The sequence below is a fragment of the Stegodyphus dumicola genome, chromosome 8 (genome assembly GCF_044657685.1).
Source record: "Stegodyphus dumicola isolate Sdum_Otavi_A_Nest chromosome 8, ASM4465768v1".
NCBI lineage: Eukaryota > Metazoa > Arthropoda > Arachnida > Araneae > Eresidae > Stegodyphus > Stegodyphus dumicola.
Genome location: NC_140775.1, coordinates 153238444 through 153687006, shown reverse-complemented (window position 1 = coordinate 153687006; position 448563 = coordinate 153238444). Strand labels below are relative to the sequence as shown.

At 33.1% G+C, this 448563-nt stretch overlaps 5 protein-coding genes across 10 annotated transcripts; 3 read left to right on the top strand and 2 right to left on the bottom strand.

Annotated features, from left to right (window-relative positions):
* The first annotated feature begins 826 nt into the window (after positions 1 to 826).
* On the top strand, positions 827 to 268740 carry dgo (ankyrin repeat domain containing protein 6 diego). 5 transcript variants are annotated; one of them, XM_035350579.2, is made up of 12 exons: positions 827 to 1181; positions 136232 to 136313; positions 186771 to 186942; positions 209479 to 209577; positions 233970 to 234071; positions 239588 to 239686; positions 243342 to 243440; positions 244910 to 245011; positions 248909 to 249007; positions 260853 to 261053; positions 262219 to 262401; positions 267493 to 268740. In XM_035350579.2, exons 3-12 carry the CDS (start codon positions 186841 to 186843, stop codon positions 268699 to 268701), a joined length of 2295 nt encoding a protein of 764 aa, XP_035206470.2. In that variant the 5' UTR covers positions 827 to 1181; positions 136232 to 136313; positions 186771 to 186840; the 3' UTR covers positions 268702 to 268740. The 5 variants fall into 5 exon arrangements, with proteins under 5 accessions (XP_035206470.2, XP_085678729.1, XP_085678728.1 ...); XM_085822603.1 differs by having other exon boundaries at positions 828 to 1181; positions 244913 to 245011; XM_085822602.1 differs by lacking the exon at positions 827 to 1181 and adding an exon at positions 65251 to 65270.
* Positions 262176 to 305881, bottom strand: LOC118184417 (uncharacterized). Its single transcript, XM_085822604.1, has 5 exons — positions 305574 to 305881; positions 305048 to 305187; positions 293506 to 293578; positions 272566 to 272778; positions 262176 to 262384 (listed from the first exon to the last, which is right to left on the bottom strand). The coding sequence occupies exons 1-4, from the start codon at positions 305808 to 305810 to the stop codon at positions 272581 to 272583; spliced, it is 648 nt and encodes a 215-aa protein (XP_085678730.1). The 5' UTR covers positions 305811 to 305881; the 3' UTR covers positions 262176 to 262384; positions 272566 to 272580.
* A 22-nt stretch (positions 305882 to 305903) lies between these two features.
* On the top strand, positions 305904 to 348016 carry LOC118184416 (uncharacterized). 2 transcript variants are annotated; one of them, XM_035354080.2, is made up of 7 exons: positions 305904 to 306761; positions 309883 to 310027; positions 312710 to 313691; positions 319150 to 319413; positions 322314 to 322577; positions 330845 to 331114; positions 343968 to 348016. In XM_035354080.2, exons 1-7 carry the CDS (start codon positions 306284 to 306286, stop codon positions 347307 to 347309), a joined length of 5745 nt encoding a protein of 1914 aa, XP_035209971.1. In that variant the 5' UTR covers positions 305904 to 306283; the 3' UTR covers positions 347310 to 348016. The 2 variants fall into 2 exon arrangements, with proteins under 2 accessions (XP_035209971.1, XP_085678725.1); XM_085822599.1 differs by lacking the exon at positions 330845 to 331114.
* Positions 348017 to 364059: 16043 nt separating this feature from the next.
* LOC118184418 (uncharacterized) lies at positions 364060 to 383073 on the top strand. The gene is made up of 5 exons (XM_035354083.2): positions 364060 to 364273; positions 365799 to 365947; positions 373807 to 374035; positions 377776 to 377960; positions 382966 to 383073. Exons 1-5 carry the CDS (start codon positions 364144 to 364146, stop codon positions 383047 to 383049), a joined length of 777 nt encoding a protein of 258 aa, XP_035209974.2. The 5' UTR covers positions 364060 to 364143; the 3' UTR covers positions 383050 to 383073.
* A 1873-nt stretch (positions 383074 to 384946) lies between these two features.
* On the bottom strand, positions 384947 to 403991 carry LOC118184415 (calcium release-activated calcium channel protein 1-like). Its single transcript, XM_035354079.2, has 2 exons — positions 403748 to 403991; positions 384947 to 393680 (listed from the first exon to the last, which is right to left on the bottom strand). Exons 1-2 carry the CDS (start codon positions 403856 to 403858, stop codon positions 393183 to 393185), a joined length of 609 nt encoding a protein of 202 aa, XP_035209970.1. The 5' UTR covers positions 403859 to 403991; the 3' UTR covers positions 384947 to 393182.
* Positions 403992 to 448563: the final 44572 nt, after the last annotated feature.

Sequence of the window (448563 nt, the reverse complement as noted above, 5' to 3'; positions counted from 1 at the left end):
AATTTGGGCTTCCAGATGCCCATATTCGGGTGGAAGGCTACGTTATTCAAAATTTGATGTCTCTAGGTACCATTGTTTTTCCTAATGTGAGAAGAATACATAAATTTACGCAGATTCTTCATTATTTAATTTCTTTAAATATAATTCAGGGCTGTAATATTTGGTGGCGACAGTTTGAAAAGTGAACCGACATTTTAAGTTTTCAACGCAAAATGTCAAAACGAAATTAATAGCTGATTTGGGAAAATTACTCCTTCGGGCTAATAAAATAAAATACAAAACGAGAAAATAGAATAATAAAAGAATTCTAATTCAGCTGAAACGAAGCAGTGAAATTAATATTTAATTACGTGAACCCTGGGACTGAAAGCAATTGTTTTTTGAATTTTACTATATTAAAATTTATAATTTTATATTATTCGTATAGTAAGCTATAATATTAATTTTTTTACAAAAAATTATGCAATTGATAATTTTAACTTTGTACAAAACTTATGTAATTTTTATTGTATTTAACGCGCTCAGTATAGTAAAGTAAATACTAACACAGAATCATGTTTACAGAGATTTACGAATATTAGAGAACGCAGTAAAAGCACGTAAATAAAATCTGCCGAAGTTTAGAAAGCGTAAATAAATTAATAGCAAAGTTGAATAAATTTAAAGCTATAAATTGTGATGGTAATTAATACTCCTAGAAATTACTTGGAAATTCTCTCAGTCTACTCTTTCCGTCATTTGGCGTAATTTGGCGACCGTAAAGTTTCAAATTGCAGTAACCCTGGAAATGACGGAAACCTGTTTTGTGGAGACTGAAAAGCAACAAGGCGTTAGCGAACTACCTGAGCTAGCGAAGCGTGGTGTATATACGTGTATTCTCTAATATTCTTAGAATTACTGTGAACCTGATTCCATGTTCGATATTCGAACAAAGTTTTTATTACATTGAGAGTTTAAATAAAAACCGTATCGGGTTTTTTCGTGGGACGACTATTATTCTGGTGGAGTAACTTTTCTTTTTTTGTATTGTTTACCTTTTCAAGCATCTTGGATTACAGCGAATATTCCGGTGTCGAAACCTATTCCATTTGCGCGTGAAGTGTTCGAATGTGGATCGCGTGCATCTGGAGATGTGGAGGCAGTAGTGAAAATGAAAGCAGTCCACAAATGCAATTAATAAGGTATGCTTTTAGTTATTATTTTTTTGTTTATCTTTCTGAGTTGCTGTCATTTATTTCTGTTTAATAATTGGAGAATTTTGCATTGGATTTTGACACTGATATTGATTATTCATTCATTATTTATAATTATCATTCTGAAATTAAAAGGAATCCGTTCGTTTTGCTACATCAATAATTTTTATGATGGTATATTAAAAAAGTCTATTTCGGAAAGAGACAAAAGGGCAATAGGAGTTAAACGAAACAAAGAATATTACCTGAATCGCATTATTTTAAATCGTTAGAAAATATTTTAAATTATCGGAACAATAATATATTAGAATTCTCTGGATAATTGTAGAGATAAAGCACATACAATAACATAAATTCTTTGCATTCCTATAAATGTTATTTTTTAAAATCTGAAATATGTTTTTGATCTAAAATTTAACAAAATTTAATATAATATTCGCATCGATTTTATAGAAAAACTATGCATTCCTAGCAGGTACTGCGGAATGAAGCAACCTTGAGCAAAATTTTATTACTTCTTATAGAAGAGAGACCCTTGCCTTTCCCGAAATGTATACAAATTTTCTATAAAATCATTGTTAATCCAAGATTGAATTTTTCCTAACTGTAAATCTTAAACTGACGTACTTCTTTTACTTATATTATATCAACATACCTACTAAATTCTTAATTACAGCTAATGTGTTTTGCATTATAATTTTCTTAATCTTTAAAATAAATATGAGATTAAGCTATAATAAGTTTGAAATTGAAAATAAACCATAAAAAAACAAATATTTGGATAGGGAAAGTTCGTATATATCTAACAAAACAAAATAAAACAAAGCAAAAAAATTTATAAATGATTTTCTTGTATTTTTGTTGCATTTCATATTAAAGATTACTTTTGAACTACTACTGAAACATACTTTTTAAAGTATCCAAGTTATTTAAAAAATACGAATATACCCCTACACATGAAACTGTATAGTAGTAAAACCATTGAAACAAAATTCCGTTGCCAGAGAAAATTTCTTTTAAATTACATCTTTTGATAAATCTTGGATGTTATTTCAGTGTAGATGACTGATATGAAAGAATCACAGATTGCTTTAACACAAAAAACAGAGGTTAAAAATTTAAAAATTATAAAGTAAATTAATAAGGATATAAGTATTTAATCCTAAAGCACTCTTAGTATTTAGAGGGGGGGGGCAATTATGTCGTAATTTTATTAGCCAAAAAGGCGTTAGCCCGAATGGGCTATTAGTCTCGAAACGTGATTTTGCGTCGTTCACTATAAATGGCGTATCTCTTTTCAAATTGTTGCCACCAAATATTATCGTTCTGTATTATTTTTAAAGAAAATACAAAAACTGCATGCATTGTGAAAAACGATGGTACCTAAGGTTCGTCAAATTTTGAATAACGTAGCCTGAACATGTGCATCTACCTGGAAGCCGGAATTTTGAATTTCGATCTTTATGTTTCATATTTTGTATTAATTAACAAACGCAACGGTTTGAAAGAGGCTTAATAATAAAGCTAAAATGACGAAAAGAAATGGGTTAGCAGAGAGTGAGTGCAAAGCAGAGTGAGCGAGTGCGTAAAAAACCTTAACAAACCTTCGAGCGATCGTTAAAATCTGAACCCTCGTATTTTTCTTTTTCATTTCTCAATTCTTAGCGATTCAAATTTAGTTTGATGGTCCTGCATAAAACGTGAAAATCATAAAACGATCTAAATTTTTTTGTTGCGAATAATTAAAAACAATTTACATCGTATTTTATAAACCAGGACTTGATTACATTATGAAGAATTAACAAAATTTTCAAACAATTAATTTAAGAAATTTTCCATTAATACATTTCCGAGAGAATCCGAGTTTTTATAAATGGCAATAAGGACAATTTACTCCTTCGACCTTCTACTGCTTGAAAATTTTCAAATTACGCTAAAGATCGGACATTCGGCAGTTAATTACCAGTTTGTATTTCGAGTAGTCTTCTTTAACGAACGTAGACCACATCAGGACTTGTGTTTCTGTTGATTTGCTTTGGAAACATGGTATGTCCTGAATAAGAACAGGAAGCTTACTCAAGCTATGTTCAAGATTTGTGTATAACAGACGACACAAGCAGGAAGGGTATACGAAACCCTTTATTTTCAATACTTTACAGGTACTTCCGAACTTCGGAATACAGAGACCAGCCAATTGTGGTCTGAACGTAAGAATATAAAACTACTAACTAAAACTCTAAATAAAAACTAACTAGTATACAAATGCCTAGCACTAAGACTGGCCTTTATTTAAAAGGATACGTATGTAGTACGCCCAGCTGCTGAAACTACAATACGTTTGCAATTATCAAGAGGGCTAAACCTCTGGCCTTAAAGGCAACCAGCAACCGAGTGAAAACTCGTAAAACTGCAGTGGCAAGCGGCTTGCTTCCTAAAACTCCTCTCTCCCTCACTCTTAGCAAAAAGCCACATCTTAAATACTTGGGCGTTCGCAAGACAATTTGCATAAACAAGTTAAAGCGTTTAATTCTGACCGGAAGTAGAAAATAAGAAGTGATAGTACAGTTTTAAAATAAAATAAACTTTAGTAAAACTTAGGATCCTTACTACCATAAGCTAAGTAATTTTGTTAATCGTATAAAAGCATTCAATAAGTTAACAGCAAAATTCATTCTTACATTATTATCAACTCGAATGCTCAGATCTGGTCCCCACTGCTAATTGTGACTAATCTTCGCAATCTGGTCCTCCGATTCATCGTAGCCAAGAGGGAAGGAGTTGCGTCTGTTGTTGGCATTTGTACCAACAATTACCTATTAACCGGGATACACGTAGGTGACAATATGAATTTGCCAAACTCCATCTCAATGTCGATGAAGGATGGATCCAAAAATCACTTACCCTTCTTCCCTTATAATTAGCCTCTCGCGAGGATTTTCCGCTTGAGAGTATTTTAAATGCCTCTCTGCCAGAAAGATAATTTATTCCTTCTGCAGACTAGGATTCGAATCTGGCCCTATGCGTTTGCTACCTGATATCCTATCACCGTGCCGAACAGACTGCGCCCATTGATTTGAATAACTGCTTTCCCCAACCGGTGTACTGCGGCATAGTTACGTTTTATAAAGTCCCCTTGATGTCTGTTGAATTTCAATGGGCAGTTTACACTAATAAAAAAAGTACCGAGTTCTGCACAGAATTTTGTTGCGTAATTTTATCGTATCTTGCCGAAAGGTTTTTTTAGTGTAGAAATATTTAAATGTGCCGTAGAACAGTTTAGTCATTAGGAAAAAAAAAATGACATTCTGGAGGTCTTCAGGATGGTCATCTTTTCCTGCATAACAATTTACCCTTGCAGAAGTTAAATTATTACGTATCCTTTGCTTTCCAAAGTTTGCTCTGCAACCAAAAAGAATACCTAAACACGTTAGCAAGAGATCACTTATATAAGTTACAAACACCGCTAATAAAATACTCCTCTCCTTTGACCGTTTCGGGGATAGAAAGGGTTATTAATTAGCCCAAAGGTGCAATTTGCTCAGAAGGGCTATTAATTTCGTTTTGGCATTTTGCATCGGTTCAGTTTTAAAATTGTTGCCACCAAATATTAGAACCCTGCATTATATTTAAAGAAATTAAATAATGAAGAAACTGCATGAATGTATGTATGTTTCTCGCACTGTGAAAAAACAGCGGTACCTAGAGACAACAAATTCTGAAAAACGTAGTTCTGCACTCGAATATGGGAATCTGGGAGCCCAGATTTGGAATTTGTTTTATTATCTATTTGATATTTTGTAAAACTTTACCGAATTTTTTATTAACAAACTCGCCGATTTCAAAGCGAGCAGTGGCAACACTGTACGAAAAAAAAAAAAAAAAAAAATTTTTTTTTTACATCCAGCGCGCGAGACTGTGTATCGGAAATTCTAAAGATATGCTCTTTTAAATATTCTGTGATACTGCTGTTGAATTGAATTTTATGGTTTAAGTTCAAAGAACAAGGTAACACACAAAATGTTGAAAAACGTCCTTTTGGCGTTATATAAAATCTGAAGGCTTTCAGATTTTTTATATTTTGTATTATTATTATTATTTCGAAATTGACGAGGATTAGCATGCAAAATGCCACTGAACTAACGACGAGGGAAACGAGTTGTAATTTCCCAAGCGATTCAACAGTGAAAGCAACGCTTTTGGTAGAATAATATATTGCCCTTTTGCATTTTTAGTAGATGTCAGTTATCTCATAATCACAGACAATACAATAAAAATTTTGTTTCTGTTTTCAACATCCAGTTTGGGCGAATCAATATTATCGGGTGTAAAAACAGTAAAACCTGAGCTGGTCTGTAGTTAACTCCCTATTAACCGGGATAATACGGTTCATGGTTAACCTTTAAGAAAAAAAATCATTTGGTTATGTAAATTAAAACAGTAACTAATGTTCTTGCACTTTCGAGCTTTTCGCTGTTTCTTCTGATCATTATCGATATTTTGTTCTTACTTCACAGGACACAAGCCATTTGCTTTTGTTTACATTTCTCTACCATTTCAATAGAAATCAATTGATTGAACAATGCATTTTTAACGAATGACATTTTAATGGAAGATGTTTTTACTTGCTCTCGACTACGGACAATTGCCGACTGTTGTGGATCAAAACTATTCCCAAGTATTTTAAACATCATCTGTTATCAGTATTGTTAGTCGGCACTGTTCTGGTTAAAACAAACGAAATCTCTACCACTTTTTCTTAACGTTTCCTTTGCTAAAATTATGTAAAAGATTTTTGTGGTAATAAACTGTAAGCTGAGTTTGTTTTAAATAACTGATTTCATGTGAAATTAATAAAAATGTAAGTTTATTGAAAAAAAAAAAAAAAAAAAAAAAAAAAAAAGATGCAATGATAAACCAGTTCAAAGCCTTTCGAGGTTATAATTTTAATGATTTCTTGATGCTTCCAGTCTAGTTTTCCTTAATTATAATACCTTTCGCCAAATGTTAGAGCGCTATCACAATTTTTTTTATCATTATAACTAAGCCTGCAGTGTTTGAATTGTAAGTTTGTCATTTAAACTTAAGATGCAACTACAACTAATTATTTATCGCTAATATATTTAAAGTAGAAGGAAACCGAGGATGAGGTCCGAATTATAAACTCATAATATGTAAAACGTAAATTTCATGCTAAATTTATTTTTTCGTTAAAGAGATTTCGTCTACTGTATATTTCTGAAAAGGTCAAATGCATGCTATGGATGAATATTTTCTTATAAACTTAAAAAATAAAATAAAAGAAAAGAAAATAAATAAAAGAAAATGCAACCGAAACAGCGGCCTTACGGATTAACATCAAGATGCTAATCTTGACGAATTTCTTACGGATTAGCACGAAGATATTCTTAGCATGATTCATCAACATGAAAACATGCTAAAAGATTTAATATATTGAATCTAGAGTTTGGAATCATAGGTGACGTGATATGTTTGTTACCGTGCCATTCTTTTTTCATGAATGTAGGTAAAAAATGCAAGCGAAAAAAAATTGGAAAAAATTCTTCTTTAATGACTATTTTTATTTATAGATACTAAGAAGAAAGGAGTTTTCAGGAGGAATGTTTCGCAGATGAAATTTTATTAAATAATTGTAATTGAGCTTGAAGGGATAGAAATCAATAGTTTCCTTCTTTCAACACGGAAGCATTGTGCTTCTAATAAATAACTTGTTTAAAAGAATCCTGCTGTAAATTAGAAAAGAATGCCCACCTTTTTTACTCTATCGTATCTTAGTCACTGAACAAAAAACTCGTTGTGAGTCGTAATGTGTTCTACTTTGTGCCATGGGTGACACCCTCTTCTTGGTGAAAGGAAAGAAGGAATCCATTTCTGTTCTCTTTATTTATTTTTACTTTACTGTTCAGATGGCAACAGCCAAAACTTTCGTTCTGAGGCAAAAAGGAATAGTTTGAAGTCTCTTCAGAAAGCTTTGAAACATTGAAAATTATAACAAACTGGAAGGAAAAGAGAGAAGGAAACGTGATGACCTTTTTTGAAATAAAGAGCCAAAGTACTGAAGTATTGAAGATTTAAATGCTGTGGCAGAGATTTTGACTATCTAGCCAATGCTTTGTCAGACGAAAGTTTCTTGCATTTGAAAAGCAAGTCATGATTCTTTACGAAGGTACTTGCCAGTTCTCCAGTTCAAAACTGATGTTAAAACTGTTTCCTGACAATGGTCATATAATACAGACTTAGTTCTTTGAAATGGGTTGATCCTGTGTGTAATTTTTATTCTGTACTTTGAGTCCACGAAGCATAAAAAATAAACGTAATCTTACCGACTCTATGAAGGATTCAAAATAAACGCATTTGATTAGTTTTAAGCCTGCAATCTTTGACTCTTAATAAATCAATCATACCATTTTGAACGAGAGAATGGTAAGTGCATCCTAGACGGTTTCATTGTTGCTAGGCATAAAGGGCTGTTTAACAGTTTTCACGTGATTTCACTTCGCATTAACCATACGGAACACAAATATCCAAGCCATACCAGAGTTTGAGCCTTATTCTTGCATCTGCTAATCACTACATCACGTAGGCGATTGTATCATAATTTGAATACGTCAGCATAGTTTAAAACTTTTTATAGCGCCTTCGTTTTAAATAATAGTTAAATACAAGAATATTCTGTATGTTAATGCGACGAAACTGTTTGTCAAATCATTTCTATTCTTGGATTTTTGAACATTTAAGTCATTATTCCTTTATGTAACCTATCCTCATTTCCCCTAAATTTTAAGGTCAGTAGGAAAATTTATTTTTAATCTGTGTAAATAAGAGTTCGCACGTTTAACTTTCCATGTAAATCTATACTTTCGATCCGATCTTGATGAAATTTTGCACACTTGATCTTCAAAGCAAGAGAAACGTCACTGTCTACATAAGATTTCTCAAATCACGCCACGGGGTCTCACTCTGTGCCTAATTTTATGCTAGTTTAACGAACTTTTGATAAAAAGTGCAGCGATTGAAGTGCTTTGTATTACTAAGAGTGAAATCTTTATGTTTCAGATTTAATCAAAAATTTCGGCGATATAAAAGAAATGTGTTGCACTCTGGAAAGCACAATATATTTATTTCTGTTTCGAATTTAATAAACAAACTGAGAGGTTAAACCGAAATGCGTTGCCACCGCCCAAATTAAAGTATTTTTAGATGTGCTATCGTTCATCAAAGCGTAAGATATTTATTTTTTCTTTTAAATTAATTTTGTTATTACTTAGCGAACTAATTTAACAGCAATAAAAGCGAATTAATTTAAGTTTTTTGTATTACTACCTGGAAGCTAGATTCATTAAAATCATCTATCTACGTAAAGAGGAGTATCCATTAGTTTGCATGTGTGTAATTCAAAGAAATTTGCAGTTTTGTTAGGATCTTGATGAAAATTTGTGCACTTGACTTTTAAAACAAGTAAGTCACTGTCTACATTAGATTTCGCAAGAACTACCCCCGGGGCCCTCAATCTTTATAAACATATATTTTACGCTAATTTAATGAACTTTTGATTAAAAACTCAGCGATTTAAAAGCTTTGTGTTGTCACTTTGCAAAGCGTCAGATATTTAAGTTTCAAATTTAACCAGAAAAGTCGGTGATATAAAAGAAGTGTGTTGCCACTCGGGAAAACGCAATATACTTATTTCTCTTTCGAATTTAATAAACAGACTCGGCGATTTGACAGTAATGTGTTGCCATTTTCTAAAATAAAATATGTTTGTCTTCCATGCAGTAGTGCGTTGTCGTACAATAAAGCTTAAAGTATTTAATTTTTATTTTAAATTTATTCTGTTATTAATTAGCAAACTAAGTGATTTAAAAGGAATAAACGCAGATTCATTTAAATTATTATCAGTTACTAGCTGGTACCGTGAAATGGCACTAGCTAGATTCATTGAAATTATCTATCTATACACATAAGTGCCCGTTCGTTTACAATTCAAGTAAATCTTCAGTTTTCCTCCGATCTTGATGAAATTTGGCACATACATAGGATTTGTATAAGATTCAGAAAACACGCGTAATATATAAATTTCGAAAAACCACTCCACCGGTTCCACACTCTTTATACAGAGCGATAGATTTTATGTGAATTGAATGAATTTTTTGATTAACAAACTCAGCGATTTAAAAGCTTTATGTTGTCACTCTGCAATGCATAAGATATGTACGAGTATAATTTCAGTCAATCAGTTGTCATTATCTTTTATTTCAAGGATTTGAGTCTTGATAAAAATTTAGGTGCCATAGTGGGTCAGAATTTATTTAAAATTTTTGATTTTAAGTATAATTAATTAAATGTAAGTATATTAAAAAATACAGTGCTAAACCAGTTAAGAGTTTTTCTAGGTTATCATTTTTATTTCACACGAATCTATTTTCTCAATTCACAAAGGTCTTCTTTTATATAGACTTACAATAGCAGTGAACTCTGAAAGGTAATAATCAAGTTTGAGGAAAGATCAAGAACTAAGCATATTCATCAATTGTATAGCTGGGTCGTAATGACCCTTTTCTCCACCTTCATTATTAAAAGCGGTTATTACAAAGACTGAATAAAAGGGCGAAAGTTGAAAATCAAGTGAAATATTTCACTTGTTTGTTGAAAAGTGAAAAACGAAAAAAAGATAGGAAACTTCAAAGTTTTTTGAAATTTTATAACTTTTTATGCTATTGATAGATGAAATTTCGTGGAATTTTATAATTAGTTTTTAGTTAACTTTTTATTCTGTCTTAAAAACCGTAAAAACTGAAAAGCTGATTAAATATTTATTAAATCACTAAAGTTATTACGGAACGTTTTTTTTCTTTTTCATATGATGATAACGTAATAGTTAAGAGTGCTGTTTTGTGGTCAACTGTTTTGCATATCGTTTTTTTTTTTTTTTTTTTTTTTTTTTTTTTTTTTTTTTTTTTGAGTTGCCCAACCACCCCTCAGAAATGTTATAATTTTTTATTATTCACAGTATTTTAGCTAAACAAAACTTCATTTTGGCATATTTTAATATCCTGTTTGATTAAAAAAAATAAATGATCTTGTAATTACAAATTTCATCCTCCGTCGTAGAAATCTGTAATTTCTGCACAAATTTCATCAATAAACATAAAAATTTGTAATGCAAAATACCTGGGTTTAAAAAAATTAATTTAAAAAAGTTTTCACGACTAAAACTAAAAATGAATTTTTAGTCGAACTTTGTTGAACGGAATTATAATTTAATTTTTTATTCTCTCTTAGAAACGTTCAAACCTCAAAACGTCAATAAATTTTTATTAAATCACTTAAGCTATTATAGTACTTAATTGTTTTCGTAAGTTCAAATGAATATTTTTTAATCACGATATCACACGGAATGCATAGCGATCTCTTACATAATCTTAGATAGTCCATGAAATTTTTCTCGCACTTATTTAAAGGAAGCCCCATGGTGGTTAAAATTATTCCTGTGGACCACATTCAACCCACGACTATACTTTTTAGTTTTGCTGTATGGCGCTGAGCTTGAGGAAATAAATGATTATTTCTTTATTTTCTCAAGAGCTTTTTGTGATAGGTGAAAAAAATTGTTACTGTTATTATCTTGTTATCTGATTTATATATGTGCTTCCTACGACATATTCTACATCTCTTTTGACATTTGCATGTTTTCCTGCTATGAAACATAGAAAACTGTGCATAAATGTCTACTGGTTATCTCTTCTCTTTTTATTTCCAATTCCATATTTCGTTCTTAAATTTTGACTTGGATGTGGGTAGAGGAAGTAAAAACGTTCAAGGATAACCTGAGGACTTGCGACACATTTATAGTTACTTTCAGTCGTTCATTGATTTTATTCTTGTTTTAAATAACTAGTTTACTGTCTGTAGAGCTGTGAAAGGAGCCATTTATTGAGCAACCAGTGAAGTAGTCCGGTGTAAATAAGATTTAAAACTGTGAAAAATGCATACTTTTTATAACTTCATTTGCAAGAAAGGGAAATACGCAGTCGCGATTCAAATTTTTTTAACAAAAACATACTTTGCAGTTTCTTTAGCTGTCAAAAAACTAACATGGTACTTAAAGAGACGAAAAACATGATCAAGTAGACTTTGTAGAGTTCCTCACTTTGTAATTCTAAGTTAATGTTGGAAGTGAAGAATCTAAGGACTGACAAGCGAATAATCGCTCTCAAGTTCGGTGACAAGAAACAACAAGATAGAAGGGTAACTAACACTTTATTGTTTCAATAAGATTTAACAAAACTCCGCCTGGGAGTGTACAAACAAAGCCCGCACTTGGGCTTGAACTTAAAAGACTAAGAATTAAACTAAAAGTAAGATTAACTAAAGAAATACAGCCGAAGCTATCAAGGTTCAAATCGAGTTGGCCCCTTAACTTATTTGACTACGAAGCTTAGCAAGGGCCTGAGTACGGCCGAGCGTAATAACAGCTTTGAGAGAGAGAGAGTGGCCAAAAAGGCAGACGCGCGTAAATCAGAAACTCTGATTCTCTCTGCCTCTGTAAGTAACATCGTGGTTTAAATACCGTTCCTTCTCATTAAATATTCAGCAAGATTCCAAAACTACGTTCTGGCCGGAAGTAGTAAGTTGAAGTTAAGAATTTGACAGGAAAGGAACTTTAACTTAAAATTTAACTGTTAATAAAATTAACATAATCCTTACAACTTCATACTCTTATCTCGACAAATGCCAGGACTAGGAACATTTTTTTAATCTCTCAATGGCATACACAAGTCATCATTATAGAAGTTGGCCACTACTGAGGCCAGAAGCGGTGGTCACTCTATTATCGAGGCACCTAACAGATAGGCCACTTTTCCCTCCTATGAAGTGACGGACAGTTACAATCATGCCTTCTCCTGGATTCGAACCCGGCTCTTTTTGGTATTGCATTTGGCTCCCCTAACCCCTGTACCGTCTGGGCAGCGGATTAGGAACATACGTGTGCTCATCATTTTGGATCAGACGGAAGAGTAGTTCGCTTTCGAGATCGTTCAGTTCACTTTCACTGAATGTATGTTGTAAGGAATTGTCGCATTCCCCGTGTAGGCTCTTGTGGTGTAAGTGGCTAGCACATCCACCTGGGAGTTAGAAGATGCGTGGTTTGAATCCCTGCGAGAAGGCAATCAATTGTTTCTCGTTTTCTACTCCAAAATGCCTGGCAGTCTCTATGATGTGATATCAGCTTCAGAGAAGGAAGCAGTAACGTCTTAGTGCTGTTCAGAAAAGATGTCACAGCTTAGCTTTTCGACGCTGATTTGCGCCTGAACATTTACTGGTAGTTCTAAAAGGAGCCCAAAGAAATGTTCTATAATTTTTAGAAGTACATTTGGAAGCAACTTACACTAAAAAGTTGATTGCCGAAATAATAATTTGTACAATCATTAGACTGAATCGGAACACGAAAGTTGAAAAATTGAATAATGCCCTTGTAAGGACTCGAATTTCTCCGATGTTAGCTGGACTTGAACTTCGGAACCCCCGATGCTAGCCGGATGTACTTTCCAATTACACCACGAAGGCATACGGTAAGGAGGGCGAGAATACCTTGCAAATGATAATAGTAATAATAAAGAATAAGCCGGAATAGAAAGAAAAAATCTTTGATAACGGAGAAATTATTCTTAAAATATTTCAAATAGTACATTTGTAAATTCCAACAGTTTATTTCAACATCAAATGTAGTCTTGTACTATGTTTTTTTTTTTTTTTTTTTTTTTTTTAATGTTTCCTTTGAATTTAAACAGAAGGTGTTTCTAAAGGAAAGCATTTTCTTGTGATGCCTTTAGTTTGGAAAATGCAGTTAAAAAACTTTAGCTACACGAATGCGTGCAACTAACTTCATTAAGCCATTCTTGTTTTAAAACACTTTTAAAACAGGCATTAACTTAACTATCAGAAAACTGTCTTTTTTGTGGGATCTGTTAAACTAGAATTAAATTGAGAATCGTACAGATATTTTCATCATCTCGTCGGACTGGAAAACTTAAGCATGAGAAGCTGTTACGTTTTTTAGCACTTTGGAAAAATCGAGCCCTTCTCAGAAAACAAATCTGAGTCTCTCATTTCCCAGCTAAATACGCAGACTATTACATCACGGTAGGTACACACGAGAGGAACATTTTTAATTTCTCGTACAAAATGTAATACGCATTTTGAGGATTTGCAGATTTGATCTATGCAACACTTCATGGCCACTTCCAGTTGGAAAACCGGGAAACTGAAATGTTAAATAGCAATTATTTTTATTAAGAAATACAAGAGCTCAAAAATGCAAAATGCATTTCTTCTTATTATTATTATAAAAGACTTTTCATATTGCTTTAATTGAAATACAATCGATCTTTAGATTTCTAAAATCCATGGAAAGTGTTTGGTGCTAAATGAAGAATAGGTAATATTAATTTTTAGATGTGACAACAAGGCAGAGTTAGCTACACACATTTCTCCTTTTCTTACTGTATAAATCTTCCAGAGGAGCTCCTTTTTGGATTCAGCAAAAAGGAGAATGAATTACATAAATTACATATTTCAACGTAAACATTCGTGTAACGGATCATTCCATCACCACATAATGAACTTTCTAATTACGTTAATAGAAGTTTTCAATTTTTTTTTCATTTGATTACATTAAAAAGCCTTCATTAAAGGATGTTTCGACAAACAGACAATATTGCCGAAATTAGTAAAAATTCATTTTGCTGAAAAGTCAAAACAGACACATTTCGTGAACTCTACATCTAGGTAATGGATTCTGTTCTTTCTTGAGTTAGCAGAATGTCATTTATCATTTGCGAATCAATGACTACGCGATATACCAATTGGTAACAACAATCAATGATATCCTTGGAAGTATTTACCGCTATCGACAGATCTTAATGATAAAATCTTAATTATCACGAACTGTGCTTTCGACATCCAATCAGTAAAAACAATTTCATTTCTAGAGATCTTCATTTTAGCTGCTAATGGACAACATCTATTACAGTTGCAAGGTTACTTTTTCGGTTTTTGTTTTTTGATTTCTCTCAATTTTTTGTCCCGCCACTGTTTTGCTTTATTTTTTCAATGTGTAACTTTCTCGCATCTTAATGAATATCGGAACTCGTTGCGTGACGAGGCACTTTCCTCTTGTCACCGCCCAAGAACTTCTGGAGGAATGTTTCCGCGCATGTGCCATCAAAACATCCCTGGCCATGGAAAGACCTGAATTTATGGTCGTGAAAATTATGATCCTCATATATTTCAGTGATGGCGACTGGCAACACTGCAGCCGTATTTCTAGTTTAATGTCGAGTGTCATCAGCTGCGTATTGAACTGCTATGTAGGACATTCTTTGAGCCTGTCTTAAACCTCCGGCATTTTTTGAATTTCGTGAAAGAAATGAAGTAATCTTTCTTCGATCTAGCATTACATTTTAAAAATATTTCTAGGGAACGAAAATCGAAGTAATTTATAGTCAGAAGAAATGTCAGCGTATGCTAATGCAATTTCAGTTGGGGATATGGGTTTGAAAGTACTTGATCTGAAGTTTTGGTATCTGAAATTTTCCAAAGTCAGAAATCTTTTTGAGCGTCACATGATAGCCGACGTATCGCATAGGTTGAATTATTTTATAAAGAATAGGACACGAAGTCTTCTTTGCTTAAGAGGGATGCTTTGTGGAAGTCTTTCTAAAGGAAACCTACTCGCATTTGCATTGCTTACGGGGAAAATCACGATTTTGCTTACGCAGCCACATCACATTCTTTGGGATTTGAACTATTATGTTCAAATAGTCTTATTTATTCGGTCACTGGTGGTCGTACCTAGTTAAATTTTATATTGTTATATGTTGATGATTTAATAATCAAGGAATATAAATTCATACGCAGGATGATGGTGCTGATGCCAAATAGCTTAGAATTTTCACTTGAATCTTAAATTTTTGATAGTTTGTTGTACACGTTTCGTTTACAAAACTGCAGTATTTATCCCACTGCAAGATATCCCCACGCACAATTGAATTAATTTTCTAATGTATTTTACAAGAAAGACTTCCAGATACAATAACATCCTATTTGAGCATGAGGTCCTATTTGAGCATGCTGCAAGAGACAGAATTAATTGGTCTTTATGTCTTAATTTAAGTTTTTACTCCAAAGGACTTTGTCCCTGAAGGAGTATTGTTTTTGTTTTGCGATTTTGCGTCGAATCACTATAAACTGCGTATCACTTTTCAAACTGTTGCCACCAAATACTATTGCCCTGCATTATATTTGAAGAAATTAAATAATGAAGAATCTGCATAATTGTATGTATGTTTCTCGCATTGTGATAAAACAACGGTACCTAGAGCCATCCAGTTTTGAATAACGTAATCTCCACCGAAAGCCCTAATTTGGAATTTGTTTTATTATCTATTTCATATTTTGTAAAATTTCAACGAATTTTTTTATTAGAAAACTCAAGGATTTCAAAGCGAAGGAATGGCAACGTTGTACAGAAAAAACATTTTTATCTCCAGCGCAGGAGACTGTGTATTTGAAATTATAAAGATATGCTCAATTTAAAATTATTTTGCGATATCGCTGTTGAACTGAATTTTATGGTTTAAGCGCGAAGAACATGATATTTAATAAATAAAGGCAATACACAAAATGTTAAAAAAAACTGCCCTTTGGACGTGATTTAAAATGTGAAAACTTTCGGATTTATATATATATATATATATATATATATATTGGAAATTAAGGATACATGAATGGTTATTTTAATACATATTTTAAGTCTTAAAATATACATAAAAGAAGGTGTAATTTTCGGAAGGGCAGTTTCAGGAAAAAGAATCATCTTATATTTGGCACTTTATGGTATTAAAAAAAATGTATAAAATTACATTCCGGCAGTACTTACAAAATACATTTATAAAACATAAATAAATTTTGTACCAAGATTCAGGTCGAATTCCCAATTCGATATGTGATTACTCGCATTTTTGGAATTTCTACTCTTTGAAGACCTCGCCTATTTTCATATATTATTTTATTATATTCGCTGGTTATCTATCCATTCATCCGTTGTCGTTGATATTATCGTCATTTACCAGAAATAGGAAAATTAGACACAAAGAAAAGGTTTAACGTTCTTCGGCATTTCGTAGTTATTGCCAAACATGCCCAAAACTTGCTTTACCCCATCAGTGCCATTTTTTGTACATTGCCACACTAAACATCTGCTACGGATGTACCGATGGGACCACTTGCGTAACTGAACGAAATTGCTATTCTGTGTTGGGAGTCTAGATCATAACTCAACCGATGAATCATAGTGGGTCTGTTACGCTTGTACGTTTTCATGCGTACTCAGCCACCGGATATTTGAATCCCGCCACCTATTTTAAGTTTTAACAAACCACTATTGTGCTGACGAATAGTGGAGCTACAGTTGAGCAGTATTAAGTTTTTTATTTTATGTTAAAACTGGAATGTTAATAGCAAAAAAAGGGAGCGAGAGTAAGAGAGAGAGGTAAGTCATGACCTCATCATTTCAGAATTATTCTTTTATGTATATGAAAAATAAACTAAAATGTTTAGCATTAGGAAATTTTTTTTTAAAAAAAAGGCTTACGTTTTGTCGCAATTCCAAGCGTTTCTTAGTAGTATAAATTCAGGCCTCGAAAGTAAAAAAACTCATTTGGAAATTTAAAATTGTAAATAAAGACTTATGAATTGGTCATTTGATTATCATAAAGCACGAGATGTGTACTTTAAAAGCGGTGCCTTTGTGAAAAACTTCTTATAGTAAACTAGTTCATATTTACCTAACAGGGAAAGAAGTGTATGTATTTAATTATGGCAAAGTACACTAGGGCTATCTGCCTAATGGGAGGGATGCCTTCGTGGAGGACTTTCTTAGGGAAACTGGCTCGTATACACGTGACACATGGGGAAAACCACGAAAACACCCATGCAGCCAGCCCGTTAGGGGGATTCGAACCTCGGAACGAACTACCAGTGTTCAGCGACTTTACCGCTCGGCCGCTGGTGGGCAACAGGGAAAGAACTCTATACAATTACTTCATTCGTTAAAAATCGAACAAGTTAGAAGTTATCAGTGTGTAGTCTAAAACGTTCCGCCATAATGATGGCTAAAATAGTGTTGCGTGCGTACGGGTTCGTTATGAAATGAATGCACAAGTCCGATCAAAAATGAACAAAAATTTATTATTATCACAACAAAAATGCTTAAATTTTCTCAAATGATCATGCAGTATTACAATATCTCACAGTAGTTATCTTTGAACTACTCAAATGTCCAATAGAACGTAATTCAAAACAGCTAAAGAACGCTAATCCGCGAATTCGCTACAATCAACAAGAGCAGTTTTCTAAACAACAACAAACTAAGCAACTGCTACGAACTGAGATGTTTTCCTCCTTTTATAAGATTTTAAAAATCACGCGCTAGAATTTTCTGGTACTTTCTCGAAATCAAAAAGAGATATTTATTTATTTAATGCACGCGCTCTTGTATTTTCAATTTTCCGGCTTAGCTTTCTTTTAATATTCGTCACGCGCTGCACTGCTCGAGAAATAAAACCATTTAATTTATAATTGAACTAACATTAGCTTTTTAAATACCAAATTCGTAACACTAGTAACAAAAAAGTCTGAAAAGTAGAATTTTCTGTTTGTTCGTTAAGAAGAGTTTATGAAGTAAATAATATCTCTTAAAAGACCCAGCACTATTAAAGAGAATCCTAGGTTCATAGCATTCCGCTGGATCGTAGTAATTTGATCCGGCTTCAAATCCTGGAGAAGGGGCTGTCGCCATAGCCACTTCTATGGTTTCTCTGTTTGTGATGTGAATATAAACAAGTTGTGAAATTGTAGTATCTTTTCTTAATATAACATGAAAAGTCTGAAGAGACGAAGCTCTGTCAGAAAACATAAGATTACAGAGGCTAGTCTATTTAACAATGAGTTAAATGGCTATATCGCTATATTGGCGAGATATCCCCAAGCGGGCCAAGACTAATTTTTGTTCGCCAGATTTGCCGAGAAAACGCCAAATTTCGCCAAACTTGGCGACTATTTAGCGACATTTCGGTCCTGTCCCTTTATAACTAATTGAATAATTGTAATTCATCCTTACATGTAACTGTAACGGTATCCGGCCCTTATATGTAACTTTAACCCTTATATGTGTAGGCCTTCCAGTAATTTCGAGAAATGGAAGGTACTACAGATTTCTCAGCGGTCAGACGGAAACTACGAGGCGTATTCGGAAACTAAGTACCGTTTTGAAACTAAGTACCGAAGAAATAGTAAAACAATTTTTTCGAATCCAATTTTATTTTTACATAAAAATACATGTCTTAAACTATTTTTCAACATAGTTTCCGCCAATGATCAAACACTTGTCATAGCGGGTGACCAGTTTTTGTATACCATCGTCAAAGAAACTTCCCGCCAGTTTCGATAACCACGACTCCACAGCATTTTTCGTGTCATCGTCAGATCCAAAGCGTTTGCCACCAAGCTCTCGCTTCATGTGCAAGAACAAGTGATAGTAGGACGGCGCCAAGTCCGGGCTGTACGGCGGGTGATCGAACTGCTCTCAATGAAACTGTCGAATTAACGATTGAGTGACACCAGCAGTATGGGGCCGAGCATTGTCATGGAGCAACACAATCCCTTTACTGAGCATTCCTCTTCATTTGTTTTGAATGGCACGCCTTAGTTTTGTTAAAGTCTCACAATATCGTGCCGCATTAATGGTTTCACCTCTGGGAAGAAATTCAGTAAGAAAAACGCCTTTCCTATCCCAGAAGACAGTGCACATGATTTTTTGTGATGACATTATCACTTTGAACGTTTGTTTTTTCGGAGAATGAGTGTATCTCCACTCCATCGATTGTTGTTTCGATTCTGGTGTGAAATGACACACCCAAGTTTCATCACCTGTCACAATTTCGTTTAAAAAGTTTTCTCCCTCATCACTGTACCGCGTGAGAAATGTCAGGGCACTACCAAGTCGCTTTGTTTTGTGAACATCAGTGAGCATTTTTGGAACCCATCGGGAACACAGTTTGCGATAATTTAAGCGGTCAGACACAATTTCGAACAAAACAATACGTGAAATTTGTGGAAATGCCTCTGAAAGAGTTGTCATTGTGACGCGTCTGTTCTCATGAATTGCTTCATCAACTTTCCTTACCAAATCATCGGTGACAACAGAAGGCCGAGCACTCCGATCCTTGGCGTGGACATTTGTTCGACCTGCATTAAACATTCTTACCCACTTTCTCACCATTCCATCACTTATCGCGTATTCACCGTAAACTTCTGTCACTTGACGATAAAATTTCGGCCGGTTTAACATTCCTCGCGTTCAAAAATTTAATCACGACACGAATCTCACAGTCAGCGGGAGAACTAATTGTCTTAAACATTTTGAATGTGCACAGCAAACTGAAAACACAACATAGAGCAACCAAAATGGCGACAATTGAAAGTCAGTGAACAAGAAAGGCTAGTGCGCATGCGCGGGACTCCTACCACATCGCTGCGACGGTGCTAGAATGAAACGGTACTTGGTTTCCGAATACGCTACGTATATAAGACTGGAAAGAACATAAGTTCTTAGTTTTAGTTCAGAGTAGACTTTGGAGTATTGCAAGCTTCGCCTTTTAGATGCGCTTTGTATTGCGCTGTGTTTAACTTTCTTAATAGTTCGACGTGTAACTACTGATTGTACTCTTTGATATTGAGAAGACCTTACGAGTATGTTTGTGGAAAGTTCCAAAACTATAAAGTATTTCTTTTGGTAAAATAAATTTTATTAAGCTCTCATCGGTTCTGTGTGCGTTCAATCCATTACGAATGCGTGAGGACGTAAAAGTATGTTTAACATGCCAGTTACTATTAATAGCACTGAAAAAAAGCTTCAGGAAACTTAAAAATCTGCTTGTAAGATTGATTTCCTATCATTTTTAAATTCATTCAAATGTATTTTAAAAATATAGTTTTATATGCATTTTTTTTTTCTGGCTATTGTTGCGAATTGCCCAGTTGCGGTGAAATAACTTCCCCGCAAAACGGAGTTAGAGTTGAGTCAGATTTGGCGCGAAATCGCTCATTTGGCGATATTTGGCGACAAAATTAGTGATATGTTACAGACGGAGCGAGAACATTCTGAAACACATTTTTAGCGTTTTCTCGAGAATAGTCTCGAAGGTAGGTTAAAGCTATATATACCCTGCCTGTACGGGTAGAAAGTAGTGTCTTGAGTTCAGAGATTAGCTTGAGAGCTATCGACAGAGTTGGGAGCTGTACTTTCGTGCTTTGCTGTGAAGCTGTATTCACCGTTATAGAATGAAGGCTGTGTGCTGACATCGATATTGAACATGACTTGTCTAAGGCGACCATCTTCACTGAAGACAAAAATAATTTAGAACCGTACGTTTTCGTCTCAGAGAAAAGAATGCATGGCAGTTAAATTTAATGACTATAAAAGTGTACAGACGCTGTACTGTATATAGTGGCAAGCATTTACTTTTGCCTCAGATGGAGAAATTTCTGGACATGACTCTGACCTCATACATCAGGAAATGATCCTTTTGCAAAAAGCTGTATGTACGTTCTCTTTGCATAAGAAGTTCACGAGTAAGCCATTATTTTTTTTTGTGCAAAATCCCCAGAAAACATTTTCGAAATATATGCATTTATTCCCTTTGTTGAGGGTATCAATCGAGTGTCGTTAAATTGAAACAGTTAACCAAATAATACAGCATGACATTAATATCGGTCAGATATCAGTGGTGATTATGAAACGCATTAAACTGAGCCGCCCTGTTGCTGAATTAATGAGAAAGACAAAATAGAGGACAAGGAGATTTAGTGTTTAGTGTGAAAGTTGCGTGACAGACAGCAGTTTAAGAGTAGTTGCAGACAGGATCTCATTAAAAGAGGGCAGACCATGGTTTTAATTATGAAAAACCATTAAAACATTTCTTTGATCTGTGTCGGTGAAAGTACTTAGATATAAAATTTATTTCAGATATTGTACGTGAATTCAAAATATTTCCCAATTAATATTTGAAAAAAAGAAGGAAAAGAAACTCCGACAAAAGGAACATTTTTATTATTATTTTTGTTAAAATTTTCGTCTTTAATGTCGGAATTACAGAGCACTTTTTTTTAACTTTCTTTCTCTAAGATATGAAGATCCTTTTTAATCGCATTTGAATAACTTTTCTGTTTTTGCTTAATGTTATTTTCTCCGACTATTTTATCATAATTTTACGTTCCTAGGTCTGGCTACTTTAGTAGTATTTAAAAGCTTTTTAAAATGTTAAAAATGATTAGTTTAATTACTTTCATATTTTCAACGCATTTAAGCCAAACACAATGCATTCTAATTTATCCCCTGGTTCACATTTTCCGTGGTTTGTTTATAACATCAATAAAAACACATTTCGTTTCTGAACTGCGGATTCTAATATTTACCGTATTATCTTCATTGTAAGTTAAATCATTTTATTTAGCAGAGAATTTATAAGGTATTTTTTATTATTTTTTATTTTACTAGCAATTAAAACTTACGTATCTTCCTGTCCGTGTTTCTACATTCATTTCTCCAAGACCGTGAGTTACTTATATTAAGAATACCAAATTAACTGATAAATGTTCAGCTTAGCAGTCATCTACGAAAAGTTTGGTGCGCTAAGTTGAACAGTGTGAAGAACACTTAGTTTTGAACTCTAAAATTTAGATTTTACGAATTCGCAACTATAAATGCTTTTTGTTTGCTTTCCTTTCTCATCATGGATCTTTGCTGTAGCATTATAGATATAGTTTTCGCACAATAAACCAATGCATGGTATATTATGTGATTTTAATAATAATCGATTATTGATTATGTTCACCATAGCATGCTTAGTCATTGTTATTATTTGGATAATATTTAGACTTAAAAAGCTGTTTGAAATGAAATTTTTCCTCTTAAAAACTGTTCGTTTGATAACTCATCTTTTTCATTAATAAACGTAATTATTCATGTTTTCATTAACAACTCATTTTGTGCTTTTGTTTGATAATTAGATTACGAAAGCTGAATAAACTGAAAGATTTATTGTACTAGAAAGTATATAATGCCTTTTTTTTTAAATTCCTGCAACTAGTGTTGAGTTTGAAAAAATTATTGTAAATTTTATGTACACGGTTATAAAAACATTGGCAATGTTCAGAAATTAGTTCGAAATTTATTTATTTGTTTGTTTGTTTATTTCTAATGGCAAGGCAAAATACAAAACAAGAAGTTCAAAGACAGAACGTTAATAGAAGTGGCCGAAAGTCATTGTCTAAGACAGTCTTTGGCACACCAATATCCGATGGTCCCATAGCGACAAAGGTGGGCTCTGTTGATAAGTTGATCAAAATATTGAGTGATATGACATATTTTAGTTTGTTGATTGTAATAGTGAGGCACCTTTTCGTGCGAGGAAATCTGCCTGTCCATTACTGTAGATGTTGCTGTGTCCAGGGATCTACTGTGTTCAAACTTTCTTATATTTCTAGTTCGAAGTTATATCGCTGAATCATAAAACTTCCAAGGCGGAACTTAAATCTTCATAAAATTAAGTAGTATTCAAATGAATAATTTTTTGAATTGAAGTTTTAAAGGTTGAATTGAAGTTACTCGCAGGTATTGGAGACGCTGCTGGGATGGAGAGGGAAAATAGCTTATACTTAGTGCTGCAACCAACTTGGCGCTTGCCCTACTGGTTGCGACTGCGGTAATAACCTTACGTAGGTAGAAACATTCCTTCTGAGAGAGCAGTGAGTGAATTGGATATGCAGCTAGATTTATTAACTCACTTGAAGAATGTCCAACTCCCTCAAATATTTCATCGTAATTGGTAGAAAATATAAATTTTCACTCATCAGTAGTACAAATAAATTAGGCCAGATTATCCGAATGCTGCTGTATGGTTTGTTAAAAAAACATGCAATTCAGTTGGCTTAAAATGAGACATGACTATTTTTTTCTTCAGCTCATCTGTCAAACTTTTTATACGCATTTCGTTGCGATGACAGTTATTCCGTGAAAGCTTGTACTGATACCTTCAGTCGGCCTCTGTTATGTGAGCTGAATTTTGTGTTATCTACTGAGGCCCTTTTTTATTTCTTCCGAAGCTCAGTCAAGATTGTCATGTGTTGGTTTTTTGCCACAATTCTCTTAGTTTTACGCCGCTGGTGACTGAAAATTAGAGTCAGAATTTTGGTGCAGAGACATGGATCTAAAAATTTTGCTTGGGAAGAGTATTTTAACGAGAAATATAGAAGTTGTTATTTCGCAATTGAGTTTTATCTTGAGAAAAAAATGGTATCTAAATAAATTTTCAATTTCATAAAAGCATAAAACTCCAAGGTTTATAATTAATCTTATTTTAGTTACAGAATCAGGTGAAGACTCTCTGCACTTTTTTGTCAAGCAGTATAAGATGAAATACTTTCTTACTAACTGCTAACTTACTGTCAGCTCTGTCTTTCCTCATCGAATAGTAGTTCTTTTGACATCTTCTGAAAATGAATTCAAAATTTATCTCAAAAACATCATAGAGATTAATAAATTTCTGTCGAAAATTAATACGAAATCCATTTAGACTAAGAAAAAATTAGCACTGTGTGAAATTGTTGCAGACTTTGCAGTCTGTTACAGAGAAGCGAATAAACTATTTACAATACAAATAAAAACTTTCCAGATTTTGAAGAAAAGCGCCTAACTTTGTCGTACTTCAGTTTAAATGTATAACTGTACAAACTCAACAACTGAAGAAGCAAAGTTAAAAAAAAATAGTTTTAATATTTTTTATTTAAAAAATAAAAATATTTAAGTATTTTTTTAATATTTTTTTATTATTATAAAAAATAATGATTTGGTTAAATATTTTTTTCTTCTTCTTTTCTCTTCTTTGCTTCTTCTTCTTTTAATTTTTTTATTTACTTCTTTAAAATATTTAAACTAATTTTAAGCGTAAGCGATTGAAGAAGCAAAGACTGCCAGACCATGTGAACCCAAATGGTACTCAGATACCAAATTTTAAGAGGCCGCAATTCATCTCATTCTTCTTTTTTATTGCAGTTTATATGTATCAAAAACAAGACACATGGGTTTGGAGAGCTTCCGAAAGAAATCCTTAGAACTACAGTCTATCTTAATCATTGCTTTGGGCAGAAGTATTTACTCTATGTGATCATTATAACTTGCTCTTGCGTCAGCACTTCTATAATAGTTGTGAAACACTAGCATGGCTTCACATAATTCTTCTTCATTCCTTTCATTTAGCTCGTAATGTGTATAGGGCTGAAGTAAATGAAACCATGCTGTTTTCATTCTCTCGGAAATGAAAACGTTATAGAAAAGATGTAAAGTAAATGGTTTTAACGTCTAGAAAGCTAATAAAAGCCTTGCAAAATTGCCAGTTTTTTCTCATAAAATATCATATCAAGAATTAGCCATTTTGGTAAGATAATTGTTTCAGTTCACTGAAGATTTCTCGATATAATTTGAGTTTAATAGATGTTCGCCAATGGCCGAGTGGACAAGACCACTGAGTGTTTGTTGTTAACTCATTCTGGAGATGATTTCTGACTGCTGAAGAACCTGCTAAATCACAGCCATCTTGAAAAGCAATTTCATTTTTGTACACGGTGTATCATTCTCGTTTCACTGAAATATGCTTTCAGACTGTATCTCTCCTAAAGCAGATATGAAAGATTTTGTTATTGTCATTTTTGTTGAGTTAATTGGATAATTGGATATTAAATCGTGATTGCTAGCATTTTTCTTATTAATTGTTAGAAAAGTTTGACGCTTAACAAAAGCTTTTAACTTAATTAAAAAGTTTAGATAACCCATAATCGAGGTACTGTGAATTAATACAATTTTTCCCTTTTAATTTAAACTAGGTGTATGTTTTAACTTAGTTCTCTCTTTACGTTATCTTACTCTCGTGTTCTGTTAATCATCTTACTCAATTTGTCAAGGCACACTTTCACATTTCCTTCCTTAAAGATAGGGGGTGTTGGGGAAATTCTTGAGATACATATACAATATAAGTTTAGTTTTCTTGTTCTTTGTCAAAACCTTTCTGACTTCAGGATTTGATTCAAAGCAAATCACGTAAAAGGAAAGCAATTTTCATTACTTTGAGTCATGGTAACACCACGTGTTGGCCATAGTCAGCCTTTTGAATCTGCTTTACTCAGCCTTATTTCGAATTCGGGACCCGAAGAGGCTAAGAAATCAGCACGAACGATAAAAAAGCCAAAGCTGCAGAAGAAATTCTCTTCCAGTACTGCCCGCTTGATGTCTGCCGAGATTAATAATGCGGATGGCTTCGCGAGGATAATGTGGGTGTTGCCGCAGATTGTTTTCACGCCCACTGCATGTCTCTTCAGAGGGTATTACGTGAGAATTTGGAAGAAGCATTGTTTGTCAATGATTATTATGAGGATCTTTTCGTGATATATTATTCCACAACTTAAATTTTAAAATGTGCAATCATAGGCACATGGTTTAGGTCAATGTGTAATGATAGACACATGTTTACGGATTGTAAAAGTTCAATAGTACTTATCTTAATGTCAAATAGTTTGGACATTTTCATGGGTATAAGCAAGATGAGAAACACTGGCATGAGTAACAGATATAAGGAATATGCACCAATTTCAAAGCTAAATAAAATTCAACCGAAGACCTTGTGGCACACTATTCTTTGTGTATATAAAAATATATACAATATCCTGTGTACTAGATTCTAGTTCTTGAATATGTTTTCTGTTATTTTATTAAGATAAATCGGCCAAAACAAGAGAGTTTTGAAATTTCATCTTAGAGATATATAATGTATTTTAAACTTTTCTAAACAGGTAACCTTGTAAGAAATTATTGCAGTTCTCTATGCGTTCTCTTGTGTCAGTGCATCCGGTTAATAACTTGAACGTCCATGGCTCAAATTCCCTTCTCTCCAGAAGTATGTGAAGATATGTGGTAAATTTTAGACTGGATAAAAATGAGTTCAGAAGGAGTGATATTTTTCTCGACAGGACTATATAATTAAGTGAATTTTGCTGCTTTAGCCATTGTTTACTCCTTTTTGTCAATTGCTTAGGATCAGAGATCCGAAATTAGAAATTAACTCTTTCGCATCGAGAGACGACCAAATCTGTTTTCAACAAACATCGAAAACGCCCGTGTTTACGAATTTGTCTTGGAATAATTTTCCTTTCCCCCTTGCTGCTCTTGGAGGTTTTTCTGCGGTTTCTTCCATTGTGTGCAGTTTCACCTTAGGGCCGTATTGCACCTGCGAACATCATTGTACCTGCGAACGTCAATAGCTTTCCGTATTTCTCCTTTATTTGCTTCAAAAGAATGATTGACATGTCTTTTAACAACTCGCGAAACCAATGAGCCATACACTAACGTGGAGGGGAAAGGACTAGGTAGAAAATAAACGAGGCGTTGGGGAGGTTTGCCGTTGCCTGAATGAACGGGCGTTACGGGCGGATTCGATGCGAAAGAGTTAAGTAAGTTAATTTAAGTGAAATTACATAACTTACAAGTTTAAGTCGTATAAGAGTAGTAGATGCTTCTAGGCATTAATTTAGTTTACTGTTTGTTATTGTGTATTATGCAGCAGAATGCTTTAAGCAGTTCAAGTTTCAGAAATGGGTAATTTATTTGCAGTGGGAACAACTGACTCTTACAAAAAGAATAAGTCTCTAAAAACATCTCTTTGAGTAATTATGTTTTAAAATCAACTTAAATTATATGAGCTATATTGTTCTGAAAATAGTACTGTGCACGTTACTTAAAAAAGTCCTCTGTATTCTGTAGCATTTCCACTGTATTCTTCAGCGTTTCAACCATTAGCATGCATAGAAAAATAGTTTTGATGGATTTTATCAAGTCATCAAATGCTTGTTTTTTCAGAATCAACTGGGTTTCAAAAGAAGTGTTTGTAGATATTTCTTGCATCAAGCACTTCTAGATATTTACTGTTTATTAAACCGTAGCTGAAAGCAAATGTTAAGTGCTTGCAGCATTATTCGTATTTTTAAATATACCTATTACATTAATGGCAAAAGCCATAGATAATTATTTTTAAGTATTTGAACCAAATCTTCATCAAAATGGTCCTGCAATTCATCGTTTTCATATTCTTCTGGTCTTCGTGTACATGGTGTATCATTTTTGTTTATTAACAAACAAGGCCTACCCCACAAGAAAATGCTTAGAGGCAGGCCGTATTTGTTGAAGAAAATCAATAGTTTATAGTTCAAATCAGAAGAAATAAAAGTAGTCAATGGACAATCTTCCCTTTCCAGAGGACATATATTGCCTCTAATACTACGCAGTTCACAAAACTTCCAGTCTGAGGTTGTTTTCACTAACATCTTCCCGAGTTGGCTGCTTGCTTTTGGTGTCCGTCACCACATATTGACTTTTCAAAACCCATGCATTTACATGTATCATAGGCTTAAAGAAACTATAATACTTTTGGAATTGATTTAGCGGGAAATTTCACCATTTTAGAAATTTTACTTTCGCATCTTCCATTAGATTCATAAAATATTTAGGGAACATAAGTACCCGTGCTTCCCTCTAGGAAAAAAAAGCACTACTTACAAACCTTTTAATCTAAAGGGTGCCCCAAGTACAACATAGCATTCCTGAAACTTGCTATAATACCGTTTGAGAACTTACTTACTTACATCAGCTTAACTGCTATACCGCCTGTTATATGAGTATCATCAAGTGTTTTCAATTGGTGGAGCATTCAATTGTCGCTAGGCATAGCCAGAAATCTCTAAGAATATTAAAATTTGTAGCGGAATTTATAAAGTTTCTTCAGAAGATGGGTATTTGTGAATTATGATTATTAAAGAGATCCTGCCAAGACTTCATGCTAAATGAGGATTTTTAGCAATGTTTTATGCATTGTGGTTCGGAGTTTACAGAGAAAGTTTACTTTAAAAGTAAGTGGTAACTTGGCTATAAGAAGTTATTCTGATGCATTATACAGAACAATATGAACTAAGTATATTAATGTGCATCATATGTGCTGTTCACTCTTTGCAGAGAGAGTTCTTGTGTAACATTTGCTTGTCACACTCATACTAGTCACTTGTGTTATTCACTTATTTATGGTTCGCTTACAATTTACTTGTATACAGTCTGCCTGATAACTGAAGGTGACATTGAGAAATATAAATTAGTGTGTACATCATTGTATACCACCTTGGCATTTTGTACCGGTTACTAGTACAGAACACTTGAAGATGGGACTAGAAAATATTAAGTTCATTATACCACTACTGAGCCGCTAGATCAGTGTTAAGAGGTTTTTTTTATTTAAGTCTAAAGGGGTTTTGTCCCTGAGGGACTATTGTTTTCGTTTTGTGATTTTGCGTCGAATCACTCTGAATGTTTGTTTTGTCATTTTTAAATTTACGAAGAAATTAAAAAAATTATCTTGGCGTATTTTTTCAGTTTTCGGCAAGAATAATTTACTTGGCGAATTTCTTAATTTATAGCAAACTTTTCCTCTTTCCTTTTCAAATTGTTGCCACTAAATATTATTGTTTAAGTGTGAAAAACATGATATTTAATAAATAAAGGTAACCCACAAAACGTTAAAAAAACGCCCCTTTGGGCGTAATTTAAAATCTGAAACGTTTCATTTTTTTTTTTTTTTTTTTTTTTTTTTTTTTTTTTTTTGTTAAGTTTCAGAACTTAAAAAAAAAGTTTGAAAACTGGAAAAGAACTCCTTTTATAACAGACATTTTTACAATATTGTTTCGGTCTGACACCTGTCGACAAAGTACCTACGAAACTCTGACAGCCGGGTGTCTAAGGTAGCACTGCCAATTCGCCAATTCTTCGGCATCACTAGCTATTAAAGTACACTGTGAAAAAAAAAAGGGGGGGACAGTTCTGTATTTCCCGTTTTACTGGGCCAATTAACGAAATTCAAATTGCGTTTTTCCTGTGTCGAAAGCGCGACTAAGGATATATATTAGATTTATGTATAGCATCATTTTAACATAGGTATTTTGACACAAAATCGGACTTTTTCTGAAATGGCAGGCCAATTTTTTTCCATATTTCTATTTTACGACTCAAATTATGCCTATATATCAAATTTTGTAAAATTTGGTGCGAAATTTACGAAGAAGTTTAAAAATTTATCTTGGCGTATATTTTCAGTTTTCGCCAAGAATAATTTACTTGGCGAATTTCTTAATTTATAGTAACCTTTTCCTTTTTTTTTTTTTTTTTTTTCCATTGTAGACGAACGGAAAAATGCCAATTGTTCATACTTTCAAATAATTTTAACAAAGTGCGCATTACCTTTTGGCGTTATCGCTCAAAGAAAAGATGTCAAATTTCAAAACGCTCCAGTACGTAAATTCATGTATATCTTAGAAAATTTTGAATTAAAAACTGTAATTTTTTGCAGTTGTGCCTAGAAATATATGTATTTTAAGATGATGTTAAAAACTTTATAGATTATAATACAAAATGTTTTTCGAAAAATTTATAAAAAATATTTAAAAACACAAATTATAAAAATAAATCATAAAAAGTGCACGGATTATATTTGGATTAAGCCTAAATTTCGAATTCTGGGAAAAGGAATCAAGTAAGTTTAGTAAAAAAAGGAATATTAATAACTATGTATCAAATTCAATTAACATTGAGGAGGTAAAATTTTGAGAGCTAATTTTTGAAAAACTGCTCGTGCGATATTTAAAAAACTTAGCAGTTTGGCATAATTTGAGTCGTAGAATCTAAATATGGAAAAACATTGCCAAGTCATTTCAGATAAAGTCGGATTTTGTGTTAAAATAACTATGTTAGAGCAACGCTATATATAAATCTAATACATATCCTAAGTCGCGCTTTCGAGACATGAAAAACACAATTTGAATTCTGTTAATCGGTCTGTAAAACGGGAAATTTAAAACTGTCCCCCCTTGTTTTTGCGCAATGTACAAGCTAATTAATAAATATTATCGTCAGGATAATATTAAAAAGATCATAAAAAGATGAGCAAAGAAATAGTTAACTGCAGTCCACTCATCTACAAATTCAAGTATATTTTCTTAATGAAGGTAGTTTCATGGCAATTTTTCCTAACATTTAAACCTAAACCTATTTTTTATTAATAAACAATTTCTTGTTCATATAACATGGCACTTTTTAGGAACTAACGACCATGCTATGCAAAGGGGGGCATAACCTCTACTTCTGGCAACTATAGAGTTCTCTATATTTAATTTCTCTTGATTCGCAAGACACATGTACTAAGGTACTTTTTTATAGCATTTTTTTCGGTTAAAACGGAAAGGAATTCGATAACATAGAGACACTTTATCATGTTCCATTTTTATTTATAATGAAATATTTTTATTTAAGCTGTTACATTCTTACTTAAGATGCCGTAGATAAGTTTTGGGGTAATAAGTCAGTACCTTCTTAATTTTATAAAATTCGATATAAAAATACAATTGTCAGCCTAAGAAAAGTCTCAAAAGTGGAAAAAAAATGGCGATAACTTCTGTGTTTTGCAATTCAACAAATATTTTCAAATGCCTGATAAAGAAACTTTTATAACGGTAATGATAATTTACATCAAAAGCGCGAAATCACGTACTGTATGGCGTATGTCTGTATAAGACATTTTCATCTATCTGTAAAAGAATTCAACTTTTTGAATGGCATGATAAATTCCGCTCAAATTAACATCCTAGAAAATTTTTCTTGGTAATCTTCCATTTCAAAGAGCAGCATGTTTTAAATAGAAAATTTCAAAATATTATTTGATTAGAATATTTTCAAAGCATCCAAGCGTCCGTTACGGTCCTTGAACACCCGTTATACAAATCCAGCTTGTGATGCTTTTCTGTTTAGAGGACAGCAATTCATCTTCTTTCGCTTCTGCATCCGCAAAGCAAGGTAAATAAAGCATTGTTGTTTTTGATTGACTAATGTCCCGGCACTTTCTGCTTAATCCTTAATATTTTTAATGCAGAAAATTGGTCCGTCTTTACATTGCAAAGAGAAAGAAATAAACTTAAATCTAATTAATTATATTTATTTTTGTGAAATGCGAAACGTTGTATGTATGTTTACAATACCAGTGTCCATACTTGCCTGCATTTCTTTCAAGGAATGTTGTTTCAGAAAATCGAAATCTCGAAAACCGCCGGACCGTGAAAAAAACTGGTGAAGACTATAACAGTAGAGTAGACTATAGAAGATGAGAACGACTCCGATTTTTGTTGTGTTTTTTAAAAATTTCCTAGTTTCTATTGTTCTTTCACAGGAAGTAGTGTTCAAGGACATGGTGTATGATTTTCTTTCCTTAGCAGGAAGATATTGTTTTCTAGTTTTGTTTTAAATCTATTATCAGAAGAGTAAATAATACTTGCTTATTGATGATTTCCTGTTACCTCTGGATCTTTCATTCTTTGAATTCTTTTCGCAAATATTTAATTTTTTTAGCGAAGTTACAAAGCTGCATTTTTGGCAGTTTCTTGTAGCAGATATAAGGATGCTTTTCTTATGACTGCTTTTCGAATGGAACATACGATAAATGCACTTGTATACAAAATTAAAAGAATTTGAAAATTATACTTATTTTTAGAAAAGTATTAAACCAAAGCTACTATTTATGCCACCCAAGAATTATGCAAGTATTCAGAGTGAAATACTTAGGCGTATACGTGTGTGTCTGATGTACTGTGAGGGGATATAAGCGCATGAGTTTTCGGCAATTTGTCGGGCTTTTACTCCTTCACGATATTTTCCGTGTTTTTCTTTCATTATAAGGTTTCAGGTGAAATGAGTAACCACGAACATATGGATGACAAAATGAGATGGAGAATTGTCGGTAGATTGAAGGCAGGACAATCACAAACGTAGGTGGCTACCGAGCTAAACATAACGTCAGTGTCGTCTGCAGTTTGTGAAGAAAACATTTTCAGGACACCATATCCTTATCGAGAAAACCTGAATGAAGTTGATCAAGATCCATAGCGACGAATGAGGATCGTAATTTGGCACATTCAGCGCGGCGACACAGCACTTCTACAACTTCACAGCTCTCACATGAACTGTATACTGCCAATGAAACCGAGTTTCACGGTATTTAGTTGCTTGAAGGCTTCATGAGATAGGGTTGTATGTCAGAAGGCCCGCTGTTTACGTCCGCCTTACTGCAGCACACAAGACAGCGCATTTAGTATGCTGCAGACAATTTGAGCCCTAAACCAGATTTCAGTGGAGTACATGCTTTTTCCAGACGAGTCTAGATTCAGCCTAGATGAGTCAGTCTAGAATCACCGATTCTGGCTTAACTTCATCTGGAGACCTGGAACACGATACCATCCTTCTTCATCAGGGAAAAGGATCATTACGGTGGTGCACATGCAATGGTTTGGCATGATTATGTTACACGGCCGCTCATCCCTGCATGTATTTGACAAAGAACTTGTGCTATTAAATACACAAGTGACTTCTGCTGTGAAATACAGGAAGGAGATCTTAGAGCCCTATATTCAATTTTTCAAGGGCACAGTTGGTCCTAGGTTCCTGTTAATGGACGCTCGTCCTCGCTCGTTACGCTTGTCCTCGTAGAACTCAACTGGTCGACAATTATGTGGAATGTGAGGATTTTCGTCACATGGATTGGCCAGCCAGATCTCCTGACATTAACCCTATACAACGTGTCTAGGACGCTATTTGGAGGGCAATTTCTTCTCTTTCTCTGAAAACCTCCTCGGAGTTGCAAAATATCGAGTGGGATCGACAGCCACAGGGACTCGTCATTTGCCTCATGTCCTGTATGCCGTCATGTTGCACGACATGTCTAGCTTTTAGAGGAGACCACAGCGAGTATTAGACTCATTTTCGTTCGATATCACAACGTGGATTTTGGACATCCGTGCACTATGTGTTGATAATTATGTGTACATAAAATGACTTTTGAATGGGACATCTCCTTCTCTATTGTAAGTGTACATTCATACCAAATTTCATTAAAGCCTATCCCTTAGTTTTTCAGAAATTCGACATGATGTGCAAATTCTCTTAATTTTGCACACGAGTGTAGTTACGGGGAATTAATCCTTAGATTTTTTACTTTAGAAACTTACCCACCCTTCTTCCCTTTTACTAACAGATGAGACTTTTAATTAGACCTGTTCTTTCCCTCATTATTTTTTTATTTGATTTTGCAGGAAACGCTAGTCAAGTAAATTGCACGTAATTCGCAAGCTGTATCAGCAGTTTAACAGCTGAAGGAAAGTTATGATAAACTTTGATATCAAGTAATGCTTTGAATTTTCATGGAAAGTTTCAGACTCAGTATTGATGTTGGTAGAAAATTAAAGACCCTAATTTTGTATGTGTAATTATATTAATTGCTTAGTTGAGAAAGAAAAAATTATACATGACAACAAATCATACCAATGTGGAATTTAAAATTCAAATGCAGCTTTAGGTTGGTGTTTTATGGAAAAATTTCATGTATTTTGAGCGCCAGTTTACACTAATCCTTCTTTAAAGAGAATATTTTGTCAGAGTATTAGAATAAAAAAAACTAAGTATAATATTTTTTGCTGTTTGAAGAAGAGGAGCCTTCGAAATGTAATTTTGTGTGTGTGTGTCTGTATATATAAAAAAACCAAAAAAAAAAAAAAAAAAAAACCTAATGTCTCTACAGTGGCGCCCGAACTAAAAAGGGTGTTGGATGATGATTCTCCTCACCCAGGATTTGGCGATTGGGTCCCCTAAAAACCCCAGTCGCTCTTTAAAAGGGGAAGTATACAAGGTATTTCTCCCGCCTCCGTGGTGTGGTGGTCTGCACGCTGGGCGCGTATTCCAGAGGTCCATGATTCGTTTCCCGGCGAAGGCGGGGCATATTTTTTATCTTACCTGCTGCCAAAAAATACTTAATGTCTCTACAAATGTTTTAAACTTCAAAGAAATGAATGCTTTAAAGGCACTTTTTACAGGACTTAATTTCTAAAATTAGAAGTGCAGGAGCCGTGTGGAAGACCGTCAGGAAAGGGGAATAAAGATAAATAAATAAAATGACTAATCAAATCATTAATAATTAAATAATTAATAATTAAATTAATCAAAATTAAACAATTAATTATTAAAATAATTAAATAATCAATGATTAAATAATTAAAATTAAAGTTTAACAAAAAATTTTTATATAATTTTATTACTAAAAATGAAATTTTTGAGATCAAATTTCTACCGAAAAATTGTTCAGTTACATAAATGAAGTGCCGAAGCCTTCTTATTTAGGGCTCCGGCGCAATTTAAGCTCTGACTTTTTAACCAGTATTAATTTTGCAATGGATGTTAATTATCTCCTTTTAAATATTGCGGTTTTGTCGGGCTATTGCAAATATCGGGTGCTCTGCTTGAGGCTTCTACTCAATCTGGCAGGCATCTTCCAGAGAAACATGCTGTTAAAAATTAGCAAAAGTCTGATAATTTTTTTCATTAAAGGCTTTTCTGTAATATTTGCCTAAAATTCTGCCTGTGGCAACTAACTAATACCTGCCGTCAACCGAAATTAGCTATTTTCCATTATTTCTTAAGCTAAATTCGATTCTTGTTAAAATAAGTTTGACTTAGTCGACCAACTTGGTCGATTGCATGAATTTAGTCAAACACCATGAAACTGCCGTAATTTGAACTTTATTATACTGATATATTTAATTTTTATCTCATTTGTTACATGTAGGTAGCAACGACATTTGAGGCTTTAACGATTACTCCTGTCTCGATTCTTTTCTTTTGGCTATTAGTATTCATGAACGAATACTAATTAGAGTATTTGATGTTAATAATCTTTATGCCCTTGAAAACATTTGAATGCAACTGCTTACGTACAGGTGTGAAATGTGCCAGTACGAAAAGAAACAGAAAAGAGAGTTGAAATGAACTAGGGAAAGGAAATTGGAGACTGACAAAATAATTATCAAGGTTGTTTCAAAATGGTAATTAAATTAATTAAAAACTGCCTTAAATTTTGTGCAAATGTTATTTCCATGCAATGGCAATTCTGAATTTATACGTTTCACGTATCATTTTCAAATTTAATTCTCATGGTAAGAAATAGCTTTGATTTACGAGTAGAGGAATTTTATACACTGCAATTTAAGATAGACGTTTATTTCATAAAGAATTTGCTTCTTAAATTTATATAAATGAGAATTAGTTTTTTTTTCTTTTTACATGTCCTTCTTCCCTCACGAATAGGATTAGCACACGGTGTGGATTGAAAGAGGATTGTTAAAGTTATGTTAAAAAAAATAGAGCGATTTCGAATTGAATTAAGCTGAATGTTATAGATGAATATTTTATTGTTAAGCCTAAAAATGTTTTATCTCTAAAATTTCATTTAACCGTGATATCCAATGTTTTTAATAGTAAATGTTAGGTAAGTAAGAGTTTACTCATCGAATCCTATACTGAACTGTCCGCAAGTTCTGTTAGATGTAGTTTTAACTAGAGCATGCCCAAAGAACAATAAAAGTTTTGCAATTTTCGTATTTTCAACACATTCTTTGCAGGTTATTTCCTCAATTCAAAAGTTGTTTTGCCTTGAAATCTTGGGAATCTTTCGTTCTCTTTTATGGTGCAGGCACTGATACTTTAAGCGAGTGCAGTTGGCTTGGAAAATGTCTCTCTTCGGGCGTGGAAGACTTGCTTCAGCGCCTTTTCCTGTCTGCCTGAGGTACATCCATCAACCCAACCGAGACGATACAAGAGTATTGTATCGCGAGTCAAGAAACTGCCTCTGTAAAAACTGTTGAGAAACTTACTGCACGAGCCTTTCATTTAGACCCAATTTATCAACAGCTTTCACCTTACCTGTTTGACGTCTGAATAAAATTGTCCTTTTCTTATGATTTAAGTTCCTAGACCATATTATGTCAGTTAATGGTTCTATGAACTATTTTCAAAGATATTTGCTCGCTCAAATAAAATACTATGCTAATGTTACATTATAAACAGAAAAAATCATTTGATAATTAATGTAGTAATGTGTACTTTTCGACAGTATTTTTTTTTTTTTTCTTATGGAAAAAGAGAGACGGGGGAGAAGTGGTCTTAAGATGTTAGAATGTTTTAGCAATTTTTGTTCGATCGGTTTGGTTTGAGCAACATTTTAGCGTTATTATTTTAGCTTTATTATCCGACTCAAACAACAAATTATTTTTACATCTTTTATATGAATTTAAAAAATGATTGAATGTGAATATTAATGTGTATATTTCATGATAAATTTATTAGCTACCAGTAGTCTCACGTTGGCAGTTTACTACTGTGCAATATCGGTGCTCATGAAAACGCATCAAATTTCTGTGAAACTCTTAGTGATTGAATGGTTATTGTTATTTTCTATAAATGTATCCTATGAAAAGATTCGAATTATGTAATACGCGCACTGGAAATTCTTGTACATTTGATATAGCCCTATTTCACTACTCAGGGTGATTTTTCACCTATGTCCGCTCAAAGTAATTTTTCACCTATTTCGTGTCAGTTAATTAGCTCTAAAACATATAGACCCTAGCAGTCATAATTCTAATATCCGAATAGTGATAATCCCTTTATGTTAGTGTGTATATTATTTTTCTTCATTTTAACTGTGCTTCTGAGGATTTCTGGATGAATTTTCGCCTAGAATAACATTTCGCTACCCCTCGCCCCTGCAAGTGTTTCTTTTCCAATAATACTCGCAGTGGATTGAAGTACCCGAAGAATATAAAATTCTGATGATAAATAAGATGAAAAGATAGTGGGAATTTGATGAACAAAAATATGAGAAGCTAATAATGTAAGTAAAAGGAGACATTTTGAAAGCACAAATGTATAACTGTAATAATCATATTTAAATGATGATGTAAAATTTGAAGCACAGCATTTAGACATGATTTAGATGTGCATAGAAATTAATGGCATGCCGTGGTTTTCACCGAATGGGACCAGGCATGAAGAAAAATGATAATCCTGACAAAATGACCACTCATTGCCATGGAGGCGGTATTTATTTATGCTCTTAGAAATACTGGTCACTTTCTGAAATGATCATCTTAAGAAGGTGGTCATCACGACATGGTTTATTTTATTTTGAATACGAAAGCTAATGAGTACAATCCTGCATAATGTGCTCTAGTAAATTTATAAAAATTGCAGTAAGAGGTTGTAGAGGAGTTTTTTGGAAAGAGGAGAAGTGAAAAATGGGCAACGCCTTCGCCGGGAATCGAACCACGGACCTCTGGAATACGCGCTCAGCATGCAGACCACGACACCACGAAGGCACGCTAAGAAGGCGGGAGAAATACCTTATATACTGTCCCTTTTAAAGGGCGAATGGGATTTTAGGGGATCCAATCGTCAAATCCTGGGTGAGGAGAATAGACAACACTGACCTACTGAGCAACTTCCGACCTAAGTTAGCCTATCCACCACCCTTTTAGTTCGGGCGCCACTGTAGAGACATTAGGTTATTTTTGAAACGGGAAGAAGTGAAAAATGAGCAACGCCTTCGCCGGGAATCGAACCACGGACCTCTGGAATACGCGCCCAGCGTGCAGACCACTACACTAAGAAGGCGGAAGAAATAACTTATAAGGTGTAATCAGAATTATCAAGTTCTAATAAGTAAACAAATGTTTTCATCTCATGCGGATGTCATAATTAATTCAAAACATTTTTATCTCAAAAAGAACATAAAGCTACCAAAACAAATTATTTCGTAGTTTACATATTCTTAATCATGTTAAAACTGTATTTAATATTCAGCTTTGCAATCTTGGGTATAGTGTTTCGTATTTATACAAATGAGAACATATGGAATACATCTCTTTTGCAATTAATTTTTGTTTCTTTTGAAAATGTATTAGCGTTCTCCCCCCCCCAAAAATACGTGGTAGACAAGTTATCGAGACCATAGAGTTGTGATACTGACAGCTGATCAGCGATCGCATTGTCATAAAAATATCAACAAATGTTCTTTATGCATAATGAATAATCTGCCGTATGGGGACTAGCTTTTCGTATCGCTTCTCTCTTCATAGGTTAAACTTGGAATTACTGCCTTCAATATATCTTACTTGGGTCTCCTTCATGTAGCATAAGAACGCTTTCATGAAAACGAACTAAATAACACCATTAAAATTTTAAGATTCATGAGAAAATTGAGTTACGCTTTTACGACTTACCGCCAGTAATTTCGTTTTTACATTTCATGCCCTTAGCATTACAAATGGCGCATCTATTTAAATACATCGGTCTTTCGAAGACTAGTCGTACATATTCTGTATTTATGGTATGGTAAGCAACTAAGAATGATGAACATTTAAAAATTTATCTTATAGGGCACTTTTTTCAATTTGCGCCAAGACTGATTTACTTGGCGAAATTCTTAATTTACAGTAACCTATTTTCCGTTCCCTTTTTTCGCTGTGCATGAGCGGAAAAATGGTGCATCGTTCGTTCTTTCAAATAATTATAACCAAGTGCGTAAGTCGCATCTGGCGCAAACTGAAAAAAGTGCCCCAAGATAAATTTTTAGATTTCGTGGTAAGTCTCCATCATTATTCTTAGTTACTTACCGTAAATAAAGAATGCGTGATAAAATGTCGACGAAAATACTAATAGCCTTCTGCTTGCTATGGGGATACGTGGTTGGAGGAACCGATATTAGAGAAATCGGTGTAATTTGAAGCTGTCTTATAATATGAATTAACGGGAAGTCAATGACATGCTTTCCCGGCGTCTGAGCTTGACGAATTATATAATGGCATAGCATTTAGCGTCTGAAATGATGCAAAATTATGCCATCGGGCAATTCGTTGGTCATCGTGTATGACTATAATTCTTTCATATAATGATTTGCAACTCATCTTTATTATTATGAGATATTTGTATTCGTGTAAGATGGCGACCTGTAAGAAAACTTCGTAATAAAAATAACCCGGTCTATTAAACCGGTAATAAAAAATTACTCCGCTGTCATTTGATATGATAAAGCTTCGGGAATGAATATCGTATCAAGACTATATATTTATATATATTGTTTATTTTTACAGATTTTATTGGAACGAATTTGCGTTAACGAAATGTATACCTCGCACACACACACACACACACAACACACAAGGGAAAAAAAAAAAAAAAAAGTACAATTCTATATCTTCCGTTCTAGTGGGCCGATTCGCGAAATTTAACTTCCATTTTTCATGTGTCGAAAGCACGACTTAGGATTTTATTATATTTATATACAGCATTGTTCTAACATAGATATTTTGACACAAAATAAGGCTTCTTTCTAAAATAACATACCTATTTTTTTTTCCATATTTCGATTATACGATTCAAATTATGCCAAAATACCAACCAAATTCCGTAAAAACCGCAGGAATAGTTTTTAAACAGTTAGTTCTCAAAATTTCAGCTCCTCAATGTTAATTAAATGTGGTATATTTGAATCTCTCTTTTTTTTTTTTTTTTTTTTTTTTTATTATTATTATTGAACTTACTTGATTTCGTCCTTCGCAATTCAAAATTTAGGCCCAAACCAAATAAATATATTATTTTTATTTATTTTTTAAATTTCTATTTTTTTAGCAGTTTTTATAAATTTTTCGAAAAAACTTTTCAATAATAAATTTTTACCATAAAATTTTTACCTATAATATTTTTACCATCCCTTTAACCCCTTCGCGCCGACTGTCACGTCTACGTGCCAGCAACGAACGCACTCACTTCCCGGCCGACACGCAGGCGTGCCAGAGCATTTTCCCGTTCACTACCGACTGTCACGTATTTGTGCCAGTGTCCTGGAACGTTTTAAAAACTATAATTTCTGCCACAAGATGGCACTGTATGTCCATATGGTTTCAGATACATGTACATTAGACCTTCTACTCGAAATGAGAGAAGCTTGACTCACATACACGTGTTTTTGATTATATAAACAAAAGGGAAAATAAATGTTTCCGAACGGCGTGATTTATGACGTATCTTTAAATTGCACTTTATTCGCACGTGGTAGTTGTTTATTTAAGTAGAGAAGTTTTATTTGCGCTAAAGCGTTGGGTATTTCGGTTTGCAGTTCAGTTTTTAGAAAATAATTAGATCTTGTTAGACGTGAATTCTTTCTGTTTTTACCGTTGTAATGTCGAAGCGTCGAAAATGTTTAACAGAGCATGAAATAGCAGAAATGATGCAAAATATTTCAGATATTGATTCTGAAATTCTGATATTGATTCTGAAAGATTAACTTAAAGACATTTTCCAAAACTTTGTTCAGAAGAGACTGATAAGAAAATGAGACGACGGTGCTTCGTTTGTTCACATTCCCGGAAAAATCCTCCAAAACGGCAAATGAGTTATTACGAGTGCAAGGAATGTAACGTAGGACTGTGTGTAGATCCCTGTTTTCAAATTTTTCATACGAAAAGAGAATTTTAAGTAATATATTTAGTTTTCAGATGTATAATGTTAAAAGTCATAAAATGGTGAGTAATGAAAATCAAATGTGTAAAATATGCATTTAAACAAGAAATAAGGTAATTAAAGTATATAGTATAAAAATATCTATAAAGCATAAGCCGTTTAAATACTCTATAGAGCATTATTAAACAATGCGTTGATACTTCGGAAATTTCATGGATTTAGGCTTAGTAGCAAAAAAGCCCCCGGCCCTGGACAGACGCTCGCGTGAGACACTGCCGGCCTCCGCGACAAGTGCGCGTTTGCGCTACCCGGCTCGAAGGGGTTTTAAAGTAGATGTATTTCTAGGCATACCTGCAAAAAATTAGAATTTTTTATTCAGAATTTCCAAGGTTTTAAGAACTTTTTTAAAAAAAAAAAAAAAAAAAAAAAACACGGTGCGAAAATCTTAAAGACTGAGAGGCAAGAAGAAATTTGGGAAATTTATACAAATCAAATGATGATAGTTTTGATTATGTCAGTGAATTGAAGTACTATTACGTTATTCAAAATTTGATGGTTCTAGGTACCGTTGTTCTATCACAATGCGATAAACATACATACATTTATGTAGATTCTTCATTATTTAATTTCTTTAAATATAATACAGGGCTGTGATAGTTAGTGGCAACAGTTTGAAAAGTGAATCAACTCGGAAAGCCCTTCTGGGTTAACGCCCTTTGGGCTAATAAATATAAATTTTTTGTTAATTATTTGTAAATTTTTTGGTAAATTTCTCACCACATTTTACAAATTTTAACATTTAAGCGTAAAGAATCAAAATATGACAAAAAATAGGTGTGTCATTTCAGAAAAAGTTCGATTTTTTATCAAAATACAATACTATAAATGTAATATCTATATTAAGTAGCTGTTTCGAGACAGGAAAAATGCAAGCTAAATGTCCTCAATCGGCCTGGTAGAACGGCCCTTTTTTTTTTTTTTTTTTTTTTTTTTTTTGCGTTGAGTGTACAGTATTGCAGGGATGACGATTTTTAAAATCCCGACATAAGGATTATGATTTGGTATATTTCATCAGGTTGAAAAAAATTATTAAGAACTATAAATACCCCATTCCTTTCCATCTTTTAATTTCTAAACAGAGGATCGAAGCAAATAGAATGTTTACCGTACTAAAATGCCAAGATTATTTTACTCAAATAATTAACTACATTACATTCAGTAGAGCCCATCGAATATTCAAGACTCCTCCATAAAATTCAGACTTCCGTTAGTTTTTGGGTAAGAAAATTGGAATTACCTTAAAAATACTCTTTGAGAAAGAATATTTCTTAATTTAAATGCTGAAAATAAATATTAAAAAGAATGTAATTTATCAGTATGGCCGCTTGTGTTTGTTTGGGTGTTAACTCTTCTACCGCGCGCGTCCTATTTTACAATGACGTCTTGGGGTTTTCCCTACGGCATCCCTCTGTCTGACCTCTTCTTCTATGTCGGGCACGCCGAGAAAGTATTTTTTCTTTAATTTAAAAAGTAAGCATAATTATTTAGCTTTGTGTAATGTTACAATGCTAAACATTTAAGCTTTTATAATCCTTGAATACGCAACATAAAAAAGAACTGTAATAGACCTCTCATTCTAGAGAGAAATCAATTTACGTATTTTGTGAAAGATGTATGAATCTTCAAAGCGAAGAAAAGTTTTAAAATCATGAATATAAATAAATGTATGATCTTAAAAGGTGGCAGCATATGTACATTTCTAAGCCCATATTGCAACCTTGAATTTAAATTTTTGTGAAATGATACCATCTTTGTAGGGATAGAAAACAGAGTTCCTGATATATTCGCTGCCAAAATATGTAAGCAGTTCATTTAGAAACTTAGGTGAAAATCATAACGATTTAATTTTCAGTTTCTACAAAGTTCCATTCTCTATAATTTGTAAGTGGTGTAACGCCAATTCATGCGTACGCTGTGATGAATGTTTTCACAACTTCCCCAGCACTCTCATTCGATTTCCTTGAATTTACGACGGCTCTAGAAAGAACATGTCTCCTAACTTTAAGTTGACTGATTGCCATTGTCATACTAATATGGAGCAGTTAAGTCTCGGATATCTATTCTAAAGCGCTGTACCTATTTCTGTAGCAGTAGTATAGATGTTGCAGTAAAGAACAATGGCAAATATATATGCAACAGAAACAGAAAAAGACATAGCAATGTCGATAGCACAGCAAATAACTAGTTTAGCACATAGATCCATGTTGAAGAGGGAGAATTCTGATTGCGTAGAATGCTAAAATCCGTAGTGACTAGGAAACCTGGCAGCCAAGTAATATTAAATAGTAATTTTTTTTTTATCTCAGTTGGCATTTATAGCCACAATATACGTGGCACTCTAATCGTGCCTATTCAAGAATATTCACAATTTTGATACTGTTGCGATAGGAAGAGAGCACACCGAAATAGCGTCATTACAGGAAGATAGGCAGAATCTAAATAGCGCAATTATGCAGTATGGAAGCTCACCAACAGAAGTTTTTAGTTTAGATTAGAAAGGTTTCAGTTCTAAAAAATTTGAGTTCAAGTTCCAAATTAGCTACGTCATCAGCGTTACGCAAGCCGTGTGACATAGATTAATCTAGAAATGGCGCAGTCCAAAAAAGTTATTACTACTTTTAGAATACAGAGAGGAAATACCCAAATTAAAAATGAGGAATTGAGTCTATCACTCAATTAAATTATAAAGCTGATTTAAATATTTTTAATGTTACATATATATATATTTATAGATATTCTGTAAAAAATATTGAATATAGGTATTATTTTTAGAACCGTCGCTTGTTCGCTTATGAAGAAAAAGATGATTTTTTTTTAGCATAAAAGGAGAAAAGAGCTTGAAACTGTTAGTAAAACACTGAGATTCTTGGATAAATCTCATATATTATATTGCTTAAAACCTCATACACTATTATTCATTTAAAAAACTATAATATAAATAGAAACAGAACGCTACCTGCATTATAGCTGGTTGGCTGTAACTTGCTAACATAATTGAATCATTATGAACTTTAATAAGAGTGAAAATTTAATCTTAATTTTGAGTTCTAAAGAAGACGATTTCTCCTATTAGCCACTGAAATATACCGAGCTCCTTCTTATTGGAATTCAAGTCAAATAAATCTAAAACTGATATTATTACAACATGACTTTCATCTGAGTTTCTAATGACTTAATTACTCAAGATAGGTAACTAGTTGGAAAGGCTTTTATATGTATTGAAATGGAGCTAATTGTTATTTTTTTTTAAATTGATTAACGGGTCTTCTGTTGTCTATGCTGTGATAATGCAAAACGGCTGAAAACTAAACTTGGACATAGCAAACTATAGTGCAGTAAATAGCCTTATATACTGTAGTACAGTATTAGGATCTGTGATATTAAAAATAACCAACAAGTAAGTCATCAGTATTTCTAAAAAGAATTTTAGAGAATCTTTATTTCTATTCAGAATGCATGTTTGGAATGGTATCTAAAAAACAGATTTCGAATAGCTAATCGATGCTTAAATGAACAAATCGCAAAGCTTTATTTTGCGTGACATGTATATGGAACAGCACTTCGAAGTTTTTTATTCGTTTCTTCTTATTATTATTAGCCCAAAGGGCGTTACCCCAGAAGGGCGATTAATTTCGTTTTGGTATTTTGCGTTGAAAACATTAAATGTCGGTTTGCTTTTCAAATTGTTGCCACACAATATTATCACCCTGTGTTATATTTAAAGAAATTAAATAATGAAGAATCTGCATGAATGTATGTATGTTTCTAGTACTGTGATAAAACAACGGTACCTAGAGCCACCGAATTTTGAATAACGTAATTTTCCACTGAATATGGCCATCTGGAAGCCCTAATTTGGAATTTGAAATTTATTTTATTATCGATTTCATATTTTGTAACACTTCAACGAATTTTGATTAATAAACTCAACGCTTTCAAAGGGAGCAATGGCAAAACTGTACGGGGGAGGGAGGGAATTATCTGCAGCCCGCGAAACTATGTATCGGAAATTCTAAAGATATGCTCATTTTAAAATTATTTTGAGATATTGCTGTTGAATTGAATTCTATGGTTGAAGTTCAAAGAACATTAAATAAACAATTACACACAAAAGGTTAAAAAAAGGCCTCTTTGGGCGTAATGTAAAATCTGAAAGCTTTCAGATTTTCTTTTCTTCTATTACTGTAATGTTTTATTTGTTTCACTTTTTTCCCTGAGATTTGCATTTCAAATGTTCTCAAATTCTCCAGTGTTTATGATATTTCCGTTCTACTAAAAGTTATGTTTAAAATGATATTTTCTATCTAGTTCTTTGATTTACTCTACTTCAGTTCCTTTAATATTTTCCCGTAAATATAGATTTAAAGTATTTTTTGTTGGTCTTTTCGCCTTACCTTTCGCTTTGCTTCCTCCGTGCATCCTCATTTTTATATTTCTGTTGATGAAGTCTTAAGAGATTTCTTTCTTTCCTTCATATAAATATCTATCCTTTCACTTTTTTTTTATTAAAACTCTTGAAAAATTACTACAAATTTAATGTGTCACAAAAGTCAGGGTTTCTTATGCTTCGACCAATATCAGGCACGCATAAAAGTATTCATGGAAATTCGTCTGTTTAAGCTGGTTCTCATGGTTTTTATTTTAATTTTACAGCCCAGTTAAAATTTATTTATTTATTTTATGAAATAAACTGTGTACAGCGGAAAGATTCTTTAGAATTTTGATTCTCGTGATTTTGGTTTTGATTAATAGATTTGAAAAGCGTGGGAAATAAGCTTGCTGCTGTTTTTATTACACAGTTTCTTGTGCAAAAGTAGTTATAAAAATTAGACAAGGATCAAATATACAAAACTCCAGTGACATACATAAAATAATTATAAAAGCTTTATTTAGTGCATTCTCATTAGAATTGATGAATTTAATCCTTGACTTTGCCTTTTCTGTATTTTCGCCTTCGGGTGAGCGGTGTGATTGCATCCTAATTGACTTAATTACCGCGAATGCCCTTAGGGCATAAAATTGAACTATCTGGTAAAAATTCTATGTAACTGTATGCCAGTATTGAAAGAAACAAATCAATTTGATAAGAAATGGCTGTGACTTATTTTGAAAGTGAGGCGTAAAAGGTTACCAAGGTGGATAATTCTGTTTCGCATCAACCGTACCATTACTGGCGACTTTATCGCTTGCGCCGGCAAAACGGAAAAGTACCATGAAAACATTTTAGATGTATCAAGTAGACCTTTTATTTTATGTTGAGAATCTCATTTAATACTGTGTAAAATTCACAATTGGAAGACTCTAGTAGGAGAAAACCAATCTGATCACCAGTTATTATCCACGAAGTACAGCAGACAGAAATGCAGTCAGTAAAATTATCCGTCATGAAAAAGCATAGAAGAATTCTGAAGTATTTTTTTTTTAATTATTATTGAAAATTTTAAATCCTTGTGCACCACATAGTATTACACAAGGCTTACAGAGGTAAGTAAAAAAAATAAACAAACAAACAAATACAACAACACAACACAAAATAAAATAAACTTACAAATTCACAGATGAAACGTAAGAGATAAAATTACAGAAAAGAAGAGAAAGCCATTTTATGTTGAACAAAAACATGAAGAGGGGGAAGAAATGCAATATTCACAGAGTTTAACTTAGAAATGAGTTCCTTTCGTCCTTCCTTGAGCTTTGAACAATAGAACAACAAATGTTCGACATTTTGCACTCCCCCGAAACTGCATGAACACAAGTCTGTACTAGATAATCTAAATCTCTTCAGATATGAATTGAATTTACCATGTCCAGTTAGAAATTGAGTAACTTCAAAATTGCAGAAAAAGTGTTTATTATTCAGTCTGTGAGGAATGGAAGGAAAATATAGCTTAGTCAAAGAGGCAGTAGTAGAATTCCTGTATAGTTCATTCCACTCGAGTATTGTATCATCCCTACTTTTGTTCTTGTAAAATGACTTAGGAAGTATCATTGGAGTAATTACTTGAAGATGTGTAGCTTGTTTTGCCAACCAATCAGCCCGTTCATTTCCTAGATTGCCAGTGTGGCCACGTACATGAGAAAAGATAACATCAACACCTTTATTATTAAGGTCTTTAAGAAGAGCATGGGAAGTCACAATTAATTTATTATATGAGAAGATATTCCTAAGAGAAAATAAGGATGAAAGAGAATCAGTGCGAATAAGAAATTTAGCACTTAGCGAACAGTTGTTAAATAAATGAATAAAAGCATGCAGCCCTAATATTTCTAAGTATGTGGCTGTACATGAGATTTGTAAAAACGCATGCGCGTGAGTCTTAATCGTGCTGTTCAACAATATCCGTGGGATGCAAATGTATTCAAAAGTAGCAAGAGGTTTAGCAGCTTTGGAAGGGTTGTCTCGGGTAACTGACAGATCAAGGTAATTGAAGATGGATGATTCCATCTCTCTTCTCATTCTTTCTGAATAGCTCCCCTGCATTCGTTTTAAATGGGTTTGGGAGATGCTCTTCCCAAGAGAAGAAAACATGCTTTCGTTTTTGGCTGTGCAAAAGGGGCGCGACCCCCTTTATATATCACTCATGTTGTTGAGATCAGTCCGGGGTGGCAACATCGAGGGGAGTCGATGAGAAATTTCGCTGCCATTTACGTCCGAAAAGACGAAACTGTAGAACGAAAAGCAGACTGGCTGCAGAGTATTTCTTCCGTTCAAGGTCAACAACCGTTCGCAGAATGGCGCCATCTGCCTTTTCTGGAAGCTCTTCCGCTAACAATTCCACATTTCATGGCGCTCTCACATTAACACTATGTTTATTAGTATTATAAATCAGGTTACTAATTGGGCAAGAAATTCGATCTATAACCTGTTAACTGGCTTTGTTTATTACTCCTCTACAAGGGCAACGAGAACTTTGCTGCTAACATTGTTACTTTCGAACAGGTAGTAAGAGAAGTGTAAGTGTTTCTAATTCAAGTAACTTTTAAATACGGTGTTTCTGCAATAGAAGAGAAAATATTTTTAAATAGAAATTTCGGAGCCTTTTTGGTTATTTCTTTATTGGCTTCTTTGTTCCCTGTCATTGCTTTTGAGGATAGCTTTCTTTGTGTATGGTAATCCTATTAGAAATTGACGACGTTTGAAATATTTATTATCTTGTGATATTGTAATTTACATGAATTTTTAGCCCAAAGGTGTTAACTCAGAATGGCTACTAATTTCGTTTTGGGATTTTGCTTTGAAAACATTAAATGTTGGTTCACTTTTCAAATTGTTGCCACCAAATATTCTCGCCCTGTATTACATTTAAAGAAATTAAATAATGAAGAAGCTGCATAAATGTATGTATGTTTCTCGCATTGTGATAAAACAACGGTACCTTGAGCCATCCAATTTTAAATAACGTACGTTTCCACCCGATTATGGACATCTGGAAGCCAAAATTTGAAATTTGGAATTTGTTTTATTATCTGTTTCATATTTTGTAAAACTTTAAAGAACTTTTGATTAACAAACTCAACAATTTCAAAGCGAACAATGGTAACACTGTACAGGGAAAAAATACATTTTTATCCCCAGCGCTCGAGAGTGTGTATAAAAAGTTCGAAAGATATGCTCAATTAAAAATGTTTTGAGATATTGCTGTTGAACTGAATTTTATGGCTTAAGTGTGAAGAACATAATATTTAATAAATAAAGGTAACTCACAAAACATTAAAAAAATACCTCTTCGGGCACAATGTGAAGTTTGAAAGCTTTCTTTTTTCTTTTTTTTACAAATAATAAAGTTCTGATGTTCTTTTTCTGTTAATTTTTACCTATTAAAACTCAACGCTTCTGTTAACATGCCATTTCTGATGCCTGGAATTGTTTTTGACAAAGAACTAAATAGTATAAATTAAAAATAGCAGAAAAATTTTTCGTTGGTTTTTTTAAATCGTAATTGTTATAAATACTTTTAAGTTGAATAATGTGGGAATATTTTCCCTTTATATTTCAAAAGCTAATAATGTATACGGGTACACGAAATTAGGTCAAAAGTCAGCTTGATATTTTGATCTGACATTTGTATTAAGAAAAGCGCCAGAGTAATGCCAAGAAAATTCAGTTGTACATTGTACTTTTCATACTCACATCGTAGGAAAAGCCTACTCAGTATATGGATCTGCGGGTCAGTTGCTATTAAGAAGTAATGTGTTTTTTTATCATTTCTTGGTGCAATGAAATCTTCACTGTAGTTGCTTGGAAAAAGCTGTTATGCTTGCATTCTCACTAAAGTGTTTTTTGTTACTTAGTTCAAACTGAGGATACAAAAAAGCGTATCCTCTCAACTACGTAGTTATGAACTGGGTTATTAAGTTAAGACAAATGTGGCGAGAAGTGCATTTCATGGTCCATTTGTATGATTGCATATCACATCTCTTTCTTCCCTTTGGAAACTAGAATCAAATTCGATTCTGGTTCCCGATTTCTGTGTTTTAAATTTGTTAATAACTTTTGGAAACTAAAGAGGCTTAATGGCTTCCTCGAATTGGATCATCAGCACAATTTTAGAGGCCAGACGCTCTCATCGCATTTTAATGAACATTTTAAAGGCAACACTGCTAATAATTGAATACAAGAATAAGTTTTGCTGTAAGTATTATAAAAAAGCTGCATGCAAATGGATGTAAATAATTTAAATATGCAAAAAAGGATGAACGAATTTTAAATGTCAACTGAGAAACTGCAGATGTTACGAAATTCAACTTTTAAACTGCCAAACAGGGCAACCTGGCGACAAAATTTTTACAATTTAGGGAACTGAGCATCAAAATTTAGGAATATCAAGATTTTTAGCGCAAAGGGGCGTTAGTCCAGAAGAGCTTATTAGTCTCGAAACGGCATTCTGCATCGGTTCGCTATAAATATTCCTTTCACTTTTGAAATTGTTGCCACCAAATATTATCGCCCTTTATTATATATAAAGGAATTAAATTAAGAATCTGCATGAATGTATGTGCTTTTCTCGCACTGTGAAGAAGCAACGGTATCTAGAGCAACCGAATTTTGAATAGCGTAATCTTCCACCCGAATATGGGCACCTGAAAGCCCGAATTTGGAATTCGTTTTATTGTCTGTTTCATATTTTATAAAACATTAACAAATTTTTGATTAGCAAACTCAACGATTTAAAAGTGAGCAATGGCAATACTGTACGGAAAAAATCATTTTTATCTCCAGCGCGCGAGTGTTTTGGCTTTCGTGTTTCGCTTTGGTGCTTTGGGTGTTTTCGCAGATTTTTCTCATATGTAATAAATATGAGAGAGCTTCCGATAAAAAGAAATCCTCCCTGGGTATGCTTGATTTATTCTTTTGCCACTAGAGAGCCTTGATGTCTTAACAACAGTAAGAAAATAACACTTTAAAGAAAAATTTTAAAAATAGCATCACTAGAGCAAATTTACATTGCAGAACAAAAATGTTGTTCATTCAAAGAACGCACTTCGTAACGCCCAACAGAATGTAAACAAACGTCAGAAATGTGACATCATGTGGGCGGAGTTAATGGTGACCCTCACCTGGATGCATATAAGCAAAATGTACACTGCTAGGACAACGGCTTAAATTTGGCCAATGACAGTTCAGATGAGGGTCACTATTAACTCCGCCCACATGATGTCACATTTCTGACGTTTGTTTACATTCTGTTGGGCGTTACGAAGTGCGTTCTTTTGAATGAACAACATTTTTGTTCTGCAATGTAAATTTGCTCTAGTGATGCTATTTTTAAAATTTTTCTTTAAAGTGTTATTTTCTTACTGTTGTTAAGACATCAAGGCTCTCTAGTGATAAAAGAATAAATCAAGCATACCCAGGAAAGATTTCTTTTTATCGGAAGCTCTCTCATATTTATTACATATGAGAAAAATCCGCGAAAACACCCAAAGAGCCAAATATAAGATTAATATAGGTGTTAGTGCTGTTACTCAAGTTCTCAGATCACTATATTCTTCTTCCAGATGATGATAGTAATTATTATTGTCAGTTCGTTTCCCTTTTTAGTATCAAGAAAAGTCGTCTCTAAAAAGGTATAAAAAGAGGAATAGGGCTAAAATAAGAGCTGGTACGTTAAGGTTTATAGTGTCCAGAATCCTTCATATTTCTGTGAGGAAAGGGAGCGTTACTTATCCCTTATAAAAGCTTTAAAGTAATTATAAATTCCCCACAGATATTTCAGTGTCTGTTTGAGTAGCTCATACCAGCACGAAGCAGCTATTAAAAGATATTTATTTCCTGTTAAGTAAAGATATACCATAATAAATAGCTTATAAATTTTAATTAATTAATTTACATTTATAAAACTAGCAAACTGAACTATAAAAAAGCATTATGTAAATGCACTTCAAAAAGCACTCATATGATATACCCAGATTTTCTACGTGCACCTGTAAGTCATTGTATAGAAAGAGGATTGGTATTAAAAAATATGAAATTTAATCATCATGTTACAGCTTGGAAAACTGAGCGATTTGAAACCAATACACAATTTAAAAGCAAAGAGTCACATTTGTGATACCTGTTAAATATGTGCTGCTTGAAAATACTTGATGAAGAGAAAAAACTGTAATTAGACTTGTTTTACCTTAATGAAAAGATATCTGAGAAGCAGTTAAGTAATTGATAGATCTTGGTGACGTTAAGAATACAGAAAAAGAAGTATAAATAAATAACAGAAAAAATAAAGGACAGTAAGAAAAGCATCGTTGTCTGGAAGAAATGAAAGAAATTTATTCCAGTATGGTGACAGGCAGGATGCTTACTGTGTGATCAACTGATTGTTCCATCCAACAGCTAGCAGCACTTTAAAGCTAAATAAAAAATCATGCATAATCATTTGGAATGATAAAGTGGTGTATCGCATCAGATTGCATATTTTATTTATGGGCAAGCAAAATTTGCCTTGAAAAAATCTCCAACCCTCCTTCTGAACAAAATTAATTAAGAAAATTGCAATCAGTTTAACTGTTTTTAAAGCTTTAAAAGTGTAAAATATTAAAAAAAAAAAAATAAATTCAGTAGAAATTGCGTTACATATAACGTTAGAAATCTTTATGATTCCAACATCAATCCACCTAGAATTAAAAGTTCTACAAAATAATACATAAAATAACTTATACAAACGCAATAAATAGGCGTAAATTAAAATTCTTACAAAATATATCCTAAATAAACACACAGTTCACATACAAGCAAATAACCACAAATATTTATACAACTTGCAAAACTATTTGAATTAGAGATTCAAATTCTTCAAATAAAAGTTTAATTGATACCTGTATAAATCGCGCGTCTTCTACATTTGTGAGGAACTGGTACTAACTGGATAAAATTCTTCGACTTTGCTAGTATTCTAGCCATTGCTTGCTCTGCTTTATCTCCTTTAAGAATAGCTGCTTTAGTCGCCACAGCGAAGGGAGATTGAAAATGTTTTAGTTACAACGAAGATGTAAAATGTTCGTAGCTGAATACTCTTTAAATTAATTGTAATTTAATTAATAGTGTGTCTAACTGATAATTGCATTACTTGGTTACATTATTAAAAAATTAAAGATGAGATTTAAATTATTAAGAAGTGCGTTTGTTGCTTTTAGATTTCTCAATTTCCTAACATTTTGATTTAACATTTCCAATGGTATACTTAGTTATCTCTTTTATTTCAATGATTTCTGTTCGATTCTTGTTGATGAAACGATACCATAAAATCTTTCAATATCCTATCACTAAATGCATCTTGCAATCATTAAAATGACATAGAATTTGCGACTTCCTCCAGTATCTATTCAGTTCTTAGAAGTGAAATGTAGGTATAATTGGTTTTCCAATTGTCTCCCCCCCCAGTAATCCCGAAATCTTGATTATTATTATTATTTTTGTATATACCATGTTCTATATTTATTATAATAATTTGAGATTGTTATTTTGTATATGGTTGTAAATATTTAATTTTTATAAAAATTACTACCTACTAAAATCTGGAAATTTTATCCCGCTTGAGATGTATAACAGCTCTTAGGGAAAATATAATTAACTATAAATAGCCGAGAAGAAAACAGAGATAAGCCGAATTTCTCCTTAACCAGCGAAGATTATTGAAGATTACCAAAATTGCTCATAAACCATAGACACAGTACTAATCAATAACCAGCAATCTCAGTAATGGAATAGTTTGTAATAAACAAAGTCTGAACTGGCTGACAGCCAGTCACAATCTTAAAGGACTAGCCAAAGAAGAAGATAACCATCTCTAGAAACATTTAGACAGCTCTTAGAGTTCCGAAAATGAGTTTTCTAGAAACTTCCAAAACACTGCGAAATTGGTAATAAATCGCCATATATCGTCAAGAATCAGGAGGTGGTTCTATCCGGTTTTTCTTGAGCTGTCTTTACGATTCCAACATCAATCCACCTAGAATTAAAAGTTCTACAAGATAATACATAAAATAACTTATACAAACGCAATAAATAGGCGTACATTAAAATTCTTACAAAATATATCCTAAATAAACACACAGTTCACATACAAGCAAATAACCACAAATATTTATACAACTTGCAAAACTATTTGAATTACAGATTCAAATTCTTCAAATAAAAGTTTAATTGATACCTGTATAAATCGCGCGTCTTCTACATTTGTGAGGAACTGGTACTAACTGGATAAAATTCTTCGACTTTGTTAGTATTCTAGTCATTGCTTGCTCTGCTTTATCTCCTTTAAGAATAGCTGCTTTAGTCGCCACAGCGAAGGGAGATTGAAAATGTTTTTTCTGAAAACTGCAAGTGAAAAACGTTCAGCAAGGTTTTATCAGTAAAAGGCCTCAATTTCAAGATCTTTCATGCGCCAGGGAAACTTCCATGTAAAATATACCACAGAAGCAGTTACTGGAGTGTGCAAACTGGTCCAACGTTCATTTATCAATTTTGCTACATCTGCGATATGAGACGGAACCGTAGACGGTTCATCTCTCTTCAGAATCTGTTGTCGGTTCATCAAGCATCAACGGGGGTTGAGAGCCATTCTGCAGAAAAATAATTTCTCTTCATGATTTTATTTTTGAAAGACCTTGTCTTCGTGCTCGGCGTGGGTGCTATTATAATCTACAGAGGTGAAATGATGAATGATGTTTATGACCCCAAAATATCACAAGACATTAAAGTGATTTCTTTCTTTTTACTTGTCTTAGAAGGGACTGAATATTTTTAGATAGATTTTTAGATAGTAAAGTGAGCGACCATTAAATAGATAACACCAAGATAACAAACATTCGTTTCGTGAGTATTTTATATTTTAACTTGTAAGCAATTGCAAAAGTACACGGTTATTTACAATTCTGTAAATCATCTTCTATCTTTGCTTCAAACTTTGACTGAGAAACTTTAGCAAATGGTCTGTATGATAGTGAGTCTGTCTTGCTTAAAAAAAGAAATTATCCCTTTATTCTTTCAATTATGGCATCGACCATATTTTCCAGTACGTCCAGAGTAAATGTTGCCAACGATGCATAAATGTCTTTGGTACACACTGAGCATTTACGAAATGTGTAAATCATTTCACAAGTTTATCTCTATTTTAGTACAGTAAAATTTAATATCGATTACATAGTTTATTTGTTATAAAATGTTTGAAACGCTTATGAATAAATCTGCGTATTTATGAAGAGTTAATGCTGCACGAATAAGTCTGAATTTTTTTGAACAATTCTCTCCATTTATAAATTATTTTATCTGATTGGTTACTCTTTTGTTATAACGACTTAATAAAGGTTTTACCTTCAAAGAATCCCCCAGATTTTAATTGAGCTGAAAAATGCTTATTTTTTAAAGTGAAGTCTCCCAAATTAATTTCTTAACAAAATAATTTTAATCCGACTTAAATATAGATCAGCGTTTCTCAATTTTATTTCTGTTGGAGGACCCCTTGAGGTATTTTCTAGAAAAAGTAGAATCCCTGCATAAAAGTATTGTCATAACTACTGAAGAGTTCATGCGTAAAAATTTGAAGCAACTTCTGATGTGCTTTCAGAGACGTTAGAATAATTTCACATGAGCAGAATGAGACTTCGTTCATTTGCGATAATGATCTGCAGCTATAAAATGTGTTAACGGGACATTAAACTGATAGCAAATGGATCTCTGTATTAATCCAATAATTATTGTTAATGTTGAAAATGAATGTTAAAATTTTTTTTATTTTTCTCTCGATCTATTTCTTTTGTTCAGCACATTACCCTATTTTTATTTATTTCCTTCTTATTGCAAACGATAATTGTATCGTACTTTTAGAATCAGATGAGTGAGTCAAATTTTTATCAAGCAACAACTGAGTATTGAATCATTCGAAAATCCGTTATATCTTATGTCTATGATCCAAAAGAAAACTTTTTTCCCAATATAAACGTCGTTAAAAACGGGAGGGGACCTATATAATCGCTGCTGTAAATAACCTGAGGTTGATTATTATAAAACATTATTTGCTACATACATTTGATTATTTTATTTCCCATTTTGTTTTATTTATTTATTCATCAATTTTTATCATCAAAGTCTCTTATTCTGTTTGTGATATTGATATATTAAGAGGTGCTTCTTATAATCAGTGACGTCTTAAGAATCGAAGAATTATGATGTTAGATTCCAAGTGTTGTCTCGATTGGAGAAAAGAACTAGTTTTTAGAAAGGGGAAAAAAAAACAAGCAAGTAAAGTTCCCTTTTTATAGCACACTATAGGTATTTAAAGGCTTTTCATGCAATTCAATCCCTAGCAAGTCTTTCCAGCGATGCTATTGATACTGCCAATTTAAGTCAGATATTTCCAATGACCCCTATATATCTAATTTTTAATTTTTATAAATATTCGCATCATCAATGTGATTAAAATAAAAGAGATGTCCAGTTTGACATTTTATTATAGGTTATAGAATAATCGCTTGTTCTCCGCTTAGCGCCATTTTGACACATTCTTAAGTTTACTTTCTTCTTTTCCTTTTCAAAATGCAGCTTCTAATCAGATTGAACAATTACGATTAAATTCAATATTGCATTATCGCTATCAGTTAATTTATTTTTGTAATGGTATTAGGAATTAGATATCTTCAGCGGGAGTGGATGTCTGAAGATCATTATTTTAAGGCCAATAAGAACTCGTCTCTTTCATTGAATTAATGAAATCTTGAGTAATAAAAAAATTGTAGAAGAATGCGAGTTCTGCGTGTGGATGATGACAAATGTGCCACACCTACAAGAGAATCGTGTTTCGAAATTGTTTTCGGTCCCTAGAATTACCCCAAAAACCTATTAAATGTTCAAAAGAATGGATGGGTATCAGCGGTAGATTAGTGAAAGGAGGTTGTGCATGATCGTAATGGTAAGTTGGCACGAATGCGGAATGCTTTTTGTTTCTGTGATACGTGATAAAAAAAAAGTGGCCGCTTTTCGAATTGCTTTTTAGGTGCATCGAATAGCTCGTGAACGATGCTGTTACTTCTTTCGTTTTTTTTTTATCCTCCTGGCTGGATAGGATGAATTTTGCTCTGTAGAACGAGTAATAAAAAGGCTATATAAGAAAAGTAATCACATTAGAACTCTCTTATTTGCCCAAAATACTGTATTTGCAATTTTTTGCCCGAGTTATGTACATATTCCTTTTCAAGCATTGCTGAGGCGCGAAATGATATCTGAAATAAAAGCAATGCGTTTTTACCGAATGTGAATGCCCTGAATATGAATGTTGGCAATGTTTTATTAGTTTAAATTTCAAAGCTCCATGGTTAGCGTGCTTAATCATAGAGTGATTCTGCGGCCATAAAATAAGAAAGATTTGTCCGTATTAGACATATATTAGCTTTACCGTAATTTCTCATGTAAATGTGTGGAGACTACTAGGTTATTTCGATGCTGGAGAAGTGAAAAATGAGCAATGCCCTCGCCGAGAATCGAACCACTGACCTCTCGAATATGCGCCGAGCGTGCAGACCACTACACCACGAAGGCACGCTAAGAAGACGGGAAATATACCTTATAAACGGTTTAAACGTTTCTCATACATGTATTTCTTCTTGCTTATTTTATAATTTTTTTGATAATTAATTTATATAGTATATCAGAATGTTAGTTAATTAGACGGAGCTTCTGCTAAACCAGTTTGGTGATATATAACGACTAGTTGAAATTTGACGCCTGTGTTTCATTTTGATTTGACTTTAACTGATTACTTTCACTGACATTCTCATCTAAAGCACCATAATTTTATCAGCGAATCAACTATGCATTAAGCAAGGTAAAATTTCTCCAATTTAGTAGAAGTATGTTGCAAACTGAATATGGCAACAAACTCAAGGGCTGTCATCTGTCTCCGGTTGGATGTTTTTGTAAATAACTTTCTAAGAGTAACTGACTCATATAAACCTTGTGCTTCACGTTACTGTATTAAATCGAAAGATAATTATGTTGTGAAACATTCGAAATCCAATACCTCAATCGATGCTTACCAAGCTATGTGAATAATAGTTGCCCTGGGACCATAATGTAACATAACGTAAAGTAACGTGACAGCAACCGATGGGGAAAAAAAAGGGAGACTAAATTGTAAACGTTTCTAATGTTAAAAATCCTTATTCAGGAACGAAAGAGCACTTTATTAAAATGCATGCTATAGATTTGTTACCACTGTAGGGAAGCTGCGAAGTACAGTCTTTTTCCTTCCGTTTTATAGTCCACGTTTCTGACTAATATATGCAGTAATGTATTCTGAATGTAAATGAGATACTTTGAGAAAATAAAAACGAAGTAAAGCAAAATACTTTGCTGTGCACGCAAAAGAAACTATCTGCACATTCCTGTAAAATTGCTGTTCTTTCTTGTTTTATTTATTTAGAAGTTAATTAAACATTCTGCTTCAGCTTTTTTTTATCTTGCTTTATGATTACCCTATTAAGTATGTGATACCGGTTTGAATAATATGCTAATTATACATATATTTTAAAATTACATGTCTTAGAACTTTCATTTGGAAAATTTTCTGTTCCTTTCTAAATAGTATGTGCTTAGAAATCTATCCAATTATGAAATTGTGGAGATCGCTTGCACTTTTTTTATTTCAGAGCGATTGAGATGGATCCTTAAATTTATATGTAAATTGAATTAAGCTATATCATAGCATTATACATTCTCACTGAAAATTAGTTTGTTGTTATTACTGCAGGTGGTATTAATATTTTGTGAATATTTTATGTGAAATGAGGGGATTTGTTTTTAATCCGGAAATTTTTTTTTCCTAATTCTAAGATTTGCCTAATTTAAAAAAAGAATGTAGTTATAGTTCACTGAAAATAGTATTTCTGCTTCGTTGAAGAAAACTAAGACTTAGTGGCTTCAATCCTTACTATTTCCTTATCTCTATTATTATTTGCATGCGTTATCTATATTTTTATACTGCTTTGTTTTTCGTATAAATTTCTGGGTTAAAGCGTGTCACTATTAATTGCAGTAATTGTATTTCCGTATTCTTAATCTAAAATACTAGTTACAAATTATTTTAAACTTTGAAAGGTAAACAATAATTTCAAAATTAAAGGATAATTACAGAGGGTATTTACACATTTTTAAGAACGATTTCGGGCGGTTAGAAATCAAAATTTATTATTAAAAATAAATTGTATTATTAAAAATAAATAAATAAATAAATAATACTGGTTTTCTTTTTTCATTTCCTCTCTCTCTCTCTTCCATCCATCACGCCCCTTATTTTAAAAGATTGCAAAAAATCAGTTATATGCTTTTCGGAAATTTCAAGTCAATAGATTTTGAGTTTGAGTTTTATAGACAACAAATCTGAAGAATCTGTAATTATTTTATTAACAACATATTTTCAGATTAAGTAATTTTAAATGTTAGATACATAATAATTAAAGGAAATCCTCTCAAACTGATGAATTATGTCAGAGATTCTAAATAAATTTCATTTACGAAATTATTATCCAGTTTAGTCGGCAGTTAAAAAAAAACTGATTCTGCAAAGATTAATTCGATGTATGTGAGATAAGGCGCAAAAAATATATAAAAGTGGCTTCAAAATTAAATGAAAAGATTTAAACCAAAATTTGGAAAAAAAAAAAAAAAAAAAAAAAAAAATCACGCCTAGAGTACTTATTTTGGAGAAATGGTATGACAAATTTATCAGCTGGGGACCTTTCTGTCTTTTTGCATACGGCACACCTATAAACTCTCTTTCATTATCATAGATGTCTGAAATGCTTTTCATATTATCATATTTATAGGGTTGTCGATGAAAGCTGGACAGCTATTTCAAAAAACGTTAGTCGAGCTCTTCAGAATCTCATTCTGAGTTTTGTTTTCTACGAAGTACCACCCATGGAAATAAATAGAGCATTTATTTTGCGTTCACTACCTTATTCTTTGTTCTTTAAACAGAACAAAAAGAATTGTGCCCATAACCATTCTTGCATGGTTAGGGCACAAAAAGGTCGAAAGAGGAGCACGTTAAACACCATGGAAGCAAGAACGCCCAACCAAAAAGCCATCTGCAGAGAAAAGGTCTCGCAAAAAATAAGATTTCAAAAATTGAAGTTGGTAAGAAACAACATATAACATACTAACTAAACTCGCCGAAGAACAAATGTTGGAGATACCAAAGCCAACTAAATTTATGTAATTTGCATTGATTCTTGTTGCTTTAGTGTCTTCAAGAACATGTAGCATATTTGGAGGCATTAATTTGATGTATATGATTTTTATCAACTTTGGTAGAAAACATGTTACAGAATGTATGTTCTACGAAAATACTGAAGCTTAGAGATTGCGTAATGTGCATCCCTCCTTTTGCGTATGTATTGCCTAAAAAAAATTAAACAATTTTTGTAGCTTAATTGTGGTTCAATAAGTCTGATTTTGAATATTTTATCTCAATATCGATCACTTGCTAGCGACAAAAAAAGCAAATTTAATCCTTTTAATATTTTACTGTTTATACATGAGCGTCATTATTCTCGTTAGAACTTCATAAGAAAAGACGTGGAAAGGTAAAATGATATTGCATTTCTTTATGTTTTTGCAAGTCATCTAAGGAGACATTCAATTCAAAAAATGACTTTACTCGGCAGTTTAACATATCCGCTAAAGTAATCATTACTTTTAGAAATGATTTCGCAACAATTTATCCTTACGAAACGGTAATGAGAATCCTTTGTAGTCGAGAATAACGACTAATTTATGTGTCTTACTTCTTGTTCTTTCCGAAATGACGAGCGTTAATTGCAGTCTTTATTTGCGCTGAATGTAGATTTCTGTCTTTCTCTTAAATTTTCTTCTTTTTCACTTTATTTTTTATATGTACTTTTATTAAAATTGCTAATTATTTCAGAATATCGTTACTAATTAGGAAGAAATGAATGTTTTTTTTTTTTTTTTTTTTCTTTTATCCTATTTTGCACTACATGAATAAACGGCATACACAGATTTGAAACCTGCAATTTGAATTTATTTTTTTAACTGTTTTTCTGTACTTTTTGCATTTAGTTTTGGCTTCCATTAAGTAAAATCATATTTCCATCGTCGCAAATATGCATGATATTATATATTTTAGAGACTATTTTTTTAAAGTTAGGACGAATTCTAAATTTTTCATTAAATGCGAATTCCAAACAAATTTTCACTCTCTGCAAACTTTCAAGTATTGAAATGAAGTAAAGGGGAGAGAGAGAATCAAGTCTAGAAAATTTTTTGTCTGTGTTTAATGAAAAGCGAATTTGAAAACACAGTTTAAAAAAATGCATCTATATTTATATGAAGACATTAAATTAAAGTTAATAAATGAACTACATAATTAAAACTCTTAAATCTTGAGGTATTATTCTACATACGAGTATTTAAATAACAATTCAAATTGTTTACATTTAAAATAATTAATTAAGTATGGAGGAAAACGTACTCTTTCAAGAAATAACATAGTCGATAAATGCTAAACATGGAACGCTTAATACTCTCCAGAACGTTAAGAGTATGGGGCCCTTGAAGTGATATTGGTAATTCGCGTGCATTGATATTGGAGCAATAACTTTTTTTTTAATGAATACTTTTATTATATGTCAGTACTAATCTTTCCTAAGTTCTGAGTAGAAATATTTGTTTTATTGTATTTGCCCAGAAGAGCTATTAATTTCATTTTCAGATTTTGCGTTGGTTCACTACGTTTCACTTTTCAAATTGTTGGCAACAATTTGAAAAGTGGCAATTTGAAAAGTGAAACGGCGTTTCACTTTTCAAATTATTGCCAGCAAATATTAGAGCCCTGTATTGTACTTAATTAAACAATGAAGAATATGCGTGAGTGTATGTATGTTTCTGGTACTATAAAAAACAACAGTACCTAGAGCCATCAGATTTTGAATAACGTAGTCCTCCCCTCGAATACGGGCATCTGGAAGCCCAGTTTGGAATATGGAATTTGTAAAACTTTAAAGAATTTTTGATTAACAAACTCAACGATTTCAAAGCGAGCATTCGCAACAGCCTTTGGAATAAAATATTTTTTATCTCCAGCGCGAGAGACTGTGTATCGGAAATTCTAAAGGTATCCAGCTTTAAAATTGATTTGTGATATTGCTGTTTTTTTTTTTTTATTTTTATTTTATTTTAAGTGCGAAGAACATGATATTTAATAAATAAAGGTAATACACAAAATGAAATGGGGGGAAACACTTTTGGACGTAATTTAAAATATGAAAGCTTTCAGATTTTTTTTTTTTTTTTTTTTTTTTTTTTTTTTTTTTTTTTTACTTTCTACTTTCTGAAATCGTAATTACAGTAAATAAGGCTGGCTTTCAGCGTTAGTAGTTTCCATAACTTTTTTCAGCTGAACAGAATATCGTATCTTTCTTTCCTTTCTTCAAAGGAAATGGTGAATAATGTTGTAGCGACTCATCGATTGCAGCGCCAGTTTTAGAAGATGAATAGCTGCCAAGAAAAAATGTTCAAATACGTACCTCCTACTATGACTCTTCCTTCGTCTGGAGAGCAAGTTTATTCGACACCGTCCGTAACCTTTACGTGAGACACAGAGACCAATTACTTTAACAAGTCTTACATGTTAATTTAAATTTTTGTGTCTTGTACAGTGTAACTAGTGGTTGAAATGTTTTAACTATGATAGCATTCAAGAAAGCAAAGGAAGCTATGAGTAGGTTTTTAATAAGATAGATCTTAAAGGAGATCGGAATTTTTCTCTTTACTTAAACTGTGGAAATACTGGAAATTAATGCGACTTATTTTACACCGTTTCTAAAGTTTTTATACTTATCTTTCGCATTTTTTAATTAGTAGTAAATTTGTATTTAAAAATGTAAATAACACTCTTCTTTATAAATGTTTATCGAATGAACAACCATTTGTGAATCATAAGGATACAACTCGAGTATGTCAAAAGAAGATTTTAGGTTGGCAAGGAACTTATACAGAATGTTTCTTTTAAACTGTGTGTTAATAATCAATTTCCGTGATTTTGCGGCACCTTTTAATAGAGAAAAACGCGTGTCTGTTTAATAAATCGTTAACTGTTTACCAATTTGACACAGAAAATATTTATTTAAATTATTGTTTTTCAAATTTTATGTAATAACTCGGTTCTTGAATAGCTGGAAAGGATTTTCAAAATGATGTGTTCTTAGAGGGGAAAATGTATTATTTATCATAAGTAAATGTTTTGGATTATTTGTGATATATTTTAACTTTCTTGATGAGAAAACCAGAGGAAAAATTCAAATTAATAAAATTTCAAATGAAAATTATTTGATAATATCAGTAAAGTTTATGAATATGAAATGGAAAATTAATTCATTAAGGAAGCAGTCCACTAGTGGCTGAGTGGATAAGATTGCTGAACTCTGGTAGTTCAACCTGGCTTTGAAGGGGTTGACTGCATGAGTATTTTTGCAATATTTGCCATGTGTAGCTTGAATACGAACCTGTTTTCCTTATTAAGTCCTTTCTGCTAAGTAAGGAACTTTCGTGGATTTAGCTATAATTAATTAAGCAAACATATATTAAGGAAGAATTATCTGTGAACTAAATAGATGAAAAAAAACCATCAGTGACCAAATGGATAAAATCGCTAAACCCTGATAGTTTGTCCCTGGTTTGATTTCCTGCAAACAACCTGATACCTGTGATATAACATATTTTCCCTTGGAAAATTCTTAACGAAAGATCCCTCCTAAGGTAGCTAGTCTTCGTGTGTTTTTACGTAATCAATTAACCAACCAACCCAAACGAGAACATACCGGAGAAAAAATGCTCAGAGTTTTCTTTCTCATGTAAGTTATATTTATGTAGCTAATATGAGAAAGGAAATTTTAAATAACAATTCTAAGCTTCAATTTTATTTTTTATTCAAATCAGGTAACACAGTTCGTTTATTTTTAAAGACAACGTCACAGTTCCGTAGCGTGTCACCGGCTCTTCACACTTCATAAAGAAAGGAACGTCGATAAACTTCTTAAAAGTACATTCAACTGCTTTGATAAAATGTGTCTAAATGTGTGAAATTTATTCAGAATCTATACCTTTTGACTGTACGAATTGCCATATTGTAGTTATTATTGCGTAAATATTTGTTTCCAAAGCAAAATGATAATAGCCTAAAAATTTGGTCTGAAAATATGCGTAGGATCACCGCAAATACTGAATATAAATTAAGCAATTATTTCAATGAAAAAAAATACAGAATATTCAGCAGGATATTTGTTATTCCCTGAAAAAGAAAGAATAATGTAGGATTTCCTCCTGGGCGGATAGAACTTTCCTACGAAACTATAAGAGTTTTGAGTAATTTCAAGCTGACTATCTTCTCTTTTCTATCTGGTTGCTAGATTTTTTTTCGACGGCTAAAACTGGATTTCAGAGTATATTTTTAATTAATTTCCTTAATTAGCAGTTTATATTTTGTTCTATGATGCCTAATCCTATCATGTAATTCATTTATGAAAGAAACTATCATAGTACTAATGATATAGTGTTACAAATTGCCCAGCTGCGGTAAGATAGCTTCCCCGCAGAGCGGGTTTGGCGTTACCAGAAAAATACAAGGAAGGGCATGATTGCCAGATTTGGCGCGTAATCATCCATTTGGCGATGAAATTGACGATATGCGATAGATGGAGCGAGAACATTTTAAAACGAATTCTTACCGGTCTTCCCGAGAATGTTCTCTAAGACAGGTCAAAAGCTATAAATACTCTGCCTGTACGCGGAGTAGCAGTTTGTCGTGAAGAGTATGTTGAGTTCAGTAGTAATGTTCTGAGTTCAGAGATTAGCTTGAGAGCGACCGAACCGAGTCGGGAGCTGTACTTCAGTAATTCGCGTTGAAGGTGTCTTCACCATTGTAACCTGAAGGCTGTGTTGCTGATTGTTTCAGCGTGTTTATCGTACTAATGTTTCGACAACTGTAAACGTGTCTTTGGAACTCTACTGTGTAATACTGCCGAATCAATTGTGTTTTGATTCTTCATCAACTGTTATCATCAATTACTCCAAATCCGCGAACCCGTAGAACGCAACAATACTTAGTTTCTGGTACAAACTTAAGCTGACGTCGTATACAAGATGTTTCCAAATGATTACGTGCCCACGATTCCAGTTTAAGAAGCTAAGTAAGTAAAATTGGCTTTGAGACTACAATTAGGTTTTATTGGTTAGTCTCCCAATGTGTGATTTAAATGCCAGCGAATTTTTCCTCGAAACTATCACTCAATTTAGGTAGATGCTAGCGTCTATGCCGTATTTAGTCAAACAAATGGGTTTAATAATTTGGTCACGTATTGATTTTCATAAAAATATATCTTATTTAAATTTTGATGGGAAACTTACACAAAGGACACTTTAAAGCCTTGAAAGATAAGTAGCAAGTTGCTTCTTATCCTTCAAATGGTTTTGTAATAAGCAAAACAATCACTGAAAAACCTCTTAAAAGTATATGACTCAAATCACTTTCTTTTGAGAAGGAGAATGCGTGGGCAAACTCTTGGATGAAATCCATCTCTCGATAAACCTTACATGAATAAAGCCGTAATTATTTGGGTGAAATTTTGACTGTAATACTTTTCACCTCTTCTGGAAAAAATAATTTACCTTTTTTTCTCTTTCGTACATTAAATTTGAGTTTTAATTTTGTTTTATACTGCATAGTAAATAAAAAATTTTTTCCCCCTTTTTTTGCAGGTAAGAAATTTAACATTTTCCTGGTGGTCTCAATATTTAATGCATAAAGAATATTCCATTTCAAGAGAAATGGCTATAACAGTTTGTGAATAATATGTAGTAATGAACTTAAAAGGAGCTCGCCAAGGCTCACGTAAGTTTTTTCTTAAACATAGTGCAGATCACTCTTCTTTTGTTTGCTTATCTATTTATTCCAATAAAAATGCGTGTCATTATCATACTGCTTTGATATACATGACTTACATGAATGTTACTAACTTCGTATATTAGTCTTCTTCTTCTTTTTTTTATTATTTATTTATTTATTTTTTTTTTTTTTTTATTTTTTATTTTTTTTTATTTTTACGTTAATTTAAACAATTTTTCAGCACGATGAACAGTAGTCAGTATTTTCACTAGTAGATCTTCAAATAGGTTAGGTTAGGTTATTTAATTTCGGCAAAGCCTCGAGGGCTATCTGCCTAAGGGCAAGGATGCCTTCGTGGAGGACTTTCTAAGGGGAACTGGCTCGTATACACGTTACACATGGTGAAAACCACGAAAACGCCCATGCAGCCAGCCCGTTCGCGGGATTCGAACCTCGGACCGAACTACCAGTGTTCAGCGACGTTACCGCTCGGCTGCTGGTGGGCCTTCAAAAGATCTTCAAATAAGGCTGCTGTTTATTCTAAAGCTCTTCAAGAGGCTGGGCGAATGAAATTCGTAGTTGGATAGTTAGAATTAGGTATTAACAACACGAATGGCGTATTGTTGTGAGCTTCAGAGATTTTATAATTTAATTCTCTGCTTTCGAACTATATGTTTTTCGACACGTTATATTTTTAAGTAAAACTCATATATTTAGTAATCAGCTTTTTTTTATCTGTTTTGTTATGTTTTGTGTAAAACTGTGCCGCTGTGTCTCAGCTGAGAACGGCACGGGGAATGACGCAAATCTCTTGAAAATTTCGGACTGCGAGCATAGACAACGGTCCGCAAAGTAAATTACCTGTATCACCTCAAAAACGGTCAACAGTATCCTTCAACTCACCTGTACATTCATTTTGGGTCAATGTAACTGCATACACGGAATAGAAATAGTCATTATGGAACTTAGTGCGTATTCTCAGGTTATATGAAGTATTTATAAGATATATTCTCCTTCCTTCGTGGTGTAATTGGAAGAATACTTGACGCGGATTTGAGAGGATCAGGGTTAGTATCCCGGTGAGAGCACTGCACATTTTTCACTTCTCCTGCTTCAAAATGACTCTACATGTGGCACCCGAACTGAAAGGTGGTAGACAATAATTCATCACAACCAGGATTCGGCGATTGGGTCCCCAAATCGCCAGGCGCCCTTTAAAAGACGGAGTATATAATGTATTTTCTCCCTTCTTTTCGCATGCATTCATGATGTAACTGGAAGCTTACTCGACAAGTCCAGGATTCGAATCCCGGCGTGGGCACTGCACATTTTTCATGTCTCCAGCATCAGGAAACCTAACGACTCCTCTACAAGTTCATAGTCCAGCATGATGACCATAAATATAATGGTAGAGAATCGAGTGACCATATTACACATACGGTACAGGAATTAGGGCTGGCTATACGGTGTTGTCCGCTTCGGTGTACTTATACCCGAAATCTAATTTAAATAAGCGTTTTTAACCATGCTCTAGTTCTATATATAGTTCTAGAACATGATTAAAAATTTATTAATTAAACTTATTTAATATATTAATTGCTTATCAAAGATGCTTCCTATCCGGGATGCGAAAATATGTACATCCGGCGCTGAATGGTCAGAGAGTATTCATCGTATCTTTGTTTCCGTACTCATGTCTCTTTTCGACTCATTTATGTATTTTCTTGTATCTTTGGCTTCAAGATTCTAGACAGCGCATTTCTAATATAGAATAATTATTAGGTTCGATCATTAATGTTATGTTAGTGAACTGTATCAAAGCGTAAAAAAGGTAATTTCTATTATTTTAATGGAAATTGTGAAGGAATATTTCTTCATCGAGATAACCTAGTTTTCCTTTCGAACTGTAGGTCAACCGACATCTCAGTGGGGTTTTTGCATTAAACTCCGTCCCCCATTTCTCTTCTGTCTCGAGTCCAAATTTTCCAAAACCCACCTGCAGGTCCAATCTTGGAAATGGATCCATTAATAACTCCCGGCCTTTCCACTACTACGCGGCTATTATCCAGTCTGGCCGTGTATGGCCTTGTCGAAGAGACTTGTCGGAGTTCCAGTCTTGCCACTCACCATTCTCTCCATCCGTTTTGATTATTTATTTGTCTATTTTTCTTGCGATTTCTTAGCGGTTATATTTTCTTTAGAACGGAGCTATTCGCTCAAGATTTATACCGTCGCCATTTTGAGAGTAAAATTTGGTGGTACTAGATTGCAAGAAATCAACTATTGTTCTGGGCATAGAAATATACTAGTTTTCTATTGTTTATCACTCCTGTAAAATTGCAAGTTACCGGGAAGAAAAACGACTCTTAACTACAGTTGTGTGCTCAGTGTAAATAAAGGATTCGTGATATAGCAAAATTTTGTGCCTCAAGGATCTTGTCCGGTTTTCTTAGGATTTAAAACAATTTCGTCACAGTGAGGATGAATTGTAGAAACTATATGCGTCGTTAAGTTCTGAAATACCTTGTGGGGTTCTTCAGGCAGCATAAATTGCTGAGTTTTGTTGTTTAATTGCACAACAGGTTTTTGCGCAGTTAATATGGTATAGGAATCTGGGTTTGTCTACTCCTTGTATTTCATTTGCGAGAAAGTGAAGTTTGCACTTGCCATAGATTGCAAATCGTGACGTTCTTCATGTATGATGGATAAATTTCGTACTGCAGATATCGTAAGTAATGACACTAGTAATATGTTGTAGCATTTTGGGAACATGATGGGATTTTTCTAAGCATCTGGATAATATTTTTAATCATATACGTGTAATTATTATAAGAAGGTATACATTTTTTTGTGGTTGTGTAATTTAAATCTACTTTGAAGAATTCTGAATTTAGTACTGTATGTTTAATTCCAAGATACTGGAATTCCATAATAATCTGAGACTTATTACGAGTAAAATTCTTATAAAGGAGTTGAGTTTTAGTTTTAATTGAAAGCAGAAGTATTACACTTATGTAAATGGTTCATAATATTAACTATTTTTTTGCAATAATTACAATTTGCTCAGTCATATTTGTTACACGAAAAGAACTTTTTAGTATTACCTAATTTACTTTTTCTTAAATCACTTTCTTTTTTTCATTTAATATACAATATTGATATTTATGTAATAGTTAAGAAAATTTAAAACTTTTTTTCAGCATATAAAAGTTAATATTTACATTTTGAACCCATATACACGCAACATATTATTAGTAGTAATAAATTACCATTAAATAAACTTTAATGCGGATAAAGAATATAAAAACAAACGACTTGTTTTACAAGAACGGTCGTAAAGACAACCGATATAAAGCCACCGGCTTTAATATAAAAAATGAATTTTCAAATGACAAAAATCTAAGGTTTACGCAATATAATCTTAAGGTTTACACAATCTAAGGTTTACGCAATATAATCTTAAATCTTAAGATTTACGCAATATATTAAAAAAAAAAAAAAAAAAAAAAAAAAAAAAAAAAAAAAAAAGATAGATGAGGGAAAATTATGTACTACATTTATATTTAAAAAGAAATTTCAAAAGCAATTTTCATGCATTTTAATGAGATAATGACGCAAAATTAAAGACAATAAACAAAATAAAAACTGCCTAATACAGGCAATAGTAAATAATACAATCAATATGCGTATATGTTAATCAAAAACAGTTTATCTTTATTTTCTACGTACATTTATTTATTTATTAAATGCGTATATGATGTACGCATATGCAATTTTGCAATTTGTAAAATTATATTTCTTAAGCATTTCCGAAATTTTTAGTTGTCATTTGGCATTTATGTCAAATAAATCTTTGATAAAATTTTAAATAAAATTTTGATGTTAGCGCTTCGAGACCACATTTGAAATTTATTGAACAATAGGCATTATTCCGATAGAACTATATTATTATTTTAGAGCCGTGTCTTCCATCCTTTCCTTTTGAACAACTTTTTAAAAACTTTTGATGCAACTCCCGGACCAAATTATTATAAAAGCAAAATCATTAGAATTGGTCCAAAAATTCTGTAATATATAACACATATATTCAGCACGATTCGAAAGTTCCCAAACTCTTATTTTCAGTATTATTTACTCTAATATTGAAAATATTAGCAACTACGAATGTTTAGAATAAATGTATTAATCTTCGGTGAAATGCTTATGCAGTGCGAAATATAAAAAATATAGTAAGCAGGATGCAGAAAGGAAGAATATGAGTTTGGTGTAAAAAACTGACTTTGCTGTATTGGAAACTTAACGATCTGCGGAACAACATAAACACATGATATTGATTTCAACATTTTTAGCTAAATAGCGAGTAACATATATTTGAGTACTGTATCATTTCCAGAATCTTCTGCAAAAGGAAGATGCTGAAAAATTCTGACTTAAATAAAAAATCTGGTCTTTAGATTTTTTTATATTACGCCCAAAGGGGCTTTTTTTTCCTATTTGCACTTATAGACGTTTCGAGAGCATTTGGGCTAATGTCCGTTTAGGCTAAAAATATTTAAAAACAGCATATCTTTAGAATTTTCAATAGACAGTCTTGCACGCTAAAGATAAAAATGTTTTTTTTTTTCGTACAGTGTTGCCATTGCTTACCTTGAAATCGGGGATTTTGTTAATAAACAATTCTTAAAATTTTACAAAATATGCAATAGACAATAAAACAAATTCGAAATTCAAAATCCAGTCTTCCAGATGACCATGTTCGGGTGGAGGATTACGTTATTAAACATTTGATGGCTCTAGATATCTTTGGTTTTTCACAGAGAGAGAAATATACATACATTCATGCAGATTATTCATTATTTAATTTCTTTAAATATATAGGGCGATAGTATTTGGTGACAACAATTAAAAAAGGGAAATTGTTAATTATTTAATTACTTAAATAGTATTTGGAAAAGTGGCAGTTTCGTAAATGTGAAAAGTGTCTGAAAGAAGGAACAATATCACGATGTTCCAGTAGCTACTTATAAGGGATACTTCTAGGAACATCTTAAAACTCGCAGAATTCGAAAAATTACTGCGTTGCTCTCGCACTGGTCCAATTTTACCATTTCTAAAAGATTTTCGGCCCACTGGTAGATAGGTAGGTAAAAGCGCTAAATGATAGTTTAGCTATGTTTCTCTTGGAATGTGTTTCTGCATGCGGTTTTCGCAAATATACAAAAACCGGGTACAGTGGACTTTACTGTTGCAGGAAAATACTACGTGTACAATATCTAAATAAAGGATGGTACAAGAATGGTAGTAGTGACTTGCCGTCAATACTGCCATGCTTATATGCTTATATATAGTATGAAGGAAGTTATGAAGACGTTCGTCATCGTTCAAAAGATTTCGAAAGGGAAAAAAATGAAAATAAGGGAAGACTTTTTGGCAATTAAGAAATATCATCGTGGAAAACGCTATGCCAAAAATATCACAAACAAAAAACATTGCAGAACTATATTTCTGCATGCTTTGGTTCCGAAACTACAAATGTCTGAGTACTAAACTTCCCAAAATGGAAAGTTACTTTAACCTATCTGCGCATAAGAAATTTCCTCTATTTTATTCTACAAAATGAACTTCTTTTATTATTCTTTTTCTTGTTTTTATCATTATGAATTTTATTAATGAATAAAAAAAACTTACTTTTATCTGCTATCTTGAACAGGAAGAGCAGAAAATTTTTGATGAATGCGCCTTTACTTAACAGGAAAAATTTTAAAGATATTTTATGGTATAATAAAATATACTTTATTAGGATTGAAATAGCAAAAAAGTGATCACAACGTAGCAATGAACCAAATCTAAATTTTAGCATATATAAAAACCTTTCCTTCCTAAAGTGGTAATTTTTTTAAGAAGAATAAAGTGTACTTTATGTTTGATCGCATATCTCGATCAGTATATAAAACTTTTTAAAAATTATTCACATTCATATGATTAAAAACATAAACAAAATTTGATTAAAGACTTTGATGTGTTTTGCATGAAAATAATTAATATTTTTACAATGATTTTTCGTGTGCAAACAATCTTCTATTTTTTCATGTACAGCTCATGCATTTTTTATTTTTTATCTTAAAAAAAAAAAAAAAAAGAAAAAAAAAAAAAGAAGAGAGCAGATTTATATGTACTTAGACCTTACAGATATTCACCATTGTATCGGAGAATGAGTTGAGAAATTTTTTTATCAATTTCTGTCAAGGCATAAATTTTCTTTACTTTACTTATTCATTCAAGTAAAAAAAAACAATAGCTAGCGCCCGGCAAGTAATTAAAGCGAGCGCAAGATTTGGCCGAATATTAATTGCAACTCGTTACAAACTATGATGGTGACGAAATGGCCTGTCAACTTCTGTTCGCATCGCGAGACCCAGAGTTGTTCGCAATGACCTTTTTGGATGCTGCTTTTCTTGACAATCATGTTTAGCAACTGAAGAGTAATCTGTGAGAGAATTTGATGGGGAAAAAGATATATGAGGCTCATGAATAATAAGTTTTTTAGTTTGTAACAACGGCAATTTCGAGCAGAGTCAATGGAAGTAAAACTTCATTGTTTTACAGAATAAGAGTTGAGCAGTATGCAGAAAATATAAGTTGTTAGTTCTGCATTAATTATATTTTATTTCTAACAGAACCTGAAATAATTCTTTGAAAATAACACTGCGACCAAACAATTATAAATTTGAAATGCTTATGTGTCGTCATCTTCGTGTTTTTGCTCATGCATTTAAAGAAGAGAAGTGAAATAAAACGTTTTCTTTTTCTTGAATTTTATACTGTTTTTAATTCTATATTTTAAATATTTTTGTCTTCTGAGGTTTAATTTCACTCTTCAAAGAATTATCGCGTTCTGCCGTTCGTGGTGTAAGTGGTTAGTACCTCCAGCTAGCAAGGGGAAAATCCACGGTTCCGTTACCGGCGAGGGCATAGATGATTATTCGAATTTCATGCAGGCTCAAATGAAAGTTGTATTACTAAATAACGCAGTTTTGGAAAATTCATCACACATATTTTTACTCAAATTTATATTTCTGAGCATTATTGTATATGTGCAGTTCTTCATTTATTATTTGATTAAGGTATATATATACACCATGTAAATATTTAATAGCTCATAAAAATAAATTTCAGAACTCATTCTGACCATTAAATGGGACTTATTAGTGGTCATTTTGGAGATTATTAGCCCAAAGAGGCATTAGCCCGAATGGGCTTTCAGTCTCGAAATGGGCTTTTGCGGCGTCCTCTACAAACGGTGAATCACTTTTCAAATTGTGGCGACCAAGCATAGTCCTCTACTCGAGCATTTGCATGAAGCCCGAATTTTGGATTTCGAGTTTCATATTTCATATTTTGTGAAACTTTAATGAATTTTTAACAAACTGAGCAATCTGAAAGCGAGCAGTGGCAAAACTGTACGGCTTAAAACATTATTATCTCCATCGCGTGAGACTGCATATCCGAAATTCTAAAGGTATGCTGTTTTTAAATATTTTGTGATTTTTTCTATTCAACTAAATTTTATGTAGTGTAAGTGCAAAGAACATAATATTTAATTAATAAATTTAACACAGAAAACGTTAATAATAAACACAGACACACACACACACACACACACACACACAAAAAAAAAAAAAAAAAAAAAAAAAAACTTAAATTAAAATCTAAAGAGTTTCAGATTTTTTTAAATTACGTCCAAAGAGGCTTTCTTTTTAACATTACCTTTATTTATTAAATATCACGTTCTTCGCACTTAAACCATAAAATTCAGTTAGCAATATCGCAAAATAGTTTTAAATTGAGCATATCTTTAGAATTTCCGATACAGAGTCTCGCGCGCTGGAGATAAAAATGTTTTTTCTATACAACGTTGCCATTGCTCGCTTTGAAATCGTTGAGTTTGTTAATCAAAAATTCTTTAAAGTTTTACAAAATATGAAATCTATAATAAAGCAAATTCCAAATTTTAAATTTGGTCTTCCAGATGCCCATATTCGCAGTAGGATTACATCATTCCAAATTCGATGTCTCTAGGTACCGTTGTTTTATCGCAATGCGAGAAACATGCATACATTTATGCAGATTCTTCATTATTTAATTTCTTCAGATATAATACGGGGCGATAATATTTGATGGCAACAGTTTGAATAGCGAAAGGACAATCAGAGTGATTTCACGCAAAATCGCAAAACGAAAGTAATAGTCTCTCAGGGACAAAGCCTCTTTGGTCTAAAAAAACGTTTTGCAAGCCGTCTTACTAAGGAAACTATACATTGCTATGATAAACTGAGAATATACTGAAAAAAAAAAAAAAAAAAAAATAGAAAAAAGTTATGCGGATACTTAATACTGCATCTGGAATTCTAAACATATGGTGCTTTTAAAATGTTTTAAAATGTGTATAGCATAAGTACGGAAAAAATGATGCTTAATAATAAAGCTAAAAAGACAAAAAAGAAATGGGTTAGGAGGAGAGAGTGCAATGGCAGGCTAGTAGACCGCGAGTTCAACGAGAGCGTAAAAACACCTAAGCAAACCCTTTTGGCCGACGATTAAAATCTGAGCCCTTTCAAATTTTTTCTTTCTTTTTTTTTTTTTCTTTTTCTTTCTTTTTTCTTTTCTTTTCTTTTCCTTTTTTTTTTTTTTTTTTTTGTATTACTTGTTCTAAAATAAACATAGTTGCAAAAATCAATTACAAAACTAATTTTGATTTTTAAAAGGCAACAGCCTCGCCAGATAATTATCCTATGTAAAAAACTGTCCTTCCGTTGGGGAATTTGAATCCGATACCCATTTAGCTATCTAAAGCCAATCTGGGTATATTTTGTGATAAAACGTGAAAATGCGAACTTGACGCTGATCTGTTGATGTGTGAGTTCTGACTCTACAATTTAATCAGATGCATTCTTTAAAATATATTTTCCCAAAGCATTTAAGAGAATGATACGATGTATTAACAAAAATCCGAAAATGTGGTTGGAAATATTTGTAAGCTAGAACAGCAGTCAAAAGGTGCCATGTATCATTATGATGCATTTAGGATCGAGAAGTAAAAGGTAATTCTTTTTCTTTGAATGTGTAGTCTGTAAAATATAAATATTCTAATCTTAACGTTAATCGTTAGCGATTTTAATTACAGACATCGAAAAGATATTTATTGTGGTTACAACAATCAAAACAAATTGATGCATTATCCTACTAATTATTGAAATAGAAATATCAATAAAATATTCTTTCCATTTTTCATGTTATCTTATACTATATGGGAATTTTCATCGATGCGCTGTGATAATTTGCTAAGTGTTGCCATTCCGTGCGTCGTAATACTTGTAATTTATCATTTACAGGCTATAAATTCTCATTTATCATAAATGTTATATTTTTGTTAATATATCTAACTGAATGTAATGATGTAATGTATAGTGATCTAGTGTACGTAACTAATAACGTATTTAACTGATAATTTTTGAAAACATTAATACCGTTATTGCAAGTTAAAAGCTAATGTCATGTACTGCGTACGTTCTTTCTGAATAATCATTTGTTTGCTTAGAAATGAGTTTCTAATATTTTTACATTACATCTGTTTTTTCGAATATATTATTTGTTCTAATATATTTTTTTTCCTTATCCTAATACTTTTATTTATGTTATGTTTTTCTAAGAATGAAAGTTGGCAAAGAAGTATAATGTAAAAAAAAAAAAAAAAATTGACGTATTGAAAGGGACTACTGTACAATCGTATTTAACTTCGCCTTCAGTAAGTAGATATTTTAACATCCGTATTACCGAAGATAATCTTCGATGGTAAAGCACTTAATCGATTGGCAGGGACTCACCAGAAGACTTTATCTTGCCTGACAAGAGGTATTTTTTACATGATTTTTTGCTTCTAGAAAATGGACATTGATAGCCAGAAATATGTACTTTCAGAAAGAATTCAAATGTTATTTTGTGTTATGAAGTATAGGTTGAAAACTATGAACATCACATTGCATTAGCTTAAATTCCTAAACAGTGAACACAAGTCGATCGGACGACAAAATACCTCAATCTTAAGGCAATTAATGGTCTGTACCTCCGCTTCGACGTGAGCTAAACTGACAGGAAAATTGTATACTTAATACGCGGGCTCTTTTCGGAATACGAAAAGCCCTCAAACGATGCCGTTGGGGGTCTGTAATTCGCAGGGCCGTATCGCCGGCTAACGCCATTTCTACCCGCCGTTTCACAACGGCTGTATCTCAAAGGTCGCTGCATTAATAAATCATTAATAGAGATCTCGGAACAAGAAAAACCAGAACCAGAGTGCCGAAAAAGAACTTGGACCTGATTTCTCCAATCAAGAATTCGGGTGGTTCGTCTCTCCGTGTTGAGGAGCTTGAATTTCTTTTCCCCCTTCGTACATATTTCTCCTTCGCACTGGCATTTCCAAGCTCATTATTTAACTTGATCTTGGGTGATAATGGGAGTCATGAGTTTGGGGTGCTTCGAACTTTGGCTGAGGTACAAACGCAAAGAATAAGTTCGTCCAGGATAGATTTTTGAGTTCGGCTACAAATGTATGCTCCGCCAGGGAAAAGAAACTGTTGGTGGCCTTTGAAAAAGACATTAGGAATATTATATATTACTTTGCTGGGTTTGGGAACACGTTCCACTTCTAAGATCTTTAAAAAGTCTCCACACATTCTACATCTGAAACAGATCGTATTGTTGTTGTTGTTACTTATCTCAGTTGTCTGACAGTAACATAAGAACAAGCTCACGAAATTTACCATGGCAAGGAATGCAAGGTTGCGCCTGTCGTTGGCAAGAGCTTTGAGCAACATACAGGTGACAGTACGACTTTGCTCAGTTCTGCCCATAACTTTGATGGACAGCATTCCGGGGGACGGGTCCGAGGGTCTCCCTACCCTCTTCCCCTGCCACGACCTCTCAAAAGGACTTTCGGCTCGCCGCATATTTAGATTGCCCACATGCCGCACAGTCATATACGTTTACAAACGTCCATGCATTCGCTGGGATGCGAATCCGGGCCCTTCGGTACGCAGTCAACGTCGTTAATCACTGTCCCAGTTGGGCGGCGAAACAGATCGTTTAATCAATAAAACTGTGTTGAAACTGTGCTAAAATGAAAGTTGCTTGTATGTTTGTTACACAATTATGCAAATATCACTCAAAGGATCGACTCAAAATCTGCATGTAGTTTGATAGTGACTGGTATTAGAACACAGAGTCACCAAACATCCCCGGTTGCAGTTCTATTCATAAGAAAATTCGAAAAAACTGAGCAGAAAATATTATTTCGAACATTCATGAATGTTTAATAAAAAGAGCAAATGCTGCATTTCTTTTCTATTTATCTCATGTGATTTGTACTTAACCACATTACGAAGCATACACGAATCATGAGCTACAGAATGATGACACGTGATGTCTTGGTCGTATGGATGGAAATAACTACTGGTATTGTCATCATAAAGAGAGTTTGAACGATATTCCGAGAACTTTTAAGACCCCAGTACAATATTGAAACATATAGACTTGGACATGCGATACGTGTAGTAGTTAGTTAGAAAGAATTTTAAAACATATTCACGTTTTGTTTTTATTTAAGGCAACAGATTTTAGAGGGCTTTGTATGTTTGTTATTTTTTGAATTAGTTAATTACTTAAATCTGAAACTTTTCTACGACGTATTTGATCCCCTCAAACTTATAAAGAAAATCAAACATTTATTTCTGATTACCATTTTATTTATTTATTTATCTATTTGCTCTTTAATTTGCCAACTAGTTTTAAAAAAAGTAAACTGAAATAAAAACAAAATATATACGTATATGTATAATTACCTCTATAATCATCCAGAAATGGAAGTAAGTGCGATGGAACGACGAGCGTTATGGATATATTGTAATCGAGGTACAACATTTTTTTGAATAGGACTTTGATGCTTACCAAGATGGTTCATACTTACCAAAACGTACTAAGATATGATGGATGTTAATTTCTGTAGTAATTTGTTTACATTTATCTAGTTATTCTTTTTTATTTTACCTTATTTTATTTATATATTTACATTTTATTTTTTCGTGTTTTACAGTAAGAGAAAAAATTGGCAAGATTAAATGATTGGTGATTTAATTAGTGTACTGTTTTGTTTCTGCTACCATAGCTTCCATCATTCTCTAAAAAGTAATGATTACCATAGCAGGGACATCTCATTCTGCTGAATCTAATTATACATATTTTTCGAATACAATGCATGCCGAATTTGTTTACTCAAATAACTGGTTGCTGCATTACATTTCTACGAATTTTTCAATTGAAGGAAAGCAAAAGTAGTACTGTTTTCTTTTCTCTTCAAAATAATATATTTCACATATTTAGTGCTGTGCTCAATTTAAATTTAGAAGAGAGATTAATTTACCGGTGAAGTAGAATTTCTTTTTCAAGACCGGTTTCTGAAACTCGAGTTGACTGAACGTATGACTGTTTGGTGGTCCTTCCCCCTTCAATAAAGTCTTAAACAAATAGATTTAGGGGGGGGGGGCTGAGGAAAGTAAATTAGGTTTAATTTTTTTTTCTGTAATTATAGTAGAAAGTAATTGGAACTGCCGTAAGCAAACATCCAATAAGGTTTCAAACTTTGAGCTTTAGATTAAATTTGATGACATTATTCGAGACATTTTCTTATCGTCTGGAAGACAAAGAATTGCAAAAACATTAAATGCATTATGTAAGATCTCAGAAATCGTAATTAAAATGCCAATTTAAAAAAAAGGAGCTATCCGCAAAGATTGAAAGTCGGTTTTTGCTTTTAAAAATGTCATCGGCTTTGAATGTCACCGGCACATCTCATTTTAAAGGAGAAAGACAAAAATCAGATTCTTCACGATGAGCATGACATTCTTCATCAGTTTGATGACAAGAACGAAGAATCCAGTCTTCGTTCTTTTTTTTTTTTTTTTTTTTTTTTTTTTTTTCAGACTCAGCAGTGTACTTGTACGCAGCCCACTAGCTGTTCAGTAAGACGGTAATAGCTGTGAGCTTAAGAGTATAATTTACTTATCAGCAGACTGTTATTGCATTTACATTTTTATTTTAGTGATACGTTAATTAACCTTGTAGAGACATTAGAGTTTTCGGAAACAGGAGACTTGAAAATACGCGCCCAGCGTGCAAAGCACCTCAGCACGAAGGCATGCCAAGAAGGCGGGAGAAATACCTTATAACCCAACTATCGAGTCTGCCGTTTTTCATAACGTTTCTTAGTGTGGTCATCACTAATGCTACAAGCAGCAATAACGATCATTTAACCTCTGATACCAAAAAGAGGAAAAAAAAAAAAAAAAAAAAAAGAAGTATCCAATGTCAGAATAATCTGTGAATACTAAGTTCACATATGGGCCTTAAAAACATAACTCTTCATTATAGAATTCTAATAGCAGAATTTTCTGTTTGCCAGCATAACGAGCACAAAATCGATTTGAATAAATAACAGAAAAGAGCAAAATAGACCCCTCCAAAAAAATATGATTCTGTTAACCGAAGTTAGCATGTACAACATGGATTTCTTTTCACTGTTGTTAGTCCAAGTTGTACTACCGCCTACCTTCCTGGTTAATGAAATTATCCGTTAAAAAATGAACCAAATTACTGCGATACCAAGTAGTAACAGAAAAGAGGATTTTTGTATAGCAGTATGTGCTTTAACTTCTTTTCCTTTTGCTTTAAATACCAACATAATAATAATCATTAAATATATACATCTATTTATTACCCTTTTTACGTTAAAATATCAAGAATTTAAGCTTTGCAAACTGTTTAAGGAAAAGTTTGGTAAAATTAGATTAGAAAGGAAGCTATTACTGCATAGATTTTACTTTTTTACACCTAATTATGGTGGTCCTATTGCTACTGATTAACATTAAGTTTATAATTATTATATTGAATACTCTATAATTGTTTGTTGTTAAACTGTGTTTTTAGCAGTGTGGAAACTTCCCTTTTCTTAAACGTAATATAAAAAAGAAAGAGAGAGAACAGTATTTGAGTTGAAGATTTAAGAAAAAATACTCATTTAAGTAGCGGTTATCCGAACTCAAAAATTTTTCCGTCCTCTAGGGGGGGGAGAAGGGGAAGGACACGCAAATAAAGTATGAAAGTTTTTTTTTCTCCTTACCTTCTTCCTTTTTTTTCATAGCGTAACTGAAAAACACGTCCGGATGGCGATCAGGCGATCCGGAATTTGGACCACTCGATTACCATTTTTTATGGTATTGCCATTTTTCAAGGTATGTCTTCAAAATTCCCAGTGACCTTACAGTGGCTCCTTCCCAGTCACCTTTTAAGAGGTGAAGATTGTAAGGTTTTTATCTCTTTTTTCCACTTGCCTTCGTGGTGCAATTCGAAAGCTCGTCCTGGCGGAAGGTCCGAAGTTCGAATTCCGACGAGAGCATTGCTCATTTTTCAAGATTTTTGCTTCAAAATTGTCTAACGACTCTACATGTAAATAGAAGAATAAAGAAAGGAGGAAGAAGTGTTCATTTTTTCCTATTCCAAATAAGACGAAGAGAATACGTGTTTTCTACAGATTCTAGCAGTTTTATCGAAGAAACTGTCGGTGATTTTTAAGACAAAAAAATCTCGATATCCCAAAAAATATTATCTCCGAATAGAATTAATTACCTTTGAAAATTACCTTTTTTTTTTTTTTCCTGGAACAGTAGTAGAAGTGGATAATGTTTAACCGCAGAATTAGATGTATAGAAAGGTTGGAAAATCATACAAATTATTTGAGTGACTTACAGATGTGTTCTTTTATGAGTAGATTCGCATAATGGTTTCTTTAACGAAGTAAAACCGAAACGTACTATGTTTCGAAAGATTTCTCAAAGATTGTTTTAATTTTCGGAAGCGTTCAAAACGAACTTTGATGCTTTTATTAAATAAAATAAAGCCTATTAATAATGTTTAACAGTAATATCTCCTCCTCCGAACTAGAATTTTTTTATATGTATCTTTTGATTAATAGATTTCGATAATGAGAAACAAGCCAAAATAATAATAATAAAAAAATCATGCTTTTCATATTGAATAAAACTAAACGAATACAGATATTTTTTACAACTTTGAAGATAATTTTTTTAATCTTTGGTTTCTGTTATTTATTTAATTTAAATATGTGGCAGAACTTTGCATTCTCTTTCTCTCTCGTTTCTTAACGACTTAAACTGTCTTTTTCATATTAGCTTTAAATAAGAAGCTGACTTTTTTACCTTTCGGAAACGCCTAAATTTGTTGAGACAGACACAGATCGTTTATGACAGTGTATATCCAGATCCTATGACAATATTTCGCATCAAAATGTATTAATTAATAAATAAATTTAAACAAAATAAAATATCATTTTTAGTATAAGAGTGAGTTTTTTAAAACTTGAGTAATCCTTTATTAATAACTTTAATGTTAATTTTTATGCAAAGTACGATTTTTTAGCAACAAATGGAAATTATTTGATGCAGCTTCAGTCTTGTCGAGTTGGCGATCTCAGAAATTCGATCTTTAAAGCCGATGCTTGTTTATGATCTTAAAAAGTGTGATAGTTGTTAGAAATAGTCGTCTTAGGTGATAGAGACAGTTCACTGTAATTTCTTTGGTTTGATCATCTGTTTATTATTTAAGATGGCTTTTTCACTTATTGCCTGGCACTACTCAGAGCTCAAAACAAATAACAATTCCACCATTTATTTTTAATAATGAATTACAGTGAACCGTCTCCTGGCGACTACCTCCTTAAGATAACTATCTGAAGAACCTGATGACTACTTCTGAGAACATAATCAAGCATTGGTTTTAAACATCTCTGTCTAAGACAACACCTGCACAGAAGACTAGACTCATCTTGGGACGGTGATGATCATCTTACTGATGGTTCACTTAAAAATCATTGCATTCGATGTCCAACGATAAATGAAAGCTTCTGAGCAAACAATATACTAAAAATATTGAAGGGAGAGTAGGTTAAGCATTATGAATTCTTTCTCAGAACGCGCAGTTTAAGGTTTTTCCCGTTTTAATAAATAATTTTAAGCCTAACTACAGGAAAGTTTTCTTTTTTATTTGCAACGAACAAATGTAGTTATATTCTTGGGTTTTATGAGTTGACATTCTTTCTCATTTTTGGTCCCATAATCATCCAAATGGTAACTTGTCAAAATTGAACTTTCTTCCAATTAAAACATTTTCAATCGAGATTAGCGGTTGGCAAATGGTTTCGAATTTTTAATGTATCGCAAATAATGATCGTGATATTAGATTATACTCAACACTAAACATAAATTATAATTAACATATTCAAAAACAGAGATTACAATGGAAAATAATAATTTTTGGGTTTTAATAGGTTAAAAAATATTCTCAAACTGAAATTAACGCAGGCGGAAAAAATTCAACAAAAACTGTGAAATTTCCCAATAAACATTAATTATATTCTATACCTTACACTTATTAATTAAAAGGGCTGTGGTATTTATTATCCATAAAATTCGAGACTTTTCGCTAGAAATGTCTTTTTGGTCTTCCCCATAAAGAACAGAGCAAGCTGCAATGAGCTAAGTTTCCTTGGGATAATCTCACATTGTTGTGCCTTCGATAACAGACGCGACAAATAGATGTAATTTTGAATATTCCCAGCAGATATGTTACAAAATGAATTTTCAATATTTTGAAAAAGTCAACACTTCCATAAATGCATCCTGATCCATTTATGGAATTTTTTATTTATTATCCATTTATGGATGTCAACATTTCCATAAACGATCCTTATGTATGCTCATCTTTTAAGTTCCTCTAAATTGAATCACGAACGGGCTGTCTGCATGCGCGTTTTCGTGGTTTTTTCCATGTGTAACGTGTATAAAAGCCAGTTTACCTTAGAAAGCCCTCCCCGAAGGCATCCCTCCTGTTAGGCAGATAGCCCTAGTGTGCTTTGCCATAATTAAATAAACCAAACCAAACCTGTAAAGTGAATAGCTACATTACTTACATATTTACAGAGAAAGTGTTTTTAGTCTTTCACAATTTATAAAAATATTAATCAATTATATAGGTTAACATTATTATTTAGTTATTTATTTGTGAAAGTGATATATGATTTTCTAAAACAAGCTAATGTTCAAAAATTACTTTGGAAACAGGATTAAAGCAATTGAAGCGATTATAAGTTAAAGATTTTACTCTTCGTGAGGTAACGAAACTTACTTGGTTACGCAGATGGTAGATGCCTTAGTAATATAGAATGTAACATAGTGAAAGAGGAAAAGAGGGAAACTAAGTAATGAAAATTTCTGACACCAAAAAACTTATTCCGATATTTTTAATGAACATGCACATTTTGCCTACACGGATTTTTATTTATATCTGTCAGGAATCAGCCTGTAGTTATTTTATAAACAATATAAAATATAAACATTATAAAATAATTGCTATTTTTAACTTCAAGACCATTATTAAACTTTAAAGAATGACATATTTCGTAGAATATCTCAGATTTGCTCAGAAATTCCTTGCTCTTCATCTTTTTGGATCTTCAAAAAATTTTTCTTCCCGATCTGTCACCCTTTATTGGTTTACTGACAACGTTAGCTAAATATCATTTTTCTTCTCATAAATCATGTTATAAATAGGCCAAGATTCTATTATTAATTTTTAATATTCTATCGAGCTTGACGCGCCTACGTTGTAAAACAAATACAATACCTGTTGTCTTGACCTTTACTCAGGGTAAGGAAGTTGAACCCCCTTCTAGAGAGAAACTCAAGAGAAGGCAATTTTATATTCCTATTACGAGCAAAAAGGTTAGTCATTAATATTCATTGATTTTAGAAGCACGGGAATGGGCAGTTAGTAAATAAAAAAGAGAATTCAGGCGAATCAGATAAAAGTTAATTACGCAGTAAACGCTCGCTTTAGTACTTACTACATGGAGGAAGATAACGATGAAGTACTTTCTTCTTTACTTTAACTTCTTTTTTACGAGTCGCTTTGTTTGTCTACTGTGTTCATTTATCACAAAAGAGTCCTGTTTTAGGCAATTATTTGTAACCGACATTTTTTAAGTTAAAAAAAAAATTAAAAGCAAATCAGTGATTGAAAATTGATTAACAAACGTTTATCACATATTTAATACACTGGTGGCCAACCGGATTACGCTTTTGATCATTAATACGCCCTCTTGAAGAAAATTAAAAAGAATAATCTGTAAGAAAATAAAGCAAGAGACTAGTAAAACACCAGCTTTTTGAGTGTAATACTGTTATAATATGGTGTAGGGCTGTTTTTAATAGTCTTCTGAAAAAATAATAACTGTGCACTTCATGATAGCGGAGAAGGAGAACATTTTTCATTTCTAAACATGCAAAACATAACCCAGACAGGTTCAACGGTATTGAAATCAGGGAATTGTGTAGCACAAGGAAGGTGGTAATGTTCACTTTGTCATGAATTTTGTGGTTTGAACTGGTACGTTTTCATCGTGATACATTGCACTTCTTTCAGGCTATACTTTTAAGCGGAGGTGTGGTCCTAATAGTCTTTGATAGTCATGTGATTGCCCCGAAGAATCTGTATTTTTTCAAAATTTCATGATACTGTTCCCCCCCTCCAATAATCCAGATTCATGCTGTACTATGGGCACGATAAATTCTTGATCATGCACTTCTGTCTGGAGAAGATTTCTTTATAAACTTTCCCAGTAATGCGAAAAATGGTGAATGTGGACTCATCTTGGAATAACACACATTTGCCATTGGCGGCTTTTTATATTGTTACGAAATGTACAGGCGCGGTGAACTAGCTTCCCCGCAAAGCAGTTTTAGGGTTGCCATAAAACGACAAAATAATGCAGGGTTGCCACATTTGGCGAGAAATCGCCCATTTGGCAACAAAATTGGCAATATGCCATGGGCGGCTGGAGAACCTTCTGGAACGAATTCTTACCGCTTTAGCCCAGAATGTTCTCGAACACCAGCCAAAAGCAATATAAACCCTGCTGGTACGCGGAGAGTTAGTATCGAGTTGGTGTCTCATCTAGCGAGTCGATCCCTGCGGAGTCGATCGAGTTGACAGCCAAGCAGCGAGTCCCGAGTGAGTCGTCGAGTGCACCGAAAGAGTCTCGTAGTGTATCGCGGTTAGTGCATCGTCGAGAAAGTGTGTTAAGCTCCAGAAACGACTGAACCGAAGAGTCGGGAGCCATGCTGTGTGTGTCGTCGAGTGCATCGCGAGTTGTAGCGTGGAGAGTCTAGAGAGTACGTGGAGTTCCGAGAACGACCAAGCAGAGTCGGGAACTGTACTTTGGTGCTTTGCAGTAAAGCTGTCTCCACCGTGATAGCTTGATAACTTGAAAGCTGTGTTGCTGATCGTGTCAGCGTGTTTATAGTAGTTCATCGACGACTGTAAAAACGTGCTTTGGAGCTGTCCTGACAATACTGACAAATAAAGTGTGTTTCCATACTTCATCAAGTAGTATTGTCATTATTCACTCCAAATCCTCACGAACCCCATTCGAACGTGAAGGAAGAAAATAACGTAACAAATGGTCTCAGAAAAGAAAAACGTAACAATATTTTGCACTTCTGACTGCATGCTGTTTCCCTGTTGTTATTGGATCGTGGTTGGTTTTTAAAAGCTTTGCTATACATACCTGACTGTGAATATTAATTCTGTGAAGCTTCCGGCAAGCATTTTTAGGTCGAATTAAAGTAAATGCTAAGTAATGATAAGTTCCTGAATTTTTAATTCGAGTAGCCATTTTTATTGCTTTTTGCATAATTCTTTTTAACGCTCGTAACATTCTTTTCAAATAACTTCCTTTTACCTTGGCAATTACTCTGACTGGATGAGGTTCGCTTTCTGGCCGTACAAATGTGACCCCGGATACTTTATACATAGGAAAGGGCTGCCGTATTAGTTATAGATATACCAGCTAGACAGGCATGAAATTTTTTTTATGTTTTGAACTCCGATATGTGGAATATTTATGTCATGTTATTCTCAGTCTTTGAAGTTGACACTGAGATTATTCTCAGTGATGTTTAATATCGCTGGAAATTCAAAGCTTGCAGTCAATTCGCAACTGATATTGGTAAATTTTGAATCAAATTCCAAACTAAAAATGCACATTCTGGTGCTTTTGTGCAATGCAATTTGCAATGCTATATATATTCACTAAATATTTCACTTTTGCTTTCCAGTTTTTGGTACCATACTACACAGATTTTGAAATCATTAAAAAAAGGGCAAAATTATTCTTAGAAGTTATGGATCTTATATTCAAGGATTATATTTGCCTCCTGTGACTGCTTCTTGTATCAAATTCTAGATATACGACTGGCTTTCTATTTCCAGCGATTATCAATATATCAAGAAATAAGGTCGTAAGCTTCACGAGAGTAATTTGTATGCAGTAAAATAATGTTAGTTGTCATGCTATCAAATATGGACCTGAACTGAGCTTAGGCATCTAAACATAAATGCGTACACTGACTCAAGTTTGCATTGACGAGTCTTAATTTGATTTCCAGAGTAATTTTAGATGATTTTTGCGTCGAAAAAGACTTGAGATCATTACTCTGCAACAAACATCCTAAAAGGTGACTAGAGTAGAAGGATATTTGTGACGTGAGTCAGCGAGAGCAATGAATTCCCACTAAGTTTTGTAGAGACATTAGGAATTTTTCTGGAAGCAGGAAAGATGAAAAACTAGCAACGCCTTCGCCGGGAATCGAACTATGGACCTCTGGAATACGCGCCCAGCATGCAGACCACTACACCACGAAGGCACACTAAGAAGGCGGGAAAAATACCTTATATACTCCCTTTTTTAAACGTGACTGTGGTTTTAGGGGACCCAATCGCCAAATCCTGTGTGTGGAGAATCATCTTCCACCACCCTTTCAGTTCGAGCGCCAGTATCGAGTCATTAGGTATTTTGGAAGCAGGAATGATGAAAAATTAGAAATGCCTTCGCCCGGAATCGAACCACGGATCTGTGGAATACGTTGCCAGCATATAGACTACTACAACACGAAGACACACTAAGAAGGCGGGAGAAATACCTTATAATTTCACTTGTTTTTTGGTGGATCACTACCGGCTTTGGTATCAAGACGAAATTCTGCATCATATGAATATTTATCCATTGCTCCAGTAGGTTCTGATTCCATATTCATAGACAGTAACGCTGTCCATTTAGAAACCAAATGGTTAAGATACACCTGGAGAAAGAAACAGTTCTTAAAATGTAATCATCTGCTAATTGAATAGACCTGAATTCCTTACTATTTGACCTTTATTACTTCTTTACTATTTTGAAGATAATATTTTTAATTCTGTTATTCCGCTCAGTACTATTCTTGAGCTTCGATCTGTCAATTGAAGAACAGTGTTATTTCTACGAAACTTGTTATAGATTTGCGAGCGTTGGTCATCACTGAAAAATCTGAGCTCATTTCAGCTCTTCATCATCATGCATATCTAAGGAAAATTATTGCCTTTGGACATTATAGTGCCAATTTTGACACATTGAAGTATAAAAGCCAAATTAGACTAATTTTTCGTGCAATCGTTTTAATTTTTTATGTCAGTCATAGTATGGTTATTCTGTAAATTCGATTCAAATCAATGAAACAGTTTTAGTTTCATTTGCAATATTTGCAATAATGTATTTGTTGCTATTATTTTAGTTTCTTTTAGAGGGGAATGAGTTGATTACTGAGAAGCTTCGGGTGTTTCTCCATGTACAGTGCAGATACAACCAGTTTTTATTTGAAGAATGTTTTCCCCGTAGACATCTCTCATCTTAAGTAAATTACACTTTAAGGTAACCGACCTCGAAAGCCCGATTTTAGCTAAAATTTTCAATTTTTATTTCGTAATTTTAAAGGCTACACTTTTCGCTATCAAAAAGAACTTTTCTTTTCTTGATATGTTTTTTAGAAGTGGAGATATACCAGTTTTTCTGAGAGACGTCAAACCGAAAGTTATTGTTTGCCACAGCGGAAGTAAAAGTTTAAAGGGCAAATTAAAAATGAAGTTTTCGCCCTTTTTTGCATTATTAACTAAATAATTTTAAGCATTTCACTTCTCGAAAATCTGGCAGAGTACTTTTATTATGTATTCTCTCATTTTTGTTTGTCAACGTGAATAATTGTATATATATGTATGTCATGTAATGTTAATCTGAAAACTTTAAATGCAATTTTTGATAATTTTTTTTATGGTTTATGTTCACAGCAACCGTGATAACTCAAAAAGTTCCTAATAGAATATAACTCGAAATTTTGCACACAGAGTTTGCATATGTGCATCATGCATGCATTGTGCATGAAGTAAAGGCTTCTTAAATTTTTTTCAGTCGCGACCCCTTTTTGTCACAGATTTTTTTTTCGCGACCCCAGGACCCATAATATTTCAGAATATGCTGTGGGCCCACAAAAGCATTGCGCAAATCCGACACACGCGTGAGTGAAACTGTGAATTTTTTCACTTGTATTGGAATATACTATTGCAATTTTAGGTCATTAACTTTAATTTAATAATGCGAAAATTTTAAATAAGTAATAGACGAAATGACAGCATCACTTGCAAAGCAAGTAAAATGAACGTTTACATTATAAAAAGAATGCGTCGAAACATTTTCGTTTTCCTTTGTCTGTATTATCTTATCTTTATCTATTTTCAGATACATTGTGTAAAATATTTGGGAATTATAAAATTGTTATAATAAGTCAAAGAAATATCAAAACTGCTAAAATTTTAAAACTTAACTGTGGGTTTAATACTTAACCGTGTAACTTAAACTGTGGGTCTCGGGACCCCTGCTGCAATGTTCCGCGACCCACAGTTTAAGAAACTCTAATGTAAACTAAGAGTTAAAAAATTAGCCTTACAGAATTTAAAATTATGTCACTTTTCCTTCAATAGTGTATGCATATTTTAAAATTTTTGTGTGTTGACTAACATATTTAGTCATACATACTAGCAAATCAATATTTTCTACTTCACTGTATGCTTATGGTTAATATATGTAAAATAAAGACTATGTTTTTATCATTCTTATTTTTTGTCAGTAATGTCTGATGTTTTTGTTAATTTCGATATAAAATTTTCAGTTTTTTGCATAAATTTAACAAAATAATGAATTTTTTATCACTTTTGTATTGATTATATTTAAGCATGTGTGCAATCCAACAAAAAATCATATAAATTCATAAATATAACGAATATTTTGAAAAAAAGGCCTTCGAATGAGGTCGGTTCCCAATGCTTTGCAGTATTTAATTAATCAGCCATTTTGTTTGTAAAATCAGAAATGCAGTTTACATCATCATACCGGTTATCTGATAATGAATACTGATATAGTATATTATCTTTCTTGATTTCCATTATATATTCCGACTGTGGACATAAGGAGTGAAAATCTTTATTGTATCTACTTAAATGATCTAGTTAAATAAGGATGTGCTGAGGAATTAAAAATTCCTCATTACCAGCACCTTCAACAGCTGCAGCAGCAGAACAACCACTTCCCTCGTTTTCAATTTTGTATTGTTGTTTCTTCTTAGGAAGGTAGGTGTTTCACAAAAATTCATCTTTTCTCAAACAGTGCAACTTTACTGCTGTCCTTTCCGTTTGCTAGCCAGTTTTAAAAGAAAGTGCGAAAAAAAAATGGGCATTGATAATTGACTTTTGATGGCATATAACAGTTATTGGAAAACAAAACACGCAGACAAAAAAAAGTGCACAGCAGAAATCGAGTGGGTAATCAAATGTAATAAGCAAAGAAAATTCAGGTTTCGTATTCGCTGTCAATCAATTTGTGACATAGTGTTGCCTGTGCAATCATTAGGGTGGCGAACAGTGAATGCTGAAAATTGCATAATAGATGGACAAAAAAACACTTCTACGCTTCTCCTTTCCAATCTCTAAGCAATTTATTTCTGTCAATCATCTGTGTTGAAATATTTCGTTTCGCTATCTCATCTACTTTTGTATCGGTAGGTTGCCTGCTTTCGGAAATTACGTGTGTGGAATGTAGGTTAGATACAGAGATTTCACATTTCCATCGAAAGGAAAGGACAAGAGAAAACACTTTTTTCAAACTAATTTTGTTAGTAATGTGACGCTACGCAGAAAGCTACATCGACAAAATTAGGAAGACGAACAGTTCTGTTATTTTAAATTATTTTGAATTAAACATCTTACCATTGCCTCTCATGGGTATTTCACACATTAACAAATAGTAAGGAAAAACTAGCTGCCCAACCGGTATAGTGGTTAGCGTCTCTGACTGCCGTGTCGAAGGGCTCGGGCTCGAATCCCGGAGAAGGCATGCATATGTGTAAATGTGTAGTGTCTGTGCGGCATGAGGACACTCTAAATATGAAGCGAGCTGAAAGTCCTCTCGAGAGATTGTTGGTAGGGAAAAAGGAGTGGGGTTCTCATCATCAAAACTGGAGGCAGAACTGAGCTAAATCGCACTGTCGGTAAGGCGCTCAAAGCTATTGCCAATGACAGGCGTAAACGTGCGCTCCTTGCCACGAGGAATTTCGTGGGATTGAGTTACACAAGTGAGCATTAGCAACAACAACAACAGCAAGAAAAGACTTACGGGTGAATTAACAACGTGTGCCATCTCACTCATCCTTGATATTACGATTCCCTATCACACTATCATCTCATCTTTGACACTATATTTCACCATTACACTACCATCTATCCTTAACACTACGATTCACAATCCACTACCATCTCACCCTTGAAATTACAGTACACTGCTATTCAGAATATCCTAACCACGGTTAAAATTTTAATGTTTAAACTTTTCGAGCCGTTTTCCCAAGAGAGCTTTTGCCTCTAACTAGACGAGACATTTTCCAGTTTTTCTACTTATCAAAAATGCTGTTTTTTCTTATGAAAAAATATTTTGATAAAAAGAGATGGCTGAAAAATTCTCAGCATGACTAAGAAGGAAATGGATACAGCCATATTAAAATAATCTGAGGCTCTAAGCATAGCATTCTTTTGAGACGCTTAGTGACCACTTTCTTTCTTTCTTTCTTTCTTTTTTTTTCTATGAGGGAAGAAAGAGAGAGAAAGGAAGCAGGATTATAAGAAATAATGTAATATTTTAGGAGCAGAACAAATGCAGATCCGGTTTTTGAGCTGTGCTGTATCAGACCTCAGGGAGATATGTAGAAGCATAAAAGTTTTATGCTGTTCAGCATATCCACCCGAAATTCAGCCTCCTTCAGGGCGATTTTTAAAGTTCTTTACCCTTCCGAAACATGATTTATCTTGTACTGTTCTGTTTTCACTATTACATCTGAAACGCTAGAAAAATTTCTTCCAAACTTTTTATAATGTTTGAAACAGAAAACTGTCTGATGCAGTAAAATTTAGTGATAAAGATTGATAGTCTATTCATTGAAATCCCATCTCTCAAAACATCCATTGATTTGTCAGTCTTATGAGAAAGTCATCGACCTGTAAAAAGAGAACACGTTTCCAGTGTTTCTTTGATCGCTTTTCTCTTCTTTTTTTTTTTTTTTTTTTTTTCTTAAATGTCTCTAATCTACACAACAAGTAGTAAAGTAGAATTCCATTTTAATGTTTTGCTGCTCAATACAATAAACCTATGTTAACTGTAACTTTTCAATCCCTGTGTGATATTTTACTATGCAACACCTTTTTGCAAAAGTGGAGATTTTGATTTGGAAAATTAAAGCATCTCATAGAGAAAAATATTGGGTATGCGTGTGAGGAATTTTGCTTTCTTTTGAAAGAAAGTGTAACTGAATTTGTTGCTCGTGCTCAAGCACGTACTAAAAATAAATTCCTGACTGTCAAGCAAGGTTTTTTTTTTCAATTATTTTTTGCAAAAAGTCTAAGCCCGAGATGTATTCATTCGTATGCCGTTTCAAAAGGTGTAATAAAAGTGACATATTATTCAGCTAGATGCAAGGAAGGGGAAATATTGCAAGGAATACAAACTTGTAAGTGATGCGAGCATCAATCAACGCAGTTGTTGCTGTGAAGAGAAAGTATTTTTTCATAGCTTAGCTTCAGTAAAAATAACTGGCAGCCCTTATCAACATTCCAAGTGAATATTTTTGAGAAAAAAACGGTAACTATTGGGAAAATTCTGGGATAGCGCCGTAGAAAGCTATAGGGAAAACGGAAATTTAAAGTTTTAATGATTCTGAATTTCAAACAACTCGGCAGTTTTTAACGTTCCAATGCCGAGTCTCTTTTCAAACATTATTTTTTTTTCATTAAATTACCATAGCCTTTAACATATAAATTGTACGCATTAAAGCATAAATTATGCGCCCAGTTTCCATAACCAGTAAAGTCATGAAGAAAGAAACAAGTAATGCACTAAGTCGTTGTATTGAAATTTAAGAAATGATTCGAATTTTCGCAGTGTATCAACAACAGGTGTGTTTAAAAATAATAAAAAAATAAAAATGCAAATGGTAAGGGAAAAAATCCTTGCAATTAAATTAAATCAAGAGAGAATGAATCTTTGGCTCCATATGGGGTCTGACCAATCAAAGACCGTTCTTCCAATCATCTGTGCCCGTCCCTTGCGGTTAACCCTTTTTCGCTTTATGGTGATGCATAATGAATTTAATTTGCATAACCCTCCGGCAATGACTACTGAACAGAAGGTGCGATGAATTGGAAGTTAAGGTGGGCAGGGAATGCTAATATGTGAGATTAATTGCATTGGAAGAAACTTTGCGCTTATCGCCTCAACATCCATTCTCGATGGAAAGGGGGAAAAATGTTTTTATCTTGCTGTTATCTATAACACATTAATCAGTGTATCTAGTCAGTTCGAGTTCCAAAAGTATTGAGTTAAAGTATCGATTCAGTAAAATCTTTGAAATTGAAAGTTATCTACCATAGTAAAAATTGTACAGCTTTGTCTTTCATCCGCGCGCTAGAGGGAGGGGAGGCTGTTTAATACGTCGTTCTGGAAATAACAATCTATAGTGGTGCTAATTATAAAATATAACAGTCAATTTTAAATAGTTTTAAATGGTATGAATAGAAAACACTGACAATTCACTTTGAGATGAAATCTTATAATAAAATTTTAACATTAAAAAAGCAGAAGCAGTCATTGGTCCTATCACATGTTTAGACTCATATTTATTAAAAGAAAACGATCGTGAACTAAATAAATAAAATTCTCACCTAATTAATGCAAGTAAATAAAATTTACATGATAACAGGGGAAATTCAGACAACCTCTACTTTTCGGCATACAGAAGCATGGCGCAGTTATCCTAGAGTTAACTGAGAGAAACTGGTTTGGGAACATAAATGTGCCGATGATATTACCACTTTATGCATGCATCACGTTGAGATCTCTGATCTTGTCTAAATGGACACTTTTGCTGAAATTCTGTGGCGGAGAGGATTTTCATATTCAGTATCTGGTAAGCGAGCTGCATGCATGAAATTTTCAATTTTTTTTTTTTTTTTTTTTTTTTTTTTTTTACCATATGTAATTTAAATATGAGTCAGTTTATTATAAAACTAGAAAGCCCGGCGGTCATACGAAATGACCGCTGTTCTAGATATTATAAATTGTAATTAAAATGATTTGTGCAAAGGTGTCTGCTAATTCAAACTGAATTACTCAGGGCAGGCGGCGAGGACGCCCCTTTGCTTACTGCCCCACGGGATTTCCCCCTTCTACTTGCTTAATTGCTTAAAGTAGAGGGCAATGAAGGAAACCACTGGCGGTGCATTTCTTAAGAGCCACCACTAGCTCAATCAATAAAGGTGATTCAAATAATAAAATGTCAATTCACATGTCAAAGATCTCTGTACACAACATTTCTTGTGTAGATCTTTCCATCATTTTTAAGCTCGCCTTGCAGAGGACCATCCATTATTTTAATTTTACGTCCGTTCTTTCACGAACTCTTGAACAGGCAACATAAAGTTGACCGTGTCCAAATGCAGGCTGAGGTAAAAATTGCCAACACTTTTAATTGGCCCTGAGACTTATGGATGGTCCAAAGGCAAGTTTTACAAGAAATTCTCTACGTCTCAATTGAAACGGCAACCCTGTGTCGTGGCAACTTCACCTCATTAGCTAATACAGTTACGCAAGCAACCAATAAACTATCGCCGACAAACAGACACTTAAGCCGCATATACATATATATGGGGTGAATTAACATCATCTACTGCGAAACGGCTGGCTCCCGGGCTTAGCGAAGCACATCGTTGGATTCCGCAGGTCCGTGGCACGCCATTTTGACTATTCGCGTCTTCTTGGGACTTTAATTAGCCGAGATATTAATTAAAAGCTAATTTTCCCCTACGTTTTTCCTACATTTTCCCACTTCTTTTCTTGGGTTTTTCCTATTAGAGGGATTTGGCTACATACCAAATTCTTTTTTCTCTATCTACGGAACGGCGCCGAGTTGAAATTCGAGACGCGTATCCTCGGATTCCAAAAAATTCTCCGGGTCCATCGATACCATTCTCATCTTCGTACGTCATTAATCGGGCGAGATAGTAATTAAAAACTGTGAAAACGTTAATTTCCGCGTTCATTTTTCCGAGTGGCAACAATAAACTATCGGCGACACACACTTTAGTCGCTTATATATATAAAGATAAGTCCTTGTGGACTTTGTCAAAGTAATTAGAATTAATCGACCATCTATTTCATCATTCAAAGAAATTATCCAAAATTCACTGCAGTCTAGTGGTTTGCTTTGCTTATTTGAATGTGTGGCAAAGCACACAAGGGCTGTGTGCCTAAGAGAAAAATCTCTTTACAGAAGATTTCGTAAGGGAAAATGGTTCATATTCACATGGTTCATTACACATGAGAAAAGTCATACAGGCATATGTGCAACCAACCCGCCCACCAGGCTTCGAATCCAAGTCCAACTATCTGCATTTAACGGCTTAACCATTTGATTTTGGTTGCTTGCTTTTTCAGAGAGTATTTTTCAAGGAAAAGACAGACTGTGCTATGAAATCTGACCTTAAAATTTTCAATCAACTTTTCGATGTCTGCAATGTACTATTTTTCAGTGTTATAATTATATTTTTACTGTTTTAGGGGTATCAGACATATTCGAAAAAGGATTCAGAACGTTCGGTTGAAGATCTAACAAATTAAATTTTGTTTTGTATGAATTAATGCTACTGATCATTTCGATCATTGTTCTTGTTTTTTCCTGAAATTTTAAATTTAATCAAGAAATTTGTTATCTCAGTTAATAAATCACGAAATCATTTCAGAGATTTACTTCTACTAACCACTTTACATAGGTATGTAATAATAATTCCGGCTATCCTCCGTCAAACTGCAAATAAAGAAAGAGACGCCATTTCAGGGAACTTCCTGTAATGGAATCAACGATTTTGAACACGATGTTCACTATTTAATTTGTATTCGTTGGAGGTATTTTACTCCTGGTGGTTGTGTATTGCTGTTGGTGGCTTTGTTGGATGAATTGTTTTACTGGTAGTTGTTGGATTAGATTTGTATTTAATATTTTACTAGCGGTTGTAACTTGTTGATGAATTATGCAGTGGTACCTCAAAAAAGAGGAATTTGTCATCATTTTGACTAGAATTATAAATACATTTATGCTGCCATTATTGCTTTTGCTCCATCTGCTGTTATTGAAACGACTACAAAAAGTGGTAGTTCCGAATAAATGAGAAAATTTTTAAAAGAATATACATATATACGCTTCTAGTTCTATATTTCAAATAAATCATATTCAATTCATCTTCTCTAGATTTATAATCTTTAAAAACCATATAAATAAGTAATTGAGCTGCATTACTTATACCTGACGATTCATGAAACTATAAGGAAGAACAATAATATTTATTAATGTCGTTACATAACCGTTGTGTTACATTTTCACTCATTCTCTTAATCCACCGCATCACAGTATTTCGAGACAATTGAAGATCTTTAATTGCTGCAATAATTTCAATCTGATATTTCCAAGAAAGTTTCTTTTAAAAATTCCCATTCAAAAAATGGTTTACATTTTGCTTACTTTGAATGATACAATAGTCACAGTGTGTGATTTCAACATGGGCTTCTTGAAACGGGCTTCTTCAACATTCATTCTTCAACTTCTTCTTCTTTCTTCTTATTTCAACATGGGCTTCTTTCTTAGTTCAACTAAAAACATTTAGTTGAACTCTTATTTGAGCCTTAAGATCCCTAAATTTTTCTAGCTGCTTTTTAATTTAAATTTTTCTACTGTAACTGTATTATGGGTAATGTGTTTGATATTCGTCATGTAATATCTGTTAGTAAGTTAGTTAAAAAAGTGTGTCTAGTTTGTACCTGTGAGTGACTGCTACAGGTGAATTGCAAATATTTATGTTTTAGAAAAACTGATCAAGTTCTCATTCTTATATATCATTCTTTCAAACATTTTTGTAAAATTCTTTATAAAGATTAATTCTTTTTTTTTTGGGGGGGTTTACTGCTCATTTTAATCCGTAGTAAAATGCAAAAGAAATACACAAGTAAACAATTTTAATTTAAAACGTAGAAGGTGCTTATATTTCTGCACAGCAGTTGTAGGGTTGAGACTTTTTTGCTGTTGTTTTCATCGTGTCTATGATAAAGCCTATTCAAATAATGCCATGGGCGAAGATGAGAGCCCTGTCAGTTTGCAAAACGTTATCATGTAAAAGATGAAGAGAGATGAGACTTTTTTTAGAAACGCTAATACGATGTTACAGCTATAGTGAATGCTAAATATTAAACAAGACACATAGGAATGCCAACTTATGCATTGTTGTACAGAGAATTAAAAGTGGGGGTACCGAGGAGCCTGGTAGATAACGTGTTGGACAATGAGTGGATGACATATGAGTGGAGGTAGATGACATAGAACGTTCCTCTTCCACTCTCTCGGCAGCTTTAGCGGAAGGCAAATTATTAACTTTAGCTAAGATTTAAAGGAGCCACGACCGTTTATATCTATACGTCACGACTAAATTTGTTTTTGCATGTTGAAATTGTTTTACTGTAGGCTGAGATCAATGGGTCAGCTACAATCGTCCTACTCTAAAACATATAATAACACAGCTTGCACCACGAGAACTTGTTTATATAAGTAGAAAACTAGTAGTTCTCAAATCATTAATTTTATAAAGTTTTCCCCTCTCCTTTCCGGATGTCTTGTTGGTGTTACTAGAAGCACGTCGGATGCGTAATCGGGAGTTAGGATCCCAGCGAGAGCACTGCACATTGTTTATGCTTCGTGCATTGGTATAATATAGTATAACTACAAGTGTTGTTCATGTTTCGTGCATCGATATAATCTAAAAACTACAAGTGGTGCTCGAACTAAAAAGGATGATGGATGGTAATTCGTCACTAATATGGTCACTAGGTCATCTCATGCCCAGCCACCCTTTAGAAGGAAGAGTATTTCAGGTATTTTCTCCCTCATTTACGCATGCTTTCGTGGTGTGACTGGAAGCACGTCTGACGCGTAGTCGGAAGGTCCGGTGCCGAATCTCCGTTAAGGCATTGCAAATTTTCTTGTTTCCTGCACCGATATAACCCCTAATGACTCTACATTTTAATTACAAAATCATAAACGATCGGAAGTCCTCTGTATTAGGCCGGAACGTAGCGAGTCGTGTCGTTCGGTAAATCAAGAACCAACCGTCTGTGTATATAAACCACAAAACAAATAAGTTAATATAAACTTATGTCTTAAAATCAAAAATTCGTAAATAGTTTACCAAAAACAACTGAATGCTATTTAAAAAGAGTAAGAATGTAATTAATTTTAATCAGCGCAGAGCAAAGGAACCTAAGCAAAGTCTTTACTCGGCACTACAACGGTTCTGCAGCGCCAAGTTGTCATTTCGAATGCAAAGTGTAACGACTATAATTGAATTACTGGCACATAAATTTATAGTTCATAATACTTGTAGGAAATTTGTAGCTGGTACAATGGACCTCAAAAATGAATTAAAGCCTTTTTCTGGGTTATTCCAGTTAAAAATCGCAAATTCAATGAATACATCTTTGTCATGGATCTTGCATACGCTGTCAAGTCGTTGATTAATGGTAAAAGTTTCAGTAGACGCCCGTCTGCGTTCTTCAGATAAGAATTAAAGTAGAGCAGGGTAAAGGCAGCTGACATTTTAGAGGTTAATTATTTAAATTTCACATCTTTCTCTCAGAGAAAATAAACAGGTTGATGAATGAAGTTTGGAATCTGTCTTCAGTTGCCTTATTAACAGATCCTTGATGAATTTCTTAAGATCTCCGCATGCCAATGTTAAAAAACAGTAGTATCAGTAATATTGGGAAAATACAGGGTAAAACTTCCACTATGTATGTAATCGCATTGAAATTTTAAAGCATTCTCAATAAAAGCAATGAAGCCTGTTGTGTGAAAAAATGCAACAGTAGAAAAAAGGCTCAGTTTATTTTTATATTTATCAATTATATAAACTGATGTTTTGAAGGCTTATTTTTTAATTACATTTTTAAGAAATGTGAGGAGGTCAGCCTCTGATTCGGTAAGACTACAGTTTATATTTCGTGTAATTACTTTTTGTGGTTAAATCTCGTCACTTTAAAGAGGTTAGCTTACTAACCCAATTTATTATCTTTCGGAGAATGACTTTTCTTCTTTCTTAATTACTTTTCGTGGTTAAATCTTATCCGTTAAGTAATTTACAACGCTTTCAAAATTGATTATTTGAAAGATATTCAGAAAAAGTGAGCCATCAGTATCAAAGTTTGCCTTTTCCTTTATGCGCCGTGCCCAAATCCTGTTATCCTGCACTATCCTCTTTTAGCTTTGGCCAAATATATTGGCAACAGCCCCGAAATGTATAATAATTCACTATAGTTTAGTAGATTTTCAGGTTTTGGCAGACCAGTTCTATAGTTTTGGCGGGCACAGTCTTTCGCGGTTAGATTGGCCGTTCAAAAACCGAAATGGCTTCCATTTCATTAAACGACAAGATTTGGCAGATATGATACAAACACAATAAACTTCAGTAATGTTCGATAGTTACTTCGACAGTTCGACAATATGCATTTTCTTCACTTGACAATATGCATTTTCTTCACTTGATCGAACATTTCTGATTCTATGACTTAGATTTATGCTAAGTGCATGCACTCTTTTTCCAGTTACAACTTACGTTTGCAAATGCGACAACCTCGATTGTATCAATTCTGATCATGTATTGTTTTGGATTGTTAATTAATGTTATATTTCCAGGTATAGTTTCAGAAAATGTTTTTGAGCAACGTATTTTCGTTATTCAAATCAAATAGCTCGATGAATATTCCTTTCAAGTTCTTTTGTAGCCTTCTCGGTTATTTTCAGGTTCAAATAGCAAAACTTTATTTTGTTGGAAAATAATTATTAAGAAATGTACGAATAATACACAAATTATTAAGAAATACCTATATTATCAGAATATTATGCTTCGATGCTGCCCTTTGTTACATTCTTACACTTTAAAGGTAAAGATCTTTTACATCTTGTAACGGCAGAAGTTCTTATTTAGTGGTTTAATGCATGATCTGTAAACAACATGACTTCTTTTATTTGTTTAATCAATGCTTGTCTGAAAATTTCTGTATGGGACTCACGAACTTCTTCTCCTGTGTAACTGCGATCTGAAGTATGATAAGAGTCCAAAGTATTCAGTTAAGTTATATTACAAAAACATGAATATTTCAGAATTAGGAAATATCCAGAAGGTCTCTGCGTTTTACGTTTTACGCTGGAAGTTTTTGTATACGTAATTATAAAAGATTCCGTAGATTTCTTATAACAGAGCTTGTAGAGTCATAATTTTTTTTTTTTTTTTTAAATGCCGGAGACGTGAAAAATGAGCAATGCCCTCGCCCAGATTTGAACCTGGAACTCTCGAATACTCGCCGAGTGTGCTACCGTTACACCACGAAGGCATGCTGGAAAAGTGGGAGAAAATACCTTATATACTCACCCTTTTAAAGAGCGACTGGTGACCCAGGCGGCAAATCCTGGTGATGACGGATTATTGCCCATCACCTTTTAGTTCGAGCGCCACTGTAGAGACATTGGGTTATTTTGAAGCAGGAGACATGAAATATATATATATTGCCCTCGCCTGGACTCGAACCTGGATCTCTCGAATTCGTGCCGATTATGGTACCGTTATACCACGAAGGCATGTTCAAAGGGAAAATAAAATACCTTATAAACTATTGAATGAGAATAACTTCTGAGAGAGTATGTTATTCTTACACTAGATAAATATAGACACTCATAATGATGTCAAGTACTTTTTGTCTAACGCATTAAATAAATAAATAAAAAACACCAAAAAGTAATGTTTTTCGACATTTGAAATAGAATATTGACAGTTCATGGTGCAAAATAATCTTCTTTGTTCCTATTGATATAGGAAATCAAGGGTGAATCCTGAGCATAGGATGCTGTGTTTTCCGAATAAAAATATTTTCTTGGAATCGCTCTTCTTGTAACATTTTAAATATATAACATGACTATTACATTAGTTTTATATCGCTCACCAAGTGACCGACTGCACTACTTTTTAAATTTATTTTCGAAGGATCATGCTCCATTCAGCGGAAGGTAATCTGATTTCTTTTTTAAATACAATCTGTCTTGGTTGACTCCTACGTGATTATTCATCACTTGAAAGAATATAATGGCGATATTTTTAGACGATTTGCATCTGGTCTCTTTTGAGACCGCACTTGAATAGAAGCTAAAGGTTTGCGAAAAGTTGTTCTTCGTTTGGTGATTGTGTGTGTGTGGGAGGGGGGGGTAGTGTCTATACTTTGCTTATCGCGGAATTCTTGTGCAAATAATTGAAATGCAAAATATATTGTAATTGTACTTGCCTTAGATATATTAATAGTACTTCGTTGGATCAACATACGTTAGTCCAGAACTGTGCTCGAAACCGATATTAATAGAATTTGTAACTATCTTATAAATGCCAGAAATTCAACTCGAACTCGTTTTGTAAGCAATGTTTTTTTAGGGTGTTAGTTTTTGAACAAAAATTCATGTTTCTGCTTTAAGGTTGTTAAATTGCCCGAAAAATCATCTTTAATTCGTTATTTTTAAGTTAAATAACATTTGTGTTCATAGCTTCCTATCAACTGGGTAAAGGGTAAGGTAAAGGATTTTATAACGGCATGAAATTGTAACTGACAAATGATTTGTTTTTAGTACTTAATGATCTGCCGTTCTGTAAAGTGTCCTTTGAAATGTGTGACGAAATAATTAAGAAAAAAAAAAAAAAAAAAAGTGAAAGGTTTGAGATTTTAAATTATGTCCAAGGAGCGTTTCTTTAACATTTTGTATGTTACTTTTATTTACTAAAATATCACGTTCTTCGCACTTAAGCCATACAATTCAGTTTAAGAGCAATATCTCAAAATAGTTTTAAATTGAGCGTATCTATAGAATTTCAGATACGCAGTCTCACGCGCTGGAGATAAAAATTTTTTTTCTGTACAACGTTGTCATTCTCGCTTTGAAATCCTTTATATTTTAACCAAAAATTCGTTAAAGTTTTACAAAATATGAAATCAATCATAAAAAATATTCAAAATTTCAAATTTGGGCTTCCACCTACCCGTATTCGCAGTAGGATTACGTCATTCAAAATTCGATGGCTCTATGTACCGTTGTTTTATCACATTGCGAGAAACATACATACATTTATGCAGATTTTTCATTATTTAATTTCTTCAAATATGCAAATGCAGGACTCTAACATTTGGTGGCAACAGTTTGAAAAGTGATTTGCCGTTTATAGTGATAATCAACGCAAAATCGCAAAATGAAAACAATAATCCTTCAGGGACAAAGCCCCTTTGGACTAAAAAGTGTATTCATTTTTACAATGCAATGAATATTAATTTTTAAGATCTAATAAATAGACGCAAGTTACTAGCCATAAAATAATATATATTAAATTAAAATCGTGCAAGAGTCATTGGATGATTACCAATTGCTTTTTAGTCCAAAGGGATTTGAATCCCGAAGGACTATTAGTTTCGTTTTGGCATTTTGCGTCGGACGGATAAATGTCGGTTCACTTTTCAAACTGTTGCCATAAAATGTTAGAGTCCTGCATTATATTTGAAGAAATTAAATAATGAAAATCTGCGTAAATGTATGTATATTTCTCACATTGTCATAAAATAACGGTACATAGAGTCATCGAATTTTGAATAACGTAATCCTCCAACGAATATGAGCATGTGGAAGACCAAATTTGAAATTTGTTTTATGATCGATTTCCTATTTTTTAAAACTTTTTTGATTAACAAACTCAAGGATTTCAAAGCGAGCAATGGCAACGTTGTGCAGAAAAAACATTTTTATCTCCAGCGCGTGAGTCTCTGTATCGGAAATTCTAAAGATATGCTCGTTTTAAAACTATTTTGCGATATTGCTGTTGCACTGGATCTTATGGTTTAAGTGCGAGGAACATGATATTTAATAAAGAAAGGTAACACACAAAATGTTAAAAAACGCCCCTTTGGACGTAATTTAAAATCTAAAACATTTCAGTTTTTTTTTTTTTTTTTTTTTTTTTTTTTTTTTTTTAAATTTTGAACTGATGTAAAAGTTGCAGAAAATTCATGCGACTCTCAGCTGCTGGGAAGCTGCACTAGATAAGATAGCAATTTCTATTTTTTTTTTTTTTTTTTTTTTTTAAATTCATATGCTTTGATGCACATGTAAATAAATCGTTGTTGCTGTTTTTGCATCTGTGTTTCATGGCAGATTTGATCAGAAAACATACTGTTTTTCAATTTCCAAAAAAAATGTCACAAGCATGCTTTTGAATTATCTTTGAATTGACATGAACACTGCCATTTAGAATCCTTGCCGAAATCTGTTGGGCCATTTTTGAAGCGTTTGTTTTAAACTTAAATTCATACAGAATATGAGAACGAATAATGGAGTTTGGAGTATTTATTTTACGATGAATTCTCCCAAAATTACGATTCTTCTTTTTCAGTTTTTCGATTTAAGTAGATTTCTGAAATATTCCTCGTTTTCGGAGTCACTGAAATTATAACTCAGTCTGTCGGTCTTTCTTCCACATACATCAAAATTTTATTTCTGGGAAAATGGCAGATCTTTTTTGCTTACCTGATCTTCAGCTTTCTGTGTGATAAAGTGAAGTGATTAATTACATTCAAGTATTTAGCATTATGTTATTCCGAGTAATAACCTAGATTAGCTTTATAAATCATATTTTTGTCCAAGAGAATGGATGAAGGCATATCTAACTGTGAGAAGATTAGTGGGACAATAAGTAGACAAAGAAGTAAACAAAAATGGCATTTTTTACTCGATACTTAATTGGCATTACTTGGCTCTTGTTCTTGTTGCTATTAGCAATTAATCTTCTTCTGATGTCTGGATGAGGAGTGTGATTTGACTTCAGGATGGCTAAAGCTAAAATTAGAGAGTAAATGATTCATCATAGATGAGTATGTGGGCAGGGATCGAGACATTTATTGGAGACAGTGGGTGGAGAGAGAATCATATTTCGGTTATTATAAAGTAAGGAAGGAGGAAAAGCTGATGGATAGAAAGACAAGTTAATGAAAAAAAGAGGTATTTCAACTTTATGCCTAGAAGAAAAGAATGCAATGCAGTTTATATTAATAACGCGGCGGAAAAGTCTTAAGATCTTTTGCATACTGTAAAGCGACAAGGAAGCCTTTCAATGTCGACAAGAACACAAAAATTAATTGATCTGGTTGAAAAGAACAGGGTATCGTAACTTTTAAAATTAAAAACAAAAGTATTAATGTATGATTGACTTCACTTGCAGTAAGAAACACTTGATTCCCCATTCCATGACAAAATTATGTCAACTGATTACTTCTGTAACTCAAATTTGATATTCTTCAGTACCTGGTTATGACTAATATATATTTGTTGAAGGGTTGTATAAAATGTTACCTATGTAAAAATGTAATGTAGTGCGCAGAAATGTTTATGCACGTGAAAGGTATATGTAAAACATCTACCGTTTGTTGTATAAAATGTTTACAGGATTTTAAGCCAGTGAATGAAATAATCGAGAATTCTGCAAACTATAGAATGATTTTATTTTAATGCCTTTAAAATATTCCTCCGTATATTTTTTGTTTTCTATGTCAGCAATCTTTCCCTTCTACAGGGGGGTCTTCACACTTTCTGAAGAAATGTTACAAGTTATCAGAAGCGGGCGCCACCCGACCCACCTAATCAAACAAATAATTAGTCTCATGGTCATAACAGGCCAAGCCCAAATTTTCTCCCTCATTTCAGCATGTCTTCGTGGTGTAACGGTTAGCACATTCGGCGCGTATTCGAGAGGCCCGGGTTCGAATATCGGAGAGGACATTGCTCATTTTTTATGTCTCCTGCTTAACAATAACCTAATGACTCTACAATGTAACAAGAAACCCCCTTTCAAAAAGCTTAAGGTTGCCACTTGGTATTACTTTCTGAAGCCAAACAGTTAATTGAACAACAGTAATAGGTGCAGGTGCTAACAAAGGAAATGAAAGATGTTACTAAACATAAATATTGCCATAAGAAACATCTTTCATTAGTTAAAATGCTAGAGCAAATAGTATTATAAATTAGATAATTATAAAATATACGAAATTTTACATCTTATAAATTACATGCGTCATTACTTTTATTCATTTAATATCTTTCTTTGATCATAATAGTAATGGACTCTGAACTAGACTGCAAAATTTAATGTAGTTAAGTCTGGCGCAAACCATTATTGCTTTTGAACTGCCAAGCATATGCCAGGTCCAAAGTTGTACCATCGGGGTACCAGTGCAGAAAAGCACTACCCCTATCGAATAAATATTTTCTTCGAATATCTACGGCAAATAAAATAGCCAGGTTTCCTGATTAAAATTACAGGATAAATAGCTTACATTTTACCAAATGGCAACAGTCTGACGCATTCAAAATAAAAATTTTTAATGGGCACTGCTTGCTTTCAAATCTGGTTTGTTAATCAAAAATTCATTAAACCCTTACAAAATAAAAAAAAAAAATAAAAAATCTCAAAGTTTTCAGATTTTAAATACGTCCAAAGATGCGTTTTTTTTAACATTTTGTGTATTACCTTTTTATTTATTGAATATCATGTTCTTTGCACTTAAACCATAAAATTCAGTTCAAGAGCAATATCGCAAAATAATTTTAAAATGAGCATATCTTGAGAATTTCCGATACACAGTCTCGCAAGCTGGAGATAATTTTTTTTTTTTTTTTTTCTGTACAGTGTTGCCATTGCTCGCTTTGAAATCTTGAGTTTGTTAATCAAAAATTCATTAAGTTTTACAAAATATGAAATCGACAATAAAACAAATTTCAAATTTGGGCTTCCACATGCCCATATTGGCAGAAGGATTACGTTATTCAAAATTGGATGGCTTTGTGTACCATTGTTTTATAACAGTGCGAGCGAAAAACATACATACATTTATGCAGATTCTCCATTATTTAATTTCTTTAAATATAATACAGGGCTATAATATTTGGTGGCAACAATTTGAAAAGTGAAACAACGCTTTTAATGAATCAACATGCGAAAACGAAATTAATAGTCCTTCTGGGCAAATTGCCCTTTGGACTAATAAGAAAACATATTCAAAATTCGTGTGCACATGTATTAACGTCGGGTGGAAGACTATATGCATTCAAAATTTGGTGGCTCCAGGTGCCATCGTTTTTCCACAGTGCGAAAGAACATACACGCATATAGATTTCTCATTAATTAATTATAGAAATTAAAACTGCTTTATAGAGTACATTTTTAACTTGTAAATGGGAAGACTGAATCACATTCTGTCTTAAAGGTCTCTTTAGGTAGCATTTTGTAGAAAATATGTTAAAATTATTACTAAAGCTGCTAATTAAGTATATTATACTTAAGACTACTAATATTTTATTTCAGGGAAAAAATTAATTCACATCTTTTAATTTACGTTACATTCAAGTGTTTTTCCAATTATTTTCAGAACCCTTACAATTTTTCGTTCTTCTTTCACTGCAGATTATTTGAAAATGATTGTTCTTGCAACCGCTATTGTTTCTCTTTATTGTTAAAGTCTAGATTCCAGAAACAATGCTTCGAAAAGCATCTGGAAATAGAATCTTCATTTCCCGAATGTGTCCGATCATTGAGGGGAAACTAAGACACTAGAATTTCTCGAGTGCAACTGCCATGCATTCGTGGGTTCACGCAGTAGACAAACCGAATCTCGATAGAATCGTAGATTCCTCCCATTGAGCGGGGAGATGAAGATTAGCAAACAATGTGCAATGAAGTGTTCGCTTTCTAGTTTTATCTTCGGGACACTCAAACAGTTTTCTGTGCTTGTGATGGATATTTCGTTAAGAAAATAGCAGGTATGTGAAGATTCTTAAATATTAAAGTAAGTTCTATTACTAATAAATATTTATGGAGTTGTATTAATTCGCATGGGGCTTTTCAGATTCATTTTTAAATTTCCGATTTCAAGGAATAAAAGCAAATGAAGTTTTTTTATTACCGCTTTAGTAGTCGGATATTGTTGAAAATACCTCGATTTGACGTTAACCGACCATAAAAGTTTAATTATTGAATGCATTGATTAGTTACCTTGAAATTTTGCTCCTGATTCCATTTTCATGCAAGGCTATATTTTATTTCATACTTAAAAAAGTGTTTCTTTTCTTTTTTCTTCCGTTCTTTCTCTTTCCTTTTTTTTTAAAGCCCAAAAGAGGTTATTAATCTCAAAATAGAATTTTGCATTGGTTCACTATAAACGGGTTCATTTTTCAAATTGTTACCACCAAATATTATCGCCATCGTGTATTACTTTAAAGAAATTAAAAAGTTTAGTAATGAAGAATCTGGCATGTATGTAGGTATGTTCCTTTTACCGAGGAAAAATGTCAGTAACTAGAACCACTATATTTTGAGTAACGTAGTCCTCTACCCGAATATGTGCACCTGAGTGCACATATATTTTGAATTTCGAATTTTATACTTCATATTTTATAAAACTTGAATGAATTTTGATTAACATACTCAACGATTTGAAAGCCAACAATGGCAACACTATTAGAAATAAGACATGTTTATCTTCAGCGTGCGAGACCGTTGTAGTTCAGTAAAATGTAGGGTACTTATCTCTCAGTTTTAATTAACAACCTCGGTTTTGTGAAAGCGCTTTGCCGCAGACGGAAATAAAACACTTTTATCTTCCACGCCGCAGCATGTTGTCATCCAGTGAAGCTTCGATGTCTCTGTCTAGAGATGGTATAAAACAAATTCTAAAATTCACTATAATGTCTTATTCCCTCTTTAATTTTTTCTTCTTTAATGTATTTTGAAACCGCTTTGAGTTGAATGCCACTTCAAGCTTAAGTTGCATGGCGATCTAGTGGCTGTTGTATGTGCTGGCTTCCATTTAGTTCTGAAATAGAACAAACCATGAGAGGTAAGTACAGGACGAATTGCAGAAGTTCATGGGAAGCGATATATGAGCGACAATTATAAGATAAATTATAATTCGACTTCATTGAATGGCAACATTACAATTCTTTTCTAATTTCTCTAATTCTAATTCTGCATAAATTTCTTTCTAATTCTGCATAAATTTTTATATGTAAAATATGCTCTTTCATTAAAGTAGCGTTTCCCAGCCCTTTCACTTTAATATTCAAGTTCTGAGGAACCCCAGCGTCCATGAAACAAGATTTTTCATAATAATTTTATTAACGATTTGAAATGGAAACAAAAAATGACTGTCATTTTATTCATTTATTAAACAAATGCAATTGCTTGCAATTGATATAATTCTAAATATAATTAGGTATAGATAAATAATAAGTTTCTTTAGTAAAACAATTTATAAAAAAATATTAATGGGAAGTCTGCTACTGTTATTTGGAACATTAATGTTGAGTTCGGAGTCTCTTTTCGATGTACAAATGCGGATTTCATTTTTCACAGAAAGCAGATGGTTTCTATCCAAGTATACTTAATACTTGTTCATCTTCACATTTTAGATCCGCCAGTAATTCAAACGTACAAAAATTCTCTTTTACAACATGCTCTTTCGATAAAATTTAATTTTCTTTTAAATCCAAGAATCTTGTAAATTTAAAAATTAGTATATTTTCTCTTCCGTCTTGCAGTAACTTATGATTAAAATGATGAAAAATATATGCTAAATAAGCTAGCATCTGCACCCACATTTGATTCTCAAAGCAGTTAGTTAATTCGCTTTTGTCCTTTTGTTGAAAGTGTGCATGCATTTATTCTTTAACTCCAAAACCTTATTAAAAATCTCCGCATCTACTAACCCACCGGATTTCAGTGTGTAACAGATTTGTATGCTGTTTATCCATATTTTCACAGAACTTTTTAAAAGTTTTGGAGTAAAACATTTGTCGTTTAATAAAGTTTACCATTTTTATAACATCATCGAATACCTTTAGTAGCCCATTACCAAGAGATTTTGACATCAGCACTTTTCTATGAATAAAACAGTGTGTGGAAGCAACATTCATTTTTTACTTTTACAAGGGTAACAAAGCTTTTTATGGAGCCAACCATCTGTACACTTACAGTATTGTTCGAAAGAGGAATATCCTTACTGCATCTTCTTCCAACATTTCACCCACTTTGATGCGGCCGTTAATAGATTTTCATTGTATGACTTTTCCTTTTCTGCTATCAAGTAACTTGCTTTTTAAGCCTTTTCACTAACTGTGAGTGTGTTTATAAAAGCTGTACTTGGTTTATTTTGAGATTTTAACAGTTTTAAAATAATCAACATTTGTATTTTTCTTATTAGTATGATTTGTCGTGAAATGTCTGTTCAGTGTTGTTGAAGCCATTGCTGTATTTGAAAGTTTTTCACCGCAAAAGAGACACAGTGGAAGAGGACATTCTTGATCACCGGTCCATGTAAAGCCCATTGATAAAAAAACTTTTATTTTAACCGCGAACCTTTTTTGAACCTCTTTCTTCATCAGTCTTTTTAAATTTTGTTTGAGATTCTAAATATTCATGACTAGTTACTTCAGAATTATCTGGGATGTTTTCCTTCAGGTATCGTCACATTTTAACGATTAAAAATCTGTAGAAGAATTAAAAAATAAGAAACCAACCTAATGAAATAGTAGTAAAAATAATAAAATAAAATAAATAACAGTAGAATAAAAAATAACTCTAGCCCTCTGTTTAACTAACCACATGATGCTACTTTTCTTGCTCCTCTAATGTATGTATACAGTCACATTACATTCTCTTCCGTGACCTTTGAAAAGCTGACTTTGGCTGTTCGGCTATGCTTGATTAGTTGCATGCTTTGCCTTCCATTGCCAATGCACAGTTTTAATAAAAATTGCTTAAGAATATGTTAATCTGCTTCCATTTTTTTAATTTATCATTTTTTCAATAATTGAATTGGTAACGCAAGTAACAGAGAAATTCACATACAACTGCTGGTGGCGTCTGACGAGTCTGACTGGCATAGTCGAACAACCAAAGGCAGCTTCTCATCGACTACTTGTCACAGTTACGCCTGCTTCTCCCACCGAAATTATCCGAGTACAACACCAAATCAGGAAAAAAAGTTGTTAGCCTTCATGATGGACGCGTTATTTCCCTATTTCCTGCGGGGCCTTTAACAGTGTTTCGCGAAAGGTTTCCAGGGAACCCTGATTGGGAAACGTTGCTTTAAAGTATTGGGATAATGGTCTATGTAAGAGAACCAACAGTTCATTACCATACATAATACAACCAATATACCAGGCAAGTGGAATCAATATAAAAATACTCCTAAATTTAAATCCGTTGTGACATTATTTTGGTCTTTATAGTCGCCTCGTTAGAAGCATGTTCATTAACATGAAGAGGCTAAGCAAATGAAAAACACATATCAAAGCTAAAATTTCTGAATTATTCTGCTCGGGTATTGATAAAGCAACTGAATCGCTGATTACTGCAACCAATCTTCGATGGTTATCAAAAGATGCTAGGAGGCGACAGATGGTGGTTATAGCCGCTGTTTGATCCGGTTTTGAAGAAACAAAACAAATTTATTTGTGCAATTATTCTGTATGTGGGCTGGTTTTAATAGGATCGACTGTTTCTCCAGGTGTAAATTTCTCATTCTTATTCTCCTCTAAGCTGAGAATGGAACATCTCATAAATTAAACGTTTTGTAATGAAAAAAAGGTAGGCGCAGCAACTGGAATGCATTTATTTTGGAACGTGAATCTGATCGTATTAAGAACTGACGTAATTTACTACATTCCAAATCTTTTTTGCCACTGTTTTAAAATTCAATGCGAAAAGCTTGACTAAAGAAGAATTTTTTAAATGTACATCAGCATATATATATATCGCATATCCTTTAAATAATATCAAAATGGTAAACTTTTAAGTTGGAAAATTTGTTATAAATTTGTATAAAGTGATTCAGAACGTCTTAAAAAACTTTAAAGGTAGGTCAAAAATATAAAAGCAAACCGTTTTCTTATTAAAACGGCTGCAAGCCACTTGGGTGTTCTAGACGAAAACATTTACTATATAAGTGCATTGGACATTGCGAGTCATTATCATTCGAGGGGTTAATGTTCAGTATCTGATTAAGACAATGTGAAACTCTAAACAGAGCGTTGTTGTAAGGATTTTGAATGTTCTCTTTCCATATTTTTACGAGGAGAAACGATATTGTGAGACATTATAGGATGATTTTTATGGTTCCTTAAAACCCTTTTTGCGGTCCTTTAGACCTGGGCCTGAGGGGCATAGGTAGTACTCAGACCTTGTTGGTATTCCGAGATGTAAGGAAAACATTCCGATGTTTCTTTTTGGCCTTTAGGATCGCCCGATTTTGTCTTCCTCGACGGTTACCTCAAGAATCTGTGCACGAAGGTCTCGCATTACTTCTAAGAGATTCAAAGAGCCGGTGGTCGTAAAAGATGCACATGTCTACGTAAGGCCTGGCACTTTTTATCGCGTTCTACGATTCGTGATCCGTTGGAAAGCATGTATATCTGTGAATGATATGAATTTTTATTTTTCTGAGAAACTGTAAACGTGCTTTTGTCTGATAAATGTGTTATGCTATCTCGCTTAAATTCTCCTATTTCGTATTCTTCTTGCATTTCTAACGCATTCAACTAATGTTTATGGCTACATGCTCTTGTGTGAAAATGGTTTGTTTTTTATATTGATCACCTACCTTAAAAGTTTATCTTTTGAATCAACTTACATACAAAAAGTGCTTGAACTACAACTTTTGAAGATTTGACCGAATAGTTCTTACGATCTACGCATGTCAAAATTCCACAATGATATTGTATAATGTGCCTCGCCGAATGTTTTTGAACATGTAAAAGATATTGATAAAATCTCACTTCTCATCTACGCTTTGCTAAGCCAGCGCAGCAAACTTTTCTTTAAGGATTATTAAACTGAATGCATGCAGAGTCAAAGAAACTTAAATTCATTAACAAGCTTAGTTAGGCGGCATAAAATAGCTGCATTTTGCTTATGCGAACATTTATAAAAACTTTGAGAAGCGTATGCATATAAGAAAGTAACGAATAAAATAAAAAAATAAAAAGTCTGAAAGCTTTCAGATTTTATATTACGCTCAAAGGGGCTTTTTTTAACATTTTCTGTGTTATCCTTGTTTATTAAATACGAGTATCATGTTCTTCGCACTTAAAGCACATAAAATTCAATTCAGTAGCAGTATCACAAAATATTTAAAAGCAGCCTATCTTTAGAATTTCCGACAGGCAGTCTTGCGCACTGGAGATAATTTTTTTTTTTTCCCTGTACAGTGTTGCCATTGCTTGCTTTGAAATCGTTGAGTTTGTTAATCAAAAATTTGTTAAAGTTTTACAAAATTTAAAAATCGATAGTAAAACAGATTCGAAATTGGGGCTTCCAGGTGCCCATACTCGAATGGAGGATTACGTTATTCAAAATTTGATGGCTCTAAGTAGCGTCGTTTTTTCACAATATGAGAAACATAATAACATTTAACCTTTCTTTAATTTCTTTTAAAGTAAGTTGTATTACATTTGCTTTTCAGGCTTTTTCAAATAATTTTTTTTTTTTTTTTAAATCATCCCATTTCAGCCTCTGTTTCCTCAGGATTATTTTTAGATCCATCACATTCCAGTCTCTCTCGATAGTGTAAACAAGAGGAGTTCCCTCTGGCTTGTTTGCATGGTAGTTGTAAAACTGGCTGCCCTAGTAGCAGCTAATGGACATCAAAAATAAAAGATCGATTATTGAAACATTTCTTTTAAGAACGTCTTAAGTGCAGCTGATATTAATGTTGTGATGTTGTATCTATGGGCGTATATTTATTGCACATTGACTGATCGTTTTTTGTGTCATGTTTGAATTTTTCATTTCATGAAATTAACCTCGCTCTGGGCTTTAAAGCAAGGCCCGAGGACGTCTCTCAAGTATATCTCTTAAAATAGCTCCCTTCCTTTTGATGCATTTCTGTGTAAAATAAATTTAAATTTATAATGCATTTTGAATTTATCAAATTGTAAACCATTTAATGACGTCTTGCTTTGTTTAAATCATAACAGAATTTCGTAGATCATCCTAGATTAGCAATATTTTCGAATAATTTTGATTTCGATATTTTGTATTTCGATTTTCGGTATTTGTATTGTGTGTGAACAAACGTTATTTATCCTGAATTTTAATAAAAACGTTCACGATTAAAAAACATCGATGATCATATACAGGCATTTTTTAGAATCTTTACTGCAAAATTCTTACTTAAAATTTAAAGAAATGGTTAAAAATGTAAAGCATCACCATTCAACTCATTAAATTGTGGGAAATTGTCAGAAATTTTATTTATTTTTATCATGGAATTCACTTTTCTTGATAACAGTAAGTATTTTTTTTTTTTTTTAACTGTCTTTAATGTGTTCCATAAGCCTATGTCTGGTTTAAGCCCTTGTCGCGTAGCAACGAAATTTGTCTGGCCAATCGTAACATTTAAACGCCGTTGTATGAAATAATTTTCGCTTTCATTAGAAATAAAGGATAATAATAATAATGACAGCGAATATCATATTTTTGACATGAAGATCATTATATTCGGATGAATGTAATATTACAATGCATTTTTATCAAATATTTCCATAACTGCTTAGGCTGGTAGTATTTATTGCCAGCAACAACTCAGATTAATTTATTTCTAGTTTTATTGATGGATAGCTGCTCTAGATTTCGTTTCACATAATTATTCTTGTTCATTGATTAAGTAAACGGGTAGGAAAATTAGAATTCAAATCATTTGCTATACTATAAAAAATCTGATGGAAGTTTAATAACTTCAACGAAATGCAGTTCGCCAGTAGAAATTTATATATAATTATGATTGATGAAAAATTTTGATAATGGTAATGGGATCCATTAGGAAAAAAAGGGGTACATTTTTAACATTAATATCTAAATGTAAATTGACGGAGAATATAGCTAAACCATTGTCTTTAATTTTAATTTTTGAAACTTACATAGATGAGTATATTTTTTTTTTCTTTTACTTAATTACTAATAACACATTTCCTGATAGTTTTCCCTAAACTATCTTCAGTTTATATTTTAAAGAATACTGAAGAAACCATTAAAAATTAATTTCCTTTTACATGTACGTTTTATTTCTAATGTGGTTCTGCATGGTTTCGAGTAGCATTGTAAAATCAAACTGTTAATCAAATATCTACTTTTATAAAGTTCTTGAATTCAGATTTATTTTTATTGTAATTATTTATTTTTATTGTAATTATTAATTTATTAATTATTAATTTATTTTTATTGTAATTATTTGTTATTAGAATGGATTGATAAAATGTTTCTCAAAGACTTTCGAAAGAAGGCTGCCTCAACGAAATTTTTACTTCTTTGTACGAAGTAAAAGAAGTACTGTAATCGCGAAAAATTTCGGGTATAATATTTCAAAGAAAATATCCCATTTTCGGCGCTCTCGAATACATTGAAACAATGTTTTTGCGTCACATCTGTAAGTACGGGCAGAATAAAGGACGCTTTTGTCCAAAGCGGATTGTAAAATGGATTTAATATGGATTCAGAGGAGATCTTTTTTCGTGTCGTCTGTACGTATGCACGTATTTACTTATGTACGTATCTCGCATAACTCAAAAACGAGTAGCCTCAGAACGTTGAAATTTTGAATGTTTGACTGCTATAACATGTAGTTGGGCGCCTCCCTTTTTGGTGACAATCGGCCGCACAAGAAATATATATACATATATATATCCACTCTGTTAACCGGCTCGATGAGATCAGTTTTTTTTATTCTAATATGTTGTTAACTTGTGTTTTTCTTGCTTTAAAAGTGATTGAATTATATTATTCATATGTTACGGTTAAGGTTTTTATGCCTTTACTTAATCTGCCTGCAATAGTTCTAAAATTATCAATAATTCAAAAGTTGTTTAGGTGCTACTAAGCTTAACGAAGCTGTCATTTGTTTACATTTGAAATTCTTAGTAGAATAGTGAATTAAGTCATTTCTGCACAAACTTCAGTGTCTTTTTTCCGTATGGGACCAAAAGTTTACTTTTAGTTTTATTGAAAATCTGTCTTCTTGCCCGTTGGCCGAACAACTTCTTTTTGCTCAAGCTCTAATTTTAATTGGAAAAAAATAATAATAAAAAAAAAATTGTTAACTGTATTTGGTGTTTCCGGTTTTTCTGTATTTTACAATATTTAATTAAGATGTTCATGTATTTTTGCGTTGCCGCGAAATAAGAACTGAATTGATTGAATGAGAACCGTATCTCTAATGAAATTCGAAGAAATAAGTTTAAGCGAAATGAAGCAAAAAACGCGTATAATTTAATAGACCGTATAAGGAAATCATCTGATGTCCGCATCAGATTTTTTAGTTTTATTGGTTTCTTGAATGCAGTGTACTCTATTATGTAAGATATAGAAATTACTGATCAGATTCATGGATCAGTTTCACGGATTCGATTTCGGGAGATATGGATTAGCTGCTTAGGTGGCTTTCCGTAATGTGTCAGTAATAATGCATTTAACAAATCCTTCCGAAAACTAGATTTCCAAGGTAAATAACCTTGGCATGCGCTATTATAGAAAAATTGAAGTACGTAATTTGCTATAAGATTAAATTATAACTATTGTGATCAAACCATCTCCTTTCCTTATAGGCATTAACTCGTTCTTTCAGAATGTTTTGTTTTTGTCATACAGATTCCTGATTTTCCTGAGGCATTATTCTGCGAAAAGGAATAATGCATAGTGGATTAATTGAAAAAGTGCTTATCTTAGCGGTAACGACTATAAAGGACAACTGCTTTCCGAAACCTTTACTGTATTTATTTCCTTTTTTTAATAAATGCATTAAGTCGTAATATTCGGAAGAAAATTATATCGTCCTTTTTAAATGATTTCGGAACAACCCAAGCATAAATCAGTAAAAGAAGAAGAAAATATGGAGATATGTTCGCTGTTCGTGCCATTTTTTGTGTACTGTGATAATAAAACAGTGCATTATGAATATAATGGTAGTGTGCACCAATGTTTTCTTTTATTTTTCTTTCCGATTAACAACGCAGTTAATTGTATACTGGTGATCTCGCGACACGATGATTTATATTTTTAATAAATAATCATAACAATCAATACTATTAAAATCTACGCATATCTGTCTGTTTGTTTGTGGCATCATCTCCCCCGGGACGGCGAGGAGTTGAGTTTCGAGAGAAAGTACCCTCGGATTTCATATATTCGTGGGAAGCTATTTCGACCGCTCTCATTTTCTTACGACTTTAATTAGCTGAGATATTAATTAAAAACTCTGATAACGCTAATTTTCGCACTCAGGCAACTGAGTCCTACACGCTGGAGATATCTGCTTTATTTCTAAAAGTGTTGCCACTGCTCGCTTTCAAATCGTAGAATTTGTTAATAAAAATGTTGTACAAAATATGAAATAAAAATAGCATTACCAAATATTAAACATATTCTTATATTAGGTAATATTCTGACGTTGAAGAAAACACACGATTGCATGTGACGTCATTGTATGTCGAAATTTTTCGTGAATGATAGCATTTTAAATAAATAGCTGCTGTCGGCAACTTTTTTTATTTCAGGTTAGAATATGTTATTGCTACGTTAACTATTTTATTGAAATTAAGAAAAAGTTGCTATACTACACTAAATTTAAATCTTGACGTCATACGTATTAAGCTGAAGTATCAAAAGTTTTTGTTTTCTGGTTTGGGAACAAAAAAATTATTTACGAATTAGTTGTTGCTTGGAAGGAATGAACTGATTTGATTCCTGTTGAAATGTTTTTTATGCATTTTCTTTTCAGGTGTATATTGAACTTATAAATTTTACTTTGGCCGCAGTCTGCTCATCTGGTGGGCTTGCTCACTGGTTATTATTGTAATTTGCTACTGTTGATGTTAAGATTATTATATTAACATACACTAGTTAGAGTCTGATGAGAGATGTGTTCCATAGAATCTGTCAATAGGTTATTTTATTATTGACAGAACAGCATGCAAATCATCTTAAAAGATATACTAAGTTATTTTCTGCTTTTGGATTTCGTTGTTTACTAAGCAGGTAATATCAATTTGCATACGAATAACGTTGAAAATAAAAGACTGAAATGTGCAAAATTCGAAAATATTTCGAGATATCTCTTGAGTTTTCACGATGCACCCGCTGGAAAACGTCATAATCTATGGTAAGGTGTAAATCATTGCTGTATTTTTCTCTATGTTTAAAGTGAGGGTGCTACTTTGGTAGACGGTTGCACGGATTTTGGCGAGTTTTTGGCAATTTTTCTTTTGGCGAATATTACGTCTTATGGTAAACCCATTGCTGGATAAGTTATTTATGGTAACCGATACTTTGTCGTCATTTTATTTAAAAAAATAATGAGTGTTATTATGCATATATTCCGTGTTTTAAATATTATTTATTGCTTCTAAATATTAAAAATCAATTAAATTTTGCATTTTTATTTGAAATAAAAATTTTATTGTTTATGATATTTTATGAAATTTTATGCTGGGGATGATGTAATCAATGATGTCACCTTACTTTAAAAGTAATTGGTTTTAATATCTATAAATTTAATCTAATGTTTTAAACATTATTTATGGCTGTTAAATATTAAAATACAATTTAATTTTGCATTTCTTTTTTAAAATGATTTTCTTATGTATGATTATTTAAATAATTTTAATTCTAGGCGTGATGTAATCAGCTCTCTGATTGGTTATAGGATATTTGTGCATTAACGAGCTGTAATCAGCTCCCTGATGGGTTGCTGAAACTTTGTGCATTACCGCGCCATTTTAAAATTTCTTCGAATTCCTTCAAAAATGTCTCCTTCAAAGATGAATGTTGTTTTTGATAAGTACCAAGAATATTTGGTATCGGAATAAAAAAAAAAAAACTGTCCTTTGAGACCTTATTTTCGCCAGCCTGGCTTTCCTAATCAAAGATTTATTTATAAATTCTTACAAGGGTCAGAGGAAATTTTGGGAGGAAACCTCGCTAATTGCTTCTTCAATGAAGTGCGAAAATGTAGATCACAGATGAAGATCGTTAGAAGAGCCGATTCTGAGACGGCCGTATATGGTATTGTGGTCATGTTGGAAGAAATAACCGCTGTAACGGTAAAAAAATTATTAGACATTCCTCCTTTTTTACCGACAATAAACTAATTGCTGTCATTTTAGCTCTGGTGTACGAAGCGTTCTTATTTACTTATTTTAAAGTATTTAATTTAAGTAATATTTTAATTCTTTTAAACGTTGGTATGATGGTTTTTAATTCGATGTTCAATTTACTTAATATTTTAATCCAATTAAACGTTGGCGCAATGTTTTTATAGCAGTATTTTTATTCTATTTCTGTGCTATATGAAAGTAATAATTTAACCTTTCTTAAGTATTTTATACTCATAGTAAATGTATTTATTTACATTTGCTTGCCATCTTAAAAACAACTTTTTCAACAAAAAAATTAATCCATTATTTTTAATGATATTTATTTTTTTAAAGTTTCGAATACTTTACTATGCGGAAAATAACGTAAAAACGGCGTTTTTCAAGATGGCTGACGATTGTAAAAACTGCGCCAACAATTGCGCCAAAGTAAATCGCCAAAAATCCGTGCAACCGTCTACCAAAGTAGTACCAAAGTTAAGTTCGACCTTCAATGGAATTTCCCATATTAATTGCTTTAAATTTAAGTTTTTGATGGATGCTGTGACTCTAGCTTCATAAGCCAATTTCATCTTGACTGGTTCATGAAGAACATTTTACTAGTTCAACACAATCTTGCTAATTTGATAATTCAATTTAAACGCTTTTCATTGAAAATTAATCCGAAAAACCCCTTAAGTACAACTAGGGAGGTGATGCTCATTTTTGCTTGCTCCTCTAACAGGGGGGGGGACCCCTTTATTCATCATTCAAAGAATTTTCTTCCCTTAGGCTATCTCAAGCGTAGCAGTCAACCTGTTGATTAAAACACTAACACTTTCGGAAGAAGAGATTTCAATCTCGCTTGATGGACAAAAGAGAATATTTAGGGGGGGAGGTAGATTTACTAGGTAGTGTTTAAGCAGAAAGAAAAGAAAAACTAAGTTGGTGGGAGGGGGGAAGGTAGAAGAGAAGAGAAAATCGCCTCCAAAAAAGTAACTGAGTAAAATAGTGAGTGTAATTACTTTGAATAGAGACTTTTAGCATTAACTTCTGTAACTTTTTTTTTCCCTCTGTCTCTTCTTTCTATTCTCTCAAAACAGTTTTATCTTTTTGTTCCTTGTGAAGTTAAAGAAGAGAGTGGTTCACGTATAATTGTATATCAGATGTCCTTCTAGATATGAAATCGGCAAAATTTCTTTTCTTTAAAAGGTAAAGGTTTCTTTGAGTAAATGGCATTAGTGTTGGTACTTTGTTTCGTGATAGGTTTTACACGAACACGATCAGATTACGGCAGAACCCGTTCATTAAGTCACTGTGTCTGAAAGTTTTTCTTTTTTTTACCTTTGCTAAAGACATCTAAATTATTCCGAGACCAAACTAATTGCTTAATTTTAAGCATACTTCTTTAAGTTTAGGAGTATTTTTTCTTTACAATTTTTTTGTTTTTACATGTTTATTTTTTTTTAGCCGGATTTCTGTTTTATGGCACATGTTGACAACATTGCTTGAACCCAGTTGGGAATGTTTGCAAAAAAAAAAAAAAAAAAAAAAAAAAAAAAAAAAATTAAATTGATTTTTTTTCAGTAATAACTGATTTGAGTTACTGATTGCGTCAAAAATAATTTGAATTTTTTGTTTTTTTCTCGAGTATAAAGATCATAACATATTCCTGATAATAGCACACTGACATTTTGGGACACTTTTATAGTACGCTTCTGTTATCGGAACCGGCTTCAGAAAAATATGTATGTATGCATATATATATATATATGTACGTACGTATGAATCTGCGTCTATACACACACACATAGACACATACACACGTGCATGCATGCATATATTCCTGAATCCGGTCCCGATAACAGAAGAGTACCCCTTTTATTTATAATGAATAATAAATAGTCAAATTTTTTCGGTGAATTTGATTTCTTTAAAATTTCTTGGTTTCATATAGTTCTTAAAATTACAAATAATTAAATCAAATTTTCAAAATAATTAGTACTACTTATTTAACTTGCAGATTCAGGTCTTTTTTTTTTCGCCGTAATTTAAATTATTGAACATTTGTTTCTTGAACAGGTTTTTTTAAAATACTAAACCCAAATTTTATAATATTTTCCATTTTAAATGGCTGAATGGGATTGCATACATGCACTTCTATTGATGTTTGAAACTGACAAATGAAAGGTAAAACCTTTTATTTATTTATTTTCTGGTATTATCATCACGATTTGGTTCTGCTTTTCTAAAAAATGTCTAAATAACTATCTTTAGTGATCTGTAATATTGTGGTGAAACATGCTTCGTTGAACAGAAGTCATTTAAGTTGCTCAGACAGACTTTGTATGAGAGTTTTATATGTAAATGCGCCATTTCGTAAATCACGCAGAACGATGGTCTTCCAAACTAGTGTCGTGGCGGCAAAATGATCACTTCATTACAGAGCTTCCTGCTTTTGATTTGTTGCATAATGAAATGATAGTTACTAGTTCTACGCTTCAACTCCTCTTATTTCTAGTAGTTCAGCGTGCCTGTTGTACATGTTTATAATTTTCAAAAGAATGATAATATTACTGAAAATACGGTTTTCAGAGAAGTTGGGCTACACGCATTGATAAACAACGAGCGTCACAGAAAGTGATGCTTGAAGGTAGACACTATGTAAGGAATGACGTCACAGAAAGTGATGCTTGAAGGTAGATTAAGCTATTTTTAAACAGGTACTGTCCATTGAAAATGTGTTTGCATTTTGTTAAAATTTATCCGCGAAGATATTAAATATTTATATATTTTGTAGAGACATTAGGATTTTTTTTGGAAGCCAGAGAGATGAAAAATTAACAACCGCCTTCGCCGGGAATCGAACCACGGACCTCTGAAATACCGGCTCAGTGTGCAGAACCACTACACCACGAAGGACGCTAGGAAAGTGGGAGAAATACCCTATATACTCCCCTTTTTAAAGGGCGACTAGGGTTTTAGGGACCTAGTTGCCAAATCCTGGGTGTGGAGAATCATCATCCACAACCCTTTTAGTTCGGGCGCCACTGTAGAGACATTAGGATATTTTTTGGAGGCCGGAGAGATGAAAAATTAACAACGCCTTCGCCGGGAATCGAACCACGGACCTCTGGAATACCGGGCCAGCGTGCAGAACCACTACACCACGAAGGACGCTTGGAAAGCGGGAGAAATACCTTATATACTCCCCTTTTTAAAGGGCGACTAGGGTTGTAGGGGACCTAGTCGCCAAATCCTGGGCGTGGAGAATCATCATCCACAACCCTTTTAGTTCGGGCGCCACTGTAGAGACATTAGGTTAATTAGAAGCAGAAAAGATGAAAAACAGCAACCGCCTTCGTCGGGAATCGAACCACGGACCTCTGAAATACCGGCTCAGTGTGCAGAACCATTACACCACGAAGGACGCTAGGAAAGTGGGAGAATTACCTTATAATTTGTATATAATGTATTGTCGTTTTTACTCGCGTAATAGTAGCACTTTTTTTTTTCCACTTTTTCATTGTGAAAGTCTTGGTGCGACTATTATGCGGGACATCTAGTACACAATATTATATACACTTTTGCCGATTTCTTCCGCTTCAAAAAGGGGGTGCGATTATTACGCGAGTAAATACGGTATATTACGAATATATACGAAGATATTAAATACTCATATAATACACTACATCGTACAGGGCACGGGAATATTAATTGCTTCCATTTTAATATCCGCGTGCCCTATACGTGGGTTTGGAAATTTTAAATCAGTGGGTTTTTCACACTGAATGTTAAACCAGGTGTGCATGATACTGCAAATGCAAAGCAGGTAGTAAATATAATAACATGACATCAAAAGCTGAAAAAGACGCTCTCATTAATCCATAAGGCATCAAGCTTTATTGTACTTATGTTGTATCTTACAACAATGCATTACTTATCAGCTGCAGCAATGTTGAAAATAATTTTTTTCTTCCTATTCATATTTTGATATTTTCCCCTGGGCAGTAAATTCTGTTAAGATTTATTCCATTCATAAAATTAATAGAAAATGCCATATGCTGTGCTTATTTCAATTACAGAATTTCTTTGTATTATCTGTGTACTATATTCTACAGTATAAATCATACTTATGGTAATGATAAAATTCTATAGCAACATATAAATCACCAGCTGTGAATTTTATTCCATAAAATTTGCATAAAATCTACAGCAAAGTCAGAAAAGGCAAATTTTATTCTTTGCCAACAAATGTGTAAGAATTTGGTGGGCTACCAAAGCTGTTTCTGACAATTCTTCTTACATGTTCCAAGATTCTTCCCCTTGTAATTTTTCTTTTGCTTTCTGACGCTTGTGCATTGTTTAATTACCATCTTTTTGACGAAACTCTAAACTAATTAATGGCTAACATAGCTAAAGCTGCTACTGTGCTATGTTTCTGTGTTTACTTTATTTGTCGGGTAGGAAGTTTAAAACATTTGTAACAAACTTCGCTAATAAGCTAAAGTATGCTTAAGAGTTGGGGAGAGAAGATCGGAATGATGCCGTAAGTATTATTTAAGTAAGAACTTTTGCCTTGATTGTATGCAATAATTTCAATAGTTATCATGATATGTTGTGTAGGAAATATACAGCTTAAACATAGTAGTAATTTGCCGGGAGGGTGGAAACGCGCTATACCGTCTGAATTGAGAAATGAATGTATTTGAGAGTATTTTATTTATGTTGGAAATCTGATATTCATACGCATTCTACATAGTTGATTTTTTCGTAAAAATGAATGTTACTTTGAATGTTTAAAGTCATTGTTGTTTGTTTTGGGATTTCAACGTAACTTTTCTGAGCGTTTTCCCAATTCGTCTTTTGCACAAGTCTGTGACTGTGAGCTGTTTGTTAAGATATTTTGAATAGCGCCACTTGGTAATGACAGCACAGAAATTTGAAAATGCAAAGTAAATTTAAAGGAAAGGAAGATTGATTTATTTGGGTGGATGACAAAGTGAAAAGGGGGCCCACTTGCCAGAAAGTGGCAGAACCAGTGCGTATGTAAAACGGCTGAAGCTGCAGGGAAAGAAAGGGGAATGGTTTTTATTTTTCTCTTTCTTACATACGCTGACAAAGAGTGCGGTGAAAATGGGCTTGGATCAATCGTGACGAACTCGTGCTTCTTTCAGTCAGGCACGAACATCCAACCTCAAGGAAAAGGCCTTTTGGAAAGATACAAGAGCCTTTATCCGTGGGTATGTAATTAAAGCATAGTTCGTATTTGCGGTCGTACCGTGGCGTTGCCTCCTTTTCCAGGTACCGGCGGCAACGATAACAACAACAAAAATATAGAATCGGTCTTTGGGAAAGCGAGTTTTGCAATTTGCCAAAGAGTTTGCAGTTGATTAGAGGAATTTTTAAGAGAATCGAATGAGAAGGGCGCACAGGTTCCACCGCTCCATTAAAATAAGAAAGAGAAGCTGAACATCGCCTGATATTTCTTTGGCATCATTTTTGGCGACAAAGGTTCATCAAAACATGAATTTCTTCTTTCATCTTATGTTGTTAAATTTATCGGATTGTTGTTTTGAATAACACAAAGGGGGATATTTTTCTTTATGTAGGCCTAAAATTGTATTCGAGTGAAATATTGTCAATCCATGCAGCATTGCACCTTTCATTTCCATCTAAATTATAATAATGCAGTGATTTACGCTATGCGAAATGAGTTGCTTAAAAACAATAGAAACAGCTTTCCAACAATTTCCTATTTTTGAATAGCAGTAAAGTTATTTGTAACATATTTGCTATCTAAATTGGGATAAAGAATATATTTATAAAGATAAAACGGTCTGAAAAAAGTGCTATGTAGTATAGAAGACAATAACTGTATAAGGTATTTCTCCCGCCTTCTTAGCATGCCTTTATAGTGTAGTAGTCAGTACGCTCGGCGCGTATTCGAGAGGCCCGTGGTTCGACTCCCGGCGAAGACTGCATTGCTCATTTTTCATCTCTTCTGCTTCCGAAATAACCTAATGTCTCTACAGCTGTAAATGCTCTTGCTTTTTTTTTTTTTTTTTTTTTTTTTTTTTTTCTACATAAGTATGTGTGTTACTTCTATAAGGGTTACTTTTGGATAAAGCGTAAATATAACAATTAGCTAGGACTTTCCAAATCATTTAGGTCATTTCTTTAAGCGTCTCTTTTCGTATTTTTAAAATTGGATGCTCCATGTGGCGCATCCTAAACAACGTTCTTGGAGATGAGGTGGTTAAATGATGAATTGATCTGGCCATGCCGGAGGAATACCTAATGAGGCTGTGACGCGGAACGCTCGAAAACTTTTCCGAGGAACAAGGTTCTCTTTCTCCTATCATTGGAGGTTTTATAGCTGAAGCAGGCACGTTAGAACCGATGTTCTGGAACTAGTCTTTCACAGATGTCAACCAATTAGATCTCGAAAGTGAAGATTCCCGGAAATGTTTCTTTCGAGGCGCAATCACGGATTGCTTTTAGGTCTGATAATAGTTTAACCAGAAAATCTCCGGCGATATTTAATATGAATATCAATAGTTTTATTTTTTCGAGCCATGTTATGGTACAGTTCTGCAGTATTAATCGAACACGTAAATGTTTGTTAACAATCTCATTGAAGAAGATACTTATCTTTCAATATTAATTTGTCATAACAGTGAAATAAAACGAGAGATCGTGATAATTTTTATTTTATTGACGTTAGAAGTATTTATTGTTTAGAATTGTTTTAGTTTTTCGTTTAAATGAACATTTGAAACGTATACAGTTAAATTACGCACTTCTAGTTATAAATATCAAATAAATTTCGAAAAATAAACTTCGAACTTAATTTAATTATAAACTTCTTTCTTAATTTTAACTGTAAAATTCTAACTGCAAAATTTTTTATTACATATGCTTAAAAGGTTTATAATTAAATGTTAGATAGTCTAGTCCACCTCTTGTACGATACGTTCGTTCACGCGTTCTATCGTTTACGCGGCCTGCCAGATTTTGAACTTTGATAGAAGATGCCATTTTATATATCATAAGACCTTTAATATATATTTCACATTAGAATCATATGTTGCTTAATTTATAGAGTTCTTTAAAAATAATGTGCGTATTTATTCCTATTCCAAAAGTGTTTTTACTTTTTTGTCTGAAGTAAGGGAATTATTGTAATTGCGAAAAATTTCGGGTATCCGTATTATAGCGAAAATATCCATTGTGGCCTCTCTCGAATCAGTTTGAATGATTTTTTTTTTTTTTTTTTTTTTTTTTTTTTTTTTTTTTTTTCATATTTTGCATCTGTACGTACTGACAGAATAAAGGGCTGTTTTTCCTAAAACGGATTGTAAAATGGATTTAAAATGGTTTCCAGACGGGATTTTTTTTTTGTACGTACGTGTGTATATATGTACTCCCATAACTCAAAAACAATTAATAGTAGAAAGTTGAAATTTTGTATATGGGGCTATTATAACATATAGTTATGCATCTCCCTTTCTTATTGCAACAGGCAGCACCAAATGTGTGTATGTAAGGCTTCTTTGTCGCTACGCCTTTTTCTCCTTAAAGGGCGGATATGGAAAAAAAATAAATATATATATAATATAAGTTACAATTTAAATTAGCAACGTAAATTAATTTTCTCTCTGTATTCTAAAAATAGTAATCTTTACTTGCACTGCGTCATTTCGAGACTAATCCATGTCATATGATTCTTATGTAATTTCGATTATGTAAATGGAATTAAAACAGCTATAATAATTTTACAGCAGTATTAATTATCCAATAAAAATGCATTGAGAATCAAAACAAAACTCGCTCTGAATTAAAATTTCATCGTGAACACTTGCTCGCTACTCTTCGGCCTAGTTAAACTGCTGTTTGCTGCTTCCTTCTTGCTGCAAAGTTATCAAAAATGTAAATCTCTTGAAATAGGCACAAATAATGTGCCAAATTGTTTCTGATCACTATATATTTTGGGGTTTCTGCGCATGTCAGCGGCCATATTGGTTGTGTTTTTGTGTGCTCCGTTAAAAGTGCTAAAATCTTGGTAATTATACCACTTGTGTTTGTGAAAATGTGATTCTTCCATGGATTACTAGTTCCGGTTGCGATATTTGTGGTGTTTCTCTGCGAAGAAGGGAAATCTCCGAGGATAGGAAGACTTTTAAAATTGTTGCTGTCCGCCGCCCTCATTTGCATATCCTGAGTAAGCATTGTCTCTCAAGGCTTTTATATACTGTGCTAATAACTTTTGAGTACAAAATAGGATTTTATATCTGTTTCTCTACCTATTTTTTGAAAATTGTGATTTTGGTACATGTATGAAAAATGTTATATGCATTTGTAATTCTGAGTAAGCGTTAGGCTTAGTGTGGCGGATATATGTTGACACCACGAATTTGGTGCACCATCTACAAAAGACTTTCTGCCTGTCGAGAGGGGTAGATCAAACTTTTTGGTGCATCGATTTTTGAAGTCTTCATGCACGTTGGTCAATTTGTTTAATTTTCGTCAGATAATTCAAATTTCTGCTTAAAAAATTCTGCTAAACACAAAGTGAGATGGTTCGTCCAAAAAATAAAGAGCCTAAGGGGCAACGCCCCGACAATGAGACGCAGTCGGCCAGTGCTCCAATAATAGATAAGACACAGAAACAGAGCAGTACACGACAGCTAGACGTTGATATAACTTTGGTAGATGCCAGTACAGAGTATCAAGAGGCTTCAGAGTGCTATACTAATCTAATTGGATATTTAAATAGAGACGACATTTCCACAAAAGCAAACAAAAAGATACGAGGTTTCTTTGACCATATGTTAAGAATAGTCTCGAAGCAGAGTTACAAAATTGCCAATTTGGAAGGACAAATTGAACAAACTAAGAATATAGAGACATACATCCAAGGAATAGTCGCCACTCAAAAGCTGTCTTTTGCAGAAGTTGCAAGATCTCGACGGCCATCCAGAAGTAGTTCTAGATCTAGACGATCACAATCAAGATCACGGCAAGAGACAGAGCATGTATTACTAGTCTATCCTAAGACTGAGGGTAGTACATCCGACGAGGTAAAGGAGAAGCTGGTGAAGTACATAGATCCAGGAAAACTCAAAGTAGGCGTCAAGAATATAAAGAGAGTTAACAAAGGAGGGCTCCTAGTAGAAGTTACGAAAAAGGAAGAACTGGCAATACTTGAAGAGGCCATAAATGAAAATCGGAAGCTGAAGGACGTAGTGGAGACGAAACATCCACAAAAAAGAAACCCCAGAATAATAGTCTACAATGTCAACGAGAACATTAATAAAGACGAGATAGTAAACTTCATTAAAATACAGAACACCGACCTAGCAGAAAGTGAAATAGAGATTCTGTTCGCCATGAAGGCCCGCTTTGGACAGCACTGGGTTCTATCTATAGACCCAGTAGCTTTCAAGATCCTTATGAAAACGAAGAAGTTGAACATACAATGGTCAAGATATAACGTAAGGGAGTTTATAAAGGTTTCGCAATGTGTCAAATGCCTTGGGTATAACCACCCAGCAAAATATTGCAAGGAAGATAAAGTCTGTGCCGGATGCGGCTCCACACACCACGAGAAGACCAACTGTGACCAAAAAGCAGTCAGCTGTGTCAACTGCACAAAGGTGAATAAACGATATAATACAGGCCTCGATGCCCAACATGATAGCCGAGATAAGAAATGCCCATGCTACCTAAAAGAGCTCGAAAGATTAAAACAACGAACAAATTATGGATAGTATCCAAATAATCCAGATTAATCTTAAGCACTCCAGGAGTGCAACAGAAAACTTAAAGATAAATTTTGAACAAAACGACAAACTCAAAGTAGCATGTATCCAGGAACCGTACACAGTACAGAACAAACTGTACGGATTCCCCACAAAATATAGGAAGTTCTACTCTCGAACAGACGCAATAACTGCAGTGATTATAGCGGACTCAAATCTCCCAGTTCTGGAACTTTTCAGCTCTCCGGAGATTATAGCGCTTGCAATAGGCAGTGACTCAAGATTTATACTAATCACGGTATACTGTCCTCCATCGCGAGATATTGCACCAATCCTGACAACCCTAGAAAGGTTTATGCAGGACAATAACAACATGACTACAATAATTACCGGAGATTTCAATGCCAAAAGTCCCCTATGGGGCTCACATAATACGGACACACGAGGCCTCAAAGTATGCGAATTCATTGCCAGCACTGGACTATCGATAGTCAATGAAATAGGGGATACGCCAACCTTCGCAGGAGTAAGTGGTAACAGCTGGATTGACCTCACACTTATCATAAGCAGAGACAGAATCCGGATCGATAATTGGAAGGTAACGGACGAAGCAAACAATAGCGATCATAATAATATCTATTTTGACGTCTCCAGCATTCATTACCCAACATGGAGAAGATCGAAAATCAATGTACGACATACCGACTGGCTAAGTTTCAAAAGGTATATCTCAAAATCTTTAGCAGACCCTAGAAATCTGACAACTATCGAAGAAATCGATAAATATGTAAGAGAAGTTACCACTAGTCTTCACGAGATCTATCAAAGAACAGTTCTCTCACATAACTCGAAACCAAGATCGCGCACCTGTCCATGGTGGACAAAAGATCTCACTATTCTCAGGAAAAAGGTCAGAGCAACAAGGAAAAGATTCCAAAAAACAACTGGAGAGGAAAGGACCCATAACAGGCTGCTTTACCAGAGGGTACGTGCACAGTACCGGCAAAAGATGTATAAAGAAAAGAAAAAAGCATGGGACATGACATGGAATAAAATCACTGTTAGCTCTCCGTTCGGAACATACTTCGATCTAGCTAAAGGGAAGAGCATGGATCCATTACAGATAGGTTCAGTTCAAAAAGAAGATGGCACAATGACGAACACAATTGAGGATACAATTAGAGAAATCATGAGGTTCCATTTTCCAGAAGACGACCCCAACGAGGACTCTACATACCATGCAGATATTCGTTCCCAATCAACCGAGATTTCAAACTCGGAAGACGATCAGCCGTTCACACTCGAAGAAATGCAACGTACGATAAACTCAACACGCCGAGGTAAAGCTCCTGGGCTGGATGGCCTCACGATTGAAACCATTGAAGAGCTTAGGCTCGCGGACGACAAACAAATTCTAGCACTCTTTAACAAGTGCCTTGAATTAGGTTATTTTCCAAAGGAATGGAAAAACGCAGAGCTAGTATTGTTCCAGAAAGAGGGAAAACCAAAGTCCATGCCCAGTTCTTACAGACCTATCTGCTTACTCTCAGCGTGGGGCAAGGTCCTTGACAAGATGCTTACGCAGAGATTAACGTATTACCTGGTCAAAAACAAACTACTAAACCCCGCCCAATTCGGGTTTACTAAAGGGCGGAGCACCACCGACGCCCTCAACCGTGTTCAAGACATCATCTTAAATAACAGACAAAATAACCTCCATACGTGTATAATATCGCTTGACGTAGCTTCCGCATTCAATAAACTATGGTGGCCAGCGCTCAAAACAAAACTAAAAGACCTGCGATGTCCAAAGAATCTTTACCAACTGATCGCAAGCTACCTCACAGAACGTCAAGTGACCTACAAAAGAGATGGCTTAAATATCACGATGAATTACCACAAAGGAGCCCCACAGGGGTCTAATATCGGACCCATCTTGTGGAACATAATTGCAGACTCAGCGCTGAACATCAACTTTGGAGACAATGCCAAGATACAAGCTTACGCCGACGATATTATACTCATAATAGACGGTGGCAATAGGACAACAATAGAGCGTAAAGCAGACGCAGCACTCAAATTGCTTGCAAAATGGAGTCAAGACAACAAACTGTGTTTCAGTATTGAAAAGACACAGATGATAGTCTTTCCAAAAAGTTCAAAAATAGACGCGAATCCACCACGCATAAAGTGGGAAGGGCATCCATTGCGACGCCAGAATACCATTAAATACCTCGGATTCACGCTTGATAAGAAGCTCACGTGGGTATCACATCTTACGGAAGTCCGAGATAAGACGCATCGAATCATCAATAAACTAAACAGGATAATCACAGACAAGTGGAGCCAAAAGGGGCGCCTGTTAAAACATCTATACCTTAATGCAATTGAACGCATGATCCTCTACGGCTGCCCAGTCTGGATGAATGGCACAGCAAGAATATGTCAAAAACTACATCAAATACAGCGAGTAATCCTGTTAAAAATCACCAGTGCGTATAGCACCACATCAACCGCAGCACTTCAGGTCTTAGCTGGCACGCTCCCACTCGACCTAAAAGCAGAATTAGAAAGATCAATCTATCGACTTCTACATTACAAAGAGGACCTTCACACTAAAAAAGATTTACATCTATCATATGCCAGCATAGAAAGCTTCCAAGATTCCCCTAACTTACACCCAGGAGATCTACCCATCCTTTCCTGGTGCAAATCGCCACCCTCAGGACAACAAAGAGAGATTTTTTCTGACGGTTCAAAAATTTCAGGACGAGTAGGGGCAGCGTTCACGGTCTTTTCGAACAATGAAGAAATTTATCAAGCACAATTCCGTCTAAGCGATCATGCTTCAGTCTTCCAAGCCGAGTCCCTAGCACTCAAAGAAGCAGCACTATGGTTAGGTACACAACCAGCAGCTCACACTTCATTCTTCACAGATAGCATGAGCGTTCTGAATGCGCTGAATTCCTTTCCTCCAAAACATCCACACACGGCAGCACTTAGAGAGATCTTCTTGACGTTAGGCTCTTCCATACCTTTAAAGATCAACTGGATAAAAGGACATACCGGGCAGAAAGGCAACGAACGAGCGGATGAACTAGCTAAGACTGCAGCTCTTAAACCAGAAATTGACAAGGAAGTTCCGCTTTCCGCAGAAGTTGCAAAAAGGCTCCTCAAGACAGCATTTCAAGAAACATGGGCATCACGATGGCAGGAAGAAGAGACAGGAAGATTTACTTACAACATCTTCCCAATACCTTCTCTCAAGAGGCTGAAATGCAACCGACTCTTCCTCCAAGCCTGTACCAACCACGGGAAATTCCCAGCGTATTACAGACGTTTCCTCAGACGGGACGTCAACTGTTCTTGCGGTTTTCGCGGGGAAGACGCGGACGCACTTCATTACCTGCTCTCCTGCCCTCTGACAGAGCACCTTCGACAGCAGTTCTTTCCTTCCGACTACATCACATATCCTGTGAATAGACTGTTCACGGACTATTACTGCAACAAGGGCATCTTAGAGATAATGAAGCAAGTGAATGAAAATAATTATATCCAAGAAACTACAGATTAAAGTAAAATGTAGAAAGGCGGCCTAACCGTCAGATTGCTAGCAATGAATAGGATAACTTCCTAACCCTGTAGTGCCATTAACTCAGTTTGGCGGAACAGGTTAAGTAAAGTGACCATATATCACTATATATTTACTGAAAATAAAATGAAGATTTAACGTGCCTTGGCTGCCAGTCTCCTATTCATTATGAATCAACATTTCTACTCCATCAAAATTCCTGCTGTTCCTGTTCATTACTTCTAGTTTTTCTATTACATATATACTAATGTTTTGTATATATTATTTTATTATATACCTTTGTTTCTATTACATATATTCTCTTATTGGCTCGGTGAGTTCTGTCTATTATTATTATTATTATTATTATGTTGGTATTTATATTATTTGCTTTAAAAGTGACTGAATTATGTTGTTATGTTCTGGTTAAGGTTATTATGCCTTTAGTTAATCTGCATGCAATATTTGTAGAATTATCAACATTTTAAAAGCTGTTTAAGTGCGGCTAAGCCTAATTTTTAAATACCATGGCGGCCATGTTTAAATACCATGTTTGTTTACATTTGAAACACCAGAATAGTGGATTTGTTGCCAATCTAGAGTAACTAAGCTTCGCAACAACAAAGACAACTCTTTCCTTTATTATTGCGAATTCATAGACTCCAACTACTACGGATTCTCCGTAGTTTCTACGGAAATTCATGAAAAACTACGAGCTACGAAAAGTATGGAAAAAACTACGGATTTTACAGAAACAAGAGCAGGAGAACCAGTACGCAAAACGGAACCAACTAATTCATTCGATGATTGGCTGAATACTCGTGTTATCATATATCACGTGTTGAGTGCGTTCCTAGTTTTGAAGAATTAGCCAATCGTAGATCAGTAACTCCAACCGTTAACGACTTATCAATAGTTCCACCCAATTGTCTGTCTCCCAGGTTCCTCGCTGATGCGTGTTTAGGCTGCATTCGGCTGCATTGTGTAGTTTACGGCGAGAGCTTAGTGTGTGTCTTGTGAATTGTGAATCAGGTGAAAGATTTTTAATCATAATGCTGCCTCGAACGAAGAAGCCAAAATTATCAAAGCAAAGTTTAAAGATTCATATTCTTCAGAATTTCCATGCATTAAAGCGTCCGAAATTTCTGTGAATCACGCACACTGCAGTGTATGCAACAAAGACTTCTCAGTTGCTCATGGCGGAAAAGATGACTGTAAACGGCATGTGTTTTCTCAAAAGCATATAGAACTTGGCACCGTAAAATCTAAAGAAATAACAAATTTCTTAATAAAAGGTGATGAAACAGATCCTATAAAAGCCGAATGCTATTTTGTTCGTTTTTTAATTGAACATAATCTACCGCTTTCTGTTTCGGATCATTCCAAAGAGCTTTTCAAAGCAATGTTTCCGGATTCTGCCATAGCAAAAAAATTTAGCTGCGGTCATACCAAAACTGCTGCTATTGTGAAAACGCTTGCAGAAAATACTGTTGCTGATATTATAAAATCAGTGTGCAGTACATCATTTTCTCTAAGTACTGATGGAAGTAATGATAACAATGATAACAAACTGTAGCCATTGGTTATAACATACTACAGTAAAGAAAAGGGAGTGATAATTACTTCATTGATTTCTATTTTAGAATGCACGAATAATACAGGAGAAGGTATTTTTAATTGTATAAATTAAAACTTTAAAAACAAAGGTTTAGAATGGAAAAATTGCTTATCATTTTCTTCAGATAATGCTAGTAATATGATTGGAAAGTTTAAAGGTGTAGCATCATTTATCAAAATGCATCAACCAAGTATAATCACCCGAGGTTGTCCGTGCCACCTCTTGCATATAGCTGCAAAAAAAGCTACTGAAAAATTAATTGGCTCAGAAATTGAAATGTTGATAATAGATATATATTTTTACTTGGAGAAAAGTTCGAAACGGAAGCATAGCTTCAAAGTTGCTCAACAAATTTTGGGACAGAATGCAAAATCTCATAAAATTTTGAAATATTGCAGTACGAGATGGTTGTCTCTTTTATAATCTATAACAAGGATTTTGGAACAGTGGGATGCTGTGATAATTTTTTTTGGAGATAAACCAGATAACAGTGAGAATGAAGGAAAGAGATTGCAAAACATTAAAAAAATTTTACAGTCACCGACCACCAAATTGTACTTGTTATTTTTGAAAAATACTTTGCCTTTGTTTATAACAGTAAATATTAATTTGCAACAACAAGCTCCTTATATACATAAATTGAGAAGAGAACTTTTTGAACTTTTAATGAATTTATTTGTTAGATTCGTAAAACCATCAGTAATTTCTAAAGAAAATGAAGATGTTACTCTAACGTCTATTCCATTTCAAAAGTATAGTAAACAAAAAGAAAATGAAAATTTAGTGATTGGTGCGGAAACAAGACTATATTTAAAAAATGCCAAGTTGAATGAAAGTGAAGTGAAATCATTTTTCAATTCTGTGCGAGCTTTTTTTGTAACTGCATGTTCATATATAATTGATAAATTTCCACTGAGTGATCCATTTCTAAAACATGCTGAAGTTGCTGACATCAACTTGAGAACTGAAGTCTCATTTTCATCTGTTCTTTACTTGATGAATACTTTTCCATCCATTATTGATGAAAAATGTCTTAATCAAGTAGAAATTGAATTTTCCATGTATCAAGTAGATGCTTTGAAAGAAATTGGTAGATTTGCGTATTGATATAGCATGGGGAGAAATTGCCAAATTAAAAAATATGAATGGGTGTATTAAATACAAAGTATTGCCATCTGTAATGCTTGCTGTCTTAATAATACCTCATTCAAATGCAGCTTGCGAAAGAATTTTTTCTATTGTTAAAAAAAAATCAGACGGAATTTCGACCAAATTTAGGTCTTAAAACTCTTGAAGCAGTTTTGATTGAAAAAATAAATATGCAGGCAAATGAAGAACTGTGTTATAAAAAAACATTCTCAAAATCAGAACTTAAGCTTGCTAAGCATGCCACATATAAATCTTTGCATTCATAAATTATGCGTATTTTGTTTAATACTTATATGTATCATTCTTGGTTATTTAAATTTTATTTCCCTGTAGAAATCATATCCAGAATAAAGATATGATTTATAGCTTCTGATTTTTTCTATGATTAGTAGTGATTTGAAGTACTTTTTATTAGTGAATGCTTGAGGAGTTAAAAGAAAATTTCTAATTAAATGTGCATATAATTTACAAGGTATATTTTTGATTATTCAGTTTTATATGTATATGGATTTTAAATGTAATAAAATTGATTACAATTAATTATTAATTTAAAATTAATGAATGGTTAATTACAACATACGCTACGCGCACATTTTCAAAGTTGTAAAAATGTCGTTCGCGCGTTGACTACTGACAAGGTTTGCTGAAGGTTGGAGTCTATGCGAATTAAATCACGTTTTAAGTCACGCTAGGCCTAAAGTGGTGGCTATTTGTTTACATTTGAAACTCTTAGTTGTATAGTGAATTAAGTCATTTGGTGTACCAACTTCTAGTAGTAGATAGTTTCTTTTTGCCGAGTGGGACCAAAAGTTAATTTTAAATTTTATTGAAGCAGAATTTTGTCTTTCTGCCCATTGGCCGAATTGGTTGTTTAAAAATTATTTTGCAAAGCGTGGCTGCTCGCATGCGTCATGAAGTATATGTAAATGTGCGTGACATTATTTTGATTTTTTTATGTGTATAGAGGTGTTTATTTATTTATATACAATGTTTTGTAATTTTCTGTTATGTTTTCTATCTTAGGTAATTTATTCATTGGTATGTATTAAAATGTCTTGTTTGTTAGATGCATATGTACGTAGTTTGTTATGCTTTTATATTTGCAGATACTTTTATTATAAGGTGATGCGGGTTAGTAATGATGAATCAGAGTAAAGGTGGATTTAATTCTGGTGCTATCTTACGTGTTATAACTAGAAAGCTTTGTGTTGTTCTGTCACGTCCTATATACACTGCTCGACATTGAAATGCAACACCAAGAAGGAGTGGTCAGAAACAAATTTTAGAGTAGACGCACGTCACTGAGTTATGCGAATGATGTGAAATGCGCAGCTCTCCGACGCACGTGAAGTAAGATATAAGGGAAGGAACCTGCAGAATGGGCAATATTCGTGTCGTTATTTCTGCCAGACGAATTATCGAATAAAGTTGGTTTTTGCCCCGGAGGATACGTGTAATAGGAGAGAATGCCAGGCCGCCGTCAACGAAGGCACTTCCAGTAGATAGACGATTTTACGAGGGGTATGGTGATTGGACCGAGAAGGGCGGGTTGGGCCTTACGTCAAATCGCAGTTGATATCCACATGGATGCGAGTACGGTGCATCGGCTATGGCGAACATGGTTGGAGTAAGGAAATGTGGGAATAAGGAGGGGTGCAGGTTCAGCCAGAGTGACATCAGCACGTGTGGATCGACGCATCCGCCGACAAGCTGTGGCTGTCCCGCAAATCACTTGTACCGCGATTCTGCAGCATGTGCAAGATACCATGGATATTCCCGTGTCTATCAGAACTATTTCCCGGCGATTGGTTAAACGTGGCCTGCACTTACGGCGTCCGTTAAAAAGACTGCCATTGATCCCACAGCATAGACGCCAACGTTTAGAATGGTGCCGGGCTGGAGCGATGTGGATTACAGAATGGCGAAATGTCGTGTTCTCAGATGAGTCACGCTTCTGTTTATCCAGTGACAGTCGCCGCATACGTGTGTGGTGTCGACGTGGAGACAGATCTAATCCGGCAGTAACTGTGGAACGCCCCACCGCGCGACAACATGGCATAATGGTTTGGGGCGCTATTGCCTATGATTCCAGGTCACCTCTAGTTCGTATTCAGGGCACTATGACGGCCCAACGATACTTGGATAATGTACTGCGGTCGGTGGCAATCCCCTACCTTCAGGGGCTGGCTAATGCAATTTTTCAGCAGGATAACGTCCGACTACACAGTGCTCGTATCTGCCAACGTGCTCTGCAAGGTATACAGATGCTTTCCTGGCCACCGTACTCTCCTGACCTGTCACCAATCGAACATGTGTGGGATGTGATTGGACGCCGTTTGCAGCCCCTGCCTCGTTCAGAAGACGAACTGTGGCAAATGGTTGAAAGGGAATGGAGAGCCATCCCTCAGGACACCATCCGCACTCTTATTGACTCTATGCCTGGACGTGTTTCTTCGTGCATCGCTGTCCGCGGTGGTCCTACATCCTACTTAGCCGACGCCGTTCTCGCTCTGCATTCTGACTAATCATTTTGAAATAAAGATCATTTATTGCTGCTTGCTGCCTCTGTCTTTTTTCCAAATTTCATCACTTTTTGACCATTCCTTCTTGGTGTTGCATTTTCAATGTCGAGAAGTGTATAAATTATTTTATTTCTTTAGATGCTTATTTATATGCCTGTTTGTTCTAACCTTTCTACAAAACTTCAAGTATGTCACGGTGCTCTTGAACATTGATAACTTAGTTAAAAAGGATTGATGCGAAAAAATGAAGGCAACACAAATATTTCTGTAAGTAATAACAGAAACTATCCCCGACAGAAAAATTCAAAAGTATTTCCCTGTATATTTATTTTATTAAAACTTTATCTGAAGAAGATAATTAAGATTTTGTTATCTTATGCTATCTTTTTTTTCTTTTCTTTTCAGCTTGTTTTGAGACACGAAATTGTTTCTAAATCGGTAGTTTGAGATTCGGATTATTCTAGAGCGCATGGAAACCATCGATCATGTAAGTTATCAAAATATTTTCGTTCATTATTTCAGTACTTGTGTTCTGTTGTTAGAAAAGGAGATGAATATTTGCTGAAAGCTTATAGTGAATATGAAGCTTCTGCTAATTCAGTCATAATGATATCTATACAATGTTGAAATCCAGATACTGATAATTGACTATGGTTTAATGATAAATAAGTTTAAAAAAGAGTTTCATATGCAAAAGTTAAGGTACTTTTCCATTTTGCCGGCGCAAGCGATAAAGTCGCCAAAAATGGTACAACTGATGCCAAACGGAATCTTCGCTGGTAACCTTTTACGCCTCATTTTCAAAACAAATCGCAGCCATTTCTTATTATATTGATTGTTTCTTTCAATACTGGCATACAATTACATAGAATTTTTACCAGGTAGTTCAATTTTATGCCCTAAGGCCATTCGCGGTAATTAAGTCAATTAGGATGCAATGACACTGCTCACCCGAAGCCGAAAATATAGAAAAGGCAAAATCAAGGGTTAAATTCATCCATTCTAATGAGAATGCACTAGCGAAGTAAAGCACTGCAATTTTACATAATTTCTGAGTAAGCTACTCGTACGAATTTAAATAATTCTTGCATTTAAACTTGTATTCCAAATTAAGATTTAATTTGAAATTAATGTAGATAATTACTGAGAGAATTAGATTTTTGTTGCGTAGTTTACGTGTGATGAGATCACTTGGGGTCACGTGATGTGAAACGGCGAATCAAGATGTTGTAACATGAAAGCATAGTAAATTCTTAAATTAATGTCTTTTTACAAATTTATCGTCTTTATTTATTGTCTTTTTACAAAATTTTAAACAATATTGAAATATTTATGCGTTCAAAATAAAAATTTCTTATAACTAAACATTTGTTAACATTTTTTTATGTGTATACTGTGTGTGCGTTGTCGCCCATAAAAAGTCTGCTTGGCGAGATTTGCGCCGGCGAAACGGAAAAGTACCAAAATTAATTTATAATTCGCTTTAGCTGCAGAACAGTCATTATTATTTTCTCCGTTTATAAAATTTGCATCTGATGTTACGTGTTTTACACTTTTATAAGTTGTGAGGTTATAGTGAAAAGTTATAGGCTTTCACTGTTGAAAACTGTGACCAAAACTTTAATAGGCGTAAAACGACTTCTAAGAACAACAGAGACTCCAGAAGGGGTATAAAGGACCCTTTATTTTAAACTGAAATGGATGAATAGAAGGCGAACCTAGTGCTTACAAATCCAACAATATCGCACATTTTTTCAGACGATTTTGCTTTGCTATAAAGAAAGTCGTCTGCTTGAAATTTGTTTTCAGCTGCAACTATATTTTTGAAAGTATAAATTATCATCTGCTACTTGACAGTTTTGTTTTCATGCAAAATGTCGCTTTTAAAGAAGCAAAAGATGGAAGGCTATGTTTCTGTTCTTCCTGAAGAAAATTATTCGCATCTAGTTAATAAAATATGTTGTAAAAGCCATGGTTTTTCGACATGTAAAACTATGATAGGTAATGTTAGTCAAAATTTAGCTTCAAGTGGAACAATTGTTCCAGTTACTTATCCAACAAAGAAACAGAATATTTCGAATGTTGGAAAAGTAAGATCTTTAATGTTAAAATTCGCCAAGTCAAAGGACAGTTGCAAGATAATTAAAATGCTGAGTATCAACTGTAAACAAAGAAATTAATGCTGATTTGAATCTTAAAAAGGCGAAACAACATAATGTGCATCAGCTTTATCACCAAACTGCAGCATTCTTTATGAGAAACATTTATCCGAACAAAAATGGAAAAATATTGTTACAATAGACGAATGTTGAGTGTATTTAAATGACTGCAATAAAACGAGATCCCTTTATCATCATCAAAGAGGAGAAAAAATCTTAAACCATTGTTCAAGCAATCTAAAGAAAGTTTTTCTAAGGGATTTATGGTTGTTGCTGGTTTTTCGTATAACGGCAAATTAAAAATAAAGAGAGTAAAAAAAAAAAAATGTTAAGATCCAGCTCATCATGTTATCGAAAACATATTTTATAGCCGATTTTCAAATATGAAATAGCTTCTCTTTACACACAGTGTGATGCATCAGTAAAACTGCATCAAAACAAAGCAAGCAGCGACTCGTCAAAATCTACTGTTAATTTACTGGAAAAAATGAAACAAGAAACGGGTGTCAAGGCCATATCTTTCACTCATATCCCTACTAAATCTCCTGATCTATCACCAATGTATTTTTGCCGATTTGGACTTTTAAAATGCTGGCTGTCCAAACGTCGACCTACAAATTCCTGAGACTTTGGAAAGCTGTTCGAGAGCAATACCATAAAATAGTACCTCTTCCGATACTAGAAAAGGCTTTATTGTCTTGGAAATAGCGGTATATTAAGATACTAAAGAATAAGGGCTATCAAATAGAACATTTAAAACATAAAAATTTTAGGTAAAATGTTTCTGTAATTACAATGAAAATTGTCTAAATAATGTGCGAACAGCCTTTGTATTTATCGCGAGAAGTTCAAAGTAGAAATTCAAATATAAAGCTAAATTTAAAAATTAATAGCCAAAGACTACACAGAGTAATTTGTTGTGAAGTTGGCTCGGACTTCACCGTCGTAGATACGCAGCGAATGGCAGCCATTTTCATCCAAATCCAAACCAAACGATATAGCTGATGTTGCCACAGTTGGCATTTGAAATATTCGTATGAAAATCTTCGAGCATTTTCTGTGCATTAAGGTTAAGAGAACGGTATTTGCTCTTTGTACGCAGTATTCATACTTTTTAGTCATTATAGAAAAATTCGTATATTACAGTTACATGTAATGTGAAACCTTGGCTGATTCTATTTTATTAATAATTATCTTATTTCTTCAGCAGCAAATTGCCAATTTCATTCGAACTGAATTTTATGCCTAACGATGATTTTGTTACTGATAATTTGGTAACACATCATTAGATTTTTCGTTATTTGATCTTCCTGCATGTTTCTTTTTTCTGCAAGCATCTTCGTTTACACAAGGACTATTTTGGACAAGCAACCCCTTTTCCAAAATGAACTGTTACCACAGACCCCCATGGTCAAATTACCTACTTTTAAGATCAACCCTCTTATTCATAATGGTCCGCTAACTTAAAACAGCTGCTACAGAGTGTTATTTTTCATTCTGACTTAGGTCAATAGAAGAAGACAGAGTGAGAATTAGCAATGCTTTAAGTTAGCAGACTATTATGAATAACGGGGGGCCTATCTTTAATTTTTTCCTATTGATACTAAATACCTAGGTACTAAAGGAACCAATTGGAAAACTTTGCACTTGGTTAAGTTGAGTAAAGTTGACTTATTTTCTCATCAAAATTTAACAAAATAAAAAGACATACAATTCAGTAAATATCAAGTTTAATTTATAATGATTATTACAAATTAAGTACTTAAAGAATTTTAAGTAGGTAGGAAATTATAATTAAAAAAGTATTAATCCGTAACCTAAGTGCAAGCTCGTTAAATAGTAAAATATCAGGAACATGTTTGGACTTGATCATGAATTCGTTCGTGTTAAATCGCGTAAGCGTCAAATAGAGAGCAAGTCAAAACGCGCCTGAAAGACGTACGTTCGAACTCATTATCTTGCACAAACTTGTCCACACAGACTTGCCGAGTTCTTCATCTTGTACGAACTTGAGACTTTACATTACTACAACAATGCTGTTTCCTACAAAAATATTAATTATTCTTAGTACACGTAACACAACATAAACAATACAGTACCTACCTATCTTGAAAGTTTTAAATGTTAATTTAATAGGGGTCGATTTTTAGACCTCGTCGACCCCCAAAATCAGTTTTCGTTTATGTCGACCCCTAGGAAACCGGTCGATTATCGACCACTTTGGGAATCCCGGGTTTACACCTTCCGTTTGCCTTTTTGAAAAGTTTGTCAAAGTTTATTGAAATTTGTAGTGAATCTGTTTTCATTCGCAGCCTTTGAGAGGTAATTGATTCTCTTCATGTATTTGTCGGTCACTTCCGTCCTCTTCATCAGAGATTTAATTAGAAGGTACTGTAAATGGGCCGGTTGGGCACAAATGGCAAAGCACGAACTGCTTCGAAACGTGAGCTATATTTTTCTTTTCCTTTCGCTGACCGTCTGGAACGCTCGATTTACCACAGAATCATAAACGAGTTCGTACTTTTTTTTAAACTTCTATTAATGTGAACGGTATAGTTTTCTTTCTATCTCACTCCCTTGCTTTTCTGTCTACATTCCCGATACACCTGTGTTGGTTTTTAAACCTCCGTCCCCCCCCCCATTTTGCAAGATTTGTTTGTAAGGTAATCAAGTTTTCTGTGAAATGGAACGCTTGAAAAAAAAAAAAAAAATGTTTCATTGTACTAAATCAGTTTTAATACACCTTTGTTTGAGCTTTTAAATATACCTTCCAGTTCCTAATGAAATATAAATGCAAAAGACACGTATGAAAGCAAATTTTTAAATGAAGGGACTATAGATGAATATGAAAAATACATTACAAATATACTTTCTTAAGCCAATAAACATCACAGCGTATTTACATTCCTTATTTTCAGATCGCGTTCGTAGTAATTTGATAAATGCTTGCGTCTATCTAAGCAAGTATTTTCTTTATTTGTAGAAAGTTTTGTCAAAAGTCACGTAATTTTAATTTTTGCCTTTGTAGAATTTATGGCGTTATTGAAAATATATATGCTGATAACGGAAAGAAAAATAAGCAGTGGATTTTATTTCAGATGAAATCCAGCAAGTAAATATATTTGCTTACAATTTTGTTTTAACTATTATTCACATTGTTTTAATTACTTCAAAGGATTCAATTATACTTTAAATTATTCGATATGGAATACATTAACTATTAAATTTCATAACACGCTAATTTTAATACTGCTAATTCGTAGTTTTAAACCATTTGTACATTTTATCTGCTGAATATTTTTAGTTATCCTAATTTTGAAGAAATTTTATCTCACGTACATGCAATTACACTTTGTGAAGTAGAGAATATTTATATATTAAAGCGCACTCCTGTTTTATAAACTACCACATTCAGTATGCTCTCTGCATTTTCTTTAATTTTAATTGTAAAAGTGCGTAGCGAAATTGGAAAATTGAATGATTGAAAATTTAGATTAAAGAGAACTTTTCTCAAATTACGATTAAAAAAGATCCAGAAGTCAACATAATCCAGCAGTTAAGAGAAAGGAAAGAAAAATCAAGCATTAAATATTCAATTAAGTACACGTTTAGAGCTGATGCAATTAATAATGATTAATAATATACTAAAAGCAAAAATTAGGAAATTAATAAAGACTTATGAACTATCAAGAACTAAAAATGTCCTCACTTTGTAGCAAAATAATAGAATTATTCTCCGACCCCCCAATAAAAACAAGTAAAATATGAAGTAAATTTACTAAAACAAACCGGAACATGTAGTTAATTGAGAGAAGAACAAGGTTTGCTAGAGTAGAAAGCCATTAATCAAAAATCATTGGGAAAGAATATTGACAGGTCTGCGAAGTCTTCGTCAAGACTACATCAAAAAAGACAACTGATTTCAAATTTTAAACATCAGCCACGTTTCTGAATTTTCTGAACTAATTTGCCAGTCGTTGTTTTGTTGAGAAATGCCGAGCTACTGAAGAAGCTGTTAATTTGTTACATTCAAAATATTCCTTAGGCTTATTGGGGTTATAAGGTATTTCTCCCGCCTTCTTAGCATACCTTCGTTGTGTAATAGTCAACACGCTCGGCGCGTATTCGAGAGGTCCGAGGTTCGATCCCCGGCGAGGGCTTTGCACATTTTTCATATCTTCTGTTTCGAAATAACCTAATGTGTCTACACGGTGTTGAAGCATTTTAAGTGATAAACACCGCAGAAAGACGATAATCAAAACTAAAATCAATATGAAGTGGCAACAGATCTTTCAACGAAGGCGTACGAATTTGTCGTTATTTTGTATTTATTATTTTTGTCGTTATTTAAGCCGTGGGAAGTCAACAGAACCAATTTTTAAATCTTTGTGGAATTGTACCTTAGTCTAATCCACCACGACTTAAAAACTGATTCCAAGAACTACGGAATGATTAAAAATTCGCATACATAAATCACATAAAGTAAGACATTTAATTTTTTTTCTAAAACTGATAGTTAATAATTAATGATGATAAATATTTATCCATAGCAGATCTGCATCCTCCGTATCAAAAAGTGCTCACAAAACGGTTACATTAATCAAAAATTAGGTAGGCAATAAAATCTGTTAAAAATTCGAATGTATTCGAAGCTTTAAAACATTAAATAAATATGTTATTTCGACCCAAAACCATTTTATAAGAAAGATCCGTACTTTTGTTTATCCATAGGGAAGTCTTTCTCCGGCACACTTTAATTTATCTTCTGATTTAAAAATAATAACGAAAGTTAATAAAATATTTTTTCCATTTGATATTATTTATTTTCTTTTCAAAAACTTTTTTTGCGTAGAATCATTATTAAAAAATACTGCAATAAAAAGAATAGTTTGAAGTATTTAGTTAAAATTTATTAGATTGCAGAAAAAAAGCTGTAGTAGTATCTGCTTAAGGGGTAGAATGCATTTGTGGAGAACTTTCCAAGGAAATTGTCTCGTATTTATATTACACACAAGGAAAAATATGAAACCTCCGACGCAGCCATCCTGTTCGCCGGATTCAAAAGACCCCGACTTTTAATTTCTTAAAGAAAATGTATGAAATATTTTTAAACATGGCGTAATATAAATGGGGTGCAGTTGGCACACAGTTTCTTTATTTCAAAGAAAATACACGTAGCATTTTTCTAAAATGAATTACAATTTTCTTTGAAGACCATTTCTTAATTCTCATAAGAAGCAAAAGTGCGGTTGTTTGTGAGGTAAAAAAAATCTGATGTGTACACCACATGACTTCCTTGTACGGAATATTAAATTATACGCATTTTTTCTTGCATTTCATTTAAACTTATTGGATTGAATTAAATCTACTTCGCCGACAGCGCATAAACCACAATAGAATAAAGGCATTCTTTAAAATTCACTCTAGTATTTGTTTACCATAGCGACACTCTGGCGCTAGATTCACTTAACAGTATTATATTTCGTTCATATTATAACTCACAATGCACAAAATTTATATCATTTAAAGAATAGAATTATCTAATCGTTGCCACGTGTTCTATTCAAATACTATAATAAAGCTGGAATGATGTGTAAAAGAAATTAAGCGAACAAAACAAAAAAGGAACAGTTTTTCACAGACGATTCAGTATTTCTCATTCAATTAATTCAGTTCTCACTTCGCGAAAAGGCAAAAATACATAAAAACTCAAAATATCTATATTAAAAATTACGAAGTAAATCTTAAACACTTATTTCCTCGAAAAAATTCCAGAAAGGATTAAGCATGATTTAATTGGCAATAATAAATGAAGGCGTTATTTTTGTTGTTGCGAAGCTAAGTTTCTCTAGATTGGCAACAAATCCACTAGTCTGCTGTTTCAAATGTAAACAATCAATGGCCGCCTTAAAAAAAGGCTTAGCGGCACTTAAACAACTTTAAAATGGTTGATAATTCTAAAAATATTGCATACAGATTTACTAAAGGCATAAAAACCTTAACCGGAAGATAAAAACAACATAATTCAATCATTTTTAAAGCAAAAAATGTACAATTTACAAATATATAAGAGTAAAGAAACTGAGATCACTGAGCCGGGTAACAGAGTGGATATATATATAAATATATTTATATACGTTTGGTGCGGCCGATTGCAACCAAAATACGAAAAATAGCAGTCCTGTATACAAAATTTCAACGTTCTGAGGCTACTCGTTTTTGAGTTATGCGAGACACGTACGTACGTACATACGTTCGTACAGACGGCACGAAAAATTCTCTTCAGAATTAATTTTAAAGCAATTTTATTTTATTTATTTTTATTTTTATTTTATTTATTTATTTATTTTTTTTTGGAGGAGACGAGTCTTTTATTCTGTCCTTAAGTACAAATATCACCCAAAAACATCGTTAAATTGTATTCGATAGCGATCAAAATGGATATTTTCGTTGAAATGTGCTGCCTGAAACTTTCGGCGATTACAATACTTTCTTTTTACTTCGTACAAGGAAGTAAAAAAAACGAAAACTGTATGTAAATTTCTGTGCATTTTAAGATTTTTTAAAAGAATTTTGGGGCTGCTATCTAAATTTAGCTTTCAAGAAAGAAATATAAATAAAATAAATTTAATATTATTTGGGAACGTATGACTGATTGAATTTTCGAATTAAGGAACGGAGAAAGTAAACTCTGCAAAATTTTATGGGGAAATACTATATAGTTCGACTACTTGCGGCATTCGTTTAAACTTACCGATATTTATGGATTACTGAATTCGAGTAATCGTATAGTATGTTAGGTATTATTACTTTTTAGATGTTAAAAATGTATAGTATTAAAAATGTCTTAGTAAGAAAGCGGAGTATTTCTAAAAGTTTTTGGTCGCTTCACTGTATTACGGATTTAAGTCCACGTGACCTTTCCATTACAAATGTCATTAATCTTGCACCTTGAACTGGCAAATAGTTAGCCTCTAAACATGGAGGTAGGAAAGGGAGGAGGGGCCATTCCGCGCTAGAAGAAGCACTGCTTTGAAGCTTGGGTCACCAGACGGGGTGTTCTTTGTTTACATTCAGAAGCTCGCTTGACAAGATTCTGATAGTATTTCGACACGCGACAGTTCCATAGAAATCGAAAAAGGGACACTCTCACATGAAAGAAACATTCATAGTGTGATGGATAATAGCAATTTGTATAGTTTACTGACATTTACGCAAAAATCACATCTTGGTTATTTTTCGATAACTAACAACAGCGATTTTGATTATGAATTTGTTTTATAAAATTCTAAGCTGTTGCACTACAAAAATATAGATTTTAAGAAAATTGCTAAAAGAGATCTATCAAAATTTATTTTCTAGAAGATTTGAAAAGTTTGAAACTTGATGGCTAAATGTAAATATAAAATTATGTATGTTAAAATATTTGTAATTAGGCACATAGGTCAGATTAAGTTTTTATTAAATAGAGTAACGCATGCAAGGGCTATCTGCCTAAAGAGAGAGATGCCATCGTGGAGGAATTTTGAAGAAAAACTGACCTTTGAGTGGGTATTTAAAATAATACTTATAATTTTCATTCAAATTATATTCATATATATTTTTTATGTAAAACTTTCGGGTCTATGCTAAATTAGTGTAAATTACTTTACACGAAAAATATAGTGAATGCAAAGAAAAGTGCATTCACTATATTCACCGGAAATGATAAATAGGAAATATGTATGGGTATTTATGCATGTGCTTGCAAAAAGCATGTATCTGCCTTTGACAAAATACTTAAATATTCATTAAATTATTTATAAATGTATTTGAAATGAAGAATTTATTCACTTATAAACAACTGTGAAAGTACTGTGAAGAAATCTAATGATTAAGTGTATCTAATTTATAATGATTATAAATGTTATCTAAATATATAATAACCTTAATATTGAATTGTAAACATAAATTGAAATCCTGTTGACAAATACGTTATAAAACTATTTAAGCAAGAATTGTTCGTATTGGAAACCAATCTGTTAAAAGGTATTGTAAAGCAAATGCTATGAGATGAGCACTTAAGAACGTAATAAAGATTTTGGAATATGTATTGTTGAAATGAAGGGTAAAAAAAAAAAAATCTGATAAGTATAATTAAAAGAATTATTCCCTTTACATTTTATAATAACTCAGTTACAAGTTTTAAATAATACTTAAAAAAAAAAAACTTATTTTATTCCCTTTCAGAAATGTTCAGAGAAATTCAAATACTATTTAATACCTATTTAATTATTAGGAAATTATTAGGCTAATTCCTAATAATTCTCTAATTTAAAATGAACCGAATAGAGCATTAATTATAAATTGACTTACATTTTTCGATTTAAAAGAAGCCAAATCATGTCATATTTAAGAAAGTATTTTAGGAAGAAGCTCTATAAATAGAAAAGAAATAATGCATAATTTTAATATTAATAATACAATAAACTTTGATCTTAATTTTTGTACCTTAACCGAATAAAATCGAATTACCTTAATTTTTTTCTAATGTAATTAACGAAAGCTTGTGAAAATATTTCATTCAAATTAAACCATTCTGAGAAAACTGTCCTGTGAAACGTATAGCATCTAATTCCGTTCAGAATGAAATGTTGTTTAAAAATATGTTGTTTTCACATACTTAGGACTCTGAAGTGTTGTAGAAAAAGAAAATATAAACATTTATATGTATATTTGCGACGTAATTACAAAATATTTACACCCGAACGCGTCAAATCCCATAGAACTCAATGGTAAATGACCCAATGTTTTGGTCACCACGTAGGGATCGCCGGTGCTTCAGAGCAGGGTACGGAGAAACTTGTTTAGGGTGACTCCATCTTACTTTCTACCTCCATGCCTCTGAAGCAGGGGTTTCATCCAGGGAAAATTCCCCTCGACGGAGATCATTTCGTGGTTTCAGTCAGGGAGAATGCTGTCAGCCTTTTATTTACTTGTTAAGTATTTAGTTTCAGTTTGTGAATATAAAAAACCACTTTTATTCACGTTATAGTATTTATAAACATTTTCCGCACTTTTCTTCTTCAATTTATAAAATGTTCAAAATAATTTAAATTAAATTAATTTATAAGTAATTTACGAGTTTTACGGTGGAATTATGGTATAGCAATGGTGAATGCTTGGAGCAATAACTGCTTTAAAGCATTGCTAGTTGATGCGACAATGTATCTAATTTATATTTCTAATAATAAAATAATAATAGTAATAATAATTCTTAATAAATTGAATGATTTAATTGCAAGAAATTAATGTACTTCTCGATAACTGAATTTTTTAAAAATACTATTCTGATGCTTTACTCTGAATAATACGATGACTGCTAAGAATATACGAAAGAAGATATTTCTGACGATCTATGTTTTGTAGCTAGGTGGGGAACCTTTTTTTTTTTTTTTTTTTTTCCCCGAGGAAGCATATTATTGTTAAGCTTCTTAAATTAAACATTGTGTCATAACTTTTAGAAAAGCAGGTGGTCACAAAAAATAATAATAATAATAATAATAATAATAATAATAATAAATAAATAAATAAAAAAAATAAGGGGGAAAGAAAGAAAGTAAAGGATTTTGTTTATGGATCTGCTTTAAGTGATGATGGGGTGGGACTTTCCAAACTCCTTTGCCCGGTTTTTTCAGTCGACAGGCAATAAAGTGAATGTCACGGAATGTGTCTTCGATGCTATTGGCACTTCATTACCAATGCAAATGTCAAAAGCAACTCGACGGGAAACATTATTATAAATCAACGGCTTGCCGCTCTGCGGTATTTAATGATGGCCTTTTAATAATATCCGTACAAGGGCTTGAAACAGCCCCGGATTTATTTTAAGAATCTTTTAACCTATTTTTCTTTCTTATCTGAACAAGTTGTTCTGTTGACCCAGAGTATATCCCTTTTCTACTCCTCAATGGCTGTTAGCTTCTGCAGCTAAACCGAAATCGAACCTGACTAATATGTATATATTGGGTGGAAAACATAAATTGATAAATAAACGAAAAAGGGCAAGTCTGTGACCATTACATATAATGTTTTCAAAATATTAATTTTTCTATTAGGTATAATTAACAAAAACTGAAAATTCTGTGACCATTATGCATTATGTTGTCAGAGACAAGCAACAAATAAAAGGGTTCCAATCTAGGGCCTGCAGTATGAAGAACTGAAGTATATAAGCGTTTTGCGGATTGATGGATCACATTTCATTATCTGTCAGTGTGATGGGCGAAATTTTCTTTGATAAATGTCAACGTTATGCTGCCCAGTGACATCCCTAAATTCTAAAATTGTTCAATGAAAAATCCGCATCTGTTGCACCGCCTCTGATGCCGCCCTGGACATGTCATAGTATAATATTATTTTTGATACTTTTGAGTGTCCTTCAAATGCCAAAGATGATTCCTTTGGATTTTATGCTCTGAATTCCGAGTCAATGTTTATTTGAAGGTCTAATGCTATCTTTCATCAAAGCAAAACTTATACAAGAATACTCTGATAAAATATGTAGGGTCAGTTTTAGGTAACGCATTATTTTTATGTTAATTGTTTTCTGTACCATCTATTTCTTTCACATCCTTCACTAGAATGCTAAACTGTGAACATAAAGTTAATAGCCTATTTAATCTAAGAAGCGTAAGAAAGAAACTAAAGAATCAAATTATGTGAAAATTCACTTTTTTATGTGCGATAAAAAATTAAATTTATATGCGAGATACTACCCGTATCCGTCAGCTAAGAATTCTTTTGCCAAATGAGGTATGAATTTTCGTGCTCAGATCATCAAACTGAAATTCAAATGAGCAGAACTGAGAACTTCTGTGCGAAAGAGAAACACAGTGATTCTCTTTCAACCAAGTTTGCTTTTAAAAGTTACTTTGTCACGGATGAAGAGTGGGGAAAACGAACTCGTTGTACTTAATATCATTGACCTTTTCGCTAGCTTCTCTCTCGGTAAAGAAACATTAACTGTGGTTTGAACTACTAAAGTTCGCCCATCCGGGGTGCAGGTATGATTCGGCAACGTTTTGAGAGCAATAAATTTTAAGCTAATCAGAGACACGGACACATTTAATCCTCTTTCTACCTTTGAGAATTCTTTACGCATTAGTAGAGGTATGCCCAAAGGCAGAAAAGAAATCATGGTATATGTATCTCACCAGTAGAAGCAAAAACCCTCTTTTATTTTAATATCTTTCTTCTTTTATAATTCTCTGCATTAATTTTAAAATTATATTTACTTTATGAGCGATAAAAGCAGTCAGCTCAGGAATTCGATGCTTTTAAAACCGGAAAGAAGAATCACCAGAATAGCATCGTTATAATCCCGCTTTATGGCCAGTCTTTTTATGGTATGACAGGTTAATTTTTAGTAGAAAATACGTATAGGTAATATAGGTAGAAATATCTTTAATGCAAACGCTATTAAACTTAAACACATAGAATTTGAAGCATATGGAGCAATCGACCATATGTTTCAAATTTAGAGATGATTACAAAATAAAAAATTACATGTTGTTAAGTTCAGAATTGTTTAGTGTTTTTCTTCAAATTTTTTATTAATTAAAAACATTTATTAATAAATTTGGGAACAAATGTTCTTTATTGTTTATTCCTTCTTTCTTTTTAATCAACTGTCTTTGATAACACTCAAGTTGCTTTAACCACTTATAGATTTCTTCAGAAACATTTTCTCGATTTTCAACAAAACGGCGCATCTTGTTGATAAATAACACCCACGGATATGCTTTATCGCGAGGTAACGTCATTAGAAGTTGAATTAAAATTGATTTTATATTGTTAAATTGTCGAATTATTTTTCCAAGGTCGTATTCCTGCGATATATCGCCATCAAAGAACTCTATTTTTTTGGAGCAATTTGCAGTAACGCTTGTGTATTAGATTCCCATGCTAGCGTTTCAAAATGTGTATAGTTTCTAACACATTAAGCTTGGGTGTCTTTTCACGACTTTTTGGCGAAGTTGATCAAGTAGTTTAAACATATTGATGATTCATTGATACGCAGTTTCTGACACAGGCATAAAATTCATTGGGAAGAAAATTATTTTCACGTTTTTAAAATGTTCGGTATCTTTCATATGAATTACACAATTATTCAGAAAAAATAAAACTTTTCTGTGCTCTTTTTTCAATTTTTTATTCAGTTTAGTTAAATACAGGGTGCATCTGAAAAATGTCTACACATTTTGAAATGTCATAGAAAATTTATTTGCCATTTACTTTAAACAGCATTTGGTGTTTGAAGTGATTTAAATAATGTAAAGTTTCTGGTCAAACCTTACATTTACTTTCAGCAGAAAATACACAAACTGAATGTACAGTTTCATGAGAAAATACACTTGTTTTTGAAATTGGATTATAACCTTACTTTTCGCAGAAATTTAACCTTGTAGGTTGAAAAATAAATTTTCTCTGATAGTTCGAAATCTGTATGCATTTTTCTCACGCCTACTGCATTGTTCATAAAATTTTATTGTCCCCCGTCACTGTCATTGTGTTCTTGTTGCTTTCATTATTGCCTGGTAAAATTTTGACATTTTTTGAAATACTGACCTCCTGCTTCCCTATTTATTATCAGAGGTATATAAGAAGACTGTCTGTATGACACTGATGCTACTGCTTCTTAATAAAATTACTCTCCCTTGTAGGAATTTGTTGTTATCTTGTCCATGTACTTCATGGAAGAATGGTTGCCAGAAACTCAAGAAGGTTGGACTTCTAGTCAGTTTTGAGGGAGAGCACCCCTGTGGGGGGTCGGAGGGTCTCTCATCCCTCTCCCCTTCCACCAAACCACTCGACAGGGCTTTCGGTGTGCCATATATTTACAGTGCCCCCCATGCCGCAGAGACATTATACATTTACAAACATTCATGCCTTCTCCGGGGTTTGAACCCGGGCACTTCTGTATCGCAGTGCACAAACCACTATATCGTCTGGGCGGCGCAGGTATTAGTGTTATCAGGAAGCATGTTGAAAAATAGCCCCCATTCAACCCTATTTATCATTCATCGTGTTAATTTCGTTTTCGTGTTAATTCATGGTGTTTTTCTTTTTGTTGTTCCCTTCTGTTAAAATGGGTTGAACCCATTTCTAGCCTTCTCTCTTAATTATACCAAACTACTACAAATGTTCATGAATGATCGATTAACGCGTGTTAAGCTTATCCGATAACTCTTCGATCGTTTAACAAGGACTTATCATGAGACGCTACTCTTCTCGAAAGAGCCGAAACACAAAGTTAAAAATAACCCGGCCTTAACCTAAGCAAACTAAGTTTGACATTTACGAGCAGGTAATGTAACTAGATAAACGTGTATTTTATTATTATTATTATTATTATTATTATTGGTAGCCTTCTTTGCATTACTACCTTTCCGAAAATCGAATAAGATGTGCTATCGAATGTACATATTGTCTGGTTTCTGGCTCAATATTTCAAGCAGGGATGCTATTAAAATGAAACTGACTTTTTTTAACAAAAGGAGAAATCATTTTCACTTGTAAAAATATCTTGCACAACTTCGGTGTACTCAGTCAGCTGTCTAGTGCTGAACAAATGTTGATATGTTCAAATACTACGTTACTTTCCATTCAGTCTTTTAGTACTGTTATGCAAGTTGGAAGTTCAAAAGTTACATGATTAATATCCAATTTTTTCCTTCTTATATTCGATTCAGCAACTAAAGAAATGTGTATAATGAAAAAAAAAATTAACTTTAGAAAACATTTAATATATATCTGACTATTTCTTCGGGGGTGGAGATAATCAATTAAAATGCTTGACAGCCAGTATCTCTCTCTCCCTCTCTCTATATATAATTGTCTTCAGCCTTGGGCTTCTTTTCTGATTTATTTTTCTAATGTTATAAACTACTAATGTGCAGTTAGCATCCAGTTATCCGAAGGCAGATAATTCGAGGCCTATCGTTTAAAAAAAAAAAAAAAAAAAAAAAAAAAAAAAAAAAACTAAGTTTATTTATTATGGAACAATAAAAAAATATTGCTGTCCCAAAACATCAGTGTAAAACAAAACTGTTTATAAAAAAAAAAAAAACAGAAAAGGAAAATAAATGGACATCAGTAACAGCAAATGATATTTATAATGTTTGGAAGTTGTTTATATCCACAGCAGCTCGTAACTCAATTGTTCATAACCCAGGAACATATAATCGTTGTTAAATCATTCGTTAAAAGCAAACTGCTCAATCTTAAAACTGCATCAAACCATTAATCTTTTATTTCACATTGACTGCTATCCTAGTATAATGGAACCTCGGGTACAGTTCATTGATCTATTCCAGATCTTTGGAACTTACACTAAACTGGATGCATACCAAATAAATATTTTCAATAAGAATTTGGTCTGGCTTGCTTTGTGAGCAAAAATTAGATCCAAACTCTTAACAGACATACCGCGAATTATCGCTATGTCGGAAATAACTACAGAGACTTGAAAAGGTTTAAAAACGTTTTTATTAATACAAAACTTGAACGTTAAGTGCCCGTCCTGTGCTAACAGGATCGGCTACCACTTGTGGCGATATAACTAAAATAAAAGTCAAATTTAAATTAAAATTTAGACTAGTAGTCAAAGACTACACAATTAAATTTAAATCGAAGTTAGCTCAAAATTCTAACCGGCTCAGCAATTTAATTTACGGCAGCAAATAACGCATAGCCGAATAATTACAAACTTGTCAGATAGGAAAAACCCAAACCTAAATACTATCTAACTTATTTACATTCTGGTGTGGAAACGGAAAGGAGAAGTTATAGTAATAAAATTAGTAGTATTATAAATGACTGGTTAGTTAATAATGATACAAATTAAAAGAAAAATAGTATTTATTAATCTGTTCTTATGAAAACCCCTATTGTTAATATTGTAATACTCTTTAATATTAAAATACAATTGCAGTGAGTCAAATATAAATTTTTGTGCATCAATGAAAATTTACCAAATTTATTTCTTTACATCTGCCGGGTCCCTACTTGAACGTGGTTGAGGTTCAGCAGATCCGACGTTTACTAAAAATCTATCCAAAGAAATTTGCTTCTGCTTTCTCCTCAGGATGTTTCGGAAATGTGATTCGTTTGGTCATTCCAGACAATGCTATTACGGCTTGTTTGCATTATGTTGTGATCATACTTATCTACAAGGTGTTTGGCATCCATTTATATGGCGACGATTTGGTATCAGATCTGGCATCAGAGGTTCCTGCACATTTATTATCGCTTTTTTGTGCAAACTGATTATTCCATTATTTTGAAAGAGATAAACAAGGCTAATGTATGCATTTGTGGCTCATCGAACTCGAGTCAAATTCTAAATAAATGTCATAGACCAAACACAAATTTTCTCGTCCAGACAGGACGTATACTGAGATACCACTGTACAAATTACCAGGTACAGTGAGTAGATACCACTGAGTAATCTAAGCAAAAACAAATAGCAGACGCACAGTGAAGTGAGAGACAAAAATGAAATGAGAAACAAATTTATGGACGCTGGTGAAAGGGAGATGATGAAAGTATTCTTTAGTGTTTGCTGTATGGTTTAGTGAGCATATTCTCCTTGTCCATCACGAGGCCTAAATAGCTCGCTCATCGCAAATCGCGATCAAGGCGTCAAGTGCCATCTTAAAAAGAAGGTGGCACTTCTGAGGTCAATTGAGTCTGTGAAGAGGGAATCAACAAGTTAATGGTGCTTGCAGCCCCGGCATTCTTTTAGAGTTTCTCCATGCCATTGGGATGCATTAGCATGCAACTCTTCAACATCAGACAAGCTGTTGACCTTTCTTCGTTGCCCTTTGTGTGCTCCACAGGTGAACAAAGGGAGCGCCTTTTGTACCTGCAAGTCATTTGCGAGCTATATATCTTCTAGAAATGAAAAAGGGACCTCAGGAGGGGGTCATACCTGTGGACGACGGGAAGTGATGGTCAGGCTTTGGATGGCCAGGCCTTTTCCTCAAAAGGGGAGTGTTCTCACGCTAATATTGTGGGATTTAGCCCCAAGGGAGGTCTAAATTGAGAAGTACAAAATGCGACGCTTAGACGGTAAAGTGAAATATAACTTTGTATTCACTGAAGTTGGAAACTTAAATTAGGGGCGAAGAAGTTTCGCATTTAATTTTCTGCTGTTGCCTTTAGGGTGTTATCACACATCTGTTCGTATGCCAAACAGACTGTCCCAAGTTTTTGTAATTTTCTGCTTAAATAATAATCATATGTATCAGAAATGTTGCATAGAATAGAAATTCAAATCAATTTTTCCTTGCTAATTTATTTTAAATACGAATTTTACAAATTTATGATTTTTGAATTTTTGATTGTGTATTTAATCACATTGTGTATCTTAAATGTTTGAATTGTGTATTTCATGCATCAGAAAATCTCAGCGTCAGTCATGGTTTTAGTTAATGTGTCCAAGTGTTCCCTGATTTTTAAAATACGAACACTAAAAATTAATTCCGGTATCAATACCTGTTGGCGAAAAAGACGAGATGTATAAGTGTTTACATGGATTTTTAACTCGGAACATCGGAAATGGATATCTTGGAAACGCAAATCATTTTTCTTTAGGAAAGTCTCCATAAAGGCACTTTCTCGAAGCAGTAATTCTCGATTTGTTTGTGGTAGTTACGTATTTGGTAATTCTTGAGTAAAATTAAAAATCACTGAATACTTTCTTTACCTTCAGGACGACATGAAAATATTGGTGTCGAAATCCAGCAGTTGGAGGGGCATTCCCAAGGGCATTATATATGATACAGGAATATATATATATACACATATATAACAATTCAGGACGAATAAAGGTAATGTGTGATCCAACTCATCAGCAGGAAGACATGAATTTTACTTATTAATGTAATAATTGAAAAACAGCAAAATAAAAAGCTAAGATACTAAGATATTGATCTGAATGTAGAAATAAAATTAAGAAAGCAGCAAATTTTCAAAGATTAATCTCCCTTGGAGTTTCATAAAAGAACTTGTTAAGGGAAAAGTGTTTCGAAACACCATACCTGGTCGATTAATTAGATAGCCAAACAAATTTCGTTCCGACTAACTGTTTACTTCCATGCCTTTCGAATTAATTTAAACCTTTTTCGTTGTCCTGCGTTAGCAACACGCTTTGGATTTTGTCGTCGATAGAATTCGGTCTAGAATGTAACTGACATATAACTGTTCTAATACTTTTTATTTTAAAACTTAACTGCGTTATTGGATTATTACCAGATGTTTACGTATGCATACTTTATTATTTTGTGTTTACAATTTCGTTTGTGTAAACTGACAGTAGTTGAATTTATTAAAGTTATTTCAAAGCGAAACTACTCTTTCGATTTCGGCACCATTTGAATATAGAAACGTAAACAAATCTTATGTCGTTACTGTAATTAATATAATATGTTTCTGACATCATCTATTACGTGATTCGCTACGGAATACGTATTTGTAAGACGATTAGCAAATAGTTGTCTATGTGTTTTACTAAATACTGTGTATCATATATATTCTTCACTATCTGACTTTTTGCCATTGAAGCAAAATCAGACTCCTTATGTGAGCTTTGATTTCATGGATATGTTTTAAATAGCAGTTAGAGAAGGGACCATTAATAACCCAAAAGAGCGTTAGCTCAGAAAGGTAATTGGTCTTGAAACGGGATTTTGTGTTGAACCCACTATAAGCGGCTGAATCACTTTTCAGATTGTTGCCACCAAATATTATCGCCCTGTGTTATATTTAAATAAATTAAATAATGAAAAATCCGCATAAATGTATATATGTTTCTCGCATTGTGATAAAACAACGGTACCTAGAGCCATCAAATTTTGAATAAAGTAATCGTTCACCCGAACATGGGCACCTGGAAGCCTGAATTTTGAATTTCGAGTTTGTTTTATTATCTATTTCATAGTTTGTAAAACTTTAACGAATTTCTGACTACCAAACTCAACTATTTCAAAGCGAGGAATGGCAACACTTTACGGAAAAAAAAACTTTTTTATCTGCAGCTCGCGAGATTGTTTATCGGAAATTCTAAAGATATGCTCTTTTTAAATATTTTGTGATATTGCTGTTGAATTGAATTTTATGTGGTTTAGGTGCGAAGAAAATGATATTTGGTAAGTAAAGGTAACACAAAAAACGTTAAAAGAACGCCCCTTCGGGCATAATGTAACAGAATTTTTTTTTTTCTTTGGCTTATCGAACATCCAGTCATACATCACATGATACACAGTATGTAAAAAATGTAAAATGAACGAAAAATCTCTCGAATTTTCATAATGTTTAGCGATGTCTATCTTTATAATAGAAAGAAAAGACGACTTATTATTTTGAAAAACATATTGAGTTTATTGATTTATACTAGTATTTTTTTAATTCTAGTAAAAAACAATATAAATTGTAAAAATAGTTATTCTTAAAATAAAAAAATAAATAAATAAATTAAAAAAAGAAAGATTTACCTTACAAAAAATTATCTCTTTCTTGGATCAGTTTTGAGAGTCGGTTACATATTTTTCTTTTTAAATTGCATGATCACATCTGAAGAAAAGCTATATTTTATTTTTTTTCTTTCTTTTGCGTGCACTGCGTGTTGGAATTGCTGAGTAGGTAAGGTGGTCACATCCCCCCGGTAGGCTGTTCATTCCAATGTATTATTAAAGAAACGGATAACAACTGGAGAGAGCAATCAGCGGATTTTTTTTATTAAATGCTAAATTAAGCATTTATTTTTCATTCTGTCTGCCGATTACGGAGGAAATAAGAGTACTTATAGGCTTTTAAGGAATAAATGTAGAATAATTTGCAATTTAAAAAGAAGAAAAATTAATATGGCATTCTGATTTGGATAAATTAAGTGCTCATCAAGGGGTTAATATTTTCGGTGCATGTTATGTGAAGTTATTTCCCCATGTAAGTGCTTAATCTGAACAATTATTTTTCAGCCCTCCGTGGAAGAATATTTATTTATATTTCTTAATTAATTCGTTTTATTTGTTTGTAGTTTTCCCATATTTTAAATGGCTATCCCCTTTTATTGAAAATTAATTGCTTTTTAAAGAGAAACTCAATTTTAACGTAATATAAAAAGAAATATAAATATTTACGCACATTACACATTTAATTAAATACAAAAGGTAAATACAAAAAGGTAAAAGTAAATACATACATATATACGGATTATTTGGTGGATTGATTTTAGACACCTTAGAAAGGATGCATCGAGAAAGGATTTTATGTGGGGGCCATTGCATCTTATTAATGTTACATATGGAGAAAACCACGAAAATCTCACTCAGTCCGGCAATTCGCTGTGATCAAAATCGTGGTTAAACTACTTGTATTATTCGGTTTTAACCATTCAGCAACGGTGGGCGAATGCATACAGATTCAAATTGCAGTTTTGAAAGTACATTTATTGAACTGACCTTTTTGTGAGTATGGTGCTACTCACATCCATCTAAACCATAGAGAGCCGGCCCCATGTTCGTATTTTGCTATTAGATAGAATATAACTAATTAGTAAAGTACTGTTTATGTGTCTTTCAATGGGCAGCTTAAATAAAGACACATAAATAATCTCTACATATAATAGAAGAAAGAGTCTGTCTGTGTGTGTCTTTCGTTCGTGCTGCGCGTAAGCTAACAGACCCAGAGCTACAAAATTTGGTAACTCAGGTGCATCTAGACAAGAGCCAGTGCACTTCGAAGCGATTTTTTCAAAATTCAAATCGGATTTTTTTATATTATCTTTTTTTGATGAAATCGCATCATTTTGAATAGTTTCATTCTTTTTAGAAATGTGGTTTTGGCAACAGTTTTTCATTCATTGCTTTGGGTACTGGACTGCTGACTGTTTTCTCTTGAAAATAAGAGATTTGTTGCTTATTTCATTGTCATTTTTTATATTATGTTTTAAATCTATATAATTTTAATTATTTAAAAGTTTTGCATGATTTTTTTTAGGAAACAAAGTTTTTAACTTCCTTTATACCATTTGAATTCTTAAGATTTTGCAACGAGAAGTTGTTTGATTTATTTATTAGGATAATGAATATTTGCATTAATTGCTTATTCATTAATATTTGTATTTATTGCTTATTTCATTGTAATTTTTTTAATATGTGATATGTTTTTATTGAAATTTTTTTTGCTAAAGTTGTTCCGCAGAGTAAGATTCTGTGCAGGTTTTAAATTTAATGTTTGGTGTTCCCTTTAAGCATTTTTACGGTACATTTAAAAGCCAGACAAAGGCTGGCCACGTAGCGGCTAGTTAGATATATAACTGAAATTTCAGCTTAAGCATGTGATGTGTATATTTTGTATGCAACGTTTTAATGCTGCTACTGGTATAGCAATGCTATTAGTATAAATTTAAATTCATCAAAAAAAATTTTTTTTTCATTTTGTGTGAAATACTATAGCTATATTTTTACCTCCCGCCTACTTGTATACATAGGTAATGGAGGAAGCGTTTTCGGTTTAAAATTAAAGTACTTCATTTTTAAAAGCAAAAGAATCTGTATAAAGTTTCATACACACGTGGGAATGACCGCAATTTTATTTAAATTGCTGATCCTGAATAAGTAATTCGTTACTCACTTGCTTCAGGGAGATTAACACAGATATAGATTTTAATTTTCTCGAAAGGATAAAACCTTGAAATATCGCTCATGCCCTGTTTGATTTGAGTGGAGGAGAAGAGTCTCATTGAAAATTATATATCTCGTTTTCTCCATATGTGATAATTTATGTAAACACGATGACCACTACAGACTCCTTTACTCATTATTCATTCATCAAAAATGAATATCGTCGACTTACATGGATGCCGGGGATATTGCTGGCATTAGGAATGGAAGAATTACTGACCTTTAAGATGCACATATCTATTGATCATAAAATATATTTTTAAAGTGTAATGAAATTAGTAATTGTTATTTGTTTTTTAATAAATCTCAAATTAAACTTTAAATCGCGCGGATAAATTTCACAATTTTAACCAAATAAATTTTCTGAAATCTAAGCGGCTGTGAAGACTGCGTTATTCATATGAACAGATTTTGAATCCTGAAGAAATAGTCTTTTGTTGTTAGTCGCGTTATTCTGAAACCAAGTTATTTTAATGTAGTTTTAGGCAGCACCACCTAACAATCGAAACTGTTTCATATCCAACAGCATTAGAGCAAAGGTATGTTAGATTTATCACTATTTTCTAGTGAATGAAGTTACATCCTTCTTTTAAATTAAACGATCTCAATCTGTGGGTTGTAAATGATGGGTCTTTGTTAGGACACGGAGCAGGGTACTCCGATGAGTGAAATTAAACTGTCAATCAGTGTCAGCGCATGCAGGCCGAATCGTTTTTGAGTCTCTGCAGGCAGCCAAGATCTTGATACAACATAGGAAAATATTTGTAGTATTCTTAATTCATACAGTTAAAAGCGAAACATGGAATATGCTACCTTAAAAAACCATACCTATAATGTCTTGTGAAATTTCCTAAATCTTTGTTCACCAACGGTCGAAATATTAAGGCCATTGATCCCAAATAGTTGCTGTCAGTCAGCGACAAGCATGTCTAGTTGTATGTGTGTTTCAATGTTTCTCATTTTTGATGCGAGTTAATTTTGCTTCTAAAGAAAACGACCTCCAATTGTCCCCTTCGTAATATCTTCCTCTCTTACTAATACAGAAAACTTGACTAAATGAAAAGAAATTTCCTTTAAGATATATACTAAAAAATACTTTGATGAAAAAAGATATTATGACTTACTTGTATTATTTCTAGAAATAATATTAGCTCGGCGTATGCCTGTATGCAGTCATTACAGAAGTAATCTCGTATTTTGTTTATTTATTTTGTTTAACCGCAGGCAAACTTAAATACTGTAAAAATAACATATTCAACGTAACTGAAGATTTAAGAACAAAACATAGTTAAAGATTCTTCAACTTCCTCAACCAAATCATCATCATCTTCAACTTCTTCAACCAAATCAAACCAAATCTGAAGTTTTAAAACCACGTATATAAATATTGTACTCAGATTTCTGAGAGGATGTTTAAAATTTTCCTGTATACCAACTACTCGTGTGAAAATTTTTCGGTAGAAATTACGTACGCTTTTTAAAAATTTTACTTTTTATAAACATTTAAAATATTCAAATGTTTCATTTAATTTTTTTTTTTCCTGAATAGTTTTCGCATGATTAGGTGTATCTGCATAAATAAGATTGGATATTTCGTTTGGTGTTAGTATATTGAACAGAACTGAACGATTATTTAATATTTCTTTAATGGGATTTTGATTATGTATATTTAAGTCATCATTAAAAAAGTTCTTAAGTTATGTAAATCGTATTACTCACGTCAAATTAAATTTTTCTTGTGATGATATAGGATCTTAATAGTGTAATTTTAACTCACATGTCCTTCAGACCCTAACAGACTGAAAAGTTATTTATCGCTCTAATATGAATACAACAAAAGTCCGGAGGTTTTAAATAACCTTTATATTTAACTTGAATTTAGACAGAAAGCATCACTTGTGCATACAAACAAAACTCCGCCATTTGCGGGTAGCAAAGTAGCATAAAACTGATTTTACAACTTAATATAAAAGTATAGTAGTCGGAGACTGCACATATTTGGACTTAACTAAGCTGGCTGAAAACACTGATGGTGCGTATTAACTTCGACTAGCAAAATGGCTAATGCCGGAATATTAACTGGCTGAGCTAAGCGAAAAGTTACAAGCCTCACAGCTAAAAGCTTCTCGCCTTAGATAATCTTCAGTCTAATTTACATCATAGTGAGAGCTAACGGAAAAGAGAATTTATAGAGAAAAATTAAATTATAAAAATTGACTAAGTAATATAAAATAATTTAAACAATGTGTCGGAAAACAAAGTGAAACGGTCACTTCCCCCCCCCGGTCGAAAAAAAATCGTAGGTAAAGAGTTTTTGACAGATCATGCTGTACATTAATATAAATGCGAATTCCCTCTTATTTTTTGTATATGACTATACATGATCGGAGGTTAGTTTGTTCCTCTTGAAAAGTCAACTAATTTCCGGTTAATGACGATAATTACTTGGTTTATTGATTATATTTTCAATTTTAATTATACCTTTTTAAAAGTTTCCATTTTCAATTTATTCTTGATTCATTTTCGGTGTTTCCATTTAAAAAATTTTTCAAGATTCATTTTTAAATATCCTTATAAGTTACTTCAATTCAGTAGAATTCTAACTACCTTTACCAAAGGAGATACTATACCAAATAATACATTAGTAAATAAATTATTATTTTTTTGCTTTGCAGCTTTTGCCCAGGTATTAGGCAATTTATTACGATTAATTAAAATGTTTACTTACGCATATATATATATATAGATATAGATATAGCTATAGATATAGATATAGATATGTATGATTAAATTTATTTGTACATTAGTCATGACTATGCTGATAAATTAAGCTTTCCTTATTCCCAAACTCCTGTTGATTCTTTGATTTTATAAGACTAATAGAAATTTAGGAATTGAAAGAATTTTAAAATTTAGGATTTGTAAAAAGGGCAAAAAAACTACTGCATATTTAACAGAAGCGAAAAAGAAAATTCTTTGGAAAATTAGATTTATCAGATAAGCCTAAATCGTGCAGAAACTAAATTAAAACAAAAAATAAAAGTAGAAATTTTACATTTCCCGGGACATCTTCTTCAGAAAAACATACTGTGGCATAATTTTTCGCCTTTCTTTTAAACCCAAGTTAATCTGAATTAACTGAAGATCGGAAAAAGTGAGTGTTTAAAAGATTTCGTCACATTATCTTAAACGACTGACAACCTTGGGAATTCAAAAGATTTCTAAAAGAAGATTGCTCTGATTCTGAAATGATCATTGATTTTTTTATTCATAAATTTACACTTTAATTAATCACGCTAAAATGCCATGAATAGTAGCTAATGTAATAATTTTATTTAAGGATTATGTTAATATTTTTGCCATCGTAAAAAATTTTAAGATAATCTGTATTTTATAATATAAACTTTCCGCTTCAGTTCATCTTCAAGAAAGTATCCGAGCATTCTCTGAATAGTGAATTGTATTAATACTGATCTGTATAAGGGTGGAAATATTTTTGTGGGATACCAGAATAAATTCTTTAAATAATCAACAACGTGTTCTAGAAATAGTTTTTAATGGAACGCGGGAGAAACAATTTTTGATTTAAATGGAAACAATTTTGTGTGAAACAACAATTGATTTGAGAAGCAATTTTTTATTTTTACTTAAATTCTATTAGGTACTTGGGAATATGAATAATGCAACTCACTGAATTTCGATGAGTTGAAAAATGTGGGAAAATGTAAAATTCCTGAGAAAAGCATGCTATTTGAAAAATATCTGAGAATGAATTATTTGTAGTATCCAAAAAGATTTGTAGCATCTGCAGATATTCAGCAGTCCTCAAAAATAAAACTTAAATCTACACGAAATGGATTAAGATAGTTTCCATTCTCACTGCAATCATATTTCTTTTAACTTACAGCATAAAAGTGTGTCTTGCATGGTCTCTTCCAAAATATATATATTTTGAGAAAAAATTCCTTCACTGACAATGAGATATTACTTAGCGCATTGTCATGATGCAGGAAGCATGTGTTTGTAATTTCACAACAGTTATAACAACTTGTGTTCTCAAATGCTCGATTATCTGTAGGTTCTCATGTCTGCGCAAACCACAGTGCTTTGAGTTCTTGAAATTTGAATTCTATTTTGCGTGCTTGTACGTCCTTATCACTTTCCTTTTCGTTCATGAATGCCTTGTTTCACCTGAAGACTTGATCCGAAGACAAACCAGGATTCCCATAAGCTGTCCTTAACAATTTCAATATTCCTTTTTCAAGTTTCGCTTAAAACTTCTGTATTCTTGAAAAAGTACAGCGTAACTTTATTCCATACACTTCTACATTTCCACTTTGTACGTTCCGTTGTTTAAAAATAGTGGACTGTGAATTGACTTGATATTACTTCAGTATAGAACCCAAGAAACCTCAGAGTCATAACGTTGACCGAAACTTCTTTATTGACTTTCAAACACTAAGTTGGTTGAGGAACGGCGAAGACCACACTGCAAACTCCGACTTCAGTAGCGGCTTACCACACAAACTCAGAAAAACCTTCGCTTAGTTGAAACTCCAGTAATTCACAGCAACCTCAAAGCTCTAAACGCAAGCTTTAAAAACCTAACAAATTTGCGTCTGCGCCGCTCCTCGGTACAAAGAAAGAAATACAATTTGCATAACATCGAACACACTTCTTGTAGAGACATTAGGTATTTTTGAAGCAGGAGACGTGAAAAATGCCCTGTCCGGGAATCAAATTTAGACTTCTTGAATACACGCCGAGTGTGCTACCGTTACACTATGAAGGCATGACGAAAGGATGAGAAAATACCTTATATACTCCCCCTTTTAAAGGGCGACTGAAGACTAGGAGATCCAATCGCCGAATCCACGCCGATCATCAGGCACCACTTTTTATTTCGGGCGCCACTGTCTAGTCTATTAGAATTTTTTCGAGCAGGAGATATGAAAAATGAACAATGCCCTCCCCAGAACTCGAACTTGGACCTCTCGAATATACGCCGAGTGTGCTAACCGTTACACAACTAAGGCATGCCGAAAGGAGGAAGAAAATGCTATATATTCTGACAAAACACAAGAAACTTTTAAATCATGTGTCGCCGTACAGATTACTAAAAAAGTGCGGATACTCAACTGAGGAAGATCAGGGTATATATCTGAATTTAATCTTCACTTGACTAGAACTCTTTTCTGTTCTTGGCCGTTCTGCATTACGTGGGAAAGGGGGATGTCACTCTTATTACTTTTGGTATAGGGAGCATCACCCGATAACTAAAAAAATGATTATTAACGTTCCTATATTTAATTAAGAGTTTAATATGTTATTGAAACGCTTCGCAACGTGACTTCATACTGGAAATAAAACATTCATTGGTTGTTTCCACTTTTACAGCAACGCTGTTTTCGTGTCCTGTAGGGTTCTGCGAGGGTGAAGGAGATTTTCAGTTGCCCTTTCTCAGATGTAAGAATTTCCAGGTATGCTCGATACGTAGCGTTTCTTTATCTTTTTTAAGAAGTGGAACCCTTTTTATTGTCCATTTTTATCGCTTCAATTGTATGCTTTTAATGCAACATTCTGTAAACGTATTGTTAGCAACAAAAATGACAGTTGTTTAAAATGATATTTACTTGCTTCAAAATGTAATTTCAAAATTAAAGAAAAAGTTCTTAAAATGACGTATTCAAACAGAAATTTAAATTTTAATGAGATAAGTGGTACTGATTTTCATTGTCTCAGAGATAGTTAATATTAGGCTTTATAAATGTCTGTCATGTTCGGTATCAAATCTGTTGCGGTATTTATTTTTGTCAACATACCAGTTGAGAAACCCGTTTCATATAGTTGCAAATGGTAAAAATGCCAACAATGCCTTTTGGACAAGTTAGGTATTCGTTTTTTAAACTGCACGAGAATTCCACTAACGGGATTAATTAAAAATTTTCTTGCAACGATGTATCAGATGTCATTTAAATAAAAGTTTCGTAGTCTTCATATTTGTGTTCGTGCTGACATGATCGAAGGTTCGTGCATAGGCAATAAATGGATTTTTAACCCACAGCTTATTTTGATATTTAATCTGCTGTTCATTTGAAAATGTACTCTTAAAAAAAAGAGAAAAAAAGAAAAGAAAAGCACGCATCTCGTCTCTTAGCTCAAAAATACGGGTCTTCTTTCTTCAAGAAAGATAACCATCTGACTTCAATATGTAAAAGAAGAGGTGCATGTACATTTTTCATGTCCACAAGTAGTAGTTTGAATAAACGCTTATTTAGTAGCCGAGATTTTGGGAAATGAATGATTTTGAGGGCGTCATCAGGAGCATTTTTATAACTTTTTTTTTTTTTTCTCAGCAGCAGCAGACTTTATTTCGCTGTGCTGTGTTCCTGTCGCGATTGTATTAAAAAAATATAAATGTTCTTAGGCACGATTAGGATGCCAAGTGAACAGTGGCTCTAAATGTGAATTTAAATAAAAATAGAATTAAAACTACTTCGACTGCCAAATTTCTTAATCGGCATTTCAGTATTCTATGCAATCAGTATTCTTCCTCTTCAAGATGGATCTACATTCTACGCTGAACAATACTACTACGTCTTTTTCTCCTTTTTATTACATATATGTTTAGGAAACTTGTAATATATGTGGATACCTAAGAAGTGTAGGGGAATATGCATTATAAGGTATTTCTCCAGCCTTCTTAGCGTGCCTTCGTAGTGTATTGGGGATAATCACGGACCTCTGGAATACGCTGGGCACGTATTCCAGAGGTCCGTGATTCGATTCCCGGCGAGGGCTTTGCTCATTTTTCATCTTTCCGGCTTCGAAATAACCTAATGTCTCTACAGTATAATTATCAAATAAAAAGGTGTAATACTGCTGAATCACTATACAGGTGTAGTAAATCGGTAAAGAGTAATGTAGAATTCTTAAAAGAGACTAAGTTAAAAGCTTTTAGAATGTAATTCTTTGAATCCTTGGTTGTCTTGCTATTTTGTCTTAGGAAATGCTGATGGAATAAGCCCTGTTGACTGCTTGAAATAAAGAATATTCTGTGTCAAAGCCTTCTTTAGAGAAAGAGCAGAAAAGAAAGAAAGAAAGATCCGTTTGAAAAAATATGGTAAACTTATAAGCAGCTTCTGAAAGTGCGAAAAGGGGTTGATGCCCTAATCTACAGCACGACATCTTAGTTTAAAAATTTGCAAAAAATCCTTTGAAGTAACCCGTGCTGTGACGTCCAGCAATTACAGTGCATTCCCTGTAATTTTGGTGCTGAAACACCCAACTACAGAGGAGGCACTGTTCTGCATCGGGTCACCTGAAAACGCTACCATCTCCGTTTGGAGAGAGGGAGCGGGCGAAGAAGAAAAAGAATTCGAAGTCTTATCTTACCCATTCGCTCTTTCGTTTTTTCTCAAGGACGTTCGTTCCCGAAGGACTTGTTTGGAGGTCTTAAGATGAGTCGCTCCATATCCGTCACTCAGTTCAATGGATTGTTCATCTCTTGAGAGATATTAAAAGACAAGAGAGTTTCGTTTTTATTTTTGCTTTCTTAAGGAGCGTCTGATGTTGAGTATATATATATTTAGGAATGCTGTTTCATGATGTTCTAATCAGCAGATCTATCAGCAGACATGCATTCATTTACATATTCAGTCTAAGGAGGTTAGGACATCTTTTCTGTGAGAAGTTGAGACAGGTTTCAGACGTTTATTTACGTCGAAATCCGTGCAGCTGTCGCTAAGATTTCCGAAAGAAGTGACTATTTCCTTTCAAGCTGGATAATCTGAAGAGACAGGTGAAATGTATTCTTTCATTTATTGAACACCGATACAAGGGAATGCATAAAATCGATAACATTTAACAAAATTGTATTTCAAGCAAGTTACAATGTATTGTAAAATAATTACCACCCAAAATGTGTAAAATAGCAGGCTTCACACCATAAAAGTATTTTACTATGCAAATCTGTTAGTAAAGATTGTATCTACCATAGGAAACGTTGTTCTTTGGAATCCTTTATCTGTAGCTGCGCTTTTCTAAATTATAGAGATTATATTTACGCTGACTTGTTACAAAGTAGCATTATTCCTAAGACATGTATTGGATTTTTTCAAATATGTGTAGGATGGCGCATAATCTACATTATTTTTCTTGTACAAACAACTCAGTTTTTGCACATAACGAACGGTGAATCATAATTTTCCACTGACATCTAAGTTCTGGAAGCCCTGTGAATGGGGTAACCTGAAGTTGCACGTATGCAGAAATAATAACAGTGTTTTCTTGGCGATGTTAAAAAACTCTATCTGCCAGAGACATTCATATTATACATTCATAGGACTAATTCTACGTAGAATGGACACTGCATAAGATCGACACGGCGTACAACCGGCATGGCGTCGTATTGACACCGGCGTAAGATAGAATGGATACGATAAAGTTGAAGTTTTGGTAATTTTGTAATAATGAGTTAGAGTCTGTGACAACTTCTTAGACTTGTCAGAGAGATCTTATGCTTCTGCCAAATCTGTGAAGTTGTCAGAGGCGTAATAAATCGGCCCTGTGTATGGTCTACACCAGTACAGAAACTACAAAGGCTTACAATGGTCATTGAGTAATGTAAGTGTTATACACAGTATATAATCAGGACGAAAAGAATTTGATTAAATTATTATTTTTAGAGTAGCTGCATAGAACGGATACTGGCGCAGATTTGAAACCGGTTTTTGGATTTCTATGCCAATTCTGTTATCGGCAGGAATGGCTTTGGTTCTAGTGAATGTCGGTCCTGCTGTTTTCAGCTTTGCAACTAAATCACCAGTAGTATTTGTAGTTTTCTTTGTTTCATTTTTTAGTCCAAAGGGCGTTAGCCCAGAAGGGATATTAATTTCGTTTTGGCATTTTGCGTCGATTCACTTTTTGTGTTGATTCACTTTTCAAACTGTTGCCACCAACTATTACAGGCCTGTATTATATTTAAAGAAATTAAATAATGAAGAATCGACATAAATGTGTGCATATTTCTCGCATTGTGATAAAACAACGGTACCTAAAGCCATCCAATTTTGAATAACGTAATCCTCCAGCGAATATGGGCATTTGCAAGCCCTAATTTGGAATTTGTTTTATTACCTATTTCATATTTTGTCAGACATTAAAGAACTTTTTATTAAAAAACTCAGCGATTTGAAAGCGAGGAATTGCAACACTGTACGAAAAAAAAAAAAAAAAAAAAAAAAAAAAAAAAAAAAAAAACTTTTTTATCTCCAGCGCGTGAGATTGTGTATCGGAAATTCTAAACGGAAATTCTAAAGATATGCTCATTTTAAAATTATTTGGCGATATTGCTCTTAAACTGAATTTTATGGTTTAAGTACGAAGAGCATGATATTTAATAAATAAAGATAACACGCAAAATGTTAAAAAAAACGCCCCTTTGGACGTAATTTAAAATCTGGAAATTTTCAGATTTTTATTTTATTTATTTTTTTTTCTTCAGTTTTTTTTAATCAGTTACAGCTTGATTAAATTTGAAAGATAACTTAAAGATCTTACAGTGTGTTGAAATACAGTACCCTAAGAATTACTACGTGCGAGAGCGCCCGAAGGAACGTGCACTTTGTTAATTAGCAACAGACTGGTTTATACCATAAAGTCTCACGTTTCGAGCAATGGTAACACTTGCCAAGGACTGCTTCTAGATTCTTCCTAGAAACTGTGTTTTTCTCGTTCGTCAGTTGTGTCTTCAAAGTATATTATATGTTAAAGAAAACAACTCCTTTCCATTGAAAAAGGAAAAAAAAAAAAATATCTGGCTATCTATATATGTAAAGAAGAAAATCTGTGTGTTTGGTTAACAATAATAACTCTAATAACTCAGTCACTACGATAGCTATCGTCACCAAATTTTCTACAATTCTTTTCTGGGTCTTGGAAAAGGTCGACGTCCACTTTTTTCAAAAAAAAAAAAAAAAAAAAAAGAAAGGCTAAAATAAGAGCTATTAATTAAAAACTCAGAAAGACGCAAATTCTCGCCTTCTTTTTTCCGAGTGGCAACAATCTCACACGCTGGAGATAAAAACCTACTTTATTTCGAGAAGTGTTGCCACTGCGCGCTTTCAAATCCTAGAATTTGTTAATACAAAATTTATAAGTTTTACGATGAAATAAAAATAGCATTGTCAAACATTAAATGCATTATTCCCGATTCCAAAAATTCGTGATAAGCCATTTCAACTATCCCATCTTCGTACGACTTTAATCAGCCTAAATATTAATTAAAAACTCTGAAAGCGGCTAATTTTCGCACTCAGTTTTTCCGAGTGGCAACAATCTCGCACGTTGGAGATAAAAATGCTTTATTTCGAAGTGGTTGCTACTGCTCGCTTTCAAATTGTAGAGTTTGTTAATACAAAATTTGCAAGTTTTACAAGTTTGTTAATACAAAATTTGCTAGTCTATATATTTAAAGAAGAATGTCTGTTTGTGTGTTTGTTGTTTGTTCGCGTTATTGATTTTTGATCAATTATGATCAATTTTTTGCCATATTTAATTGACTAAAATTGAATATAGGTGAAATATTGGTTGGAAACTGAGCTTTTACGACCATCTGATTAGAAAGACGAAAATCATTAAAAACTGCGTGCCATTGGAGCTGATATAATGAGAGAGAATTAGCGTATTTTTCAATCGAAATTTTTTATGTAGGTTCCATATCGCATCAGACTGAAAAATGTATGACTATGAATCGTATTTTTTGCATCGTTATTGGAGAAGGATTACAAAGCGGTATCGTTCTCTCTGTTGTTAGATGCATTACTCTCTAATTTAACTGGCATCGGGTACCTCCGTTAGTTTGGAATATTTGAATGGGCTGTGGTTCTAATTCGTTTGGATATTTGAACTTCAACTAAGCGACTTTTTAATCATTGTACTAGATACTAATGATTTAAACAGAAAATAAAAGATTCTCTTCGTATGAAAAAGAATTCCTTTCTGTACACTGGAGTGAAAATGAAATCAAAAGAAAGGCTAATTTTAATGTTTTTTTAAGAAATATTTTATACGATTTATATAATATGCTCAGCATATTTTTTAAACGCTATAATTTTTCCTCAAGACATTTTCCGAAAATAAGCAGCCCTTTATATTAAGAGATCTTAAAGAATTATTCTGTTGCGGTTGTAAACTCGGTTTTTCTGCAATCTTCGCTTTGATTGCAAGGTAAACAGCATAACAAACATAAAACTGTATGCCAATTCATGTGAAAAAGATCCACTAGAACGTATCACTATTAAAAAAAAAAAAAAAAGAAAAAAAAAAAGAAAAAAAAAAAAGAAAATGAAAATTATGTAGTGTCCGAAAGTCTAGTGAGACATCACACGCCGGAAAAGGGCGAAATTGTCAGTCATTTTTTCCTGATTGATTTACTTTTTCACGCAGATTTTTCGAAATGATTCATAATATTACTGACATTTTTTTTCTTTTTTGGTTATATTGGGCTGAACTTCAAAGGAAAACATCACCATAATCACTATCATTAAAGGTTCTTTTCCGTCGCCATTTTCTCACCTAGAATGATAGATTGCGTATTAAGACACCGACCCTAGAAGAAGTCATTACCATTCTGTAAACCGAATTAAACCCGCTTTAATGTCCTTTCAAAGATAAAAATAAAGGGTTGTAATAATATTTTAACTTAATAAAATCTTTTAGCATTCTCAAAAATATTTTAATCCACTATATTATGCAATTTATAAGTATATGTATATTTCTTCTGTTTGTTATTATTTTAATAATTTAAAATTTTAGCGAGAACACAAAGAAGTGGATGATAACGGATGCTTGTCGACGTTTTTATTTAGCTCTAATGTCGCTGAATAATGAGTACTACATGGCAATATAATCAATACAGACGAATGCATCCGATGTTCATCAATTTCATATACAGATATTCCATATGTAACTCTAACAAATTAGAGAGAAAGAACAGCAGCAGACGATATCACAGCTGAATAGAGGAGAGCATGGAAAGAAAGCGTAGATTAAAATAAATACTACTAGACTAAGAATAACGAAGTTATGGTCCAGTCTTAATTCCATTGGTTAATTCAAATTTTGGTTTGCAAATTTTAATATAAGTATAGACAGCAACAAAACTGCAATATGTAAATACATATGTCATGGGCTTTATATATAAAAATTTTACGATCAGGAATTAATTTTAAAATGACGCAATTCAGGAAAACTTTTATTGTAAGCATCTTGTAGGGTATTTTCTTTCTCCTTTTAGCGTGTCATCGTTGTGTATCTAGAAGCACGTCCGGCTAGAGTATAATTACCACCAGAGTTCGAAATCTGACAAGGGCTTAACTCCTTTTTCAGAACTAAAATGTGTTTATAGAACTAAAATGTGATGGCCGGTAGTTCCTCACCACCAGGATTTGAAGACTGGTTCCTTGCCTTCCCACCCGTTCTTTAAGTGAGGGAGAATAAGGTATTTTCGCTCTTCTTGCCGTATGCTTTCATGGTGTAATTGGAAGGCAGTGTGACTAACAGTTGGAAGGTGGGGAGTTCGAATCCTGGCGAAAGCATCTTTAATTTTCTTATTTTCTGCTTCCAAAAACCTAGCGTTTTTAAATATCACTGTTTTTAGGTTAGAAAATGAAAATAACAAAAGTAAAAGGAACTTTTGTAACTTAAAGTTACAATTTATTTTACATAATCTGTAGCTTACTTGCATATATATTTCTTCTGTTTCTTTTTCCTCATTGTAAAAATAAGAGTAATTTTTATACTGATTGCAATATTGATTAATAACCGTACCGCACGCTTTCTTTGTAATATGTACTACTGTAGAAAACACTGTATTTCTGCACATGCAGTTATAGCAGCTTTTTATATAAATAACAAATTTTACGAATTATAAAAGGCTAGTTGTAACCATTTTTGGAAAAATGTTTATATTTTTAGAAGTGCTTATGATTTTTTGATTAAAACTACACTGTTTTCAACAGCATAGCGATTCATTCATCATAGGGGATAAGCAATTTTGTTGATTTCTGCACAAGAAATATTATAATATATATAAGTGGTTATAGTAAAACAAAGATATTGTGCCTACATTTTCCAAATTAAACATTGCACCCATTCTTGTTCATCAGAGTTGCTGTAGGGATCTCTGCATGTTAAGAAAAACTAATTTTATGAGTTTAAAATCCTTTTCTTTCCCATTTTATCTCTTGTTTTCTTTTCGGATATTTTCTTTTCCGTTAACCTCTCTTGTTCTTTTAACTTGTGCTATTATTTTCGTTTCGTATTAATTATCTGTTAGGTTCTTTTCCCTGTTCTTCTTTTTCAAATATGTCAGCTAGGATGGCAGATTTTCTTTCGCGTCGACTTCTATTAGACTGTTTCTGAGGGCCTTAGAGAGAGGGCTAATCATTAGAGATGAAAAATCGATCTCTTATTTTGGGAAAGAAAGCTACTTAGAATAAAGTAATTTGCATGTTAACATTTAAAGTAGAAAGCCTAACTACAGGGATCAAAATGTAAATAAAATTTAAGGATCACCAGCGTATACTAGCAGGCACGTATTAAGTACGGCCGTAGAATAGCGAGCTTTAACTAATCGCAACAACGTGGCCGCAAGACACAATACGCTCTCCTTCTGAAGTAACTCAGACCTCAGTTTATATACTTGTTTCTATCTTATTTGCATAAACCATAATAGTGAAAACTCATTTGGTGTGATGACGTCTTGAGCATTGGGCTATGACGTCAACACTCATTCTGGTAGGGAAACGTAGGTGGGAAACTGAGACGGTAAAGAAAAGGCTTGTTTAAAAATAAAAATAACTATTAACAAAACCAAATAAAACCCCTACAAGTTAATTACATTTATCTGTTAATCCATTTTACAGATCACTCTGTAGGGTCTGTTATATAGTTAACCAGTTCCGTCCACAGTAGCTTCATCCAGAGGAGGTACTTTCAGTAATCAATGCTTTAGTGCTATTCAGTTGGGCACTAGTACATATGTATTGTATTTCTGATTCCTAAGTTATTTACAATTTTTTTTTTTTTTTTTTTTTTTTTTTTTTTTTTTTTTTTGTGCTCAGTTATTGTGCAGTTGTGTTTCGAGATATGTGATAAGAAATTTTCTGAAGTTCATCTGTACCCATGACATGTATGTTAACACTAGATGGCCTTTTGGAGTAAAGAGAGAGCAAACAAAGCATGGTAAAACGTTAGGTGTGAAAGGTGAACGGCGAGTAGAATGGAATTTGATTGCTAAAGGAGCAGGTACTCAGGCAGGCGTGAAATGGACGGGCGTGTAATTTCCGTCGCACTTTCTGTTCTCGGCAGGAAATGATTGTAGGGTACAAATGTGTGAACTCCGTATCTGGTGGTCGTTGAGAGAACCATCAAGGACTTCCGTGTTTTAATTTGGAATATTTTGCTGTTGCTTCAGGATTGACCGCAGAATATATTATATCACTGTTGATAAACAAAAGCTGGTTGCCGATCCATACATCGATCCATGATAGTAAGATTATACCGATTCACTCTAATAAACGGACAAAAATACTATCAAGTGCAGAAGAAAATTGTTACTGCTGTTAGGAAAGTATAATTTATTCATTTTCAAATAATGAGAGCAAATCTTACAAGAGATGATGATAAAAATCCTTTAGATCATTATTTTATATCATTATTCATTATGTGTGAGATTTGACCGGTTTTGTAGGAAAGTGTTTTCGCTTATTTTGACAAATAGACGAGAAAGTGTATATGCTCAATTCAGATTGCTTTTTTCTAAGTTTGAATATCAGTTGTAACTGACATTCAATCCATGCTCTGGTCTTAACTGGTCTGACTGGCTATAGTCTGGCTGGTGCTCATTCTGGTTTTGTTCTGATCTTAACTGGTCTGACTGGCTCTGGTCTGGCTGATGCTTGTTTTGGTTTTGTTCTGGTCTGATTGACTGTGGTTAGCTGATGCTCAATCTGGCCCTGTTCTGGTCTGGTTGTTCTGATGTTAGCTGCTGAAGCAATTAATTACTGGTCAGTTGCTGAATCTTATCAATAATTGAATTCCTAAATATAGGAACAATTTATCAAAATAAAGCTAATATATTAATTTCTTCTTGTTCGATACCTGTTAAGATTTCTTTCTTGCTCGGTACATGTGAAGATAAATTGCACATTAAAGCTTTTAGCAATGAGTTAACAAATGGTTCTCCAATAAATAAATACTATTCTTAATTGCATTATCAAATAAAGAACAATAAATATTTTCTTGGCTGTGGCTTCGGTAGTTTTAACGCAGATTCATCCTAGAAAAACAACAAAGTACTGCCAAATAGTTTCTCAGCTATGCTGCCCATTTTAATATCAAGAGCATTCAGAAGAACTTGATTTGTTTATTTATGGAATAAATTGCAGCTAGCTGGAACATTCGTGATCGCCATGATTTTTTGTCTTTCGTGGAAAAAACAACAGCAACAAAAAGGGAAAAAAAACAACCACCTTCAACCATCCTCCTTTCCATTGAGACTTACGAGACAAAAAGCAAGGAATTTGCTTATTTTAGTTTTCAATTCTAAAGTTGAGGACCTCATAAATGGTACATGACACCTTCGTCTCGACGACTTATCTCCTTCCACTGTTCGACATTTCCTGAGAAGTCACTTTCAAGGTTAACAGATTTTAATCCGCTAATAAATCTGGCGTTTTAACCTGTCATTTGTCTCATCTGGAATGCTTCTATGTCCATGTTCTCCGACTTGCTTTTGCTGTAGCTCGTCTTGTGTTATGGTATGCTTTCTACCTTGCGTAAATGCTAATTTAGATATAGAAATGTAGATGATAATTATTTGCGATAGGTGCGTACATCTTATACGTAACTTATAGTCCGTACATCTTGTACTTGCGCAATTAACTTATCTAATTTTGTACCTATACTTTACTATTCTGTAACTGAGTTTGAGAGTCGATTCCCAAGCTCTTTCGGAAGGCATTCACAATCTAGGTGCGAAGGGTGGCTGCACTATGTGAATATATATAACTGAAAACTGGATTCCATCTCTGTTTGAGGCAGTGTAGCGACGATAGGGTTAAGCAGTTTCTAATTTTTACTATCTTTAATGAGTGCTTGGCTTCCTGGTAACAGTCTGTAGTTTCGGGCACTTAATGGAGCTCCTCAACAGAAACCTATTTCTATAGTGAACTATCTCCTCCATGTAAGGTTTCAAGCGAGGTCTCACCTGTAATGCCTATAAAGTTATAAAATCAATAATTGGAAGCCAGTTAGATATTCGAAGCTTTGATAATTTGTGCTATTTTAGAATAAAATCTTCTAGTAAAATTTTTATTGCGATATTTTTCAAATTATGTTCTTTTGTATCCTTTTTTATGCAGTGCGGGTGATATTCCACCTAGTTCAAAGGAAGAAGAAAATATGCAATTATTTGCTCTAACTATGGATAGCATGACCATGAACATAAAACCTTAAGCGCGATTCACCTTGATTTTATATAAAATAAGTGTATAGTCATGTGATCTGCGAGAGAGGGATTTTTTTTATGTTTCCTTCACCCTCTTCACGGAACATTTTTATGCCTTCGGATTTTTCTGAAATACGTTTTGAAATGGTCTAGTCTCAGAATAGTTAGAAGGTATGTATAAGTTTAAACAACGCAGATGAAAGCTTTGAAATCATTCTGTAAGTTCTCAAAATTATCCCACAGACTTTCATTTTTCTAACTGATACTCTACTTATTGTTACTTTAGAATAGGCACTTCAAGGCTTCTCCAACCCTCCTTCTTTTGCGATCGTAAGATGCGTCATCATCACCTCACAGCACTTCGAGCGTGTATTTCAAATTAGCCTTTATCGGTACAGTTTTCACTATGCAAAACATAGTAACTGGAGAAATAAAAATGTAAAAAAAATGAGAGGACTCGGCCACTTGCTACCACCGCTATCGTTACCATAGTTAAGAGGCAACGTGAGTGGGAGGAAAATGACCGTGAAGATGCTGAAATGCATATTATAAGATTGCAGACGCTTTGTGGTTTGACAGAGTGCCAACCACTTTTTTTTTTTTTTTTTTTTTTTTTTTTTAGTCCAAAGGGATTTGAATCCCGAAGGACTATTACTGTTGCCATAAAATATTAGAGTCCTGCATTATATTTGAAGAAATTAAATAATGAAAATCTGCGTAAATGTATGTATATTTCTCACATTGTCATAAAATAACGGTACATAGAGTCATCGAATTTTGAATAACGTAATCCTCCAACGAATATGAGCATGTGGAAGACCAAATTTGAAATTTGAAATTTGTTTTATGATCGATTTCCTATTTTTTAAAACTTTGACGAATTTTTGATTAACAAACTCAAGGATTTCAAAGCGAGCAATGGCAACGTTGTGCAGAAAAAACATTTTTATCTCCAGCGCGTGAGTCTCTGTATCGGAAATTCTAAAGATATGCTCGTTTTAAAACTAATTGCGATATTGCTGTTGCACTGGATCTTATGGTTTAAGTGCGAGGAACATGATATTTAATAAAGAAAGGTAACACACAAAATGTTAAAAAACGCCCCTTTGGACGTAATTTAAAATCTGAAACATTTCAGATTTTTATTTTTATTTTTATTTTATTTATTTATTTATTTATTTATTTATTTATTTTTGTGAAGGGGGGGGAAGAACTGAAGATATCAGTTCGGTAGAGTTTTAGCGTCAAACCTCTGAAATACGAGTAACACTATCAGATTTTATGATTCGATGGTGCTCGTAATAACCATCTCTCGTGTCCTAGAGAAGTAATATATTATAATGAGCGATAGCTATTACAAAGGAAAGTTTATTATACCCTCATCAATTTGCGGTAATCGTTGTAATTAAACAGATGTTATTATAAGCGATCGTTATAGCCAGCGTTGACAATATTTAATTAACAATATTTTTAAAAAATAACTATAGTTTTAATTTTTTAAATTATTTAAAAAGCTATTATTTTGTAAAATGACGATTAGTCTTTCTGGCACAATTTTATTAAAATTCTGTGAAAATTTTTATTATATGGCATAAATTCATAGACTTAAACAGAATTAGGTAATTAGAAAGTTTTTCTTTCACATTTAGGTAAAATTTAATATTTTTGAAAATTTGACAAACACGGAAACTTGCCTAATACAGTCTTTCATGTAATTGAAGCTACAGGTTTCTTAATCATATATCTGCTCTTAAAAATGAATTTTTAAAAAATCTGAAAGAATAAAGATGAAAATATATCTAGAGAGATATATATAGTTTATGTGATATTTAAATATCCTCACTAAGAAGATAAGAAAGATTTATATAGTTGAGACTGTAAATAGTTATGTATTACCATGTGTCCAAAGGAGACAAGCCCAGTTCATTTCTTTATTACGTACTAGGTATACAGTCCGTGCCACTCCTTCATAAGCCGCATTATCATGAAGTCGATTTATTGCTTCCTTACTTCCTGTATCTTACAGAAAGGTGCATTTATGTGTGATTTCTTTACGCCAAACGGTGGGTATTATCTGTTCCGGGACTAATAATTGCCAGTAATTACAGTGTTTAAAGTTGCGAACCGACACGAAAGAGTGTAGAAATTTTCTAAATTACTACTCACCATTTATGAAACAAGAATTCGAAGTAATAATTTTTTGCACCGCTTTTTCCCCCTTCTCAAAATTCTAAGATACTGGTAAATAACTTTGTAACTTTTTTCGATAGCTTAGTAGTTGTATGTGATATAAAATCTATTAGTTTTAATTTGTGAGGTAATAACGGATTTTTACGGAAAACGAAATAACTTAGATGCTGAAAAGCTAAGTTCGCGTTTTCATTTCCTTACTTCCCTCCTCCTTTTAAACCACTGTTGTACCGAGAATTTCTGGGAGAAAAGTAGAAAGAGTTGGCGAAACGAGGATTGAACAAATTACAATACTTCTTTTTAAAATTGTTACTTGTTTTTATAAAACAGAAATTAAAACTATACTGTCTTGAAAGGTGATGTCAAAATTCTTTACGTATCTCCAGTTTAACAAGAAAATGTCAAACGTCAAACTCCAAATGTCAGATTTGCAAGGTGTAAAAGATGTCGCATCTGAATGATCCAGTAGCCATAGCTAAAAAAATAAGATTCAAGGAAGTCTTTTAATTTTTATTTCGATTGTTGTCTTATCCCCGGTCACAACTGGATAATCTTCTTGAATATAATTGATTCTCGTATGGATAAGCTAATCATAAAAGGCAAGGTCTTCGGTGTTGGATGTCGTGTCATATTTAGCAGTCATCGAAATATGACTGTAATCAAAGATGTTTCCGCCATGTTTTAAATTATCTATTGAAGATGATAGATAGAGCCCTCTCCCCTCGCTTCTCTCCTTAGCATTATTGCCATGATTATTGTCTCTGTAGGTAATCTTTAGATTCAAATTAACTCTTCTCGGGATAGAATTAGGAAAGGTGAATGGAACATCGTATTCAAGAACGAGTTTCAGTTAATTTTATTTATATCGCCAAATATCGAGACTAAAACTAAACGCAGCTAAACTAAAACGCAGGATAAGATCCGTATGTATTTAATATATTGTATGTAACAATGATGCCAGTATTTGTTTTATTTCGAAATTATGTTATATGTATTAAATGCACAAATTGTGTCGCTTGTGAGTTACAGTAATTTTATATTTTAATTTGTTGGCTGTAGATAGCACCAACAAACTGATGCCATTGAAGTGTTAGGATATGATTGGATTTGGTTATTTAATTATGGCACAGCATTCGATGGTTGGGAGCGCTCGAAGGGTAGATGCATTCGTGGAGGACTTTCTGAGGAGAAATGGCTCGTGTACGCGTTACACACGGGGAAAACCACGAAAACGGACATGCAGCTAGCCCGTTCCCCGGGATTCGAACTCCTGCTAGAACTACTAGTGTTAAGTAATTTTACAACTCGGCTGTTGGTGGGTTGTTAGGCTATGATTATTACCTAACTTTTTATTAGAGAAATAACCACCTGCCAATACTCCAGTGATGCAACAATATACCTTAATCCTCTAGGAAGACAGTGCTCATTATTTTCATTGCATTCTTTCGGGCATCCTAACAAGAATCAACTCCCGAAAGCGATTAACAAATTGCAGTTGACATTTGTGAATTAAAACGTTAATCAGCTCTAAATTTATATTTAATCTTTTGACCAGTAATTTAAATTAAAAGGATATATTAGTACTTATTATGTTACTTATATTAGTACTTATTATAGGAATAAAAATAAAGAATTAGAGAGCTTTCCATATTTTCATTGAACATTTTCGAGGCAGAATGAAAACAAATGCCCCAAATAATTAATTGCTTTTAGTTTTCCGTTTTGTTATTCATCAATAGTTAAGGTTATAATTTGTTTAGACAAGATTTCACTTGTTTTCGAGAATTCATTGCTTTTGACATTCCGGAGCAGAAAGATTTCACGTTGTGTAATCTGTAGTCTTAACACCCTCGACTTTTGCTTATTCAGTTCTCCGTAAGCATCATTATAGGTGGATGTATTTTGACGTAGAGAGAGAGAAATGTCCTTAACGTGCAATAGTGTTAATTTTCATAAGGATGAAAATAAAATATTTTAAAAGAAAATTTTAAATTTCAAAGTTCAGTTATCCTTTATTATAATATAAATTTTGCAAGACACCTTTTCAAGAAACAACAACCCATTCATGAAACAACGATAAACTAGTACATAATCTTTCCGAAATGGATGATCAAAATTTGTACAGTTATTTTTATCAAACTAAAAAATATGTGCATACATTGATTTAGTCTTTATAATTATCCATTAATGAGTTAGTAAAATGCATCAGCGGCGACCTTTGACCGCAACAAAATATTCTGTAATTGCCAGTTTGGTATTTTAATTCAATCGTGTTTACCTTTCGTACGAGACGTGAGATGTTAATTTATGAACACATGTCTATTTTACTGCAGAACTCTGCTGCAGTCTCTGTTTTGATTGGCCGTCTGTTATATATATACCAATACGTGTATAATAAACATGGATTATTGCCATCAACTTGTTAAGACGTAGGCCGTTGCGCATTCTATTCGTCTCTGCCTTACAAAGTGCTCTATAATTTTAGAGGAGTGGTAGTGAATAAAATGTTGTCCGAAAATACCGGTTTGGGCTGGAAAGGATTTTGAAGGTCGTTTCAATCCACCATTTATCGAGAAATTTATATTTTGTTTCCTCGTATTTGAGGTAAGGGTCACAAAGAGTGAAACGTTTCTGGAAAAATATGTTATTTCTAATATTATGATTTTCACATTCTCTTATGTACATTTATTTCCATTCTTTATTTGCATTTGCAGCAACAAATTTTACGAGAGCTAGTGATTTATGAAGGAATTAAGAGTGTGAGTTGTAGCTTTTGTAGAATATACGCTATAAGAGAATTCTGAGAAAATAAAAGTAGTTACAGCATTTGTATTTGAAACTGTTTGATGAAAAAAAATGTGTCTTTATTTCTGTTACTTTCGAAATAAGATTGCTACATGGTAATTTTGCAATTTTTGAACGGTTTAGTCCTGGAAGTTCTTTATTTGTTAAACATGTAGTGAATGGAGATAAGCTTATGTAATTGAATAATTACTCGTTTAGATACGGAAATATGGCGCATAGCCTTTATTTAAATGCTAGATTTGTTGTTTTTTTTAAAGTAAAAGAATTAAGCTTAGGAAATATAAGCATGTTATATAAAAGTGCAAAAGCTTGAATCTATCCAATTGCTTTAAAGTTGAAAACCTTAAATAATGCCGCAGTAGAAAAATTTTGAAAGTGAATAAAATGAAGAAAAATTTCAGAAATACTGAAAATTTAAAGAAATTCCAAAACAGAAACTTCTTTCTCTAAATAAATTACATTCAACTTTTGCGTATTTTAAACATTAACGATGCGTATCAACATAAAGTATTTGTGTGTGTGTGTTTATGTGTTGTTTTATTTTAAATAACTGTGTGTTTGACAAAACAAATTATATGTTACAGACGCAACTCTTTGTTTCATAATAGCAAAGAACTGCCATCGCTATCTTTTATAGCAAAATTCTTTGCTGTGACCAATTTCTTCTCATTATTGGTATAAAAACTACTGATTGTCCCCATAATATTGCTATGAAGTTTTGATATTTCTGTGAAATGGTCCCGAAAATTGTTCAACAGTTGCTCTATAAGGAAAGAATTCTGACATGCGAGAAACAAGTCACATTGTAGAGACATTAGATTTTTTTTTAAAGCAGAAAGGATGAAAAATCAGCAACGCCTTCGCCGGGAATCGAACCAAGGACCTTTGGAATATGCGCCCAGCGTGCAGACCACCACACCTGAAAGCGGGAGAAATACCTTATATGCTACCCCCTTTTAAAGGGCGACTGTGGTTATTAGGGAACCCACTCGCCAAATCCTGGGTATGGAGAATCATCATCCACCACCCTTTTATTTCGATCGCCACAGTAGAGACATTAGGTACTTTTGATAGCAGGAATCATGAAAAATGAGCAACGCCTTCGCCAGGAATCGAACCACGAACCTCTGGAATACGCACCCAACGTGCAGACCACCACACCACGAAGGCATGTTAAGAGAGCGGGAGAAATACCTTATAACATTGTGTTCTTATTGCAATCAGTTATCATACGCCCAGACGGGGAAGTGGCTAGTGATTCTGTCTGCCGTACCGAAGAGTCCGGTTTCGAATCCTGTAGAAGGTATGGATGTAAATTGTCCGTCTCTTCATAGGAGGTAAAGGTGGCCGCCTGTTAGGTGCCTCCACGATAAAATGACTACCACTTCTGATCTTAGTAATGGCGGAAGTCTAAAATGGTTAGTACCCGCCATAGAAATAAAAAAATAACAATCAGTTATCATTTTGCATACGTATTTTCATTGACTTGGATTAATCTGATGTTAGCAATGAAAACTTTGGTTCCTTTTCCCTTCTTTAAGGTGCAGACTATAATGTACACGACGAGTAATTACATACTTATTGAATGTTTGTTATTTCTCTTTGAAAGGAGTTGTCATCTCTAAACTGTTCAACTTATTGCGTCTCTAAATTCTAAAAAAATTGCCTTCCTGTCTGATCGCGCTTTTTGTACCGGTTCTGTCTGAGAGATTGTATTGACTGTTCTTACTTAGATAGTTTCTAAACGTGCAAAGTTAGATGTTTCTAAACCTAACCTTGGTCCTTGGTACGAGTTTATTCATGTGTAGGAAAAACATCTTACACAGGTGAAATTATAAAGTCTCTTAAAATACTGGTTGTTATTCGATTTATTTGAAATCTAGGCAATGTTGCAATTTTAGCTTGTTAAATATGTTAGCTGTCTCTTACTTATAAATGGCTGGGGTATTTATTTAAATCTATGACGTCCTTAACTGATTTCACAATAAACCAACAGAGAAATTGATGAAACCGAAAATTATTAGCTGGAAATATTACTTGTTCAAACTAAAATAATGTAAAAGAAGAATTGTTTCTAGCAAAATATAAACACATTTTCTAGCAAAATATAAACGCATTTTGTATGGCTATAATTACAGAAAACAGAATATGCTGGAATTCTGTCAACTAAAAAACAACAGTTACGTACCTCAGTCACCAATACGTACGGAATGCGAATAAACACTTGTTGTTTTTTTGCTGAGTTTAAACGTTTAACTTCGGGCGGATTGTGCATTCCGAATCACTTAGCTCTTGACGTTCTGAGATAAGCTGGATCTCCTGCTACATGGGCTACAGATAAACTGCTATCATTGTACCTACCGGGCAGTACCTGTCTTGTTATCGCAGTTATTTTAGCGGAAAAAAAAAACATTAATGAGTGTTTCTATAGTTGGAAATCAGAAAGGAAGAAATAAGGGGAATTTAAGTAGAATTCATTAATAACTTAAATCTTACCGGTATCTGGAACAAATTTAACTCTCTGTATAAGATGTGCTGAAATAAGAAAATGGTTTTTATTATATTCCTCTTTTATGATATCCTAATTGCAAATAACTCTTTCTCTTCAGTCAGTGTTTTCAAGGAAATCAATACACCCATTTTCAATAATAATTAATTCTGTTTGTGGATTTCTGCATTCATACCTCATTGCTATGCCGTTGCTGGAATGCAAAACGCATGTGTCACCGGGAGGTAGAAAGAACTCCGAATTCAGACGTCAAAATATATTTAGTGGGTTGATTTCATGAAGTCTTGTAGTTGTCGAGATAATGACTAACGATTCATGGGTTGTACTGCGAGCTCCAAGTTAATGGTCTTTTGCGATGACGACCCCCTCCTCTCGCTGCGTAGAGAGAGAGAGAGAGATGTTTTTATTTTCTGCAGCACGATCACGTGCAGCTTGCCATCATAAGCTGAAATTTCTATCTAATAACATTATTAGGAAAGATTCGATCATACCGTGACAACAACAGATATATTACTGAAGAATGAGGATCGACACGCCAGTAAGGCAGGGACGCCGCAAGGACCTGACCTGTAAGTAACATAATATATTACATTCGGACGAATAAAAAATGAAATGGAAAGAGGTAAAGGTCAGAAAACGTAGTTATATGGCTATGCGCAAATTTCGGCTACTGTAGTCTTTTTATTTTTATTTATTTATTTATCTGGCGCAGTCATCATGTATGTTAATATAATTGTGTTATGCTCACGAAGAAATTCGATTGCATTTTATTTATTTATTTATTTACTTTTATTTACTTGATTATATATTTATCCTTGTTGTAAACCAGAATAGGTGCATCTGTATTCCCTTTTCGGCGCCTGTAATTGTTTAATAGAGAAAGATTTTACCAGCTGCTATTATTTGGAGAACAGGAAGTTTTTCGCGATTTTCCGTGAATATATCGCCTTGGTAGAAATGTAAAATTTGATTTTATTCATCTTGTAGCTTCTAGTCCCTTTGATATATCGATTTCTTACGCAACAGGAGAATTAGCAAATGATCAAATTTCACTGACGATTTATCATTAGTAAATTTTTTACCAAACAGTACAAAAATAAAAATAAAAAATAAATAAAAAGAATTTTTTTAAAAAATATTGTTTATTAAAACTAAAATTTATGGTTTATAAACAGAAGTAAAAATATGATCAGTAGTATCCGTACAGTAACAAAATACGAAGAACTTATTGGGTTTCTGGAGGTACAACTGAATCTGCCATAACTATGAAAGCCTACCTATTCAATTAATGCAGCATAAATAATTTTATGAGGTTAGATGCGCAACGATAAAAGAAATTTTTCCGAGAAACGAAGTTTCACGCAACACTGATAAAAACGGGAGGGTTATTAGCATAAATGTCCAGCTGGAAGCGATGTCCCGGTTACGTACGCGGGACGCGTAATGACAGACCGCACATTCACTTGACCAGTGTCAAACCAATTTTGCATACTGCGTATGCCAGAAGAGAATTTGGTGCAATTTTAAAAGAAGGTAAATATGGTATATGGTTGATATTGTGTTATCTGGGTGTAAACAGTTCGGGGGTTTAAAATTTGTTAGGTTATAAGTTGCTTCATTACTTGGAGTGTAAATATCGATTGTAAATTACGCAAATTTTTGTTTAAGAAAAATTACAAAATAGGAGACATTACAAGATGTATTAGCTGAACGTTTATTGATTCTACTTCTGAGAAATAAAAGCAACTGAGTATTTATCATACGTTACATTCGTGTATACTTTAACAAATTAAGGACTAAATCCAGTTTAAATTACTGAATTAATCTGAAAGAAATTATTATGAATAACTGATATTAAATGTAATGTTTATGAACAAAATAAACTAAAATGAAATGAAATAGAAGCAAATCCAATAAGTACAAACAAATTTCCGTAGTATTTGCAATTGTAAACAGTCTATAAGACCTACATGACGACCAGGCTTGTGTAAGGTTGTTTGCTCTCGCAAATATTTCCTCTCACGCCAGCGGTACACCATTGAGCATGCGCAGAAAGGGAAATTCGTTAACACTGATCAACTCTATGTGCGGTTTGCCATTAAGCAAATTGCGCGTGACATTTTGCGACACTGGCGAAATATCAGTGACGCAGCTAGAACTTTTGTCGCTCAGAGCGGTTCCTGAGTTTGCTTTTTGGAGTGGTTCCTGAATTTGTCGCCCTTCTTGATATATAAACAAATAACTCTCAAAAATGTCAAAATGCCATGTAGGGAAATTAATACTCGACGTTTGTTTCTAAAGAAAAACTTTTAATTCCAGCATTTTAAAATTATTATAATTATTATTATTATTGTTCGCAAAATCTTCAGTATCGTTGTAGCGGTCTATTTGATTGCTCTCCTCTTTTGTACACAGCAGCGAAAAATATCTTTAAATGCAAAATATACATTTGTAGTTCCTAAATGAGTTTTATTTAGAAAATGCTACTGACAGCTAGTAGCAATCGAGAAGAAAGTTCGCACTAGTATTAGAATATTTAGAACTTTGTTCGGAAGACTGAGATAAAATAAACTGCGAAAATTCAAAAGGACTGTCCTTCCCTATTTTCTATTTCCTTGCCATCCATAACGGAAATAAAATTATCAAATATTTCTTTTTTAACGAGGAATTCTTCCTTATGAATGTCACTGTGATCATAATTTAGTTTATGTTCGTAATTTCCATTCAAAAATTTCGATGGATTAAAAAAAAATAATAATAATAACAAAAAGTATGTAGCTATTGAAATCACATGGTGATTTCTTTGAATATTTGATCTAGAGTAAAAACTCTTCCTTTTCTCAATTTAATTCCATATGGCAATTTAGAATCTAATTACTCTTCACTTGTCTCAAAATCCTCTTAACTAACCCATGTAATGTTTCATGCAAAAAAATGGTGGCTGTAAAAATTTGCGAGCCAATTGCACCCAAGGAGGTTAGAATAGGTCTATTCTAACCTCCTTGAATGCACCTCTTTAGCTGCTTCATGGAGGTAGGAAGAACTTTCCTACTAGTACCTCCATGAGCGGCTTGCTATTTCGCTCGTAGCTCTCCCTTGCGTAGGTTTGTGCCAAAGAACTAGTTTTCGCGGGATTCAACAGTTAGATCTCCTGAAAGCAAAGATTCTTGGAAATTTTTCTTTCGACGAGCAGTAACGATAGCCTGTAGGTCTTATAACGGTTTTAATAGTTATCCTACGAATATAGGCTACAAAATATCTTTAAACACGTATTGAACAATCTTTCAGATCCGTGTAGCAAGTAGACAAGATTACAGAAATGCTCGCTAAACTAAGCTGTTGATATCATGATGAATGGTTTCACTTATGGTAGTTATCTTTATACTTGCCGGCAATTCCTGAATTAGCTATCTAAATTATTTTGTGCAGTCTTCTGGGGAAGAGTTTACAATCAAAACAGAGTCAAGTGAAAGAAGAACCTATTGATAATTTATGAATAAACAGTATAATAAGCATCAGTACCCGACATTTTTTAAGAGTAGCCAGTTTTGTTTTCTATAGGCAGTTTCCTTTTGCGTTCACAACTCGCCTAAATGATTGACGAAAAAATATAGGTTTTTTGTTTGCCTTTCGTCGGGCAGACGACTGTGCCTCTTGCATCAAATATTTAGATGGAATGCAAATGCAAATGCAGATTTCTTAAAGGAAATTAAAACTGTTGCCACACCTTATATATAGTGCAAGCATAACTTTCGCATACAATAGACAATCAAAAAATAGCCGACAGCTTTTATTGTGATGTTTCTTAATTGCAGGAATAATGGAACTAAAAGTACATTTCCGCGAGATATGCTTATATGTTCAAAACAATAAAGAGTAAAACAAGGAAAATATTTCCATTCACTTTTATACCTGTTTGTTTATAAATAAAATTTCCCATGGAGTATACAATATTATTTTTAATATATTGTAATAGTATGTTGTAGTCGTATTGTGCGGGAAAATTCTTAATGTAATTGGATTTTTTTAAATTTTATTACAGAGATACATTTCGTCGAATATTATTCCTTTGAAGCTTTGTCCCCGCATGTAGAAGAGGTGGGAGGGGAGCCATGTCCTCCCCAGCCGAGCAGCTGCGGCTGGCCGCAGCTGCAGGTAACTTGGATCAAGTACGGTCTCTGCTGAAGGCTGGGGCCAAAATAGACCCCGACTTGGTAAGAAACACTCTTTTTTTTTTTTTTTTTAGTCCAAAGGGATTTGAATCCCGAAGGACTATTAGTTTCGTTTTGGCATTTTGCGTCGGACTCATAAATGTCAGTTCACTTTTCAAACTGTTGCCACAAAATGTTAGAGTCCTGCATTATATTTGAAGAAATTAAATAATGAAAAATCTGCATAAATGTATATATATTTCTCGTATTGTGATAAAACAATGGTACATAGAGTCATCGAATTTTGAATAACGTAATCCTCCAACGAATATGAGCATGTGGAAGACCAAATTTGAAATTTGAAATTTGTTTTATGATCGATTTCCTATTTTTTAAAACTTTGACGAATTTTTGATTAACAAACTCAAGGATTTCAAAGCGAGCAATGGCAACGTTGTGCAGAAAAAACATTTTTATCTCCAGCGCGTGAGTCTCTGTATCGGAAATTCTAAAGATATGCTCGTTTTAAAACTATTTTGCGATATTGCTGTTGCACTGGATCTTATGGTTTAAGTGCGAGGAACATGATATTTAATAAAGAAAGGTAACACACAAAATGTTAAAAAACGCCCCTTTGGACGTAATTTAAAATCTGAAACATTTCAGATTTTTTTTTTATTTTTTTATTTTTTATTTATTTATTTATTTATTTTAAATTTGGAAGTTAATATAACACGTAACTATTGTTAACTATTGTTAGTTATATAATGAGTTATTAACTTGTGTTTACGGCAATGGTATTTCTAAATGATATAACAATATTGTGAATGTTAAATTGTTTAGGTAACTTTATTGTCGTTTATTTTCGTGTTTATTTATATATATGTTTATTTGTCGTCATATAGAATGTAGGCGCTCTTGAAAATACTGAAATTGAGATTAATTATTAGAAATTTAGATGAATTAGAAAGGAAAAGACGTCACTAAACTATTCACATCATTATTATGTCGCTCATGATAATAATTTTTGTTCATGTCATATAGTTTATGTGTATCTGATGGATTTTATAATAATGAAGAATATTATATGTGCGCAACATATAATATTGTCATAAATTTTATTCATAAATATGCAGTAAAAAATTCAGAATTAATTTTAAAAGCCTTTGTAATATACATATATGTTTTGTTTTATACGTAAGTTGTCACTTTCTCTCGCTCTCTTCTTTATCTCTTCCTCTCTCCCCCAACCCAATGGCAGTTGTTTGTTATTTTCAGTTCGTGGATTTAGATTCCCGGGGAAAAGAAAAATATGTGCTAAATAAGGAGGATTTGCATATTATATCGAATTTCTGAAAAACTAATGGACAGATTTTAATGAAATTTTGATATAAATACATATTATATATTTATAACAGAGAAGAGATGTATCATTTAAGTCATTTTATGTATGCATGATTATCAATAAAGCTGAACCGAAATTGAGTCTAATAAGGGTTGTAATCCTCTCCCTCACAGCGAGACAGGTCGCGCAGTGTGTTGGCACTGAACATGAGGCAGTTGGGGAGTCCCTGTGGCAGTCGATCCCACTTCTGAAGCAAGGCAGTTTTCATCTCTGGGATGGTTTTCGGGGGGGGGATGGCAAGATGAAATTGCCCTCCCAAGAGAGTCTGAGACATGCTGTATAAGGTTAAGGTCAGGAGATCTAGTTGGCCAATCCATGCGGCGAATGTCTTTATTTTACAGCAGGGCTTCTTAAACTGTGGGTGGCGACGTACAGCAGGGAGTCGCCAAAAATTTTAGCAGTTTTGATATTTCTTTAATTTTTATAATAATTTTTCAATTACCAAATATTTTTACACAATTTATCTGAAAATAGATAAAGACAATACAGACAAAGAAAAAAAAAAAAAAAAAAAAAAAAACGAAAATGTTTCGACGCATTCTTTTTATAATGTACACGTTCATTTTCTTTGCTTTGCACGTGACGCTGTCATTTCGTCTGTTACTTATTTAAAATTTTCAAATTGTTCTATGTTTTAAAATTAGAAATTAAAGTTCATGACCTAAAACTGCAATATTATATTACAGTACAAGTGAAAAAAATTGACAGTTATACTCACGCGTGAGTCGGATTTGCGCAATACTTATGGGGTCACACAAAATTTTGTAAATATTATGGGGCCCTGGGGGTTGCGAAAAATTCTCAGTTATAAAAAGGGGTCGCGACTGAAAAAAGTTTAAGAAACCCTGCTTTACAGTAATCGTCAACCAGCTGAACCTTATGTGGATGAGCGTTGTCATCCATTAAAATAGGAAACCAATATCAACTACGGCCTTGAAAAGTCGAACATAGGACTCTTAAGTTTTCCTCTTTATTTCTCCTAGCAGTCAGGGAGCCTTTGTCAAACACATATAGGGATGTGCAGCCGTCCAACATAATGCCTGCCCAAACCATTACACCTCCACTACCGTATTGATCCTTTTCTTTGATAACGGAGGGATGGTATAGTGTTCCAGGCTCTTTCCAGGTACAGGTATGCCGAGTATCAGTGTCCAAGCTGAATCTCGACTCGTATGTAAAACGCATGATACTCCATTGAAGTCTGGTCCAAGGCGCATGCTTCATGCTAAATGCGCTGTCTTTAATGTGCAGCAGTGAGTGGGATGCGAACAATGTGTCTTCTAGCATACATTTCTACCTCATGTAGGCTCTGGGCAACTGCAGACCCTGAAACTTGGGTTCCAGTGGCAGCATACAGTTTACGTGAGAGCTGCGAAGCTATAGCTGTCCTATGTCGCCGTGCTGAATCGCTAGCTAACGATTCGCTAGCTTTCGTCATTGTGGATCTTGGTCGACATTGTCCAGATCTCCTCGATATGGATCCAGTGTCCTGAAACTGTTTCCGCAAACTGCAGACAATACTGGGTGTCACATTGAGCTCTGGCAGCAACCTGCGCTTGTAATTGGCCTAACTCAAATTTCCATCTCATCCAACAATTCTCCATCTCATTTTGTCATCCATTTGTTTGTGGCTACTCATTTTACCTGATACTTTATAAAATTTACCCAACTCTTGCGAGAAACTCGGCGAATGCCGTGAAGGAGTACGAGCACACAAATCGACGAATACCCCTCGTGCGTTCATATTCCCTTCACAATCCCAATTCGGCAAACACGCACGTGTACGCTTAGGTATTCGACTGGCCAAAGAATATTTGCATAATTCTTCGGCAGCAGAATTAGTACCCTTGATTCAATACTTTTCTTAAAAATAGATATAATTTTCAAATTCTTTTAATTTTTCAACCGATTGTATTAGAGAAAAACATTTATATAAGGCGATCCCGTGAGAGAAAAAAATGCACAATTACGTATTTAATAATTAAATCCTTTATTTATTAAATAAGCGCGCAGGCTCTACTGGCATTCATTTACAACGAAAATAATATTATAGCAATTTTTTTTTCATACCATTTGGCCTTGCCAGTTCGAACAGCTCATTTTAGATATAAGGTTTTATATTCTGTATCTTGAATTTCTGATTGATTATTACTTGAACTAGGTTTAATGTATCTGCTTAGCGTAAAACTGCTTCAGGTATTAGATTGAAATCGGCATACCAAGATCAGATTACAGTTTCTTTTTAATCATACTATTTTTATCTTTGTTCATACAAATGTGAATTGCAAGATTCCTGCATACCAAGTACAGTCACTTAAACTGCGAACAAAGTGAATTCGAACATTTTAGAAGTACAATTCTTTTGGATCTGACATAGAATTAATAGAAGTACAAATGTTTAAAAATGCCTATTTCTTTCTTTAAGTACGTGTTCTGTTTTTTTTTTTTTTTTTTTTTTTTTTTTTTTTTTTTTTTTTGACGAAATTTTTTACTTGTAGATGTAACTGTTAGTATCATAATGACAATATTAAAATCAGAAACATTTAAAAAGGAAATAAAGTTATTTTTTATAAAATAAACTTTCATTTAAAACTCATAAAATCATTAACGAACTGACAAGAGAAAAAAACTTTATCCTAATAGTTAGTGGGAATAAAAGATTAAATAGTTTTCATAACGAAATTCATCTACAAGTTTATATCATGAGTAATAAAAGCTTGGTAAATTTATAAAGATAATAGCGTATATTTTTGACAGTGCAATTTCATTTCGTTATTTTGGAACCCAAGCTTTTATTACTTGTGATATAAAGCTGTAGTCACATTTTGTAAAGGGAATTATTGTTTCCTTTAAAATATACAATAAATATTTTCTGCTTTTAGTTCATCAATCATTTCAGGAGTTTTAAATAAAAGCGTATTGTATAAAAACTGTTATTGTTTTAATTTTCATCTTTTTAGTTTCAACTGCATGTTATCAATCAAATTATTGATTTAAAAAATCTTTTTTCCCCCTCTTTACCTTTTACTTTTTAACAAAGAATAATCACTCTTTATCTTACAACAATTTCATTACATCCAACAGTCGAAAAAATTCACGGGATTTGCCAAAAAAATCAGAAATTATGTTAAAATGTAATATAAAATTCATTTAAAAGTATTTATTTTGTTCTATCCAATAGCGCAAATAGCAAAATTCTGAGAATATTATTTTGTTCATTAAAGGAATATATGTGCGAAAATTCGTTTCAACATAAAAATTTTAAAAAATCTAATTCAAATTTTGAAAAAAATCGTTTCATTACATTGTACTGACATTCACTAATAGTGGATGTACAAAATTTGGACTCAATTAGCTTTTCAGGATGTTGTTTAAAAATGAATGACTGCTTTTGACCATATCGACAAACACCAAGAGTGAGCTAAGTAGAAGCTTATAATAAGGTTATACAGCATTTATTCATTTACATTTGCAAGGATATTGATACTATATCAGCAATAGTACTGATATTGTATCATTTTATCGAGAACGCTTCGTTTCATATCTTCATTTAAAATATTTAAATTTGCAAAATTTAGCGAGATTAACTGCAGCGCTACCTAGGGTGAAAATTTGAAATAGTTCTAAAGCGTATTCCAAAGAACTTATGCCTTTGTGAAAGTCCTTAAGTATAAATCGCACTCTGATACATTAATTGATTATGACTGATTTTTTAAAAGTGTCCAAATTTATGAGACGCCTTGTATTTATATATATATTTTATGTACGTCATTAACCTAACGTCTGCACTGAAGCTGTCTCATTTAAACAGTAGTCTTACATAAACCTATAGGATTTATGTTAATTAACCAGTTATTATGATTTTAAACTTTGTTTTAACTTTTTTCGGTAGTCCTCACCAGAATGCAAATTAGTTAGTTGTTGTGTACTTAAGCCGAGGGTTTGAATGTTTTAGAGTTAGACAGCCTCATCTTGCAGCCTTGCCTTACGTATTATTGCCAGCTTTGCCAAAGCAATTCTGTCTTTAGCATATTGCTAGGTGATGTTTAAAATGCGCATTTTAATTATTTTGAAACAGCTTAAGTAGTCTATTTTGTGTGTAGTCTGAGAGTACATTACCTACATTTGAATTTGCCTTCTTCTTATGTTATACCCGCAAGTAGCGGAGGGTTTATCTGTAGCACAGGTAGTGCTTTCTGTTTGTTTTAAGAGTTAAATAAAACTATTTTAACCTTGTTACGAGTTGTTCATTTATTTCAGTTTAAAGAGATAACTGTCGCTTTTTAGTTTACTAGGGTCTGCAAGACATTGAGATAAGCTTTTAAACATAGCAGAACCCTACAGAGCAATGCCTGTTTATTAAAATGGAGAAAGTTTCCTTTTGCTAGGAATAAACGAATGAAACGCTACAATGAACTGTTTGAACCTCTGGAAATTGACTGCATCCTCTTTTCTTCCATCATTGCAAACATTCCGAGGAATGTTGAGAATTAGAAATGAATACTGCATATTCAAGATTTCCCCCCACGCTGATTACGTTCTTATTTACTTAAAAGTTTTTTTATAATGCAGATTTGCTGATCTGTTTTAAACAGCTCATCCCGGCTTCTTTTTAACAGGTTCAACAGGGCAGTAACTCTTTTTCACTTTACAATCGTTGCTCCCTTCTTCACTTCATCTCAAGTTGAACAAAGGCCGAGTTCCATCATCATTTTAAATTGCGCACAGCGTTATCAAATTCTTCATAGTTATATCTCCGAAAATGCGAAACTCATTTATCTTTTGTTTGGTTCTTCAAAGATGTTTGACCTCTCAGAACCTCAGATTCAGAAAACTCGCTATTATCCACCATTTACTGAAACTCAGAATACAGGTTTTGTTCCGAAAAACAGCAATCTAAGCTTCTGGGGTCGGTTATTTACGATCTTGAAAATGACTTCCGTGCGATTTGAGGTAGTTTTTGTGGGCTATTTTCTTAAAAAAAAATTAATGCTATTTTATTTTTTTTTTAAGTTAAATTAACGAATTTTTGACGAAAATTGCTTGATTGTTACGATGGCGTTTGCATAGCAATCTTTCGTAATGCGTTAGCAACAAGGATATTTAATCGGATTTCTTTTGAATTAAGGAGAACGTAATTATTTAACTCTGGTTCAAATTTAGATTTGCCATTTTGGGGGAAGGTAGTGTATCGATTATTGCTGTAACTGTGCCTCTCGACATCATATGCATGATATGTCAACATGAGCTGTATATTATAGCTGCTTTTGATTAAAAAATATTGTTGAAAATGGCAAAACACACTTGCTTTAATATGTAAATTAATTAATAAACACCTCGAAGAGATGTTTATTTTTTTTCAGTAAACGTATTTTGTCCTGCCAAAATAGAAAATATTGCCTCGTGCCAAGAACTCAGCGAAATAAATGCACAGCTTCCCCTTGAGTAACTAAACAGTTCCTTTATCATATAACTGCACAAGTCTCTTAGCGGAGTCAATTTACGATGAAATAATGCCATGGCAAATTCCTTTCTTTTCTCCCCCCCCCCTTTTTTTTTTTTTTTTTTTTTTGAAAACTAAACAGTTCCTTTATCATATAACTGCACAAGTCTCTTAGCGGAGTCAATTTACGATGAAATAATGCCATGGCAAATTCCTTTCTTTTCTCCCCCCCCCTTTTTTTTTTTTGAAAACTAAACAGTTCCTTTATCATATAACTGCACAAGTCTCTTAGCGGAGTCAATTTACGATGAAATAATGCCATGGCAAATTCCTTTCTTTTCTCCCCCCCCCTTTTTTTTTTTTTTTGAAAACTAAACAGTTCCTTTATCATATAACTGCACAAGTCTCTTAGCGGAGTCAATTTACGATGAAATAATGCCATGGCAAATTCCTTTCTTTTCTCCCCCCCTTTTTTTTTTGAAAACTAAACAGTTCCTTTATCATATAACTGCACAAGTCTCTTAGCGGAGTCAATTTACGATGAAATAATGCCATGGCAAATTCCTTTCTTTTCTCCCCCCCTTTTTTTTTTTTGAAAACTAAACAGTTCCTTTATCATATAACTGCACAAGTCTCTTAGCGGAGTCAATTTACGATGAAATAATGCCATGGCAAATTCCTTTCTTTTCTCCCCCCCCTTTTTTTTTTTTTGAAAACTAAACAGTTCCTTTATCATATAACTGCACAAGTCTCTTAGCGGAGTCAATTTACGATGAAATAATGCCATGGCAAATTCCTTTCTTTTCTCCCCCCCCTTTTTTTTTTTTTGAAAACTAAACAGTTCCTTTATCATATAACTGCACAAGTCTCTTAGCGGAGTCAATTTACGATGAAATAATGCCATGGCAAATTCCTTTCTTTTCTCCCCCCTTTTTTTTTTTGAAAACTAAACAGTTCCTTTATCATATAACTGCACAAGTCTCTTAGCGGAGTCAATTTACGATGAAATAATGCCATGGCAAATTCCTTTCTTTTCTCCCCCCCCCTTTTTTTTTTTTTGAAAACTAAACAGTTCCTTTATCATATAACTGCACAAGTCTCTTAGCGGAGTCAATTTACGATGAAATAATGCCATGGCAAATTCCTTTCTTTTCTCCCCCCCCTTTTTTTTTTTTTTTTTTTTGAAAACTAAACAGTTCCTTTATCATATAACTGCACAAGTCTCTTAGCGGAGTCAATTTACGATGAAATAATGCCATGGCTAATTCCTTTCTTTTCTCCCCCCCCTTTTTTTTTTTTTGAAAACTAAACAGTTCCTTTATCATATAACTGCACAAGTCTCTTAGCGGAGTCAATTTACGATGAAATAATGCCATGGCAAATTCCTTTCTTTTCTCCCCCCCTTTTTTTTTTTGAAAACTAAACAGTTCCTTTATCATATAACTGCACAAGTCTCTTAGCGGAGTCAATTTACGATGAAATAATGCCATGGCAAATTCCTTTCTTTTCTCCCCCCCCTTTTTTTTTTTTTTTTTTGAAAACTAAACAGTTCCTTTATCATATAACTGCACAAGTCTCTTAGCGGAGTCAATTTACGATGAAATAATGCCATGGCAAATTCCTTTCTTTTCTCCCCCCCCCTTTTTTTTTTTTTTTTGAAAACTAAACAGTTCCTTTATCATATAACTGCACAAGTCTCTTAGCGGAGTCAATTTACGATGAAATAATGCCATGGCAAATTCCTTTCTTTTCTCCCCCCCCTTTTTTTTTTTTGAAAACTAAACAGTTCCTTTATCATATAACTGCACAAGTCTCTTAGCGGAGTCAATTTACGATGAAATAATGCCATGGCAAATTCCTTTCTTTTCTCCCCCCCCCTTTTTTTTTTTTTTTGAAAACTAAACAGTTCCTTTATCATATAACTGCACAAGTCTCTTAGCGGAGTCAATTTACGATGAAATAATGCCATGGCAAATTCCTTTCTTTTCTCCCCCCCCTTTTTTTTTTTTTTAAACTAAACAGTTCCTTTATCATATAACTGCACAAGTCTCTTAGCGGAGTCAATTTACGATGAAATAATGCCATGGCAAATTCCTTTCTTTTCTCCCCCCCCCTTTTTTTTTTGAAAACTAAACAGTTCCTTTATCATATAACTGCACAAGTCTCTTAGCGGAGTCAATTTACGATGAAATAATGCCATGGCAAATTCCTTTCTTTTCTCCCCCCCTTTTTTTTTTTTTTTGAAAACTAAACAGTTCCTTTATCATATAACTGCACAAGTCTCTTAGCGGAGTCAATTTACGATGAAATAATGCCATGGCAAATTCCTTTCTTTTCTCCCCCCCCTTTTTTTTTTTTGAAAACTAAACAGTTCCTTTATCATATAACTGCACAAGTCTCTTAGCGGAGTCAATTTACGATGAAATAATGCCAAAGCAAATTCCTTTCTTTTCTCCCCCCCTTTTTTTTTTTGAAAACTAAACAGTTCCTTTATCATATAACTGCACAAGTCTCTTAGCGGAGTCAATTTACGATGAAATAATGCCATGGCAAATTCCTTTCTTTTCTCCCCCCCCCCTTTCTTTTTTTTTTTTTTTTGAAAACTAAACAGTTCCTTTATCATATAACTGCACAAGTCTCTTAGCGGAGTCAATTTACGATGAAATAATGCCATGGCAAATTCCTTTCTTTTCTCCCCCCCCTTTTTTTTTTTTGAAAACTAAACAGTTCCTTTATCATATAACTGCACAAGTCTCTTAGCGGAGTCAATTTACGATGAAATAATGCCATGGCAAATTCCTTTCTTTTCTCCCCCCCCTTTTTTTTTTTTTTTTTTGAAAACTAAACAGTTCCTTTATCATATAACTGCACAAGTCTCTTAGCGGAGTCAATTTACGATGAAATAATGCCATGGCAAATTCCTTTCTTTTCTCCCCCCCTTTTTTTTTTTTTTGAAAACTAAACAGTTCCTTTATCATATAACTGCACAAGTCTCTTAGCGGAGTCAATTTACGATGAAATAATGCCATGGCAAATTCCTTTCTTTTCTCCCCCCCCTTTTTTTTTTTTTTTTTGAAAACTAAACAGTTCCTTTATCATATAACTGCACAAGTCTCTTAGCGGAGTCAATTTACGATGAAATAATGCCATGGCAAATTCCTTTCTTTTCTCCCCCCCCCTTTTTTTTTTTTTTTTTTTTGAAAACTAAACAGTTCCTTTATCATATAACTGCACAAGTCTCTTAGCGGAGTCAATTTACGATGAAATAATGCCATGGCAAATTCCTTTCTTTTCTCCCCCCCCCTTTTTTTTTTTTTTTGAAAACTAAACAGTTCCTTTATCATATAACTGCACAAGTCTCTTAGCGGAGTCAATTTACGATGAAATAATGCCATGGCAAATTCCTTTCTTTTCTCCCCCCCCCCCTTTTTTTTTTTTTTTTTTTTTTTGAAAACTAAACAGTTCCTTTATCATATAACTGCACAAGTCTCTTAGCGGAGTCAATTTACGATGAAATAATGCCATGGCAAATTCCTTTCTTTTCTCCCCCCCCCTTTTTTTTTTTTTTTTGAAAAAGTAAATAGCATTTGGCATACCGGCTATTTTAAGTACATAATTGTATAAAAGAACAAATGATTCACATGAAGCAAGGGTTCTCAATCAGGAAGGAATTTCCCTCTGGGGGGGGGCGGAGAAATGAGAGGGAATAGCTTGAGGGGGGGAATGCGGTTAGACTTTTATTTACCTGTTAAGTATTTAGCTTTAGTTTATGAATATCAAAAACTAATTTTATTCAAGTTTTGGTATTTTTCAACGTTTTCTTGTTTAATATATAAAACAAATTAAATAATAATCTAAATTTAAGTAAATGTGTATTTAATTTTTTAATTTTGGAAAGAAGGGGGAGATGGTCCTCTAATAATGGGCAAAGGAGTGCACGGGCGAGGAAATGTTGAAATTCTCTGTGTTAAAGATATGAATAAGTAGCATCAAGAATCAGCGTAACGTGTCTTTTAACCAGTTTGCCAATAATACAAGACGATAAACATTTTTACAGTCGTGTTCTTGATTAAAAAAAAAAAAAAAAGCGGCATGAAGGAGAAAATTTGGAATGCCTGGAAAATTTAAAAAATAATATAAAACCGGCTTCGTTAAGTAGAATGACAGGATATGGAGTGTGGTAGAAAGCAAAATGAAGAAGATTTACAACACATAGTTTTAACGAACTTAGGTTAATACCTGTGACTAAGACTTCGAGGAACGGAAAGGAATTGGCTGTCTCAAGTTTAAAATTGAACTGAATTGCAGGATAAATGGACTTCGCTATTGAGAGATTATTTAAATCTTATTTATCATTGTTAAACAGAACAGAAGTATCGCCAACGTAGCGAAACCAGAGTGGAAGATTAAATATTTTGAATGATTTGGATAATAAATATAGCTGTCATCAAGAATAAAACTGAGATGGATTCCCATTGTTGATTCTTGAATCTGGTGGTAATACTTATTTCGGGAAACAAAATGTTTTTGTGTGAGACAAAGCTGAGTAAAGAAAATTACTCATCAATTTCGATACATGAGAAATGAAATTCTCGAAGCCTAGTTTCTAAACATTTAAGCTCAGTTTCTACCCGAACATAATGATTTTCTGTCAAATGATATCATGGTGAAAGTTTTAGGTTACATTATGCGGATTCTTTTTGTTAATTATAAGATTTTTTATCTTTCTTTAATTTATGGGGAATAATTTTTCGAGCTGCATACCTTAAAATATTTGGATATTAAAGCGAAATCTGTGCACTGAGAACAGATTGAAGTTTCTTTTTTAATATTGTGATTTTTATATTTTCAATTTAACTTTTTGAGAAACTTTGACTCGATGCTGAAGTTTAGAAACTGCAAATTTTATATATTTTTTCTTCTTCTTTAAAGATAAAAAATTATTAAAAGTTAAATGCCTGGTTATTTTCTTGAAAGCAATGATATCGTGTTGATTTATAAAATTTCTTAATTAAAGTTAAAATTTGAAAATTTAATCATTAATGAATTAAGAAAATTGCAGTTAACTTATTAGAGATGTATGCCATAAAATGGAAAAATTTGGCAAAATATTTCTATTTTATGATATTTAAATGTTTCTGGCAGAAGTAGCAATAATTGTTTTTTTTAATTAGGTGAATTAATGTTTTATTAATAATCAGCTAAGTGAGCCAGCAGTAAAAGATATGAGAATGGAATCATACTTAAGAACTTCAAGAAATACAAAAAAAGTGTTTTTTAATATATGGATTCATAAAACATTATAAGCATTTATTTTGTACATTAATCAGTAAATAATAATCTCCTAGCTCTAATAGCATAGGATTTGAAGAAAATGTCAAATATATTCAGTTTACTGCCGCTATCGAAAGTTTTGTCATGTTTTCATTCACGCAAATGTGTAAAACTGTAAAGCTTTTATATCCAGAGGTCTTTGTTTTAAAAGCGATAAAAAAGCACTTGCGTGGACCTGAATGACAATTCGAAATAGGTATAAGAACTTACTTTCATTCTTCTTCATCAAACTGTCAAGTTGTTACTTTCTTTTCAACAAATGCTCTGCATTAGCCATGCAGGAATGCTTTATTGCTCTATCAATCATTTCTGTCAAATCCTTTCTTAAATTTCTAGATGTGTATGTTGTATTGTTATATTTTATTTAATTTTTCACTATTGTTCAAAATTAAAGCAGTAAATTCATAAATGTCCAAGGAAAAGACGGTTATGAATGAGGCTGTACATTCGATATATCCACTCTTATTTTTGTTTTAAAAATAAAATGCGATCCAGCTTATCAACTGTATAAATGTGAAATGGCTGGAGAAAAACCTCATGCAGTGACTTAAAAAGTAACGAAATTTGTCGTAACTGCTATTAATAAACGATAATCAGTTATGACTTCGATGTATACCAGTATAGCTCCTCTGATGTGCTAGGGAAGGTCATGCAAAGATCTACAATTTAAGTGTGTGTGTATTAAATTATGGCAAAGCACACTAGGGCTATCTGCCTAAGGGGAGGGATGCCTTCGTGGAGGACTTTCTAAGAGAAACTGGCTCGTATACACGTTACGCATGGGGAAAACCACGAAAACACCCATGCAGCCAGCCCGTTCGCGGGATTCGAATCTCGGACCGAACTACCAGTGTTCAGCGACTTTACCGCTCGGCCGCTGGTGGGCTCTCTACAATTTAAGAGGAGTAGTTTTAAGTTGTTATATGAAAAACAGACAGAAGGATCATATGACCATCAAATTCCAAATGACCTTCCAAATGGTATGAGTGCCATTTAAATTAGGAAAGTAATAAGAGTTTCCAAATTTACAAATGCTAGGACCGGTTAAAGAATACCATTTGGTTGTTGTTGTCGTGACTGTTATCAAGCCTACTCAAATAGTTCCATGGGCAAAGGTAAACAGCCCTGGCTGTTTGCAAAATTTTATCACATACATGCGGTCTTTTAAAGAAGACTTCAGTTTTTAGTAATTCAGCAAGAATGGCCGGACAATCAAAAATGTGTGTAATTGTCAGTTCTGTTGTCCGGGCAGTTATTACAATTCCTTAGGTTTTCCTACCATCTTTGTCAAATTTCAATCCTCTGTGATGGCCAGTTCTAAGTCTGACAATGGTTTTAGTTATGTCGATCTGCATTATGTTATGGAGCTGGTGTTTCATTGGAATTGAAAGTTCCTTCGATCTGTATTTGGTGATGACAATAAAGTTCGAAAGGAGGACATTTACATTATTATTATTGTTGAGATTTCGAGACTCTTTTGCCAGTTTATCTGCGTTCTCGTTACCTGTGATATTGGCATGCGCTGACAGCCATTGAAGAATGCAGACCTTATTTAACTTTTGAAGCTTGTTTAAGGCGAAAATGGATTCCCTTAGTGATCTCTTGAGGACTGCACGTAGAGCTGCCTTTGAATCACAGAAGACAACGATTCCTTTTCCTTGCTCAGAAATGGGAAGAGATCTATACATGCCAAGTGCCTCTGCTATTGCTAGAAGCTCGCAAATGAAATTAGAGACTTGGTGAGATCCATATATTGCCATCCGTAACGTAAATCGTACCGTGAGAGAAACGCAAAATCCACTGAGTTTATTAAAAGCTTAAATTGATTATTCAAAAACTCACAACAGCGACGCTAATGTTTCTTCAGAAGCTTTTATTGGTCCTGTTGGTTATTTGCTGCATAGCAAATGTATTTTCGCCAATCCTATCCTGATATATCTTCCCACCATATTGTTATTTGCCCATTTTGTGGTTTTCATCAGGATGAACTCATTCCACATTTAAACAACATTGTGAATCATTTTAAAAACAACATTTCAAAACAGTAAAAAGCAGACTAACCAAATTACCATAAAATGTAGTCAGTTCACATAACATCATGACAGAGGGCTGTTTGTTAGGATAGGTTTCGTAAGAAACGGGCATAACAGAATGTTTTGCATATGTTACTGGCAATGTATGAAAAGCCGGCATTCTGTAGAATGTGTCTAGGCAATGCGTGAAATGCTTAGCATTTTAGGGTAAAATATGAAATATCCCAATTATTTTAATATCATATATACTTACCGCAGGCATTGTATGCAATACCTAAGCATTATATAAAATGATAAATGCTATTTAGGCAAAGTGTTAAAAAGAGAGTCATAACAACGCTTTTACTGAAATAGTGTCATGACAAAGAACGTTCTTATAATCGTAGAACCGTCGTTGTATGTCAACATGCCATAATTTCTTCTCGGACACTAAGCTTGCTCTTATATTTTCATACAGCACAGTATGGGCTAGTGTATTTGTTGAGCAAATACGAAATAGCATATTTCGTCATTTTCGGATGAAGGCTGAAATACAAGTGGCAAATGCTGCGTTTGAGGTGAGCGAGAGTGGAATGTTTGGTGCTTATTATTTTCATTAGAAATGGCATTACCGGGAATATTTTTATAGTTTGTCGGTTTATGTTTTGGCATTGATTAGAATGCCTAGATAATATGTGGAATATTAATAGCTTCACATTTCAGCCTCCAGTTTTTGGTCTAGGCTTTCTAGACAATGCCTGCTTTTCATATATTGCCGGTATAACTAGCTAGTATGCCATAATCATGTCATACACCTAGAAGAGCGATCAGTAAAATGGCCTGCTAAGATTTACTGTGACATCACTTTAATGGCATGAGCATCAACAACTAAATGATTCTGATTCTAAGCAAATAAAATATTCGTGTATATCTAGAGTGTATCTTTGAATAATTGACTTCGATTTATTAATAGGAATAACATGTCTATTTAAATTAATATTTTGAAACATTTTACTGTTTCAGAATAATTAGAAATTTAGAAAAATCTGCCATTTTAAGATGCACTCCGTTTTGCGACATTTATAAAGGGGAAAAGGCGCGCCTTATAATCTCAGAATAATGAAATACAGTAATTATCTGTTTTTTAATGTAAGAGACTTTGACCATCATTGAGCTTTTAAAATATTTAGTATGTGTTGAACGTTTTTCCCAAAATGAAAATGTAATTGAAGAATTAAAATTCAGGCAGCAGGCCTCATAATTATTACTACATGTATTAATAAAGAGTTGAAGAAATTCCGCGTAGCATCTCAGCATGTTTACAATAACTGCACCCAAGAGAATCGCGTATTTCTGGTATGATTCGCTTCTGCCTTATTTTAAATTTTAGTATCAGGTATATTTTAAATAAATCGGTCACTACTAGTGCAGTAAATATTCAAAAAATAATATAAATATGGTATTTATATTAATGTTACTTTTTACATGTTCTTTTTTTTTTTTTTTCCTTGCATGTTTATGCTGTAAGAGATGACTAAAGAAGTTTTAGAACATTAAAAGCATTAAAATAAAGATAAGAAATTAAATATCCTAGTATGAAATTATTTACTTTAATATATAGCAATTTTTTAAGCTGAAATTCTGTCATATATGTTGTGAATAACGTCTGTATAAAACTGTTGAGAGTAAAATAATGAATAAAATAAAAGTTTTTTTTTTTCCTTTAAAAAAAAAAAAAAAAGGCTATTCAGACACATACGACTTGTTGTTTGATATCATATGGTCAGCAATTCTGATCCGAAATTACATCTTGAATCTTTTTTGACATAATTTGAGAGCAATTTAAACTTTTAATCAAAACCAGGAGCTGTCGTTGAAAATTGTCACAGTTGCTTCTTGCCCTTAACGAATTGGAATATTTACGTCAATATAACGGTGATTTTTATCGTTCTTATTAGAAACAATATTTTCTAAATCTTCAAATTTATCTCGTTTAGTTTGGTTTCGAGTATGCAAGCTATATTCTGTACATGATTCTGTAGTAAATGGACATTAAGCTTTCTGAAGGCATTATCATCTAACGTACTGAACGATCGATTAACCGGCAACCATTAGTTTGCCTTAAAAATGAAATGTTTTCAAGCCTACAGCGATCCATTTTGTATTGAATTTTAATGACTCAAATGTCATGAGTATGCGTATAAATAACTTGTTAATGTATCTAAATCTTGGAGAAACAGTCACTGAGATGGAACAGTTAATGAAACTTTTCTGGTAAATTGCTTTTCTTCGGTAAAGTGTATATATAACTTTACATTTATACCTGTTTTGAAACACAAAACTTAGCTTGCTGCCTTTCTTTTGTCAATGATAGTACTCTTCCCCCTGCTTTCTTAACGCTGAGTGAAAGTTACCGTTGTTGACAAACTACTCAGGTATGGCTGAATGTGCATCATATGTAAGCAACAGAAAATGCTAAACAAACCGCAACTTTCCGAATGATTCCTATGATATTCCAAAGATAATATTCTCATGTGTTAGAGATGCGAAAGCTTGTTTGGGTAAGCAAAGGGGACAATGTGATATGCAGTTCAATGTGTAAGCATCGTATATTTTCCCCATCATACACTTCTGGCATATATTTACATTTTATCTGTTAATATAACCTAGTGGAGTGTGGTAATATTCTATTGTGTCTATAAATGTTTGCTGTGAAATCTTATCCATTATTCAAATATGTAACAAATTAGGTAATTAACCAGTTTATGATAAAAACAGCGGAGTATTGCTGAAACGGCTGGACTGCTGGTGTTTTTATAGTTTCCGTACGGTAATGCGAACGATTGTTTGTTCTCCTCGGGAAGTTCTCCATGAAAATATTTCGCCCTAGACGAAGTAGCCCTTGAATGTTTTACTTTAATTAATAATAATTACCTTGATTATAGGACACGACAGGAAATGAGTGAGACGTCAAAACCTCACCGAATGGTTGCACAGATATGTAGTCCTACCGTGCTAATAGTACAGTTCCGTTCCAGGTTTCATAGAGGACAACCCAGGGTACGGATCCAAGGGTCTCCCATCCTTATCTCTTACCAGCAAGCCATTCGAGAGAGCTTTTGGCTCACTATTATTATATATGCCTTTCATGCCGCGCAGGCATTGTACATTTAAAAACATCCGAGATTCGGACCCGAACCCCACGTTGCAATAGTCATCATCGCAACGTGCGATATCCAGCATCGCTAATTACTGTACCGATCAAAGCGGCAATCAACTCAGTTATAATACTAGCAATCAGTTTAACTTGGTTATAATTGGGCCCATGAGTAGTCAAGCATTAAAAAAGCTGAGCAATAATAGTTCGAGCTGGGTTCATATCCCGGCAAGTCAACCTGTAGCTGAGCATTAAGAGCGCTGAACGCTGATAATCCGACCCGGGTGGTAACCAGCAAACGGGCTAGCTGCATTGGAATTTTCTAGATTTTTCTCTATGTGTATATTGTGAATAAGAGTTAGTTTTCCTTAGAAAGTTCCACGAAGGCGTCCCTTCCCTTAGGCACATGGACTTCATGTGCTTTCCCTAATCTAAATAACCCGGATTACATCTTGACGAACAGGCTGGCTAACTGGAAATTTTGGGGGTTTTCTTTTTGTATAAAATAAATACTCGCTACGCGCAGTTAAAAGTTCCTTGTAAATTTAATCAAGTCCATTACTGGATAAAATTATTTCTAGACAGTTGAACAGATAAAAATATCTGAAGAGCAAAGCTGATTTTCCCCAACTGTCATAATATGTTGTGAATAACGTCTGTATCTCTTAATTCAAGCTGTTTCTTTGAAAAGTATTCAGTAAATAAATAATAATAATAAAAACGAAGATAGGTAAACTAAGCACTTTGGAATCAGAGATAATTATCCATTTACACTTGTTAAGTTACACCAACCAAATATGAATGTGGTTAAGCTCTGATTTTTTTCAGTTATTTATCCGTTATCTTCATGTACCAATATATATATGTGCTAATAATTATTTCTGTCAGTATAAGTTATTACACATGTATCTTTAATCGTATAAGGTATATAACTTCAGCTGACAAAAGAGCTTTGTCATAATAGAGATGATTCAGAATCAACACGATAGGGTTCGGAATCGTATCTTAATGCCAAGAAGACTGCCCGCTAAGAAGCTACCTGCTGAGCGAATTTGGTTCGCGAGCTAATGCGTACGCTTTTAAATTTCACGAATGATTGCATCAAATTAATTCACTCCTTCTAACCGGAAATTCCCGACGTCGCTCTTGCTGTGAACGACAAGCTTCTAATATATAAGTTAAGGAATTATTAGATCTCACTTTAAAGGTATGCTATCAAATTGTGCTTTAATTTTTTTGCACGGTGTATTATAGAATACGGTGTATTATAGAATGACTGCATCAAATTAATACGAGCTAATACGTACACTTTTAAATTTCAAGAATGATTGCATCAAATTAATTCACTCCTTCTAACCGGAAATTCCCGACGTCGCTCTTGCTGTGAACGACAAGCTTCTAATATATAAGTTAAGGAATTATTAGATCTCGGTTTAGAGGTATGCTACCAAATTGTGCTTTAATTTTTTTTTCGCGGTGTATTATAGAATACTTCGCGAGCTAATGCGTACGCTTTTAAATTTCAAGAATGACTGCATCAAATTAATTCACTCCTTCTAACCAGAAATTCCCGACGTCGCTCTTGCTGTGAACCAAATTGTGCTTTAATTTTTTGCGCGGTGTATTATAGAATACTCAAGTAATCAATGTTTACAGCTTGCGATTATTGTTTTGGGAACATAAATCCACAAAGTGACGCATTCGTGTGAAATTCAAAAATGAAAATATGTGCGATTAAGAGCCTATTTGGAAGTAACATCATAGTATGCTAGAGAAGACAGTTTTTTTTTAATGCCATCTGAAAATCAGATTAGTTTACACCTTAAAAAGAAACTGACTTTTAAATATTAAAAAAGTACATTTCAATAAATAAAAAGCTAAATATTATTTTGCAAAAATTAAAAAAAAAAAAATTATTCTATACTAGTTACTAATATACGGTTTAGAATCATCTTTTATTACCCGCAACAAAACTGCAAGCTTTCATAAAATCATCAGTTCGGCACACTATTAATTAAATGTGTTTTAATTCATATTAATTAGGTGCATTATTAAAAAAAGCAAAATAAGTATTTGCATTGCTAAGATGTGCGTTTATTGCTCTTTATTCACTCATTTTATTTAACAGTGCTTGGGCCACCCAACCGGTATAGTGGTTAGCGTCATTGACTGCAGTGCCGACGGGTTCGAATCCTGGAGAAGGCCTGGATGTTTGTAAATGTATAGTGTCCGTGCGCCATGGAGGTACTCTAAATATTCGGCCAATCGAAAGTCCTCTCGAGAGTTTGGGAGTAGGGAAACCCTCAGAACTGTCTCCCCGGGGTGCTGTCTATCAAAATCGGGGAGAGGGAGAACTGAGCTATTGCACTGTCACGTGCAAGGTGCTCAAGGCCGTTGCCAACGACAGGCGTATCTTGCGCTCCTTGCCACGAGGAATTTCGTGGGCTTGGGCTGCTCTAAGTCAGACAATTGAGCATCAGTCAACAACAACAACAATCAGTACTTAGCTGATTAAATTTGATAGACAAATTAAAAATCTCAGACAGAATGGCAACACTTTAAATCGGCAATACGCGATGGCTTGTAAAAAATCAGTATCTGCGTGAAACCATAAGACTTTAAAATTATATTATTAATTATCAGCACTTCATTCCATTCTTCTCACCTTGTAGTTTCTCCAAGGTTTGATCATGTTCGTGAAATATATTTTGCCTGAATGGGATTTTTATAAATAATGCATTTCTTTCGAAACGTAAAAAGAAGCGAAACTTTCTTTCGATGGCCAACCGCAGTTCTAGACAGTTCTAGTCATCTGTGGCGGGCTGGCCACCCTAAAGAATAATATGACAATCGATAATGTTTAATTATATTAACTTTATTTAACTACATTACTTTATTTAATTACATTTTTAGAAATACTGGAGGCTTTCCGAAGCATCGCTGTGACAGATTTGAATGTAGTATATCACATGGGGAGAGAAGTTTTACAAGAAGGGTACTGTATTACATTAACCTTTTCACTACAGGGAAATTTTGGCGCAAAAAGCGTGCTGTGTGTGGTAGACACTGCAGCAGCCGACGCTGTGGGTGGCACTGTATACTTTTTATAGCGGGCTTCTCAAACTGTGAGTCGCGACCTTCCTAAGTGGAGATCGCTGAAATAGATGTACTTTTTAAATGCTAATAAAGTCGCTAAAGTTTTTATTTATGCGTATGTTTATATACACACTTGGTTTTACTTTCGTTTTTACACTTTTTTTTCAAGCCCATCGTAAGTAGTAAATAAGCATTGTATACTGCAGTGTGTATACTTTAAAGTATGCCACTGTTCTATATTTTTTGTATATTTAGTTTGTGTTATTTTTTAAAATTTATCTTTAAATGGCATCTTATTTATTTTTGAATAAGCTTAACAGATTTTCACAAATTACAGCTTTATTCGGGTAAACAAATGTTTTAAAATCTGCTGCTGATTCGGGGTGAGTGAATAAAGTTAGAAAAGTCTTACTTAACCGGAATTAAAATCGTCCGGAATTATGACCGTGGCTATTCCGGACGATTTTGATTTTCTGGGGAGGTGGTCAGCCACAGTGGTCGGTATAATATTAGCGATGCTGGCTACCGGATCGTTGGATCCGGGTTCGAATCCTCGAGGAGACATGGATGTTTGTAAGTGTATAGTGTCCGTGCGTCATAGAGGCACTTAAAACAGTGGAGAGCAGAAAGTTCTCTCGAGTGTTTTAGTAGTAGAGAAAGAGGGGTGGGAGAGCCTTGGATCGGTTCCTCGGGGTGAACTGCATTAAAATTGGGGCGAAGCTGCACAGTTAATGTGATGGGACCATACTGTCAGATTATGTTAATGCAATGGAACCATAGTGTCAGATTATGTTAATACGATGGGGCCATACTGTCAGATTATGTTAATGCTATAGGACCATACTGTCAGATTATGCTAATGCGATGGGACCATAGTATCAGATTATGTTAATGCGATGGGACCATACTGTCAGATTATGCTAATGCGATGGGACCATACTATCAGATTATGTTAATGCGATGGGACCATACTGTCAGATTATGTTAAAGCAATGGGACGATACTGTCAATGGTGATATTCTGGTGTCTTGCCCACTTCTACCTGTAGGTCGAAATGGGCAGGTCATCTTGGAAAACATTACCAGTGCTGATTTTAATTTCGTTGTTAAATACCTCGGAGGAAACCGCTTCCATTTGTTTATTGTTTTAGCTTGCAGATTTCATGCTCTGGTAAACTTATTGGTGATGCGAGCGATCCAGTGAGATAAATACAAGGATATCCAATGAGATAAATGCATCTTGAACAACTGAGCGTTTTTTCCATTAGATAAGAGCTTAAGTCTCCACTTTGAGCTAATTTACGATAAAAAAAAGTCCATTTGGTTTCCTAATTGTTTCGACTGTTTCGTAAATTTTTTTTGTAGAAGTCGATTGGAAGATACATTCTACTGTATGAACAGTCCGCTGATCTCAAGCGTAATATTGATGAAGTATTTAAGAAAATAACATTTGGGACCTACTTTAGGTTGTGCTGGAACGTATTAACGGCTCAGTTTGTTCCATAAATAAAACGGACACTTCCAGCATCCGCCGTGAAAAGATTTTCTGTCGTATATCGAGATTTTTACCTTTTATTTTGCTTCCATTCCTCCAGTATAAATTACTAATTCACAGTTAGGCAATTTTTGATACATACAAAAGCTTCCATACTTTCAGTAGAATTTAACTCTAATAACAACAGTATGATTTTATATGTATATAAGCAGTACGATTTTAAACAGGCAATACAATTTCATACACAAACAGCGCGATTTACGGGTTCGGTAAACGTTTTTCATTTTCATTCTTAGTTGCTTTGAATAAGAAAGAACTTCTACTAGTAGTCGAATGAATAAAGCACGAAATATATCAAATCGACTTCCCTGTGAACTTATGTCTGGTTACGTTATTGTTTCCACAGATTATCTTATGCATTACGTTAGACTGAAGCAGGTCTCTTATAAAGTTTCTTCACTCAGATAACGTGTCCGAAACAACCGTTGCGAGTTTTGCATAATAATGACTTACTATCTGAAAGTTATTGTACACTCTTGATGCTAAACATTTTTGTATTGTTACCTAGTTGTGTTTCTCTTTCAAGATTAATGATTGAATTATACGTTCCCGGAAGCTGTGTTCTAATCAAACAGTGACCAGTTCTTTTGTTTTCTAGGAAGGAAGAACGGCACTTCACCTTGCAGCAGCGAACGGGCATGCCTCCGTTGTAAAAGTTTTGTTAGATGCTGGTGCCAAAATCAACGCCTTGGACGCTGTAAGTGTGTTTCTGGACAAATAAAATTATTATTTTTCTTCTAGTTATTTTAATTTTGTTTCTAAGCGCTTCTTTCCTTATCTAACTGTACTCCCAGAGGGCAAGGTGCTGTGCTAAAGAAAAACGATTTGTCTTACGATGAAAGTCATCAATAAATTCATGCCACATGGAATGAAAGTCCACATGTTTTGGTTAATGAATCAAAAATACCAAATTGCCTGTTCTGGAAATGTCCGCCCTTTGCATCAGACTACCGAGAGAGACGTGTCCTCCCATACTTATTGCTTAGGTTCCTTTTATGATACCAAATGATAGTGGCACAGTACCGTAATATAGCATAGGCACTCTGCTATGAATCTTGTAGGATTTTTAATTATGTCAACATGCGTTGGAAGTGGAAGGGTAGAGATCTGAATTATCTTAAATTTTCCTCAGTTAACTCAGCGTACTGCATTGCGTGTGAAGTCAGATATGGAATATTCATAAATGGAAAGAATTTTTCTTTCTTAGCCGATCGATTTTTCCTTTTATATGTACGAGTAATACACAGATGTACAAACAATTCTTTAAATGTAGGTCAGAATTCTGTTTTTATGTCTTGTTCCCTACCTAAAACTGTTTAATATTTTCCATTCTCAGAATTGGGATTATACCGTTCTAACATAGTTTTGAAATCGAATAATCTATTTATGGAAATTTGTAAGACGTATAACGTCAAAACTCGCCTAACCATTTTATGCTTCGCACAATTTTTTTATAATATTTTATTATTTTTATATACTCTCCGTTTTACTCATCTCATTTCTCATTTCAGAATTATATAAATGAGAAACTAACTAAAACAAGGACAAAAACATTGGTGGTTAGATTTGCTGTATAATAGTCAGGTTAACTATGACCCTTTTTATCTAGAGTTCTTTAAAGAGCTCTTTAAAAGTCTGCTTTCCGAATACTTATCTGTGGGTATATAGTCACTGCGATTTGATGAAAGAGCTGAAATAAATAATTAGGAAGAATTTATATTTTATAACTAAGAGTAATGAGAGATAGGTGTTTCATCTAGTTGTTTTGTTAAATGTACTATTTTAAACAACTCCGGAAAACTTGTGTTGTACTCTTCGGTTTGCGCATCGCGATCTTCTGTCTGGTATATTTTAGATTTATAGATCTCAAGCAGGCCGCCCATATTGTATAGTGGTTAATGACCTTAACTGTCGTAACGATGGACCCGCGTTCGAATCCCGGAGAAGGCATGGTTGTAACTGTCCGTCTCTTCATAGCAGGCAATGGTGACCACCTATTAGGCGTTTCCATAATGAAATGGCCACCACTTCTGGCCGCTTGTATTGGCACAAGGCTAATGGCTAGTAAATAAAGCTTCCGGCCATTAAAAAAAAAACCTCAGAGCTTAAGCATAAATTTTCGCTTATTTGATTTTTAAACTTTGTGAACTTATTTAGATTTAGAATATAATCAGAATTTAATTTCTTGAAATGAAAGTTTTCCAGAAAGACATATAGAAAGGCTGAGTATTAGTTAGCAGAAGTTTTTTACATTTTTTCTTTGTTAATATGAGTCCTGAGATTTATGCAGTTTTTTACGTCATGTGACAACGTCATACGGGGATGATACAACTACACTACTTGTTTCGTTTAACGAGAATTAAACATTGAATACTAGCGATATCGAATCAGTCATGGAATCCAGTCAATTAAAACTGCTGTATCTTTACACTATCAGCATCAAGTCGGTCATAAAACATAATCAGTTAAGGCTGTTACATCTTTACGAGCTCAAAATGGGAAATTTACAGCAACTGCTGTAAGAAATATCAATAAAGGATTCGATAGATGAGCTCCTAATGTGAGATTCACTCACCGTTGATTTGCAATATTTCGCTTTAGAGATTTGGGGCTACACAATGAAACCTGTTGCAACGTCCTTCTTTCGCTTATTTGAAAGACTGAAAGCATTTAATCGAATTATATCTACGATAACCTGTACGAGAGATCGGCTAAACACTGTATTTACCCTTTTTAACTGTACCGTGGCAATTTGCAATAACAAGAAAAGTAAGGAAGCTCGACAAATAGATGCCTCACGTTTTCTCATATGAAAACAAAAAAAAGCGTTTTAGAGTGTGCTCTTCTTTCTTAAGAACTAAAGAAGAAATGTTTCTGCAACGAGTTGTGTCTATAGATGAGAAATAGATATTCAACCACAGTTGTATATGTTCGTCGCAGTGGTTGGGAGACAAAAATGCTCCAGGAAGGACTACAAAGGCACCTTTGCAGATAATAAAGAAGATATTGTTTACAGTACAGTGGTTTTCTGCTCGTTTAATTTACTGCTCATTCCTTCCATAAGGTGAAACGATAAATGCAGCTTGATATTTTATAGATATGCAGCAAATGCATGGCAATTGTGCTTAAACAACCAGCATTTGTGAAGCAACCAGAACATGAAGTCCTGTTACTTCGGGATAGTGCTTGTTTACAAATGGTAACATCAACCATATAGCAAATCAGCAGTTTGGGATGCAAAATTAGGTCTTATCTTCCATACACTCTTGACATTTCCGCTACAGACTATTTTTTTTTTCCATTAGAGCTATTTTTGTTTAAGAAACGCTTTGCCAACTATATATCAATTTATCGAGCAATGGAGGAGACACTGATTTTTTACAAAAGTGGTATAAAATATTTTACCACGCTTTGTCAACAAAACATTGATGCCGAAGATTATTTTTTTGAACAGATATTCTTTTACTTTTTTACTCCCTTCTGTTTCAGTTATCTTTAAAATCAGCCATTTCTTTTACAACAGCCTAATACGCGAGTGCTTATTATTATAATCCTCCCTTAAAAATACTTTTGCACCGTATTAATATATTCATACATAAGAAGTTTGTATCTCTTTTAAATGTGGATGAAACAGTATGTTTTCTTAAGATGCTTGTGCCTGGCAGAGCAATCGAGACAATAAGGAATCCATAAAATGCGTAACAATATTTAATACGATCTTAATACTTTTCGGTAACCGCAGTCCTACTCCAAAATGTGAATGACTTGAGTAAAGTCATTCACATTTTGGATTAAAACTGCAAACAAAGTACGTACATAAAGCGAAAATAGGATTTCCACTTATGTGTTTTGAAGAGACCACAAAATGAGGCGAAAACATTGGTTTTAAGAAATGTTGACAAAGTCTGTGTGCGGTAATGTCTGTCAAGATCTTCCCCACTCTAGTGGAACAATAAATTTGAGACCACCAACTTTTGTAAGGAACTTAAATGTGTTCCATTTCTTTGTGTCCATCTCGAGCTTTAATTAGCATGACTGATTTTCTTCTACTTTTTTTTTTTCCTTTTGCAATTATAACCACACTTTGAGAATCTTCTTTTCAAAAATACATTTTTACCTGCAGTACCTTGTAGAAGCTCAAGGAGTATGAAATTGTTAAAGTGAAAATATAATGTGGCACAGGGAATTTGTAAAGTAAAATGTAATCTATCAGTGTCGTCCATAATAGATCAAAAATTTGAATTTCACTTATATGTAGACAATGAGAACTTTTTTTTTTTTTCTTTTATGTGATTGACAGATCAGCTCCTTAAATTGGTAATTGGACTTTCCTTCTCTAGGCCTTATTTTCAGTTATAGCATGTTGTCAGACAAGCAATCATTCACGTCCACTTCCTTTGTTTCCAGGCAGCAATTTGTTTTGTGATTTATGGCGCAATTTTGACCAAATATTAGTGGTTTGTGAATAGGCGTGTTGTTTTTTCATTAATTCTTATTGGCTCTCAAATAGAAGTTATATCCTGCAAAGGAAATATATTCCACTGAAGGCCTATTGAAAAACTATATCATGAAGTTGTAGGGATTTATATTTATTTTAACTAACAAGTTAAAGTTTAATTTTAAAACTTTCCTATGAGCCTTCATGTCCCTAAACGTCAGTGTCCGAGTAGTTAAACTTTGTAGCGGGCGTAAAGGAATGCAAATTTATATTTTGAAGGAAGTATTTAAAAGCCGAGTTTCCGTAGGAGAAAAGAGAGTTAAGCTATAACCGCCACCTCTGCCTTAGATGCGTTTGTTTATTGGTGATTCAAGTGGCTTAATTGCATTTACTTGCTGCCACTGGTTTCGAAGGGGGGTTTAAGTTACGGGATCTTGCTGAGCCGTCTAGGTTAGTTCTATCACTTGTTAATACCTTCAACTTTTAGTGTCATTATCTGATTTTCAGTTACCGCCCAAGCAGAGGCGAAGTTTGTTAGCGTCGAGTTGACGCATTGTAAATTTTAAAGAACTAATAACCTCTCTTGCGTAGTTACTAATACTCCAGTCTTTCGTACAGAAGTGTACCTGTTGGACTCTACAAAGTGTTAATCTTTATCTAACAGTTTTTTTTTTTTTTTTTTAAATTTCATTTTAAAATTTTCGTTCTTTTAAATGTTAGAATACGAGTATAAGATAATCTTTAAACTCCCGCATTATACGGTGTATTTTCATTACTCTTATTTCTTAATAAAATATTGGAGGAATAGAATAAAAACAAACAAACAAACAGAATCTAAAAGTTTTCAGATTTTATATTACGCTTAAAGGAGCTTTTTTTTAACGTTTTGTGTGTTACCTTTATTTATTAAATATCATGTTCTTCGCACTAAAACCATATAATTCAATTCAACAGCAACATCACAAAATAATTTTAAGCTGGAGATAATTAATTTTTTTTCCCCCGGTACAGTGTAGCCATGGCTAGCTTTGAAATTGTTGAGTTTCTTAAACAAAAACTCATAAATGCTTTACAAAATATGAAATAGATAATAAAACAAATTCTAAATTTGGGCTTCCAGATGCCCATATTCGGGTCGAGACGTACGATATTCAAAATTTGATGACTCTAGGTGCCGTTGTTTTATCACAATGCGAGAAACATACATATATTTATGCAAATTCTTCATTATTTAATTTCTTTAAATGTAATGCAGGGCGATAATATTTGGTGGCAACAATTTGAAATGGGAACCGACATTTATAGTGAATCGACGCCAAATGCCAAAACGAAATTAATAGCCCTCCTGGGCTTAAAAAAAAATTGCAAAAATTAGACAAAAATCTAGGCCTAGGTAGTTTGTCTTGGGCTCATGTAATTAATGAATTTCAGGATGAGTACCTACCTATTCAGAACTCTCTCTTTTAAATGCCTTTTGTTCCACTTCCTCACCTGATTACTAGTTATATTTAACCTATTATCGGGATATAAGTGCTGTTATTAAATCATCTGCAGCTGAATAGTATTTTCTGTTTAGTATATCGTTATTTGCTATTCAAATTGAAACGAATCTGACCTTCAGAATTTCAGTCTACTTCAGAAGTGATTTCATATTTACATCCTTGAACTACATCTGCGGAGCTTTCTTAAATCTGTCAGCGTACAGCCGTTAGTAACCTCCATAAGGTCCTTGCGAGTTTCTTCTTATGCGCTTACTTTATTCTGCCCCACATAAGAGTTGAAGGCTTTCTTTTCATGTGTTGAAAAGATAGCAGTCGCTACAAGCTACCCATACAGCTAAATTTAGTAGTTGTTGTTGCTGCTAATGCTCACTTGTCTGACCTGTAGTCAGCCCAAGCCTACGAAAATCCTCGTGGTAAGGAGCGCAAGTTTAAGCCTGTCGTTGGCCACAGCCTTAATCATCTTACAGGTGACAGTGCGATTTAGCTGAGTTCTGCTCCCCAATTTTGATGGAGAGCACCCCGGGGGACGGATCCAAGAGTCTCCCACTCATCTCTCCCTACCACCATCCTCTCGGGAGGACTTTAGGTTCGCCGAATATTTAGAGTGTCCCCATGCTGCACACGGACACCATACGTTTACAAACATCCATGCGTTCTCCGAGATTCGAACCCGGGCCCTTCGGTACGGCAGTCAGCGACGTTAACCGCTATATCGGTTGGGCGGCGCTAAATTTAGTCACGAATATTGCTTCTGTTTTAATTTGTATTATAACATCTCACGTCAGAGTATCCCTAAGAGAACGGATGCCTTCGTGAGGATGTTTTGAAGGAAGCTAGCTTGTATCCGTGTTATACATGCAGAAAACTGAGAAAACTATCGTGCAGCAGCTCGTTCTCTGGGATTCGAATTAATATTGCTTAGCCCCTTTACCACTTGGGCTGCTGGTGGGCTACCAATATTACTTGGTACGAAAGATATATTCCTTGGGTGGCTACTTGAGAATATTTTTCGTGATTTCCTTATACGTTATCCTTATACGTAAAGCAATTCCTTTTGAGAGAAGCGTTTTCTAAAAAAACTTTCTTTTAAAAAAGTCAGCAGATGTCTGTCTTTTATTTTGGACAACTAACGCTTTATAATTCCATTTGCTTTAATGCAAAGCACAGTCCTTGAATAAGTCTTATGTTGTTATCCTTGAAGTATGTTTAAGAATATTTTGTAATGAGAAAACGTGAAAAAGAATTTTAAACAAAAAATAAAGAAATTTTTGACAAAGCAAAGAACAAACATGCAGTAGTGTCCGCTTTTTGTGTCTTAAGCAGTTATTTTCAAGAAAGCGCAAAAATAGTTATTATATGAATTATATAATGAATCGGATGCGAACGAGGCGTCATTAGCATTATTTGTCTATGCAATTTCAAAAGACAGCCTGTATGGAAGGAGAGAAACTCTCAGCGATTAAATTTCTTAACGAGCGCATATGCATTATGCGATGAAAAAAAAAATAGTTTTGGTGCGTTTTATTACTTCTTAAAGTCTTTTTTGTTAGCTTTATCCTGTTTATTTATTAAGAGATTTTCTGCAATTCCTTAAATACATCATGATGCGTTATTTAACATCATTGTAGTTGTATAAAATATTTCGCTAGAAATCATATGTCATCGTCTGGAAAATACAGACTTTCAAAGAAAGGTAACATCATATAGTACTTTGTTACTATGCTGATTAGAGAAAACAACTTTCCTGCACATCGAAGCAGTGGTTTTCTTTATTATTCCCTTTCTATGAAATAAAATCATTTAAGTGAACTGTATGTAAAATAACTAAGTTTCAACGGTTTTAATAAAATGCAATAAAAAATAAAAATTTTTTTAGCTATCGTAGTATTTTTGACCACATATGCCAAGCAATAAAATCCCGAGATGTGCTCAAAAGCATTTGGTAGGGTTCAAAAGCGTGGTAAAATCACGAGGTGCTCAAAAACATGGCTCTTTAAAGGGTAATAACTAACCTTTAAAGAACAACAGAAGTAATTGATAAATTTTTTTGTCAAATTCCTCTTTCGCAATTTGGATTAAAAAATTCGTCACTCTAGGCAACGTAATTATATTGCCAAAAATGCTGCGATTAATGGAAAAATTATTTTTTTACTTTTTAGAGCATTCAACTAAAACTGCGTAACTTAAAAATTTTTATATGTGTTTGTTAATAATGAGACTGTTCTGATAGTGAATCTGGTTTTTGTTGTTATTATTTAAATGTGCTCGAGTTATTTCAATAATATTTTATTTTTGACTTCTAAAAATGTAGAACTTCTCTAAGATAAACAAATACGATTCCAAAAAATTTGATCTTGCCTATTTGGAAAAAATAGCTATCTGTGATGATAAATGACAGTATTTAATTATGGTATCAGAAATAGAACGAATTCTTACCGGTTTAGCCCATAATGTTCTCGAACACCAGCCAAAAGCTATATAAACCCTGCTGGTACGCGGAGAGTTAGTCAATATTGAGTTGGTATCTTGTCTAGCGAGTCAATCCCTGCGGAGTCGATCGAGTTGACAGACGGGCAGCGAGTTCTGAGTGCGTCGTCGAGTTCACCGAAGAAGTCTCTTAGTGTATCGCGGTTAGTGCATCGTCGAGAGAGCGTGTTGAGCTCCGGGAACGGCTGAACCGAAGAGTCAGGAGCCGTGCTCTGTGTGTCGTCGAGTGCATCGCGAGTTGCAGCGTGGAAAGTCTAGAGAGTACGTGGAGTTCCGAGAACGACCAAGCAGAGTCGGGAGCTGTACTCTGGTGCTTTGTAGTGAAGCTGTCTCCACCGTGATAGCCTGATAACCTGAAGGCTGTGTCGCTGATCGTGTCAGCGTGTTTATAGTAGTTCATCGACGACTGTAAAACGTGTTTCGGAGCTGTCCTGACAATACTGGCAAATAAAGTGTGTTTCAATACTTCATCAAGTGTCGTCGTTATTCACTCCAAATCTACACGAATCCCGTATGAACGTGAAGGAAGGAAATAACGTAACAACTGGTGTCAGAAAAGAAATACGCAACAATACGTTATATACTTCCTCTTCTGAAGACGTCTGGGGATTAGGGGACCCAGTCGCCAAATCTGATAGTGACGAATTGTTGTTCACCAACACTTAGTTCGGGCGCAACTGTAAAGGTTATTTCGAAGCTGGAGACATGAAAAATGAGCAAGTCCAGGTTCGAGTCCCTCGCCGGGTCTCGAATCTGGACAACTCGAATACGCGTTGAGTGTGCTACCGTTAAACCAGGAAGGCATGCTGGGAAAGAGGGAGAAAACATAACATTCTGAAACGGTCGTCTGAGAATCGCCATGGCAGGTGTACTGTATTCCACTCACCGTCAGATAATCGCCTACTGTATTTGAAATTTCTTTGTATAATAAATAGTACCACATATTGCAGTTTTGTTATAGCTGGGCTGTAAAAAATGAATGCATAAATTTTTGTTTGGATTTTGATAAGATGAGAGAGAAGACAACACACCACTCAGTAGAGGCGTATAGAGGGAGACGAAAAGGGCGGTCTATCTTGGGCGGCTTATTTTTGGAGGCGGTTTTTTCGCGTTTATCTTCCGGGCACATAAAGAATAAAGAGATTCTGAATTGTACACCGAATTAAACAGAGGGGAAAAAATAGCTTTTACTCGAGGTAAAAGTATTCAAAGAAATCACCACGAGATTTGAACAATTACAAACCCTTATTATACTTTTTTTTTTTTTTTTTTTAATATTTCCGCGAAGCTTTAACAAATTACGAATATCAGCTAAATTATGATCACGATGACAAACACGAAAAATAATGCATCGTTCAGAAAGAAGTATTTCAGAGTTGTATTCCTGCTATGGCCAGGAAAGCGAAGGAGGAACTTGGAAGGGCGATGCTTTTGAATTTTTGCAAATTATTCTAAAATGCAATGTTCAGAACAAAGTTCTAAATATTGTACCACTTTTGCAAACGTTCACAATTGCTGTAAGCGCTGCTGATAGTGATATAAGTTTTCTAAATAAAAATTATTTAGAAAGTATTTTAGAATTATAAATGTATATTTTGCATTTAAGAAATAAGTATTTATAGACTATAAATGTTAATTTTGCAGTTAAAAATATTTCTCTGTTGTTTACATTACAGCCACTGGAGCAATCAAGTAGATCTCTATGATGCATTCCAGGGGTTTGAGAACACACACACACACACACACACACACACACAAAAAAAAAAAAAAAAAAAAAAAGCAAGATAATGTTGGAATTAAAGTTTTTCTTCAAAAATAAACAAAAACTTTAAATTGATTTCTCATGTAGGTCAGTTTGACATTTAGTTATTTGCTTCTATATCAAGAGAGGCGGCAAATTCAGGCACCGCCCCGAACGGAAAAAGCTCTAGCTACTCCACTGCGACTCACTCAGGCATTTTCTGAATTTTTGACATGCCGAGACTAAAATGTTCGCTATCATTGATTTATATAGCAATGCGAAAATTACTTTAAGTGTACCTTTTTGTTTTTAATGTGTTTCTGTACCCGCTTTTCCTTATATGTTAAATTAATTTGTATTCTAGTAACTTTTAGTTACGAAAATTAAATCTGTTAGCCTCTTTAGATAATCTCCTTACCCCATGTTAGAAAGCTTATTACGAGCTATTACTAAGCGTATCATTGGTACACTTAAGAAGTAATTTTCAATTTAATTCGCAAAGTTACGTTAAGAAAATCAATGAATGATTGAGAAGTGCTTCATTATCTTCATGGCGAGAAGAAAAAAGTATCATTATTAAATCCTTTTTTTCGAAATTAGTTGACAAATTAAAAAACAAATCCATGTCTGTAGAGGTCATGAGAGGTTGTAAAGGAGCCATGTCTTGAGAAGTTTTATGGGCATTAAATGCGGGGAGGAATAGAAGCTCTACGAAATCACCGTCTCGATCACCTTCAGAGCAATTACTTCGGAAATGCAATTCCAATCTCTGAGAATCGCTGGGGATGAAGAAGATGGGTGATTTGAAATCGCATGGAAAAAGAAAATCAAAATTTCTGGCTGCTGGAGGCCTTTTCATATAGATTAATCAACAGATGAAACATCATTAATCTCTTTAATTAATCATTGGATTCTTTTTATGAAAAACAAATCCAGATCTTGGCTTTCTGTTTCTTTTACTGCAACCGTGTCTGTGGAAGTGGATCAGGTCTTCTTCTGAGGTGTTAATGTTCGAGGCTGGTTAATTTTATTATCCATGTTCACTGCGCAGAACGTAACAGGCTGAGATTTTTAACAGCTTGTTAAACATGTTGTTTTTACCCTTTTATCTTCACCCTTAGTTTTTAATGAATCCCAGAGGTCAAGAGGCCGTCCACCTACAGCCGACATTGTTAAGCACGGCGTGATTAATAGTACGTGACATGATTTGGGGGGGGGAGGAGGCAAGCATCATTAATAGAGTTTTGTGGAGACTCGGAAAATTTTTCAATTTTAATCTCTTTCCAAGGCTTTAGCTTTTGTTTTGTTAAATACCGAATATGAACTTTAACTCCCAAAAGTTTGTGTGATTATCTTTTGAATCCTTTGAATTTTTAAGTAGTTGCGTAGGTAGGTATCGGGGATATAAATGAGATGGAGGTATTCGAAGTATAATTTCTTCCCGTTATAACGAATATGGTTTCAATGATTTTCCTTTTTAATTGGCTTAGTGGCAAAAGCATTTAATAACATATATTGTATCAAATGTATTACTTTCAATATATTCAGTGAAAATTCTTTATATATATTAGTAATGTTGAAAACAATTATTCGTTTTACTAAGCAAAATAATGCACACTACAAAAAACTTTTAATATTATCTTAGCTACAGAATAGCTTTTAATGGTATCAAAATTTGAGATTATACGTAATCATTCATTATGAAATTATTTGTAACATTCATGTCAAAAAGCAATAAAATGAAAAGAGCAGTTGGGGGAGAAAGAGCATTTATTTGAATGCACTGAAACTTGGAATTCACAGACCTTGAAGGTATAACAAAAGACACTAACGTGGAGAAATGCAAAGAAAATAACCAATAAACAATAAAATAATAATAGTAACCAAAAAAAAAATGTGGGGGAGATAAAAAAATCTCTTTGGTGGAGATTTGTTAATGCGGAATATGATGAATGGAAGACAAGGAAAGGAATTAAATATCTTCCAGGCCATTTCGTGCAACCTCGATACGATTCAAATCAATTGATTTCAATGATTATTCCATATGAAGCATTATTTCGGATTCTAAGTACTCACCAACAATGCGACCCTTATAAACACTCTTGTTATCGTTCATTAAAATGGTATCGAACCAATTTCCGCGAGAAATGGATGAGTATATTGAGTAAAGATATGATCTCTGTACCGCATTATAGTACTTCGAGAGAAGATGGAGAGATCAGGGCCGCTGCCAACAGCAATCCATGCTTATACCATCGAACCACCGCCTCTGTTTATATGTGCATTTAACGGGCGTTACTGTTGTGATGGCAAACTCCAGGCATAATGCAGACCAGTAACTGCCGGAAATTAATCTCTTTTGTGAGAGTATACAAGTTAGACACAAAACACTTGTCACCTTGCAAATAGGTGCCCTGTATATTAATAAGCAGTTTACATAAATACAGTTCTTTTTGTTGATGCTTCAAGGTCGTAAGCAAGTTGATCTGTGCAATATTTTTGCAGACATAGAAAAAATTACCCTGAGCAGGTATACAACCCTTGGTTTTCCATTCAACTGGTCTTCACGACACAGTTGCCAGTTTGATGCCAGTTACACAAACGGAAAATGAGGTAACGATTGACATTCAAGACTAAAACTGCTTTTGATTGTCTCTGTTTACTTTCGAGACGCCCTGTTGCCTCTCATTATCTGGCGTCACTTAAATGATGTCCTCTCACGTTTTTCAAAATGTAGCTATTTCAGTTTCTCTTACGCCTGTTTCGAAGAGACAGAGGCATTACAGAAATGTTTATACTTATCATATATTGAAAAATGCCAGGTATGCAAATATTTTTCTGCTGGTTAGTTTCCTCGTGCCTGCAACTGCTATGCAAATTTTTTGGCTACAAGTTGTTCTTTCACTGAATATGCTGATCTTCCTGTTTAATGTGATCCATAAATTTTGGACACCACTGTGGCACTTTAGAATTTTCATTAAGATTCATAAATATGGTAATAAGATGGGTACTTATTCAAATTTTTATAATTTTACATTCCGCTCTTTAAATGTATCTAATTTAAGAACTATTTCGATATTGTAAAATGCGTCTTTAAATCAGTAAATATTTTGTAATGTGTATCTTTTCTCATAGTTAAATAAGCATAAGCGTACTTTCTTAAAAAGCACAAAGAAATTCAGCAATAATATGTATATTTATTTATTGGTTGTAAATTCACTCGACATCTTTTCAAGATACTTAAAAATAGGTACATAAGAGGTTTAGAGATTGTAGGCATAAATGCATTTGCAGACCCTCTATACTCTTTCTCAGTATCTTTGTTGCGTATTGATATTTAGATATAAGCATCAGTGTAATATTCTTAAATGTTCTCCAGAGAATGTATAAAAATACAGCGAAAGTAACGAATAGATAATGAAAAATGGTATCCAGAATCCTTTGGAATTCACTGGATCCCTTAAGGGCTACCGTTCAACCATTTGACAAAATATCACATTTTGAGTGAAAAGAGTTTGAGCAAAGAAACTTTTGATTTCTTTGGTTAGAAACAAATTCTTTTGATGCCTAATTACAAGCTTTCTCGCTTCTGATCCTACTGTTTACTTATCAAAATGGTCACCATTGACAGGGGCATCATGTTATGCCACTAATCATAACGTGATGCTGGTCGTCACTGTGCTAGAGTTACGTGACCTGTGAAGTTTAACCTGTTACAGTAGTTTAACTATTGGATAAAAGAAAGTTATACACTCATTGCAATCTGCATAAATGGTGGCATAATTAAAAAGCCAGCTATTACTGGTCTCATCTAAAAGTGCTCATTATGGATTGATTATTCATTAACGAGTCTTCTCGATCGGTCTGAAGTGTAGAAAGCAGCTGAATAAACTAAATTATTCCTACATCCTTTTCATAAATTTATAAAAATTCAAAATATTCCTTCCCTGTCCTTTTGTCATGGCTTAACTTCAGCTAGAACCCGTTTTAGTTGTTTCTCAGTCTTTGAGTAAAATTATAGTATTTGTAAGCCGGAGTCCATAATAACCATGAACTCCGGTATTCTAATTTATTAATTATCTCCTCGAAAATTAATTTTATTTAATTTATTAATTTTTATTTATTTCTTTACATTTTATTTAATTTTGTTATTTATTAACTTATTATTTTATTTTGCTTGTTTTTCCTGATGACTTTCTACAGGGCTGTAGAAAGTCATCACGAAAAATTTAAATTTTTAAAATTAGTTCTTCTGTTATAGTAGTTAGCAGATCAATCGCATAATAGCGCAATAAATTTTCTTACACATTTATTGCGCTATTATTTATAATTTTTCTTCTGATAGCACAATAAATTTTCTTAGAAATCCTCAGTTCCAGAAATTCTAATGCCTGTAAATTATCTTCAAAGATGAAGGGAGAAAAAAATAAAAGATTTAAAAAAGAAGGTACTTTCTAATTATCTACTTCTCCATCCAGAAAGTCATCGAATTTTTTCGCCAAGCTCATATACGAAAGCAAGCAGGCATTTTCAAAGTGGCGGCTTGAGAATTCCATAAAAGAGCAATCCATCAATAAAGTTTAAAACCCAAGAAACATCCATAATAAAAGACTTTTCTCAAGAAATTATTATGTAATTTTTTCCTCTACTCTTTCCACGTACACAGCGATCTGTTTTCACTTAAAATAACATCAGAGATTTGCGCAAATTTTTCATTGCGCATAAGCTTGGCTTTGCTGTCCTTGTACACAGCAATCTGTTTTCGTTTAAAAAAAAAAACCACTGCACAGATTCAGCATTTGCATTCTGACACTTTGCTTGCAATTTTTCAGATTGCATTTTCATAAAATTTGATCGTTTAAAAAGTACAACTTCATGGAATGCAGATTTTTGCATTCTCTTTTGCTGGACAAAACACTATGTTTCTGAAAAAATGCAACGCTTTCTTCTAATTAGCGGGTAAACTCCACAGTCGCGTTGTGATTTTTTACAAGAAAAGAAATGCGCTCAATAAAAAAATAAATAAATAAATAAATAAATAAATAAATAAAAAAAACCGCTAATTCGATAAATAACCGCCAAATATGGAAGGGCTATAACACTTCGGCCCAAGGCGATATTTTCCGGAGTACCTTTGCAACTTAATGCAATTACCTCCACAACTTCGTTAAGAAAACTGAAGTAATTAAGAAAAAGCAATGGCTAAAGGGGAATGAAGGAAACCGTTAAGGGTTATAACACTTCGGTGGTGGTGGCTGCGCGTTGCTTTATAAAAGCATTTTGACCACATCATGGATTTTTGCATGATAATCGCGACATACAGCGGAGCTAGGAACGTTGGTTACCACATAACTCTTTTGGCGACGTAATGCTTGCCTTGCGAATGCTTTTATGAGAGAAGGACGCATATTCATAAAGAAACAAAATCACTTTCTGTCTTATAAAATACTATATGCTAGTAAAGACGATGTGAATGTGGATCATCAAACCAGTCTCCTCTGCAAGCATAACGAATTACTTAAACCAGGATGTATTATGTATGATAGTATTGCAAATGTTTCTACAGACATTTCTTGCAGGTCGCTGCAAGAAAAACAAAAGTCCTTATTGACCTTAAATAAGGGCAGCATTGGTAGCAGAGGGAGGAAATGAACGGGGAAAGACATTAGTGGGATTTAGTGCTTGTCGCTTCGTGATTAATTCTCACTTTATGTGGCCCTGAAGAATAGTGGCGAGTCTTCTTACTGACTGAGAGATAAAGGTTGAAAAATATCATTTGATAACACTGGAGGAAAAGTCTCTCCGCAAGTCATGGTATTTTATAGAGACGTGAAATTTCTCTCCCCCCGTTTTGTCTCTTTCCCCTTGTTTTGCTCTAGAATAAAATAAAACTAGCACTTACATCTGGGCGGAGTTGTCGTTTGTCCGCTTCTAAAAACTGTATCTTTGTTCCAAGAACATACTTGGCATTGTTTGTATAGAGTAATGAGAACTTGTTTCTTCATTTTTTTCTGAAAAATATTTCGGCGGATATGTGTTTGGATTATATAACGTTGGATAGTAAAGGAAAATTATACTTGTAAATAGTTCTGTCTTAATATTAACTCTCTCCACGTCAAGAAAAGACCATTTTTTTAAAACATTATTTTCGTGCTTTGTCATCTTCAAGCCAGACTGACTGCTCCTCCTCAAGCTTTACATTTAATAGTGGGCGTTGCAGATTTATGAAAACAGTTTTAGAAATAACACTGTTTGAGAAAAAGGTTAAAAATTTTGACAGCGATGCTTGTGTTATTTTATCGTATATATTGAGGTGTATAAAAATTAAGTAATTTTAAATAATGATCAGATTTTCAAGAAAGCCTTATGGAGAGCAGAAAAGTATAAAATCATATCTGACGATTTCATATTGACCTTCGAAAATATATGCCTTTCAGTATAACAAAATTAACTACCTAAAAATTTATTATTTCTTCAAAATTTCTTCAAATTTTTTAACAATGTTTGGGTTTATTAGAGGAAATATGGCCACCGATGCTGTGACATAGCCGTGATGCTCTGAAATCTCGGGAAACAACCACACATAGTATAAATCCAGCGGATACTTACGCTTGCTTAATTTTGCCAATGACAGGGTGCCATCGAGTATCTCTTGCAAGTATCAATTATCTTTTGTTTGATAGTAAATCATCGCATAAAGTTTTCAGTTTCAACTTTGTAGCAATGTTTATTAATGTGGTAAACTTTTTAAATGATGATGTGGTTTGTCATTGATCATTTCTGTCAAATAACTTAAAGTAAATTTTTTTCTCTTCAGGCAGAAGGACAAAAGACTCACAAGGAGGAGAGTGTACACTGATCAAACAATGAAGATTTTTAACCCTTTTTTTGGGGGGAGGTGTTTCAGTCAAAACATGAAATCAATTTTTAACCCTTTTTTATTGACTCGTTTTTGTGAAATTTTTCACACAAAATTTCATAGTATTTCTCCCAATACATGGAATGACAATACAATATTTTACAAATTTCTCAAAATTTGATATATAATAAATATCGTTTATTTAATTTTGTAATTATCTTGCATATTCTTATGCAACGATCAAACTAACCATTATACGGAATTTTGATCTTTATACCATCGGACAGATCGCTAAATAATCTTTCAAACAAAGCACCGCCCAGACGGAAAAGTGGTTATTGACTCTGATTGCCGTACCGAAGAACCCGGGCTCGAATCCCGAAGAAGGCCATGGATGTAAATTGTCTATCCCTTCATAGGATGCAAAGGCGGCACACCTATTAGGTGCTTCCATAATAAAGTTCCTACCGCTTCCGGCCTTAACTAGTGGCTAAACACCTATAATAGTTAGTGCCCGTCATTGCGGGAAAAAAATATTCCAAAAATGTTTATTCAGAATTACTGATTTAATTTGCCCAATTATATCATTAAAAAAAAATCTTTCGATTTTTTTTTAGCTATTTTGCAATTTCGATCTTTCGATTTCTTTAGCTATTATGCAATTACTAAGGGTAATGGGATAAGTTAAGTTTAAATGCACCGAAAAGTAAACAACTAATTTTTTTCTTAGTCCAAAGGGACTTTGTCACTGAAGGATTATTGTTTTCGTTTTGCGATTTTGCGTTGAATCACTATAAATGGCTGTTTCACTTTTCAAACTGTTGCCACCAAATGTTAGAGTCCTGCATTATATTTGAAGAAATTGAATAATGAAAAATCTGCATAAATGTAGATATATTTCTCGCATTGTGATAAAACAACGGTACAACGGTAAAAATAGGCTCATTTAAAAATTATTTTGCGACATTGCTATTGAACTGAATTTTATGGTTTAAGTGCAAAGAACATGGCATTTAATAAATAAAGGTAACACACAAAATGTTAAAAAAAAAAAGCCCCTTTGGACATTTTTTAAAATCTGAAACCTTTCAGATTTTTTCACTAAGCTTTTATTTATCATAATATTCTTAGTCAAATGTGACTAAAAATAAAATGGGTGGCATATAAGTATTGCATTAGGAATATTAACAGAATTTCGGGAAGTGATAGTAGAAAAAGACATATATAAAGTATGATTACGATGATTACGTTAAATTTACTTAAATTTCTCTTTGGCAATGTTAATATAAAATATTTTATATATAGCAATGCTATAGTTTTATTTATTACGCGCATGTAATCAAAAATACTAAGATAGATTTTTTTTCTTTTACTGAAGCAAGAATTATATAGTTTATTATTTACGTAATGTATTTATAATAATGTGATTAATAATGTGATATAATAATGAAGGTAGTTATAATAATGTGAACATATATTTATTAAAACTTTTCATTTGAAATGCTGGTAATATAGGCAACATGATGTAGTAATTACATTAATTACATGAGTATTAAAAATGGACTACTTACCATGGAAAATACATCCTTTCCGTTTTAATATATTTGTGACAAAATTTGTGTATTACAAATTTATTAATAAATATAATTCATTAAAATTAATGAATGTTATTATATTGAATGAGTGTATTCTATAACCTATAAAAATATTTATGTGCATGTGAATTAAAAAGCTAGACAGTGCACCTAAAAAGCGCTTAAATGTTATGCTAAAAACACATATTTTTTATATTTATTATTCGAACTGGCTGAGAATATTTTATTAAAAACAAAAGGCTGAGAATATTCACCAAAACGGATCTAAGATTTCAAGGCTATATAACATATATCATTTGAAAGGTTATAAATGCCATTTTCAGGGCCATTGAAATGGACAAATTGCTACTGCGTACATTATTGCTAATTGACCATGAGAACTGAGCCCGTAATAACAAGGAAAATGGAAATCGTAAATAACTTTTATTCTTGTATAAAATTAATTTTTGTTTTGTTTCTTAATCCTCTTTATTTTATTAGACAGCTAATCTAGGCCAAAATGCATTTTTTAGAACATAAGCTTGTTTGTTAAGGACATTGTCATCAAAACATTATTACTAGTTCCTTGAAAGATGTTGCCAACAGAGGAAGTGTAATTTGAACATTTTGTTTTTCACACGTCAAATTTTCACTTCATGAGAAAATTATGTTCGATCTTAAGATAAATAACTGGTGCCAATCCGTACAATGTGAGGTATTTTATTTACTTTGTATGTTAAAACAGCACATCACTTATAAATTAAGAAAGCGAGCGATTTAAAGACGATAGATACTTTGAATTCCATTGGTTGAAAAAAGTAAGTTTGCATAATCGACTGCTTCATTCCTTACTTTTTACTAGAAGCGTGTAAACTGGCCATTATAAGTTGGTGTGTTCTAGAAGCACGATTACAGACAAGAGTTTTCCGGTCAATAATAGCATTTAATGCAAGTTTTAAAGTTTCTTGTTTTCAGTATAGTGTCATAAAATGGAAATGGAGCTATTAATATTATTTAAAACAGTTATAATTAATTATCTTTCATATCTAGTCGTTTCCTCTTTCGTTTGTAAAAGTATTAGGCGACAGATTTATGGAATGTTTCGCAATAATGATTATATAAAAACATTTAAAAAGAAGTTGAAGAAAATGGTGTTTAATGGATTAAAAAAATTCACTTTATAGTATATTATAGTATTTTTCATTTGTCTTGAAATCAGCTAAAAGAAAAAATAAATTTTAAATTTATTACAAATTATCTGGGAAGCGCAGGGTCGAACGACTAATAGTACTTTATCATTTATTAGTGACAATAAATTTTATTGCTTAATTTGATAAGAAGAAACCCTTTATAATTTCTTATATTATATATATTTTCTTTAACATTTCTGTCTAATTCTTGTCTGCACATAACATCTGCATCAAAAACAAAAATTGATGCTATCGATAAAAGCATAAATACTGCAATATTCTGTATTTTTCTTTCTTTTAATTAAAATGCAAGCTTGGTTTCCTTGGGTGGCCTTTAGACTGCAATGAATGGCATTTTCATTTAAAAAGGGAAGCAAAATATTTATATTATTTTTTACTAGTTTAATACTTAAATTTCAGTTAGCAAAATCTGATGTCTTTACAATTTCCGTTTCGTAAATAAGTAAATATTTCTTGCTATAAAAAGAATTTTATTCCAATTTTTTTATTATCTTTCGCGTTTCATATGACAAAGTGTACATTCGGTTATGAAGCTTTTCAAGCATTAATTTGGAATTTGAAGTTTCAATTTGAAACTTTTTTCCTACATAAATGCAGTATTTGTAACAATAATTAATGATTTTTTTTAAATTGTGTTGATTATTTATAGGCTTTTCCTTAAATCGGTTCCTATTTTCTTTTTAGGGTTGCAATCATATAAATCTTTTGTTGCAATTAATGACTAAATTCCCCAATAATATGTGTACTCAGTTACAATTTGTTAAAAGTTACTTTTATGCATATTACACAAAAAGGAAACGTTTTGTATAGTAGTGAAGCACAAATTGCGCTATTCCATCTGCTTAAAACTTCCGGTACTTCGAGAGGAGAAAATAGGACGCGTGTACCAGCTGCTTGGGGACGTTCCGTTTTACCTAACCTTCGCCTTTTATCCTCTAAAAAATAAGGGTTCTGCACAGGTATTTTGTCATGCGAAAGTTAGCCATCCGGTAACGGGTATCATAGTCGGCTCCTCCCCCTCTTTCTCCCGCCATTTTTAGTCCGAAATGAAATTGATGTACAGAAAGAATAATTTTAATAACGTATAAAATTTACTTTTAATTTTAAATTCGATTATTAACTGTAATTTATATATTAAAAAAAGTTAAAAGTCAAAATACCCTTAAACTTTTACTTCCTCCAATATTTAATGCGGCATTTTCTTTTTCGTTCTGACTTTTTAGAGATTTTGAATTATATGCATATAATGTATATGTATATAGATATAAAATAAATATTGCACTGAATTATTCCGAAAAATTTGAAGAATAAATTTTTTAAATAATTATTTTTGTAAATGTTCTCATTTGAGACCGGTATGTAAATTTTAAATATTCTTTATTATCATGCATAAAGCAAGCAAATCATCTTTTGCTCAATTAGCAATTTTCAGTCTTATTTCTTAAGAATTACAGCTAGTAACATCTTAAGAATTAAATATATTGTAGAGACAATAGTTTTTTTTTTTTTTTTTTTTTTTTTTTTTTTTTAGTCCAAAGGGATTTGAATCCCGAAGGACTATTAGTTTCGTTTTGGCATTTTGCGTCCGACGGATAAATGTCGGTTCACTTTTCAAACTGTTGCCACAAAATGTTAGAGTCCTGCATTATATTTGAAGAAATTAAATAATGAAAATCTGCGTAAATGTATGTATATTTCTCACATTGTCATAAAATAACGGTACATAGAGTCATCGAATTTTGAATAACGTAATCCTCCAACGAATATGAGCATGTGGAAGACCAAATTTGAAATTTGAAATTTGTTTTATGATCGATTTCCTATTTTTTAAAACTTTGACGAATTTTTGATTAACAAACTCAAGGATTTCAAAGCGAGCAATGGCAACGTTGTGCAGAAAAAACATTTTTATCTCCAGCTCGTGAGTCTCTGTATCGGAAATTCTAAAGATATGCTCGTTTTAAAACTATTTTGCGATATTGCTGTTGCACTGGATCTTATGGCTTAAGTGCGAGGAACATGATATTTAATAAAAAAAGGTAACACACAAAATGTTAAAAAACGCCCCTTTGGACGTAATTTAAAATCTGAAACATTTCATTTTTTTTTTTTTTTTTTTTTTTTTAAACAGGAGACGCGAGGACACTCGACTCGAACCTAGTACATTTTCGTATAAAAAAAAGTATTTTCACCTACAAAGAAGAACTGTTTTAGTGGAATTTAAGCAAAGAATATTTCTGCTTATTCGATTTTACTTTTATTTTTATTAAGAACTAGCAACTTCGCTGCCAGCCTTCGTCTGGCTTTTAAATGTACCGGAAAAATGGCTGAAGGGAACACCAAACGTTAAATTTAAAAACTGCGTAGAAATTTACTCTGCAGAACAACTTCATAAAAAAAAAGTTATTACGTATAACAAAATTACAATGAAATAAGCAATATCCTTTAATACAAATATTAATTATCCTAATAAATAAATTAACCAACTTCCCTTTGCAAAATCTTAAGAACTCAAATGGTATAAAGGAGGTTAAGAACTTTGTTTCCTAAAAAAATCACTCAAAACTTTTCAATATCTTAAAGACAGTGAAATGAGCAATAAATAACAAAAAACAAAAAATTATGAAAAGCAAAGTATAATTATTGATATTTTATCTTATATTTTGAAAAGAAAAAAATTACAATGAAATAAGCTATATCCCTTAATACAAATATTAATTATCCTAATAAAAAAATTAACCAACTTTCCGTTGAAGAAAAAAAATCGTGCAAAACTTTTCAATATCTTACAAATAGTGAAATAAGCAAAAAATAACATGAAAGAAACTCAAAAAACAAAAACTTCCGCGTAGAATTCTCTGCCGAATAACTTTATAAAAAAAATCAATAAAAATGCATTATATATATAAAAAAATGACAATGAAATATGCCAATCTCTTAAAAACAGTGACATAAGAAATAGGATGAAACATTGTTGCCAAACCTAGATTTCTAAAAGAATGAAACTATTCAAAATGATGTGATTTCATCAAAAATCTATCAACAACAATATGAAAGGAAATTGTTGCCAAAATCACATTTCTAAAGATGTGAGATGTGAGAAATGTACACGGAAGCTTCATTTAAAAAAAATTTTAAGAATACAAAATACTATCATTTTTCCAAAATTCTTTTTGCAAAAGCAGTCGCAAGGATGAAAGTTTAACGTGTCCAAAAATCAAAGAAAAATAAACAGTACATTTTTAAAAATAAACCTTTTTAGAAAAAATCCCGTTGAAAAGGTGTTAAGCTCCCTTTGTTAAATAAATTCGTATATAATCGATTTATTGAAAGACGAAATTTATTTTAAGTTCGTAAAATAGCCAAGTGCCTACGTTTCATGACGATGTGAAAATGGAGTGTGTAGAGTAAAATCTCGCTTTCCTATAGCCCATATGTCTCAAAATGACGCGATTTCGTCACAAAACATAAAATTAAAAAAATTCTGATTCGAATTTCGAAAAAATCACTTCGAGGTGCACTGGCTCTTGTCTAGATGCACCTATGTACCAAATTTCGAAGCCGTGGATCTATTAGCTTACGCTCAGAGCGAACGAAAGACACACACATACAGACAGACTCTTTCTTTTATTATATGTAGAGAAGATAGCAGAGACGCTAACTTTTTCTTGCCGAATAAGAATTTCTGTTAGATATCAAGTCACAGTGGAAATGCTTGGTACTATTGGAAACTAAGACATAAAACTACTTCAGTAATCAGCTCCAATAATCTGTGTATTTTTTATCTGTATGAATACATTTTCTGATTATATCATTTCGGTTTATTTTAATCAAACTAAAAACATTTGGTTTACAAGATGACAACATTTTTCTCCCTCCCAACATATTAAGCAGAGCATATTGACTTGGAATAACATAATAATTTGACAACTAGTTGACTTATGAAAATATTATTATTAGCAGTTTTGTAATTATTATCGGCATTTGTGTAAATAATTAAAATCTGTATCATCATTTTCCCCCTTTAATAAGCTGAAGTAACGTATTTTTCTGATTAAAAAAGCATTATATATAAAATTAAACTAAAGTTTTTGACTTTATATTTTAGTTATTGCTTGTTTTATTGTTCTGTAAATACGTCTTTCCTCTAAGTGGAACAAGACTGCAGAATCCCCTTCACTATTGAGGTATGTCTGTTACCTTTTAATTGACTATGAATAACGTTTTTTAAAGAAGGCTTCGAATTCATACTCATTAACTGATACTTATATATTATAACAAAACCATCTCAGTAAAAGATGCCAGATTTTCAGATGGCGTCAGCTGATTTCAGAATAGCCACCATTTGCATAACAATTCCTTAGTTTTAAGGAGAAAACAGCCATTTTGGTATGCGTTCTTTTTATTATATTTCAAGTCCAACGGCTTATGCGTCGATAAACAATGATATTATTTGTCTTAAGCTCAATTTAAAATGTGTACTTCTGGCATTTGCCTGTGAATGAAGAAACTGAGCTATAATTTTACAGGAATACGCATTTTTCCACAGAAAGAATACTTTGAATTTAAAACGATGACAACGAAATTAACATTAAAATGGGAGGATGTATGTAAGTAGGGGGTTTATTGGCTGATTTTCGGGATAAACTAAAACATAAAATAGGCCTGGAATAAATAATTTTTCTGCCATTATGAGTCATCATTCGTCTCTTCTGTACAAATCACCAAACTACAACAAGGTGGTTGCGCCACCTTGTTGTAGTTTGGTGATAACTTGCCAAGGGATATGTATTAGCCAGAATTTTAATTAAAATTCTTAAATCATCCGAATTGAATACGTTAATATTGAATATTTAAAAGATTTAAAATTATGGACAGCTTTTCAGAGGTGGTACAACAATCGAGTCCATTCCTGGCTATGATCATTCCTAATGTCTTCATAAGAGTGTAAGCAACTTCACATGATATTCAATGAACTATAATATATCATGTCATAAAACCATAGAATAAATTCCACCATTACTTCTGTACTAACTGGAAGCAACTACTTGAAGTATCAACATTTACATTTTTGTCAAAGGTTATGTATGCAAGCTACTTATCGAGGGTTAATCGTCCAGCAGCCTACAGCTGCCCTTCGTTGGGGAGCACAAAAAAAGGTGAAGAAACAGCAACAAAAACTGATCTTAATTTCAAGATCCTAGCTGCCGCGAATGATTTGTAGAATGGACGTGCACTGGGATTGCGTGACGAAATTCATTCTATGTTTCTTTTCAGGCTGGTTACAGTCCTCTCCACCAGGCGGCAACCGAAGGTCACGAAGAAGTGGTAAAGCTTCTGCTCAAGAATGGATGTCATGTCGATACTCAGGATGAACTGGTTCGTAATCGTTTTTGATATCTAAATGCATAGTCGCTCATTTCAAAAGCAATTTTTTTTTCTTTTTTTAAGTAACATTTTGTAAGATACCTCCCAGGCAAGCACCATGGCCATTAATAGTGAGATATAACTTGCCAAGGGATAACTTTTTTAACCTTGTTTTGAATAGACGAAGAATGCAAAGAGAATGTAATTTTGTGCTAAGATAAATAAAGTTAGGTTGTAATTTATTTTATCAGCTTCGAAATGCCGTGATATGGACTGTGTGCGTGCTCATTCTGTTGCTTTGTCTTATTTTTATTCCCAATTTTAAGTTTAATTTCAAACCACGCTAATGTTTATAAGAAACCTTTTCCTTCTCGAAACTATTGGAAAGAAATGGGCTCTTTCAAATTTTTGCATTATTTTAAATGTGAAGTTGAAATTTACTTACTAAATGCAACTACTAAATGCGTACTAAATGAAGTTGTTAAATGCAGTCAATGATCTCTGCCCTAAATTCAGTCACGATATTTAACGTCTGTGTTTTTGCATTTAAGCCGGAACGATTCTGATGATGTCTGACGATCATTATCGGATCATTTTCTATCAAAAATTCAAATCATTCCGATTAAATTTCACTATTTACTTTCAACTCCGTACAGTGGAGTAGCAAGCGTAACTGGCGCCCGGGGCAAAATACCTTTTTGGCGCCCCCCCCCTCGAAAAAAACACAGTGATATGATGAAAATCTTGTTTGGAGAAATCATTTTTGTTGGAGAAATCTTGTTTTTAAAATCATTTGGCTTCCCTCTGCGAGCGGCGCCCGGAGCATCATACACCTCCTTGCCCCCCCCCTCTCTACGCCACTGACTCCGTATTGCTGTTAAAACATATACATTTGTTTTAGTATATTAATTAAGCTATAGCAGTTCATCAAATAAGACTTTATGTTTTAAAGTTAAGAAAGAAAATTATGATGTCTTTGATTTGAATTTAAGTAACATTTGAAAACAACAAAAAGGTTGCAAAATAATTTTTTAAATTATATATACGCAATGCAAATATGATGTTTTTAATATTTTTAAGAGTTATTTTTGAACTGTCTGAAAAATTAATCGTAAATAAATGTAAGCTCGTTTGTAGTGAATCAAAAAGGTAAAACAACCTAATTTTAATCAAATAGAACTAAATATGTGAATCGCAGAAAGAGAATCAGAAACATGCGAGTTTCACGGCTGAAGTGCAGAATCGCCCACTTATTTGGCGCTTTTTACAAGAGTAAGAAGAATTGGATTTTTGTCAATTTCCTTTGACTTTTTAATATCGACCTATCGAAAATAGATCGATGTGTACATGGTCAAAGGGAATGCGCAATGCCGAGTTTGTGAAATTCTGTGATTTTTTTTAAGTGAAAATAGGTCGATATGTACGTGGATACCGAGTTCGCGCAATTCTTAAAAACGCGCCAAGCAGTGGGTGATTTTGCACTTTCCCCCTTATGGGCACAATGTGTTTAAAATAAGAGAGATTTGCCTGTTTCACTATACTGATATATGCGATATATTGTGATATGTATTAAATTGCAGAAAAATTCATAATCAAAAATGATGTTACAATTATTATTCAAGTATTAGCATCAGAGATACTGTTGATACGCCAGAGAAGGAACATTCGATCTTAAAGCATTGTTCGAATATAAGGTCTATAACAACGATGCATCGTTGTTAAATATTCACAATAAAAAAAGTTTAATCTTAAATCATGATAGTACTAACATCATTGTTCTATTAGTGATTTCACAAACAAGCGTTTTTATAACATTCTATACATTTTCGAAATTTTTTTAAAATTAATTTTTATAAACTGAACAGTGGTGTTTTATTAATAAATCTTGATTATGCATAAAATATTTAAGAATTCTTTTTGTGGGATTTCATAAAAAATCATCGAAGGAATAAATGAATTTTTTTTTTTTTTTAATGTTTAAAAGCTGTTCGTTATTCCTTAGGATTCAATAAAACAGGATAAGAAACAAGTTCATAACTGGAACTTTCTTCTAGAAGTGCATTACAAAAATTAAAATTTTCCATAGTTTTGTTTGCAGTGTCACACGATCGAAGTTTTCATAAATGATAGCTTTTTTATTTGATTTATTTCTTTAACAGGAACTATAAAACGACCAGCTGTTTAAGAGATATTTAGTTGAGCAATCTTTTTGAAACGTCATTTGTGTCTGTTTGTTTATTTATTTATTTTGTACATCTTTGAGGTGTTTAAGGAGCAGTTAATTTACAGTCCATTGAGAATTGTTCTACACGAAAGGACTGGTAAGAAGAATAAAATGCGTGTGTTTATTTTTCAGTTTCTTCCGCTTCTCGTGGCAACACTCGATAATGGAGTCAATTAGAGTGGTGAAAGTTTACGCTTGAGTTCTTCCCGCATCACTTCATTTTCCTGTATTTTGCGTAATGAGGGGTGTCGAGACTATAGAGCTTCTAAAGGACAATGAATTTCAGTATCAACACTATTCTATACTTAAAACTCGAAAACAGTTCAGATTTTTTTTTTTTTTTTTTTTTTTTATAATTCACACTGAGTATTTGTGAAAAGTATTAGGTGTTTGAAACGAAGTGTACCTTGTTTTCAAAACAGAGTCCTGAGAACTTATTTTTCAGTTTTGCATTTTATGTTTTACATCTTATTTACATAGATGTTGTTATATTTTCCTGTTTATAATTTTTCGTTGCTTTGAGAAGTACTCTCTTTTCCCTTTGCTGTAGAACAGATAAGAACTAGCTCTTAATTTTGTTTACTGTGTCACTCAGTTGTAATAAAAATAAATCAAACGGTTGAAGAAGCTGAGAAGAATTGTAAATAGTTTTATTTAGAAATATTTATGTCAAGGGATGGAGAAAACTATGGAACAGCAGTCTCAGAACGCAAAACAAAATTTCGAGAGATTGGTAGAATAATAACAATTATAGAATTTTAATCTCAACCAAGCGGAAAATGTTTGTTTCCTTAGAATGGCAATATGATAAATTCGGATTTTTTTACTTTTTCTAAACAATTTTTTTTTTTCAAAATATTACTTGAAAACTAATTTACGCTAATAAAAAAACGGCGGAGGAGAAAAGAAAAAGACTCGAAAGCAAGATAAATTTTTATTCGTAAAAACCATTAGTACTAAAAAGGAAAATATCGAGAAAATCCAGTGAACGAACTTCGAAATAGGTATATTATCCCTTTATGGTTTCATAGTTTTAGTTTAAAAATAAAATTGGAAAAAAGGGAAAAACTTGCAATCCGAAAACACAAATAATACCTTTTATAGTATCTTTTACCGGAGAGTTTACCATAAAAAGTTTAGAAACTATACGTGATTAAAAAGTATGAAAAAGCAGTTACTCATATTTAGTTTTTCGTCTTAAATAATATTTATTACTGCTAATTAATGGAAACAAATCTTTGCCTTTGAATAAAACTAAAACTAAAATTAAAAATGTTTTCGGATTATATATATATATATAATTCAAAATATCAAAAATTATATTATTATTTACATAGCATCACAAATAGAACGCTTATAATCTATATATTACTACAAAATTCCATAGTAAGCATTTGTTTCATTCTGAGTGCAAGTGATAGCGTACACAAAAGGGAATAGTTAGAAATTTTGTTGTAGGCCAATTAAAAAGTGTTAAAAATCTATTTTGCTTGTGATAGTTGTAATATAAAATGATATTAGTTGCAAAATAGTGTTGTAAAGCCCATGCAAAATGATTTTTAAATTGGTTAACTTAATACTGTATTAAGCAACTTGTTTTTTTTTATTTATATGTACATATTATTAAAGGCAAATGAAAGATTGATAGCAAATTCTGTTTTACCGCGTACATGATTAACAGTATGATCCAAAAGGTGTAGTATAATCTATTAATTAAAAATTGAAAAGAAAATAGAATTTAATTTTAAGTATCTGTTTTCAAAGTTATATCTCGGTTAGCCGACGAGGAGTTAAGCGGCAAAGCCGCTGGACACTGGTAATTCGACTCAGGTTCAAATTCCAGTCAGCGAGCTGGCTGTATGGGAAGTTCCGTTGCTTTTCTCATATATAACGTGAATATAAGTCAGTTTTTCTTTGAAAGGAATTCATAAAATAATAACTAAAAACACCCGACAGTACATGACTATCTTGATCTAACCTTGAATGAAAAGTATAAAATGCCTAACGAATATGAACCAAACCCTTAAAAGCGAAACAAATATTCTTCGATCGAAAATGAGAATCAAAGTAATACCAACTCATTTCTATGAACTTTATGCCCAAAGAGCGGGCGAAGTGTTACTGCTGCATTTTGCTGGGCTACTAAAATGCCTGTGCTAGAATATGCATCATGTAAAGACAAACTATCGAAAAGAATATGACTGGCTTCTTTCTTCTTAACCATGTTGTTGTTTCTAATGCTCACTTGTCTGACCTATAGTCAGCCCAAGTCCACGAAATTCATCGTGGTAAGGAGCGCAAGTTTACACCTGTCGTTGGCAACAGCCTTCAGCACCTTACAGGTGACAGTGCGATTTAGCTCAGTTCCGCCTCCAATTTTGATAGAGAGCACCCCGAGGGGCAGGTCCGAGGGTCTTCCACCCCTCTTCCCCTACCAACAGCCTCTCGAGAAGACTCGTCGCATACTTAGAGTGCCCCCACGCGGCACGGACAGTATACATTTACAAACATCCATGCCTTCTCCGGAATTCGAGCCCGGGCCCTTCGGCACGGCAGTAGCGATGCTAACCACTATACCGACTGCGCGGCTTTCTTAACCGCAATGACCCTAGTTACAAAGTTGGTACCATTCGATAGCCTTTGGCTAAAAACCGATTTGCATTTTATTATTACAGATGGTTATTCTCGAGACGCAGTTTTAATATGACTGTTTCCTATTTCTCAAAATCGAAAAATCTGTTAAAGAGTGTTTTTTTTTTTTTTTTTTTTTTATGGTGTGTTTGCCACTCATAAAGCTAAGAATTTAGGAAAAGCAGCTTTAAATGGTTGTTAAGAGTCATTCTGTGTATTTTATCATACAAAACACTAAGCGTAGATTCTAAAAGAAGCTGCTTTAAATAAATTAAGATTGGTAATTTAACAACAGTAATTATTTTGATCTCGTTTTCAAATTATACTCGTAGTACCTTATAATAATGACGAGTACATTCGGATCTTTTTTATACATCATTTGTTATGCATCATCGACCGTAGAATGGCTTTTAATATTATATAATTAAAAAATCATATTTGCTTAAACGATTTTTAATTTTAATAATTGGCATTAGAACCAGGATTATTCCAGAAGAAGATTGAGTGGAAAGATTAGTAATTATTACATGATCTCATCTTAGGAAAAACAATAAAAAATTTCAATTAATAAAAATTTATTTTAAAAAACCCCAATTTTAAAAATTTCCATGCACATATTTTCTTGATTATTCACTTTTATAAATCGATAATTAAAAAAAAAATATTTTTACAGCATGGCAACACGGCACTTCATGAAGCAGCCTGGAAAGGCTTCAGTCGGACGCTAGAAATTTTATGCAAGCACAGAGCTAACGTGTATATTAAAAATAACGTAAGTAAATTTTTGTGTGTATAATTCTAATTTACATTTATTTAAAACTTTTTCAGGATAAAAGAATCGCATGCTCTGAATTCGATGGCAAATGTGTGGGGGGCGATTGATATAACATCTTTAGTGACACAAGTCTTGCCTAGAATAAAATAAATCTCTCAAATTCTTCTAGCTAGCGAGATTCAACTGTTTGACAGTGTTCCTTGCAATAATCTTCTACTCCATAAAATATCCTCAGGGATCCGAAGATATTGGTATCCGGATATTTCATTAGTCTGCGAAATGTAATTCTGACTTTAACCATCTGTTACCATTCATATGAGCTGGATTCTGTTATTCTGTATGAGGCGTTACGATCGACTTCAGACGTATTTCAACACTGCTGCTACATAGCGAGTCGTACTTACACTGATCCCATATTAGCAGTATGTTTCATTCGTAAGCATCTTATGTAGGTATTCATCTTTTACGAACATTCTTCTTTGGTGTCTCCAAACTTTTTTCTAAATCGAAAGATTCTCATGTCAAGCATTTCCGTAACAGTGTCGAAAGACGAAAATTCAGCAGTGCCCTATCCGGGGTTTAATCTCCGGTCCTTACACTACTAGTCGGATGGGCTACCAATTTTACATAACAAGGCACACGAAAAAACAGGAAATTCCTTAAAACAGTACATAAATAACTAATTATTTATACAAAGGAATATTAAAAAGATCAGTATGCTGTTTCTTTCTCGGTACTAACAGTATCTGAAAGCCTATATTTTACAGCTTTCAGGGGTAGTTTAAAGTATGAATAGTATAATGAATAATCGTTAGATGAAGGACGAGGGTGCAGATGAAGAGTCAGCAATTTGAGAAATAGGAATTTAGAATGTTCCGTGTTGTCTCATTTCAGCTATTTCCAGATCAAAATTTGTGCAGGCAGCAACAAAAAATCGCGGTGTTTAAAGGTTTTCTTTCTTTCTGCAGGTATTCTGGATGGAAAAGTATTAAAAAAAAGCGTCATAGTTAGGAAACAATTCAAAGGGAGCGTAGCTCAATTCTGTTATGTGCCTACCTGGATTGATTTCACTGTCATCAAGTCTGTTCTGCTTCTTCGCCATCGAATGTTTATTAGCAAGAAAATCCTCTCATTGTTTGTTTTGAAGGCAGAATTTCAAAAATAAAATTTACTTTTAAGTAATCCGAAATAAACTGTATGCTTAAGAAGGAAAACTGAAAAAAGGAGAATTTTTTAAGTAGAAGAGAAAATACTTACTGCAGCCGGAAAAGGGAGAAATGTCTTCTATTTGAATATATAGTGACTCTATTTAGCAGGTGGGTTGAACAAAAAACAAAACATTTCCTTAAATATGGCTTAACATTTCGTTCACAATGAAACGCATATTTTTAAAATATTAATAAAATAATGAAACTGTTTTATTAAAAACTATAAGGTATTTCTCCCGCCTTCTTACCGTGCCTTCGAAGTGTAGTGGTCTGTCCGCTGGGCCCGTATTCGAAAGGTCCGTTGTTCGATTCCCGGCTAAGGCGTTGCTAATTTTTCAAGTCTCCTGCTTAAAAAAAAAAAAAAAAAAAAAAAAAACCCTAATGTCTCTACAAAACTATGACAGTAGCATCACTTAAAATTTTCATTAAACTATTTCACTGTGTAAAATAGTTTATGATAATAATTTTGAATGTAAAATAAAATAATATGTATTACAAAAGCAGTAGTACGTTTATTAAGGTATTAATTACAAGTTAATAATAAGAATACTTTTAATGAGAAATTTCAGCTTGATGTTTTTGATAATTTCATTTATATTTGGTCGTAAAAATGACTAATCTCATATCATCTTCTACATTTAACAGTATATATCTTTTTTTCGTTCTTATGTTGGTTAATACTGAAAATCCGAATTTCACACAAATAAGATGTAGAAAACTGTAATAATATTTTTACAGCTTTCTTGGACATCATGGAATAATCGCATCTAATGTTAACTTAAAATGAATTAATTGATTCTTCCGAATATTTAATAATAAAATTTCGATTATTAGAAAGCGAAATTAGTTCTTCCTCTTCGGCTCAATGTTAATTCAAATACAGAAGTCTTCGGCACCAAAAGCGACTTGGATACCACAATTGGCGAGCTTATTAATGTCTTAAAAACCGAATTTCGCCAATTCCCATGTGTACCGTATACTAGGATTAAACCCATTATAATTTTTACTATATACATTTCTGAAATTTGGCGGCGCACAGAAGTGCCGCGGCACAGTGGTCGAGAATCACTGTCGTATACACATTTCACAGTTACGTAAATTCTAGTCACATTTCCGGATTTCCGGATTCAGCTCTAACCCTGAATGGGAAGAATAAAATGGGAACTCCTCTCACCTACTCAATCGAGAGAGGCTGTTATGGGGCGGTTTCCAAGAAAGCTTCATCTGGAAAATCTTGAAATGGGGCATAACCGAATATTCTTAAAACCGTCTGTAAATGCAACTGGCATTCTTAACTGAAATGTTCCGTAGCAATAGCTTTAACAAAAGATGTCTGCACTTCTCTCTCTCTCTCTCTTTTTTTTTTTTTTTTTTTTTTTTTACAATTATAAATCTTCCTGTAGTTGGTTATAGTTTTATCAACCTTTCAGTATGTGTGTGTTGTGACGTGTCTGACAAGGACGTACTCACACACAGATCAAAGTCAGGACATTATATCAAGTCCTCTAACTAATTTTAGGATAGTGAAAAGCGCAGGGTAGCGTTATGTACCATCTTCAAACTATACTCCGAAAAGCGAACATTAACATAAACAATTTTACGTGCCTAATAACATACTTGTCGGTGTTATTCTATGGATCTGCTCCACACTGTCGTCAAAGGACATTTGAATATGCCTGCTTTGGAGCGTCACTACAAATATTCCATAAGCATCGGCCTTGGCCCCTTATAAGAGACGGTATGAAATTGCCGAATTCCGTTTTAATCTCAATGGAGACAGATCCAAGGATTGGAGAATAGATCCAAGGATCTGAGGATAGATCCAAGGATTTCCCACCTCTCTTGCTCTACCACCAAATGTTCGGCCCGCCAGTATTTTAAATGCCTCCATTCCGCTAAGACACTATACACTTACAAACATGCGAGCCCTCTAGGAGATTCGAGCCCTGGTTCAACGATATGCTGATAGTCAATATGCCGATCAGAGCAGATCTTTCATTCCTAGATTCATTGAAGTTATTTTTTTCTCTGTCATATCGGAATCTTCAGCCAGCTGCTTATAACTGAATACCCCGAGTTCTTCAACTTCGTGTTTCTCGTTCATGACTTAGACAGTTTGTTACTCCAGCTTTGTATCTTAGTACTTGTATCATATCATAAAGAAAACTATTTTAAATTAAATTTTAGACCACTCTTACATTAAATAATCCCAAGCTACAGAAAATCTACAAACGGCGGTGAAAAATGTATTAATTATAATATAGCCAAATTTAATTAGACTTGTCATAAAATTATATTTTTTAAATCCAATTGTTATATCATTGTATTCAGCCAAAAATAAGTATCTTTCGTTCATATAAATTATAGAGTTTCCTTCCATATGCTAAGTTCTTTTTTATTTGGAATTGTTGAAGAATACTAATGCTTTTATTGCTTGATTTCAGGGAGGATTTACGCCTTTACATCTCGCTTGCCAAAATGGACATAATCAGTGCTGCAGAGTTCTTCTTCTATCTGCTTGCAAGCCAGATGTTCGAAATAGTGTATGTTGATATGACTATATTTTAGATAAGTAACGATCTATGTGTGGCATCTGTTGGAAAACTGACAAAGCATGTTTTCTTCTCTTTAAAAATTATTTTCGATTCATTGCAAACATGCTTTGCTTTAGAACTGAGTTTTTAAATATTTTTAAAGGACCGATATTCATATGCATTTGAATTCAAAGCCTTCAAATTAATTGTCTCACAGTGATGGGAACAGAAGATAATTTAAAAGAGCAGATTTAGATATTTGCCATCATGGCCAATTAAACACATATTTCTTTACTCTTAAGAATCACTTTTAAAATAAATTACATATCACAACGAGTGCAATGAGCGTCTGTTCTTGAAGAACTGCATTGATACCGATAAAATTTTTAAATACATTTGAAACAGTAAGCGCTAGCAGGTTAACAGGGCAGAAATGCAATGAAAATGCGACGTATCTAAGAGGAAAGTTTAGGTCAACTTGAAAAAGTTATGGTTGCCAAATGAGTTAGTTTTGGATCATTTTATCGAAATTGAATAATATTTAAGCTTGTAATATCCTAGCTAAAATAGAATTCTTAGAAAGTTAGAATACTGAAGAACTACGTAGCGACTATTCGCTGAGTTCTTGATATATAAGTAACAACTCTAAAGAAGGGCTGAAATACCCTTTTATTCTAACTTAAAACAGATGGTCCCTCTCGGGCGTACAAGAAGCCCCCACTTGGGCTTTAACTTGAAATAGAAAATATAAAATTAACTAAGGCTAGATTTATTTCAGCCGAAGCTGCACAAAATCAAACTCATGTAGTTAGCCCTTATGTAGGGATCACCGGTATACTAACAGGCACGTACAGCAATAGAATACCAAGCTTTAACTAACAGCAGCAACGTGGTTGAAAGGCACATCACGCTGTGCTACTGAAGTAACTCAGACCTCAGATTAAATATGCGTTTCTACCTTATTTGGATAAATCGTAATACTAAAAACTCATTCTGAAAGGGAAATGTAGATCTGAAATTAGAAGGTAAAGGAAGGGCTTGTTCCAAAATAAAAATAACTGTTAGGAAAATAAAGTAAAACTACAAGCTTCAAAAATTATTATTGGTTGAAACCTTAGATAAGTTATCTCTGTCATGAGCTTTATGTAAGTGTCATATGGTGGCTATTAATTTTAAAATGATGCGGTTTAGAGAGGTTTATTATAAACAATTACTGTTTTTAGGACAGAAAGGAGAAATAACCTAATTAAGATGGAGAGTTAAGGAATTGTTATAAATTAGTTAGAATTTTTGCTTGCATTTTTTTATCTTAGAATTTTAAGCTGCACTTAAATAAATGCTCGTATTTTTAATTTTATTCTGTTGCATTCTGTATACTATCTACGAATACTGACAATGAACGTATAATACTTCACAAGGAAGCTTTTATAAGTTGCTAATTTAATCGAAAATTTTAATTTTTCTCTCTTTTTTTCCAGCAGTATGGTGATTCGCCACTTCACACGGCTGCTAGGTACGGCCATGCAGGGGTCCTGAGGATATTAATCAGTGCATTTTGCAATGTAAATGAAACAAACAAGGTGAGTGGCAACTGCAGAAAGAAATATTTTTAATATTGGCTTCAATAGCAGCGCTAATTTTATATCCGATTATGAAAAATTATCCTCATTTTGCATTTTTGGGAGGCATTATTTTGCGTTACCTTTTCGTTTTATAGTTTACTGAACAAAATAATGAATGCAAAATGTGTATTGCACCACAGGAATAATTGTAATCGATGACATTATTAATTCAATCTCTTAAAAAATAAGGTTATGCTATTAAGCTACAAGGTCATCCCCTTGTGCTGTGGCATTATTTGCTTTAATGTCTTACAAATATGATTTTTCAAGTATAAATTTTAAAGTACTAAAAATTAAGCAAAGAAAAGAATATTCACGTAAAAAAACTGTTATATTGCAGTTGACGTCACACATAAGCTATTATTAGCCGATAAAATTTCACAACAACGATTTGAATGGAAATGTTCCAGAAATAATGTGCTAGGCAGAAGTCGTTTACCGCTCGCATTGGCAGAAGAGAATTTTTGTCATCTTCTATATCGTTTATAATTGGCTAAGTTATCTGAGCAAAATGTTGTGCATTGGAGAAAATCCTTAATGTGTCTCTGAGTAAAATGTTGTGCATTGGAGAAAACCCTTGAAACTGGTTCCCAAAAACAGTGTGGTCCAACTTTTAGCTACCCGAGGGCCAATCAAACATTAGTATAGGAAAGTGAGGGCCAGAGACATTAAAGAAAAAAAATGAATTACATGTAAATCACTACTTTAAAATATTACTTTATTTTACAGTCTAGAAATCAATGTGATGATTGTCACTGCTCGTTTGATACAAGGTTATCAATGTCCACTCTAATTTCAGAAAGGCAAAGTCTCAGGCTCGATTTCAGTGAAGCACTTTCAATGCGATTTCTCGTTTTTAATTTAATTTGTTTGACAGCAGAAAAATCACTTTCACACACATATATACTGCCAAACAACGATGACATTTGCAAAGAGAATTTATGCAGCTTGGGAAAACGTTCTTTAGAAATCAGTTTCCAGAAATGTTCAGTGACATCACACTTTTTATTTTTGGTAGAATGGATCTGCCTGAAGATTACAAATTTTTATATGAAGGTTACAAGGCACCTACCTCACTTACTTCAATCTCCATGGGGTTGTTTAACATTTAAAGTTTTTTTTAGGGAATCAAAATCCTCGAATCTGTCATGGAACTCTTTCTTGATATCAGTAATTATTTCATGAAACATATTAAACTTTCTGTCATTTTCTTCTTTCAGCCGCTGACAAAAAGGGAAGTGTGCTGTATAATTTGCCTTCAGTGCAATTTCCATTAGATTAAGATTTTCCGAAAGCTTTCAATATGTCCATAAAGCTGGGATATATTTTGATTTCTGTCTTGTAGTTTCAAGTTTAAAGTATTTAGATGGGTTGTCAAATCTGCCAGAAAAGCAAGATTATGTAAAACCTGGGTTTCTTCCAATTTTTCTAGATACTCGTGCCCAATGTTTTCTTTTTTGAGGAAAGCAAGAATTTTATTCCTCAACCCAAAAAACTGTTGCAGACAATTTCCAGCACTTAGCCAGCGCACTTGTCAGTACAGTGAAATGTAACCATACTCAGCATCCAAATGGTCCACAAATGCAATAAATGCTCTGTGTCTTTGGGATTTGCCTCCCCTTATTAAATTTACAATATTTACAACAGTTTTCATTGTCTGAGCCTTATAATTTTTATTATTTAATTTTACTTATATTTATTATTTTAAGCAGTAAGAAGGGTCTTTTTTTTTCAAATGTTTAACTAGCATTTTTTTTCCAGTAAAGAAGGGCAAGTGCCAACAAAATGAATAAGAGGGCCGCGTGCGGCCCGCGAGTTGGACCACGCTGCCCTTAAAGATAGAATATTTCTGAAAAAATTTGTCTATTTCATCTCTCACGCTCGGTTTGATAGCAGTTTTGCATTTAAAGTACAGAATTAAAATTCAGACAATAATTGGAAGATGAAAAAGGTAGATAAAATAAGGAGAGCTATACATAGCTAAGTAATTAATTTGATAAATAAAGATACACACCTCTTGCTATTCAAAAACAGCCGCGTTAGATACAGGATACATTCCTAGAAATTTTATACATAAGATAAAAGCATTTTGTTTTATTCTTCCTTTAATAAGCTTTTCCATTTGCAAGGTAGTCAACTGACTGGCTAGTTAATTATGACAAAACATTTCAAGATGTGTGTGGAAGACTCCGTATATATATTTTTTTCTAATAGAAACTGGCTGCCCTTAAAGATAGAGGGCAGTCAAATGAAAACGAGATAGATGGAAAAAAATAAGTAAACTTTACTATTTCAAAAGTAATCACCATACTTCTTAATAGATTTATCCCACTGTGATACAAGACAGCCAGTGCCATAATGGAAAACATGTTTTCGGTTTCTTAAGGAACCATGATTGCATCCAGTCGTTCATCTCTTCGTACGAAGCAAATCGACGGCCACGAATGTTTTCTTCAGTGTTCCCAAATTATGAAAATCGCAAGGGGAGATATCTGAACTGTACGAAGGCTGTGTAAGCGCTTTCCAGCGAAACTTCTACAGTGCAGTCTTAACAACCGTGGCAACATGTGGTCGGGTTATTATCCTGCAACAGAATGATGCCGTCGGCCAACAGTCCTGGGCGTTTGGACTTGATGGCGCGCTTCAGTTTTTGCAGAGTTTCCACGTACCGCTGTACATTAATTGTGGTGCTGTGCACCAGAAAGTTAATGAGCACTGGGCCCCTTACAGTCAAAGAAAAGAGATCAGCATGGCTTACTCTCAGCTGGCGTGCACGGCTTCGGATTTTTTTGATGGGGGTGAACCCATCAAAGCCATGCTATTCTTGATTCTCACGCTTACTTTCTGTCTCAAAATGATGGGACAATGTTTCATCTCCCCCAACAATACGGGACAGGAAACGATATTCTTCATCGCGACGCCGTTCCAAGTGCTGCAGTGATATCGACATTCTGTTCAACTTCTGCTCCTCCGTCAGGCCGTGGAGAATTCATTGTGCCCAGATTTTCTGGAACTTCAGATGCTCTATCAAAGTGGCGTGAGCGGTACCGTGAGGTAATGGGCAACATGAGCCGAATGTTTTCTACCCTCCGGCGCCTGTCTTCTTTGACGGCAGCATCCACTGCAGCAATGACAGAAAGGCTAATTGCATCAAGATGTCCGAACACCTATATGAAGGTACTTAACTGACATTATAAAAACTGACCGTGTACGTTTCTCACGAATCACTTTACACATGCTGTGTGTTCGTGATGACTTTAAATTTGTATGCAAGCTCCTTTCACGAACCTTCTTTACTGAATATTTCTGTTATTTAATTTATCATAGTTACATGCGTATAGAATGATGCATATAGAATGAGCCTACTCACTGTGTCTTACATTTTATCTATCATAGTTAAATGCGCGTATGCGTTTACAATAAATAGACTACTTGACATTACATTGACAAAATAGTTCGCCATGACATCCAAAATGCTACCTAGATCGACAAGTATTCTGCAAGTAAATATGCGAATATTAGAAATAAAATAAATTTGCGAATATTATGTACACAATACGTGAAACATTTTTATTAATTTTTATACTAAAGTTAAAATAGTGTAAAATTTTATTAATAGTTTTGCCTCTTGGAAAAAATAAAATTTTCTCAGGATTTAAATCTTCAGAAATTAAATTCAAGAACGGTGTCGTAACTTCAAAACTCTTTAAATACAAATGTGCTGGCAATAGATTTTCGTATTTGAAATGCAGTTGCATACATTTTTATAAATATTTTTACTTCTCATTATTCCAAATATGTGTTATTAGTAACTCTGCTTATTAACTAATTTATTTATTTATTTTTCCTCCTTAGAACGGAGATACTGCTCTCCATATATCTGCAGCCATGGGAAGGAACAAGTTGACAAGGATTTTACTCGAAGCCGGATGTGATCAAAAGATTAAAAATAATGTAATTAGAAACTATTTCTTTTATTTTATATGTATGAGCTTTACATGAGCAGAAGGGGGGATAAACTTCCGTAAATGCATTATAAATGTGACAGCTGGAAACTATGTAAGATATGGAAATTGGGCTTTGGCTAAGCATGATTATTATACGTCTAGTTAAGAATAATGCCGGATAAAAATAGCTAATTGTTAAACAGGGTGTCTATAATTAAAGAACCTTATTTCAAAGCTGCCTACGAGAGAAACCAGTGATCAGAATAATGTGAAATTTTGTGGCGGACTTAATGAAGGGATGAGAATTTCTTTCATCGGAGAGGGGGGGGGGTTAGTTACAAATAGTGTCACCATAGGGCGTTTTACTTTGAAAACTTGTAGTAAAAATGCAAATCTTTGTCGACATTATGCAGCAGATGTCATAAGACGCGAAGACTTTATTTTCAGTGTGCATATCACAATGACGATAAGTTTATGAGATCGTGCTTTATTAGTTGTTCAACCAAAACAGTACTTCCGCAGTAGTCGCTCTACGGAACTTTCGGACTTTGAAGGGGATTCTAAGAGGTCCAATGAACGTTAAAAACCTTCAGAAAATGATAACGAAATTTGAAGAAGCAGGATCGTTTTCTGTTCGTCCTGGAAGAGGAAGAAAACTCGTTTCTGCAGAAGCAGTACAGGAGGTTGCCCTTCAGGTCGTAGAGGACACAGCTTCAAACGTTCAGGCTAACACTAGTGTCCGGCGTATAGCTGAGGCACTGGATAGACCCCGTTCAACTGTCCATAAGATCTTGCGGAATATCCTCCGTTATCCTTTACAAACTTTCATTAGTGCAGCGGTTGCTTTCGCTCAACTCCAGTTCTCACTTCAGTTTCTTGCTCGCTTTGAGGTCGATTTTGGAATGGCTGTAAAATATCCTCTGAACAGACGAAGTGCATTTTCATTTTGGCGGTGTAGTGAATACTCACAGTTGCCGAATTTGGGAATCAGAAAATCCGTTCCCTGTCTTCGAGGTTACATTGCATTCACCAAAAATGACGGTATGGTGGCGATTTTCTGCATCATTTATTCTCGGCCCATACTTTTTCTAGGAATTAAGTTCTACAGGTCCAGTGATATTCTCGATCACCGGGCAGCGATATACATCGCTGTTAAAGAACGAAATTGTTCCGTCTCTGCAATCTTTATCCAAGTTGGAGCTCCTCCACATATTGCACGGTGTATTACGAATATTCTTAAACGTCATTTTACAGAAGAACGTATTATTAGCCGGCACTTTCGTAATGTGTGGCCTCCCTGATCCATGCTATTTTTGTATTTGCGGAGATTTGAAATATCTGGTAAGTCGTGACAATTCAAGAACTTTACCTGATCTTAAAACCAGCATTTCATGCCACATGCGAATTTTGAAGGTGGATGGACAGACTGTTGCAGATTAGGGAAAGAGAAATAGAGATACATATGTCTGACTTGTTTAATACATTGCCCATTTACTAGTGCGTGATCTGTTTTGAATCTTTGTATAAAAGGACGATAACACTGAATACTTTTTTTTTCCATTCAAGATAAAAGAATATTAGAATGTGGAAAAACACTCAGTTGTCAATTTATTTTAAAATGTTTTAATATTAATTGATATAGTTTTAATAATCTATATACTATGAGAAAAGCGAAATATGACTAACAGTTGCTCACCAATAACCCAGTGAATAAGACACCCGAACACTGCCAGTTTGTTTCGGATTTGGTTCTTAGCAAACTGCTTGATCCCTTTAAATGAAATAATGTTGAAGATAAAATATAATACCTTCAATTTATTTTATGTTTCTGTCGAAGAAATCGATGGCATAAAATAATAATCTTATATATTAAATGTTGATGTATATGCAATAGAAATAATTACAAGGACATTAATAATATACTTACGAGCAGACAATCGCTGTACAGTTGGGTAGAGATCGTCATCAAATCCAATATGTTTTGGTTCTTGCACTAAATTCCTGAACCAGCTGTTTATCTAATCCAAGCAGTTAAGGTTGTTCATCATATTAACAACATCTTTCCGCGATTTTATAATTTTATCATTCCATGAAACAGAAGGTTCATCTGTTGAAAGCTGCATGTAAATATTTTCCTCTGGTATTATTCAAAGAAAAGATGAAAATTTTCCCTCGCTAGGGTGCCACTCGTACATACCTTCAGAGAAAACAAAATTATAGGAATCCCCCCTAAACATCATTACGTCAAGGCGTTCCCAAACGTAGAAGGAGTGATGTCATCGAAAATAACAAAAGGGTGGATTTTTTCTTATGCGCGTAGCGCGGTACGAAATGCTTATATGCCTCCGGCTCATTCTGCAATCAATATTTACTCAGTGGTTTGCAAGCTCACCACATTTCGGATTCTACAAACCTCTTCATGTAATTCCATGTGAGTTTTTTAAAAAAGAATTATGAAATATAGTATCTCTTTAAGAAGAACTGTGAAATGTAGTATCTCTTTTCGTCACTCCTCGCTAGACGAGCATATTGTTTATGCTGTGACTCTTGTTTGTCGTGGTATACTGCCATACGAGTGGGATGAAACGGACTATCGTATATTGGCTACAACATCATCAAACGTGCGCACACTGAACATATGTAAAATGTAAGTGTGGGAAGAGGAACGGCCTCCGTTTTTTTTGCTCTGAATAATACGAAAATTCGGTATCATTTGCGTAATTTATCTTTTATGAATTAAAAAATATATAAATATATATTTCACGAAATTATGAATAACCCTGCATTTTATTCGTAAATGAAAATTTCTTATGTACGAGAGATATTAAATTTATAGATCGTCTTGGTGACATGTTCTCTTTATCGGTTAGAAATTAGGGTGGACTTACTACGGATAGAATAGGGATGGAGATCCATCTAAATTACCGTAAATGTTTTTTTTTTTTTTTTTTTAAAGGTTCTTAGTTGATTATTTATAGCAAAGCATTCAAGGCTTATATGCTAAAGGAAACGATGCTTCAGTGAAAGCTATCTCAGGGTAAACTGGCTTATGCTTGCATTAGATATGGGGGAAATCTGTAATATCTCATGCAGCTAGCCATAAAATGAATCCGGAAGGAAATATCGATTAATTGCCGGCATGATTAAAAGTGAGGCTCTAGCGATTAGTAATCATATAATACTTTCAATTATTTCTACCCCTACTGTTTTAGTAGTATTTTACGACTATTAAATAATTCTGCCATCTTCATTCAGATTTTATATTATACCTAAATGGGCGCTTTTTTAATGTTTTATGCGTTACCTTTATTTATTAAATATCATGTCCTTCGCACTTATAAAATTCAGTTCAACAGCAGTATCGCAAAGTACTAATTTTAAAATAAGCATATTTTCAGAATTTCTGATACACAGTCTCCCGCGCTGGAGATAATTTTTTTTTTTTTTTTTTTTTTTTCGTACAGTGTGGCCATTGCTCGCTTTGAAATCTTTGAGTTTGTTAATCAAACATTCGTCAAAGTTTTACAAAGTATGAAGTCGATAATAAAACGTATCCCAAATTTGGGCTTCTAGATGCCCATATTCGAGTGAAGGACTACACTATTAAGAATTTAATGTCTCTAGGTACCCTTAATTTATCACAATGCGAGAAAAATACATACATTCTTCATTATTTAATTTCTTTAAATGTAATGTAGGGCTCTAATATTTCATGGCGATAATTGGATAAGTGAAATGTCGTTTTACAGTGGACGACGCAAAATGTGAAAACGAAATTAATAGCCCTTCTGAGCTAAAAGAAAGTGTAAAACTTCAAAAATTATTTAGGCGATGCAAATTTTAAGAAATGCTTCAGTCGTTAAAATTTTTTAGCATAGCTTCCCCCCCCCCAACTTCCGATAGTATTTTCATCTGTCTTGCATTCATTTTCCATATTTTTTTAACATTTCTTTATCGTGCATCTGACCCCAGTTATGGAGAGATTCATTTTGCAAAGACATGAGTATAGTTCAAATAATTATGATGACTATTAATAAAACAGAAGCCTAAATAAATGTTAACTATAAAAAATAAATTACGAAACGGTTGGTTGATTGGTTAATTAATTATCACAAAGCGCTTGAAGGCAACTGCCATTAGGAAACGGTGTTGATAGATACATCATATACTTTGCTGCGGAACATCATATTTTGTGTTCGTCAGATTGGTGCAAACATGGAATGCAATCCTTAGGGCGTGGTTGCGTTGAAAACTTGCGACAGATTTATGGCTACTGCCCTTTGCAGATGAACTGTAAAAGTGGGTGGCCAACGGATTCGTGTCGAGAATGGCGACTTCGTTATTAAAGGCTGGAGTTCTTCAGAGTCTTTGAAGAATCATTTATTTTGAAGCAAAGATGGCAGTATTCATGTACAGTAGAACCATGACCCTAATCGCAATATTTTCCTTAAACTTTTGACAAGCCTGGCTTCGTACAGCAGCTTGAAACTCCAAAGAACACGAGTCACGTTCTTCTGTTATGTAATGTCTGTTTATAGTTAATCAAGAAGGAATGAATGTTCATTAAATTTTTGGTCACCAATTTACACAACAAAAGCAGCCTTGAAACGGCGTTATTATACTGATCAAGCTGAGTCAAGGAAGAATGCATGGAAAGTTACGTTAAAAAATAAGTAAATAATATTAATAATAATAATAATAAAAGACTTCATCAAAATATGCAGCGATATCACCAACTCAGTGAAGAAATAATGGGTTTTTATACCTACAGATTTTACGTAACATTCCGACGTCCACTGCATAATAATAATCTGTATATTAACGTCTTTGGTTTCGGAGACAAATCTCACGATTGCGTTCTTTAAATGTTTTAAAATCACCTTCATATTAATTTTTTATTTATGGTATTTTAAATATAATCCTCTTAAAAGAAACTGAACCACTTGCTTTACTTGCAGGGCTTAAATTCTGTACCCGGAGCTCTAAGAAAAGCCGTCAGGAAAGAGTAACACAAATAAAAAATCTGAAAGCTTTCAGATTTTATATTACACCCATAGGAGCATTTCTTTCATTTACACATACAACGTTTCGAGAGCATTTTTGAGCTAAAAATACTTAAAAACAGCATATCTTTAGAATTTCCACAGATAGTCTTGAGCGCTGGAGATATAAATGTTTTATTTCTTAGTGTTGCCACTGCTCACTTTGAAATCGTTGAGTTTTTTAATCAAAAATCCCTTAAAGTTTTATAAAATATGAAATAGACAATAAAACAAATTCGGGTTTCTAGATGCCGATGTTCAGATAGAGGACTATGTTATTCAAAATTTGGTGACTCTAAGTGCCGTTGATTTCTCACAGTACGAGAAACATACACACATTCATGCAAATTCTTCATTATTTAATTTCTTTCAATATAATACAGGGCAGTAATATTTGGTGGCAACACTTTGAAAAGTTATACATCGCACTTAAGTGTTTCAACGCAAAATGCCGTTTCGAGACTAATAACCCTTTTGGGCTAACGCCCCTTTTGGCTAATAATTAAATGATTAAAATTTAATAAAATGTAGATATAAATGAAAACTTTATTAATTATTAAATTAATGATAAATAGTTCCATTTAAAAAAACACACCTCGTCTTATTTGGGGCTTTAACTGGAATTACAGTTTCACTCAAAAACAAGAAATAGTGGCTGAATTTAAGCCCTGATTATATAGTATAATATACTATTTCATTGGATTCTTCTTTTTCCAGCACGCTAACGAAAACCAACAAAGATCCTTCTTTTTCCAGCACGCTAACGAAAAAATAAAGAAATAAAATATTAAAGCGTCACTAACAAGAATAACAAATACGTAAGAAACAGTGTGAGTGTATGGAAGAAATTTTAACGGAGATGTGTAAGCATAAAAATAAACAGAGCAGGTCCATCACCATCTGACTACAATGCCCTGCCGTTATTCAAGCAGAATATGACAGGAGAAAAAGTGTGGTGTATTTAATTATGGCAAAGCACACTAGGGCTATCTGCCTAAGGGGAGGGATGCCTTTCGTGGAGGACTTTCTAAGGGAAACTGGCTCGTATACACGTTACACATGGGGAAAACCGCGAAAACGCCCATGCAGCCAGCCCGTTCGCGGGATTCGAACCTCGGACCGAACTACCAGTGTTCAGCGTCTTTACCGCTCGGCCGCTGGTGGGCTCTACAGGAGAAAAAGTCCCCCCCCCTCAAATGCAAGGGACTTGATCTGTAAGCTGAAAACAAATGTAAAGTTCCGTACAAGTGAATTTTCTTATCCCGTATTTATTTATTTACATCATTTCAAAAAGTTTGCAGGTGCTTTCTTTCATGGGAAGTCATTAGTGGTGGACGCATATGACAACGATTAATCACTTCTAATACTTTCGGAAACGAAAAACTTATTCACTCATATAAATTCATTCCACTGCCTGGAAAATAAGCCTTTGACGTACAAGTGTGGGCGTTTTCCTCAAAAGCCTCAACCTCCTTCAAAGAGTTTGTTTCCCTGGGAAAGAGGCATGCATTTATTAGTTAGGTTTTTCTAAGGCTTACTTATTATCAAAATAAAATTTTCGATATCAAAAAAATTTTCTGCTGAAATTTTAATTCAGTTACATAAAAGAAGTGCAGAAGACCTCTTAGGACTCCGTTAAAATTATGATTTATTTCAAATATTGAGAAGTACCGGAAATTTAAGCTCTGTACCCAAATAAACTACACTCATGTCCAAAATTACGTTTACATGCATAAATTCACGGATTTCTCAGAGACTAATAATTTAATGAATTTTCGTGGAATCATACATAACATGATGGCACATAAATGCAAAAGAAAAAACTGAAGATCACCTCATATGATATAAAATTGTAGCATGAAACAATAAAAATGGTAATAAAGTGTGACAAAGAGAGTTAAGAAAAAAAGGAATGATTCAGAAAAAGAATTCAGTCTTACGAATTTAATATGGAATATGATCTCCCCTGACTTGTACACACATATCACAACGTGGTTTAAAGCTGGAAATAACGTTGTTAACCACAGTTTGGGGAATTAATCTCCACTCTTCCAGCAATGCCGTCTTCAGAGCATTTACATCTCTAGGAGGAGGATGTACACGTGCAATTGCTCTTCCAAAGTAGTCCCATAAGTTCTCTATCGGGTTAAGGTCAGGAGAGTTTGGTGGCCAAGGTATTCGCTTAATGTCTTCACTTTCAAGGAATTCATCAACGAGGTTTCCTCGATGTGGACGGGCATAATCATCCATAAATAAAAAGTCAGGTCCATATGCACCCCTGAAAAGTCTTACATAAGGATCTAAGACCTCATCTCGATATATCTGGCCTGTCACAGATCCTCTGCTGAACACGTGTAGGGGCGTACGTCCATCGATCATTATTCCACCCCATACCATCACACCTCCACTATCGAAACGGTCACGTTCCACAATGTTCGAGGGATCATTTCGTGTTCCTGACTCCCTCCAGATGTAAACACGTTTAGAATCACCAGTTAAACTAAACCGCGACTCATCAGTAAAGAGAACATGGGACCATTGATGTTCAGTCCAGTTTTGATGTTCTTTACACCAATTAAAGCGATCCCTCTTTTTCTGTGAAGGCAGTAAAACACATACCCTTGGCTTTCTGGCATAAAGGCCTTTTTCATTAAGTCTTCTGTATATTGTTTGCCGTGATGCAACAGTTCCAGTGGCGGCTGCAAGCTCTGAACTTAACTGGCGAGCAGTAGCCTTTATGTTACGACGGGCAGTTAATGCCAGATACCGATCTTCAGAAGCAGTTGTCATTCGTTTCCGACCTTGTTCAGGCCTCCTTACAACACTTCCATCATTTTGAAACTGTTTCCATAGCTTAGAGACTGTCTGTCTTGAAATATTCAGACATGTGGCTGTTTTCATGATTGACTGCCCTGCTTCTAAACGGCCGATAATTCGCCATTTTACGGATTCTTCCAAATGATACTTCGAAGCCATAACAAACCGCTTTAAGTCCCTACACACTGAAATCAAACGCTATGTTGCAGAAATTCACTCAAATATTCAGTTTGCGCAAAGCGCTTGATTCACCTTTGGATGACGTAACGCCTAGATTTGCATATCACAAACCTATTGATTACTTTTGATTGGATAATGCTAATTAGGCTTGGTTTTCCCACATTCCCTGCAAATACGGATCACATTGATTCGATATTTCATTGAATATCATCATTTTTGGGTATGTAAAGATAATTTTGGACATGAGTGTAGTACGTAATTAGTACACATTGCATTTCCTAAATAATATTTGCCTTTATGAACCAATCATATTCTAGCAATGATTATGAGTTTAAAGACTGTAAAAATGGTGTTAAGCCTTATAATTCGAAACCGTAAGCCTAACAATTCTTGTAAAATACAGTATTAGTTATATAACTAATATATAAATGGTGTTGTGAACGGAATGTACCACTAAAATTAATACTTCGTGCCGAAACTTTTCCATATAAGCGTAGAGTGTTATGTTATACATAACAGATTTTCTGCTTTTATTCATTGCCTTTTCTCTGTAATATGTTTTCAAATTGAAAAAAAGACCGATCGTCATCGGTGTCGACTGTAGCTACTGACCTACAGACATATGAGCTTCGATAATTACCGCTTTAGTGCTTCAAAAACTAGAAAGAAAACTTTCCTTCACATGGAAATTTCTTTCACACTCGTGCTGTATGAATGAAATTCATATATTAGTTTGCTCTACCTTCAAATAAAGGAATGCAGTTAAAAATAAATAAGATAAAAAAATCTGAAGGGTTTCAGCTTATAAATTACGTCCAAAGGGTCGTCTTTTTTAACGTTTTTTGTGTTACCTTTATTTATTAAATATCATGTTCTGCGTACTCAAACTATACAATTTAGTTCAACAGCAATATCGCAAATTAATTTTAAAATGAGCGTATCTTTAGAATTTCCGATGCAGAGTCTCGCGTCCTGAAGATTAAAATGTGTTTTTTTCTTTTTTTTTTTCTTTTTTTTTTTTTTTTTCTCCCGTACAGTGTTGCCATTGCTCGCTTTGAAATCGTTTAGTTTTTTAATCAACAGTTCGTTGGAGTGTTACAAAATATGAAATCGATAATAAAACACATTTCAAATTCAAACTAGAGCTTCCATATGACCATATTCTATGGAAGATTACGTTATTCAAATTTTGATGGCTCTAGGTACTGTTGTTTCATCACTTATGCGAGAAACCTACATACATTTATGCAGATTCTTCATTATTTAATTTAATTATACGACAGGGCGATAATATATGGTGGCAATGATTTGAGAAGTAATACAGATTTTTTTCGACGTAAAATCGCAAAACGAAAACAATAGTCCTTCAGGGCAAATTGCCCCTTTCTCTTTGCACTAATAAATCTTCTTCGTCGTTTTAAATGTTTAAGAACTTAAAATGAGCAAGATGGTGCAAGCTATATCTTATAGGCATTTGTGCCTGGACGATAAAGATGGCACTTTCAATTTTTAAACGAAAATGCTACATTTTTCTCCTTTTAGTGGACAAACACTTAGCTACTCAGGCTAAGTTCGATGATTCAAAGTTCAAAATTTTGGTTTCAATGTCGGATAGGACAAAGAGTGTTTTGTTTTTCATGCAAATTAGAACAATCTATTATTAAATTATTAGTTAATTAAGTTATAAATATTAATAATTATTTAATTGTAAAAAAACACCCAACAGAAATAAAAAAAATAGTGGGGAAAACATGTAAAATTTGCGAAAAATTTTTATTTTCGTAAAATTTCCGAAAATTCGCGTCGCAGTTAACTTAGTACTGTAGCGATTTTAAACGAAAACTTCACGATGCGATGCGCGTTGATATTGGATATGAGTTTCAGATGTGCATTTATATAAGATAAATTTAATATCAAAATCCCATAAGGTACGTGAACGGTTTCATATAACTTAATGCTGTTCATTTAGCACTTAAAAATTTCCAAGATTAATCAAAAGTGTTCAAGTTATTACGAGATAAAAGGAAATAAATAAGCGACGGCAACATGCGCAATACAGTTCGAATATTTTTGTGTGGATGAAGTTAAATGAAAAACGACTACACGCGTTTCGAATGTATTAAATGATCTGCCTCCAATGTACTAAATTATTCAGCTGCTATGCTTTAAATATCAATTTTTTTTTAATCTGACGACAGAAACTAATTATAATATTTTTTTAGTTAACAAAGAGAAATGAATTTAGATTAGACTGCACCAATTCTCAAATGATGTAAAAATGCTAATTATTACATTCTCTACTAATACTGCTAAGTCTTTTCCCCTCTTTCATAGGTTAGAAAGTCTTCCCCTTAAAGCGATCTTTTCCCCGCAAGAGGATAGTCCTAGCATGCTTTGCCGCAGTTAAATAATTTAATCCAGTCCAGTTTCTCTGGTGTACAGACCGGGTTTTTTAAAAACAGCATATCTTTAGAATTTCCGATAGACAGCCTCGCGCACAGGAGATAAAAATGTTTTTCTTTTTCGTCAAGTTGTGCCATTGCTGGCTTTGAAACCGTTTTAATGAAACATTCGTTAAAGATTTACAAAATATGAAATAGATAATAAAACAAATTAGAAATTCAAAATTCAAGTTTCCAGGCCCCTATGTTCGGGTAGAGGATTACTTTATTCAAAATTCGATGGCTCTAGGTACCGTCGTTTTTTCACTATGGGAGAAATATACATACATTCATGCAGATTCTTCCTTATTTAATTTCTTTAAATATAATACAAGACGATAATATTTGGTGGCAACAATTTAAAAAATGATTTTCCGTTTATAGTGAAATGCCTTAAAATTCTGTTTTGAGAGTAATAGCTCTTCTGGGCTACCTCTCCTTTGGGCTAATAATGATCTAAAAGAATGATTAGAATATGAGAGGTATTTAAATTGAAAAATCTAATCGAAATTTTGTTTATAGTAAAAGTGTAAAAAATATCATAATTCATATGTATTTTTAAAATCTTGTGAATAGAAGGAAGAAGATTTTTAAATGAATTAGAATGTTTTGAAAGCGCAGTTCTGGAATGTATTATTTAAAAATTTTGCTTCGAAATTTGCATACCAAGCTAAAACTATTTTTCCTTACAACAGAGAAGAAAAATACAGAGAAGACTTTTTCTTCTGCTATACAACTGATTTTTACTAAGTTATGAAATAAAACACCTATATTTTACTACACAAAATATCTGAAGAATTCGATATAAAATATTTAAATATTATTACCCACAAACAATTCCAAATAAAATGTTTGTAGAATTTAAAACTAAAGTTGTATTATTTGAAGATTTTTGTGTAAAAAAAGTTGCCTTTCTCAAAGTTATCCTTGCTTTGTTTTTTCGGATTCTATAAAAGAGATTACTTTTCGTAAATTTGTCCACTGAATGAAATAATTTCTGATTTGAGTTAAGCTGTATGTAAATTTGAATATATATAGGAAAAAAAAAATTTTTATGATTAAACGTAAAAACAAAAGCTTTATTTTCACCTAAAATAATTCATATTCTTGAATATACAAATATCCACTAAAGGTTAATAAATAAAAAAAATGTGATAATTTTATTTAGAATCAGAAGTCACTTCATTACGATAACTGAAACATTTTCACTTTAACATTTATCAAATACCATGTGAAATAAGTTCCTGTTCTTCTTTTAAACAGGAGATCATAAAACTAAACTTCATCTTTTACTATTAAACATTTTCTTTTAGAGCAGATTTCTTGCACATTAATATTTTTGCTATTTTAAACAAAAAGTTTCTTTCTGCAGCAAGGCGAGACTGCCAGAGACATCGCTGAAAGAAAGGAATTTAACGAAGTTGTGAAACTCATGGATAATCCTCCAGTCACTCTCATTCCCGTAGATGATCCTTCAAGCAGAAAGCCCTCAAAATCATCCAAGAAGAGAGAAAAAGATAGTGGCACTTCCCAGGAGAGTGCCGTCAAGGAGAAAAAAGACAAACATAAAAAGGTGAGCTAATATTCAAGTCTGAGTATGTTACTTTACATAAAAAAAATTTAAAATATCTACGATTTTCTTAAAAGGGAGGCCAATGTATGCACAAGGGCCTATTATCTAAAAAATGCTTGTATACATATATACACACACACATACAGTACATTATACCACACCAAATATCTTACCTACACAGCTATAATTTAAATGTTTTACCTCACTGTCCAGAAATAAATGCCCATTTTGCAATTTTTATATTATTTTATTTATCAACAAGTGTTTGTTTTAAAACTTTAATATAATTTATAAAATTATAAAAAATTATTAAATAAGTTTTGCTTATACATTAATCATGCTGTATTTACTATATCTTGTACTTCGTACTTTTGAGGCTAGATTCAAATAATAGCACTGGTCAAAAAGAATGAAAATATACACATCTTTCGAATCCCACAGGAAATACAGCTGATGACATTGCTGAAGTCTGTCATAACAGCATTGGTAGTCACTCGGAGCATTAGTGAAATGCATTTTAAAAAAAACTTAAATGTACTTTTATTTACGTTTGTAGAGTTGTTAGGTTTTTTTTTGAAGCAGGAGACATGAAAAATGTACAGTGCTCTCACCGGGACTCAAACCTTGAATGTGTATTCTTCCAATTATACCACAAAAGCATATGAAAAGGTGGGAGAAAATACCATAAATACTCCCCCTTTTAAAGGCAACTGGGAGACAAATATGTGCAGAGTATGTTTCCAATTACACCACAAAGGCATGCAGAAAGAAGGGAGAAAATGCCTCATAAGTTTAAAAAAATTAGTTTCACTGTGTAGATTATTTGTTATGAATTTTAAATTATTTCATTTCACATAGTTATGAATAACTGTTCACTGCATATTCTGATGAATGAAATATATGCCTGGCTGTTGAATTATACTATTTCACTGCCACAAATATGGGTACACTGTTGAAGAGCATTATTGAATAATCATCATCTGTAAATAAACTTCATCAAACTTAAGATTCAAACTGTCAGTAAAATTAATAGAGTGCCACTTGAAACAAAACTTTTTTTTTTTTTTTTAAATTTTCAGAATGCAATGTTTATGTTAGATAAATAAATAATGTGCCTGTAAGGATAATTTAAATAATGTCTTTATTGTTAATATTATTTTGACAGAGCAAGAAGAATCACAAAGTCCATTTCTCAGACAAGGAGAAGAAAGGGCACATCAGCCCTTATGGCTGCCCCATGTATCCGGACATGAATTGCTTTCCTTCAATCAAGCTGAAATCCCTACCACAAGAGCCTCTGAAGACTGGGGAGCAATATTACGCAGATCTTGCTGGAAATATAAAAAAGGTAAAATTTTATTGTATACCTAAAAAGTTTGCTTTATTTTTGTCATAATAAACAGGCTAATTTATCATATATAATTTAAGACAAAAATTAATTCATTTAATTGTTACACATATGATATGTTTTGTTTCCTTGTTGCCCCTGAACTCGTGTAGTACAATAGACTCCCGATTAACAAGAGTAATACTGGGGATAGCATGCACAGTTAACACAAAATTACATTGAATTTGAAGAAAATAAAAGAAAAACAAAGGAAGGAGAAATAACCTGTTTTAAATAACATCAAAATACTATTAAGAATTGACCAGTATGTCTAAGCAGTTTAGTCTGGAAAATAAGATGCCTTAGTCTAATCAGGATTCAAAGCAAAAGGAATATAATGGAAGAATAAATACCATCAGAAATGTAGAATCTTATGTTATAAATGGTATTAACCCTCCAAGCGTTACAGCTTTTGCCCTCAAATTTCAAAGTTCCTCAAAATGCCATGAATAAATGGCATGTTCTTGATTATAATTAAAAAAAAAAAAAAAAAAAAGACTCTCTAATTTTGTACCTTGATTCCTTTCCTTTACACAACCAACACAAAATCCGTTAAATTTAATACTGGCAGGTATTTTCATGTGTAATGTATATGAAAGCCAGCCTTCTATACGGAATTTTCCGTACGTAATGCTGAGAGGGTTAAAGAACAATATTTGCAAGAGAACAATATCATTAAACTTGCATGAAATAGTTTCTTTTTATTATCTTATATTATTAAATATTAAATATATCTTATATTATTAAATATATATAAATGTTCTTATATTATTAAATAAAAGAGGTTTCTTTTTATTACATTATCCTCAAGCCCTGCTAAGTAATCAAAAAGGCAACTGTAAAGCAAAATTACTTAAAACTGATCACCAGAAAGAAATACTAAACTATCAAATAATCAAAGCCAAAAATAATGTGCATAGGGTGGCATAACTTGATAACAGTCTGAAGGAATAGCAAGCCAGGGTTAGGGTGAAAGGAGTTACTCAGATCTTGTTACTCAGAGCCAGATAAGACCCTAAGCTATTTGAAATATGGGGCCCTGAAAGAGGTTATCATATCTAGCAACGGTTCCTGCTAACTATTCTGAGAAACGAGATTCAGGTAGCACTCGTTTAAACAGGAGGATTCTTAGAAAAAAAAGAGCTTCGCTTGAAGTGAAGTCCCACCTAGCTATGGAAACGAAGTAGCGGCTATGCAGGATTTTTTTAAACTTGGCAGAAAATATTTTGGCTGGAGCTGTGTCCCGCGTAGAGAACAACCAATCAAACAAAAGTTCTGCTTCTGAAGTATCACATGATCTCAATCTGAGTGATAATCGATTACTATTTGGTGTTCAAGTCTTTGTAGCAAGTGAAAATGGTAACCTAGCTATGTGGGTTTCCTGGAAATGTGTGGGTTCTGAGAATTGTCCTTATTGACGTCAAGTCCCGCGTAGCCAAAACATAATGTGATTGGGACCTTATATGTCTCTTATAATATATTTTAATACTAGTTATACTATATTTTAATTTTTGGGGGTCCCCCAAGAAAGTGGAGGCTCTAAGCTATAGCTTGTGAAGCTTATATGTAAATCCGGCCCTGTTGTTACTTACTGTTGGGGTTTAGCAAGTGCTGACTTAATGGTATTACGGATTTCTGGGCAAACCATATTATAATATTAAACATATATTTATGCTTGTAGGGCCTCTGGAGCTCTCGGACAAATGCTCAGCATGCCCATTGGTTAAGATGGCACTAGGCCAACCACCTGCTGTTTGATTTTGTTTACATTATTCTTGCACTTATGTAGCAGCCAACACGAATACAAAATTAATGGCCTGATTTATTTTATGACTGAGCAGTATACTTTTATCAGATAATTTACATGTATTATAATAATGTTTACATATTCAGGATCAAGAACAGTTAATTTCAAAACATTATATCATCATCTATTATTAACTGTTGTTACTCCAGCACTTTTCCTTTTTGTACTTAACAAATGTTAACATTTATTGTAATGCAAACAGTTTTGTATTATTGCGATGGTTGTGATTATAATTTTTCCATTAATTTTCAATAAATAACATTTGTTTAGATGGGGTTTGATTAATCCACTTAATTAGAAGCCTACTGTTATTTATATCTATGTTGATGATGGAAATTAGACAAATTTTTCAATAGAAGCAATGTTAAAATAGAAGCATCATACTAAATAATTAATTTTTACCAAGAAATATACAAGAGTAATATATTATCATCAAGATTAAATGATTTTCACCATACTTTAATGTGAATAAAATTAAAATTTATTACAAATGAAGAAAATAAAGGTGTTCTTTAAAAAAAGGGGGGAATTAAATTTTTTTTACAGATGAAATGTTTTTAAAAAAATATAAATATTAGGAATATTGAGGATTAAAAATGTTTTTTCTCACAATTTGGTCAAAACAATATGAAGCCATAAATGTTTCATTTTACATTATATGAATCAAAACTATTCAAAAATAACAAATCTTTGATTACTTTTATTGTTCATTTTTGAGAAAAGAACGTTTTATAAAATTGCATTCTTAAAAAAAAAAATTATAAATGCCTTTAAAAAAGAAAAATTGAAAGTAAATGCTTCATAACATCTTGCAAATTTTTCATTTTTTAAATTTCGCAATGCAAAACTTTATTGCCTTAAATTTAATTCTTTATAAAAATATTTAAACTACTTCAAATAATTGAAACTATACCTTCTTTTCTTAACTACCTTCTAGAAGTTCCTATATAACTCAAGATTTCTACAGAAAATAAAGTTTATAAAAGTATATTATACAAGGAGTATCTATAAAATAACCAGACAAATTTTATAAAGAAAAAGAATATTAACCTTCAAATAATTTTATTTCCTTCAAAATAACCGCCAGAGGACTTTATGCAGTTTTTCAATGTTCAAGGCAAAAGAATTAACCATTTGCAAAATAAGCATAACATCTGAGATGTTTTCAAATTTCTGCCCTTTCATTGTCTTAAGCTTCAGAAGAAGGAAGAAAATCAGATGGAAGATAATTCAGAACAATATGGTGGATTATTTATCACTGCGACTGAATGCTTAGATATTGTACAGATAATGCTGTATGGGGCTTAGCATTATTGTTTTAAAAGAGCAACATTGCCCAGAATAAAAAAATTCCTTTCTATCTTCCCTTATCCTGTTTCCCAATTGCAAAAGCACCTCCTCGTAAAAATACTGATTAATAGATTGATATTCAGGGACAAACTCATGGTGAATAAGCCCTTTGTAATCAAAAAATGTAATCTGCATTACCTTAGTCTTTGATTTCAAAATCCATGCTTTTTTGTAAGGGAGAAGACAGTCCTTTACCCTGTGCACTTTGTTTTTTTGTTTCTGAGTCGTATTGTAGACACCTGGCCTCATCTCACACTATGATACACTTTCAGAAATTGTTGCTCTGTCTTGAAGTCATCAGCAAATCTTCACAGAATTTTTTTTTTTTTGGGGGGAAGGGCTGTTCTGTCCAAATCCGAGGTATAAATTGAGCACAAACTTTCTTCTTCATTTTCAGATTTTCAATAAAAATTAACCTAAAGCTTTCTTTGCTTATCCCAAGCATGATTGAAGGTTGCTGAATTGTTATATATCTATCAACTTAAATCAAAGAACAAATTTTATCCACATTTTCCTTATTCTTTGAAGTTGAAGAGTACCCTATCTTTAGTTCATCTTCAGTGCTTTTGAGCCCACACAAGCAATTGTATCTCTCATACAATCGTGTTCTTGATGATGATGCATCACCATGTACTGTTAAAATCATATCTACCATTTCGATAGCAGATTTACTAAATTCGTTACATATTTAATGTTATAACTTTCTTCCATCCTGAAGCAATTTTTTTGGTACAATATCTTCTTAGTAAATGAAAATGACTCTGATGTTTTGATATGCAAATGATGAAAAAACCAGTTTAAATTAGCTTTAATAAGAGTCAAGATATCACTCTGTTCACTTTTTAATTTTATCGCTTGGTCTTTTAATTCGTATGGTTACTTTATGGGTGCACCTTGTATGTACATTTTGGGTACATAGTATTTTCTGTGACTGTTCTTATGGATCATTTTTAACATAAAAAAACAATGTAGTTAATTTTTATATTAAAAAGCTTTTATGTATAAATCTCCTAACATAATGTTTAGTTTAACACTCAAGGGAAACAGAATATAATATATGTATCTTACATCATGTTGTAATTTTTGGCAGTTATTCAAATTATTATTAAAATTAGAAATTCATTATAGAAAAGGAAATATTTATAATACTTTATGGGAAAAGCAGAGGGGAAAAAAGGGTGTTGAACTGATCAGTTTTTTTCAATACATCAATCAATTATTACAATTTTAGATTTCTTTTGATTTGCCCTGATGAATACAGTGGTTCGGATTATTAGTATTGTTAACCACTAAAAAATCTCAGAGAAGACTTGGCTGTTTGTATCTTTGCAGCAGAGGCACTTAAAATACACAATGAGCTGAAAGACCTCTTGAATAATTTGGTAGTAGAGAAAGAGGAGTGGGAGACCATTGGATTTTCCTTCAAAATTGATAGAAACAATCCTACACTCTGTCACAATAAAATTTGCAATCTTGTTATTGTCAGACAAGTGAGACTGATCACAACAAGTTTCAATACAAATAACTTTATTTTTTGCTTCCTAGCATAATTATGGATGATTTATTTAAATATTGTTTTACCATTCTCATATATGTTTTAATCATATGTATTTCTGTTTAAAACTGCTCTTGTTATCTATAATAAAATGCCTCATGAAGAAAAGTGGTTAAAGACTATGACAGTGTTAATTAAGCACTATTTTTGATACTATGATTAAAATATTTCTCTTAAATTATTAAAGTGTTAATAATGTAAAATTTATAAACTATTTCTCACATATTAAGAAGGCAAATAGAAAAATTAATATTGTCTTTAAACACCTATGACTGCTATCTAAGCAGTCAATATAATTGGTCTCTATTTTCACAACTGAAATATTTTCTTGTCATTCTAGGGTCCTCGAGGATTTGGATACATGTGCTATTGTGCACCTTTTTTTAATCATGTTGAAAAGAAATTAGATGCTAATAAGAAGGAGCTACTAGAGCACATAGACAGCAGGAATGAGGATTTAAAGGCAAAAATTACTCACCTTGAGCAAAGGACTCATGATCAGCTTTTTAACTTAAATCAAAAAATGAAGGAAAGTCTAGCCATTGAGAGAGGAGACTGTGCTGAACGCATAGATCGACGACTTTTCAGGGAACGCCGAGAACTGGAACAGCAACAAGAAAGCTGCGTCCGAGCTCTTCAGAATGAAATGAAAGCTTGGCTTCATAAAGGTCAAAATGGTGTACCAACAAATGGTGACCATCAAAATTCAAATGTTAGAAATGGAATATATCATGCCCATAATGGCAACATACCTCTTATGAGGTCTAAATCAGAAGACTTACTTTCTGAGACAAACAGCAATCATAACAGTGTATCCTTATTGTCCAGTACTGTCACTGGTGTATCTCGTTTTACGAATAATAGCAACTGCAATAGGACTTATTTAAATCAAGCACAGTGTGGCACAAAACCAAAAGTGAATTCTCATGTGCCAAATGTTTCACGACTAAAAATGAGATGTCTAGGATACCCTGAATTGAAACGTGAGAGTAGAAGTGAAGGTGATTTAACCAGTTGTCATACAGAAACAACTGATTATAATACAAATCGACCAGCTCTTCAAGCAAATGCTTACTCAATTCGTTCTTCCTGCACTGGTTCTGGAGACAAACATACGAAAGTCCAGGCAAATTTCCATTCTGATTATACAACTCCTCAGTTATCTAGAGATAAATGGAATAGAAAAGAGGAAGTCAGTGGCTTACTTTGGAGAAGTGAGCATCGTGCCCAGAAGTCTCTAGGTATTCGAAATGATCAGCAAGACACTATATCAGGTTTTCAATCAGACGCATCCAAAAGCCAAACTAATTATGTGACTGTAAGACCTTCTTATTGTACAAATATTAACTCTGATCAAAACAGGCATTTAGCTACAGATATTATAAAGGCAGACTTAAAAACTCAGACTCGAACTCATCCAAATGGTTTACCATCTGTACAAAGCAGAGACATTACTTCATCATATAAAAATCATGCAAGTATTGCAGATGACAGGAGCAATAATGTGCTGTCTGCGCCATTAGAAAATGATGGCTCCAGTTTTGTATAATTATATTTCTGCATATATTATGTACAGAAAATAAATTATTTTTTCTCCTTAAAAACATTTTAATACAAATATACTTTTGCACAAATTATCAATACATAACACTCCCCCCTTTTTTTTAGTGATTGCACATACAAGATATATTTTAGTGTAACATAACACAAGGGCCACATTTTCAAAAACTTCCACTTGAATTCAATATTTTAACTCTCGGTGTACTGCCCGATTCTGATACATTCTGAAATATGGCCCCCTCTATCTTCATATAGCATTCACTTCTTTATAAAAAAATAGTATAGTGTAGGAAGTTTAATAGTTTTTTTAATTTTTATAAAACATACAATATGGCTCACACGATTTTAGTGTGCATGGAATAAAAATATAAAAATACACTGGATCTTTTTGATTTTGATAAATATACAAGCTAACTAATGTGTACAGATAAATACTATTACTTGTACTCACTTATTACTATTATTATTATTATTACTTTAGTATGGTAAACTTTGAACCATGACTCTAAACATAATCCAACTTCAAATTCTTCACACCAAATGTGGGGCCCACCAGCGGCCGAGGGTAAAGTCGCTGAACACTGGTAGTTCGGTCCAAGGTTCGAATCCCGCGAACGGGCTGGCTGCATGGGCGTTTTCATGGTTTTCCCATGTGTAACATGTATACGAGCCATTTTCCCTTAGAAAGTCCTCCACGAAGGCATTCCTCCCCTTAGGCAAATAGCCATCGAGGCTTTGCCATAATCACCCACACATACACACACATCAAATGCGAGTCTCTTTATGTACTTTTTCTCCATTGTTGTCTTTTTTGGAGCAACATACAGCACATTGCCTTCTCGGTTCCTTTTTTATAGAATTTGGTGGTATGTGGTTTGCAAAATGCCTTCCAGCAAGGTGAATCAAGTTCACATTATCATCACAAGATTGTACCGATAAGCATATAGCAGAAAAGTATTTGTTAAAGATTTCCTCGATCACAGCTAGTGCTAGCTTGAAATCAAGAAGGGATTTTTTTCGTGTTTGTTATTTTTCTATATATTATATATAAATTCCACATTAATCCAATATATGGACACATATTTTCTTGTAATATTCACAAAGTTGTTTTCGGGTACCAGGGTCATCAAGTACTAGATACTTCAACATCTCCTGATAGCATCTGTCGACACTACCCATTGTAATGTTATAATCATAAATCACTTTTGGCTTTAGTTTTTCTTTTCCCGTCCCTGAATACATTGATACAGATGACGTATCATGAAAAGAGCTAAGCATATTTAGGATTTTCTTACCATTCCACAATGAAAGAAGCAACAGCATCGATCATGTTCAGCTGTTAAGAAACAATAGTACTCCCTTACAACGATATAAACCTGTAGTGCCATCTAAGTGCAAAACAAAATGTGAAATATGATTAATATAATATTCTCAGCCTACATGGAGAAAAAGTGGGATCCGTGTTGAAAATAAGAGAAATACACTTATCTATGCTATTTTCATGCAACTTGTATTACGAGATGCATTTCGTATCCTGTAGAAATCACAAGAGCCATACACTGAAGGTTAAAAACGATTCCTATGCACATTCCGGGGGGGGGGGTTACTATGGTTATTCAGGCACTCTCTTGTGTTACCCAATTATGTCAAATGTACAGCTATTTTAAAAGCTTCTGATGAATAAAAATTTAATTTTTTTTTTTTTATTGGAAACAGTTTCTAAATTTTGACAAATCAAAGACAACATTTCAGTTTTGATGTAAATTAAAGATAAAAAGTTTCCTCTAAATAAATTCTGAAATGAGATCTAAAAGCAAACAAAGCAGAAATATGTAGCTATAAAATCTGGCTTTGGGAAGAAAGGGAAGTACATTCTCAGCCCATGATGTTTATGGTCACAAAAATAATATAGTCACTTTATAATTTTTAGGGTTTCTTAAGAAGTTTTTTTAATGCCTTGTTATCGTGAAAACAAACTAAGTATTAGAAATTTCAGTTTGATCACTCTTAAATAAAAATAATATTTAGATGAGAGAGTGGAATTATATTTTATGTAAGTTCTGGCTAGTTACTTTTTGTTTAATTAAATGATATTTTTATTTCAATTATACTAATAAATATGATAAAAGCATAAAAAGATGCTTTTCAATTATGCATTCACTGTATCAGATAGTTGTAAAAATGATATAGTAAGTCAATTTTAGTACTTTATTTTTATTGGAATCGGAAAACCTCACACAACAAGATCAACAGCTGAAGCTCTCTGAAGAAGATTTAAAGGTCCGGAAATTAATTCTAGGAAACAAGAACCATGGGCATAAAAGAAAAGCACCTACTTCTTGGTTAGACAGTAAAATGTGACTAAGTTTTTTTTTTTTTTTTTTTCCACAATGGAACTTCTGTATCACAGGTACAGACATAAGTGTGCAGGACACCAGAATTTCACCATAGGCCATACTTTTGTATCCCAGCAAACTATATTCAAAAAGCTTAACCCTCCGAGCGTTACGAGTTTAGCCCTGAAATTTCAAAGTTCCTCAAAATGTCATGAATAAATGGTAATTTCATGATTTTAATTAAAAACTGACTCTCTCATTTTGTACCTTGATTCCTTTTCTTCCAATATACATCCAAACCGAAATCAGATACACTAAAAGCTAGGAGAAATTTTCATGTATAATGAATATAGAAGTCAGCCTTCTATACGAAATTTTCCGGCCGTAACACTCAGAGGGTTAATGAGTAAGGCCAGAGAGCCAACGATTTATGTTTCTCTGATTTCACAACAGACAGCCCACCTAAACCAGTACACCGAGAACACCAGGGCTAAAGCCTACAGCAAATGGCCTGCATTACATTTGATGAATAAAGGTTCAATACATTAAAAGGTTTAATACATTAACACAAGCAATCAACAGCACAAAATATCCCCCTCAAATATAGCAATTGCAGCAATAAAAATGAAAAAATAAGTGTCATCATGATTATTAGTAGATGTATTACCCATGAAGCATTTACCAGCAGATGTGTCTACTCATACACAGTGGCGTAGCTAGGGTGGGGCAAGGGGGGCCATCTGTCCCAGGGCGTAGCATCCAAGAGGTGCCAAATTGATGCTACGAAATTTTTTAATGAAATATTTTCCCTTCTTGGCACACAGAAAGGGACGCAAATTCTTCAGTTGTCCCAGGGCGCTGGAAACTCTAGCTACGCCCCTGCCCATACATAATGGGATGTAGTCATGAATCTGCTTACAGTAAGTTTGTATATAGAGTACATGGATCTGACATTCTTTTTATGAATGTTACCATATTCCTACCTACAGAAAATTTAGGTAAAGGATTTCTTGAAAGCACTGAGTAAATAAACTGATTGATTAAATCCGATTTGTATCAAACAAAAAATTCATTAGACAACCTCAGAAGTGTTGTTGCAGGAAGAAATTCTTCTCCTAGAGATCTCAGTATCTTGAATATCATATTGATAGATGAGTAGAATTTATTTCCTGAACTCTAATTAACCATCCATCTGAGAACATGAAATCATGCTGTGAAGTTTGTGTTCAAGTAGGGGGACCTTAAATTTCCTATCAATGTGAAACATCCGCATTTGTCTCTGAGCTATTTTTTTTTTATCTAAAATTTTATTGTCATACACCATTTTAATTTTATTTACTTCATACAAATTATTGACAGTATGACAGAAACTTTCATCATTAGACCATGCTAAAAAATCAGATTCTAAATCAAAAACTTCACAAATATTTATAAATTTTTATTTCTGGAATTACAGATTTAAATTTATCTACAAATGTAAGAACTTATGATTAAAAACAAAAAAAAACTCCTTTTACCTAACAGATTGTAAATTATTCAAGTTTCTCTGGAGTCCATGGTACTTTATAATTTTCAATAGGCAATGACTTGTAGGCTTCCATTTTTAGAGGATAATTCCCAGTTCCTGTGACTTTTCCAACTGATTTAATTATAACTCGATGAACATCAATGAGCTGACTGTTATCAGGATTATAGCCTTTAACTAGATCAATTTCATCTCCTATACTAACCTTAAAAAATAATTAAAATATTGTAAGATGTCAGATATAGCCTTAAAATATAAAAATTCTCAGTTATTTCATTTTTTTTAAAGCTAAGTAGTGCATACAGAAAAGCAATATATGGAACATAGAAAAATACACTTGAAAAGCTATTTTGTATGAAGAAATACTGCTTATTCCATCATTCAATAATATTTCACTTGTACTATATCAAAACGATAGATTAAAAAAATATACCTTTTGATGCTGTCTTTCTCAATAACGGAAAGATTTCCTTAACCAAGAAATACAATTTTATTTCCTTTATGAAGTGATATGATATACTATTGATGACAATATGTATTAATATAAAAATATTATAGTCTCAGTTGCTCAGTACCACCTACATGACATATATTAAGACGAAATTAGGGCTGTTTCCTACAGAGTACTGAAGTCAAAGTTGAGGTAATGTTTGCAGTTATACATTAGGCAGATGCTTTGCTATTAAATCACATCTTGAGTTATACAATCGAAAGCAATTTTGATGAGGCTGATTACCTTAAAATCACATTTATTAAGAGTTCATAGGCAGGTTGAAAAATGAAAAAAAAAAAAAAGTAAGCCTATTTAGAATGGCAAATAAGTTGCTTACTTTAACTACAAAGCTTGCTAGAGCTTTCGATAAATAGTACACTTGCGTTAGCAATTACAGGCCCTCTAATAAGATTTCATAAGAATGAGATAAGATATATATAATATATAGATTTATTTACACACAGCAACTGATATTTTAAACTACTTATTTACTATGTGGGAACTTAAATGTGGCCTTCATGATTTATCCCTTTGCACAAGCCCTAGTTCTGATAAAATTTTACCCAATTTCTAGTTAAACTTAATGAAACATCAGTGGTGTTACTTAAAATTATTACCTCATTTTGACAGATGGTCTTCCAAGCAAATAGTAAAAAGTTAAAGTGATTGTATTCCTCAAGCTTGGTAAAAATCCTGTTAGATAGCCAAGTTATTAATCTATCTCCTTCACCAGTATTTACATCAAATTAACAGAATGTCTGACTGCTAAAAGACTCCATTTTATGTGGACAGATATCATTGAATTTCTGGAAAAAAATATGGAACGGTGTGGAACCAAATTGCCCGACTTACCCAATTAATTAAACATAGTTTCCAGTACTATATATCTATCTTAGCATTTAGAATAATTGTAATTGATTTGATGTATTTATAAATTAGTAGTCAGTAGTTAATAAAATACCTCCCATATATTAAGTTATTATTAATTAAATGTAACTGAGGAAACTATTATTAATCAACTGTGAAAAGTAAAATGATAGCACAGTAGAAAAAAGAAAAGTCTTGCAACAAAAGAAAATATGAACCAGCCAGGAAAGACAGATTGGTGGCTATATTTATTAACTTTTAAACTGACTTTGATATGGTGTGAAGAAAAGAATTCTACATGAAAATGTGTGGAAATGCACAAAATTGGACAAATTTTATTTTTCAAACAATGACTTCTTAGAACCAGGTTCAGTGGTTCAGTGTCTCCTTTTAGACAAATGATTCAAGCACAATTGAGCATAATTCAATTACAATGTAACTGATTTATAATTAAATTACAATGTAACTGATTAATAATTAAATTACAATGTAACTGATTAATAATTAAATTACAATGTAACTGATTAATAATTAAATTACAATGTAACTACAAATATAAGTACCGTATTTGACGGCATATAAGACGCATCCTTATTTAGACGGCCACACACAAGGAATAAAAGTTTCAATAGCGTGGTTTCTTTTAGTTCTCACGTTTCGTAAAAGCCAAATAAACAATTATTGAATGCAATTACCTTCACGTACAAGACTGTGTCCTTCACATATAAGACGCAGGTAACTTTTTTGAGACCAAATTTAGGAAAAAAAGTGCGTCTTATATGCCGTCAAATACGGTAATTGAATTACAATGTAATTACTTACACTGTTATTGCAATTACTTATACTTCCAACGTAATTATAAGTGCAACTACAATAAAAGCAATTACACTGTAATTGTAATCCTTTATTATAATGTAACCATCATAAGTCCAATTACAATATAATTGCAATTGCTATTTTAATTACATGATTTGTAATTACAACTGCATCACAGTTACACCTACAATAAAATTAACATACAAACTGCAAAAAATTAACATACAAACATACTAAAAATAACATACAACATACAAACTGCAAATTTTAGTAATGGTATTAACTATGAATTAGGCCTTTATTAAATACAATGCATATTTGAAACAGTTAAAATAAAAAATAACAATAAAAAAAATCTGAATGCTTTTAGATTTTATGTTATGCCCAAAGGGGTGTTTTTTCACCAGTTTGTATGTTACCTTTATTTATTAAATATCATGTTCTTCCCATTTATAGCCACAGTTATAATTATCCTGTATATGCACAATAACTAGAATTCAAAATTTGTCAGTACTTTTGGTTTATTACACCTTGAGGGAAGCACATTATTTTTACATATGATATAAAATATTGCCCTCCGGAAAAGTAAATCTGCAGACGTGATCAAGCTTCTGAAATTGGTAGATGAAATGAACGTAAATAATCTAGATTCAGGAACTGTTGTCAGTGCACAAAATATAAGATCTTAATTAACCTTTTATGGTCGGATTAAATTTAGAGATGGGTATCGTACTGGTCGGAATTAATTTCCATTGACAGAGCAGGAATACATAACACGCAAGTTTACGATGGATAAACAAGATTTAGTAATTCTTTTGTGAACTTTAGATATATCTTTATTCAATACACTAATCTAGTGATATGTCTTTGTATAAAAATTATGTTTTATAATTCTCCTTCGTGTGATATTTTTCTTCGATCCCATCGAAAAATTAGTTTTTGATTGTTGCTGATCTGTGCACGTAACGTCTCTCCAAGTAGTAAATTCGTTTATACAGTCAAAAGTCATTAATTCGGACACCCATAATTCGGAATGATCTATAATCCGGACCTCAAAACTAAAAACTTTCTGCGCATGCGCCGCGTTGACACATGCGCATAGGCGTTTACGCGTGCGCATAAGACCTTTTACGACTGCGCATATGAGTGTGCGCAAGTGCAGAATACGTTTTTGTGTGCGCGTTTTATGTATAATGGACGTATAAGCTAAAATTATCTAATTATCTATTTCAGTTAATGTTGATGATTGCGTTGTTCCTTAATTTTCGAATTGGATTCGGCTTATTATTTTTTGCAGACTGTAAGAGCAATTTTATAAAAGTAAGCTTAAACTTTCGATTATATCAAATAGAATTTCCGATATATATTTGTTAATATGTAAAGGATCTAAAGCGAAAGTATGCTTTGAAATCCGAAATCCGTTTATCAATTTCACGCTGCTCGGCGGGGAGAACGCCGCCGCGGGCGCGTAATGAATTGGAAGTTGATCTGTCAGCACTATCCTTATCTTCAGCGCAGATGTTTTTATTTTATTTGGCTTATAATTCCTTACCAAATGTAGTATTTCATCTCGATATGCTCCGTCTTTGATATGATTTAAAACAAGTTCTTCGTCATTCCCATTCGCTTCCGATAGCGAAGAAAAGTGACAGAGGTTATTGAAAACGAAAAAATTTCGATTGACAAATTAGTCGGTGTTCTTGACACAGCAATTATAGGACTTGAACAGTGGAACTTTGTAACTGAACAAGAAATTATGTCTGTTTAATAGAATTAAAGAGAAAGTATTATCACATGAAACGAAGCAAAACTTAAACAAGTTACATTGAAAGAAATGTTTAATAAAGTAAACAAATAAATATTAAGCTTTTTCTTTTTGCAAATTTTGATATCCTTTAGATCATAATTGTTCTTTATTTCATAAATTACGGTTTCATATTTTTAATTTTAGAATTTCTGCATGCCATCTTACAAGATTTAAACTGATGATCTATAATCTGGAAAAATCGATAATCTGGAATCGCCGAAGTCCCGACGAGTCCGGATTAATGACTTTTGACTGTATTACTATTCTCATTTTCATCATTTTCTTCTGTTTCACTGTCGCTGGATATTGTTAACTGCCTTACTTGTCGCTTCACAGGAACTTTGTCACTATCAGAGTAACTGTAATCATTATCACTTTCTCTATCAGAGTCAGTATTCAAGAGGCCAAAGTAAAACTCTTCATCGCTATTGTCAGTTTCACCGAATGCTTCTTGTGGTAACTTTCTTTTTGCCATTTTGGGGAATTATTTTGGAATATTTTAAGAAGAGAGAATGTCTAATTACTGTTAAATACAATTTATAAAATATTCTTTGGAATTCTACAAGGTATCGTCGAACGTTGTCGATTTCATTATGTCCAAAAGATGACTGACTCGCCATTGCATCTTGCATGGCGAGCGCTGGGTCACAACTTTTGTTCAAATTAGATTACGTTATCTCCAATCGATGGAGCACTGTATTGGTTCGTGAATAGGTTCTTTAGGCATTGAGGTTCGTATAGGAAAAGTGTAAACTGATACATTAATGCATGCAGTATACGATTCGTATAGTTCTTTGCTGTGGTGGCTGAGAGCAGACATGCGGCCGGAACGGTAAAAAGGCTGTGGTGGCCGAGAGCAGACATACGACCGGAACGGTAAAAAGGCTTTGATGGCTGAGAGTGGACATACGACCACAAAGGGTTAAATATTCATGTGCCCTTGCATACAGCAGTTTCTAAGATTATTGTCATTTGGCAAAGTATAGGATCTTTAATTTTGAACAAAGCTGGCAACTCATTGCAGTTAATTTCATAATTAAAACTGTAACTAATGCAGCTACAATTGCAGTTATAATATAATGTGATTTAGAATTACAATAAAACTGCAAATGCAGTTTAATTTTTAACTTAGCAGTAACTAAGTAATCACTACTTGTATTGAATAGTAGTAGATGATATCAGGTTTGAATTACAGTAAACTATCTAGATGTTTGGATATCTTCATGGTTTTCATTCTATGAATATAAACCAGTTTCCCTTAGAAAGTACGCCATGAAGTTATCCTTACTGTTATATGCTCTGTCATGCTGAATTAAACAAACAATCAACTTGTCCTTTGCTTAACAAATGTACACATATTTATTTTTATCTAAAATATTTCCTGCATAAGCAATTTGCTTGTAGCAAAACTTATTTTAACTATTTATTTCAAATATGCTTTGCACAGTACAAAGTCTGTAATTCGGACGTCCATAATCCGGAATGATCTATAATCCAGACCTCAAAGCTACGAACTTTATGCGCATGGGTAAACGCATAATGCGTTTACACATGCACGTTTAATGTATAATGGACGGTATAAGCTAGGCTAAAATTATCTAAGGCATTTCAGTTAATGTTCCAGATTGCGCTGTTCCTTAATCTTTTAATTAGATCCAGCTTATTATTTTTTGCAGACTGTTAGAACAATTTTATAAAAATTAAGCTTGAACTTTCGATCATGTCAAAAAAGAGTTTCCAATTCTAGAGCTGCCAAAGGATCTACAAAGCGAAAGCATGTTTCAATGTCCATTAAACAAAAAGTGGAATTACTACAAAAAATGGATGAAAGCCTATCCATCTCAAAATTATGCGAGAAGTATGGCATTGGAAAGTCCACTGTATATGACACAAGAAAAAAGAACTTTTTGAATTTTTTGTGGAAGCATCTTAAACAACTTACATTGAAAGAAATGTTTAATAAAGTAAACAAATAAATATTAAGCTTTTTTTTTTGTAAATTTTGATACCCTTTAGATCATAATTGTTCTTTATTTCATAAATTACGATTTCATATTTTGTATCATTTCTGCATGTCATTTTACCAGATTTAAATTGGTGATCTATAATCTGGATAAATGCTTAATCCGGAATCGCCAAAGTCCCGACGAGTCCGGATTACAAACTTTGTACTGTATTTAAAAAGGGCCTAATTCATAGTTAATACCCTTACTAGAATTTGTAGTTCACATATTATTTAAATATGATAATCTCGGATAGAAAAATGCCATTTTTCTGCTAGGAACTGTCATCTTCACAGACTTCTTAATAATATTTATTTATTTTTTCCTAAGGCTAAGAAAAATGGTTCCAGCAGGTGCATTCATTCATAAAAAATAATGTATTTTAAATATGTATTGAAAATATGGGTTATATTTAATGAAAACCTATTTCAAAGTTCTGCAATTACTATAAGTTAGTATCATAACTGTAAGTTGAACTTCACTCAATAATTATGCAAGATTGTCTCTAGAAAATAACCCTATTTTTCTGCCCGCAACTGTCATCTTCAGATACTTCTTTTAATAAGATTATACTTGTTTATTTTTATCTGAAACTTTGGAAACTAGTTCAGGCAAATACATCAACCAATAAAAAATAATATTGTTACAAATTTAGTATTTAAAAAGCTAATATTAGTTCAATTATAAATTAATTGATTTTAAAATCACGCGCTAGAATTTTCCAGTACTTTCTCGAAATCAAAAAGAGATATTTATTTATTTAATGCACGCGCTCTTGTATTTTCAATTTTCCGACTTAGCTTTCTTTTAATATTCGTCACGCGCTGCACTGCGCAAGAAATAAAACCAATTAATTTATAATTGAACTAATATTAGCTTTTTAAATACTAAATTCGTAACACTGCCCCCTTCCCAAGGACTGCACGTCCCGGGCAGTACAATCCCTGGACAGGAAGCTAAATTTACAACTGTGGCATAAATGCAACTGAGGCATAAACATTACATTACAATATCAAACAATATAAACAATAAATGCAATAACTAACTTGAACAAATCAAATGCTATCAAATACTAAATACAAAACAAATACTAAATATAAATCAAATACTAAATACAAATCAAATACTAAATGCAAATCAAATACTAAATACAAATCAAATCAAATACACATTTATAAACAAAAAGGTCTTATACTATTTACAATTATTTACATTATGTACTATGGCCATAGTAATGTGCTAACCTGTCGTAATGAACAACTTTAGGTTTAGAGTTCGAAGACTTACGAATCCGAACCACGACGTCATTCAGCCTGTTTAGGATTGTGTACGGGCCATCCCAAGGTGACTGTAATTTCGGACAAAGTCCTTTCCGTCGAGTCGGATTCCACAGCCACACCTTGTCTCCTTCGTGGAATTGATGTTCAGTAGCTCTTGTGTCGTATCGGGTCTTCATCTTCTCCGTCGCCAAGTTGACTCGCTCTCGTGCAAAGTTGTGCATCACTTCAAACCAGGCCTGGAGATCTTGAATATATTCCTCAGACGATGAAGGAGCATCCGGAGGGCAGCCAAACAATAGATCACAAGGCAGACGAAGATCACGACCGAAGAGCATTTGTGATGGAGAATAGCCGGTAGTGTCGTGGACAGCACTGCGGTAAGCCAGTAAAAAGAGTGGTAATTCCTTGTCCCAGTCCTGTTGGTTTCTGGAAACCACTAATGAGAGGTTATTAAGGATGGTTCGATTGAACCTCTCTACCATGCCGTCCGACTGGGGATGCAATGGCGTCGTTTGAGTTTTGTCAATGCCGAGTAGTTTGCATAGTTCTTTGATTACTGCCGAGGTAAAATTCCTTCCCTGATCGGAATGTAACTGAAGAGGCACTCCGAACCTGGAAATCCAGTGCTGTATCATTACCTCAGCTACTGTGACAGCCTCTTGATCAGGAACAGGGTACGCTTCAGGCCACTTGGTGAAGTAATCAATGACAACGAGTATGTATTTGTTGCCATTAGCAGTTCGTGGCAGAGGTCCTAAGATGTCAAAGGCGAAACGTTCAAAAGGCGCCCCTACGTTGTAACGTTGCAGCTTGCCTCGGCTGCGTCTCTTCGGTCCTTTCCGACCTACACAGGCATCGCAGGATCGGCACCACTTTTGCACGTCATCCTTTGCATTATTCCAGTAAAAGCGCTCACGAACTCTCTGTAAGGTCTTCATTATTCCAAAGTGACCTCCCGTAGGGCTGTTATGTAGTTCTTTAAGGACATCAGGAATGTGGGATCTTGGAAGTATCAGCTGCCATCGGAACGTCTTCCCATCATCCGATTCAAATTTCCGGTATAAGACGCCGTTTCGAATGTGAAGTGAATCCCAGAGTGCCCAATACTGTTTGGTTGTAGGACTACAGATAGAAATGTCCTGCCAGGTAGGTTTTCTGGTTGATGAATCCATTAAATCAATTATCGGTTTAATGTCGCGGTCTTCCAGCTGGTCTTTCCTGACTTCATCATCACTCCACGGTTCTCGATCAGCCGATGTCGATGTTGTAATTTGTCTTGCGACCGGAGTCAGCAGCTCGTATTTCGCTTCCACCCTGGAACAATATCGGCAGCTTTCTTGGCAAGATCTTCTAGACAGGGCGTCGGCGTTTCCGTGTGATGATCCCTTACGATGACGGATAGTGATGTCATATTCTTGGAGTCTCTGTATCCACCTGGCTATTTGACCCTCAGGATTCTTGAAATTTAAAAGCCAGGTCAATGATGCATGATCGGTGCGGAGCAGGAATTTTCTGCCATATAGATAGTGATGGAACTGTTCTACAGCTTTGTCTATGGCGAGCAACTCTTTCCTGGTGACACAATAATTCCTCTCCGGTTTAGACAGGCACTTGCTCCAGTAGGCCACTACACGTTCTTGGCCGTCTATTTCTTGGGACAAAACACCACCGACACTTTCATTGCTCACGTCGGTGTCAAGAATAAATGGTCGGTCGAGCTGAGGATACGTCAGGATTGGAGCAGATGTTAAAGCCTCCTTTAAGTTGTTAAATGCATCCTCGCATTCTTTTGTCCACAAGAATCTTTGCTTGCTCTCTGTCAGCTTGTGAAGGGTTCTTGCGATGGAAGAAAAGTCCTTCACGAATCTCCTATAGTAGGTGCAAAGCCCTAGGAAGCTTCTGAGCTGATGGACATTTTCAGGACGTTTCCAGGATTTAACCGCTGATACCTTTTCAGGATCTGTGCGCACACCTTCTGCAGAGATGACATGTCCCAGGTAAGTCACTTCCTTTCGGAACAATTTGCATTTAGCGGGACTCAGCTTCAGATTGGCTTCTTTCAGTTTCTGAAGCACCTTCCTAAGATTTTCTAAATGTTCTTCAAAACTCTTTCCGACGATGATGATGTCGTCCAGGTATATCAGGCAGGCTTCGTAGGAAAGACCTTTCAAAACAGTCTCCATAAGACGTTCGAATGTTGCCGGCGCATTACACAGTCCAAACGGCATCACCTTGAATTGCCAAAGCCCTTGTCCCGTAGTAAATGCCGTCTTTTCTCGGTCTTCAGGCTGTATTTCTACCTGCCAATACCCACTCTTTAAATCAAGTGTTGAGAACCACTTGCTTCCAGAAAGAGTGTCTAGAATGTCGTCAATTCTAGGAAGAGGGTAACTGTCTTTCTTCGTAACCTCATTCAACCGGCGATAGTCAACGCAAAATCTTGTTGAGCCGTCTTTCTTTCTGACGAGAACGATGGGAGATGCCCATGGACTCGCTGAAGGCTCGATGACATCGCCTTCTTCCATATCTTTCAACAGTGTTCGCACCTCTTCCTGTTTAGCAAACGGTAGACGTCTTGGATGTTGCTTGATCGGGGGATGATCGCCGGTATCTATTCTATGTTGTGTCAAACTAGTTCGACCCACGTCAGAAGACGAGCAGGAGAAAACAACTTGAAGATCTTTGATGACGCGATCGGCAGCATTCTTCTCTTCATCGTTCAATTGCGCATTCTGCAATAACTCCGATGTAATGCTCTCTGATGAGGACACGGATTCTTGGATATTGCTCTTTCTTTCAACGCTGGTTACTGGAGTACATGCTGCAACCACGTCGCCTTTCTTAATAACTCTCGCCTTCTCAGTTACATTGGCAACTCTCACCGGGATAACCATTCTTGATAGGTCGACGAGTGTTGAGGCTACTAGTACTCCTTTCGGGCTATTACAGTTATTGGGATATTCTATGATGCCGTAGCGGAAATCTCTGTTTTCGGCTATAGATCCAGGGAGTAAAATTTCTGTTCTTGCCGGTATTGTGATATTGTCTTGTGCTATGATTCTGTGGACAGATTTAACTTCTTCATTATTAATTCCAAATAACATTATGTCCTCAGACGCAGAATGCAATTCGTTATTTTTAAAGTCCAAGGAAAAATTGTATTTCCTTAGAAAGTCCAATCCGAGTATGCAAGAATCAGTGATCTCTGCTACATATGCCGTGTGATGGTAAGCGGCACTTCCAAACGTGATGTTAACATTTACTTTCCCATTGATGTCGATCTTCTCACCAGTCACAGTCTGTAGGGTAACGCAGGGCGGCGTCCAGATAAGTTTGCTTTCCAGTTGTTGAGCCAAATCTTTTCGGATGATGGTAACGTTGGCTCCTGTGTCTATCGTCATATTGCAGGGGACTCCGTTAATATGTCCTATTATGAAAAGTCCATTACTGCCGCCTCTCACTGCAGAAATCTGAAGCGCTTTAAACTGGGGCTTTTCATTATCTGGCAACCTCCGCCCCGCGAGATGGCCACTAATTAGTTTCCCTGCTGCTTGTTAGAAGCGGTCTTAACATCCTCACCCGGGGCACCATCATTGGTGGATTTGAATCAATATCAATGTTGTGGTTGCAATTATCTTTTTGAATCAGAGGCTCATTTTCAAGTTCATATATGTACTGGGCATGCAAAACAAGGACAAGTGGTTCATCCCACTTCTGACACCATAATTAGTTTCCCTGCTGCTTGTTAGAAGCGGTCTTAACATCCGTACCCTGGGCTGTTCTTCGGTTTCTTGCATGTGTCCATGTGTGTTGTCCGCTATGGGCGGCAATTAAAGCGCTGTTACTAACCTGCTGTAAACACTGTGACGCGTGAGGTACCGCGGGATGGCCATTAATTAGTTTCCCTGCTGCTTGTTAGAAGCGGTCTTAACATCCGTACCCTGGGGTATTCTGCAGTTTCGTCGTATGTGTCCTTCAGCACTGCAGTTCCAGCACTTAACGGTCAGTTTCTTCTCACCAATATTCCGTCTCAAGGCGTTCAGTTGTCTAGTTAAATCGTCTAGACGAGCGGTGACTTGATCCCCTGGCTCCTGGACTTGAGCAGCTCTGACTGGGTGGCGGTCTCGACGAGTGGCTTGCTGGGCTGCCTCGAATTTCATGGCGTACACTAGAGCGCTTTTTAAATCTTTTACATCCGCCATTCGTAGAGCTTTTTGTATTTCAGTATCCCGGATGCCATCGATGAAATATTGCAGGGACAGGATTTCCCTTGTTTCTGTCGGGCACTCCGAAAAGGCGTGATGTGACAGCCTTTCAACATCCGTGGCGAGCTCCTGAAGTGATTCAGTGGGCTTCTGTTGACGGGATTTTAATTGAAGCCTGCTGTAGTCTTTTAAACATTTCTCGCCAAAGCGCAGCTCCAAAGCGCCGGACAGAGCTTCGAAATCTAACCTTTTGTTTTCGGGAAGAGTCTGAAGGATATCCGCTGCGTCGGCTCTTAAAGAAGCGGCGAGATGACAGGCCTTAGCTTGGGAATCCCATCCATTCGCATCCGCAACGATAGAAAACTGGGTCTTGTACACTTGCCAGGATGTCTTCTCATCATATGTGGATAGCTTCAGAAATGGACGAGCAGGCATCGGTAAGAATTTAAAATCATCATTCTTGCTCCCTGCCGTCGCTACGAATTTCTTTAACGTTTCCATTTCTTTGGCAACTGCAGAAACTCTCTCATCAATTTGTTGTTCGACTTGGTGTTGGACGGCACAAACTCTTCCTTCAATTCGTTCCTCCACAGCCGAAACTCTCCCTTCTATATGTTCTTTTACAGAAGAAACTTTTTTTCTATTTCTTCTTTCACCGAAGAAACTCTTTCTTCAATTTGATCTTTTACGAAAGAAACTTTTTCTTCAATTTGTCCAACTTTATTTTCAACTGTGTCAATTCTGCCTTCCATAGCTTCAAATTTATTTTCTATTATGCAGGTAATTTCTCTTTTCATTTCTTCTTGACATGCTTCAATCTTTTCTTGACCAGCTTGAACGGCTTTCATTTCGTCCTTAACGGATTCCTGGCCCAATTTCATTTCTTCCTTAACGGATTCCTGGCCCAATTTCATTTCTTCCTTAACGGATTTGACGGCCCCTTCCATCTTTTCTTGGAAAGCAGCAAATGCAGTCATCATTTGCCTGAATTGTTCTTCCATTGCTCTTGTTATTGGCATTCAAACCCCACTCCTGACACCAAAAATTGTTGCGTGCGTATGGGTTCGTTATGAAATGAACGCACAAGTCCGATGAAAAAAAATGAACAAAAATTTATTATTATCACAACAAAAATGCTTAAATTTTCTCAAATTATCACGCAGTATTACAATATCTCACAGTAGTTTTCTTTTAACTACTCAAATGTCCAATAGAACGTAATTCAAAACAGCTAAAGAACGCTAATCCACGAATTCGCTACAATCAACAACATTAGTTTTTTTAAACAACAACAAACTAAGCAACGACTACAAACTGAGATGTTTTCCTCCTTTTATAAGATTTTAAAATCATGCGCTAGAATTTTCCAGTACTTTCTCGAAATCAAAAAGAGATATTTATTTATTTAATGCACGCGCTCTTGCATTTTCAATTTTCCGGCTTAGCTTTCTTTTAATATTCGTCACGCGCTGCACTGCGCGAGAAATAAAACCAATTAATTTATAATTGAACTAATATTAGCTTTTTAAATACTAAATTCGTAACACTATGATATGTTTTACATATTTATTGAAAATATGAGTTATATTTTAATAAAGGCCTGTTTCATAGTTTAATATCATTACTCAAGTTGGAGTTCACTTAATAATTATGCAGGATGGTTTTTGGATGCAATATAAGCCAATTTTTTTTGCATTCAACATCTACCAGTGCTCAAGCAGTAAGATTGTTAGCATTATTATTTTGATCCTAGCTTAAAGTTTGCCAAACAGGCTCATTGATAATAGCCCTTTTTGAGGTTTTCTCCACTGTAATATGAAAATCAGCCAGTTTTCCTTAGAAAGTCCTCCACAGAAGTATTTCTCTCCTTAGACAGACAGCCTTTGAGTACTTTGCCATAATCCATATAATCTAACCTTCTGCTGGAACAGTCATCTACAGACACTTAAAAACTATGCTTGTTTATTTCTATCTGAAGCTCTGGGAAATAGATCATGTATGCAATTACTTGAAAGTAAATAATGATTATAATATTAATTTATTAAAAATATGTGTTGTATTCAATAATAAATTAATCTGCACTCAATACCATTATGGAAATTCTAGTACACACAGCAATTAAGTAAGATGATAATGGATCACTGTCATGTTTCTATCAGCTAAGCGAGAAAAATGGAATAAATGAAAAGATTAAATAAAGGTTTCATAATTTATTTCCTATGTAAAATATGAAAAAGATGAGTTCCCTTAACAAATCTCCCATAAAGGCTTCTCATTCCATAGGCATACAGTCTTTGTTTGCTTTCCCTTAATCAAATCCATATATCTGTTGGTAAATATCATTAATACACATATTTGTTTAATAAAGCACATTTAATTCTACATGAAACAGCCAAAATTAGTTCCTGTAAATACATCCCACTTTAACTATATATCATTTACAAATTTACTGAAAATATATGTAGTATTTAACAAAGGATTAATTTATAACTTATGCTGATATTATGAGCTGCTATACATGCAGAAATTAAGCAGGATGATTATAGATGGAACATAATAATAAATTCCTTATGTGTGATTATTGCTTTGTATTATTTAACACCTCAGTATTCAAAATGGTGATATATGGTCATTTAATGAAATGTTCAATTATGATCTTGATTCCACTAAGCTATGTAACAAAAATTATTAGGAACAAGTTACTTTCCTTCATACATAATTCTAATTACCTACTGCAATTACAATTACAGTGCAATTGTAATTAACATTATATTTGGTTGTAACAAAAGTTTTCCACCAAAAAACATTCTTAATAAAGTTAGAAGAAAAATCATGAAAGCAATATCTTTAGTGCGAGTAGTAATCGCCACCCAAGTCTATGATTTCGTGTCAACGTTTTGGTAGTTTTTCAAAGCTTTCAGTGCTAGAAACTTGGTGACTGCGAGTCCAAAAATTGATCAACTTCATTTTGGAAGCCCCGCGCAGAATGGAAGATAACATCAGCAAGATATAGCTGCAGGTGTAGAAAAAGGTAGAAGTCCAAAGGAGCGATGTAGGGGCTATATGGTGGGTGTGGCAAAAGATCCCATTCGAGCCCATACAGAGTTCAGCCGGTGAATGCAGATACATGTGGTCTTGCATTACTTTGATGGAACATTACCTTTTTGCACCAAAACTCAGTTTGACATTTTTCTTTGAGAGCAGCATCAACACAAACTAGCATCTCGTTGTACACCTTACTGTTGAGGGTTTTACCTTTTTCCAGCTATTCTTTGTGGATAATACCACAGCAATCTCACCAGATACAAAGCATGATCTTTTTGTTAGTCAAACTGTGCTTTGTGATGTTGCAGATGGGTTCACCGGTCGCAGACCAATCCCCTTTTCAGCCTATGTTGTTGAAGTAAATCCACTTTTTCTTCACAAGTAATGATCTGGTCCAGAATTTTGTCCTTGTGTTGACATTCGAGGAGATTAGTGCAGGCCCAAACATGTTTATCCTTATCTGCTTGCATCAGCTCAGGTGGCACCCAGCGATTGAACTTGTATGTCAAGTTTATGCAATGCATAGTGCAACTAATGGACATGGCACAAACGTTTAACTCCTCAGCAAGCTCTTGAGTGTTTGCACACTGAACTTCTTCGACAAGTTCTTGCAAGCAGGCCTCATCAATATCAGTAGGGCGGTCAGAGCACTCTGCTTCTTGAATGTTATAGTCCTTGTTTTTGACTTTCGATATCAAACCTTCACAGTGTCATATTTTTTTACAAAATGCCAAAAATTGTTTGACAAAATATGATTAAACATGCAAATGCGAACACTTTGCATGGATGATATTTGAGGTGTCAGGAAACTTTTGTTAAAAACCCAATATAATTGCAATTACATTGTAATTATAATTAGATTATACAATTACAATGTGATTTCAATTGCACTGTAATTGTAATTAGGGTTCAGAATTACAAGATAATTGCAATTACAATGTAATGGTAACTGTAACTGCATTTTGTCCAACTCTGGCTTCAAGGACAACTTTAGGGTTTATGTCCAATCCTGTTTAAATCCATAACTGAAGATATGGTTAAGAGAATTATGAATATAATGATAAAAATAGGCTCTTCTATTTAAAGATGATTTTGTACTGAGGCCAAATAACAAAAACCAGGACTTCCTGAAACAGGTTTTTTAACAGTCATAATAGTCAAGAACAGGTAGAAACAATGGAACAGGTAGTCTTGCAAGACTGTAGAGATTATCTTAAAATTAAAAAAAAAAATTAATTAATGTTGGCAACCGACGTCGATTCCCCTAGCGCATGCGCATGATAAGCAAGTTCTCTGTTGCATAATACTTATACTTAGGCAGTTAGCCAAAGTCAATGGTGAGTAATGCATGTAAGAGAGAAGGGCTAAGCGCTGTGTAATATCATGTTTCTACTCTGCTGTTCAACGTCTTCGTAGTTTAAATAAATGTTTGTTATGTACATAGAAGACGTCATTTTATTCTTCATAGGTTATGGGCCCAGATTGCGCTTAACTGTGCAGAGCAACTACCATTGTTAAATTCTTTCGGCAAGCCAAGCTGCGTCGACTGAAATGAAAATGGCGACGACTAATACAGTGTCAATTGAAAAGCTAAACAAGGACAACTTTGACACGTGGAAGTTGCAAATGGAAGCAATACTGATTAAAAATGATCATTGGGACTATGTAACTGGGAAAATTCCGAAACCAGAACCTGGTGAAGAATTTGCTAAATGGAAAACTACTGACCAAAAGGCACGAGCGGATATAATCCTATCCATCTTACCCAGTGAACTTCCACAAGTAAAGAATTGTGTAATATCTCACGAACTGTGGCATAAATTGCATTCTATTTACGAATCGAAGGGACCAGCTAGAAAGGCCACAATTCTAAAAAAATTGCTTTTTACAAAAATGAGTGATTCTAAACAAATAACTGTTCATCTAAATGATTTTTTTATTCTTGTGGACAAACTGAAAGAAATGGAAATAAACAAATAAACAAAACGGATGATTTGCTTACAATATTGCTTTTATATAGCATACCGGACTCTTATGAAAGCTTTCGAATAGCAATCGAATCTCGTGATGAACTGCCTTCTCCAGAAATGCTGAAAATTAAACTGTTGGAAGAAGCTAACGCTCGCAAAAATAAAGATTCAACGTTTTCTGAACCACAACATGCGTGCTATTCAAAAGATCGGAAGTATACTCAACGACCGATTCCTAAACCGAAACCAGATAAATCTGCAAACCGAAGACAGTATCCAGTTAACTACAGATGCAACTTCTGCCATATCTATGGGCATAGAGCATCGGAATGTAGGAAGAAAAATAAAGAAACTAAAAGCAAATGCCTCAGTGAAACTGCGATGTCTGCAGAATATCAGAATTCCTTGGAGCAAGAAAAAGCCGTAGCATGCACTAATACTAATTCTAAAGCCATTTTTTGTCTGGATAGTGGTGCAACATCGCATATGTGTAACAGCAAGGAACTGTTTCAAGAAATTCACGAGGTAGGTGATACTTATGTTAAATTAGCTGCTGATAAAACTGTTAAAGCTATTGGAAAAGGAACTGTTAAATTTAAAGTTCGCATAGGTTCTAAAACTGAAAATATCAAACTCAAAAATGTATTGTGTGTACCTGATTTGAAAAATAATTTAATCTCAGTGTCTAAAGTAACTGAAAATAATCTTTCAGTAATTTTCAAAGAAAAATGTGCTCAAATAATTAATTCTAATAACGAAACAGTAATTTTAGCTAAACGCGAAAATGATCTTTATTTTGTCATGCCAATATTTGAATCTGTATCAATTGCTAAAGAAATAGATCAGTGGCATATAAGATTTGGCCATTTAAATGAAAATGATCTTAAAAAACTTCAAATAAATAACATGGTTAGAGGTCTTTCTTTTTCTCAAAATGACTCTCTTTCTACTTGTAAGGTATGCATTCAGGGTAAACAAACCGCAACCCCTCTTCCCAAAGAATCTGAATATAGAAGTACTGAATTGTTGAATCTAATTCATTCTGATTTGTGTGGTCCCATGAGAACTGAATCAATCGGTGGATCATTTTATTTCGCAACATTTATCGATGATAAATCTCGATATGTTCGTGTTTATTTTCTGAAATCTAAGGATGAGGTTAAAGAGGCTTTCAAAAATTTTTAAGCATCTTTTGAAAATAAACTTAACTCTAAAATCAGAATCCTGCGAACCGATAACGGGCTAGAATATTTAGGGAAAGACTTTAATAAATTTCTTAATGATGCGGGAATAAAACACGAAATGAGCACTCCTTACACGCCAGCCCAGAATGGCGTCGCCGAAAGATTAAATCGCACTTTAGTTTCAATGGCGCGATGTTTGTTATTGCAATCCAATCTGCCTCAGAAATTCTGGGCCGAAGCCGTCAATACGGCTGCTTACATTCGAAATCGCTGCCCAACGCGAGGTTTAAAACACGAAATAAAAACACCTTATGAAGTGATGTTTGGCAGAGTACCTGCTGTCTCTCACTTCAGAACCTTTGGCCAAAAAGCATTTTCGCTAAATAAAAGGCCAGGAATAGGCAAATTTGATATTCGATCTAAAGAATGTATTTTTATTGGCTATTCTGATGAATCAAAAGCGTATAGACTTTGGGATACCGAGGCACGTAAAGTGATAATAAGCAGAGACGTAAAATTTATTAATGAGTTTGAAAACTGCTGTAGTTATGACTCAGAGCAAGAAATAAATCTGCCTTTCGCTCCGGAGGAAAAAATTATAAATAAAACATGTTGTGATGAATCATCACCTCTGGACGGTAGGGAGTCGCCACTTCACTCTGAAGCTGAAAAGGAAAGCGGAAGTGATTTAGATAGCGAATCAATGCTTCCTATCCTGATTAAAAGGGGGCCTGGTCGACCCAAGAAAATAAAAACAGGTTTGCCAGGAAGGCCTAAAAAGGAATATCATTATACAGTTGTAAATAAAAATGAACAAACTCAAAATGTTGTTGAGGAAAGCATTAATCCTACGGTGCAAGAAGCATTAAATGGACCATATGCTGAAAATTGGCATAATGCCATGCTGTTAGAATATAACTCGCTTGTTCAAGAAAAGGCTTGGGAATTAGTAAAAAGACCTGAAAACAAGAAAGTTATTGGTAGCAAATGGGTTCTTAAATTAAAATATAATCATGACGGCACTATCGAAAAATACAAAGCTAGGCTAGTTGCTAAAGGGTGCGCTCAAATCCCTGGTCTCGATTTCACTGAAAACTTTTCCCCTGTTGCTAGATTAAGTTCCATAAGAACAGTTTTAGCCTACGCAGTAGAACACAATCTCAAAGGTTACCAATTAGATTTTGTAATGGCCTATGTTAATGGAAATTTAGATGAAGAAATCTACATGGAAATTCCCGAAGGTTTTCGCGATGAAACTAATTCAGATAAAGTGTGTCTTTTAAACAGATCATTATACGGTCTTAAACAGTCAGGACGTCAGTGGTACAAAAAGTTGGATGAAAAATTGAAATCTATGAAATTTAAATCTCTTAATTCAGATAATTGTGTTTATATTAAAAAGACGCCTAACAGTGAAACTATTATAATCGTTTATGTAGACGATCTTATCGTTTTTACCGATTCTCAGCAAACGTATGTAAAACAACGCAGTGTAGCTCTATCTTCAACGGAGGCGGAATATATGGCTCTGTCTGAGGCCGCCAAAGAAACTGTCTACCTACGTCGTTTCCTGAAGGAGCTGGGTTACAACATAGAACACCCAACAACAATATACTGCGACAATCAAGGAGCTCAGAAAATTACAAAGAACTCTGTGTTTCACTCCCGTACAAAGCACATAGACATTCGCCATCATTTTGTGCGTGAAGTGTATGAACGCGGTGAATTAGATGTGAAGTACATACCTACCAGTGAAATGGGAGCTGATGTGTTTACCAAACCCGACTCCTGTTAAACATCAAAACTGTTGTACAATTGTAGGATTGAATACTGTTTAGTATGTATTTTGTTTTATTTTTCAGGAATAGGAGAATCAACGTCGAAAGGGGGTATGTTGGCAACCGACGTCGATTCCCCTAGCGCATGCGCATGATAAGCAAGTTCTCTGCTGCGTAATACTTATACTTAGTAGGCAGTTAGCCAAAGTCAATGGTGAGTAATGCATGTAAGAGAGAAGGGCTAAGCGCTGTGTAATATCATGTTTCTACTCTGCTGTTCAACGTCTTCGTAGTTTAAATAAATGTTTGTTATGTACATAGAAGACGTCATTTTATTCTTCAATTAATTTTATATTATGCCCCAAAAAGCATTTTTTAACATTTTGTGTTACCTTTATTTATTAAATATCATGTTCTTTACACCTAAATCATAAAATTCAATTCCACAGCAATATCACAAAATAATTAAAAAAGCATATCTTTAGAATTTCTGATACACAGTCTCATGCTCAAGATACAATTTTTTTTTTTTTTCCCTATACAGTTTTGCCATTGTTCACTTTGAAATCATTGAGTTTCTTAATAAAGAACTCATAAATGCTTTACAAAATATGAAATAGATTATAAAACAAATTCCAAATTTGGGCTTCTAGATGTCCATATTTGGGTGGAGACGTAAGTTATTCAAAATTTGATGGCTGTAAGTACCGTTGTTTAATCACAATGCGAGAAACATACATACATTTATGCAGATTCTTCATTATTTATTTTCTTTAAATATAATACAGGGCTCTAATATATCACTTTGAAATCACTGAGTTTCTTAATAAAGAACTCATAAATGCTTTACAAAATATGAAATAGATTATAAAACAAATTCCAAATTTGGGCTTCTAGATGTCCATATTTGGGTGGAGACGTAAGTTATTCAAAATTTGATGGCTGTGTACCGTTGTTTAATCACAATGCGAGAAACATACATACATTTATGCAGATTCTTCATTATTTAATTTCTTTAAATATAATACAGGGCTCTAATATTTGGTGGCAACAATTTAAAAAGTGATTCGCCATTTATAGCGAATCAACACAAAATGTGAAATTGAAATTAATAGCCCTTCTGGGCAAACTGCCCCTTTGGGCTAATTAAAAAGAATGGCAGGGGTCAAAAGGAATGTTTCACAGGATATTCTTAACACCCTTTTTTATTAGACTGGCACTAAATAGGAAGCTATCAAATCAGTTGTTTATTGTACACATACATCAGTGCAATTAACTACAACCTGGATGTGGTTTTTCTCATGAGCAAATTTTTCACTGACACAACTCAAAATGGCTACTCTTGTTACATTTAATACAATCTACCCTTCTACAGATTTTCTGTGTGTTTACATGGATGGTTCTATTATGCATTCCACTAAAATGCCAGATTCCTGAAAAGTTAATGTTTAACATAGATGATTAAAAAAAAGGAATTTACTTACATTGGTAGCCTTTTTGGACACTTTTTCCCCATTCAGGAATATTTTGCTAGCATAAAATTCTTTTTCAATTTGCCTAAAATGAAAAATAAATATGTTAAAATTTTAATTTATATTGTACAAGAAAATGCTACAAAAAACAAAATTTATATGATACTGCAAATTCCTTTTCTTTAACGGCAAGATGTATACATTCTGATAGTTTTAAAATCTGAAATTACACATTGAAGGCACCTTAGCATAAGAGCCCAAAAATAATAATAAATAAATGACATTTTTCGTTTTTTTTTTTTTTTTTTTTTTTTTAAATTTTTTTATGAACTAGCATACGTAAAATTAGGATGAGACTAACTCGTGATAACTGATTATTTGCCATCTAAATCAACATTTGAATCTACTTAAATCTTTCTCCCATTCTAAGAATTGAAATATAGAAAAAGAAATTTCCCCTTCACATCAGTTTTAAAATGATTTCTCTTCATGCAATATAACTAGATAATGTTTCATGCAATATAACTAGATAATGTTTCATGCGATATAACAATATAATTTTTCCTGCATAAGAAGTATGGTTTTAAAGTTTTGAAATAAAACTTAAACAACATATGCAAATTTTCTTTGTACATGAAGTTTCAACCTATTAAACTTCCTTTTCTAAGAAGCCTATTTCTGTTATATATTTACTCAAAAATAAAAGCTCCCTTATATCTTAGAATAAATTTTATGAAATAAAATATAGATGAAAATGCAGTTCTTGTTAAAATTCATTTATTTCTGATTTAAGAGAAAGACAAGTTACTTAATTCAATATAATATTTTACCACTGCACGGAAAGACAAATTAGAAAAAATTAATGATATATTATTATCTATTTACTTTCTAATGTAAAAATAACCAATTTAGTTGATGGAGGTCTAAACCGAAATTGCTCAACTAGATGAGGCAATTATACGAGGCAGCTATGCACTTTATATGTACAGTAATTATCTATATGGTTTATTTAGTATAACATATCTATATGGATTTATTTAGTTTACTTAGTGTAGTAAACAATGTAATTATTCTATATAGATGATAAATAAATTCATTAAATTAGTCAATTATAAGACACTGGCAAATATTAGTAAAAATTATAGCAAAAAAAGGAGGGCTTTGTTTTCAAATAAATATTGCATATCACGAAAAGGGATTTTTATGAAATTTCACTAGCTTAGATTAGATAGTTTATTATTAGATAAATATAAGGAATTATTTTTTCTTTGAAGATACAAAATCTTCTAAGTTTCAATCAACAGTACTTCTTTCTTATCATGCCCTTATTATTAAATGCACCAATTGCCTTTTTGTTATAAGGCAATTCCCATTCAAGCAACTGCACTAATGAAGCAAACCTGTTTAACAGTTCTAACACACAGTCACTTACATACTGGTGTGAAAAATTAAAAGAAGAACTGTAAAAGAAGTGCTTTGTCTTAATTATATTAAGTGACATCAAATGAGAGGTACTTAGTAGTTCAAGGTCAACATTATAACATAATCCAGTGGTATTCACAGAAATATGTAAATTTTTTTGTGTCCATTCTTTTGGCATATGTGGAAAGAGGCATAAAGGGGTGCTATGAGTCAAGTATTCTACAAGTAGTTGAATGTAATCTATATATGTAGAAGGTTGAACATGTTTTTGAAAAGGCATCTGACTGATTACAATAAATGCCATGTGAAGAATGGAAGCAGTAGAAACACAAATAGAGGTTTGTAAAGATATAAACATAACCAAGAATGTCATGTCAAGAATGGGAAATGGTTTGGTCCCAAATTATGTATGCAGTCAACTAGGTCAAGGTTGAAAATATGCCACAACATATTTTCAAGGATTGCTATTTTGTTATGATTGCTAAATGAAATAGAAAACTGATGTCAGCAAAGATTACAAAAAAGTTTCCTACAGCAACTATAACATGACTATACAGATATGCCATGAATGATGGGATTCATAAAAGAGGGCTGTATGCAAGAAAACCTATGATTTGTGTCCCACTAACTCAGGCTGTGAAATGTGCCCAACTACAGTGCAGAGATCATCTTGATTGGGATTGGAGTATTACAGATTGAAGCTGCCTTTACTGATGAGCCCTATTTTGTTTTTGATTTCAGATGTGTTACAATCTGGAGGGAGCAAAATGCACGCAAAAGCCTAAAAACATCTGTGAAAAGCACTGCTACACACACAGTGGAATCATGGTATGGAAAGGATAATTTTTAATAGCTGCACTGATCTACACATTTTTTACCAGTGCAACTATGAATGTTGAAATATGCAGAGATAAGGCACTTAAGTCAACTTGTTTGGAGGTGAAATTAGTAACAACTTCCTCCTAATGGATAATAAATGATCATCACTATCATGCTGACCAAAAAAACTGATTATCTTGAGGATAAAAGAATTCAGCAAGTAGAGTGGCTAACATGTTGTTTGGATTTAAATCGAATTAAACATGTATGGAATGCACTAGGATGCCAACTTGGATCATTATAGACCCTACTCTGCATTCAAGGGAGCTTCAAGATGCTATTCATCATGAATATATTTTGTTGTTGCTAGAACTTTTAGACAATCTAAAATAATGCATGTAAAAACTTACATTTCAATCAAGGAGGACTACATATCTTATCAAGTTTTTTTTACGAATCTCTAAAATACTATAACACCACCTTTTCCCTCCCCTTTTTACATCTGCTATGCTCTTATTTAAATTTATTGTTTGCAGAGACAGATAATTCTTCATTCTGTAGATTTGATAGGCGTAGTAAAATATATGTTTTTTTGCAATTTCCATGCTCTAATCAGTAAAATCTTTCAAGTTACATGAGTTTTTGTAGTTTTTCCTGCTAATGTAGTTTGCTCATCACTAGTAAAACTCTAATGCTGCACTCCATTATTAAGAAGACTTTATAAATACAAACAAAAACAAAATAGTAGAAAGAAACAAAATAGTAAAAATTGATGAGAGCCTTTAAGTGTTGAATATTTCCACTGCAGTGGCTGTTTGGTGGATTGTGTTGGGGGGGATGACAAATGTTTCATTGTTACAGAGTTTCAAACAGAAGTACAGGCCACAATTCCACAAGAATGATTGCCCCAACATTGACAGGAATTCCACCAACTTTCATGGTTTGATGATAGCCAACATATTACAATAAAGATAATTTATCATGCTAGGAAATCTAGAAGGCTTTGGAAAATATTCAAGAGACAAAATGGTCAGCATTGTACTGAATACGTAAAAGTGAAAAAAATGGAATTACCATTCTCACGTAAGATGTCAGTTTGGGACATGGTCATCATGGAGGGGGGCAATGTAAGATTCCACACACTGTGTCATAATTTGCACAACGTTATCAAGCAGCTGTTGGGTAAGTTCTCTGTTAGTGATTGATGAGGGTGACCTTGTTTACTTGGAGGGCACTGTCGACCAGTAAGACTCCTCTCCAAAGCAACCCAAACATTTTCAGTAAGATTCAGGTCTAGAGAACATGCTACCCATACAAAGTGTTGAATACCCTTGCTCTTTAGATACTCCTGGACAGCAACTATTTGATGACATATTGCACTGTTCTCCATGAAAAAATTTATCATCAACAGCACTAGGAACACACAAACATGAAGCAGCAGAACAACATCATTAATCTATCATGACCAGTCTTTGTCCCAGCTGTAACCACATATAAGAGCGTGCAGCCATTGATGCAGGTGTATAGTCCTCTTTGACTAGCTACAGTTTTTCGGAAGATTAACTTGCCAGTAGCAGCAAGTAACTGATTTGCTACTTCAATGGCTGTGCTGTGCTGCTTCTTTCTATTGATAGCACTATGTACCTATCTTCTGCAGGCACAGCACTGCAAACATGACCTCCCTCGTGACGTTTGCTACACATTCCATTTGTTTGAAACAATTTCCTAAGTCTTGAAACAATACTATGGTTTACAATGAACCTCCTAGCAACATCTGTTATTTTTCCTCCTCCTTCAGTGTTGTCAATAATATCACCATGCATAAAATCATCTAAGTTATGTCAGGAAGACATATTGAAAATTGCAAATTCATCAATTCATTCTTTCCTGTTAAATTTTCCTTCTGAACAACAAAGGTCAATGCACGTCAATCCTTTAGCTCTTTTAACAGCACATCACATAACAAACAACTCTGCCAATTCAAAACTTTGCATATACTTAACATGTCTTACTGTATGCTGCACTTATGCTATTTTTCACATTTTCCTGCCTTCCATTTTGTAGTTGCTATTGCTGCTATCCATCCTTAGTAATTGTCCACCAATGTATACATACATATGTAACCGTACGATTTGGGGAAATGAATTGGCAATGTTATTTGCATTGTAATAACTCGGATAGGCTTTACTGCATAGTTAGAAAGATAACATTCAAAGACAGACATAGCCACTAATTCCACATACAGTCAAAAGTCGTTAATTCGGACACCCATAATCCAGAATGATCTATAATCCGGACCTCAAAACTACAAACTTTCTGCACATGCGTCGCTTTGACGCATAGGCATTTACGTGTGCATGTAAGACCTTTACAGCTGCAAATATGTGTGTGCACCTGCGCATAATACGTTTATGCACACGTGTTTAATGTATAACGGACGGTATAAGCTAAGCTAAAATGATCTAATTAAGTTAATGTTTCAGATTGCGTTGTTCCTTAATCTTCGAATTAGATCCGGCTTATTATTTTTTGAAGACTATTAGAGCAATTTTATAAAAGTAAGCTTGAACTTTCGATTATGTCAAATAGAATTTCCGATATATACTTACTAATATGTAAAGGATCTACAAAGCGAAAGTATGTTTCAAAGTCCATTAAACAAAAAGTGGAATTGCTGCAAAAAATGGATAAAGGCATAATCCTTTGTTTATCTAACCATTCCGAAATCTGTTTATCAATTTCACGCTGCTCTGCGGCCAGTGAGGGAGGGGAGGAACACCGTGGCGCACAATGAATTGGAAGTTGATCTGTCAGCACTATCCTTATCTTCAGGGCAGATGTTTTTATTTTATTTGGCTTATAATTCCTTACTAAATGTAGTATTTCATCTTGATGTACTCTGTCTTTGATATGATTTAAATCAAGTTCCTTGTCATTATAATTCGCTTCCGATAGTGAAGAAAGTGACACACAGGTTATTGAAAACAAAAAAAAATTCAATTGACAGATTACTCGGTATTCTCGACACAGCAATTACAGGACTGGAACAGTGGAACTTTGTAACTAAACAAGAAATTATGTCTGTGTAATAGAATTTAAGAGAAACTATTATCACATGAAATGAAGCAACTTAAACAACTTACATTGAAAGAAATGTTTAATAAAGTAAACAAATAAATATTACGCTTTTTCTTTTAGTAAATTTTGATACCCTTAAGATCATAATTGTTCTTTATTTCATAAATTACGGTTTCATATTTTTAATTTTGTAATTTCTGCATGCCATCTTACCAGATTTAAACTGATGATCTATAATATGGAATCGCTGAAGTCCCGATGAGTCCGGATTAACGACTTTTGACTGCATAAATGGTTGATCTTTACAATATGGTAACTGGTAGTTTGGCGACATTTTGGAGGCGATAAAGGTTACTACCTGGGACTTTGGTAATAATGTGAGCAGTACTCAGTTCCGATTACGCATTATTTTGCGTGAGGGAAATGAGAGATCATGGGATATGTCATGTGATATTAATGGACGAATTACGGTTCTTTAATCGGAAAAGGGAGGAAATCGGGAAAAAATGTGGAAATTTTGTATTTAGCTTTATTCTGTGTTGTGTGAAACAGTGTTGTGTAATTTTTGGATCCCATGGCCCTAACTAAAGTGATTCGAAATGGGTATTTAGGCATTGTGATAAAGAGAAGTTTGCTTTTTATTTAGCGGAGGAAGTATGGAGGAAAAATTTGCAGAAAAAATCTTTCAATAATTTTATTGAATGAATTAGAAAAGTGTATCCGCCACGTAATCAAGATTCTGAAGAAGATTAGGTAAGTTAGTATTTTTAATTATTTGAGGATATTATTTTTATGCATTGTTCTAAATGTAAGGTGGAAAGGAATTTGGTATTATTGGGAAAATTGTTATTAGCAATGATTTAGTTTAAAGTAATTAGGATTGTAAGGTAATTTTTATTAATTTAATGTATGTGTTCACTTATATTTTAAGTAGTGTTTTTGAATTTAATTATATTTTAATGAAATGATAGTTATTTTGTGAATTTTATGTTTGTAGGAATTTGGTATACGTTTAAGTTGAAATAAACGTGCATGGAAATAATTGAAATATTTGATACTAAGTATTTGTAATGCTTGCGGTATGAATTCGTTGGTGACGTGTATAATGTAATAGATGATTTAGAGGTAAAAGTTTTTGGATATTTTATTTATTTTATATGTGGAAATGTTCATATTTGGAAAGGGTAAATACTTTTTCGCGATCATGTAATTTCATATATGTTCTTTTTACCGGGTTTAAAGATTGAGAAAATTGTCATGTATTTTCGTGAAATTTTTCTAATTTATGAAAAAAAAGCAGTGTACATGGATATAGTGAAGAGTGTGCGCAATGCCATTTTTGTGCAATTCTTGGATGTTTTTTTAAGTAAAAATAAGTCGGCGTGTACATGGTTCATGTGTATGTGTTATTTTAAAACACGCGTAAGGTGTATGGTATTGTGCACTTTTTCCCAATTTTGGAGTGAATATTTGTCATGATTAAGCAGTTTTGTTTGATAAAATTTCTAGCATAAGTGTAATTCGGCTAGTAGATTGTTGGAAGAAGTGTTCAGTAGATAAGAAGAAAAGAAACATGTCTTTACTTCGTGAAGACAAAATGGCGGCGGGGAAAAAAAAATGGAGGGTTGCTGTAGGAGAGTTGGTTGCCAAATTTTCGCCAAAAAATCGTCAAGTTACCATAATGTAAAGATCAACCGCATAATTTTATTCCTTGATAATTAATTTCTAGGACACTTATTCTTTTGCACTGCCCATCATCACTGTGGGTGGCCTATGCCCTTCACAATTTTATACAAATTATATTTTTAAAACAATGGACAATAGCTAGTAGAGGCTAAGTGATTTGTCAGTGAGCATATTAGCATCTTAATGTCAGGAGAGCTAGAAGCAAATATGTGCTACTACCAATATGGTAGCTACTTAGAAAACATTTCGGTTTAAGTTGCTTATTCAGAGAAAGTTTCAGTTCTTAAAATTTTTGAGTTCAAATTCTGAATTAGCTATGTCATCAGCATTAGAATCAGCTGCAACAGACTGACGATGGTTCTCTGCAGTATAACTTGGAGAGACTTTACTGCATAGTTTGAAAGATGGAGAGACTGGTAGTCAGACATGGCTGAATTGAATATAATTTTTATTACTGGACAAGAGCTAATCATTAAAACCATATATTTCATCCCACATGATCATGGGCACAATACGTACTCCACATTTTTATATAGAGTATCATATTTTAGATAATGGCATAATTACAGCACAACAAAGCAAAGGGAGAAGTAACGTCTTGACTGCAAGAGAGTTGAAGCAAAAATGCGAAATTGTCCAATATGGAGGCTCACCAAGGAGAAGGTTTTGGTTTAGGTTACAAAGGTTTCAGTTCTCAAAATTTTGAGTTCAGGTTCTGAATTAGCTATGTCATCAGCATTATGCAAATCATGAAAGATGCATTGATCTAGAAATGATGCAGTCTAAAAACATTACTACCATTTTTAGAATAGAGAGAGGGAATTAAGGACTATTGCTAATTTAAATTATAATTTTGATTTATATATTTTTTATCTTACATATACATGTGTAATCAGATCACTGGAGAAGTAGCTGTTAAAAAAAGATGTTTATCGATGACATGGTAAAAATGACAGGTCCTCATAACCAAAATCAGGGTGAATATTCGGATTATGGTAACTCGGCAAAACATTGGCGACAAATCCTGCTACAGCAAGCTGCTAGTTTTTTTTTTTTTTTTTTTTTTGGACACAATTTTGTTTTCACAAAGTAAATGCATGTTTTTTTTTTTTTTTTTTTACTCAACATTTTTTCCAATAATCTGCTAGCCGAATTACGCTTATGCTAGAACTTTTTAAGAAACAAAAGTGCTTAATCATGACGAAGATTAGGTGAGAAATTGGGAGAAAGTGCAGAAACGCCCACTGCTTGCCGCGTTTTTAAGAATTGCATATACACGGTATCCATGTACACGTCAACCTATTTTCACTTAAAAAAAATCCCAGAATTGCACAAAAATGGCATTGCACACACTCTTGACTTTATCCATGTACACATCGACCTATTTTCACTTAAAAAGTCAAAGAAAATTGACAAAAATCCAATTCTTGGTTGATCTTTACAATATGGTAACTGGTAGTTTGGCGACACTTTGGAGGCGATAAAGGTTACTACCTGGGACTTTGGTAATAATGTGAGCAGTACTCAGTTCCGATTACGCATTATTTTGTGTGGGGAAAATGAGAGATCATGGGATATGTCATGTGATATTAATGGACGAATTACGGTTCTTTAATCGGAAAAGGGGGGAATTTGGACAAGTATCTGTGGATGTATATTATTTTGTATTAAGCTTCATTGTGTGTTGTGTGAAGTAGGGTTGAATAATTTTGGGATTGTATGGCGCTGTTTAAAGTGAATTGTAGATGAGATAAAGAGAATTTTTTTTTTTTATGAAATTCTATCAAATTCGGAAAAAAAATCGTTCAGTAATTTTATTGAATCCATAATAAAAGTGTATCCACCATGTAAGGAAGATTAGGTTAGTTAGACTTTGTTAAGAATGTGAGTAGTATTCAGTTCTGATTACGCATTATTTTGTGTGAGGGAAATGAGAGATCATGGGATATGTTATATGATATTAATGGACGAATTACTGTTCTTTAATCGGGAAAAAATCTGGCAATTTTGTATTTGGCTTTATTCTGTGTTGTGTGAAATAGTGTTTGTGAATTTTTGGATCCCATGGCCGTAACTAAAGTGAATTCGAAATGGGTATTTAGTGGTATTGAAAAGGATAGTAATAAATGTTTTTTAAGGTTGTGCGAGAGAGAAATAAAGATGTTTTATTATGTTATTTATTTTACCTGGTATCTTGCTTTGAAAGATAAGTATGATTTTAAAGATTCTGAAACAGAAGTAAGAAAAGTGTATCCGCCACGTAATCAAGATTCTGAAGAAGATTAGATAAGTTAGTATTTTTAATTATTTCAGGATATTATTTTTATGCATTGTTGTAAATGTAAGGTGGAAAGGAATTTGTATTATTGGGAAAATTGTTATTAGCAATGATTTAGTTTAAAGTAATTAGGATTGTAAGGTAATTTTTATTAATTTAATGTATGTGCTCATTTATATTTTAAGTAGTGTTTTTGAATTTAATTATATTTTAATGAAATGATAGTTATTTTGTGAATTTTATGTTTGTAGGAATTTGGTATACGTTTAAGTTGAAATAAACGTGCATGGAAATAATTTAAATATTTGATATTAAGTATTTGTAATGCTTGAGGTATGAATTCGTTGGTGACGTGTATAATGTAATAGATGATTTAGAGGTAAAAGTTTTTGGATATTCTATTTATTTTATATGTGGAAATGTTCATATTTGTAAAAGGTAAATACTTTTTCGCGATCATGTAATTTCATATATGTTCTTTTTACCGGGTTTAAAGATTGAGAAAATTGTCATGTATTTTCGTGAAATTTTTCTAATTTATGAGAAAAAAGCAGTGTACATGGATATAGTAAAGAGTGTGCGCAATGCCATTTTTGTGCAATTCTGGGATTTTTTTTAAGTAAAAATAAGTCGACGTGTACATGGTTTAGTGATATTTTAATGAAATGATAGTTATTTTGTGAATTTTATGCTTGTAGGAATTTGGTATACGTTTAAGTTGAAATAAACGTGCATGGAAATAATTTAAATATTTGATACTAAGTATTTGTAATGCTTGCGGTATGAATTCGTTGGTGACGTGTATAATGTAATAGATGATTTAGAGGTAAAAGTTTTTGGATATTTTATTTATTTTGTATGTGGAAATGTTCATATTTGTAAATGGTAAATACTTTTTCGCGATCAGGTAACTTCATATATGTTCTTTCTACCGGGTTTAAAGATTGAGAAAATTGTCATGTATTTTCGTGAAATTTTTGTAATTTATGAGAAAAAAGCAGTGTACATGGATACAGTGAAGAGTGTGCGCAATGCCATTTTTGTGCAATTCTTGGATGTTTTTTTAAGTAAAAATAAGTCGGCGTGTACATGGTTTATGTGTTATTTTGAAAAATGCGTAAGGAGAATGGTATTGTGCAGTTTTTCCTAATTTTGCAGTGAATATTTGTCATGATTAAGCAGTTTTGTTTGATAAAATTTGTAGCATAAGTGTAATTCGGCTAGTAGATTGTTGGAAGAAGTGTTCAGGAGATAAAAAGAAAAGAAACATGTCTTTAATTCGTGAAGACAAAATGGCGGCGGGGAAAAAAAAATAGAGGGTTGCTGTAGGAGAGTTAGTCGCCAAATTTTCACCAAAAAATCGCCAAGTTACCATAATGTAAAGATCAACCTAATTCTTCTTACTCTTGTAAAAAGCGCCAAACACATAAGTGGGCAATTCTGCACTTTAGCAGCAAAATTGTTTCTAAGTGCTTATTAGCTAAAATCCCGATTGGAATTTTCCGGAAAATGTCACATTACATGTCTCATGATCTCTCATTTCTCTGAGACAAAATAATCTGTGATTCAAACTGTGTACTTCTCAGATTATCGCTAAAGTCCTAGCTAGTAACCTTTATCGCCTTACCAAAATGTCACCAAACTACCTGTTACCATATTCCAAAGATTAGCCCAAATCAGTGCAACTGCATGCTGATGATGGCTGTGGGATGCTAAAATAAAACAGTGCATAAAACTTCTGTTTATACTTACTAGGTTCTCTGCAGAAGTGCTTCCCAAGTTTTAGTAACAGATTACTAGAACCAGGAATGCTGTACACATTAGTATTAACATATGCTATATTTTTTGGTACTTATTAATTATCATAGCACCTTATTATAGCAGCCCCCAACATTGAACCGCTAATCAATTGAGATATCTTGCTGAAATCTTACCATGTGTTCTTGTATCTCGCTAAATCTTGATTGACTAGCGATTAAATTTTCGGGGCCACTATAATAAGGAAGTACCATATTTTTTTAATGATTAGAAATAAAATGCCCCCCAAAAAATAAATAAAGATTCAGAATTTTTCAATTTTTTGAAAAAAGAATAAATTATACTTCTTACACATTTTATAATTCATATTTATATTTTTAAATGCAAATCTTTTAGTTCTGGTCTTTTAATTTAATAATTTTATAAATTTTAATTAATAATTTAATAAAGGAAATGCATGAAGGTACTAAATGAGGTCGTATGAATATATAAAAATATAATTCAATTGCATACTTCTTTGACATACCCAGACCAGCTTTCAAAACAGTATCCACACGTAAGGATGGAACAGTTTTGGAGACTAAGTTATAAGCATCATCAGTTTCTTCAAGTTCTAAGTCTTCTTCATCTTCCACATCGCTTTCTTCTTCCTCCTAAAAAAAAAGTAATATTAATTAAATCATAATTTCAAATATAAACTCGGAATGATTTATATTAATACAGTCTACTAATCTAATTCTACTCAATACAATTCATTGTTTTTAAATAATCCTTTAGTTTCTTGATGTTCTGTAAATCAAATGACAGGACCGAAGATCATCCATATAATCGTTACTAGGTGTACAAGTACTCGTTACTAATCTATATATATGCATCAAGCGGGAACGTTTCGAAACCATTAACATTCCCAAACTCTTTACCATGAAAGGATATAAATCTTTTTTGCCATTGTACGGTTTTCAAAACTTCATAATGTTTAAAAAAAATCAAACCACTATGAATATCAAAATAGTTTCTCCAATATCAAGCAAATTCATACCTCGAGTTCCTGCTTTGATCCCTTTTTCTTTTTAGCATAGTTACGTGTTGTTTCTCTCTGAAAGAAACCAGCTGAATACAGTTCAGGTAAATGTCTAGCAGTCAAACTTTGTGATGGAAAGGCACACTTGAACACATTATTTTTTCCTAAATTTCCTACCGAAATAATAGCTCTACAATTTCGACATTCTTCAACTACAGTTGCGAACAGCCTCAAATGGATTCTGTAGCAGAACATGTTTACTTACAAACTCACGGTATACTGTTTACATTTCTCAACGTGACTATCTTCGTCGAGTCGAGTCGCCCGATTTCGATCTTCGTAGGAGCTAAATTTGAAGGAATATCTGCAAAAAATGTTTAGCAAAGAATACATTAAATTTTTTTATTTATGCATTAATTATATTACTATTTGCTAAAATTAATTTATTTATTAAGCTTATTGTACTAGAAATGGTCCTATGGTGATCTGACGGAATTTCGAAGGAAAATGCAAGTTATATGAATGGCAACGCTCTGTTACTTTCTAGTTATTTTATGTAGGTAACGTAAACATAAGCGTTTAATCATTTTGTGATACCTTCCTCTCTGTATTTAATAGTGCTAAATACAGTTAAGCATTCGATAAACTATATCAGTAGTTTTTTTAAATTCAAAATGCATTATATTTTATCAGTCCTGAAAACTATGTATTGCTTTGAAAGGTGAAGCATGGCAGTTTTAATTTATAAAACTTGTGAAAGCAAGACACCTTCCTATGATCACTTTATTAAAACAGAACTTGATACTATGGAAGATCAGCCAGTAGATTATAGTATAAAGTATGCAGATCAAGACACACATGACATTTGTCATATGAAATCAAAAAGAAGTCTACTTCAGTTTCGCGCATCCAGCGTAACTGAGACACAAATTAATAAGCCCATATCCCATGATGAAATTAAGGTATACTGCATTGAAGGTACTCCTCTTGCCGTGTCATCGTCGTCATCATTACATGATCTTCGTGAAATTGGGTTATCTATTCAATCAACGGAAAAGCCAGCTTGTTCATCATCATTAATTGCACATTTAAGTAGTACTAAAAATAGCGAAGATTCGCGGAATAATAAATCTTCCGAGTCGTCAGTTTTTATTGAGGACAAATGCATACAAACTAAAGAGATAGATGTTGCAAATTACAAAGAAGGTATAAGTCAAGAATTATTTTTATTCTTTTTGAATTTAAGTGCATTATGCTCTGTTAACTATGTGGTATTTTTACTTATTTCACTAGTTATTGGTTCAATTTTCTTTTTAGGGAAAAATGTTTTCGCTTTATATATGAGATTTTACATCTTGTCTGAGTAATTACTAGGAAGTAAACCCAGAATAACACTATCAGTGTAATACAATTTTATTCACTGTGCCATTATTAATCGTAAAATTTACTGTCAGGAAGACCTGTAAGATTATGCTCTAAATAAGTAAATTTTAAAATGTGTTGCTCTATAATTATTATATGGGCAGGGGATTGTATCATCTAAAAATCTGAAATCAAGTAATTTGACATAAGTGTGTGCAGTCATTATATCAAGAAACTAAATACCTTGGTTGATGATCTTTTGAATACTAATTTTCAGCCTGTTTTATTTTTGTCTTTGTAATAATCAAATCATTTTCAAATTCAAATAGGTTGTTCTTTTTTAATTAAATTTACTCATGTCATGAAATCTAAACACTGTTTTGAATGAACATTTCATAGATCACATCTGTTCTGTATCAATAACAGTCGATATATCATATTTGAATGAACATTTCATATAGTTGATTTATAATACATGCAGTCTAGATGGTATAGTGGTTAGGTTAGCCTACTGTAGTACTGAAGGGCTCGGGTTTGGATCCCGGAGAAGGCATGGCTGTAATTGTCCGCCCCTTAATAGGAGTAATGGTGGCCCACCGATTAGGTGCTTCAATGATAAAATGGCCACCAGTGACGGCATTAGTAGTGGCCAGAGTCGTAGCTAGGGTTTTCAGCACCCAGGGGCAACTGAAGATTTCTTGCCTCCTACTGCTTGCCAAGGATGGAAAACATTTAATTCTAAAATGTCGTAACATCAATTTGGCGCGCCTTGAATTCTGTGCCCGGGGACAGATGTTCCCCCTTGCCCCCCCTCTAGCTACGCCCCTGGTAGTGGCCAAGCCTAAGTCAGCTAAATGTCTGCCAGTGGGGAAGGAAGTTGATCTATGATGTATTATCACAGTAGACTCTTGATTAATTCAGGTAGTGTAGGAAACGATGTACACAGTTGATCTGACAGCAGTTAAAAGAAGAATCCGGTTGATCTTTACATTATGGTAACTTGGCGTTTTTTTGGCGAAAATTTAGCGACCAACTCTCCTGCAGCAACCCTATATTTTTTTTCCCGCCGCCATTTTTTCTTCACGAAGTAAAGACATGTTTCTTTTCTTTTTATCTACTGAACACTTCTTCCAACAATCTACTAGCCGAATTACACTTATGCTAGAAATTTTATCTAACAAAACTGCTTAATCGTGACAAATATTCACTGCAAAATTGGGAAAAAGTGCACAATACCATACTCCTTACGCATTTTTCAAAATAACACATGCACATAAACCATGTACACGCCGACTTATTTTTACTTAAAAAAATCCCAGAATTGCACAAAAATGGCATTGCGCACACTCTTTACTATATCCATGTACACTGCTTTTTTCTCATAAATTAGAAAAATTTCACGAAAATACATGACAATTTTCTCAATCTTTAAACCCGGTAAAAAGAACATATATGAAATTACCTGATCACGAAAAAGTATTTACCCTTTCCAAATATGAACATTTCCACATATAAAATAAATAAAATATCCAAAAACTTTTACCTCTAAATCATCTATTACATTATACACGTCACCAACGAATTCATACCGCAAGTATTACAAATACTTAGTATCAAATATTTAAATTATTTCCATGCACGTGTATTTCAACTTAAACGTATACCAAATTCCTACAAACATAAAATTCACAAAATAACTGTCATTTAATTAAAATATAATTAAATTCAAAAACACTACTTAAAATATAAATGAGCACATACATTAAATTAATACATACGTAAATACCCATTTCGAATTCACTTTAGTTACGGCCATGGGATTTAAAAATTCACGAACACTGTTTCACACAACACAGAATAAAGCCAAATACAAAATTTCCAGATTTTTTCCCGATTTCCCCCCCTTTTCCGATTAAAGAACCGTAATTCGTCCATTAATATCACATGACATATCCCATGATCTCTCATTTCCCTCACACAAAATAATGCGTATTCGGAACTGAGTACTGCTCACATTATTACCAAAGTGCCAGGTAGTAACCTTTATCGCCTCCAAAATGTCGCCAAACTACCAGTTACCATATTGTAAAGATCAACCAAGAATCCATATTATAATTAACAGAAAAATGCTACTAGCAATTTATATGTATCATAAAGCAGTTTCATTTAGAGAGAAGTTTAGAGTTTATTTTTTTATGGTGTATGAATTAAATAAGCAAAGAAAACAAGTTTTCTAAACAGGAAAAGGGAAACAGTTGTTAAGCATACTATAGGAACTAGATCAGAGATACTATAACATCAGGAATCAGCATATAAGTTTTTGGATATGTTGATTACTATACTAATATCCTAAGCATTTGTCTTTTAGCATGTTATTTTTGTTATAAGAAGAACAATGTTTTTGTTTACATTGCTCTTAAATTTCAATAATAGTTGATGGAAAACAGAAGATAAATGGTTGTATACTTAATTAATTTTTCCAATTTAGTAATTTATTTTTGACAGATGATTTAACAGTGTTTATGTATTCCAGATTATGTGGAATAAAATAATGCACTGTCATGGCTAAAAACAATATTAAATACTGTGACTTGAATTGGCTACTATTTCTGTTATCTCATGCATTTTCTTTTTCATTTTGTTTTGCCTGTAGAAATTTTTTTTTATTCTGATGGTTTGCACTAGTAATTTTACCATTATTTCATAATAAAAACTTAACTATTGTTAAGACAAAGCCTGATTAACTTTTTTTTTAGACAAAGCCCAGTTGATTTGCTCCTCAGATAGTTGAGAGTTTATTGTACTTTGATACAGAAAGATTATTATTGTTAATGTTTACTTTTGTAAATATACTTAGTAAATGTTTACCCAAAATTTAATCACTCCAGTTTTCAAGTATATTTTTTTAGTATGCTGTAATTTTTAGCCTAACTATAATAAAATATTTGCTTTTTTTTCCCCCCAGGAAAATCAATAGTTTTTAGTAATGCAGATGACACTTCAAAGACATCATCACCATTAATTTTTTCAAGGTCAAGCTCTGTTTGTTCATTGAATAGTTTCGAACAACAATCTACAATTGATGACAGAAGTTCTGTTAGTGTTTTTAGGTAATATTTAATTTGGTTGATTCCCTCCCCCCCAATTCTGTTTAATGAAGTTTTAAAAAATTATAGAGAAGGTGTTGAAAATTATTTATAGTATAAAAGAATATATTGGCTATTTTTATATTCATTTGTATGTCTATTGTATGTTGATAAAGGCTAAAAATAAAAGTATGTTGATAAAGGCTAAAAATAAATAAAGCCTTCCCCCCCCCCCTATTTGGGATTTTCTCAATATAAAAGTGTTAGAAAATTGAAAATAAAATTAGCCAAAGAGTTCAAAGTTTAGAACATCTAATTAAATACTAACATAATAATATTTCATTAAAAACTTGAATTGTATTACAAATAGTTCAGTAACATGAATCATGTATTATAATGTGAATTTAAGACCATTTTGAGCACCTTTGAATAATAAGGGTTATTCATAAAGAAGTTATCACTATGCTGTTTGACTGTCTCCAAAGAAGTGTCCATTTAGACTCCAGACCATTCAGGGAATTTTGAAGTGACCTGAAGAGATAAAATTTGAGACTGCAAGATCTAGTGAATATGAGGTGACATGAAACATCTCAGTCATACTCAATTAGTCAGTCATTGAGAAATATTTTTAAAAATTTCCCTCTTGCCAACAGAAGACATTCCAATCTTAGAAATAACCATAATAAACTTGAGATACAGTTTGATTCTTCTATATATTGTACATTTGGTCAAGTTCTCTACAAATTCAATATTCAGTTTAATCACCAATGGAAAATCTGTTTGATTTTTAAATGCATCTTTGATTTTAATTTTTGGAGAATTGGCATTTCTTATCAGTGTACTTTGACCAAACTTAGTTGGCTATACCAAAAGCATGTTAAAATGTCACATCAAAGAGCATGAATCCTATATTCAAAAATGAGAACTAAGTAGATCTTCAATAGCTGATCATAATTGGTCAATGAACCAAACTTTTAGTTTGATACTGTGAAAATTATTCTTTAAGTTTTTTCAGTTGGGAAAAGAATTTCCGGTACTATTCGGTTTTGAGGGCCGTAAAAAAATTCCAGCGAATATGTATGCGCGAAAGCGCCAAATCTAGCAAACACGCCCATTTAACAGCGTGCCAAATCTAGCGTACGCGCTGATTTCAGATTGCATAAGTTTATATAGTTTTATATTTCTTAACACGCCATTGAAATACTAGTTTAATTTTTAATTCCTTTTTTGATAACCTATGGATTTAATAATTTGGGAATTGCCCATGGTGAAAAGTCTGCGATATAATTATGGGTAAAGTGCAGAATCACCCTTTGCTTGACGCGTTTTTAAGAATTGCAAATACTCGGTATCCATGTGCACATCGACTTATTTTCACTTAAAAAAAAATCCCAGAATTGCACAAAAATGGCACTGCACACACCCCTGACTTTATCTATGTACACATCAACCTATTGTCACTTAAAAAGTAAAAGAAAATTGACAAAAATCCAATTGTTTTTTCCCTTGTAAAAACCGGCAAACAAATAAGTGGGCGATTCTGCACTTTACCGAGAATGTTTTCAAAGAAAAGGCATCATTCATTATAGAAAATTATGTTTGAACAACCAACGAGATGACATTATGCTTTAGCGATAACTCGGTAGCGAAATATTATATCAACTTAAACTTTTATCTAAATTAAAACATCAATATTAGATAGTTATTTACTATTATACTTCCTTTCTTGCGTTAGGGTTGCCGCAATTACTTTTGGCATCATTGGCATCAACAAAAGTTTGGCGATTTTTTACTGCCCTCGAAACCGAATAGTACCGAATTTCCTTGTAGCCCTTCATGTTCATAATTTATCATAAGAGTTCTTTAGTTAATGACATTAATTCCAATCTAGTTCTTTCCAGCATTTTCAAAATTTTAATAGCTTAGCTTCTTGATTTTTTATTGCTACTATTTCCCCATTGCTATGTTAATTTTTGCTTTACTTTGCCTGTTGATTTTCATGTAAAATGATTGCAGTTTCTCTCATTTTGCAAAATATGTTTGCTGCCGAAGAAGAAAGATCAAATCTGATCATCAATCTGATCCCTCAAATCTGGTAGCTTTTGAAAATCCATACTAATCTAAGGTTACTTTTTTGTCTAATTTTAAGCATAAAATTTTTTAAGAGCTTTTGGATATTTATAAGACTTTAATAATATGCAATGCATTGTAATTTATCCTGATGTTTGTTTCTGTAACATTACATGATTTACATAGCAATATATTAAAATGTATTTATTTAAAAAATTTCCAGTTAGCAGAATATTTAAGCATAATACAAAAATTTAAATATTTTCAAAAGTCAGCGTAAAAAATCATATATAAACAACTATTACATTTAAATTAATGTTGAATGTATATATATATATATATATATATATATATTTTTAACAACAGATCAATGTAATGAAGAAATAAATGTTTGTAAATTAGTATGAAATTTAAATACCATGATATTTTAATTTTAAAAAAAACCATGACATTTTCTGTTACTATCTAAAACTTAACAACTATTTATCAAACATTTATATTATGTTTGTTCTATAGTCTTTTATTTGTGAAAATTATCATTAATTTTAAAATTAAGTATTTGCATAATAATGTTTTAGGTTTGCACTCAAATTTATGTTTTGTTGGAGCATTATTAATTATTTTTTATATTTTCAGTACTCTTACAAGTGGAATTATTTCTCCAAGTGAGCTACCTGATTCTCCTGGTGAAACTGTGTCCCCAAGTTTAACAAAAACCAAGCATACTGAATTTCATTTCCCTGTTAATTACACAGAGAAACCATCTAACTTTAATTTTAGTAACTTGAAAAGGCAGTCAAATGAAACTGTTTCTCAAAAAATACAAAATGGGATTTTTGATGATGCTTTAAAAGTATATAATGAAGAAGATGATTTCTGTTCAAGATCCAGTCTCAGTTCCTTGAGTATAAATGATAGTTCGGCTCATATTTCATTGTCGGTTTTTCAAGTTCGAAGTATGAAATCAAATATTAATCATGCATCTTCAGTTGATATTAACTGCTGTATTGCTGCAGAGGATTCATCAAGAAGGTGTACAGTAATGTGCCAAAATAATTTAGAAAATACTTGTGTGATTTCAGATAAAACAGACGACTGTTCTTATAAATTTAGTTTAAAAAATTGTAGTCCAAAAGCAGATAAATGGACATCTGAAGAATCTTATAATGATATATCTAGTTCTGTTTTCCAAGATGAGAAAAAGGAATATAAGTATGGAGAAAAATTTTCTTCTGATTTCAGGCTTAAGGTCTTAAATTTTAATACTGAGTACAGAGAGCATGAAAAAGTTTTGGGGAAGAAAACCTTTGAAAGAAATTGTAGTAAATCATTACGAAATTCTTGGGAATGTGATGAAAAAGGAACTTCAAGGTTTGATGATTCTAAATTTGTATTTACAAAACTGACTGAAGAAAATGTTCAAAATGAAGGGTCCAGATCTTTTTTTGAGGATGCAGTGAAAGACTATGCATCTGAAGGTAATTTTTCTTCTGCTTCTAGTCTCAGTGCATTAAGTTTCCAGACAAAGAATACTGAACTACCAGAAACTTTTTATGAAAAAATCTTAAATCAAAATTCAGGAGAAATACCTGTGTCAACAACGTTTCTTAAAAATATGGTAGGCTACTTAACTTTTCTTTCCTAGTTTAACCTAAAATGTTGTTCACATGCGTATGTATTTATATATAAGGATATATTAAAATGTTCTTTGACTACTGTTAACAAAAAAAGAAGAAAAAAGAAAAGCTTGTATTTGAATGCCATCTGCTTCAAAATAGTTGTACTGTATAGCATGCACTAATCTCTGCATTCCTGTCATCACTGTATTAAATTCCAATTAGGATTGTCTTCACTAATCTGTTTGACACACCAGCAATATCTGGACTGTCATTGATAATCTTCTAATGAATTCGGGGTTCATATGGTCCTTAAGAGTTCTTTAAAGTTCTTAGTTTTTTTGGGGGGGGATAGATTTTTGGTCCTTAAAAAGAAATATATATATATACAGATGCCCCTTGGCAATTTTTGGTCCCTTATTTTGGCTTTGTGTAGTGGCGATTTTTGTCAAAAATCGGTGCTACACAAAGCCAAACTAACAGTGCACAAACTCAGTATCCATGTACACATCGACCTCTTTTCACTTAAAAAAAAAAAAAAATCATCAGAGAATTGCATAAACTAGGCATTACGCACTTCCTTGACTTTGTCAATGTACACATCAATCTATATTCACTTAAAAAGTCAAAGGAGCAGCCAACAAAAAGTATATAATCTCAGTAAATTACATTTTAAATCAAATAATGAAATAACATAAAAAAGGAAATCAAAGGAAATATCCACTTACCTTATTTACAAATTTCCCCGTCTTCAGTCAAACAAATTCCTTAACGGCATAAAAAATTTCCTAAAATTATCTGAATTAGAATCTGTATACTGGCCACATAAATTCACAAAAATAAGCATAAAAAATATCCTCCATAGTCCAGTTATCCTTCGACGCTCGACCATATGCATTTCCTTCCTACAAACTGCACACGTATAATGTAACTAAGTAAACCTTCATTTACACATCAAGCAATTAATGCTTTTTTCCCTTTCGTTCTAAATCGTACAGAAACTTCAAATTAATCGTACAACATTCAGCCATTTTACTGTGTAAACGACAAAATAACAACGTACTTCTTATTCAAAATCCGCCCCATCATTCAAATTCACTGCAATCACGCAACCAATTACGTTATATTAGCATTTCCATAGCATCCAACTACCCAGGTTACCATAAATGAAACAACAACTTGGCGATAAACAGGGCTGTGGAGTCAGTAGGGAAAATGACCAACTCTGACTCTGATTCCAACTCTTGAAGTTTTAAAGACTCTCATTCTGGCTCCAACTCCCTCATGTATCTGTAAACATATACACATGGGTTGCAGCTTATTTTTTTTAAGAAGTAATAAATGCTACAAAAAATGAATGGTATAGCAAATTATTTATATTAATTAGCATTTATTATGAAATGGAAAAAATACCATTAGTAATTTCTCAGTATAGCTTCTGCAAGATCTTCTTTGATAATGAACCATAGATCCAATTTGATGAACTTCAGAGATGAGAAGAGTCTTTTGACACTGACTTGAATAGGAGGAAGAGCTGTTGCTGTTAGGACTACTTCTTTTAACTTTCAGGCTGGATTTTTTATAAGTTCTAAAAGAGGTGTCTTGCAAGAGCAATCATATTTCTCTATTTCTTCAAATGCCGTATAGAAATTTTGTTTATATTTTTTCATTTTTCTATCTAAAAGCTCTTGGTTCTTTGTTTTCATTCGCTTTGCCTAAGCCTTTTCAATATTATCCAAATATTTTTCAAAATCTAATTTATCACTGGAAGAGGATGATAGAGACTCAGTTGCAATGTCTGCAGTTTGACTATCCTGATTTGAATACTCCAATTGTTTTGAGAATAATTTCATTCTTAATGAAAGTTCATAGATGCCTTTTTAATTTGTCTGTAATCCAACAAAATTCGGTGTTTAGGATCTACATATATTGAACCTAGCAAGATCTCCTTGTCTAGCAAACTAGTTTTTCTTTTCTTCATTGAAGAAATGATTCCTTCTGCAATAAACTCTCTATTTCAGAAAGAACAAAATCGCATTCTTCTATTCTCACCTCCTGTTAATTCTTCAGATTGTAGCCTTTTTGTGACTATATACAGTGTAGAAAGAAGAGTTTCCTATTCTGCAATATCATTCCACAGTCTTTCTGTTGGTGAAACATTAGGGTTATCTACATCTTCTAAAAAAGTTCTTGATTCTAACAACCTCTATATCAGGAAATATGTACTTCCCCATCACGTTGCTTGATCAATAATTGCTCCTTTTTCTGCTTGCTTCCTAAGAATGGCATCAATTTTGGGAGTTCTTGCTGCTTACCTAAATTGTAACTAAATGAATCAGTTTAATCAATAATGGCAAATATAGCATCTATCCTCCTCCCTTATATTTATTTATTAATATGTCAATTAAATGGAAAATAACTAGGTATTACTAATGTATATAGTCCATAAATAAAAATAATAACTAAGTTTGCTATTAAATCTTTTTTCAATTCACTTTAATTTCATTACAAATTCAAACTGTCCAACATAAACTGCAGTCAGAATCGATGTGTTTTTAGCGACTCCGACTCCTTTTACCCAAAAATGTGCCTAACTCCAACTCCAACTCTACAGCCCGGTGATATATGACACAACAACTTAGCAATAATCCAAGGGGCACCCTCAATCTACTCTAACCCTTAAAAGTTTTTAATTTCTGCCAAAATCAAAAGAAGGATCTTAGTTTTAATAGTCTGAAATTCTGTGGGTTTTTATTACTGCCATTTTGAGTGTGAATTTGGATGGCGATTCACTGACAAATATGGTTATCTTTTGAATGAATTCATGGGTTATAATTTGTTCCTTAAACAGTGGGATATTCGAGTTTCTGGGCAAGAAATGAAACATAAGCAATTTGAAACAATTTCATTTTTTTTTCTAATGAAAAGCTCTTAAACAACTTTTCGTCTTTAGAGATGTGAATTCTTAAACGGTTCTAAATTTGGTGACTTATCAATATTTTGGAAATTTCCGTAGAGAATTAATTTGGAAATCTGCAAAATTTTTGACAATGTTTTTAAACTTTAAAATACTGTAAATTTCATTAAAATAATCATGATACATTGAAATTATATTTAAAAAATAACATTAAAATTTAAGAAATACATTGAATTAAAAGTGTCATCTTTTTTAATTTTTCATGGTAATTTTCATTCTGAATGTTCAGTTACATTTTCCCCATGTAATTGTCTCAGAATATTTAGAATTCTCAGGGTATGCATCAGTTTCCTCTATAAAATACTAATTTTACTTTTTTTTCATCTGATTTTTTTTAATAAAATATTTCTGGGTTTTTTGCTGTTACAAAATTGGTAGGGGTAATTTTTCTTTTAGGATTTTAGACATTGCAACTTGGAAAGTTTGGAAGGGTTTGAAGGCAAGATTTATTAGACCCATGATTCTAGAAGATTCCAAAAGAATGTGACAAAATGAAAAGTGTCTTCATGGTGCTAGCATGTAATGGATGTATTCTATAAAAAGTTTGTGATGTTTTGAATTATAGGACAGTGTGTTTCTGGCCTCTGCTTTAATGCTGCATTGGTTCCTGCCAATTCTGATTTTTAGCTTTATCCTTTTAGTTACTTTTAGACATAGCTATAATTTGCTTCATGTCTTTCAGAGCTTTTGGACTATTTAACTTTTACCAGATCAAGTAAAACCTCATATGTACATTGTCAAGAGATTGACAAGTTAGGAGATAAAATAGGCAGAAACTAGTAGGAACATTGGCTTGCATATTGAAATGAATTTTAAATTGTTAGAAAACATGCTAAAAGAGAAGGAAATTCATATAATTTAGCTAAAATATCTGCAATGCCCTTCAAATTAAAAAGACACATAAATATTTTGTTATGTGTTGTGATAAAACATAAACGTTTCGTAGCTTTTAATGTGTAATTATCCTAATATCGTTTAAGAATTAATGTCATAAATTACTTGTATTTTAAACTGTGAAATGAAATTGTGATTTTAATAGTGCTTTTTGAACAAATATTTTAAAAGAATAAATAAAATTTAATAGTGGCCATGTAAATGCCTAAGGACTAAGAGTATCTAACTACCTAATTTAGTTATTTATAACTAATTGCTCACTTTAAAAGTTATCTCTGCATATTAAAGTGAGTTATTGCCTTTCATTAATCCTTACTATGGTCACAAGATACAGCACAAAAATGTAAAAATTAGTGTAAAACTTATTCTGTGCATCTGGTGAGCTTTAAAATAATACAAAACAACTTATAAGTCTGGTGCTTTAGTGGTTTATTAGAACCTTAAAGTATATTAACTGGGTTGCAACCCCTTTAACTCTACATTAAGCTACAACACTAACTGCAGAGCCAGATTCAGACTTTATTAGGCCCTAAGCTATTTGAGATTATGGGGCCCTTTATAAGTCTGTTATACTATATTTTAATTTTTTGGAGGAGGGCTAAGCTGTATCTTGCGTAGCTTATACGTAAATCCTGCACTGACCAAATGAATCAGACAGATAGAGCACAACTAACTTGCCAACCATGCTTGCGTCAGGCTTTTAGGTTTGTTCTGATCAGCAGGTCTCTCACTAGGAAAGCAGCAGAAGTGGCAACAGCCTAGTCTTTCTATTATGAATCATCCTGATTATGATTTTATTCCTTTTTTTAACAAGTTGATTTTTATAATTACATATATTAAATAATGTTTAATAATAATGCATCCTATTAATAGATCTATTTTATTCTTAGGATGGTATTACAAAAGTGAAGTTCAGGCATAGATAAATATCTTTAATTGAATTTACTGGGTTCTCATTTGCTGATAGGTCCTTAAATTCACATTAATGGTCTTTAAAAGTCTTATTTCCATGTGCAGAAATGTGTACTAACCCTGTGAACCATAGCAAGTTTCCAAGTCCTGACTTTTAGTGTGATGCTTCTGGAGGAAATTCTAGACGGCTCGTTAACTTCAAAGGATGTTCTTCCTCTTTTGAATTGTCTATTCCAGTATGCCTTGGAAGCTTATTACATCATCACAATAACAGCAAATAATGACTAAGAATTCAGAATTAGAATTGGTTATAATACTGAATAAATAAAATTCATTTTGTTAAAATTTTTCTACTTGTAGTATGTGATGTAGATAAAGAGTTCTTAAATAAGAAATTTATTTCCTTTACAGTGTCATCCATTTTCTTGTGAAATATGCATTTTTATTTTTTAAAGTTTTTGAAGTTAATTAATAAATGCTAGACTTCCCCTTTTGCAAAGAAAAAGACGTGTATTTATTGATAGAATTTTTTGTGTATTGATTATTTTCTTCGCTAATAAAGCCAGTGGTAACATATTAATTTAATTTAGTATTATTTGGCATTAATTTCATTTAGTTACAAAAAAATGTGCTTTTTTTTAGGAAATAACTTTTTTTCCCCTAAATTTACTTTATAGGAACCAGTGTTTCATCTGCAGTCTTTGAAATCTAATGAAGATATTGATGAAAATATATTAGAGAAACATTGTACTGAATTAGAAACACCAGAATCCCTCAAAAATGAAAATTCTCCCATAATTTTAAGATGTGCTGTAAATGAATATGATAATGAGTCAAAACCTGCTGAGAAGGATAAGTTATCAGTTGATTTTTCATGCCAAAAGGACATGGAAAATAATTGTCCTCAGGAGGAATCACAAAGTAACATTTTAATGGCTGAAGTAAGTGTATCAAAACTGTTGTAATGTTATCCTTTCATGCATGATTCATTCTTTCATAATAGTAATTTATGATTTAAGCAATTTTTTTAGATTGTTCTCTGGAATATGTGTGAAAAATAATTTTAATACGTGTATTTTTTATCAAGTGTTCAAATATTCTGACAGATCTTCAAATTTGAAAATTATATTCATGCTTTCAGTTTTACTATAATATGAAAAAGTATCAAAGCTGAACTTCAGTAATCTGCATTTATTCATAAATTTAGCTTTTATTGCTATTACGGCAACAGCTGAATTTTCAAAATTAGAATTATTGGTTCCCTTGAAAGCTGTTAGGAATGGTGAACAAAATTAATTAAACAACAAAACAAAAATACAAAAACAAAACAATAAAAATTAATAATTAAAATTGAATGAATTTCAAAGAGATAAAAATATGAATTAGCTGAGTAATGAAGAGGTAAATAATAAAACAAATGAAAGGTGAGTAAATTAATAATAACAAGCAGGGAAAGCTACATAGACAGTCGCAGATGATGACGATTTTCGAAGGGCATGAGGTATATTCTCACAAACAAAAACTAAGATGTATTTAATTTTAATTAATAATTTCATTTGTGTGGTATGCCAATTTGAATAACTTGTAGGCTATCAGAAATGCTGAATTTAGCAGTATTTTTCTGTGATAAGAAGAATTTGCATATTTATCTTTATTTCTCATCCATTTGAAGCTTTGTTGATCAGATGGCTACACCTTAAAAAAATGTTGCTGTTTCCATGTGGATCACATTATGATATGGGGTTTTTGTTTCACAAGTGTACAACTTTTCCCAAGCATTTTACTCCTAGAGAAAGTTAGGCATGCATTTAATATGTAGCATCAATATCAGTTTTTGCTAAGAAATGTAGAAGTACCAGAGTTCATCTGCAGTAAACTCCACATGAATTTAAGCCCTGATTAGAGCATTATTAATATGTTAAAAGCACATCCAGCTTTTTGGGCTGAAATACTTCTTTAAATTAAAAGAAGTAAGTACTGTATGTGATATATTATATACCAATATCTTGTATGTCTTGAATGAAAATTTCACAAATTTTTATTTGAAGTTTGATTTTTGATAGTTTAGCTAAAGATCTGCAGCAACACAAACATTTTTGGTTATTGGGAGTCATTAAATAAATTGAAATTTTTATCTGAATATTGGTTTTTGATTGTCTAACGAAAAATCTGCAATAATACAAACATTTTCAATTATTCAAAGTCGTAACTTAAATTGCTATTGTATTAAATAGTTTAAAAGGGTGTTGATTAATAATGTAGTAGTATGTTATTAAACAATATGCTAATGTTTCATTATTCTGTATTGATAGGTATAAAGTTCAATTTTTCATTAAAGTTTATTGCTTAATCATTTATGTGTGATCCTATATTTTAAATATTTATAATATGCTTTTAAAATATTATGAAAACAGCTGAAAACTTATTTTACCATCATTATCAGACATATAGGAATGCTATACTTTCATCATTTATAATTTATATTCTAATGTACATACCTAAAAATTTTCATTATCCTTGCATGAATGATCACTATGTTGTAAGGAATTGTTTATAATTTTATTCTTATTATCTTGTATAATAAGCTAAAAATGTATTTACTTTTTAATTAATACTTCAGGTGACAGTTTTTTAAAATTTATACTAAAATAGCACTAATGAAAATAATTATTTGTAAAATTGCTAAATACGTTTCAAATGTTTGCAAGATAGCTATATTGAAAGCATGTTTTTCAATTATCAGGATTCTGTAAATTTTGGTATTTAAATATGTTGAGCAGAATTAAGGAAAAGAATGCTGTATTTACACTTCTGAATTTTCCTTTCAGTCATTTAATTATCATCTTCAAGCATGTAAAATTATTATTAACTTTCTTAAAAATATTTCTTTGAATGATTGCCAGGATAGAAAATTGTTGCAACTAAATAAAAGGGTGTGGGGGATAATATAAGCTAATGTCATAACTTATAATACTGTGTAAGAAAATTAATTAAAAAAATAGTAATGTACATATTTTCATTTTCTGCTCTCTCAGAAACGTACTAAAATGCTGTATAGTGGTTTACTATCATTTATGAGAAAGAACTGGTATTTTAGTTATCTGTTAAGAAAAATGTTGATTTTCTTTTAAGCAAAAATAAAATTTTACATTCAGTATCAGCATTTTTAAAAAATGCATCATCTGTGCAATTTATATCTGTTAAAGCGCTTAAGGTAAAATTACTAAATTTGTTGAAATTTTTATTAATATTTAAAGAAAATAATGAAATTTTTATGTAAGTTCTTTACTAGATCTTTATTAGCTTGAATTCCCTGTTTTCTGTGCCTTTAAGCTTGAGGTAAAAATTTTTATCTTTAATATGAAATTTTTAATTTTAGTTTTTGTAAAATGTCTGTAATTAGTGCAAACTAGAGGTGAGTAGTAAAAAATTTTGTGAGATGTAAGTCTTCTGTTCTGTCGATTTATCAAGCTCCTTGTTAGTTTCAGTTTTCTTTCACAATGAAGTATATATAAGTTATGTTATTTTTACTTTTGTAATAAGGTAAAATGTCAGAGCTTATAAAACTTTACACGTTACAAATGTGTTAATTACCACATTTATTATCAGATGACAAAATATTTAAATGCTTAAGTTCTGAACACCCATGCAGTTATGTTTTTTCTATAGTTTTTTGTAAATGCTTCAGCATAATCATCAAGTTAACCCCCTTTTTTATGTAATGAATTTCTCTTTGTCTTTTTCACATGTGTGTTTATTTTATTTGTGTTTTAAAGGAAAGTAAATATGATGAAGGAAAAAGAAGTTCATAGAATAATGCAATTTATTATATTATATACAGGAAGGACTTGAAGATCAAACTTCTTTTCATTGTGTTAACTCTGGTGTAGAGAAAGATATTTTAATTAAGCATTGTACACAGTTAAGTTTGTCAGAGATGACAAATGAAGGAAATCAAGAAAATGAATTAGTTGATTCTGTTCATGCTGACAAGTCTCAGAATAGTAAGCATCCAAATAGTCCATCTACAGAAACCATACATACAACTGCTGTGAAAACAAAACAGTCACCGGAAGAGAACCAGAATGTAAATGCAGTCACTAAAGTATGTATCCAGCATCATATATATACTTGTTTAAGCACATATTTTTGTGCTCAGTACTAAACATCACTTTACAAAACTGAACATTTGTTAAAATACTATTTTTGGTTGTTTTTTTACACATTAAATATTCAGGTAAAAGTGAACTCGTATTTAAAAAAGGCAAGCAATTATTTTGTATCAGTATTCATATTTATTTTTCTTAGTTGCCAGATTATTTTAATTATTACTTGGAAATAATTAAGAATTAATATTGAAATAAAAATTTACATTAACCCCTCTATTCATAAGCTTCAATATAGTGTGAAATTCACTTTTTTTCATTTATCACACTGCATGATAAATATATTCTTGGACACAATATTAAAGGCTTGAATAAATTAAAGAAGAAGCTGTAATCATTTTAAAATCTTTCCTACACCACTAATGAGAACAATGGAATATAAAACAAAATGTTTGTCAGTATGCAGATGTTTGCAATATATGGAGTATGTGGTAGGTATATGGTTTTTTATTAATTACTCTAAAGTAATCAAATATTTATAAAATTTATCAATAATGTATAGTATATTGCAAATTATAACGATTAGATATGTTCACAAGTAAAATAAAAATTTAAATTATAAAGTATATGTAAAGTGAAATAGTAAAGATGATCACAATTTAAAGGGTGATAAAATATGGCTAAAGTGGCAATACAATACATAATCGAAAGTCAAGTGACTTAGAAAAGAACATTTGCTGATGAGTATACAAAAAAGCTGCATTTCACACCTTTGTTGTTTGCGAAGTGTACAGCTGAAGAGATCCAGTAGTATTCTAGTGCTGAGAAATCAGGTGTGCATTTAATGCATAGGGCAGCAAGGCAGCAAATAATAATGTTGTCAATGTGCAACAGCTTGCACTGGTCACTGTTAGAGTCCAAGTCATCCAATACTGATAGACATGACACATGTACTTTATCAACTTTGCAAATGCAGAGCAGGGTGAAGATAATCCTGAATGATGTAGATCATTCAGGATTGTCTTGAAATCAGGCGCTTGCACTGTAGGACATTTGTGTAGTGCGAGCCACAGGATGTTATTCCGTCTGCTTCTTGAGGAATGATTATACCTTTAACATCTCCCTGGGGTCCAAGGTTTAGTAGAAATGGATTTTCCTTGTGGTATATTTGCTTGCTTGTTCCTTCTACAGTCCACAGTGCTGCCAACTTTTGTAGCATTAGTTCTGTTCATATATGAAGAAACTTTTGTGTATGATGGCACTTTTAATATGCATAATGCTCAGGTATAAGTTTCAAAAAATCCTCATACAGTAGTCTTGTATCCAGCAGTGTTTCTCTTTGAATGTATGGACAGAGATCATCCGCAGTCACTTGACTGGACAATACGTCCTGCCAGAATGCCTCAACAGAACTAGATACTGTATTTTTCTTCAGCAAGTCCTGTGTGATTGACTGGTAATTCCAGCAAATATCCATGTGCACATATGGTTCTAGTATGATAGTGTGCTGGCTCAGAATGCAATGAAAGGGAGGAATACAGTACAAAGTCCGTAATCCGGACGTCCATTATCTGGAATGATCTATAATCCGGACCTCAAAGCCACAATTTTTTTTTTTTTTTGTATGCTTTACACGTGCGCATAATGCATTTACGCATGCACATTTAATGCACGCTTCTGATACTGAAGAAAGTGACAGAGAGGTTAAAACGAAAAACTTACGATTGACAAGTTAGTTGGTATTCTGGACACAGGAATTACATGACTTCAGCAGTGGAACTTTGTAACTGAACTAAAAATTATGTCTGTTTATAGAATTAAAGAGAAAGTATTAGCACAAAAAACGAAGCAACTTAAACAACTTACATTGAAAGAAATGTTTAATAAAGTAAACAAATAAATATTAAGTTTTGTTTTTGTAAATTTTGATACCCTTTAGATCATAATTGCTCTTTATTTCATAAATTACGGTTTCATATTTGTGATTGTGTAATTTCTGCATGCCATCTTACCAGATTTAAATTGATGATCTATAATCTGGAATCGCTGAAGTCCCGGTGAGTCCAGATTATGGACTTTGTACTGTATTTTAATACCCAATTTCCAAATCAATGAATTGGTTGTGAGGAACCCATCCTTTGTGCCCTAGATCTCTATATCTCTGCTACTTTCATTTCTTTTTCTGGGAACATCAGACAAGTCTTGTTTATGAGATGCAGAATGACTCATTTGAAGACCTTACTGCCAAAATTAGTATCGTTGCTCAGAAATATGGAAAATACCAGGTATCTTCGAACATATACGTTAATCACTCCATTGTTATGATGTGTGCACTGCAGTTGGTGGCTGTCCATTTGAACATTTCTTATAAATATTTGCAGTTAAAATGCTTTTTTGTGAGCCATGTTCTACATGCTTTTTGAGTTTCCATATTCACATCCCATTTCCTGTTATATTAAATAAATTGTTACTTTCAATATATTATACTGCTCCTTAAAGTAATCTTTCCTGTTACACCGTGTATATTGCTGATTTTATTAAGCAGTGTATAGTATTAATGTGAAAGATAAATGTCATGTGGGATGGCCAAATATGTCATAACGAGAAATTTCCATGGCCTAGTAGGCAATGAATGCTTTAGTTGCATAATTTAACATAATGGGAAATAGAAAGATTAAGTTATAAATTTTTATGATGTGGAAATTATTAAGAAATACGGTACTACTTCTGAGATCCGAACTTGTTGGAACTTAAACGATTCCAGATTTTATAAATTTTTGGATTTTTAGATCATAAGTCTAAGATAACATGTGGAAATTATAAATTTAAAAATATGAAACAATGAAACATTTGTGATCTCAAGGGAATCCAAATTTACAAAAAAGTTGAATGTTTATTTATTTGCTTTGCACACAGAAAAAGTGGTATTATGACTCTCTGACTTTTATTTTGTGAAGAGGAGGTCAGACATTGAGTGATAACACCTCTTTTTCTGCAGAATCTTTTTTTTTTTTTTTTTGTTTGTTTGTTTGTTTGTTTCTGTACATTTAAAATTAACCAAGGTACCAAATAAATAAATAAAAGTTTCCTTTCTTTGGCATTGTTTTTGGTAATTATGAGGGTAATTCAAAAAGTAAGTTTCCCATGGCCCATAAAAATTAAAAAACATAATTAGCTTAAAAGAGTTACTGCAAATGATACAGCAATATTTCAACTGCTTTTCAACATAAGAATCATCAGAATTGTAATGCTTATACATATATTATTGCCCACAAACTGGCCAGCTTGTGGCTTTGCTCTGTCCATTCGCAGTGCCATCTTTTGGCAATGTGGGAAACTTACTTTCTGGATAACCCTCTTATTTTTCCATTGCAATTTTATTGATGCAAATTTAATTATTATTCTTAATTTTTTAACATAAATTAATAATTTAATCCAGATTGCGTATGCTTGTAGCTTTTAGATAGTTTTTTTTTTAAGTTTTACATATTGCATTTAATATTTTTATGAAAATTGAGGAGCAGAGTTCCTTTTTTATAGAAAAGGCACTTTTAATTTTTGGTGTACAGAAAAACATTTGTTTATTCATTTAATTGGTTAATTTTAAGTGCACAGAAACAAGAAAAGATTCTGCAGAAAAAGAGGTTTTGTCACTCAATGGTTGACTTCCTTTTGACAAAGTAAAATTCAAGGAATCATAATACAGTTTTTTTCATGTGTTTTCCTCTTCATTTGTTCTTTATTAAAAATTTGTCTTTGCTATTTCATTTGATGGCACTATGATATTGATTTTTTATAATTTTAACAAAAGCAAAATAATTTTTAAATTTTTACTTTCAATATCATTACTTTATATATTTTTTTGCTTAATTTCTTTTGCCTGTTCAGTTATAATTATTTTTTTGAACTTTTTCAGATCATTACATTGCTATAACTTGAAAGATAAAGAAAGAGTTTTCTTTTTGAAGATACATAACAATATTTTATCAGTCTGCATAATTGATTAATGCCATGGCATAATGTGATTAAATATAATAAAATGTATTGTGAATAAAATAAAGTTATTAAAAAAAGACTAAACTAATAATAATTTAAAATAATTTTGTCATTACTCAGCTGGAAAAATAATGATTTATGGAAAAGAATTTTTAAAAAAATATTGCTCGTGCAAAATGCTATGGAAGAAAAGAGGTAACTAGGAAATCTGTATAATATATTACAGAGCATGTTTGTACATTTTTTAGACGATTTTCATTGTATTTATAGAAATATTTTACTTAAAATTTTTGTGTTTTAAATGTTTTGTTTAATAATCTGTATTCTTCACTATTTTTCTGCGCCATAATTTCCAAGACAGTAAAGTGTTTTGTAGTATTGGAAGAGGTATTTTATCCCATTCCTCTTAAACAACTTTCCAAAGTCCAAGGAGGGTTGTTTCCAAAGTCCGACGTTTGGAAAATCCGCATTTTAAAACTCCATAAGCGCGGAAATTCATGGGGGATCAGGAGATTTAGTAGGGATATGAGTGAAGGGTATGGGCTTGATAGCAGTTTTCTTGTTCTATTTTTTTCAGGAAACCAATACTTGATTTTGATGTATGGTTGCTTGCTTTGTCTTGATACAGTGCTACTGAATGATGCCACTGTTAGTGAAGAGAAGGTATTTTGTACTTAAAAAGTGGGTATAAAATATGCTTCTGATAATATGTAGAGTTGATCTTAACATTTTTCTCCTCTCTCTTTATTTTCAGTTTGCTGTTATATGAAAAATCAACAACAATCAAGTCCTTTTGAAAAACTTTTATATTCTTTGAACATGTTTTAAAATTTTTTTCTCCTCTTTGATGATAATAAATGAATCTCTTTTTATTGCAGTCATTTAAATATGCTCAAGATTCATCTATTGTGACAACATTTTTCCATTTTTGTTCGGATAAATGTTTCTCATAAAGAGTTCTGTAGCGAGTTCTATGTTCGAAGATATGTCCTGAAGAAACACAATGCACATTAGATTTTTTTCACCTTTCCAAGATTCATATCAGCATTAATTGCTTTGTTTACAATTGAAACTGAGCATTTTAATGGTTTTGCTACTGTCCTTTGACTCTGCAGATTTTCTTTTAACATTAAAGGTCTTACCTTCCTTAATAACATTTGAAACATTCTGTCTTTTCTTTGGATATGTATTTGGAACAATTTTTCCACCTGAAGGCAAACTTTGACATTTTTTTTTTTTTTTTTTTCCTTTCTTACAGTATTACCTGTTGTAGCTTCAAACATTGAAAAACCATGACTTTCACAGTGTTTTTTAATTAGATATTTGAGTAATTTTGAGTGATTTTCTTTGAAAAGAGCACAAACATGGCTTTCCATCCATTGCTTCTTTAAAAGTGCCATTTCACATGAAAACAAAATTGTCAAGTAGCAGATGATAACTCATACTTTCAAAAATAAAGCTGCAGCTAAAAAACAATTTTCCAAACAGATATTTTTTTTTTTTTTTTTTTTTTTTTTTTTTTTCTAGTCGCAAAGCAAAATCGTTTAAGAAAAGGTGCGAACAGCCTCTGTATTCTAGTTTATTTGTGCATTAAGCATTTAGTGCTGTTATGTATTTAATTTTTGTTGATAAATTTTCCAGCATTGGTGAAGCAGTCATGCAGATAAATTCATATGATTTAACATACTTTAAAGAATACTTATAAGCCATATTCAGTGATACATTCTAGGGATTTTTATCATTTAATAACAAATTATATGATTGATACTTATTTCCAATATATTTTTTGAGCAAAGCATGTTTAAAACTTTTAGAATCTATTTTATTATTTTAAGACATATATCAATTTAATATAACATGCTAATTGTTTATTCTAAGAAATAGGTTTGATTTCATTCACGATGGGGCAAAAAGTTATGGGAAACAAATAAGCAACATATAGGTGGATTACAGTCTTATAATTATCAAATAAGAACCATATTCTCTAATACATTTAAATGTAATGAAATCAGTATAAACCTTTAAATAGAGGAATTGTAGTGAAGAATTAACTGTATTGGGCTAAGAGGTATTGTCTGAGGACCAACAGATTGTGATTGCGCTTATGACTGATAAAGGTCATATTTAGTATAGCGATGCTTGCCTGGGTAGTTCTCAAGCATGGCACTTCAGTAATTAAATAAGTCTCAATTTTTGCAAGTTTGTCCCAAATTCTTGTTAGTTATTATATTGATATTTAATGCTGAAAAATGGCATGATAAACATATAGTTCAATTAAACTTTTTATGTCTTTCCCTCAAAATAAATGCTATAATTTTGCATTATTTTTGTTGAACAAATATCATTGGAAAGTACTCAGATGGAAAATATTCGTGTTCCAATAAATAGGTGAATTTGCATGTAATAAAATTTGAATTACAATAGAACCTTGAATCATGAACAGACTTTCCAACGAAAATTGTCTTAGATCATGAACGATGTCTTGAGATACAAGAAAGAAAGGCAGCAACAAATTATTAGTCCAAAATACAGTTAATGCAGTGGAGGAAGTATGTTCAGAAGAAGATAGGAGGGAGTCTGTTTATAGTCATTAAAACAGTAATAAGCCATACTATAAATACTTCCAATGACAATACCTTGTCTTGCTTTAGATACGTTTTAAAATGTTGACTAGAGTGAATCACATTGAACAAATTTTTAAAGGGCAAAGGCCCCAGTGATTCTCAAGTAGACACAAGTGGTGTTAAGAAAAAAGGGATAAAGAACTCAGAAAGGCAGCAGCTGTCTGGTATTTTTACAAAATAGTATTTCCCTTGCAAGCAATAACATTTTGTACCTTTGGCTTCTTACCATTTTCTACTTATGTCATCAAATTCCCTCTGTAGAAATACAGTAAAATTTAATTCAAGTTTTCATATTTTTCTTTATTTTATTGTGTTTAGTGTTGTTAAAAACTGTGTTTATGTTAATACTGTGTATATTTTGGATTTAATGAACACCATCATTTTGAATTACAAACATATATTCGGAGCATTCTAAGCTATCATTTTTGATTTGGGAGTGAATTAATTAATTTTACATTAATTCCTATGGGAAGAATTGTTTTGGCTTACAAATATTTCATTTGACAAACTAACTTCAAGAATGATATTAGTTCCTGAAACAAAGTTTCATTGTATTATACTACCCTATTACACTGGTAGATATTTAAGCATTTAGTAAAGAATTGACTGAAGATTTACAGTTGTGAAAGATTATAGAAGATTTCAAATCAAGAAGTTTATTTAAAGCAGTAATAATCAGAAAAATTTAATATTCTGCCAAAATGGGTTAAAATATCATACCCAATAACGATTATTGAAGGTTACAAGAATCAGCGTAATATTCATAAATTTGCAAGACTAATTTTGCTAATTTATGAATATTATGGTAATTCTTGTTGCCTTAGCACCTACGATAATTCAGGCAACATTTAACTCAACAGTACTGAGAAATCTTATATGCATATTATGTGCATAGGTAATATATATTGAGAAAACTAGGTGTTAAAATAACCTTGTAATAAACAGCGTTCTTTTGTAGGAAAACATTCTCCTTCCCTAAATTTTTGTCATTATTATCAGTATCTATTTTAGGCTATGATAGCTGCAAAAATTATTACATTCATATAATTTTGTGCTGGAAACTACATCTCGTTAAGTGCATTAAAATTACAGTAATACAGTAAAATTTAATACTATGCATAATATATAAATAAAATAATTACATGTGGACTTAAGGTCATTAACTATTGGAAGGTCATTAACTAAGTAAGGGGAAAAAATTCTCATTCTAACTTTAAGGGTTAACTAGATACTTGTTTGGATTCAATCAGCATGTGCCCTTTGTATATGAATATTGCAATATGTTCAGACTATTTCATCTGTAATTAAAGAAGTTTAAACATAATAAAAGTTGACATTAATGTTTAATTTAAGTTAACCAGAAGAAATTAATCATTTACTGAAAGCTAAAAAATTAAGGTTGTATTAGAAAACGCCATAATAATAATGTAAGACATTTTGTAGATAAATTATCTTTATGTTAAAGTAGTGTGTTCATTTTTATGAGATATTTTTTTTTAATTTAAAATTGTGTATTGATTAGAAAATACACAAGTATTCCTCTGCATTAGTATCCTTTGATTTCAATAATATATGCTTGCATCTAATTGGATTTAGCAACTTAATTGTTTTACTGATAGCATGTTTCTTATTCATTTAAATTCTAGGATATTGTGTATGGTCATGAATCTGCGAAATTCCATAAAAACTGTGATTTTAATGGAGACATGCCAACAAACCATTCTAATGAATTAGGAATACCAAACTCCCCCCAAATTAAGCATTCTAATACTATTTTAAGACAGTCTTCAAGAGACTTTAACTGTGAATCTAAAGCTTCTGAAAACCAGAGCAGCTTACCAGTTCATTCCTTCTGCCAAGAGCAAGATAACTATTTTCCAAAGCAAGAAATTCAAAGAGGAATTCCAATACCTAAGGTGAATGCAACTGATTTTGAATAACTTAATTTTTTTGTTAGTTATATTTTAATATTTTATAGTTTTTAGCTCACAAAATTATATGCACTTAAAAATTTTCTGCACATTAATGAAATTTATATTTTGACAAGTACATTTTAAGGCTTGTAATTTTCATGCAAGCATCAAAATTTGAGAAATAAGGAAATAAACAAAGCATTAAACAAACATTTCTTATTACACTAGATGCATATATCTTGACCTGCTGGTAAGGAAAGACCAAATGAAGACAATAAGTAGAATTGCAAGACACCTACTGATATGTTGTACATTAACACAAGTGTTTTTAGTACAATATCCTCTATCTAGAACAGTTTCATTAAAGAATCATAAGTCAAAACAACTTTGAAATCTTTATTTAGCAAGTAAGAAAATTTTACATAAGTAGAACAAAAATTAAATTAACATTCTTCACAGACAAAATTGAAGATACTTACCTCTTTAGTGATAATTGGAGTACCTTTCCAAGATAGAAGGTAAAATGGCTGAGAGAAAAATACTTTGTGACTCATACTCAGTCTCAGGTATAAGGCATAAGGTGAATTTTATCTCACCAGTATATAGCTTGGTGCATGTTTGACTTATGCTTCCCTCTTTTATTATGCAAAAGGGACACTAATGTTTACCAATAACTGATCCCTGCAAAATTGAAATTAAGTTTTAGGAATTGGTTTAGTCATATTTGCAACCATTTGCTGTGTTGAAAGATAAGACTGTTATGTAGTGCTTTTGTTATGCATATATGATGACATTTTGTGTCAGCGTATTTTGTATGCGTACTGTCCTTTTCAGATTAGACAGGTTTTTATTGTTAATTGATTATCTTCAACAACTTTTATCCTTAAAGTTTTTCAAATCTGTTTTAACAGCCACAATGATACTTGGATAACTTGCAAAAAAGTCCAGCATATTCTGCTTCTGCTGGGGATAAAGAGACACACGTTTGTTCTTGAAAACCACGAAATACAAATGCTGCCTATTAAAATTGCACTTCTTGGTGTGGAATTTTTATCTGCAGTGCGTTGTCCCCAATCAGCTGTAACTAAGCTATAATCTAACAGCTTGAGTAAATTAGGTTCTTCACTTGATAAAATATATAAATGTTTTGTTGCATTTAAGTATTTAATGAATCCCTTTACAGCATTTTAGTCCTTTTAATGTGGGTTATTTCATCTTCTGCTAAGTATTTGAGTTGAAGCTGTGATATCTGGTCTTCTGATAGACAATGTATTCAAAATACTTACGATAGTTTAGCAAAATTGTTCGAAGGTGGAAGATTTTTCTTCCTTACTTAGATTATAGTAATATGTTTCCACTGTTGTGCTAATAGATTTTGACTCTTCAAGTTTAAATTGCTTGACAGGTTGGTTACTTTATTTTTCTGAAATAACAGATAACTTCCATCTTCCTTTTGATTTATTTACTTGCCTAAGAAATATTTAACTTCACCAAAATGTGTAATAGCATTTGATAATGTTTCTTTAGGTCTTGAAGTGTAGTCCTTTTTTAGAACTTATTAGAATATCATCAACATACACAGCACATACAATACAACATACATTTTTCTTAGAGATCCGCTTTGCTTTGATTGAACTCAATATTTTTCATTATATTTTAATTTCTGCATTCCAGCATCTGCTTGTTTGAGACCATAAACTGACTTCTTTAATTTACGGATTCTTAAATTTCTTCTAGAACTACAAATCCTTTTGGTCGTTCTATGTAGATTTTTTCATTTAGCTTGCCATGCATGAATTCAGTTTTAACATCATGTTGATGTATGTTTGCATTATTATATGCTGCCCATGCTTAGAAAACTTTAATTTTAGTTTGTTTCACTAATGGTGATAATATGTCATCATCATTGCCATATTTTTAAATAAATTCTTTGGCTACTAATTTTGCATTCTATTTTCTTACCAGTTCCATCCAATTCAGTTTTTAAACATGCATTTTCTGCCTACTGCATATTTTCATGGCGGTAAATCTATAAGTTGATAGGTATCTCCCTTTAAGAGAATTTATTTATTAATTCTGGAAAAGACTAATTTTAATTAAAATATATGTAATTTAATGTACACTTTTGCATGTACTAAATGAATTTTAAGTATAGTTAATGCTCAAAAGAATGATGATTTAGAGGGAGAAGGGGCAGTGAAAATGAGATTGAGATTTAGATTCCATGTAATGATTCAAACAGCAATGGACATTAGCTTTAAGCTTTGGTCGTTAAACTATTAGATTTTGGTTCTACCTGACCGAATGAAAATGTCTGTCTTTTCTGTATAGGAATATACCAAACAGTTTTCTACAGAAAGATACATGCACCAATGTTACAGGTTGCATAAATTAAATAACTTGTCCTCATCTCTTATAATAATATTCTTGTTTTCAAAGTACTGTCGATAAAAAGCTTTTAAAAGATGTTGTTCTATTCTGTTTATCAAAAGAGAGTTTATCTAAGAGATATATTTTTTATATTTGGGAAATTATATTGTAATTGAAATGAGCTGATAATATGAGTATGTTTTCTAGCTGGAAGTATCAAGTTGAGGCATGTAAAGTACTCAAAATTAATTAGTTTATGTCCTTTAATGTAAAAAATCTAAAACAATGTTAAAAGTGAACTGAAGGAAAATGTGTAAAACATTAAAGTGCAGGTTAGTTTAGAGATCTTATAAAACAATGACCATAAAGTTTAGTAATAGTTTTTAAAGCATTATAGTACTTTAAGTAACAGTTAATGCTGGTAGGTTTGGAATTTCAGTATAGGTTTATGTTCTCACCATTCAAAGCATCTAAATTTGACATGGTACATATGATAAAATACTTACTTAAGAATATGAAAAATACACCATACTTTAAACACATTTGTAAATTATGTGTTCATTATGTCACAACTGGTTCAGGGTCTGAAGTCTGTCTCTTGAGGGGGTTGCGAGAGCAGAAAAAATTTCACTACTTTCCCTTTCGTGACTTTTGAAAATTGCTCCTACCCTGTAGGGTGCACAGATTGAGGAAAAATATGTGGTATGATGTAGCACGTGTGTGTTGGCATGTGTATGCTAATAAAAAGGGGGGAAATATTTCGCTCAAATCAGAAGCCCTGCATTCATTTGCTTTGTGTTGTTGCACTTTTGGCTTCATGACTCTACATTGTTTTATCACTTGTGTGTTTATTTTGCTTTTTGAGACCATTAAGAAGTTTCTTGTGTTGAATATTTTACTTGTTTTTAAATATTATCTTGAAAGAGGAACCAGTATAGAATTTTTGTCATTTTTGTTCCACGTAGTTTTGATAGTTACTTGCCTTAATGAATGGATCGAAAACGAAAAAATCGTTAGCGGATGATAATAGGAAATTTTCGAAAGCCTGGATTTTGAAATACTTATTTGTGGAGCAAGAAATCAAATTACATGTTGGTATGTAATTTTACCATGAGTATAACATTGAGCGACACTACCACACGAAACACTCGACATTTTCAAATCTTGAGGGAGATGATTGAAATTGTAAAAACGAATCTCTTCGCCATTCTCTCATTGTACAAAGGAATGTATTTACAAAAGCATCTTCACAATTAGATAACTGTGTTAAAGTTAGTTTGGGGATCGCAGACCTAATTGCTAAAAGTGACTACCCTTTTACTGATGGTGATTTTGAGGAGGAGTGCATTATGTTGCCATCCAAGAAAGTATGCCCTGAAGATAGGAAGAAATTTAAAGATGTGAGTCTCAGCAGAATGACAGTTAAGAAGAAATGAAAATTTATCTTGTGATGTTAATAAACAATTACAGATTGTTGCTGCCAAATTTAAGTACTTTTCTCTAGCAGCTGATGAGTCAACAGACATTGCTTCAACAGCTCAACTTCTTTTGTTTGTTAGAGGAATTTTAGAAAAGTTTGAAGTAACTGAAGAATTTACGAGCTCAATGCAAGGGTGAATAACTGGAGCTGATATTTTATCCTCCATTTTAAATTTGTGTTCTGCACATAATTTTGATACTAACATCACTACTGATGGAGCTCCAGCTATGATTGAAATTCAGAATGATATGGATAGTCTATTGAGAAACCATCTGGGCCATCAAGGCAGAGAACTGCTAAGGTATCATTGTGTCATACACATTCAAGTGTGACTTTAGCTATGTGCAAAAGAAATAGGATTTGACTGCCTAATGAAGTTAGTGAGTGATACAATCAATTTTATATGCTTATATGGTTTAAACCACAGGCAATTTTAGAAAATCCTAGAACACACAGATGCACCATCTCATAGTGGTTAGGGGAGCTTATAAGGTGTCGAAGGGTCCGGGTTCGAATCCTATAGAAGACATGGATGTTTGTAAGTGTATAGTGTTGGTGTGACATGGCGGCACTTAAAATATGCGGAGAGCCAAAAATCCTCTCCTGTGGATTGGTGGAAGGGAAGAGGGGTGGAAAAAACCTGGATCTCCCTGGGGCTGCTCTTCCTCAAAATTGGTTGAGGAAAATAGAAGTCCAGCCTCTCTTTGGAGTAGGCTGTGACAACCATTGTTCCATGTAATATGGACAAGACAGCAACATATATTACTCTGAAGTATGGTAGTTGAGCAATGTAGAGGCTTTGGAAATGTTTGCTGATTTGATTGATGAAATAATACAGTCAAAAGTCGTTAATCTGGAGTCGTCGGGACTTCGGCGATTCCGGATTATAGATCATCAGTTTAAATCTCGTAAGATGGCATGCAGAAATTCTAAAATTAAAAATATGAAACCATAATTTATGAAATAAAGAACAATTATGATCTAAAAGGTATCAAAATTTACAAAAAAAAAAAAAAAAAAAGCTAATATTTATTTGTTTACTTTTTTAAACATTTCTTTCAATGTAAGTTGTTTAAGTTGCTTCGTTTTATGTGATAATACCTTCTCTTTAATTCTATAAACAGACATAATTTCTTGTTCAATTACAAAGTTCCGCTATTCAAGTCCCGTTAATTGCTGTGCTGAGAATACCGACTAACTTGTCAATCGAAATTTTTTCGTTTTCACTAACCTCTCTGTCACATTCTTCATGTCTTTATCCATTTTTTGCAGCAATTCCACTTTTTGTTTGTTGGACATAGAAACATACTTTCGTTTTGTAGATCCTTTGGAAGTTCCAGCATCAGAAATTCTATTTGACATAATCGAAAGTTCAAGTTTACTTTTATAAAATTACTCTTAGAGTCTGCAAAAAATAATAAGTGGGATCCAATTCGAAGATTAAGGAACAACGCAATCATGAACATTAACTGAAATAGATAATTTTAGTTTAGACCGTCCGTTATACATTAAACGCGCAGGCGAAAACGTATTCTGCACTTGCGCACACGCATATGCGCAGTAGTCAAGGTCTTACGTGCACGCGTAAAACGCCTGTGCGCATGTGCCAACGCGCCGCATGCGCAGAAAGTTTTTAGCTTTGAGGTCCGGATTATGGGTGTCTGAATTAACGACTTTTGACTGTACTATTCCTTGAAAAGATAGGTAAGAAAACTAAAATGTTAAAGGAACCATCTTTCAAGTATGTCTTTAGTTCATGTGATAGCCCTTTTGATTGACCTAAACAAAATTGAAGGGGAAAAAACCAGTTCATCAGTCAAACTAGCCAGTGTAGTGTCTGCTTTCAAACCAAAACTCCAGCTGTCAAAATTTTGACAATTTTCCTTACCTGTTGAAACTCAGGAAAATTGTTCTGATAAACAACTGGATTGTTCAGATCAAATAAAGATGCTGCGTACTTCATTTGAAAAGCGGCTTACAGATTTTGATTTTCATAAGGTAAATCTAAACTGTTTGGGGATCCATTATCTGTTGTAGTCGAAGAAGCTGCAGAAGATGTTCAAATGGAAATTATTGATTTACAAACTCCTGACTTGTGCATAGCTAAATTCCATGATTTGGACATTCTTGACTTTTATAAAACTCTACCTAACGAATTTTTGCCCATAAATAATGCAAACAGATGTTCTACCATGTTTGGTAGTACTTATATATGTGAACAAACATTTTCTCTTATGAATAAATAAAATAAGTCAAAATTAAGAAATAAAACACTTGCAATCTGTCCTAAGAATATCAACAACTAGCTTTCAACCAAATATATCAGAAACTGTAGATATAATTCAGTCTCAACCATCACACTAATGTATTTAACTATGGCTAAATTGTACACATTTTTATTAAAATATTTGTATATTAAATTATCATGCATAAACATAAACTGAACTTTTTCCCAAACCTGAACTGAACTGGGTGAGTTGGCTCCAGTAGGGCAAAGGGAAACCTCTTCCCTCCTTGTTTACATACATATGTAATGATCTCCAAATCAGTATAAAATTGATATGGTACATGTCTGAATTGCAAATTAAGTTCTGCATAGCAACTCTTAGAGTTATTTTCACAATTTGACTTAAGTATCAGCTCTTGCCCATTATCGTAAGTTTCAAGCATCAGAGAGATATTCACATTAAAAAAAAAAATGCTGGGGTTAAGAAGTAGTGCAATTTGAAACACCCACTGGTGTTGCGAAGACTTTTGCCACCCAGGACAGTCCCTGAATTTGGCATTCCTCTTGATATACACAAAAGAAATGATAATAAATAAATAACTAAGAATAAAAATTTTTTAAAAATGACATATAGGGAAACAAATTAAAACTATGTTTATTTTTCAAGAAAAAATTATATTCTGATATTTTAAAATATTATTATTTTGATCTTCTCTGTTCACAGAACCATTCATTACATTGTAGAGGTTTATTTGATTGCTCCAGTTACTGTTATGTAGACTGTATAGGAAGATTTCTTAAATACAAAATATATACAGTTTCTAAATACTTTTTATTTAGAAAATGCCTCTCGCAGCTAGCAGCCAGCAGTTGAGAAGGGAGTTCACATCAGAATTACAATATTTGGAACTTTGGTTTGGGAATTGTATTTTAGAATAATAAACTACAAAAATTCAAGAGCCCTTGTGCATTCCTGTTGTGATTTCCTTGCAATAATGGAAACAAAACTCTAATATATTTCTTTTTTAACAACGAATTATTCCTTATTAATGTCACCATGATCATAATTTGGTTGAAATTTGTAATTTGCATTCAAAAGTTTTGATGTAATAAGAAAGATATAGCAAAAGTATGTAGCTGTTGAAAACATGTAGTGATTTCTCTCAATACTAAAAAGATTTTACTCAATCTTTCTAGTGCACATATCTTTTCTTTTGTTTGTTTCTATATGATAATTTAGAATCTAATTATTCTTCACCTGGCTTGATGATCGACCTGAATAACCTCTATATAAATAATGTTTCTTGCAAAAAATACCACCCTCTACACCTTACTGTAATCGGTGGTACGTGATACTCACCAAAATATGTGATGTAATTTTTCCAGAAGTTCTACATTTTATTTTAAAAAAGCTAACTTTAAAGAAATGTTTTATGTTTAATTAGTGATTCACTTATTTCAAATAAAGAGCACGAAACTTGTTATTGCTATTGAATATGTAGTTTCTGTCCAGGCACTTGTCACCTGCAACTCATCTCAAAGATGCTCAATGCAGGCTTTGTACTGGTTAGTCAAATATGTTCACTTCAATTTTCTCAGATCTCTTAGTAATATATATATACATATATATATATATATATATATATATATATATATATATATATATATATTTTTCTTTATGAATGAGACTTTCATTATATTAAAAGTGAAATGTGCCAGTTCCAGACTTTTACAGAATAGAATTGTTCCAGAACTGCTTTACATTTCTTAGCATGTTAAGTACAAAAGCTTTTGGCACTTTTATTCTAAGCATTCCAAACACAAGAACTAGTTTCTAAGACCAAACAAGAAAACCAGACTTAAGAAGAACTCTCCGTGTGCCAAATTTCATAGCATAAATTAGCAATTGCTAGAACTGCACTTGTCCACTGGAAATATAATTTATGGCAATGTAATTGTTAGACATTGTTTTCATGTAATTTTCGTTAGCTTATATGCCACAACTCACCCTTGGAATCAAAATGCAAAAGCCAAGTGACAGGTAATATAAAAGCTGGCATTACCCAAAGTCTATCAAAAATCCATAGCATCAGTTTCTACTGAGATCTACCAGTTTGGATTTCATCTCAGAACAGAGGCAAGAGCAATCACAATACATCAACGTTTTAGCTTCCAAGGTCATGGTTGGAATTTTCAACTACCTCTCATTTTTATTTCACTGTTATATCACTCGCATGAACTCTTCATAAATAGAATTACAAAACTGGTAGATGTTTATAGTTATATTGCAGTGAACCTCTTCAACACAGACCATGCTTTTTTGACTACAGTAACTGGTATACAAATCAACTGTAAGCTAATGGCTCTTTTATTTGGCTCTTATATATATTAATGATATACAGGGCGATTCTATTTTTTTTTTACAAATTAAAAGGGGTGATAGTACCCATCCAGTCAAGCAGTAATTACCAGAGAACATAAAGTCGCATTCCACTCTGAGAGGCAGAAAAGAGGAAAGTAGAACGCATCGACGAAGAACAAGAAGACTATGTCATAAGACTTTCAAGAATCAACCGTATGCAAATTTGCACTGAGAAGAAGCAACATTTTGCTCTTAGTTGGTACTGGAGAAAATCAGAGTAAATGGTGTCCTTGAACACGACACAACATCATCGCATCAAGTATTATCTTGATAACATGGTCCGAAACTTAATGAATGCTATGGTGGAGTACACATATGAGGAACTGGCAGATATTCACTCATATATGGTGAAGCAAAAGGGAATGGACACAAAGCACGAAGATTGTACGAACAGCAGTTTCCAAGTCATTCAACCTTTTCTTTTGTAAATCAACGACTGCGAGAAACTGGTTCTTTTGCTATCTCAAAAAGCAATGCAGGATGTTCGAGAAATGCATCAACTCCAGAAATGTAAGAGCGAGTTTTGACTAGATTTGAACTAGCAGTTCCTTTCGCAAGTACACGACGGTGGTATATGAAATGGGTATTTCTTATCCAGTTGGTGTGGCATATTTTTTACACGAGAAATGTGTGCACGTCTACCACATGCAAAAAGTGCAATTTTTGCAGATAGATGATTATCCCTGCAAGACAGACTTTGGGCAGTGGATGCTTGGAATGAGGAATAACAATCCATGATTTCCTGCATTAATATTATTTACTGATGAGGCAACATTCAGCAGAGAAAGCATTTTCAACATGCACAATCAACATGTTTGGTCTGACAGCAATACCCACTGCACTACCTCTCATAAATACCAACAGAAATTTTCCGTGCATGTCTGGGCAGGTATCTTAGGTGATTACCTAGAAGGCCCTTACGTCATGCCAGATCATTTGGCCGGTGCAACATACCATACATTCTTGGAACAACTGCTTCCCATTTTATTGCAGGCTGTTCCGCTTCCCATCTAGAAAGACATGTGCTTTATGCACGATGAAGCCCCAGCACATTTTTCTGTCATGGTCCCATAACTTTTTAAATACCACATAACCCGCACAATGGATTGGACGTGGCGGACCTGTGGCTTGGCCTGCTTACTCATCGGACCTCAACCCTGGGGGGCCTTTCTTCTGGGGGTATCTGTAAATGAGCTGAAGATCTTCTGGGGAGAATCGTTGTTGGCACAGACAAATTTAATGCAACAGGAATCTTTGAGAGGGTGCGCTAGTCGTTGCTTCGCCGATGTCAACTTTGCAACAACATACATGGTCGGCATTTTGAACACTTTCTGCAAGTTTTTCACTAAACAATAAATCTAATTGTGCAACTTTTGGTCTCGTTCATTCACATTCCCAACACTGTTGCAAGTTCAGGTAGTAATTCTAATATTCCTCTTTTCTGCCTCTCAGAGTGAAATGCAACTCTATGTTCTATGGTAATTATTGCTCGTCTGGATGGGTACTATCACCCCCCCTTAATTCTAAAAACAATTTAGAATCATCCTGTATATTAATATTAGCTCCATTCCAATTGTTAAGTGATCATTGATGGAGATATAGTACAAGGTAACCAAAAATATTTCTTGCCATTCATTAACATCAGAGAAAAGCAGACATACTCTGCAAGGTTAGATATTGAAGTAAACTCGATCAACATTCAGTGCTCTTTGCAAGCATTCCTGAAGACCTCTTAGTTTGCAATGCTCTGGCATTAAAACATGGAGGTCTTGAATGCGAGATAAGTGAATCCCTCCTTGCCAAAGGATTTTTGATGGAAACTGTTGTCCAGAGAATGGAACAAGTGACAATCTGTTAGTATGAGGTTCAGCAAGTATGGTAGTTAGCACAGTGTCTCCGAGCCAGGTTTCTGAGTAATATCCTTGGTCCTTCTGGTCACATGAGGTTTTGCATTGTTGTGGAGGTACAGCATACTGTTGAAATTAACCAACATTGGCTGCTTCTACTGCAGTGGCTGTTGCACTTTGCAACTAGTCTAAAAGACACAGAGCATGATCTAACTGGGTACAGAGATGGTCTTCAGGTGTGAGGCATAAGTTTCATTCGGTGGCAGCCAATGTATAATAAATACTCTTGGCAGTGTCATACTAGATCCACTTTTTGTCACCGGTGAGCATTCAACCAAATCTGAGTGTGTTACAGTGCTGAAATAGCAGTGAAAAAGAGGGGCTCACTTGCCATTCCTTATTGACTGCCAACAGTATGTGATGCATCCACTTCTTAATTTGTATATCTTCTCTCTGCAGTGCAGATGACGTCCATCCGCATCCTTGGAAAACTAAAAGCATTCAACAAGTTTGCCACACCTTGGACTGCTGGTCTCCTCCATGGCTGTCTCCAAGGTCTTGTCTTCTAACAGCTGTGGTCACCTATAGTGGAATTCCTTGCATCTGTACTTTTGGAACCAACTTCTGCAAGGCATTTGTTCATAGCATCATTCCCAAATGACTGATCTATATAATGACTGCTGTCAGGCCCAACTTAAAGTCATACAGTCTAATACTTTTTTAACAAATTGAAGCAAACTCCAATGATGGAACACAGCAAAAACTTTATTTAGCACTCAAAATGGTGACATACAAACAAGAAAAAAAAAAGAATTTTAACATTTAAAAATAAATCACATTCTTCGTGTGAGAGCTGCATATGGCACTCGAGCCTGTGTTTCAAACATTGCCATTCACATATACCTTAATGTTCATCTAATTAAATTATTTATTTTAAACTACAAGATTTTAATAATATTTATAAAGCTGTTATAATAGCAAACAACCATGAACAAACTGCATTGGTACCTCCATTTTCGTTCAATATTAGATGAGCTGTGATTGTTATGTGTGCTTGTATTGATGAAGGTAAAGGGTTACATTAACCGTCCATCACTTTTATTATGTATGATGTACTTTGTTTCCTGTCTGTTAGCATTTCATCAAATGGGACATGAAAATTGGCAAGAATTTTTTTTTTTTTTTGTACAGTCAAAAGTCGTTAATCCGGACTCGTCTGGACTTCGGCAATTCTGGATTATCGATTTTTCCGGATTATAGATCATCAGTTTAAATCTGGTAAGGTGGCATGCAGAAATTCTAAAATTAAAAATATGAAACCGTAATTTATGAAATAAAGAACAATTATGATCTTAAGGGTATCAAAATTTACAAAAAGAAAAAGCTTAATATTTATGTGTTTACTTTATTAAAGATTTCTTTCAATGTAAGTTGTTTAAGTTGCTTCGTTTCATGTGATAATACTTTCTCTTTAATTCTATTAAACAGACATAATTTCTTGTTTAGTTACAAAGTTCTGCTATTCCAGTCCTGTAATTGCTGTGTCGAGAATACCGACTAATCTGTCAATTGAAATTTTTTTGTTTTCAATAACCTCTGTATCACTTTCTTCTTTATCAGAAGCGAATTATAATGATGAGGAATTTGATTTAAATCATATGAAAGACGGAGTACATCGAGATGAAATACTACATTTAGTAAGGAATTATAAGCGAAATAAAATAAAAGCATCTGCCCTGAAGATAAGGATAGTGCTGACAGATTAACTTCCAATTCAATGCGCGCCGCGGCGTTTTGACGTTATCCCCCGGGCCGCAGAGCAGCGTGAAATTGATAAACAGATTTCGGAATGGTTTGAGAAACGAAGGATATGCCTTTATCCATTTTTTGCAGCAATTCCACTTTTTTTTAATGGACTTCTAAACATACTTTCGGTTTGTAGATCCTTTACATATTAGTAAATATATATCGGAAATTCTATTTGACATAATCGAAAGTTCAAGCTTACTTTTATAAAATTGCTCTAACAGTCTGCAAAAAATAATAAGCCGGATCCAATTCGAAGATTCAGGAACAACACAATTTGCAACATTAACTGAATTAGATAATTTTAGCTTTGCTTATACCGTCCGTTATACATTAAACACACAAGCGTAAACGTATTACGCACATGCGCACACGTATATTCGCAGCCATAAAAGTCTTTCTGCGCAGAAAGTTTGTAGCTTTGAAGTCCGGATTATAGATCATTCCGGATTATGGATGTCCCAATTAACGACTTTTGACTGTATATGTTCATTATTAAGAATAAAGAAGGTGTCATAAAATTTAAGTTATATTTTATCATCACATACTTAAGGAGTGCCAACTATTTTTAAAATCATGCTGTGTTATAAAAATTCTTCAAAGTAAATGAATTCAAATTTATATTATATAATTATTTATAATTTTCATTGTGCAATAATGTATGTTTGTACTTTTGTTGATTGCATATTTTTCATTTCATTTAGAGCCGTAAAGATTATTGTCCAGATGGCAAGTCTGATGTTGATCTGCTAGCTCAATGCATTAGAGCAAAAGTGACCAGTTTAGAAATTGGAAATAGTGTACTTCACAAGCAATCTAATGAAGCTGAAAGAATATTGTTGGAAAACAAAAGAAATTCAGATAAACATGATGCAAATAATGTATCTCATGAAGAAGATGATTGTGATGATATTTTAGCTAAGTGTATTATGGCAGGTCTGCCTAGTCCAAAAATTATTGATAATATTCAAGATAGATTTTATATTTCTTCAAAGAATGCAAATCAAAAATTGACTAATCAAAACATAGCAGCTTTACCAGAGAATAATAATGAACATAGAAAGAAGTATTGCGGTGTCGGTGTGCTCCAGAACGATAGCAACATTTCAGCAAAATGCAGTGCAGAAGAGAAAAATGGCTTCAAAATGTCTGCTGATAAATCTTTTACTCAGTGTGTCAGAGAAAAAATATCTGATCCTGAAAATATAAACAATGAACCAGATGATTCTGTATCCTCAAAGAAAAATTTTAATGAAATTATTTTTAGTGAAAATAAAACACTATTACATCAAAACAAACAAGATTGTGGACCTGAAAATAGTCAAATTTCCGTGTTCCAAACTCATGATGATGAAGATATTTTAACAAAATGCATTATGGCAGGTTTGCCTGGTCTTAAAAAAAAAGATAATGTTCAAAATGACTTTTATACTTCTTCCAAAAACTCAAATAAAAATTTAGTTAATCAATATGTGACATCTTTGCCTCAAAATAAAATGGAAGTTAAGAGCATGCATTGTTCTAGTATTTTATCACCTGCTAATAAACTCAAAGCAGAATGTATAAAAACAAACAAAAGTAGTTCCAAAATATCTGAGGACAACCTTTTTACACAATGTATTAGAGCAAAAATGGCTAGTCCTGATAACATACTGAACAAACAAGATAGTTCTCTACTTGTAAAGAAAAATTTTAGTATTTTAATTCCTGAGGAAAATAAAAAAGTGTTGATCGAAGATTCAAATTTAAAAGTTGAGCTTAACCAGGTTACTTTGCCTCAAGGTGACGAGGAAGAGGAACTTTTAACAAAATGTATTATAGCTGGTTTGCCTAATCCTAAGCAAAAAGATAATGATCAAGATAAGCTTGATACTTCTTGGAAAAGCTCAAATGAAAAGCTGGCTTCTCAAAGCATAGAAGTTTTGCCTGAAAATAAAAAGGAACTTCAAAAAGTATATTGTACCACTCATGTGCCACATGGTAAAGATCAATTTAGAGCAGAATGTATTGATACCAACAAGAACAGTGCCAAAATATCTGATGATATTCTTTTAGAAAAATGCATTAGAGCAAAAATGGCTAGCCCAGAAATTCAAAGCAGTGAACAAGGTAATTTTGGTGTTTCTTCAAACGAAAACTGTAATAAAATTATTCATAATGAAAGTAAAAAAATATTGTTAGAAAACAGAAATGATAGCAAATCAGACAGCAGCAAGTTTACTTTGTCTCAAGGTGGTGATGATGATGAAGATATTTTAACTAAATGCATTATAGCAGGTTTGCCTAATCCTAAAGAAAAAGATAGATCTCAGGATATGATGAATACTTCAGATAATTCAAGTAACACTTTGATTTTCCAAAGCACAGCAAATTTGCCGGGAAACAAAACCAAATTGAAAAGTATGCGTTCATCTTCTGTAATGAATGGTGATGATGAATTTACAGCAAAATGCATTAAAGCAAACAGTAGTAACCCTAAAATATCTGATGATACTCTTTTAGCAAAATGCATTAGAGCAAAATTGGCAAGCCGTGAAATTTTAAACAGTAGACAAGATAAGTTTTATATTTATTTAAAGAAAAACTTAAATAAATTAATTTCTAATGAAAGTAAACAGATGTTGAAAGTTGAAGATAATGCAATTATTTCTCCTGAAGTTGTTGTTGTTGATGATGATGATGATCTTTTTGCAAAATGCATTATAGCAGGTTTGCCTAGTCCTAAAAAGAAAGATAATGTTTCAGAACAAGCATATATATCTTCAAAAAATTCTAATAAAATTTTCAGTAATCAAAGTAAATCAGTTTTGCCTGAAAATAAAAAGGAGTTAAAAAACAATCCTCCTGCTGATATGTCACACAATAATATTGAAAAAGCAAAGTACTTTAAAGTAGGTAAGAGTATTCCAAAAATATCCGGTAGTGATATTTTAGCAAAGTTTCTTAGAACAGGTATTTCTGATTCTAAAATCATAAATAAGGATCAAGACAGTCTTTGTATGTTTTCAAAGAAAAGTAGCCAAAAGCCTGCTATTCAGAACAAAACAGTAATGTTAGAAAACAGAAAAGATTGCAAAGCTAAATATAGTGCAACAATTTTGTCTCAAGCTAATGATGATGATGAATTGGTAGCAAAATGTATCAGACCTGGCTTGCCTAGTCCTAAAAATAATGTGCAATCTACTAAGAATTCAATTCATCGATTGACTACTCAAAACATAATAACATTGCCAGAAAGCAGAAGAGACCATAAGAAAAGGTATTGTACCACTAATGTTTCAAATGGTAGTGAACTTGTACCAAAGTATTTGATCAATCCCAAAATTGTGAGTAATGTGCAAGATAGGCAGATTGGGAAAAAGTGTTATACTGCAAATGTATCTGAACATTGTAATGATATTGATCCCATAATAGCATGTAACAAAACAGACATGGTCAATGTGAAATTTGTGAATGGTATTCATTCAAAAAAGAACTTGAATCACAGATTAAGTTTTCAGAATAAATCAATGCCGGCTGAAATCAGAAAAGAATACAGGAAGAAGAATATTATTAATAGTTTACCCCATCAAATTAATGATAATCTTTTATCAAAAAGCACTAGAGGAAATATTTTGAATTCAAAATTTGTTGGTATGGAAGATAGACTTTGTGTAACTTCAAAAAAGAATGTAGTTCAAAAATTGCATTCTCAAGAAAAAGCAACACTGTTTGAAAACAAAAAAGAATATAGAAAAAAGTATCCTTTTAGTAGTCTTCCTGTAACTAATGCTTGCACTCCACTTCATAATCCAAGTCCAGTATCAATACCAAATTCTAGTTTCATTGATGTTGACACTCTGCGAGTTTATGAAATTGAAGATACACCTATTATTTCACGAACTGCCTCTGTAAATGATTTGAGTTTGTGGGCTGATGAGAAGAGTTACCATGAGAAACATTTGAATATTTCTCGTAATTCTGATTGCAGCTCTGAATCGGAAGATATTGAATTGTCACAGTATGATAAATCAAGTAAGAAAGGAGCAAAAATAACTTCTGTATAACAGTTAAAACTTTTTAGTAACAAACATTTGTATGTGATATTTATGTGCCTTTAGTCTAAGGACATAACTGCCAACTCTACCAATTTTCCATCACATCAAATGATCTCCTGGTGCATCGCTGAATGTGCTTAATTTTTATCCTCTGCTGAGGAAAAGTGTTTTTCATTATTAAAGGAAATTTATCGAATTAATGCAACTTAAACTATGCAAATTTCATTTCCCACATGTAGGATTTTCAGCCTAAATTTTTGCATTGAATTTTATTTGATCTAAATTGTATTATCTGCTGTAGACTTTAGTAGAACTTTATATGAAGATTTAACCAATATTTAATCAGCAAATATTCATGTTTAATTTTGCTTTGCATCAATTTATTTTGCATTACTAAGTTTATCGACTCGTGTATTATAAAACAAATAGATCTATTTTTTGAGTTTTTTTGAAGTAGTGCAACCATGCAGCATGAAAACTTCCTGGAAATTCTTGTTTTTTTGGCACAAGAATCTCCCACCCCTCTTTTTTTATCTTCATATTTCTGGGTTTGAAACCATGTAAGAATTTAAGATGAAGTCCTACTAGTATCTGTTTTGTGAAAAGTAAATTAATTCTGATTTCAACTTGTACATAAATTTTTGAACTATACTGAGTACATTAAATTTGCTTGTATATTGACTATCTTGAATAAATTAATTTTTCTTATGCAGAAATATTGTTTATCTTTCATAGTTTTTAATGTGCATGTGTTTAATGGTATGTTTATGTATTGTATTAATTAATATTTGTATCATCAGGAAAAATTGACAATGAAAATTTAGGTATATTTAGGAAAATTTGAAATGATATAACAATAAATAAACTAGCTGTTAAAACTTTTTGTTAATAGCATCATCAGAAGAATAATGGCATTAATCATAGCAAAATTATCAATTAGTTTGTCATAATTCGTGTCATCTAAGACATGAATGTACAGTATTGACATCTAAGACATGAATGTACAATTTTTAATGTACAGTATTGACAAACTATTCAAGTGTATCTAAGAAAGGGCTGATCATACATAATTTTATGAAAATTCACCACATGGCAGAAGTGGTATAGTTTATCTCTGAACAATTTTCCCCTTTTTATCTATATCAAATAAATGCATTTTGGAAATAGCTGAGATCACTTTTCTAGAACTGGAAGGTTCAACAGCAAAAATGTCTTTGAATATATCAAACACATACTCAGGATTTATGATAGCCCATTTCACTCATTAGGCTATCACAAATAAAATTAAAAATTTGTACTCGGATCTTTTCAATGAATCCAATCCTTTTAATTTTCAGTGATCATTGAATTGGCCAATGAACGTATTTCATCATCTCTGCTTTAATCTCATTTCTTCTTACTTCCCTATACTAATATTCTTACCTTGCAGATATATATAATGTTGAAGCTTCTGTGTCACTGCTGAAGTTTAGTCCTTCATAAAGTATACTTGCTGAGACTGAAATAGATCTGCTATCTTCATCATGTTTTCATCTCTTTATATATATTATATATTAATACTTTATATATATTATATATTATAATTAATAATTATATAGAATTAACACAAATATATATATATATATATATATATAATATATATATATATATATATTTGTGTTAATTCTTAGCAACAGCTTGTCCATGAAAACAATCATTTAGGTTGTTTTGTATCTCTCAAATTTTTTTGCTGATGATATAACCTTTATTTTATCTTGTAAGTCTTTTAGACTCAGAAATTTTAATAAGTACTTTTTAATTTTATTGTAATTGTCCATTAAGGATGATGCACAATTCTCACGGGCCATCTATTACTATTACTTTATTGTTTTAAAATGGGCTGCTTCTGCTGTAGCTGAGAGCAGAATTTAAGTACTTCCCATTGATAAGCGAAGGATTTAAAAAAAGTGCATACTTTTTGGGAAAAAAAAATCAATATTGTTTCCTTGTTATCTTGAAACAAGGAAACAATATTGATTTTTTTTTTTTTTTTTTTTTTTTTTAATAACACAGAAAATGCTGTAGCACTTTTCTGTGCTATTTTTATATGAAAGCCACCAATGATATCTAGTATATTGTTATAGCATTGTCATCTACAGTTTTTTATATGTTACCCTATACCGAAATTTTAAAAACAGCAAATTTAAAATACAAATTTGTAAGGTTTTATGGGCACAAAACAAAGAAATCATTATTTTTCCATCGGCTTTTACATACTACAGAACCAAAGTTAGCTGGTTCAAATGACTGACACCAGGAGCTATATTAGCAAAAATTGAGTACTGGACACGTTTTACCTCTTCACAAAAACTTTTCTCAAAATTTAAAAGAAAAAAAGACCACTGTTGTATTTTTTGAAGATTCAGAATCCCTATGGCTTCTGCAATATTCTTACAGTAGCCAATGCTCACTACAATACCTGCCTCCAATAAGCCTTGTCTTTTCTTAGTTTTTTAATTAAATGATTAGCTGAAAACCTACTCTTGTGATTAATTTATTCTTGTAAGCAAACTCACTACTACTGTGAAGTAGATTTTGAGATTTGATGGCTGTTTAAAACTCTTTCTGAATAAGACTAACAGAAAATCTATCAATGAAAACCTGATGAAACTTATGAACAAGAAAAATTTTACACACATATCAATAAATAAACTTGGATGTTTCAGGAAAATATGATTGGTTTCTTTCTTTCTACCACCTTTCTTAGTGTAATTTGTCTTCATTCTATAAAAATGATATTCTTGTATTTTTCTAAACTGTATTTTCTGAGAAAACAATATTTATTCTGAAATTCAATAATATTCTGAGAAAAGAATCTAAGAAAGCTTTTCTTTGTTTTTTACATTTTAGCAGAGCTATCCTCTATTTTTTTATTTTAACCCTCTGAGTGGCTTGGGTTTTTGGATCTGTCATGAAGACCTGTATCCAAAGAGCGTAAATTAGCTAAATTTATATACTTACCTATTTTGATCTCTATTTACATAAACTTACAGTTATTAATGAAATTACATTTTTAATGAAAGTAAGAAATCAAAATATCTTAAATTATAAGCTAATATATACAAAGTAGCAAAAATCTCATATGACCGATTAAAGCCGGCCATAGTGTTCAGAGGAACAGCTTTCTGAGCCCACTTTTTTGGGGAAGGGCTGCTTGTTTTTAAAAAAACAGGTACCCCCCCCCCCAAAAAAAAACCATAACCCATTAACTGCCACATTAAGAGTGGAGTTAGATGGTCATAAAGTTACATCAGTAGTATTGTAGAATCATTAATGTTTGGGAAAGCAGGAAACATGATGAATGTACAATGCCCTCCCCCCCCCCAGCGATTCAAACTCTGAGCTCTATCGATTGCTAACTGGACACGCTTCCAATTGCACTATGAAAACACACAAAATGTTTTTGAATATCACAAAGCCACAAGGGGTATATGTTATGAGGAGGGATGCCTTCATGAAGGACTTTCTAAGGGGAACCGACTGATATTCACGTTACACATGGGAAAAACCAACCATGCAGCCTGCCCGTTCGCCTAGGATCGAACAACGCAGGGTAAGGAAGGAGAAAAATTTTTACATTCTGCGCCACTTGACAGTGACAGGCAAAGAGAAGAATCCAGTTGTCAGATCCTGGCCATGATGAATTATCGTCTCTCACATTTTTTGTTCGAGCGCCGCTTGTAGAATCTATTAGGCTTTATTTCGGAGCAAGAAGCATGCAGAATGGTCCATTTCCTCGCCAGGATTCGAATTCCAGACCTACCTATTGGACTGGATATGCTTCCAATTACAAAACGAAGGCAAACAGTAAAAGAAAAAAAATTCCTTTTAGGATAACCTTTATTCACTAAACATGTAGAGCTAGGCTCTTGATTTTTTGGATCAGAATCTTGTTGATAGTTTGTGCTTGAACCAGAATGTTTAGACTTAAACTCATTCATGCCTTCACGTGAATCTTATTCATGTGAGGATTTGAAGAATTTAAACTATCATTTCGAACATGGAGAGTCTTTGAGAAGTTCTCGTGGAATTTGCACATTTATTTTAACATTCATGATTGCTAGGCTTGTACAGTTTGCATCAATAATATCAGTAGGTAATGTCTAAATAATGCAAGCAGGTAATTTTTAGAGAAATGAAAGGCAATCAGTGTTACAGTTCCTGTAAATAATCAGAACATTTCAGTTTGTGGCACCTCAAAAACACAAAAAAGTAAGCAACCAGACGATATTACAGATTATGTCAGATCTCTAACCTCTAGTGTTCTCTTAAGAAGAGAAGGACCTTGACTGAAATGTCAGCTAAACATTATTTTTTTATTATTATTATTATTATTATTATTATTATTATTTAAGTGTGTGAATGATAGCTTAAACATGAAGTAGTTAAATCAGTTTCCAGTTAGCTTGGGACAAGAATTTTTCGCTTTGCTTTGTACCACTACTGAGTAAAAAACATTGATTTTTAGCATATTTCGAGTTATGCTTTCCTTAAAGTTCAATTTAATATTCAAACTATGGTTACCAATATTGCTATCAGAAGTAAATTAAATTACTTATAGTTCACATAAAAATGACAATTCCATTAGGTTTTCTAAGATTAAGAGTGAAGTTTGAGGCACTGCTTTTCTTTGAACCTGGAAAGTTATTTAAAGGCACCTTGTGACAGCCATGTAAACCTACCTCTGGCTTTTTCTTGTGGGTGTTTGGCAAAGATGCTTATTGTCTTGAGCCTTCATTCCCTGTGGATCTTCTGGATTTTTGCAAACAAAAGTCGTGGTTGTAGTTGAATGTAATGTTCGTGCCAGGATATCGGGGTTGATCAGAGCTGACTAATATACTAGCATGTATAGGTATTGCAGCATAGATATGTGTTGTATCAAGAAAGGTTAAGACAGTGAGCATTTGTGAAATGTGTTAAAAAATTAAATAATATTCTCTATCTTAGAATTAAATTAAATGCATTAAAATTTGATATTGCCTGCATAGTTTATTCATTGTAAATTTTTAATTAAAAATTTTTCATGGAATTATGACCAACTCAGTATTTATTGTATTTGAATTTTCCAGTTACTTCTCTAAAACTCCTACGGACTGTTCCTACTGGGGTTTATCTGAACTAACGGAGACGACTGACATAGCTGACCCATCTCCAAAACCATTTCTTCCCATAGGGCAGCAAGTTGAAAAATCTGAACTGCAGTCATAACGGAGTTAGTCGACATACGGAACTGACTCTATTAGCTCAGATAAACACCAGCGGGAACAGCCCTATAGCTTCATTATATGTTAAGTCTGAAGTGCCAAAGAATTTTATCATGATCTCTACTATTTCTATTTCTTTTAATTTTATTTCTTGACACTTTTAATATTCACTGTCTATTAACCAATCAAATTTTAATTTTCCCATTATCTAATTCATGGGTGCCTTAAATTTCAGACACAAAGGTGAGCCACATACAAAGTTTAATATTTATTAATGATACATTATCGCTTATATTAATTCAATAACGACCAACTTCTGCTCCGTTAAGGGCCGTTCAGACTGGTGTTTATTTTAACTAACGGAGTCAGTTCTATATGTCAAATAGCTGCGCTATACCTGCAGTCCAGATTTTTTGAGGGGGAAAACTGGTTTTGGAGATGGGTCAACTGTCTCCGTTAGTTCCATGGAAGTAAGCTACCTCCATGATTAGTTCAGATAAACCGCAGTCTGAATGGTCCTTTTTAGGGGCTAATAGAGTTGTGTCTTGAGGCTGCAGTTTGCATAGTATGTTATGCAGTGTTAACAAATATTTTGAAATAATAAATAGTGGTTATTTCAAAATTCTTGTGTTTTTTTATCAAATAATATGTGTATGAAGATAGTCCTAAGGCGGTTAAAAGTATGAAAATATACAGAAATGCGAAAATTCGCTTAACAAAAATAGACTTATATTTATTTTAATATTGTAATTTCTGTGGTAAAATGAAACTTTTGGAAATTAAATTTTAATAAGGAGATAATTCTTAATGATTAAACAAACAAAACATTTTTTATCAAAATTTATTTATAGTTTAATTTATTTTATAGTATGAATCAGCTGACTTCTGAGACAATAACAGTACTTATTACGTGTTCAATTTGTATAAATACAAGCACCTCATTCGAAATGACTTCATCTAATTCAACACGTGTATCCTTTAAAGGTTTCATTTACTAGTGGCATTCTAAAAACAGAAAACTTAAATTGTATTGATAGTAAGGACTCAATACAATGGAAGTATCTCGAAATATAAAATGAAAATATCCATTTCACACAGATAAAATTTTCTGGAAAACTGGATTTGTAAAGGTAGACTAAAGATTATTTATTCTATGCGTTTTCTAACTTTGTTATTTTTTAATATATATGTTGCCACATATTATGTTCTTGTATTCAACATAATGTACACTGCGAAAAAAAAAATTGAAATAGTTCTATATCTCCCGTTCTACTGGGCCAATTGACGAAATTCAAATTGCGTTTTTCATGTCTAGAAAGCGCGACTTAGGATATATATTAGGTTTATTCTAATATATATATGTTAGTATTATTCTAACGTATATATATTAGATTTATATATAGCATTATTCTAGGTATTTTGATAAAAAAATCGGACTTTTTCTGAAATGACATGCCAATTTTTTTTCCATATTTCGATTCTACATTTGATGTTTTATTACTTTCAACAAATATGCGAAACGAAGAAACAAAGAAATTTCAAAACGCGCCAATATATAAATTCACGCATATCTTCGGAAATTTTGAATAAAAAAACTCTAATTTTTTGCAGATGTGCTTAGAAATACATCTACTTTAAGATGATGGTAAAAACTTTAAAGTTTATAATTCAAAATGTTTTTCGAAAATTTTATAAAGATTGTTTAAAAATACAAATTTAAAAAATAAAAATGGGTGAATTTTATTTGAACCTGAATTTCGAAATCTGGAAGGAAGAATAAAATAAGTTTAATAAAAAAAGAGAGATTAATAAATAAATACCAAACTCAATTAACATTAAGGAGCTAAAATTTTGAGATAGCTAAAGCTGCCAAGTTTCGTAAAACTCGTGCGGCCGAGCGGTAAAGTCGCTAAACACTGGTAGTTCAGTCCGAGGTTCGAATCCCGCGAACGGGCTGGCTGCATGGGCATTTTCGTGGTTTCCCCCATGTGTAACGTGTATACGAGCCAGTTTCCCTTAGAAAGGCCTCCACGAAGGCATCCCTCCCATTAGGCAGGTAGCCCTAGTGTGCTTTGCCGTAATTAAGTAAATCAAACCAAAACGTAAAACTCGTGCCATTTTTACGAAACTTGGCAGTTTGCTATAATGTGAGTCGTAGAATCGAAATATAGAAGAAAATTGGCATATCATTTCAGAAAAAGTCTTATTTTGTGTCAAAATACCTATTTAGAACAATGCTATATGTAAATCTAATACATATTCTAAGTCGCGCTTTCGAGGTATGAAAAACGGAAGTTGAATTTCGTCAATCTGCCCAGTAGAACGGGAGATATATCACATTGGTAGGGTACGAACTGCGCCAAATTTGATCGAAAATCCCCGTCCCCCTTTTTTAATCCACGAACTGCGCGACGTTTCCTGTCCCCCGTTTCTTACCAAGAAGATTGGGTGCTACAAAAAGTCGTTTATCGCCATTAATGGGACATTCTATTGAGACTGCAAGCCTTTATTTTCGTTTATCAATATTGTAAAAATTGTGCATGTAAAACAAATATTAATTTAAAGTCTGGCGTGTGCTAAAAAATAAATTTCTTTTACATTCATTTTAAAGTTTTATGATGCTTAAAGGAATGATGAGCCAGATCTTTTTTATTCTCTGTAAGAATTAAAAACTTTACAAATTGTAGATTTTAGTCGCTGATATATATATCAGTTTTGAATAGTAAAATTGATAGATTAATGACATACACAAAACTGATACATAATCAACGTATCAAATATCGGATTTGTAGCTCACCTTAAATAAGTTTCTTGTCTAGATAAATATTAACAAATCTTCTTAGATAGCAGAATGGTTTTTAACTTTCAAATTTAGCATTTTAGGTAAACAGTTCTAATTTAATTATAAAAATTATCTTTATTAAATCTAAAAATTGGACTTCTTAAGTCGTTCTAAATTCACACTAATATTATTGCAATATATTCCCGTATTAAGCTTTCCATTTTTAATCATTGAAGTTATTTTAAGGTTATTCAACTTTGTTACAAATTCCATATTTTAATACTAGAAACGTTTAAATATTTATTCTGTTTTCCACCTGATGTACTTTGGCATACATTTAATTTCTAATACACATTTAATTAATAAATTGATAATTATGAGCGTCATCAGAATTTTTATAATTAACAACAACAAAAAAAAAAAAAAATTCAAACTCCCTTATATTCATATCCTGGGATTTTCAGTCTCCCTTTTAATGCATTCCTTTTTCACATATTGTTGCACTGTACTCAAGTTTTCATGTATGTAAAATTTATATAATTTGTATTGTATTTATGCCAATTTATATTTAAATGATATTTTTTACAAATTCTTGCTTTATAACTCTAGTTAACAGAAGATGTTTTTAATACCTTGGCAAAGCTTAATCTTCAGCTTGTAGCTTATTTTCTAACCTAGTTTCAGGCTGAATTATTTGTAAAATTAGTTACTTGAAATTATTTGTTAACAAAGATGGTCGCTAAATCACGCTAATAATATTTCTAACTGTTGTAATTTATAATGCATCACGTTCATGTGATTTATAAGATAATTCATTTATAATTTTTTCAGCAGTATTGAAATTAATAGCAGATACTGATAATGATATACATTTAGATTACAATGATTTAGTTTGCCATTGCCTTCTTCACTCATGCTTTTATGCTACATTCCTAGTATTTCATAATGGCATACAGGTAAGTTTAACTCTTTCACCAAACATGTAAATCTCTAATTCAGCCCACTTTTGTTCTTACGTGTGCTGTATCTTCTATTTTCTTTAATATATTGTTCAGCCTAATTTCAAAAGGTCTTATGATCAAGCGGAAAAGTCACTAAACATTGGTAGCTCGACCCGAGTTTCTAGTCCCAGTGATCCCCTAGCTCTTTCTTTTTTTGTACTTATTCACTGTATAAAAATGCATAGTAAAAATTTCAGTTCATGAAGTAAAAATACTTTTAAAATGTATTCTTTAAAAATATTGCAAAATTTTTCACCTTAGCGTATCTTTTCACAAATCCCTCTGATAAGAAAAAGTAAGGAAAGAAATTAACTTGGTTTCGGTGATTGACACCTCAGTGCAAATTATGTGTAACTTTTTCCAAAAGCATAGAGTTTATATGGATATCAATAAATTATGGATTATTTCTCAACTAATTTTCTTAACATTTTTATTTCAGAATTTTCCTTTCACACTGGAGTGTTTAACTTTATGCGTTTTCTATAATAATTTACATTTGTTTATAATTTTACGCGAATGAAAGTGATTATTGTATAAGCTTTGCTGAAAGATAAACGAGAAAACAAAATTCTATCACTTGCGGTCAAGAGAGTGTTTGATGTAATGATTCTTATATATTTTCTTTAATAGTTTTATTTAATTTCTTTCATTTATGCATTACTACATAGTTCTTTTCAAAAAATATTTTTCTGTGCCGCTATGTCCGTATTTCAGTTTCAAGGAATGCGTGCTCCGTGTAGGGTATATAATGCTTAATAAACTTAAAGAGATCTAAATTCTCTTCTCATTTCTACTGTATTTTTTAAATTTCAACCCCTAAGAAATTTACTCTAGAAATCGTTTTCATGATTTAATATTTTATACTTATTTTATTCATACTGTAGCATTTTCTGTAAGTTTATTCTTTATCATGCTAACCTGTTTTTAAATATTTTTCTCAATACTTTTGTAATTTAAAATTATTGCATTTATTATGATATTTCATATTAATTTGTTTGAATACAATGGACTGCAATAATTAACTTACAATTTTTGGGTAACATGAAACACGTCTTAGGAATTCTAATCGTGAAATCATTCCATACCTGCGCTTGTTAAGTAAATCCTCGATTCTTTCCGGTAAAGTCCTAGTATACGGTGCAGCCCTGGTGCGATTTTGAAAATTATCGCAACACCAAAAATGACCCGAAGAACATCTATGTATATACTATACACTATCTACTATGTATATATACATAGTAGATAGTGTATAGTATATATTCTTTGAATGACTGACTCGTTTACTACTCATCATATATGTCCCGATTTTACTGCTCATCATAAAGTAGCCAAATCCCGTGTGCACCGGATACTAGGATTAAACCTTCTTTCCTTCCTGTTTCGTAATTCCTGTTTGTTATTTTTTATGCTGCTTCACACCATTTATTGCAGAGTATATATCTATTTGAATTTGACGAATTACATCTGTGAAGACAAATCTATTAGGATGGGAATGATAAAACTTTGTAAAAAGATACGCTCTGAATTTTGAATGAAATGCTTCACATGCATTAGTTGTTCTTTCCGATGAAATATCAGCGCAAGCCCATTTATCGAGGGAAATTTTGCATCCTCATCTAGGTAGTTCTCGGTTATGTAATCAGTAAAGCATGTGATGTTTGCATCCCGTGGTTGCTCTGAGATCAGATCTTCAACGAAGTTATCCGAAACTTCAGTAGCATCCAAAAAGGGTAATCCAAATACCACTCGAAGCCATCTGCCAATTTCTGAATTACCATTCCTATATTGTTGCTGCAATCCGCACTGTTGAAGTTTTCGCCACCAAGCTTGAGTCAAGTGGAATCTACATCCTGTAATAGAACATTCAGGATCTGCCACCACAATTTCTGGCTGAAAATTGAAATGCAAGTTAGAACAGAGTTCTTTCAGTTTTTGAAACATAGTTTCGTATATTGCCGTAGACTTTCCTGGTAGCAAAAAAAAAAAAAAAAAAAAAAAAAAAAAATACAAGTGGGATATAATGTCCATTTTCCACTGTATGAAACGTAAACATCTGAAAGAAAAATTTTGGGCAAAATGTGAAAGTGCCATCAACAAAAAACTTTTTTTTTTTGTCACGTAAGATCCTTATATTTGAATCTGTTGAAAAACAGACTATATTATTTCTATCGTCATTAATCTGAAAAAGATTTTCAAGTCGATAAGATATCACTTGCATTACATTTAATGCAGAATGCACATCAGAAATATATTTTGGAAGTGGAGGTAGGACTTTCTTTCTCTGTCGGTACATTTCTCCGAATACAGTGAACATCATGGCTGCTAACAATATCTGAATGATGAGCTGCAACACTAGTCAGTTCTTTCCTGATTAATTTCTGAGGTTTTTCAGATGTCTCTTTCGCTGCTTTCTGTTTAACACCGTTTGAAACAACTTGTCTAGAAATAGTCTTGCAACGCTCATGATTGTGACACAGATAATATTTTGATAACACGTCATTTGTCTTATCAAGATAAAGTGTTGCTTTGCATTTTTTACTTGTACAACACCATTTTTGGTACTCTGCTTTTCCACAGTCCTTATAAAATTTATGTCCTGAAAAAAGAACGAGAATTTTTCCTCTCTGACTTCGAATAAACTCCATCATAGGTAAATATGCTTAAATAACGCCAAATTTTAATTCAAAATTAAATTTATAACAGAAGCAAATATATTTTTCACCAAGATCGTCAAAGAATCGTTCGGAACTGATTGAAAATTTAGCTATTTAAGGAATATACACTGACTTCCGGTTGTAGGGGTGAAAAAGGTCAGAGCCAATAGTTGTGCTTATGAAGAATGTCTTGTAGCCTCACATGTTGTTACAAAGATGAATTTATTGCCTGCAAGAGTATTACGAAACCTTCTGCAAGTCCTCTGAAAATTTCTTTTGTGTTACAGAGCAATTAACAAAAGTAAACTAAAGCGATGTATAAAAGAAATTAAACAAACAAAAAAGAAACGATTTTTCACAGACAATTCAGTGTTTCTCATCAATTAATTCAGTTCTTACTTCACGACAAGGCAAAAATACATAAAAACTCAAAATATCTGTATTAGAAATTACGAAGTAAATCTTACTGGAATGAATTCCAGAAAGGATTAAGCATGACTTAATTCGCAATAATAATAAAAGAAGGCTCTTTGTTGTTGCCGTGGCAACAAATCCACTTTTCATTTATAAAAAATATATTTCTTTACTTTTATTTTCCTCTTGGCTACAGTTGGCTTCGAAAAATAAAATTGTAACCCTGTAGGCAACGGGGGAAAGAAATTTTGATCGGCGCAGTTGGACTATAGAAGGACAAGGGGGGGATTTTCATCAGCGCAGTTGGAATACACCCATCCCATTCCCCCCCCCCCCCGCAGTGTACAATTTTCGAATTTTTATGTAGCATAATCAGAAGGCGCACTTCGTATTTTGTTTCTGTTGTGTGTACATGTATTCTTCTGTGAAATAGTTGTTAAAAAATAGTTAATTATGTATGGATTAGTAATTAGGTACTTAAGGAAAAAAATATGTATTTAACTATTAGCAATTATGAATTTAAATAATGTATTAGTTATGTATTTATTTATTAAATATAAGCGCATTAGCTTTACATAAGTAAAAACAGTATTTTATTAATATAAATTGTGAATGGCAGCAATATTTAATTTCAATTTATAGTTGTTCTAAAAAGAGTATTCTTAGAATTTATGTATTAGAATGCGAGCTTCTCTGTACTTGTTTGATAGAATTCTGTACTGTAAATTAAAACATCTTTATTTGAGAATTTTGAATATGTAGTATTTCCTTATTAAAGCCTTTGTGTAGAATGAGGCTGAAAGGTAAGTAGTGTAGTAGCAGAAAATTCAGGGAATTTTTCGGATTGCTTCTTACAACCGGTATTCAGCGACTTTACACCTCGGCCTCTGATGGACAAATCTCATATATTTGAGAGCGCCTCTTTCTTTCGTGTTCGGACCGATCACTTTCGATTCCTTATTTCTGTATGAATCCTTTTTGTTCTTTACTTGCTTGCTATTATATATATATATATATATATATATAATTTGAAAGTAGATTTCTAATAGTGCCTGGTGATGAAAGTAATAAATGTTATTTATTTATATGTTACATATTAATGACGTAAGTAGTTTCTGGTTTATTCATTTCCCGTAGTCGTCTTTTTTTCCCCTTCCATTCCCTCAAAAATCGCAGGTCGAGGTTCTACAATACTAAAACTTCTTAGTTCTGGCAATTCTACTGATTCACTTCTTGGGTATTCTAAAAAATTATTCAAGACCGTAAAAATTGTTATAATCTTATTAAAATTTCAAAGCATAGCCAACACACAAAACTTAAAAATACGAATTTTTTCACAGACGAATTACATCGGTTTCTAATTAGACTAAAGCAGGGGTTCTCAACCTGTGGTACGCAAGAGACAAATACGGTGGTACGCAAAGGAGCAAAGTATTTTTAAATATTAAATTCAAAAATTAAAACCCCAACATCCTGATTGAGTTTTTTCTCTAACACTCGTAAATTTATGCGATCTGAGCTTTGTTCAGGCGTAATGGTGGTAGTAGTACTTTGTAGTGGTGGTACTAAAGATTTTCAATTTTTTTTCGATGGTACGCATTAGTCAAAAGGTTGAGAACCGCCGGACTAAAGAATATAACGACGGCAACGTTTGACTAAAAAGAGATTTATGGGCTATCTGAGATTCAGCGCTTAGTTAAGTGGTTCAGTATTAGATATATTGAGCTAAAATATATTTTACGTTGTAAAATCACTTATGGAAATGATAAGAGATATTTTCAGAAGAATTGGTTCTCGATATTTCTTCCTGTCTGTATTTATTTACCATTTGATAATATGATTTTCTTTATTTCTGTAATTCATTATTAGCACCATGGATGCTATTAGTCTTTAAACTCATTTTCGTTCGTATCACTTCTGAGTCCGAATCACTTTTGAATCTATTGCCATCAAATGTTATCGCGATGGATTATTAAAATAATAATAATAATATTGAAGAATCTGTATTGCTTGTATGTTAGTTTTACACATTGTGAGAAAACGATGGCACCTAGGTACACCGAGTTTTTAATGCACGCAGCCCTCCATCCGAACATGGGCGCCTCGAAGCCCAAATTTTCGAGTTTTTTTTTAAAATTTATTTCATATTTTGTAAAAATTAAACGAATTTTGTTTAACAGACGTAACGATAGGAAAACAGTAAATAGCAACATTGTTCGAAATAAAACATTCTTATCCCCAGCGCTCCAGACTGTTGCCATTCGGCAAAACATTAGATATTTATCTCTAAATTTTTATCTAGAAATTCCAAGGAGGTTAGAATAGAAGGAGAGAGGGTTCGCAGTTTCCTCCACTATCGGGGAATGAAACTCCACCCAACAAGCGGCATCCATGTTTGTAACCTCAAAACATTGCATTACGGCAGTGAAACGTGCGTGTTTTTAAGCTGTTCCGTGCATGCATTTTGCAATAAAAATATGTAAAATTTATAATGAAATGCTTTGCTATTGTTAGTTTTTTGTTTTAAAGTTATAAAGATGATATCCGTAATTTATTACGTACAGAAAATCATTAAGAAATAGTTCGACATCTAAATGTATGTGCATAACATTAAAGCCTTTAAAAATGATGTTTCTGCATGTTTCAAGAATTTGTTTCGGTTTTATTAGCAACCTGTTGGGTGTACTTTCCAATTTTTACTTTTAAGAAGTGATATTTCTGCTTTATTCACAATATTATAATTTATTAAAGAATCATTTAAAATAATTTTAACCTGAAATTAATAGCAGAGAATTATCTAAAAAAATAGTCACAGGTTGCATTTTTTTTTTAAATGAAAGATTTAAATAGATTCTTTTCACGACCAACAACTTTATAACAACAAAAAAATAAATATTAATAAAATAAAATAGATTGATGTGAATTCAGTGATTTCAGTTTATGCGCGTTTCATATTTATGAATCTCAAAGAAATTGCCTTGAATTAAGAAGCTGAATTACAGAAATATACCTATATAAATTTTTGGATACATCTTTCCACATGTTCAGTTGTGTAAAAATTTACTTAGTTTTATCGCTATACTGCCCACAAATTTGTAAGTTTACGCAAAAAAATTTTAACAACAGAACAGTTAGTTTATCTTGATCAAATGCACAAATTATATTCCTAACAGTTCACAAAACTTAAAAATGAATAATAATTACTACATAAAGAACAGCATTACTATTTGAGTTGAACCTTTACAATTCATAAAAACAGTAACAATTGATTTCTTACTTTTAAAGAAAATTACAAAACGAACTACCTAAAACGTTCAAATTATAGAGTTTAAATCCTAGCATATATCATTCTATTTTAAGGAACGAAGATACCAGCTATAAACAGAAACATTAAAATGTATTTAAGGTATTTTGATTATTATTAAGTACTTTTTTTCACATCTGGAAAGAAAACAACCATTGTGATATTTTTTAACATATTTATCAAATGACTTAGAAAATCAATACTTACGAATGAAAAGTAATCTTAGGAATCTTTTTCGAAAATCTGTTTGTGCATCCATATGCAACACAAGCTGACATGCTTCAAAAAGAAAAGGAAAAAAAAATATTGCAATTACAGACTTCTTGCACAAGTCACAGCGATAACAGAAACATGGCCGCGAAGCTTCACCATTTGAGTTGAACCTTTCCTCCTTCTATTCTAACCTCCTTGAGAAATTCAAGGAGGTTAGAATAGAAGGAGGGAAGGTTCAACTCAAACGGTGAAGCTTGGCGGCCATCTTCCTGTTATCGCCGTGACTTGTGCAAGGAAGTCTGTCATTGCAACATTTTTTTCTTTTCTTTTTGAAGCATGTCAGCTTATATTGCATATGGATGCATAAATAGATTCTCGAAAAAAATTCCGGGCATTATTTTTCACACGTAAGTATTAATTTTCTTTTTTTTTTTTTTTATGTAATATGACAACTATGTCAAAAAATATCACAATGTCATGTGGTTTTCTTTCCAGATGTGAAAAAAAAAGGACTTAATCTGACATGTATACATATATATTATATATTTTCCAGTTATTTTCATGTATCCTTTAGGGAATAAGTGTTTTGACGTCATAAAACGTTTAAGCCTAATCTCAATGCTTCCGTTTGATATTGATTTTAAAGCGTATCACAGAAAATTTTACTTTAAAAAATGCCATAATATGTTTTAATTATATTTATTAATAGAATATTGTAAGATTTTAAAGATTATGCATGTTCCAAGTGGCTTTTGTATTATCTTGTTATCGACAGCTTGAATAGTCATTAGGTTATTTTGATGCTGGAGACGTGAAAAATGAGCAATGCCCTCGCTGAGACTCGAACCTGGACTTCTCGAATACGTGCCGAGTGTTCTACCGTTGCACCACGAAGGCATGCGAAAGGTATTTTCAACAGTATTAAAAACCTTACATTAAAAGGCTGTTTGATTGTGGAGAGCTATGCTACATTCAGTTAGTGTTAGTTTTAATAAAAGTAAAAGTAACTATGTATTAAAAACCAATAAAGAAATCTGTGTACCGCTGTCGATCGTGAGCTCGAGGCAGAAATTTTTATAGTTATGATTCTTACGAGTACATGGATTTAATAATAATCGTTTCTAACATTTGGATAAAATTTGCTGCAACCGTCGTCGTCATTGTACATATAAATTTTAATTTGTTTTCCTGCAGATGAAAGTAATAATTTTTAACTTTTTTAAAAAAATAATATGCCTTTTTTAAAGACCAAATCCCACTATCACTCCAAATCAAAAAAAGGTGGTAGAAATGGATTACAAACCGTTAATTATGAAAATGGCGATTCTTACTCCGGGGAATGGATGAATGACTTTAAATGCGGTAGGTAGAAAGGAAAATTAATATTTGATTAATTAAATATGTAGAAATGAAACATGTCTTTTCAAATTGATGTATATTGTTGCTGGACCAAGTGTTTTGTGGAGTTTGGAAAATAGATTTAATGGATATTTTATGACTTCTATATAAAGAAATGGGTGCAGCGTTGCAGTTAATTTGTCTTCTTCCACTAAAACAAAATCTTATTTACAGAAACACTTCTGAATATATTTTTACATTTTAAATATGTTTTATACATAACATATGCTTCCTCATTCAACATTAATTTAAAAACAATGTTAAGTACTTTACTTTGTTAAGTACTTTTCTGTTAACGGGTCCCCAGTGGACAAATGTGCTGGTCCATTTATATCGCGTCACGAACAGCTGTGAAATATTTAATATGCGCTCTCCCGAAACTGCGCGGGATGCCGAACAGCTCCGCCTATGTGCACAGCGATCTGTTTTTGCTTAAAATCATGTTCCTTGGCATGATAAAGTCATTGTACCACCACAGTATGCATAGAAGAATGCATACTGCAATAATTACTTACCGATGAAATGAAGAATGCAATAATTACTTACATTCGCTTTCCCTTTAACCCTTTGCGGCACCTAAAAATTTCCTTCTGTAAGCACAGAAAAATTGAATGAAAAAGGATTTTTAAGTTACTATAGGTTATTCTGAACCTTCTTTATTTATAGTAGATGGCAGCTCAACACAAACCAGTCCATATATTTTAGCCATGTTTAGTTTTTTAAGACCCTCATTTTTCAAAAAAATCTTCCAGATTTTTTTAGAGTATAAAAGGAATTGTTTGAAAAAAAATTTTCTATGTTATTTTTTTGGCTGTATGCTAATCTTATTCTATATTAGTTTTAAATTTTTACCTTGAAATCTTACTTAAAATCAAACGGCGAACCCTGGGTGTGCCCAGACCAGGCTCACCGATAATCTATACAACTGAGAGTCTGTATTCTTTGTTTCTCCGCACCTCATCGGTCAGTTCATTGACAACAACGCTCGTTTTAGCACTCTTTTCGAAGCTCTATTCAATCAGTGTGCCACTTTGGGCACACCCACAGAATTAAAACGATAAGTGCTATCTTCACAAAATTTTATTTGTGTACTCCTCTAGGCCTAATTAGACTGCCTACTTTTTTCTTTTTTTCTTTTCTTTTTTTTTTTTTAAATCAAAACTCCGACTTTAAAAGGTAGCGTGCCGGAAAGGGCTAAAAGGTGAGTAGGAGAGAAACAAAACACAGTCGACCAAATTCAGATGGTGCCAAATTATCATCTATCTTATTTTAGTTCGGCGCCGCTTTGGCTGTTAGGGTTTTTGGAACGTGAAACTAAAAAAAAAAAAAAAAAAAAAATCAACAGCGCACTCGTCGAGACGGATCTTCCAACTGCCATCTGCGCGTATTAACCACTTATATCATAAGAGCAGCCAATAAAAAATGCAATAATTCCTTATAATTTTCATAAATATATTGATTTTCAAGGAATCCCTTTTTTCCGCCTTAGGGTACGGAACGAAAGTATGGCGAAGTTTGAATCTTGTGTACAGCGGATACTGGAAAAATGATAAAAGGAGTGACTTGGGAGAAATTTATCTCCCAGAATCACCTGAAAATTATCTATACAGTGGAACATGGAAGAGAGATCGTCGAAGTGTAAGTTCAGAAATAAACAGTTTTATAAATTTTACTTTAGCCTGCAAACTTAATAATTTTTTCTAACAAGATTATTTTAATGAAAGAAAAAGATCTCTGATTAAAATGATTTGAGTTCTGTCTTAATAAAAGGATTTCATACACAAGACCGCATTTATCGGACAAGCGTTTTGTTCTCTTTGCACATAGACACAATCATCGTATGTATATGGAAAGGTTCCGTGTTTTTTGAACAATGAAAATGGATCACTTTTCCCATCTCGTATCTTGACCATTCGTTTAATAGCTTCGCCATTTTACGACTGGAATTTTGCCGAAATTTTATTTTCCCTGCTTGAAATCTGCGCAGTCTATTGGTAAGGGGCTAACAAATGCATAAGACCCTTTGTTTTCGAGAAATAAATTAGAGAAACTTACTTTTTGACTTACCTACGTAGGAAAAAAAAAAGATATTTGATTATTGAACATGCTTCTGATTCCACAGAAAACATCTTCACCAGTACAGAGCTGCACTAGCAAAATTCAGTCAACTATAGATACAAGATCCTAGAATATTTACAGAATGTGAAATATTTTCCGGATCATATTTTGAGGCAGAACTGTCCTGCACAGCACGAATATTTGATCACACTATAGTGTGGATATTAGTTATATCTTGCCGATAAATTTGATAAGTAGTTAGAAAAAGTATTAGACTCAAAAGTTAAATTTCTGGTGGTCTAATTTAACATTGTGAGGTACTTCTACAGTTTATTCATAATTATATATGTAATATGTGTGTGTGTATCAGTCTGTCACAGACTGATACACACAAGTATGTAGCAAATGTAGATATTCTCCTGTGAATGCTCACATTCACAGGATCGCTTAGTGAGTAATCGAAATATTGGCTAAATATCTTTATTTCTCTCTTACACCAGCAACTGTCACATTCATCATGCACTGATGTTGAATGTTCAACAAAAATAACTTTGTTATATAATGTAAAAATACAAGGTTTTGAATCATACTTTATTATTAAAACATGTTATGGCATATGTCAAAATAGGAGAAAGCTTCAGTAACAGCGCATGTAAATAAACTGTTGAATTTAAAACCGACAGTACATTCTAAATCATTAAACGAAAACTATATCAATAATACACTTCACATAAATTATGTGATTAACATTATACAATCGCATTTATTGCAGCAACTTAAACTGTCATGATACTGCAGATTGCGCAAGAGTTTATAAAGTATTTTCTCCTTTCTTTCTGCGTGCCTTCATGATGTAACTGGATAGTCCGGCTAGCAATCGTGAGGTCCGTGTTCGTATCCCGCCGAGGGCATATCATATTGTTCACGTCTCCTATATCGATGAACATAATGGCTGTATAAGTCTCTTACTTTTACAACTCCATTTTTTAGTTAGTATAAATCTTCTATCTTCAAATGTAGCGTGTACTCTTGCCCTCGAATTCTCCAATTAGTTGCAGTTGCTCCTCTCAGCGACATATCTTAAAAAGAAATCGCATGTATGGAAAATAACTTTTCTTTACAAATTACCATCTGTTTATGGGAATAAAGCTACTTGTGGGAAACGTTTTTTCTTGGTATTTTATAAAAGTCAGAATTTTCTTTTCCGGCAACAACCACCAACACATTTCGGGCAACTGTACGACCACGGTCTACATAAGGGATTTTTATCTGTATATCATCAATATGACCAGAAGAAAATTTTCTTTTGGAGGTTCGTAACATTTTTGTTGCTTGCAATAGAAGATTCTCTTTCGCGGTGGCTCGGTTTATGGAAAGAAACTCGTGTTGTTCAGTCAGGGCTTGATATGAAGAAAAGAGAGGTTATAGCTCCTCTTCAAAATTTTTCTTTGGAATCTGATTTTCGGTATGGGCGCTGTTCAAATTTTTCTCAAAAGTATTAACAATTTCTTGACGCTGTTCTTCGGTTTCAATACCTATGATCTGTTCTACAGGCAAAGATGACGATGCTATGCATTTTTTCGGTTTAACGGCAACATGACTTTAGCGTATTCCTTTATGGTATGTGCTTGGCAAATTGAACAAAGGTCAAAACCAACTGATCATTTTGTTTGTATCATTATCATTCATCCATGCAGTTGTATATCCTGAGTGGCCCTTTCAAATGAGTCTTGTGTTTAACTATGATGAAGCTTTCCGTGAACATCTTTCCACATAGCGCATAGTTTGGGTATGTCTCAATTATTGAATTCCATACCATTACCTGAATGCAATTTAGCTGGGGCACCAAATGTTAAAAATATTCAAAGAAGGTGATACTCTACGTATTCAGCTGCTTTAGTTTTTAAAGGTCGTGACTACATGAACTTCGTTAATTAAATGGGTTTGATATACCATTGCATTTGCCATTTCTGTGTGACTGCAGGTCTATTAGATCGATATGATATCTTGAGCTTAATTCCGAACTGACCACCAGTTTCACAACAGCACCTTTTTTAGATGCAATATGTTTCATTTGATTGCGAATTTATGTACAGCATTACAATTTCATATGTGGTATTTTATATCAAACTTGAAATTCTTTAAACATGCGTGTTCTTCCTCCGTAGACTATTCTGATGCGAGTTTTGAATAATATACTATTTGTAATTCATTATTGGTAACATAATACTGTATATTTCACTTCCCCCTCCCCCTCCAAAAAAAGAAAAATCAAGGCTCATTGCAGTAACCATTCAATATATGCATTAAGGTGCTAGATAAAAAATAATAATAATTAAGCCAACTTTGAAAAAACAAACCTAGACTGGCAAACAGTAGTGTTCGGAAGTCTAACAAAGAGATGGCACGCAACTTATATCGCAGTAGAACAAAGAATTTAGAAAATTTTTTTTTGTCGCTTCTATCTCGGATTGTCGTTTTAACCCCTACCAGAGTTTTTCTGTGCTTGTCGGCATATACCGGCGATGGTCCGCGAATGTATAAGAATATAACCAAATATTCGGTCTTTTACCGACTTACTAGTGTGCAAAACTTAAGCAACTTTTCTAATTTTCGCCATCTAATTTTCAAATTTTTTGCAAAAATTCAAGTGGGAGACATGAAATTTATACTACAGGAACCACAGTGTAGCACTTACTGAGGAATGTATAGTATCAAGGAAAATATAGTAGCAAAAAAAAGTAGGACGCATGCAGCACGGAACGGTTAGCTAAAGGCTTTATTGATAGAACAGCGTTGGTACAAAAATCTGTAAATGCTTTATTGGTAGAATAATGTTGGTACAAAAAGCTTTCTGACCAAGAGGAAGAACTACAAACTAAAGAGCCGTAGAAAGGCATATGACCTCCCCTAATGAAATAGTTGCTTTGCATTGTGTTTCAATACCAAATTATCTAATAAATCTTGGGGTAACCGCTTCCATTTTTCAAGCAGTATCTGTTTCAGTTGTCTGGTGTTCTCCGAACCCTAAGATTGTACCACCAGGCGTATCCCTAAATTATTCCACACATGTTCAATAGAATTCAAATCAAGGGAACACACTGGCCAATCCATTCTGTGGATATCTTCACTCTCCAGGAGCTTCTAAACAGCATGAGTTCTGTGTGACCGTGCATTGTCATGCATAAAAACAAAGTCGGAACCAATGGCATCCCGGAGAAGACGCACATGGGGGGGGGAGATAACATCTTCACATTAAAGATCTCCGAAAAGTCAACCTCTGTCGAAAATGTGAAACTCTGTCCGTTCGTTCATCATAATGCCTCCCATACAAACATGCCAGGACCGCCCCAACGATCCTTTCCGTGATGTTAGTGGGAGGTAAGTGTATCCCTACCTTTCCCTCGATGTGGTGGAAACGCACATCGCATGATTTGGCTGTCCTACTTATGCGGCTAATCGTGACTAACCCCTAAGCTAGTCACCCGCTCAGCCCACACTTTGGGAGTGGACGGTATGGGGAGGCATCAGTTGACTTCACAAGATTAGGACCACAATTCTGTTCGGTGCCCCGTGCAGGCTCGACAGGAACTGTAAGAGTACTGTCACTTCTGTATCGTGCTGTGTTTATTGTTATATCGTTTTTTAGACAATACCCGGGGTGTTAATACTAATCGTGTATTTGTTGCAAGACAACCCGGGTCTGAAACTTCACTCTGGAGTAATGTTTCTACCTCTCTCTATATCAGCTGGCACCAAGAATCATTTATTAGGCTGAAACGAATCTTCTCGGTACAGAAGACGAGACTCTATTGATGAGATGTTCAGTCGTTGAGCTCTCTACAACATTGTAAACGGTATCGCCGACTGACTGCTGTCAATGGTATGCAGCTTTTAGGAAGCTGGAGCATCATTGTCATATTACATGAACACCTCTATGGAATGGTCTGGCCACAGTAAAGTAGGATATCTGTCGTCCGGTTGCCATTCGCAACTGCTAAGCAATATTGTTCGCTATCTAGTTTTGATCTCTTTTCACCTGCAGAGCGATATATTGGTCATCAGTCACCGTTTCTTTTCTTTTCTTTTTTTTTGGGGGGGGTCGATTACCACTAACTTTGACTATGATTATAAGTTCTTTACCGGACTGCATAAGATACATAAGCCACTTATTCCACTTTTTTTTTTGGCTGTATTTTAGGTTGTTGTTATTTCATCCATGAGGAACACGCATGAATTTACTAGAATCTATTCGAGCGCCTTTACAACACATATAAACTACCTTCCTATGCAGTCTTTCTTTCAAGGGCAGCGCCAGAGTTCATGTAGCTGTCCGGCTATACCTGGGTGCACAGTTAAGGGCGGCAATATTTTTACAATTTAAGAAGGAATCGAGAGGCAAAAAGCTAGCTTTGCTTTCTTCATTCACATGACTCAAATCACTTGTGTAGAACAACCATGTACTGTTTTTACGTACAAAGCAACCAGCCGTGCATACAAAGCAGCAAGTCTATATACGGTTATTTATATTCTAAAGAATTAACTTCCTCAGGTTGATATAGGGTTAATACTTGATCCTGAGATAACTCAAACAATAATTTTCAGACGAGACCATGCCTAGAAGCCTTCAAACAAGATACATATTTTTGAATAAAGAATAATCAGTTGTTCAATTGATGAGAAATACCTTTGCCTCACATATGATACATTTCTCTTTAGCTTAGGTTATTTGAATATGGCAAATCCACGAAGGCTATTGTTCTAAAATTAGGGATGCCTTCTCGAAGAACTTGCTGACAGAGCTGTGTCGTATTCTTGTTACACTCGTGGAAAACCATACAGGACTGGGACTGAACCCAAACATGGTCGAACTACCAGCATTCACCGGTCTTAACTACATTGCCACTGATGAAACTGATACCTTACTGACGTTTAATATATCAGTAGTACGATTAAAAAGTATAAGCAGAGCTTGGCAAGCATATGTTCATTAATTAGTCACAATAATATTTTATTTCTTAGTAATAAGCTTCTGCTGTAGTATAAATCTGTGATCGCCCCCTCTCCATAGTAATTTATAATTCCAACTCGAAAGATATACTATTTTATACCAACTCGGAGAATATAATATGTTGATAATAATGTTTCACATCGAGATCTTAAAATTGACACCATAATAAATAACGTCGTGATTTCTTATTCGCGATGAGAAGCCTTCATTCTACTTCGCAGCGCTTGTGTCTGTAAACAGTTCTTTATTTAATGAGCTGTTTTCTTGAGCACCGAATTTTCCCATAGTTCGCGTGAGAAAGTTACATCTGCCGCCCTTCATTTGACCCTAAATTTTAAAAGCTTATATCAGGGTTGTCGCTAAACCAGCGTTTCTCAACTTTTTACTCTTGAGAAATCTTTGGTGCCATATTCATTCATTGAGCGCTTACATAAAATTATTATAAATCATTACAAATATATTTCTTTGTCTTTTATAAAATTAAAAATTTATGTGAAAAACATAATATAAATTTTCTGGTGTTTTTTTTTTTTTTTTTTTTAAAGTTATTGATTACACAAACGAAAAGGGAGGGGGAAAAACTTGCTGAAATTAAATTGCGTATTTAAGAGAGCTCATACGAAAGTTTCCATTCACAAACAGCGATTTTTATTTACTGCCAACCAATATTTACAACAACTGTGCGAAAGTTCGCAATAGTATCATGATGCTTGGAACTTTGTTCTGGAAATTGAAATTAAAAATAAATAGCAGAAGTTCAAAAGAACCCCTCTTCCATGTCTTTGTTCTAAGAATAACGAAACTCTGAAATGTTTCTCTTTTAACAAGGATTTATTCCCTCGAATCACAATTTAGCTGTTATTCATAGTTTTCATTTAAAAGTTTCAACAAGTATCACAAGAGTAGGTAGCTGTTGAAATTTTATATCAATTTCTTTAAATACTTTATCTCGTATAAAACTATTTCTGTACGCAATTTAGTTTCGCATGGCCTTCAGAATCTCGCTATTTATTACCTACCTCGATGACAAGTATGACTGACCTCTAGAAAATAATATTTCACATATAAAATGCCCTCTGAGGCTGACCGCCCTCTTCTCACTGGCGTCTTATACTCAAAATTAGCACTGATACGTGAATCCGTCATTTACAGTTTTTACGTACTAATCACTAATCGGTTCTATTCTGGCAAGGCAGAAATATTGTTAAATATGTTAATATTTAAGACAGATGTTAATATTTGCTTGTAGATGATACCACAATATGTTAAAGACATTATTACTATACCCAAGTTTACAAGACTATGTCGCACATGTATAATAACATAACGAAAATGTAACATAAAACATTTCATTTATATGCAAGGTCTCACAAAAGTCATCGAACACGTTTATTCTCTGAAAATATCAAAAAGTTCTTATAATTAAAATTATAAAGAATTGTTTATAATAACTGAAGAGAACTGAAATTATAAAGCATTTTCTTCTTATCTAATCTTTTTATGGCAAGTGTCCAAATCCGCGAATATTTTCCCACAATGAATCTATGAATATTTTTCCTGGGCGATTTTCCGGGAAAATGCTAGGGTTCTAAGAAATGTTTATTTAATGGATGTTCAATAGCAGTAAGCTGAAAGATAACTGTTTATCGTTGTCAATAATTCAGATATGCAGATTTCTTCAGTCATTTATACGCATTTTACCTTTCAATTCGTTATAACATACTGTAGCCGAGTTTGTTATCTTATAAGGTATTTCTCCCGCCTTCCTAGCGTGCTTTCGTGCTGTAGTGGTTCTGCAGGCTGGACCAATATTCCAGAGGTCCATGGTTCGATTCCCGGCGAAGGCGACTGCTCATTTTTTATCTTGCCTACTTCCAAAAAATACCTAATGGCTCTACATTGGCGCCCGAACTAAAAGGGTGTTGGATGATGATTCTCCTCTCCCAGGATTTGGCGACTGGATTTCCTAAAAACCCCAGTCGCCCTTTAAAAGGGGGAATACTTCTCCCGCCTTCCTAGCATGCCTTCGTGGTGTAGTGGTCAGTACACTGGGCCGGTATTCCAGATGTCCGCGGTTCGATTCCCGGCGAAGGCGATTGCTCATTTTTCATCTTGCGCGATTCCAAAAAATACCGAATGTCTCTACAATCTTGTTTTACATTTCATATAAAGCCATAAACAAAGCGCACTATTTCTAAACAATTTTAAAAAAATCAATTCAATATTTATATTTTTAAAAGGAAATTTTCACTAAAATGTAGAAAAATGGAACTTCTGCTCGGTTTAAGAAATCTGAATTTCAAACTTTGAAACTTCTCTTCCCGTCTGAAGTCGATTTTTTTTCAGATAGATTAATTAATTCAAATTTATTGGCAGATTTACAAACCGTTTCTTCATAGTATGCATATTCCTATCTTTGTACTTAAAGGGACATGGTATCGAATACTGCAGAGACGGCAGCCGCTACGAAGGTGGATGGAAGAAAGACAAAAGATCTGGCCAAGGCAGAATGGACTATGCAGATGGATCGATTTACGTCGGACAGTGGTCAAAAGGCAAAAGATCTGGATTCGGAAAAATGGTATATGCAGATGGAGCATATTACACTGGAAACTGGTTTCAAGACATGCGATGGGGAGAAGGAACTTTCGTAGCTAGTTAGTGTCTTTCGAATCACAGTAAAAGAAATTTACTTCTGTTATTTAAGGAAAGAATGTAATAATTTAAGCTAAATGGACTTTGTTAACCCTTTCGTGCACGTGGCAGCTAGAGTAGTCAGCTCTCAAATTTAAAATTTGCACACTACGGCTGTCCACGTTCAGCGATTAGAGAATTACTTCCGTAAATACACTACTAAGTTTTCAATGGAACACAATTGATATAGCCGCCTTGATCATATTGCTCTAGCTAAAGGAAGGCGGTCAGCTGAAGAAGGCACATTTTTGGAGGCGGTATTTTTCACGTGAAACATTATTTTATAGGAGTTAGTCATGTGAATCGTCGAAGCACGTAAAGAATAATGAGATTCTGAGTCACATACCGAATTAAATTGAGGATAAAAAGTAGTTTTTACCTGAGGTAATGTATTCAAAGAAAAGCAACACGAGAATTCGACAGCTACGTACACTTGCTACACCATTTTTATTCCGTCCAAACTTTTGAATAAAAATTACGTATATTAACTGAATCGTGATCACAGGAACAGTAATAATGAAGAAGTCTTTATTAACAGAGAATTTTTCAAGAATTCTGTTTCCATTAATGATAGGGAAAACGAAACAGAGACGTAGAAGGGCAGTCCTTTTTGAACTTCTGCAGTTAATTCTAAAATACAGTTTCCAGAACAAATATTGTAATACTACTGAGAACGTTCCTACCTACTGCTGTGACTGTTGTTAGTTTGAAAAGAGCTTTCTAAATAAAAAAATCACTCAGAAAATATTTTAGAAATTTAAATTTTTATTTTGCATCTTTTTCTACAGTCTACACTACAACAAACAGAGCAGTCGACTGCTATGATGCCATCGATGGTTTTTGAGAACAAACAAACAAATTTAAAAAAAGAAAAAAAAAAGAGAGAGAGCGAAAAAAATTTTTTTTTTTTTGTCAAATATAAACTTAGTGTTTAAATTTACTTCCTTATATGCCATTTTGACATTTTTTATTTATTTGTATATCCAGAGGGGCAGCAAATTCGGGGACCGCCCTGGGCAGCTGTGATTAGTGCTGTTGGCTGTCGTATCACTGGGCCCGGCTTAGAACCCGGAGAACGCTTGGATGTTTGTGTCTGTGTGACTTATATGCACTTAAAATACAACAGACCAAAATCATTTTGAGAGGCTTTATGGTAGGGAAAGAGGAGTGGAAGACACTCAAATCCGGTTTCAGAGGTTCTCCATCAAAACTGAGACGGAACTTTCCCGTTCTTACGGCTGCATCTCAGGTAACGTTCTCAGTAGTGAGATGGCTAAATGACCAGTGTCTATTGGCCATTTCCGGCGAATGCGTTCAGTTGCAAACATCCTGTCATTTTAAATAACAACAACAATTTATTGATATAATTTATTTAATAGGTTCCTTATAGCACAAGTAGCATTTCAGATAAGTTAGAGAAGCAGAATGTACTATGATAACAAATGTGGCCCCCTGAGCAACAGTAATTGCTGCTGTATAGCGATGCACAGCATTTACGCCTTGCAGGCTGTGCGAGTTTGACGACTGCCAACTTTGCAGGCTGTGCGAGTTTGACGACTGCCAACTTTGCAGGCTGTGCGAGTTTGACGACTGCCAACTTTGTAGGCTGTGCGAGTTTGACGACTGAATATTCTCCAACGTTCTGGCTGGTTCACGCGATTCAGTCAGTTTTTCTATTTTCTTGTATTTTATGATCTACACTTATTTATTTGAGTAACTGATGGCTATAGTACTATCCGTGCTTAAAATGGCTAAAAATCCGTTATGAAATGGCTGTAGTGTTATTCTTGTTTTAACGTGTACATGTTTCAATTAGAAATAAAATGTTTTTAAAGTTATCAGAGGAATTCTATAAGTCCTATAACACAAATACGAAGAAACCTCTAAAGGGATTTTGGATTTTGCAGTTCAGGCAGCTGTAATTCATTGCTGTTGCAACCGCTGGTGGTTTTTATTTCTTTATTATACGACCGTGTATGATACCTTAGACCAGACGTATACCATACGATAAAGATCTTATGAATGCCCAGCAGTTAAGACGATGTCAGATGAGAAGATTATGACATACATTTCCTGAATGTGTGTCGTTCAATATGCCACTGTAATCATAAACGCTAGGCTGTGCAGCTAAAGATAGGCAGTAGCAGTTCTTAAAATTTCGTCACCCGTTAAATCACCAGTTTTCGATGTTCAAGAAGATACCTTAAGTTATCAGCTTTCGGGGCTTATGGGCTTAAGCGATATGTAAAAGAAAATACCAAATAGTCACCATATAGTTCAAAAGCAGTAACGACGAAATGCAACAAGCAAATTATTCTGCACTGAGAACACATAATTGATGAAACATAATTGTTTTGGCGTGATGGGCTTTCTTTCATTTTTTCTAAAGTAAAATAATTCTTTGACATCTGCAACAGCCAATAACGGAGTACAGATTATTTATATATTTTAAATATTTGCTACTTATCACTGATCTCTGTCACCTTTCAGATAATTTTAGACATATCTAAAAATAAATTCTCTAGCACATAAAATACTTCCAGAAAACATTTTAATAGGATTTCTCTATATTATTCCAATATAGTTAACAAGTTTAAAAGTGCGACGTATTATATTTATTTTGCAAGGTTATGGCAAGAAAAAAGACGATTATAGTAAATATTAAGCGTTTCATACATCAAAATTCTTTAAATTACTTAGTGCAACAAAAACTATTTTCATTTTCCTGAATAACATATTTAGTCTTTACCCAAACAACGAATTCAACAAAATTCAAAAGTAATGCAAAGGACCATTTATTAATTCTTTCTACGCCACTTAGTGTAGTATTAAAAATGAACAGAAAGTGGAACCTACTGACGGATGAAAACAACACAAAGAATTGCGGTCGAACCCTTACATGGATTGTTTTTATTCCGTTTTAAACGGAAATAGAATTCAATTATTGTAGATTTCCAAAATGTAGGTATTAATGGATTTCAGCTAGTACATATAAGAATCCAACGCTAAATCCGAATTTGAAAAAAGGAGAATTATGTGTACTGAGATTCCACTTACGTCGACCCAACGACAAAGATCCATTATAAACTGAAGGAGGAGGTGAGGTCTTCTATCAAAAGTCTTTCACAGATAATGGATACCTAATTGTTCTTATTGACCAAACATTTTACAATTCTTTGTTGCTTCATGCGGGTATTTTACTTCTAAGGTGGTAATCTATTTTGCTAGAATAGTACAACCACCACAGATCACGAACTCCGAGATGGTGGGATAAAAATCGTCTTGCTTTTGGCAGACTTTTTTAGTTAGTCACATATAATTTCTTCATCATTTTAGAGCACCAGATCTTCCAATGTTGAACCACGATTGTCCGGTGATAGTTTCTTCTCCAAAGAATAATAGATACAAATCAAATTAATTCAGCATCCCAATATTTCCAGCATTTGATAGAATTCACGTTCCGCTATGTGGTCGTAGTTTTTCATAAATATCGGAGACGCTAGACATTATTGAATAGGTTTCTCGATTATATTGACTCTGAGATGTCTTGCTGTTGTGAAAGCCTAAATGAAACATCTCTGTTACTAATGGTTTATTAACTAGATTTCTTGTATTTCATTTTCAACATTAATGTTAAAATAAAAGATCTTCGTTCAGGAAAACAAAGTAATAGCCTTTTATAAAAGTAAAATTTACATTGCAGGCAATAAAGACCGATACAAAGGCTCTTGGAGAAGTGATATGAAAAATGGGGAAGGCATATATAATATTCATGCTTCAGCAGTTGAATTAGCGGGAGTTTGGATAAATAATATTCCACGCTGCTGTACTCTGCGTGTCACCAAACAAGACGGCATCACTTTTCCAATGAAGCTGCAAATCCCAGAGGTAAGTTACTTTTAATACAAAAAATTACTTTAATATAAAGCATATTTACTGAAAATATTAGAGACAGCTTTATATTTAAGAAGCTCATTAGTCAATAGCCATATCATAGCACGAAAAGAGTTAAATCGCTATCAGTTTTAATTATGTTTATTTGTTTAATTGATTATCAAAATTTTCTTTAGAGAAAAATTACAAATCTCATTCGTATGTGCTTCCTGGGTCAAATCTGCTTGTCACGGATCTGGACTATTCGTGATATTTAAATGACATATGTGGAAATCTGAACCTTTCAGTACTCCAATAAAGCATAATATCTCAGAGAGCTTGAAGGCCACTTCAAAATAGTTAAATATTCAAGATAGAAAATAATGTACATTAGTTTATTTGATCGATCTGCATACTTAGTATGGTAATTAGCGAAAGCAACTGCAGTATCGTAAGGCATAGGTTCGAGATTATGAGAAAGACATAAGGGATACCTGTGAAATATCGGTTTGTTGGCGCTTACGTGTTATCCCATCGACTGTGAAACTGTCCTGAAGCAGTACGATTTAAGTTCTGAATAGCCGCCAGCTTCTGATTGGTAAAGTCGCTGAACTCCGGTAGTTCGGGTCGGAGTTCGAATCCCGGCAATAGGGCTTGGCTGTATGAGCGTTTTCATGGATTTCCCCATTTGTAACCTGTATACGAGCCAGTATGAATTAGAAAGTTCTCCACGAAGGCATTCCTTCCCTTAGGCAGATAGCCATCTAGTGCTTTGTGATAATCAAATAAACCAAAAAAAATTATGGATAAGCGTGACGTAACGATACATTCATAAAATCTGCCCTTTCGTTTCATGCAAGCCCAAACGATTCTCGACATGATATGTTTTGTTTTTATAAACAAGGATATAAATTAACTGTTATCGCCTGCATCTTTTTTTTTTTTTATTTTATTTTTATATTTATTTTGAATAAAATAATTCAAATTTTGGACTAGTTTCTACAGAACAATGGATTATTTTCAAAATTATGGGATCCTGCCATTAAAAAAAAGTAAATGTTAATGGACACGCTATATTCAGCAAAATATGACCCACAGAACAGTAATAGATTGGTAAAATTATCTGCCGGATGTTCGTACTCATATTGTTCTAAACGGAGTTTCCGGTGATATTGGAAAGCCTAAAAAATAGTACAAATCGACAAGAACCTTTTTATGAAACGCAAAACAAGGTGCATCCAATACTGATACTTTAAAAAAGGATACAGAGGCAATAATAAAGCGGCACCAGTACCTTTAGAATTCCGCATGAAAAACGACTGGCAAAATCTCCGCCAACTTTCACCGTCGAGGGGACTAAATACATAAGTACCGATTTACACTCATGTCCATAAATTAAGGATAATTTGGAGTCACGCGGAAATCGAAATGACGAGAGTGATATATAAGGAATACAGGCAAAGAAGTAAAATTGTTCGCAGGCACTTTATAAGCATTTCAGTGCAATAACCGAATAGTTATGACACAAAGGACGCATTTGGATGATTTTTTACGTGGTAGAATTATCGGCCGTCTGGAATATGGGCGTACCCAACTGGAAGTATCAGACAAACTTGGAATAGTGTCATCTCCAAGCTTTGACAACGATTCCAAGATGATGGTAATGTGAGTAGACGTTACAGCACAGGTCGCCCCAGAGTTACAACGCCGAATGAGGACCGGTATTTGGCAGTTACTGCCAAAAAAAAAAAAAAAAAAAAACAGGCGGAGCACAGCCTGAGACCTGTCTCGTCAGCCACTGGTACGACAATTTCAAAGCAGACCGTGTACAGACGCTTAGGGTAGATTGGTCTATATGCTCGTAGACCTGTCAGATGCGTTCCACTTACTGCAACTCGCTGTCACCTGCGGTTAGCCTGGAGTAGAGAGCATACATTGTGGACACCGCAACAGTGGGCTTGTGTGATGTTTTCCGACGAGTCCAGGTTTAGCTTGCAGACTGATTCTCGCCGGACTTTCATATGGAGAGCTCCAGGTACCCGTTACCACCAAGAAAACATCATTGAACGACACCGTTACGTTGGTGCAGGAGTGCTCGTTTGGGGTGGAATTATTCTGGGTTCCAGAACTGACCTGCATGTTCAAATTGGAACCATGACAAGCCAAATCTATCGGGACGTCATTCTGGAACAACATGTACGTTTGTTTCGGGGCGCCATGAACGCGCAATTTGTGTTTATGGATGACAACGCCCGTTCTCATCGTGCAAACATCGTAAGCGAATGCCTTCAATCGGAGGATATCACCCGTATGGAATGGCCAGCATTCTCACCGGACTTGAGTATTGCATCGTCTGGGAGACATACAATGTATTCACAATCATACCAATCATGTAGTATTGGTTTTTTGTAAATAGGTTTTTTTATGTAATTTGCTCCAGGGAGAAAAAATCACTAATTTTTTAATAATATCAAACATATAGCACTTTTTTTGCTCTTTACCTTTTGTTTAATAAATAAGCTTTACAAATAAGTCAAATTTGTTTTGCTTCTAACTCTTCCTTTGCCTGATTTTGCATAATCGTTAATTTATGGACATGAGTGCATTTTGCGTGTTGTGTTTTGAGGTAAAATTATCGGTAATAAGAGGTTGAAATCATCAGTTGTTTCGGACTTCCGTCTGTAGCGAATGCCTACGCAGAACGGATTATTAAGTAAACACATGTCTAAAAAAATTTTTGGGGGGGTATGGCACGTTTTCTGAAAATTTTGCTAGTTGAACATGATTAAAAGCAAAGCCGAATTAAAATAATGCCTATGATGATATTTATAGAAAAACATGAAAAATGATAACTAAATGTATTTATTAATTAATAAAAGATAAATATTTATATTATACTTTTTTATTACTGTTGTGTAACGAACACCTTTTAACTAACTAAGACAATATACTCGCTGAAATGTTGCTGTGCGGATGGCAATAAAAACGTACTAAGGAAAAAACAACTGAGAAGAGTGTGTGGTTAAATCAAACGATATAGACTTCAGAAAGGGATATGAATGATATTAAAGTCCTTCACGCTTCTGGGTTGATCTTTAGTTGAGGGAACCACTTTTCAGATGCACTAGGTGATTTGTAATATACAGATTAGAAAAAAAGTGAAACAAAAGAAATAATTAAATCCAGAACAGTTGAAAACTATATTCGTAATCTTGCTATCTGGTTCGTGTAAGGATCGTTAGATTAGCATGGCCAGCGCCAACAAAGTTACATACATCAAACTGTACACTGAATCCCAAAGCTTCAGGACCTAGTTCGGATTCTCATTCGTATAGCCAACGCATCCATGGATTTTATTAATGAACGGAGCTTTTTTTGATATTGTCATTTTGGGCATACAAAGATCAAATGATGAAGCGATAGAGTATTCGAAAAATAGGCAAACTGGCAATCACGTCAAAGCGACTTGTGCCTAAAGCGCCGTTCCCACTGGAGTTTATCTGAGCTAACGGAGTGGGTTCCATGTGTCGACTAGCTCCGCTGTGCCTGCAGTTCAGATTTTTCAACTCGCTGCCCTATAGGAAAAAACTGGTTTTGGAGATGGGTCGACTACGTTAGTTGTGTTCGTTAGCTCAGATAAACCCCAGTGGGAACGGCGCTTAAGAGTTTCAGTGTTTAAAGGAAGTTTTCGATTACAATAATTATGTTATGAAAGAAAGAAATTTTAAGGTTCTCAGCGCTGGTGTTGTGATAGATAGGCTTGAGGCAAAATAATCCCTTAACGAAGTTGCAAGTTTATTTTTTTGTAGACAAGTATATTATTTTTTCAATTATGGAAGCAATTCAAATAAAGTTAATCTAAGACCATCTTGGACTACAATATTCTTTGATGATCAATGTATGGCACTACTGGTCGAACTCAATCGCTGAGCAACAGCATTAACTCTCCGAACAATGGTTAAGCAGAAATAAAGCCAATATATGTTCTGATATCAACTTTCCTATTTTACGCATATAAAGGAAGGGTACGTATGCCAGGACGTCAGGAGTATGCGTCTCATGAGCGTTAAGATCAAAGGAACATGATTGCTATCCTCAACACGTTATATAGGTAAAAACTCGATAGTTAAAGGGGAGTTGGAACCTCTTGACATTCCTCAGGATATTGAATCGACCTACATGAGTTCACAAAGAATCGCGTGATGGTTCAAGTAGCATGCGTGAGAATTCTGCGCTGTAGGAGTGGGTTTAGATTTTCGTTCGATGGGCGATTACTTTCGTAGTAATTCGAAGAATAAGCCTGGTGGACGAGTGCCAGTAAGCAGTGTCCAAGATGTTTTCCTGAACTCACTACAGACGAAAATTTTTGAGAATTTGAAGAATGGTCTCTGACCATGAACTATCGATGCGAAATTTGCGACAAATATACACGAGATCACATCCTTAAAATCGTTGCTAATCGATTATGGCAAAGCAAGTGACGGCTATGTACTGAGGAAGTGATGTCTTCCTGAAAGCCTTTTAAAAGAAAACTGGTTTATATTCATATCATATATGGAGAAAATCCCATGCCATTTAACAGACTATTACCATTTGTCAGTTCATTTACCATAAACCGAACTCTGGTCAAGCTACTAGTGTTCAGTTATCTCATCCTTTCGGCCAACGGTGGGCTACATGTTCATTATTTGTTATATTTTATTTGCCTATATCACTTTTTTTTAATGCAGTAAGTGTAAAGTAAGCATTTAAGGGTTAAAAATATACCCACTTCATTAATTTTGATACTTGAGAGTAAGTAAATCCATTTGACTAACTTCTTAATTTAGAGCCAATCAAACCTTAATTTTTGTCGAATTTACTGCCGAATTACTTTAATTAATAAAGTTTGGTAGGCACTATTTTTATGACGGTGTGCGTATTTTGTTTAGTAGAGATTAAATAGTTCTGCATATAGTTCAAATTAATTTTAATAATAATTCATTGGAATTCTATTAAGCAGTATGCATCTACTTTACAGTGCACATTGAAGGATTCTCAGGCAGTGATTGAGGAAGCAACAGCTCATTACTTATCGAAACTGAAGGACGAAAATTCGATGTAATAAAACTTTTTTTTTGTTGCATTACTTTCTACGTCATTTACTTCACCTGATTAATAATCTCAATATTCTTCTCACCTGCTCTTCACGAGGCATAACATCGAGTACTTTGAATATTGTTAAAAGAATCAGTATTTGGTGTATAATTAAGCAACACATACTATTCATTACACTTTAAATTTTCAACTTTATTCTTATATGTTTAGGAATTATTATATAAATAAGATATTCTTTTCAGATTAAATTTCAGAAATTTAATTCTGAGAATACTGTGATTAAATCAAATGTTCAACAAAAAGCGGGGAACATGATTAAAAACTTCCAGTAACTCACTTTATGAACCCAAATGCTGCAAAACTCTGAAACTATGCAAGCAATGTATAATAGGCGAGACTGGTTCAAAAATTTATTCCCAAGAGCAGCATAAATAATTCTATAGTTATCATATAAATAATAAGCTCTTTATTTATTTCTATAAAGCTTCGTTCACACTGTGGTTTCAAAGTCATAAAAAGAGGTCTGGCTGCTTAGCAATGATAACCTGTTACGACTGTTTGAAGTCATAACAGGTTATCGTTATTATCGTCACAATAAATAGGTTTAAAAATTCTGCCTAAAAGTTCCAACTTTTCACCTTTATGTCAAGTTGGTACAAGGTTTTGTTCGGATAGAAGATTTTTATATCACAAGAGGCATAACCATGAGACATAAAATGCGAGTTCCATCCACACCTGCAAGGATCTAAGCCATAGCCCAGGGGTTCTCAACCCTATGCCCGAGGGCCATGGCGCCTGCCAATCGTTTAACGTGTGCCCGCCGCGGTGCGATCACAATAAAAATGTTTCAGTTTTCAGTCAAATTATACGTGAAAGTTTGCTCATTCTTAATGAAATAAAAATTACGTCCAACATAGATACCAGCACAAAGCGAAATACGACCTCTCTTTCTCTCTCTCTCTCTCTTTTTTTTTTTTTTTTTTTTTTTGTGCATAACATAGCATGTATTATTAAGTATAAATAATACATGCTATGTTATGCACAAAAACATGTAATCCAACTGTAAATTCATCTTGAAAAAGTGTGTCCGCCGTCCAACAGAATGTGCTCTTAGGGGCGAAAAGGTTGGGGACCCCTGGTGCAAAGAATATGAAGGAAAATATATTACCATAGACATTCGAAATGAAAGCATAATTTAATATAGTATTAAATCAGAAATATTAATACAATAGTAACCATTTATTAAATACTTAAGTGCGAAAATGATTAATTGTAAATTAAACACTTTTTCTGTAAAATTAAAAAAATAAATAAATAAAATCCGTACGCAAAGTACATTGCAGAATACAGATTTTAAGTATAAAATAAGAGCAAAAGCTAATTCTCAAATGCAGATTTATGCTTCGTATCTCACTAACATTTCAAGTAGAAGGAATTTCGCCAACACCCTGTGCGTTTGCTTCAGTGCATACTGGCTTCGATTCGAAAGTCGCCTGAGGCTACTCGGGCTGGTTTGCATTATGTGTACGAGAGTTTGCCTTCTCCTCCTCTTCATATTCTTTGCCTGGTCTACCCAACGAGATAATATACTGTTATATGAAGTCGTTGGGTCTACCGAATGTCACTTCGTTTTGATTGGTCGGCTTTCACACCTAGCTGGCATAAAGTTGAAAAAAGCTTTACACCAAGCTGGCACAAAGAGCTTTTAGGTAAAATCCTTAAACCAGTTTTTGTGATGTAGCAACCAGATCTTGTTACAGCCGTATTAATAAAGTTAAATAAGTTTAATATTAGCACCTTGTGAACAAAGCTTAAAAACGCCATGTGAAAGAAGCTTAATATTTCACACTGTCAAATGATTTATACGTAACATTTAATGAAATTCGAAAAACATGACGCATCTCTTTGAAATAAACAACAAATTTATTATACATATATAGATATATATAAAATGCATTTATAAATGTATTTTTATATATACAAATATTTGGTATATATCACATCATATAAGATGCTAAGTTAAATGCTATAAAAAATTGCTGCACTAAATGCTTTTCTTCTTTTTTTATAAATAACATTTCTGAAACTTTTGGACTGAACTTTTGCAAACTATAGCTGCTATTTTAAAATAAATAATACATTAGAAAATATAAACTAATTACTATATTGCTTTTAAATCATATATAAAAATATTAAAAAATTTCATTTTTAGAAAAGTTGCACGTATATATATATATATATATATATATACAGTATAAATATTAAATTATTGAAATAATTCCGTTTTGAATTATTTTGCTTTATATATTTCATAACTAACCATAACAAGGCCTATAAATTTGAATTTTCTACTATAAATGAAAAGAAAGAAAAACTTAATCCAATCAATATCCTTTTTCAAAATACTTTTTACCATTTTTGATTTTTCCCCTTACATTGCTGATTTATTTTTCTGCAATAATAAATCGTTTTTTCCAGAGTAGGGTCTTTTACTTCAGTTTTTAAAGTTTAATCATGAACATCTGATATAGCATAATATATTTCGCTCCCTTTCACAGAATATTAAAAATTATTATAATCTTAATTAATTATACTAGATGCCAACAAAGTTCACTAGATTACAAATAAATGAAAAATAACTGAATGTTAATAGTTTACTTATTTATGAAGCATTAAACATTTGAGAAAGTAGTGATGAACTGAAGAACTTCTCAGTAAGTACTACGTTCAATAAATATGTATTGTAATTTCTTTCTACTTTTAATTGCATGAAGACAATAAGAAATTTGATGAAGCCAGTTAGTTTTCTTTAAATTTTTTGGCTTCTCCCCCCCCCCAAGTAAGAAAATAGTCCTAGTGTACTTTTCCATAACTAAATAATGAAATCCAATCTAATGAACTTTTCCTTACATACACAGAATACATATGCAAAACAACTATCTTTTAAATGCATTAATTACACTTTTATGCACTTCAATTTTTAATTGAATTAACTGAAAAAAAAAAGCTTATACGATTTTATATACTTTTCAGATGGATCATTTACATAAGAACATTAAAAATATCAATGCACTAGATGATTATTATTTTAAATTATTGTTGCTTATTATATTATCATACATAAAAAATATAAAAACGTATACATATCCCACAAAATAATACTATAATATGAAAAATAAAGGGGGGGGAGAAGCCAAGTTTTAGAGAAATATCAAGCTAATATAATAAATGTGAAATACAGAAGTTCTCTTCTGTAATTCTTAGAACAATTCTCACCATTATATAAATACATTAATATAATATAAAAGACACAGGCCTATGAAAGAAATATACATTCAATATTTTCATCTAAAACATATAAACAACTTGCAACAACTATTTTATAACAATGTTTCTAATGACTAGTAATATTTCTCTGACGTAAATATGTATTTTTCTAAGAGAATAATATTGCATTTGAATATATCACTTCTGCCCATTAACAGTATAAAAATTACATCTTACTGCAGCACTAAAATTATATTCTTAAAAATACAGATGTTTGTACAATACTGACTTTGGCATAATGTAACTTCAATCCTGTAAAAACACAAAAACTTTCCCATTAAAATCAACAAATATATTAAACACTTTTTAATCTAAATAAATGTTGAATATCATTAGATCAAAACATTATCTATAACAGATTTTTTTAAAACACTCACACTTTCTGTAACAAGGATAAATACATATTTACAAAACTTTAATAACATTATATAATAAGGGGAATATTTTATTATATTTTACAATAAATGTATACCATTCCATGGTTACAAGAAAGATACTATATGCTTTTACATATTTTACAGATATATTGAAATGCTGTAAAACTTGGATATTCAAAAATTTATTTAAAACACATTGATGCAACTTGAATCATTACTTATCATGTCAAGCAATTAAATCATAATTAAAATATACTTCTAATTATTTGAATCACTTATTTGTCTTCCTTGCCTAATATGATTAACAATAAATGAATTTATTTAAATATTTAAAAAAAATGTTTCATTAATGAAACAATATATACTTCATTGCTTATTACAGGAATTCATGCTATTTACATATAGATTATTAAACAACAACTGTGTGATTTTTAATTGAACAGAAATACAGTATATGTTGCTCAAATAAAAAAAACCTCACTGTTTATTTGCATAGCAATTAATAACAATAACAATAAATAAAAACGAGAACATTTCTTCAGTTTTAGTACATGCTTAAGTTAAAATTAAAATTTAATTTTATCTTACTTTGGTTAAAATAAAAATATGCTAAGGGTTAAGCAAATCAAAAATGATTTTATTTCATTTTGTCCAGTAAAAACTGCTGTGTTTCGTATTTTAAGGAGAAGGACTGGCATTGGATTATGATATTAAGTTAGTCTGGCTAGCTATGGATTAATATTTAGAGCACTACTGTATAATTCATTTGAAAGAATGAATACAAATGATTAATTTAAATAAGTTTCGAATAAAAAGCTGCTTATACGAAAATGATACTACAATAAATATGAAGTTTATGAATTTAATTTCTCCAATACAAAACATATTACTTGACCTATCAACCTTTCAAGAAAATACAGAAAACATTCAAAAATGTATTATATACAAGTATTATATCCAAAAACATAATTCCCATAGTGACAAGAAAATTAATTATGTTTCAGGAAAAATTTATGAAATATACAAAAACAAAAAAACTATATTAAAAAGATATCAACAAAATTAAGACACCATTAAATAAACTTGCAATATGAGCCTTCAAACTGCAGATTAACACATGAATGATTTTAGAAACCAATATCTTTGCTGCTCTGAAATATGCAAGACCAAAGATCATATTTCAATTTTAAATAATGAAAGATATTTGTTTATGTAATATGCAAATTGACCATAAACTGCAAATTATCAGACTTCTGAGAACTAGAATTTGCTAGATTTCTAATCTCCTTTTAAATCAAAATAATACCTTCTTTAAATAAAATATTCTTTATTAATAATTAAAGTTAAGCAATGGATGACATTATTATAGAATTTTATTACTATTATTATTTTTCTTTGCTAAGGAAAACTTTTTAACTGAAACTGGCTTACTTATCCAGTTATGAATAAGTAATATATCCAAAAATGTACTTATCCAGTTATGAATAAGTAAGGCTTAAATAAGCCTATCTAGGGCCCCAGTTATTATTCACGCACACTCAGGTTAAGCAAAACTTTTCTTGTTTTTTACGAATTCTTATTTTCTAGTGACTGAAACAATCCAAGTTTTACTGCATTCATGGAATTTTATACAATTCCGATGTGGAAGATAGATAGGCACTATGCAGCATATTTTTAAACATAGGAACTCTTTTTACAATGACTAAAAGTAGTCTCATGCTAATACTAAATTCAAATATGAGATCTAATGTAACATTTTTATCACAGCATGCAATTCACCAATTCATTTTGAATTAAAATTTATTATCAAATATTTATTAATACAAAATTTATAATAAAAATAAAATAATATTTTTGTAGTGGCTTTAGTTTTACCTACTTTGCTTATTTTTGGAGTTTTAGCAGTACAAATTTCAAATATTTTACGATGTTAGGACGGGCACTGAATTTTACTGCAAATGTGATGCAGAAAAACATATGAATAACAGCAAACATATAACCATATCAATATTATATACAAATATGGTGTCATATTTAAGCTTCCATCCAAATTTCACTAACATTACAGTGCTATTAACTATAGCATGATGTCATTCATACAGATTAAATAAGTGACGATTATCATGCATAACAAGGAACTTAATTACAAAAATAACTGATAAATATCAAGCAAAAATGTGTAGTACACTATACATATATAGCAATTATTGCTTAAATTAAATATTTAGCATCCAAGCTCAAGTGCAAAACTTATACTATTAAAATATATCTGAATATATACTGCTCAAGCACAAGCCAAACTTTTTCACAAACTTACCAAGACATCTAAAGAAATATTTAAACTTTTGTTTTTGAAGCAAGAAATATTAACTTTAATAAGGTTAAATTAAAAAAAAATGATTCTGGATCATTTTTCTTTAATAAAAAAACCCACTAGCATCAAGAGGTTAATAAGCACAATTCACTACATTTACAAGTTGACAGCACAACTATTTGAAAACCAGCATATATGATAGCCATCTTCAAGTACATTTTTCAAAAAGGTATTGATGCAATTTCTTTCATTACAAAAAATGTCTCTAAAAACAAATAATAAAAGAAACATTTAAAGGGAAGAAAAAAGTGTTTTTTGGGCTCACTGTTTTAACTTTATTTCATTAATTAATTTGGTAAAAACAGATCCATCAAACTGTTTTATAGTTTAAACATGATTTTAGCGTATTTGCATATATGAAAAATCCACACACACACACAAAAATGTGGTGGCAGAATGCAATCATCACAGTCATATCAATAAACTGGATATTCATAAACATGTAAAACTAAATTTAGTTTATTATCAGATTTAATAATAAGAATTCAAATATTTTTAATTAAATCTTTAGATTATATTAAAAGCAACAAATATGATAGTTATACTGATATGTCATTAAATACTTTGTATAAATTGCTATCTTATTTCAGAAAACTACTGATATTGATATAGAATGGAGCAACAATTTTCATTAGAAGACACACTTTCTTAACCACAGTGTATTACTAAGCTGTAATTATATCACTCTGTTATTGCAACAGACAGTAATTTCAAAAATACCAATGTTTAAATTGAGGTACCATTTAATAAAATATAATGATGTATAGCTGTCTGTGAAATGATATATTTGTGAAAGGGGGAAAAAAAGAATATAAACATGTGCAAATAAATGGCTGTAACTTTTATAAACCTGATCTTTTTTCTATCCTTCTCCACAAAAGCTATTTTTTTACATGTGGCCTATTAAATAAAAGCCCCAATACATATTTACACAACAGCAGGAGTTGTTGCTGTTCCTCAGTCCCAATTATTAAACTTCTAATAGAAAGGAAAGCAAATTCTGACGGAGTTTAAAATCTACTAGTTTAGATTCAGTATTCTTCAAGTAGCGATGAAGAACTGCTACAAATAAGATGTCACAGAAAGTTTTCAAATGCAGTAAAGTTGGCAAAAACAGTTGCCAGATTACTTTTGGCCTCATGATAATGAATGTTACAGATTACTCTTCTTTCCTATTTTCCAACTATATTTAAAAATTTATAATTTAATATGCTGTACACTGTTGATTAGATATGCTACCTTGAGAGCTATATATGAAATTGTCTTCATTTCAACAATTATGTACGACATAGAAGCATACGTTTGGTGCTTGGAGGAGCTTGTGCATCTTTGAATGAAACTGGATATTATCTGGACAGCCTTTCTATTGATGTTTACCTTCAGATAAGTGATATGGAGGAGGTAATATATAACTTCCAGAAAGGTAATATATAATATCCATGCAGGTATTATGCATATTAGCCAGTGTGCTCCCTCTCTCAGAACAAAATTTACTTTTCATGACAGAATTTTACTGAGAACAGGTAGACTGGAATTTAAGCTATATGACAGAAATATTAACTGTTGTGCTTTTCAAAGATTTTGCATTAATAAAATACACCCTGCATAGAGAAAAAAGTATTATACATTATAGAAATCCTCTCCAGGAAGGTGAATATGATGTCTATACTGATGGGTCCAGTGTAGAGGGAGAATATCGGTTTTGCAGTTTTTTTAACAGACTGTGACAGTATAAGTTAAATGAATATAATTCAGTCTTTTAAGCAGAGGGCATTGCTATTTGCTTTGTAAAGGATTAAAAGATTCCTGAAAATTGGAAGTACAATCAGTGCTTACAGGATGTCTCAAAAGATCGTTGCCAAACTTAACATACTGGTCTGTCATGACAAACAAGATTTACATAGGAACTTGTGTCCGAAAACGCAAATGGTGACAGCTACAGGGCAGTGTTTGCAGGCTTGTAGGAGAATGGGAAATGTAATCATTTCAGGTGAGGACGTTGCTGAAGAAAATGAATCGGTTTACCAACTCAGTTCTTTATGGATATTTTGTGGAAAAAGTGTTGCTGGACATGATGGTTAACATTTTAGCAGCTAACATGCCCAAACATCTGGTTTCAGCATGATGGAGCATCTGCACATTTTAGCACCACTGTGCAGGAATACCTTGTAGGACATGTCTCGATCATTGAATTGGCAAAGGTAGAGCAGTTGAATGGCCACTGTGATCCACCGACTTAAGTTCCCTGGGTTTATACCTGCCTGTGGGGATACATAAAGTCCATGGTGTACAAGGACAGGAACATCAGACATGGATCTCCTCGCCAGGATCAAGGAAGTGGCGGCACGTATCCGTGACACACCTGCCCATTTCTGAACGAGTCCATGAATCCATGCATCAATGTTGTGAAGCATAGCAAGTATTGTGGCAAATGGAAGGAATTTTTAACATCTTCCAGGATTTAATCAAGTTCTTTAATAAAAGTCATATTAACAAACCTTTCCGACATTCATTCTTCCCCTCTACACTTGCGAATATTGACCTCTAGCGGTCGCCGTTCGCATTTACGGATACACGTTTCTGCCTAAATCTTGTTTGATATGACAGACCAGCATGTTAAGTTTGGCAATGACTTTTGAGACCCCCCTGTATAATGACAGTTTTTCAACCTTACAAGAACTCTTCGGCCCGAACCAAATGATCTGATATTAGATATATAAGAACTTTATTCTGAATTCTTCGGAGAGGCATATAATTAATCTGAACTGGGTAAAACCACATGTGGGTTTTATTGGAAAAGAAAGGGTTGACATAGAGGTAAAAGAGACTATTGCACAAAATGACACTGAAATCATTGAGCTGAAGCGATCAAAGAGGGATGCTGTGACCATTATGAAGGATTATACTACAAATTATCAGACATGTCCAATAGAAGTAAAAACTACATGAGACTGGCAACAATAAAAAATAGATAAATACATAATGACAAGATTTGAATTAAATTTTATTGGTTCATAGTTATTATCCTGCTTACTTTAAAAGATTTAATCTTCAAAACTCTGACCTGCGTGGCAGTTCGAATGAAATTGGAGATGCTAACCACTTTGTAGAGATGTGTCAACTTTTAAAAGATACAAGGGAAGATTTTATCATTAACAAAATTTTTAACATGGAATGGATTTTATCAAATTTTGACAAACATTTTGAGATCCACAAACCACTTTAGGGTTTGTAATTAGTGTCTCCTAAAACAGAAAACATATTCTCCATTACAAATGCAAACTCTCAACTAAGAAATCCTACTCAATTTTTTTAGTTAGACACTGATTAGGTAAAAATGTGCAATTATAACTATTAGTGTAAGGAAAGAAAAAATTGTGCCTCTCTTTCTTTCAATGAAAAGATAATTATGTGATAGCACCCTTAGCAAAAGAAAGAAAAACATGCAAAGGTAGTAAAGTGACAGTAGAAGACATTCGTAAGTGATAAATGAGGCAGAAGGAAGATACATATACATAATTTCAAATGGTTTTTATGAATGGAACAGAAAATTTAAGAATAACACAGCAACTTTGGACTTATTTAGATTAGTTTCTTATTAACTACTGCACAGAACTCAGGATAACTAAATATTTTATATTGTTTCCCAGTACAGAATACCTTATTTTGGAACTTAAATCTGAAGAAATTCTTTTTTTAAAAAAAATTATTGCTAATTTATAGTTAGTTTTTTATTTGTCTTCATCAAGAGAAAAACTTTTTTGCACGTATATTATAAATAAATTATATAAATATATTTAAATTCAAGTATTATGTCATAAATCAAATTAAACATGAAAAAAGCCACATCTGGTACCTTTATAAGTAGAAAATTAAGCCTCTTACATTTCATACATACTGGTAAATAACATGCAATGCTAACATCAGCAATTTAACTTCTTGCTCTAAAAATATTAAACACAAAATAACTTAACATATTTTATTTCAAACTTTGGCTTTAGCATTTTTTTAAAGCTTTTTAAAATTTTTTAAATATGACATATTAGCACATAATTTCAATACTTAAACTGTCAGGACGGAATGTTCTGAACACTGATCAACACCATCACCTTGAAGCCTATTTGCCAATGATTCCAACTCCCTCAAGCCATGCTTCGAAAGCTCAAATTTATGAGCTACTAGTTTTCTATAGAAATGAACAGCAAATATTAATAACAAAATTACAACAGGAAATAAAACAATAGTTGTGGCCCAGGCAGCTGTGAAACTGTATTCAAAGAATTTAACCCAACATAAAATAGCTATCTCAAAAAGAAACAGGAGTATTCCAAACACAGTTGAGAATGCCCATGCGGTTTCAATATAATAGTGCAGCTTTTCATGCGGTGATTCTGATATAGAGCAGGGAGTACTAGTAACAGCTTCGATGTGAGGAAGAATGCAAGTTGATATTAAAAGAGCAAGCATATGCACAGCTACCAGAAGCGTAGTACATATACAGAAAGTGATTAACAACCCTTCAGGAATATCCTTGCTGAGCTGAATTTCAACCATTGCAACCTGAAATAAGTTAAAAAGTACATTAAAACACTTTTTATAAAACAAATCAAACATGATTCATATATTTATATTATTCAAATAATTATGTGTATTTATTTACATATTTAATCATGTAGGATTAAATATAAATATCTGTCTATGTTAAGTAACAGACTTTTACACATAGTATAGTACACACATTTCGTTAATTACATACAAAAAATAATAACTCACTTTTGCAATTTTAGAAACTTCATAACACAGAAACAAATATCTTTGCTAATAATAATGTCAATAAAATGTATTTTAAAAAATCACTACAAACATATATTTAATAAGGATTTTATTTCAATTCGTATCAATAATTAGAATGAAATTAAAATATCTAAACATAGTAGAATCCTACTAATCCCAGTCTTTCGACATTCGATATAATTCAATGATAACTTTTTTTTAAAAATGATTGATGATTTCTGCTGGTGAAGCAAAACACATTACCTTTAAAATAATGTGTTAGTCTATTAATGGCAATTGCAATAATTTGTAACATTGCCTATATGGTGGTAACATCGTACCGAACTGCTAGCGTTCAGTGACTTTACCGCTCAGCCGCTGCTGGGCCTAACAGAAATAGAGTGACCATTTTACTTAATATGTAACCAGTCTCTTCCAATAAAATTTGCTTATTAGGCTAGAACTTTACAAATGCATTCAGGAAAATGGACACCAAAAATTTCCCTATTACCATGTACGCAGCGTATTCGGAAACTAAGTACTGTTTCATTCTAGCGCTGTCGCAGCTCTGTGGTAGGCGTCCCACGCATGCGCACTAGTCTTTCTTGTTCACTGACTTTCAATTGTCGCCATTTTGGTTGCTCTATGTTGTGTTTTCAGTTTGTTGTGCACATTCAAAATGTTTAAGACAATTAGTTCTCCCGCTGACTGTGAGATCCGTGCCATGATTAAATTTTTGAACGTGAGGAATGTTAAACCGGCCGAAATTTATCGTCAAGTAACAGAAGTTTACGGTGAATACACGATAAGTGATGGAATGGTGAGAAAATGGGTAAGAATGTTTAATGCAGGTTGAACAAATGTCCACGCCGAGCCTCGGAGTGGTCGGCCTTCTGTTGTCACCGATGATTTGGTAAGGAAAGTTGATGAAGAAATTCATGAGAACAGACGCTTCACAATGACAACTCTTTCAGAGGCATTTTCATAAATTTCACGTACTCTTTTGTTCGAAATTGTGTCTGACCACTTGAATTATCGCAAACTGTGTTCCCGATGGGTTCCAAAAATGCTCACTGATGTTCACAAAACAAAGCGTCTTGGTAGTGCCCTGACATTTCTCACGCGGTACAGTGATGAGGGAGAAAACTTTTTAAACCAAATTGTGACAGGTGATGAAACTTGGGTGTGTCATTTCACACCAGAATCGAAACAACAATCGATGGAGTGGAGACACACTCATTCTCCGAAAAAACAAAAGTTCAAAGTGACAATGTCATCACAAAAAATCATGTGGACTGTCTTCTGGGATAGGAAAGGCATTTTGCTTACTGAATTTCTTCCCAGAGGTGAAACCATTAATGCGGCACGATATTGTGAGACTTTAACAAAACTAAGGCGTGCCATTCAAAACAAATGAAGAGGAATGCTCAGTAAAGGAATTGTGTTGCTCTATGACAATGCTCGGCCCCATACTGCTGGTGTCATTCAATCGTTAATTCGACAGTTTCATTGGGAGCAGTTCGATCACAGGCCATACAGCCCTGACTTGGCGCCGTCCGACTATCACTTGTTCCTGCACATGAAGCATGAGCTTGGTGGTAAGCGCTTTGGATCTGACGATGACACGGAAAATGCTGTGGAGTCGTGGTTATCGAAATTGGCGGGAAGTTTCTTTGACGATGGTATACAAAAACTGGTAACCCGCTATGACAAGTGTTTGATCATTGGCGGAAACTATGTTGAAAAATAGTTAAGACATGTATTTTCACGTAAAAAAAAAAAATTGGATTCGAAAAAATTGTTTTACTATTTTTTTTTTTTTTTCAAAACGGTACTCGGTACTTAGTTTCCGAATACGCCTCGTAGCTACGACAGAAACGAGAAAGAAGCAATGAAAGAGAAAAAAAAAAGTTAAAGTTAATGAAAACTGGCATGAAAATGAATGAAATGAAATAAAAATTTATACATTTTTAACACATTTTGAGAAAGTTACATTTTATGAGAAAAACCTGAAACAATATAACATATTATATTGAAAATTACACAGCACGACTTTCAAAACAGAGTATATAATATTATCTAGTTAAATCTAGCTTTGATAGATGGCACCGCATTACGGTGACTTTTCAGGATGTCTCGCTTTGCTCCACCTTGCTTGGTGCTTCTCCTTTTGCAGATTCCTCCGATTTCTCTTTGGAGATTTTCCAAGGTCCGGAATTTCATATCAGCAACGTTTTCGATATATGAAGAGTGAAAAATGTAGTTTTTGAGAACAGAATTCAGTAATGAATGAAATAAAACCTTAAAGAATATTTTACTTCTAAATTAAACATAATGCACCAGTTTAGTGCTATAAACATTAACCTAAGTATTTTAAGAGAGAGGCGTGGTCAATAAAATGTTATAGAATTTTTATCTCAAGTATGGTGGTTGCCCATTATAGAGGTCAATAATTTATAACCTTTGTTTGTCTTGATGCACTTTTTTTAATTGTTTCTAATAACAAAATAATATATATTTCAAAACTAACCCTTCACCACCATATGTTTTTATAAAAAGTATAATTCAAGAATAACAATAATTTTTATTGCATTATTTAGATTTTTCATGACAGGGAAAGAAAATTTTATTTGTGGGAGGAGCGAAACGATTTTGTAAGGAAAAGAATGTAACATAATGTATTGAGTAAAATAGTAGTGAAACATAAAGGTATTAGAAATTTGAAAGCATTTGGAAGAGCGAGATTGGAAAATTAATATCGTTAAGTAAACAAGAAAAATTATTAATGATGTGAAAGTGTTCAAAAGAACCCAGTTGATTTAATGAAGAAGCTTTACAGATAATTTTTGAAGATTCCAAATGTAATTAAGTGACCACCGTACTTAGCTAAAAAAATTCTTTTTTCCTTTTGAAATTTAATTCATATTCCCTGACGAGAAATTTCAAGGCTTTTTTAGTTTGGCCAATATACACCAAACAGCACGATATATATCAAACAATGCTAAATTAACACAATAATTAAAAGCACATATGAGATTCATAAGAATCGAAAAATGAAAGAAATCGAAAAATGAAAAGAATCGAAAAATGAATTTTACTGATAGGTGAAGAAATAACTTTATTATTGAAAATATGGAGAAGTCGAGAAATTTTGTAATTGATAGTAAGTTTAAATAATTATTAGGTATGAGCCAGTTAAACGTCACTGCCAGCTTAGTATCCTGTTGACTAAATGTCTTGACAGTTAAGTGTCCCATAGCTAAATGTCCTGTCGGCTAAGTATCCTTGTCGTCTAAATGTCCTGTTGGCTAACTGTTCGTGTCGGCTAAATGTCCTGTTGGCTAACTGTCCGTGTCGGCTAAATGTCCTGTTGGCTAACTGTCCATGTCGGCTAAATGACCTGTGGGCTAAGTGTCCTTGTCGGCTAAATGACCTGTCAGCTAAGTGTCCGTGTCGGCTAAATGTCTGTGTTGGCTAAGTGTCCGTGTCGGCTAAATGTCTGTGTTGGCTAAGTGTCCGTGTCGGCTAACTGGTGTCGGTTAAGTGTCCCGTCGGCTAACTGGTGTCGGTTAAGTGTCCCGGACCAGGTAACAGTGTAGGCACACATTAATTACAGTCAAGAGTCTTTAATCCGGACTCGTCGGGACTTCGGCAATTCCAGATTATCGGTTTTTCTGGATTATAGATCATCAGTTTAAATCTGGTAAGATGACATGCAGAAATTATAAAATTAAAAATATGAAACCATAATTTATGAAATAAAGAGCAATTATGATCTAAAGGGTATTTATTTGTTTACTTTATTAAACATTTCTTTCAATGCGCGTATACATAAAGCAGACGTTACGCATTGTCGAAATTAGAAAATTGCAACCAGAAAATTATTTGATGTGTATTCGTGATATTTATAATGACGAGGAATTTGATTTAAATCATATCAAAGATGGAGTACAACGAGATGAAATACTACATTTAGTAAGGAATTATAAGCCGAATAAAATAAAAACATCTGCCCTGAAGATAAGGATAGTGCTGACAGATCAACTTCCAGTTCATTGTGTGCTGCGATGTCCCCCCCCCCTCTGCAGATCAGCGTGAAATTGATAAACAGATTTCGGAATGGTTAGAGAAACAAATTACCTCTCTGTCACTCTGTTCATGCCTTTATTCATTTTTTGCAGCAATTACACTTTTTGTTTGATGGACATTAAAATATGCTTTCGTTTTGTAGATCCTACGGCAGCTCCAGAATTCTAAATTCTTTTTGACATAATCGAAAGTTAAAGCTTACTTTTATAAAATTGCTCTGACAGTCTGCAAAAAATAATAAGCTGCATCCAATTAGAAGATTAAGGAACAACGCAATCTGCAACATTAACTGAAATAGATAATTTTAGCTTAGCTTATACCGTCCGTTATACATTAAACGCGCATGCGTAAACGTATTATGCGCATGCGTAAACGCATATGTGCATGCGTAAAGGTAGTATGCGTCTACGCATGCGTAGAAAGTTTGTAGCTTTGAGTTCCGGATTAAAGACTTTTGACTGTACTGTAATCTTACAATTACAGTACATATTTATGTGTATGAATGCATGCACATGTTTTCCTGTTCTATTTGGAGATTTGTTATGGTATTTTATTTTTGTAACTTTCCCTTTGTGACAATAATTCTCAGAAATGATTTTGGTGGGATGGTTTATGCTTTTCGTGGAAATTTCTATCTACTTCATCTCTCCTCTCAATAACAAAGGGGCTTAAAGACAATCAGGTAGCTGCTGTAAATGACCACTCATATTTCTTTCTGTGTTTAACCATTAGAGGCTTGTCTAAAGATTTATGGTTGTATTTTAATGTAAGCTAAACTATAATTTCATTTTCGGTACAATTTCTTAGTTTACATTCAGGCTTATAAGTGTTCTGTTGTCTGTGCAAATAAAAATGATGACCGGGAAGTAATGAAAACAAAATTGTGATGACAACGAAAATGGTTGCCTCAAAGATACTTGGCAAAGAACACAGTATTCATGAAATTTTCATGGGTTTAGGTATTGAATGAACTACTATAATAGGCTGGAAAAAGAAAAGATGTGAAACTGAGTTTTGGGGTGTGAAGAAAAGGAAAAGTATGAGAAGACAGTAAGATGCTTTATTTGTGGCTTGAGCAGCAAATGGGGTAAAAAGAAACACCTCTTTCAGCTACCATTTCTTGAGAGGAAAACCTTAAATTCTATGAGAAATTTCAAGAAGAGCCTGATTTACTGCTAGTGTTGGCTGGCTTGATAACTTTAATAAGCACTACGGCATCAGACTTAGTATCAAAAGTTTGTGACACAGAAAACTATCTGCTTACTTATAATATGGTACTTTCTGATTATTCACACTCCTCTGAAAAGTAGTTAGGTGCTGTATCACCAAAATAAGCCACCAATGCTATTGCCAAAATGTAAGTGGCAAACCATGTACATGCACACAGCAGATAAACAGCGATTTTCACCTTCAAATTTCACAATCATTAGTGTTTGCTTCTGTTCAATTACGTGTATTTTTATCTAGTGAGAAATCATAATGTGATTATGAAGTTTCCTGCCTGACAAAAAACAAAGCATTGTATTTTTATCTAGTGAGAAATCATAATGTGATTATGAAGTTTCCTGCCTGACAAAAAACAAAGCATTGTATTTCTTCAGAAATAAGGCATTTCATTCAACAGTACAGAATGTAAAAATTCACATTTCTTCATAAATGATTAAATTTTATGGATCAAAATAAACTTAGATCCATAAAATTTAATCATTTTATTTTATTTTTTTTTAAGTCAAAAACACTTTGCTGCACACATGGGAGAAAAAGACTGTATGCAGCACAAAATCTGTACATTTCCTTGATGACTTTTGAAATGTAAGCAGATCATTGAGTCAGAGCTTAATTTCTAAAACCAGAAGTGCCGGGAACCCAGTGGCTTAAAGCCATCATGAAGAAGAGAAAAAATAAAAAATCTGAAAAGTTTCAGATTTTAAATTATGTCTAATGGTGTTTTTTTAATGTCTTTGTTACCTTTATTTATTAAATATCATGTTCTTCGTACTTAAACCATAAAATTTAGTTCAACAGCAATGCCGCAAAATAATTTTAAAATGAGCATATTTTTAGAATTTCCGCATGCTGGAGATAAAAAGTTTCTTTTTTTCTCCGTAGAGTGTTGCAATTGCTCGCTTTTAAATCGTTGAGTTTGTTAATAAAAATTCGTTAAAGTTTTACAAATTATGAGATCGATAATAAAACAAATTTCGGCTTTCAAACTGAATATAGGCAACTGCTTTTCAGCAGTTGCCCATATTCGCAGTAGGTTTACGTCTTTCAAAAGTGGATGGCTCCAGGTACTGTTGTTTTATCACAATTCGAGAAACATACATATATTTATGCAGATTCTTCATTATTTAATTTCTTCAAATATAATACAGGGCGATAGTATTTGGTGGCAATGATTTGAAAAGCGATACAGCTTTTCAAATTTTGAACATTTACAGGGTTCCGACGGAAAATCACAAAACAAAAACAATAGCCCTTCAGGGAAAAGCTCCTTTGGACTAAAAGTAACTAATAAAATAATAAAATGTATAATAACTAAAATAATTAAATAAATAAATTAAAATTAAAATGGAATAAAATATAAATAAAAATTTAGTAAATTTATTTCTCGTGACAAATAGTTAAATAAAAGAAATAAAATATCAAAACTTGTCCTATTTTGGGGTTCCGGCTGGACTTAAAAGTTTCAGAAGAGCTAGTTCAGCCGGCCTCCAGTTGAATTTAAGTTCCTGAATATAGGGTATAATGTACTTTCAAGAGACGAGAGAAACAAAAACAATTTTTTTTCCAACACACTAATGAAAAAAAGTAAAACCATTAAAGCATCACTAATGAGAATAGAAAGGATACTAGAATCAATATGAGAGTATGGAAAGAAATTTTAATGGAGAACTGAAGCTTCGAAAACAGAGTTTTTAAAGCCAAGGATTTCTGACCCCGATGCCCTGCCAATATCATTCTAGCTCTTAAGCAGCATTTGACTGGGCAAAGAAATTTCCCTCGAATCCGATCCAATAACAACATGAGAACAAAAGTTAGGTTTTTTTGCACAACTGATAATTTTGCCCCATACTGGGTTATTTAGTTAAAGCCTGCAGGAGCTCTTATGTGAGAAGTCACTAGCACTGAACATGCAAGACTAAGGTAATCATGTTCAATACTTTCAGAAACAAAACATTTTACCTGCTCATAAATTCATTGCACTACCTGGAGAATAAGGACATGTGGATGGAGGCTTTTCTTTCCTTAAAAGTCTTAGTTTCCGTCAAAGTGTTTGTTCATGATAGAAAGACATGCATGCATTTGGAAGTTATAATCAATTTTTAAAGCATATTTTTAATAATATTTTTAAAACAAATTTGTTTAATTGCTAAAAACTGTGTGTTAGTTACATAAAAGAAGCATCAGTACCCTTTTATTTAGGGTTCCGGAGCACTCCGGCTACAATCACGATTTACCTCAGAAACTGAGAAGTACTGGAGCCATGCTCCGGTGCAATTTAAGTTCTGCATTGAATGTACAAGACAGCAGCATAAAAAGAAATTAGGATTTATTCACAAAGGTTCTGTTAGGGATGCTTCTAGCTTTTTTAATTTTATTAATTTATTGCTTTTTTACAGAATTTATTAATTTATTGCCATTTTCAAAATGGCTGTTGCTTTTCATAAATCAGGAAAATTTCTACAGATTAACTGGAAAAGAGGGTCTAGCTGCAGATCAAATTTAGGTATTTACAGATTATCCCCCTGACCATGAAACTGTTACCAAGCATGGATAAGAATAATCTAAGCACACATAACATCAACTGCTTTTATTAAATCTAACTCTAATTCACTCTCGCTAAGCCATATTTGCTTTTAGGAACAAGGATACAAATTAACGTAACATAATCAAAATATTTTTTTCTTGCATTTTGAAATAATTATTAAAATTTGTGACTAGCCTTCTACTGAACAGCAAGCAATGGTTATTTTCAAGGGTTTGAGACCCTGACATCAAAAACAGAGTGTATTAATGGGCAGGAAATGATCAGCTGAATATGGCAAATGAAATAGTAGCAAAGTGAAAGAGCATCCAGTAAAATATAAAGTATTTATGTATGTAAAATATGAAGGGGGCCCAAAATATTAAAAATCAATGGATAGAGTAGACTTGTATTATGGCAAAGCTGCTGTTTGATTTATCGCCAAGTTGTTGTTTCATTTATGGTAGCCTGAGTAGTTGAATGTTATGGAAACCCTATTGTGACGTAATCGGGTGCATGGTTCTGGGAAATTTTGAATCATGGGATGTTTTGTAAGCGTTTTTGTAGTGTGTGTTAAAACCGTTTAGAATTAGATGGATTTGAATGGATTTGTAGGAAGAAAGGTTCAGATGGTCACTATGTGAAGCATTCGATCAGAAAGAGTACCTGGTTTGAAAAAAGTCATTTGAGTATGATTGATATTTTGATTTTTACGTGGCTCTGGGTGTACGAAGCGAACTCGAAAATCATGGTAAGTGAATATTTGCTTTTGGTAGTGCTTAAATGTATAACATGTTTTTCCTTTTTTATGTTATTTTATTGTTTGGTTTAAAATGCATTTTATTGAGATTATGTATTTTTTGTTTGCCTATATTGTAGACTTTGGTGCTCCTTTGACTTTTTAAGTGAAAATATATTGATGTGTACATAGACAAAGTAAAGGGAGTGTGCAATGCCAGTTTGTGCACTTCTGGGATTTTTTTTTAAGTGAAAATAGGTCGATATGTACATGGATAAAGTTAAAAGAGTGCGCAATGCAATTTTTGTGCAATTTGGGGATTTTTGTTAAAGTGAAAATAGGTCGACGTGTACACAGATAAAGTCAAAAGAGTGCGCAATGCTATTTTTGTGCGATTTGGAGGGTTTTTTTTTAAGTGAAAATAAGCCGAGGCAAAAATCGCCGCTTCGCAAACCAAAATAACAAGTCAAAGCATTGCACAAAATCGGTATCCATGTACCGCCAAAAATCGCCAAGGGGTACCCTAAACTATACTTTTACCCACAAAACCAAAATTAGAAGTCAAAGAATTGAACAAACTCTGTGTCCATGTACACGTTGATCTATTTTCACTTAAAAAAATTCAGGAAGCTAAAACAAAGTTCAAATTATCACGGTAACCAGAAATGGAATTTCATTGCCAAAACTGAACAAAATTTTTCACTAATCGAAGGGGCACCCAATTCTACATTAGAGCAGTTTTGTGTAGTGGCCATCTTGAAATTGCGTCTTCCTGTCGCCGATCTTGCCGTCAAAAAAGAATCTCCAAAAAAACAAGGGGCACCCAATTGTAAACTTTTACCTTTTCTCTCTCCTAACATGACTTTGTTATGTCATCCAACAAACCAGGGCATTTAGGAAGTATTGAAAAAAAGATAATGCTGACTTAAAACCAAGGCTGATTTGGCGGGTAGGTGGCTGAAATATCTAACAAACATTACAAAATGATGCACAATATTTTTTACAGCAATTTCTCAAATGCTAAGAATGCAAAAGCACGAATCTCTTATAATCGATTAATATAATACTTGATAAACATTAAGTTGAAACTTCACTTAAAAGGTAAGAGAATAATTCTTATGTATAATATATATTACACAAAACGAAATTTATACACATGCATGGTAGAGTAAAATTTACTTATTCAGACTAATCATGGAAGGGTGATTTGGGATACAGAATTAAAAAAAATATTGAACTACTGTTTTCTAATATTTTGCTTTAAATTGCATTACTTACCATAGCAAAACCGGAAAGAAGTGCAGACGTTCTGCTAGAAGCTTTCAGTTTTGCTCGACTTAGATGCAATCTCCTCCATGATAAATTCGTATGAGTTTCTGATTCTGTCATGCCGATAGACGTTCATTTCAAACAAAATGACCTAATACATTTCATTGAGAAGTATAAGGTAACAGCTTCAAGAATTTTTAATAGAAAATTAATAGATTCGCTCTGCTGTTTACACACACAAAACCAAACACAGCAAAACTGTTGCCAATTTTTAAAAGTGAACACAAGATAGAGAATTATTATTATTTTAAAGGCCAAATAATAGTTTTCAATTTGTGAAATATTTAATTTTCAAATTAATTTTTAAAATTTACCTAACTGCCCTTTTGTGATCAACTTACAGTGTATTAGAATTGGATGGAATTTAAACTTAGAACAATAAAGCCCTCAGATTTTTCTATTAACATGACCAAAGAAGTATCGGTAATGATACCATAAAATGTAAGATTTTCATGTTAATGACTAAAGCTCCTATATACTAAGAGCCTACAGTCTAGAGGAGCCTTATTAATGACCAATATTTATTACATTCACCTTCAATGGAATGAATACACTAATGTGGTCAACAAGTGTATATTTTAGGAGCTCCCATGTGACTAATGCACTTAGACTAACGTAGGTCGCCACAGACCAGATATTCCTGTGTTTCTGACCAGATACTCCTGTGTTTGTACCACTCGAAGATCATTATCATCGTCTAGTAATTAACTTAAAGTCTTCACTGTTAATTTCTTAGCACATGGTTTTGCCTAAGAATACGGTATCATAAATAACAAAAACCTCCTCTTAAGTGTCAAAGCACTCCAAATCTTTGCCTAATCTGCCCATAATTTCCTTTCGGTTGAATTCTTCATAATGTAAGTCATTAACTGGTAGACTGTGGTGTTAAGTAGCAGAACATATTAGAATGATACTTCCAGAAGCCGGTGAATGTTAATTATGGGGCAGAGATTATCTCGAAACACATTTGAAAATCTTTAGTTACCGACCTGTGAGTTCGCAATCTCAGACTCTGTCCTCCATTTTAAACGTTTTTTGTTCAGTTAACGTGTTCGTGAACCGAATTGTTCTTGAAATGAGACGATTGTGATGCGAGGTTTCATTCAGTTAGGCCAGGACTCAAAACTCGTCATCAGGCTCAAAGCATGGCGGTTTCTCGTGAATTTCCTCATGTATGAGGGGAATACTAGCCAGTTTCTCTCATAATGTCTCCTACGTAGGCTTTAGTTTTCTTAGGCAGATGATCGTGGTATGCTTTGCCGTATTTAAATACCTAACCTAATTAATTAGTAAAAATTCACGAAGCGCAGTATCACGAAGACTGAAGACATTACTTAAATTTCTGACTGACTGTAGCGTGGTCGTTTTTGCTTCATCTTTCTTTGTGCTTTTCCTGTATAAAAATTGTAGCTCCATGTTTCATCACTTGTCATAATGCCTTGATGATCATGAACGAGGTCAGCTTGCATTTGAGTTAAGCACCATAGTGGGCGCAAAAGGGCAAGCTCGCATTACAGATTCATGACTCACAGACATCACGCGTATTTTGGAAGAAAGAATTGCTTAATCTCGCACCTGCCGACTAACATTGGAAAAGTATCTTCTGAGCCATTTTAACTCGTTGCTGTTTTGGGAAAATATTCAGACTTTTTTTAAACATTTCGAAAAACGATTATAAAATTGTTTGACAGGAATGTTACAGGAACTTGTTGAGTAACATCCCTAATTTTTAATGACGGTAATTAAAGTCCCAAATTCTGACTTGATGGACGTGTTTCGCATTAGTTGAAGTGGACAGTCTACGGGAGCTGAATCTATCTTTATCTCATTTTCTGCCTTCTTTAAACATCTAATATCACTCCTCTTTTTTTTTTTTTTTTTTGGATGATTTATTGTCCTCGAAAGCTTCTTGGAGTATTTTAAACGTTTTTGTTGCACAAACTCTATCCGGAAACCAAATTTAATGCATGTCCCTTCCTCATTTCTCCATTTGCCACTCTTAAAAATCACCAAAGTAAAACTTGTTTTCTTATTAAGAACGAATTTGTTTGCAAACGATTATGAAACTCGGATTGTTGTTAGATGTCAGTGAAAAGCTTAACAACTTCTGGGAGAACTTCACAAGTCATTTCTTGCTTGAGCATATTTTAAATGAATCATTACCAATATTTTTTATAATAATAGTAAATGTGCTTAATCTTCTAATTTTCTTCACCAATAGAATAATATATGTAATTCTCTCATTTTTGTCTTAAAAAATACATTTCTTTAGACAAAAAATATATATTTCTCCCATTTAAAAAATTCATTTCCTCAATTTTACTATTCACAGCTGGCTTTAAATGTAAACGAACGTTTTTTTTTCGCTTTAACTGATGTTAAATTTCAATTGGGCATGTGCTGTTGTATCATAAATTATAATACGACGTTTAGCTTAAGAGAGCTTCTCCTGACGCATGCGCCGTTCGCGTTTATCCGCGCGGTGATGAATGATGACGTAACTGTTTATTACGTATGTATGTATATGTATACCATTCTTACTTCTTAGCCTTTTTTGCTCTGCTGTACGCAACTATGTTTAAGTTAATCTCTGTCATTAAAAATGTTCATTGATATTACAATCTATTTAGGCTTATTTATTTCTTCAATGGTTATGGGCCCAGGAACGTTTCAACTGTGCCAAATTAGCAAAATACTTATTTTAAAATGAACATTTTGAAGTTTTCGAGCATTGAACTCTTAAGCCTAATTCAGTGCAAGAACTGTTACGTCTAATCAACGGTAAGAACTGATCAGCGTTCAGTTAAGCCTATTTTTATAGCGCTCAATCTTGTTTTTTGGCTGTGAGAGACTGTATTACATTATGTCGCATTTGACTACTATAGAAAAGCTCGGAAAAGATAATTTTGACAGTTGGAAATTACAAATAGAAGCAGTATTGATTAAAAACGACCATTGGGATTATGTAACCGGTAAAGTGCTAAAACCTGCTGAAGGAACCGAAGACGAAAAGAAATGGCTCCAAGCTGATCAAAAAGCTCGCGCAGATATAATTCTTGCTATTAATCCTAGTGAACTGTGTCATATAAAGCATTGTGTGACATCAAATGCTGTGAGGAATAAACTCAAAGCCGTATATGAATCGAAAGGACCTGCGAAGAAGGCTACATTATTAAAACAGCTTTTATTTAGAAAAATGGTGGAAAGCGAAATGATGTCTGAACATTTGAATAATTTCTTCGAAATAGTTGATAAGCTTAAACAAATGGAAATTGACATAGCTGATGATTTATTATCGATTCTTCTGCTCTATAGTATTCCAGAAAATTTTGAAAATTTTAGATGCGCCATCGAATCAAGAGATCAGTTACCTAGTCCCGAATCTTTGAAAATCAAAATGTTAGAAGAATGGGAAGCAAGAAAAGGGAAAACATCTCAAGATTCACAGAATGTATACTATACTGATTATAAAAGAAGAAATCAAGAACAGAAGAAAAATGAAAAATGGAAGGTAAATTCAAACAAAAATTTTCCAGCTGAAAGAAATTTTCGAAACTTGAAGTGTAATTACTGTTCGAAAATTGGGCACAAGGCATCTGAATGCAGAAAGAAAATAGCTGATAGAAAATATGCACAATCAAATAAGGGAAATCAAGGTTCTATGATGGCTTCTAATTATGAAGAGCAGATTAGTTTAGCAGTAAACAATGCTTATCAGAAGACCTCCTCATGGTGCTTAGACAGTGGCTGTACATCTCACATGTGCAATGACAGAAGGTTATTTTCAGAATTTCACCCTCGAACGAATTCAACCATAAAGTTAGCAGTTGACAAAACAGCAAAAATTACAGGAATTGGAACTGTCCTTATAACAGTACCTAACGGAAATAAGACAATTAAACTTACGCTCAAAAATGTGTTATGTGTTCCGGAATTAAAATGTAATTTGCTGTCAACATCTAAAGCTACTGAAAATAATCGTTCAGTGATTTTTACAGAACGACAAATTAGAATAATAGAACCAAATGGATCTATACTAGTGCAGGCTATTCGTCATGGTGATCTTTATTATATACATCCAAGCACTGAAACAGCTGCAATAGCACAGGTAAGTGATTTTGTAAAGTGGCATCTTAAATTAGGTCATTTAAATGAGTCTGATTTGAAAAGACTTAAGTCTGATAACATGGTTAGAAATTTAAATTTTAATAACACTGAATCTCTAAAAGACTGCAAAGTCTGTATCCGAGGTAAACAAACTGTGCAACCTTTTCAAAAAGAATCAAAATTTCAAAGTAATGAATTACTGAACGTGATTCACTCAGATTTGTGTGGACCTATGAGAGTCCCATCCCATGCGGGTTCGCGTTATTTTGTTACTTTCATAGACGACAAATCGCGTTATGTCGAAGTCAGTTTCCTTAAAACTAAAGATGAAGTGAAAAAGGCATTCATTAAATACAAAGCTGCGGTCGAAAATCGTCTAGGAAAGAAAATAAAAATCCTTCGGACTGATAACGGTCTCGAATATCGCGGAGAATAATTTAATAAATATATTCAAGAATGCGGGATTAAACGAGAATTCTCTTCACCAGTGACTCCTCAACAGAATTCGAGAGCTGAACGCATGAACCGCACTTTAACTGAAATGGCCAGATGTTTGTTACTACAAAGTAATCTTCCCCAATCCTTTTGGGCTGAAGCCTTGAACTGTGCTGTTTATATTCGTAATCGTTGCCCGAATCGAAGCCTGGGAGTAAACAAAACACCTTATGAATTATTTTTTGGCATCAAGCCAACTGTATCTCACTTCAAAGTATTCGGACAGAAATGTTTTGTACTTAATAAAAGGTCTAAAGGGAAATTCGATCCTCGTTCAGAAGAACATATATTTGTAGGATACTCAAATGAATCGAAAGCATACAGGCTGCGGAATAAAAATTCCAGAAAAATCGTTATAAGCCGAGATGTTAGATTCATTGATGAATTTGAAAACTGTATTAATTATGATAAAGATTTAGAAGTTTTATTTCTCGAAAATATTCCTGATAAAAAGAAGGAAAAACCTCTGAATGTAAATCAAATACCGGCTGATGAAATAACAGAAGACCCCTCAAATATGGCAGAAGCATCTGCTGAATCATCTGATAATGAAGATTCTGATTCCGAAACACTACCTGAAATGCAGATTAAAAGGGGGCCAGGTCGTCCAAAGAAAGTCAAGACTGGGAAGCCAGGAAGACCAAAAAAGGAGTACCACAATATAAACATAGAAAAGGAAGAAGCACAAATTGCTGAAGAAGATACAAATCCGACATTAGAAGAAGCATTAAATGGAAGTTATGCTGAAGAATGGCATAAGGCTATGCAAAGTGAGTATGAAGCACTTGTTAAAAATAGTGCATGGAAATTAGTAAAGCGACCACACAACAAAAAGGTAATAGGATGTCGCTGGGTTCTTAGAACGAAATATAATGCAGATGGAACAGTTCAAAAGAGAAAAGCTCGATTGGTTGCTAGAGGATTTGCACAGGAACCTGGAATTGATTTTAATGAAACCTTTGCTCCAGTAGCCAGGGCAAGTTCTATAAGAACTGTGATTGCATACAGTGCTGAACAAGACCTTATGTTATATGAACTAGATTTTGTTATGGCTTATGTTAACGGAGATTTAAAAGAAGAAATTTTTATGGAAGAAGCTAAAGGTTTTGAAGACCAAAATAATCCTGATTATGTTTATGCTTTGCAAAAGTCTCTTTATGGTTTGAAACAAAGTGGAAGACAGTGGTATGAAAAATTAGACAAAAAACTCAAAAACTTTGGATTACAACCATTACAATCAGATAAGTGTGTATACAGGATGAAAACATCTCAAGGTGAGTTAATTCTAATTTTATATGTTGATGACTTAATAATAGCAACAAATAGCTGTGATTTATATGCTGAACTTAAAGGTTATCTTTCTAAAGAATTTCATGTTAAAGATTTAGGCAAACTTCATTATTGTCTTGGAATAGAATTTAATCAAGATGTAAATAATAATTCTATTAGTTTATCTCAGCAGAAATATGTTGATAATATTCTACGAAGGTTTAATATGCAAGATGCAAAACCAGTAGCAACTCCTTTAGATCCTAGTGTAAAATTAAGTAAAGAAATGTGTCCTTCTGAAACTGAAAAGGAAGAAATGAACAACGCACCTTATCGCCGTCTAATTGGTTCGCTTATGTATCTTTCTGTGTTTACTAGGCCGGATATTGCATATGCCGTCAGTCACCTGAGCCAATTTAATAACAATCCTGGAAAATTACACTGGTTGGCTGCAAAGCGCGTTCTTCGATACTTAAAAGGAACTAAAAATTATTGTTTAAAATTTCGAAAGACTGGAAAAGCACTTATTGGATATACCGATGCCGACTGGGCGTCTGATGTTAATACTAGAAAATCGTATACAGGTTATCTATTCAAGCTAGCTGGAAATCCGATAACATGGGAATCACGAAAGCAACAAACTGTTGCATTATCAAGTACTGAAGCAGAGTACATCAGTCTTTCAGAAAGTGCCAAAGAAGCAGTTTATTTACGTCGTTTTCTTAAAGAATTAAATTTTACTGCTGATTATCCAACCATTATATATTGTGATAATCAAGGTGCACAAAAGCTTATGAAAAATTCTGTTTATCACTCACGCACTAAACACATAGATATTAGACATCATTTCATTCGTGAAATTTATGAAAGAAATGAAATAGACGTTAAATATGTGCCAACAGAGAAAATGCCTGCAGATGTACTGACAAAAACATTGACTGCTTCGAAACATTCTAAGTGCTGTAAATTAATTGGAATAACTATAAATGATTAATGTTTATTTTTTTTTAGACGCCAAACGTCGAAAGGGGGATTGTTGTATCATAAATTATAATACGACGTTTAGCTTAAGAGAGCTTCTCCTGACGCATGCGCCGTTCGCGTTTATCCGCGCGGTGATGAATGATGACGTAACTGTTTATTACGTATGTATGTATATGTATACCATTCTTACTTCTTCGCCTTTTTTGCTCTGCTGTACGCAACTATGTTTAAGTTAATCTCTGTCATTAAAAATGTTCATTGATATTACAATCTATTTAGGCTTATTTACTTCTTCATGTGCTTTGCAAACTATTTTAAGAAAAAAATTTAATATGTTTTGAGTTGAGATTTAACTAGTGTTATTAGATATGTGGTTGGACAAGTAAATGACTCAAAAGCAAATGCTATCGTATCACAGAGATTCTAACAAACAGCGAAACATTCGTAGAAACATTTTATGAATAAAGAAAGTGCTAAATTTTATATAAACTGGGAGTAATGTTAAACGTCATGGAGAAATGATGAAAATTCGCTATATTCTGAACACAGGCATGAAGGATAATATCTAGAATAATAGGAAAGATCTACCCCGAAATTTCTTTTTCCAAAAATTAATTTCTTCTAAGATTTTTTTTGTACTTAATCAAGTCTTAAAACTCTAAGCAAACGAGTAATTTAGAAACAATAAAAATTTTCCAAATAATTTAGAACTTTATTTTATTTTGTAATAATACAGTCGAACCCGTTATGACAAAATTCGAGGAACTGAAAGTTTGGTATCGTTATATCCGATCTGATAAGAAAAAAATTGGATCAGCTCTCAAAATAAGGCAAAATTGATTTATTGATTTATGATTTACTGATTTACATTAATAATTAATTAGCATTACTATTAAGTGGCATTACTAAATTTCTTTTTTACTGTTATTCTCTTTTGCCATGCATTAGTAATTTTATATGATACGAACAACTTGATAAGGCTAAAAAATTTTCATCCCCTATATAGCCTCAAGTTCATAAGAATCTGTTCACTACTTTCTCTTTCCCTTAATAACAAAATTTCGAACGTAGCATCAACTTTGAGCTGCCTGACAATTTAATAAAACAACTTTATTGGAATCAAAGAATCGATTCAAATTCTTCGCCTCAATTCATCAGAGGTTTAGTTTATGTGATTACGGAAAAACCTCGAGGACTATCTGCCTAAGGGGAGAAATGCCTTCGCGGAGGACTTTTTAAGGAAAACCGGCTCGTATACTCGTTACAATTGGGGGGAAAACATGAAAGCGCCCATGTAGCCAACCCGTTTGTAGATTCGAACCTCGGACGGAACTACCAGTGTGCAGCTACTTCACCGCTTGGCCGCTGTCGTATAGCTTTTGTTTAGAAAACAGGCAAAGGTGGAGATCAAAATAAAAGTACAGTAATGTAAAGGCATTTTTCCTTAGCCTAATAGCCTGAACACGGATGAACCTGAGTGTTGGTAATTTTTCAGTTGAAAACTGCAAGAATTCTGGATAAATGTCTGCAAAGCTCAAAACAGTTTCAGTCGAAGATAACACAAAGTTTTTTATTACCGATTTTTATGCATTTAGACTTTTACTGTAGCTGTATAAGCATTAAATATACAAGAAATTTTATGGGACTAAAAATTTCGTTCTTTATATCTGGGGATTCGTAACAAACGGAAATCGTTACAGCTGGGTTTGGCTGTGTATTTAATGGACTAAATTAAAATGCATGAATGAAGGCCATTATAATTACTGAAAAATATTTTCTAACGCTATATTTCAGATCATTATTGTTTATGATGCAGAATATTTTCCCTATCTAGATACATTTTCCATGTTAGAAAAGTTCTTAGCGGTGTCTTTCTAAACTTTTTGCCCATTGCTTCACATTAACATGAACATAACATGCATTCGCCACGACAAGTGTTGGCAGGACGCGAAATATAAGTTTTTTTAGTTTATCTGCTGCATATAAGTACTGCTTTCTGTGTTCCTATGCAGCAAAAGGTAAGAACTTTTGAGAAAAACGTAAGTAATCTCGAAAAGTTATCGACTTGTAATTGCTTAACAAATTGAAAGTTTTATAAAATGAAATTACATTAAAGTACATTAAGATAAACTTTTATAATTAATGAAAGGTATTTCTAACTAATTTTTCTATTTTCTGTTTATTCCGTGCTTCTTACAGAATCCATCAGTTTTTCTGTTGTAACTTACTTGCAAATTAATTTTTCTTATAACTGTAATTTGCATCCGTGTTTTCTAAACTGTATTAGGATATTAATTTTCACCATAGATTGCGGTTATTATACAAATTTTCTGAAGTTATCGTGTAAGAATCTTAAGTTTGACTAACGTTTATTTTGTTTTGAAACTTTACTATCCTCTCTTATTTTTCCCTTCCGGCCAGAATAAACGCATGAATATGCTTATGCAAATTGTACTTGCTAACGCTTAAGTATTTAAGTTGTGGCTTTTTTGCCAAGAGCAGAATTAGAAGGGGAGAGAGTGAGCCGTCTTGCCACTAGACTTCACGCGAGCTTACCATCAGTTACTGCCCGCCTTTAAGGACAGAGGTTTTAGTCCTCTCGAAAGCTAAAGACGTATTGTAGTTTTCCGCAGTTTGCGTACTACATGCGCAGTAAGTTAAAAGGCCAGTCTTAGCGTTAATCTTTTGTGTAAAGTATTCTTTTGTGTATCTTTTGTGTAAGTTAGCTCTTACTTAAATTTTAGTTAGCCTTATATTTTTACGTTCAGAGCACAAGTGGTTGGTCTTTGTATTCCGAAGTGAGGGAGCATCTGTAATATCGTGGAAAATAAAGGGTAATTTAACCCTTCTCATCATGTCGTCTCTCCTACACTTCATAGGACATAGTTTGAGTCAAACTCACTGTCTAGTCAGGACACGTAATGTTCGCCAATGAAATTAGAAGAAATACAAGTCCTGATAATCGAACACCTCCATATTATCTGGATTTAAATCCTATCGAGCATGTATAGAATGAGTTGAAGAAACGAATAGATAAAGGTGATATTCCTTCGAAAACTCTATTAAAAGCAGTTCTGACAGAGGACTGGAACATTCTTATTTGAAAAAATAGCTGAATTTTCACCAAAGCCCATGAAAAGGGTAACATTAGCTAAAGAATGTCTAATGAAGTATTGATGTCCCGTTATTTTCATGTTCTTATTAGTGATTGCTTGTTCAAAGAATCTGAATATTTATGTGAGTTCATTTTGTTAAATTTAGTAACTGATCTTTGAAAATAAAACTGAAAAACACAAGTGTTCGTAAATAAATTTAGCTATAGTGCTACTAATAGAACATTGACTAATAGAAATAAATAGATAATAAAAGAACTTTAACTAATAGAAATAAATTAAAAAAAATTCAGTTATTTCCGAAAGTACAAATTCAAATTAAAAAAAGAAAGTTATAATTAGCCCAAAGGGCACTAGCTCAGAAGGGGTATTAATTTCGTTTTGGCATTTTGCGTTGAAAACTTTTAATGCCCGTTTCACTTTTCAAATTGTTGCCACCAAATGTTATTGCCCTGTGTTATATTTAAAGAAATTAAATAATGGAGAACCCGCATAAATGTATATATGTTTCTCGCATTCTGATAAAATAACGGTACCTAGACCCATCAAATTTTGAATCACTTAATCCTTCACCGAATATGGGCATCTGAAAGCCCAAATTTGGAATTTGTTTATTATCTGTTTCATATTTTGTAAACTATTTATGAGTTTTTGATTAAGAAACTAAATGATTTCAAAGCGAGCAATGGCAACACTGTACGGGGGGATATATCTAGCGCGCGAGACTGTGTATCGAAAATTCTAAAGGTATGCTCACTTTAAAATTGTTTTGCGATATTGCTGTTGAATTGAATTTTATGGTTACAGTGCGAAGAACATAATATTTAATAAATAAAGGTAGAACACAAAAGGTTAAAAAAAGTCCCTTTTGGCGTTATGTAAAATCTGAAAGCTTTCAGATTTGTGTTTTTTAGCCCAAAGGGCGTTAGCCCAGTTATATTTAAAGAAATTAAATAACAAAGTATCTGCATAAATGTATGTATGTTTCTCGCATTATGATAAAACAACGGTACCTAGAGCCATCAAATTTTGAACAACGTACGTTTCCATCGGAATCTGAGTATCTGGAAGCGCAAATTTGGAATTTGTTTTATGCTCTATTTCATTATTTGTAAAACTCTAATGAATTTTTAATTAACAAACTCCACAATTACAAAGCGAGCAATGGTAAAACTGTACGAAAAAAAAAAAAAAAAAAAAAAAAAAAAAAAAAAAACGTTTCTATTTCTATTGCGTGAGACTATGTATCGGAAATTCTAAAGATGAACTGAATTTTATGGTTAAGTGCGAAGAATATGATATTTAACAAATAAAGGTAATGCACAAAACATTAAGTAAACGCCCGTTTGGGCGTAATGGAAAATCTAACAGCTGTCAGATTTTTATTTTTATTTTTAGTCCAAAGGGGCTTTGTCCGTGAAGGGCTATTATTTTCGTTTTGCGATTTTGTGTCGATTCACTACAAACGGCGAATCACTTTTCAAACTGTTGCCACAAAGTATTATCGCCCTGTGTTACATTTAAAGAAATTAAATATTGAAAAAATCTGCATAAATGTATGTATATTTCTCGCATTGTGATAAAACGATAAAACAATGGTACATAGAGTCAGCGAATTTTGAATGACGTACTCCTCCTAATACGAATACGGGCATGTGGAAGACCAAATTTGAAATTTGGAATTTGTTTTATTATCGATTTTCTATTTTTTAAAACTTTAACGAATTTTTGATTAACAAACTCAAGGATTTCAAAGCGAGCAATGGCAACATTGTACAGCAAAAACATTTTTATCTCCAGCGCGTGAGTCTCTATATCGGAAATTCTAAAGATATGCTCATTATAAAATTATTTTGCGATATTACTGTTGAACTGAATTTTATGGTTTAAGTGCGAAGAACGTGATATTTAATAAATATATGTAACGCACAAAATGTTAAAAAAAAAAAAAAAAAAAAAAAAAAAAATCTGAAATGTTTTAGATTTTAAATTACGTCCAAAGGGGGCGTTTTTTAACATTTTGTGTGTTACCTTTCTTTATTAAATATCATGTTCCTCGCACTTAAACCATAAGATCCAGTGCAACAGCAATATCGCAAAATAATTTTAAAACGAGCATATCTTTAGAATTTCCGATACAGAGACTCACGCGCTGGAGATAAAAATGTTTTTTCTGCACAACGTTGCCATTGCTCGCTTTGAAATCCTTGAGTTTGTTAATCAAAAATTCGTCAAAGTTTTAAAAAATAGGAAATCGATCATAAAACAAATTTCAAATTTCAAATTTGGTCTTCCACATGCTCATATTCGTTGGAGGATTACGTTATTCAAAATTCGATGACTCTATGTACCGTTATTTTATGACAATGTGAGAAATATACATACATTTACGCAGATTTTTATTATTTAATTTCTTCAAATATAATGCAGGACTCTAATATTTTATGGCAACAGTTTGAAAAGTGAACCGACATTTATCCGTCCGACGCAAAATGCCAAAACGAAACTAATAGTCCTTCGGGACTCAAGTCCCTTTGGACTAAAAAAAAAAAAAAAAAAAAAAAAACCCTTTGAACATAATTTAAAATCTGAAACCTTTCAGATTTAATTTTTTTTTCACTATAATTATTTGTATTTTTTTAAACTGTCCATAAATCATCAGTGGCAGTTTACCGCTGTCAGGAATGTGATTTTTGAGGCGGAGAGTGAGTTGCCGAAGGGAAGGTCATATTTTAATTTCTGGGCAACCTTTTACTTGCATGGCTTTCTTGGTGATATATAACTTCATGTTCGTTTCACAAATTTGGGAGGAGGATGTTGGATGTTGAATTGTAAAATTAAAATAAACTTTAGCAGACGATTAAAGAAAATAAAGATCGCAAGCCACAAATAAAGGGAACAGAGTTATGCTTTGTAGGAATGGCAACTTCAGAAGAAGGATTTGGTATAAAAATTGTACTAATAGTTTTGTTTAAGATAGAGAAGTTATATATTTTTGCTTTTAAAAGTCTAATCAATTTATTAATAATATTAAAGATTAATTTTTATTTGTATTAATAACCTAGTTACGTTAATGTGTTTTATTAATAACCTAGTTACGTTAATGTGTTTTATTAATAACCTAGTTACGTTACGTAGTACGTTAATGGAAAAACGTGAGAGAAGACGAATTTCATGTCAGAATTGGATGTTTGAGAACCAAGGAACGTTACTGAGGGTAAAATATCTTTTTCTTAGAAGTACCGTACCTTTCTTAGAGCACCGTAGTTTAATTTTTACTTGATACTAAATCTAAAACTGCCATCATTTTGAATCCTCTTTCCAAAACAAAACATACCGATTTCAATTTCTTGTTACTTAGTATTTGGCCTTCATTTTAGTTTCTCTAAAGATCGCATCAGGCGACTGCATTAAATTATTATTATTATTGCACAGCTCAAACGCTAATAATTCAAAACTGATAGAACGCACACATATACATACACATAAAAAAGGGGGGGCTGGGGGAGTAGTTGAAATCTCTAAAACTGAAGTCTCCCGATTCAATTTCGTACCAATATACTTTTAGGTTAGAATATGCTAGCAGTTATGGTTTTGATTTAGTGCAGTGTGTGGCGATAAACGCTGCCAAAGTTGGCAATTAATCGCTAATCCCTGGTAAGGTGTCCACCAAAAACATCGTAGACGAAAGCGTCGCAAAGAAAAGAGGAAAACATTATCCTATGTTAAGTGGAAGAAAAAGCAAGGAGAAAACATCGCAGTTCTAAAAGATCGTAATATAAAACAACATGGTAAAAAATAAAGCAACTGCCAATCACCCACTGACGGTGCGCAGAATATTTGTGAGCGCAGTGGAATGAGGAATAGTTTTATCTCTGTATACAATAATTTTGAATAAAGTAACAAAATTTTATTGAAACAGCAAGAAGGCAACTTAAGCATTCAAAACTTGAAAAGTATAGAAATTAAAGCTACGTATGCAGAATTTTATCTTAACCGTACATACGTACGTTAAACAGAATTTCACAAACGTAAGTTAAGTTAACACAATTTTAAATTTAAATGTTTCACAATTAAACGTAATTATTTGATCTCTTTTATAAAGTTGTATTAGTAATTTTTTTTAAAAATATAATAAAAAATACAGTATATAAAAGATTAGAAAAAGGAAGATGAGTAACTGCATGAGGTTACCTATATTAAAATTGTTTGATTAATTGTCAGATTGTCCGCGATGTTTCATTCTCGTGCGAATAATTTCTAGGTACTTAATATTTTGTTATGATACGTTAGATGGCGACGTTTTGCTACAGCAAAATTTTTTAACTGCTTTATTTTTTATTGACGGTGTTTTAGAACATCGATATTTTCTCCTTCCTTTCTTTTCTCCTACAACATTTTTTTCCAACAATCTGCTAGCAGAATTACGCTTATGCTAGAACTTTTATGGAACAAAAGTGCTTAATCATGACGAAGATTAGGTGCGAAATTGGAAGAAATCGGCCACTGCTTCCCGCGTTTCTAAGAATTGCACATACGCGGTATCCATGTACACGTCGACCTATTTTCACTTAAAAAAACATCCCAAAATTGCACAAAAATGGCATTGCGCACACGCTTGACTTTATACATGTACACATCGACCTATTTCCACTTAAAAAGTCAAAGAAAATTGACAAAAATCCAGTTCTTCTTACTCTTGCAAAAAGCTCCAAACAAATAAGTGGACGATTCTGCACTTTAGCGCGAAATTCTTTCTAAGCGCTTATTAGCTAAAATCACTATCGGAATTTTCCGGAAAATGTCACATGACATGTCTCATGATCTCTCATTTCTCTGAGACAAAATAATCTGTGATCCGAACTGTGTACTTCAGATTATTGATAAAGTCCTACCTAGTAACCTTTATCGCCTTACCAAAATGTCGCCAAATACCTGTTACCATATTCCAAAGATTAGCCCAAATTCGTTTTCGTTATTGAAGGATTCTGAATCTCCATCTTTGCCTTGTTCAAAAACCAAGTGATTAGTTTTCTTCCTTTGATTAAACATAAGAATTAGTTAATATGTTAAAGTCAAGTATATTTAAAAAAATCATGTTAGTTAAAAAAATTTGCTACGATGTTACCAAGCGATAAATTGGTATTTCACTCTAAATACTAGCATAAATTAAATGGTGGATAAGAAAATAACATTCGCTTATATTATGAATCGTTAAACATTACTCCACTGATATTCTCAAAACACGTGTGTACTGAAAACTTAAACTAACGATGTAAATTCCTTTTAAAGGGAAAGAAAGAACTAATCCAGCACTCATCAACTATGATTAATGGGATAACAAATCCTTTTAAAAAATAATGATTACGTTTAGTGAGTTTTTTCAAAACGAATATTTTTTTAATTTTATTGCTATTTCGTTATGCTAATTTATTCTTAGTTTGCTTTCTTAAAAAAAAAAAAATCTTGAATTTGAAGAATTTGCACTTTTTTACCTTTTTAGAGAAATTAGCTGTAATCTTTTCCTCCTTCGCAAGGATTTCTAATGAAGATTAATCTTTCGGAAACGAAGACAAAGTGCTGGAGAATAATGGAACTTCAGTTTATTTTAATAGCTTTCGCTCTTTTTAATACAATTCTCACTATTGCTTTAAGTCATAACAGAAATAAAACGCAAGTACATCTAAAGTAAAATTTCCCCCAATTCAAGCAGAAAATTTATAAAATTCTTTTGCTTTGTAAATCATTTCTGTTTCTTGCCTTATATTTTCGGAACAAATATCTATTTTTGAAGGCAAAAATTATCTTTTTAAGTGTCATTCAAATTTTAATAATTTGTTTTTTAACTGAAATCTATTGTAGATACAGAACATTCTCTTTTTACTGACTTGCTGTGAGTAATTAGCACCAAGAATTTTCTGCTAACTATGTTTCGGATGATTAAACGTTTTTGATTGAGTGATTTGGACGTGATCTGTCAATGTGCATTCTTCACACACGTACTTTTATTTGAAATGGGACGTGTTTCGACCAAGTAAAAATGACAGCGGAAACTGCGATTACCTTTTAAATATTTTTTGTTAGCGGAAATCAGAATAACCATTGCAGGTTCGACTACGATTTGCGAGCACTCGTTGCAGACAGCCATGTCGGCAGTGAGTGGATGCTTCTTCCTGTACTCGTAAATGAGGTACATGAAACTCATTCATGAGTACGGCACTGAGTTTAATGTACTTCTTTTTGCATTCATTGCTGACTAAAACTAAACTAACCTCGGAGGCACAAACAGCCCATAGAGAGTGCCTTGATATCTGCCCTTGCCGGCAGGGGCTTGATATCTGCTTTTTAGAACGTGAGCTTCGGGTTGTTTGTGTGCATCTCAGCCTGGACAAGTGGTTAGCCTATCGCAGGACCCTCGGTGTTTAGTCCCTAAGCGAACTTGGTACTCATTTTATCGACCCACTCCAGGAATGAAAAGCTGAGTCAACCTTGCCGGGCCCAGGGAGCGAACCCCGGACCTGTGGTGCTGCTGCGCGACGCGCTAGCCACTGCGCCACCGGGTCTATTCATTGCACTCTGGCAAAATTAAATTATTCTAAACTGACTGAGGATATTTTAAATTTTATTCTTTTGGAATTTGATTTGACTCAATGATTCACTTGATTGGATGTGCTCTTGATGAAATGTAAGGTGATAAGTGAGTACATTTAGGGTAACTTTTTAAGAAAATTTTAGAATTATTTGTGTGTGACGGAGTATCATAATTCTCACGTTTACAGAAAATAAGAAAAAAATTAAAAAGGTTTTTATAAAAGAAACTTTTATTTAAAACTCATAAAATATGGAATAACCTGAACGTGGAAAAAAAAAAAAAAAAAAAAAAAAAAAAAAAAAAGTCATATAACTTTACAGGAACAAACGATTTTTTAAGAAATTCGTGATATAAAGTTGTACTTTAAATACTGAATAATAAAAACATAGGACGCCTTTGCTGAATTTCTAAAGCTAATAGCTTACACTTTTAGGCACTCAGGGGTTTTAAGGAATTTTAAGTCCAATTTTACATTATTTTCATTGTCATTAAAAATAAACATGAGTAACTCCTCAGAAAACCAACAAATAGAGCTAATTAATTTACAGCGTGATAGAAATCTTAATCAAAGATTTGAAAATACAGATTTGATAGCATGTATTTTCCCCCTGACTTATCGAAAGATAAATACTATTTTCGCAATAGGAATAATTGCGAGCTTAAAAATTAATAAATCTAAAAAAAGAACCGTATTGACCGATGAATATCTGCAATTCGTGATAAAATTAGTTTCAAAATAGATTTTTAGTAATTTTTTTCAAGCTTAGAAACTTTAACAAAATCAAAACGTCATGAGATTGGGCAGGTTAATGGAAAGAAAGAAGTTCGCAAATGTTTACATACAAATATTTGTCTGAGTAAAAGAAAAATTTTTTATATGCAAAAGAAGGATAATAGGTTGTTTTATTTATTCTCACATTTTGCCTTACTTGGAAAGTATTTGTAATTTCTTAATTTTTATTTTAAGTAAGATATTTAAATACACTATTTTAGATTTATTTGAAATAAATGTCAATTTAAAAATTTAATATTTAACTATAAATACCTTTGAATTATAAAGTATAACCAATAGAAATTTCTTGCAGATGCTAAATTTTAGATTTCAGAGAGAAAATAAATATAAATCGGACTTTTTTTGTTTATGTTGTGGGGATTTATTTACTTTATTTAATAGTTAGTTTATTTTGAAGCCGCCTTTCCTGTTGCTCTTGTTTTCAAATATCACTTTCTTGCCAGAATGTAAATGATCTAGCTCGCGTGTATTCAGTTGACATAAAAAAGAAATTGGTATTTGAGGGAAGGTTTTCGAAGATGAAATCAGAGAACATGTTCTACCAGCCTGAAGACCACGTTACTATCTTGCTCTCGTTCCCGCAGAAATCAGTCATAATCATATCAATACGTAATAATACGATATAAAATATTATTATTTATGCTGTATTGTTATGTACAATATTTTGTACAAAGAAGTTGTAAGGAAACGAAGCAGCTGCAGTTGAATTCAAGAATTAAGCGGGTACTATCGCAGGACAGCTGAAATTAGAAGTGATTTGTGCAAAGGACTACTGGAGAAAGAGAGAATCAAGGGAAGGAGATTGATGGGGTACCCGCAGTGGAATACTGGCGATGGTAGAAGGAATTTTGGGACGAAAGGACATGGCCACGGGAAATTTTAACACAAATGTGTAGATGTGAAAACAAAGAGAGAAGAGTGCAACATGTTTTGAACTCGACTCCCGATGATATAATTCTAGCTATTAAGCAAAAAATGTTCTTCGAATTATTTTCTGAAGTCCAAGTTGTAAACTGAGAATAAAAGTAAGATTCTGTGCAAGTAAGAATTTCATTGCATCCATCCAAAAGGTCCACTTCTAGCATTTTCTGTAGCTGAAAATCCGCACTCATAAATGCATTGCACTTTTTGGAGAAAATGTCTTTGATACGTGGGCGGGAGCTTTCCTATTCTCTCAACTTGATCATCAAAGAGCTTGTTTCCTAGAGAAATACATAAAATCGGTTTTTAAGGTAGATTTATTATTAAAATAAAATTTTCAAGACCTAACCAACGAATTTTCTTCTGCATTTGTGCATCAGCAACATAAAAGAACTGCTGGAGCTCTCTTATTTAAAGGATTAAGATTTATCTCAAAAACTGAGAAGTAGCAGATCCAGGTTCAAGTTGGCTCCGGCGCAATTTAAGCTCGGTTTGTAGCATAAAGTAACGAAATGTGTTCCGGAAAGTCTATGTTGAGAAAACTTCTACGTCGAAAAGTCATTTAATCTGCCCATGATTTTGCAAAAATTTATATTTTATGATCAGTATCGTAAAGGAAATAGATTTCTAAAACCTTATAATATATCGACTGCAGAATTTCTAATTCGGCTTCTTGAGCGAACTACCGCCTTCTTTAAAAGCAAAATCTGATAATGAAAGATTATGAATAACCTGGTAATGAAATTTTGTACTACTGAACTGAATGAAATTTTCTCTCTGCCTTTCTCTATATTATATTCCTTCTTTTAATTTTAAGCAAACGGAAATATACATTTTTATTATCATATTTTCCTGTTGATGTTATTTTACAGGTAAAAAGAGAAATGCAGAAACAAACCCCAGAACTCTTAAAACTGAAATTCTTTTTTATTGAACATAACTGTGACCGTGAGTTAAAAGAATACTGTTGTTCGACTGCTAGTGCAGATCATGGCAAATGGCCTGGTTGTAAAGCGTTTCCATAGTTTTCCTGAAATGTGAATAGAAACCATTTTTCCTTTTATACATATTTTACCGTGAAAGACCGAAATTGGAGAATGTCGACTTTCACCGGAGAATGTCAACATTCACCAAATACGTCGGTGAAATTACATTCTTGTACATTCGGACCCTCACCGGTGTATGTCGACAATCACAGATATGCTCTGGTGTAGGTCGAAAAGAGAGGAGTATATGTACACGCTGCCATTCCAAAAGGAAGTGTTTCACAAATAAATGCAGTTGTAAAAGCAAGGGCCTCTTGTGCAATTCAAAGTGTCATAATAGTTTAAGTTGTTGCAATAAATAAGATTTGAATCACATAATTTGGTAAGTTTATAACTTCTATTATTTTCCTTTCTCATTTTGAATGTACTGTGTGTTTTAAGTTCTTATATTCTTAAGTTCTTATTCTGAGTTTGAAGTGCGTTTTTTCGGGAATGAATTACGGAGAAGAAAATATAATATATGTTCAACATTCACCATTAGTACATGGTGAATGTCGACATTCACCGGTGTAAGTCAGAAATAAGAGTATTTGGAAAATATTTCGGACATACACCAAGCGACTAAGTGAATGTTGACATTTACCGGTGAAAGTCGACATTCCCCAGATTTCGGTATTTCACCGTAACATATATATTTTAAAAAAAAAGTATTGGTGTATTGTGAATACGGCAAAGCACACTAGGGCTATCTGCCTAAGGGGAGGGATACCTTCGTGGAGGACTTTCTAAGGGAAACTGGCTCGTATACACGTTACACATGGGGAAAACCACGAAAACGCCCATGCAGCCAGCCCGTTCGCGGGATTCGAACCTCGGACCAAACTACCAGTGTTCAACCCGCTGGTGGGCCTTTAAAAAAAAAAAAAAAAAAACTAGGTCCTTTGAATTTACTTTCAGTGTTATACAAAACTTCAGTTTTACGAATTAACAATGGTATATATTATTTTTATTTTAAGAGAAAAGAGAAATACTTATATTGCTTTCAAATTATATAAACTTTTAATAGTAAAACTTTTTGATGGGTTGGAATTTACGCTGAAGGCTTTACAGTAAAATTCCCTGCTCCATGTGGCCCATATACAGCCCTTATATCTGGGATCTTGCTTCAACTGCATGCCTTCTTCTGATCTTGCTTCAACTGCATGCCCTGATTAAACACAGATTTTATTTACATCTTTAATTGTCAAAAATAGTTACACGTGCTATTCCAAATAACTCTGCTGTAATAAATAAAGATAGTCTTTTCTATTTTTACAGGAAGGGGAAAGATGTCATATTACTACATAGTACATAAGGAATTAATCAGTTGTAACAAATGAAAAATCTATAAAAGTCAAAAATTAAAATGTTTAATCTTCATGTTTTGCATAGGAATTCAAATCCGAGGCTAAAAGTAATAAATTTTAAAACGGTTTCGGTTACGTATATATTTTCCGTACGCACGGTGCACTTTTTTTTTATTTGCTATAAATATTCCATTTCATTAACTTTGGGGATCGTTAAAGGAACTCCATATTATTACTTAAATTTGATTTTTAATATCGTTTTCTCGTTTTAATTGATAAAAGAAAGAAAAAAAGGCTGCTTTTAAATAAAAAACCATTAATAATCTAATGCATTTTTCCATTAACAGAACTAACGTCGTCTCTCATTAGGTCAAACTTCATTAATCTCTCGCAAAAAGCGGTTGCCAAGATTTAACCTATTACTAAGTGAGCTGGCGGAAAGCCAGTTGATTTTGCGCCTTTCTGGTGCCACATCTACTATAAAAAAATCATGCTATTTTTCACCGGTAGATGGCGCTTCCTGCCTTATTTTTTTGTAAAATGAGCAATGTCTTGCAGAAAAGCTGACTTCCAGAGTTGGAAAGAAGAAATTGAAGCTTCCCATTTTTTCATACGGATAGGACAATTTTTTAAGCAGTATATCTGCAATGAATAAGGGTAAAAAGTGTACAATATAGTTTTATTTTTTCGGGTATGAAGAAGAAAATACTTGAAAGAATTTCTTTTTTATGTGATGTAGATAAACTTTTTAAAAGTGGATAAATTATTGTAAGAAAAGAAAAAACTTTTGTAACAAAGATTTTATTCTTTAACATTTTTAATTCTCTAAAGTTTAAGGTCTTAAGAATCCATTTTTTGATACAAAAGCTTTATGTTTTGCAGTTATGAAACTTACTGATTTATACATTTTGATGAAAATAGCGTTTTTGATTTATTTCATTCAAACGTTGTTCCCATATATTTTGTAGTGATGATAAAAAGTATATGCCAAATGAAATTAAAAAATTTATACACGTTTCTAGAAAATTTAATGACAGTTTTTGATGCTTTCGAACATAATTTAGAAGCAAAATTAAATAATTCACACTTTGCAAAGGGTAGCAACGCAATGTATATGGAAGAAAAAAATATTTTATTTCGGGTTTATAACACATTTATTTTTAATCGACGAGTTTGTTGATTAAATTCTAAAGATGAGTTTATAATCCGCTGAGTGGTAACACACTGATTTAAATTGTTGACCTTCTTAATCAAAATTTCATTAAGATTGCAGAAAATATGCAATAAATTTAAAAAAAAAAAATTCTGAAAGGTTTCAGATTTTAAACTACGTCCAAAGGAGCGTTTTTTTAACGTTTTGTATGTTACCTTTATTTATTAAATATCATGTTCTTTGAACCATAAAATTCAGTTCACCAGCAATGTCGCAAAATAATTTTAAAATGAGCCTATCTTTAGAATTTCCGATACACAGTTCGGTTCGACGCGCTGGAGATAAAAATGTTTTTTTCCCCCGGTACAGCGTTGCCATTGCTCGCTTTGAAATCGTTGAGTTTGTTAATAAAAATTCATTAAAGTTTTACAAAATATGAAATCGATAATAAAACAAAGTCCAAATTTGGGATTCCAGATGCCCATATTCGAAAAATACACACATACATGTAGATTCTTCATTGATTTGTAAAGACATTAGGTTAATTGGAAAAGCCGGAGAGATGAAAAATTTGAAACAACTTCGGCGTTCCCGCCGAACCACGGACCTCTGGAAAACCGGCCTAGCGTGCAAAACCTCTACACTACGAAGGCCGGCTAGGAAGGCGGGAGAAATACCTTATATACTCTCCCTTTCAAAGGGCGACTGGGGTTTTTAGATGCCCCAATCGCCAAATCCTGGGTGTGTAGAGTCATCATCCACAACCCTTTTAGTTCGGCCGCCACTGTAGGGACATTAGGATTAATTGTAAAAGCCGGAGAGATGAAAAATTTGCAACGCCTTCGCCGGGAATCGAACCACGGACCTCTGGAATACCGGCCCAGCGTGCAGAACCACTACCCCACGAAGGCACGCTAGGAAGGCGGGAGAAATACCTTATTATAGATTAATAACAGATATTACATAATACGAACCTAAGCATTTGTAAAGTTATGCCTTGACTAATATTTTTCTCGAATCAGTCTCAATAGGGATGAAAATATAGCACATTTCTAGGAAATCGACTTTAAATTCTTTAAAGAAAAATTTACTTATTACCTTTTTTTGGCCGTATTACATACTAATATTATTTATGCGAATATTAGAAGCTGTTTTCTTGTAAGTTTTTCAAGAGAAAACATTTTTGATCAGTTCTGGTTGAAAATATCAGGAATACATGTAAATTCATTGCATCGAAAGTAATCGAGAATAATTTTTACAAAACCGGGATTTTCAACTCCCTGGATACTTCTGATTAATTTAATCCAGCAAAATGCTAAAAATGATTATGTCTATGAATCTGCAAATGCGGATACAGAAAGAGTTGCTTCAGGGCCTTAAAATGCAGAATTCATTTGTAGGATTCTCCACTGTGTAATTTTAAGTTACAGTTAAAAGTTAAGAATCTTAATAATAGTAAGCGAATAATTGCTTGACTTCGTGAGACAATAAGTAAACTTGGGAAGGATTAAAAGACCCTTTATTATTCAAATAAGATTTAACAGAACTCCGTCTTGGAGTTGTACAATAAAGCCGACACTTGGACTTGAACTTCAGAGACTAAACTAATCAAACTAAACTAAACTAAAAAGATGTAGCCGAAGCTATTAAGATTATAACAAAGTTGACCCCTTAACGCTAATTGACTGAGAAGCTATCAAGGGCCTAAAGTACGGCCGAGTGTAATAATAGCTTACGAGAGAGTAGCCTAAAAAGGCGGACGCGTGAAGCCAGAATATCTGGTATCTCTCTCACTAAGACAGTAGAACTTCGCGGTTAAATACCATTCTTCCTCATTAGCATGCAGCCGTGATTCTAAAACTACGTTCTGGCCGGAAGTGGTAAGTTTAAATTAAGAATCGACAGGAAAGGAAGTTTAACTCAAAATTTAACTGTTAATAAAATTAACATAATCCTTACACATTATTTCGATTTAATATAGCTAATAGCAGATTTAATTACACAGTTCAAGGTACTCCTTCAATATTTTTATCAATAGCAAAATACTAATTTAGTTTCCCTTCTTTTTTAAAATTTAGTTCCAGTAAAAGTGATCGAGTGTTTATAAGCTGTCGTTAGAGAAACAAATTACATTATTGGGATTATGTATGCTGATTATGTATTTTAAAATGATGAATCCCTTCCCAAAAGTCATAATTCCTTTCAATGAAGCTACACTATAGAAGTAAATACCAAAATATTTTTCTTCAAAAATTCCAACACTTTTCCTGTCTCAATTTTCGAATGATAAAATGTCGCATAAAGGTGCGAAAAATACGAATCGAGGTACCATGCATTTATTTCTTTACTCTTAGGACGTATACTTGTATGTAACAGGAAATTATTTTTTAAAATTTTCTCTAAAATTTTTATTTGACATTTAATCTTAATATATTTACACAAAACTGAAATTTTGATCATGGTTAGTTTCCAAGTCCACAAGAATAATGTTTCTTTTGAAGTTGTTAGGCTACAAGGACTAACCATTTTATTTCGAGACTACAGTTTTTACATGAAGAGGTTTTGGAGCTAGCATCAAATGAAGAGAATCATTAGTTTGTTGCCAGACGCATTATTCCAGAGTTACATTATTTGCGAATAGCTTTAGGCAACACCTGAATAATAAACAGAATCCACAGAATATTGAACAGCTTTTAAATAGAAGAATACTTTATGTCATAGGTATACAAATAATTCCTAAAAATATAATTTGCAAATGAGTCTTCTTCATAAATCAAGAGAAATTTCACGCAGTGCTACATAAGTAATACAACAGAAACCTTACGTTCGACTGAATGTTTAAATTTACACAAAAGCAATTACGAGAAATTATTATCTGTTCAATCTCACTCAAGAGGACAATAACCGCCAAAAGTTGGCGAAGAATTCTGTTCATTACAGCCAACCTGCCAATAAACCTGCCAACTTCTTTCAATACTATGATGCAATTTTTTAGAATTATGCGTCACTGCAACTTTTTATGTCCCTCAGCGTTCGATTAAATATAAAAGGGGGGAAGGAGAACGTGAAAGGCTTGGGCAGTGTCCTTCTCGTTAAAGTAATGGGCAGGTCTGATTATTTTCCAGCTGGCAGTAAGCCGATGTGAAAAGGCCAATGCTCTTTATGTCCACTAAACGAATATTTCATACAATATAAATGGCAACAACTTTCGAAGTATTGCTCGCGCAGTTAAAAGTGATCGGACTGATATGGTTCATAAAATTTACTATTAGAAATTAGTGAATTTGAAGTTAGGAATTACACGGTTAATAAAATATACTACAATAAAACCTGAGTACCAATTCATCTTAGAAATGGATTAAAAATTAACCTATTAAGGGGAGAAAATTTCTAAAACACTTTTAAAAAAAGATTTTAGTCGAGCATTCAGATTTCCGCATTGAAATCTAGATTTCGTATAGAGGAAGAAAATCCTTGCCGATTCGATTTCCGTTATACTCAAAGTTAAATATAATATTTTTCTTCGAGTGTGTACAATGTTCAGTAATTACATCTGGTAATTTCTTCACAGAAGTAATATAAACTTTTAATATCTATGCGTTTTGCAACTTTTTTCTAAGTTGGCAAATTTAGTAAATCTTATATTTTAATATCTCTATCCATTTCAAAAGTGTAAAAACTTCTTTGCTTTTAAATTACTAACAGCTAATTACTAAAACATTTACTTATTATCTTCGGTTTATTATATAGTGTTTCTGCAGAAATATTTAAATCTTCATATACACTAAATTAATATCTTAGTTTTAAATAATAGTAGAAGAAGAAAATTAATCTCGAAACCTTCAGTTTTCAATATGATATCTAAAAGAATTTGCAGTTGCAAAAAATTCCAAAAAAAGATTAGAAATATTTAAAAAAAAAAAAAAAATACATAAAACATGATAAAAATTCTGGGCCAAATGATTCTGGGCTGATCACGATAAAGCTGTTGATGTTCATAAGAATAATTCGCTGGTATGTTTGAAATTAAATGTATTTTAATGTACATCAATTACGTATATAATTAAAAAAAGCAAAATAAAAATTTAAATTAATAAGAAGCTGCTAAATTGCTCAGTTTTTTTTATTCAAAATCAGGCTCATTATATGAGAACATACAGTATTTTGAAGTTCCAAGCAGTAGTCATCTCTACTCTGCGAATTTGTAGTTGAACTGAATATTACAACTCATTGACTCCTTGAATCCTACAACTTTGTTAGACAACAAGCGAATTATCGATACATCTGAAAAGATGCACCCGAAAAGACTCCGATACAACTGAAAGACTTGCGAAGGTTTAAAACAATCTTTCTAATATACTGAACATTTAACATAAAAGGCGCGAGTTTTGTTGCAAATAAACCACTACTTGTAGTGAGGTAATTTATAAGGTATTTCTCCCACCTTCTTGACGTGCCTTCGTGGTTTGATGGTCTGCACACTGGGTCGCTATTGCAGAGGTCCGCGGTTCGATTCTCGACGAAGGCTTGTTAATTTTTCATCTTTCCTTCTTCCAAAAAAATACCTAATGTCTCTACAAATTTAACTGATAACAGTTACTTAAAATGTAAAAGTAGATAAAAGCAGCATAAAATATCGCAGTTAAATAAATAAGCTATAAGCATGCTCAGCTGACTTACAGGGATGTAAGTTTTAAAGTAATGAGCCGCGAGAGTACACAAAATCTGAGATAATATTGTTACGGTTTTGTATTTATTTAGTTATTTTTAGTATAATTTTTAAATAAAATTGTTTTATATTCCCGTGCAATGCAGCACGAGACTTATTTAAAAAGAAAGCTAAGCCGGAAAAAATAAAATACAGGAACATGGAGATTTAACATTTTAGTAAATAGATATCTTGTAATTGTACTGTTTTGCTATCCAGAAAATACCAGACTGTTCTCGTGCTTGATTTAAAAAGCTTATAAAAGCTGGAGGAAAACATCTCAATTCAGTTGCTTACAAAGTTGTTTACTTAGTTCTTGTTGTAGACTGTAGTGAATTCGCGGTAAGATCGGATTAGCGTTCTCTGCTTTGAATTGTGTTCTGTGAAATGCTTTAGTAATTTAAGATATAACTATCGTGAGATATTGCGATATTGTACGAATATATCTGAGGAAATTTCAGCATTTTGTTTTATTTGGAAATTTCAGCATTTTATTACAAACCCGTACGAACGCAACAATATTTTTAGGTACAGCCGACAAAAGTCTAACAGCGCAGTGCGTGTGCTATAAACTGTGTTCTAAGATCCAAAACCCTCATACACTTAAATCTAATTTGTATTCTGATGAGTAGTACGGAATGAAGAGGTCAAAGATCAGACTAATTGAAGATCATAATAGCTGACTAATTAACATAAGAATCTTAAAGTTTTCCCCCAAAGGTATTTAATTAATCAAAAAGAAGGTCTTTAAGTAGCTTGGTAAAGATCTAAAATTCTAAATCTAATAACATGAGCCACCCTTAAATATCTAAATCTAAATTCTTGTTATTACAAAAACTTATTTTCATCCAAAATCACTACTTCATTCATTTCATTTCTCATTTCCTTTTAGGGATCTGGAAGGAAATATAGTTTAGCCATCGAAATATTTAAGCTGACATTTTTCACATAAATAACTCAGTTTCACATAACTTCATTAATAATCACTTTGCTTTTCACCTAAATTCCTTTTTCTCACCCTCATCTCCAGCATACTTTTAACACACTTACATTGCGTGACCGCATATGTAAATGTACAATAATATATTAACAACTACTTGTTAACCAAATTATTAATAGCCTAGACACACTAGATCTCAAAGACGCCCTATTTCAAGAATCTATACTGCATGCCCTAAGCTTAAATTTCATTTCACTCTTTAGTTGATGGCTGGAGAGCCTAACTTTTAACTAACCTCTTACACACTGCCAGCTTTTACTTTAAATCACTTCCTTATAATTTGCTAGTTTTTACTTTAAGTTTACAATGCACATTATCTAGACACATTTAACGTAACTTACTTCATGGGTACAAAACACTAAAGCTCATTTACTTATAATTCAAAAGAGTACTCTTTGAACTTCGTATGTATGGCTAATATTTACTTTGTAATTGGACCAAAATTTTATTTATTGTAGGACTAAAGTAACAGAATCGTATTATCGCACAAAATGAAATCCTTTAAGATAGATGCATATATTAAACCGAAAAGCTTCTTTGCGGAATAAAACTAGGATATCCTCGCGTAAGGCAAAACTCATCGTATAGTAGTAGCAGCTATTGCTCTAAGACATAAAAAAAAGTGAATAATTAAAGAAATAAAGTAAGTTTTCGCTTATTTCTTGCTTTTGGGATATTTTCTTATTCTTTTTTGAAAAACCTGCTTCGAGGTCGGGAAAGCAGTGGTCTGAGGAATTCGAATTCTTCTCTTCGGCTGCTGAATTTCTTGGACTTGTGATGACTGCGTTTCTGTCAACAGCCTCTTAATCTCATATAACTTCCTTGGGCTTGGGAAGTTACAGAGGGCCACTTCGTTGTTAGATGCTCTGCTGTCGAAGGTCTTGAATTTAGACCGTTGAACAGATTTCTCTTTCGAGGGTCTCTTGACGCATAGATTTTGGCTTGGTTGATCCGTTCCTGGAATCTTTTTTTCTGCGTGTGTGTATATAGTATACATCTCATACTATGGACGTCGACGCTGGGTGAACCGCATTCCTGATGACCCTTGCTGTAAAGGCTCGTCCACACGAGTACGCTCGCGACGTAGTTGACGCAACTTTTTTGACGACAGCGTAAATTCGCGTGACGCAGAAGATGTAAAACTGAGTTCGCTACTATTCAGCTTTTTCGCCCGCGACGCGCGCGTATAGTCAATAGCCGACCGAGTTCTTAACACGTGTCATAATCAGAAAACCTTCTTGCTTACCCATTTCACTATGGCGTCAGAACCACACAGAGATGAGTTTTTGCTTAGAAATATCATAACTGTATACATCAATAAAATAATCAGCATTGTTCATGCCATCTTCATATTTCTCAAACCGTATATATTGGTATAAATTTAAAATTCCCATTAAAGGGGAAAACTGTATATTGCAATATACAGTTTTCCCCTTTATGTATGAAGCAATGATCCAACCAATATATCCATATGCTTCACCTATTTATAACACCGTAAGTAATAGGAACCTAAATAAATTACAGTTTCTACGAAATCAAAGTTTCTGCCTTACAAAATTCTCCTTAATTATTATAAATATTGGCTATATCATGTGTAATAAAAAGCTCTATAAATATCCTAATATTAAATACACCAAAAACTAACTTCAGCAATATAACAACTTCTAAAATAAAGCAGTGGACTGTGAAAGAGTATTCAATAAAATACAATTACGAAATTTTGGAGGAAATTTACAACTTGTGTCATACAGCAATCATTTATTGAAATTTAATTAAATTACCTTTGCAGCGACTTCTACTTGTTACATTATTTTTCACAAACAGTGCTATCACAGACAGCCGAGTGGTCAGCGCGCTGCTTTGCAAATGGAAAGGTGGCGAGTTTGAACCTCACCGTAGACAGTATATAATTCAGTTAGCTTTTCTCATTTTGAAACGTGTTTCTTATATTTAATCATGAATCTGCCTATTATTATTGTTTTCATTTCTTATTTTATTCATTATTATTATTGTTTTTAATTTAGTTTAAAAATGTGCATTGCAAATAGAAATCCTTATGTAATAATATATTTGCATCTCTTTATCATATATCATCTATAAATTCTCTCTTTATTTTTACTTTATTGCATATTTTATCATGCACATAATTTCTCATAAACTGTCCAAAGTTTGAACCTCATTCTAAATTCCAAAATAAATAAAAAGAAAAACAAAAGACCAAGGGATTGGGAGTTAAAAATAATCTGAAGTTGGTTTTATTAAATCGTGGATGGTGTATATAAAGATAATTAAGTAATTTAATTCTCTTTATATACTGTATTCCAAACCAATTTTATAAATCCTAATTTTCATACAATATAGAATCTGCAAGTCTGTCAAACTGGTCGATACTCATCCTTAAGTAATTAAAAAACAAGTAATATACAAAAACAAACAAAAAAATTAAGTCAATTCCTACTTAGGTCCACAAAGAAAAATTAAAAAAGTACAATAAATAAATAAATAAATAAATAAAAATACAAACAGAATTTTTTTAAATTAAAAATTTTAAAAATTTTAATATGTGAAAAAGCTGTATTAACATCAAGTGTCATTCACTACAAGTTTAAAAAAATTGTATTTGAACTTGAGTGGATGAATAAAAAGCATTTTATGTACTGAAAATTTGAACAAGATATAGGGTGAGTGTGAGCTAATAGTAGGAATTTAATAATTCCGGATATTCATTTCGCAAACGAGGCAGTAAAAAAAAAATCCCTTTGAACAGGTCGCTCTAAATAAATGTTTCGGACCCATTCTTGCCATTTTTTTTTTGCGGTTTTGCCTCTGCTTAATAATTGCACTTAATAGTAAAGTTTCAGCTATAAAAAAATCATCTGATTAGGACAACTTTCCGCAAACATACAGAAGCACAGCGAAGTAATAAGATACAGCTCTGTTGACGCTATATTACAGCGTCACGTGATTTTTGCGCAAAATAATTCTATTGGTTAAACGCACTCTTCGCAAGCGTACTTGTTTGGACACGCTGGTAACTTAAAAGCGCGTTCGTCAGCTACATTTCGAGTGTGGACGGGCCTTTAGACTTTCCTTACGGCTATTTTGTTTTCGCTGTTCTGACAACTGTGGTTGTTTAGCATTCGGTTGTTCTCCGTATTCCAGGGATTTTAGCATTTTTCTTTAAACCTTGGATAAAGTACTTGTTCTCGTTTTTCTTCTTAGCCTACTAATCTCTGTAGCTTTCCTTCTTGACGCCGGCATCTTCTTTTCTTTATCGCATTTTCCGGAATCTTTTTTTTTCTGCGTGTGTGTGTATATATATCTCATACTATGGACGTCAACGCTGGGTGAACCCCATTCCTGATGACCCTTCATTACTCAAGCTAGGTAATTTCCTCAATTTCTTTTTTACCAGTGGTGTGTTAGCGCATTCATAATGACTCTTAATCTGACCCACATTTTCTTTTAAACATCCATCATATTGTCCTTTAAAAATTTTTACTGTTTGCCTAATTCACTCAATTACAAAGAGACCTTCGAACTTACGGCAAAACCTTTCCACCTTTCTTTCTGGTGCACACGAAAGAGAATGTTTAATTTTTAAGACTTTATCTGCCACTTTATAATCAACTTCCCGCCTTTTCTATTATAATAATTTTTGTTTAACATGTACCATATCCGAATTGCTGTTCGCCTCATCTATTAATATCTGCCATCTTAAATTCTGCAGACCACTTTCGTAAAAGCCTTTATCGAGGACCATCTGGCAAGAAATAATTCAGACGGTGTCTTCCCAACTGCATCGAGTTTGGCCGTTCTCGAAGTAAATGCCAATTTATTGACCCAACTATCCCAGCTTTGGTGATAATGGAACACGTTTTCATTGTTGAAAGTATTTCTTTTTCAAAAGTATTATTATTCCTTGACCTAGTTCAAAATCTATAAGTAAAATGCATTAATTTAGCTCCATAATTTTAAATCCTGATACTTATTAACATGAAATTATCGTTAATTAAAAGGATAATTTTTAAACATAGGCTAAAACATCCTCCTTTTACTTCCGTAGTGTAAGTTCGGCTCATTACTGGCCAAGTATGTGAGACTGTAGAAAGTTTCGTCAGGGGTGCGAAATCATTAACATATCCAAAGCCTTGGCTCCTGGAATGAGGTGTTTCCGTTTCCCGTCTCTCTTAAAAATACATAAAAAATACCAAAAAGACGTATAGCGAAATAAAAAGAAGCTCTATACTTATTTTTGAAATAAAATTTCTTTTAAGGCCTCATTTTGTTTGTTCTTCGATTAGCAATATCGTTCGATGATATTATTTCTGGTGCTACTTTGGTAGACGGTTGCACGGATTTTTGGCGATTTACGTTGGCGCAATTGTTGGCGCGATTTTTACAATCGTCAGCCATCTTGAAAAACGCTGTTTTTACGCATAGTTAAGTATTCGAAACTTAAAAAAAAAAAAAAAAAAAAAAAAAAAAAAATAATAATAATAATAATAATAATAATAAATATCGTTAAAAGGAATGGATTCATTTTTTGTTGAAAATATCATTTTTTAAGATGGCAGGCAAGTGTAAATAAACACATTTACTGTGAGTACAAAATACTAAAGTAAGGTTATTATTACTTTCATATAGCAAAGAAGAGAATAAAACAACCGCTATAAAAACATTGTGCCAACGTTTAATTAGATTAAAATATTACTGAAATTGAATATCGAATTAAAAACCATCATACCAACATTTAAAAGAATTAGAATATTATTAAATTCAAATACTTTAAAATACGCTATATAGAATATAATTAACATCAAAACATACGTGACAATAATTATCTCGGCAATTTTTTTAAGCAAAATTGAAGTATACATTTATAGAATAAAAGAAAAATATGTACTTACATTTTTTTGAGTCATTTAACCTGTTGTTTATTGATAAGTGACACACACACACACACACACACACAAAAAAAAAAAAAAAAAAAAAAAAAAAAAAAAAAAAAAAACGGAATTGTAATTGAATCGGCTCTTTTAACCATCTTCATCTGTGATCTACATTTCTGGCACTTCATTGAAGAAGCAATTAGCGAGGTTTTCTCCAAAAATTTAAAATAAATTTCCTCTGACGCTATTAACAATTTATAAATAAATCTTTGATTAGGAAAGACAGGTTGGCCAAAATAAGGACTCAGAGGGCAAATTTTTTATTCCAATACCAATAATTCTTGGTAATTCCCAATAACAACATTCATCTTCGAAACGGAGATATCCATTCCATTTGAAATCTGAGGAATTCGAAGAGATGAATAATAAAATTTTAAAGTGGCGCGGTAATGTACAAATATTCAGTAACCAATCAGGGAGCTGATTGCTTCACGCATAGAATTAAAATTATTTAAGTAATCATTCATAATAGAATCATTTTTAAAACAAATGCAAAATTAAATTGTATTTTAATATTTAACAGCCAAAAATAATGTTTAAAAATTAGATTAAATTTATAGATATTAATAAAACCAATTACTTTTTAAGTAAGGTGACGTCATTGATTACATCATCCACAACATAAAATTATATCAAATATTATAAACAACAAAATTTTTATTTCAAATAAAAATGCAAAATTAAATTGATTTTTAATATTTAGAAGCCATAAATAATATTTAAAACACGGAATTTATGCATAATAAAACGCATTATTTTTTAAATAAAATGACAACAAAGTATAGGTTACCATAAATTTCTTATCCAGCAATGGGTTTACCATAAATTGTATTACTCGCCAAAAGAAAAATCGCCAAAAAATCGCCAAAATCCGTGCAACCGTCTACCAAAGTAGCACCTTATTTCTTTTCTCCATTTGTTCTTCTTAACACAATATAATAAGAGTTCTTCAATGTAAGGAACTCGTTTATTAAAGTGTCTAAAGTGTTTCTTAATTGATCAGTATTTAGAAAAGTGTCTCTCGCAGCAAGTAATACTTTTAGCAATTGTGAGAAAAATTCGCAATAGTGTTACAATATTTAGAACTGCGTTCTGGAGATCGTATTTTAGAATAAGCTGCAAGAAGTCAAACCTAACGTCTTTCATAAAGAACCATTTAGTGAGAAAATAAAGAGCCCTGTATTCGCTTGTAAAATTTTAAATTGAAACCTTTCCTTCTCTAATGCTTGCCTCTATCTAACCGCCTTTAAAGTGGTAGAAAATAAAAGGAGTTATCATATGTTTCCGAGGTTAGTCTCATTGTTACCTAGCAAATAGAATGTCCGTGGTTGGAAAGGGCATAATTGAGATTTTACGTTTTTATCTCCAAAAGGCCAAATAATTTCAATAAATTCATATATCTATGTTGTAATAATGGATAATTACTTTGTTAATATCAGGATTAAAATTTGTGATATATTTTAAGCAACTGTATGCTATTTTTTCATTTAAACAAGTTATTTTTAACAGATAATTTTTATAATAAAAGGAAAGTTTCGTCTTACTGATATTAAAATAATGTTAGGAAAATTCGGCTTAGAGCTGATTTTATGCCATATAATCATTTAGTGAGTGAGTTGAATAAGAGTTTAAAGTAATGAATTAATTTATTTGTATTGTTTAGTAAACTTATTTATCATTCAAGAATGTCATCTGGTCGCATGAATTTTAAAACTGCATATGTATGATTATTTTTTAAAGATGAGCTAGTTAGCCACAGGCCTACATTTGCATAAATAAACTTTTTAAAGTTGTTCTATTTTCATTAAAGCAAATTTAAATTTCACAAAAATGTTCAAATACATCGCATCATGTCCTCGTTCAGGAGTAAATTTGGCTTTGAAAACAGGATATTTATTAAGACAATAATGAGTCAATAATGGCAATTTGCTATTGTAGTCATAGTGTTCTCGGCTGGAGGGGGGTGGAGTAGTGGTTTCAATGTAGTGGAGTATGATTTTTTCTACAGTTTTTAAAAAGAGAGCTAAGTAAGGTAATGGGTTGACAGTTTTGAGGAAAAGTCCTATTTTGACTTAGTTTGAGAAAAACAATTATAACTGATAATTTAAACAACTATGGAAGGGGCGGAATTTGAGAATGACGCTGATATATTTTGCAGCCCTGGAAGATACCTTTTAGTGGCATAATTTTGAAGCTAGATTTCTTACATTATCCTGCCCATTAGCTTTATGAACTTTGAGTTTCCTTTTAATGTTCCCTACTAGAGAAGGTAGTAGAAACGAATATTTAAATTTTAAGGCTAAAGCTACTCATGTTTCGCGAATGACAGTACTTTGAGAATCCGTTGTGCTGAAGGCGAGAAACATGGCAACTCTTTTGTTCCGCGCAAAGATAATACTTGGCAAGGGTTACTTTTACATTCTTCCCTCTCTTCTCATCTGTTAATTTCCGAGACATGATCGTACCTATGGATTTTATTTTGCCAGAACTTTGTTTTATAAAGCAGTTAAAAACAAAATACCTATTTTGTGTTGTAATAAAGAGGTCAAGTTCAAAAAGAACTTTTAAACAGAGTTTTCTCTTTGAATAGCGAACGATTTGTATGGATGAGTATCTGATTGATTTCCGTAACTGTGCTAAAAACTAAGCGACTTGTTATCCAAGTGAAGGTGTAAAGACTGTATAATCAAATTGTGTTTTGACTGAACAATGGAAACTCTGTTAATTAATTTAATTTGTTCTTTCGTCAACCGAAATGTTCTTAAACGAAAGCAGTTTTCCCCATAGAAATGAATGTAAGATGGATTACTTCGTTCCTGGACTATAGACAATAGCTTATTTAAACTGTGCAACAGTACTTTGCGCACAAATTCTTAACCAAAACCAATGAAAATATTAAATATAAAAAAAAATATAAGCACAATATTAAACCGATAAAATAGGCCAAACACTTAATTTAAGTTTACAGTTTCTGTACAACGGCATAACAGCTGATGGTAAAAGCGGACAATGGTGAGGAAAACATAATAGCTTGTAGGCGAAATTTTCTTCACCAAAACATCAAGTAACTGACTTCACGAGGCCTCTTCTTTTATCTTTTCTTTGCGCACTCGACTCTGCTTGAGACGACCAGGCCTCTGTTTCACTCAAAATTTGTCTAATGTGACTTGTTATTGGCTACATTTAAAAAACATTTCTACAGTGAGACATGGCATCACAATTGAAAACGTTTACGCAGAAGCTTACTGTCGCTTTTTCAGGGAAGTAACGTTACTTGAAAACTTTTCCTCTTATCCCATTTTGTAGAAAAGTAGATCAGAAAACTACAGTTATTTTCTTTCTCGTTGCGCTCAGTTTTATAGTTCTGTTTACTGACCGCTAATCTAAATGGCAGCGAAAAAGTAATTATCCTAAATCAACAAATAAATAAAAAAGTAAGTAAAACGTTACGCTACATTACAGCAACATAAAAAGAGATTTAATTTAAATACTTAAAAATATTTACTACAATACAAAAAGAACTGCCAAATATCCTTTCTTCCTTTATAAAATAATTTTCCTTTAATTAAAAAATAAATTAGAGTTTTATTCTTAAGATAACTAGTCATGTTTTCATTCTTTATGTCAACAAACGTTGCAAATAAAATAACATAAAGCTACGTTACAAATTACTATTATGTTTTTTGATGTGTGTGCGTGTACGGGAGAAAACTAAGTAACAGTTAAACATAGATTATCATTTGGCGAAAAGCATGACAAAGGAAATGTCGTGTTAGTAGCTACTATTGCTGGCTCCTTAGGGACCTTGAACTAGCTCCTGTTGCTGATTAACTATAACGTGCGACATCAGAAGTTCGTGTGTTAGGCGGTGTTAGTAGTGATGGATGGCGAACATGTTTTTTTTTTTTTTTTTTTTTTTTAATTTACGGAACAGTAAATTTTGTGTCATGTTTAGAATATTTCATTGCAAAGAGACAAATGAAAGCATTTTAGTGCTCTTCATGACTACGTATTTTTTTTCCAGCTTGCGAAGATTGTTTATTCATGTCAAACAGTTTTATATGATGTTATAATAAAAGTGCAATATTGAATAATTTTATAGAAGTAATTTAGGCATCATTTAAATATCAACATTCAACTAACACAGACACTGGAGATATATCGATTTCTAATATCCCAAACATTAAGAGTTTCCTGTAAAGTTGTTTCTTTCACACGAGTACTAACATTGCTAAGAAAGTGACATCCAGGCGAACTGTAAATAACCGTTTTTTGATGCATAAACAGAATAGCTTTTATGTAGTTTTCAATATTATTAATTAGCTTTTATGTAGTTTTCAATAAAAACTAGCATGTGCTATGGCCTAGGTTTTGTTTCAGTGCAATGGTTTGAGAACTCGAAAGTTCAGTTTCGTTATATTATGCCTTTTTACTTAAAAAAAAAAAAAAGAAACAATTACTAGTTAGACTTTTCGTAATGCTATATACGCGCAAAGTGCTGTTCTGTTGACATAGTTTGAAGGTGATTTCAGAAAGTTTAGCGTAAAAATTCAGCCTTGAAGATGATGCCCTCTCTTGATGATCATCCTATGTAAACAAGGATTTGTTGGAAGTAGCTATCGCTGATAATTCAAGTTATAAGATTCAGAAACTATCAGACAGAATACGTATTCTGTAAAGTACAGGGTATGATAGTTTGAAGCAGTTTTAGTATGTAATTATGTAAGTACGATGTATGAGTATCTTATACTTTAACAAAGAAGAATGTATTGAGTTTTATGATGTAACTATTTGCTTGAAAAAAAATAAGGTAACTCCTTTTTTAAAACGTCTCATTACTGAATATGAGGAGTTATTGCCATGCAACAATATCACAGGAAAATAATCACAGGATAAGAGAAAAGAACTTAATTTAGAAAGGGAAACTACATTTGAAAACAGTAATGTTTCATTTAAGGTGGAAATATAAAGAAATTGTATACTATAAACTACTGCCACCAAATCAAACAATAAATTCGGAAAATTACTGTTCCCAAAGAGCAGTTTCAAAACAGGTGACAGTTGACGGAGAGCGGTTACTCCTGCCGGCTACAAAAGGTTAGCAGGAGTTGCCCCCACCCTCTTATAAGGAATTTATTATAACAAAAATAATTATGACATGGCCTGACAAGGGTAAGAGTAATTGGCACATTACAGATGATTTTCTTTTCCTAGTACTTAATGAAAAGTTTGATCTTACAGAAGTAGAGCGTGTTTTCTAACTAAATGTGAAATTTTAGAGCATAACATACAAAATAACTCTATTTAAACTAAGATTAAAGTTAAATTAAAAATAAATATACACAGATTAGAAACTTACAATTATTAAAATTAAAAATTTAAGTGCTAAGACTAAATAACAATCCATTTAAAGCCTTTCAGTGTAGGTCTTTCAGTTATTCATTTATAAGTAAAATTATATCTAAATATTTAAAATTATGCTTAAAGTGCACATGTTAGAATTATTATAACCTAATGTAAAATTTTAATTACTATGTTTAATAGTTACGTGTCTGTGTCAATTCTTAGAATATGAAATTAAGTTATTTGGATTGTTCTTTAACATTTGCTTTATTGTAATTATAACTTCTGAATTTTATTGGAGTCTTCTTTCTGTTTGACGAATATCTTGCTCCATAGATGAAATAGTATTAATTATATTCCAATCTACTTAACTGATGCACCGTTTTTGATAATGAATTTGTTATAACTTCAGAATTTTATTGGAGTCTTCTTTCTGTTTGGCAAATATCTTGCTCCATAGCTGAAATAGTATTAATTATATTTCAATCTACTTAACTGATGCACCGTTTTTGATAATGAATTTGTTAATAGAGCTCATGCTAGAGGTTGGTTGAGGTAAATGAGTGGCAGCTGTAAGTGGGCAGTAAAAGGTATAATGGTAAGGTGAGCCTGCTAATCCTCACACTAATGTAATTGGATCTGAGATGCAAAAGCGATGAGAATAGGTTGGAAAGGGGCTGCGCCCCGTAATAAAAGTAGTCAATTGTGAGATGGCTATGCGTCTACTTGTGTAGATTTAAAGAACAAAAGTATATGTGCGTCTGCCAATTTCTCCTAGATCTTATTCTATTTGCCACTGCTTGTCTTTTCAGGTATAACTATTTTTACGTGAAAGGAAGGTTCTGAGATATTTAGCTCTTCTGTTTCATAATTACTGCTTACTTCTTTAGCTAGTCTTTCCTTTGCTTCGTTACCTATAAGACCTACCTGAATTTTAACCCATATAAGTTGTATGTATACTTTATTATCTTGTATACTTTATTATTTCTTTTAAACGATGTTGGATATTTGCAATTAAGGGGGAGAAATGTTTGTGATTCAATACAGCTAATAAAGTCTACTATTGGTGTAGATAATTGCAGAAATCGAAGCAAAACGCCCAGTAGAGACACATGGAAGACAACACTTCAGCATATGGTCAGATAAGATCTAAAGGATCCAAACAGTAAAACCAATCGCTGAGGTGGTATCTTCCGTCAGGACAGTGTCCTGCCTTACATTTCGGTGAATTTCAGACAAAAACTAATTGAATATGTCTGAGATGTTTTGTTTTTGTCACCCTCCCACATTCATTAGAAAAGACCCTCTTGGACTTACATCTCTTTAGATCATTTTATACTTCTATGACTGTCCTTGGGTTTACATCTTTGGAAACTGTCAAACAGCCCGTCGATAACGTCTTGATGAATAAAACAAAATCACTTTTTTTAAAAAAAGAATTTTTGAGCCGGAGAGTTGGGAAAAAGTCACATAATGAAATGATACTTATTTGATTTAATGAAAGCTCAGTGTTTTTAGCTGCTCTACTACGGGCAGGTTAGTATGTTTGAATTCCAAGAGTTTCGATAATAAGATATTTTTTATTAGTTGTCCAGTTACAAGCAGACGTTTACTCTTGTAACTTCTTAATAATTCAGATTTTAATTCAGGGAAATGCAACTGCAGAAAAGGAAAAAAAATACGGTTTTTATGCATTTATTTATTACTTTCCTTTACTTCTCACTTCCGTTTGGGATTGTTTGACACATTTGGTCAAAGCTTCAAATTTTTTCAAATCTAGCTAGGTCTATCATGTTGCATTGCGTCCTTTGTTGTGAATTAAGGAAAATATTATTTCAAATAAAAACTTGTTCCCCGTCTTTATGCGAAACTTGTTCCCCGTCTTTATGCAATAAAAACGTTACAATAAAAACTTGTTCCCCGTCTTTATGCGCATAAGAAAGCTGCGATAAGATAAAAACCTCCGAGCTGCATAAATTTTGTCTATCTGTAGTTTTGTAGGCAAGTTTTTGGGTTGTTCTTCCTGCTGCCTTTCTAGTATAATCAAGAAAAATTCTATTTGAAAATTTTGATGTTAATAGAGGATGCACTAAAATTTTAAGCGGTTTCTAAATAGAAGAGTATTTATATATTTAATATTTATTGAGTAAAGAATATTTTTTCATTTTAGCGCATTTTGTTGGATATATTCATTGTATACTCACCATCTTAACGTAGAACAGTGAAACAATTTACTAAATTAAAAGGAAAAGTCCTAGAACTTCCACCCGTATCCGAATATTTTGATACTATAAGTAAAAATTTCTTACAGATGCTATTGCTTTCTAATTGCATTTCAGTTTGCGATAATTACATATTACTGCGAATGGATAGCAGCATTCACCTTCAGTATTTAAATTGCTGATCAATACAAGGTAAGTTAATAATTTAAAAGCTCATTTTATTTGTATTCCGCAAGACTTTTGAGCAGGGTATTTTTATACTATCATTATGATAAATAGAATAGATGTTTCATTTGTTACAAAAATATTGTTTGTAATTGAAAGCAATACTTTCCATATTCTCAAACAAAAAATAATTTCTAATACAATTATTATTATATAACACTTGATAGTGGGTTGAAAATGGTGTGTTATTTCTGATTAATGATTCTCCCTTTGCAGCTTTTTGAGTTCGAAACTTTGAAATCTCCCTGCATATCGCAATATAACAGCTAATACTAACAAGCCAAATGAATCATATCTGCTTTTATGCACTTTAACTAGGAGTTGATCGTTATTATATGAAATAACTAGCTAAAGTGTAAAATTATTATATACTGCACACATTAACTAACTTGATCAGTTAGCTCAAGAAATAACTAAATATTTCATGAAATAACATATTTCATACTTTAACGGTAATATATGCATTTATGAATTGTTCAGCAAGGTCCAGAAGTTTTTATTTCGTGAAAAAGGAAATAAATATTTAACAAGTTTGGTTTGGTTTATGTGATTATGACAAACCTCGACGGCTCTCTTCCTAAGGGAAGGTCTGCCTTCGTGGAGGACTTTTTAAGGGAAACTGGAGCGTGTACACATTACACATTAGGAAAATCCACGAAAACTCGGATGCAGCCAGTTCGTTCGCGGAACTCGAACCACAGGCCGAACTACCAGTGTTCAGCGACTTTACCGCTAGCCACTGATGGGCCTGTTTTTTTAACAAGAACTATATCCTTTTTTTTCTCACTCAAGGTTCGTAGGCCCTTTTCCCCACTAACCAGGACATTTCGTTTTCACGGACTCATACATTTTATCAAAGTCTTTACATTTCCAAGAAATGGCACAATACTCAAGGATCATCTGTTTAAAAAGAGAATGAAAATGCCTTAAAGAGAATGAAAATACTTTATAAACGGTGAAGACCGTTCAGTCGAAACTGAATCTGCAACGAAGTACCAATATTCAACGATTTATCCATGCAGTCAGTGGTTGCTCTAATACTGTACTGAACACTGTGATTTAATTATTTTTTCCTTAAACATAAAAGCAATCAAATATAAGTGTTTCTATGCCTTCTGAAAAGTGTCCAACTTTTAAATTTGTAAATATACCCGATTAGATTCCTGAAGTCATATAATCAGGCCAGAAAATAATATAACTTCCCAGGAAACACGCATGAAATTCTGGAAAAAATAAAAAAGTAATAAGTAAGAATCCATAATTGCTAACAATAATATAATTCTATTTTTTAAGCGACTTTGTAACTCAGACATACATCTGGTTATAGATTTTCTAGAACCTTCTTCTTAATTTGAAGCTTATTAGCTGGATGTAAAAAATGAAGCCAAACTATTGCTTTCGCTTGTAGAAACCTTAGCAATCAACTGTGTCTGTCTTAGACAGACGCCTATTAAGTCTACGTAATCTGGCAACAAAGAGAAAGGGATTCCGATTGTGCTGCCCCCTCGTGAGAATTCACGAGTTTAATCTCCTCATGCGTTGACAATAGCTTTGTAATCTGCACAAGTGTCTTTCTTTTGTTTTTTTCGCTACGAGATATGTAACTACAAAATGTGCTAAACTAGCAAGGCGGAAAAGGCAAAAAGGTTTTGAAGGAAGATTAGGATTATATGGCTTGCGAAGAATAATACTTTTTTTTCCACTTTTTAAATTTAATACCTCGTGTCCTCTTTTTCACTTTAGGGGTTTCTCTGAATCGCATTCTTGAGGGAAACTTATCTTATCACAGATTTTTGTTGAGTCTGCATGTTCTTCTGGAATGACTTTCTTCTCATTTATTTTTTGTCTCCTGTTTTTATGGATTATGTTAATTAAAAATAATAAAATTTTAAAAAATTAATTGTGAGAGAGAGTTTTTCAGAATTAGAAAAATGGAATTAAGAAATGAGGTCTCTACAATTGATCCTGGTGAGGACAAAAAACTAGAATTTTTTTTCTTTTTTAATTTTTTTAGCTTTTGTTTTTCTCGGAAGTTTTTATTTCACATTAAACAGTAAAAATTACAATTGTGTAACACTGCGAGTGTGTTAGACTGCAAATAGTCCCCGCATGCATAATTTTTACTCTCCTAAGCTTAAAAATTAATGCTTTGAGAATGAGAAGAAACGAACTTTTTTCGTTTGTAACTATGAGGCCCAAGACTGCTGTAAAGATTTTACTCAGGAAAGTAATATAATGTTTTCGCTAAACGTAATTTTCTGGAAACCGTAAAAAAATCAAGGTTTTGAAATATTAATTAATTATTTAATTTACTTGCAGGTAAGTTATTTTGTTTAATGAAGTTAACATAAATCTTTTCTTACAACCCCTGTCAAAGCCGGAAGAATTAGAAAATAAAATTACTTTTAAGAACCATTAAATGTTTAATTAGTTATACAGGTATTATACATTCGCTCCACAGTAAAACCTTATTCAGATTATAAGATATTTCTCCTGCCTTCTTAGCATGCCTTCGTGGTGTAGTGGTCAACACGCTCGGCGCGTATTCGAGAGGTCCCTGGCTCGAGTGCCGGCGAGGGCATTGCTCATATTCTGCTTCGAAGTAACCTAATGTCTCTACAGTGAACTAAAAAAATGTCTCTACAGCGAACTAAAAAAGTCTCCACCACCAGTATTTGGCGATTGGGTCCCCTAATCCCAAATCGCCCTTTAAAAGGGGTTTTAAAGGTATTTCTTCCGCCTTCTTCAGATACCTTCGTGGTGTAGTGGTCAGCACGCTCGACGCGCATTTGAGAGGTCCATGGTTCGAGTCTTAGTGAGTTCATTGCTCATTTTCCATCTCTTCCGCTTTAAAAATGAATACCTAATGTCCAAGATGACTTAAGTCTACAAATTCTAAAGATACTTAGATTCGTTAAAATGGGCGACATTAGTACATATGTCATTAATTGAAGAGGTGAAGTCGATTTCTTCATTGAGTTAGAGATAAAATTCTCGAAAATTTTACTTTCAACTGAATTTTAATTATCTCAGAAGTTATAGAAACAATGTATACTCCTTGCTATAGAAATAAAAAGCTGTCCTTTGCATATTTATTGCCATAGAAACAAAATGTCCTTTGCGACAGACAACATAGATTTATTTTTAATTCCTACTTCTATTCTGATGTACAAATTCTAAAATCTAACACTGTATACTGGAAGCAACTCCCTAGATATATAACGGAACTAAGCAACGTTAACCCAAATAATAACACACTACACCCTCGAGTAACGTATACTTCTCATTATGAAGAACGAATAAATTATTTTTACAAAAAAAGTCTCAGGTAAAGGGGCATGTCTTCAGTTACGAACACTCAAATCGGCAATAACTTGTTTTTTTTTTTTTTTTAATATATATTATAGGTGTTTTGAAGTAACATCTGATACAGAATTAGCACTTAGGAAACATCATTTAATATTTACCGTTTCTCAGCTCCAATAATAAGTTTAGCAGCAAGTAACTTACAGGTTTACGAATTGGACATGGAGGAAACTATGATCAGACTGTGTTGCAGGGCAGATATTTCGAAGGCATTGAGGAAGTTTTTGTTACCTATGGTATTTATTTTATTTATTTTAACCGCTGAGCGGGCTTCCGACCTAGGTGACCAAACGGAATAATGCCCAATCACTGGAAGAAAAATCTATATTGTTCTCTAGCAGCAAGTAATGATTACAGTAGCAAAGTTTTGTTACATTGACAACTTTGCGCTTAGTGCTATAAATAATACATATATACATTATATTATTACGTTTTTTTCTGATACCAGTTGTTACGTTATTTTCTTCCTTCACGTTCGTACGGAGTTCGTGTGGATTTGGAGTGAATAATGACGACACTTAATGATGAAATATCGAAACACACTTTATTTATTCAATATTAATCAGGACAGCTCCAAAGTCACTTTTTACAGTCGTCGAAGATTTTTACAGTCGAAGAAGATCGTCGAAGATATAAACACGCTGGAACAATCAGCGACACAGCCTTTACACTGTCAGGCAATAACGGTGGAGACATCTTCACTGTCACTCGTCACTATCAGATTTGGCGATTGGGTCCACTAATTCCTAGTCGTCTTTAAAAGAGGAAGTATATAAGGTATTGTTGCGTATTTCTTTTCTGACACCAGTTGTTACGTTATTTCCTTCCTTCAAGTTCGTACAGGGTTCGTGTAGATTTGGAGGGAATAACGACGACACTTGGTGAAATATCGAAACACACTTTATTTACCAATATTAATCAGGACAGATCCAAAACACTTTTACAGTAGTTGAAGATCTACTATAAACACTCTGACACGATCAGCGACACAGACTTCAGGTTATCAGGCTATCACGGTGGAGACAGCTTCACTGCAAAGCACCAGAGTACAGCTCCCGACTCTGCTCGGTCGTTCTCGGAACTCCACGTACTCTCGAGACTCTCCACGCTACAACTCGCGATGCACTCGACGACACACAGAACACAGCTCCCGACTCTTCGGTTCAGTCGTTTTCGGAGCTCAACACACT

Excerpts from the sequence above, each read along its gene's own strand:
- dgo (XM_035350579.2), top strand. The coding sequence starts at position 186,841 with ATGTCCTCCCCAGCCGAGCAGCTGCGGCTGGCCGCAGCTGCAGGTAAC. Across the intron at positions 186,943-209,478 it reads CCAAAATAGACCCCGACTTG|GAAGGAAGAACGGCACTTCA; the intron begins GTAAGAAACACT and ends TTTGTTTTCTAG. Across the intron at positions 234,072-239,587 it reads TCGATACTCAGGATGAACTG|CATGGCAACACGGCACTTCA; the intron begins GTTCGTAATCGT and ends ATATTTTTACAG.
- LOC118184417 (XM_085822604.1), bottom strand. The coding sequence starts at position 305,810 with ATGTTCTGCTACAGAATCCATTTGAGGCTGTTCGCAACTGTAGTTGAA. Across the intron at positions 305,188-305,573 it reads GATCAAAGCAGGAACTCGAG|GAGGAAGAAGAAAGCGATGT; the intron begins GTATGAATTTGC and ends CTTTTTTTTTAG. Across the intron at positions 272,779-293,505 it reads TGTCCAAAAAGGCTACCAAT|GTTAGTATAGGAGATGAAAT; the intron begins GTAAGTAAATTC and ends TTATTTTTTAAG.
- LOC118184416 (XM_035354080.2), top strand. The coding sequence starts at position 306,284 with ATGGCAGTTTTAATTTATAAAACTTGTGAAAGCAAGACACCTTCCTAT. Across the intron at positions 319,414-322,313 it reads GTAACATTTTAATGGCTGAA|GAAGGACTTGAAGATCAAAC; the intron begins GTAAGTGTATCA and ends TATTATATACAG. Across the intron at positions 331,115-343,967 it reads GAGGAATTCCAATACCTAAG|AGCCGTAAAGATTATTGTCC; the intron begins GTGAATGCAACT and ends CATTTCATTTAG.
- LOC118184418 (XM_035354083.2), top strand. The coding sequence starts at position 364,144 with ATGCCTTTTTTAAAGACCAAATCCCACTATCACTCCAAATCAAAAAAA. Across the intron at positions 364,274-365,798 it reads GATGAATGACTTTAAATGCG|GGTACGGAACGAAAGTATGG; the intron begins GTAGGTAGAAAG and ends TTTCCGCCTTAG. Across the intron at positions 365,948-373,806 it reads GGAAGAGAGATCGTCGAAGT|GGACATGGTATCGAATACTG; the intron begins GTAAGTTCAGAA and ends TTGTACTTAAAG.
- LOC118184415 (XM_035354079.2), bottom strand. The coding sequence starts at position 403,858 with ATGACAGAATCAGAAACTCATACGAATTTATCATGGAGGAGATTGCAT. Across the intron at positions 393,681-403,747 it reads TTCTTTCCGGTTTTGCTATG|GTTGCAATGGTTGAAATTCA; the intron begins GTAAGTAATGCA and ends AACTTATTTCAG.